General features: G+C 45.8%; 3 protein-coding genes and 1 pseudogene across 3 annotated transcripts; 2 read left to right on the forward strand and 2 right to left on the reverse strand.

The window, feature by feature from the left end:
• Window positions 1-59661: 59661 nt before the first annotated feature.
• LOC144766568 (uncharacterized) lies at window positions 59662-306806 on the reverse strand. The gene is made up of 6 exons (XM_078650373.1): window positions 306675-306806; window positions 306505-306593; window positions 257630-257662; window positions 256026-256069; window positions 249599-249624; window positions 59662-59827 (listed from the first exon to the last, which is right to left on the reverse strand). The coding sequence occupies exons 1-6, from the start codon at window positions 306745-306747 to the stop codon at window positions 59784-59786; spliced, it is 309 nt and encodes a 102-aa protein (XP_078506499.1). The 5' UTR covers window positions 306748-306806; the 3' UTR covers window positions 59662-59783.
• Window positions 306807-314535: 7729 nt separating this feature from the next.
• On the reverse strand, window positions 314536-358521 carry LOC144767599 (cell adhesion molecule CEACAM6-like). Its single transcript, XM_078651007.1, has 5 exons — window positions 358452-358521; window positions 338035-338400; window positions 334313-334594; window positions 333956-334219; window positions 314536-314801 (listed from the first exon to the last, which is right to left on the reverse strand). The coding sequence occupies exons 1-5, from the start codon at window positions 358519-358521 to the stop codon at window positions 314536-314538; spliced, it is 1248 nt and encodes a 415-aa protein (XP_078507133.1).
• A 137841-nt stretch (window positions 358522-496362) lies between these two features.
• On the forward strand, window positions 496363-526914 carry LOC144767635 (cell adhesion molecule CEACAM2-like). The gene is given in 5 exon segments (XM_078651034.1): window positions 496363-496366; window positions 496580-496930; window positions 526445-526709; window positions 526762-526820; window positions 526823-526914. Coding segments are annotated over 5 exon segments (771 nt in total).
• Window positions 526915-527840: 926 nt separating this feature from the next.
• On the forward strand, window positions 527841-528167 carry LOC144766569 (transcription elongation factor 1 homolog pseudogene; annotated as a pseudogene).
• Window positions 528168-576716: the final 48549 nt, after the last annotated feature.

Raw genomic sequence — 576716 nt, forward strand, 5'->3', positions numbered from 1 at the left:
TACGGTTCCTGTCCACATCAGACTCTCTGGTGGGGACAGGAACATATCCCTCAGTGTGTTCACACATGTCCTGCCTGCTAGAAATCCACACCTCCGCCTCCGGGTCAACCATCAACCGCAAAATCACTGTAATGTCCCGGGCATGTCACCACTGCAGTGAAGACGCAGAAAAATCTGCTCTCAATGTAGTAGGCAGGGCTGGCACCAGGCATGGGCAGTCTGTGCAGCCTCCCAGGGCTCCACCTTCACCCTACCCACAGTACGCTTCCCACACCCATTTCTGCACATGCTGTGTGCCCCTCATGTGTCCACTCTCCATGCACAATTTATCAGCCAGGTGTGGCTCGATCTTGCACCTCACACATCAAAGGGCAAGGTAGATTGACTGGGAAGGTTGGGGTGAAGATAAAAAAAAAAACATTAAAACATTTTTTGTAATTTCTTTTTTGGAAGTGGGATTTTGAGTTTGTAGGGGATAAAGGTGTATAGGTATTTAAATTTTTTAAAAAATGGGAAAAGATGTTTATGAGTGTATGTTGTGTTTATAGTGTTTAATGTTTGTGACATTTATTTTTTTAAATATGTTTGGATGTTTGGTATTTATAATTGAAATAAAAAAATTCTAATTCAAATTCAAATTAAAAAATGAATTTTTTATAAATGTTCAATACATTATTTTTTAAGTAAAAAGAACATTTAGATTTTCTTTTTTTTAATAAATATTATTATTTTTCTTGTTATGTAGTTTGTAGTAGGAATAGTAAATTATATATGTTCAGTGTCCAGCACCTTTCTTGAGTTAATGTACTTTGGAGTGGGAATAATAAATTATATATGTTTAGTGTCTGGCATCTTCCCTGAGTTAATGTAGTTTGGAGTGGAAATAGTACATTATATATGTTTAGTGCCCCCCACCTTCTCTGAGTTAATGGAGTTTGAAGTGGGAATAGTAAATTATATATGTTCAATGTCCAGAACCTTTCTTGAGTTAACGTAGTTTTGAGTGGGAATAGTAAATTATATATGTTTAGTGGCCGGCACCTTCCCTGAGTTAATGTAGTTTGGAGTGGGAATAGTAAATCATATATGTTTAGTGTCTGGCATCTTCCCTGAGTCAATGTAGTTTGGAGTGGGAATAATAAATTATACATGTTCAGTGTACATCACCATCCCTGAGTTAATGTAGCTAGAAATGAGAAAAGTAAACTGTACATGTTTAGTGTCCAGCATCTTCTCTGAGTTAATGTTGTTTGGAGTGGGAATAGTAAATTATATATGTTTAGTGTCCAGCACCTTCACTGAGTTAAGGTAGTTTAGAGTGGGAATAGTAAATTATATATGTGTAGTGTCCTGCACCTTCCCTGAGTTCATGTAGGTTGGAGTTGGAATAGTAAATTATGTATGTTTAGTGTCCAGCACTTTCCCTGAGTTCAAGTAGTTTGGAGTGGGAATAGTAAATTATATATGTTCTGTGTCCAGCAACTTCCCTGAGTTAATGTAGTTTGGAGTGGGAATAATAAATTATAGGGGGCAGATTTACAAGCCCCTTGCGCCATGTTTACGCCGCCTTGCGTCACGCAACAGCGGCGTAAACGTGGCGCATCCCTGTGAGGCATTTACAACGTGACGCATCTAGGGAGATGCGTCACGTTATAAAGCCCAGCGCCACAATGGGGGCGTTCCCACGCAGGGTGGGCGTTCCGGCGCCTGTGTGCCTCGCAAAAGTGCCTGCGTGAAATCTACAAGATTTCACGCAGGCACTTCTGCGACGCTGCTATGTCAATTCCTTACGCCTGCTTGAAGCAGGCGTAAGAACTGACGCAGCATGGTAAGTATTGGGTGGCTCTGAGCATTGCTGGGTTGCGTCGTGCTTGCGACGCGACTCCAGCAATGCGCCGCCCGTACACCACATGATGCGTCACACATCTGCCCTTCCTTGCACCATGGTGCGCCGCATTGTAAATGCGGCGCATCTGCGGTGGCGCAAGGAGGGAATTGCATGACGCATCGGTTCTGGCGCATCCCTGCTGATTTGCAGAGATGCGCCAGAAGACGTAAATATGCTCCTATGTGTTTAATATCCAGCACCTTCTCTGAGTTAATGTAGTTTGGAGAGGGAATAGTATATCGTATATGTGTTTACAAATAATAATTGTAAACAAGTAATTAATTTTTCAAAAAAAATGTTATAGCAAATAGAATTTAAAATAGACAGTAAATGAATAAAAAGATTTGCTTTTGGGGGCACGGCCAACCAACACGGCCGATCGGACGTGAATCCGATTGGCTCCCTCCCAGGCCCTGCTGATTTTGAAGTAACGAGGCACCTTACCTACTTGTCTGGTGCCGCTTCGGGATGCGGTGGTAGTGCTGCACCTGGAGGTATAGCCTGCAACGTTTGAGGACCAGGCGGCAAAGAAAATGATGGCTGCCCGGGCACTGATGATGGGAGCACGGGGCTGAAGATCTCCAGCAGTGGCCTGCAGCATTTGATCCCAGAGAAGCCTTGCTGCAAGTGCTCGTGGGGGAACACTCCTGCGGATCTTGGATTCCTGGGAGCCCCCGGGGACAAGGAGGAGGGCGGGCCTGCCCCGGACCTGCTACGGAGCCTCGCAAAATGGCGGATGGCAGCGACGCACAGACAGCTCTCGGCGGATTCTGGCATCTCCTGTAATTTCGGCCACCCTGTCCCCAAAAGTAAAGCCCATCCTGCATCATCAGCAATAGACTGCCAAGCGGAGCTGAGGCCTGACCCGATCGACCTACCATGATCTGAGTGAGTCTTCTAAGCTCTGGGGGTGTTTGGCGGTGCCCCAGGGGTACTCTTAAAGGAGCTGCGAGCCTATATCTAACCGAGGCTGAGTCCACACGGGGCCGTGCGAGTCAAGGAAGCCATCTGAGGGGGACATAAGCTCCATGCTGGGGCTGCACATGGGAGGAGTACCTGACCCCAACATGGCGGACAGGAGGTCCTTCCTTGCTGGTGTGTGATTTCTGCGTGGGGCCAGCGGCAAAGAAAAATTGCCCAGTTGCCCAGTTGGGAGAGCTTACAGAGTGTGCAGAGGTGATAACTGGGTGCTATTAATTCCTGATCATGCTCTTTCTCGTGGGATGCCGAGAGGGGCACTGAAGACGGACTTTGCTTGGCCCCTGAAGAGGTGGAGCAGTGAGACTCCAAGAGCGGTCGAGTGAGTGAGGGAGTCCCTGCTAGCGGTTACTGGGAAGGCGCACTTTCCACATACCTGAGGGGCGGCCCAGAGCTGACCGAGCGGAGGGTCCCCTATGCCAGCCAAGAAGAACCTCAATAATAGGAGCTCCAACCACTTCACGTCGGCTGGAAGGGAGACAATGGAAGAGGGAGTAACCATGGTGATGACACGAGAAGATCTCTTGGCCTCCCTACGCGACTTCAAACAAGAGCGCACTTTCCACGCACCTGAGGGGCGGCCGAGAGCTGATCGAGCGGAGGGCCCCCTATGCCAGCCAAGAAGAACCTCAATAATAGGGGCTTCAACTACTTCACGTCGGCTGGAAGGGAGACAACGGAAGAGGGAGTAACCATGGCGATGACACGAGAAGATCTCTTGACCTCCCTACGCGACTTCAAACAAGAACCACGCACCGAGCTATGGGCGGACATTAAGGCGGACATGGAAGCCTCCTCCGAAACCTTCTGCGCGGAGGTGTGCAAGAAATTAGTGACTGTCCAAGCAGATATATATTCCGTGGGCACACGTACGCTCGATTTGGAAGCACAACAACGGGAGGTGGTGGTTAAGATTTCAACTCTGGAAGAAAGCACAGCCGACCTACGCAAGCAACTTCGCAATTCCCTACTCAAGTGTGAAGATTTGGAAAATCGCTCTTGCCGTGACAACATAAGAGTCCGGGGCCTAGAGGAGGATTGCGAGGGACCAGACCTGGAGGCGTTCATGGTGGGCCTTTTCTCCTCTGCCCTCGGAGAGTATGGCTCGGAGGTTCCGCTGGAGAGAGTCCATAGAGTGGGCCCACGCCTACCCGGAGAGAACCGCCGCCCAAGGGATGTTCCGGCCCAGTTCAGTTCTTTTAAGATAAAAGAACTAGTCCTACAAAAGGCTAGGGCCTCGGACTCCATCTCCTTCCAGAACACCACGTGTACCCTATATCAAGATGTGGACCAGGCCACTCTCCAGTGTCGACAACAGTTTAGCCCGGTCACGGAGCACCTAAGGGAGAAGAACGTCAGGTACCAATGGACATACCCCTTTGGGATAGCCTTCCTGTGGCAAAATAAATAGAAACATTGCGTGGATCTTTCGGAGGCGGCAACCTTGCTGGGCTTGGAACTTTCCAAAACCTTGTTCGATCAAGAAGGAGATGGCCGGCCGGATCGTACAATGACAGGCAATGACGCAGAGTGGGAAGAAGAAACACCAAAGCTCTAGAATGAGTCCAGAGAGCAGAGAGATTCCCAGCACCTGGTATGGTCGGATTGATGACCGACTAGACACCCCTTTGAAGGAAACTACAGCAGTCTTGAGAAGGTTGTTCTCACGCGCCTCTCTCCCGCGCCCACGGATGGGTCAAGCTGGGAATCCTGGGGACTTGGATGGAGCGGAGGACTTGCGTCTTTCGCATTTGGCCAGGTTCTGGGTGGCCGGAGGCCACCTGAGACTTTACTTCTGGCACCTAACATGGACAACACGTGAGCTCAATGTCATGGTGCAGTCAGGTCAGAGGGTGACTTATATACATTCTGAGGGGGGGTCTCGGGAGGAAAGGTCATAGATGCCGGGACCTGCTCAAAATCGTGGGTTGGAGCTGTTATCTAAAGACAATGTTGTGTTTATTCACTGCTCAGTTCAAAATCTCTTAGTTCATGAGTATTCAGTTTGGGGGGATATTGTTTCACTATGCAAGGATAACCTTGATTTTTGATTTGATAAGGGCTGGGGGATGGGAAATGGTAATGTCCCCAGAGTGTAGTTTAGTTTTGAGATTCCCCTCTAGGAAGGCGGCACCACACACTCAATTTTTAAATTTTTGGCGATTTTTAAATTTGTTTAGATGTCATGGTGCCATTCTATTTATTGGTTTTAGACGGGGTGGGGTTGCGATGGGGTCGAAGTGGGGGGGCTACCGTTTCTAGGGCGACTATCTTCCTCATATAATCATGGCGGTTAGAGTAGTTTCATGGAACTCTAGGGGGATGAATTCCCCAAATAAGAGCCAGACATTCTAGAAATACATGATTGATCACAATGTTCAAATCAAATCATCCTCTCATTCCTCAGAAGAAAACGAGGTGGCACTGGTGTTCCATGCTGGGGTTCTTTTTCAGGCTCAGGACACTAAAACGGACAAAAGCGGGAAATACATCATGGTTAGGGGGGGATCTTTGATGTCGCCCGTGTACATTTGCAGCGCCCTATGCACCTAAGAAGGGTCAACAAGACTTCATTCTTTCCTTCCTTATGACTTTAGAAAATTTTGCCCTGGGGGATATACTGCTCTTGGGGGACAATTTAGTCTGGGATTTGAAAAGAGACACATCACATTCACACAGGGCTCCAGGGGGGGCATTTGGATCGGTGCTGCGCTCATAACTTCAACGCTTGGGGTTGGCAGATGTTTGGAGGGATGCCAATCCCACAATGAGAGACTTCTCATTCTTCTCGCATCCCCACAGCACGTACTCCCGTATTGATTACATTTTCCTGAGTCAGTCCCTGCTACCATCTGTTTTACAATCACAGTTTGACCCAATCTGCATTTCGGACCATGCCCCCTTAGAGATTGCAATCACGTGGCCAAACCTGTGCCCTAAACATGCCCAATGGTACTTTCCCAACTTTTTATGCAGAGACAGACTCCTTAGATATGAACTTAGGAAGACTATTAAGGGGTATCTCGAGATGAACAAACCTGTGGACACCTCTCACTCTAATACTTGGGATGCACTTAAGACAGTAATTTGGGGCAAGTGCATAAAAATGGCCACTACCTTGCATTCCCAACAATGTGCGGAGCGTCTCCAGCTCGAAAAGCGAACTTAAGTCCGTTGAACAGGCACAAAAGACCCAACCTTCAAATCTGACTCTTCAGTAGGTTACGTCCCTAAAGGGGAAACTACAGGCCATTCACACTAATAGAGCTGAAAAATCTATCTTATGGTGGCAGGCCAGGGGATATGAGAGTGGGAATAAGGTGGGCACCTTATTGGCGCGTCAATTACGGGCCAAACAGGAAAGTGAAAACATCATACACATAGTAGATGGCAATGGCATCTCTCACAGATCAGAGGAGGGTAAGGATGGAGCTTTTGAAGATTTTTACAGAGCCCTGTATACCTCGGAGTCCTCAGGGTCAAACGACCCCTCGGGCTACTTAGACGCACTAGACCTCCCTCAGGTTGGGGCACGTACCAACGAAGAGCTGTTGCAGCCTATCTCTGTCGAAGAGGTGCAAAAGGCGATCGATTCCCTTAAACTCTAGAAAGCTCCCGGTCTGGATGGTTTTTCAGCCCACTTCTTTCGTACTTTCGCACCGGAGCTTGTCCCCTTCTTAACTACACTGTTTAATTCCATCACTTCTACACACAAGGTTACTCCTTCAATGGGAGAGGCAATAGTGGCTGCACTTCCTAAACCTGGCAAGGATCAAGCACAATGCTCCTCCTATCGCCCGATCGCCTTGCTGAACCGTGATGCCAAAATGTATTCCAAAATCCTGGCTACTCATCTAGAAACTATCTTAACTGCTCTCGTTGATTCTTCTGGGTTTATTAAGGGGAGGCAAACTCATGACAACTTGAGGCACATCATTCATAACATTGAAAAGGCCAACAAGAAGAATATTCTGGCAGCGCTTCTCTCGCTAGATGGGGGAAAAGCTTTCGATCGCGTGGAATGGTCCTTCTTATTTAAAGTGCTCCAGCGCTTTGGCTTCAGCGAAACCTTCATTGAGATGAAAACCGCTAACTATCACTCTCCTAGTTCTGAGGTCCCTGTGAACAGAGTGGCGTCCTCCCCCTTCCGCGTGTCGCGTGGGAGAAGGCAGGGTTGTGCCCTATTTCCCCTTCTCTTGGCCTTGAGCATTGAACCTCTGAAGCATAGGATCAGGGGCAATGAGGAGATTAGGGGGTTAAATTTTGGCACAGATGATCATAAGATATCGTTATTCACCGATGACTTGCTCCTTCCGGTGACAGATCCCCAGGTTTCTCTCCTGAATATCCAATCTGAGCTGAAAGCATTTGAAGGGATGGCAGGCTTTAAGGTTAACCTAACAAAGTCCTTCTTACTGAATCTGAGAATACCCAAAGACGAATGGCGGTGGATCGAAGGGATGTCACCTTTTCGTTGCACCTCAAAGGGAAATTACCTATTTGGGAGTTAAGCTTACTTTCTGTGTGCAGGACCTGTATCAGGCATAATTCCCTCCCCTTTAGCATCAATTAATGAGCGATTTGGGCAAATGGAGTGCGGCGTACATCACCTGGCTAGGCAGGATTCATGCCATTAAGATGAATGTTCACCCCGTCTACTTCATCTTTTCCAGGGGCTTCCTTTTTCAGTTGAAAGGGGACTTATTTGGGAATTGCGAACCATGCTGAGCAGATTAATCTGGAAAAGGAAGAGGGCTAGACTACCATTTCAATTGCTCATTAGATCACGTAAGGAGGGCGGCCTAGCGCTACCAGACTTTCAATCCTATTACAGAGCAGCACAATTGCGTGTGATCATAGAGTGGTCATTGAGGGAACCGGAGAAGCATTGGCTTCACATAGATAGACAGATAACTGGGCGCACTATTTGGGACCTCCTCTGGAAACCTAAACAAGATAGGCCACTCAATGCTTATATTAACATTCCTACCTCCACCACACTCAAGGCATGGGACACTCTTATCTCCAAACTTCAACGTACGACCTTTCCATCCCCTCACACGCCAATACACTTTAACGCTGCGTTCACCCCTGATTTACACGACGCCCCCTTTGACCCGTGGTGGGCGGGGTGGTTGCCTCATGATCTCCCACTTGTTTTATAAGGGAGAACTCCTCACGTTTCAGGAATGCAAGGCACATTATGTTTTAACTAATGAGGAAGAACACCATTACTTGCAGCGGAGACATTGGGTGCGGCAGGCCTCTACCAGGGAGTTGCTCCCTATTGAAAGGATATCCTTCTTGTATGCTATTATCCCAGTGCTGAGCCACAAAGCAATGCTGTGCTTCAAACATTTTTGGAATAATTTGTTGGATGCCCCTATGGAAGACAAGCAGTGGTAACACTTAGGTAGGGATATGGCGAAATGCATTGTTCCATGTATCTCAGGGAGGCACACTACAAAATTATGTACGGCTGGTACCTGTACCCTCAGAAGCTACATACGATTTTTCCAGGAACCTCTGATAGGTGTTGGAGGGGGTGTGGGTTCTTAGGTGATTTCAGACATATCTGGTGGAATTGCCCTGTCATCAAACCTTTTTGGAGGCGATCCTGTCTCAAATAAAAATTATCTTGGGCTACCCCATTCCTGACTCTATAAAACATGTCTTACTGGTGGTTCGGGACCCACTCATGAGAAGACAGACACAGAGTGAAAAATCCGTACTATGCCTCTGCTTGGGGGCCTTGAAAATGACAGTTGCTGCGGCTGGAATAAGCCAGAGGCACCATCCCTAACACAGTGGCATGCAAAACTGTGGCGGGCTCTGGCCACGGAGTGAATGACTGACATTGTTGAGGTTTTGATTACATGTGGTCTCCACTGGTCAGATACCTATCCGAGGAGCTCCCATTGACAGCTTGTAACCCAAGGATTAGGGCTCTTCATCTATTCCTAACCTAAATACCCACCACCGTAGAGCGCTAGGTCTGCTGCGCTGATCATCGGGGTGTAGACTTCGATTCCCCAACCCTCGCACCCATTTCTCTTCTCCTTTCATTTGTGCCATGACATCCTAGTTCGATGTATTCCTTTTTTTTCACTTAGGTATAATTAAGTTTCCTTTTCATGTTACTCTCATGGGAGGGTAGATGGTTATAAGCTTACATTACCGGGTTTGCGACTTGTCCTGATGAAACTGTGTCATATATTAAACTTCATCCGTTTGTACATAGGGGGTACACTGTAGCTCTTATGATTGATTTGTATACCTGGGCGGATGATACTTCTGAAATTTGTCGCATTTGTAATGCTTTTGATGCACTCTGAGGAAAAATTTCAATAAAAACATTTTGAAATAAAATAGATTTGCATTTGATTTTTCAATTTTATTTTATTTAGAGAATGAAGAAAAGAAATGTAGTGCATTGTTTTTATGTATAATATTTTATATGCATTTTTTCAAAATAACATATTAGAATTTAAACATTTCTTGTAATGTAACATATTTTGTGAATATTTGTATATATAGTTAACTTTATTTTTGAACACAGTAATTATTTAACATGTTTCATTTTCTATAATTCAAAAATAGAAAAGATATAATGTTTTTAGAAATGTAACAAAAATTAATTTTGTGTTTTACATACATTTATATTTTTATTTTATTTTATGACAGTTATTTAATTTTTTTAAATGTTAAAATATACGTTTAATAATTATGTACAGTTTATATTATTATTTAATATATATTTTCTAAACTTGTTTGTTTTATATTTTCACATACACTTTTTATATTTTTGGTATAAAATAATATTATAACTTATATAATAATATTACATGTATATGAAAATTAAACATTATAAAGTTAGGAAAGTATTGTGCAAATATACATTGTAACATTTTACATCTTTTATAAACAGTAAATATTATGAATTGTATTTTAATGTATAGTAAGACATATTATATATGGTGTAATATGTGTTACTATACCTTGTATAATGTTTAATAGAACATAAAAACATGTTTTTAATTTGTAACAATTGCGTATATTTTTTATATATTTCATAGTTGAAATCTTTTTACATTGTTCTTTTCAGTCTATCAGTGTTGTTTTTGGGTCATTTTTCAAAGGGAGAAGCTTGGGGTTGGAAGCTGCATTGCATCAGTTAAGGTAAGTTTATTTTAATTACTTTTTAAGGTAATTTAGGAGTAGGGGAAGGTAGTTAGGTAATATTTATTCTATGTACATTGTGTTTTTGGTTGTTGTGTCATATATTAGGTATATTGTTTTAAGTGAGATGCGGTTAGTGCATCATAAACTTAGTGTTATGGTATGTTTTATATTGTTAATTATGTGTAGAAGAGTATGTGCTGAAGGACTGTAAGTATGTTTTTGTTTGTTTTATAGCGTTATTACTGTATGTTTGTGTGGTAAGGATTTGTGTTGTGTTTTTTTACAGGTACTGATAGTTGCAGAAACGTGTATTAGTTTCGAGTAAACGAATAATCATTTTACAATTCATTTATTTTTTGTGTTTTCATGGAGCGTTTCTATTTTTTTTACTATGGACATGTTGTCGGAGGAGTTCGTTTTGGACAGTTTTATTTTTCCATTTTGTTTTGGATTCTTTTTTTTAATCTTGGATTTTCTACAAGTTTAGATTGTTTATGTGCTTTGTGGATGATAATCTTCAGCTACAAAATCGTAAGTACCTTTAAATTATTTATAGTGGTTGGGAAATGTTATTTAAGCATTTGGTATTGGTATTTTGAAGATATATAATATTTTTATTATGTCAAATATTATTTTATCAGATTATATTATTGTGCATTATATTTATATTTATATTTTACAACTTAAAAAAATAATGCTTTGTTAGGAATTTACTTTGCAAGCTTGTTTATTTATGTAGGTGTAGAATTTTTTTAGAGTATGGTTCTTGCTATGGTTTATATGTATTCTAGTCCTTTAGTGTTTAGCAAGAGGCTTACTTTGAATTGTAAATGCTTGTACATTGTTTTAGTTTGTTTTGTTAATTTTGGACATATTTGTGTTGCTCTAGTCTTAGTTGCTGGTAGCTTTGTTCTTTTTGGATTGATAGTAGTAATTTATGTAGGGTTGGCTGGGTACTTCCCATTGTGACTTGGAAGGCATTGTGCCATTCCTTCCACAGCTCTGTTAGTTTTTGATTCCTTTTTAAGGTACTGTTGTGGAATGTAGAATGTTGGTTGTCTTCTATGTCCAGATCAATGTATTTTTACCACCAGGACAGCTTTAAAATAGTCTAGTAAGGGACTTTAATTTATGTTCATTGGTTTGGTAGAAGGGGCTTTCAATTAATAAATGGTAGTGCTCAACAACTTCTGTTATTAGGACGTAGGCTAGTGCAATTATTTATTTTATTTCATATGCAAAGCTGCTGTTAGTTGAATATTCTACACTGAGGGTAGATTTTTGAAGGTGTTTCAATATGCTTTGGTTGAAGTGGCATTAGCAACCTTGTATTGCTGTGTGAGGGTAATTTGTCAGGATGGCTTGTATCATTGACTGGATGTAGGTATTAGTTTTTTCATTATATTTGATAGAAGTTTTACATAAGTAGTTGATTTGTTTTTGGTAATAGGGCTTAAATAAAAGGGATGTTGCCATTGTGATACTGTCCAAGGTTTGTGTGTGATTGGAAAAATGGTTTGGGTCATATTTTAAATGTACCATTCATCATCCATGTTTCACAAGTTTGCAATTTTTGTAGGTTTATGGCAGTTGCAAAGATGAAAATTAATTTTTCATAAGATTTGTTATCATAAAGAAGGAATTGTTCTTTGTTATGAGTTAGAGTAAGTTCAGGTGGTATTTGAACTTAACTGAATGTTGTGGGGGCAGGTGGGGTGTCACTAGTATATTTTTTAGGTCTAGCTATTAATCTTTTTAAAGTTGGGATGGAGGGTAATTGTCGAGTTACTTGTTCAGGAACTCGGGGTAGGATGTCTTTTAGTATCTCTGTCATAGGTTTTTGAGAGCTAGTGCTAGCTTCTTTAAGAGCTTCTAAAACATCTACTTCTATCTCCGCCATGTTAGAGGGTGGTTATGCTTTTTCACATTTGTCACAGTTGTTTTCTTTGTTATTGCCATTCACAAAACATGCATTGGAATAGTGTTTGGTGCATTTCCAATTAATCTTGTTGACCTGTTTGTTTTTCTTGCCTGTAGACATATCCCATTGAGCATAGTAAAAGTCTAAGGGGCATATTATCAAGTAAGGGCGTTACATTATCGTCGCTTTTATCGGCAGGAAACTGCCGATAAAGCGGCGATAATGGCCTTGATAATATGCTCTATGAATTCCAATCGAAGCCCATGTTAGATGTCTTCACATCTAACATGGGCTTTGATAGCAATTCTATAGAGCATATTATCAAGGCCATTATCGCCGCTTTGGCGGCAGTTTCCTGCCGATAAAAGCGGCGATAATGTAACGCCCGTCCTTGATAATATGCCCCTTCATTTTTGCAATGTTATGAATTTTGAACCTTCTGTCTTTTTGATACTTGTACTGTTATGAGAAATGTATTTAAGAAATGTTACTTATATTATACATGTTTTTATTCTATGACAAACAGTGACAAAATTAACTATACTTCCATGTTTTGTTGTTGATAAAATGTTGTGTTTTCTGATGTTTTCTGTTGGTCTTGTGGTGCAGTGCTTGAATTATTTTGCTGTTGAAGAAAAGTATATTTTCAATGTGTTTGTTTAACAGTATTTTTGGGTGTGAGTAGTTAGTGGGCTTTTGGGTTGAGTTTTTTTTGCATTAGCATTTTTTTTAAATAATGCTTACTTTAATGGAGAACTTTCTTTGAACTTGTTTGTAGTTAGTTGAGTGTGAGTTGGATATTCGGTAGAGGAGATATGAATTATAATAACATTTGGTTATTTTTTAAAATTAGTTTACTTTTATTTTGTTACATTATCAAATAAGAATGTGCGGCAGGCGTGGCTGAGAATGAGCGGCAGGCGTGTTCCACACACGTAGCCGCTAGCATCCCAGCTCTCTCTCTACCCCTGCCCATTTCCTGCTCCACGCCAATGCTGATGATGCCGACGCTGAGACTGAGGCACCGAGAATAAGCAGTCCTTTATGCGACTAGGAAGGCTCAGGGGCCCGTGTACAGAAACTGCAGAGCCTCCCACTGTCCTTGACTTGTGGATTGCGGTTTGTAGCTGGGAGCTCAGGCAAAAGCGGCAGCGGTATTTTACAGATGGGGCCTGTTGTGTTCTTGGGGGGTCGTGTGGGCCCTGGGGCATTAGCTAGGGACCTACGCTCAGGGGGCACCTGGGATTACCTAGGCCTGACACGTGGCCAACAATAAATAACTGACACGGGCACTAGATGCAGTTTATGGCTCTCCGCACTCTCGCCGACTGGCGTACGTGCGTGCGTGGCCCCTATTTATTCAACTAGGTCACATGAGCTCACTCTGCACGCCTGTTGCGTCACAGGCGTACATAAGCTGGAACACAACATTCCTCCTAAAACATGAAAGAATAAAATACGGGTCTCTGGATTCAAAGCGCATCAGATCAAAGTGTACAGTTGTGATTCATGATAAATAGCAAACAATCAACATGTATCAAAACAGTCTCCCATTAGATGATCGCGAAGACGACAGGATGGCTCTGGATTACTTCTCAGCCTGTACTTGGCCGTCCCCCGATTCCAGGTGACGCCATCGCCGGCCTGGGTCATAGGTCGTGGGCTGGTGGTATAAGGATTAGGCTCTTCCCAGCCCGCGCTGGCGCCCTCTGCGTCATCAGGACTTTCACTGTTTTCTTCGGGAGGTATGTTTCTCGGATGGCCGTCTGGAGATGCAGTGTAGTCTATAGCAGCTGGCCTTGCGGCCTCACTGTTTGCGGGCCGCTCTGAAATCACCTTCGGCTCAGTTTCAGGGTGAAAAAGTTTGGGACACATTCCGGGTCACTACTTCTCTACCTCGGGTGGCCATGATGCGGGTGCCTTTCACGCTAGTGACTCGCCAAGGCTTCTTTTCATAGGTCAGTCTGAATTTTCCACTGGTTACTCTGTTTTTCAGCAATACGAGATCTCCTCTGTTGATCCTGGCTGCCACAGCTCTCCTCCTCCGGCTGATTTGTGCATAGGACTTTTGTCGCTTATTTGCAATTCTGCTTTCGTCGGCCACCGCCAGTGTCCATTGGGGATGATGAGGAATGGAGTCTGCCACCACCCGTCCCATGAGGACATGTGCCGGAGCTACCCCCGTGGTGGTGTGGGGTGTTTGTCGGTAGCTTCGCAAGAATGTGAATATGGCCATTTCCAACGACTGTCCTTTGTCGTGTGCGATCCGGATCACCTTGTTGAGAGTTCGCATGAAGCGTTCAGCTTCGCCATTGGCTTGTGGCCAGCGAGGGGTGATGCAGCGGTGTCGGGTTCCTAGGGCATTCAAGTAGTTGGCTAGTTCCTGGCCTTGAAACGGGGGTCCGTTATCCGTCCGTAGTTCACGTATCACTCCGTGAGCCGCTATGATTTTCTGCAACTTGGGTAGTACTTCAGTGGCACTGGTGGTGGCTATGATTTCTACTTCGGGGTATTTAGAGTGATCATCTATTACAACCATAGTGTGTCGCCCATCGGGCAGGCTTCCAAAATCCATGCTGACACACTCCCATGGTCGTTGAGGTCTAGGTTCAACTATAACTCGTGCTTCCCGCAGGACGTCCCCCGTGACTTGGCAGGCTGCGCAGGATCTTACAGTATTTTCAACGAGGTCGTCCATGAGTGGAAACCACACCTTGGTTCTCAACCTTGCCTTGGTTTTGACCATTCCTTGATGGCCGACGTGGGCCAATTGTACTACCTGATCTGTCAAGGCGGAGGGTATCACCAGCCGGTGACCCCGTAGCAGGCATCCTGTGTCATCTTCATTCAATTGTCCTCTCACATGATGCAGGCTCTCCATGATGCGTGGGGCTTCCGGTGTGAGTATTTTCCATTCCTCCTTGGCGCTGTGCCAGTTTCCGCTCTGAAGTGCTTTCCGCGCTCTTTGTAGACAGTCGTCCTTCAGAGTAGCCTCTGCAACGTTGCTCAGGGATAGGGGCCTTGGGCAGGACCATGCAGTGACACACCTGACATAGGCTTCTGTGTCCTCGGCATCTTCCATTTCTGCCAGTGTGGCTGCCCTTGGATGCCGTGAGAGCTAGTCTGCTGGATTTCATGCCCCTGGTTGGTATTCCACCTGGCAGTTGTAGTTTTGGAGCTGTAGCATCCATTTCTCTATGCGGGGTGGGGGTTTCGTCGAGGTCCCTGAGAAAAGGGCGACCAGCGGTTTGTGATCCGGGACTACTGTGAAGGGCTTTCCGTATAGATAGAGATGAAAGTGTCTGCACCTATAGTGTATGGCTATTGCTTATTTTTCAATTTGGGAGTAACGTTGTTCAGTGTCTGTGAGTGAACGGCTAGCAAACGCTACTGGGGCCCAGTCCATCTCGTCCCGCTGTCTTTGCATGAGCACCGCACCTAGTCCTGCTGGACCGGCATCGACCGCCACTAGGGTTAGCTTCTGTGGATCAAAGAATGCCAAGGTGGTGGCATCTGAAAGGGCTTCTTTTATGCTCTTGAACGCCTTCTCTTGCTCCGGTCCCCATGTCCAGGGCGTGGAGTCTTTCGTGAGTTCTCTCAATGGGAGTGTGAGATTTGCGAGATCTCGGATGAATCTTCCACAGTAGTTGACCATTCCCAGGAAACTGCGGACTTCGGTGACGGTGGTGGGGGGAGCAGCTTCTTTGACATTCTCTACTTTCTGGGGGTCCGGATTGACTCCCTCCGCGGAGAACGTGTATCCGAAAAATCCTAGTTTCCGCCTCAGAAATTCACATTTCTCCCGGTGTAGGGTGAGACCAGCTTCCCTCAATCTTCTGAACACCTGTGCCAGCCGCTGGTTGTGCTCTGTTATGGTGCGGGTGTGTACCATGATGTCGTCGCTGACGTTGATTACACCCGGTATGTCAGCAATCAGTTCCTGGATCACATTCTGGAATACTTCCGCGGCGCTGGACATGCCGAAGCTGAGTCGGGTGTACCTCCGGAGTCCCACGTGGGTCGAGAAAGTTGTTATATTCCGTGACTCTTCATCGAGCACCAGTTGGTGATATCCGGACCGGAGATCCAGTTTCGAAAAACAGCATGCTCCCGCCATCTCTCCGATCAGGTCATCAATTGTGGGCGTGATATGACGTTCCCTTTTGATGGCAGCGTTGGGAAGGCGCATATCCACACAAATCCTGACGGCTCCCGGTTGTTTCGGCTTCCGGGTGACCACAATGGGCGACACCCACGGGGTGGGGCCCGTCACCTTTTCTATTATTCCCGCGGCCTCCAGCTTCTTAAGTTCTTCCTCTACCAGAGGTCTGAGGTGGAATGCAATGCGGCGATGTCTCAATGCTACTGGCTGAACGGCCTGGTCAATGTGTAGGTGTATTTTGCGACCTGTGAATTTTCCAATACCGTTGAAGATGTCTGAGAAGTCAGCTATGAGCTGCTGTACCGACTCTTGGTGGACTCCGAATGCAAACGTGACTACTCCAAGGTCTTCCGCGGCGCGGCATCCGAGTAGCATGCCCTGCCCGTCCTCCGACACAAAGACGTTCGTGGTGACAGTCCTGTCACCATGGTTGATTACCGTCCTGAACTTTCCTCTGATTTTGACAGGGGTGTCCTGGCCGTATGCGAATACAGTTATGGGAGATGGGCTCAATGTTGGGGGCCGATCCATTGTCCTATATAGGGCTGCGCTCATGAGGTTGATGGTTGCTCCTGTGTCGACCACGGCCATGATCTCTTGCTCCGCCACTCTGATGCAGCATTGGGGCAGCTTTCTAGCTCGTCGAGTGGCCATGCCAATCATGTGCACTTTGTGCACCGTCCTTTCCTCTTCTTCATCGTCATCCATATCACTCTGGCTTGGGTCACCCTCTGGTACGGCGTTCACCACTTGCCGTGGTTTGCGGAACTTCTTCGATCGACATACTTTTTCGAAGTGATTAAATCGACCACACCCTGAGCACCGCTTCCCTCGAGCTGGGCATTCCGATGCTTGATGGGGTGGGCCTCCACAGTATCCACAGGATTTCCCTAATGCTCCTGCCGAGTTCCCAGAGATTTTCTTGTTCCACTTGGTCGGTGATTTTACTTGGATCTTGTTGACTGGTTCGGCTTTGACCAGCGCTTGGAGGGCTGCTTCCATGTGAGCAGCTCGGGCTTTGGACAGATCTTTCGTGCGGCCTAGAGTCAAAATATCGGCTAACGGTTTCCCGGATTCCTCCAGGATTCGTTCTCTTAACTTGGCTGAGGCACAGCCCTGAATTATTTGTCCTCTTATCTCTTCAGTAGTGTCCATGAACCCACATGACAATGCCAGTCGTTTCAGCCTGGCGTGATACGTGTCCAGCGACTCCTGCGGCAGTTGCCGGGCTTGCCTGAAGATGAACCTCTCATAGTCCTGATTGGCCATAGGCTCGAAGTGTGCATTCAGGGCATTGATGAGTGAATGGTGGGTCTTTGGCGTGGCCTCTGTTAGTGTCTTGGCGATGTTGTGCACATCCTTGCCTCCTAGATGGAGCACCATGGCTCTCTTCTGCTCTTTGTGACCTTTGGTGGCCTCAAAAAAGATCAGCAGTTGGTCCACCCAGTCCTTCCATTTAGGGGCTAGCGACGACGGTGAGCCTTCCACCACGAATGGCTCAATGGGAGGGATCGTGGCCATGGCTCAGCTGTCGGGGCGCCGGGCACAGCGTGCTGGGTAAGCCCGTGCCTGTGTTCTGGATTGCAGCCTCCGGTTTACCCGGTGTGTCCGCTGCCAATGCTTGTTTCCCACGCCGATATGAGAGTTGGCCCAGGTCTTGTATGGTATATGTGGCTTAGGCGCAGCCAGTTCCTTTGCTTCCCCTTTTCAGGCCTCGTCTGGGGCGCCCCAGGGAGTGTCCCCTTCCCACGCAGATCCGGACGTCTGCACCAGCGCGGTGCGCTGTGTCCGCCCGATGCGTGAGGTTCAGCCGTCCGCCCACAGCCTGCGCAGGAGCGTGGGGCGCGGTCCAAGCATCTATGCATCGACGCGCGGTCCAAGCATCTATGCACCGACGCGCGGCTCCTACCTGGCAGCGCGCTTCACGCACCGGCCGCCTGCGCGGGTGCGGCGCTGCACAGTGCCGGCGGGTAGTCAGCTGGGACACCAGAGGGGCCGGAAGCCAGGTCTGGGCAGTCACCGCGGCGCGCACGGTGAGTCGGGTACCGGCGACCGGCAGGCTCGCGAGTGGGGCGCAGGGGCATGCAGCGGCTCACCTGCGGCCCCGGCGGAGCTCCACGTGCTGCACTCCTCCGAGCACCGTGTGTGGGGCCTCGGGGCACGAGCACCGCGAGCCAGGGCTGCAAGCTCGCGGCCGCCTCGATGGAAGGCCGGTGCACCACACACGCGGCGAGGGCACGACCACCCTCGTCGCCAGTTGTTGTGTTCTTGGGGGGTCGTGTGGGCCCTGGGGCATTAGCTAGGGACCTACGCTCAGGGAGCACCTGGGATTACCTAGGCCTGACACGTGGCCAACAATAAATAACTGACACGGGCACTCAATGCAGTTTATGGCTCTCTGCACTCTCGCCGACTGGCGTATGTGCGTGCGTGGCCCCTATTTATTCAACTAGGTCACATGAGCTCACGCTGCACGCCTGTTGCGTCACAGGCGTGCATAAGCTGGAACACAACAGGGCCTGGGCCTGGAATCTACACAGCACTACAGGTTCGAGAGGCGCTGGGCACTGGCCTGCAGTGAGCTCGGAGCAAGTGAGGATGGCTTCCTGAGGCCACAGCAGAGCCGGGAAGAATGACAAGTGACAGGTAAGTAGGCGGTGGGGGTAAACTAAGTTATTCAGGCGAGGACACTTGGCAGTATACCCACGTGGCACTCCTGAGGCAGCAGCTCCCCTGGAGCTACTCTGGCAACCCTTGGCACCTTATGGCTCTTTGATTCTTGTTACTCCAGCCCTGCTCTTAATTACCATTGCACTGAAGCAAATGCAGCATAACCTGTGACACCCTGTGGCTTCCTGTGACTCCTGTGGCTCCTTGCGACCTGTAGCCTGAGCCTGCGAGGATTCAAGGGTACAAGGCGACATAAGTTAGTAAAAGGTAAAGTTTTTCTATGAGGGTACATGCAGATAATACTGCGCTGTCTCCAACGGGGCTGCTGGCAAGGAGGGGAGCTCATGATAATGCGCTTGCTGAATAGCTTTAAGTATCTGAAAGCCTGTGTAGACCCTGGTGCTGTCGTAAGATTGTCGTAATAACCCAATGATCTTCAGCAGTCCTCGGTAGTCCTACTCGCAGTCCCGCTCGAGTTTGGGCTCGCTAGCCTGCCTTTCCTTCTGCCAAAAGGGGGGGGGGCAAAAGAATGCGCAGAAAGCAGCCTAAGACAGTAATGGTACACCCCCCTCTCAAGCCACTCAAGCGACAGCCAGGACAGCCAGCAAAAGAGAAGAAAGAAATGTAGGGGCATATTATCAAGGGGGTTTATCTCCGCTTTTTTGGCTTTAAAAGCCAAGAAAGCGGAGATAAAATGATCTCCCTATTACCTAGCTGTCGCTAACACCAGTTAGCGACAGCTAGTAGGAGATAGCGACCATCTTGGGCCCCACTTTGCATGTCAGCGATATTTATCACTAACGACATGCAAAGTGGCGTGCCAAGATGTCAGCGACTGGAAACAGTCGCTAACATCGCTATCTCCTATTACCAACTTTTGGAGATATTCGCGCTAAGCGCGATTATCTCCAAAAGCTAACACCTGCCCTGAGCAGTTCTTAGCCATGTTATCCAATGGGAGGTGGATAACATGGCTAAGAGCATTAGCTCGGAAATGCATGAATATCGCGGACTTTTCAGCGATATTCATGCATTGCGGCCATTTTTTATTGCATTCACGATAAAGCTTGGTAATACCAAGGTTTATCTGCGGTAAAAATCGCCGAGGTTCAGCGGTAAAATTTTGTCTCTAACCAAGCAATAGCGATAATTATCGCTATTGCTTGGTAATATGCCCCGTAGTGCCTAACCCGAAGGCGTTGGTAGAAAGAACTGTGGGGGGAGGGGATGGCGGAAAAGCATCAATCCAAACAATGCTGCTAACCATACTGAGAGAAATTAGAGAACTAAAAGTGTCCCAGGCCCAAGAGATTGCTTCACTGCGTGAAAGGCTCTCTAAACAGGAAGAGAATATGTCTAGAGTGCCAAAAATAATAAAAGAGGCAGAGAGGCGTATCTCTGATCTAGAGGACAAGTTATCTGCCAAACAGCAAGATGTGTTAAATCTGGATAAAAGCAGGAGCCTGACAGAATTGAAGCTTCAGAACTATAAGAGGTGTTCAAACCTGTGTCTAGTGGGGATTCCGGAAGGATGCGAAGGCATGCAGGTGACTCAATGGGCTGACTCACTGCTGAAGAAAGTAATGTCGGAGTTAGAAGGGGACCTTATGATCACCATAGCCCATAGAGTCCCAGCGCAGAGACAATCACATGCAAAATTCCCACAGACCATAGGACTCAATTTTGCAGATTTTAGGGTCAAGGAAAGAATATTAAGTGCTGCTATAATGAAGAGATCCTTCTCCACTGCAGAAATTCCTCAATTTAAGATACTTTCTGATATGTCTACAGCATCACCAAGGAAATGAAAATAATTTGTCAAGATGATTGACTTGTTTAAAGAAAGGGGGGCTCGGGCATCGATAGTGCATCAATCAAAATTTAAAATTCTAGCTGAAGGAAAATTCCATGGTCCTCATTTATGAAAAGTGACGCATCGCTGCGTGAAAGCAGCGATGCGTCACTTCTCACTGCGCTCTCCCTGCGACATGATTGATGCGTCATATTTATAATATGACGCATCATGTCGCAAGAAGTTACAGATACGTCAGTATTTCTGACGTATCTGTAGGCGCAAAAGTGACGCATTGCTGGAGTGTGTCACAAAAGTGACGCAACTCCAGCAATGCTTCCTTTCACATGGGGAAAGCCCCATGTGAAAGGGCTTGAGTCAGTCTTACGCCTGCTGTGAGGCAGGCGCAAGATTTTGACGCAACAGCGTCCTAGAAGTGGCGCAGTGAAATCTCATAGATTTCACTGCGTCACTATTACGAGGCTTTTAGCGGGGGAACGCCCCCCCCTGCATACATTATACCTGACACAGGTATTATGTAGCGCAGGGGTTTACAAAGTGACGCATCTGCTTAGATGCGTCACTTTGTAAATAGTGCGCATCAGGAGGCATGTTTTACGCCGTCGATGCGTCACAAAAAGTGACGCATCGGAAGCGCAAAACTCACGCAAGGCCTCATAAATGAGGCCCCTGGTCTTTACAGATACTCAAGAAGCTCAACTGTTGTTTTCAAAACTGGCTGGCGGGGAAAAGTGAGGCTCAGCCTTGAAGGGGGGGCATAATCCAAGTAGCCAGTCTCAATTGAGAGGTTTGATCACTTGTTGGGCGGGAGGAAGTGTGCTTAACAGCACAGGGCAAGTGGGGGAAGAGCTGGAGGGTGCAAAAGGATGCAACACAATAGCATCCAGGGACAAGTGGGGGCACCGGTGTATAATTCTGTCTTTCAGGGGAGGGGAGCAGAGTGAGAGGTGGTGGGGGTGAGGCAAACAAAAAGAGGGTTCAACCATAAGTGCTTAAATATCTTGTGGAACAGGGATTAGGCAAGACAGGGAGGGGGTAAAAAGAAAGCACATGTCACTTTATTTAAAAATACTTGTGTCACTTTAGACATTTCAGATACACTTTAGACCTATATTGGTTGTATTTCGGCTGGAATGGTATTTAACCGGATGGAAATTATTCACAGTAGTTTATAGTATTTGTTCATAACAGCAAAAGTCACTTTAGTTCACCTACCAGTAAGTAACAAGTAAAGAAGTACTTACAGTACACTATCTTTACGACAATGGACTGAACAACAAATGTAAAACTCCTGCAATAGACGGCTGCCCCAGAAGCCACAACCCGGAGGCTATTCTTCTACAGGAAACTCATTTTAAGAATGTAAATAGTGAGAATAGACCCAGGATAAAGCTATATGTTGCTCGGTACATGCTGTGCTGTCATCACTGTAAGGGTATGACGTTGTTTCGAATAAGCATGAATGTTTAGTACTATACAGTAAATGTTGGGGTGGGCTATCATTGGAAACAAAGAAGCCTCTTATTTTGCAGAATACCGGACAATGTGCTTTCGTTGAAGAAAGCGGTCAGTTAACGAACAGAGGGGCATAGTACCAAGATTAAGCGATAATTATCGCTTAACACGGTTAGCGGCAATATTATTCTCGCCATGCTCCGCCGATTTTTATCGCAGATAAACCTTGCTATTATCAAGGTTTATCTAAAAAGCGATAAAAATCGGCCGCAATGCATGAATATTGCTGAAAGTCAGCGATATTCATGCATTACCGAGCTAATGCTCTTAGCCATGTTACCCACCTCCCATTAGATAACATGACTAAGAACTGCTCTGGGCAGGCATTAGGTTTTGGAGATATTCGCACTTAGCACGAATATTTCCAAAAGTACACCTTTGTAGGTAATAGGAGATAGCGATGTTAGCGACTGTTTACAGTCGCTAACATCTTGGCACGCCCACTTTGCATGTCATTAGTGATAAATATCGCTGACATGCAAAGCGGGGCCAAGATGGTCGCTATCTCCTACTAGCTGTCGCTAACTGGTGTTAACGACAGCTAGGTAATAGGGAGATAAAATTATCGCCGCTTTAGCGGGAAACATTCCCGCTAAAGCGGCGATTAGGCCCTTGGTAATATGCCCCAGAAATAGCAGTTTTTATGCGAAAGGTACACGCTCTGATGGCTGTCTAGTATTTAACACAACACATCACGGGCTCCTATTAATGTGGCTAAAGAAGCAGTGGGCACTTTCCAGTACTGAAGCTGCATCTTCATGTCCAGTCAACGTCCAGCCATGAGGCTTTAGATGATGTGGCAGGAAACCATCTGTCAAGCTGTACTCTCCATCTCACAATGTCCTGACAGCTGCTGCAGGGGTTTGAAGGAGGTTCTGCCCCCCCCCGTGGGCCTGTTTACAATTTCCAGCAGGGAGTATCTTTAGCGATTCCTTTCTTAATTCCTGGAAGTAAGAGTGTTGGGAGTGAATACCCTGTCTTCTCCTATCCATCTCTTATGCTTTATTCATTTCTACACTTTCCCGTGATATCAAAGTTTTGGGTTGGCCATGTCGAGAACGGGATGGATGTAATCCTGATTAGTCCCCTTTGGCCGCGAATGGGGTGATGTACTGTGTGACAGGTTGGATCTTGTCTGTGGTACTTGCAGTTTCATCAATTCTCACCTCTCTTTGTTCTATTGGAGGCTTTGCTAGGAGAGTTAAAGAAAGGGATTGCAGTAGTCAGGGACCCCTTGAGGTGACTTGCCAATGCAGCAGACATGAGTAGCCAGCTTTTTAATAGAATGTGTCTTAGCCTCTTTTAAGACTCTGTAATTATTTGTATCATGCAGCTTATCAGCAGGTAGGCACCATATCGTAGGTGTAGGAGTGAGGGTGTTGAGAATCATCAGAGAATTAGTTGAAGAACCAGGTTTTCAGCTTTTTGCAGAATTCAAGAAGTGAGAAGAAGTTCCTGATGTACAGAGGGAGGCCCTTCAAAGATTTGGGTTTGATGTAGGAGAATGCTAGACCTCATGTTCTGCTGTTGTGGATACGGGAGGTGTGTTTGCATGCAAATGATAGTCAGTGCAGGTTTCTAGGGGGTTAATGGAAGTAAAGGCAGTTTTTATGGTTTGTTGACCTTTAGTTATGCACCTCCTTGTATGTGTGCATGGGGAGTTTGAGCTACACTTTTGGATTACCCCAAGTCCTCATGGTATTTCAAAAGCCAACTCTGTTCCTCTTTTTTGAGGTTGACTTAGGTTTTTCATTTGTGTTGGAAAGTGGTTTAATAGTAGTGGTAAAAATGCATCTACCACTGGCAATAAGGCCACTAACACAGTCTAGGGCTCAGTAGAGGGCGCAATAAATTATTCCGATGTCAACCGTGGGTAGATTGGCTATACGCAGGCAGGCTAGTAGGCTAGACTGGTATGTAAAGCATTACAAAACACCAACTCAGTAACTAATTATGACACAACACACAATAAAAATCCAAAACTAATTTACAAAGATAGGAAGAATTTTCATCTTTAAAATGACACCTAAACAACAAACATCAAATGTAGGGACTCGGAGATATGAATTTTTACAGAATGATCATGTTATAGTGTTTAAAAGCCTATAGCGCCACTCTAGGACATCGGGTCACTCTTGACCTGGACATAGTCAAAGTTTCAGGTGGACCACGATGGAGACATTCTCAGATACCGGTTGTAGTAGGCCTCAGTAAAAATGTTACCTTCGGAATTAGAAACATTTCTAGAGCTTTTTCTGCCAGGGTCCCTTGTTTCTCTTCACCAGGCCGGATTCAGTGAGGGTATGCCAGCCTTCTTTACAGGTCAAACTCTTGAAGTCTGACCTTTGGAGCTTTGAAGGTGGCTGACTTGCTTCTCGAGGCTGAGTAGGTCCCCTAATTGAACTTTTTTTCCAAAGTTGCTCCAAATTTCTCCAAAACATCTGGGAACTACTTTGTGAAGTTTCTCTTGATGGTCCAATGTGTCCAAAATACAAACCAAGGACCTGGAAGCTCCAAGATGGTGCTTGAAGGTTTGAAAATAAAATTTCCACAATGCACCTGGATAAAACCCTTACAAATCCACTGGTGAGCTCTTTTAACATATATCCTGCATCTTTTTGAATCAATGTAGATCCATGGGCTGTAGTTCCAGATAATGCAGGGCCTGGTGGTGCAAATCAAGTTTCTATCTTGCCAATCCTTCTTCTTCTCTTAGTTTCAAGCAGCAGATCCGAGAGGCTCTGCTCGTCTCCCATATTTATTCAGAGGTCTCTGGTGTCAAGCAGGAGAGCACTCATGCCCAATGAGGTGCAGGGCAACACCCCAGAGCATGACCACTTCCTCCAAAGGGTGTCATAATCTACTCCCATAAATCACTATTCCTCCAAAATACTGTATCTCTTAAATCTCAGCAGAGGAGCAAGAACTATTTAAGCCAACCACCAGTGTAGCTCATTTCCATAGCTCTACTCCCCCAAACATCTGCAGATTCCTGCCTTAAGCCTGCTGTCTGATTGTATCAGAGGGGATGGGGATAGAAAGACCTGGCAGTCCCTGCCTGTCCTGCTACTCCTTTGAAGTTTCATGCTTTACGACCCCTCCTCCCTGCTTTAGCATTCCTCTGTAGTAGGGCTCTCTCCAACAGATTTCCTCTCCCCTCGTGCGCCACTTATCATTTCAACTAAGCAGCCTGGCTGAGCCTGTTAACTCTGACCAATCAAGTATGAGGTCCGGAAGGCTGAATTATGGCTTCTAGACAAAAGAAAGTCTTCTAACTTCTTTCCTATATACTTTATGAGAAATTCAACAATGGCATATAGTTGGATTTATCAACACCATTCACCCAAGTCCTTAAATAATAATTCTTTTAATTCCTAGTTATAGTTGTGCACTCATAAACTATTGCCATGTTATCCCATTAGGCAAAGCATCTACAATGGGGAAACTGCCTGCAATGTGCAATTTCTCCATCATCAGGACGTGTAAAAGATATTTTATAATGCCCCTGCTTAAAGTTACAGGGCCCCCAGATGCCTAGGGAAGACATTGAGGGTTCTAATATGCAAGAATCAGGTAGATCTAGTACCAAAGTCAATTTTGGGAGGCAGTTTACTACAATGGGGGTAGTAGAATTTGCAATTTCTCAATTTCCAGGGCATAAAAAACATCTTTTATAAGGGCCCATCTTATAATTACATGACCCCCACCCCTGAGACACCTAAGGGTACCTAATATTCCAACATATTGTAGTTTACATCGTTTATGTTCCCCTACCACCAAAGTCGACTTTGGGCACAATTTACATTTAAAAGCAGTGCTGCAAGCCAGGGCTGCTTTTAAAATGACCTCAGGCATTCATCAGTGCACATATGCAAGTGCAACAAAGGCTGCTGGCCTCTAAAGCACCCTGCCCTATTATATACTAGAGACTGAAAGTAGTTTTAATCCCCTTGCCCTATTATATTCTAGGAACTTATAGGGTAGGTCATGCCAATTATAGTTGCACCCTATATACAGGGTACCCTAAAGCATGTGTGTGTTTTCAACATAGCACTAGCCCTGGGCCTGGGAAGACAGAGCCAGGGGCAGTCAAAGTTCATTACCACGAGTACCAGTCAGCAGAAAATGGGTTGCATAGGACACACTGAACAATTTGTAAGTAATTTTTCCTGATCAGCATTACTTTTGCCTTGGAGTCCTAGGGGGTCATTAGGATGTCGGACGGATTGCCACTTGGCCCTTTTGGCAGGTTCACCCCTAAACTTTTTACTTTTAAATGTGACCTGGTGTTAGTTGTTTTTGCCTTCTGCGTACTTAAACCCTGTGTCCCAGTGTAAAGTGTGTGCGCAATCTGAGTGCATGTGGTGAGATTGGCCTGCCCTCCCATAGGAATACATGGGGGATATGTGTGTCCATGGTAGTTCCTGATGTGAGAGGAGTGCAGGGGCGAGTTTGGTATGGGCGAACTCGTGAAATTAAATGATGCGCGATGGTGTGTGCAGATTTAATGTGTCTAGTTGAGAAGTGCTACTTTTAGTACTTGGCATGTCTGTGCAGTGAATGTGAATTGACTGTCTGGCTTGTGATTGGCTGGAGCTGGCTGGTGTGCTTTGCTCCAGGAGCCAGGATAGTTCTGCCTGGTGGTGGATGGGGAGATCTGCAGGTTGATGGGAGGGAGGAGTTGCACCTGGGACCTGAATAGGGCTGGACCTTCCCTCCACAATGCTGGCTCCGCCCCCTGTGGTGCGTTTGATGTCCCTAGCCTGTCCTGTGAATAGGGAGAGTGGCTGAGCAAAACAAAGTGCTCAAGAACCAGTTGTAACTGGTTCTCCCCCTGCCCTACAACCTCAGACAAAGGAAATGTATGTATAAGAAGGGGCTGCGACCCCATGTTTGTTGTTCTCTTGATCCTGACTTGAGGGGGGCCTGCTGCTGCTGCTCGGAACCAGGAGGAACCGCCACTGGGGACTACTTCCCTGCTGGAGGGCCATGTGAGCTGGCCCCTGGGCCTAGCCTTTGTCCCCCCCTTTCCTGATAAAAAGACTTAACCTGAACTTTGTCTTCAGCTAGAAGAAGCGCTTTACTTTCATTGTGGAAAGCGCTTTACTTTCATTGGGGAGAGCGCCTTACTTTTATTACGAAAAGCGTTTTGCTCTGGGCAGCCGGGAAGGAGCTGGCAATGTGCAGCACGGAGCTGCGATCAATTTTGTGAAGGAATCCCCGGCATGGAGCTTCCCCCCACATTCTCTAGGGTACTTCGGACCGACTTTGGCATGGGTGCCTACCCCGCATATCTGCCATGTGTATATCCCTAGCGGGTGCCCACCCTTCCAGGGACCTTGTGCCACTGTTTATATCCCTAGTGGGTGCCAACCCCACCAGGGACTTTGGATTTAAACGGGTGCCTACCCCATACTGCAGTTATTTGGGTACATGAGGAGCACTCCAGTTACTCTTGTTTATCAGATTTAAAAACTGGTGCTACGACTAATAGGGGTAGTCACCCCCTGTTCTAATTGTGAGTTATGGAGGGTTAACAAACCTGCCTAGGCGCGCACTGTGCACTTGGTGTGTGTACACCTTATCGATTTCACAAAGAAATCTCCTTCAAATGCTGAACCATAATACTGTTAACACTTTTAATGCTCATTACTCATTGTGTGCAGTTCATTCTTTTTCTCACGATGCTGATTATTACATCATATCAACATATACAATAATATTTTAAATGCATTGTATATCATTCCTTTACAACATTTGTCTTCCTTAATTCTTTATCTGAACATTGCAGTTGTTTTATTCTGCCCTATGCATTTCGGTACACATAGGTACCTTCATCAGGGGCCAATTTCTGAAAAATAAACAATAAGAGGGTGTGAGTGTATTGATATTAGTAGGATGCCCATGAGTGTGATTTAATATGTGTAACGGATCCTACCTGTGTGTTCAAATTAATGTACTCGCAATCTGAAATCAATGAGAATGGAAGATTGTTGATGAGAAACTGTGCTTATTGAGTCTTATTGCTGATAAACTGAGAATGTTCACTGTGTCATTGAATAAAAACAGGTTTATTAGCGCTTACCGTATGCTTTCTCTCTGTATCACTTTAGAAAGGCTAAAAAAGTGAAATAATCGTGATGAAACACTATCTTAAACTGTATTGTGCATCCGGTTAACTGTCCGATTGGACTATATATTCAATTAAACGTACCTGTACTGTGGTCGCTGTATTTATAGATCTGTAAAAATACGAGTCTGGTGTTAAATCACCTCATGAATGAAGTTGCTACTGACTAGTAGAGGCCAGTAGACTGCGTGTACATACCTCAATGGCCGGTTAAACGCTCTGAAAAATGAACGAAAAAAACGCAAACGGTATCATAAGTTATGGCCATTGATTAACAGAAAGCTCTCAGATTGTGCGAACCCTAGTCTGCCGCCATGACCTTTAGCCGTGTCCGTGTTGTCCGTAGTGTCCTAAGTGTACAAAATCACGTTCTACATCGCCGCCATTCCCTGTGGGCTTTTTCACAGAGTTTCCGGAAACTGAGCCGCTACTAGACATAAACAGTGGACTGAGAAAACTGAGTGAGTTGAAATGGTAATTTCAGTATACGCCATATTAAAGAGGAAAATAGTGTCGCTCCCGACGCTGTATAAAACTGCTTTCTGCGTGAGACCCGACTCTAATCATAATGTGTGAATACCTCTCTTTACTGCGGAGGTGTTTTGTGTCACTTAACAAAATCAAAGTTCTACTGGGTACTAATAAATAAAATATGAACTCTTATGATAACTGTCTCACTAAACAATTCAATCCCGCTGTACTTCTAATGTGATGGCTACTATTGCGACCGGCTTCTAAAAATGTTAAGAATGGTCCCCTTCTACTGGGTGACTCGCTCTTCGCTCTGGCCGGAGTGGTCGCTCCCAGTGCTCCCTGGCGTGTACTGGTATCGTTGAAGCAGCGCTTTTGTGGTTTCTGCCTCCTATCTGTCTCATATAGCTCTGCCTGGCTGCCGCTTTGCTTATAACGCGCTTTGGCTTGTAATTTTACATTTCTGCAGCTGTGTTAGCGCGTTCTCCCCAAGCGCTCTGTTGTGCTCCCCCCTCCTCCATTTTGTTGGTTGTTGTTGTCTTGGTCAGCCCGCCCCGCCTCCCAGCTGAGTCGCCCTCCCACAGAATACAAACTGCGCCTCCCTACCTGGAAGCGCTGTGACTCGCTCTTCGCTCTGGCCGGAGTGGTCGCTCCCAGTGCTCCCTGGCGTGTACTGGTATCGTTGAAGCAGCGCTTTTGTGGTTTCTGCCTCCTATCTGTCTCATATAGCTCTGCCTGGCTGCCGCTTTGCTTATAACGCGCTTTGGCTTGTAATTTTACATTTCTGCAGCTGTGTTAGCGCGTTCTCCCCAAGCGCTCTGTTGTGCTCCCCCCTCCTCCATTTTGTTGGTTGTTGTTGTCTTGGTCAGCCCGCCCCGCCTCCCAGCTGAGTCGCCCTCGCCCCTCCCCCTCCACTATCCATATATGACAGTAGTTCCCGCGCGCAGCGTTCACGCGCAGCGACCGCGCCCAATCCGCGCCGAAGGTGCGCCAAAGGTAAGCCCGTCTACGCCCGTCCGCGCCTGGACCGCGCCCAGCGCCAGACCCCCTGGCCCCCCTCCCTCCCACCCCGCCCGCATTACCTACGATGCCACCACGCTCCTAGCCCTTAACCCCGGTCGCGCCCCTAACTGCGTCCAAGCCGCTCCCGGACATACCCATGGACCTTTCTCCTGCTACTCCTGCAAATTCAGCGGCACCGACAACATCTCCGCTATGACCACACCACAGACTCCCGACCCCAACCACCTACAATGCATCCTTCTCAACACCCGCTCGGTCCACAGACACGCCATTGACCTATGGAATATACTAGACACCATCTCTCCAGACGTCGCCTTCCTAACGGAAACTTGGATGAACGCCTCCTCCGCCCCTGACATCACCATTGCCATCCCTGAAGACTATAAGATCACTCGCAAGGACCGTACCGGCCACACAGGAGGAGGAATCGCTATCGTCCATAAGAAATCAATCCGCATCTCAACCAGCTCTGACACCAACCTCGCCAACTCCGAACACCTTCACTTCCAGATCCACATCGACCCCAAGACCACACTCAGAGGCACCCTCCTCTACAGACCACCAGGGCCCCGCGCAAAATTCAGTGAAGACATCACGGACTTCATCACTCCACACGCGCTCCCCTCCAAAGACTACATCCTTCTGGGAGACCTCAACTTTCACCTTGAAAAGATCAACGACCGAAACACCACCACCCTCTTGGACAACCTCGCCAACCTCGGACTTAAACAACTGGTCACTTCCCCCACCCACATCGCAGGTCACACACTCGACCCCATCTTCACCTCCAGCAATCATGTCTCCTTCAGCCACACTACGGACCTCCTCTGGACTGACCACAGCTGCGTTCACTTCACCTTCAACAAGCCAAAACCCATCAACCACCTCCAACCAACTCTGCAAAGACACTGGAACAAAATCACCATCAACCAGATCTCCTCATCGCTCCTTCTAAACGCCCCAGCCCACTCTTCTAACCCAGACCAAGCCGCCGCTAACTTCACCCTATGGTTATCCAACACCGCCGACACCTTAGCACCACTGAAAAAACGTCAAAGCAAACCTGGCAACAAGAAGGCCTCATGGTTCAACGATGATCTTAAGAAGTCCAAGAAACTCTGCCGCTCCCTTGAAAAGGCCTGGAAAAAAGACCCAACCACTAGCACCAAGGACGCCTTCAAAAACGCCACCCGCACACACCACCAACTAATCCGAAAGGCCAAGAAAACAGCATTCAAGGATCGACTTGACAACAACGCCCACAACAGCAAGGAACTTTTCAACATCGTCAAGGAATTTTCCAATCCCTCGGCCAACTCCAACGACATCACCCCCTCTCAAGCCCTCTGCGACTCCCTAGCCTCATTCTTCCACAACAAGATTGCAGACATCCACAACAGCTTCGACAACCAACCCGGAGACCAACCCGCCCAACCATATGCTGAACATTCTCCCCCCGTGAGCACCCTTAACGACTGGAACCCAATCTCCACTGAGGACACCATCCGCCTGATGAACTCCATCCACTCAGGATCCCCCACAGACCCATGTCCTCACCACATCTTCAACAAAGCAGACTCCGTCATAGCACCGCACCTCCGAGACGTCATCAACTGCTCCTTCAACTCCGCAACCTTCCCTGAGAGCTGGAAACACGCTGAACTCACCGCCCTTCTGAAAAAACCCACAGCGGACCCCACCGAACTCAAAAATTACCGCCCCATCTCGCTCCTTCCATTCCCGGCAAAAGTAATCGAGAAAGCTGTCAACAACCAGCTCGCCGCTTTCCTCGAAGCCAACAAATCCCTCGACTCCTCACAATCTGGCTTCCGAGCTAAACACAGCACTGAGACCGCCCTCATCGCAGCAACAGACGACATTCGAACTCTACTGGACAATGGAGACACAGTCGCCCTCATCCTCCTCGACCTCTCTGCAGCCTTCGACACAGTCTGCCACAGCACCCTTTTACAACGCCTCAGTAACATCGGAATACAAGGAAAAGCACTTGAATGGATCACCTCGTTCCTCTCCGGAAGAACCCAGAGAGTCCGCCTTCCACCTTTCGAGTCCGAGGCCACTGAAGTCATCTGTGGCGTACCACAAGGATCCTCACTCAGCCCCACCCTCTTCAACGTATACATGAGCCCCCTCGCAACCATCGCCCGCCAACACAACCTCAACATCATCTCTTACGCGGATGACACTCAACTAATCCTTTCTCTCACCAATGACCCCAGCACCGCCAAAACTAACCTACACGAAGGAATGAAAGAAGTCGCCAAATGGATGAAACACAGCCGTCTGAAACTGAACTCAGATAAAACAGAAGTCCTCATATTAGGTACATCCCCCTCTGCATGGGACGACTCTTGGTGGCCGGAAGCCCTTGGAAAAGCACCCATACCGACAGACCACGCACGGAACCTAGGCGTCATCCTGGATTCTTCACTCTCAATGAACAGACAAGTCAGTGCCGTATCCTCATCCTGCTTCAACATTCTCCGCATGCTCAAAAAAACATTTCGCTGGATCCCCACCGAAACCAGGAAAACTGTCACCCATGCTCTGGTAACGAGCCGACTGGACTACGGAAACACCCTCTACGCAGGTACTACTGCTAAACTCCAGAAGAAACTCCAACAAATCCAAAACGCCTCAGCCAGAATCATATTAGACATCCCGCGCAACGAACACATCTCTGGTCACCTGAAAGACCTCCACTGGCTACCCGTCAACAAGAGAATCACTTTCCGACTACTAACCCACGCACACAAATCACTTTACGACATCGGACCAGAATGCCTCAACTCACGACTGTCCTTCTACACCCCCTCCCGCCAACTACGTTCTTCCAGCCAAGCCCTCGCCACTGTACCTCGCATCAACAAGACCACCATGGGAGGCAGATCCTTCTCATACCTGGCTGCTAAAACATGGAACTCACTCCCTACTTACCTTCGCCTTACCCAGAACCACCTAGCATTCAGAAAGCAACTTAAAACGTGGATATTTGACAAATAATCCTCCTCCCCTTCCTAAGCGCCTTGAGACCCTCTGGGTATGTAGTGCGCTATATAAATTCTTTGACTTGACTTGACTTGACTTGTTTCATTTACAGCGTGTTGCGGACTTTAAATTTTAGTTTTGAGACAAAACTGCAGCCAGAAGTTGCCGGAAACCTTGAGGGCCGACACGCTGCCTGCGGCGACCCGGAAGTGCTTGGAAGAAAACAGGAAGCGGACGGGAGCCCACCCCGGGTTCTTGTAAACAGAAGGGAAGCCGTCTGCTGCTGAGGGTGACTGTGGGCCTGGAGGAGGATGGGAGCCCACCCCGCCTCTGCAAGACGCTGCCCGGAGTCTCGCCGACTCCCCAGTGAAGTACCGACCCCAGAAAAGGGACCGGGTGAAGAAGAGACACCCCCGTGGGCCGCCAAAGTCCCTGGAGCCTCGGAGCCGCCACAAGAAAAGCCCCGCCATCCAGAGGAAATGGAGGGGAGCATGAGGCACATTGCTGGTGCCTGCCCCCCTGCCCCCGCGTCCAGACGAGACGAATGAGCGCCCCGCAGGCAGCTGCAAAATAGCCTAGTAAGTGAGACGGACTAGGGAAGGGCTCCATCTGTTACGTATTCCCGCTGGCCCAGGCAGAATGACACTGCCTCTATCCTGAGCGGACCCACTCCAACGTGTGGGGGATCATTTTTATTTGAAGATCCCGGTGTGGGGCCCTGAGCCAGAGTGGCCCCGCCTGCCAGTGGGCCGCTCCTACGAGGCCCTAGTTGTTGAGAGGGCCAGAGGGACCTGTGTCCTTGCCCTGTGTTGTGCCCCACAGTGCTTAGGGGCCTTCATTATCTACAGAGCCCGGTATGCGGGGCTCCTGGGGTCATTGTTGTTAGAGGGGGCATCGGGGCACAATGCCAATGCCCGCCCCCTCCCCTCCTACTGTACCTACCTCGTCAGGGGCCTAGCTCATTTCCTTAGTCCCAGTGCTGGTTTGTTGGCCTAATTCCCCAGCTGCCCCGTGTGACAGATTTCAGCTGAACATTGCGCAATTCTTCTACAGGGGGCACAGTGAATGCCCGTGCCCCTCTTGGTGAATTCACAGCTGCCCAACAAGTAGTGGGCAGCAGCCACGTTTAGGCCCTAAACTCTTGCACACTCTTATTTTGCTGCCTGCGCAGCCTGCCCTGACACTGTTGGACAAAGGGCGTCTGAGTCCCACAGATGGCCAGGTGGCCTGGGGTCAGTATCTAATGTGTTTCTGCGCAAGGTGATTGCCAACTGTGTTTAGGATGATAATGGCCTAATGTGATTTTTGCGTGCAATGCCTTAATGCCTGTTTTAGACCTCTAAGTGTGTTTTAATGCTTAGGAGGTTGTTTTGCCTAGTATAGTTTATGCTGGTGAGATTATGTTTTCCTGCGTGATCTATGCCTATGGTGATTAGTGTTGCGTAGGGTGTTCCTACCTTTTACCAGTGGTTACTGGTTGTGCTCTACAAGTATTATTTTGTGTACCAAGTACTATTACTACTAAGTGCTATTTCTGACGGTGGCCGAAGTGGCCCTGTCCTGTGTATATAATCCCCTGTAAATACTGCCCAGTGCCAGTTGGCACAGTGTATCTGTGTGATTATGATCTAATGTATTTATGGTAATACAAAGGCTTTTTATATATATAACCTTGTGTGGAGTTCCTTTGTGTGGTGTGCCTAGTGTGTTGCTGCTGTGTGTGTGTGTGTTGTGCAAACGCTCTACACCTTGCCTCGAGGATACGCCCGACTGCTCGTGCCAAGCTGCCAAGGGGGTGAGCAGGGGTTATCTTGGCGTGTAACTCCCTTGCCCTGACTAGAGTGGTGGTTTCTGCCTGGCTTTGGCGCAAGCCTTAGCCAACCAGAAATCCCATTACTAACAGTGGCGATCCGCCCAACATCCATTCTCGTCTGCCACCCATTTCCCCCACCATATTACTATGGCAGGGGACCATGGCGGATAGAAAGACCGTCCGCCGCTTTTCCGCCCGTTCGACGAGTCGACACCGCCATCCATATTATGATGGGGGCAACACATGCCTTTCCGTGGCGGTGTTGCCGCCACGGAAAGGCATGCATGAATCTCTTACGGGGGCCCGTTGCGGGCCCTCAGGGACTCTGGGGGGTGGGGGGTGCACAGGGGGGTACCTATGGTACTCCCTGCATTTCAATGTACAATGTGGCAGGCACAGCATGGTGCCTGTCATGTTGTGCATTGAAATGCATGACATGCATTTTTAGCCTTGCGGCGGGCGATGCTTTCATCATCACCCGCCGCAATGTTAAATATGAGGGATGCACCCGCCATTGTGGCAGGTGCATCCTAATGGCCCCCACGGGACCCCGTCCTTATGGTGGGTGCTCCCTTTTTACGGCAGGAGCCCGCCATCCTAATGCGCCCCTTAGTTCTTCATATATCATGGTAACCTACTCATGGGTCTTTTCAGCCTGTTTGGTGTTGTGGTAGAGTTTGTGGTTTGAACATAAACTGGAGACATTACTTTATCAGGACACAAGATTACTCTATGTTTCTTTTTTTTGGACTTACATTTGTGCAGAAAGAAGCTTGGCATCACCCAGGTGGCACAGACCTCTCTTAACATATTATCAGACTTCAGAGTTCTCCTTCTCCTTCACAGTTCAGTATAGTGTTGGAACACTAATGGAATGGCTATTTCATGGACACAGTCAAATATGATTTCCATTTGGATATCTATCAAGATACCACATGGACACTTTTTTTTACATTAGTTTCCCAGTATTGCTGGAATAATTGCAACAGGAGGTGCGTGACCAATGACCGCACTTTCATTCTTCCTCATAGTTTACTTTTATAATGTTCTGTTTGTTATTAAATTGAATGTGTTGTATGCAGTTTGTGTACAATGCAGAGTCCAGCGTCGTCATTAAGGGGGCATCATTGAGGCTTACATCAACATTGGATGCGAGGGAAGGCCTGCGCCGAGGATGCATCATGCAGTGGTGGTTCCAAAGGCATTGTGAGTTGTGCCGGTGATATGGGTCTTAGCGTTGGGTCCAATCCATGCAGCAGAAGAGATACTTTGGTTCTTCTCGGGGTTGAGCCGCACAACAAAGGAGATGCTTCAATTCCCTTGGTTCACAGAGACAGATGAAGCACATTTAGCCCACTTTCTAGGGTACAAGGAACAGCTTGACAGGGTAGACTTACAGATGGCAGAGTTTAGGTGCAGATGCAAGATTGTTGGAAGCCTTTTATGTCCCCTGAGGTTTCAGATCAGGAGGCTGGCTAACTAGCCATTGGAGTCACTCTGAGTTCTGGGTTCAAGAGATGGAGGTCCACTCCCTCTCACCCATGCAAAGGGCAGCAGGTCAGCACAGCAAACCACGACCCAGCGGAAGTGCAGTCCAGTAGAATGGCAGTCCTTCCGCATCACATGAGTCCTTCTTTTTGGCAGAGTATCGGCAGGTCCAGAAGTGTACTGAGATGGTGGTGTTTGAGGTCAAGTATGTATACCCAGTTGTGCCTTTGAATTGAAGGAGAAGCGTCTAGAGGTTTCTTTTTTAAGTCCCCAAGCATCCTGCCTTCCCTACTGCTTCCAGACTAGCTAGAGGGGGTATGCAGCTTTTTGTGTGGAGGCAGGAAACAGCCTATTCAGGTGCACATGGGGCTGTGCCCAGCTTCTGCCTCCCATCCTGCCATTGATAGCCCACTCAGGCACAGTTAAGCACCATATAGTGTATCGCTGTCTAGGAGAAATAGACAAAACTCAACTGTCAGCTAAACCCAATCAAGTGACCAGTGATATCATACAGGCACTAAATGTATGAGGAAGGGACATTCCAACTTTCTAAAAGTGGCATTTTTGGAATTGCAATTTAAATCCGACTTTTCATGAGTTAGAATTTTTAAAGTGTGATTCCAGGGATACCAAAGAAGAGCTGGGCATCTCTTCCCATTTGAAAATACACTTACAAAATGTAATAAAGCCACTCCAATGTTATCCTATGGAAGAGATAGGCCTTGCAGTTGTGAAATATGAATTTAAGAGTTTTACACTAATATGTAAAAATTAAAAGTATGTATACTATGCATTAAATGTATTGCACCCTGCCTTCTGTGATGTCCAGGGAATACCCTATGGGTGATTTATATGTATTAAAAAGTAGATTCAGGGCCTGTCAAAATGTTTTTTGCCAGTTCTAACTGGCTGATTTGAGCTGAACACACACAGGCTTCACTGCCAGGCCTGAGACATGGTTAAATGGCTAGTTAAGTGGGTGGCATAATCAGTGCTGCAGGCCCACTAGTAGCATTTCGGTAGTGTCACTTTACTAAGGACTTACAAGTAAATGAAATATGCAGATTGGGTATAAGCCAATGTTACTGTTGGCCCTGGCTCTTTTTTGCAGGGTTATCTTAAAACGTTTTGCCTTTATCCTCCTATTTTTCTGACCTTCTTTTTGTTGGTGTTATGACTCTGGGGACTTTACCACTACAAACCAGTGCAAAAGTGCATATGGTCTCTTCTCTAAAACATGGTATAATTGTTTTCTCCATGATTGCCATATATGATTTACTACTAAGTCCCTAGTAGAGTGCATAGGAGTGGCCAGGGCCTATAAATAAAATGGTACTAGTGGGCCTGCAGATCTTATTGTGTCACTCACATGAGTAGCCCTGCAAACATGCCTCAGACCTGCCATTTCTTTGTCTGTTTTTGCAGTTTTAAACTGTCATTTTGATATGGGAAGGGCACCTATTTGCCAGGCCGAAACCTTTCCTTTTATTTCATAAAAGGCACCCCTATGGTAGACCCTAGGTAGCACCATGGGCCAGGTGATGTGTATTTAAAAGTTAGGTTATGTTCTGTTGTGTTTTACTTGTCCTAGTAGTGTAATACTGTTACTTTAGTTTTTACAACAACAAGGCCTATTTCTCACATAGGTTAGCATACGAGTTGCCTTGTAACATCTTCCAAGTGTATCTGCCAATTGGGAACTGATAGAAAATTGGAGTTTGGGGTCTCTGGACTTACAATGTAAAAATACCTAATTAAGTTGTTTTTCAAATTGCAGGTCCGAAAATGCACTTTTAGAAAGTTGGCATGTTCTTACTTTGCTCATTCTGGGCCTCTTCCTGTCTATGGATACATGTCTTGGTTAGGATGACATTTGGGCTGTTTGTGCATTCATTCTAGTCAATATAACAAAGCAAGGTGAGGTGAGCCTTGCATATACTGATGGCCCATCACCGGACTGATGGGTATTCTTGAGCTAGAGTGGTGGGAAGAGTTGACACTGACACCTTAGTAGGTCTGTGCCTGTCCTCACACAAAGAAGTCTCTACCCCCTGCAGTGTGTCTGGAGCTGGACTGGAAAGACCAGGGTTGGGTGCACTACAAAGACTTTCTTTTGAAATGTGCCTACTTAAAAGGCTGAAATGGGTATAAGTACTGGACCTCTGACACCATGTACTCCAAACGCTTCTGCATTGAGGACATTCTGCCGGGAAGAAGAGAGCATAGCTGTCAGGAGGGACTGCCACTTTGCTGTTTCTTTGCTGTGTTGGCCTGCTGCTTTGCTGCTCTTGTCTGCGGATATCTGACATTTTCTTTTTACATTCTGCTTCCAAGGTCCTCCAAGGGCTTGAGTTGAGCTTGCTACCTGTTGGGAAGTCTGAGGGCCATCAAAGACATCACCTGATCTTGCTACCAGCCCTTGGGGTCTTCTGCTAAGGGTCCTGTCTTGCCAAGTGGTGCCAAATCCAGTTCCGGGACCCTTGGAATTAAATAGTTTGTGCTGCAACTCAAGAAAAGCAACCCCAATACTGTCACCAACACAGCTACCTTCACCTCAGCCAAGAGCACTGCTTGTGAAGAGCACCATGCACCGCCCCAACTTACACCGCAGTCCTGGCTGCTGATGAAAGCAACCTACGGACTCCAATGCCATCATCGGTGACGCTGCCTGCACCGGAGCCGAGGGCACAACATGTGAGGAGCAAGACGCACTGCCCTGACTTACACCACAGCCTTTCCCAGCCGATGCCAGTGATTCTGCATCGACACAGTGAAGCTGAAGCCTCGCAGCTTGACCTTCGACACCTCCTTGATGTCATTCCACAGTAAGGACCTGGGGTACCACACTGGCTACCGCACCATCACCTCCCCTGCAGCAGTAAGGAACCGATGCATCACCTCCCCTTTCCGGCTGTAACCAACGCTGCACTGGCCTCCTCAACGCCTCACCTCCCCTGTGTTGTGCAACGTCTTTGTTTTCCCAACACCTTCAAGGAACTCTACCAGGGTCTGCCAACTCTGTAACCGGCCCCCGCTCCATCGATCTCAGACTGTGCTCAAGTTGGAGCTATCTTTGATTTCTAAAAGCTATACTTGTTTCAATCTTTAAAGAGTGATATCTTGATTTGTGTATGTTGTATTTTTGATGATTTGGTCTTGTTGATTCAGATAAATATTTGATATTTTCGAAACTGGTGTGGAGTCCTTTTGGTGTATTTTCACTGTGCTTGTAAGTGTGTGTTTGTGTGTGTGTACAAATACTTTACACATTGCCTCTGGGATAAGCCTGACTGCTCTGTACCAAGCTACCAAGGGGGTAATCAGGGGTTACCTTAGGTGAGTAACTTACTTACCCTGACTAGAGTGGTGGGTTCTGCCTGGCTTAGGTGCATACCCTATCCAACCAAAACCGCCATTTCTAGCAGTTACCATGTTTTAATGAGAGAGCATAATCATGTTAGCACTGGTTAGCAGACGTAATGCGCAAAGTCCTAAGGCCAGCAAAAACGAATTCAGCAAACAGTGGAGGGTAAAGCAAAAATGTTGTTGTGACCCTGCAGAGAGGGCCAGGTCCAGCAAGGACTATCAATTTACGGCTGTGTCTAGTAGCAGAAAGCTGCTGCTCACCCAGCAGTAATAGTTGCCAATGTTATACTAAAGTTCAGAAGGAGAATTCGTACAAATGAATTAGATTATTGAGAGGTAGCATACAGTGTCTCTCTGGAAATTGCAGTTGATCCTGATTAACTTACAACTGTTTCAGTCAACTTTACCAACAATGTAGGAAACATGATGTAGATGAGCTACATGCTTAGCCCCTGCTGATGAGTGCCTGATCCTTCCAGAAATATGCATTGGCCTTGGATGGTGTCTTTCCTGGTCACCTGAGCTTTTCCAAACTGGAGCAGGCCCTAGGCTCAGCACAGACATTGCAAGAGGATGATAAACATTCCTGATTTACACCGCAGGTCTTTAACGTCCACACACAAATATTTTAGTAAATTGTTTTGGCCTCACCTGCATGATCCACTTTCAGCAGGAGTAATCAATTGCTTAAATATTTTAATAATTGGAACTTAAGATATGATGTTGGTGTGGCTCAGCCAGGTGTGATATTTTCCCCCACAGCATTAAAAACAACACAAACAAGGATAACAAGCGTTGCTCTTTTGGGGAAGACAATACGGAAAAGAGAAAAGACCGCAGCAAAATATGTGTAGATCTTGCCCTGCAACATCATTTTGTAGACATGTCACATCTTGTAATTAGAGATGCTGGTGGTGTCATTTTAACTTGTGTAGTATTTGAAGTGGGTGCTGCAATAGAAAGGAAACACATGCATGACATATGACTTCATACATCTCTAGCATTACATCATGAAATTGTGTAATGCTGTGGCTTACATTTGCACATGCTGTCAAACTGCTTTAACAACTTCACTAAATGCAATGACTCCAGTAGCTGTTTAGGATTCTCAGGCATAGGATACTGGTATTTCTGTAGCGAGTACTAACCATGATGAGACAAGGACGTTTTTTGCATATGGGTGGCATGCTGCTCGTTGCCCACCCCCAGTGTTAGTGATCTAGTCATGTTAACGGGTTATGGGGCATATTAACAAGCGGCAGCGTTAATGATCGCTGACCGCTGCTAGCGTGAGTAAATCTATCGCCCGCTATCATTGGCGATAATCTCCATGTTAGCGTTGTTTTAACAATGCTTAATGCCATGGAGATAAAAATCCCAGCGATAACGGGGATTATCGCCGTTTTCAATGGAATATCGCTGGTTTTCCAGTGATATTCCATTGAAAATGACGATAACCTTGCTGATAGGGCAGGGAAATCTTAGCCATGTAATCCACCTCCCATTGGATTAAATGGCTAAGTCAGGTCACAAGCAGGCGTCAGGAAAGTAGCGTTAACTGTGGTTAGCGCTACTTTTCCTAACGCTCTGCTTGTGAGCATGCAGCTTGATAATAGGAGAAATGTTGCTGAGCGACATTTCTCCTATTATTTTGCCCTGGAACGCCCACTTTGCATCTCATTAGAGATGCAAAGCTGGGTGTTGTTGAAAAGGGCGAAAAATCAACAAAACACGCAAAAGCGGCGATAATTTCATATCGCCGCCTTGCTTCTATGCCCCTAAGATTTCACATGCTGTTTACATTTGTGTAGGGCATTTGGCAATATGTATCTTAAGCATGTTTACTGTGAAACCTCTCACATGTAGAGGTTAGCATTTGTTGTAATTTGCATTTTATCCAAAGTATCACAGGATTAGGAACTTTCATATACCAATGTATATATTATATTGACATTTCTATAGCATTTCCTCCCCCTGACTACATGCTGAAGTTGTTTTAGTAAGCTAGTGTTAGAAATGAGATCTCTGGTTGGCTAAGGCTTGCGCTAAAGCCAGACTGAGACCACCACTCTAGTCAGGGCAAAGGAGTTACACGCCAAGATAACCCCTGTTCACCCCCTTGGCAGCTTGGCACGAGTAGTCAGGCTTATCCCGGAGGCAATGTGTAAAGCGTTTGCGCAACATACACACACAGCAGCAACACACTAGGCACACCACAAAAAGGAACTCCACACAAGGTTATATATAACAATAGCCTTTGTATTGCCATAAACACATTAGATCATAATCACACAGATACACTGTGCCAACTGGCACTGGGTAGTATTTACAGGGTATTAAATACACATGACAGGGCCATGTGGGCCACTGACAGAATCAGCACTTAATAGAAATAGTAGATGTAGAACATAGACTAACTGTAGCACAAAATAACAATTGTAGAACACAACCAGTAACAACTGGTGAAAGGTAGGTACACACTACGCAATACTAATCACCTTAGGCATAGGTCACGCAGGTCAACATAAACTCCCTAGCATAAACCGTACTAGGCAAAACAACCTCCTAAGCATAACAACACATTTAGAGGTATCACGGGCATAAAGGCATTGCACATTAAGCATAAATCACATTAGGCAAACCCAAATCACCAATCACCTTGCGCAGAATCACAGTTGGTACTGACCCCAGGTCAACTGGCCTTCCATGGGGCTCAAATGCCCTGTTATATTCTTGCTTATCACTTTCCCTTTAAGTGTTCTGCTGTGGTCGCATGCCAGTGCATGAGACATAGCATGAGACATGTTTTTCTTTAAGAGTGTTCTATGTTCCAGAACTGGTTAACTAAATGTATTAACTGTTAAAGCAGAGAGAGAGAGCCTGAACTGAGATACAGATGGATGTTATCCGTGCTGCTAATAAACCTACATTTCTTTTATCTTAAATTTGACTGGATTATTACTACATGCCCTTTGTCCAAAATAGTCAGGGCGCTCTGCCTAGCAGCCAAAGCAAAGGGTGCGCAAGAGTTTTGGGCCTAAACGTGGCAGCTGCCCACTACTTGCTGGCCAGCTGTATAATGAGCCTGGGCACCTATAGATACAACTTGGGGCACTGGCACCTCCTGCGCCCTTAGTCCGTCACTGGGACTCATCCTGACAAATTGCGCACACATTGCAGCTGCCCTCTGTCACACGGTGCAGCTGGGGGAATTAGGCCAATAAACAAGCGCTGGCATTCACTTTGCCCAAGAACGTAGCAGCTGCCCTCTTGCCAGCGGGGCAGCTGTGGATAATGGCCACACAACTGAGGACCAGCCCAGACCCCTCTGGGCCCTCTTAAAGCCAGTATGCCATTGTTGGAGCCATCTAGGCTCTGGAGATCACTGTGCCCCCTAACACTGGAGTCCCGCTCTGGGACTCAAGGAGGAGAATCCAAACCTGGCCCCCACAGATGCACAACACCGCCCCACTCACCGGAGTTGTCGGGTGTCTCTTGGGATGCACTCTCTTGTCGGGAGTCTTCCAAACCCGACCCGATGGCGGCCGGACCTCAGGACTCCTCTGGATGCCAGCCAGAGCTCTCCTCTAACTGCGGTGGGGGCAGGCACCGACAATGGGCCCCGTGCCCCCTCTGCTTCTCCTGGGAGGACGGTGCTTTTCCTGTGGAGCCTCCGAGGTTCCAGGGACTTGGGAAGCACGCGGGGCTCTCCTCAGGCACCGGAGCCCTGCTCGCACCTCCCGTCACTCGCTGCTTCTCCCTGGGAACCACGGGGCTTTCCCTCATTCTCGGTGGCCCCGGGTGCAAGCACCACCTTTCTCTGTGTACAGGAGCGCAGGGTGGTATCCAGTCCGCTTCCTATTTACTTCTCCTGGGGGCAGCCAATGGCAGCGCGGCCCTCACGTCGATCCTCCAGGCTCAGGGGATGCCTCCACCAATGCCTTCTCAGCTCTTCACCATCAAGCCCCTGCGTTGCTAGGGGACGCCCAATGCTGTGGCCAATCCAGGCGTGGCGAAGCCCCTGACGTCAGCAACGTGGGCGGGAGTGGCACTCACGAAGCTCCCGGGCCGCTGGCGGTGATTTCAATATGGGGTAGGCTCCCATTACAATTGAATACAAAGTCCCTGGCGGGGTGGGCTCCCGCCAGGGGTATAAACTGTGGCGCAAGGTCCCTGGTGGGGTGGGTACCCGCTAGGGATATAAAACGAAGCACAATGCGGGGTAGCCACCCACTCTGGCGGTATCGACGTGGGGTGAGCACCCGTGCGTTAAATCAGCAAAAGCGGGGGATTCCCTATGTCGGGATTCCCTCGAAAAGGGATCGTACTTCAGCGCTGCACACCGCCAGCTCCTTCCCTGCTGCCCAGAGCAAAGCGCTCTCCCTAATAAAAGTAAAGCGTTCTCCACAATGAAAGTAAAGCGCTCTCAGGTGCTTCTCCACAAGGACCAAATACAACGCTCACAGGCTCTTGAAGTCCCAATTGCAGAAAGTAAGGCGCTCCCAGGCGCTAAAGTCCAAGAACAAGTCCTTTAGAGTGTAGGGGGGCAGAGGCTGGTCCCAGGGGCCAGCTCACAGGGTCCTCCAGCAGGGAGGCCGTCCCCAGTGGCGGTTCCTCCTGGCGCCCAGCAGCAGCAGCAGGCCCCCCTCAAGTTAGGATCCAGAGAACATTTTACATGGGGTCACAGCCCGTTTTTTTACATACATTTCCTTTGTCTAAGGCTGTAGGGCAGGGGGGGAACCAGTTACAACTGGCTCTTGAGCACTTTGTTTTGCTCAGCCCCTCTCCATGTTTACAGGACAGGCTAAGGACATCAAACGCACCCCAGGGGGCGGAGCCAGCATTGTGGAGGGAAGGCACAGCCCTATTCTGGTCCCAGGTGCAACTCCTCCCTCCCATCTACATGCAGATCTCCCCATTCACCACGGGCAGACACATCCTGACTCCTGGAGCCAGGCACACCAGCCAGCTCCTGTCAATCACAGACAGTCAATTCACATTCACTGCACACAGAAATGCCAACTTTTAGAAGTGGCACTTCTACACTAGTCACATTAAATCTGCGCACACCGTTGCTCAGCATTTAATCTCATGAGTTCGCACATACCAAACTCGCCCCTGTGCTCCTCTCACATCAGGAACTACCATGGACATACATATCCCCCATGCATTCCCATGGGAGGGCAGGGCCATCTCACCACACGCACTCAGATTGCGCACACACTTTACACTGGGACACAGTGTTAAAGTGCGCAGAAGCCAAAAACAACTAACATTAGGTCACATTTAAAAGCAAAAAGTTTAGGGGTGAACCTGCCAAAAGGGCCAAGTCCAACAGCTAGTATGCTACTCCATGCGATACTTTCAATAAAAAAGGTTTATGACAGTGATATCAAAACACATATTATACGTTTTTGTCTTGAAAATTGCCGTACAATCTTTTATATAAATGTGAAACATATGGCTACAACATTGTTACATGGGATACCCAGATTGGTCAGGCAAGCCAATCACAGAACCAGTCAGTGCCCATTTCAAGAAACTGATTTACTCAAGCCGGAAATATTTCCTCTTGTTTTATGATTGAGTGAGTGCAACACTCCTTTGCCCAAAAGCCTCTGCCTGATGCACCCCTTGTCCATTAATAGCCATTACCTCAATTATCAAGGCTGCATAAGAAAAACAGTTTGTGAGAGTTGACTTAACATTTCAATTTTTGCACTTTATGCCAAATTCATTCAGATGCAGAGTAAAACATGGCACCTAGAATATGAGCAGTTGAAGGACTTTAGTAATGTGTCCATGCTGTAGGGGAGGGTCAAACACATAAAGAGAAAGGAATTCTGCAGCAGTTGACCAATAAGAAGTAAGGAAAGGAGAGTGACTGTGAAGCCGACCAATGGTAAGTAGTCCAGACATAAGTGGTGGTGCTCCTGCCATGACAACATGTAAAGTGTTGAAGAAGCTGGGTCAACAAGTTTTGGGTGGTAAAGATTTGAAATGGAATTACTCACCAGCGGAGCAGTGGACTGGCAGCCTGAATGCACCTCCAAGATACCTTCAGCTCAAACACTCCTACATTGGACACCATTCTTCAATGTAGCATGTCATATCGAGAAGAAAAACAGCAGGAGGGCTGCAAGTCTCAAGCTGCAATACGTAAGTTGCAGGGTGTGGTCAGTAAGGTAGCCAAGGCATGTAATGCTATATGTGAATGCCTTACGGATCTCGCAACAAGAGGCTCTGTCATTGTAATTGATTTCGATGGTACACGCTGGCAGACAGAGGCTCATCCATCACTGCTTATAGACATTCAATAGAACTTTGAGGATTATGAGAAACCGGCAATGATGTAGCAAATTGTTGGTTTTGGGAGTGCCAGGTGGTAAGGAGGGATCAGATGTTCCCGTATATGTGGTGGTTTTCCTACACTCCCAGAGCTAAAAGGATGCAATTGGTCCAAAAAGGTTCAATGCGCTCACAGGGCACTCTTTGTCTTAAAACAGCCTGTGAGAGATGAATCAAAGCAGCAAGTTATTCTGGGATATTTAGGGAATTTTCTCCTGAGACAATTCATTTTCAAGAAGGGCCAGGCCTGAAGTTAAGCAGATCAGTGGAGACTTCTCATTCTTTGTCAGGCCTGACTTTTGCCATACAACTGTTGAAAGGCAATTAAACAAAGCATTTCAAGGCAAGGGGGCACAGTTGTATTTAACAAATCCTGCACACCTGAATGTGGTCTTGGAGGACCAGACATGGTTCTTCTCTTCAGAAATTAAAGCAAAATAATTTTAAATGATGACTAGAGTATAAGTGGGGGACTCCTAGGCCAGCTGGAGCTGCTCATCTATCTACTTTAGAGCCTTCATTTTCTTTATGATTTTCTTTTTTCTTTTGCGTTATGTCTTTGTTAATAAGGGAGCGGGTGGCGCCAAAAATATACTGTTAGGGGTGTTTTTACAAATTGGATAGAGGGGGTGTAAGAATAAGGTGAGTAAATGGTTAGTTTGTATTGATCTGCCCACTGGTCGGAGAGGCAGCTTTCATCTCACTCTGACCAATAAGTGGTCTGAAGGATTTTCAGGGTCGGGAGAGAAGGGAGGACGGGGGACTGGATTTTGGAAGAGATTGGGGATGGGGAAGGTGGCTGCGGTGTAGGAGTGGGTGGTGGTTTATAGGGGCCGGAAGGAGCAGTGTAAGCAGCTGGGAAGATTGTGAGGAGGGAGTAGCATATTGAAAAAAACAGAGAAGGATCAAATAAGGTTTTCTTGAATATTGGAGTAGCATGATCAAGAGAATAAATTAATGGCACTTTTTCATATACGAAATGGGTAGAATAACTATATGTTCGGTCAATGTGGGTGGTTTCAAAGTTAAGGCCAAGTGGTTGAGGGGAGGTGAGATTATTAGATCAGGGCCCCCCTATATAATATGTCAACAGGAGACACATATCCCATGGGGTACGAAGGAAATGCAGTCAAATAGGGGGAATCTTTGCTTCGACAAGTAGAGCTACTCTACTCTAAAAAAGTTCAATTTAAGAGTGTAATTAATGTCTGGAGAGTTTGGAGTGAGGTGCATAAATTAATGAAGATTGAAAACTATAACAAATATACACCTCTGTGGCGATCTCCGCTTTTCCCGCCTCTTTTTTATGATGTAATGGGAAGGCAATGGGAGCAACGTGGTCTTATTAGAATAGGGGATACGTTTTCAGCAGGGCAATTATGTTCATTTTTAGACCTGCAGTAGGACTTTGGAATAGCTTAAATATTTACAGGTAAAGGAATTTTTTAATGAGCTTAAGACAGATATTTATTCCTTGGATAAAATCCCTCTTTTAGAGGTAATTAATTGGTCTGACTGTAGGATAAAGCATATTTATTAAGTTCTATTGGACCGAACAACAGACTACCTTAAGAAGACCAAAACAAGTTGCGCTAGGAAACTAGAGGAGGGAGACACGGATCTATACATATTACTTGGATTAGCCGTTGCTAGGTTGTTAATCGCAACAAGATGGAAAGACCCAGATCCCTCATGTTTCAGGCATGGCTGAGATGATTATTGGGTCTTTTCCAATCAAGAAAATGCTCTGTATCACTGTAAGGGCAGTTAGGTTAAGAAGTGGGGATAGAAGATCTGGTCCCCCTTGTCTACGTGACTGACTGGTGACCCCAGCTATTGAGACTGGCTGGCCTCTGATTCTTAAAAAAAAAAGAAGAGTTTGTACGGATTGATGGATTTTTGCTCACTTATTCATTGATTTATCTCATGTAGGCATAAGCTTAACCATGTTGGGAGATCTGCCCTTTTCGCTTTTATATTCATTTTAGTTAATGTAGTTATGGCATTATGTATGGAATATGGGGTTACTATACATGTGTATGCTGTCCTTTGTATCCTTCTTTGTATCAGGAAAAAAATTTGGAATTTGTGGTTCAGTGACCCTTTTTGTATACAAATTCTAATGAATTTGTTCTCTATATTGTGTTTATATGTTATTGATATGAAATATGACTGTGTGCTCTTAATCTCTGGGAAAACCAATAATTGCTTTAAATGAGCCCTTCTTTATCATTCACCCTATTTTTCCTGCTCACATCCATCAGCCATGCTTTGTTTATTTACCCCTTGCCCAACCTCACACAAACTCCAGTCACTTTCCTATTAGACACTCACTTTTTGCGCTTCTCAGTTTTCTCAATTTTCTGACACCTTTTCATCCTTGCTCACTTTTTTTGACTTTGATTTAGCTTAACTTCTACACACCTAAAGATTCCTCTGCCTCCTTTCACCATTCTCTTTAACACCCTTCTCTCTTTATCTTATCCTCCCCTTAGCTAACCTCTCAAACATATAATCAAGTGTCCATTTTTCTAAAGATCTGTCCTCAGGTACCAGGTACCTCACTACCTATTTCCTTTCTATCAAAAACCATCCTTTTTCATCTTTCTTCCACAGCCACTCTTGATACAGTCTGTCTCACAAAGCCCTAGATTGTTTTATCAGGATTATCTACAAAGCAACAACCTAACTCCAGAGAGTAGAAGAACACACAAATAGTGCATAAATCTGTCCTCTTCCTCCTTATCCCTTTGTTACCCTAATCACCTGTTCACGCATCATTCCATTTCGCTAATCTGAACTCTTTCCCACCTATACCTCAAACTATCTCTCTCACTGTTTCTCATACTCACAAGCCCACACAGACTTACTTACAAACAGCATAAAAACACATGTGCACACACACACACATTCAAAAATGGAACACATCTTTGTGTCCCAAACCAATGGCACTGCAAAATATTGCTTTTAGCAGTCTGTTTTGTCTTCATTATTTTATTTCCATAATTTTACTCTTAGTCTTCCTTCTTTTTAATTCTTTGTTTGTCGAAGTTTCAAATTTACTCAGTCGCTATCCACATGAAAGGAAACAGCAATTTCCCAAGTTTCTCATGTTAAAGTTGGGCCATCCGAACCTCCATCAATAACACGTACTAAAGCCAAGTTCGTGAAACGCAGTTTATTTACACCCAATGCATTTCAAGCCGATCTGGCTCTTCATCAGGGGTTAACTGTAAAGTACAATATACATCTATGTTAATATCACATCCTTTTGTGGTGTACACTATTAAAAAAGCTCACGTAAACCCTTTGCGCCGGTGCTAATAAACTCGATTATTTTACAATCATTCCACAGTCCCACTGTGCATTTAATTTCATCTGACACCCCGTCTCTGTTTGCTTTGCATATCCCCCGTGCGTACTGCCTTTTAGAAACTCCCCTCTACTATCTGCTGTGTCTGTGCCAGAGCCTCCCTTCCTTTAATTATTTTCACTCGGTTCCGTGTGCTCGTGGTCATTTACTCGGATGAAGTTTAGAATGATATGAATGTCAGGTGTAAAATTGCAGGAGTAAATGACCACGAGCAGAGGGGAGTTTCTAAAAGGCACTACGCACGGGGGATATGCAAAGCAAACAGAGACGGGGTGTCAGATGAAATTAAATGCACAGTGGGACTGTGGAATGATTGTAAAATAATCGAGTTTATTAGCACCGGCGCAAAGGGTTTACGTGAGCTTTTTTAATAGTGTACACCACAAAAGGATGTGATATTAACATAGATGTATATTGTACTTTACAGTTAACCCCTGATGAAGAGCCAGATCGGCTTGAAATGCATTGGGTGTAAATAAACTGCGTTTCACGAACATGGCTTTAGTACGTGTTATTGATGGAGGTTCGGATGGCCCAACTTTAACATGAGAAACTTGGGAAATTGCCGTTTCCTTTCATGTGGATAGCGACTGAGTAAATTTGAAACTTGGACAAACAAAGAATTAAAAAGAAGGAAGACTAAGAGTAAAATTATGGAAATAAAATAATGAAGACAAAACAGACTGCTAAAAGCAGTATTTTGCAGTGCCATTGGTTTGGGACACAAAGATGTGTTCCATTTTTGAATGTTGTTAAGTTGAAGACGTGATGTTCGGGCTGAGCACGTTCCTATGAGCACGCAGTGTTAAACGTGGAAGAAAACTGAACTTGATGAACTTTGGAGAAATTTGCGAAAATACGTGGAGTGCAACCAACCCCCATCTTATGTTTCACACACACACACACACACACATACACATGTGAATGTTCCCACGCCCACCTGCGGATGTCTAAGTGTGCATGCATATGTTGGGTGTAATTCAGTCCTATCAATGCTATTGCACATTTTCAAATTACTGTGAGCTACCAGAGATAGATGGTGAATTGTTTGCCTGTTGTGGAAAATATCATGACCAAGTAAAATGAATGTTTCAACACATTTACTTCTGAGAAACCACTGACTTACGACAAGTTGTACACGAAGTTAATTTTAAGCATGATGAACATGAGCAAATCAAAAGCTGTGTTTTTGAGAATCATTCATCTTCTTTGTGGGGTGTGTGCCTCTGCATTCTCTGTCCCCGTCACTACTAGGTTACTTATGTTTTACATATGAAAATCATATTTTTTATATTGCCAGCTCATGTTAGTTTCCCACTTGGTGCCTGCAAACAAAATGCAAATATTATGCATGTTGTGCACACACAGTGCAATTAGCATTTTGTGCACACAAATTTCAATTTTTGCTATGGTTGGAGGCCCCATTAGCCAGCTTCAGGCCCACCAGGGTCATTTACTGAAGCCATGGTTGTCCACAGGACAAAAAAGGAAAGACTCACCTCAGGAAGGACTACGGACTCCTTCTTCTAATATCACAACAGGAAATCAATCGCAAAACTCTTGCCAAACGATTTCAAGTTGGTATTCCTCGACTGATAAATGCAGACCAGACATGGGGCATATGTACAAGGAGTTACCGCCACCATACCATCAATTTGTTGATGTTACAGTGGCTTTTTTTATCGCCTTATTTACAAGTTGCTGCTAACCTCAGTTAGCAGTAGATTTCTGGCAAAAACTTACATTTTCACGATCGCCTCTTCTGTTAGTGTGACGTAACGAAAATGAGATGCAAGGTGGGTGTTCCTGTTAAAAATTTGCAGCTAACACAACTTTTTGATATTTACAATTATTTACTGGTCCGGCGATAATTTTCCAAAAACTGCCGCTAAGGCCAGTTAGCAATTGGTTTTTAAGACCAGAAAAAAGCTGCTCTAAAAATGGAGAAAATAAATCAGTACATAAGGGAGACTAACACAGGCCCTATTTGCTTACCTAATGACGCCATGGAGGTACTACTCTTGGAGCTTGAAGCACCAAGAATACCACAACTACCACCACCACCAGTACCACCACAGAGGCAGCACCAGAGAAGAGAGCGGGTCTACCCCCAACTATCCCCTGGCGTAGCAGGCGGAGTTGCTCTATGTGGAGCTCTACGGAGTTAGCCAAAAACTCTGTGGAGCTCCACTCCGTGCCTTCCACCCCCCACAATAAATATGTTTTCTATAAAATGTACATTTAAAGTAAAATAAAAGCGCACTTATCTTACCTCAGCGTCCCAGGTTGCTCTCCTCCTCCTCGCCATAATACCGTACGTCATGCTAGGACTGATCATGTGCGCATGCGCAGTCCTACCATGACATACGTCTGACGTAGGGGATTACAGCGAGGAGGAGGAGGCCAGCCCAGATCGGCGCAATAAGGTGAGTGTGCTTTATATTTAACTTTAATTGAAAATTTTATTTCAAAAATATTTATTGCAGGGGGCGTGAGGGTCCGGGGCTGAACTCCGCTCCCCTACAGAGTCTGAAGTTTTGCAGGACCTGGAACGTGGAGTATGCAAAATTCCGCAAACTCCACTAGCAGAGCGGATTTTGTGCCCAGAGTTACCGCTAATGCATCACTCTGATAGACCTCCGGCCAGAGGATGTGATAGCCCACTACAGGCTGAAAAGGACATCCATCCTACGCATACTCACCCAGATAGCCCCTAGGCTACAAGCACCATCACAGCACAGCATGAACATCCCTCCGCAGACAAAGCTACTTGTAGTGCTATACATGTTGTCCTCTGGTAACTTCCAACCAACCACTGCCAAGTGGGAGGAGTCTCACAGTCAGCCTTCTCAAGGTTCCTCCCAACTGACTTGGATACCATCATCAGCCTGACGCCGCAGCACCTCCGCAACAGCAAAGGATTTGATGACATTGCTGGCTTTCCGCATGTGTTGGGGTCAATTGACTGCACACATGTCCACTTGTTCCCACTGCGGACACTGCACATATATACAAGAACAGGAAGCACACGCACTGCGCCGGTTCTACAGGGAGTGTAATCACCTAACCCTGACGGGAGTGGTAGGTTCTGCCTGGTTTGGGCACCACATCAGCAAGCCAGAAAGTAACCATTCCAACAGTATCCATGACAGCCAATCTCAAAGAAGTGATGGGACATTCCCTGAAGTCAGGAGACATGGATATATTGGAAAAGACAAGGGATATCTGTGTGTTCCTAAAGTGTGTTCCTAACATCGAAGCTTTAAGATGCATGAAGGATTGAAAGAAGGTGCTGAATATCCAACAATATTGCTCTCCTGAGGTCTGTTACTCTCTCGATACAGCAAAGTGAATCTGCCTTTTGGACCATCTCATTCCATTTGTCTCTCAGATCCAGCACTGGCTAATGACCGAGCTTGAATTTCTCATAATTCTGCTGCAACTCTTGCAGCTCTGAAACTTACATACGCAGCACTCATTCCTGATAAGGTTTTGGTTACTTATGAACTTGCCACAGAAGTGAAAGTACTTTATATCTACCTTTGATAGTTGTTTTTTTCCGTTGACCGTGCCATGATTTCCAAGCTAGCTGAAGAATGATGGTGAATTATCAGGACAGAATTAGAGTAAGACTGGTACTTTATCAGTAGGAAGGATTGGCAGAAGTAGTTAGAGATTTGACCCTAAGTCTCATTCTTCATGTGACTCCCAACCACAAGTTCAGTATCAAGGATCCATTGTAATAAGAAACAAGCATTGGCATAGCCAATAGGTCTCGGTTTTGGGACCTTATAAGTATTTAGTTATGCAGCACAATATCCTTTGTGCAACAACATCAACTGTTGCATGGCTAAACACTTATAAGGTTCCTAAGGCAATACCTGTTAGCTATCCCAATGCTTCTTTTCTTTGCCTCGTAACACTCCATACAGTGCTCATGGTTTCAGTTCACTCACTCCGTTCTCCCTCTCTTTTTTTTAATGCAGTTTTATATAGCGTGAACCCACCCCAATGTATGAATAAAGCACTTTATATGAGCGCCAGTTACTCTGCACAAAAACATGTTCTTTTTTGGAGGAGAAGGGAGATTAAGTAACTTGCTGAGCTGCCCAAGATCACAGCATGTTGCTCCAACGCCGAAAGAATGTTTTACGTGAGTGCCAGTTACTTTATGCAAAGGACACAGGGGCATATTATCAAGGGAGTTTATCTCCGCTTTTTTGGCTTTAAAAGCCAAGAAAGCGGAGATAAAATTATCTCCCTATTACCTAGCTGTCGCTAACACCAGTTAGCGACAGCTAGTAGGAGATAGCGACCCTCTTGGGCCCTACTTTGCATGTCAGTGATATTTATCACTAATGACATGCAAAGTGGGCTTGCCAAGATGTTAGCGACTGGAAACAGTCGCTAACATCGCTATCTCCTATTACCAACTTTTGGAGATATTCACGCTAAGCGCGAATATCTCCAAAAACTAACACCTGCCCTGAGCAGTTCTTAGCCATGTTATCCAATGGGAGGTGGATAACATGGCTAAGAGAATTAGCTCGGTAATGCATGAATATCGCTGACTTTTCAGCGATATTCATGCATTGCGGCCGATTTTTATCGCATTTGCGATAAACCTTGATAATAGCAAGGTTTATCTGCGATAATTTCTGACGATGCTTAGCGTTAAAAATTCGTTGCTAAGCATCGTTAGCGATAAATATCGCTTAACGTTGGTAATATGCCCCACATTCTTTTTGTATAAACAGGGAGATTCAATGATTTGCGCAAGATCACAGGGTGTTGTACCAACGTGAAGACTTGACTGGTTGTCTAGCTCTTTAGTCGCCAGATCTGCACGTGCAAGTCACAGAGCATCCTCTGGTGCCATCTGTTGTCTGTGAGATAAAGCTCCCATGCTTGCAAATTAAAACTCGTCTGTCCCCCATTGCATCCCAGGAACAAGTTTTAAAGCTCCACCTCGTGTGTGTGTGACTACATCATGCAGACTGTGGCGCTGCCACACCTTGTGGCTTCAGTTCCGTACTTCCGTCAGCCAAAAGGCTCACGGATTTGTAGTCCGTGCTTTTACATCCCAAGTGATGCGACCCTCTTTTACTCAGCAATACCACACATACTACAAACAAAACATTTTCTCCAGCATAACGAGAGACTTTGATGGCGTAATAAATGGCTGCTGGGTGCGCTGCAAGGTGAGAAGGAGCGCTCCCTTAAGCAAGAGGTGGCTGAATGAAAGCTGTAAATGATGCACTCTCTCCCGCAGCTGTAAACATCAAGTTGTGACTGAGATGTGCGCTACTAGTAGCATTGGAAAACAAGCATTTACAATGCAACGGTCTCGCCTTTGCCAAAGTTAGAGCTATTGGCATTGTAAATGCCAACATTTTTATGTATGTGTTGGGTTTGAAAGAAGATAAATAAATGGCATTGTCATTTACAATGTCAATAGCTTAATCTCTCGCAAATGCGAGTCCTATTGGATTTGCACCCCCACACACACACACACAGAGCCCCACACACAGAGCCCCCCATACACACAGAGCCCCCCCACACACACAGAGCCCCCCCACACATAGAGCCCCCCCCACACACACAGAGCCCCCCCCACACACACACACAGAGCCCCCCATACACACACACACCCAGAGAGCCACACACAAAGAGCCCCCCCACACACAGAGCCCCCACACACTCACAGAGCCCCCCACACACACACATAGAGCTCCCCCCACACACACACACAGAGCTCCCCCACACACAGAGAGAGCCCCCCACACACACACAAGAGAGCCCCCCACACACACACAGAGAGCCCCCCACACACACAGAGCCCCCCATACACAGAGAGCCCCCCACACACACAGAGAGCTCCCCCCCACACACAAACACACAGAGCTCCCCCCACACACACATAGAGAGCTCCCCCCACACACAGAGAGCTCCCCCCACACACACAGAGAGCTCCCCCACACACACACAAGAGAGACCCCCCCACACACACAGAGAGCCCCACACACAAACACACAGAGCCCCCCACACACACAGAGCCCCCCCACACACACAGAGACACAGAGAGCCACACACACACACAGACAATCAGTGAACCCCTGAAGCCCAATGCTACTTAAATAAAGTATTTCCTTTTATATTAACTAAAGGTCACTGATAACTTGTCCCCTTAACGCAACAGTTTCTCACGTATAAGCGTATCAGACAGCAGGAGTTACTACGGCATAATGACATCGGAAGGATGACAGGCCGAGTTGGCCTTACCTGAATTCGAAGGTGTAAGTGCAGATCACACGTAAATCAGGAGCATGAGTTTACTCAATCACCCACTTTATTTAAATGACTGACAAATTGGCAGCTCTTTTCCAGCTGTCCCTCAGAGGAGGTAATTGTCATCAGCAAAAGGCTTCAGGGAAAAATATCCCGCGATTTAACGTACCAAATAATGGTGGAGGTAGGGGGTGTGGAGAAAAACGCACACGATTGTTTCAGGTGCATCACCGTTATGCTCAAACATTTTCACGTTAATTTCATACTAAGCAACGTTTAACAGCAGTACGTAGCTCACAAACTCCGAGCGAAGCTGGTTTCTAAGCGCTTTCCGCATTCTCCCTTCAATAGGCAATAAAACTGCTGATGGCACCACTATTAATTGACGGGAATCACACAATGTGCCTAGAATCCAAGACAAAAACTGAGATCTTCCTTGTCGCATTTATAGATACCCAGAAAGCCCATTGCCAACGACACCCTAAAACAGTTTTCTTGAAGGAGGGGTGAGAACAAAATTACCAAAGAAATCTCACCAGCACTTTGGACGGAGTTACCGTTCGTTCAGTGTGAGGTGCAGCTAGCAGGGAGCTGTAATGTATGAGCGTGGGAGCAGTAGGGGGGGCGGGGGCTCTGGCGTCGGCCTGTCGTGCCTTGAGGTGCAGCCCCGTGTTTATCTGTGCAGTTTAAAACTGCGGCAAGGTCCCGTGGCACACCACAACTTTGTACTGGAGCATGGGGTACAGTTATCTAATATCAACAAACACCGAGCAGAGCGGGGAGAGCGGAGACAGAAGACAGAGGAAGACGCAGAGAACAGAAGAGGGTCGGCAAAAAATAAACAAAATTTATCAGCAAGGAGGGTGCAGAAAGCGACAGTGTTGAACAAACACACAATTTATTAGTGTGTTTTTCATACAAGAGGGGCCCGTTGCCTCTCCTGACGTCAGAGAGATTCACAAATAGAGACAGTTCTTGAACACACAGGTTGCCAAATAACTTTAACAGTAATGAAATTCCCTGGGAGGCTGTGCTGAGCTGTCCTTCCTGCCTCCGGCGGGCGCTCCGTCCACACACTGAGAGCCTCCCTCAGTCAAGATGATGGACTAGCGGCTTCAAATGAAGAGTTAGAGCCAGAGGCTATCTTAGCTCAGGGGCAGGGGCGGCTCTGAAGTTTGTCGTCATTGCACAGAATACAGTGGTAAATACAATATTTCACAGGGAACTGTGAAATATGGATTTTATTGTCATGACAGCCGTCAAATCACTCTGCAGAGATTTACACCTGACAGGGCTACTAGAATTAAAAAGTCAGGTTACCATATGGAGAAAATAAATTGCAAACTAAACAACGCATTCTCTTTGTTTAAACCATTTGAGCTCGAAACATTTGTGAAATCCGCAAAATATGTGTCAAATACAGTAAATCCATACCAATACTGTAATTGCAGCAGCCACAAAATCGCATACATCAAACTGCTTTCACCGCTGTTTTAGCAACAATTTATGTAAGGTAAACAAAACCTAAACATTCTAATTCCTGTTATTAGCCTTTGGTAACTATACTTTGAGGAAAGTGGATTTCTCTGGTTAACTACCCCAAAATACACAAGTAATACAAAAAGTCAGTAACGGATAACATGTTACATCGTGCTAAACTTGTACTGCCATTTCAGGGGTATTGTGACATTTACAAACCACTAAGCCTTGGGATTTAAAATGTTAACCTGAAGCCCTTGGTGCAATACTGCAAGTTATATATCATCTTCCTCCACAGGGATACCTCAGGCTCCCACCCGTCTCCGGATGCGGCCTAGATAGTTGTATACACTAATATGCATTTTTGCCCTTAACATCGAAGTACTCCTAAACAAACAAGTCCTTTGTCGGGTCCAAACTGACAGGCCTTGCTTTATAGTTGACAGCACTTTGTATGGTGCGTTTTGAGTAAATGTTTTTAAAAGGAAAGGGTAAGATACATATAAGCGAATGGAAATGACGTGGAATAAAAATACCAGAATTGCTGAAAGGCGCCTATGTAATTTCCCTATACGTCTGCATTCGGAGGCATCGACATATCAACCAACGTCTTCAAGTGCTATCGCCCCAACTCCCTAAGACGGACCAAGTTCGATCGCCAGTGATTTATTGTCTTTATTTTCCCAACATACATTTCATGCACTTCACTTCAAGCACAGTCTCGATAGAGCATAGCAGAGCCGAGCCTCTCCCAGCCGTGACCTAACCCTCTCCCCAACCAGCGGCCCAAATCTCCTCAAAAGAGCTCTACACTCACTTCGGTCCACAAAATAAGCTTCAAAATGTTCGTGGTCCTCCTGCGGACCCTGGGAGGTAGCGCTGGAAGCTGTAGCCCTGAAGCGCCTCTCAAACCACCAACCTCAATCCACGGAAGACATGGCAATGATGTCATAGAGGCGCTCCCTCCGCCGCGGACCATAGAGATGGCCAGCGAGACGAGAAATAGGTGTAGCATGGAAGAGCACTCAGACGGCCATGTCGAAGCTGTGCCGCATACGGATTTCAGAAGGAATGATGCAAGACCGACAGGGGAAATAGGTTCAGAACCTAGTAGCAAAGCAACAGGAGTGGACCGCTTTAGAAAATCATTGAAAATAAGAACTCATTCGTTAGACTAAAAATGAGCTCTTCAAACGTAGTCATTCTTTTTGATTTTGTAAAGGATAAAGTGGATTGATTAGCGTGGTTATTTTACCGATACAGTATTGTTTTTAATAAATATTGTTAATTGTGATATGACGCATCACCACTGAAGATGGTTACTTCATGTACACGTAAATAAAGGGACTCGGCACCGGGAAGAGGCGAGCGCTGTGACCCTGCGAAGCCAGGAGGCCATTTTGAAACGCACCTGTTTACTTTTCGCTTTTGTTTATAACAGTGCGCAGCCGCAAGTCACTTGTGTACTGTGACTTCAAATAATATAATTCGATGATACTGGAAAATTTCATTTTTATTATCTGCAATGTTTTTAATTCTGTCACGGTCAGAAAGACGAGAGTTTATTTTCTCTTTACTCCCATAGTCAGCACTATTAATAAAAGTTAACAAGGTCATTTTAAGATTCGGGGGCGTGTTTTTCGTGCTCTCCCCTTCCCATTGGCTGGAAGGTAAAAATCCAGCCAATGGGAAGAGGAGAGGACGGGACCTAAAAAAAGACCCAGAAACGCCCCCGAATCGCGTTGTGACGGGGGAAAGAGTGATTGACAACCATGTCTTCCAATGGCTAGCCTCCATTTATGGAGCTAGCCAATGGAAGAAGGGGCGGGTACAAGTCCCCAATACTTGGATAACATAACATTTTGCCTGCGCAAGCACTGCTGCGCAGTGCTACGGCCAGGCGAAACCTAAAAAGACGGCTTGACGTTGAAGAGCGAGAGGAAATGAGGCATGTACACATTGGATGGCGAGGAGGGAGAAACAGACAGGATGGATTGGATGGGAAAAGAACACTAAATAGACGAGGCATGCGGAGGAGCAGGAGACACGTGGATGGGGGTGGGGAGACTGGATCTGGGGGCAGAATGAAACTGGAGAGACAGACATGGGAGGGGAAGAAGATGGATACGCAGAAAACTTAAGAAAACAGAGTGAAAACTATGGAGATACGGTAAAACTGGAGAGGCTAGAGGTGGTCACAGCAGACACAAATATACAGATGGAGGTGAGGCGAGAGGAAGAAACCCTAGGAAGCTGGGGATGCAGACATTTAGAAGGACACGGACAGGCCATGCGTGGGAGAGAAGGCAAAGTGATCGATAAGGGGACACTTGAGAGACACATAGGGAGGACTGAGAGAAATAGTGGTGGGGAAAGACGAAGAGAATACATGTGGGGAAACAAGCTTTGAAGAGACACACGAAAGGGAAAGAGAAAAAGACACGCGGCCGTGAGACGCGCTCTGTGGGTGGGGAGGGGATGGGGCTAGCAACACAGAGAAGCAGAGCGAGGTGCGTGCAGGAGGTGGAGAAGCATGCTGTAAGGCTTAATGAGCCAAGAAAGAAAGGCAGATGGTGGCTGCGCGTGTGCACACGCGCGTAACCGCAAGCTTGAGGCTAGCAAAAGCCTCTGGTAGCACTTTGAAAAGACACTAACTAAATGTCTTGCAGTGCTACACATGAGCTAGCACAAGCAAGACCTAAAAAAAGAGTTTCCAACAATTAGTGCTGATGAGATACAACTGGTATGTTACAAGCAGATTTATTCATTGTATCAGAGAGGGTCATACATAGTATCAGCTGTAGGATCTATTCAATGTATCAGGTAGGGTCATGCATAGTATCAGCCGTAGGAGATATACTCTTCATCAGAGAGGATCGGGTGTGGACACGTTGCGGTCAGTTCTGGGGCCTGTGAGGAAGAAACAAAAGAGAGCATGAAGACACTTCACAGCCTAGGTTTGGGGGTTTTCAGGTGCTTAGAACAACATTATATGGTGCATATATTATTTAGCAATTAATAAACCATATTGTGATAGGAAGGCCCTGATGTACCCTCTTAACACCATATGCCTGCCGGTATGGAATTTGTTAAATTCAGGACTTTAGGTCCTTGTAGGCTGAGTGGAAGCGAGGGGGGAGTATAGACAATATATACACCGTTCCATGTCTTCAGACTCTACTGTTACAAAGTGCGACTTGGAGTGCTTGCTTAATTAGACAGCTCAATCAATCAGAATCTTATATAGTTCAACTACTCACTTGTGAGGGTCTCAGGGAGCTGGGTGGGGGGTGTTAAGGCTCCGATTCAGTCAAAGAGCTAGGTAGTGAGTTTGTTCCTAAATTGTGGCAGCAATGGTGATTGCCTGAGGTGAAGACGTAGGGAGTTCTAGGTCTTCACAGTGAGGTAGAAGGGTCTTCCTCCAGCCGTGGTCTTGTGAATCCGTGGGATGGTGGCCTGGGCCAGTTGAGTGGAGCGGAGATGTCTTGTGGGACTGTAGAAGGAGAGACTGTGCTTAAAGTACACAGGTCCAGCATTTTCAAGGGCTTTGTATGTGTGCATGAGAAGCTTAAAGGTGATTCTCTTGTTGACAGGTAGCCAGTGAAGGTCTATCAGGTGGCTGGTGATGTAGTTGCGGTGCAAATGTTTAAGATGATTCTGGCAGAGGCGTTCTGGATGGTCTGCAGTTCTTTTTAGAGTTTCTGGGTGGGCCTGGCATAGAGTACATTGCCATTGTTGAGTCTGCTCCTGACGAGTGCTCGTTGTGGTTCCACTTGAAGATCTTACAAAGGAGGAGGAGCATGTGGAAGCAGGAAGACAAGACTGCATTGATTTGGTGGTTATTTGAGAGTGAGGAGTCCAGGATGATGCTGAGGATTTGTGCGTAGTCCGTGGGAGTGGTGGGTATTCTGAGTGCCGCTGGCCACCAAGTGTCATACCAGGTGGTGGGAGAGGAAGGAGCACAGCATGAGGACTACTGTCTTGTCTGAGTTAAGCTTGAGGCAACTGTTCTTCTTCCAGGTGGGTACTGCCTTCATTCCGTCATAGAAATTGCTCTTGGCGGCTGTGGGTTCGTCTGTGAGGAAGAGAATCAGCTGGGTGTCGTCGGCGTATGAGACAATGTTGAGCCTGTGGCTTCTGATGATGGCTGCAAGCGGGGCCATGCAGATGTGGGAGAGGGTGGGGCTCAGGTAGGATCCCTGAGGCACTCCACAGCTGATCTCTAATGGGTTCTGATTTGAACAGTGGAAGTCTGACTCTCTGTGTCTGGCCGGTGGGGAAGGAGCGGATTCATTCTAGAGCTTTGTTGCGGAGGCTGGTGTTGTGGAGTCTTGCGCAGTGGGTTTGGTAGGAGACGGTGTTGCAAGAAGCTGACAGGTGCAGAAGGGTGAGGGCCGCAGCCTTGCCGCAGCCGAGGAAGTTGTGGTGTGGTTGCTTTTGAAGCCTGAATGGGAGAGGTACAGGATGTTTTTTGTTTTGACGAACTGAGAGAGCTAGGCGTTGATGGCTTTCTTAGTGACTTTGGCTGCGAAGGGGAGCAGAGAGATGGCCCTGCCATTCCTGACGTCCGTCGGGTCTGGAGAAGGTTTCTTCAGCAGGGGGTTGATCTCTGCATGCCTCCCATCTCCAGGGAAAGTTGCGGACTTGTTGGAGCAGTTGATTATGTGGCAGAGTTCAGATGCAAATAAGGTGCTGGCTCTTTTGAAGATGTGGTGAGGGCAGGGATCCGAGGTGGATCTGGAATGGATGCTCTTCATCTTCCTGGAGGAGTCATCTTAGGTGAGGGTAGTCCAGTTGGTCACGGTCTGCTGGGGGCTGTAGCCATTGGGTACTGTGGTTGCAGGTGGGATGGGTGGTTCTTGGGTTGCAAGCTGTCATAGATCTCCTTGATCTTGCAGAGGAAGAAGGTGGTGAGGTTGTCACAGAGGTTTGGAGACATATCTCAATGCTGGGTTTAGTGAATTCTTTGACCACAATGAAGAGTTCTTTGTTGTTGTGTGTGTTAGTGCTGATGGGTTCCTCAAAGGCTGCTTTCTTTGTTGCTCTGATGAGGTGGTCATTTGTGGTGACTGCAGACATGAAGGTGGCGTGCTCTACTGTGGTTTTGCTCCTCCTCCATCTTTTCTTGAGCTGTCTGAAGGTACTCCTGGACTCTTAGTGGGCGAGTGAGAACCAGCTAGCTGTCTTGGAGGGCTGCTTGCCTGAGGGTTTCTTAAGGAGGGCCAGTGTGACGGCACAGTTGGAGATTTAACGGTGGAGGTTGTATGCTGAGGTGTTAGCGTTTGTGGATGTCTGTGGTGGGGAAGCTGGTGAGCTGGTCTTCTGTGACTTAGTTCCAGCTTCTGCGAGGATTGCGGTAGGTATGTGGTGTACAATAGGTTTGGTGATGGAGAAGTGGACTCAGTGCTGGTCAGTCCGGTGTGGCTCGGAGGTGTGGCTGATGAAGATGTTGTTGGTTGCGCAGAATATGGGATCAAGCGTATCACCTGCTGCATGATTTGTTGTTGTGACCAGTTGTGTAAGTCCAGTGGTGGCGTGGTCTCCTGTAGGGAAGAGGTGTTCCAGTCTTTGAGGTTGTCCAGGTGGAAATTGAGATCACCAAGGAGGATGTAGTCCGTTAAGGTGAGAGCATGGTGACCGATGAAGTCAGCTATGGCTTCACTGAAGGGAGGGGTGTAGTCCAGGAGGTCTGTAGACGAGGGTGTAGTGGAGGGTGGAATTAAGGTTGGTTTGTTTCTTTTCTGGAAGTGGAGTTGGTCCATGTGGCGTGAGTGGTAGTTGGAGCTGGTTGCGAGGCGGAGGGTGTCTTTGTGTACAATTGCAATACCTCCTCCTGGTCAGTTGACACAGTCCTTGTGGATGATTTTGTATCCTTCATCTTGTCTGACAGCTTGTTCTTTTTCAATTGCTCCTTCCCAGGAGTTTGAGAGGATACTGTAACCTGGACGTTCTCAAATATGTTACCTGATTATGCCCTGCATGTGCCATGAGAGCATTTCTAATTTGTGGGGTTTTATTTGGATCTCATGCTCAATAAAACTCCTGAAGGAGTCTATATTTCCCTCCATTATAGGTTAAGGTCCTTAGATGGGCATAATATTTAGAACACAACCTGTGACCACAAGGACCCCAACCAGGTGATGGGTTCATGTGCTTCTCTTCTATGATATCTGATGCTGTGGGTGAGGGTTAAAACCCCTCAATATTACTGAGTTCTTTGTCTTCCTCTTGGGAGGCAGCCTGAAGCTGCTGCATTCTCCTGCTTCCAGCAGCTCCTGATCGTGCATACAGTTACTCAGGTCTTGTCTACGAAGACCACGCTGCTGGTACCTCAGCATACCTCACTTTCTGGAAGTGATCTCAGTTTATTAAAACCACCCTATGCAAGTTTAACTTCCATCCTCAAAATCCACATTCCTGCTACAGATACTAGGGGCAGATCCTTTTTAAACGTTATTTTCATTGTCTGCTGCAAGTTACCCCTTTCTCTGCATATGGGATGACTTTGTGTGGTTTTGAAACACTTTACTGCTGGCTAGTTTTCAAGCAATGAGGTATGCACAACATGTCTTATGCCTGTGAAATTAGATGTAAAAGGGAAATACATATATTATATAGTATATATCCTCTATACATGCAAAGGATATTATTCTAGATATTGATTAAAAAAATGTTCCTCGTTGTAGTCAATGGTGTAACAAAGGGGGGTGGTGACCCTGTAAGGCACCATGAGGGGCCCCATGCCCAGCCCCCAGCTCCCCATGTTCAAGTTCCTAATCACTGCAACCAAAGCCGGCTGAGTCAAAAGTCATTTCTGTGACACTGTTATCTTCAAAGAGACCAACATGCAGAGTGGCCGCAGGGCGTACTAGTAACAGTTTCTTGTGTTATTAATATACAAAATGGGAGTTGTGGGGGTGGCCGTGAGTGTTAGGCAGATCATACTAGAAATAGTTTCTTGTGTTATTAATATACAAAATGGGAGTTGTGGGGGTGGCCGTGAATTTTGCTGAAATCATATACTTTAATCAATGGAGCCCTTAACACCTTTGCTTTGGTGTGAATTCCGCCACAGTGCTGGGACATTCCAATCTCAGGCATGGCTCGGACGGCCCCCGGACATCATGTGCACACGCCCTCCGTGACTCATGACGGCGGGGGGGCCGTCATGAGCACTGGAGAGGTTAATAGAAGAGTCTTTAGGGAGTTACTTTGTAAGGAATGTGCAGATGGACGCACAATCCATTCAACGAGATGTGAAGAGTAAACTCACTGACTAACTATTGTTATACATCATTGGACAACTTGAGGGGTCTCTTGCTGTTGTCATCTTCACTGTCCATACCGCTTAATTAAAACTAGATTTCTCCTTATTAACTTCCTTGTTCTATTTTGTGAGTGAGTGAGTGAGTGAGTGAGTGAGTGAGTGATGATATTTATAAAGCGCACTAATGCTGAGGCGTCTTGGCGCTATGCAGGGTAACTGACGGAAAGTGCTGGCAACTGTCCTATCGAGTGAAAAGCTACGTCTTAACTTCCTTCCTGAACCGCATGTGGTTGGAGATTTGTCTTAACTGTTGTGGTAGTGAGTTCCAAAGCCTTGAGGCCAGGTGGGAGAAGCTCTTCCCTCCCCAACGTCGTCTATTAAACTTGGAAACCATATCCAGCCCATGAGAGTCAGACCTCAAAAGTCGGGTTGGCATGTACCTCGTAACTAGGAGTTGAAGATCAGAGGCCCCTGCTCCCGCCAGAGCTTTATGGACTAGACATAGCGCTTTAAAGTCAATCCGCCTCGGAACTGGAAGCCAGTGTAACTGTTTGATGGCCTGTGAGGTGGAATGATATTTGGGCAAGCGGAGGAGCAATCTGGCAGCGGCATTCTGAATTGATTGCAACTTGGCCAATTGGGCACACCCTGCTCCTAGGTAGAGGGCATTGCCCTAGTCTATTCTAGACAGGATAGTGGCAATGATAACCGTTTTCCTAAGATTGTAGGGAATGAACGGCAAGATATTTCTCAGCCCTTTGAGCACAAAGAAGCAGGCAGACACCACCTGGTTCACCTGTGGTAACCATGCCAGATCTTTGTCAAAGATGAACCCTAGGTTCCTCGCTTACGCCACTGGAACCGTACAAGCTCCTGCTGCTGTGGGCCACCAGTTGTGGGTCCAGATGGCCACTTTCTGTCCAAACTCAAGGACTTCTGTCTTCTCTGTATTCAATTTCAAGAAGTTCAGGTTCATCCACTTCATGACTTCTGACATACAGCCGGCGAACTCGGCAGCCTTGGAGTCTACAGAGTGTGACACAGAGACAAACAGCTGAGTGTCGTCAGCGTATGACACCAGCTTAAAGCCCAGATTCTTTATTATCTTGGCCAGAGGGGCAACGTAAATATTAAACAGGGTAGGAGATAGCGCCGAACCCTGGGGAACTCCTCCAGGAAGTGTAAAATTATCAGAATGATGGCCATTCCAATATATGACTTGCTCCCTGTCAGACAGAAAGGAGGAGAGGAGAGCTAGCGCTAGGCCTTTGACCCCGATATCCTGCAGCCCCTGGATAAGTATCTCATGTTTTACGGTGTCAAAGGCCGCTGTGAGATCCAGCAGCACCAGTGTGACCCTGCCTCCCTCATCCATCCCCATCCGGATTTCCTCAGCTGCCATCAGCAAGGCAGTCTCCGTGGAGTGATTCACACGGAAGCCGTGTTGAGTGCTGTTGAGGAGGTGCCATGTCTCAAGATAGTTGGATAGCTCCCCATTCATGGCTTTCTCCGCTAGCTTGGCTGGCAGCAGCAGGCAGGAGATGGGGCGGTAGTTCTTCTCATCAGAGGGATCTAGCTTGGGTTTCTTTAACAGAGGCCGAATACAGGCCTTTTTCCAAGCTAGTGGAAAAACTCCCGAGCTCAGGACCTGGTTGAGAACCGGTAGTAGTAGGGCACTTATTTCTACAGGTGCCAAATTTTGTAATTCTTACAGAACAATAGTATACTTGGCGGGATGATCCCCACACAGAACTGGAGCAGAAACACTGTTTAATGGCATGACCTAGGTGCTACATGGTCTGTGTTCAAATCCCAGCTACCAGTTCACCAAATTGTGTGATCCTGGCAACATTAATGGACCTCACTGTACATTTATTTAGTTGTCTGTGAAAACTGTGAATGCCTAAAAGTTATTCAGGTTGAGGCACTTAGGGCATAAATACCAGTCACATCTTGCTAAAAGCAGATGAGCAAGACTCTTTTCATGAGAATTGGCAGCAGTGGGTACACCATTACAAAATATTTGGAGAAAATGGGAGAAGTTCATACATTTTAAAACTTAGGAGCATATTGCCAAGGGGGGCGATAGGCAATTGTCGCCAATTTAGTGGCTGTTTTCGGCCGCTAAGTGGCGATAATTCAATCGCCCTATTAGCAAGCTGTCGCTAACTGATGTTAGCGACAGCTTTTAGGCGATAGCGAGCGGTTTGGGGCCCGCTTTGCATGTCAGCGATGTTTATCGCTAATGACATGCAAGGTGGGCGTACCCAACCAGTTAGTGACTGAAAGCAGTCACTAACGTCGCTATCGCTATCGCCTATTAGCAAGGCAGGCGTAGCATTGGAAATATTTGCGCGAATATCTCCAAATACTAACACCTGCCCAGACCAGTTCTTAGCCATGTTATCCAATAGGAGGGGGATAACATGGCTAAGAGCATTTTGTGAATATCGCTGTATTCTCAGCGATATTCACGCATTTCGCCGCTATCGCTGGATATTTTAGCACAATGGAGAAAAATGTTGCTAATAGCATGTTTTCTCCGCTAACTTTTTCAGCGATAGGCAGCAATAAAAAAAATCGTCGCTAAGCCTATTTAGCGATAAATAACGCTACTTGTTGGTAATATGCCCCAGAGTTTTTCAACAAAATTAGTTAGTAATAGTTGGAAGCAGCACTGTCTGGGTGACTGAAGGGGTACCTCAGCCAGGCAGAATGCACCGCTCTCGTCAAGGGCAGGTGATCCCACACACTGTAAAATCCATGCTCACCCTTGGGTTCATTGGCACTGAGCAGTCAGGAATCCCACAGAAACAATGTGTAAAGCAAGAGCACTTCATGCAAATACAATAAATGTTGTGCACATCACAAAAGAGAGACTTCACACTTGACGTTGTCATGTAGTTCCTACTAATCTGTAGGATTTGAACATTTGTTGGACAGCATAAACTTTGGGCTAGGTTCATAGACTGATGGCGGGTACTCCCTCAGGATATGTTGGCCTAGAGCCCAGCTGGCTCACATTGCCACCACCAGCTCCCCTAACCTCACCAGGGAGAGAATGGTTTCTAGAAACCACTGAACATGACAACTCTGACCCCTAAGGGATCACGAAAACAGATCAGAATCTTTAGCTCAGTCACTCGTGCTTCCTTCTTCGTTGAGAAATATACAGAGAATACTCAGTGGGATGTTTTCAATATATTTGTTGAACTAACGTTATTCTAGTATAGAGTACATGTGCTGTGATAATCAGTAAACAGAAGCCGATTAAGGTGATTACAGGCACCAAAAGAGTCAAAAGCGGACACAGTTCTACCATGGTGCTAATACAGTGTATAAATGGCATATAATATAAGATAGTAATCAGTTATATTCCTACCAATAAAACCCTACTCTGTGTATGTCTAGAGTGTATGTAGGTGTAGATGTAGAGCCAAGAGTCACCCCAAAGTAAAGTCCACATTTGTAAAGCGCACAATCACCCGTAAGGGTCTCTAGGCGCTGGGGGGCCGTCGGGAAGATTAAGCGAGCTATTGCCCAGAGTCACATGGGGCTGGACTAACCTGCCGCCGGAGCCGGGGATCGAACCGTGGTCCCCAGATTCCAGCGTCAGTCGCCCTGGCCGCGGCGCCACACCTCTTCCCGCAAGGGATGACCCGACCCCGTTACAGCTGATTAGCCAGAAACCGGTCCTGGGATGCTTATTTCTGGTCCAGGGAAGACATGGCTTGGCAGTTCGGGCTGGACTGTTCCCATGAGCCACAGGGTCAGACTGATTTGCATATGGCCATGTCTGAACTGGGGTGACGGAGTGAGCTAAAGAATGATGATGGATTAAACCAAGATCAGTTGACTGGGGGTGAGTGCTTGCAATGTTCAACACTTCGTCCATCATACCCATTGGTTTTGCTCTGACCCCATTACTTGGCAGGAGAGAATGTAGGACCCCATCCTGGTCAAGAACTGAACTCCCCTCACGGAGATGTCAAACCGCTGTGTGGTGAAGTCTCAGCATGCAGGGACAGTCATTGTCAGCTGAAGTGCCTCCTCTGCCCACCCTCTGGGATGCTTATTAATTATAGTTAAAAAAATCCCTGTGATGTATGCATAGATTAGCAATGTTATGGATAGGAGATAACCCTGTTGTCTCGTGGATGAAGATAGGATGACATTCGTACATTGTGCGTAAAAGGCCTTGTACTCATTATAACTCATTATAATGTTTTCTGAAGCCAATTGTGTAAGCAAAGTAGTCTCAGAGAACTAATCCAACATTGTCGCACATATGAATATGTGCAAAAGGTTATAGCAAATAATGTTTCTGTGCAAAAGAGGGTAATGTAAGGTAATGTGCAGGGTAGCTACATGGCCCTAACACGGGCGTATAGCACAATCTCCTCATACTAAAGGTCGCCAGTAGGTTGTTATAGTTGATACCTTGTTTCTATTCTAAAAGCATTTTTTGTTTTCCCAATAACTTTGGCGCCGGTTGACGAATCTTCGTGACATTTTTAAAACTTATGGCCTGCTTCGGTCAGCTCCTATCTTAAAAGTTTCGAGGTGAATTCCCAAGCAGGGGCTGAGAAAAAAGGGGGGTCCCAAAACGTGTTTTCTCCATGTTATTTCCCATAGGAAACTTTAGACACGACTACAGCCCGAACTGCTGAACGGAATAACACCAAATTTGGCAAAAGGGTAGTGCTTTGTTCAGAAAGCACTCTTTTTTCTAAATGGTGTAAATCCTTCAATAGTTGCTCAGAGAATCAAAAAATAGAGGTAGGAAAATGCATTTCCCATAGGAAACTTTAGACACGACTACAGCTGGAACACCAAATTTGGCAAAAAGGTAGGGTTTGCTCCAGAAAGCATACTTTTTTAAATGGTGTAAATCCATTTAGTAGTTGCTGAGAAAAAAAATACAAGTTTCGATATTTAGGGGCACGGAGGATTCGCGCACCCTCCCAATCACGAGCTTGATTCTAATTGGCTGTCAAAACTCCAAACCAGGAAGTGTTGGCAGCCATCTTGTGCCTTGGTAACCGAGGCACAAGAAAACAGAAAAAGAAACACAAAAAAAAGAAAAGAATGCAGAGTAAAACACCCTGACCCCCTAGGCCTGCTCAGGGGGTCCCACAAGGACCCCCAGTGCCCAAAAAAGCATTTACAAAAAAAGTAAATATCATCCGAATTCGTGCTGGTTGTGCGAATCCGGCCAAAAATACAAAAAACTAAGCGCGGGCTCCTGCGCTTTGTTTAATTAAGCCCCTGGGTGGGCCAGGTCCCAGAGGCATGCAGAAATATAATTGCAGGGGCCCAGGATGACCCCCAAGCCCCGGGGACCGCCATCCCGGGGCTTTCATTATTTATTTGAGGGGAGCACACTTCCCCCTGCTGCCATGGGGACCGCCACCCCCATGGCTTCCTTTAAAAAAAAATATATACCTGCCCCCCCACAGCCCCGGGGACTGCCACCTCCCCGGGGCACTTTAATGCAAATATCGGGGTCCGTTACGGACTCCTGAGCCCCAGGGACCACCACCTCCCCAGGACTGTGCATAGGTTGGGAGGCGGGCCTGGAGCCCTTCATGCCCCTGGGGACCGCCACCCCCAGGGCCGGCTCCTACAGTTACCTGGGGTGCCCACCCCGGGATACTGCAGTTTACTGTGGCAGGGCGGGAGCCTCGCGGCTCCCGCCCTGCCGTAGTAGACTGTGGTTTGGATTTTGGAAGAGAGAGCAGGTTGCCTGAATCCAAACCAGATTGCTTTTCTACACGGGGAGCTGCCTGTTAGCAGCTCCCAATGTGGAAAAGCAATGCAGGATCCCGCTGGGAAAATTACCCCGTTATATTCATTTGAGATGTCATCAGTAATGTCATGAGTGATATCACTGACCATGTCATGAGTCATGTAATATGTGACGTCATCAGCAGTGCATTGCGGGCGCACGAGTTATAGTTAACTATAATGGGGGGATTTTAATGCTTTTGTATGAGTGAAATGAACAGCTAACTATAACATGTGTGAAACCATGGTTTTTCAGTGAATTTCTCAGGTTTTTTAAATGCTAATTTTTAACTATAATGTGTGTGAAACCTATGGTTTTTTCAGTGAATTTCAAAGGTTTTGTAAATGATAGTTTTTAAATGTATTAATTGTTATATTTTCTTTACACTGATTTACTGCATTATTTTAAATTATTTATTTTAAGATATTTTATTTTTTAAATTACATTACATATTTGTTTATATAATTTGAAACATAAATGTTTTTAAAAATAAATATAGAAATTGTAATATTTTTATTGTTTTATACATTTCTTTAATTTATATATATTTTATATAGCAGGCAATGATATCGTACGGAAGGAAATTCAAGTTACTGTAACTACGTTAGAATTACTTTTCGGGATCAATAGTGGACTGAAAGATGCAGCACTGACATCTCTCCTGATAACAGGTGAGTAAATCGGAATTCGTAGTTCGGCTGATTTTAGAGGAATTTGTTAAAGTTCCAAAACTCCACACTTAGAAGAATTTCCAAGTAAAAAATGTCAATGTTAGCCTATGAAAGGAAATTCAGGTTACTGTAACTGTAATTAGAATTACTTTTCAGGATCAGTAATGGGCTAAAAGATGCAGCACTCAGGTCTCTCCTGATAACAGGTAAGTAAATCGGAATTCGTAGTTTGGCTGATTTTTAAGGAATTTTTTAAAGTTCCAAAACTCCACACTTAGAAGAATTTCCAAGTAAAACATGTCAATGTTAGCCATTGAAAGGAAATTCAAGTTACTGTAACTACGATTAGAATGACTTTTCAGGATCAATAGCGGGCTGAAAGATGCAGCACTGAGATCTCTCCTGATAACAGGTGAGTAAATCGGAATTCGTAGTTTGGCTGATTTTTGAAGAATTTTTTTAAGTTCCAAAACTCCACGCTTAGAAAAATTTCCAAGTGAAACCAGTCAATGTTAGCCTATGGAAGGAAATTCAAGTTACTGCAAGTATGGTTAGAATTACTTTTTAGGGTCCGTCCTGGGCTCAAAGATGCAGCACTGACGTCTCTCGTGATAACAGGTGAGTAAATCGGAATTCGCGGTTCGGATGATTTTACAGGAATTTTTTAAACTTCCAAAACTCCCCACTTAGAAAAATGTCCATGTGAAACCGGTCAATGTTTGCCTATGGAAGGAAATTCAAGTTACTGTAAGTATGGTTACATTTACTTTTCAGGGTCGGTCCTGGGCTCAAAGATGCAGCACTGCCATCTCTCATGATAGTAGGTGAGTAAATCAGAATTCGTACTTCGGCTGATTTTAGAGGAATATTTTGCTCAATAGTGAAGGAAGGGGGCAGGGCCTGAGGACACATGTGTGCAAACACGCCCTGTGGCGCGTTTTAGGTTGGGGAATATATTCCTCTTCAATCCTGAGGTCACCTGTGAGCCAACTAGCCCATCATGTACCTCCTGTTTGCGCCAGGGAGCTGCGTTGCAGAGAGGTGTTCAGAGGGCACGCCCCCTCTTTACAACACTCTGCAACGCAGCTCCGTGGCACAAACTAGAGGTACCTGTTGGACTAGTTGGTCCTAGGGGACCTCTGGATTGAATAGGAATATATATTCCCCAACCTAAAACGCGCCGCAGGGCGTGTTTGCACACATATCACCTCAAGCCCCGCCCGCTACCTTCACCACTGTGCAAACATGCCCCGTAACGCGTTCTAAGTTGGGGGATTAAGTCCCCTTGCATACTGGGGGTCCCTGGGGGCCAACTAGCACACCAGGAACCTCCAGTATGCGTCAGGGGGATGCGTTGCAGAGAGGTGTAAAAAGAGGCGGGCCTCATGACACCTCTCTGCAACGCAGCCCCCTGGCGCGTTTGCACAGGGGGAACTAATTCCCCTTGCATACTGTAGTTCCCTGGGGGCCAGCTAGCCCACCAGGAACCTCCAGTATGCGCCAGGGGGCTGTGTTGCAGAGAGGTGTAATGAGGCCACGCCCCTTTTAACTCCTCTCTGCAACGCAGCCCCCTGGTGCGTCTGCAGAGGGGAAACTAATTTCCCTTGCATACTGTTGGGTCCCTGGGGGCCAACTAGCCTACCAGGAACCTCGAGTATGCACCAGGGAGCTGCGTTGCAGAGAGGTCTATAGAGGCCACGCCCCTTTTTACACCTCTCTGCAACGCAGCCCCCTGGCGCGTTTGCAGAGGGGGAACTAATTTCCCTTGCATACTGGGGGTCCCTGGGGGCCAACTAGCCCACCAGGAACCTCCAGTGTGAGCCAGGGGGCTGCGTTGCAGAGAGGTGTAAAGAGGCCACGCCCCTTTTTACACCTCTCTGCAACCCAGCCCCCTGGTGCTTTTTCAGAGGGGGAATGAATTCCCCTCGCATACTGGGGGTCCTTGGGGGCCAACTAGCCTACCAGCAACCTTCAGTATGCACTAGAGGGCTCCGTTGCAGAGAGGTGTAAAAAGGGGCATGGCCTCTTTACACGTCTCTGCAAGGGAGCCCCCTGGCCCATACTGGAGGCTCATGGTGGGCTAGTTTGCCCCCAGGGACCCCCAGTATGCGAGGGGATTTACTTCCCCCTCTGCAAACGCGCCAGGGGGCACGTTTGCAGAGAGGTGCACGGAGGGGGCGTGGCCTCCTCCCGATCCCATTTTTTGTTTTTTATTTTTTATTTTAAGAAGGTGGGCTGTGTAGCCCCCCTTCTTTTTCCCCAGGGCCCAAATATATATATTTTTAATTTTGACGGGAAGGGGGACGCGTGGCACTCCTCTCATGGCCAATTCCAGCCCCGGGGACCCCATCCCCCGGGCAATGTCCAACTTCATTTTTAATTTTTTTATACTTGAGGGGGGCTGCAGGGACCCCATCCCCCAGGGCCTTACTTTTTTTTTTGAGGGAGGGGGGTCGAGTGACCCCCCTTCCAGGCCACTTCTGGCCCCGGGGACCCCATCCCCTGGAGCCTGGCCCTCCTCGTTGCCCCCCACGGTCCCTGCCGGCTCCCCGCATCCTGCGGGAGCCGGCATTGCTTTTCTGTATGGGGAGCAGCTAACATGCTGCTCCCGTACAGAAAAGCAATCAGCTTTGATTTTTGAAAGAGAGAGTAGGTTGTTATAGTTAGCTGGACATTTCACTCATACAACACCATTGAAATCCCTCCGTTATAGTTAGTTGTACTAACTGTAACTCTCGCACCCGCAATCCACTAATGATGATGTCACATATTACATCATTCATGACATGGTCAGTGACATCACTGATGACATCTCAAATGACATCACTGATGACATCATCCAGTGAATGTGGTTTGGTTTGTGATTTAAATATGTATTATACATATAGCAATCTGCATTTAAGAATCAGTGGATATATGCCTATCTTGATGGAGGATTTAGTAGCAGTGTGATTGACTGTTTACTTGACTAATTTATAGTGTCTCACTAAATCAGTTGTTGTATAAATTGCTGCACCAGTTGGTTACTAGCTATGTGAAAGTCTATATTAGTTATTTATTAGTTAATTGACTATTTGTATGGGAGACCGAATTTGTGTGTGGTTCGATGGGGGATTTGTGACCTGCCCAAAGATGTGTGAATTGTTGATTCAGTAGGTATATGACGTTAAGACTACATGTTATAATAGTTGTTTGGGTGAGTGAATATCTTTATGGGCTTGGTGATGAGCAAATATATTTTTCAATGGTACATGTCCAACAAAGTAGAAACATAAAAGGCAGTCTATGTGACATTTGTTTTATATGAATAAGTATACATAAGACTCATGGATTGCATGAGTGACTGTATAGATAACTGTATACTTGTAATAGTGATTTCATAACACACTAAGTATAAGTTACTATCTATATGAATACATTAAGTGTTATTTGAATAAGTGTGTAGCTGAGTAAATGTAAATATGATAAATTGTTTGCAAAAGTGAGTAATATGACTACATAACTGAAAAGGATGTGTGCTGGTGTGTAATGTCAATTTAGGTGTATAAGTATATTTGATAGTGTTCTATTGATCATTGACAACATGTATGAGTGAATCTATAGGTAATTGATTAGATGTGTGTGTAGATCTAGGAATCACTCAGTGGGTTTTTAGATACTTTTATTGCTGTGTCAATGGATTCAAATATGGTACTTTGTATTTTATAGTGAGTGATGAAAGGTTATACTAGTGTATGATGAGGTGTATCTGATTGTCACGTGGATGATGTCATCAGTGATGTCATTTGAGTTGTCATCAGTGATATCATCAGTGATGTCACTTACCATGTAATGAATGATGTAATATGTGACATCTTCACCAGTGGATTGCGGGGACGAGAGTTACAGTTAGTACAACTAACTATAATGGAGGAATTTCAATGGTTGTGTATGAGTGAAATGTCCAGCAAACTATAACACCCTTGAAACCTATGTTTTTTGCAGTGAATTTCTAAGGTTTTTTAAATGATAATTCCTAACTATAACCTGCCTGAAACCTGTGGTTTTTTCAGTGAATTTCAAAGGTTTTTTAAGTGATAAATCCTAATTGTAATGTTCATTAAGCACATCTGTTTTTTTATCTTTTTTAATTATCATCCCATTCTTATCCTAGTAAAAAATGCAAATATTACCACTCTTCAATTTATTCCTTCCTCCAAGAAAATCGCTACAAACCAGAACCACAACTAACGTTAATAATATATAAACCGTAGAAAAAAACAAAAAAACACTACTTCCCCATACTTTCAACAACAAACCAAATCTGCAATGCTACTTGAAAAAACAGGCGATAGTTCCATTTACCACTACCAAATTAATATCAACATTTAACTAGTGTAATGACGTTGAGTATGTACTGTGTGAATTACATCCTACTCACACCCATATCTAAAGACAAATATGTAATAGAGGTACTAATTATGCACTTCCAACTCCCAACAAAATCACAACACATAGTGCCACCACCACTACAACCACCCCTCCTGACCCCACCCCCTCTACTACCTCAGAGGCAGCGTAAAACAGGACAACGGACCTTCCCAAAATAATATATCCCTTCAACAGCACACTACTTTTATGTTCAGAGATGTGGCAATCAACTATGTACAAGGGAAGGAACTTGCACAACAATAATATACACAATGCTAACACTCCCGGTTATATGCTATATAAAACTCACTATACAAACGAAAAACATTTCAGTGTGTAGATGTACTATTAATACGTATAGTGTACTGCACTGTGGATGCAACCATATTATCTCAGAGTCTGGGGAATATCTCGGTCATGTTGCTGTGTTGTCCCCACCCCTTGAAGCAGAAGCGGAGTGGGCTTGTCCAAGGTACGCAACTCCAGCGTAAGACTGTAAATAATTAGCCTAGGCCTTGGGCGTGAGTTCACTTATGCAAAGAGAAAAGACTCTGCCACAGCAAAGGTCCTCCCCCTGCCACCTGGCTGCCGCCATGACCACATGCCTCCTCAATACAGGCCCATTACGAACTCAGTGCCACAGCACCGCAGACTTATGTCTGTATCGACTACTGCCTTCAATCTACACTGCGGATAGCAGGGTTCACAACTTGAATTCAGCTTTGGATCTACACTACAGACAGCATTGAAGTTTGCCTTGATCTATGTAAGGCAGAGACAATTGTACTCTATGTCCTCAGACTTTGTTAAAATAAGTGACAAAAATTGTTCGTCAATATCTCTGCTGACTACTGCCTACGATCTCCACCATGCAGTAAGCAGAGTTTACAACTTGATACCAGTTTCGCATCAGTACTACAGACAACATTGAATTCAGTCTCGATTTATTTAAGGTAGAGACAGTTGTACTCTGTCCTCAGACTTTGGTAAAGTATGTGACAAAAAGCATTTCTCAATGTTTGTGTCGACTACTGCCTTTTATCTACACTGCAGACAGCATGGCTCACAACTTGAATTCAGCTGTGCATCTACACTATGGACTGTAGGGAATTCAGCCTCGATTTATTTAATACAGAGACAATTGTACTGTATGTGTTCAGATTTTGTTAAAACAAGTGACAAAAATCATTTGTCGATATCTGTGCTGACTACTGCCTTCGATCTCGAGTACGGACAGCAGGGTTCACAACTTGAATTCAGCTTTGGATCTACACTACGGACAGCATTGAATTTAGCCTTCATTTATTTAAGGCAGTGGCAATTGTACTCTATGTCCTCAGATTTTGTTAAGGGATGCAACACAAAACATTCATCAATGTCTTTGCTGACTACTGCCATCGATCTATATTGTGAGGGATCACGATTGAGGTGGAATGGCAATTGCACATGACGCATTCCAATAGGCAAGAGTCATTGTACCAATGCAACCCGCCCGAACCACGAATCATCCCAGGAAGCACACACAATGAGTTCTTCAGGTACCACTAACTCACTGCACCACAAGTCATCTCCACGTGGCCTTGTTCTGGCAGAATTCACTAGGCAAAAAACATTGCTCACAGGGCAGCCCCCCTGGACCACGCATCATCGCAGGTTACGTACACACTCAGTGCCAAAGGTACTACTAACTCAGTGTACCATAATTCATCGCCACATGACCATATTGAGTCAGATGTCTTATTTGGAAGAAAACATATCATAGTTTTCAAAGATCCATTGCTACTTACTCCTGTAAAAGGACAACCAGTATTTATAAGAAAACTCGATTTTAAAGGCTTTGCTACCAGTGAGTCCTGCTCGGACCACGCATCATCGCAGGCTCCACAGAACCTTGTTGCTTCAGGTGCCACTAACTCAGTGCAACACTTATCATCGCTGGCTGCACACACGCTAAATTACCAATACTGTGCAGCTCTACTCAACGCCACATGGGCGTGGGCTCTTGCTAACAGCTGCCTCCTGCCTAGACTGCGGTCATCAGAGCTCACAATTAATTAGACTGTTTATTCGTTATTTGCAGAGTACAATACGAAACTAAGTATAACATCTATCAAACCCTATACAATATCCCTTTAGTATGCTTCCTTCAAGAACTTATTTTATATCAGTTATAGATTTAGTTGAATAATAAAAATTCACGCTGCAAGTGCAAAGGCACACTCAATGACAGTCTACACTGAGGACAGCATAGGTCACAATTTGAACTATAATGTCCCTGAAACATACATATTTCGAAAATGTATTCCATACATGTTTCATCTTTTATTTCAATCGTGATTACAGATGATACATTCCAGCCTAAGATCTACACTGCGTACAGCAGGGTTTACAACTTGAATTCAGCTTTGCATCTACACTACAGACAGTAGGGAATTCAGCCTTGATTTACTTAATGCAGAGACAATTATACTGTATGTATTCCGATTTTGTTAAAATAAGTGAAAAAAAGCTTTCTTCTATAACTGTGCTGACTACTGCCTTCGATGTACACTGCGGACAGTAGGGTTCACAACTTGAATTCAGCTTTAGTTCTACACTACAGACAGCATTGAATTCAGCCTCGATTTATTTGAGGCAGAGACAAAAAATACTCCTGTTGCACTGCTAGTATGCGCAGGCACCTTCAATCCCTGCATTCAGTGAACTATGCTCACAAAGATTGTAGATGGCTGCGTCAAAATGTACCTCCACCACCGGCAATACCAAGTACCTCTGGGGCATCACCTTCATCATCACCACCAGACATATGCCCCATTTTGAGAAAGTTAGAATGCACTGCGTGAAGTGCAATTGTTTAATTTGTTATGGGGAGCAATCAGTAGACCTAGTTTGCAGAGCAATTGATAACCATTGATGGTAGGTTTTTTTTCCCTCAAAGTTCATGCTGTCCAGTATGCACCAGTCAATGCTTTGAGTGCAGCCCGTTCAGACCACGCATCATCGCAGGGTGAGCACACGCTAAGCACCAGACGTACCACTAATTCAGTACACCATAAAAAATCGCCACGTGGCCTTATTAAGGCAAAATTCAGTAGTCAAAAGACATTCATACCAGTGTGGTCTCCCTGAACAACGCATCATCGCAGGCTCCACACAAATCGCCCCTACCTCCGTGCACCACAACTAATTAACCCTTTATGATAGAATCTTCTATGTATTATTTCACATATAGTGCTCCTACCTTTGTAGAGCAGAAGTCATAAACTGTTTACGATTGAATATCTGTGTATGATATCATGATTGCTATTTTACTTGTTACCATAAGCAATGCAATAAAATGGAGTCGAGCACAAGTGCCCTTACCCACTTCAACTATCTATCCGTGTCTGTGTATTTATTATGTTTGTAAAATGCTGCTCCTGCGCCCTACCACATTATATTGTGCTATAAATAGCGTGTGCAACCATCTTACCTCTGCCAGTAACAAATACTTTGATTATATAACTTTCTCTCACTCATTCTACAAATACGAATGTACAAACTGGATCTTTACAATACTCCAAACAAAGTGTATAGTACATTTATAAATGTGTGCTATTGCTAGATTTAAAAAAATTAAAAACTATTTTTTTTTAGCATATTTATATGGCGCGAAGTCGACCCAAAGCTATAACAACAATTTACATGAGCACCGTATGAAATGAAATGAAATGAAATGAAAATAAAATTTGGAGAGCGCTACAGCTGCCCTCAGGCGTCCAGGCGCTATGACTCTCAGAGAAGCCCTCTAAAGAACAGGAAGCTTTAGGTTACTGAAAGAGAAAGGTGTTGAGTTGTTTTCGGAACCAAGGTAGATTTGGATTGCCTCTCATGTGAAGGGGGAGGGAGTTCCATAGTTTTGACACATTGAAGGAGAAGGAACGTCCCCCTGCTCTGGCTCTAGAGATTTTAGGGACTTTGGCCAGAAAAGCAGAGGAGGATCGAAGCGCCTTATTGGGCAGGTAGGGGGAGATGAGGGAGGAGTTAATTTCTGGGCCCATTTTCCAGAAAGCCTGGTGAGCAATGCACAGGGCTTTAAACTTAACTCTGTTCCTAACAGGCAGCCAGTGCAGCGCTCTTAGGCCAGCAGTTATTGAGGTCCTACGTGGGACTCCAAGTAGCGCGCGAGCAGCACAGTTTTGGGTGCGCTGAAGTTACTGTAGGGTGTAGTCCGGTGCGCCAAAATACAGGGCGTTGTTAAAATCCAAGCGGGATTGGACGAGGCCCTGTATAATTATCTGCCTGGCCTCAAACGGGAGAAGGGGGAGGATGTTTTTGATAACCCTGAGGAGGCCAAAACAGGTGGCTGCCACTTTCGTGGCCTGGGTATTGAAGCTCAACAACTTATCTAACCATACCCCCAGACAGAGAGTATTTACAGTAAATTTTCAAGCACGCGTAGATTACGTCATTTCTCTACAATGACAGGATGTGGACGCGACTCCGAGCCTTGAACACTGATTTCCAGCACCAAATTTGACGGTATCCCCGAATGACCACATACGTATACATATTAGCTGTCCTTCATGTGCCAAAAACTGCATCCTAAAGCTTTCATAGCCCTGTATTACTACAGCTACAACACTCCACTGAATGTACAACAAACATTCATATTCGCAGAAATGCGTCATGTTCACAATCTATTATGTGTGCAACTATGGATAAATATAGGGTCAGTGATACCCCGTACCTTCCATGTTGGCCATGTTGTGGGACTTTAGAGACATAATGACACACTTGCGTTTAAGACCCGGGTGACGGCAGCACTAAAACACGGATATCCGAATCAGTTGATTTCTCATATAGCTCACGAAAGAACCACACCCATAGCTCTGGAGTCTTCGTTCACAGCCTCCCGCAGTACTGGCATACGTCAGGTCAGCCCACTCAGCTTACGCTTAAAGGAAAACACAACAACGCTACATGGCCCAGATTTCCATTGTAGTGATTTCTTAGTTCCAGGTCTAGTTGTCAGAACGGCACACACACACACTCCCTCATGGCTGGTATACATACACACCACACCCATCCAGCACATGCGTCACAACACACGTGACCCTACCAATAAAAAAGACGGGCGCACATGCTCTACGCCATTTTAGAGTTGCTCCCATCACAATCACTTTATGGCCCGTCCGGGTAGTTCGGATGCCGCATGTAGGCCCGAACTACCGAACAGGGGGCCCACCACCAAGTGCGTGGCCTCTTTGGTCACTGAGTTAGTGGTACCGCAAGGACTGAGCGGTTGAGGAACCTGCGATGAAGATGGGTGCACAAGTATGTCCTTTGCCATAGTGATATCAAGACTCCGCACCAAATGTGAGACTTCTTGGTGGCAGAGCAGGACTGCATGATGTAGAACATACCCTGTCCTCGAAAAGGTGAGCAAAGAGGCCTGGGTGCGCAGCAGTGGGAGTCAATGGGGTGCAGCAGACTGGATAAAAAAAAGTGACGCAGAGATTTAGCCGTACGCAGTCCTATCTACTGTATCTTATTGCATTTGTATATTTTTGTCCTATAGCAGGAAAGTTTTTATGGTCGGTCAAAAGTCCGTTGCTCGTGATGATTGAAACCGCGTGTATCACCTCTCACCACTTGTTTTCCCTAATCGGATGGAAAACATTACCACTCTACTAATTCTTTATAAATCGAAGCCCATTAAATAGGTAGGAATGGTACAAGTAGTTGTATTTTTAATGCCGGAGGGAAGGTGTGTGAAAGGTCAATGTTATTCTACTCCACATTAAGATAGTGGCAATTACCAGTCATAACATCTTTCTTTTACTATCTTTTAGATGTAGAGCTTCAGGGTGCACTTGGTGGAAGACACACCGGTGACAGAAAGGTGAGCTGTGAATATTCTTTTCAGTCCCTCTCTCACTTCCTCTCTCCTTTGATAAACAAATGACGCATAATCTTATCTTCCTTTTTATCTAACAGGTTGTGTTTCACAAATTGGCATCCCCCCCAACACCTCCAAAGCTCAATGTTTGAGGATTCTGCGATGACGCGTGGCCATCGTAACAACACATAAGAAGGCTGCTTCGACACGTGGTGGACCCTCTTTGAATCACACCAATGGCACAAGGTGAGCAAAGAAGCATGTTTCAGAAGCAACGAGAAGTCACCTGTGGGCGGGGAGAGTGGATACTGTGCAGCAACTTGTGCGCATAGGAATGTACAATCACCTCCGGGCAGTGGGAGTGGATAGGTTACAACAATCTGGGTCCGCAGGAAAGGGCACTCACCTGAATGAAGGATGACTTGTAATGAAGGATGACTTGTAATGCGCAGACTTAACCCCAAGGGCATCAAGGCGCAGGCAACAAACAGACATATATTAACAGGCAGTTACTACCACAGAATTAGTAAACCTGAAAGAAGAGCCAGGTCTTCAGAAGTTTACGGAAGATCGCAAGAGATGGTTGGCTGGAAAGTTCAGAGGGGAGCCAGTTCCATAATTTAGGTGCCAGGGTGGAGAAGGCTCTTCCTCCCCATCTCGCCCTTCTGAATCTAGGGACAGTGAGCAAATTTCTGGAGGACGAGCGAAGCGTTCTGTTGGGGGTTATAGAGGCTAATTAGGAACCTAATCCCTTCCGAGCCAGATCCAAAAACTGCCCTGTGAGCCAGACAGAGAAGTTTAAAAGAGATCCTAGCCTGAATCGGCAGCCAGTGAAGATCTTTCCTGGCCTGTGTTGCCGATGAACGCCTAGGGAGGTTTAAGACCATCCTGGCTGCAGCATTCTGAACTACCTGGAGGCGCTGAAGTGATTTCTTGTTTATGCCTGCGTATAGCGCGTTACAGTAATCAAGCCTGGAGACGACCAGGGCAACAGTTGATTGTCTACGGGCATCAGGTGACAGATAAGGGGCAATCTTTTTTAACGTCCTGATGATAGCACAGCATGTGGACACTGTTCTGTTGACCTGGAGGTCAAATGAGAGGGCTGGGTCTATGAATACTCCCAGATTCCTGGCTGAGAAGGTCGGCTGGGGGCAGTCCCCTAAGGAAGCAGGCCACCAGTCCCCAGACCACAAGTCATGGGTCCCTCCAAAGACCAAGACTTCCGTCTTTTCCCTGTTCAACTTGAGGTAGTTGCGAATCATCCATTGCGCAACTGCCTCCATGCAGGTTCGAAATTTGAGGGCGGAGTCTTTTATTGAACCCGTGGTGGAGACGATGATCTGGGTATCGTCGGCATACGACAAAACCTGGTAACCAACAGATCGTACAATTTCGGCAAGTGGGGTCACGTAGATGTTAAACAATAGCGGACTCAAAGCAGAGCCCTGCGGGAGCCCACACTGCACAGCCTGAGATGGTGACAAAAATGTGACCAGTTTTACTCTCTGTCATCTCTGATGGAGGAAGGAGGAAATCAAATTTAAGGCACTGCCCTCCACCCCTATCCTCTTTAGCCGGTCAACCAGGATTGAAGAGGACAGGGTGTCGAAAGCTGCTGTTAGATCCAACAGCACCAACATCGTGGTCTGTCCTCTGTCGACCTCTGATCTGATATTATTGATCACTCTGAGGGCAGACTCGGTGCTGTGAGCAGCACGAAACCCATGTCGGAAGCTGTACAGCAAATTCGCACTCTCCAGATGACTGGCCAGATGGCGATTTAGGTGGGCCTCAAGTATATTTGGCAGGGGCCGTCCGGGTTCAGAGAAGACTTTTTTAGGAGAGGTTTCAACACTGCAGTTTTCCAGGATCCGGGAAAGATCCCTTCTGTGATGGCCATATTCATGACCTCCAGCAGAGGGGGGAGAACAACCTCTCTACATGCCTTGAGTTTTTTTAACGGGCAGGGGTCCAGGGGCGAACAGGACTTAGTAGCGTCAAGAAGACGATTAAGATCTTCTAATGACAGCCGAGGGAAACTTGCGAAGCAGGGGCGGGGGCCTAATTCGAAAACCTCAGCCAGGGCAGGCGATGAAGATTGGGGCAAGGATGCCTGAGTGGTGTCCAACCCCAGATTTAAGGATTCAAGGGAGCTGTATATGTCAGCGATTTTAGTATGGAAAAAACTCGCAATGTTGTCACATAGCTCTTGTGTCTCAACAACAGAGTTAGCCGTTTTGGGAGTTGACAGGGTGTTAATAATTTTAAAGAGCTCTCTGGATGATTTAAGTGAGGTGGTGATATTGCTGAAGTAGCCCATCTTTTCCTCTGCTATCGTCTTTTTGTATTCTTTTATTGCCTGTTTATGTTGGATTTTCCCAAAGGCGTCGGGTTTGGCAGTCCAGGATCTTTCCTTTTGTCTACACTTCTGTCGTAGAAGTCTCAGATGGTCACAATACCACAGTGCGGAGGGACTTTTCCTGGCCGAGTAGTGTTTTTTGGGCATTGCAAGAGTGTCCATAGCATTATCGAGAGCTTTGGACAAACTACATGCAGCGGCATTAGGCTCTGACGGTAGGGGGAGATTGACCTCCGCTAGAAATGGGGCTAGAGAGCTGTTACAGACGGCTCTATATTTTCTTCAAGTTTCCCATACATTTGTATTAGTTTGTTTAGGGGCTGGGGAGGTGATATTTAAGTGGAAAGGAACTGCCCGATGGTCTGACCAGGATAGAGGAATCAGGGTTCCTGTCACCAACCTGGTGTCGTTGGAAAAGATGCCATCTAGCGTATGCCCGGTACAAAAGGGGGTGGTGATGGACGGAGCATCTGAACCAATAAAACACTCACACCCAGTCAAAAGATCTGGGTTTAATCCATCACCGTTCTTTAGCCCACTCTGCCACCCCAGTTCAGACATGGCTATATGCAAATCAGTCTGACCCCGTACCTCATGGGAACAGTCCAGCCCGAACTGCCAAGCCATGCCTTCCCTGGACCGGAAACAAGCTTCCGAGGACCGGTTTCTGGCATTACAGCCGTCTTCAGCCCGGCTTGCTTGACTCCAGTGGCAAAGTGAGCAAGGGACTCACGTCTGAGCATACCCTGCCACACTTATGGCGGCCAAAAGCGGTACAAAAGGGGGTGGTGATGGATGGAGCATCTGAACCAATCAAACACTCACACCCAGTCAAAAGATCTGGGTTTAATCCATCACCGTTTCTTCAAGTTTCCCATACATTTGTATTAGCTTGGTTAGGGGCTGGGGAGGTGATGTTTAAGTGGAAAGGAACTGCCCGATGGTCTGACCAGGATAGAGGAATCAGGGTTCCTGTAACGAACCTGGTGTCATTGGAAAAGATGCCATCTAGCGTATGCCCGGCAAGGTGTGTCGGGCCGACAACCAATTGGCTAAATCCACAGGCAGTCAGACCATCAGCCAGCGCCATCGTGTCTCTATCATCTGTCGCTTCCAGATTAAAGTTAAAGTCGCCAAGGAGGATTAAATTAGGCTTATTAATAAAAGGCTCCAGAATTTCGAGTAAGTCATGGGAAAAGGAGGCCTATAGTAGAGAATGCCTAAAAAGGAAGCGGTGGGGGCGAAGTGTATGGAGTAGTAAAGTGCCTCAAATTTATCCAGAGATGAAGAAAGGGGATCAGTGCGACACGAAAAGCCGTCTCTGCACAGAATTCCTAGCCCCCCACCTCTGCGCCCAATTCGGTCCATTCTAACCAGGGCATAGCCCTCGGGAACAGCATCGACCAAATCAGGGCCGGCGGCCTCTGATCCCCAAGTCTCCATAATGAAGACCCAGGGGGGACTCCTCTGTGCTACAAAATCTTTTAAGGCTACGTTATTCTTAATCAGTGACCTGGCATTAATAAGAAATCCGGCCTCAATTACCGAACTGCCTGGCACCCTAACTACTGATGCCCCAGTCCGATGTTTCCTGGACTGTCGTATACCAGTAGGTATATTACAACCACAGAGAGTATCTTCCGGAGATCTGGTATGATGGCATGGTAATGGGGGAGGTCTGACCGAGAGTAGGGTAGACAGGGAATATAACTCACAGTCGGCAGGGAGTAGAAAACGAGGTTCAGCCTCTCTGGGCCCTGGTGCTTCCTTGGTGCTTACGGGCGCAGACGGGCAGGACTCAGGCACGACTCCGGCGCAGGTCCGGCGCGTCCGCTGATCGCGTCCGCTGATCGCGTCCGCTGCGCGGAGGAATGCCCGTCCACTTTTATGCTCCGAGCTAGATTGCGCAAATGTCTTCCTCCCAACCCAAGATGGCTGCTCCAAAGCTATCCCCTGGACTGGCCGACTCAGCACCTCACTCGGCTGAGAGCTGGCCCAAAAAGCGGGGGATGCGGGAGTGCTAGCTCCTATATTGTAAGCGCTCAATATTGGAGACAAAGTGCAAGTGCAAGTACGGGATGAGTAAAATTCCTAAAAGCAAGTTTTAAAATTCGTGGCACAACAGGGGAAGGGTACACAAAGATAGGCAGTGACACAACAGAGCAACCTCCCGGCTTCCGCCTCAGGGGGGGAAAACAAACACACACCAAGGATTGCGCCCAGCCGGAAGTGCCCCTTTCATGCTCCGAGCTAGACTGCGCCAATGTCTTCCTCCCAACCCAAGATGGCCGCTCCAATGCTCTCCCCGGATCCGGTCGACTCAGCACCTCACTCGGCTGAGAGCTGGCCCAAAAAGCGGGGGATGCGGGAGTGCTAGCTCCTATATTGTGAGCGCTCAATATTGGAGACAAAGTGCAAGTGCAAGTAAGGGATAAGTAAAATTCCCAAAAGCAAGTTTTAAAATTCGTGGCACAACAGGGGAAGGGTACACAAAAATAGGCAGTGACACAACAGAGCAACCTCCCGGCTTCCGCCTCAGGAGGGGAAAACAAACACTGGACACTGGAAGTCAATGGGGTGCAACAGTCTGGGTACGCAGTAATGAGAACTTACCGCTATGCAGTGGGAGTGCATGGGTATAGTACTCTGGGAGAAAAAGAGTGCACAGACACCTCCTTGCAGTTAGAAGTTCATGTAATATAGTATCCTGAGTGTCCAAAGGCATAACGCAGAAATATATGTGTGCAGTTTTATGTACTCTGCTATTACTAACTCTATAATATCTTTCAGATCACTAAACTTGAGGGTGCACTATGAACTGGCATGTGCTTGAACACACACCAGAGGCAAAAAGGTGAGCTATGAAGATTTTCTCCAGTATCAACTCTACCGCTCCTGCTCCATCTATTACTTTCTCTCTCTCACACTTTCAATGTCGTTTTTTCTCTCTTTCTCACATTATTTCCCTTTCTCTTTTCAAGTTATGGACGCTGCTGTCCACTCTGCAGATAAATAAATCAAGACTGAATTTAATACAGTCTGCAGTATAGAACCAAAGCAGACTTCAAGTTGTGAGCTCTGCTGAAAACAGTGTTTCCAAAAGGTAAGCAGAGGGGCCTAGATACACATGCCTCCAAATAAACGCGCTGAATATAAACGATATTGTCCTGCATAATGACGTTATCTCTCACCTAATTCTGTCTCATCTTTGAATATTTTAAAGACCTGCTGGACCATACTGTAGATCTGACCCAGCAGGCATTTCCCTACAGACACCTCTTCAGCGCGGGCCTATGAGAGGGGTGGGATGTATCAGGCACACTACACAAGTGCGAATGAGCAATATTGCCAAGTGTTATGCTAATTTGTGATCTTTGACCTCATTCAGTCACATCTCTGTCTCATTTTAAATACCATCTATACCATAAGAAAGGCCTAAGCCTACAAGCAGCGCTGCCCTACAGACTCCTGTTGAGGGTGATTCTGTGGCAGGGGTAGGGTGCACTACCCTGAGTGTGCATGTGAGGAAAAACGATCTTGCCTTTGTAAAGATGTAATCTCTCACCTCATTCAATCACATCGTTCTAATTTCAAAGACTACTTTTCATTTTTGATGTGCAGGTTACCTACTCTCCTACCATTGGAGTCCATCTCACATTTTGATCATTATACTGTTATGTTAAAGTTACGTTTTATTTTTTTTATTTTGGTTTTAATAAAAGTTAATTAAAAAAACCTGAGTATATGCGTCTTCGTTTTCTGACAACATTTCACTATTATTTCGTGTGATAACCATATGCTTAGAGAAGATTTAAAAATAAAAAGTAGAAATGATATATTATCTTCACCAGCTCTTTACCAGAGTCTGTAGCTGCGATTAACGGTTCCTATGGAAAATTTTAAAAAGTCCAGAACACTTGCTGTTTGGATTAGCAACATTGTGTGGTGAACTTGTGACCTGTGTGCTCAGTTAAGTGTTCCATGAACTATTACTATGGTAACAGGCAGTAAGCAGTTTGGGGGTAGGGTTGAAAGGTACTGGCTGTACGGAAGCCGATATATTTACCCAGGATCCTCTACATGACAGAGGGGAAAGCAAACTGAGATGATGAAACACTATGCACATTACGAGCAAAAGAAGTACACAACTCTTTGAATTAACCTCAAGAGAGAGCTCGAGGAATAGCCACGAACGATCCAAAAACCCCATGTACAATTTGCCTACTCTGTACTCAACAATGAGCAAATTCTTTATCGATCACAATCAGACACTGTTGCTTCACGATTCACAGTGTGCATTTCACTAAATACTTCGTGCCTATTTAAATGGGAGGCGGGATTGTCGACATTCCAAAACTTAGGGGCATATTTACAAGTACGGCGTTAAAATTATTGCCACTTTAATGGCAGCAAACTACAGCTAAAACGGCGATAATGGACTTCAAAATACTTTGTTGTCTTACCGGAACATTTTTTCAACACTGCTGTTTGCCATGGTAGGGTGAGAACCGAGGATCCTGCCCTGCCATAGCAAACTTGGTTTGCATTTTGAAAGAGAGAACACGAAAACCTACTCTCTCTTTTAAAATGCAAATCAAAATGCTTTTACCCACGGGGAGATGCATATTAGCAGGGAAAAGTAAGGGTGGCTTCCGAAGGACACAGGGAGCTGACTGGCACAGTAGGGACACTTGGCCTCCACCCACAGTCCCCAACGTTGAATATACGCCCATGAGATGGGATCCCGAGGAAGAATGCAAATTAGTATTAGGTGATACTTTTTTTTACGGTAAAATTAGGAGTCTGTAATCGGCAAATTTACAAGGACAGCGTTAAAATGTTCTGTTGTAAACCTGAGCTTCTATTGGAATGCTCACAAATTCTCAAAAGCCTATTATTAAGCCCACAATGGCCGCTTTAACTGCACTTTCCTAACGCGAAAGCGACGATAATTTTAACGCTGTCCTTGTAAATATGCCCCCAATATCGCAAGAAATACAGCAATAATTCATGTTCGCAAGTGAAAAGCTTGTTAATATAAGACTGTGGACTTAACATATCAATCCACCTTGCATATTAAACATGCTTAAGTCTACTTCAGAGCAGATGTTATGATCCGACATAAACCGCAATTATCAAGAGTTTTGCTATATGTCCTCAAATCCAGGGCCGCCTTGTAAATACAACGCTGTTGTCATACCTCCTTCTTCCATGTTATATTGTCATAGGAACACCTACCTTGCACTAGGAATGCCTACATTGCAACTCATTGGAGATACGAGGTGAGCCTTAAGCAAACCGGCTGTTAACATGCATTAATGCATCTTAGCATCGCCTAGCAAATAGGGCGATATAATTTTCATGCATATTTTGCTTTTTTTTAAAATTGTGGTGAAATGGCACTTGTTAATATGCCCTCAAGTTTGCTATGACAGAGCGGGAACCTCGACTCCTACCCTGCCATAGCAAACAGCAGTGACATCTGACCCTGCTCGCAGGCAGGTCACTCCCCACGCTGCTGCACGGCTCTGCCTGCATTGTTTTTGCCTAATCTTGTATTTTTCCCCCGTGCCTAACTTGCTTTCTTACCCAGACTTGCTCATTTCCCCTGTGCCTGTACTTGAATCTTGCGCAGACTTGTTTTTATTCCCCTGTGCCTGTATTTGCTTTCTTACCCAGACTTATTTTTATTCCCCTGTGCCTGTACCTGCTTTTTGCCCAGACTTTTTTTTATTCCCCTGTGCCTGTACTTGCTTTCTTGCCCAGACTTGTTTTTATTCCCCTGTGCCTGTACTTGCTTTCTTGCCCAGACTTGTTTTTATTCCTCTGTGCCTGTACTTGTTTTCTTGCCTAAACTTGATTGTCCTTCCTGTGCCCAGTTCTCCGTGTCCCCCGCCCATTTTTCCTGCCGATGCGTCCCTGCGGCCCGCCCCCTGCAATCCTATGCGCCGCCCGCTCCCGCCTCCCAGCTGCTCCTACCTCCCACATGCCCTCATAAAGGGGCAGTGCAGCAGTCGCTTGCAGCGGGCGTGCCGCTGGGGCACCTATGGCGTGCCTAAGGCAAGACCGTCCGTGCCTGGACCGCGCCCTGGCCCAGGACCGTGCAAATGCCACAATGCCCGACACCGATACGATGCCAGAACCATCCACGCACTCAACACCGGACGATCACACACCTGCTTCCTGGCCGCCCCGAAGCGCACCCACGGAGCTTTCACCTGCCAGAACTGCAGCTTCACAAGCATCCGCCCCACCATGCTGCAGATCAGGAAAGAACCCAACCACCTCGGATGCATACTTCTCAGCATCCGATATGCCCGCAAACACGTCGTTGCACTCTGGGACCTACTCGACTCAACCTCCCCAGACGTAGCCTTCCTGACAGAGACCTGACTGAACCCTGCCTTGGCACCCGACATAGCCATAGCCATCCAGGAAGGCTACAAGATCACCCACAGGGACCGCACTAACGGAGCAGGAGGAGGAATCGCCATCGTCCACAGGAACAGTCTCGACCCACACCGACGACACCCTCAGCACCGCGAACACCTGCACTTCCAGATCCACACCGACCCCCACACCACCCTCAGAGGAACCCTCCTCTACTGACCCCCTGGACCCCGACCACAGTTCAGTGACTCCATCACCGACTTCGTCAGCACACACGCCATCGCCTCCACGGACTACATCCTCCTTGGCGAACTGAACTTCGAGAACAACAACGACACCAACTCCACCACCCTGATCGACAACCTAGGCAACCTCGGACTCAGACAGCTCATCACAACACCCAGCCACTAGGTAGGTCACACGCTTGACCCCATCTTCTCTGCAAGCCCCCACGTCTTCTTCAACTACACCACGAACACCACTGGACCGACCATCGCTGCATCCACTTCACCTTCAAGAAACCTACCACGCACAAAACGAAATTCGGACTGGCACGCAGCCCACAAGAACGCCACCCGCAGACACCATCACCTCATCAGATCTTCCAAAAGGGCCTCCTTAAAAAACCGCCTAGACAACAATGCGCACAACAGCAAAGAACTCTTCAACATCGTGAAGGAACTCTCCAACCCCAGCTCCAACACCAACGACGTCCCACCATCGCAAGACCTGTGCGAATCGCTGGCCAACCTCAACATCATCTCCTACGCCGATGACACCCAGCAGATCCTCTCCCTCACCAAAACCAACCTTTACAAAGGAAGAAGTCTGTCGCTGAATGGATGAGGAACGGCCGACTGAAGCTGAACTCGGACAAGACGGAGATCCTCATCCTCGGATCCACCCCTTCAGCCTGGGACGACTCCTGGTGGCTGACCACACTGGGAACCACTCCAACACCCATCAACCACTCACGCAACCTAGGGGTCACCCTCGACTCCACCCTCTCCATGACTAAACAGGTCAACGCCGTCTGCTCGTCCTGCTTCAACACCCTCTGCATGCTCCGCAGGATCTACAAGTGGATCCCCACTGAAACTAGAAGAACGGTCACCCAGGCCCTCGTCAGCAGCAGGTTGGACTACGGAAACGCCCTCTACGCAGGAGCCTCGGCCAAAATCCTGAGAAGGCTCCTACGCATCCAGAACGCCTCTGCACACCTTGATCCTCGACATCCCTCGCCGCAGCCACATCACACCCCACCTGAGAGACCTGCACTGGCTCCCAGTCAACAAGAGGATAAACCTCAAGCTCCTCACGCATGCACAGAAGGCACTCCACAACACCGGACCAATGTACCTCAACAGACGACTCAGCTTCTACACCCCCACCCGCTAGCTCTGCTCCGCCGACCTCGCCCTCACCACAGTCCCCTGTTTCCGAAGAGTGACCTCCGGTGGCAGATCGTTCTCCCACCTTGCCGCCAAGACCTGGAACACCCTCCCCATCCACCTACAGCTGACCGAAGACCTGCTGACCTTCAGAAACCTCCTCAAGACCTGGCTTTTCGAACAGTAGCAGCATTCCCCACCCCAGCGCTTTGAGACCCTCACGGGTGAGTAGTGAGCTTTACAAATTATATTATTGATTGATTGATTGAGTGCCACAGGGGTAGGCACCCTAATACACATCAGGAGCCCCTCCTGAGGGGTGAAGTTCCCCAAGGCTTTTGACTGCTCCAGAATGGAGACCATGCCGCCCCCTCCCAAAATATAAAAAGACCAAGAGGGTGGTAATCCCCGGGGCTTAGACGGACCTTTGAGCTCCCTCACCCATTTATTTTTTAGCACCGAGGAATGGTGATCCCCGGGCTACAGGGCTCCCCTGAACCCCCATCAAATGTAATATATTAGACCCCGGGATGTGGCCCTCCCATGTAGCTAATTTTTATACAAGCACAGGTGGCCGCTCTTCATTTTTTTTTTTTACGGAGAATCCATGCACCCAACGCACAACCCTAAGAGGCTTTTATAAAGGACTGTAAAGGGCAGCAAGTGAACCTTGATGTACCTAATTGTGGGTGTTATTTTTCAGGACACACTACAGGACCCAGAATGCTTTGCCCCGAGATGGGCGTGGGATGTGTTAAAACTGTGGGTGTGTCCCTTTGCATCAGTCGAGCCTCTGAGGAAGAAGCAATCTGCTTTGAAACGCGTAAGGCTTTTCGACGTGCTGTAATCCCTACAGCGTTGGGAGATGTTTGTTCCTAATAAAGGATTGTGACACCAACCTTTGCGAGTGCGTTTCCAAGAAAGGGACACCTGGAGCTGGAATATATATATATATATATATATATATATATATATATATATATATATATATATATATATTCTGAAACAAATGCCCAAGATCTTAGGAAGGCACACTACTGTTCGCTATTCCATCCGGATTATACTTTTCACTTGCCTCATTTTCCGATTATGTTCAGGTTTGCCGACGCGTTTCAGGTCCTCACGACCTCTCTTCATGGGCAGTTAAAGATGTAACAAACACTCGTTTCTTAAGCCAATTTCCGCTTTTTATTAACCACTTGGCCCCCTGTTTGGCCTCACGCTTTGTAAATTGCGGCATTGCTTTGTGGGGAATGTAGTTCCAGAATGAGGCTGTTGCATCAAAGTCATTTTTAATGTCATTATTTCCTTTTAGTAAGGTGCGGAAAATAAACGGCAAGTGCATTTAAAACGTAGCTTGCAGTGCTGCATTTTGAAAAGGATCAGTTCCTTCTCACAGCCTCCCATCGTGTAAGGGGATGGTGCTCCTCCCCACGGTTCAGGCGTCCGTGTGAAATGTTCTGAAACAAATGCCCAAGATCTTAGGAAGGCACACTACTGTTCGCTATTCCATCCGGATTATACTTTTCACTTGCCTCATTTTCCGATTATGTTCAGGTTTGCCGACGCGTTTCAGGTCCTCACGACCTCTCTTCATGGGCAGTTAAAGATGTAACAAACACTCGTTTCTTAAGCCAATTTCCGCTTTTTATTAACCACTTGGCCCCCTGTTTGGCCTCACGCTTTGTAAATTGCGGCATTGCTTTGTGGGGAATGTAGTTCCAGAATGAGGCTGTTGCATCAAAGTCATTTTTAATGTCATTATTTCCTTTTAGTAAGGTGCGGAAAATAAACGACAAGTGCATTTAAAACGTAGCTTGCAGTGCTGCATTTTGAAAAGGATCAGTTCCTTCTCACAGCCTCCCATCGTGTAAGGGGATGGTGCTCCTCCCCACGGTTCAGGCGTCCGTGTGAAATGTTCTGAAACAAATGCCCAAGATCTTAGGAAGGCACACTACTGTTCGCTATTCCATCCGGATTATACTTTTCACTTGCCTCATTTTCCGATTATGTTCAGGTTTGCCGACGCGTTTCAGGTCCTCACGACCTCTCTTCATGGGCAGTTAAAGATGTAACAAACACTCGTTTCTTAAGCCAATTTCCGCTTTTTATTAACCACTTGGCCCCCTGTTTGGCCTCACGCTTTGTAAATTGCGGCATTGCTTTGTGGGGAATGTAGTTCCAGAATGAGGCTGTTGCATCAAAGTCATTTTTAATGTCATTATTTCCTTTTAGTAAGGTGCGGAAAATAAACGGCAAGTGCATTTAAAACGTAGCTTGCAGTGCTGCATTTTGAAAAGGATCAGTTCCTTCTCACAGCCTCCCATCGTGTAAGGGGATGGTGCTCCTCCCCACGGTTCAGGCGTCCGTGTGAAATGTTCTGAAACAAATGCCCAAGATCTTAGGAAGGCACACTACTGTTCGCTATTCCATCCGGATTATACTTTTCACTTGCCTCATTTTCCGATTATGTTCAGGTTTGCCGACGCGTTTCAGGTCCTCACGACCTCTCTTCATGGGCAGTTAAAGATGTAACAAACACTCGTTTCTTAAGCCAATTTCCGCTTTTTATTAACCACTTGGCCCCCTGTTTGGCCTCACGCTTTGTAAATTGCGGCATTGCTTTGTGGGGAATGTAGTTCCAGAATGAGGCTGTTGCATCAAAGTCATTTTTAATGTCATTATTTCCTTTTAGTAAGGTGCGGAAAATAAACGGCAAGTGCATTTAAAACGTAGCTTGCAGTGCTGCATTTTGAAAAGGATCAGTTCCTTCTCACAGCCTCCCATCGTGTAAGGGGATGGTGCTCCTCCCCACGGTTCAGGCGTCCGTGTGAAATGTTCTGAAACAAATGCCCAAGATCTTAGGAAGGCACACTACTGTTCGCTATTCCATCCGGATTATACTTTTCACTTGCCTCATTTTCCGATTATGTTCAGGTTTGCCGACGCGTTTCAGGTCCTCACGACCTCTCTTCATGGGCAGTTAAAGATGTAACAAACACTCGTTTCTTAAGCCAATTTCCGCTTTTTATTAACCACTTGGCCCCCTGTTTGGCCTCACGCTTTGTAAATTGCGGCATTGCTTTGTGGGGAATGTAGTTCCAGAATGAGGCTGTTGCATCAAAGTCATTGAGAAGGAACTGATCCTTTTCAAAATGCAGCACTGCAAGCTACGTTTTAAATGCACTTGCCGTTTATTTTCCGCACCTTACTAAAAGGAAATAATGACATTAAAAATGACTTTGATGCAACAGCCTCATTCTGGAACTACATTCCCCACAAAGCAATGCCGCAATTTACAAAGCGTGAGGCCAAACAGGGGGCCAAGTGGTTAATAAAAAGCGGAAATTGGCTTAAGAAACGAGTGTTTGTTACATCTTTAACTGCCCATGAAGAGAGGTCGTGAGGACCTGAAACGCGTCGGCAAACCTGAACATAATCGGAAAATGAGGCAAGTGAAAAGTATAATCCGGATGGAATAGCGAACAGTAGTGTGCCTTCCTAAGATCTTGGGCATTTGTTTCAGAATATATATATATATATATATATATATATATATATATATTACCTACTGGCGGTCGCCAGTAGGTATATATAGTTAGGATTTTTTTCCTATGGGATTTTTGAAAATTCTATGTTGAATAACTTTGGCGTTTGAGGACGGAATTGGCTGAAATTTTCTGGAAAATGGAACATTTTGGTTCTGAGCAGCCCCTGAAAATTTGGGGGGGTCTCGTCAAGCGGGGGCCGAGAAAAAAGGGGGGTCCCAAAACGTGTTTTTAACATTGAGTTTTCCATAGGGCGGTTGGACTCACTTTTAGCTCGATCGGCTGAATGGATTTCCACGAAACTTGGCAAAATTGTAGGGACTGGTAGCCCGATGTGCCTTTGCTATGTCTCAAGATATATGCTCCAGTGGTTTTTATGAAAATTAACTTTGAAAAATATATATTGGGCTACATTGGGCTATATATATGTTGGAGCCCAAATGTAGCCCAATGTAGCCCAATGAAGCCCAATGAAGCCCAATGTAGCCCAAAGATGGCCGCCAGAGACAAAAAAAAACAAATGTAGCCCAAATATCAGCCAGATGTAGCCCAACTATAGCCCAGTGACAGAATGTCCCAGAGTGTTTTAAAGAACAACTAGAACGCTAACAGTCTTACTTATGACAAAAGTATGGCACACCTGAAGTCATCTTGATTGGAATAAAGTGGTAACACTTAATACATTTAATTTGAAAAGGAACAAAATAAGGGGTTTCATTTTGCCATAGAAATGTTATATATATATATATATATATATATATATATATATATATATATATAATATATATATATATATATATATATATATTTACTGAAAAAACCATAGGTTATAGACCATATATAGTTAGGAATTAGCATTTAAAAAACCTTACTTTACTCACACAAAACCATTGAAATTCCATATATAGTTAGTTGTACTAACTATATATCGCGCACCCGCAATCCACTGCTGATCATGTCACATATTACATCATTCATGACATGGTCAGTGACATCACTGATGACATCACTGATGACATCTCAAATGACATTACTGATCACATCACTGATGACATCATTCATGTGATAATACGATGAACCTCTTCAGACTCTAATATAACCTTAGATACACTCAGTGTAAACACAGACTCACAGATTGTCACTCATCCATGAAGTTACACACACACCTAGTCAGTCATGCAAACAATCAATCACACCTCCATTTCCTTAACTATACAGTTAAACACACCTTACTTATTCAAACATATACTAAAACATATTTACTCACTTATACAATCCTGGATACAAGTTCACAATGATCCATACAGCCACTCACACATTCACTGGCTCTTATGCACAGTTATTTATATATGTCAACTCTCACATGTACTGTATTTTACATATGTACTTACTTTGACATGTAGCACTGAGATATCTATTCACTCACCAATACAGTCATGCACACAGTCAACCGCCCATACAGCTGTTTCCACATGCACTTTTGAACCCATACATCTATGCAGAGAGTCATACACCTCCCAGCCACCCATACACACTCTCAGTCTCCCATACAAATACTTGGGCAACCAATCAATAACCCATATAGTTAATCATATAGCTACTGATCAACACATGCAGCAGTTTACAGAACAACAGACATAATGATGCACAAATTAAGACAGTTTAGTCACTAACCCATGCACTCAGTGAGACACATTTAATCACTCATTCATACAGTCAGTCATGCACCTACTAAATCCTTTGTTCAGACACTTCTACATCCACTCATTCTTCAATATGTAAGACATATTTTAACTTTACAGAAACATACAGTCACTGGATGTTGTCATCAGTGATGTCATCAGTGATGTCATTTGAGATGTCATCAGTGATGTCATCAGTGATGTCATTTGAGATGTCATCAGTGATGTCATCAGTGATGTCACTGACCATGTCATGAATGATGTAATATGTGACATGATCAGCAGTGGATTGCGGGTGCGCGATATATAGTTAGTACAACTAACTATATATGGAATTTCAATGGTTTCGTGTGAGTAAAGTAAGGTTTTTTAAATGCTAATTCCTAACTATATATGGTTTATAACCTATGGTTTTTTCAGTGAATATATATATATATATATGTATCCAACAAAAACAGGTTGCCCCATTTAGAATGGCCACAGGGGAGGAATAAGTGCAGTAGAGCGTCTCTCACCTCATGCAGCTCAACGCGTTTCAAACCGAAGTCCTTGTTCACGAGGCAGTAATGAAAGAAGCAACAACAGCTGTGCAGGAAGTAGCGCTTTATTAAATGACGATCCCGCCCATGTGGGCGTGTCATTCAGGCGCTGTGCCTTCTGGTATATGCAATTCTCCCAGGAAGTATTGTCCAAGTGGATGCTGTTGCCTGCTAAAATCATGTCTTAACACACCCCAGTGGGCTGGAGAAACATTGAATGTCACCTGTGTTGGCTTACGACCTCCATCAGTCCGAGCCTTGCCCTTCCGAACCGGCGACCGGCAGTCCGGACGCCGCAGATCCACGAACGGTGGGCCAATCTCGCGACCAGGCCGGCCGCTTTAACATCCAACAAAAACAGTTTGCCCCATTGAGAATGGCCACATGGAAGGAATCTCTTTAGGCTGAGGATGACAGCATAAGTGCAGTACAGCGTCTCTCACATCATGCAGCTCAACGCATTTCAAACCGAAGTCCTTGTTCAAGAGCCAGTAATGAAAGAAGCAACAACAGCTGTGCAGGAAGTACCGCTTTATTAAATGACGATCCCGCCCATGTGGGCGTGTCATTCAGGCGCTGTGCCTTCTGGTATATGCAGTTCTCCCAGTAAGTATTGTCCAAGTGGATGCTGTTGCCTGCTAAAATCATGTCTTAAAACACCCCAGGTGGCTGGAGAAACACTGAATGTCACCTGTGTTGCCTGACGAACTCCATCAGTCCGAGCCTTGCCCTTCTGAATCATCGACCGGCAGTCCGGACACCGCAGATCTACAAACGGCGGGCCAATCTCGCGACTGGGCCGGCCGCTTTACCATCCAACAAAAACAGGTTGCCCCATTGAGAATAGCCACAGGGAAGGAATCGCTTTAGGATGAGGATGACAGCATAAGTGCAGTACAGCGTCTCTAACATCATGCAGCTCAACACGTTTCAAACCGAAGTCCTTGTTCACGAGCCAGTAATGAAAGAAGCAACAACAACTGTGCAGGAAGTACCGCTTTATTAAATGACGATCCCGCCCATGTGGGCGTGTCATTCAGGCGCTGTGCCTTCTGGTATATGCAGTTCTCCCGGTAAGTATTGTTCAAGTAGATGCTGTTTTCTGCTAAAATCATGTCCTAAAACATCCCAGTGGGCTGGAGAAACACTGAATGTCACCTGTGCTGCCTTACGAACTCCATCAGTCCGAGCCTTGCCCTCCTGAATCAGCGACCAGCAGTCCGGACGCCGTAGATCCACGAACGGCAGGCCAATCTCAGAAAGGCAACAGCAGCAAGGTTTCTTCCATCATGTGACCCACTTGGGTAAAAGACATTTATTTTATTTGACAAACTTCGACAGCACCCACTGGGGTTAAATATTGAGGAACTAGAGGGACCATGAGGCTTTGTGGACACGCCTACTGGGACGGGACCCAGGAATATATCAGGTGATTCTGATTGCAGCCATGACTTTTGTTGCCAGTGGACAAGGGCAAAATGCTGCCTGAAACGCGTTTGGCCATCTGATGTGCACAAGAGGAGGAGAGCTGTTTCTGCATGCCAACCGACAAAATAAAGGAATTAACGCTCTCTTGTTTGTGGCATTTCTACAGGGGCAACCTTTGTGAGCGGATTTGCGGCGGCTGGCCCAGCCGCAGAAATACCCTGCTGCTCTTCGAGCAGACCGAGAGTGCCGGATTTCCCTCACTGCTTGGGAAGAGAGTCTGTTTTTGTTGGAGTAGAAAGGCAACAGCAGCAAGGTTTCCTCCACCATGTGACCCACTTCGGTAAAAGACATTTATTTTATTGACAAACTTCGACAGCACCCACTGGGGTTAAATATTGAGGAACTACAGGGACCATGAGGCTTTGTGGCCACGCCTACTGGGGCGGGACCCAGGAATATATCAGGTGATCCTCATTGCAGCCGTGACTTTTGTTGCCAGTGAAAAAGGGCAGAATGCTGCCTGAAACGCGTTTGGCCATCTGATGTGCACAAGAGGAGAAGAGCTGTTTCTGTGTGCCAACCGACAAACTAAAGGAATTAACGCTCTCTTGTTTGTGGCATTTTTACAGGGGCAACCTTTGTGAGTGGATTTGTAGCGGCTGGCCCAGCTGCAGAAATGCCCTGCTGCTCTTCAAGCAGACCGCCAGTGCTGGATTTCCCTCACTGCTTGGAACAGAGAGTCCGTTTTTGTTAGAGTAGAAAGGCAACAGCAGCACGGTTTCGTCCATCATGTGACCCACTTGGGTAAAAGACATTTATTTTATTTGACAAACTTCAACGGCACCCACTGGGGTTAAATATTGTGGAACTACAGGGACCATGATGCTTTGTGGCCACGCCTACTGGGGCGAGACCCAGGAATATATCAGGTGATCCTCATTGCAGCTGTGACTTTTGTTGCCAGTAAACAAGGGCAGAATGCTGCCTGAAACGCGTTTGGCCATCTGATGTGCACAACAGGAGGAGAGCTGTTTCTGTGTGCCAACCGACAAAACAAAGGAATTAACGCTCTCTTCTTTGTGGCATTACTACAGGGGCAACCTTTGTGAGTGTATGTATATATATATATATTCACTGAAAAAACCATAGGTTATAGACCATATATAGTTAGGAATTAGCATTTACAAAACCTTGAAAATTCACTGAAAAAACCATAGGTTATAGACCATATATAGTTAGGAATTAGCATTTAAAAAACCTTATTTTACTCACACAAAACCATTGAAATTCCATATATAGTTAGTTGCACTAACTATATATCGCGCACCCGCAATCCACTGCTGATCATGTCACATATTACATCATTCATGACATGGTCAGTGACATCACTGATGACATCACTGATGACATCTCAAATGACATCACTGATGACATCTCAAATGACATCACTGATGACATCATCTAGTGTCTGTGTGTTTTTGTAAAGTTTAAATATGTTTTACATATTGAAGAATGAGTGGATGTATAAGTGTCTGGATGAAGGATTTAGTAGGTGCGTGACTGACTGTATGAGTGAGTGATTAAATGTGTCTCACTGAATGCATGGGTTAGTGACTAAACTGTCTTAATTTGTGCATCATTATGTCTGTTGTTCTGTAAACTGCTGCATGTGTTGATCATTAGCTATACGAGAGGCTATATGTGTTATTAATTGGTTGCCCAAGTATTTCTATGGGAGATTGAGTTTGTGTAGGGGTGGCTGGAAGGTGTGTGACTCTATGCATAGATGTGTGAGCAGTTTATTCACTAGGTGTATGAGTTCAAGAGTGCATGTGGAAACAGCTACATGGGCAGTTGACTGTGTGCATGAGTGTATTGATGAGTGAATGGATATCTCAATGCTACATGTCATAGTAAGTACATATGTAAAACACAGTACATGTGAGAGTTGGCATATATAAATAACTGTGCATGAGAGCCACTGAATGAGTGAGTAGTTGTATCGATCATTGTGAACTTGTATCAGGGATTGTATAAGAGAGTAAATATGTGTTAGTATATGTTTCAATAAGTAAGGTGTGTTTAACTGTATAGTTGAAGAAATGGAGGTGAGATTGTTTATTTGCATGACTGACTGGGTGTGTGAGTAACTCCATGGATGAGTGGCAGTGTGTGAGTGTCTGTATACACTGAGTGTATCTAAGGTTATATTAGAGTCTGAAGAGGTTTATCGTATTAGCACAAGAATGATGTCAAATGAGATGTCATCAGTGATGTCATCAGTGATGTCATTTGAGATGTCATCAGTGATGTCATCAGTGATGTCACTGACCATGTCATGAATGATGTAATATGTGACATGATCAGCAGTGGATTGCGGGTGCGCGATATATAGTTAGTGCAACTAACTATATATGGAATTTCAATGGTTTTGTGTGAGTAAAATAAGGTTTTTTAAATGCTAATTCCTAACTATATATGGTCTATAACCTATGGTTTTTTCAGTGAATTTTCAAGGTTTTGTAAATGCTAATTCCTAACTATATATGGTCTATAACCTATGGTTTTTTCAGTGAATTTCAATGGTTTTTTAATAGCAAATATCATAAGCTGTCGAATGTCAAGTACGTGGTAAGTGAAAACATTTTCGTGTTTATGCACACTGATCTGCTTTGAATGTGCCCCCCCCCCTCATTTCTATTAGGAGTACTCTCTCTTTGCAGATAGTGAAAGGTAGTTAACGCAGGCCTTTGCCCCCGTTGTAATCCGTCGTGCCTGCTTCTCTCTCCATTTGATTGATTATTATCCAAGTATTTACTGTTTTAGAATTAGTTCTCTTTGGTTCATTCTCTATTTACAAACAAACACAGAGTCGCAATACTCTGTTTAGTCTTTGCAGATAACGAAAAATCGTGTAAAAAAAAAAGAAAAGGAATCGAGCAAAATCAGTAGGCCACTAATGGGATCTCTTTTTGACCTCGCTAAAATAGAAACATTAGGAACAACCCCTCATGACAAATACAAAACTAGTGAGATGAACTGAACTCCACACAATGATGGCTGCAAAACAGCTCGGCTCCGCCACCCACCCCGCCCAAAATAACGATAAAGAACGGCTGCCATGATTGGTTGCGGAATGACCACGACGGAGCTACGAAATGGTGCTGCTCTCATGCTAACCCCAGCTTCAGTCTGAAACATCCAGAAACACTGTAGACTACCAATTCGATCAGTTCCGGTAGCGCCCCAATGTAACCCGGTAGAGAAGAACTAGCCCTCCCCTCTTTGACTGATGGTTCTTGTTGCCTGTCCCTTCTGTTGTCATTTAACAGAACTATTTAGCCTGCTGAAAGGGGTTGTGTTCCGACCGCTGGTTGGTGGAGACATTTTGACTATATTCTGTACCTGCGTTGTCGCGTAATGCGTCATATGACGCGCCGCGTTAGCGCATCCGGAAGTCATCCGGGGCGCGCAGCGCGTAACGTAAGCATAACAAGTCATGTGACTTGTTAATAAAACTTTTCATTGGTTCATTTTACTTTTCTTATTGTAATGATGAAAGGCTTGGTCATATGACCTAAAAATTACGCTTTTCATTACTTCCGAACATTATTTTTTCTTAAATATATGTTATAATGTTCCAGGCTAATGTACTTTCCCGGAAATTTTACAACTGTCCTGCAAGTAAAATATATTATTTTTTCGAGAAAAAGAGCGTTTCTTCGTCCCATGACGGAGCCGTTGAGCAAAAGAGGGTCGACCTGCTGTCTTAGTCGCCGATACGCCTGAATATGAGATTCTTATCGATCACTTTATGTTGCAGGAATAGAAAACACAACAGCCCTTGACCATTTATCTTTACTGCGTTCCTTCGTATTATACCTTTTACCCTTCATGTAATTGGTCTGCTTTATTTCACTTGCCTTTTAATGATTCTAAAACAGTCACTATTATTAAAAACTTTACCAATGTATATACTACTACCATGTTTTCTTTTAAAAACCTTTATTGTGAAAATTTCATTATACAAATACGAGCCTATAACCACGTGGGCCTGCCACAGAGCAAACTGTAATCGTATATGATGAATAGACATTTACACTGTAGAGGAACGTAACGGGCGGGCCATTAGGTTGCAAGAACTAAGGTGTCTAACAGTTACGGAATCGGTGGACGTACATTTTATAATTAAAATACGACAGGGCCAGTTACAATAAAATTATCTAGATATACATTTGCGGGCAAGTACCATGGGTGACGTTAATTCGAACTTTCAACAGTACAGTAATCAATAACACATCAGAACTTAATATCAATAGGGATGTCGAAATATTCAATCAATTCTCGTCCCCGCCCGCCATGTGCTTCAAAACTGCATACGTATCTCGTGATTTCAAGGTTCTGCAACCAGTACACAACAAGGAGTTACGAGTCCCATTTATTCCGGCGCCATTTTGGGCGAGGACGGGCAGGTCCAGGATATAGTCAAAATGTCTCTACCAACCATCGACTATGATGATGTTCATATGCTGTATTTATTAGAGTAACACTCATCTGTCCACATGAAATTAATTTGCCACAATCTAAACATGTCATTTTAATCTTTCCAAAGTTCTTCTAAATATTTGGGACCGTTTCCCTTGCCTCTGAAGCTCTCAGTGCCACTTCTTTGATGAATGTACTAGCAGGTCAGGGGTTCTCCTCCAAATCTCTCTTTTATGCAGCACTATAATTAATTGGTGCCACCTCTCCATATGACGATGCATGGTATAGTTACCACAACTATATTTTTTTTCGGTTCCTCTGGAGAGTTCATCGTGGCAGATGAAGCGTGTAACGTACCGGGCATTTACCTTTTTTTGCATGTACAGGAAAGGAAAAAAAAATCGAGCGTCCGAGTTCTAAGGTGTCCCAGGGCCATTTTAGTGGACCAGGCCCAAATCCAAAGAACAGGCCGCCATTTTGAGAGTCCTCTTGCAGCCGCCTGTCGCTGTAGCATCAAGAGCAGCCGAAACTCAGCTGAATGGCAACTGAAACGGTAAAGGGGCGCCCCACTACAGCAGACGAGCCTCCACCTAGGAAGGCCCATTCACGCCGGCTCCCCCCCCCTTCGGGCACCCCACGCCGTTATTCGGAGCAGTATTGTAGGATGGCCACACCAGTGCGGCAACTTGCTAGACATCACCTCGGTGGTAACCGAATCTCAACGCCTTGTGGTGTCTCCTATTCAGAAAACATTGTTATGCTGCCTTCGACCTATTCGCCGCAAGTGCGCACACAACTCAACTGCATAGCTTGCTAGACACCACCTCGGTGCCATCCGGATCTTGGAATGTCAGCACCTTTTGGTGTCTTCTCTTCAGAAAATATTGTTGCGCTGCCTTTGGCCCCATTCGCACATCGGTCCGCTACTGACGCCATCTCACAGGCTAATGGGGCGCCCCACGCCGAGTTTCAGCATTGTAGAATAACCACACCAGTACAGCAACTTGCTAGACATCACCTCGGTGCCATCCGGATCTCGGCGCCCCACTGCAGATGAAGTGCCTCTCAACTATGAAACCACCACGGTGACATCCGGATCTTGCCGCTTGTGCTGCCTTCGGCCTATTCGCACATCGGTCCGCTACTGACGCCATCTCACAGGCTAATGGGGCGACCCACGCCGAGTTTCAGCATTGTAGGATGACCACACCAGTACAGCAACTTGCTAGACATCACCTCGGTGCCATCCGGATCTCGGCGCCCCACTGCAGATGAAGTGCCTCTCAACTATGAAACCACCACGGTGACATCCGGATCTTGGCGCGTTGTGCTGCCTTCGGCCTATTCGCACATCAGTCCGCTACTGACGCCATCTCACAGGCTAATGGGGCGACCCACGCCGAGTTTCAGCATTGTAGGATGACCACACCAGTACAGCAACTTGCTAGACATCACCTCAGTGCCATCCGAATCTTGGCATCTCAACGCCTAGTGGTATCTTCCATACAAAAAATATTGTTACGCTGCCTTTGGCCCCATTCGCACATCAGTCCGCAACTTAGACATCACCTCGGTGCCATCCGGATCTTGGCATCTCAGCGCCTTGTGGTGTCAGTCAGAAAATATTGTTGCGCTGCCTTTGGCCCCATTCGCACATCGGTCCGCTACTGACGCCATCTCACAGGTCAACGGGGCGCCCCACGCCGACTTTCAACATTGTAGGATGGCCACAGAAGTGCGACAACTTACTAGACACCACCTCGGTGCCATCCGGATCTTGGCGCGTTGTGCTGCCTTCGGCCTATTCGCACATCGGTCCGCTACTGACGCAAACTCACAGGCCAACGGGGCGCCCCACGCCGACTTTCAGCATTGTAGGATGGCCACACCAGTGCTGCAACTTGCTGGACACCACCTCGGTGCCATCCGGATCTTGGCGCGTTGTATTGCCTTCGGCCTATTCGCACATCGGTCCGCTACTGACGCCGCCTCACGTGCCAACGTATTTTCTCCGCATTTTATACCCTATGCCGCATAACAGGTCATGTGACTTGTTTATAAAACTTTTCATTGGTTCATTTTACTTTTGGTTTCCTAATGATGGAAGGCTTGATCATATGACCTAAAAACAACACTTTTCATTGGATGAAAACTTTTTTTTTCCCCCAAACGATGAAAGCCCCACCTTGTTTCCGGATGTTTCAGACTAAACTGGCGTCAGCATGAGAGCACCACCATCTCGTAGCTCCGTCGTGGTCATTCCGCGAGCAATCATGGCAGCCGCTCCCCACCAGAAGCCTGCAGGAGTCGGGGCCCCCAAAACTTTTGATGAATTCTCAAGGCGGAGGGGACGCTTTCGAGAATGGGGTCCAAGACCTAGCAGACAAGCGTCCGATTTCCAAGGTGTCCCAGGGCCATTTCAGTGGACCACGCCCAAAAAGGAAAGAGCCTGCCGCCATTTTGAGAGTCCTGTGGCAGCCGCCTATCGCTGCACCGCAAGAGTGGGCGCAACTCAGCTGAATGGCGGATTTTGACACAGTGGACCAAAAGCGGACGGAATGGCAACTGAAACGGTAAAGGGGCGCCCCACTAAAACAGATGAGACTCCACCTGGAGAGGCCCGTTCACGCCGCCTCCCCCGGGGCGCCCCACGCCGTTATTCGGAGCAGCATTGTAGGATACCAAAACCAGTGCGGCAACTTACTGGACATCACCTTGGTGCCATCGTTCTGCTGCCTTGGAACTATTCGCACAACAGTTTGCTACTGATGACCCACCCCCCGCGACGCCCCACGCCGTTATTTGCTGGGTGGCAACTTACTAGACATCACTTTCGTGTCATCTAGATTTCGGCGCGTTCTGCTGCCTTGGAACTATTCGCACAACAGTTTGCTACTGATGACCCACCCCCCGCGACGCCCCACGCCGGAAATCTGGACGTTGTGCTGCGTTGGGACTATTCGCACAGCCGACCGCTACTTCGTTGTTTTTCCCTAAAAATGTTTATATGTTATTACTATTTATGTTTTCTTGTATATATTTATAAATTATTAAAGTTTTATAATCTTACTACTTTGTCGGAGTGCTATATATTTTTAATGTGACACATAATTGTAAAAACTTTGATGTACAAAGAGTCATCCCTGGAATCTTCCGCTTCACGCTCGGTCCCCTCCCCAATCACAATACAGGATGGTTTTCAGATAATAGCAACGCTTCTGCTGTGACGGATCTCATCGAGTGTGGGCCTTGATCTACTATAACTCCTTTGAAGAGGGGTGATTCTTTACAGCTGTGGCCATAAACTACATCTGCAGGGCTAGCTGATAGCCTAGGACCGGCCTGGACAATCGTACACAGAGGAAAAGGAGTGTCAGAGGGTGCGGTAGTGAATAGGGCGAAAGGGAGGTTTCGGGCGGGCACAGGGTGTGATTCTCAGGGAAGAGCAGCGCAGATGGGGGGAGGTTTATTACCCATGCATAAGACAGAGAGCGGGGGTGACCACTGCCTGGGTGAGATGCTTGCGAGGGTGGGGAGCCATGCTAAGGATCGACAGCGTGCACAGAGTGGGTCTGGTCAAGGCATCTAAAATGGCTGCCGTGCACGACAAAAGTGTGGCATTTGAAAAAAGACAAGATGGCGCACACAATGTTTTTCAACAATTCCTGATTTCCTTCGAATCGAACGTTAACAGACGTTGGGGCATATTACCAAAGTTAAGCGATATTTATCCCTAACGATGCATTGCAAAGATTTTTTTACCGTCAGAAATTATCGCAGATAAACCTTGCTATTATCAAGGTTTATCGCAAATACGATAAAAAACGACCGCAATGCATTAATATCGCTGAAAACTCAGCGATATTCATGCATTACCGAGCTAATGCTCTTAGCCATGTTATCCACCTCCCATTGGATAACATGGCTAAGAACTGCTCAGGGCAGCTGTTACTTTTTGGAGATATTCGCGCTTATCTCGAATATTTCCAAAAGTTGATAATAGGAGATAGCAATGTTAGCGACTGTTTCCAGTCGCTAACATCTTGGCATGCCCACTTTGCATGTCATTAGTGATAAATATCACTCACATGCAAAGTGGGACCCAAGATGGTCGCTATCTCCTACTAGCCGTCGCTAACTGGTGTTAGCAACAGCTAGGTAATACAGATATAATTTTATCTCCGCGAAGCGGAGCGCTGTTACAGATATATATCTTGTTTTTGAACGTTAATTTCTCAAAATGCACTGAAGCACATATATTGAGACATAGCAAAGGCACATCGGGCTACCAGTCCCTAGGAGATAGCGATGTTAGCGACTGTTTCCAGTCGCTAACATCTTGGCATGCCCACTTTGCATGTCATTAGTGATAAATATCACTCACATGCAAAGTGGGACCCAAGATGGTCGCTATCTCCTACTAGCCGTCGCTAACTGGTGTTAGCAACAGCTAGGTAATACAGATATAATTTTATCTCCGCGAAGCGGAGCGCTGTTACAGATATATATCTTGTTTTTGAACGTTAATTTCTCAAAATGCACTGAAGCACATATATTGAGACATAGCAAAGGCACATCGGGCTACCAGTCCCTAATATTTTACCAAGTTTCGTGCAAATCCATTCAGCCGTTCGATTATTATTATTATTTTTTTTTTTTGCCCCGCGGGGCCCTTTTAAAACCTCCACATCAAACCTAGGGGGTCAGCGAGGATGTACTATGCCCCCTTATGGTCATTTGCCCCTTCGCTTTGGCCTCCTCTTGTCTCTCGATCCTACCGAGAGACAAGATGGCGGCCGCTACGTACTGTTTGGAATGTTTACAGACACCGGAGAGCCAATCAGCTTCGCTTCGCAAAGCTCCGTAACGCGAAAAGTACGCGAAGCGGTGCGCTGTTACAGATATATATCTTTTTTTGAACGTTAATTTCTCAAAATCCACTGAAGCACATATATTGAGACCTAGCAAAGGCACATCGGGCTACCAGTCCCTACAATTTTGCCAAGTTTCGTGCAAATCCATTCAGCCGTTCGATTATTATTATTATTATTTTTTTTTGCCCCGCGGGGCCCTTTTAAAACCTCCACATCAAACCTAGGGGGTAAGCGAGGATCTACTATTCCCCCTTATGGTCATTTGCCCCTTCGCTTTGGCCTCCTCTTGTCTCTCGATCCTACCGAGAGACAAGATGGCGGCCGCTACGGACTGTTTGGAATGTTGACAGACGCCAGAGAACCAATCAGCTTCGCTTCACAAAGCTCCGTTGCGCGAAAAGTACGCGTCCTGGGCCGCTGCCCGGTCCGCTGTTACAGTTATATATCTTTTTTTAAACGTTAATTTCTCAAAATCCACTGGAGCACATATATTGAGACCTACAAAAGGCACATCGGGCTACCAGTCCCTACAATTTTGCCAAGTTTCGTGCAAATCCATTCAGCCGTTCGGGCTAAAAGTGAGGCCAACCGCCCTATGGAAAACTCAATGTTAAAAACACGTTTTGAGACCCCCCTTTTTTCTCGGCCCCCACTGGACGAACCCCCCCCAAATTTTCAAGGGCTGCTCAGAAACAAAATGTGCCATTTTCCTGAAAATTTCAGCCAATTCCGTCCACAAACGCCAAAGTTATTAGACATAGAATTTTCAAAAAACCCATAGAGAAAAAATCCTAACTATATATACCTACTGGCGACCGCCAGTAGGTAATATATATATATATCTCTATATATATATTGCTTCACTTGGCAGACAATTTTCTGGCTTGCAGAAATGAAAGGCACACTCTGAGTTGATTATAAAGCTTAAAATGCTTTATTCGGTGGGTGAGCCCTCTCCCCCCTATCGACAGACGCGTTTCGCCTCGCAGCTTTTTCAATGTCGATTGCCATTAAGTGACACAACCATTTTAAACCCTCCATACGTCATCATAGCCATGAAAACAGAAGATGGACATTTCACCAGCCCCAACGATAACAGTTATGTGGTGGCCCTCTTATAGTGGGTTAATAAAATGCAAAAATATCAATTTCATTTATAAAGTGCAAGTGCTGAAAACTTTAACAAAAATATAAACCAAAATTAAGGATTTAAGAAAATTTTCTGTAAACAGGTATAATTTTGTAAGCAGAAAAAATTCATTACATGCAATACATATTCCCTGTTATAAGTTTTAACCACAGCAGGAACAAAGAAAGATCAAATTAATATCTACACAATTCGTAAACATTAGATCAATTTCTTATTGTCGCAAAACCTGTTGCGGTAGCAAAATTGTGCCCTGGATGGGCTCATTATTATATGTATATGTCTAGCAAAGCTTGCTGCTATAGGACATTCCTATTTTTATTGTTTCATGTAGAGCAGCAGTGTATAGCGTAAAGGGTTCGGGAGAGTAAAAGGATATATGTGTTTTTACATGTGTTAATTACATATTTTACGTTACATCCTTTTTCTTACAATGAAGCTGTTTCTTTCTAGGTATGACACTGCCACTGGTTATTCTAGGTGTGTCCAAAGTTCCTCATCATTGTTGAGTCCAGCCGGACTCATACCTTGGAGCTCTATAATATAACGGGACTCTTTGGCTCTGAGTTTCTTCAGCCTGTCTCCACCCCTTTCGTGTTTATCTACCCCGTCGATGCAGTAATATTGCAACAGATCCCTGTTACTTTGGTGGTATAGTTCAAAATGTCTTGCGACGGGGTAGGTAGGGTCTTTGTTCGAAATGGCCCGCATATGTTCTAATATTCGCTTTTTAGTGGGGTTCTTAGTACTGCCGATATACCTTTTGTTGCACGGACAGATGAGACATTATATGGTATACTCAGAATTACAATTATAAAACTTATTAATTGTTCTTACTGGCCTAGGGTCCCCTGGCCCACCTTCGAAAGTAGTGATTTTTTTTACTAAATCTACAGGCTTTGCATTTCCTACAAGGAAAGAAGCCATTTATTCCTAGTTTGTTCTGTGTGGCATTGGATTTAGTAAAGTGGCTGTGTATTAGATGGTCTCCAATTGATGGACACCTTTTATATGTGATGACGGGCGTTCTGGAATGTGGGCTTTGAGTATATTATCGGTTTGGAGGATGTGCCAATTCTTTTTGAAAATCTGGACAATTTGTGCAGATCTGTCATTGTACGTTGTGATTATTCGTACAATGTTGTTCTCAGTTTTAGATTGTTTATTTTTTTTGTTTTTAGAACATAGTAGTGTTTTCCTCTCAATCTCCTGCACTTTCAGTTCAGCAGTTTTTAAGTGTCCTTTCCTATAACCTCTATCTAAAAAGCGTGATAATGCATCATTTTTAGCACTTATATAGATCTCCTTGGTGGAGCCGTTGCGCTTTAAGTCGCAAAAGTTACCCATAGAGTATGCATTTGATTAGGCTTATTGGATGGTGACTGCCTGCGTGCAGAACTGCATTACCCGCAGTAGGTTTTCTGAAAAGACAGGTTAATAGGACATTATTTTCAATGTAGACCTGTAGGTCCAGATAATTGACCGCGCTATTGCTGATATTCCCTGTAAACATGAGGTTCAGGTTGTTATTATTTAGAGATGCGATATACTCCTCCACTGAGGGTCGATCGCCTCTCCATATAATAAACAGGTCATCAATGTATCGCGACCAAAGCACGATCCTATCTAACAATTGGTCGTTGGCCTCCCCCCAGGCTACGTGCTTCTCCCACCAGCCAACGAAAAGATTCGCGTAGCTGGGGGCGAAGCACGTACCCATCGCTGTACCACGATTTTGTAGGTACAGTTGTCCGTCAAACACAAAGATGTTATTGTGGAGACAATATGAGACCATCTGCAGCAGCATTTCATTGTGTTGTGTGAATTTTGGATGTTTTTGGCCCAGAAACCATCTTATTGCATTTAAACCATCGGAGTGACAAATACAGGTGTATAAACTTGTGATATCCAAAGTTATAAGCAATACATTTTCTTCCCATCTAATCCCTTCTATATGTCTAAGAAAATCCTGTGTGTCCTGTATGTATGACGCCAGGTTTTTCACAAAGGGAGATAGAAATGAATGATCAAGGATAATTATTTATTCCTCAGCAATGGACGACGCGTTTTGGCGGACATGTCCGCCTTGCTCACAACATCGTTTCTCACTACAGTGCAGTAAATTCTAGACATAAACAAGGTGTGAATGAAACAAAATTGCCATGGTAACCGACAGGGTGACCATAGATATAGAAGACATACATACATCCTACAATAAGCAAGTCATGGTGAGTTTGTGCAGAATAGCAACAGGTCCGCCTCTGTTGGCAGACAAATAACTAAACAATGTTCACGTAATCACATCTGTTAATAAAGCACAAATAAGAAAACGTTTTTACCAAAGTGAAAAATTAAAACAAACAAGTGTTAAGGATTTTAAGAAACCAAAAAGTGTGTCTGTATCCCACTATGAGCTTGCTAGGTTGTTTGTGCAGGTGACATGTCTCTGTGTGTGTTTTTGTGTGGTCTTACGAGCTCGGGCGTTTATTTGTGTCTCTTCAGGAAAAGTGTCCTATGTGACGATGGAAAATTCTTTGTAAAATACCACTGTAGGGATTCAGCCCAAGTGGGCAAAGAAGTTTACTCTGTGTGGTGCCGGTTCTGCTATGCCAATATGACGTCATTGAGGGTACTTGTAATTGTGTGCTTGCGGTCTAAATAGGTTGGTGCGTAAGTGTGCATGGGAGTCCATATTTTCATGAATGAAAATATTGGAAAATTAAATATTGGTAAAAAGGAGGGTGATTGTGTTGGGATAATGTACATGTGAGATCGAAGTTTGGGAGTGTGTGGGACAGGGAATAAGGGTTACGCTGCTATGTTTGTATTCTGTGTAATAGAATAGAGGTGGACATTCATTGCCTCATCAGAATTCAGGGCGTTTGGTGCTTTCCTGTCCAGAAGAATAATATATCTGGACTCTAGTCTCCTGAGTGCCAGTTGTCGATTACCCCCCCCCCAGGGTTTTTGGGGACACTGTCTATGACAACGTATGTCAGCTCCTCAGTTCTCCCTTCATGTAGTGTGTTGATATGCCTGGCTACAGGGTATGCGGGATCATCGTTGGCTATTGCCCGTAGATGTTGAAGGATCCTCACATGGGCTGGATGTATTGTGCTCCCTACATACTTTTTGTTACAACTACACACCAAAACGTATACTGCGAAATCGGTTTTACATGTAAAATGCTCCCTGATTTCTAATGGTGTCTTTCTGAGTGCTACAGGAACCGTCCTGGCATTGGTGCCATGCCGACAGGCCTTGCATTTACTGCACTTGTAGAACCCCCTTTGGGATTTGAGCCAGTTCTGACGTTTGGTGTGTGAGGGTGCTGATACAACTTATTCCTGTTTCATGGATTTAGCCCTCCTGAATGTTAATTTGGGAGGTTTGGCACAGGTTTCTCCTATCGTGGGGTCAGTGCGCACGATCGGCCAATGCTTGTAGAGGATCCTATGTAAGTTAGAGTGGTATGTGCTGTAGCCAGTAATCATTCTAGGAGTTCCATCAGTGGATGTGTTTGTGTTGGATTGCGAAGTTTTGTTCATTTGGATTAGATCTTCCCTATTCTTTCCTGAGCATTTCCGTTCAGCTGTTTCTAGTGTATGCTTCTTATATCCTCTCTCACTTAGCCTGTTGAAAAGGTTTTCTTTAGACTTAGTGAAACCTTCTTGCGTGCTGCAATTGCGCTTCATCCTCAAGCATTCCGCATAAGGTATGCTTAATATGAGGCTTCGTGGGAGGAAACTTTCAGCATGCAAGATCGCGTTACCTGATGTCGGCTTCCTGTATGTCTGTGTTTGTACCTTGTTGTTACTGATGTAAAGCTCAAGATCTAAGAAGACTATGGAGGTTTTGCTAGTTGTACAGGTAAATTGTAAGTTAAGCGCATTGTCATTTATCTCTTGAGCAAAGTCCAGTACGCTCTGCTCACTGCCCTTCCACAAGACAAAAATATTGTCTATGTAGCGGTAGTACTGAATGACATTTTCAGACATTTGGGTGTGATGTTTCACCATGAGTACTTGCTCCTCCCACCAGCCCATATGCAAATTAGCATAGCTGGGGGCGAAGCAAGTACCCATGGCCGTGCCCTGTGTCTGTTTGTACAACAGTCTGTCATTTGTAAAGATGTTGTTGTCAAGACACCATTCGGTTAACTGAAGCAGCATGATAGTGTGTTGGTACAGGCCTATCTCACGTGTACTCAAAAAGTGCTTCATTGCTTGCAGGCCATCAGTATGCCTTATACTGGTGTAAAGACTTTGTACATCAAGTGTCATGAACACATAATCATCAGTCCATGAGCAATCATAGATCTTGGCCAGGAAGTCTCCGGTGTCTCTTATTTAAGCAGGTAAGGATTTGACAATCGGCTGCAAGAAGAAGTCTATATACTTGGTCGTATTCTCAAACAGTCCACCTATAGCCGAAATGATGGGCCTTCCAGGTGGGATCTGTGGGGTTTTGTGCATCTTAGGAATCCGGTAAAGTTGAGGGGTAACTGGGTAGTTGTTTTTCAAAAAATCAAACTCATTCTTCGAGAGTAATCCTTTGGTTCTCCAATCATATAAGCATCTGTGGAATTTTTCTTGTATGCTGACAATGTTCGTAGTACTGATGCGTACATAACAATTTCTATCCTGCAGTTGGGTCTTGGCTTTTTTATGATACATTTATTTTTAGAGGCCAAATGACAACATTGCCGCCCTTTTCTGACCACCGTACTAGTATATCAGTGCATTCCTTGATCTTATTCATGACTGCTGAATATTCCATTCTTTGATTATGCTTGAGTTTCATGAAGTTGTTACTGCTCGTGATGGCAAGCTCCTTAAGGTCCTTGATTACTTTGTCGGAAAAAATGTTTATATTGTCTTTGGGCATTATCGGACTAAAGACTGATTTAGGCTTGAACGGGGTTGGAGTTTGTAAGAACAGATTAATTCCCGCTTGCCCTGCTGCCTGCTCATTATTAAAACTCACAGTTTCACTTTTGTTGTCGAGTTCCGTCATTTCTCTTACAAATGACATGTCCGCTATGTTGAGGCCATCTGTTGTACTGGCTGCCATATTGTCATGTTGCCCCTCTTGTGTTCTAAGCCATGTATTGAAAATTACTTTCGTAATTTCAATCCACGTATAAAGTGGTGGAGATCAATACGTGTCTGTGTGCCGTCAAAAATGGTGTCGCTACAAAGGGATAGCCCCGGCGCCAGGGTCTGTTCTTCTTTGGTTGTGAGTATCATATTTGTGAGGTTTATAACTGTGTTGCCTATTTCCATGTTAGTACTCATCGTCGTCTGTTGCGTCTGTATGGTGCCTTCCCTTTGTCTTGAGCCCCGCTTGCCCCATCTCCTGTTTTTCCGCCTCCTGCTGCCGTACTGGGCGTATTCTGTGGCGGTAGATTTTGTCTTTGTTGTCTCGGTCTTAGGCTCATCAGGCGTTCAAACCGTAAAAATGCGAATTCTTTGACTGGTGTGGGGATTAGCCGTGCTGCATTCACATCATTAATTCCATCCGGTTCTGACTCGATCTCAGAACTCAGTTCAGATTCACTTGATTCAAGAGCAGGTTGTTGGTTCTTTGCAGATGCTGACAGCTGCTGTCGGCGGATATTATCGAATTTCCTTGCGAAGATGTATATGCGCCCAGTGAGGTAATCCTTCCTATCGCGTTGGAATTTACCCGCTTTGCGTTCTTTAATTGTTTGTTCCAACTTGTCAATCCTGCTCTTGATGTCACTGAGTCCTTTCGTTACCTCGTCTTGATTAGGTAGACTTTCTAGTTCTTTTGTGAGTTCATTTAGTGTTGCCAGTATTTTTTCTCTGTCAGAGGTAGCATATTTGATGAGAATTTGAAGCATGTTTTGTGATGACTGGGAACAGTTATGAGCCCAATCCTGCAGCATAGCTGGATCTGGGTTTTCGTATGTCGGGGCTACAAGAATCTGTAGGCCTCTTGGAACACGGCCAACTTCAAGATACCTCTTGAGCACTGTACGTTCCCACCACTTTGCTACTTGACGGCGCAATTTCTCATATTCACTCAGCATTTTTTACAATTCATTGACTGGGGCTGTCGATTGTGTTTCACCTCTGGTTGCGTTGGTACTAGTGCCTGCATCTTTGTCACAGAAGATGTCCAATGCAGCTTCTTCCCTTTCCCAGACCCACTCCTCTGCCATCAGTGCGGAATATAGATCGTCCGTGACACCCACTGTCCGTAGATTTCGCAAGCTGTATATATATATATATATATATATATATATATATATATATATATTACCTACTGGCGATAGCCAGTAGGTATATATAGTTAGGATTTTTTCTCTATGGGATTTCTGAAAATTCTATGTCTAATAACTTTGGCGTTTGTGGACGGAATTGGCTGAAATTTTCAGGAAAATGGCACATTTTGTTTCTGAGCAGCCCCTGAAAATTTGGGGGGGGGTTCGTTAAGGGGGGGCCGAGAAAAAAGGGGGGTCCCAAAACGTGTTTTTAACATTGAGTTTTCAATAGGGCGGTTGGCCTCACTTTTAGCTCGAACGGCTGAATGGATTTCCACAAAACTTGGCAAAATTGTAGGGACTGGTAGCCCGATGTGCCTTTGCTATGTCTCAAGATATATGCTCCAGTGGTTTTTACGAAAATTAACTTTGAAAAATATATATTGGGCTACATTGGGCTATATATATGTTGGAGCCCAAATGTAGCCCAATGTAGCCCAATGTAGCCCAAAGATGGCCACCAGAGACAAAAGAGCCCAAATGTAGCCCAAATATCAGCCAGATGTAGCCCAACTATAGCCCAGTGACAGAATGTCCCAGAGTGTTCTAAAGAACAACTAGAGCGCTAACAGTCTTACTTATGACAAAAGTATGGCACACCTGAAGTCATCTTGATTGGAATAAAGTGTTAACACTTAAAACATTTAATTTGCAAAGGAACAAAATGAGGGGGTTCATTTTGCCATAGAAATGTCATATATATATATATATATATATATATATATATATATATATATATATATATATATATTCACTGAAAAAACCATAGGTTATAGACCATATATAGTTAGGAATTAGCATTTACAAAACCTTGAAAATTCACTGAAAAAACCATAGGTTATAGACCATATATAGTTAGGAATTAGCATTTAAAAAACCTTATTTTACTCACACAAAACCATTGAAATTCCATATATAGTTAGTTGCACTAACTATATGGAAAGGGGCGACCATTCGGTCCCCCCGAACGTATGGTGGAGTACCACGATCCCCCCGGGAAGCCATCTTGGGCGGGGGGCGAGTCTCGGCTGGTATGCCCGAAGCGGCGTAGCCGGGGCGCGCCTTTTCCCGCCCTGGAGTGGGTTGTCCTAGACACTGACGCACTCGGCCACGCCCTCGGTGGCGGGCGGGGGCGGGTTGACGCCCGCCCCGAAGACGGATAAAAGAAGCAACAAGGCAAGAAAACATCCTCTCGTTCCTGTGCTCTGAAGCTGCACCTCCCCACTGCACGTGAGCTCAAGACGGAACGAAGAGCCAATTTTGAGCGTTGTAATCTTTCTTTTTGTCTTACAGATATCCGTCTGGGAATGCCTAAGAAAGTCGGACAGCGGGTCAGTACCGATCAGATGCTCTGCATGCTCATGAAGGAGGTAGCCGATTTGAAGAAGCAGATGGCGGCTACGAACGGGGAGGGAGGACCGAAACGGCCTTTGCCGGGAGTAGTCCCCGGTGGGAGAGGCAAGAGGTCCAGAAAGAGGACGCTTGGGGGTGAAACTCCGGTCCCTGACACCCCACTTGAGGAGCCAACCCCGGTGCCGAAGGGGGGGAATCCGATCCCCGTGGTGGTCACCCCCGTGACCAGGGAGGATATGCCTCCCGAGTTAGCGGCACAATTGGCAGCGTGGTTGGGAAAAGAAAACGAGGGCACCACGGCTGACGACGCCCGGGCAGTAATGAGACAACTGCGGGAATCTAGGGAGGCTGGGAAGACACCAGCTTCTGTTACCCCGCCAGTTACGGCGGCGGAAAATGCAACGGGCCCAGTTTCGGCGGCAAATGCAGCTTCTGGTTCAGGTAAGCGGTCATTGCCGATCGCGGGGGAAGGGTCTGTACCTTCACGAAGAGAGAAGGTGGCTCAGCATGTTCCACTGGAAATTAAGGAAAAGATTTGGGCGAATAAGTATGTTAATATTTTTTCTTTGCTTACCGACCATTACGAGATGGAGCATGTTAAGAGCCAAAAGGAGCTCATGCATCCGAGTGTTTGGCGCGCAAAAATGGCCGCCTTTAAGGTTGACGAAAACATTGGTACTTGGGGCAGAGCGTGGGGCATTTTTACCTCCATCATGGGTGAGCGCAGGCCCGAGTTGCTGACCGAGTTGCCTATTTATCAATCGCGTATCATGGAGTACTCCGTAGCGTATGGGGGCAATCAGTGGTTCTGCTATGACAATATTTTTAGAAAAGCTAAGGAACATGACCCAGTTTTGACTTGGGATTGTTACGACTCCGTGTCATGGCAAAAAATGGAGAGTACTGGAATGTTAAAAGTACCATTGTCAGGGAGTAGCGGGGGTGAATCTTCCCGCCAATACTCCGGGACCCCCTTTCGGACGGGTGCAGGTAGCGAGTACCACTCGAAGACGAGTGGCAACGCAGGTAAAAGGGGAATCTGTTGGAATTTTAACAGAGGTAAATGTACGAGGCCCCAGGGGTCGTGCAAGTTCAGACATGAATGTGGGGGGTGTGGGCAGCCATCCCATCCTGAGTCCATGTGCAGAGCCAAAACGGGTGATAACGGTGGTAAGGGAAGCGCCAAACAGGTCTGAAATAGTCCGAGGGGCTACTTTACCTACTCCGATTGATACCATGGCAATGATTCCTTGGCTCAGTGAATACCCGGATCATGCTTCCGCTGGGGTGTTGCGGAACGGGTTTTCATATGGTTTCCGCATCCCGGTGGGGGATTTTCATGGTGTAGCTAACTGTACGAATCAACTATCGGTCCTACAGCATTCGGCTGTGGTACAGGCAAAGATTGGGAAGGAGGTGACTCGAGGTCGTGTCGCCGGTCCATTTCACTTGCCACCGGTTGATAATTTTGTTTGTTCCCCTCTAGGGGTGGTCCCCAAGAAGGACCCGGGTGAGTTTCGGCTGATACATAACTTGTCAGCCCCACGGGGTCTTTCTGTGAATGATGCGATAGACCCGGAAGTATGTTCGGTGCGGTACGCATCTTTCGATGAGGCCGTCGCCATGTTGCACCGCCTGGGGCCCGGGGCGCTGATGGCAAAATCAGATATCGAGTCAGCGTTCCGGTTGCTCCCGGTACACCCAGACGATCAGCGTCTCCTTGGTTTTAGGTTTCAGGGTCGCTATTACATGGACAGATGTATGCCAATGGGATGTTCTATATCTTGTGCCTATTTTGAAATGTTCAGTTGTTTTTTGCAATGGGTCTTCACAAAGAAGACGGGTTTTCAACATGTTATGCATTATCTCGATGATTTTTTGTTCTTGGGGGCAACCGGGGATCCAGAATGTGGACAGGCTTTAAATGAATTTTGTGTCTTGATGAATCAATTTGGTGTGCCATTGGCGCCAGGTAAGACCGTGGGTCCCTCGACTTCCCTCGATTTTCTGGGGATCGAGCTCGACTCGGTAGAGGGTTGTTTTCGACTACCAAGAGATAAGGTTTTGAAATTCAGGGCATCCCTTGAAGCATGTATCAGTGAGACTAAAGTAAAACTGCATCAATTACAACGAGTGGTGGGCCAGTTGAATTTTGCCCTGAGAGTAATGCCGATGGCCCGCCCCTTTTCCCGCTCGATTGCACAAGCCATGGTCGGCCTGAAGGAGGGCCATCACCGCACGAGGCTCTCGGCAGAGGTTCGCCAGGACATGCGCATTTGGTTGGCATTTCTTGCGGATTTCAATGGTCGAATTGTCTGGATAAAACCGGCGGTGTCCTCTGAGGAGCTGGGGCTGTGGACAGATTCGGCGGGGAGTATAGGTTTTGGCGCCATATTCGGCACACAATGGACGGCTCAAAAATGGCCGTCATGGTGGCATGAGTGCGGGTTGACGAGGAACATTGCTTTTCTCGAACTTTTCCCTATTTTGGTGGCCCTGAAAACTTGGCCTGAGGGGTTCCGGGATCAGTCTGTGGTGTTTTGGTCTGACAACATGACCGTGGTAGAGTGTATCAATAGTCAGGCAGCACGTTGCAAATGGATGCTGAGACTGCTTAAAGAAATTGTGTTATTGTGCATGCAGTTGAATGTGCTCTTTAGGGCAAGACATGTCCCGGGGGTATTGAACCAAGCGGCTGATGCGCTTTCTCGTTTCCATATGCAGGCCTTCTGGGGTTTTCTGCCCGCAGCGGACCCAGTGGCAGCACCCTTTCCCGAAGCTCTCTGGTCTCTCGGTGCCCCGAACTACAAAACCTCGTGGGAGAGAGTTTAGCGCCCAGGACAAGGAAGGCATACGAAGGGGCGTTCCGTTCCTATTGGTCCTTTTTGGGTTCTGCTAGGGGGGAGCTTTGGGGCCAGGAGGAGCTTGTCGTTAAATTTTTGCTGTCTTTACATCAGGCAGGCAAATCAGTAGCTACGGCCCAGAGGCATCGGGCCGCCATTTCCTTTATGGCAAGGGCTCATGGGATCCAGGACCCGACAGCGTCTTTCATAGTCCAGAAAGCGCTACGGGGGTGGCAACGCCTGGAGGGTCGCAAAGCAGATGAGAGGCGCCCGATAGGTCTGGATAGGTTGGCCCTGTTATTTTCCGTACTCCCGGCAACGTGTTCATCACAGTATGAGACAGTGTTATTCCGAGCCGCTTTTGCGCTAGCATTCCATGGGGCTATGCGGGTAAGCGAACTAGTGGCGAGGAACAAGCGGGATACGATGGGGGGATTGTGCCAAGAGCACGTTCAGGTCAAGGGGGAGACAATGATTGTCTCGTTTGTTAGGTCCAAAACCGATCAGGGTGCGTTTGGGGACTGCATAATCATACAGAGGATTCCCGGGTCCCCCATGTGCCCTGTGGTTTGCGTAGAGGAATATTTAGCGCAGAGAGTGGCATCATGGGGGGGGACCTTTTTGAGACACGCTGACACCACCCCACTGACAAGGTTTCAGTTCCAGCGGGTGCTTGCGATGTCGATTTCGGCCGCGGGCTTGAACCCCGGCGAGTTTGGGACCCATTCTTTTCGAATAGGGGCTGCTACGGAGGCTACAGCCAGGGGTCTGAGTGTAGAAGAAGTAAAACGTGTAGGGCGTTGGTCTTCGAACTGTTATAAAAGGTATGTGCGGTTGCACATGTTATGAAGCTGTAATGATGTACTCACGCTTCTTGTTTTGTTTGGTTTTCAGTTGCGCAAGCCTACGAGGCGGGGCGGACTGTGCAGTCGACCCGACACATGGGGACCAGCGGTCAGACATCACCGGCTGGGAAAAAGGAGGTGTGGGTCGTGGGCCACTCATACGTGAGGCGTGCCGCGGACGTATTCAAAGCAGGTGACATGATTCACGTGGCTGGGGAATACGGGTACAGTGTGTCCTTCCACGGAAAGGGCGGGCTCTGTATTGACCAGTTTCAGACCTTTTTCGAGGATTTGTTAGGGCGGACAAGGTCACCGCCGTCTATAATCATAGTTCATCTTGGGGGCAACGATTTGGTGGCCACTGGTAGACGACTTCTTCTTGAGGCAATGCTTTCCACAGTAAGTTGGTTGGCAAGGAGAGTTCCAGGGTGCACAATTGCATGGTCCCACATGATCCCACGAAAAGTGTGGCGGGGGGGTATTTCTGTTTCTGCTCTGAATCATTCAGTAAGGAAAATAAATAACAAAGTGAGTAGATTGTTTCGTTCAAGTACTCTGCATTCTGTCTCGCATGGTTGTATCAGAGGGGACAGTATGTATTTGGGGGACGGTGTTCATTTGTCCCGGGTGGGGAATGAGTTACTCATAGGAGACCTCATAGCTTGGTTAAAAAGTTTATAACATGACCTTTAGGCAGGAGTTGTTGTGGGGGGTCCGGATAGCCGGTCAACTATCCGGCCTGTGGCGGTAAGGTCATGATCGGTGAGCAGTAATTGGAAGATCCCTATGGGGGGGCGTCACCCATTACGGATGGGAGCGCTCGGGGGAGGTGGCCATTGGCCCCTCAACGGGGAGGCGGTCCCGTCTAAGGATAGGCCGCCGGAAGGAAAGGAAAGGTGGTCAAGGCCCCTTCCTGGATAGGAGGGGCTACGGGCCCTCCTGGGGAATTTCCCGGGGCCAGGACATCTGCGACGGCAGATGGGTAAGTTGTGTGGGGTTCGGGAGGGGGTTTACGCTACCTCTTAGACACCTCACACGAGTCCTCGGACGACCGTTAAATGGCGTCGAGTTCATTGGGGCCCCCGTCAAGTCCAAGGGAAATTGGTAGATGCACTTGAGGTACGCCTCTGTGCGGTTGGTCCTCTCACAAGTGAGGGTTGTATTTCTGGTTTAGGGATCTGACACCGGTTACGACCTTGCCGTTGGCCCTTAACGTTAGGATGTACAATTTCAAGTCAAATGTTTTGTAGGATGTTGGATCGGCTAGGAGAATCTTTGTATTAGAGATCTGTTAAGGTTAGCCAAACATCGTAATGTGGAAATGAAATTGTACATAATATGAAACTGTTATTTTAATGTTTTGATTTTGTTTCATATTTTAATAAATACGGCCGGGAGGGTCACTCCCTCCCGCCTTCCAAAAGTTCAGAACCGTTTCGGTTTCCCATCCTTGGGGATTGTGTCGAGAGGGGGTGGCGGGTATCTCAGCCATATGGAAAGGGGCGACCATTCGGTCCCCCCGAACGTATGGTGGAGTACCACGATCCCCCCGGGAAGCCATCTTGGGCGGGGGGCGAGTCTCGGCTGGTATGCCCGAAGCGGCGTAGCCGGGGCGCGCCTTTTCCCGCCCTGGAGTGGGTTGTCCTAGACACTGACGCACTCGGCCACGCCCTCGGTGGCGGGCGGGGGCGGGTTGACGCCCGCCCCGAAGACGGATAAAAGAAGCAACAAGGCAAGAAAACATCCTCTCGTTCCTGTGCTCTGAAGCTGCACCTCCCCACTGCACGTGAGCTCAAGACGGAACGAAGAGCCAATTTTGACCCACCCACCAGCCCCTGAGGACAGCTAGTTGTTTTGAAATAAAGTTTTGATGTGGTAACTCTATTTTCTTACAGGTTGTGACGATTGTCGTGATAATTTTTGAGTATGCAATAAAGAGGGTCACTTTCAGTATGTTGTGCAAATAAAGGATTTTGCAGTGGTGTTGATCAGTAATCATGCCTTTAATAGGCTATAATTGTTTCGTGATTTAGTAATTTAGGTAAATTTGTCGTATTTATTGTCGGGCGGTAAGGTCATGATCGGTGAGCAGTAATTGGAAGATCCCTATGGGGGGGCGTCACCCATTACGGATGGGAGCGCTCGGGGGAGGTGGCCATTGGCCCCTCAACGGGGAGGCGGTCCCGTCTAAGGATAGGCCGCCGGAAGGAAAGGAAAGGTGGTCAAGGCCCCTTCCTGGATAGGAGGGGCTACGGGCCCTCCTGGGGAATTTCCCGGGGCCAGGACATCTGCGACGGCAGATGGGTAAGTTGTGTGGGGTTCGGGAGGGGGTTTACGCTACCTCTTAGACACCTCACACGAGTCCTCGGACGACCGTTAAATGGCGTCGAGTTCATTGGGGCCCCCGTCAAGTCCAAGGGAAATTGGTAGATGCACTTGAGGTACGCCTCTGTGCGGTTGGTCCTCTCACAAGTGAGGGTTGTATTTCTGGTTTAGGGATCTGACACCGGTTACGACCTTGCCGTTGGCCCTTAACGTTAGGATGTACAATTTCAAGTCAAATGTTTTGTAGGATGTTGGATCGGCTAGGAGAATCTTTGTATTAGAGATCTGTTAAGGTTAGCCAAACATCGTAATGTGGAAATGAAATTGTACATAATATGAAACTGTTATTTTAATGTTTTGATTTTGTTTCATATTTTAATAAATACAGCCGGGAGGGTCACTCCCTCCCGCCTTCCAAAAGTTCAGAACCGTTTCGGTTTCCCATCCTTGGGGATTGTGTCGAGAGGGGGTGGCGGGTATCTCAGCCATATATCGCGCACCCGCAATCCACTGCTGATCATGTCACATATTACATCATTCATGACATGGTCAGTGACATCACTGATGACATCACTGATGACATCTCAAATGACATCACTGATGACATCTCACTTGACATCAATGATCACATCACTGATGATATCATTCATGTGATAATACAATGCATCTCCTCACACTCTAATATAACCTCCGTTACACCCAGTGTTAAATAGAGAGTATCATTTTTGAAACCATTGACACACCAATACTAGTTACTACATACGCACTCACTGATTCCTATGTCTACACACACATTCACTCATACAATCATTCATACATACAATCACTCATTGTAGTGTAGCTCCTATTTTCCCAATAGGCTCTGCGCATTGGAATAGTGCCTACAGCAGTAAAGGCCTAGGCCAGACGTTAACTAGGTCTACTACTGTCGATACTAGACTTAATTTTTGGGTTTGCCAGCTAAGCTCAGAGTTCGCTAGAAACTTTCTCGAACGTTCAAGGAAGGATTAACTCCCCTGATTAGACAAGAAGGGATTTAGTTTCTGACAACCATAGAACATGACAACTTTGCTCTCCCCTAATCAAGAGTCAATCTCGAGAGTCGTGTGAGCACAAGGCAATTATTTTACTCAGTCAGTACGTGCATTCTTAGTCTCATCAGAATGTAGAGAAAAGGAAGAGACGGGCGTGTTCAATAAAAGATGTTATTTATTGATCAGTCTCTTTTCTCGTACAAGAGAAATGGATCGATATTATTGCAATACTTATAGTTAAGTAAAGTGCATACATTAGAAGCAATAGTATAAAATAATACTGTAAAAACATTGATATGGTTTCTGAGCCATATGATGTTTAAAATGATTAAAATATATTTACATACACATATACATTTGACTAAACGTACTCAACTGGTGTTTCTAAATACGCCTACCCCGTGTACCTGACCTAAGTCTAATGCGTGGGCGGGAATAGAAAGTTACAGTTTAGTTTAAGTTTGTTTTTGCCAAGTGAATAACTAAAGAATTCTCTAGGAGGGGTTATTCAGTTCTGTACCTGGAATTTAGGATGAATGAGGAATGGTATCTCTTTCTCTGCTCTCGATATTCCAGGCTGCCTGCGAGGGCTGCCCAGAAGCGCCGGTGCTGGGTCTCTCGGCTTGAGATAGCAGCGCGTCTCTCAGCGCGTCAGGAAGGCGGGGCTGCTGCCTGCGGGGTCTGCTTCTGCTCTCGGCTTCGGCAAGTATGGCTGCTCCGTCTTGTCACCACGCGTGTGTTTGCATAGGGCAAGGTCGGCAATATTTATACCTTAAAGGTGCCGAGATTGACGTAAGGATGGACATAGGTACGTCAATAAAGATGTCATACGACTTGCTCGTTAGCACATTCTTTACTAAAGTTCTCTGTGAAATCAAAACAATGGCCGCACGGATTATCCAGGTTGTCATAGGTTTGATTTGTTATGAGAACGTCGTATGCCTTATCAGGGGCTGGAGGAATGTCGCTTGTCTAATTAGATCTCAAGCGTTATGACCTAATCAGATAACACGTTCCTGTGCCGTAGTGTGACTGCGTCAGATAACGGTATCTGCATCATGGGGGATTTCTTGCCTCATGGGCTGACTGTTAGTTAACTAGCTAGTAAGTTTAACCAGAATAGGGTCAGGAATAGGGGGATCGAATCAGAACCTATAGAAATACACGACACCCACTCCACGCTAACTATGGTCATATCTACTAATCTATGCATAGTATAACATAGTACAACATACTATAGAGTATAGTGTATACCTTACCACCCCAAAATACATAAATGCATTTCGAAATTTTCAAATATACTGAAAAATTGCAGTCATATATATTGTATGCACTTAAGCTATGAATTAGATGCAAAAGTGAACACGCATTGTTATGCATTATTGATTGTTGGTATATGAGAAATACACATGAAATGGCTCTTAATATGGCTATACAGAAAAAAAGTCGAAACCATTTCATCACATAAAATCTATTGCGAACATACCAGCGGGCAGCTAAAGTCTATAAAGTCTATAAAGTATCTAAAATAGAAATCTTAGTTCTCTAGGAATAGTCTCTTACTTTAAGCAGAAAATCAGTGTCCCGGGAAAAAATATATAGAAAAATATTTTAGGGGCTTGCTGAAAAAAGTTGCTGTCCGTGAACTGGATTGTAATTGTTCATGTGACTTTATTTTAAAGTTGAAGGCCGAATTCAGGGAACGCCGTGTGCGAGTTTACTCAAAAGTCTCTATTTCTGTTCCGGAGAGAACATCATATCATTCAGGCTTTCGAAAAAACTGTCAACAGCTTCATGGGAAAGTTCCTCTAAGTCGGAAATAGGGGTAACCATGCATTCATGCGCATGATTGTCTCCATTGACATTCTGATTTGCATTGCTGACAGAAGGTCGTACCTGTTCGATGCTGCTTTCATCTTGAACTTCACTACTCTTCAATCGCAGTGGTGAAGATTCCAGGAATGCCGTCATCCGAATTGGCAGCCTTTGAGGGCAGCACAGTGCGTGAACCTTGGTAGGAACCAACAGTGTATCTGCATCCACCGGCGCACCCGATTGTAGCGTCAGACAGGTGTCTAACACGCATTCTTCTCCGCATAGCAGACACCTTAGTACAGGTAAAACACACCTTTGCCACATTGGTCGAAATGATAGAAACCAAGTCATGTTTAGGTCTCTAAGCCGGGATAGTCCCAGGATTTTTGATATCCGGTCCCGGTATCCAATGGCTAGGATCGTATCTTCCATTGTCGCGAGAGTTTGATCTGTGACATGGGTTGCCATAACGAAAAATAAGGACTAGGAATAGGATTCCTGCAATTAGTCCTAGGATCAGGGGAAGTCCGCCAAAAATCGAATGGACGAAGTCTGGAAAAATACCCAGTATGGCTTTGAATGGTGTTAATGCCATCGAAAATACTGTCTTAAATACCTTTGAGACCCCAGTGGTATCAGAAATATTTAAGATTTCGCTCAGGATTTCCGCGAAATGTACGGGGGAATTAGTTGATAATAATGTATGTATCTCTGCAGTCGTCCTTGCGACTTGTAGATCATACGTTTCTTTAGATGACGTGAGCCTTGTAGGCGTCTGAAGAAGCACTGTTTTCATTCTGCTTAAAGTGTCTATTCGAATAGAAGTAATTTTCAAACTGGGCCATGCCCTTGCCTCCCTGTCTGGAAAGGAGCTGGGAAACAAAGAACGTCCACAGCACTTGACCTTCGCCGTCGTAGTGACGAGATAAGGAGTCCCGGGCATAAGACTACAGCATCTGCGGTCTACAATAAGAATGTAACTCCCATTATAGAGTCTTTGAAAGAATGGTTCTATTTCAGTTGCAGGTGCGCCTTGCTGGTGACATGAAAGGTTGTATGAATTCCCTTCACAGGCTCCGTGCAAACTAATACCGTTACACAGAAGCGTGCCGCTTAGTGACATAGCACAATTGTTGCCACTAAGAAACACTTTCTGTCCTTTGTTACTGACACATGCATGTGAATAGGGCAGGTTCCATGTTGTTTTAAGGTACCCCTTTCCCAATTTCTCGTACATGCCAGCCTGTATATATTTTTGGCAGTATTGAAACCTGAAGGTTGAGATTGGAATATTTATGATTCCGTGGATTATCCATTCACTGACAGGTCGTTCTGACATTGTCAACGGTAATCTTTCTAGTTTTTCAATGCTCAAGATTGTATAATCAGCACCCTTCTGAGCCATACCGATTTGTCTATCAGTAAGGTTAAAGATTTGGAATAGTGACGTTGTGTTGATTAAACGCCAAGGCACATAGCCTGAACGCAGATTTTGTAACGTCCAGCCAAGCTGTACAATAGAACGCAATTGTGACTGACCATGTTGTAATAACAGTAAGTCTTGCGATAATATATCGATTGCTGAAGACACAATGCTGTCCAATGAAAAAATTCTGGAGGACAGAGTCATTAACCCATTGTCCACTACAGAAAGTGATTTTTCCAAATTAATACGGTCAATTTCCCGTATTCTTTCTGCTGTTTCAATTTGAGTAACCTTCCAGGCCTCATTGTATGCTGCATATACAGAGGCTGCTATGAAACGCTTTTGACGCTGTTTGCGTGGTCCCATTATGAAATCACGCAAGTCAGCACCATCAGTAAGTAAAGTTAGGTGTTGCTTAATTTCAGGCAGTGTGGAAGTTTGTAGCCATTGAAGGCATAATTTGCCCACACTGTAGGTTGTTATTATCCCTGGGTGATGTCTTTGGGGATATCTAGGGTCTGGCCTGGTCATTTTGAAACCCTGTGTTTTATTCAGGAATCTATCTTGACAGTTATTTGTATCTGTGGGCCAGATCAACCATTGTTTCCAATCAGGATGTGTTCTGTTTTGGTTAAGTATATGGTTTATGTCTATTTCTTCATCTGTTTCAGAGTTATTGCTAAACATTGTTGGCTTTGGAATAGACAGGTTATTTAAATCTTTGATTTTGGCTAAGCCAAGACAGGTGGTTTGTTGAACGGTGTCATTTAAAAATATCATTTGTTCTGGGATCATGCAGGCTCTAAACAAAGCTTCTAAACCCTGTACTTGCCATTCTTTTGTGCCCCAAACACTTTTCAAATCAACATGTTTGTCCCAATAATCAAATCCAAAAGTATTCATTTTTTCAAAGAAAGAATCTGAATATATCAATTTTGTGTTGGTTATCATGGTTTTCATCCCTGTCTTGTTTGACAATTTGTAATAAAATGTTTCAGCATTAGTTATGTTAAAACCTGAAAAATATGAATATTTGCCATACACGGTTCTAGAGCTCCCTTTTGGAGGTGTAGCACAATGTTCCCATTGATTAAAATTTAAAACATTTCTAGGTTGTGCAGATTTATGCAAGAAATGGTTACCATAATGGTTATAGCAGTACATGCTGTCATAATTTGTAGAACCCTGCAAATAATCATGTTTTGTAAATTTAGCAGACATTACTAAGTCAGACATCATATTGTTTATACTTTCAAAGTCCCAATCATCAGCAAATGAGTTTGGTTTTGCAAAGTCACTCAAGGAGATCTTGATTTGGTGTGGATATTTCAGGATCTCGACCGGACCATAAATTTCATAGTCAGTGTTGTCCCAGGCTACCCCACCAGATATTGGAATTGCTGTGAAGTTGGCTGAAGAAAGTTCTGAAGAAAGTTCTCTTTTCTCGACGTGTGAAGATGTGTGTGGTTTGAGGACCAAGTTGATGTTCTGACTTGCTGTGTCCATTTTAGCATATTTTCCCTCAATGAAGCGTCCCAAGGTAAATACCATGATGAGCCAAAGTATGAGGATAAATGCACCAAAACCCACCCAAAATTCAATCCATGGAGAAACTAGATATGTTTCTTTAAGTTGTTTCAAAAGTTCCTTAGCTTTGTCTTTAAAGGATTTTGATGATGGCTGTGTCTTTTGTTCGCTGAAGCCGTCAGAGGAATCATCGAAGTTGATGAAGTAACCGGATGCAGTTCTGTCAATTGTTCCAATTGGTTCAGGATTTTTGTTTCTCGCATTTTCACTTGGTACTTCTGTATAGATTGGTGTGTCTCTGCTAAATGTCTTTATTTGGGTTTTCAGAGGTCTAAGTTCTATTGCATTGTTGCATAGTCCTTGTTGTTCTTCCGTAGGCGTTTCGAATGTGATGAGCCTCTTTGATAGGACCTCTGTACTGGTAGCAAACCTTGGTGTTCTGCTACTTATTGGGAGTCCACTTGGCCTACTGTTTGTTATCGGCCACATGTTGTGGTTTTACCAGGTCGATGGATACAACTCGGTTCTCCTTTTTTCCAGCAAGTGGCGGTAGTACAACTGATCTTGTCCCGTTGACAGACAATACAGGAACTGCTTTTCTGTAAGAAGGCCCAAATTCCTTCTTTACCGCGATCTTCTCCCTGACTAGATCCCCGACTTTTGGAATCCAGACAGGTCTTGCTGGGACAGGTGGTGATTCTTCAGTGGTCGTTGGCTGTTCTTTCAACTGTATGTTGCTCAGGTCTTTTCTTGTTTTGTTTAAGTCCTGCAAAATAGCCAAACGGTCTTTGACATCAAAGCTTTTTTCTGTTACCACTGAAGTCTGACTATCAAGGTCAGAGATCAACATCCTAGTTCCGAATAATAATTCGTACGGACTGAATCCCTTCAGAGAATTTCTTGGCAAGTTATTAAGACTACGTTGGACACTTATTAGATGTTTGACCCACCCAGCTCCCGAACCTAATATCCTTTCTATTATAGATTGCTTTCTGTCTTGGTTTTTTCTTTACACCATCCCATACCCTCAGGAAGGAAGTGAGAAGATTCCCGCTGGGCTGTGCTCATTTGGCCATTCTTTCCCCCCCCAGGCTGGATTGCCTGAGAAAAGGAAAAAAAATTGGTCGAACGTAGCATGCTCTTAGCGTATATGCCATTTAGACTCGCAAATCTTGTATAACAGTCCGGACGTCAGCCGAGTGTTGTGGATCTACATTATAAGTGGGAACTAGCCTGTATATGTTAATCGCAAGCCATTCTTTTTAGTGGTGATGTTATCTGCCTTGATACGACGAGGTATTAAACTGCTTCTCTCCCCACTGCGATCTCTGTTGCAGTTTGGGCAGTTTTTTACAAACATGGTGTAGTGCAGGCTCATGCCTGGCCACCAGTACCGTGATTGTAATTCTTCCAGAGAATCCTTTAATTTAAGGTGTCTGAGACCCTCGCCCATGTGTGCGTCTGCGATTAACAAGTTTCTCCTGTCCATGTTTGGAATCACTCTATCCCCCACTCCAGGGATTCGAGCAAAAGGAATGGAGTTTGCATCTATGATGTATGTGTAATTGAGTGGATAGTTGATCGGTAACGCCGAGCAGTCGCCTTTTGATGACGTTTTTACTGCCAGCAATGTTTCGCCGTCAATGTATTTTAATGTACGCTTTTTTCGATCTACGGGAGCCGGTTTACTGGCTGCCGCTGCGGCTGTTTCAGCCAATGAATTCCCTACAACGTGAACGCCATCACGCTGGTGACTCAGTGAGTGTGTCACGTGAGTCTTTGGTAGTTCTTTTTTCAAAAGAGCTACCTGTTCCCAGAGCAGTCTCTGCTTTATTGGTGCATCCGTGTCATCTTTGTAATCGTTCTGAATCCAGGTCTGCAAATCCTTGTTATATGCTTTGACGCAGAAATATGAATCTGACACTATAAGTGTCGGGAATTCGCGATCCGCATTATCTAGCGCCATTTTCAAAGCTAATATTTCAGTTTGTAGTTCTGAATTAGTTTCTACTGAGTGTGATTTTGTTAATAGAGGTCTTAGTTTACCTCCGTGCCACACTTCTTTTGTAATCTCACATGTGGGATTGTATGCATGTTCTCCCCAAACGGAGGGTTGAGCATGTCCGTCTGTATAGATTACACAGGCGTAATGTCGTAGAGGCAGAATGTCGATTGGCAGAGGATACGTTTTTTCATATTTTAGATTTTTTAATTCTTCTAGTTCTGGATCAAAGAAGTAATATACTTTGTCCGTTGTGATTGAATTTACCCATTGTAACCATTCTGGATCCAATGTTGTTGTTGGTAAATTACACGGTGTTGTTAATGCCTCAAAAGCTGATTCTGCTGTTCTGACTGTGATATGTCTACCGTCAGCTATGTCTTTTTCTCTAGCTATTGCGGTTTGAACTGCTTGAACAATTTTTCCTTTGTTGTTGAATCTCTGTTCAGCTTTTGTGTACAAATGTGATTTGAATGCAATTGGTACCTTATCTCCCTCATTAGAGGTTAGGTATGTGAATCCGTATCTCCCTGGGATGACTCGGATCACAAGGTTGCGTGTATTATCACGGGTTTCTAATTTTGTTTTAATTAGCATGTCTGTTTGTAAGGATCTCAAAATTTCTGTGTGTGCTTGAGTCCAACTGGATCTTTTAAAGTCTGGTTTAATTAGATCGTAAAGGGGTTTGACCCTTTCTGCGTAATTTGCAATGTAAGTTCTTCCGAAATTTAGGAAGCCTAGAATTGACTGTAGGTTTTTTAGTGTTTTAGGAGCTTGGATTACGGCACATTTCTCTAGGAAATTGTCTGCCAGGCTTTTGCCTTCACTTGATAACTCATATCCTAAGAATAGGACCGTCAGATGGGCAATTCTGGACTTTTTGAAGTTGAATTTGTAACCCTCTGCAGCGAAACCAAGTATTATGGTGTTCACTCTTTTCAAGTGAGTTTCCAAGTCATCATCTGTTAAGTAAATGTCATCGACATAAGATAATGCTTCATCATCATATAGTTGTAGTAATTCTGTTACTCTCGCTGAGAATACCCCCGGGCTGTTCTTGTACCCCTGGGCTAACCGACAGAATTGTTTTTGAGTGCCATTTACTGAGAATGCAGTTAAATATCTGCTCTCTGGTGCTATGTTTTGACAAAAGAATCCGTTGGAGATGTCCAAGGTTGTTTTGTATTTTTTTGCGCACTATGTTATTCATTAGTGCAGCACTGTGTGAGTTTTGCACTGCAAAAGTTTTGCAACATGTGTTAAGGTGTCGGTAATCCAAAACTAGACGGTACGAATTGTCTGGTTTGGAGACCGGAAATAAAGGATTGTTCATTTGTGAGGTGCAAGTTTCAATCACCCCTTGGTATTCTAGCTGATCTAGTATTTCATTTACTTGTTTTTTAGCTTCTTGCTTAATTGGGTACTGCCTTTGTGCAGTAGGTTGTGATTTTAACTGGACTTTGTGAGGAGGAGAATCCTCATCCCATCCTACATGATTTTTATATAAAGCAGGTGCTAAGGCCACTGCCCACTTTCTAGCAAGTGTATATTTTTTATGAATCGGTATTTGATTCGAGAAGGCAGGCATAATTACTTCTTCGCCATGAGGGCACTCCCTGACAAACTCTGGTGGCCAGTCTTTTTCAGCTAGAAGGATGTCATAGCCCTTGGATAGGTTATCCCAAAATAGTCCCCTTATTTTCCTAGTCTTATCTCCCTCTATACGTAATGTTATCTCGTATATTTTGTGGGGCTTGCTAACTCTGGTATCTGCAGTTTCCACTTGAAGGTATTCATTCGTGTCCACTGTCTCCAGATGATTCATAAGGACTTTGCGAGCTATGCTCACCTCTGCTGCGCTGTCTAGCATTGTCTGAGCCCATTCTCCGTTTTTCAGTTGTGTCCTCAGTATTCTCGGCATTGTTAACTACCTTGATACTGGCTACCTTCTTTTTTGGAAATTGTGATTTCTTTTTCAGTTGAGCAGGTTCCTTGTCTTTGGACTTGGCGTGCTCTTCTGATCGTCCTCTTCTTTCCGATTTCTGCGAGGAATTCTGAAAAGATTGAGAGGGACGTGTATCAATGTCTTGATATCTATCAGGTTTTTTTATATTATCCCTATTTCTAAGGTTATATCTATTCCCAGAGGGTTCACTCTGAGGTGACCTTTGTCTCGGGTTCGGAGATTTCTCTCTTCGCCTAGGAGACCTTCCTCTGGACTGGAATTTCTTTTCTTTAGGATTGGATTGTTTATTTCCATCCCAGTTCTTTTTTGGTGAATTATTATTAAAAAATATTTTTTCTGGACTTGTAGTCAGTTGCGGTTTTACTGGTATTCCACCTAGACTATCTCTGCCTAGTTCTTCATAGGATTTTTCTATGATTCTGGCAATTTCAGCTGGTTGGTCTGCTATATCTGTCTCTTTTAACCTCTGGCGGATCGCCACGTTTGCTGCTTCACCCTTTATGTTGGCTAGTAATATAGCCGAGACCTGCTTGAAGTCTTTCAGTAATTTCATACCGAGAGTTAAAGCAGGTTCTGGACCGTATTCATCTTGAATTTGTTTTAGCACATCTGGTATCACCGAAATGGATGGAACACCGTGCGTTTTTGTATAGATGGAAGCAAAGACTGTACCCCAAGTGTCACAGTCCTCAATGTGTGGTGCGATTCCCATTGGGAGACATATAGTCAGAATCCTGTGTTTTTCTAATGGGGTGGTGTCAGGAAACACCGCCTCTATTTGGGTAATTTTCTGTGCCAACCAGAATGGTATTTGTTCCCGTTTAGCTGGAACTTTACCTAGGCAGGATTGGATGTTCTGTGGTGTGATTTTATTTGTGTTCCCCTGGTGAGGGGTCAGCTGTGGAATTTTAATCGCTGGCTGAATTGTTGAAGTCCGCATTACATACTGAACTAATTGTCTATGAATTTTTAGTAGTTGTTTTAGCTGTATTAATAGCTCTGCTGCAGGCATTCTTTCGATGTCTGGATGTGGTGTGTATCCGGCTAGGACCGGCCACGTTGCTCCTGGTCTTCCTAAAGGACCGAGCCTTGTAATGTGATTGTTATGTATTAGGGCGCCATCAAATAAGAGCAAATGCTCTTGGAATTTGAGTGGTACTTCCACCTCCTCGAAAGGAGTGTACGTTTCAGGAGGTTCCTCTACTTTGTAATAGTGGAAGTACTTTGTTACAGCATTTGCTGCTGGAAAATGTATCCATGTATAGTATACCTCTGTCTGCCGATATTCGTGTGCCTCAATTACGAATATGACTGTGCCACCTCTAGGTGTCAGTCCATTTTCTATAAGTTTTAAGGTTATAGATCTCCTTTTAATGACCGGAATAAGTATTATATCCGCGTCTGCTGCTTGCATGGTAGCATCAGCATCTGCTATTTCAGTAGCTAATCTAATTGCCTCTCTTTCTCCATCGCTGTCTCCCATTTTACTGACAGGATGGTATTATTTTTGTTTGCAGATCAGGTTTCTTTATGGAAACAGAGATTAGATGCACAATATTTTGGAACTGTTTTATCCTTCAACGTTGACTAGACCAAGAACCATACATAGGAGTTCCCTCCTGCGAGGTTTTGGAGGATATAATAACCTTTCACCCACTCCAGACGTCTTTGGAGTATTTGGGAAAAGGGGTCTGAGTGAGAAAGCACGACTGAGTTACTCTAAATGTCTTACGTTAGTTTTATCGCCCTTTCCAAACGCGTTGGGCGCCATGTAGTGTAGCTCCTATTTTCCCAATAGGCTCTGCGCATTGGAATAGTGCCTACAGCAGTAAAGGCCTAGGCCAGACGTTAACTAGGTCTACTACTGTCGATACTAGACTTAATTTTTGGGTTTGCCAGCTAAGCTCAGAGTTCGCTAGAAACTTTCTCGAATGTTCAAGGAAGGATTAACTCCCCTGATTAGACAAGAAGGGATTTAGTTTCTGACAACCATAGAACATGACAACTTTGCTCTCCCCTAATCAAGAGTCAATCTCGAGAGTCGTGTGAGCACAAGGCAATTATTTTACTCAGTCAGTACGTGCATTCTTAGTCTCATCAGAATGTAGAGAAAAGGAAGAGACGGGCGTGTTCAATAAAAGATGTTATTTATTGATCAGTCTCTTTTCTCGTACAAGAGAAATGGATCGATATTATTGCAATACTTATAGTTAAGTAAAGTGCATACATTAGAAGCAATAGTATAAAATAATACTGTAAAAACATTGATATGGTTTCTGAGCCATATGATGTTTAAAATGATTAAAATATATTTACATACACATATACATTTGACTAAACGTACTCAACTGGTGTTTCTAAATACGCCTACCCCGTGTACCTGACCTAAGTCTAATGCGTGGGCGGGAATAGAAAGTTACAGTTTAGTTTAAGTTTGTTTTTGCCAAGTGAATAACTAAAGAATTCTCTAGGAGGGGTTATTCAGTTCTGTACCTGGAATTTAGGATGAATGAGGAATGGTATCTCTTTCTCTGCTCTCGATATTCCAGGCTGCCTGCGAGGGCTGCCCAGAAGCGCCGGTGCTGGGTCTCTCGGCTTGAGATAGCAGCGCGTCTCTCAGCGCGTCAGGAAGGCGGGGCTGCTGCCTGCGGGGTCTGCTTCTGCTCTCGGCTTCGGCAAGTATGGCTGCTCCGTCTTGTCACCACGCGTGTGTTTGCATAGGGCAAGGTCGGCAATATTTATACCTTAAAGGTGCCGAGATTGACGTAAGGATGGACATAGGTACGTCAATAAAGATGTCATACGACTTGCTCGTTAGCACATTCTTTACTAAAGTTCTCTGTGAAATCAAAACAATGGCCGCACGGATTATCCAGGTTGTCATAGGTTTGATTTGTTATGAGAACGTCGTATGCCTTATCAGGGGCTGGAGGAATGTCGCTTGTCTAATTAGATCTCAAGCGTTATGACCTAATCAGATAACACGTTCCTGTGCCGTAGTGTGACTGCGTCAGATAACGGTATCTGCATCATGGGGGATTTCTTGCCTCATGGGCTGACTGTTAGTTAACTAGCTAGTAAGTTTAACCAGAATAGGGTCAGGAATAGGGGGATCGAATCAGAACCTATAGAAATACACGACATCATCTTTACAACACTATCATATGCACTCATACACCTATACAGACACTCACACTCTGCCACTCATCCATGGAGTTACTCACACACCTAGTCAGTCCTGAAAAGAATCAATCACACTTCCATTTTCTCATCTATACAGTTAAACACAGAACACCTTACATTTTTGAAACATATACTAACACATAGTTACTCTCTTATAGAATCACTGATACAAGTACACATTGATCTGCACAGAGTCACACACCTCCCAGCCAGCCATACACACACTCAGTCTCCCATACAAATACTTGTGCAACCAATCAATAACCCATATAGCTACTTATATAGCTACTGATCAACACGTGCAGCAGCTTGCACAACAACAGACATACTGATGCACACTTTTAGACAGTTTAGTCACTAACCCGTGCATTCAGTAAGACGCATTTAATCACTCACTCATACAGTCAATCACGCACCTACTAAAACCTTCATTCAGACACTTATACATCCACTCATTCTTCAATATGTAAAACATATTTAAACTTTACAGAAACACATAATCACTGGATGTTGTCATCAGTGATGTCATCAGTGATGTCACTGACCATGTCATGAATGATGTAATATGTGACATGATCAGCAGTGGATTGCGGGTGCGCGATATATAGTTAGTGCAACTAACTATATATGGAATTTCAATGGTTTTGTGTGAGTAAAATAAGGTTTTTTAAATGCTAATTCCTAACTATATATGGTCTATAACCTATGGTTTTTTCAGTGAATTTTCAAGGTTTTGTAAATGCTAATTCCTAACTATATATGGTCTATAACCTATGGTTTTTTCAGTGAATTTCAATGGTTTTTTAATAGCAAATATCATAAGCTGTCGAATGTCAAGTACGTGGTAAGTGAAAACATTTTCGTGTTTATGCACACTGATCTGCTTTGAATGGTGCCCCCCCCCCTCATTTCTATTAGGAGTACTCTCTCTTTGCAGATAGTGAAAGGTAGTTAACGCAGGCCTTTGCCCCCGTTGTAATCCGTCGTGCCTGCTTCTCTCTCCATTTGATTGATTGTTATCCAAGTATTTACTGTTTTAGAATTAGTTCTCTTTGGTTCATTCTCTATTTACAAACAAACACAGAGTCGCAATACTCTGTTTAGTCTTTGCAGATAACGAAAAATCGTGTAAAAAAAAAGAAAAGGAATCGAGCAAAATCAGTAGGCCACTAATGGGATCTCTTTTTGACCTCGCTAAAATAGAAACATTAGGAACAACCCCTCATGACAAATACAAAACTAGTGAGATGAACTGAACTCCACACAATGATGGCTGCAAAACAGCTCGGCTCCGCCACCCACCCCGCCCAAAATAACGATAAAGAGCGGCTGCCATGATTGGTTGCGGAATGGCCACAACGGAGCTACGAAATGGTGGTGCTCTCATGCTAACCCCAGCTTCAGTCTGAAACATCCAGAAACACTGTAGACTACCAATTCGATCAGTTCCGGTAGCGCCCCAATGTAACCCGGTAGAGAAGAACTAGCCCTCCCCTCTTTGACTGATGGTTCTTGTTGCCTGTCCCTTCTGTTGTCATTTAACAGAACTATTTAGCCTGCTGAAAGGGGTTGTGTTTCGACCGCTGGTTGGTGGAGACATTTTGACTATATTCTGGACCTGCGTTGTCGCGTAATGCGTCATAGACGCGCCGCGTTAGCGCATCCGGAAGTCATCCGGGGCGCGCAGCGCGTAACGTAAGCATAACAAGTCATGTGACTTGTTAATAAAACTTTTCATTGGTTCATTTTACTTTTCTTATTCTAATGATGAAAGCCTTGGTCATATCACCTAAAAATTACGCTTTTAATTACTTCCGAGCATTATTTTTTCTTAAATATATGTTATAATGTTCCAGGCTAATGTACTTTCCCGGAAATTTTACAACTGTCCTGCAAGTAAAATATATTCTTTTTTCGAGAAAAAGAGCGTTTCTTCGTCCCATGACGGAGCCGTTGAGCAAAAGAGGGTCGACCTGCTGTCTTAGTCGCCGATACGCCTGAATATGAGATTCTTAGCGATCACTTTATGTTGCAGGAATAGAAAACACAACAGCCCTTGACCATTTATCTTTACTGCGTTCCTTCGTATTATACCTTTTACCCTTCATGTAATTGGTCTGCTTTATTTCACTTTCCTTTTAATGATTCTAAAACAGTGACTATTATTAAAAACTTTACCAATGTATATACTACTACCATGTTTTCTTTTAAAAACCTTTATTGTGAAAATTTCATTATACAAATACGAGCCTATAACCACGTGGGCCTGCCACGGAGCAAACTGTAATCGTATATGATGAATAGACATTTACACTGTAGAGGAACGTAACGGGCGGGCCATTAGGTTGCAAGAACTAAGGTGTCTAACAGTTACGGAATCGGTGGACGTACATTTTATAATTAAAATACGACAGGGCCAGTTACAATAAAATTATCTAGATATACATTTGCGGGCAAGTACCATGGGTGACGTTAATTCGAACTTTCAACAGTACAGTAATCAATAACACATCAGAACTTAATATCAATAGGGATGTCGAAATATTCAATCAATTCTCGTCCCCGCCCGCCATGTGCTTCAAAACTGCATACGTATCTCGTGATTTCAAGGTTCTGCAACCAGTACACAACAAGGAGTTACGAGTCCCATTTATTCCGGCGCCATTTTGGGCGAGGACGGCCAGGTCCAGGATATAGTCAAAATGTCTCTACCAACCATCGACTATGATGATGTTCATATGCTGTATTTATTAGAGTAACACTCATCTGTCCACATGAAATTAATTTACCACAATCTAAACATGTCATTTTAATCTTTCCAAAGTTCTTCTAAATATTTGGGACCGTTTCCCTTGCCTCTGAAGCTCTCAGTGCCACTTCTTTGATGAATGTACTAGCAGGTCAGGGGTTCTCCTCCAAATCTCTCTTTTATGCAGCACTATAATTAATTGGTGCCACCTCTCCATATGACGATGCATGGTATAGTTACCACAACTATATTTTTTTTCGGTTCCTCTGGAGAGTTCATCGTGGCAGATGAAGCGTGTAACGTACCGGGCATTTACCTTTTTTTGCATGTACAGGAAAGGAAAAAAAATCGAGCGTCCAAGTTCTAAGGTGTCCCAGGGCCATTTTAGTGGACCAGGCCCAAATCCAAAGAACAGGCCGCCATTTTGAGAGTCCTCTTGCAGCCGCCTGTCGCTGTAGCATCAAGAGCAGCCGAAACTCAGCTGAATGGCAACTGAAACGGTAAATGGGCGCCCCACTACATTTCAGCATTGTAGGATGACCACACCAGTACAGCAACTTGCTAGACATCACCTCGGTGCCATCCGGATCTCGGCGCCCCACTGCAGATGAAGTGCCTCTCAACTATGAAACCACCACGGTGACATCCGGATCTTGGCGCGTTGTGCTGCCTTCGGCCTATTCGCACATCGGTCCGCTACTGACGCCATCTCACAGGCTAATGGGATGACCCACGCCGAGTTTCAGCATTGTAGGATGACCACACCAACTTGCTAGACATCACCTCGGTGCCATCCGAATCTTGGCATCTCAACGCCTAGTGGTATCTTCCATACAGAAAATATTGTTACGCTGCCTTTGGCCCCATTCGCACATCAGTCCGCAACTTAGACATCACCTCGGTGCCATCCGGATCTTGGCATCTCAGCGCCTTGTGGTGTCAGTCAGAAAATATTGTTGCGCTGCCTTTGGCCCCATTCGCACATCAGTCCGCTACTGACACCATCTCACAGGCCAATAGGGCGCCCCACGCCGACTTTTACCATTGTACGATGGCCACACCAGTGGCACAACTTGCTAGACATCACCTCGGTGCCATCCGAATCTTGGCATCTCAACGCCTAGTGGTATCTTCCATACAGAAAATCTTGTTACGCTACCTTTGGCCCCATTCGCACGTCGGTCCGCAACTTAGACATCACCTCGGTGCCATCCGGATCTTGGCATCTCAGCGCCTTGTGGTGTATTCTCTTCAGAAAATATTGTTGAGCTGCCTTTGGCCCCATTCGCACATCGGTCCGCAACTTAGACATCACCTCGGTGCCATCCGGATCTTGGCATCTCAGCGCCTTGTGGTGTCTTCTACTCCGAAAATATTGTAGAAAATATTGTTGCGCTGCCTTTGGCCCCATTCACACATCAGTCCGCTACTGACACCATCTCACAGGCCAACAGGGCGCCCCACGCCGACTTTTACCATTGTACGATGGCCACACCAGTGCCACAACTTGCTAGACACCACCTCGGTGCCATCCGGATCTTGGCATCTCAGCGCCTTGTGGTGTCTTCAAATCAGAAAATATTGTTGCGCTGCCTTTGGCCCCATTCGCACATCGGTCCGCTACTGACGCCATCTCACAGGCCAACGGGGCGCCCCACGCCGACTTTCAACATTGTAGGATGGCCACAGAAGTGCGACAACTTACTAGACACCACCTCGGTGCCATCCGGATCTTGGCGCGTTGTGCTGCCTTCGGCCTATTCGCACATCGGTCCGCTACTGACGCAAACTCACAGGCCAACGGGGCGCCCCACGCCGACTTTCAGCATTGTAGGATGGCCACACCAGTGCGGCAACTTGCTACACACCACCTCGGTGCCATCCGGATCTTGGAATCTCAGCGGCTAGTGGTGTCTTCTATTCCGAAAATATTGTTGCGCTGCCTTCGGCCCCATTCACACATCGGTCCGCTACTGACGCCATCTCACAGTCCAACGGGGCGCCCCACGCCGACTTTCAGCATTGTAGGATGGCCACACCAGTGTGGCAACTTACTAGACACCACCTCGGTGCCATCCGGATCTTGGCGCGTTGTGCTGCCTTCGGCCTATTCGCACATCGGTCCGCTACTGACGCAAACTCACAGGCCAACGGGGCGCCCCACGCCGACTTTCAGCATTGTTGGATCGCCACACCAGTGCGGCAACTTACTAGACACCACCTCGGTGCCATCCGGATCTTGGCGCGTTGTGCTGCCTTCGGCTTATTCGCACATCGGTCCGCTACTGACGCAAACTCACAGGCCAACGGGGCGCCCCACGCCGACTTTCAGCATTGTAGGATGGCCACACCAGTGCTGCAACTTGCTGGACACCACCTCGGTGCCATCCGGATCTTGGCGCGTTGTGTTGCCTTCGGCCTATTCGCACATCGGTCCGCTACTGACGCCGCCTCACGTGCCAACGTATTTTCTCCGCATTTTACACCCTATGCCGCATAACAGGTCATGTGACTTGTTTATAAAACTTTTCATTGGTTCATTTTACTTTTGGTTTCCTAATGATGGAAGGCTTGATCATGTGACCTAAAAACAACACTTTTCATTGGATGAAAACTTTTTTTTTTTCCCAAACGATGAAAGCCCCACCTTGTTTCTGGATGTTTCAGACTGAAGCTGGCGTCAGCATGAGAGCACCACCATCTCGTAGCTCAGTCGTGGTCATTCCGCGAGCAATCATGGCAGCCGCTCCCCACCAGAAGCCTGCAGGAGTCGGAGCCCCCAAAACTTTTGATGAATTCTCAAGGCGGAGGGGACGCTTTCGAGAATGGGGTCCAAGACCTAGCAGACAAGCGTCCGATTTCCAAGGTGTCCCAGGGCCATTTCAGTGGACCAGGCCCAAAAAGGAAACAGCCTGCCGCCATTTTGAGAGTCCTGTGACAGTCGCCTATCGCTGCACCGCAAGAGTGGGCGCAACTCAGCTGAATTGCGGCTTTTGACACAGTGGACCAAAAACGGACGGAATGGCAACTGAAACGGTACAGGGGCGCCCCACTACAACAGATGACACTCCACCTGGAGAGGCCCGTTCACGCCGCCTCCCCCGGAGCGCCCCACGCCGTTATTCGGAGCAGCATTGTAGGATACCAAAACCAGTGCGGCAACTTACTGGACATCACCTTGGTGCCATCGTTCTGCTGCCTTGGAACTATTCGCGCAACAGTTTGCTACTGATGACCCACCCCCCGCGACGCCCCATGCCGTTATTTGCTGGGTGGCAACTTACTAGACATCACTTTCGTGTCATCTAGATTTCAGCGCGTTCTGCTGCCTTGGAACTATTCGCACAACAGTTTGCTACTGATGACCCACCCCCCGCGACGCCCCACGCCGGAAATCTGGACGTTGTGCTGCGTTGGGACTATTCGCACAGCCGACCGCTACTTCGTTGTTTTTCCCTAAAAATGTTTATATGTTATTACTATTTTTGTTTTCTTGTATATATTTATAAATTATTAAAGTTTTATAATCTTACTACTTTGTCGGAGTGCTATATATTTTTAATGTGACACATAATTGTAAAAACTTCAATGTACAAAGAGTCATCCCTGGAATCTTCCGCTTCAGGCTCAGTCCCCTCCCCAATCACAATACAGGATGGTTTTCAGATAATAGCAACGCTTCTGCTGTGACGGATCTCATCGAGTGTGGGCCTTGATCTACTATAACTCCTTTGAAGAGGGGTGATTCTTTACAGCTGTGGCCATAAACTACATCTGCAGGGCTAGCTGATACCCTAGGACCAGCCTGGACAATCGGACACAGAGGAAAAGGAGTGTCAGAGGGTGCGGTAGTGAATAGGGCGAAAGGGAGGTGTCGGGCGGGCACAGGGTGTGATTCTCAGGGAAGAGCAGCGCAGATGGGGGGAGGTTTATTACCCATGCATAAGACAGAGAGCGGGGGTGACCACTGCCTGGGGGAGATGCTTGCGAGGGTGGGGAGCCATGCTAAGGATCGACAGCGTGCACAGAGTGGGTCTGGTCAAGGCATCTAAAATGGCTGCCGTGCACGACAAAAGTGTGGCATTTGAAAAAAGACAAGATGGCGCAGACAATGTTTTTCAACACTTCCTGATTTCCTTCGAATCGAACGTTAACAGACGTTGGGGCATATTACCAAAGTTAAGCGATATTTATCCCTAACGATGCTTAGCAACGATTTTTTTACCGTCAGAAATTATCGCAGATAAACCTTGCTATTATCAAGGTTTATCGGAAATACGATAAAAAACGACCGCAATGCATTAATATCGCTGAAAACTCAGCGATATTCATGCATTACCGAGCTAATGCTCTTAGCCATGTTATCCACCTCCCATTGGATAACATGGCTAAGAACTGCTCAGGGCAGGTGGTAGCTTTTGGAGATATTCGCGCTTATCTCGAATATTTCCAAAAGTTGATAATAGGAGATAGCGATGTTAGCGACTGTTTCCAGTCGCTAACATCTTGGCATGCCCACTTTGCATGTCATTAGTGATAAATATCACTCACATGCAAAGTGGGGCCCAAGATGGTCGCTATATTCTACTAGCCGTCGCTAACTGTGTTAGCAACAGCTAGGTAATACACATATAATTTTATCTCCGCGAAGCGGAGCGCTGTTACAGATATATATCTTGTTTCTGAACGTTAATTTCTCAAAATGCACTGAAGCACATATATTGAGACCTAGCAAAGGCACATCGGGCTACCAGTCCCTACAATTTTGCCAAGTTTCGTGCAAATCCATTCAGCTGTTCGATCCTACCGAGAGACAAGATGGCGGCCGCTACGGACTGTTTGGAATGTTTACAGACACCGGAGAGCCAATCAGCTTCGCTTCGCAAAGCTCCGTAACGCGAAAAGTACGCGAAGCGGTGCGCTGTTACAGATATATATCTTTTTTTGAACGTTAATTTCTCAAAATCCACTGGAGCACATATATTGAGATCTAGCAAAGGCACATCGGGCTACCAGTCCCTACAATTTTGCCAAGTTTTGTGCAAATCCATTCAGCTGTTCGATTATTATTATTTTTATTTTTTTTTGCCCCGCGGGGCCCTTTTAAAACCTCCACATCAAACCTAGGGGGTGAGCGACAATGTACTATGCCCCCTTATGGTCATTTGCCCCTTCGCTTTGGCCTCCTCTTGTCTCTCGATCCTACCGAGAGACAAGATGGCGGCCGCTACGGACTGTTTGGAATGTTGACAGACGCCGGAGAACCAATCAGCTTCGCTTCACAAAGCTCCGTTGCGCGTAAAGTACGCGTCCTGGGACGCTGCCAGGTCCGCTGTTACAGATATATATCTTTTTTTAAACGTTAATTTCTCAAAATCCACTGGAGCACATATATTGAGACCTACAAAAGGCACATCGGGCTACCAGTCCCTACAATTTTGCCAAGTTTCGTGCAAATCCATTCAGCCGTTCGGGCTAAAAGTGAGGCCAACCGCCCTATGGAAAACTCAATGTTAAAAACACGTTTTGGGACCCCCCTTTTTTCTCGGCCCCCCCTTGACGAACCCCCCCCAAATTTTCAAGGGCTGCTCAGAAACAAAATGTGCCATTTTCCTGAAAATTTCAGCCAATTCCGTCCACAAACGCCAAAGTTATTAGACATAGAATTTTCAAAAATCCCATAGAGAAAAAATCCTAACTATATATACCTACTGGCGACCGCCAGTAGGTAATATATATATATATATATTCACTGAAAAAACCATAGGTTATAGACCATATATAGTTAGGAATTAGCATTTAAAAAACCTTATTTTACTCACACAAAACCATTGAAATTCCATATATAGTTAGTTGCACTAACTATATGTCGCGCACCCGCAATCCACTGCTGATGATGTCACATATTACATCATTCATGACATGGTCAGTGACATCACTGATGACATCACTGATGACAACATCCAGTGATTATGTGTTTCTGTAAAGTTTAAATATGTTTTACATATTGAAGAATGAGTGGATGTATAAGTGTCTGAATGAAGGTTTTAGTAGGTGCGTGATTGACTGTATGAGTGAGTGATTAAATGCGTCTTACTGAATGCACGGGTTAGTGACTAAACTGTCTGAAAGTGTGCATCAGTATCTCTGTTGTTGTGCAAGCTGCTGCATGTGTTGATCAGTAGCTATATAAGTAGCTATATGGGTTATTGATTGGTTGCACAAGTATTTGTATGGGAGACTGAGTGTGTGTATGGCTGGCTGGGAGGTGTGTGACTCTGTGCAGATCAATGTGTACTTGTATCAGTGATTCTATAAGAGAGTAACTATGTGTTAGTATATGTTTCAAAAATGTAAGGTGTTCTGTGTTTAACTGTATAGATGAGAAAATGGAAGTGTGATTAATTCTTTTCAGGACTGACTAGGTGTGTGAGTAACTCCATGAATGAGTGGCAGAGTGTGAGTGTCTGTATAAGTGTATGAGTGCACATGATAGTGTTGTAAAGATGAGTGATTGTATGTATGAATGATTGTATAAGTGAATGTGTGTGTAGACATAGGAATCAGTGAGTGCGTATGTAGTAACTAGTATTGGTGTGTCAATGGTTTCATTAATGATACTCTCTATTTAACACTGGGTGTAACGGAGGTTATATTACAGTGTGAGGAGATGCATTGTATTATCACATGAATGATATCATCAGTGATGTGATCATTGATGTCAAGTGTGATGTCATCAGTGATGTCATTTAAGATGTCATCAGTGATGTCATCAGCGATGTCACTGACCATGTCATGAATGATGTAATATGTGACATCATCAGCAGTGGATTGCGGGTGCGCGATATATAGTTAGTGCAACTAACTATATATGGAATTTCAATGGTTTTGTGTGAGTAAAATAAGGTTTTTTAAATGCTAATTCCTAACTATATATGGTCTATAACCTATGGTTTTTTCAGTGAATTTTCAAGCTTTTGTAAATGCTAATTCCTAACTATATATGGTCTATAACCTATGGTTTTTTCAGTGAATTTCAATGGTTTTTTAATAGCAAATATCATAAGCTGTTGAATGTCAAGTACGTGGTAAGTAAAAACATTTTCGTGCTTATGCACACTGATCTGCTTTGAATGCTGCCCCCCACCCCTCATTTCTATTAGGAGTACTCTCTCTTTGCAGATAGTGAAGGGTAGTTAACGCAGCCCTTTGCCCCCTTTGTAATCCGTCGTGCCTGCTTCTCTCTCCATTTGATTGATTGTTCTCTTTGGTTCATTCTCTATTTACAAACAAGCACAGAGTCAAAATACTCTGTTTAGTCTTTGCAGATAGCGAAAAACCGTGTAAAAAAACAAAAGGAATCGAGCAAAATCAGTAGGCCACTAATGGGATCTCTTTTTGACCTCGCTAAAATAGAAACATTAGGAACAACCTGTTGAAAATAGCAATGCGTATGTACATAAGCGGCGTTCATTTGTGTTCACAGTACCCCTTGTTGATTGTTTGAATCGAGCATTGAATTGTTCGAAGTTGGTTCTCTTAAGGATCTTCTCTGCCTGCAAACGAGGAAGAATAGGAATATTCTCTCTCCCTTTGCAGATAGTGAAGGGTAGGTAACGCAAGCCTTTAACACGTCGTACCTATTTCATTCCTCATTGATTGATTGATTGTCCGAACATTGACTGTTTGGGAATTAGTTCTTTTTGGAGGTATTCCCTGTTTGCAAATAAACGTAGGAAAATCTTTGCAAGTAGTGAAAGGGTACGTAATGCGGACCTTTCTCCCCCGTTGTAATCTGTCATGCCTATCTACTCCCCACTGATTGATGCACCTGTTTCACCCGGACCATTTACTAGACATACGTCATCTGGCCCGACCAGAGAGCACCCCTAGTGAAAAGGACATATGCAATAATAACGAAGTGATCACTGTATCCTGTTAACAGAAACTTTAGCATGAAACAACCTGGAAAGAAAAGAATAGGAAATCGAAAATCAGTAGGCCACTGATGAACATGAACTTTTATTAAACAACGAACAAAGAAACGATAACATAACGTAATGATAAAACCTATTAATGTCCTAGAAACAAGAAAACGTTCGAAATATGCCAGTGGTGAGAGACCAGAAAAACAGTAAGAGAAACCAAATCACCCCTCGCTGTCCCACCGCCTGCCACGCCAAAAAAATCGATAGACTAGGGAAAATGCAAGTCAGTAGAACATCCGCCCCCACTCTGGAAACTTCCAAGGTGGGGCAGGGTTCCGGCTACGCCCAGCCGGGAGCAGCCCATATAAGGCAGGTCCTGCTGCCACGCCTCGGCCAGGAGATCCTAACGTAGGGTGTAGCCGGAGGAGAGGCCGAGACCAGCGGGACCCGGCCAGGGGATTGCCTTTACAACGCTGAACAGTTGCAGGGGGGGGGGGAATGTCTCCTCGACCCTCCCCTCTCTCTCCCAGTCCGGCCGCGGTGGCCCTTGAGAGTTGCAGGTAGTCCCGCCACATGCTCTTCCGGTCCGGCCACCAACGGTCGGGGGGCCGAGGCCGACGGGATCCGGCTGCAGCCAATAAACCAAGAAACCCGTTCATGGGGCCAGAGCCAGGGGCGTCCGGCCGACATCTACCGGAAGCCCGGCCCGAAGACGGACGGGACACTTCTTCTTTCTTGTATAATTGCTGCAACAACCCTGGGGGGGGATGTCTTGCACATGCCTCCGACCCCCCACCCCCCTCGTCCTCATCGCCTGGTCCGGCCATAACAAATCTCAAGCGAGACGCCGTGGGGTGCACTGGGAGGGAGAGACGGTGCGAACAGGCCTCTCCCGCCTCCCCAGGTGGAGGCTTCCCAGCTGCACCCTCAGCGCTCCAGGCGCCCGGAAAAGGGTTCTTCCACTGTGGCCATGCTGCAACGTCTCGCCCGGCAGGGTGGAGCCCGTCCGCTCATTTGACCCCGCGATCGCCAGTAGCTACCGAACTCTCAAAATGGCGGTCGACCTGGCAAGAGCGGGCCCAGCATAAAGAAATGGCCCGGTCACTGGTTGACTCCACCACCGTAGTCCTCCACGACCTTGAAGATTCTAGAGGAGCCGCGGGAGTCTCCGACCCCCGATGGGGAATGACTGCCATGATCACCCGTGGAGTGACGAAACTGTATCCGCGGGACGTCGGCGCCAGCCTCACTTTGAATTACTAGAATCCTGCAGACCTCACTTCCGGTGAAAGCACAGTGTGACCCGGTAGGAAAAATTGTTGCACCCCCTCCCCTTTTTGACTGATAGTTCAAACCACCGATCCTTTCCTTTGCCCTTTTAACGGAACTTTGGACTGCCTCCCCCTCTTTTACATTTTCTAGAGAAAACAAAACATTAACCACTACAATAACATAGCAGTTGACACCAGAACTGTTTTCAAATTGAAAACCAACAACATCTTCAACAGAATCCTTTTTGTTTCTGCTGTGACCCTGCTACAGCACAGGCATTGTCCCCAGCAGTAATTCTGCAATGCCGGTAAGAATAGCTGTGGTGCCTACTGGACTCACTCACCCCCGCGGCGCCCCACGCCGTTATTTGCTGGGCGGCAACTTGCTAGACATCACTTTCGTGCCATCTAGATTTCAGCGCGTTCTGCTGCCTTGGAACTATTCGCACAACAGACCGCTACTGACAAGAATATTTCATTATTGGTGCTGTCAATTTCAATAAATCTATTGGATAATTCAAAAGAAATTGCCACGGTCTCTTCGTTGTTTAAATGTTTTTACTGTTTTTGTTTTGTTGTATATATTTATATGTTATTAAAGTTTTATATTCCTACTACTTTGTTGGAGTGCTATATATTTTTAATGTGACACATAATTGTAAAAACTTTGATGTACAAAGAGTGATTCCTGGAATCTTCCGCTTCAGGCTCGGTCCCCTCCCCAATCACAATACAGGATGGTTTTCAGATAGTAGGAACACGTGTGGTGTGACGGATCTCATCGGGTGTGGGCCTTCATCTACTATAACTCCTTTGAAGAGGGGTGATTCTTTACAGCTGGGGCCATAAACTACATCTGCAGGGCTAGCTGATAGCCTGGACAATCGGACACAGAGGAAGAGGAGTGTCAGAGGGTGCGGTAGTGAATAGGGCGAAAGGGAGGTGTCGGGCGGGCACAGTGTGATTCTCAGGGAAGAGCAGCGCAGATGGGGGGAGGTTTATTGCCCATGCATAAGACAGAGAGCGGGGGTGACCAGTGCCTGGGGAAGATGCTTGCGAGGGTGAGGAGCCATGCTACGAATCGACAGCGTGCAGAGAGTGGGTCTGGTCAAGACATCTAAAATGGCTGCCGTGCACGACAAAAGTGTGGCATTTCAAAAAAGGCAAGATGGCGCAGACAATGTTTTTCAACACTTCCTCATTTCCTTCGAATCGAACGTTAACAGACGTTGGGGCATATTACCAAAGTTAAGCGATATTTATCGCTAACGATGCTTACCAACGAATTTTTTACCGCTAAGCATCATCAGAAATTATCGAAGATAAACCTTGCTATTATCAAGGTTTATCACAAATGCGATAATAAACGGCCGCAATGCATGAATATCGCTAAAAACTCAGCGATATTCATACATTACCGAGCTAATGCTCTTAGCCATGTTATCCACCTCCCATTGGATAACATGGCTAAGAACTGCTCAGGGCAGGTGTTACTTTTTGGAGATATTCGCGCTTAGCGCGAATATCTCCAAAAGTTGGTAATAGGAGATAGATATCTTGCATGTTGTAATGCAAGTTATTGTGGTATATGGAACTCATACCATAATCTCTCAGGAAAGCAAAAACTGATCCTTTTGGGACCGCCTAAAAAGGCCTAGGGGGTGAGGAGTACTCTACTTTGCCCCCTTTTCACGTTCCGAACTATTTTATTTTACTCTCTTCTGTAATTACACAAAATAGCAGCGATAAGATGCATCGGAGACACACAGTGAGAGAAAGGAGGCCGGAGATGAAGAAGAGATGTCAAATACACATTGGAGATAATATAGTGGCAGAAGGGAAGTAAATATGAGTAAACTTACCATGTAACATAAAAATGTTGCACTCTATACTATAAGTCTCATTTTATACTACAATCACTTCGCTACAACCTCATAAATTAAAAATAAAAATGAATAATGTCTCAAACAATTTTTGATTTCTAAATATAAATTTATTCTTCAGAATTTTCTAAATTTGAAAGAACTAGTAACATGTCCTCATCAGCAATGTCCTCATGAAAAGTCTCGAATAATGATTCTTGTAACTCTATGGTCTCCAAACACTCGATAAATTCGCCATCAAGAGATTGATCAAAAAAATCATTCAAGTCATCTCCTCCTTCTGACAATATTTCATTATTGGTGCTGTCAATTTCAATCAATGTAGTGGAATCATTCAAGTCATCTCCTCGTGACAATATTTCATTATTGGTGCTCTCAATTTCAATCAATGTAGTGGAATCATTCAAGTCATCTCCTCCTTGTGACAATATTTCATTATTGGTGCTGTCCATTTCAATCAATCTAATGGAATCATACAAGTCATCTCCTCCTTGTGACAATATTTCATTATTGCTGCTCTCAATTTCAATCAACGTAGTGGAATCATTCAAGTCATCTCCTTGTGACAATATTTCATTCTTGGTGCTGTCCATTTCAATCAATCTAATGGAATCATACAAGTCATGTCCTCCTTGTGACAATGTTTCATTATTGGTGCTCTCAATTTCAATCAATGTAGTGGACGATTCAAAAGAAATTGCCACGGTCTCTTCATTGTGAGCCATTTTATTTTGAAATTGCTTGCTGTAAATTGCAGAAAAAAATAATCACTTTCATTTATCGTTTTTAGTAATACATAATATAAAACTAACTTTATCAAGTATTTAGTATAACAGAAGGACTGCAAATAAATAACAGAAAACATTTTTCAAATTATCTTCAAGTGTACAACATAGTTCCCCTTACAAATTAACAACTCACCTTTTCAAAAGTAGGAAAAGTGTTAGTACTGTGTAAATCAAACACCAGAAATTCACCACCAAAAATTCCTCACAAATGTACCTCAGACAGTAGTATCACAAAATGGCTGTGGTTTCCTCTCATTTGACATATATACATAACCAATTAACTTTCATCACACACAAATACAAAACCAAAGTAACATTTTAATTGGTTCTAAATTTCAACACTTTCAAATGTGTTTTCCCCATGCAATTTTCCATAGGACATTTACATACGTCTACAGCCTGAATGGCTGAACGGAATTACACCAAACTTGGCAAAATGGTACATCAAACCTAAGAGGTCAGGAAGGATCTACTATGGCCCCTTATGGTCATTTCCCCCTTCGCTTTGGCCTCCTCTTGTCTCTCAATCCTACCGAGAGACAAGATGGCGGCCGCTACGGACTGTTTGGAATGTTGACAGACGCCGGAGAACCAATCAGCTTCGCAAAGCTCCGTAACGCGAAAAGTACGCGAAGCGGAGCGCTGTTACAGATATATATCTTTTTTTGAACGTTAATTTCTCAAAATCCACTGGAGCACATATATTGAGACCTAGCAAAGGCACATCGGGCTACCAGTCCCTAATATTTTACCAAGTTTCGTGCAAATCCATTCAGCCGTTCGATTATTATTATTATTATTTTTTTTTGCCCCGCGGGGCCCTTTTAAAACCTCCACATCAAACCTAGGGGGTCAGCGAGGATCTACTATTCCCCCTTTTGGTCATTTGCCCCTTCGCTTTCGCCTCCTCTTGTCTCTCGATCCTACCGAGAGACAAGATGGCGGCCGCTACGGACTGTTTGGAATGTTGACAGATGCCGGAGAACCAATCAGCTTCGCTTCACAAAGCTCCGTTGCGCGAAAAGTACGCGTAGCGGAGCGCTGCCCAGTCCGCGGTTACAGATATATATCTTTTTTTGAACCTTAATTTCTCAAAATCCACTGAAGCACATATATTGAGACCTACAAAAGGCACATCGGGCTACCAGTCCCTACAATTTTGCCAAGTTTCGTGCAAATCCATTCAGCCGTTCGGGCTAAAAGTGAGGCCAACCGCCCTATGGAAAACTCAATGTTAAAAACACGTTTTGGGACCCCCCTTTTTTCTCGGCCCCCCCTTGACGAACCCCCCCCAAATTTTCAGGGGCTGCTCAGAAACAAAATGTTCCATTTTCCTGAAAATTTCAGCCAATTCCGTCCACAAACGCCAAAGTTATTAGACATAGAATTTTCAAAAATCCCATAGAGAAAAAATCCTAACTATATATACCTACTGGCGACCGCCAGTAGGTAATATATTACCTACTGGCGATAGCCAGTAGGTATATATAGTTAGGATTTTTTCTCCATGGGATTTCTGAAAATTCTATGTCTAATAACTTTGGCGTTTGTGGACGGAATTGGCTGAAATTTTCAGGAAAATGGCACATTTTGTTTCTGAGCAGCCCCTGAAAATTTGGGGGGGTTTCGTTAAGGGGGGGCCGAGAAAAAAGGGGGGTCCCAAAACGTGTTTTTAACATTGAGTTTTCCATAGGGCGGTTGGCCTCACTTTTAGCTCGAACGGCTGAATGGATTTCCACAAAACTTGGCAAAATTGTAGGGACTGGTAGCCCGATGTGCCTTTGCTATGTCTCAAGATATATGCTCCAGTGGTTTTTACGAAAATTAACTTTGAAAAATATATATTGGGCTACATTGGGCTATATATATGTTGGAGCCCAAATGTAGCCCAATGTAGCCCAAAGATGGCCACCAGAGACAAAAGAGCCCAAATGTAGCCCAAATATCAGCCAGATGTAGCCCAACTATAGCCCAGTGACAGAATGTCCCAGAGTGTTCTAAAGAACAACTAGAGCGCTAACAGTCTTACTTATGACAAAAGTATGGCACACCTGAAGTCATCTTGATTGGAATAAAGTGTTAACACTTAAAACATTTAATTTGCAAAGGAACAAAATGAGGGGGTTCATTTTGCCATAGAAATGTTATATATATATATATATTCACTGAAAAAACCATAGGTTATAGACCATATATAGTTAGGAATTAGCATTTACAAAACCTTGAAAATTCACTGAAAAAACCATAGGTTATAGACCATATATAGTTAGGAATTAGCATTTAAAAAACCTTATTTTACTCACACAAAACCATTGAAATTCCATATATAGTTAGTTGCACTAACTATATATCGCGCACCCGCAATCCACTGCTGATGATGTCACATATTACATCATTCATGACATGGTCAGTGACATCACTGATGACATCACTGATGACATCTCAAATGACATCACTGATGACATCACTGATGACAACATCCAGTGACTATGTTTCTGTAAAGTTAAAATATGTCTTACATATTGAAGAATGAGTGGATGTATAAGTGTCTGAATGAAGGTTTTAGTAGGTGCGTGATTGACTGTATGAGTGAGTGATTAAATGCGTCTTACTGAATGCACGGGTTAGTGACTAAACTGTCTGAAAGTGTGCATCAGTATGTCTGTTGTTGTGCAAGCTGCTGCATGTGTTGATCAGTAGCTATATAAGTAGCTATATGGGTTATTGATTGGTTGCACAAGTATTTGTATGGGAGACTGAGTGTGTGTATGGCTGGCTGGGAGGTGTGTGACTGTGCAGATCAATGTGTACTTGTATCAGTGATTCTATAAGAGAGTAACTATGTGTTAGTATATGTTTCAAAAATGTAAGGTGTTCTGTGTTTAACTGTATAGATGAGAAAATGGAAGTGTGATTGATTCTTTTCAGGACTGACTAGGTGTGTGAGTAACTCCATGGATGAGTGGCAGAGTGTGAGTGTCTGTATAGGTGTATGAGTGCATATGATAGTGTTGTAAAGATGAGTGATTGTATGTATGAATGATTGTATGAGTGAATGTGTGTGTAGACATAGGAATCAGTGAGTGCGTATGTAGTAACTAGTATTGGTGTGTCAATGGTTTCAAAAATGATACTCTCTATTTAACACTGGGTGTAACGGAGGTTATATTACAGTGTGAGGAGATGCATTGTATTATCACATGAATGATATCATCAGTGATGTGATCATTGATGTCAAGTGAGATGTCATCAGTGATGTCATTTGAGATGTCATCAGTGATGTCATCAGTGATGTCATTTGAGATGTCATCAGTGATGTCATCAGTGATGTCACTGACCATGTCATGAATGATGTAATATGTGACATCATCAGCAGTGGATTGCGGGTGCGCGATATATAGTTAGTGCAACTAACTATATATGGAATTTCAATGGTTTTGTGTGAGTAAAATAAGGTTTTTTAAATGCTAATTCCTAACTATATATGGTCTATAACCTATGGTTTTTTCAATGAATTTTCAAGGTTTTGTAAATGCTAATTCCTAACTATATATGGTCTATAACCTATGGTTTTTTCAGTGAATTTCATTGGTTTTTTAACAGCTAATATCTGTAGCTGTAAAATGTATTCTTCTTTAAATCCAAAAATATATTTTATATGTTTATTAATAACTTTTTTTTGTAATTTTTTTTTTTCTTCGTTCCCGCTTCGCGAATCGGGAAGCTTCCCGTTAGCTGACCTTGATGCCGCGAAATAGACCGCGAGCCGGTAAATGTTTCTTTACCGCAACTGCCGCGTTAGAAAACAACATCGTGACGCCTCCCGTCCGCATGACGTTACGCGTTGTCGCGTGATACGTCATATGACGTGCTACGTTAGCGAACTCGTACGCTTACCGAGTCGCAAAGCACAGGTTTCTGGAAGCAAACCGGGAGGCCCTGCAAAGCGCGTAACATACACACAGCAGGTCATGTGACTTGGTAATAACACTTTTCATTGGTTCATTTCACTTTCGGTTTCCTAATGATGTAAGACTAGGTCATATGATCTAAAATGAACACTTTTCATTGGTTGAGAACTATTTTTTTTCCCAAATGGTGAAAATCCCTCCTTCTTTCCTCACTCTGACTTTCATCATTGTGAGAGAAAGACCCTTTGTTACCAGTGAGCAATGGCTTCTTTACTAGCTTCAGCTGGTGCTTCCCCACCACCTCCACCACATCCAAGGAAGAGTGGACCACCTGCTAAAGTTATAATTCAGCAAGAAGACGAAGAAGAGGAACAGGACGACCTAGATAATCTCCCTATTATGGCCAGAAGATCTGTTGTACCGGAAGTAACGGGACCAGAGGGCAGGGAGATGGTGCCAAATATACAAACGAGATTTCGTGAAGTAAAACAAGTCTGCCTACATTGCAGTGGACTTATTTGCTACGCAGAAAGTAGCATCACTCTGATCAACAGAGCTATTGACAATCATGCTCGTTTGTCCGAAACTCCCCAAACAATAAATTCTTTTTTTTTGTTTTCTTGCTCCTGTTGAGCCCTTTACAATGAATCGTTTTCGTTGCCCCCTCCGAAAAAAAACCAAAAAAATTATAAAACTGTTCAGAAAAATTCAAAAAAAGTAAAAAAATGTTCAGAAAAATAATAAAAAAAATATAAAACAACAAAAACAATTTAAAAAAAAGTTCTTTTCAGAACTACCTCCCCGTTATTAAAAAATTGGTACAATATTTGCAACTGTGCCAACCTCTATTTCTCTTAGTTCGCTTCCCAGTTCGCTCCCCGGTACGCGAACCGGAAGCGAACCCCAAAAAAAATTTTTAAAAAAAGAACAGTAAGTATAAGGGAAGGAAACAGACACTTATGTTAAAAGAAAGACAGCTATAAGGGAGTAAACTAGAGATACTATTACCCGTAATCCACTGCTGATGATGTCACATATTACATCATTCATGACATGCTCAGTGACATCATCAGCAGAGGATTGCGGGTAACAGTATCCCTAGTTTATTCCCTATAGCTGTGTTTCTTTTAACATAACTGTCTGTTTCCTTCCCTTATACTTACTGTTCTTTTTAAAAAAAAATTTTTGGATCAGTCAGAAACAGTGAAAGTAATGAAATATAAAAGACTACGTAGAATATGAGGACTGTATGCAACAACTTTGACACTTACAGAAGCCTCACCTTCTCCATGCCTCCTACACAGTTCTACATGTACATCATAAATGCAAACAGAACAGAATTAATTATACATGTTAAATGGTTTATTTTTGCTGTTCTCGGAATGTATCAAATTTCACTAAAACAGTGACTTGAAGGTATTCATCATATAACAGCGGGGAAAAAAAAACACAATCAAAATGATTGTGTTTAAAAAACCCATACAACATTAGAAATCAGAATTCAGAACTCCTTAAAGTTAACTTACTTTCCATGACGGCCAAGGATGTCCTATGAACAGCTTACACTCTGTTGTGCTGTTATTACTTTCAGCCCGCCACTTTCTGAAAGAAAACCTCCATCGTTTTCAAAAACATGTTACATACAATAAATGACTTCTTGCTCTCTACCACAAGATTCCACAAGGCCAAATCTTGTCAGAGCCATGTATAACTCTTGGATTTCTTGTTAGCCAATCCCGTCTTTTCGCATTTCCACAACTTTCAGAATTAAAATGTTGAAGATCATTTACACAATCCTGGACTAGTAATATCTTCCCCTTCTTCCTCAATCATGTTCTACATTTCCTATCACACTGATACTGCTTACTATGAAGCAGACTTACACTACCTTTATGACTAGTACAATTATTTAATTCTCTACATCACTTTTAATCACAAAGCAATGTAAAACAGTAGACAGCATTGCAGACTTACATTCCCTCTACTCCATGTTTTGATTGGCTGCTTCAATTAGCTTATAAAAAGAAACAGTTTTTCTGAACTCATTCAAAGTGCACGTATTTCTCCATAAAGTCCAGTGTTATGGTAAGAAGTTATGTCTCTGTACTACACTTATCCTCAAGGCCAAATCGTGTAGGAGCCATGAGAACTTCTTGAAATTCCTCAGAGCACATCCCGAGATTCTTTCCCTAAAATTTTGGTTTTAAAAACACCAGGTAAGAGTTTTTAAGGTCAAACGGCAATTTTTTTTTGAAAATTAAAACAGAATCATTGCAGAATGACCAGCCATTTCTACACTTTAAATAAGCTGTATAATGTCCTGATGTTATTGAAGGACCATCATGATATATAATTGCAACAGTTACAAAAGTCCTTCCTGATATTGACAACTGTGAAGCCACAAAATTTTTAATTAAAGTTGTCAATTTTGTTCCATCAGGCCTACATCGTTGGAACATTAAAATGACATACTGGCCATATGTTCGTATAAATAATGTGGACATCATTTCAGATTTACATTGGCTACACTCCATGTTGTGATCAGCTGCTTTTACTAGCTTATTAAAAGAGACTGATTTACTGTCTGGCAAAGTTAAATATAGAAATCTTTCTGAGTCTACACTAGTAGTACTTGATACCCTACAGTTCTCGCAGTCATGCTGCCATTGATAAGAAAGCCCAAACAGGTGATCTACATCTACACCTTCATCATGCAATACATCAAGCATGTACATTAAAAACTCCTGACAATCTTGCTGACTATTTTGAGAGAATTGTGTTTGGCCTGAACATCTGTCTAACAGATTTCGAATTTCAGACACACTTTCTATGTTTGTTCTATCAGTGCTACATTTCTCTAACACAGAATTTAACAAACTGCAAAATCTTTGATCAGAATTGACCACAATCTCTTCTTTTACATTTTCTAGAGAAAACAAAACATTAACTACTACATTAGCATAGCAGTTGACACCAGAACTGTTTTCAAATTGAAAACCAACAACATCTTCAACAGAATCCTTTTTGTTTCTGCTTGTAATTTCAGGTTCATCGACTTTTCGTCTTTTTGCTACAACCTCCCCAGTATTGGTCACATTTCTTCGTTTCCGGCCTACCACACGTTTCTCAAACAAAGGATACTGAGGCAAATGTGGCGCATACTCTCTTCTCAACCTATTGTATTCCTTAACACAATCTAGATCCGCACAAATGTTTGTGACATCACACTCAATCAAGTACAATCCCGATAAAGTCCTAACTCGTGACAATGCCACATATGCCATACCCTCCTTGAACACAGAACTGCCAATATTCACCAATGCACAGTCTACACTTAAACCTTGCGATTTATGAATTGTCACCGCATATGCCAAGCAAACAGGAAACTGTTTACGACGAACATATAAGTCTTTTACAAGCAAAAATCTAGCAGAACAACGAGCAATTAGCTGTACTTCCTCAATGCCATCAAATTTAATTTTTAAAAATTCAATTCCATCTCTATTTCTGTATTTCACAAAATCAACAACATTACCCATTGATCCATTTACCAGACCTCTTTCAACATGTAAATTCCTTCTTAAAATTATACGGCAGTTCAAGCACACATTCAGAGTCTTTTCAAAACCCGCAGTTTTAGATATACTCTTCTCTAATGAATCCAATTTTGTTTTCAGATTCTCAGACAAAATAATTGTTGATCCCATATGCTCTACTCTGTCAATAGCTTCCAATTTCACAATCTCTTGCTTTTCTAAATGCAACATTTTGTTGTTGAATTTGGCACATTCTGCAAGAGTTGGCATCAAACATATTCCAGATTTTTTCTCAGTAACTTTCTGAAAAATATTCTCAGGCACAACATCTTCGTCTGGATATAAATTTGTCAGTAATCGTGCATGTAAAGCTTCTTTCCCATGCTCGGTCACTTTTCCAATTCTAACATCTTGTAGAATAGTCTTGTAAACTTCATCCTTTGCCTGACGCATATTTTCATGCAGTTCAGCATAATTGAAGTTTAACCATATATTGACGTTGCCAATACTCCCTAAGCACTTCCTGGTATCTTCATGCGTGAGCATTTTGAACACAGGTTGCCCTTTCACTGGTGTCAGCTGCAGAAGATCTCCGAAAACAATGATGTGTTTGCCACCAAATAACACATCATACTCTGTTTTGAGAACTTCTTGCATTCTCAAATGCACAAAGGCAAGCATGACATTGGAAACCATGCTTACTTCGTCAATGATAAGAAGTTTCATTTTCCTCAAGACTCTTGAAACTTCAAAACAAGCATCTCCAGATAGCTTGTGATATTCTAATTTGTTGTCATGCTCCACTGGCAGCATCAGTAAACGATGTAAAGTAATCCCTTTAATGTTATGTGCTGCCAGTCCAGTTGGAGCGGTGACAACACAAGACAGCGATGACTCTGTCCTTTCCTGCAAATAACATGAAATTGCTTTAATAAGGAAACTTTTTCCAGTTCCCGCTTCTCCACTCACGTACAGTCGGACAGGCTTCAACGACGTACATGAGCACTCTTTCTTGTCATGACTTAATCCATGATCAATTTGCATGGTAAGTTCGTCATATATTTTCCTCTGCTCAACGTTGAGTTGTCTTTCCAACTCTTCTAAGTTAACCGCATCCTCCTGAGCATGTGCCATGGCTCTTTCCACTTCATTCATAGCAGTGGCAGCTTCATTTTCGATAAGAGGTCCTCCTAGTGGATCCTGACTCAATGAAGCAGAACTCTGACTGTCCTGAGAACTGTCTCTGGCAATCTCGGCTGCAATCGTTGCTTCCTGCTCAATTTCCACATTCAACATTTCTACATATTTGGGAAAAGCAGGACATTCTATGGTCTCCTTGGCAGCATTGAATGAGTCTTCGTAACAAAGGAAATCTCCAAGCAGTTCCTCTTCTGCACGCCAAGGCTTAAAAAGTTGCAAAAGTGCTAAATAGAAAAACTCCTTTTTTTCAGGAGATTCGCCACTCAATTTTCGATGGTTTATCAAGTGGCATTTTCTTTGCTTGACCAGACATCCCTCACTTCCTATTACAGCATACACTCCTTTCTCAGTATCTTCTTTGATATTCCTCTTGAATATGTAATTTTGCAGAACCTCATACAGACAAACATTCTCGAGGTGACTGCTTCGATTTGGATAATATGTATCCAACATGTTGCTCTTCAAAATGTCGGTACTGTTTGGCTCCTTTTCCGCCAAATACTCAATTTCCCGCACAGGTTTCAGAACTCGATTACGCGTTGCAGCAAGACCAACACTCGCCCAAACAATACTCCTGGACTTGGCATAGAGACTTGCTGAAGACAACCGGTCAGAACATTCGTAAACTCCTATTTCTCGATGTGACAACATCTTCAGACTGAAACTGTACAACTTCTTGCTGAGGCTCTTTTCATGGGAAATGTCCTCCCACATATCCTTCAATTCTGTCTTCTCTTTTTTGGTGATGTAAGATGTCACATACCGAGCCACAGCCATACAGTTATCAGCCACAAACTGTATATCCATGTTAGCATTCCACATGGACAAAATCACCGGGTTGTAGTCGATAATGTACTTAGACTCTTCGTTCCTCTTCAAATTGTATGTGTTTTTAGGTGATTTCTTCATCACATTATGTCGCAGCGAAGACATCAAACTGTTCACTCTTCCTTTAGAAATCACCGGTTGTGGAAAGCCGAAACGACATTTGGTGTAGAACTTGTCTTTGTTCCGGAATTTACGACGACAGTACTTTCCACATCGATGGCTTTGGAAACGTAGAACTTTTTCTCGTAGGCTTTTTTTCTCCTTTGCGTTTGGAACAGCACACGTAGAATACTGTTCTATGAAACTCATCACTGAGTCTTCTGCATCCGTTCCAAATTTAGGTGCATCCTTGATCCACAGCAACATATGTATATGAGGAGCACCTCTTGCTTGGTACTCCTTCCTCCAGAAGAAATCCAACACCTCTCCAAGAGGTGGATTCTTCTTATTCATGATGAAAGACATCATACCTTCAAATCTATGATTGAAGTACCTACATACATTGACTGGATCCAAAGAGCACAGTTCTCCGGGTGTCTTGAATTCGATGTTTTCTACGTTAGCATTTGCCTCTCGTAGAAATTCAAGTAAGTCTTCCCAGCCATACTCAGCACAGCTCAAAGTGAGGAACCATGTGGGAGTTCCTAAGTTCCTTAGCATACATTTTAAATCACCATGACGACGGTACCAGTACTCATTAGTACCACGCTGACACGCCATGAGATTAATCAGGTGAGAATCCAAAATACTGTCTTGGACATTGACTTTATCCATAAAGTCACTTGCCGAGATGTTTTGCATGTGTATACCACTTTTCAAGATGTGGTTCACTGCATATGACAGTCCAGACAGATCGCTTTCAAACAGGAGATGAAACAAATAAGGAATGCATTGTCGAAACCTAGGATCTCCTGCATACAATCGCAAAGTCCGGTATTCAGAAGCAGGAATTTGATGAGGTCGCTCATCATATCTTCCTCCCAGACCTGTTGGAAAAAGCTGTGGGAAACACCGAGCTTCCAAACTTTCCTCCCAAACACTAATGGGACTCCCTTTCGCTTGTTTCATTTGAAACAACTCAATAGCATTCCCCATGACTTCCTTGGAATGCAAAGGATGAACACTATAATGTTCATATATTTCTTCACTAGTACAGGGTTCTACTTTCTCAATTTGACCAGCACACAAATCGTTATCCTCTTCCTCACTTACTTCCTCTTCTGCAACATATACATTTTTATAGTACTTATTATATTTTTTCAAATACAATGTTGCCCTTTTGACTTTCCTAACATCTACTAAATCTTGCCATATTTTCTTATTCTTTGTCGGAACCCCATTAACTAAGATAACAAGAGGTTCCTCTTCCACTTTTTCTACTCCAATTGTGTTAATGTTTTTCTTCAAATCTAGAGGCAAATAAACAACTCTTCCCTTTAATCCTCTCTGTAAATCTGATGGAGGCAATTTCCCTGTCTTTGGCTCCATTCTTACAATAGCCTGAAAGGGATGGATACTTTGAATCAAAATAGATTCATAAGTATTTAAATCCTTCAATTCAGAAGGAATCTCAACCAATTCCAGATTATTATGAACTGCTCTAGCAGGCATCTGGTTTTGATTTAATTTGTTACAACAATAAGTACACACACGTTGATCCAATCCCAAATCAAAACAATTTTCTACCATCAAGTATGTTGTAAAATCCTTCCATTCACTATTATTTTCCCTTTTACTTTTTCCATATAAATCCACTAACTTAGTCTGATTCTTATAATAAGTGCGTCGACAACACACACAAGTGAAATTTGGCCTCTCACTTGATTTCACCTCAAACGTCGCAATTTCCCTCTGGAAATTATCTGTACTGGAAACCTGTACACTATCTTCCACATTACTCTCTTCTTCTTGGTCAATTTCAACATTCTCCTCTTTACTTCCAAAGTAACAAAACTCAATTTCTTCACATATATTCTTCACATCTATTTCAGAACCATGCAAAAGAGCAGCGCATAATTGTTTAAGCATAATTGCTGGACTCTTAGCATAATACAACATTCTAACTAATTTCCTCACTTTATTATGATGCACTGCTAGCATCCTGAAATGATGAAAAACACTCTGGCATACTCTCCTGGAAAGACAAGCCAGTGAATGACCATGCAAACCTATCACTTCTCTCACTCTGCAAGGATCTAATTCTTGCAACAACTTCATTTTCTGCTTCAAACTGTTCTTACTAAATGACCGTATAAAATCACAAAGCAAATTGATGGAATCCTGTCGTACACTGCAAATACTACTACACTTCCAGGTGTACACAGGACCCTTAGGACGTCTCCCTAAAACCTCATTACCTAACACCTCTTCTATCTCTGTTGTCACAAGTTTTTCTTTTTCAACTGGACAACCATCTTTCACTTCATAAGCTCGACCACTGGTGTCAACTGCATGCACCAAATCATTATTCTGGAAATAACTCTCCTCATTAAAAAATGCCTCAGAGCTTGAACTATGCATCCATTCTCCAGAAAAAACTTCACAAAAATTACTACGATTAACTATTCTCTTCCATCTACTATTTCTTTTGAAATCATAAATTACCTTGTTTAGCTTCCGAATTCTATTGATTGTCAAAATAAATAACTTACGTTTAATTTCAAATGCCTGATCAATAACTTTCTCAACAATTTTTTTTCTCTTATAAAAAACCACTTTCTGCTGACCTTTCTTAATATTTTTTAACAAATTCCCAATTATCCTGTTGCGGAACATTCGTTTACGAATATCCCTAAACTCTTGTTTCCTTCTACTTTCATTCATAGAGTTATCTCTTACTCTAGCAGTACCATTTCTCATTGGCCTTTCCTTACCATTTGAATTCTGTCTCCTTTTCTGGACTGAAACATTTTCTGTAGTAATATTTTTTTTACTACACATATTTCTTATGACTGTTTTTCGACTCTTACCCGGTGCTTTCTTGGTGACTTGACAAATCTTTTTGTTAGAGGACTGCTGCATTCTTCCATGGTCCTGCTGTCTTTGATGTTTTGCAGCCTTTCTTACTCTTTCTTTGCTAGGCATCCTAAAATCTTGAAATAATCTGCAGTTGAATCTGTGGTAAAATATAATAAAAAATGTTATTAACCACTATTACCCAACAGTAAATTAATAACAGTCATCAAAAACGTAACACACTACTTAAGTATATAATATACTGAAGCCTATCTCCAATTTTTCACTGAACAGGACTCATCTCTTCTTAACCTTGGATAAACCTCACCTACTCTGTGTCCCCTGCACATAATTAAATGTAAAGGGGCAGATTTATATTAACTAGCACATCCCCAGGGATGCACCAGTTAACATGCACCGCTGCTCTGCCACCCACGGTGTGCCGCATTTACAATCAGATAGGACAAAGCTACATCAAAACCCTGCGCCTGCTTGAAGCAGGCATAGATCTTGACGCAGGTAGGCTGGAAGCTAAAGCAACAACTAAGTATCGTGTGCAGAAGTTACAAAAAAGGAAAAATGGCGTTTAAACCAGTAATGAGCCCATGCTAACGTAACACAGTGTAAAAATATCCAGGATCTACATCAGTTTGGGGTTCACGAACCTGGCAGGTACAAGGCACTGAGGCTTTCCACCGTGCATGTCTCATCCCAAATCATATGTTGTTTGTGAATGAAACAATTTCCCAGACCAAATGCTTTGGATTGGCTACTTCTAAAAAATTAAACACCCCTACTATTCCGGAGTTAGAGGAATATGATGGTTGGAGTAATTTTACTCGTTGTCCATTAAAGATTTACAGGCCCTACTCCGTAATTCTTCCTTTAACATTTCCAGTATAAATCCAAAAGGTTCACTGCTTTGGCAACGTGCCTTATCCACGGTTTAATAACGCTGCCTTTTGCTTTATATAAGTTTTCAAATTGTATGAAATATATACCAATAGGTCGTTATTAACCTTTAGGTAGTGGTTTTCTTCATGAGGACTGGTCGCTTCCATACACATACAGATTTTCAAAGATGATCAAGACCTTTATCTGAATGGAGAGGAATGCACTGAGACGCCAGATCATTCACTAATGTGTAGGCACATACAGTTACACGGTTCATGCAACAAACACCGACCAAATATGGCTTGCGTGTTGCAAGGCACGCCAGTTCCTGCTATCATCCCCACGTTCAAGTTCTTGGAAAATGGTAGTTATTTGATGCTCAATAATGAAGATTGTTCTGGGTTAATTAAAAGTATTCATTTTATCGTAACAGTAAATGAACGGGTTATTTGCTGCAGAAATGTTCTATTTCCTCCCACACATGAACATAGGGAGTTTTCAATCTGGCCACAAATACCAACCTTGGGAGCACATTTCAACAGCATGGCAAGAATAAGAGCTCTTTTGTCTCAGAGAGAGGTGGCCTTGAGTTCGGCCCGTGAAACTTTCGTGCTTCACATAGCGAACACCCGTACAGAGGTGCAGACCCTTTTAAATACAGATTCGACTTTGCATTTCAGCAAGATTACCCATTCATTTCCATGCAGCAGGAGGCCCATAGGAATGAAGGTGCAATTTGCGATTAGCAATTACCTCATCGCAAATTACGAATTTTTCCGACGGTGCAGGGGTGTCTCAAGAACACCCTGCTGCACCCCTGAAAAAAAAATTTGGGGTCATATGGCGCACATACATTTTGAAAACATTCCTTTACCTCAAAAACGATTTTCAACTCATAATTTGAAAACACTGCACATGGGGAAATGACTTAAAATGTCCTTAAGACACATAAAAGCATTTTTTGATTGCCTATGCAGCATGTTTCAGTCACCTTTAACATGCCTATGTAACGGAAACATTCAAAATCTAAATTTGCCATGCACAGGTGGGAGCATATTTACAAGCAATTTGCTCCACAGACAAACTTCTTACCTTGAAATGGGAAAAATAACATCAGAGACTCTCAATTACCTTATAAAGAAGCAGACACCATTATGTCCTTCTCATCAATATTAAAACCATTGCTTTTTCTCAAAAACGATTTACAAGTCATAATTTGAAAACACTCCACAGCTCCTATGCACATAAAAGCCCTGTCAGTACTAATACTTCACATTTTCTCCAATTACAATTTCTCAAAGAAACAAAATCTATTTGTGAAACACTTGAGACAAAGCAACATTTGAAAAACACAACTTTCTTCATAATTTTCTCCTTAAAGCACACTATTTTCTATCTAAATTAAAGACATTTTTTCTCACCTTAGCAAATACTTTGAGTTTCAAAACAGTCTCAGAAACACACCAATTTGTCTTCAGCAGAGCAAAAGGTATGCACTCCAGAGTCTGCAGCTATCAAAAGCACAGAAATGCTGTAATTCCTCACACAGATCTCTCATGTCACCCAATCAAAACTCTTCCCTCACTTTTTTTCAAAGCAAAACCCTTCCCCCCTCTGCCCCCTCTCTGCTTTTTCTGCATAGCAACCACCTCTTGCAAGACCACTCACACAACAATGTTGCAATTGAACTCTGAACTCTCAGTGCACCTGCATATCCAAAGCATTCTTTCATTTAATGATTTTTTCTTCGCCACTCAAAATACATCTTTCAACGAACTCATCCATGCACACTAACTTTCTGTTTTCAGCAATCAAAATCCACCAATCACTCTTACTGCTTCATTAACACAGAAACTCCTCAGTTTTTTTCATTTTACACTCTCATTTTTTCAACTGCCATTTCATTGCCACACTTCATCTGACTGCAGGAGAACCTTCTCTCGCCATGTTTTCTGTCTGGATTGTTGGACATAGCTACATCTATTGGGCTCAAAGGTACGCTGAAAACAGGAATTTACCTAACCTCAATTTACAAGATGTGGAAATTAAGTGGTTTGGCCACAGAGGATTAAAATGTCACCAATTGATACCATTGGTGAAAACCTTTATGCATTTGCCAAAACCTGACCTGTTAATTGTGCACTGTGGAGGTAATGATTTGGGCACTTTGACTGGGGTAGGTCTGGAAATGCTTTTAAAGGACACCTTTGAGCAATTGATGGCACTTTTTCCTCAGACTGCCTTGGTATATTCAAATATATGCCAAAGACAGAAATGGAGGTGGTCGAACCAATTTTGTCCACAAATTGAGAAATCGAGGAAGCATGTAAACAAATCTGTTTCAGCTTACATGAGAGACCATGGAATGGGCTCCCTGTACAACAATAACTTGCGTTACTACATGCAAGATATCTACAGAGCAGATGGAGTTCACTTCTCAGATGAGGGCAACAGAGTTTTCACTCTGAATTTAAGACTGTGCATTGGTACCTACTTATAAGTACCTAAATGTACCATAAACCCAAAAGCTCTTCTCAGAGCTACCCTACATCTGATCACTCACAATTATTATTTTACTCTAACTTTTTTCACTAATTTTCAAGAAAGTACGCTCCCCAGACCGCTTCCCGGTTCGCGAACCGAGCGCACTCCACGCAAAAAAACTAAAAAAACGGTATATTTTTTTTTTGCCCTGCGAGACCCTTTCAAAGCCTCCACATCAAACCTAGGGGGTCAGGGAGGATCTACTATGCCCCCTTATGGTCATTTGCCCCTTCGCTTTGGCCTCCTCTTGTCTCTCGATCCTACCGAGAGACAAGATGGCGGCCGCTACGGACTGTTTGGAATGTTTACAGACGCCGAAAAACCAATCAGCTTCGCAAACCTCCGTAACGCGAAAAGTACGAGAAGCGGAGCGCTGTTACAGATATATATCTTTTTTTGAACGTTAATTTCTCAAAATCCACTAGAGCACATATATTGAGACCTAGCAAAGGCACATCGGGCTACCAGTCCCTACAATTTTGCCAAGTTTCGTGCAAATCCATTCAGCCGTTCGATTATTATTATTATTATTTTTTTTGCCCCGCGGGGCCCTTTTAAAACCTCCACATCAAACGTAGGGGGTCACCGACGATCTACTATTCCCCCTTATGGTCATTTGCCCCTTCGCTTTGGCCTCCTCTTGTCTCTTGATCCTACCGAGAGACAAGATGGCGGCCGCTACGGACTGTTTGGAATGTTTACAGACGCCGGAGAGCCAATCAGCTTCGCTTCGCAAAGCTCCGTAACGCGAAAAGTACGCGAAGCGGTGCGCTGTTACAGATATATATCTTTTTTTGAACGTTAATTTCTCAAAATCCACTAGAGCACATATATTGAGATCTAGCAAAGGCACATCGGGCTACCAGTCCCTACAATTTTGCCAACTTTCGTGCAAATCCATTCAGCTGTTCGATTATTATTATTTTTATTTTTTTTTGCCCCGCGGGGCCCTTTTAAAACCTCCACATCAAACCTAGGGGGTGAGCGACAATGTACTATGCCCCCTTATGGTCATTTGCCCCTTCGCTTCGGCCTCCTCTTGTCTCTCGATCCTACCGAGAGACAAGATGGCGGCCGCTACGGACTGTTTGGAATGTTGACAGACGCCGGAGAACCAATCAGCTTCGCTTCACAAAGCTCCGTTGCGCGAAAAGTCCGCGAACCAGAGCGCTGCCCGGTCCGCTGTTACAGATATATATCTTTTTTTAAACGTTAATTTCTCAAAATCCACTGGAGCACATATATTGAGACCTACAAAAGGCACATCGGGCTACCAGTCCCTACAATTTTGCCAAGTTTCGTGCAAATCCATTCAGCCGTTCGGGCTAAAAGTGAGGCCAACCGCCCTATGGAAAACTCAATGTTAAAAACACGTTTTGGGACCCCCCTTTTTTCTCGGCCCCCCTTGACGAACCCCCCCAAAATTTTCAGGGGCTGCTCAGAAACAAAATGTGCCATTTTCCTGAAAATTTCAGCCAATTCCGTCCACAAACGCCAAAGTTATTAGACATAGAATTTTCAAAAAACCCATAGAGAAAAAATCCTAACTATATATACCTACTGGCGACCGCCAGTAGGTAATATTCACTGAAAAAACCATAGGTTATAAACCATATATAGTTAGGAATTAGCATTTAAAAAACCTTACTTTACTCACACAAAACCATTGAAATTCCATATATAGTTAGTTGTACTAACTATATATCGCGCACCCGCAATCCACTGCTGATCATGTCACATATTACATCATTCATGACATGGTCAGTGACATCACTGATGACATCACTGATGACATCTCAAATGACATCACTAATGACATCACTGATGACATCTCAAATGACATCACTGATGACATCACTGATGACATCTCATTTGACATTACTGATCACATCACTGATGACATCATTCATGTGATAATACGATGAACCTCTTCAGACTCTAATATAACCTTAGATGCACTCAGTGTAAACACAGACTCACAGATTGTCACTCATCCATGAAGTTACACACACACCTAGTCAGTCATGCAAACAATCAATCACACCTCCATTTCCTTAACTATACAGTTAAACACACCTTACTTATTCAAACATATACTAAAACATATTTACTCACTTATACAATCCTGGATACAAGTTCACAATGATCCATACAGCCACTCACACATTCACTGGCTCTTATGCACAGTTATTTATATATGTCAACTCTCACATGTACTGTATTTTACATATGTACTTACTTTGACATGTAGCACTGAGATATCTATTCACTCACCAATACAGTCATGCACACAGTCAACCGCCCATACAGCTGTTTCCACATGCACTTTTGAACCCATACATCTATGCAGAGAGTCATACACCTCCCAGCCACCCATACACACTCTCAGTCTCCCATACAAATACTTGGGCAACCAATCAATAAACCATATAGTTAATCATATAGCTACTGATCAACACATGCAGCAGTTTACAGAACAACAGACATAATGATGCACAAATTAAGACAGTTTAGTCACTAACCCATGCACTCAGTGAGACACATTTAATCACTCACTCATACAGTCAGTCATGCACCTAATAAATCCTTTGTTCAGACACTTCTACATCCACTCATTCTTCAATATGCAAGACATATTTTAACTTTACAGAAACATACAGTCACTGGATGTTGTCATCCGTGATGTCATCAGTGATGTCATTTGAGATGTCATCAGTGATGTCATCAGTGATGTCATTTGAGATGTCATCAGTGATGTCATCAGTGATGTCACTAACCATGTCATGAATGATGTAATATGTGACATGATCAGCAGTGGATTGCGGGTGCGCGATATATAGTTAGTACAACTAACTATATATGGAATTTCAATGGTTTTGTGTGAGTAAAGTAAGGTTTTTTAAATGCTAATTCCTAACTATATATGGTTTATAACCTATGGTTTTTTCAGTGAATTTTCATGGTTTTGTAAATGCTAATTCCTAACTATATATGGTCTATACCCTATGGTTTTTTCAGTGAATATATATATATATATATATATATATATATATATATATATATATATATATATATATATATATATATATATATATTCACTGAAAAAACCATAGGGTATAGACCATATATAGTTAGGAATTAGCATTTACAAAACCTTGAAAATTCACTGAAAAAACCATAGGTTATAGACCATATATAGTTAGGAATTAGCATTTACAAAACCTTATTTTACTCACACAAAACCATTGAAATTCCATATATAGTTAGTTGCACTAACTATATATCGCGCACCCGCAATCCACTGCTGATGATGTCACATATTACATCATTCATGACATGGTCAGTGACATCACTGATGACATCACTGATGACATCTCAAATGACATCACTGATGACATCACTGATAACAACATCCAGTGATTTTTTGTTTCTGTAAAGTTTAAATATGTCTAACATATTGAAGAATGAGTGGATGTGTAAGTGTCTGGACGAAGGATTTAGTAGGTGCATGACTGACTGTATGAGTGAGTGATTAAATGTGTCTCACTGAGTGCATGGGTTAGTGACTAAACTGTCTTAATTTGTGCATCATTATGTCTGTTGTTCTGTAAACTGCTGCATGTGTTGATCAGTAGCTATATGAGTAACTATATGGGTTATTGATTGATTGCCCAAGTATTTGTATGGGAGACTGAGTGTGTGTGTGGCTAGCTGGGAGGTGTGTGACTCTGTGCAGATCAATGTGTACTTGTATCAGTGATTGTATAAGAGAGTAAGTATGTGTTAGTATATGTGTGAAAAAGTATGGTGTTCTTGATTCTTCACAGGACTGACTAGGTGTATGAGTGCATATGATAGTGTTGTAATAATGAGTGACTGTATGTATGAGTGATTGTATGGGTGAATGAGTGAATGTGTGTGTAGACGTAGGAATCAGTGAGTGCGTATGTAGTAACTGGTATTGGTGTGTCATGATGTCATCAGTGATGTCATTTGAGATGTCATCAGTGATGTCATTTGAGGTGTCATCAGTGATGTCATCAGTGATGTCATCAGTGATGTCACTGACCATGTCATGAATGATGTAATATGTGACATCATCAGCAGTGGATTGCGGGTGCGCGATATATAGTTAGTGCAACTAACTATATATGGAATTTCAATGGTTTTGTGTGAGTAAAATAAGGTTTTGTAAATGCTAATTCCTAACTATATATGGTCTATAACCTATGGTTTTTTCAGTGAATTTTCAAGGTTTTGTAAATGCTAATTCCTAACAAAGGGGCCGATTAGGATGGCGGTTTTTCCGCATCCTCCGGGTTGGCGGAAGTGTCCGCCGGCCTGGAGGATGCGGAAAAACCGCGGCGGAGACTCCAAAGACCCACCGCCAAATTAGGATGGCTGGTGGGTCTGGAATTCCGTCCGCCGCTTTTCCGCCGCGGTCGGCTTCCGACCGCGGCGGAAAAGCTATAACATGGCAGGCGGTGTCTATGAGACACCGTCCGCCATATTATGATGTTGGTGTAAATATGCTTTTCCACGGCGGCTTTTCCGCCATGGAAAAGCATACGGACATTCACTTTGGGGGCCCGTTGCGGGCCCCCTGGGTGAATGGGGGGTGGGGGGTGCACATGGGGGGTACCTATGGTACCCCCCTGCATTTGCGTACACAAAGCAGCAGGCACCGTGCGGTGCCTGCTGCTTTGTGCATGTAAATGCAACACATGCATTTTTAACATTGCGGCGGGTGCAGCTTGAAGCTGCACCCGCCGCAATGTAAAAAATAGAGGATGTGACCGCCACCCTGGCGGTCACATCCTAATTGCCATGGAGGGACCGCCGCTGCCCATGCGGACGGTCCCTCCTACTCAGGGGTGGCGGACGGACGCAAGTCCGTCCGCCATCCTAATCGGCCCCTATATATGGTCTATAACCTATGGTTTTTTCAGTGAATTTCATTGGTTTTTTAACAGCTAATATCTGTAGCTGTAAAATGTATTCTTCTTTAAATCCAAAAATATATTTTATATGTTTATGAATAATTTTTTTTAAAAATATTTTTTTTCTTCGTTCCCGCTTCGCGAATCGGGAAGCTTCCCGTTAGCTGACCTTGATGCCGCGAAATAGACCGCGAGCCGGTAAACGTTTCTTTACCGCAACTGCCGCGTTAGAAAACAACATCGTGACGCCTCCCGTCCGCATGACGTTTCACGTTGTCGCGTGATACGTCATATGACGTGCTACGTTAGCGAACTGGTACGCGAAGCGAGTCGCAAAGCGCAGGTTTCTGGAAGCAAACCGGGAGGCCCTGCAAAGCGCTTAACGTAAACACAGCAGGTCATGTGACTTGGTAATAACACTTTTCATTGGTTCATTTCACTTTTGGTTTCCTAATGATGTAAGACTAGGTCATATAATCTAAAATGAACACTTTTCATTGGTTGAGAACTCTTGTTTTTCCCAAATGATGAAAATCCCTCCTTCTTTCCTCACTCTGACTTTCATCATTGTGAGAGAAAGACCCTTTGTGATCACTGAGCAATGGCTTCTTTAGTAGCTTCAGCTGGTGCTTCCCCACCACCTCCACCACCTCCAAGGAAGAGTGGACCACCTGCTCAAGTTATAATTCAACAAGAAGAGGAAGAAGAGGAACAGGACGACGAGCACGAAGAGAGGCAGTTTTTGCCTGAGCAGCCCAGGACGTCTCACCGGAAAGAAAACTTCATTTGGCAATTTTTTAAAATTCCCAAAGGTCAGAAAAAAGTAAATGCAAGATACGTAACTTGCCTTATATGTCAAGATAGACTGTCCAGAGGAACCGAGAAAAAATACAGTTTCGGAAACTACACAATGCATCGCCATATGACTAGGTGGCATCCTAACAACTACAGTGCTGCACAGTTTCGGAACGACCTAGATAATCTCCCTATTATGGCCAGAAGATCTGTTGTACCGGAAGTAACGGGACCAGAGGGCAGGGAGATGGTGCCAAATATACAAATGAGATTTGGTGAAGTAAAACACATCTGCGTATATTGCGATGGATTCATTTGCTACGGAGAAAGAAGCATCCCTCTGATCAACAGAGCTATTGACTATCATATGCAAGTTTGTACGAAACGCCCAAAATAATAAATACTTTTTTTTTGTTTTGTTGTTGCTCCTGTTGAGCCCTTTACAATGAATCGTTTTCATTGCCCCCTCCAAGAAAAACCCCAAAAAATATAAAACTGTTCAGAAAAATTCAAAAAAAGTAAAAAAAAATTCCGAAAAATAATAAAAAAAATATAAAACAACAAAAACAATTTTAAAAAAAGTTCTTTTCAGAACTACCTCCCCGTTATTAAAAAATTGGTACAATATTTGGAACTGTGCCAACCTCTATTTCTCTTAGTTCGCTTCCCAGTTCGCTCGCCGGTACGCGAACCGGAAGCGAACCAAAAACAGTAAGTATAAGGGAAGGAAACAGACACTTATGTTAAAAGAAAGACAGCTATAGGGGAGTAAACTAGAGATACTATTACCCGTAATCCACTGCTGACGATGTCACATATTACATCATTCATGACATGCTCAGTGACATCATCAGCAGAGGATTGCGGGTTTTTTGGCAACGTGCCTTATCCACGGTTTAATAACGCTGCCTTTTGCTTTATATAAGTTTTCAAATTGTATGAAAATATACCAATAGGTCGTTATGACCCTTTAGGTAGTGCTTTTCTTCATGAGGTCTGGTCGCTTCCATACACATACAGATGTTTCAAAGATGATCAAGAAGTTTATCTGAATGGAGAGGAATGCACTGAGACGCCAGATCATTCACTAATGTGTAGGCACATACAGTTACACGGTTCATGCAACAAACACCGACCAAATATGGCTTGCGTGTTGCAAGGCACGCCAGTTCCTGCTATCATCCCCACGTTCAAGTTGTTGGAAAATGGTAGTTATTTGATGCTCAATAATGAAGATTGTTCTGGGTTAATTAAAAGTATTCCTTTTATCGTAACAGTAAGTGAACGGGTTATTTGCTGCAGAAATGTTCTATTTCCTCCCACACATGAACATAGGGAGTTTTCAATCTCGCCACAAATACCAACCTTGGGAGCAGATTTCAACGGCATGGCAAGAATAAGAGCTCTTTTGTCTCAGAGAGAGGTGGCCTTGAGTTCGGCCCGTGAAACTTTCGTGCTTCACATAGCGAACACCCGTACAGAGGTGCAGACCCTTTTCAATTCAGATTTGCCTTTCCATTTCAGCAAGATGTTTCGGACTATCTTTAACGCATCCTCCACAAAGGCCCTGGCGCACTTTTTTAAAGTTGTTACCAGTGGTCTCGTGACTTCATTTGAGAAAATCTTTGGAGTTATCCCTGCTTTCTTTCATTCTATTTTTTCCACTCTGCTTCGAGAATTGCCATTTTTACTTGCATTACCAGCGGACGCTCTTGTGCTTTTTTACATTTTTAAATATGGATGTCCCTCCTATGCAACCTCCCGACCTGCAGCTGCTGACACTGTTCCGCAATCGCATGCTAGAATATTATGGCACAATGCCGTTGGCGATATTAAGCACGGCATATGGATTATCTTTTCGATTCTCCTACTTCACCTGTGTCCAGCCTGTATTTCACTGCCTGACCTGTGATTTCGATTGGGCCATTGATTTGTGTCTCTGCGGACCGGTTTCTCCTGACGTCGACTTTAATCAGCTGATGACTCCTATCATTACTCACGAGTTGGTTTGTCCTGGCGAAAGGATTATGGCTGTGGCATTGATGCATGGACTAATTGGTCCCTGGAATTTACTGGCGGCAACACAGTCTTTCTTGGAACAGAGCTTTCTTGAAAACCCACCGAGCTGTCCTCTGATGGTGATAGAGGATCCGGTGCTGGGAGAGCACGTATGTTCTTTTCCGCTTTTAAATTGGATGGCTGAACTGTTTTCGGATGAAGACGGTGACTTCCTATTGGAGGCTGTTGCAGCTTATTTTGCATACACAGTTATGTCATAGACCTTTTTCATGTTTGATATGCTGAGTACTAGCATTTCATTGACAATTCATTGACTTATTTGTCAAGTTTATATTATTTACCTTGCCTATTGGCTTAAGACTCGATAAAGTACTTGGCTGTTTTATTTTTCTTTAGCATTAAATTTTCCTAGTTTTTAATGCTTTACCTTGCGGACCGTCCACATATAAACTTGCAATCTGCTCTCATGAGATGGCACTTCTATTATCTTATTCAGTTCGTTTCCGGATCATGGGGAGGTGTCATGTAGATCCTGGATATCTTTACACCGTGTTAAATTAGCATGGGCTCATTACCGGTTTAAACGCCATTTTTCCTTTTTTGCAACTTCTGCACACGACACTTAGTTGTTGCTTTAGCTTTCAACCTAGTAGTTCATCGTGGTTTACATGAGAATAATATGTTATTGCTCTACTATCTGCTTTGCTTGTTAAACTATATCTGTACAGCGAGTGCTAAAGTTTCAAGAACAACACGATACAGAATTGTTATGAGGTCTGATCTCCACGACTTCATACTCATAACATAAGTGCAACTTCTGCCAATTCTGGGCATGAGGCGGGTTTTATATTGCTTTGCCGAACACACATACACAACACTTGATGCGGTTCACATGAAGAGAGAGCTGGTGTATGCTGATGTGATTCCTTCAAATCTAAGACACTAAAGTATGGGCACGCCCTAAACCAACACAAAGAGACCTTCTTAGCAAATAATATAATATGTGTATTAGGGAGGGTGAGATATAAGCAGCCGCGGGCCGTGGAGGGAGTTACGGTGAGGCAGGGAGGCGGGGAGGGGGAGAAGCCCTCCCCCTCCCCGCCTCCCTGCCCCACCGTAACTCCCTCCACGGCCCGCGGCTGCTTATAAGTGTTGCTAACTCTTATTCATTTACAGCATGTTAACATACTATCACCATTCGCTTTTTATGTACTAGTAACTATGCTGGTAATTTTGCTACTGATAATATGTGTACTTGTATTATCTAAGATACTACGCCTGAGAAGACGGCATTAGTAAATAAACATTTCAAATACACATGTGTTCTTCTTAACTCCATGTTCTGGTTTCTAAGAAATATATAACGACCGACTGTTCATGAGTTCCACGTATCCTGAGGTACTATAAGTTCATATTCTGGATTGTCTAAACATTGAGAGTTTGTTATATCCAATGTGACACTGTACCTAGCTTGCTAAGGGGTTTTTGATTACTAAGGTGAGTTTTGGGACACCCTAATTCGCCGAGGTTCCAATCCTCTGTCCACAGTTCTGTGTGAGAACAGAAACCCTGCGACAGGGGCACCCCCGACCCTTGCTGGAGCTTCATCACACTTGTGATACAACTCCAGCAATGCGCCACCTTTACGGCACAGATACATCACGCATCTGTGCTGTTTTTGCCCCATGATGCGCCGCATTGTAAATGCAGCACACCATAGGTGACGGAACAGCGGCATAGAATGACTAACACATCCCTGGTGATGCGCCAGTCATCATAAATCTATCCCTATGCTTCTTATCTTGTTCGAGATGAACCGCCATATGTATCATCAAAGTTTTTTGCATTTCCTAAATAGCGAACTTTAAGGAATAAATAACGATTCTTTACCATTCCTAGTTTGCGATGAGCTATTTGCTAATTACAAATTACCCATTCATTTCCTTCATTTCCATAGGGCGGTTGGACTCACTTTTAGCTCGAACGGCTGAATGGATTTCCACGAAACTTGGCAAAATTGTAGGGACTGGTAGCCCGATGTGCCTTTGCTATGTCTCAAGATATATGCTCCAGTGGTTTTTACGAAAATTAACTTTGAAAAATATATATTGGGCTACATTGGCCTATATATATGTTGGAGCCCAAATGTAGCCCAATGTAGCCCAATGAAGCCCAATGTAGCCCAATGTAGCCCAAAGATGGCCGCCAGAGACGGAAAAAAACAAATGTAGCCCAAATATCAGCCAGATGTAGCCCAACTATAGCCCAGTGACAGAATGACCAATCAGCTTCGCAAACCTCCGTTACGCGAAGCGGAGCGCTGTTACAGATATATATCTTTTTTTGAACGTTCATTTCTCAAAATCCACTGGAGCACATATATTGAGACATAGCAAAGGCACATCGGGCTACCAGTCCCTAATATTTTACCAAGTTTTGTGCAAATCCATTCAGCCGTTCGATTATTATTATTATTTTTTTTTTTTGCCCCGCGGGGCCCTTTTAAAACCTCCACATCAAACCTAGGGGGTCAGCGAGGATCTACTATTCCCCCTTATGGTCATTTGCCCCTTCGCTTTCGCCTCCTCTTGTCTCTCGATCCTACCGAGAGACAAGATGGCGGCCACTACGGACTGTTTGGAATGTTGACAGACGCCGGAGAACCAATCAGCTTCGCTTCACAAAGCTCCGTTGCGCGAAAAGTACGCGTCCTGGAGCGCTGCCCAGAGCGCGCTTACAGATATATATCTTTTTTTAAACGTTAATTTCTCAAAATCCACTGTAGCACATATATTGAGACCTACAAAAGGCACATCGGGCTACCAGTCCCTACAATTTTGCCAAGTTTCGTGCAAATCCATTCAGCCGTTCGGGCTAAAAGTGAGGCCAACCGCCCTATGGAAAACTCAATGTTAAAAACACGTTTTGGGACCCCCCTTTTTTCTCGGCCCCCCCTTGACGAACCCCCCCAAATTTTCAAGGGCTGCTCAGAAACAAAATGTGCCATTTTCCTGAAAATTTCAGCCAATTCCGTCCACAAACGCCAAAGTTATTAGACATAGAATTTTCAAAAATCCCATAGAGAAAAAATCCTAACTATATATACCTACTGGCGACCGCCAGTAGGTAATATATATATATATATATATTCACTGAAAAAACCATAGGTTATAGACCATATATAGTTAGGAATTAGCATTTAAAAAAACTTATTTTACTCACACAAAACCATTGAAATTCCATATATAGTTAGTTGCACTAACTATATATCGTGCACCCGCAATCCACTGCTGATCATGTCACATATTACATCATTCATGACATGGTCAGTGACATCACTGATGACATCACTGATGACATCTCAAATGACATCACTGATGACAACATCCAGTGACTGTATTTTTCTGTAAAGTTAAAATATGTCTTGAGTGGATGTATAAGTGTCTGGATGAAGGATTTAGTAGGTGCATGACTGACTGTATGAGTGAGTGATTAAATGTGTCTCACTGAATGCATGGGTTAGTGACTAAACTGTCTTAATTTGTGCATCATTATGTCTGTTGTTCTGTAAACTGCTGCATGTGTTGATCATTAGCTTTACGAGAGGCTATATGTGTTATTAATTGGTTGCCCAAGTATTTCTATGGGAGATTGAGTTTGTGTGGGGGTGGCTGGAAGGTGTGAGACTCTATGCATAGATGTGTGAGCAGTTTATTCACTAGGTGTATGAGTTCAAGAGTGCATGTGGAAACAGCTACATGGGCAGTTGACTGTGTGCATGAGTGTATTGATGAGTGAATGGATATCTCAATGCTACATGTCATAGTAAGTACATATGTAAAACACAGTACATGTGAGAGTTGGCATATATAAATAACTGTGCATGAGAGCCACTGAATGAGTGAGTGGTTGTATCGATCATTGTGAACTTGTATCAGGGATTGTATAAGAGAGTAAATATGTGTTAGTATATGTTTCAATAAGTAAGGTGTGTTTAACTGTATAGTTGAAGAAATGGAGGTGAGATTGTTTCTTTGCATGACTGACTGGGTGTGTGAGTAACTCCATGGATGAGTGGCAGTGTGTGAGTGTCTGTATACACTGAGTGTATCTAAGGTTATATTAGAGTCTGAAGAGGTTTATCGTATTAGCACAAGAATGATGTCAAATGAGATGTCATCAGTGATGTCATCAGTGATGTCATTTGAGATGTCATCAGTGATGTCATCAGTGATGTCACTGACCATGTCATGAATGATGTAATATGTGACATGATCAGCAGTGGATTGCGGGTGCACGATATATAGTTAGTGCAACTAACTATATATGGAATTTCAATGGTTTTGTGTGAGTAAAATAAGGTTTTTTAAATGTTAATTCCTAACTATATATGGTCTATAACCTATGGTTTTTTCAGTGAATTTTCAAGGTTTTGTAAATGCTAATTCCTAACTATATATGGTCTATAACCTATGGTTTTTTCAGTGAATTTTCAAGGTTTTGTAAATGCTAATTCCTAACTATATATGGTCCATAACCTATGGTTTTTTCTGTGAATTTCATTGTTTTTTTAACAGCTAATATCTGTAGCTGTAAAATGTATTCTTCTTTAAATCCAAAAATATATTTTATATGTTTATGAATAATTTTTTTTTTAAATATTTTTTTTTCTTCGTTCCCGCTTCGCAAATCGGGAAGCTTCCCGTTAGCTGACCTTGATGCCGCGAAATAGACCGCGAGCCGGTAAACGTTTCTTTACCGCAAGTGCCGCGTTACAAAACAACATCGTGACGCCTCCCGTCCGCATGACGTTTCACGTTGTCGCGTGATACGTCATATGACGTACTACGTTAGCGAACTGGTACGCGAAGCGAGTCGCAAAGCGCAGGTTTCTGGAAGCAAACCGGGAGGCCCTGCAAAGCGCTTAACGTAAACACAGCAAGTCATGTGACTTGGTAATAACACTTTTCATTGGTTCATTTCACTTTTGGTTTCCTAATGATGTAAGACTAGGTCATATAATCTAAAATGAACACTTTTGATTGGTTGAGAACTCTTGTTTTTCCCAAATGATGAAAATCCCTCCTTCTTTCCTCACTCTGACTTTCATCATTGTGAGAGAAAGACCCTTTGTGATCACTGAGCAATGGCTTCTTTAGTAGCTTCAGCTGGTGCTTCCCCACCACCTCCACCACATCCAAGGAAGAGTGGACCACCTGCTCAAGTTATAATTCAACAAGAAGAAGAAGAAGAGGAACAGGAGGACGAGCACGAAGAGAGGCAGTTTTTGCCTGAGCAGCCCAGGACGTCTCACCGGAAAGAAAACTTCATTTGGCAATTTTTTAAAATTCCCAAAGGTCAGAAAAAAGTAAATGCAAGATACGTAACTTGCCTTATATGTCAAGATAGACTGTCCAGAGGGACCGACAAAAAATACAGTTTCGGAAACTACACAATGCATCGCCATATGACTAGGTGGCATCCTAACAACTACAGTGCTGCACAGTTTCGGAACGACCTAGATAATCTCCCTATTATGGCCAGAAGATCTGTTGTACCGGAAGTAACGGGACCAGAGGGCAGGGAGATGGTGCCAAATATACAAATGAGATTTGGTGAAGTAAAACACACCTGCGTATTTTGCGATGGATTCATTTCCTACGGAGAAAGAAGCATCACTCTGATCAACAGAGCTATTGACTATCATATGCAAGTTTGTCCGAAACGCCCAAAATAATAAATACTTCTTTTTTTTGTTTTGTTGCTCCTGTTGAGCCCTTTACAATGAATCGTTTTCATTGCCCCCTCCAAGAAAAACCCAAAAAAATATAAAACTGTTCCGAAAAATTCAAAAACAGTAAAAAAATGTTCAGAAAAATAAAAAAAAAAGTTCTTTTCAGAACTACCTCCCCGTTATTAAAAAATTGGTACAATATTTGGAACTGTGCCAACCTCTATTTCTCTTAGTTCGCTTCCTAGTTCGCTCGCCGGTACGCGAACTGGAAGCGAACCAAAAACAGTAAGTATAAGGGAGGGAAACACACACTTATGTTAAAATAAAGACAGCTATAGGGGAGTAAACTAGAGATACTATTACCCGTAATCCACTGCTGATGATGTCACATATTACATCATTCATGACATGCTCAGTGACATCATCAGCAGAGGATTGCGGGTTTTTTGACAACATGCCTTATCCACGGTTTAATAACGCTGCCTTTTGCTTTATATAAGTTTTCAAATTGTATGAAATATATACCAATAGGTCGTTATGAACCTTTAGGTAGTGCTTTTCTTCATGAGGTCTGGTCGCTTCCATACACATACAGATGTTTCAAAGATGATCAAGAAGTTTATCTGAATGGAGAGGAATGCACTGAGACGCCAGATCATTCACTAATGTGTAGGCACATACAGTTACACGGTTCATGCAACAAACACCGACCAAATATGGCTTGCGTGTTGCAAGGCACGCCAGTTCCTGCTATCATCCCCACGTTCAAGTTGTTGGAAAATGGTAGTTATTTGATGCTCAATAATGAAGATTGTTCTGAGTTAATTAAAAGTATTCCTTTTATCGTAACAGTAAGTGAACGGGTTATTTGCTGCAGAAATGTTCTATTTCCTCCCACACATGAACATAGGGAGTTTTCAATCTGGCCACAAATACCAACCTTGGGACACGTTTCAACGGCATGGCAAGAATAAGAGCTCTTTTGTCTCAGAGAGAGGTGGCCTTGAGTTCGGCCCGTGAAACTTTCGTACTTCACATAGCGAACACCCATACAGAGGTGCACACCCTTTTCAATTAAGATTTGCCTTTCAATTTCAGCAACATATTTCCGACTATCTTTAACGCATCCTCCACAAAGTCCCTGGCACACTTTTTTAAAGTTGTTACCAGTGGTCTCGTGACTTCATTTGAGAAAATCTTTGGAGTCATCCCTGCTTCCTTTCATTGTATTTTCTGCACTCTGGTTCGTAGATTGGCATTTTTACTTGCATTACCAGCGGACGCTCTTGTGCTTTTTTACATTTTTAAATATGGATGTCCCTCCTATGCAACCTCCGACCCTGCAGCTGCTGACACTGTTCCGCAATCGCATGCTAGAATATTATGGCACAATGCCGTTGGCGATATTAAGCACGGCATATGGATTATCTTTTCGGTTCTCCTACTTCACCTATGTCCAGCCTGTATTTCACTGCCTGACCTGTGATTTCGATTGGGCCATTGATTTGTGTCTCTGCGGACCGGTTTCTCCTGACGTCGACTTTAATCAGCTGATGACTCCTATCATTACTCACGAGTTGGTTTGTCCTGGCGAAAGGATTATGGCTGTGGCATTGATGCATGGACTACTTGGTCCCTGGAATTTACTGGCGGCAGCACAGTCTTTCTTGGAACAGAGCTTTCTTGAAAACCCACCGAGCTGTCCTCTGATGGTGATAGAGGATCCGGTGCTGGGAGAGCACGTATGTTCTTTTCCGCTTTTAAATTGGATGGCTGAACTGTTTTCGGATGAAGACGGTGACTTCCTATTGGAGGCTGTTGCAGCTTATTTTGCATACACAGTTATGTCATAGACCTTTTTCATGTTTGATATGCTGAGTACTAGCATTTCATTGACAATTCATTGACTTATTTGTCAAGTTTTTATTATTTACCTTGCCTATTGGCTTAAGACTCGATAAAGTACTTGGCTGTTTTATTTTTCTTTAGCATTACATTTTCCTAGTTTTTAATGCTTTACCTTGCGGACCGTCCACATATAAACTTGCAATCTGCTCTCATGAGATGGCACTTCTATTATCTTATTCAGTTCGTTTCCGGATCATGAGGAGGTGTCATCTAGGTCCTGGATATCTTTACACCGTGTTAAGTTAGCATGGGCTCATTACCGGTTTAAACGCCATTTTTCCTTTTTTGCAACTTCTGCACACGACACTTAGTTGTTGCTTTAGCTTTCCACCTAGTAGTTCATCGTGGTTTACATGAGAATAATATGTTATTGGTCTACTATCTGCTTTACTTGTTAAACTATATCTGTACAGCGAGTGCTAAAGTTTCAAGAACAACACGATACAGAATTGTTATGAGGTCTGATCTCCACGACTTCATACTCATAACATAAGTGCAACTTCTGCCAATTCTGGGCATGAGGCGGGTTTTATATTGCTTTGCCGAACACACATACACAACAGTTGATGCGGTTCACATGAAGAGAGAGCTGGTGTATGCTGATGTGATTCCTTCAAATCTAAGACACTAAAGTATGGGCACGCCCTAAACCAACACAAAGAGACCTTCTTAGCAAATAATATAATATGTGTATTAGGGAGGGTGAGATATAAGCAGCCGCGGGCCGTGGAGGGAGTTACGATGGGGCAGGGAGGCGGGGAGGGGGAGAAGCAGGGTGGAGCCCTCTCTACCTTGCCCCTCCCCCTCCCCGCCTCCCTGCCCCACCGTAACTCCCTCCACGGCCCGCGGCTGCTTATAAGTGTTGCTAACTCTTATTCATTTACAGCATGTTAACATACTGTCACCATTCGCTTTTTATGTACTAGTAACTATGCTGGTAATTTTGCTACTGATAATATGTGTACTTGTATTCTCCACCCTGCTTCTCCCCCTCCCCGCCTCCCTGCCTCACCATAACTCCCTCCACGGCCCGCGGCTGCTTATAAGTGTTGCTAACTCTTATTCATTTACAGCATGTTAACATACTATCACCATTCACTTTTTATGTACTAGTAACTATGCTGGTAATTTTGCTACTGATAATATGTGTACTTTTATTATCTAAGGTACTACGCCTGAGAAGACGGCATTAGTAAATAAACATTTCAAATACACATCTGTTCTTCTTAACTCCATGTTCTGGTTTCTAAGAAATCTATAACGACCGACTGTTCATGAGTTCCACGTATCCTGAGGTACTATAAGTTCATATTCTGGATTGTCTAAACATTGAGAGTTTGTTATATCCAATGTGACACTGTACCTAGCTTGCTAAGGAGTTTTTGATTACTAACGTGAGTTTTGGGACACCCTAATTCGCCGAGGTTCCAATCCTCTGTCCACAGTTCTGTGTGAGAACAGAAACCCTGCGACAGGGGCACCCCCGACCCTTGCTGGAGCTTCATCACACTTGCGATACAACTCCAGCAATGCATTCGCCGAGGTTCCAATCCTCTGTCCACAGTTCTGTGTGAGAACAGAAACCCTGCGACAGGGGCACCCCCGACCCTTGCTGGAGCTTCATCACACTTGCGATACAACTCCAGCAATGCGCCACCTTTACGGCACAGATACATCACGCATCTGTGCTGTTTTTGCCCCATGATGCGCCGCATTGTAAATGCAGCACACCATAGGTGACGGAACAGCGGCACAGAATGACTAACACATCCCTGGTGATGCGCCAGTCATCATAAATGTATCCCTATGCTTCTTATCTTGTTAGAGATGAACCGCCATATGTATCATCAAAGTTATTTGCATTTCCTAAATAGCGAACTTTAAGGAATAAATAGCGATTCTTTACCATTCCTAGTTTGCGATGAGCTATTTGCTAATTAGCCGAATGTAGCCCAATGAAGCCCAATGTAGCCCAATGTAGCCCAAAGATGGCCGCCAGACACACAAAAAAACAAATGTAGCCCAAATATCAGCCAGATGTAGCCCAACTATAGCCCAGTGACAGAATGACCAATCAGCTTCGCAAACCTCCGTTACGCGAAGCGGAGCGCTGTTACAGATATATATCTTTTTTTGAATGTTAATTTCTCAAAATCCACTGGAGCACATATATTGAGACCTAGCAAAGGCACATCGGGCTACCAGTCCCTAATATTTTGCCAAGTTTCGTGCAAATCCATTCAGCCGTTCAATTATTATTATTATTTTTTTTTTTTGCCCCGCGGGGCCCTTTTAAAACCTCCACATCAAACCTAGGGGGTCAGCGAGGATCTACTATGCCCCCTTATAGTTATTTCCCCCTTTGTTTTGACCTCCTCTTGTCTCTCGATCCTACCGAGAGACAAGATGGCGGCCGCTACGGACTGTTTGGAATGTTGACAGACGCCGGAGAACCAATCAGCTTCGCTTCACAAAGCTCCGTTGCGCGAAAAGTCCGCGAACCAGTGCGCTGCCCGGTCCGCTGTTACAGATATATATCTTTTTTTAAACGTTAATTTCTCAAAATCCACTGGAGCACATATATTGAGACCTACAAAAGGCACATCGGGCTACCAGTCCCTACAATTTTGCCAAGTTTCGTGCAAATCCATTCAGCCGTTCGGGCTAAAAGTGAGGCCAACCGCCCTATGGAAAACTCAATGTTAAAAACACGTTTTGGGACCCCCCTTTTTTCTCGGCCCCCACTGGACGAACCCCCCCCAAATTTTCAAGGGCTGCTCAGAAACAAAATGTGCCATTTTCCTGAAAATTTCAGCCAATTCCGTCCACAAACGCCAAAGTTATTAGACATAGAATTTTCAAAAAACCCATAGAGAAAAAATCCTAACTATATATACCTACTGGCGACCGCCAGTAGGTAATATATATATATATATATATTATATATATATATATATATAACATTTCCATGGCAAAATGAAACCCCTTATTTTGTTCCTTTTCAAATTAAATGTATTAAGTGTTACCACTTTATTCCAATCAAGATGACTTCAGGTGTGCCATACTTTTGTCATAAGTAAGACTGTTAGCGTTCTAGTTGTTCTTTAAAACACTCTGGGACATTCTGTCACTGGGCTATAGTTGGGCTACATCTGGCTGATATTTGGGCTACATTTGTTTTTTTTTTGTCTCTGGCGGCCATCTTTGGGCTACATTGGGCTTCATTGGGCTTCATTGGGCTACATTGGGCTACATTTGGGCTCCAACATATATATAGCCCAATGTAGCCCAATATATATTTTTCAAAGTTAATTTTCGTAAAAACCACTTGAGAATATATCTTGAGACATAGCAAAGGCACATCGGGCTACCAGTCCCTACAATTTTGCCAAGTGTCGTGGAAATCCATTCAGCCGTTCGAGCTAAAAGTGAGTCCAACCGCCCTATGGAAAACTCAATGTTAAAAACATGTTTTGGGACCCCCCTTTTTTCTCGGCCCCCGCTTAACGAAACCCCCCCAAATTTTCAGGGGCTGCTCAGAAACAAAATGTTCCATTTTCCAGAAAATGTTAGCCAATTCCGTCCTCAAACGCCAAAGTTATTCAACATAGAATTTTCAAAAATCCCATAGGAAAAAAATCCTAACTATATATACCTACTGGCGACCGCCAGTAGGTAATATATATATATATATTATATATATATATATATATATATATATATATATATATATATATATATATATATATATATATATATATATATATATATATATATTCACAGAAAAAACCATAGGTTATAGACCATATATAGTTAGGAATTAGCATTTACAAAACCTTGAAAATTCACTGAAAAAACCATAGGTTATAGACCATATATAGTTAGGAAATAGCATTTAGAAAACCTTATTTTACTCACACAAAACCATTGAAATTCCATATATAGTTAGTTGCACTAACTATATATCGCGCACCTGCAATCCACTGCTGATGATGTCACATATTACATCATTCATGACATGGTCAGTGACATCACTGATGACATCACTGATGACATCTCAAATGACATCACTGATGACATCACTGATGACATCTCATTTGACATTACTGATCACATCACTGATGACATCATTCATGTGATGATACAATGAACCTCTTCAGACTCTAATATAACCTTAGATACACTCAGTGTAAACAGACACTCACAGACTGTCACTCATCCATGGAGTTACTCACACACCTAGTCAGTCTTGCAAAGAATCAATCACACCTCGATTTCCTCAACTATATAGTTATACACACCTTACTTATTGGAACATATAATAACACATATTTACTCTGTTATACAATCCCTGATACAAGTTCACAATAATCCATACAGCCACTCACACATTCACTGGCTCTTATGCACAGTTATTTATATATGTCAACTATCACATGTACTGTGTTTTACATATGTACTTACTTTGACATGTAGCACTGAGATATCCATTCACTCACCAATACACTCATGCACACAGTCAACCGCCCATACAGATGTTTCCACATGCACTTTTGAACCCATACATCTAGTGAATCAACTGCTCACACATCTATGCACAGAGTCATACACCTCCCAGACACCCACACACACACTCAGTCTCCCATACAAATACTTGGGCAACTAATCAATAACCCATATAGTTAGTCATATAGCTAATGATCAACACATGCATCAGATTACAAAACAACAGACACAATGATGCACAATTTAAAACAGTTTAGTCACTAACCCATGCACTCAGTGAGACACATTTAATCACTCACTTATACAGTCAGTCATGCACCTACTAAATCCTTCATCCAGACACTTATACATCCACTCATTCTTCAATATGTAAGACATATTTTAACTTTACAGAAGCATACAGTCACTGGATGTTGTCATCAGTGATGTCATCAGTGATGTCATTTGAGATGTCATCAGTGATGTCATCAGTGATGTCACTGACCATGTCATGAATGATGTAATATGTGACATCATCAGCAGTGGATTGCAGGTGCGCGATATATAGTTAGTGTTACTAACTATATATGGAATTTCAATGGTTTTGTGTGAGTAAAATAAGGTTTTCTAAATGCTATTTCCTAACTATATATGGTCTATAACCTATGGTTTTTTCAGTGAATTTTCAAGGTTTTGTAAATGCTAATTCCTAACTATATATGGTCTATAACCTATGGTTTTTTCTGTGAATTTCATTGGTTTTTTAACAGCTAATATCTGTAGCTGTAAAATGTATTCTTCTTTAAATCCAAAAATATATTTTATATGTTTATGAATAATTTTTTTTTAAAATATTTTTTTTTCTTCGTTCCCGCTTCGCGAATCGGGAAGCTTCCCGTTAGCTGACCTTGATGCCGCGAAATAGACCGCGAGCCGGTAAACGTTTCTTTACCGCAAGTGCCGCGTTAGAAAACAACATCGTGACGCCTCCCGTCCGCATGACGTTCCACGTTGTCGCTTGATACGTCATATGACGTGCTACGTTAGCAAACTGGTACGCGAAGCGAATCGCAAAGCGCAGGTTTCTGGAAGCAAACCGGGAGGCCCTGCAAAGCGCTTAACGTAAACACAGCAAGTCATGTGACTTGGTAATAACACTTTTCATTGGTTCATTTCACTTTTGGTTTCCTAATGATGTAAGACTAGGTCATATAATCTAAAATGAACACTTTTGATTGGTTGAGAACTCTTGTTTTTCCCAAATGATGAAAATCCCTCCTTCTTTCCTCACTCTGACTTTCATCATTGTGAGAGAAAGACCCTTTGTGATCACTGAGCAATGGCTTCTTTAGTAGCTTCAGCTGGTGCTTCCCCACCACCTCCACCACATCCAAGGAAGAGTGGACCACCTGCTCAAGTTGTAATTCAACAAGAAGAAGAAGAAGAGGAACAGGAGGACGAGCACGAAGAGAGGCAGTTTTTGCCTGAGCAGCCCAAGACGTCTCACCGGAAAGAAAACTTCATTTGGCAATTTTTTAAAATTCCCAAAGGTCAGAAAAAAGTAAATGCAAGATACGTAACTTGCCTTATATGTCAAGATAGACTGTCCAGAGGGACCGACAAAAAATACAGTTTCGGAAACTACACAATGCATCGCCATATGACTAGGTGGCATCCTAACAACTACAGTGCTGCACAGTTTCGGAACGACCTAGATAATCTCCCTATTATGGCCAGAAGATCTGTTGTACCGGAAGTAACGGGACCAGAGGGCAGGGAGATGGTGCCAAATATACAAATGAGATTTGGTGAAGTAAAACACACCTGCGTATTTTGCGATGGATTCATTTCCTACGGAGAAAGAAGCATCACTCTGATCAACAGAGCTATTGACTATCATATGCAAGTTTGTCCGAAACGCCCAAAATAATAAATACTTCTTTTTTTTGTTTTGTTGCTCCTGTTGAGCCCTTTACAATGAATCGTTTTCATTGCCCCCTCCAAGAAAAACCCAAAAAAATATAAAACTGTTCCGAAAAATTCAAAAACAGTAAAAAAATGTTCAGAAAAATAAAAAAAAAAGTTCTTTTCAGAACTACCTCCCCGTTATTAAAAAATTGGTACAATATTTGGAACTGTGCCAACCTCTATTTCTCTTAGTTCGCTTCCTAGTTCGCTCGCTGGTACGCGAACTGGAAGCGAACCAAAAACAGTAAGTATAAGGGAAGGAAACACACACTTATGTTAAAAGAAAGACAGCTATAGGGGAGTAAACTAGAGATACTATTACCCATAATCCACTACTGATGATGTCACATATTACATCATTCATGACATGCTCAGTGACATCATCAGCAGAGGATTGCGGGTTTTTTGGCAACATGCCTTATCCACGGTTTAATAACGCTGCCTTTTGCTTTATATAAGTTTTCAAATTGTATGAAATATATACCAATAGGTCTTTATGAACCTTTAGGTAGTGCTTTTGTTCATGAGGTCTGGTCGCTTCCATACACATACAGATGTTTCAAAGATGATCAAGAAGTTTATCTGAATGGAGAGGAATGCACTGAGACGCCAGATCATTCACTAATGTGTAGGCACATACAGTTACACGATTCATGCAACAAACACCGACCAAATATGGCTTGCGTGTTGCAAGGCACGCCAGTTCCTGCTATCATCCCCACGTTCAAGTTGTTGGAAAATGGTAGTTATTTGATGCTCAATAATGAAGATTGTTCTGAGTTAATTAAAAAGTATTCCTTATATCGTAACAGTAAGTGAACGGGTTATTTGCTGCAGAAATGTTCTATTTCCTCCCACACATGAACATAGGGAGTTTTCAATCTGGCCACAAATACCAACCTTGGGATACGTTTCAACGGCATGACAAGAATAAGAGCTCTTTTGTCTCAGAGAGAGGTGGCCTTGAGTTCGGCCCGTGAAACTTTCGTACTTCACATAGCGAACACCCGTACACAGGTTTGCCTTTCAATTTCAGCAACATGTTTCCGACTATCTTTAACGCATCCTCCACAAAATCCCTGGCACACTTTTTTAAAGTTGTTACCAGTGGTCTCGTGACTTCATTTGAGAAAATCTTTGGAGTCATCCCTGCTCCCTTTCATTCCATTTTCTCCACTCTGGTTCGTGGATTGCATTTTTACTTGCATTACCAGCGGACGCTCTTGTGCTTTTTTACATTTTTAAATATGGATGTCCCTCCTATGCAACCTCCGACCCTGCAGCTGCTGACACTGTTCCGCAATCGCATGCTAGAATATTATGGCACAATGCCGTTGGCGATATTAAGCACGGCATATGGATTATCTTTTCGGTTCTCCTACTTCACCTGTGTCCAGCCTGTATTTCACTGCCTGACCTGTGATTTCGATTGGGCCATTGATTTGTGTCTCTGCGGACCGGTTTCTCCTGACGTCGACTTTAATCAGCTGATGACTCCTATCATTACTCACGAGTTGATTTGTCCTGGCGAAAGGATTATGGCTGTGGCATTGATGCATGGACTACTTGGTCCCTGGAATTTACTGGCGGCAGCACAGTCTTTCTTGGAACACAGCTTTCTTGAAAACCCACCGAGCTGTCCTCTGATGGTGATAGAGGATCCGGTGCTGGGAGAGCACGTATGTTCTTTTCCGCTTTTAAATTGGATGGCTGAACTGTTTTCGGATGAAGACGGTGACTTCCTATTGGAGGCTGTTGCAGCTTATTTTGCATACACAGTTATGTCATAGACCTTTTTCATGTTTGATATGCTGAGTACTAGCATTTCATTGACAATTCATTGACTTATTTGTCAAGTTTTTATTATTTACCTTGCCTATTGGCTTAAGACTCGATAAAGTACTTGGCTGTTTTATTTTTCTTTAGCATTGAATTTTCCTAGTTTTTAATGCTTTACCTTGCGGACCGTCCACATATAAACTTGCAATCTGCTCTCATGAGATGGCACTTCTATTATCTTATTCAGTTCGTTTCCGGATCATGAGGAGGTGTCATCTAGGTCCTGGATATCTTTACACCGTGTTAAGTTAGCATGGGCTCATTACCGGTTTAAACGCCATTTTTCCTTTTTTGCAACTTCTGCACACGACACTTAGTTGTTGCTTTAGCTTTCCACCTAGTAGTTCATCGTGGTTTACATGAGAATAATATGTTATTGGTCTACTATCTGCTTTACTTGTTAAACTATATCTGTACAGCGAGTGCTAAAGTTTCAAGAACAACACGATACAGAATTGTTATGAGGTCTGATCTCCACGACTTCATACTCATAACATAAGTGCAACTTCTGCCAATTCTGGGCATGAGGCGGGTTTTATATTGCTTTGCCGAACACACATACACAACAGTTGATGCGGTTCACATGAAGAGAGAGCTGGTGTATGCTGATGTGATTCCTTCAAATCTAAGACACTAAAGTATGGACACGCCCTAAACCAACACAAAGAGACCTTCTTAGCAAATAATATAATATGTGTATTAGGGAGGGTGAGATATAAGCAGCCGCGGGCCGTGGAGGGAGTTACGATGGGGCAGGGAGGCGGGGAGGGGGAGAAGCAGGGTGGAGCCCTCTCTACCTTGCCCCTCCCCCTCCCCGCCTCCCTGCCCCACCGTAACTCCCTCCACGGCCCGCGGCTGCTTATAAGTGTTGCTAACTCTTATTCATTTACAGCATGTTAACATACTGTCACCATTCGCTTTTTATGTACTAGTAACTATGCTGGTAATTTTGCTACTGATAATATGTGTACTTGTATTCTCCACCCTGCTTCTCCCCCTCCCCGCCTCCCTGCCTCACCGTAACTCCCTCCACGGCCCGCGGCTGCTTATAAGTGTTGCTAACTCTTATTCATTTACAGCATGTTAACATACTATCACCATTCACTTTTTATGTACTAGTAACTATGCTGGTAATTTTGCTACTGATAATATGTGTACTTTTATTATCTAAGGTACTACGCCTGAGAAGACGGCATTAGTAAATAAACATTTCAAATACACATGTGTTCTTCTTAACTCCATGTTCTGGTTTCTAAGAAATATATAACGACCGACTGTTCATGAGTTCCACGTATCCTGAGGTACTATAAGTTCATATTCTGGATTGTCTAAACATTGAGAGTTTGTTATATCCAATGTGACACTGTACCTAGCTTGCTAAATAGTTTTTGATTACTAACGTGAGTTTTGGGACACCCTAATTCGCCGAGGTTCCAATCCTCTGTCCACAGTTCTGTGTGAGAACAGAAACCCTGCGACAGGGGCACCCCCGACCCTTGCTGGAGCTTCATCACACTTGCGATACAACTCCAGCAATGCGCCACCTTTACGGCACAGATACATCACGCATCTGTGCTGTTTTTGCCCCATGATGCGCCGCATTGTAAATGCAGCACACCATAGGTGACGGAACAGCGGCACAGAATGACTAACACATCCCTGGTGATGCGCCAGTCATCATAAATCTATCCCTATGCTTCTTATCTTGTTAGAGATGAACCGCCATATGTATCATAAAAGTTATTTGCATTTCCTAAATAGCGAACTTTAAGGAATAAATAGCGATTCTTTACCATTCCTAGTTTGCGATGAGCTATTTGCTAATTAGCCGAATGTAGCCCAATGAAGCCCAATGTAGCCCAATGTAGCCCAAAGATGGCCGCCAGACACACAAAAAAACAAATGTAGCCCAAATATCAGCCAGATGTAGCCCAACTATAGCCCAGTGACAGAATGACCAATCAGCTTCGCAAACCTCCGTTACGCGAAGCGGAGCGCTGTTACAGATATATATCTTTTTTTGAACGTTAATTTCTCAAAATCCACTGGAGCACATATATTGAGACCTAGCAAAGGCACATCGGGCTACCAGTCCCTAATATTTTGCCAAGTTTCGTGCAAATCCATTCAGCCGTTCAATTATTATTTTTATTATTTTTTTTTGCCCCGCGGGGCCCTTTTAAAACCTCCACATCAAACCTAGGGGGTCAGCGAGGATCTACTATGCCCCCTTATAGTTATTTCCCCCTTTGTTTTGACCTCCTCTTGTCTCTCGATCCTACCGAGAGACAAGATGGCGGCCGCTACGGACTGTTTGGAATGTTGACAGACGCCGGAGAACCAATCAGCTTCGCTTCACAAAGCTCCGTTGCGCGAAAAGTCCGCGAACCAGAGCGCTAACCGGTCCGCTGTTACAGATATATATCTTTTTTTAAACGTTAATTTCTCAAAATTCACTGGAGCACATATATTGAGACCTACAAAAGGCACATCGGGCTACCAGTCCCTACAATTTTGCCAAGTTTCGTGCAAATCCATTCAGCCGTTCGGGCTAAAAGTGAGGCCAACCGCCCTATGGAAAACTCAATGTTAAAAACACGTTTTGGGACCCCCCTTTTTTCTCGGCCCCCACTGGACGAACCCCCCCCAAATTTTCAAGGGCTGCTCAGAAACAAAATGTGCCATTTTCCTGAAAATTACAGCCGATTCCGTCCACAAACGCCAAAGTTATTAGACATAGAATTTTCAAAAAACCCATAGAGAAAAAATCCTAACTATATATACCTACTGGCGACCGCCAGTAGGTAATATATATATATATATATATATATATATTACCTACTGGCGATAGCCAGTAGGTATATATAGTTAGGATTTTTTCTCTATGGGATTTCTGAAAATTCTATGTCTAATAACTTTGGCGTTTGTGGACAGAATTGGCTGAACTTTTCAGGAAAATGGCACATTTTGTTTCTGAGCAGCCCCTGAAAATTTGGGGGGGTTTCGTTAAGGGGGGGCCGAGAAAAAAGGGGGGTCCCAAAACGTGTTTTTAACATTGAGTTTTCCATAGGGCGGTTGGCCTCACTTTTAGCTCGAACGGCTGAATGGATTTCCACAAAACTTGGCAAAATTGTAGGGACTGGTAGCCCGATGTGCCTTTGCTATGTCTCAAGATATATGCTCCAGTGGTTTTTACGAAAATTAACTTTGAAAAATATATATTGGGCTACATTGGGCTATATATATGTTGGAGCCCAAATGTAGCCCAATGTAGCCCAATGTAGCCCAATGTAGCCCAAAGATGGCCACCAGAGACAAAAGAGCCCAAATGTAGCCCAAATATCAGCCAGATGTAGCCCAACTATAGCCCAGTGACAGAATGTCCCAGAGTGTTCTAAAGAACAACTAGAGCGCTAACAGTCTTACTTATGACAAAAGTATGGCACACCTGAAGTCATCTTGATTGGAATAAAGTGTTAACACTTAAAACATTTAATTTGCAAAGGAACAAAATGAGGGGGTTCATTTTGCCATAGAAATGTCATATATATATATATATATATATATATATATATATATATATATATATATATTACCTACTGGCGATAGCCAGTAGGTATATATAGTTAGGATTTTTTCTCTATGGGATTTCTGAAAATTCTATGTCTAATAACTTTGGCGTTTGTGGACGGAATTGGCTGAAATTTTCAGGAAAATGGCACATGTTGTTTCTGAGCAGCCCCTGAAAATTTGGGCTGGTTTCTTTAAGGGGGGGCCGAGAAAAAAGGGGGGTCCCAAAACTTGTTTTTAACATTGAGTTTTCCATAGGGCGGTTGGCCTCACTTTTAGCTCGAACGGCTGAATGGATTTCCACAAAACTTGGCAAAATTGTAGGGACTGGTAGCCCGATGTGCCTTTGCTATGTCTCAAGATATATGCTCCAGTGGTTTTTACGAAAATTAACTTTGAAAAATATATATTGGGCTACATTGGGCTATATATATGTTGGAGCCCAAATGTAGCCCAATGTAGCCCAATGTAGCCCAATGTAGCCCAAAGATGGCCACCAGAGACAAAAGAGCCCAAATGTAGCCCAAATATCAGCCAGATGTAGCCCAACTATAGCCCAGTGACAGAATGTCCCAGAGTGTTCTAAAGAACAACTAGAGCGCTAACAGTCTTACTTATGACAAAAGTATGGCACACCTGAAGTCATCTTGATTGGAATAAAGTGTTAACACTTAAAACATTTAATTTGCAAAGGAACAAAATGAGGGGGTTCATTTTGCCATAGAAATGTTATATATATATATATATGTATATTACCTACTGGCGGTCGCCAGTAGGTATATATAGTTAGGATTTTTTCTCTATGGGTTTTTTGAAAATTCTATGTCTAATAACTTTGGCGTTTGTGGACGGAATTGGCTGAAATTTTCAGGAAAATGGCACATTTTGTTTCTGAGCAGCCCTTGAAAATTTGGGGGGGGTTCATCCAGTGGGGGCCGAGAAAAAAGGGGGGTCCCAAAACGTGTTTTTAACATTGAGTTTTCCATAGGGCGGTTGGCCTCACTTTTAGCCCGAACGGCTGAATGGATTTGCACGAAACTTGGCAAAAATGTAGGGACTGGTAGCCCGATGTGCCTTTTGTAGGTCTCAATATATGTGCTCCAGTGGATTTTGAGAAATTAACGTTTAAATAAAGATATATATCTGTAACAGCGGACCGGGCAGCGCTCTGGTTCGCGGACTTTTCGCGCAACGGAGCTTTGTGAAGCGAAGCTGATTGGTTCTCCGGCGTCTGTCAACATTCCAAACAGTCCGTAGCGGCCGCCATCTTGTCTCTCGGTAGGATCGAGAGACAAGAGGAGGTCAAAACAAAGGGGGAAATAACTATAAGGGGGCATAGTAGATCCTCGCTGACCCCCTAGGTTTGATGTGGAGGTTTTAAAAGGGCCCCGCGGGGCAAAAAAAAATAATAATAATAATAATTGGACGGCTGAATGGATTTGCACGAAACTTGGCAAAATATTAGGGACTGGTAGCCCGATGTGCCTTTGCTAGGTCTCAATATATGTGCTCCAGTGGATTTTGAGAAATTAACGTTCAAAAAAAGATATATATCTGTAACAGGCAGCGCTCTGGTTCGCGGACTTTTCGCGCAACGGAGCTTTGTGAAGCGAAGCTGATTGGTTCTCCGGCGTCTGTCAACATTCCAAACAGTCCGTAGCGGCCGCCATCTTGTCTCTCGGTAGGATCGAGAGACAAGAGGAGGTCAAAACAAAGGGGGAAATAACTATAAGGGGGCATAGTAGATCCTCGCTGACCCCCTAGGTTTGATGTGGAGTTTTTAAAAGGGCCCCGCGGGGCAAAAAAAAATAATAATAATAATAATTGAACGGCTGAATGGATTTGCACGAAACTTGGCAAAATATTAGGGACTGGTAGCCCGATGTGCCTTTGCTAGGTCTCAATATATGTGCTCCAGTGGATTTTGAGAAATTAACGTTCAAAAAAAGATATATATCTGTAACAGCGCTCCGCTTCGCGTAACGGAGGTTTGCGAAGCTGATTGGTCATTCTGTCACTGGGCTATAGTTGGGCTACATCTGGCTGATATTTGGGCTACATTTGTTTTTTTGTGTGTCTGGCGGCCATCTTTGGGCTACATTGGGCTACATTGGGCTTCATTGGGCTACATTCGGCTAATTAGCAAATAGCTCATCGCAAACTAGGAATGGTAAAGAATCGCTATTTATTCCTTAAAGTTCGCTATTTAGGAAATGCAAAAAACTTTGATGATATATATGGCGGTTCATCTCTAACAAGATAAGAAGCATAGGGATACATTTATGATGACTGGCGCATCACCAGGGATGTGTTAGTCATTCTGTGCCGCTGTTCCGTCACCTATGGTGTGCTGCATTTACAATGCGGCGCATCATGGGGCAAAAACAGCACAGATGCGTGATGTATCTGTGCCGTAAAGGTGGCGCATTGCTGGAGTTGTATCGCAAGTGTGATGAAGCTCCAGCAAGGGTCGGGGGTGCCCCTGTCGCAGGGTTTCTGTTCTCACACAGAACTGTGGACAGAGGATTGGAACCTCGGCGAATGCATTGCTGGAGTTGTATCGCAAGTGTGATGAAGCTCCAGCAAGGGTCGGGGTGCCCCTGTCGCAGGGTTTCTGTTGTCACACAGAACTGTGGACAGAGGATTGGAACCTCGGCGAATTAGGGTGTCCCAAAACTCACGTTAGTAATCAAAAACTCCTTAGCAAGCTAGGTACAGTGTCACATTGGATATAACAAACTCTCAATGTTTAGACAATCCAGAATATGAACTTATAGTACCTCAGGATACGTGGAACTCATGAACAGTCGGTCGTTATAGATTTCTTAGAAACCAGAACATGGAGTTAAGAAGAACAGATGTGTATTTGAAATGTTTATTTACTAATGCCGTCTTCTCAGGCGTAGTACCTTAGATAATAAAAGTACACATATTATCAGTAGCAAAATTACCAGCATAGTTACTAGTACATAAAAAGTGAATGGTGATAGTATGTTAACATGCTGTAAATGAATAAGAGTTAGCAACACTTATAAGCAGCCGCGGGCCGTGGAGGGAGTTACGGTGAGGCAGGGAGGCGGGGAGGGGGAGAAGCAGGGTGGAGAATACAAGTACACATATTATCAGTAGCAAAATTACCAGCATAGTTACTAGTACATAAAAAGCGAATGGTGACAGTATGTTAACATGCTGTAAATGAATAAGAGTTAGCAACACTTATAAGCAGCCGCGGGCCGTGGAGGGAGTTACGGTGGGGCAGGGAGGCGGGGAGGGGGAGGGGCAAGGTAGAGAGGGCTCCACCCTGCTTCTCCCCCTCCCCGCCTCCCTGCCCCATCGTAACTCCCTCCACGGCCCGCGGCTGCTTATATCTCACCCTCCCTAATACACATATTATATTATTTGCTAAGAAGGTCTCTTTGTGTTGGTTTAGGGCGTGCCCATACTTTAGTGTCTTAGATTTGAAGGAATCACATCAGCATACACCAGCTCTCTCTTCATGTGAACCGCATCAACTGTTGTGTATGTGTGTTCGGCAAAGCAATATAAAACCCGCCTCATGCCCAGAATTGGCAGAAGTTGCACTTATGTTATGAGTATGAAGTCGTGGAGATCAGACCTCATAACAATTCTGTATCGTGTTGTTCTTGAAACTTTAGCACTCGCTGTACAGATATAGTTTAACAAGTAAAGCAGATAGTAGACCAATAACATATTATTCTCATGTAAACCACGATGAACTACTAGGTGGAAAGCTAAAGCAACAACTAAGTGTCGTGTGCAGAAGTTGCAAAAAAGGAAAAATGGCGTTTAAACCGGTAATGAGCCCATGCTAACTTAACACGGTGTAAAGATATCCAGGACCTAGATGACACCTCCTCATGATCCGGAAACGAACTGAATAAGATAATAGAAGTGCCATCTCATGAGAGCAGATTGCAAGTTTATATGTGGACGGTCCGCAAGGTAAAGCATTAAAAACTAGGAAAATTTAATGCTAAAGAAAAATAAAACAGCCAAGTACTTTATCGAGTCTTAAGCCAATAGGCAAGGTAAATAATAAAAACTTGACAAATAAGTTAATGAATTGTCAATGAAATGCTAGTACTCAGCATATCAAACATGAAAAAGGTCTATGACATAACTGTGTATGCAAAATAAGCTGCAACAGCCTCCAATAGGAAGTCACCGTCTTCATCCGAAAACAGTTCAGCCATCCAATTTAAAAGCGGAAAAGAACATACGTGCTCTCCCAGCACCGGATCCTCTATCACCATCAGAGGACAGCTCGGTGGGTTTTCAAGAAAGCTCTCTTCCAAGAAAGACTGTGCTGCCGCCAGTAAATTCCAGGGACCAAGTAGTCCATGCATCAATGCCACAGCCATAATCCTTTCGCCAGGACAAACCAACTCGTGAGTAATGATAGGAGTCATCAGCTGATTAAAGTCGACGTCAGGAGAAACCGGTCCGCAGAGACACAAATCAATGGCCCAATCGAAATCACAGGTCAGGCAGTGAAATACAGGCTGGATACAGGTGAAGTAGGAGAACCGAAAAGATAATCCATATGCCGTGCTTAATATCGCCAACGGCATTGTGCCATAATATTCTAGCATGCGATTGCGGAACAGTGTCAGCAGCTGCAGGGTCGGAGGTTGCATAGGAGGGACATCCATATTTAAAAATGTAAAAAAGCACAAGAGCGTCCGCTGGTAATGCAAGTAAAAATGCCAATCCACGAACCAGAGTGCAGAAAATACAATGAAAGGAAGCAGGGATGACTCCAAAGATTTTCTCAAATGAAGTCACGAGGCCACTGGTAACAACTTTAAAAAAGTGTGTCAGGGACTTTGTGGAGGATGCGTTAAAGATAGTCGGAAACATGTTGCTGAAATTGAAAGGCAAATCTTAATTGAAAAGGGTGTGCACCTCTGTACGGGTGTTCGCTATGTGAAGTACGAAAGTTTCACGGGCCGAACTCAAGGCCACCTCTCTCTGAGACAAAAGAGCTCTTATTCTTGCCATGCCGTTGAAACGTGTCCCAAGGTTGGTATTTGTGGCCAGATTGAAAACTCCCTATGTTCATGTGTGGGAGGAAATAGAACATTTCTGCAGCAAATAACCCGTTCACTTACTGTTACGATAAAAGGAATACTTTTAATTAACTCAGAACAATCTTCATTATTGAGCATCAAATAACTACCATTTTCCAACAACTTGAACGTGGGGATGATAGCAGGAACTGGCGTGCCTTGCAACACGCAAGCCATATTTGGTCGGTGTTTGTTGCATGAACCGTGTAACTGTATGTGCCTACACATTAGTGAATGATCTGGCGTCTCAGTGCATTCCTCTCCATTCAGATAAACTTCTTGATCATCTTTGAAACATCTGTATGTGTATGGAAGCGACCAGACCTCATGAAGAAAAGCACTACCTAAAGGTTCATAATGACCTATTGGTATATATTTCATACATTTTGAAAACTTATATAAAGCAAAAGGCAGCGTTATTAAACCGTGGATAAGGCATGTTGTCAAAAAACCCGCAATCCTCTGCTGATGATGTCACTGAGCATGTCATGAATGATGTAATATGTGACATCATCAGCAGTGGATTACGGGTAATAGTAGCTCTAGTTTACTCCCCTATAGCTGTCTTTATTTTAACATAAGTGTGTGTTTCCCTCCCTTATACTTACTGTTTTTGGTTCGCTTCCAGTTCGCGTACCGGCGAGCGAACTAGGAAGCGAACTAAGAGAAATAGAGGTTGGCACAGTTCCAAATATTGTACCAATTTTTTAATAACGGGGAGGTAGTTCTGAAAATAACTTTTTTTTTTATTTTTCTGAACATTTTTTTACTGTTTTTGAATTTTTCGGAACAGTTTTATATTTTTTTGGGTTTTTCTTGGAGGGGGCAATGAAAACGATTCATTGTAAAGGGCTCAACAGGAGCAACAAAACAAAAAAAAGAAGTATTTATTATTTTGGGCGTTTCGGACAAACTTGCATATGATAGTCAATAGCTCTGTTGATCAGAGTGATGCTTCTTTCTCCGTAGGAAATGAATCCATCGCAAAATACGCAGGTGTGTTTTACTTCACCAAATCTCATTTGTATATTTGGCACCATCTCCCTGCCCTCTGGTCCCGTTACTTCCGGTACAACAGATCTTCTGGCCATAATAGGGAGATTATCTAGGTCGTTCCGAAACTGTGCAGCACTGTAGTTGTTAGGATGCCACCTAGTCATATGGCGATGCATTGTGTAGTTTCCGAAACTGTATTTTTTGTCGGTCCCTCTGGACAGTCTATCTTGACATATAAGGCAAGTTACGTATCTTGCATTTACTTTTTTCTGACCTTTGGGAATTTTAAAAAATTGCCAAATGAAGTTTTCTTTCCGGTGAGACGTCCTGGGCTGCTCAGGCAAAAACTGCCTCTCTTCGTGCTCGTCCTCCTGTTCCTCTTCTTCTTCTTCTTGTTGAATTATAACTTGAGCAGGTGGTCCACTCTTCCTTGGATGTGGTGGAGGTGGTGGGGAAGCACCAGCTGAAGCTACTAAAGAAGCCATTGCTCAGTGATCACAAAGGGTCTTTCTCTCACAATGATGAAAGTCAGAGTGAGGAAAGAAGGAGGGATTTTCATCATTTGGGAAAAACAAGAGTTCTCAACCAATCAAAAGTGTTCATTTTAGATTATATGACCTAGTCTTACATCATTAGGAAACCAAAAGTGAAATGAACCAATGAAAAGTGTTATTACCAAGTCACATGACTTGCTGTGTTTACGTTAAGCGCTTTGCAGGGCCTCCCGGTTTGCTTCCAGAAACCTGCGCTTTGCGACTCGCTTCGCGTACCAGTTCGCTAACGTAGTACGTCATATGACGTATCACGCGACAACGTGAAACGTCATGCGGACGGGAGGCGTCACGATGTTGTTTTGTAACGCGGCACTTGCGGTAAAGAAACGTTTACCGGCTCGCGGTCTATTTCGCGGCATCAAGGTCAGCTAACGGGAAGCTTCCCGATTTGCGAAGCGGGAACGAAGAAAAAAAAATATTTAAAAAAAAAATTATTCATAAACATATAAAATATATTTTTGGATTTAAAGAAGAATACATTTTACAGCTACAGATATTAGCTGTTAAAAAACCAATGAAATTCACAGAAAAAACCATAGGTTATGGACCATATATAGTTAGGAATTAGCATTTACAAAACCTTGAAAATTCACTGAAAAAACCATAGGTTATAGACCATATATAGTTAGGAATTAGCATTTACAAAACCTTGAAAATTCACTGAAAAAACCATAGGTTATAGACCATATATAGTTAGGAATTAGCATTTAAAAAACCTTATTTTACTCACACAAAACCATTGAAATTCCATATATAGTTAGTTGCACTAACTATATATCGTGCACCCGCAATCCACTGCTGATCATGTCACATATTACATCATTCATGACATGGTCAGTGACATCACTGATGACATCACTGATGACATCTCAAATGACATCACTGATGACATCACTGATGACATCTCATTTGACATCATTCTTGTGCTAATACGATAAACCTCTTCAGACTCTAATATAACCTTAGATACACTCAGTGTATACAGACACTCACACACTGCCACTCATCCATGGAGTTACTCACACACCCAGTCAGTCATGCAAAGAAACAATCTCACCTCCATTTCTTCAACTATACAGTTAAACACACCTTACTTATTGAAACATATACTAACACATATTTACTCTCTTATACAATCCCTGATACAAGTTCACAATGATCGATACAACCACTCACTCATTCAGTGGCTCTCATGCACAGTTATTTATATATGCCAACTCTCACATGTACTGTGTTTTACATATGTACTTACTATGACATGTAGCATTGAGATATCCATTCACTCATCAATACACTCATGCACACAGTCAACTGCCCATGTAGCTGTTTCCACATGCACTCTTGAACTCATACACCTAGTGAATAAACTGCTCACACATCTATGCATAGAGTCTCACACCTTCCAGCCACCCCCACACAAACTCAATCTCCCATAGAACTACTTGGGCAACCAATTAATAACACATATAGCCTCTCGTATAGCTAATGATCAACACATGCAGCAGTTTACAGAACAACAGACATAATGATGCACAAATTAAGACAGTTTAGTCACTAACCCATGCATTCAGTGAGACACATTTAATCACTCACTCATACAGTCAGTCATGCACCTACTAAATCCTTCATCCAGACACTTATACATCCACTCAAGACATATTTTAACTTTACAGAAAAATACAGTCACTGGATGTTGTCATCAGTGATGTCATTTGAGATGTCATCAGTGATGTCATCAGTGATGTCACTGACCATGTCATGAATGATGTAATATGTGACATGATCAGCAGTGGATTGCGGGTGCACGATATATAGTTAGTGCAACTAACTATATATGGAATTTCAATGGTTTTGTGTGAGTAAAATAAGGTTTTTTAAATGCTAATTCCTAACTATATATGGTCTATAACCTATGGTTTTTTCAGTGAATATATATATATATATATATATATATATATATATATATATATATATATATATATATATATATATATATATATATATATATATATATATATATATATATTACCTACTGGCGGTCGCCAGTAGGTATATATAGTTAGGATTTTTTCTCTATGGGTTTTTTGAAAATTCTATGTCTAATAACTTTGGCGTTTGTGGACGGAATCGGCTGAAATTTTCAGGTAAATGGCACATTTTGTTTCTGAGCAGCCCTTGAAAATTTGGGGGGGGTTCGTCCAGTGGGGGCCGAGAAAAAAGGGGGGTCCCAAAACGTGTTTTTAACATTGAGTTTTCTATAGGGCGGTTGGCCTCACTTTTAGCCCGAACGGCTGAATGGATTTGCACGAAACTTGGCAAAATTGTAGGGACTGGTAGCCCGATGTGCCTTTTGTAGGTCTCAATATATGTGCTCCAGTGGATTTTGAGAAATTAACGTTTAAAAAAAGATATATATCTGTAACAGCGGACCGGTTAGCGCTCTGGTTCGCGGACTTTTCGCGCAACGGAGCTTTGTGAAGCGAAGCTGATTGGTTCTCCGGCGTCTGTCAACATTCCAAACAGTCCGTAGCGGCCGCCATCTTGTCTCTCGGTAGGATCGAGAGACAAGAGGAGGTCAAAACAAAGGGGGAAATAACTATAAGGGGGCATAGTAGATCCTCGCTGACCCCCTAGGTTTGATGTGGAGGTTTTAAAAGGGCCCTGCGGGGCAAAAAAAAAAAATAATAATAATAATCGAACGGCTGAATGGATTTGCACGAAACTTGGCAAAATTGTAGGGACTGGTAGCCCGATGTGCCTTTGCTAGGTCTCAATATATGTGCTTCAGTGGATTTTGAGAAATTAACGTTCAAAAAAAGATATATATCTGTAACAGCGCACCGCTTCGCGTACTTTTCGCGTTACGGAGCTTTGCGAAGCGAAGCTGATTGGCTCTCCGGTGTCTGTAAACATTCCAAACAGTACGTAGCGGCCGCCATCTTGTCTCTCGGTAGGATCGAGAGACAAGAGGAGGCCAAAGCGAAGGGGCAAATGACCATAAGGGGGCATAGTAGATCCTCGCTGACCCCCTAGGTTTGATGTGGAGGTTTTAAAAGGGCCCCGCGGGGCAAAAAAAAAAAATAATAATAATAATCGAACGGCTGATGACCATAAGGGGGCATAGTAGATCCTCGCTGACCCCCTAGGTTTGATGTGGAGGTTTTAAAAGGGCCCCGCGGGGCAAAAAAAAAAAATAATAATAATAATCGAACGGCTGAATGGATTTGCACGAAACTTGGTAAAATATTAGGGACTGGTAGCCCGATGTGCCTTTGCTATGTCTCAATATATGTGCTTCAGTGCATTTTGAGAAATTAACGTTCAAAAACAAGATATATATCTGTAACAGCGCTCCGCTTCGCGGAGATAAAATTATATCTGTATTACCTAGCTGTTGCTAACACCAGTTAGCGACGGCTAGTAGGAGATAGCGACCATCTTGGGTCCCACTTTGCATGTGAGTGATATTTATCACTAATGACATGCAAAGTGGGCATGCCAAGATGTTAGCGACTGGAAACAGTCGCTAACATCGCTATCTCCTATTATCAACTTTTGGAAATATTCGAGATAAGCGCGAATATCTCCAAAAAGTAACAGCTGCCCTGAGCAGTTCTTAGCCATGTTATCCAATGGGAGGTGGATAACATGGCTAAGAGCATTAGCTCGGTAATGCATGAATATCGCGGAGTTTTCAGCGATATTAATGCATTGCGCTCGTTTTTTATCGTATTTGCGATAAACCTTGATAATAGCAAGGTTTATCTGCGATAATTTCTGACGGTAAAAAAATCTTTGCAATGCATCGTTAGGGATAAATATCGCTTAACTTTGGTAATATGCCCCAACGTCTGTTAACGTTCGATTCGAAGGAAATCAGGAATTGTTGAAAAACATTGTGTGCGCCATCTTGTCTTTTTTCAAATGCCACACTTTTGTCGTGCACGGCAGCCATTTTAGATGCCTTGACCAGATCCACTCTGTGCACGCTGTCGATCCTTAGCATGGCTCCCCACCCTCGCAAGCATCTCCCCCAGGCAGTGGTCACCCCCGCTCTCTGTTTTATGCATGGGTAATAAACCTCCCCCCATCTGCGCTGTTCTTCCCTGAGAATCACACCCTGTGCCCGCCCGACACCTCCCTTTCGCCCTATTCACTACCGCACCCTCTGACACTCCTTTTCCTCTGTGTCCGATTGTCCAGGCCGGTCCTAGGCTATCAGCTAGCCCTGCAGATGTAGTTTATGGCCACAGCTGTAAAGAATCACCCGTCTTCAAAGGAGTTATAGTAGATCAAGGCCCACACTCGATGAGATCCGTCACAGCAGAAGCGTTGCTATTATCTGAAAACCATCCTGTATTGTGATTGGGGAGGGGACCGATCGTGAAGCGGAAGATTCCAGGGATGACTCTTTGTACATCAAAGTTTTTACAATTATGTGTCACATTAAAAATATATAGCACTCCGACAAAGTAGTAAGATTATAAAACTTTAATAATTTATAAATATATACAAGAAAACAAAAATAGTAATAACATATAAACATTTTTAGAGAAAAACAACGAAGTAGCGGTCGGCTGTGCGAATAGTCCCAACGCAGCACAACGTCCAGATTTCCGGCGTAGGGCGTCGCGGGGGGTGGGTCATCAGTAGCAAACTGTTGTGCGAATAGTTCCAAGGCAGCAGAACGCGCCGAAATCTAGATGACACGAAAGTGATGTCTAGTAAGTTGCCACCCAGCAAATAACGGCGTGGGGCGTCGCGGGGGGTGGGTCATCAGTAGCAAACTGTTGCGCGAATAGTTCCAAGGCAGCAGAACGATGGCACCAAGGTGATGTCCAGTAAGTTGCCGCACTGGTTTTGGTATCCTACAATGCTGCTCCGAATAACGGCGTGGAGCGCCCCGGGGGAGGCGGCGTGAACGGGCCTCTCCAGGTGGAGTCTCATCTGTTTTAGTGGGGCGCCCCTTTACCGTTTCAGTTGCCATTCCGTCCGCTTTTGGTCCACTGTGTCAAAATCCGCCATTCAGCTGAGTTGCGCCCACTCTTGCGGTGCAGCGATAGGCGGCTGTCATAGGACTCTCAAAATGGCGGCAGGCTGTTTCCTTTTTGGGCCTGGTCCACTGAAATGGCCCTGGGACACCTTGGAAATCGGACGCTTGTCTGCTAGGTCTTGGACCCCATTCTCGAAAGCGTCCCCTCCGCCTTGAGAATTCATCAAAAGTTTTGGGGGCTCCGACTCCTGCAGGCTTCTGGTGGGGAGCGGCTGCCATGATTGCTCGCGGAATGACCACGACTGAGCTACGAGATGGTGGTGCTTTCATGCTGACGCCAGCTTCAGTCTGAAACATCCAGAAACAAGGTGGGGCTTTCATCGTTTGGGGGAAAAAAAAAGTTTTCATCCAATGAAAAGTGTTGTTTTTAGGTCATATGATCAAGCCTTCCATCATTAGGAAACCAAAAGTAAAATGAACCAATGAAAAGTTTTATAAACAAGTCACATGACCTGTTATGCGGCATAGGGTATAAAATGCGGAGAAAATACGTTGGCACGTGAGGCGGCGTCAGTAGCGGACCGATGTGCGAATAGGCCGAAGGCAATACAACGCGCCAAGATCCGGATGGCACCGAGGTGGTGTCATAGTTGAGAGTTCTGAGCAGCGGTTGTAACACTGTCTGAAGCTTATTTGCAGCTGCTGCAGCTTCACTACGCGCCAAGATCCGGATGGCACCGAGGTGGTGTGTAGGAAGTTGCCGCACTGGTGTGGCCATCCTACAATGCTGAAAGTCGGCGTGGGGCGCCCCGTTGGCCTGTGAGTTTGCGTCAGTAGCGGACCGATGTGCGAATAGGCCGAAGGCAGCACAACGCGCCAAGATCCGGATGGCACCGAGGTGGTGTCTAGTAAGTTGTCGCACTTCTGTGGCCATCCTACAATGTTGAAAGTCGGCGTGGGGCGCCCCGTTGGCCTGTGAGATGGTGTCAGTAGCGGACTGATGTGTGAATGGGGCCAAAGGCAGCGCAACAATATTTTCTACTATATTTCCGGTGTAGAAGACACCACAAGGCGCTGAGATGCCAAGATCCGGATGGCACCGAGGTGGTGTGTAGCAAGTTGCCGCACTGGTGTGGCCATCCTACAATGCTGAAAGTCGGCGTGGGGCGCCCCGTTGGCCTGTGAGATGGCGTCAGTAGCGGACCGATGTGCGAATAGGCCGAAGGCAGCACAACAATATTTTCTGACTGACACCACAAGGCGCTGAGATGCCAAGATCCGGATGGCACCGAGGTGATGTCTAAGTTGCGGACTGATGTGCGAATGGGGCCAAAGGCAGCGTAACAATATTTTTTGTATGGAAGATACCACTAGGCGTTGAGATGCCAAGATTCGGATGGCACCGAGGTGATGTCCAGCAAGTTGCTGTACTGGTGTGGTCATCCTACAATGCTGAAACTCGGCGTGGGTCGCCCCATTAGCCTGTGAGATGGCGTCAGTAGCGGACCGATGTGCGAATAGGCCGAAGGCAGCACAACGCGCCAAGATCCGGATGTCACCGTGGTGGTTTCATAGTTGAGAGGCACTTCATCTGCAGTGGGGCGCCGAGATCCGGATGGCACCGAGGTGATGTCTAGCAAGTTGCTGTACTGGTGTGGTCATCCTACAATGCTGAAATGTAGTGGGGCGCCCCTTTACCGTTTCAGTTGCCATTCAGCTGAGTTTCGGCTGCTCTTGATGCTACAGCGACAGGCGGCTGCAAGAGGACTCTCAAAATGGCGGCCTGTTCTTTGGATTTGGGCCTGGTCCACTAAAATGGCCCTGGGACACCTTAGAACTCGGACGCTCGATTTTTTATTTCCTTTCCTGTACATGCAAAAAAAGGTAAATGCCCGGTACGTTACACGCTTCATCTGCCACGATGAACTCTCCAGAGGAACCGAAAAAAAATATAGTTGTGGTAACTATACTATGCATCGTCATATGGAGAGGTGGCACCAATTAATTATAGTGCTGCATAAAAGAGAGATTTGGAGGAGAACCCCTGACCTGCTAGTACATTCATCAAAGAAGTGGCACTGAGAGCTTCAGAGGCAAGGGAAACGGTCCCAAATATTTAGAAGAACTTTGGAAAGATTAAAATGACATGTTTAGATTGTGGCAAATTAATTTCATGTGGACAGATGAGTGTTACTCTAATAAATACAGCATATGAACGTCATCATAGTCGATGGTTGGTAGAGACATTTTGACTATATCCTGGACCTGCCCGTCCTCGCCCAAAATGGCGCCGGAATAAATGGGACTCGTAACTCCTTGTTGTGTACTGGTTGCAGAACCTTGAAATCACGAGATACGTATGCAGTTTTGAAGCACATGGCGGGCGGGGACGAGAATTGATTGAATATTTCGACATCCCTATTGATATTAAGTTCTGATGTGTTATTGATTACTGTACTGTTGAAAGTTCGAATTAACGTCACCCATGGTACTTGCCCGCAAATGTATATCTAGATAATTTTATTGTAAGTGGCCCTGTCGTATTTTAATTATAAAATGTACGTCCACCGATTCCGTAACTGTTAGACACCTTAGTTCTTGCAACCTAATGGCCCGCCCGTTACGTTCCTCTACAGTGTAAATGTCTATTCATCATATACGATTACAGTTTGCTCTGTGGCAGGCCCACGTGGTTATAGGCTCGTATTTGTATAATGAAATTTTCACAATAAAGGTTTTTAAAAGAAAACATGGTAGTAGTATATACATTGGTAAAGTTTTTAATAATAGTCACTGTTTTAGAATCATTAAAAGGCAAGTGAAATAAAGCAGACCAATTACATGAAGGGTAAAAGGTATAATACGAAGGAACGCAGTAAAGATAAATGGTCAAGGGCTGTTGTGTTTTCTATTCCTGCAACATAAAGTGATCGATAAGAATCTCATATTCAGGCGTATCGGCGACTAAGACAGCAGGTCGACCCTCTTTTGCTCAACGGCTCCGTCATGGGACGAAGAAACGCTCTTTTTCTCGAAAAAAGAATATATTTTACTTGCAGGACAGTTGTAAATTTTCCGGGAAAGTACATTAGCCTGGAACATTATAACATATATTTAAGAAAAAATAATGTTCGGAAGTAATAAAAAGCGTAATTTTTAGGTCATATGACCAAGCCTTTCATCATTAGAATAAGAAAAGTAAAATGAACCAATGAAAAGTTTTATTAACAAGTCACATGACTTGTTATGCTTACGTTACGCGCTGCGCGCCCCGGATGACTTCCGGATGCGCTAACGCGGCGCGTCATATGACGCATTACGCGACAACGCAGGTCCAGAATATAGTCAAAATGTGTCCACCAACCAGCGGTCGGAACACAACCCCTTTCAGCAGGCTAAATAGTTCTGTTAAATGACAACAGAAGGGACAGGCAACAAGAACCATCAGTCAAAGAGGGGAGGGCTAGTTCTTCTCTACCGGGTTACATTGGGGCGCTACCAGAACTGATCGAATTGGTAGTCTACAGTGTTTCTGGATGTTTCAGACTGAAGCTGGGGTTAGCATGAGAGCAGCACCATTTCGTAGCTCCGTCGTGGCCATTCCGCAACCAATCATGGCAGCCGCTTTTTATCGTTATTTTGGGCGGGGTGGGTGGCGGAGCCGAGCTGTTTTGCAGCCATCATTGTGTGGAGTTCAGTTCATTTCACTAGTTTTGTATTTGTCATGAGGGGTTGTTCCTAATGTTTCTATTTTAGCGAGGTCAAAAAGAGATCCCATTAGTGGCCTACTGATTTTGCTCGATTCCTTTTCTTTTTTTTTACACGATTTTTCGTTATCTGCAAAGACTAAACAGAGTATTGCGACTCTGTGTTTGTTTGTAAATAGAGAATGAACCAAAGAGAACCAATTCTAAAACAGTAAATACTTGGATAACAATCAATCAAATGGAGAGAGAAGCAGGCACGACGTATTACAACGGGGGCAAAGGCCTGCGTTAACTACCCTTCACTATGTGCAAAGAGAGAGTACTCCTAATAGAAATGAGGGGGGGGGCACCATTCAAAGCAGATCAGTGTGCATAAACACGAAAATGTTTTCACTTACCACGTACTTGACATTCGACAGCTTATGATATTTGCTATTAAAAAAACATTGAAATTCACTGAAAAAACCATAGGTTATAGACCATATATAGTTAGGAATTAGCATTTACAAAACCTTGAAAATTCACTGAAAAAACCATAGGTTATAGACCATATATAGTTAGGAATTAGCATTTACAAAACCTTGAAAATTCACTGAAAAAACCATAGGTTATAGACCATATATAGTTAGGAATTAGCATTTAAAAAACCTTATTTTACTCACACAAAACCATTGAAATTCCATATATAGTTAGTTGCACTAACTATATATCGCGCACCCGCAATCCACTGCTGATGATGTCACATATTACATCATTCATGACATGGTCAGTGACATCACTGATGACATCACTGATGACATCTCAAATGACATCACTGATGACATCACTGATGACATCTCATTTGACATCAATGACCACATCACTGATGATATCATTCATGTGACAATACAATGCATCTCCTCACATTTTAATATAACCTCTGTTTCACCCAGTGTTAAAAACAGACTATAATTTTTGAAACTATTGACACACCAATACTAGTTACTACATACGTACTCACTGATTCCTACGTCTACACACACATTCACTCATTCACCCATACAATCATTCATACATACAATCACTCATCTTTACAACACTATCATATGCACTCATACATCTATACAGACACTCACACTCTGCCACTCATCCATGGAGTTACTCACACACCTAGTCAGTCCTGTAAAGAATCAATCACACTTCCATTTTCTTGTCTATACAGTTAAACATAGAGCACCTTACATTTTCAAACATATACTAACACATACTTACTTTCTTATAGAATCATTGATACAAGTACACATTGATCTGCACAGAGTCACACACCTCCCAGCCAGCCACACACACACTCAGTCTCCCATACAAATACTTGGACAATCAATCAATAACCCATATAGTTAATCATATAGCTACTGATCAACACATGCAGCAGTTTACAGAACAACAGACATAATGATGCACAAATTAAGACAGTTTAGTCACTAACCCATGCACTCAGTGAGACACATTTAATCACTCACTCATACATTCAGTCATGCACCTACTAAATCCTTCGTCCAGACAGTTATACATCTACTCATTCTTCAATATGTAAAACATATTTAAACTTTATAGAAACACACAGTCACTGGATGATGTCATCAGTGATGTCATCAGTGATGTCATTTGAGATGTCATCAGTGATGTCATCAGTGATGTCACTGACCATGTCATGAATGATGTAATATGTGACATCATCAGCAGTGGATTGCGGGTGCGCGATATATAGTTAGTGCAACTAACTATATATGGAATTTCAATGGTTTTGTGTGAGTAAAATAAGGTTTTTTAAATGCTAATTCCTAACTATATATGGTCTATAACCTATGGTTTTTTCAGTGAATATATATATATATATATATATATTTTTTTTTGCGCAAAAGGAGCTGCACAACCAGGATATATTTCAAAAGCTTTTTATTAGAGCTTCACCCCACCAAATATATATATATATATTACCTACTGGCGGTCGCCAGTAGGTATATATAGTTAGGATTTTTTTGAATAGGGATTTCTGAAAATTCTATGTTGAATAACTTTGGCGTTGATGGACGGAATTGGCTGAAATTTTCAGAAAAATGGCACATTTTGTTTCTGAGCGTCCCCTGAAAGTTTGGGGGGGTTTTGTCAAGCGGGGGTCGAGAAAAAAGGGGGGTCCCAAAACGTGTTTTTAACATTGAGTTTTCCATAGGGCGGTTGGACTCACTTTTAGCTCGAACGGCTGAATGGATTTCTATGAAACTTGGCAAAATTGTAGAGACTGTTTGCCCGATGTGCCTTTGCTAGGTCTCAAGATATGTGCTCCAGTGGATTTTGAGAAATTAACGTTCAAAAAAATATATATATCTGTGACAGCGTCCCGGTTAGCGCCCCGGTTCGCGTACCAGACGCGTAACGGAACTTCGCGAGGAGAAGCGGTTTGGCTCTCCGGTGACTCTCAACATTCTAAACAGTCCGGAGCGGCCACCATCTTGTCTCTCGGTAGGATCGAGAGACAATAGGTGGAAATAAACGAAGGGGGAAATGAATGAAAGGGGCAAGGTAGACCCCTCCTGACCCCCTAGGATTGATGTGGGGGCTATTAAAGGGCCCCGCGGGGCAAAAGAATAAAATAAATTTTTTTTCGATTTTTCGCGGTGGAAGCGCTACCCGGTACGCGAACCGGGTAGCTCACCGGTAGCGTAACGGGAGTCCGCCATCTTGTGTTTCGGACGAATTTAGTCACAAGATGGAGGATAAACAATGTTGGGAATGGGTATAAGGGGGCACGGGAGACATATCCTGACCCCCTAGGTTTTCTGAGGGTGGCTGAGGAGGCCCATATATGTAAAAAAAAAACACCTTTTTTTTTCAAATTTTCGCACGGTTAGCGCCCGGACCGCGCACCGGGTAGGGTTCCGGAAAGCGTAACAAGGGGAAAACGAAGGGAAATAGTAAAATAATATTTTAGAGTGCTTTGAGGTAGGGTAGCTCTGAATAGAGCTGTTGTGTTGTGTGGGTGATGTAAGTACTAACATGTAGGTACCAATGAAGAGTCTAAAATTCAATGTACACCGTCTCCTCTGTAGATATTTTGTATGTTCTAATATGGGTTATTTAAATGTAAATGTGTGGAAAAGCACTTCATGCTTTAAAGCAATTGTATTTTTGAACTGATTGTTCTTTCCTCTTAGTCCTCCTCTTTGTTTTTTTTCCCCACACTCTTCTTCAGCATGATAGTTGATAAATTTGTTCCCTCAAAAAATGTATATACATAAAAAAATTATATTAAATAGATATAAAATATATTTTTCCTTTAAAAGAAGAATACATTTTACAGCTTTTGATATTTGCTATTAAAAAACCATTGAAATTCACTGAAAAAACCATAGGTTATAGACCATATATAGTTAGGAATTAGCATTTACAAAACCTTGAAAATTCACTGAAAAAACCATAGGTTATAGACCATATATAGTTAGGAATTAGCATTTACAAAACCTTATTTTACTCACACAAAACCATTGAAATTCGCATATATAGTTAGTTGCACTAACTATATATCGCGCACCCGCAATCCACTGCTGATCATGTCACATATTACATCATTCATGACATGGTCAGTGACATCACTGATGACATCACTGATGACATCTCAAATGACATCACTGATGACATCACTGATGACAACATCCAGTGACTGTATGTTTCTGTAAAGTTAAAATATGTCTTACATATTGAAGAATGAGTGGATGTATAAGTGTCTGGATGAAGGATTTAGTAGGTGCATGACTGACTGTATGAGTGAGTGATTAAATGTGTCTCACTGAGTGCATGGGTTAGTGACTAAACTGTTTTAATTTGTGCATCATTATGTCTGTTGTTCTGTAAACTGCTGCATGTGTTGATCAGTAGCTATATGAGTAACTATATGGGTTATTGATTGGTTGCCCAAGTATTTGTATGGGAGACTGAGTGTGTGTGTGGGTGGCTGGGAGGTGTATGACTCTGTGCATAGATGTGTGAGCAGTTGATTCACTAGATGTATGGGTTCAAAAGTGCATGTGGAAACAGCTGTATGGGCGGTTGACTGTGTGCATGAGTGTATTGGTGAGTGAATGGATATCTCAGTGCTACATGTCAAAGTAAGTACATATGTAAAACACAGTACATGTGAGAGTTGACATATATAAATAACTGTGCATAAGAGCCAGTGAATGTGTGAGTGGCTGTATGGATCATTGTGAACTTGTATCAGGGATTGTATAAGAGAGTAAATATGTGTTAGTATATGTTTGAATAAGTAAGGTGTGTATAACTGTATAGTTGAGGAAATGGAGGTGTGATTGATTCTTTGCATGACTGACTAGGTGTGTGAGTAACTCCATGGATGAGTGACAGTCTGTGAGTGTCTGTTTACACTGAGTGTATCTAAGGTTATATTAGAGTCTGAAGAGGTTAATCGTATTATCACATGAATGATGTCATCAGTGATGTGATCAGTAATGTCAAATGAGATGTCATCAGTGATGTCACCAGTGATGTCATTTGAGATGTCATCAGTGATGTCATCAGTGATGTCATTTGAGATGTCATCAGTGATGTCATCAGTGATGTCATTTGAGATGTCATCAGTGATGTCATCAGTGATGTCACTGACCATGTCATAAATGATGTAATATGTGACATGATCAGCAGTGGATTGCGGGTGCGCGATATATAGTTAGTGCAACTAACTATATATGCGAATTTCAATGGTTTTGTGTGAGTAAAATAAGGTTTTGTAAATGCTAATTCCTAACTATATATGGTCTATAACCTATGGTTTTTTCAGTGAATATATATATATATATAGGCAGCAGGCTATACAGAATTAAACTAAAATGGTCTAAAACCACTATTAAAAACATCTAAAGTAAGTTTCACTTAAAAAAAGTCTTAAAAGCCATTAAAAGTAATTATACTGTTTGAAATCCCTCGCACTCAGAAAGCTGTGGTGCCTAGAAAAAGCAGAAACATATTCTTTTGATTCATTTGGATTAACAACAGGCCAGTTTGCACCAAATGGAAAATCTAATTGTTTATGTGTTCCGAGTTGTAGACGCAACATTGCTGTTGCTAGCAACTGCAGATGACGTTCCTAGAGGTACACCTTAGAGCATGTTTATGGAGCAAAGGTGATTCCATCTACTACCCACAGCAGCCGCTGAGGGAGGGACTGCATCCTGTAAGTGTATCTTTGAGCCGGTGTCCATTTCACTAGGAGCCAAAGCATCCAGGGTGGCTTGAAGAATGCATTCATCAGCAATGGAATACACTGGGGACAACTATACTCACGAGCCTTTAGAGGGTCTATTAGTACTTCAATGACCAGTGTATCTTCCAATTGCAATCTGAGACAGACATACAGTATGCATTCATGACTACATAGCAGGAAATGGAATACAGGTTGTATGCAGTGAAGCCACATAGGTCTGAACGATAAGAGCCAGTGCTCATTCAGTTTTCCAAACCGAGGTCTATCGAAGCACTCTATCATGAGCTCACAGCATCGCAGCACAACCAGCGTTGTCTCTTTTCCGGCTTTAACTGGGACATTCCATTGCAGAGCAAGTAAATAAAAATCAGAATCCCTGACACAAGTAGCAGGACATGCGCTTTCCAACATGGAGTGCATGAAAGATGGAATAACTCTGAAAACTGTCTGGAAGGAGCTAACCGGTCTAGAACCAATACACTTAATAAGGTGCACTATTCCCTTCATATCAGACATATTAAAGATACAGTGGACCAGTTGCACAAAAATGCAGCAGGACGTTAGTGCAGAGTAGTTTCTGTATCTGAGACAAGGGCCATGCAACCTGGAGATCAAACGTCTCTCTGGCTGAAGATAAGGCCACATCCTTTTAAGAAAAGCATGGCTTTTAGCTTGGACAGAGGCTTAAAGCATATGTTACAAACCTTTATCGAAGGCCATAGCGTTGCCTCCCTAACTGTGCGAGGCAGTGGAAACACTACTCGTGTTCAACAAGTAACTATGGAGTCAACCATTACCAGATAAGCGATGCCTAGTTCCATTCCACAGCAGCCTTGATCATTTAGCATCAAGTAACTCACTTTAGGGAACAGCCTGAAAAATTGACAAATCATGGCGGCCAGGGAGCCTTTCAGATAAGAGGACAACTTTACAATTGAAGCATTGCATGCCCCATGGAGTGAGATGTCCTTGCATATTAATGACTCACTCAACGAATCCTCACATTTGGAAATACTAAGGAAAATGTCTGTGTCCCCATTCCAGCAACTAAACCTGAACAGTAATTCCCAGTAATAATTCAGTTAACCTTCCCCACTTCATATCTGCCTGCTTGGTGATTCTGTAAACATTAGTGGAATTGGAAAGTCGTGACTGGTAATGGATTATCGAGTCTGTGGATGGTGTCTCAGGGACAATGAAAGGTAATTGGTCTAACTTTTCACTGTGCAATAGGGTATACTTTGCATCTCTCTAGGACATTAATATCTGTCTTTCAGTTAGATTGTATGCCGAAAACAGACTTGTGGTGTTGATATTTATTTATTTATTTATTTATTAAAGTTTTGTATAGCGCTAGCTGGACCCGAGGGTATCAGAGCGCTTCACAGCAAGTATAAAGGCGTTAGACAGACAATGCGGACAAAAAACAAGGCAATGAGCACAGGAGTGAGTACAGTCTGTACAATAGCAGCCAGGCGTGAAACAGGGCGGAGAGTCATAGGCAAGTCAATCAGCTCTGGGGTGAACGAGAACATGGAACTATAAAGTCTAGGTTGAGTTTTAGTTGGTTCCGGAACGATCGAGGAAGAGGCCTTTAAATAACTTCTTGAATTTCGGGAAGGATGCGGTCATTCTGATGTGTGGGGGGATGGAGTTCTATATCTTGGGAGCATTGCCCGCAAAGGATTTGCTAGATGTTGTAAGTTTCTGGGATTTCAGACCGGCCCTTTTGAGCTTGTTGGCCAGGTATTCCGGTTTGCCCGTATGCAAAGCTTTATGTGTGAGGCAGGCTGTGTGGAAGCTGGCTCGTTGGTCAATAGGGAGCCACTTCAGATCCTTAAGAGCTGGGGTGATGTGGTCATATTTCTTTGTTCCCGTGATCATTCTTGCAGTGGCATTTAGGGTAGAGGTCAGAGGTCGCCGGTGCGATTTGGCTGTTCCAGTCAGAGTGGCAATGCCATAGTCAATTATGGAGAGAACCAGAGGCTGCGTGGCCTGTTTCAAGTCTTTTGTGGGGAGAAATGGTTTTAATTTGTAGAGAAATTTTAGGTTCAGGAAGGCACTTTTGGCAGTTTTTGAGACGTGTTCTTTCATATCGAGTTTGGGGTCAAGGGTGATCCCTAGGGATTTTATGGAGTTCGATGGAACAAGAGGAACATTCAGGGCGTTTAAGGCTTTGAGCCATTCAAGAATTTGGGGGATTTCTTCTTTGTTTGAGATGAGGAGCACTTCAGTTTTTTCTTCATTGAATTTGAGGTGGTTGGAAGAGAGCCAGAGCTGAACTTCGGTAAGTGTGTGGTTCAGTCTGTGGATGTCCGAGATCGATGTGGTTTCCAGATAGAGTTGCGTGTCGTCCGCATAAAGGTGGAAGGGGATGTTAGCTTTCCTTAGAATTTAGGTGAGGGGCTCCATGTAGATGTTGAAGAGTTAAGGAGAGAGTACTGACCCTTGAGGGACTCCTCTGCTGATGGGAAGAATGTCTGATTCGCAGCTTTTAATTTTGATTCTTTGTGTGCGGTTGTTGAGAAAGGAGGAGAACCATTTTAGGACAGTCTTTTCGAGGCCTGCTCTCTCCTTTAGGACATTGATTAGCAGGGCTTGATCAACTGTGTCAAATGCAGCCGATAGGTTCAAGAGGATGAGAAGGCTGTATTGGTTGGAGTCGAGCGACATGTGTAGATCGTCCAGGACGTTAAGGATTGTGGTTTCAGTACTGCAGCCTTTTCTGAACCCTGATTGATATGGGTTGAGAAGCTGCGTGTTCTCTAAGTGCTGGGATAGTTGCGACAGCACACATCTTTCCAAGATTTTGGATAAGAGTGGAAGGTTCGAGACTGGTCTGAAGTTGTTCATATCCTGTAGGTCAAGGCCCGTTTTTTTTAGTAGAGGCGTGACTTGACCTATTTTAAGGCAGTCCGGGATGGAGCCCTCGCTCAGAGAGCTGTTGATGACCGTCCTGACTCGCTCTGAGGCGGTCGCTCGCCACGCTCCCTGCTCCACTACTGGTGTCGTGGCGCTTTGCTGCTCTGTGATTTCGTGGCGCTTGGCTGCACTGTGGTATCGTAGCGCTTTGCTGCTCTCTGCTGAGCTCCCCATCTGATCGCATCATTAGCATTAATTTACCTGATTGATTGTTATTTGCTGTAACGCTGTTAGCGCATAGCCCACATCGCGCGCACTGTGTGTTTATGCCTCTGTGACTTCGTTGCACTTTCTGTGAAGGCTGCATTGCTGGCAATATTTGTGCCTGTGCCCCAATCTCGTCCTGCTTCGATCTTAGTGTGCTGACATTTTGTTGTTGTTTGTTGCCTCCCAGCCCGCCTCTCCACCCCGCTCCCGCCTTCCCAGCTGACCATCCCTCCCACTGGAAGTTAGGGGCTGACCTCTCCGCACCCACGCTGTGACCGTCCTGACTCGCTCTGAGGCGGTCGCTCCCCACGCTCCCTGCTCCACTACTGGTGTTGTTGCGCTTTGCTGCTCTGTGATTTTGTGGCGCTTGGCTGCACTGTGGTATCGTAGCGCTTTTGCTGCTCTCTGCTGAGCTCGCCGTCTGATCGTATCATTAGCATTAATTTACCTGATTGATTGTTATTTGCTGTAACGCTGTTAGCGCATAGCCCACATCGCGCGCACTGTGTGTTTATGCCTCTGTGACTTCGTGGCACTTTCTGTGAAGGCTGCATTGCTGGCAATATTTGTGCCTGCGCCCCAATCTCGTCCTGCTTCGATCTTAGTGTGCTGCCATTTTGTTGTTGTTTGTTGCCTCCCAGCCCGCCTCTCCACCCCGCTCCCGCTTTCCCAGCTGACCATCCCTCGCCCCCGCCCCCTCCACCATCCATATATGACAGATGCAGCCGCGCGCAACGTACACGCGCAGCGGTCGCGCCCATGCGCGCCGAAGGTGCGCCAAAGGTAAGCCCGTCTACGCCCGTCCGTGCCTGGACCGCGCCCAGAGCCAGACCCCCTGTCCCCCGCAATACCCACTCCACCCGCATAACGTATGACGCCGCTACCCTCTTTGCCCTTAACCCCGGACGCTCTCCTCATTGCTGCGACGCTGCCCCAGGACACACCCATGGACCATTCACCTGCCACTCCTGCAAGTTCGCCTGCATCAGGAGCCACACCAAATCCTCTTCCTCCGAGCACAGCCCCGACTCTAACCACCTGAAGTGCATCCTGCTGAACACTCGCTCGGTCCACAGACACGCCACTGAACTCTGGGACCTACTCGACACTACATCACCGGACGTCGCCTTCCTTACTGAAACCTGGATGAACGCCTCATCAGCGCCCAACATCGCCATAGCCATCCCGGACGCCTACAAGATAATCCGAAAAGACCGCGTCAACCAAACAGGAGGAGGCATCGCCATCGTTCATAAGAACACCATCTGCATCACGACCAGTTCCGACGATAACCTCGCTACCGCCGAACACCTTCACTTCCAGATCCACACCGACCCCAGGACCACACTCAGAGGCACCCTCATCTACAGACCACCAGGAACCCGCACACAATTCAACGAAGACATCACCGACTTCATCAGCCCACATGCCCTCACCTCCGAGAACTACATTCTACTGGGAGACCTCAACTTCCACCTGGAAAAGAAAAACGACAGCAACACCACCACCCTACTGGACAACCTGGCCAATCTAGGACTCAAACAACTTGTTGACACCCCCACCCACTTAGCCCGACACACGCTCGACCCTATCTTCACCTCCAGCAAACACATCTCCTTCGATCACACCACAGCTCTCCACTGGATGGCCCACAGCTGCGTTCACTTCAGCTACAAAAAGACCACGACCCACATCCCCCCACAACCTATTCCTCGAAGAAACTGGAACAAAATCACCACCGACCAACTCTTCACATTGCTCACCCAAAACCCTCCTGCCATATCATCGGACCCAAACCAAGCTGCCACCAAACTCACACAATGGATCACCTACAGCGCTGACAAATTAGCACCCTTGAAAAACCACCAGATCAAAAAAGGTAGCAAAAAGGCCCCCTGGTTCAACGATGACCTTAAGAAATCCAAGAAGTTATGTCGTACCCTCTAGAAAACCTGGAGAAAAAACCCAACCACTGACAACCTGACCACTGTGGAAAAGTAAATTTTGCCATGTTCTGTGTCCCTACGTGTTCCCCATCTTATGTTATATGTGCATGATTAATATGCATATGTATTCCCTTATGATCGATTAAAAGACGCAATTACAGTTGTGTCCAACTCTAGTATGTCAGTTTCCAGTTCTCGTGAAAGCTACGAGTATTAGGCCTATGTAAACCTATGTTGCCACGTTTCACAGTGTGCACGTTAATTCAGAATAAAGTCCCCGTTTCTAGGCCTCAAAAGGGCCCGGACACCAGATTCAGCTCCTGTCTCCTGAACCCTCTCCGAGGAGCGATACAGCCCCCACCTGCATCCCTGACCCTTCACTTACTTCCTGCCTCACAGTGCCCGGCTCGGCCTGGCTCTGCCTCTCTGTCTGCCAAGAGTATGTTATGATTCTAGTTATCAGTCCAGCCCTCCTTTTCTGCATTCCTAAGCTACTGAATCGCATCAATAGTTTCAGTCATAGTCTAGCCTTTATGTCTCCATGTAAGAGAAATACTGTATTAATGGTCATTTAATATTCCTCGACACGCACTACATGTAGAATAATGCATGCACCAGTCTTAGAGTCTGTTAGCCTTTGCCCTGATAACTTTTGGATTCTATCAACATGTTCTCTAAACATCAGATACTAGATAGGCTTTAGGTACATGTCGCTCTGACTCCGCAGACTTTAGTCTCCTCTTCCAGCGCAGAAGTCATAGCCCCCAGTTCTCCCTAGTAACACGTCATTGCCAGTTTGCGCGCACCACTAGGTCAGAGGTCCCGGCTCCTTAGGTAGCCCCCTCCATGTTTCCGCCCCATTTATGACATATTCTGTTACGTTTACATCACATGTCTATGTATACGCCCTGTACACGCCTCTTGTTACACCTACTTTCTGCCTTATCTTTCGCGACTGCTATGAACCCCGCCCACTGCTACGCCTACTGTACTGAATGCAATGCAATTTGTTTTAGTATATATATGTTATGCACTGTTATTAAAGTTACCCTTAGCGCTCATCCCAGATCCTGCCCCCGGCAGCTGCCATCCCATTCCCGTACAGGCTGTCCTGTTCCTGTCCTTTATGCCTGATTAAAGCCTGTAAAACTCCAGCTACCTCGAATCTTGACTCTTATTTATTGAGCTATCTGTTTATATTGTATCCAGTCAAAAATAGACCCGGTAATTAATTATTTATTTACCACATAATGGCGCCCGAACAGGGACTTGTCCTTTCCCCAAGCGCCGGAGAAGCCACGCAAGCCCCCTGACCCTCTGCAGCCGTGACGGAACCATACCGGCCACGTGCAGATATTTCTGCTTCAAGTATCCCTCAGGCCCACGGAGGAGACGGAGGTTGCGGTCCAGCGTCCAGACGAGGCGGTGGAGGAACGCGGCGAGTCCCGACCAGAGCCCAAGCCGAGAGTACAAGGTCCGAGGTATCCGGAGGCCCACCTGTAACTGAAGTCCGAAGTTCGTAGTCCGTCGTCGTAGCAGTCCAGTCCAGTCCGAGGCCTTCCGTTCTTGCTGCCCGGTGAGTACCGTTGCTGGGGTAGTATCTAGACAGGGTCAATTAATTTGTCTCTGGTCCGTGGGTTTGGGTACACAGATCCAACACGAAGTGTCCACCTAGGTGGATGCGGGTTCTGACGTGTCTCTTTATGGGACCGGTAAGTTTCGTACTGTTTTAGCAGTACATCTAGTCATTCTAGTAAGTTTCTGTTCCAGTAAGTTCTGTTCTCGAGAAATTCATGTGTTTCTGTTCTCAGTATTCCAGGTAGTATTTTGTCCGAACTGTTATTTTAAATGTCATTTCAATGTGTTTTCAATGTCGTGGTATGAGTGATTTGTTTTCAAGTTATTATTGTGTTTATCACGTATTGTATTGTGTCCAGATTCCAGTCTAAGTCATGCCTTTGTTCTCAAAGTTACGTCAGTTAAGAACTAGAAAAGGTCTGCTCGAGGAAGCAGTTCCTGTCCCGCCTAGGGACAGTCCAGGTCATTTTATGTATCATAAGCATGGCATAAGTGCCATATTATATCTAGACTTATGGGTAGAGTACACCAAGGAATTAGAAGAGAAATATAGATGGCCTGTATCAGGCACATGGGATGCCGAGTGCATCATGCGAGTATGGAAAAAGAAAGCCAGACAGTCCCAGAAAGATGCCATCGAGTTATGGCGCAAAGAATCTCATAAAAGAACCGAAAAAGAAATCAGAAAGTCAGAATTAAGTAGAGAATCCTTAGAAAGAGCCCAAGAAAGGGAATTAATCGAAATAGGTGAACGAGTTAAAGCCGAACAGTCAGACAGACAGAGGAATGCCCTCATTAAGGGTATGTACCCTCTTCTTGCCGAGGGCTTGCCAAAAGCAACCCCGGAGGCATCCAGTAGTTTCCCGCCACCATTAGTTCCGACCAAGCTACGTCACAAACCGACCGCAGCTGATATTTTTCTCTCGTCCTATTTGGACGACACAGTCCCAGAATATGCAAATCCTGCTCCGCCTGCTCCTGTAAATAATGTAATTCCTGCTCCTCCAGCCACCGGGGCACCCGTTACAGCACCTGTTACGGTACCCCCGGTCCAGCCCACAGTACAAGTTCCCGCTACATCAGTCACTCTGCCCGCCCGTACAGTACACACCGACGATTCCAGTTTAGGAGCCGCGGGGGGAGGTTCTCCTCGTACCCCGCCCCAACACAGACGTATGACGCTACATGAGCTAGCGGTACAGCGTACACCCAAATTTCAGTCCGTTGCAGATATCAAGCGAGCACTTACCGAATGCCGTTATGATTCAGTCCCAGGCGATGATAATATGGTCATATATTCATTGCGTGTAAGAAGGGTGACCGAGTATTTGGACACCCTACCGAATATGAAAGAGGATCTAGACAGAATATATCGTTTCATTCGTACAGGAACAGACCCAGAAAGTATTGGCGAAGCCATGTCTCAAAGGAAAGCTGAGACCCAGCTCATGCTTTTAAAATTTCTAATTAATTGTCTAATAAGGGAACAAGATTATCCGACTAAAGATCCGACCGAAATGAGAGTTCTGACAAAATGGAGTGATCATATAGCCGAGGGAAGACACAAGACACTCAGTAGTATAGAGAGTATGTACAAGAAAATTCGTAACGAAATAATAATATTACACCACAAACGCAAAGCAGCACAAGTAAGCGAGAAAGAAGACGACTCTCCTACCGAAGAGGTAGACGACGAGAATCCTTCCAGAATAGCGTATGTAGGTAGAACTAGACTTTCCGACCGACATTCACGTCTAGAACACAAGAAAGTTTTCTCTCTTCCAGCACCAGAACAAGGTTCTCTAGAGCAAGTATTTCAAGCTACCGATCACATTCTGAAATCACGAATCGGTTATAGTGAACTTAGTACCATGCATGAACAAGAACTAGCCCGATCAGCAGTCCGATGGGCTACTGATTCTACCACTTTTTCAGATGAAATAGTGGCACAATCGTTTCTGAAACTGCCCCCAGCCGAGCAGCGACTGGTGGGTATGTATATGATCCAGCACCTCATCACTTTGTATGAGGGTCAACATTCTGATCCAGGTCCGTTACATGATGTATTAAACAAGTTACTACAGTATAGATGGAAAGGTCTAGGTACCGATTTAATTAGTGTCATTCTAGAACAGCGCCACAAATACCGAACGTTTCTGAATCCGCATTTTGTTCATGTCTCACCCCCCGAAAGTAAACCATTTTACATAGAAAGACAGCATCCGTTACGAGAAGTACATCCAGTTAGGACAGCGGGTGGTGAAATGCAACGAGTATTTGTTTACACCCCGATTACAAAGATGGAACTCTTAGAGATGAAGAAGTTAATTCCCTGTCACGACAAAGATCCAGCAGGGTTCCACCGTGAATTGAAAGACATGCTCCGTATGGGAGAATACACGTATCCAGATATAATTAAAATGTTAAAGGTCCTGTTGCCTGCGGGCATATATGAAAAGCTCAAAGAAAAAGAATGGGAGGTGGGAGAGAAAAAGATAGATTGGACAGCTCTAGAAGCTGAAGATAATATACGAGTACCAGGTACCGGTCTAGGAGATAAATGTAAAGAATTGCCCGAACTGTTAATACAAGTTTTGCCAAGATTACTAGCCACGAAAAAGGAAGACTGGGATGCAATCTCAGCCTGTAAACAGAAACCAGACGAAGACACTAGTGATTTTTATTCTAGATTCGAGAAATGTTTTATTATTAACAGTGGTTTGAAGACAAGTAGCGAGTCATATCCTCATCTTTTTGTAACTAAACTAGTCGAGAATTCAAGTCCACAAGTTAAAAACCGAGTTCTGAAAGTCGAAAGTACCTGGCAAGCTAATACTCCGTCCCAAATGTTACAGATGCTCCAGTACCACCAGAATAGAATCAGAGAAGAGCAAGAACACGAAAGGAAACGTATGAAAGACACGAAAATGAAAGTATTAGTTGCACAATCTGTTCCACAAGACAGTCAGAAGAGGGGTCCGAATCAAGCCAGTCATCCTGCAGTTCCTGTTAAAGGGACCTGCAATTATTGTAAACAGCCAGGTCATTTTATAAATGAGTGTGCAGTTCTGAAACACAATATAGCTACCGGTAAGACAAAAGAAAGACCACGTCCGCCTAGACAAGAACAAGTTACACAGACTTCTCAGTTACCACAGAATGCACAACGGACGGTTACAGTACCGCAGCCTATAGCTGCAACACAGCATGTTACACAGCAGATGTACCAGTATGCACAGTCCGAGTATCCAGATTATCAACAGTATTCATGAAACAGCCTAGAGAGGGAGGTAGGCTTGCCTCTCATCGAGATACCCGTAGATCAAGAGGGTCCCTATGTTCACAGTCAAGTATTAGGGAAAGACAGAAAGTTTCTGATTGATACAGGGGCGAGTAGGACTACTATCAGTCATGACGAGGTTCCAGGGGCTCCGCTCTCAGGCTCTAGAAATGTTTCCCTTGGATTTTCAGGAAAGCCAATTGTTAACGAGATTTCCAAACCAGTTTCTCTAGAAGTAGGTCCATTGTCCCGAACTACTGATTTGTTACTTACGAAATCATGTCCAGAAAATTTATTAGGCATTAAGACACTGAAAGAATTAGGTGCAGTAATTTGCTGCTCCCCAGAAGGAATACGTCTGTTTTTGCGTGACTTCAAGGGTCACTATGTATTACGTGATTTTGATCCAAGATTACTGAATGTCCCCCAGCATCTATGGGCACAAGGTCCAACTGATGTTGGTTGTATGCAGATCACACCCCATCGTGTGATTCTGAAACCAGGTGTAGTGTTACCACGAATCCGACAATACAGATTGCCACCTGAGGCTGTAGCAGCCTTATCCAAAATTATTGACGAGCTCATTGCTCAAGGAGTGGTTGTAGAAACTGACTCCAATGTATGTAATTCTCCTATCATTCCAGTCATGAAACGTACTGATCCAAATGCACCTCCAGTATATCGATTAGTGATCGACCTTCGAGAACTTAATAAATGTATCATTCCCCAGTATCCAGTTGTCCCAGATATTTCTTCCCTATTGACAGCCATTGATTCTGAAGCCACGTTTTTCACTGTCATAGACCTCAAGAACGCATTTTTCAGTGTCCCAATTCATCCAGACAGCCAGTTCCTTTTCGGTTTCTGTTTAAATGGAAGGAGCTATAAATTTACACGAGCTCCTCAAGGTTTCACAGAAAGTCCTAGTATTTACAGTCAAGCACTTAAGAGACAACTAGACAATATTCACATGCCAACTGATACTGCCCTGCTCCAGTATGTCGATGATCTACTGATCACAGCCCGTTCTGAACATGACTGCGAGCGAGCGTCACTTACAGTCCTGTATTTTCTAGCCGAGATGGGGCACAAGGTGTCCCCTTCGAAGCTTCAATTCTGTGTCCAGCAAGTGGTCTACTTAGGACACTTACTGTCCAAGAGGGGTAGGCAGTTGACACCTGACCGTATCCAGTTAATAACGAGTCTTCCTCAGCCCAAGACCCAGAAGGAGGTACGAGCTTTTATCGGCCTCACTTCCTATTGCAGACAATGGATTCCTCAGTATGCATTTCTAGCCAAGCCACTGATACAGTTAACGACACAGGAGGCAGCCGTATCGACTGTCCTCCCTTGGACATCTGAACATACACTTGCTTTTAATGAATTAAAGAAAGCCTTATGCCAAGCTCCTGTTCTAGCTACACCGAACTACAGTAAGCCTTTTACACTTTTTGTTACTGAACGTAATGGTACTGCATTATCTGTTCTCACACAAGATCAAGCACGACAATACAAGCCCTGTGCTTATTTTTCGAGCACATTAGATCCAGTAGCCCAGGCTTTGCCTGCGTGCCTCAAGTCAGTTGCAGCCACAGCACTAGCTATCAGACAAAGTGATTCCATAGTATTAGGACATTCCCTGACAGTACAAGTTCCACACTCCGTGGAAGTTCTTTTAAACCGAACACAGACTCAGCACTTGACAATTGCGCGTTTAACAGGTTATGAATTGACACTGTTCCAGCCACACATAGAAATCAGACGCTGCAACGTTTTAAATCCTGCTACACTGTTACCGTCAGTTACTTCAAATCCTGCCACACATGACTGTGTGGAAGTAGTTAACACCATGACAAAACCCAGACAAGACCTGACAGATATTGCATTACCTGATCCCGACCTGACACTTTATGTGGATGGTTCATGTATGAGAACTAGTACAGGAGAACTAGTAGCCGCGTATGCAGTGACTACTGAAACTGAAGTTATAGAGACACACCGTATTGACATCCTGTCCGCTCAAGCAGCAGAGCTAGTCGCTCTGACCCAAGCCTGCATACGTGCCAAGAACCTGAAAGTTAACATATACACAGATTCACGTTATGCATTCGGAGTCGTACACGACTTTGGAGTGCTCTGGCAAGAAAGAGGTTTTATGACTTCTCATGGAACCAAGATTCAGCATGGTCTCCTCATTCAAGCTCTGTTAGATGCAATACATTTACCGACAGCTATCGCTATCATGAAGTGCAAGGCACATACGAAAGTCACTGACATCATTTCCCAAGGTAACGATCTAGCAGATCGAACAGCCAAGCTCACAGCTCAGACCCCAGACATTCCAGTTAACACGACACAGACATCCACTCCAGAACAGACTACTTGTATGACAGTTAAGGACCCTACACAAGATGTCATAGACATACAGTTACATGCTACTCCCGATGAAATCAAGAAATGGTCCGAACAAGAAGGGGTCCAGACAGATCAGGGATGGTTGACGAAGGGAAAAGCCACATGGTTTCTCCCCGACTCAATGGTTCAAGTCATTATTAATACCGCACATAGTCCTGCACATTTAGGAGAAAAAGCCATGTTAGACAGTATCCAGAACATTTGGTTCAACAAGCATTTACGAGCTGCAGCCAAGCAGAAAGTCCGTACCTGTATGATATGTTGCCAGTTCAATCCAGGTAAAAGTGTCCCAGTGGAACAAGGTGGATTCCAGCCTCCTGACCACCCTTTTGAAGTCCTCCAGATGGATTATATTCAGATGGAGCGATGTCGAGGTTTCAAGTATGTCCTTGTAGTTGTATGCGCTTTGTCCAGGTGGACAGAGGCATATCCAGTTCCAGATTACACAGCTGCGACCACTGCCAAGCAGTTGGTTCGTGAATTTTTCCCCCGCTATGGACTCCCTAGGGTCGTGTATTCAGACAACGGCCAGCCATTCTCATCTGAACTAATGAAACATGTGTCCCTTCTGTTAGGATACCAGTGGAAGTTCCATTGTGTACGCCATCCTGAAGCAGCAGGTCTCGTAGAGAGACATAACCAGACATTAAAAATCCGCATTGCCAAAGTTTGTAAAGAGAAAGGTGTAGACTGGCTAGTAGCTCTGCCAGTCGCTTTATTTTATATGCGCATGGTCGCACATTCCAGATCAGGTCTGTCCCCATACGAGGTCGTATTCGGCCGCCCCCCAAATATGTGGGGTACACCTAGACCCCGAAGTATTACAGATGTTTCCAGTAATATGCTGACAGATTACCTAGCTTCCTTGATGTCTGCCCTACACTCTTGTCGTTCACAGGTTGCCGCCACATTTCCAGACAATACCAAAGTGAAACCGCATGAGGTCATTCCAGGCGACCTTGTCCTTGTAAGGAACTTTGATCGTTCAAGTCCGCTGGAGCCTCGTTGGAAGGAGCCGCGACTTGTCCTTCTGACCACCCGCACGGCCGTGAAGTTGGAAGGCCGCAAGGGGTGGGTCCACCTGTCTCACGTCAAGAAATTCCATGGAGTTCGTGAAAAAACATTTGCCAAGAACATTTCTAAGGACTGCCTAAAAATTGACTTTGAATCCAAGCCTCCCCTGTTAGAGGAAACTCCGCAGCAGGAGTATAAAAAGAAACTCAGGTCTAGTAAAATAAGTCAGCCAGTTTAATTGTCTAAGTCCCCCTCGGGTGAAACGGTTAGACAGGTTTCTGACATGTATGAGATAGACCCCCATAGTGAGAGAGTTAGTCAAAACTCTATCAGATGTATCGTTTTTCTAAGTTTTATATTGTTTTTAAGTCTCATGGTTACCTGCACAAGTTATGCATTACATTTATGTTTTCCAGTTTCTCATGTAAATAAGTTTTCTAATGCTACAGTAGAGCATACATTTAGTGATCTGCCCCCTCATGAGCTATCCTATCGTCTTGCTATGCGTAATAACACGTTTATTAGAATGTTACATTATTCACACCAGACCAGCAATGCCACTAATTGTTGGGTGTGTGGTCGACTCCCCCCTTTCCAGACACCGAAGGGAGTTCTACCACTCTTTCCTTATCCGTTCTCATATAATGGTTCGTGTGGAGCATGGTCCACGTTAACGTCATCCTCAACTGATATGTCCCTTCTGAATAGTACATGTTTTCCAGACAAGCAAGGTCTCACCCATAGAACAGGGTTAGATCTAGAAAATGAAGTTTATAATTTAGGTAATTATTCTTCGAATTTTATGGTCCTGAATGTTCAGTCTGATACTACTCCAGATCTGCCTGCTATTTCAGTACTACCAGTCAAAGGCGAATTATGTGTCAGAAAGAATGGTTCCGCACATGTAGGACATAGTGATTGTACTATTATTGTCAAGTATAGTGACAGTGGTAAATCTATTTTCAAAGCCTCACGTCATTCTTATTTTGTTTGTGGAGAGACCGCATATGTTCGTCTGCGCCTCGATTGGGATGGAACATGTTATATTGCCTTCCTACTGCCACCAGTTTTTCTAGCCCCATCTGATTATCATAGAAACACACATCTAGTACACATTAGACATAGAAGGGAGATCGAGTCCCCAATTGTCGATCAAACTGAAACTACTCTAGAACAGTATACAGACTTCAATAAAGGTTTCTTCTTCTTTATAGGCCCCGTCCAGAATAGTAAGTTAATCCGTAGGTTAACCAGAACCCTTGAAGCAGTAGTGAATGAGACTACTTCTGCTCTAGGTAACTTAACCGAAGAGCAATCTGCTATGAGATTTGTCGTGCTCCAAAATCGTCTCGTTCTTGACGTCATACTGGCCGATAGAGGAGGAGCATGTAGAGTCATCGGATCTAGTTGCTGCATTTTCATTCCTAATAACGCGCCGTCTGTTTATTCAGCTATAACCAGACTTCATAAAATTGCCCATCAGTTGCACCAGAATCCAGGCACCTGGACATGGTCCGGTTGGCTCTGGAGTATTATTTCTGCCTGGGGATGGAAAGTATTGTCATTCCTAGGTATAGCAGTAATGATCATATTCAGTTGCTGCCTCTGTTTACAATGTGGCCCTGCGATTTGCGGCATTTGTGCTACATCCTGTATTCCAAGTCCTAGTCCTAAGTTCCGTTCCAAGACAATTCGAGACGAGCAAATGATACTGTATGAAATGATAGATGGTATCATGAATATTGATGTTTCCTGATGGAAACGTAGTGACAAGGAGGGAATGTGGAAAAGTAAATTTTGCCATGTTCTGTGTCCCTACGTGTTCCCCATCTTATGTTATATGTGCATGATTAATATGCATATGTATTCCCTTATGATCGATTAAAAGACGCAATTACAGTTGTGTCCAACTCTAGTATGTCAGTTTCCAGTTCTCGTGAAAGCTACGAGTATTAGGCCTATGTAAACCTATGTTGCCACGTTTCACAGTGTGCACGTTAATTCAGAATAAAGTCCCCGTTTCTAGGCCTCAAAAGGGCCCGGACACCAGATTCAGCTCCTGTCTCCTGAACCCTCTCCGAGGAGCGATACAGCCCCCACCTGCATCCCTGACCCTTCACTTACTTCCTGCCTCACAGTGCCCGGCTCGGCCTGGCTCTGCCTCTCTGTCTGCCAAGAGTATGTTATGATTCTAGTTATCAGTCCAGCCCTCCTTCTCTGCATTCCTAAGCTACTGAATCGCATCAATAGTTTCAGTCATAGTCTAGCCTTTATGTCTCCATGTAAGAGAAATACTGTATTAATGGTCATTTAATATTCCTCGACACGCACTACATGTAGAATAATGCATGCACCAGTCTTAGAGTCTGTTAGCCTTTGCCCTGATAACTTTTGGATTCTATCAACATGTTCTCTAAACATCAGATACTAGATAGGCTTTAGGTACATGTCGCTCTGACTCCGCAGACTTTAGTCTCCTCTTCCAGCGCAGAAGTCATAGCCCCCAGTTCTCCCTAGTAACACGTCATTGCCAGTTTGCGCGCACCACTAGGTCAGAGGTCCCGGCTCCTTAGGTAGCCCCCTCCATGTTTCCGCCCCATTTATGACATATTCTGTTACGTTTACATCACATGTCTATGTATACGCCCTGTACACGCCTCTTGTTACACCTACTTTCTGCCTTATCTTTCGCGACTGCTATGAACCCCGCCCACTGCTACGCCTACTGTACTGAATGCAATGCAATTTGTTTTAGTATATATATGTTATGCACTGTTATTAAAGTTACACTTAGCGCTCATCCCAGATCCTGCCCCCGGCAGCTGCCATCCCATTCCCGTACAGGCTGTCCTGTTCCTGTCCTTTATGCCTGATTAAAGCCTGTAAAACTCCAGCTACCTCGAATCTTGACTCTTATTTATTGAGCTATCTGTTTATATTGTATCCAGTCAAAAATAGACCCGGTAATTAATTATTTATTTACCACACCACCTTCAAGGACGCCATCCGCAAACACCACCAATTGATCCGATCCACCAAGAAATTAGCATTCAAGGATCGACTCGACTACAACGCCCACAATAGCAAGGAACTATTCAACATTGTCAAAGAATTCACCAACCCCACCGCCGGCACCAATGACATCACTCCCTCCCAAGACCTCTGCGACTCCTTATCCTCTTTCTTCCACAACAAAATCACCGACATACATAACAGCTTTAAAAACCAGCCCGAAGAACAGTCCACTCCACCCACCTCCGAACCAAAACAGCACTCTCACAACCTCTGCGCCTGGAACCCAATCACTACTGAAGACACCATCCACCTGATGAACTCCATCCACTCAGGTTCACCAACCGACCCATGTCCCCACCACATCTTCAACAAAGCAGACTCCATGATCGCTCCCCATCTCCGCGATGTCATCAACTGTTCCTTCAACTCCACTACCTTCCCGGAAAGCTACATGCCGAACTCAGCGCCCTTCTGAAAAAACCAACGGCACACCCCTCTGAACTTAAGAACTACCGCCCCATCTCACTCCTCCCATTCCCTGCCAAAGTCATTGAGAAAGCCGTCAATAGTCAGCTCGCCGCCTTCCTTGAGTCCAACAATTCCCTCGACCCCTCACAGTCCGGTTTCAGAGCCAAACACAGCACCGAAACCGCCCTCATCGCTGCTACAGACGACATCCGAACGCTTCTGGACAATGGAGAAACAGTTGCCCTCATCCTACTTGACCTCTCCGCCGCCTTCGACACAGTCTGTCATAGTACCCTCATACAACGCCTCAGCAACGTCGGAATACAAGGAAAAGCCTTGGACTGGATCATCTCGTTCCTCGCCGGAAGAACCCAGAGAGTCCGCCTCCCCCATTCAAATCAGAGGCCACCGAAGTCATCTGCGGCGTACCACAAGGATCATCACTCAGCCCCACCCTCTTCAACGTCTACATGAGTCCCCTCGCAACCATCGCGCGACAACACCACCTCAACATCATCTCCTACGCAGACGACACCCAGCTGATCCTCTCCCTCACCAAAGACCCAAACACCGCCAAAACCAATCTACACGAAGGAATGCAAGAAGTAGCCGAATGGATGAAGAACAGCCGTTTAAAAATTAAACTCGGACAAAACAGAAGTCCTCATCTTAGGATCATCCCCCTCTGCCTGGGACGACTCATGGTGGCCACCGGCCCTGGGTACAGCACCCATACCTACAGATCACGCACGCAACCTGGGCTTCATCCTAGACTCCTCCCTCTCCATGACCTGACAAGTCAACGCCGTCTCATCTTCATGCTTCAACATCCTATGCATGCTCAAAAAAATCTTCCGTTGGATCCCCACAGAAACAAGAAAGACAGTCACCCACGCACTGATCACTAGCCGACTGGATTATGGAAATACCCTCTACGCCGGAACCACAGCCAAACTACAGAAAAAACTCCAACGCATCCAAAACGCCTCAGCCAGACTCATACTGGACATCCCCCGTCAAGCTCACATCTCCGGTCACCTGAAAGACCTCCACTGGCTCCCTGTCAACAAAAGAATAACGTTCCGTCTCCTCACCCACGCACACAAGGCCCTCTACGAACTAGGACCCGAATGCCTCAACACACGACTGTCCTTCTACACACCCACCCGCCAACTACGATCAGCCAGTCAAGCCCGCGCCGCAATCCCGCGCATCCACAGATCCACCATGGGAGGAAGATCATTCTCCTACTTAGCGGTCAAGACCTGGAATTCTCTCCCCACTCAACTCCGCCTTACACAGAACCACCTCTCCTTCAGAAAGCAGCTAAAAACCTGGCTATTCGATAAGTAATGCATCCACCCTCCCTCAAGCGCCTTGAGACCCTCTGGGTGAGTAGCGCGCTATACAAGTGACTGAACTTGAACTTGAACTTGATGATCTTGGCCCAGATAGGGGCTGGAGTGAGCTTCAAGTCTTTGGTCAATCTCGGGGGAAGCTGATCAAGGGAGTGGGTTGAGGGTTTGGCGGTGGCTATGAGATTGCTTATCAGTTCAACCTGGATAGGTTGGAAGGAGGACCAGCGAGTGGATGTGATTGTTGGTCTTGAATGGGAAGTTGTAGAGGGGTGGGAGAAGGGCAACGTGCCGAGTGATAGGTCAATTTTGGCAATTTTTTTCGTTGAAGAAGCTGGCAAAGTCGTCACATTGGGATTTGGACGCCACCATGTCTCCTGTTACCGGAATGGAGATTTGGTTCTTGATGATGTTGAAAAGTTCTTTGGGGCGGTTTTTGGCATTATCAAGGGCCGCAGAGAAGAAGGACGACTTTTTGTTCTTGATATGGTTATAGTAGCTTTTGCAGGCTGCCTTGAGCTGGTCCCGGTTGAGTGAGGAGGGGTTGGACCTCCAGGATCTTTCCATGGATCTTAGGTGTCTTCTTTCATCGTTAATGTCAGTGGAGAACCAAGATCTGGAGGGGATGTTCCTTTGTTTTTTTAGTTTCCTCGGTGCCAGCTGGTCTAAGACGAGCTCCAAGTTGGAATGGTAGAGCGAGGTGAGTTCTGTGGTTGAAAGGGGTTCTGTCGAGTTCGGGAGGATTGAGCTGAGGCCCTTTTCTAGCTTGTCATGGGGTACTCTCGATAAGTTTCTGGTCCACTTGGGGGAGGTTTGAGTGGGAGGGACGGAAAGCGCCGGGTGATTGATATGAAAGAGGATGGCGTGATGGTCTGACCAGTCTACTGGGATGATGTGGTCAATTGAAATTGTCTTTCTATCTGCGCTGATAGCATCCAGGGTTGCTCCTCTGTGGTGGGTTTCCTCTGTGCAGTGCTGGGTCATGCCGTGGTCATGAATAAGGGTGGTGAGGGATTGAATGAGCGGGTTTTTTGATACATTCCATCTTAGGTTGAGGTCGCCCAGAATTATTCTGAAATCACTGTTGAGAGCGGTTTGCGTGATCAGATCCGTCAGCTGAGCGCCAAATTCGGAAGTGTTTCCCGGGGGATGGTAGAGGAGAAGGCATTGGAGTGAAGGGTGGTGAGGTGAATTGATGTTGACCGAAAGGGATTCAAAGGAGTTGTAAATGACGGAAGGAGATTCAGTGATGGAGAGGTCACTTTTATGGATAATAGCTATTCCGCCACCTTTGTGAACGGGCCTGTCTTTGTGTATAATTGAGAAACCGGGCGGCACCAGCGTGTCCAGGATGGGGCTGGATAGAGTGTTTAGCCATGTTTCAGTGATGAAGGCTACGTCCAGGTCATGGGAGAGAATGGTTTAGGCTATTCCTGTTGCATGTTTGACGGCGGATCTGCAATTGATGAGCATACAATTTATTTGGGAGTCATCCTTTGAGATATGGTTGACAGAAGTAGCTCTGGGTAAGGAGGAGAGATAGGGTGGTGGTCTGGGAGCTTTACGGCGGGACGGGTCCCTTCCCACTCCAGTGATGACTTGAATTGAGGAGAAGGGAGGGTGGTCAGGGGGAATTGTTTGAGCTGGCTGATTAGGAGGGGTTTCATAGGAGGCGATGAGGGAGGTCACTTCCTGTGGCGAAAAAGAAGGGAGCCGTTCTTCTAGGACTGTCGATTCGAGCCTCAGTCCTGGGATTGGAGAGAAGAGGCTGAGAGCCTGTGGGGGGCTTGGACCCAATGTGAGTACGAGAGTCAGTCTTGGCGGGAGGCGGCTGGAGGTGAGGAGGAGGAACGTTCGGGGAGGGAGGCTGGAGTTTCTCTAGGGAGGATAGGGTTTCCTTCAGGCCAAATATCAGAGTCGCGATCTGGGATTCTAGAAAGTCCAGGCGTTGTGTCAGTTTAGGTGCTGGGGAGTAGGGGGGTGAGTGGGTGAAGTTGGGTTTGGCGTGGGAGGGGTCGTGGGGCAGGACGTCGAATGGGGGGGTCTGTGACGGGGGGACCGGGTCCAGGTTGGAGTTCGGTTGTGGGAGGAATAGTGAGGGAGAGCGGGTTTGGGGCGAGATACTGTTAAGAAGTGATAAGGGAGAGTGAGGCACGGAGTTAGCTTTAGTAAACTTTTGGGCAAGGGCAGGGTGGTGGGAGGGGCTGCGGGGCGAGTTACTATTAGGGGGAATAGTCGGGATGGGAGGATCTGATTGGTGTTTCGAGTTCGGATGGGCGTGGGGTAGGGAGGGAGGGGGGTTGCGGTCTCTTTGGGGGAGGTGGATGTCTTCACTAAGGGGGATGGAGTGAGCAGTGGGAGTGAGGGATCGCGCAGGGCGATGTGACTCATGGACGGAGGGGGGACTGGGAGCTCTAAGGGAAGGAGACTGAGAACCTGTGGGGGTGAGGGAGACATGGTGAGGGGGAGGGAGGTAGGAGGGGTAGGGGGGTGGGGAGTTCTGGAAGTTTGGGAGAAGGGGGAGGACGTTTGGGGATGTAGGTTAGAGGGGGGTGGGGGGGTTCTGGATGTTTGGGAGAGGGGGTCGGGCGTTTGGGGCTGTGGGAGAGAGGGGGGTGGGGCTGGGAGGGACGGATAGTTGTTGACGTGATTAAGAGCGAGGGGAGGGATTGTTGGGGTGAATGGGGCATGCTCTGCGGGATAGAAGTTTGGCAAGGGTCATAGGGGGTGGTGGGGCGTGGCTGTAATGGGTAGAGAGCCATGGCCATCTTAAGAGTGTGGAAGAGGGAGTCGAAGAATTCGAGGTTGTCATCTTTCGCCTGGATTCCATTCTTGAAGATGGAGATGGAGATGTCTTCGGTCAGGGACTGTTGGTTCAGGGGAGAGATCGTTAATTTCCGGTTGTGTTCTGATAAGGTGGTTTTGGAGACAGGGAGGAGTGAGTTAAAGGTGGAGACCCAAGCGTCTGGTCGGGTGGTATGGAAAATGAAGTCTGTTTTTCTCAGCCCTCTCGTTGAGCAGTGGTAGGTGTCCACGATTAGGGTTTGAGGGTGAAGTCTAATTAAATTCTGTTTGAGGTGTTTTCTGGCTTTGAAGGAGATGCTGTGTGGGAAGGTAATGGCGTAGGTATTCCGTCCAAGAGGAGATACATGTTTGAGTGCTGGGCCGGGGTGTATGTCTAGGCGCAAGGACAGAGGCATTGTGGTAGAGCTGGAGGGGGGGGGTGGCCGCTGGGTGACTGAGAGCGGCGTTAACAATGGGGGAGGATTACGTTTTAGAATCGGAAGAGAGGGAGTTCGGTCTGGGGCCCACAATGCACCTTCCTAGGGGAGGTTCGCTGAGATTGGTCAAAGAAGTTAGTTTAGCCAAGATTTTGAGCTGTCAGGTGTGGCGGCCGAGTTGAAGCCCGGCAGCCCTGGCAGGGGTGGAGAGAGCTGGAGCTTACGTGAGTGGCAGAGTCCAGTGCTTCAGTGGATCAGCGTATGTCTCTTCTGTACGTGGCTTCGAGCTAGCATAGCGAGGGCCCAGGTGTGGTAGTAGGTTGGGAGAAGCTCTTTATTTGCCCAGTACCGGAAAATGCGAAGACTGAGGAGGCAGCCCTGAAGGGGTCAGGCAGCTCTAGGTAGGGGCGAGGGAGCTGAACTGTTGTGGGGGGCAGGGGATGGTGTCCCTGAAGATCTGCGTTTGTCTCCTTGGGTCTAGGCGTCGTGCTTGCGCAATGGAGTAATTGGAGAAAGGAAACTACTTATTTGTCTAGCAGATTTGTAGTTACCCAAAGGTGGGTGATCTACAGCATACTTGAATGATAGATGTTGTATATAGTGGTTTCCAAAGTCCCTTCGCTAGGGGAAATTAGTTCCTTAATTTAATTTAATTCGCTAAGTTAATAGGGAGGTAGACGCTGTAAATAGGGGCCTCCTCTGCCCCTTTGCAAGAAGTTGCAGTTGGGGATAGGATGACTTCAATCGAGTCCGGTTTCCTTTTCTAGTTGGTGTCCCGAGTGGCAGCCATATTAGGGTCAGGCGGCCCTTAGCGTGGGCAAAATGGATGGTGCTTGTGTGAAGGGTTGGGTGAGGCGTCCTTGTTGATCGCTGCTTTTATTTTATTTTTTTATTCCCCCGGCTACGATGGCGGGGGGCCTTTATTTGCCGAATGAGTCACTCGATTCTGAAGAAGTCTTTGCTTTGTGGAGCTGGCGGCCATCTTGGGTACAGGCAGCTCCGGGGGAGAGTAGCATCGAGAACGGCGCGTGGGCCTCCGGCCCTTCATGGGCAGGCTAGTCACTCACCGGATAGATCTTCGTGATCCGGCGTCCCTCAGCCTCCGCTGCCACCCCGTTCCTCAGGTCGCGGCCCGGCACTGCTCCCGATGTTCCGAGCTCCGACGCCCGGCGGAGCCGCCACTGGAAGCCTCGTCACCTTTCACCACTCCGGTAAGTGAAAGGGACAACTCACTTCCGAAGGTTCCGGGATAGGAACTGAGTGGGGACAAGGGTCTATGGCGCCAGTGAGCCTGGTCCTCATTGACGGGTAGAACGTCCCCGCAGATAGATTCTCTCGTTCAGAATCTCGTTCAGCTGGGCGTTCAGTGCCAGTTAATGTCTAGGACCGGGGGGGGGGGGGATTCGGTGGGGTCGCTCCGGACGGGATTTGCACTGAAAGTGATCCCTTGGTCCGGAGCTCGTCCCAATCACTCCCTCCTTGCGGCCATCTTGGCCAACAATGCCTTGACACATGGTCAAAACATAATGTCCAGCTCGATAACACTATGGACCATAGTTGTGATTGTCCATGTTGTAAAGTAGATACTTTCTGCTGTAATATGTCAATATACTATTTTGCCCAGTGAATGTGTTTGTATTTTAATGTGGTTGTACCATTGTCAACCACAGTCAAAGCCTTTTCTAAATTAACCCTATCAATCTCGTGCAGTTGTTATGAGCCCCAATGTACTCCAATATAGGCCTAGGTAGCTGCACAACCTTTTACCTACATTTGTCCTACCTAGCCCTAAATAATGGTTCTGGTGCTGACCTTTTACCTAGTTATGTGCTGAATAAATTTTGTGTGGTTTTCTTCGAAAACTAGCCTCATTTATTATGCACGAGGATTCTTAGTATAATATCTGAATTCCCTGCCTAGGACATGCACATCAGGATTACCATCTTTTGTATAATAATTCTGTACAAAGTCACCACTATCGTTATCCTTGAACGACAGACCCACAGAACCCATATTCATCTAAGTAGAACCCCTGAGGGTACCTTTCAGGTATAAAAGGAACACATCTTCACAAGGCAACCATAGGAGAAGCTTTCATGCTGACACTAGATGCTGAGGTCCAGACCTGAATACACTCCAGCATGTAGTGGTTTGACATCCCTTGCGGATATCCAACTCGAGACCAAGACGGGGTCCTTCATTCTCTCTCATCAGGTAACGGAGTTGGCTCTTTCCTTGGGGGACTCTTGGCTTTACACCCACATACATGCTAAGTACACTAAGAAACACTTAGATTGGGCTTGCATCTTAGGAGTACGCTCTATTACTACCATGTATCGATATGCCTGCATATATTTACTGTTTTAGTTCCATGGTAGAATTCTACCTTTTATTTACTCTGTCGGTGCTTGTGACCTTAAATATATGTTTCTGTCTAACGATTGTCACAGCAAACATGTTTTATACTAGAATGACGCTGGTTCAACAAATACTTATTGAAAGTGTCCCCATTGTTTATTCTGTATACCTCTCAGAGACTAAGGTGCCCATTATGATGTCGGGCCGATTGCCCCCGCCAGGATGGCGGTAGCCACCGCCAGCCTGGTGGGGACAGTCCGCCCGACATCCACACTCGTTTTCCCCCCGCCATATTAGTATGGCGGGGGGGACCTCGGCGGACGGAAAGACCGCCTGCCGCTTTTCCGCCCCGGTCGCCTTGCGGCCGGGGTGGAAAAGGAATAATATGGTGGCGGTGTCTATCAGACACCGCCAGCCATATTATGATGGGCATTTTTCAATGCCGCCACAGAAAGGCATGCGGAGTCCCCCTGCGGGGGCCCGCTGCAGGCCCTCAGGGACTCCGGGGGAGTGGGGGGAGCACATTGGGGGTACCTATGGTACCCCCCTACATTTCGATGCACAACATGACAGGCACCTCGCGGTGCCTGTCATGTTGTGCATTGAAATGCACAATGTGCATTTTTAGCATTACGGCGGGCGGTGCTTTCAGCACCGCCCGCCGCAATGCTAAAAATGCAGGAAGCGCCGCCACTGTGGCGGGTGCATCCTAATCTGTAGGACGGAACCCCTGCCCTTATGGCGAGTGGTCCCAAGCACCAGAAGGATGACGGGCGGACTTTGTCCGCCCATCATCCTAATGGACCTCCTAATGGACCTCCAAGTGACTAAGCGAATGGTACTGTACTGTTTCCACAATCCCTGATGGATCAAGGGTTGTCTGGTTCAAAAGTTGCCAGAAACTATTCGCTCCTTGTAAGGTTAGGGGCCTTATGGTGGCACTGTGAGCTTGCTTGTCAAAAGGCTAACACATCCTTTCGGGGTTGTCAGGAATCAGTCTGGTCACCAATCACTTAGTTTATGCTATCTAAATGGGTAGATCCTATGTATTATTAGAAACTACAAGACATGGCGCCGCAAACGTTGGTTTGGTTCTTATTTAACGCTCAAATCTGAGAAGTTCATTTGTGCTTTCTCAGAGTTCCCTACTCAGATCTACCAAGAGACATCTGGGGTGGGAAGGTAAAAATCCACCACAGCTGAGTAGGTAGATCCTATGTATTGGAAGCTTGAAGAATTATACTTCCCTACATTTTCACAGATGGGCCAACAAGAAAAACACAGAATATTGACAATTTGCTTGCCAATGGGAATAGCTCCCCCGATAGAGGATTGTACCACTTGGGGTACAGTTTTCGCTGCTGTGAACACCGGAACTCATTGTACCCCCTTCAATAACAGTCATGCCTTCAGTATTGAAACAACTACAGAACCAGTATGGGGCAGAACCTGCCCTGGACTTGGGGATGAAATTGACAGTCAATTTTTCCCAGGTATCAACAATTATGTTGATTATCAGTCAGAATGCAGATTAGAAGAGTGAGCAAAACCAAAAGACACACATAGCACTGCCGACTACATTATCAAACAAGAAGATAAACCCAAAAGCAAACCTCAATTTAGAAGGTAGCTGGCCTTAAAATAAGAAATGCCCAGGCAACTGGGGAATCAACTACTGAATGGGGAATGGGTTCTGGCGATATTAGACAGAGAGTAGCAGAGGTAACAATAGTTCACCAGAACCTGATGGAATTTCTGGTGACAGCAGTGTGTAATGAGCGTATCATGGTTGAAACCCTGATACTAGGGTGAGTGTCCCACATCAGTTACACAAAATTATACTCCAAATAGAGGGGGACATACCCAGAGAAGTTAAAGGTCTCTTTTGGGAGAACCTGACTTTTGGATACAATATCCTTTTGGCTGAAAGAGATTGGCAGCCTGAGTTCATCATGGATTGATTAAAAGAGGAAGAGGTATTTTTACCGGCTTTCTCCGACCTCAGTCCAGAATCACTAAAACACACATACGCGCAGGAGTGGATGGTAGCACTAGCTTCTGCATTACACCACAATCATGTAGTGTGGGATCTTGAGACACCTTACCATGAAAACCCAGTTAAAATAACTCCTACACCACAGAAGCACTATCTAATAAAACATGACGTGAAGAAACAGGTCAGGGAGATCATATCAACTTGAGCATTAAGGTGTGATTTAGAATTGCACCTCCTCTATGAATATTCTTCTATTTCCCATAATGAAACCAGACAATTCATACCATCTAGTTTTAGACTACAGGCATTAGAACACATGCACAAAGACATTTGCAGGACAAAATGCACACAGTGCTTCATTAATGAATTACATTGTGCGGAAAAAATGCAAAACAACATTAGATATCTCAAATGGATTCTTCTGCCAAAATATAGCGCCTGAAAGCAGACATTTGACAGCATTTTTAGCACTTGTCTCTCAGCGCCAATTCTGTGGACTAACCCAAGGGTATATGAATAGCCCTGGGTTATTCTCAGCCAGAGTGACAGAGTTACTTCAAAATTGCGAGGAGGAGGCATTGTTCTATGTAGATATTTAACTGATGGACGATGAATTATTGGATCGCTTGCACAGGTTGAACAACATAATCTTGGGGTTTGCCACCGTGGGATGCAAATGTAACTTTAAAAAACCAAAACTTGCCAACCTCAATGTCCTATTATTAGGATATGAGCTCTCAAGTGAAAGAAAAAGCCTGGCAGCTAATTATTTTAGAAACATGTGTGCAGCTCCAACATCCAAACACTCTGAAAAACGTACAATCCATTTTAGGTTTCCTGAATTTTAGGAGAACATTCATTTTGGATTACACAGAAAAAGTAAAACCTTTCTGCAACTTAATGAGACTTGATTTTTCAGTTTGACATTGACCACAGGAACACACAGAAATTCTCTGTTCCTTACAAGCTGACATGATAGCTTACAAACCCTTAAACACACGTGTAAATACTACGAACTTGGTGATCCATGTAATAGCAGGTCAATTAGGAGACACTTACCTAAAACTCAATGAATGCGAAATGGTACCCATTGCATACAAATCTCATTGGCACCCAAACGCTGAAATGCATTTTGCATCCGCAGAAAAAATACTCACAGCAGTAAAGACTGCTGTAGTGAGAGAAAGAGCACTAACTCAGGGGAAATGAATAATTGTTGTGACTCCAGTACTAACCTTAGTGGCTGTTACCAAAGCAAGCGCTCCAAACACAAAAGCAGTGCATCCAGGATTGATACAATGGGCTACTGTTCTCACTGCAACAGATGTAGACTACAAATTTGATTCTACATTAAAAACGCAAGCATTCCTGCTGTATAAACAAGAATATCCTCTCCTGAATTAAATAATCCCTCCATATCAGTATGAATACATCATTTACACTGACGGATCTACCCAGCCTGCGGTAGGAAGTACACTGCAATACAGCGCAGCATGTGAGATTGTGAAAGGGATGTATGCGGTATGGCAAGCTTCGGCCTTACAATGCGCAGACCTAGTCTCTAGGAGATTGCATGGCACAGCTGGCAGAACTAAAAACACTGATACTGGTACTAAAAAATATGGATTGGGAATTCCCCACACTTATTGTGTGCAATTAGTTTTCCCGTGTCCAGTCAAACAATGAATATGTTCATTGTTGGGGCCAGAATGGGTTTAGAGATTACAAATTGTGCACAATAAAGCACATGTTGCTTTGGGAACAAGTGGCAGAGCTGAAAATAGGATTGCCTCGCCTGATGTAATTCACACATTGATTCATCAGAGGGTTGGCATACACATTGAAAGGAATCCACTAGCTGATGAAGCCACCCAGGCACAGTGAGAACAGCTGCCGTTGCTGCAATCACTTGTTCTGGTACAAGGATAGATGGACAGATAATGATAGCTGTGAACGCTCCGCGCAACAACAGCTCAGCCTTGACAAACGTTTTTCCACTCAAGGACTCTTATACAAGTTAGATGCACAAAATATTCTGTATGCTCAAATTTCAGGAGTGAGGGATAGACTAATTCCAAAAATGGATCGCAGATTAGCATTAATTCTAGCTGCACACGAGGATTTGGGTTCGGCACATGCAGGTAATCCAGCAACGGTTTCACTACTGAAACAATATTATTGATGCCAGGTCTTACTAAACAGGTCAGAGGTTTTGTCCTTAAGTGTGACATCTGTCAGCAGATGAAGGGTTCAACTGTAGCACATCCACCACAAGCACCCCTACTGATGTCAGACAGACCTCTCGCATCTGTCTATTTGGATCACTGTGGCCCCTTACAATCTTATGGGGCATACAGGTACATCCTAGTGGCAGTGGATTCATGCTCTAGATTCCTGTGGGTTTGGCCCCAGCCCGTGGCTGATGCTCAAACTGTTATAAAGGATTTGAGAGTCTTTGTACAGACATACGCAATGGGCATATTACATTCTGACCATGGTCCTGCATTTAGCTCATGGGTTTACAAAGAAGCCATGGGATGATTGGAAGGCGCATTGCGGTACTCCTCTCCGTATCATAGCGAGGGAAATATGATTGTGGAGAAGAAAAACCATGACTTGAATTTGAATGAATTTGGGACTTATATAGCGCATGGCTGCCCGGAAGCGTCCCAGCGCTGAGATTGCAAACAGACACTCAATGGTAAAGGCCGAGGAGGGAGTGGAGAGGTTATTGCGGGAAAAGGTAGGTTTTGAGAAGCTTTCGGAATTTCATATAATTAGGTTCAGACCGGAGTTGGATTGGGAGAGAGTTCCAGAGGGTAGCGGCGACCACCGAGAAACGGCGTCCACCAGTACGAGCTCTTTTAGTTCGGTGAACCTTAGCCAGGTAGCCCTGCGCTGAACGTAAAGCTCTGTTAGGTGTGTATGGGTGGAGCATAGATTTCAGTATAGGGGGTCCTTGGTTTTGCATGGCTCTGTGAGTGGTACATAGGGACTTGAATGTGACCCTTTCGCGGATCGGCAGCCAGTGCAATGCCTTTAGGGCAGGTTTGGCTGAGACTCTGCGGGGGGTGCCGGTGAGTATCCTTGCTGCGGCGTTTTGTGTTCGTTGCAGGACATTGAGCGTGGCTTCAGGGGCGGCCAGAAAAAGGGCATTGCAGTAGTCTAATCTTGATAGTATTAGACCTTGTATGAGCATTTTTTGAGAGGTTGCAGGGAGTAGAGGAAGGATCTTCTTTGTTGAACGGAGGAGACCAACACAGGTGCCAGCTGTTTTGTTTGCCTGTGTTGACATGGAAAGATTCCGTTCAAGCCAAAAGCCTAGGCTTTTAATTTCAGTTTTAGGCTGGGGGATGGGTCCTAGGCAGGAAGGCCAAATAGCACTTGGGAGGGTAGGTGGTTTGTGTCCCAGGAGCATAAGCTTGGTCTTTGAGCCATTGAGCTTAAGCCTTAAGTTGGACATCCAGGCATGTATACCTTCCAGGCAATCATGGAGGTTTTTGATTTTTTCTTCCTCAAGTGAAAATGATACGATCATTTGGGTGTCGTCAGCATAGGTGACGGCTTTTATCCCAAAAGGGGAGACCACATCCTCCAGGGGGGCCATATAGGTATTAAATAGTGTAGGGCTCAATGAAGAGCCCTGGGGGACCCCACACTGGAGGGAAAAGATATCTGATCGAACGTTCCCTTCACAAACTTGGAAGGTGCGGTTTTCTAGGAAGGATGAGAGCCAGCAGAGTGCCGTGCTTCTCACTCCTAGGTCAGATAGTCGCTGGATTAAGATCTTGTGGTCCACCGTATCGAATGCGGCGCTTAGATCCAGGAGGAGCAGTAAAACTGATCCCCCTGAATCCAGGATGCATCTAGCCTCCTCTACCACTTTCAGGAGAGCTGTCTCAGTCCCCTGGCCAGGACGGAAGCCTGTCTGTGAGGGTCGGAGAAGATTATTGGATTCGAGGAAGGCTGACAATTGCTGGTTAACTGCCTTCTCTGCGATTTTGCTCAGACCAGGTAGGAGAGAGATCGGTCGAAGGTTGGATAGGTCTGATGGGTCCTGTCCTGGTTTTTTCTGTAATGCCTTGACCATGGCATGCTTCCAGCTGGGGGGGACTAGTCCTTGGCCCAACGAGTTATTGATCAAGTTAATGGCCAGGTGAGATATGGTAGGTCCGACTTGTTTTAGGATTCGTATGGGGGCAGGATCGTTGGGGGAGCCACTTTTCAGGTTTGAGAGGGCTTTCAAAAAGTCGTCATTGGACAGTTGATTAAAACTGTCGAGGGTAGGTCTCGGGGTGGGTAGGGGGGGACAATCGGAGGGTTGCTATCTGTTTTAGGCGGGAGGGATTGCAGAATGTTAGTGATCTTTTTTTGGAAAAAGTCAGCTATTTGGTTGCATCTGGCAACTGAGGATAGTTGCAAAGAGGGGGGGGTGGGTATTTTGCGAAGTTCTTTAACTATTTTGTAGGTCTCTCGGGATGAGAAAGATGCATCTTTGATTTTTTTATCAAAGAATAAAGCTTGGGCTGCTTTGCGCGCGGCTTTGTAGGTCCTCATTGCAGTTTTATACTCTTCCTTAATGAGGGGGTCCCACTTTTTTCTCCACTTTCTCTCGTGGATTTTACAGATTTTTCGCAGGTTCCTGAGTTCTTGTGAGAACCAAGGCGATTTAAAAGAGTTGTTTTTCTTTTTTAGATCTTGTTTCGGGGCGATTATATCTAAAGTGGAAGTGAGCCAACTGGTGAAATTAGCATCTGCTTTTACTGGGTCAGGGAGTGGCAGAGGAGCGGAGCGAGTAAGCTCCTGTGTCCATCGCTCAAATGATATTTTAGACCATTTTCTGTCGTGTTCTATGGCAGTTGGTATATAAACCTTTTTTGCAGGAGTTTGCCAGATGAATGGGAGGAGAAAATGGTCAGTCCAAGGGAAAGGGATCGCCGGTCGGATCTCAATTTTTGGGATATTGGTGAAGAGAGGGTCCAAAAGGTGGCCTTTGATGTGCGTTGCCTCAGAGTTTATTAAATGGAGATCAAGTGATTTTAATTCTGAAATGAGGTCCATAGCCGTTTTATCGGAGTTGTCCTCAAAGTGTAAGTTTAAGTCTCCAAGCACCATGAAGTTAGGGGGCGAGATACAGGAGGAGATAGTGGACTCTAGTAATGAGTTTATAAAATTTCCAGAGCTGCCAGGTGGACGGTATATCAGAGTGCCCGTGAGTGATTTATTAGGGGTAATCTGAAGAGAAAAATGGATGCTTTCACAGTCCTCTATTTCTCCTTCTTGTATCCTACATACAAAGGAGTTTTTATAGACAATAGCTAGTCCACCTCCTTTTCCCTCTTTTCTGTTCTGAAATTGTATAAGGTGGCCCTGGGGGAGCATGTTGACAATGTCCGTTTCAGAGTGAGATGTTAACCAGGTTTCCGTGAGGAATAGAACATCCAGCTTTTGGTCTAGGATCATCATATTAATTTCTATAGCGTGTTTAGGGGCTGATCTACAATTCAGCAGAGCTAGGCTGATACCATCAGAAGACTGATGGGTGGAGGTCCCTGCAGACTCCTCCTGGGGTTTGGGTGAGGGAGAGGGTTGAGCTCCGAGGAAAGGAGCCGCCGTGCTAAATTGGAGGAGATAGTCCCGTGAGTGTCTGATCCGGGGACTGTGTGCAACGGACATAGTAAGTGGCCCTATGCCCGGCCTGGCCCGGACGGGCCCAGACGGGCTTGCCTCTGGCGCGCCTCCAGCGCGCCATCGGCGCGCCCGCTGCGCCCGCCCGCTGCGCCCGCCCGCTGCGCGGACGAGGAGGGGGCTCCATTTTATAGTGATTTGGGCCCAAATCGCCCAGCCACTAGAGCGCTGTCCAGGCCCCAATCAAAGATGGCGGCCGTGGATTCCTTGCCTCGAGGGGATTGATTGTTGGACCGGTAGCCTCGAGTGGTTTTGTGCCTTTTTGATCTTAGGTGCAGTCAAAACGGGTTACAAGCGGTCATTTAAGGGATTTCCAGCAGGTAATTCCTAGCCTAACACAGAACACAAAAATACACAGTAAAAGCGATATTGTGTCAATTTTAAAAGCGCTAGTGCCGGTATATAGTGTGCAGTGCAATTAAAAGGTTAAGATTACAAGTATTCTGTAATAAGCATTAGAACCTCCCGGCTTCGGCCTCGGGAGTGTGTCGCAATCGAGCTAAACAAGGGACTAAAGTAGGCTCTTTTATAGTGATTTGGGCCCAAATCGCCCAGCCACTAGAGCGCTGTCCAGGCCCCAATCAAAGATGGCGGCCGTGGATTCCTTGCCTCGAGGGGATTGATTGTTGGACCGGTAGCCTCGAGTGGTTTTGTGCCTTTTTGATCTTAGGTGCAGTCAAAACAGGTTACAAGCGGTCATTTAAGGGATTTCCAGCAGGTAATTCCTAGCCTAACACAGAACACAAAAATACACAGTAAAAGCGATATTGTGTCAATTTTAAAAGCGCTAGTGCCGGTATATAGTGTGCAGTGCAATTAAAAGGTTAAGATTACAAGTATTCTGTAATAAGCATTAGAACCTCCCGGCTTCGGCCTCGGGAGTGTGTCGCAATCGAGCTAAACAAGGGACTAAAGTAGGCTCTTTTATAGTGATTTGGGCCCAAATCGCCCAGCCACTAGAGCGCTGTCCAGGTCCCAATCAAAGATGGCGGCCGTGGATTCCTTGCCTCGAGGGGATTGATTGTTGGACCGGTAGCCTCGAGTGGTTTTGTGCCTTTTTGATCTTAGGTGCAGTCAAAACGGGTTACAAGCGGTCATTTAAGGGATTTCCAGCAGGTAATTCCTAGCCTAACACAGAACACAAAAATACACAGTAAAAGCGATATTGTGTCAATTTTAAAAGCGCTAGTGCCGGTATATAGTGTGCAGTGTAATTAAAAGGTTAAGATTACAAGTATTCTGTAATAAGCATTAGAACCTCCCGGCTTCGGCCTCGGGAGTGTGTCGCAATCGACTTAAAGCAATCCTTAATGGCTAGTGTATTAGGTTCGGGTGGCAGTTGGGTCAATCACCTATATGGGGTCCAGAGGGCACATAATGACTAGACCTGGGTGGTAAGCTCTGTTCAGTTCGCGGAATTTGCGGAATTTGGGTAATTTCGTGTTCTGCGGAGATCATGAAATTGCACAAAATTCGGCGTTCCGCGACTTTGCGAAATTTCTTGCTTGTTTGCGTTCACAAATGCATGTTCATGAGATATTTCCCCCCAAGCACGCAAGCAGAGATTACGAACAGTAAAAAAGCATTGCAAACAAGCAATTCCGCATGTTCGCGGAATTTCTGCATGTTCACGGAGAATATTTACCGTTTCGCAGAGATTTGCGTAACGCGATTACGCAAATTCCACCCACCCCTAATAATGACATGCCAAGAAGTTTCCTGGGCGGCTGTACTCCCTAGGAAGTCCTTTTCGGGATTAAAATGTGTGTACCTGACATTGATTGTGGCAGGAGAGTGGCGGCCGAAAAACCATTTGACATCAATGATCGTTTGGCTGTTTTACAGAAACTCAAAGAATTTTGGGCATTACAAAGCAATGTCCAAGTAAAACGCACAGCCACTGGAGAAGGGAAAGCAGTACTGGCAAGACCTGCCTGGGTCCCGAAGGTTTGGAATCTGGCCAGAGAAAAGATTGTGAACAAAAAAGAATTTGGCCAATCGTACAGAGCCCTGTACCCTCTGTTGAAGGAACGAGTACAGTCATGGCCAGCATGAATCGCAGGCTCAGGTTGGGTGGGGAGGGGAGGGAGGGTCACGCGGGAGGGGGTGTTTAATTTAATAATAAATAAATAACGTATCTGTCCGCCGGCTTGGTCCCACGTTTTCTCGCACCTGCTCCTGCTCTCTTGCCACCTGCAGCAACAGGAAGCAGGCAGTTTCCCTCTGATCCCCTAATCAATCACAACGCTACAATGGTAGGGTAATGATTAGTGGGGATGCCGCCCAGCCAGGGTCTTACGGGGAGGCCATATTTTCCATGTGGGCTGCATTGCAGCCTGCATGGAGAAAGGGCAGAGTATGCATGACTGATTTGGGCAGCCCTAGAGGGCCGACTAAACAGTCATTGCTCCCTTAGGGGTGGGCACACCACTCCTCCCCTGCTCGCAGAGCAGCCCACCCATCTGACACCGTGTAACTAAACATAAAATGATAATAACAGGAATTTATTACCATTTTATGTTTCTTTTTCTTGCACTGCAAGAAAGCAGTGGGCCATACTCCTACACCCTAGTGGAAGAGCCGCCCCTAAATGAGAGCAATACTTCTTTTGCCTCTTGCTAGCAAAAAAGAAAAAAGATTTGTCTAAATTGATCTGGTCAAACCACACTATGTGACCAATACTCAATAGTTGGGTGTGTGGGCTCCTGGGTAGCACCAGATCTCCTGTCGCTACCATTCAGGAAGTTCAAACGGAAAGATTAATAACATTTGAACATTCTACTATTAGAAGTGAAGGAGTTACCAACAATAGAATGGAACTCATTCCAGTTGAAATTTAACAACAACAAAGTACAGATGAAACACAGATCTCAATTCAGCCTAACACCGACATCTATGTGAATTTGTCTCAAAAAGAGATATCTGGCAGTTCTACAAAACCTGCTGAGCTACCAAAGATAGATCAAACTGCGTCTGGCTACTTCATCGATTGTGATACTTTCTCTCTGGATCCAAATGAACCCAAGCTACCGCCACTGCCTGTTTTCCGCAAACAACAAATTCATGATTTCTATCTTTGGCTGAAAAAGACTTACCTTGTTTCTCCCTGCCTATAGCTCTGGATTGCTATAGGTTTACTGTTCCTAGTCCTTTAGATAGGTGTAGTGACTGTCTTTTTTCTGCTCCTGAACAGACATTACCTCCCAAACCCTCCACAGTACAAAATATGAACTTGGTCCTGAAACCACATGCATCATCACACCGTGAACAAAGAGACCTTTTCTTGGTGAACATTACAGCAGTTCCAGTTCCTGAAGGAAGGCAAATTTTGCAACAGGGTTTCAAATGATGTGTATGGTCCAACTGAACTTTTAAAAATCCTACATTAATTTAAATTTACAATAAGTGATATCATCGCCTCCAGTATTTCTCTGAAGATTGAGACTTTGAAACTGTAAATACTATGCTATCTGATTTAGAACCATCTGCTGCATTTTCTATTAATAAATTATATGATACATCTGATTTTTACACCATGTATTCATTTCTTACACAAAGCTAGCATCCCACGTGTCAGGAGTGGTCAGGTCAGAGCCTCTAGATCTCAATAAAGATATTTTGTTAGTGATAAAAGGTATGGGTACCCTTACTTTAAATTTCGTAGAGCCATTCCCCTTAGAAATGTCTCGTTGGGGCTATAAATGTTGTTTCCAATGCAGTTATGACAACTCAAGATGTCTGCCAATATTTGCAGAGCATGTTAAAGTTCTAGTGTTTCTCCTGCTATGCAATCCCAGCTGTGTTCGCGCTCACGCTCGATGAGCGTGGCACACTTCAACTGAAGTTTTCTGTGAGGCGGCAGCATTTCCCAGTTTTCCGCTGCTGTATCTTTCAAAAAGCCAGAATTTGAAATTAGTTGAGTACTGGATATTTAGAACGTGGACGCATCAGCTCTGAACCTATTCCTGTCATGTAGTTTCAGTCAGAGAGTTCTGCGTTTTGTCATACAATGGAGAGAAGATTCCAGTCACAGTTAAGAGTAAGGCACGCTTAACCTAGAGGGGCCACTTCCCTTTCCAGGATGCAGCAAGTAAGTTAATATTGCTTAGATTAGACAGCATGCGGAATGCAATACATTTTCAAAGAGCTTTTGCAGGAATCAGGCATACAAGTAGTATTTTCCAGCCTCTCTTCATTTTGACATCATAGAGAGAAAGAGTGAAGGACAGCATCTGGTGTTACACACAATTAATCTTGGACGAATTTACTGAGAATTTTGAAATTAAGGAAGAGACTTAGACAAAAAGCATTATACCAGATACATTCTCATATTATTGAATGTAAGGCAATTGTTTACAGGTACACCAAGTAGATTTGAGTATATATATATATATATAATTATACTTACCAACCACAGGAACTACGGACTTGCCTCTGTAATGAAAGAAAAGAACATAAGAAAGGAATTTAACGAGAAATGATATAATAGAAAAAAACATCAACTAAGAATAGACTAGTCAGGAGGATAACACTTATAAGATACAGGTATATTCGGTTGAGACAAACTAGAATGAGTTCTTGTGTTGCAGATTTCCTACCAGAATCAAGACACCTCACAACACTGGGAGGTGACAGGTCAAACATTAATAATTATTACAAACAGAGAGAGCCAACCACTGGGATAAACACAGGTCACTTAAAGGGAAGGTTGTTTTAGTGAGAATCACAGTGTATCATATGTTAGAAGTATTACATGAGGTTCTTCTCTTGCAGGCATCTAACAGGAGAGTAGCACGAGCCAGTGCCCAGAGGGAATCCAGTGGCAGTCTCTCTTTTTCTTCCAAATCCCCTTTCCCCCTCTCTGCTATTAGCAAGTGTATACATCGCTCACAGTAGTGTAGTAGGGGATAGAGGAAATATTTGTCTGCTCCTGTGGAAACTAAAGTTCTGGTAACAGGTACTTGACACACGTAATGTTTTCTCTTACCATCAATAGGAACATTGTCCAACAAGGGCAAAAGGTAGTTAAACAACATTTTCACAAATGTTTGCTTATTTTTCTTAGTTTAACACTTCAGACCCGAGATCTTATTATTATAAGCTTGCACCTACACCTGCAAAGAAAAATATATTCACCAATACGAAACAGATATACTCTGCTTACTTTATTTCACAACTGTCTTTACAGGGTTCCGACTTTTGGAGGGATACCATATACATAAAATCACTCTGAGGGACTACATATTGGCACATTCAGGGAACTAAGGCTTTATTTAGAGCATGCCTCATACCACAGAAAATTATTTTTCATAACAAAACAGTGCAACAGACTTCCTGTGTTGGTCTAGCCAAGATCAAAGAATTAACACACCTCGGATTCCCTCGCTTTCACACTCAGGGTAGGCAAAATTATACACAACACAGTGAGGATACATTGGATGCCATACTACACAATGGTTCCTACAATTCCTCAGACCCCAGTTGGAAGGGATGGTTCGTTTGGCCTATCAACACAAACAGGTATCAGTCAAGATTCGGGGGTACTATCGAAGGGTTTAGTATCCATAGGCCTGACCAACCTTACGTACGAGAACACTTGGGGTTGGTGACATCCTGCAGTGTTGGAAATTATGCCTAGAATTGCTAAAGACCTGAACACTGCCCCAGGCGAAACAACACTTGTCCTTACTCTCAGATGACATGGATCTTAGGGATGATTTTTTGCTATGTTCCCAGAAGCCATGTCAGAAGCACTTCCTTTACGCTCTTTACAACGAGGTTTGGAAAATCTCCCAGCAGGAGGCTGCTGAGAGATTGCGTCATCTTGATAGGGTTAACCTAGAAAAGGCTTTGGTAGTGGTCAATAATGGTTTGACCACACTGACATCCAGGTTTTATTCTCTGAGCAACATTGTGTCTTATGCAATAGATATAATAAAACAGGATTTATCTACTTTACAACACAGACAACATGGGCAATCACAACTGCAATCCATTCTATTATTGACCTGGATGCTGCAATAACTGCATTCTGGTCATGTGCCCTGACAGTATATCAACAGTACGTCTCTGTTTTCTGCATACAACCTAACAGAAAGACAGACAAAAATGACACAAAGAGATGCAAAGTATATACTGCTGCACATTGAAAAATTGGACCACTTACCTTTTACTGTGGCTGAGTCACCCTCCATAGAATGGTTAATCCATGGCCATAGTACACTGCCAGTCATGCCATTCCAATTTCACTACTGTCTACATTATCACCCGGTTGGCAGGTATGAAGCGTTGGGTATGTGATACATACATGAATCTTGGGAATTACCGTACAGATTTAAATGCAGGAATGGAGACACTGAAGGTTTTCTCAGCAGTTCAGACTTTGAGAGTTCTTTAAGTGGATTTCTAATTTGTCACAATAGTTTGCTTCACAGAGACTGTAATGCTTCAGATGCAAACATATCGTGTCACTTGAAAGTATCCTGAGCTGCCATGATTCATCTGGTGCTCAAAGTACTCTTGAATGGGAGTTATTTGATGTTGAATGATCAAAGTTGTTGTGAGATGGTACCAGGCATTGTATATCTGGTCACAGTAAGTTCCAGGTTACTTGTAAGCAAGTATGGTTTTCTCTGACCCAAACAGTTAGGGAGGCAATGCTATGGCCTTCATTGAATGTTTTCCTTATACGGTTTGATTCCGGGTTGATAAGCAGACTGGAAGCCATGCTGTTACAGAAGGATGTGGCCTTAACCTCTACCTGAGGGACTTTTAATCTCCAGGTTGCAAAGTCTTCGGCTGACATACAGGCATTCGTCCGAACAATTTTTCCTCTCCATTTCGGAGAAATGGTACATCATATATTTAACATGTCTGATACGAGTGGGGTTGTGCATGTATTTAAGAGCTTAGGCTCTGGACTATTGATCACTTTTCAGACAATCTTCGGAGTAGTTCCATCATTTATAAACTCCGTATTGGGAAGCATTTTTGGAGGGCATCCGCTGGTCCTACTACTTGTAGTGGGCATCCTTTTTTAAATTATCCTGCTACGTAATGGACGGCGAAGTTTCCAAAGAAATAGAAAAAGCACTCTTGGTGCGACATTCTCATGAACTCATGGTACTCCATCTGTGTGCACCTCGGCTTCGGTGTGCATTGGTTCCTTTTGTTCATATCAGTCTGGGTAGACTGTGTCTTGCCTTTGCTCCACTGCCTATTCTACAGACATAAATATGTGTTGAACATATGTCCAACACTTCCATCAGTTGCCCCACCGGACGTAGACGTACTACTGAACCCCTTAAAGGCTCATGTATTACAGTGTCCTCAGTGTATTTCCATGTTGATGATGGTACCATCAGTTGTACACCAGGTTTCAACAGTTATAAGATCTTTTCTGGTGCAGTTTAACTCTCTCCTGTTCACATAACACAGCTCAGCAACTTGCCTTGCTGCACTTCCTGAACTGTCCATGAATATAGGCCAGAATTTTACACTGAAAGCATAGGCTTACAGTATGAATGAAAGGCATTTTTATACCACGCAAAACTTAGCCCCAAGGGGCATCAAGGCGCACTACAGACAGACATAGAAATCCAAACTCCAATGCCAGGACCAGAAGGCCAGCGGGAAAGCAAAGCCTTATATGCCTCAGAGAAAAGCCAGGTCTTAAGTGACTTTTTGAATATTGCTAAGGATGGTTGACTGGAAAGCTCAAGGGGGAGGAGGTTCCACAGTTTGGGTGCCAAGACGGAAAAAGCTCTACCTCCCCATCTGACCTTGGTAAACCTAGGAACCACCAGCCTGTTCTTTGCAGATGAGCGAAGAGTTTTGATAGGGGTGTAGGCACACAGAAGAGATCTAATGCTTTCAGATCTTGAGCCATGGATAGCACCATGGGCCAAACAGAGAATTTTATAAGAGATCCTAGATGGAATTGGAAGCCAATGGAGATCCCTTCTGGCCATTGTTGCAGATGCTCTCCTAGGGAGACTTAGCACCAGTCTGGCTGCCGCATTTTGTACCATTTGGAGGCGATGGATGGAACCTTTATTGATGCCACCATAGAGGGCATTGCAATAATCTAGCCTCGATAGTACTAAGCCAGCTGTAGCTTGTTTCCGGGCTGCCAAGGATAGATAAGGAGCAATTTTCTTTAAAATTCTGATAGTGCCACAGCAAGTTGACACTGTCCTATTTACCTGGGGGTCGAAAGAGAGGGTAGGATCAATTTGTACTCCAAGATTTTTAGCAATAGGAGTAGGGGTTGGGCAATCTCCAAGGGACGTGGGCCACCACTCCTTCGACCAAAGATCTTGGCTCCCTCCGAAGACCATAACTTCGGTTTTCTCACCGTTGAATTTTAAAAAATTACACGTCATCCATTTGGAGACTGCCTCCATACAGGTTCTGAACTTGGAAGCAATCTCACAAACTGGCTGGGTGATGGATACCAAGATCTGTGTGTCTTCAGCGTATGATAACACATCCAGGCCCAATGATCTTACTACCTGTGCAAGTGGGGTAACATAGATGTTAAATAAAAGAGGGCTCAACGAGGAGCCCTGAGGAACCCCACATTGCACCTTTTGGGGATCGGAGAGGAAGTTGCCCATTTTTACTCTCTGCTCCCTGTGATGGAGAAAGGAGGAGAGCAGACTTAGGGCAGAGCCTCCTAATCCAATGTCCTTGAGCCTGGAGATCAGTATTGACGGGGACGGGGTGTCAAAGGCTGCTGTGAGATCTAGTAACACAAGCAGCGAGGGGTGTCCCTTGTCAACCTCCGATCGGATTTTATTTGTAACAACAGTGAGAGCAGACTCAGTGCTGTGAGCTGATCGAAAGCCGTGCTGAGAACTGTCAAGCAAGTTGGAATTTTCAATAAAGGTAGACAGATTTTGATTTATGTAAGATTCCAGAATCTTGGCTGGGGCCGGAAGTAAGGAGATAGGATGGTAATTTTTCAGAATTCCTGGGTCTAGGGAGGATTTTTTAAGCAAAGGCCTAACCGTGGCAGTTTTCCACAAGGAGGGAAAAATACCCTCTCGAATCGCCAGGTTCATGACTTCCAATAAAGGGGGAAGCACCGACCTTCTGCAAGTTTTTAGGATTTTTAGTGGGCAGGGGTCAAGAGGTGAGCAGGACTTTGTGGCATCTAGTAAAAGATTAACAGCCTGATTCATGAAGGTACCGTTTTGCGAGTCTCTAATAGCGATTCATAGCGAATCGCTATTGAGGACTCGCAAAACGGAATTCATGTAGGAATTGCTAAATAAATAGCGATTCCTATATATTCTCTATTTGCGAGTAGCAAATTGCTACTCGCAAATAAGGAATAACTCCCCATTCATTCCTATGGGCCAAAAGGCCCATAGGAATGAATGGGGAGTATCCCTTATTTGCGAGTAGCAATTTGCTACTCGCAAATAAGATAGCGATTTTAAGGGTGCCAGGGGTGTCCAAAGGACACCCTGTAGCACCCCTGAAATGCTAATTGAAACAGGTGTTGCGCACACAAATGTCCAAGGGACATGTGTGTGTGCAACATGCAACTTAGAAAAATGCTTTTAAAAGCATTTTTCTAAGTTTTTGCTATTTACCGAGAGGTCTGACCTCTCGGTAAATAGCGGCCCAAAATTGCTAATTCGCAATTTTTAAATGTGTCATGAATAGCATTTAAGGAATCTCTAATAGAGATTCCTTAAATGCTAATCCTCGCATATTTGCTAATTCTTTATTAGCGATTTTTGCATTTGGGATGGTGAATCCCAAATGCAAAAATTGCACTCGCAAAGGGCCAGATTCTGAGAATCTGGCCCTTTTGCGAGCGCATTTACCTTCATGAATCAGGCTGTAAGTTTTTCTAGAGACAGAGTGGGAAAACAAGTGAGCGATGGTTTGGGCACAACATTGGTCTTTCCATTTATATCCTGGATTGAAGAAAAATATCCTAATGCCTCGACATTTAGCTCTTTGTTTTTAATTTCAAGCGCACTATAGATCTCAACAATTTTATCATGGAAAAAACTAGCTAAATTATTACAAAGTTCCTGGGTATCAGTAGTAGGGTCAGTCTGTCTGGGTGCCGAGAGAGTGTCAATTATATTAAAAAGGTCTCTAGGGGATTTCAAAGATGTAGTCAAGTTAGTAAAATAGTGACTTTTTTCTTCCCTTATTGCCTTCTTGTAGTCTCTAAGAAGGGATTTATGCAGGGCTTTCCCCTGCGGATCAGGATGGGCAGTCCAAGACCTTTCTTGTTGACGACATTTCTGGCGTAAAGTTTTTAGGCGATCAGAAAACCAAGGTTGAGAGGGGCTCTTAGGAGCTGAGTAATGACGTCTGGCCGGGGCAAGAGAGTCTATGGCAGTAGCTAGGGCAATGGAAAGATCGGAAGCAGCCCTATTTGGATCCTCTAGGGAAGGACACCTGAGACCATTCATAAATGGTGAGAGAGTGTTATCGTTTATAGTTTTATAATTCCTTCTAAGGGACCAAACATCAATTTTTGGTTTATTGCCTGGGTTGGGACAGTAAACATCTTATCCTAGACAGCATGCAGACACCTCTGCACCATGGTACAAACGTTCTGCATTTTGCTAGGTGTCCTCAAGAGCTTCAGTGCAGAGGAGGGCAGCAGTAGTAGGCCATTTTAAATTAATAATTTTGTTGCTCTGTTGTGCAGTGCTACAAATAATAAATATACACACAGAGTGGCATCTCCCCTAGTTATTCTTTCCATTTGTGTGATGCTAGACCTTTTTGTGGTTTTTGTGTGCAACCGATAGTGCAGATATGGCAGCGAGGAGAAGAACGTGATGTTTACCATTTCTTACCTTTGCAGGTCGCCATATGTTGCCTGATCCCCGTGTTTTAATGCCTGCAAGCAAAAGAGACAGTATTAAGACACCTTCAGAAGATACAAACCTGGATTGTATTGAGATGGGCAGTCTTACGCTACCTTTTTTTCTGAGACATTTATTTTGTTTGTTTCCTCCATTCTATTTGCTATATTGTTTCTCTTATATTATGTTATTGTTATTTTATGTTATTGTATTCTTGAAGAAAATGAAAGAAGGCTTGTATATCACATGTCAATGAATAGGTGTGAATTCAGTAAATGGATGAACAGTGGAATGGAATCTCCTACGGCCCTTGGTCATAGACTTCTACTAGAATCAGGGTAAAGTAATACTTCTCAGTGAAGATGCCATCTTGTGGAACACCTCACCTCTAAATGTACAGCTGGTGCAGTCAACACTCTGTTCCCCTACAGCAGAGCTCCAACTATAAGGAAGAATTGCTCTTGGTGGAACATCTTGCCTCTGAACATACACATGGTGCAGTTCATGCTGCTTTTCCCAACAACAGTGATCCAAATGCGAGGAAGGATACTTCTTAGTGAAGGCAGCCAATTTTTGAAACACCTCATTAAGTGTACAACTGGTACAGTCCACTTTCTATCCCCCTTACAGCAGAGATCTGACTGTAAGGTAGGATGCCTCTCGTGGTAGATTGCCATCTTGTGGAACATCTCACCTCTGAGAGCACACCTGGTGCCATTTCTTACCTAGTTTCCAAAGATCTTAATTCTCGGCTGGTAATATTTAACTCCTTCCTATAGACAATTCCTCTTTTTATTCCTACAGTGCCGAAAGGCCTTTGGATAGTTAATTAAACAACATTGTTGCCACAAGCACAAGCTTGTTAGCCAGAACATTACATTTGCTAAGACTATTCTCCAATTTATAATGAGAGAGTATCTTAGCATAGTAAACATAAGGGGGCACATGGTCAAGACGGATTTGCATATAGCTGTGTCTGAACTGGGGTGGTGAAGTGATCTAAAGAACGATGATGGATTCAACCCAGATCTGTGCCTGGGGGTGAGCATCTGAAAGTTTTCAGCGCTCCATCCATCATCGCCTTGTGTTTGCTTGGTTCACCCTAAACTGGCAGGGTATGGCCATATGTGGGTAGCTTGCTCACTTTGCTACTGGATTCAAGCTAGCCTGGCTGATGAGGCCCAGGATGCTTGTTTTCAGTACAGGGAAGACATGGCTTGGCAGTTTGGGCTGGACTGTTCCAATGAAGCACAGGGTCAGACTGATTTGCATATGGCCATGTCTGAACTGGGGTGGCGAAGTGAGCTAAAGAATGATGATGGATTCAATTCAGATCTGCGACTGGGGGTCAGTGTCAAAAAAGTTTCAGCGCTCCGTTCATCATCTCCTTGTGTTTGCAGAGTATCTTAGCATGTCAATTCATAATATTCTCTTTTGTAAGCTTAGATATCCACCATGACAGAGTAATCCAGAACGCAGACCTTCTTAACTACCCACTGGATTGTGTTGCGGTTACAGAGGTGACCGAATTAGAACTAGGAAATCCTCAGGAGGTATTAAGAAATAACATTTATCTAAGCAATCATTTCTCTTACCATGTAAGTGTGGTCTGCATCAGGTGACTGCGCCTATGGAAAAAAAGAGAATTGATCACCAGTTGACTAGATATAGAGGGAGAGCAGCCACACCCTACCTCTGGTCACCTGTTGGACACGAGAGGTGAGCACAGAGTAGAAACTCATCCTGGTCTTAGTTGAAGACCCACAAACATCTCGTTTTGGGTCCATCACTGAGTCCAGACTCACCCTGCATGTGTGAGATGATTCCTGCACAACGAGGGATACAGTTGACTCACAAATAACCAAGTTGCATTTTTATCAGCAGGTGGAATTAATGTCTTTAACCACTTGGCTGCTATGCGTTTTCCCCCCCGGTGCTGGGATCGCCCATTTTCCATTATTCATGACGAGCTGGGCTCGTCATGAGCGTGCGAGGAGGCTACACCATGACGAGCCCAGCTCGTCATGAGCGTGGAAGGGGTTAACAGATTAAAGACACAATAACCAAAGTCTTGACTTCCTAATTCATAAAGGAAGGAGAGTTTTAGTACATCTAAATGCTAAAATTGAAGTAACAATAGGAGGTGAGGGCAAACACTGGAAGACATGTAGAAGACATCTACATCCAGCTCTCTGGGGCTAGTACCACAAAAACAAAATATCCTCCAATTGTAATCCCCAGTAAGGTCCATATTTCTTCATCACATGCAGTACCTTGTTCATATGGGTGTGAACACTCTCCTTTCTTGATCTAACCACTATGTACTCCACATCCTACCTTCCTCTAAAGCCACAAGATGCCTAAGGTCTTCCACTTAGTGTAGCTATTTGTGTTCTAGACATACTATGAGAATACCAGACACCACAAAACCATCAATGCAGTACAAAATAGACATACACACATCAGGTAACTTTGGACACCCAACAACATCTTCCTCTGAACAATATTCACTATGAACATCTTTTCCACAATGCATATAATACCCTTTCTGAATCTTAACATGCTTGACAACCCCCACATTAAGCTGTATTATTGGCAAAACACTTGTAACTCAACAGCAATGCCCCGCACAACAGGTCAATATACATCTTAGAACCATCCAGATAACATAAATTGGAAAATGTCACATAGTCAAATGTACAAAATTTATCACAGAACTGTAACTTGCTTCCTTCTAGAGAAGCAACGGATCACCGGTCATCCAACTCAAAAAACTTAACATACTAAACAAAATGGTCGTCAACCAATCAATCAATAAAATATTTGTATAGCGCTACTTATCACCTGTGAGGGTATCCAGGTCCTAGAGACAGCGCACTACAAATATCTTTAGCAGGGCGAAGCTCATTATATTTTCAAATTAGCAAACACAGTCCAATAATAAAGTTGATGTTTAAAAATACTAACTATATGCAACAACATACATAACATCTAATTGATGAAAATTCAAAAACTCTACAAAAAACTTGCCAAAATTAAGAAAGAGTGGAAGTGCTACACTACTACTCAAAATAACCTGTTTATATGTAGCCTTTCACAGCACACTTCTGCTGCTTCATGGAACGTTAAAGACTAGGTGTTACCATTACCAAATGTAATGGTACTCAATTTACCTACCTTGAAGTGATGGAAGGCTTTCTCAGTGGCAAATAGAAGACATAACACAACATGGGTAGCACAAAAGGGTCTGCATTAGATAGGGTCTGCATCGAGGACTTTATCCAAGTTTGTTGACCTATTTTAAGACGTCTGGTGACAACCATGACTTTTTATGTAAGGGATACAAAAGACATCCTTTACATCTTGCAAAGTACATCTTTTAACCCTCACACACAACTTCTGATGGCTTTGGACATTGAGGCACTTTTTACAAGTATTCGCCAAAAGGAATCCCTTACATTCCTTGATGAGCCTCTATGTCAAACTGAATGGGTCTCAATAATCCCAACTGATCCTTACCAGGAATTACTTTAAGTTTCAAGATGATTTTTATTGATAGATGCATGGTACATCAATAGGCAGCACCTTTGCCCTTGGTGTAGCATATTTATATCCGCAAGAATTTGATAAATGACCCATATCTTTAACCTCTCCAACTCTCTTGGAATATTTCACTGTGAAAACGTTAAATTGATGATATTTTCTGGTCTGGTAATGAAGGAGAATCTCTTATCTTTTCTGATTGGATCAGAAATGTGATAGTTTTAATAGGTTCACTATGAGTCAAAGCAAAACCAATATCTCTTTCTCAGATCTGAAAATAAAAACTACCCTAGACATTCTTAAGTTTGATGTATTTTAAAACCTACAGATCGTAATAACCTCTTATGGTCTGACAGCTTTCATCCTTAATCGATTCATGGTAATGAACTTGTTTAACAATCCTTGAGGTTACGGCTTAACTGTACTGAAGAGCAAGACTGCACTAGATGTGTGGGTATGTTGAACAACAAATTCCATGTGAAGAGTATACTTTGAGAATAATAAGAAGGACAACAGTCTAAGAAACTTTTCCTAAACACATTTCAGTAAACAGTGACTGAACACCTCATCGGTGTGACAACCTATGGTATTCAGCCTAATTCAATACAAAATATTATTAATAAACATTGATGAACTCTACCCTCTGGCACACTGAACCAATGTTTTCCTTCAGATATGGTGAATCTCTGAAAGATGACGTGGTTCACACACAACCTATAAAATCTAGCACTAAAAATACACTCATCACAATATGAAATCTTTAACCTGTGTTAGGACATTCCGATACGATATTGCAACGTTTGTTGATGTACAAAAAGAGCTCAACCATGTTGTCTACATGATCACATGCCCCTGCAGGATCAGATACATAGTGATGAGAACAGGAAAAATAAATATCAGAATCAATGTACTTAAGGTGAGGAAAGACAGGTTACCAAAATGATGGGACATTTCTTGGAGAAAGACCTGGAAGGAAAGTGATTGAGCAGGTGCTATTGCTAACAAGCTTCTTTATGCAGGTGGAGTTATCGGTTTGAAACATCAAATATGGCTCTCAATGATGAAGTTCAGTGGGCACAGTTCTAATCACTTTACCTGTATTATACTCAATTCAATTCAATAATAACTTTATTCGGTAGTTTTACAGAAACACCATAAAAGTTCAAAATAAGCAATTTTCAAATTTTTCAAAGAAGTTAAAAACCGTTAAGTATGCATTTGTTAAAGGAAAGCATATTAAAAATAGCAACTACTTCTCAATTCAATTTGTGTACGTTTTTTCGGCATTTGTAATGACATACAATTTTCCTGTTGTCTTAGTTTCTTTCATTTGTGCAAAGTTTAAATGTTATTCGTGCTCATAAATTCATGCGGTGACGTATACAAAATTTAAGATAAAATACGATCGCTTTAGCATAGTTTTCATTTTCGAGGTACTGAAGTGCCAGATACGCTGGGCGACATTGTCGAAGACCCCAGAATTTCAAAATGGGCAGTATCCAGCGTTTACGGGGTTCAGTAAAGAATTTACAAAATAACATGGTGTGTATCGTTGATTTGTGGGGACACTAGATCACAAGGGCACATAGAAAGTGTGGATATCCTGACATTTTGCTTTGGAAATGCAACCAATAAATGGGACAGGTCAAATCTGAAACGAGTGAGCAACATTTTTTCAAACTGTGTTAATTTAAAATTCAAGTAGGGTTCAACAGTGAACACAGTCTGGGCAAGTAAAGAGTGTTGAACAGATGGTTTATGGACCTCGGATAGTAAACGTAACTGGCGCAGATGAACAAGGCACTCCCTTTTTAAGTTCTTTTTTGGGATTTCTTTTATCAGTAACGGATGGTCAAAATACTTCCTATATCCTAGATCTGTTAATAGCGCTTTGACATAGGACAACCATTTAATCTTCTTAGAGTGATCCAATGTTAAGATATCTTGAATGATCGCCCTAGTCAAATGACATTGCTCAGTGACCCATATTCTACGCCACAACATTATTGGCTGCAATTTTATAGTGTCTGTAATATAGTCAATGCCCAACTCAATGTGGCAGGCATAGGTGGAACAAGTTTTTGGTACCGCCAACAAATATCTCAGGAAGGAGTTCTCTATTCTTTGTATTGAGTCCACATTTGTAAAGCCCCAAATCCCCGCCCCATATGTTGCTGTACTTACAAATTTTGAGTTATATATTTGCAATAATTCTTTAATTGGTTGCTGCCCCAATCTTTGTGAGAAGGTTTTTAGCGAAGATGTCTCTCGGAGAAATGGCAATTTCCTTGCATTGATAGCTGGGCTCCATTTAAATTTTTCGTCAATGACAATCCCTAAATAGGGATAGGTAGTAGTCCTATCCAGATGTTCACCATGTACCAGTAGTTTCCTGTGTTTTACATTTCTTTTCTCCCCTGCATGCATTGTATACGTTTTTTTTGCATTTAATTTCAGGTTCAAACTTGCCATGAAGGCGCAATATCTGTTCAAGGCCAGCTGTAATTCATTTGGTGTTCTTGCTAAAATAACAGCGTCGTCGGCATATAGGAGCGCTGGTATCTGCCGACGAGCTATTAAAGGAAGGTCCTTACTGCCTTGTAGCATGGCAGCCTCCAAGCCGTTCGTATAAAGGGTGAATAGAAAGGGGGCCAGGACGCACCCCTGCCTGACCCCCTTTTCCACCCTGAAGGTGTCCGTGAGCTCACCCCTCACCCCGAATCTTACCCTGCCTGTAGTGCCTGAGTACAATTCTCGGAGAAAGTCCACGATTGGGGTAGGAACTCCCATTTTCAAGATAGTTCTCCACAACGTTGAGTGTGCCACGCAATCAAACGCTGCGGAGAGATCGACATATGCCATATAAAAAGAAGACCCTTTAGCTTCCAGATATTTGCCCGCCAGTAGGGACAGGTTTAGGGCCTGGTCAACTGTTCCTAGCCCCTCCCGGAAACCGTATTGTAGGTCTGAGATAATCTTATGGTCGGTAGCCCACTCCTGGAGACGCTCAAGGAGTATTCGTCCTGCCATCTTACCTAACGAGTCCAGGAGGGAGATCGGCCTATAGCATGATGGACTGTTTCGATCTCCTTTTTTAAAAATAGGTACCAACGTTGATGTTTTCCAAGAGTCCAAGAGGCCTACTTCAGTGGTAGCGTTCAGGACGTTGGTCAATAGTGGGGTCCAAAGATCCGGGAGATGTTTGAAAACGTCAACGGGGACACCGTCCGGGCCTGGGGCTTTGGCTATTTTTGAGCATTTTAAGGCTTTTTGAACCTCTTCATGGGAAAGATAAAGGTTTAGTGGATAGGCAATGTGTGGCAGAACTTCAGAATGGTCTATATCTTCTGTCGGATCTTTCGCAAAGACTTTTGTAAAATGGCTCACCCATTCATGTTCACTTATAGCAACATCTATTGAAGGAGAATTGTCTTTATCCGTTAAGAATGGGGAACGAACTACCTGCCAGAACAAGGCACTATTTTTTAATTCCGAGCTTTGGATCAGAGTTGACCATAGTTCAGCTTTCACTTCTTTTTTCCTGTTGTTTAGGACAGCCGTGTACTCCTTTCTGAGTCTGGTAATTTCAGCTCTATCCCTATGATCACTGTTTAGAGCTTCTTTTAAACGTGTGGATGCTTTTGTGCATGCTGAGTTGAACCAACCTTTCTTTAACTGGGGCCTTTGTTTTTGCATCCTAGTTAGTTCTTTTTGTATACTTGTTGTAATTGTCAGGAAGCTCTTTATAATTTCGCTTGATTGTGTAGTAGAGTCCAAGCAATTTATAATATCATTTTGATTGTTTATGACTATTTTTTTGGTTGTTGCTTCCTTGTCAATACTGCCCCACTTCAGTGTAAAGCCATTCAAGGAGCCCAATTCTATATCACGTTGATTTAGGGCGGTCATGATGTCATGTGGTTTATTCGTTATTGTTTCAGCGAGAACCATGATGATTGGAAAATGGTCACTTAAAGGATTTTTAAGGACCTTGAAATCTTCTATGGTGAATCCTATGGGTGGTGAAATCAGTATAAAGTCAATTAGGCTTATTAAACCTCTTCCATTGAATGTGGGCTGGAAAGGAACAGATGGAATCTGTTTCATTAGCAAAACGTAACTCTAGTTCAGCCATAATTTCGGTCATTGTTTCTCCCACATTAGAATGTGTAAAGTGCGTGAGGTTTGTGTCAACCTCATCGCTAATACCGCACTTATTGTTATCGCTGTTACTGCATAGGTGAAGGTTGAAATCTCCTCCCCAGATTATTGTACATGACTTTTTGATGTATTTAGTTCGTTGCTCTTGTAATGTTGCAGAGATCTCTGGGAGAAGAGTGATCATATCAGCGTGAGAGAGGTTGTTGTAAAAGTTTATAATTAAGTAAAGTCTTTGCTTGGTGACCATTAGCACTATAATCTGGAAGTTTGTATCTAGTCTTAGGGGGAGTACCTCATCCACAGGAAGAGTATTTATAATGTAAGTGGCTAAGCCTCCGCTATTTCTACCAGAAGTTGATTTCTTCGCAGGTGACCAGAAAGTTTTAAAGCCCACCATATGAATTGGCCTTATGGCCCAAGTCTCCTGAAGGCAGATACAACCGCTCAAATTGATCTGGCTCAGGAAATCGGGGTCTGTCTTCTTTGCAGAAAGACCTGCGATATTCCAAAAAGTGAAATGAATCTGCAGAGTATTTGGAATGAGATCAACGGGATTACCTGTATCAGCTAAGATTTCAGCGGCTTCCAAATTAATTTGATCCGATGTTACAATCGCCATAGCATCTATATTATGATGATTTGTTATTGAGCAGTTAAGTTTGCCAGGGGTTGAGGACAGCTGTGTTGACCTTTTTTCAGAGGCGGTGCATGAATTAGATAGTAAAATCATCTCTGTTTTAAATGGTTGTAAGAATTCCCTGGTAGAATAAGAATTGGGAAGTCAGTCGTTAAAGTCTAAGCCAGAAAGAGCATTAAATCTATTGTAAGTTGGAATATTATATGGAGTAGCTAATGGAAAGGCCGCTTGTCTCCATCGATTATCTCCGTTCTCTTGATAAGGGGTTTCAGAGAGATAAGGATGGGTAGCTGGCGGTATCGGCGTTTGGCTCTGATGCCACTGTACCGAACCTGTTGGATAAAGGAACTTAGAATTCTGAAAAGAAGTGGGAGGGTAAGAAGTGGAGGGGAAAGATCTTTCTGGAAACGGATTCATAGAGGTAGGCGGGATATTGTTGTTTGTGTTTAGTAAATGCCTATAGAAATAGCCCAATGGGAGAAGGGTTGTATTGAATTCCCATGTGGAAGGTGGAGGTGCCTTAGCTAGTGTCTTTTCAGCCCACTGGGGATTTCTAAAGGTGATCGCTACACAGTCCCCCTCAAATTTTTTGCGTAGGGGGCCTATCCAGCCTACTCGTTGGGTGTGGGAAATTTCCCCGGCACATTCTATTGGAAAGTTACAGTTCAAGCTTAGCCAGTGAAGTATCTTGTTTTTCAGGGATGATGTTGTTTCACTCTGTTCTTGTTTGAGTGTTGGTACGTTTACCAATACAAGGACATAGGCTCCACATTCAGGGGGAAGGGTGATACGTGTTGGAATCTGTCTTGACCTATATGATTGTTCATACGGTATCTTTGGGTGCTGGACCTTTGCAGTCAAATGATTAGATTGCGTGGGTTTCTGTTGTCCTTGTTGAGATGGTACATGAGAGTTCCCTGACTGAGTAATGGCTGCCTGGATGTTCATATTAGAAGTAAGAGATGAACTGTTAGATGTTGGGGGTTTGTTTACGACGGTTGTACTATTGCTATGGGGATTCTGTTTCGGGAGAGTTATTGGGGTAAGGGTAGGTTTCTGTGTTGTGACTGCCTTAGCATAGTTGGCGGTCGTAGGAGCTAAAGAAGATAGGGTGGTGGTGGGTGGTTTGAGATAACTAGTGTGGTTGATTAATCTAGCAATCTGCTTCTCGATGTTATTTAGAGTTCGCTCTATTGGTAAAAGTTGGGTTTTTATAAGATCCTTGATTATGTCTAGCACTTGTGAGTTAAGCGCGAGATAATTTAAATTGGCAGCATCATGACCCCTGCAAGCGTCGTCCGACAATGCAGCTAAAACAGAGGGGTCATCCAGATTGACCGGCAATGAATGGCTTGCATTATTTCGAAGGTTGGTACGAGGCGTTTTTATAGACCTGGTGCACTTTGGTAGACAGTGTTGCTTAGTCTTAACTACTGGTCTTGTGCTGTCTTGATTAAGAAAGGCACCCTCCCTTGGCTCCTTATCAGTTTTTGAGAGGGAAGCGGCTACTGGAGATGGCGACTCGGTTAAGGGTTGTGACTCAGTCAGAGTTAACAGGGCAGTTTGGGTGGGGCTAATCACCAGAGTAGGTGTTTTCTCCAGGTCTTCCAGAGTAACTTCCCCAAGTGATAGGTGAGTGACAGATAAGTCGACGCTCGTTGGAATGGTGTGGAGTTCAGCACGGATTTCTTGCAATAGTGGGACATTAGTTCCGTGTTGAGTAGGTGTTTTGGCTAAAGCCAGAAGGCCCATTGAGGATCTTCGTGCTGCTGCAAGGTCCTGGGAGACACGTCTTTCTAAGAGTACGATCCCCTGGTTGATCGCGTCATTAGCTTTGGTAATGAATTGGTCGATCGGGCCAATCACCGGACCAATCACCGGACCCACTCCTTGCGCCGTCTTGTTCCTCATTGCCCTAGTAGTCATGATGGCGCTGTGACACACGTGGATTGTTGAGTGTTACAAATAATAACAAAGGGCAACCAAGATGCGGTGTGAATAACAATGGGCAAATGAAGAGGACAATGGGTTGGCCCAGACCAGACTTGCCCAGGCTTGAACGGGCTTAAACGGGCCCGCCCTTTGCCCGGGCTTCGCCCCGGGCTACGACCCGCGCGCGTCCCGCGATGCGCGTCTATGCTCTTGCCTTAATAGACTGTCAGGTGAGAGGGGGGCGTGCACTGGGAGGGGGCGCGGCTCACACGGGAAGAGGCAACAGCTGATGGAGTTGAAGGCTGAGCCTCGCAGTCCCGGAGCCGCGCCTCGCACCTCCACTGCGGCCACGCAGACGATAATACTTCCCTCTTCACCAAGGGGCTGGAGCAATGTCAATGCAGGGAGCTACTCCTGTAGCGGCAGGAAACGTGAGACACAAGAAACCTCAAAGCGAGCGGCTCCCGCGGAGCGGGGGCCGCGAGAGGTTATGAAGCTTGGTGGGCGGGCACTGGGAGGGGGCGCGGCTCACACGGGAAGAGGCAACAGCTGATGGAGTTGAAGGCTGAGCCTCGCAGTCCCGGAGCCGCGCCTCGCACCTCCACTGCGGCCACGCAGACGATAATACTTCCCTCTTCACCAAGGGGCTGGAGCAATGTCAATGCAGGGAGCTACTCCTGTAGCGGCAGGAAACGTGAGACACAAGAAACCTCAAAGCGAGCGGCATTATACTCAGTGTGACAGGTGATTGTCCTCCATCATACCATTCCAGGGCCTTGGTCAAGGAGGGTGTGGATGTCAACTGTGGCGGAAAGTAGAGCGGTCTCAGTGGTGTGGTTACTGTGGAATCCGTATTGGGAGGGGTCTAGGATGGAGTTCTCTTCGATCACTTCACCTGTATTATACTCGGTGCGACAGGTGATTGTCCTCCATCATACCATTCCAGGGCTGCGGTATGTCCTTTGTCGAGGAGAGTACAGATGTCATCTCTGGCAGTGAGTAGAGCGGTCTCAGTGCTGTGGTTACTGTGGAATCCGGATTGGGAGGGGTCGAGCATGGAGTTCTCTTCGGTCACTTCACCTGTATTATACTCGGTGCGACAGGTGATTGTCCTCCATCATACCATTCCAGGGCTGCGGTATGTCCTTTGTCGAGGAGAGTACAGATGTCATCTCTGGCAGCGAGTAGAGCGGTCTCAGTGCTGTGGTTACTGTGGTATCCGGATTGGGAGGGGTCTAGGATAGAGTTCTCTTCGATCACTTCACCTGTATTATACTCGGTGTGACAGATGATTCTCCTCCATCATACCATTCCAGGGCTGCGGTATGTCCTTTGTCGAGGAGAGTACAGATGTCATCTCTGGCAGTGAGTAGAGGGGTCTCAGTGCTGTTGTTACTGTGGTATCCGGATTGGGAGGGGTCGAGCATGGAGTTCTCTTCGATCACTTCAACCTGTATTATACTCGGTGCAATAGGTAATTGCCCTCCATCATACCATCCCAGGGCTGTCCAGGTAGCACATTATTTTGCACATGTGATTGCTTTCCATGTAGTCTAACAACATGGAAGAATTGTCTTTATATTGAAATACTTTTCTCAACTAATGTTTGGGAAATATGAAAAAAGTATTAAATTCACCTTATGTCCTGGGCTTGTAGTCTTTCCCATCACTGGCTACATTTACTGGCTCCTCGGAATAGTTAGAGATTAATTAAGTCTACTATCACATCCACTTGTAATATTTCTTTTTTACAACTAGTTACGATTTCTTGATACCCCCATCCTTAATAATGAAACAGAGCAAACGGGGCAACATGTGTACCCAGCATCAGTGTTGTGACTGACTAGGTAGAGAAGGCAGCATCCACCCCTTGATGCATTAAGTGTTATGAGATTTGACCTGACAGCGGCTAAATACAAAGGGGTTATTCTGACAGACAACAGACGGCTGCTTTTCATTATCTGCTTAATTATTTTCTGCCACAGTTCTTTCTGCAAGCGGTCCCTTCACTCGTGAACATCTAATATGCTTTGTCTTAGTCCATTTGCAGGATTTTTTGATCGGCCATTGTGACACATTCACACAAACCCATATGTATGTGTGTGCCACAGAGCTCCACATTTTAAGAGTGTTTTTTATTAAATAACCTGCCAAGTACAATTTTAAATCTCACTGCATATAGGGTCCCGCAACAAGCATTTTTCCTGGGGTTTAATAGCCTTATGATCTTTTCTAGGCGGTGACAAATATCTATACAGCTGTTAGTCAATTGTTTGGGACATCACTGGCCTATTTCTAGTTGGCTTTCAGTAACTATGCTACTATTTTATTTATGTTCACGAGGAGCACCCAATGTTTCACTGCAGGGATATGCCACCCACTCTGAACCATGAAGCTAAGAAGTATCCCTGAATAGGGAAATCCCCCACTGTGTATGTATCACAACAATATTGCCACCTTCATGTACATATACTGTTTGTATCTTGCAGTATGTGGTCAGACACAAGAACCACACACTGTATTGCAGTCTCCACCAGTGGGATCAGTATGCTGAGATATATATATATGCATCGGGTAACATTACATATAATAGAGCATAACTTAAAAAGCATATTTCTAGTAATTTTCTTTTATATTTACGTATTATTACACATTTTGTGTTCCTACCTGCAGAGCTCACTACTGACTTACAATAAACAGGTATGAGAGCTGTATGCCTCAAGTTTTTGCATGCAATGTATATATGATTCAGACAAAGGAGATCTTAAGCCCTGAAGAAGACTGTTGACCCGTTTTGGCTCACAACTCGGACAAAACATGTCAGCAGTCATATGTGGTTGTATGATACAGTATTTTTTCACCCTTACACCACACACTTTTTGATATAAATACCAATGGTATCCTTATAAAAAGGAGACATTTTTTGGGTCTAGCTTAGGTATTTGTACCGTAAACTCTGGACCCCTGTAACTGTCCTGAAGAAAAGAATATCTAAGAAGTCCCAGGTTTGGTTGAGTCCGCAGTGGTAGTCCCATATTACTCTGGGGTGGGGGGTCACCAAGGATGAATCATGCCACAATAAGTTTTGGAAAGGAGACCACTCGAATATCAATTATTTGACCCCAGAGGTTAGGACTTCTCCTACTTGAAGAGAAAAATGTTTTCACCAAGGTCTCTTTGATGTTCAAGCACCCTTTATGATTTCAGCTTGCAAAGGGGACCTTTAAATGAAATGTGGATACCATTATTTCCTCATGCAACCTGTTCTAACTGAAAATGGAATCACTTCACGAGGATTGTATAGCTGCCATTGTACTGGCGCCGCTGGGAGTTGGATTTTAACCAGGACTTTCACCCACGACCCACGACTTGCAGGACCCGCTTCGCGGGTCCCGCTGCGCCATCAGGAACTTTGGGGCTGCGGGGACAGCGAGACTAACAGCAACTACAGGTACCGGCAGGGCTGCGAGCAGTACAGCAGGGACTCAACTTCCCAGGAGTCCCTGCTCGCCACACCTGAGGCTGCTCTCCCTGCCGGCAATGCCCCCGCCCTTTCAAAACCCCGCTGGTGGAACCTGACTGCGGGAATCACTTCACGAGGATTGTATAGCTGCCATTGGACTGTCGCCGCTGGGAGTCGGATTTTAACCAGGACTTTCACCCACGACTTGCAGGATCCGCTTTGCGGGTCCCGCAGCGCCATCAAGAACTTTGGGGCTGCGGGGACAGCGAGACCAACAGCAACTACAGGTACCGGCAGGGCTGCGAGCAGTACAGCAGGGACTCAACTTCCCAGGAGTCCCTGCTCGCCACACCTGAGGCTGCTGTCCCTGCCGGCAACGCCCCCTCCCTTTCAAAACCCCGCTGGTGGAACCTGACTGCGGGAATCACTTCACGAGGATTGTATAGCTGCCATTGGACTGTCGCCGCTGGGAGTCGGATTTTAACCAGGACTTTCACCCACGACTTGCAGGACCCGCTTCGCGGGTCCCGGTGCGCCATCAGGAACTTTGGGGCTGCGGGGACAGCCAGACCAACAGCAACTACAGGTACCGGCAGGGCTGCGAGCAGTACAGCAGGGACTCAACTTCCCAGGAGTCCCTGCTCGCCACACCTGAGGCTGCTCTCCCTGCCGGCAACGCCCCCCGCCCTAGGTCTATATAAGAGATAGAGGTCGTCGCTGCGCGGAAGTGCGCGGGAGCGCCCGGGGCTAAGCCCGGGCAAAGGGCGGGCCCTCTGTGGCCCTCCGAGGCCTGCAGGGCCTGGACTGAGCAGGCCTCTTTACCTTTTACTTGCTATGGTCACCTCCCTTGGGCTCTAAGATAAGTAATCACTTGCTTTATTTTGTACCGATTATATATATAGCTGGTCTTCCGTGCCATACATATTTTAACCAAATTGCAGTGTAGTATTTGTTTAGTATTTTTATCCCTCTCTTTACCACGCTTCCTCCTCAAGTCTAACAGCGATTTTCTATCAATTACTATGTCTACCGTCAAAACACGAAGCCAGAGAGCGGGCAATGCTAAAACCAAAAAAGTTATTGGTAATTTAGATAACTTCATCTCACGCACTAATTCTCTGATTGATCAGGGAATTTCACTTATGGAAAGGAGGGTTTCGATGGATCTTGTCCAAGCCAAGAGATCATCACTAGGCAGTATTGCCTTAGCCCGCTCCCCGATCCAAGGACTAAATAATTCTGCTCCTCTCTCCAGCCAGCTTGCTGTAGGCCCACTTCCCGCTATGTGCTCACCACCACTACCCACTGATCCTCCCCCTATGAGTATACCATCTATTGTTACCCCCATGTTATATAATATGGGATCAACAGCAGTGGAAATCCATCGAGAGAATGAATCCCTACAAGTGGGTAGCTCGGAAACTATCATGTCCGTTCTAAATACTCTGAACCCTACAACTGACACCCTCATCACTAATGTACAAGAGGCCATGGGACCAATTGGAGGGGAGGTTAACACGGGTGTCCGGGTGGTAGAGGAAAGGTTCCCCCTGGCTACAAATGACCATTTGGAGATCGATATGCTGGATTCCACCCCTCATTTACTATCATTGGGTGTCCCAGATGACACAACTCCTGATAGCAGTTTGGCCAGTATCCTGGATGCTAGCGATAGCAATGATTCTTCAATTGACCCAGAGGGTGGGAATGATTCTCTTATGAATTCTATGTCCATCCTCATTAAATCATTACTCTTGCCTTTAGAGACTAGACTTGCGAATATCGAACATCAACTTGAGTCTATTCTCTCAATACAAGAATCTAAGATGGACAACCCCATTCCGTCTACCTCTGTTGTAACATCTTCCGTTCCTAATAAGGTGCCTATTACTAAAAACCCTCCTACAGGGGCCACCACTGTACTTACAACTTGTTTGCCTAATATTCCATTACCGGCGAACAATACAACTAGTACCAATAAACCCCCTACATCTGTGTGTCCCCGTGTTGTGAAGGGTAAGGCTCCTAGTATCCCAGCTCTCAATATTCCACCTCCACAGCCAAGAAATTCCAACACACGCCGAAGCATCAATTTACCACCTGATGCCTGTCCATTTGTGGTTGTTTTGACCGGCATTCCTGAACTGGCCCCTTCTGTTTCAGAGCCTTTTTGGGCAATTAAAAACAAAATCTGCCACTGGCTTGACAAAAATTATCCACCACCTCCTGGAATAAATAAGAACATTCTCATGGTAGAGAGGGCTCTCTGGGTAGGTGGGAATAAGAAAAGTATAAAGGGTGATTGCGTTGTTATCACGTTTGAGGACCCACGACTGGTGGAATTTATTTGCTCCTTTCCTCCTTGTGATAACAAGTCTGTCGTATTAGCTAAACCATTGTCATTCTTCTACACCCAAGAGGGCCATCAAGACGCCAGGTGGAGCTGGCTGAGGCCGTTTAATAGAGGGTCAGGGAGAGGGAGAAATAGGAGGGAGAATCTTGCCTACCAGATCCCCCAAAAGTGGGGGGGGGGTTGAAGAGGAAGGCTGGAATTTAGTTCCAGGGAGGGAGGGGAGACATTGGATGGGTGATCCCCAGCCGAATGGAGAAGGGTTGGGTCCGCAGCTCAACCACCCTCTATTCCCCTGCTATAATCGATATAGTGGGTTAGAAGGGGTGGACTGACCACCATCTCAGCCCCCTGAACTCCCCAATGAGAGAGGGGTACTCACCCCCCCGGGCCCCGGACCTAACAACAACGGCAGGGAGGTACCACTTAACCAGGCCAGTACTAGTTCAGATATAATAGTAGGGGAAATTGATACTGTGACACAATCTAAAGATCCATCATCATCTCTTTCCCCAATTAAGATTCTGTCTTGGAACATAGCAGGTCTGAAAAAAAATCTTGTTAACCCTGCTTGGAATAATTTTTTAAATGACTATCATATTTGTATGTTCCAAGAAACCTGGTGTGTCCGGCCAGAATATAAAAATGGATATTCTACATTTTTTATTCCTGCAGTTTCAATGGGGAAAGGACGCCCATCGGGAGGTTTACTCATTTGGGTTAGGATAGATTTGAACTGTGTCACTATTGTTAATAATATCCCCTCAAATGACATTCTGCACATTACTGTTAAAAGTCCGTCTGGCAATAATGTTTTGGAACTTTTTTGTGTTTATGCCAGAGGCTCACCGGGTGGTCAAACCTCACCTATATTGGAGTTGTTGGATAATAGGCTATCTTCCCTCCCCACTAAATCCAAAATATTGGTGGGGGGTGATTTTAACTGCACCTTTGAGCCCCTGGATGAAGAAGATTTTTTGGGTTTATATAATGAAGTTGGGAACCATCTTATACCATCTTTAACTCTGGCTCCAATCAAGAAGTGGTCTGCACGAGCAATTCAGTTAAATGCCCTGGTTTTAGATCATGACCTACGGACCCTAAATGGTCGTACTGTATCAGATCGCGCGGGAGCAATGACTTTTAATCGATTAGGCAGCCCATCACGGATTGACTATATCCTCCTGGATGTTCAGTCATGGGTTAACCTAGTGGATATGAAGGTCAGTCAAAGGACAGATAGCGACCATAATCCTCTATGCATGGAAATTTATTGGGGAGACAAGTTTAGCAATAGTGGTCCTAAAGAGATGATTACCAAAGAAGTAGTTCCCTCTAACTGTAATCGTAGGCTTAAATGGAACGCAGTTAGGTGTGATGAAGGGAAACTAGATAACATCAAGGTTCTAGTCCTGGCAGCACTGAGTGACCTGTCATCAGTCACTCCAACAGCTCCCCATTCTCAGGGGCCTACCACAGCAGCCAAGTATACGAACCTAATAGGAGAGATTGGTATGTTTTTTATTAAAAAATCTAAGGGGCAGAAACAGATTAAGCATACTCAAAGTAAGGGTAATCCCTGGTACACAGCTAATTGTAGGGAAAAGAGAAAAGCAATTTCCTTGGCCATAAAAAGTAAGGATCCAACAGCTGCAAGAGTTGCAAGACATGACTATCGCAAAAGCATTGCGACAGCTAAGAAGAAATGGGAAGAGGACCATTGGCAGGCGTTGAAAGATGCAGCATATGGAAAAAACCCCACTGTGTTCTGGAAACTAATAAATACCCTCAACAGGCGAGGGGCTGAGCCTATTCCCAACCATATTACTGAGCGCGAATGGCACTCTCACTTTTCCAAGCTATACGGTGAAGGCAGTATGGAAGATGTGCCAACATCTCCTGCCCTGGGCACTGGCCGTTTGGTCAAATTGAATTGTGACAGTGTAGATGAGTTGTTCACGCCCCGCGAAGTCCAGGATGCAATCCGCAAAATAATTCCGGGTAAGGCTCCTGGCCCTGATGAATCCCGGGGGACCTACTGTCATATGACCCCATAGTTTGGGCAAACTTTATTGCTAAAATTATGAATCTCATCCAGTCCGGCCATCAAGTACCCGATTCCTGGAAGGGTGCTGAGGTCATTACTATTTTTAAAAAGGGTGAAAGAAAGGACCCTGCCAACTACAGACCAATTAGCTTAATTGATACTATTCAAAAAGTAGTTGGCAGGGTCATTATAAACCGGGCAGAGTGTTGGTTAATGGAAAACAACATTCTGTCTCACTTCCAGGCAGGTTTTAGAAGCAACGTAGGTGCTATGGACCAGGTTTTTAGATTCTGTGCGGTCTTCTGGAAATCTGTGTCAATAGCCAGAGGGAGTCTTTACCTGGCCTTTATAGATTTAAAAACTGCATTTGATGTAATTCCCCGCGCCAAACTTTGGGAGGTTTTAATGGACATGGGATTCCCGTCCTACTTGTTGCAATTCATAATCAAATTACATGAGGGCAATTTTGGTAGGATTCGGTGGGGGTCCCAGGGGCAACTCACCAAGAGTATTCCTGTTAACAGAGGGGTGCGGCAGGGGTGTGTGATGGCCCCGACCTTGTTTTCTCTGTTCATAAATGGAGTGGTGGACCATCTGAGAGAAATACCGGCAGATGCTCCTATTATTGCCGGGGAGAAAACACCATCACTCCTCTTTGCCGATGACACCCTTCTGTTATCTAAACCCCCCAAAGGCCTGCAAATCCTCCTTGATCGTTTTAGTGTATTTTGTCAAGTACGGGGACTAACGATAAATACTACAAAGACGAAATTAATGGTTATGACTGTAAAAAGAAATCATAGGAAGATCCATCTTTCCTTGAATGGGTCACCTCTAGAGGTAGTAGATGAGTTCGACTACCTCGGGGTTAGAATTAGTAATAAAATGAACTGGGAATCCCATTTAAGCAAAATGACTTTAAATCTTAAAAGAGTATCCGGCGCTATTCTAAAGAACCAGCGCCTTTCAGTGAGTAGACCAATAGCTCCTGCCCTGTCGGTCTACGAGGGAAAGGCGTTAGCATCAGCAGTCTATGGTTCAGAAATATGGGGTACTGAGAATACTAAAGCTCTTGTGATGGCCGAGAATAAGTTTATGAGAGACCTGGTTTCGCTTCCAGTCTCAACTCCACTAAAACCATTATTTGCCGATCTGGGTAGGAGGTCCATTAGTGACATTGTCCAGCTACATCCTCTATTATTTTGGGTGCGCCTTAGGAGGACCCCGGAACTAGCAAACTATGCTTTAGTGTTTGACGAATTATTAAATCTAAATATCTCGGGCAAGATCAAGTGGTTAAACGACTTAAAGAAGCTTACAGTTAGCGTGGGTTTAAGCGACGCTTGGGCTTCCCAATCTCCCCCACCGAAACAAACGGTAAAAAAACTCTATTGGGACTGGATAGAGGCTAAGGCCCTGCACAACCCAAACTGGGGCCAACTAACTGAGAATTTTTTATCCCACAAGCCTACTACAAAGTTAGAACCGCTTTTGGATTTTATTCAGATCCCCCGTGATAGGACTCTCTATCTGAAATTTAGACATGGCACTCTCCCTCTTAAAAACTTTACTACCAGGTGGGGTAGGAGGAGGGAAGAGGATAGGAAGTGTCCGGGTTGTTCTTGCCCGGAAGAATCTTTAGGTCACTTTCTTTTTGCCTGTAAAGCTTATATTCAGGCTAGGAACAAATGGTTAAAGCCAGTTTTTAGGAATCTTGGAGTAAGGGATTACAAAACAGCCCTACGAATTATTGTCTCCAATACCACATGTATGGTTACTGTCTGTGGGGTTGCAAAGTTTTTAGCATGTGCGTGGATTATCAGGTTAAGGTTGTTGCAACATACGTCTACAGTCCATATCCCCATATGATTTTTAAATGCATTATTCCTACTCTGTTTTAATAATTTTTCCTGTAATGATGAAGTGTTTTTTTTTTTAAAGTGTAATCTTTGTGACATATATGTATGTATTTCATGTTTGTACTTTTTATGATACATGTATCGAATAAAAGTATAATGAATGAAAATGATAAATCAAAGTAGAACGTAAACAATTCTCTCAAGTATTTAGTAAAAATAACCATAAACAAATAGATGATTCCCCCATAGCTGCTCAGCTGCACTTGTGCCCACGCACACACTACTCACACAGCGATCATCATGAGGCCAGAACTCGAGTTGGAGCCTGGGTACTGAGGTCATCGGGTTTTGGATACTGGTGGGGGCTAGTGGGGTGCTATGCCCCCAAAACTTTGCCAGCTGTTCTGGGATGCTCTCAGGCTTCGGGCCATGGACCACTGCCATGCGGGGCACAAGCGTAAAGCGGACGCTTGAGGTGACCAGAACGTGCTCTGGTTTCTGAGATTTTTGAGCCTTCTCTGCCATCCCTACCGTGGCAACAGAGTTGTTGCTGCAGATTCCGTCATTGTCGCTACTAATTGCTGCCACTTTCCCTCCCTGGTCAACACCACTGTGTCGGGTTTGCCTGGTGTGCATTCCGGGTATACGGCAGGGGGTCAGTAGTGCAGGAAAGTGGCTGTGAAGCCAAGACGTGGGTGAACTGTTCCATGCTAGGGAAGATCTTACCTCTCCGTCACCAGTTTTTGTCCTTGCCTCTTGTTTGTCTTCACTCTTACCATTGCTCTTACCATTGTTGCAGCTGGAGAGGCTGCTGAGGAAATACAAATATTTCGTTGCCACTAGAGGACCCTGAGGCTAGATGCTCTTACCCTCCGCTGAGTGGTTAGTGAGCGATTCATGTGGGTGGAGGCGGCAGCTGGAGAAAGACCAGGACAGTGGGAGGAGGTAAGTGGCTGACTCCATCCTACTAAATTGCATTCCACCGAATTGGCAAGGATCGATAATGACAGTGATCTTTAAAGGAGGAGATAGAACAAGTCCATCGAACTACAAGTTAATTGCCCTAATAGATGTGGAAGTAAAATATCATGCCTCACTCATACTGGAAGGTCAGAGGGAATGGTCAAATAATCTTAATCTGTTTCTAGTTAACCAAACAGGTTTCAGGCAAGGCATAGGGATGATCGCCAACATCTTAGCTCTCTCACCAGTAGCAAACAAATCCAAGCGGAGGAAACAAGAACTTCACCTCTGCTTTATAGACTTAAAGGCAGCGTTTGACAGCGTAGACCGTCACCTCCTATGGAAAAAACTGCGAGCCTGGAAAATTCCGGAGAGACTGTTACGAGGAGTATTGCAATTCTATTCTCAAACATGGATAAGAATTAAGTTAGATGATGGTTCTAGACTATCCAGGAAGCTGCCTACAACCAATCAATCAATCAGTGGTTCATAGAGCACGCTACTCACCCGTGAGGGTCTCAAGGCACTCGGGGGGGGGGATTTCCGGGTTAGTCGAATAGCCAGGTCTTGAGGTCCTTCCTGAATGCGTGGAGGGTTGGGGAGCATCTGATGCTGATTGGGAGCTCGTTCCATGTTTTTGCTGCGATGTAGGAGAAAGCTCTTCCACCGGCTCTGCTACTGCAGATGCGGGGGACCTCCGCCAGGTCGAGGTCGGAGGAGCGGAGGTTTCTCTTGGGAACATGGAAACATACTCGGTCATTGAGGTATTTGGGTCCGATGTTGTTGAGTGATTGGTAGGGGTGTGTGAGGAGCTTGAAAGCGACCCTCTTCTCAACAGGGAGCCAGTTGAGGCTTCGTAGGTGTTGGGTCATATGTTCGTGGTGCGGTGTTCCAAAGATTACCCTGGCTGCAGTGTTTTGGATGGTTTGGCGCTTGCGTAGGAGAGTTTTGTTGATTCCTGCTTAGAGGGCATTGCCGTAGTCCAGTCTGCTAGGAATGAGTGAGTGGGTGCCGTTCTTTCTGCAGTCGGGGGGATCCAATTGAAGGTCTTACGGAGGATCCGCAGGCAGTTGAAACTGGTGGAGGCGACATCATTGATCTGGCAGTTCATGGAGAGGGAGAAGTCGAGAATGAGCTGAGTTTCTGAGCGTGGTTAGTCAGGATGGACGAGCTCCAGAGGGTGGAGGGCCACCAGGTGTTGTCCCAGGTGGAGGTGCAGGGCCCGAGAATGAGGACCTCGGTCTTTGAGTTGAGCTTCAAACAGCTGTCCTTCATTCAGTTTGCTAAGTTTCTCATTCCTTCTTAAAAGCTGAGTCTGGTGATTTCTGGGTTCTTGGTGAGGAAGACGATGAGTTGGGTGTGGTCCGCGGTCCGCGGAGGATACGATGCTAAGCCCGTAGTGTCTGACGATGGCCGCAATGGGGGCCAGGTAGATGTTGAAGAGCGGCGGGCCTAAAAAAAGCCTAAAACAAGGTTGCATATTGGCGCTGCATCTTTTCAAGTTGTTTATGTCTGACCTTGCTCAAAGGCTTGATCGCATTAATTCCCATGCCCCTCAAATAGGTAAGTTATTGATAACACATCTCTCGTATGCCGACAACCTGGTGTTAAAGTGTTTACCTAAGACCGGCCTTCGAAGAACTCTCAATGAAATGTGAGAATATATTTCATCTAACAAATTAGAGATAAACACATCAAAAACCAAACCAATGCTGACTGGTAATCATTGAAGAAGCAAGCAGAACATCTGGCTCTAGGGAAACTAGATAGAGGAAGTAAACAGCTATACATTTCTGGGGTTCTATAAAGATAAAAGACAAAACCATCTAGAGCAAAAAAAACTATATGTCACAGAGAACCAGTGCACTAACATTTGCCTTTAGGATGCTGGCAAAAAATTGAAGGGGCCGTGATTCAAACCTTTGTTTGTGGTGATGTCGGCCAAAATGCTTCCAACGCTAACGTATGCCAGTACAGCTAAACACGGCAACGATTCTGACATTTTAAACAAAGTATTAGTTTCAACCTATAAAAATGTCTTCCAGGCACATCAGTCGGCTTCACAGGCCAAGGTTCGACTTGAATTTGGTCTTTTAAGTGAAACAATAGGGAGAATGTACACTACAATAAAGATTTGGTACCGACTGAAACAGAACATGGTAAACTCACAAACTAACAAAGCCCTTTAGACAGAAGTGGATCAGGATAAAAAATTACCATATAACCAATATCTTTATAAATCCCTGCATACATCATGCACGACCGAGCTATGGAATAACAACTTGCCATATCAGTGTTCAAACAACAAATAAACAAATCAGCAAAATTCCATTCATTACTGTTTGATAAAAACATCTTCAGCTCAAGGTTGCATGCCTGGATGTTGATTAATAACTACAAGACCCTTGCACCGGCACCTTGCTTGAGCATTACATTCTCAATCTACTTATAGAGACAATTAACGGCTAAACACTTTGAGAAACTACCGTCAATTGCGGACCAGCCATCCTAGGTGTACAAAGGGCCTATATCATGTTGACTTTGCGGTAGCAATAAAGAGGACTTTATTCATATTATCTGCACATGCTCTAAACTTCACAATGCATGAGTCACTTTACTTAGAAAAGCCCGTAAATGCCAAAGGTATCAGGACCTGTAGAGCTGCAATATTTTCAGGGATAGACCCCTCGGATCCACAATTGAATTCCAAATTGATTAAATTCCTTAACTTCTTTGAACAGGCCCTGAAAATTGACTAAAAAATATCCAGCTAGAATGTGTCAATCTTGTCTCCTCATAAGTTGAGCAAGTAATTCCGCCGATGTAAATAGACTGGGATCTGGGGTAACCGTTAGCGAATGTTTATTCAACAGAGTTTAATATTTTATCAGCAACAAACTGATGTTATATTTTAAAAATTGGCAAACTTTATTGATTGTTTTATATGTTTTTTTATTTGGTAATATTGTTAAGGTTTTAACTAACTAAATAATAAACTTACTTTGAATTGACTCCATTTAATACTTGCACTGTGCTTCATTGCTGTGTTGCTGGTCCTTGGGATTCCCTTGTCTTCATCAAGCCCTGCTAGATCCGTGCCTACATGCTATGATCTGGATCTGCACCTTATACTAATGTCATAGTGTGACTTGATTGCTTTTCTTGATAGGCTGGATCAGTGTTTGACCTAACTCTGAATTACCTGTCTATGCTCTCCCTATCACCTGACTTGGGGAACGATCCCACTTCCTTCTATGTTGTATTTATTAAGTGGACTAGTTTTACTCTATCAAGCTGACCGAGCAGCTTCTGGATTGATGGGGTCTCTTGTGGAAAAGTTCTGACCCTGTAATGCCTCTGTAATATCCTTGCAAGTTCCTGGGATTTCCCTGGTTTTCTCTCAAGACCACTCCAAGTTCAATTGAGCCAATTCCAAGAGAAAACTAGCACTAGCAAAGAACAGCGTTGGGGAAAACCCTCCTCCAGGTACCACGTTTGACTCCTTTTTGGTGCAGGTGGTCAGTGTAGTCAACAAAGATTGAGTTGGATGAGAGGCGCCTATCCCTTGACATGAGGTGAGAGGCGTAGCTTTGTCACGCACTGCCTGGAGCCAATATCTGATGCCCCTGAGACTGTTTGTACCAACAGATCTCCCCCTCATGGTCTTAAGTAATGCATCCCCACAAATGCTGGGTAAAGAACCATCGTCTGGTGCTCTATACTCATTTTAGTCACTCCAATACTCTTGCCTTTGTGAGGCTTCTTGAAGGAAGAGGAAGAAGTCTAAAATGGAATCTGTTACTACTTCGTCCAATAAGTTGGGCCCTCCTACTCGTGGCTGCACTTAGCATCAAAAGTGCCGAGAGTACTAGGAGACCTGTGAACGATCTAGTGTTGACCACTAACCCTGAGGTATTAGGGGGTGGATCCAAGCTGAAATAGGATGTTGTCTTGGACCAGGTCAAAACTCTAACTACAACTGCTATTTCCTCCCTTGCAGACAGGATAAGTTCACTGGAAGGAATGATCATCCAGGCCTAATTTGAACACTTCGCTACAACCAGCAGGCACTTCCTCTAATCTGTCAACCCATGCATTTATTAGAGATGGAACCAGTGCTACTACAGATAACTGCATTTCTACCCAGACGAATGGTGCTCGCTGCTCCAGTAAGACAGATGGTTCGTGTTGGTGGCTCCAGTTAGACCGATGGATGATGCTGGCTGTTCCAGTGAGACATATGGATGGTGTTGGCTGTTTTAGTGAGACACATGAATGGTGTCAGATTTACCAGTGAGACAGATGGATGGAGAAATAGGCTATCTTCTCCACTCGACCGTACTCTGGTGCATCTTGGTTTACGCCTTTGTTGGCTTTTCCCGTTGACAGTTCTTTTTTGCCAATAACCTGCCTGGTTGGTTATGCTACATCACAACAGTTTAAGTGACACATCGTTTCTTTACTTTTGTGACTCACCTGACATGCTTTATATTTTTTGCCGGGGTTCACCAACACAGACTAATTTGTCGTAACAGGTTCTTATTTGGTTGACATGGTCTTGGACCCAAGTAAGCTAAAGAGTGGCTTTCTCACTTGACGAAAGGGTGTGATCCTAGGCAATTGTTTTATTCACTTTGTTCCTTTTCTTCAATAATATTTATGGGAGGACCTCGAAATACATGACTTCAGGATGTGTTCCCTACAAAACCTTCTCTTGCGTTTGATTTGATTAAATATAATGTTGTCCATGTATAATAGCAACCCAGGCCAGCCAGAGGGTGCACATGACAACTGACTTGGCACTAAGTTCACTGATGGCATTGTTGTCAGCCAGGTGGTTGCAAAAAATGTTTCAAGATTCATGTTTGAAAACGGTCACTTATTAAAAAAGACTTCACAATGCCCTGATTTACATTTGCTTGACTAAGGTGAAATGCTTCAGACGGGGTGTGGCCAAGATGGCGGCGAGCATGGACGCGCTTTGTTAAGGTCCGTGTCTGACCTGCCACATTATCCTGAAATATGACACCAAGAGACGTCTATTCGGGGACTAAAGTGCAGAGAAAGTCCCCTGAATGCTTGGTGATCCCTGAGAGCGACACAGGGAAAGACGGAGCCTGATGACTCAGGAACAGCGCCAAGTACACCTGAATCTGCGGATCTTGGCCGAGGCTGTGTCACTCGGCGCCATCAGGAAGCAGGGGAGGTATAGAGGGATGTTCTCGGAGGCAGTACGGGTGGCGACGTCTCCCCTTTGCGAAGTTCGGTATTTCAATCAAGGGTGAGCGCCCTGGAAATTAAAACCTTCCAGACGCTATATTCCTGCTGCAGTGGCCTGCCCATGTGCCGAACACACTGCAATTGGGCCTGGGCATGTGTGGTATACTGTCCTCCCCCACCAGGTCATTGCCCTGAAGATCCGGCAGCCGGAGGACTTAGGTGTGCTGAAAGCGAACAGAGACTCTCCCTCCCTCTGTGAAAAGGATCTTGGGCCAGACTATTCTTTGGGAGCTTGGTGGCGAACACCGGATGCATTACTGCGGCACCAAGTAGCGGGAGAATTGCTGGAGGACCCGCCGCTGACCCATAGGTGAAATAGGGATCATCGCTGGGTTGCCTGAAGGGTGTGGGAGTTACGCCAACTTGAAGTTGAAGGGGGCTGGGGACTCAAGGAATGCAGAGCACAACTCTGCTATATATATTTACTGCAGAGACATCTTGGGCGATCTGATATCTACCATATAGAGCGGTCCACTGGGCAGGGCGAGACCCTCAGTTACTTCATATGAGAGTGGTTGGCCACTAGATAGCTTCATCAGGCCCGCCAAGTGTAGGACGTGGCCTGTGATGTTGAAGGGCCCAGCTCGTACTCACATACGCAATGGGAAAGACACGTTCAGACAAAGCCCAGTCCTCACAAGCTGAAATAACGATGTCTATAGCAGATGGAGGACGCACAATGCCCCACCAGATCACTCACATCGGTTCGATGAGCTGATGGCAGTAATACTGGACATCTAGAGCATGTTTCGGCCGAAATTCTACACATTATGCATCGATATAGGATATCTGAGGGACGACCACAAAAAACTTTAGGCCAGAGTGAAGGAGTTGGAATCGGCGCTGGTGGCCCTGTACCCCACAGTGTCCACGGCCATAGACCGACTTAAAGACCTGCAACAGGAGGTGGAATACTTAGCAGGCTGTGTCGAGGACCAGGAAGGATGTTCCCGCAGGAACAATGTACGCATTGTAGGGCTCCTGGAACGAATAGAGGGACCAATCGTGGACATGTATCCGTAAAAATGGTTCTCCAACAAAATCCTACAAGGCAAGACCTCAAAATTATTTTCCATAGAAAGGGCATCCAGGGTTCCTGGTGGCCCTCCACACCCAGGAAATCTTCCATGCCCAGTTGTGTCAAGACTGTTTAATTAAAGGGACAGAGACCACATCCTTGGTCTTCTGGGTTACCGGTTTAAAGGTAGCCTTGAATGTTGTCTGAGACAGCCTGATGTTTTAGGCTCATAGCAAACTGCTACGTAGTAGATTACAATTATTTATTGCCATTTTTAAATGAAAGGCTGCTAATTATTTTTCTTTAGAATGATATCTTTGGGTCCCATCGATGGATCATCATTTTGGTATATTTAGAATCAAACATTTTATTGTGCGGCCAGGTAGCATCATACACAGCCCAGCTGCCTACATCGACTCGCCGGCAGGGCGTAAGCAAATAGGAAGTTAACACAGCGTTCGGACCAACAACCCGGAGGGCGGTCCCACGTAGAAAAGAACTTAAGTACCCCCCACCGGCAAAGAGGGATCGGCAATTTTCATAGAGGAGGAAACCAACAAGAACCAAAAGGAAAACAGAGAAAAAGCCCCCCACCCCCCCTCTTCCACCCTCCCCACTCCGCATCGACCATCAGCCAAGCTAAGTGCAGCACACCTATCCTTCTAACCCCAACAGATCCATCTCTAGGCACTAGGACGCCGGTATGGCACCCACCGGACTCAGGGGAATGAGCTGCAGGATTTGTAAGTACTTCGGACATGTAACTTCTCTAAGCTCCTTAGACAGAAGTCTCAAAAACGGGACCCACAGAGTAGTATATTCGGACCCTCTGCCATCCATAGTCAAGGACAGACGTTCCGTCGCTAAGGCATGCCACAGGCGCATTAACCAGTCACGCACATCAGGGACATCTGGGGAACCCCAGCGCGCCAGCAGGACCTACCGTGCATTCAGTAGTCCTAGTGCAATTTGTCGTCCTAGCAGAGTGCGCCGAGGAAAACAAGAGGGATGCGGGAGGCCCAACAGTGTGTTCTCAGGGAGCGTAGGCAATGTGATCTGGAACGCAGCATCCAGTTCATCAAGAACCGTGGTCCAGTATCGTTCTAGCTTGGGGCAGCGCCATAACAAATGCAGGAGATTGCCTGACATACCGCACCCCCTCCAGCAGAGACTGGATTTAGCCTTGTCCCAGGATGCAACGCGCGGCGGGGTATAGTACCAGTACGTCGCCAGTTTGTAGGCCGACTCCGTACCCGCTGTGTTAGCAGTAGTATGATGCGCGCGATAGAATACCTGTTCCCACTCTCTCTGCGAGAGTGGACGCCCCAGCTCTGTCTCCCAACACACTTGCGCCTTTGTACGCTGCCGCCGCGGATCGTGCAAAATCATGGCATACAGTTCAGAGATAAGGCTCCCATCGTCTTTCTTGCGCAAAAGCCATTGCTCAAAGGCCGTGAGGGGGCACGACATCAACTCCACGTTAGCCGGATACGTCACCCAGTGTGCCACCTGTGCGTAAGAAAAACCATCGGACACGTACAGGAGGGAATGTTCCGACCGCAGCTCCGAAAAGGGGACAAGCCCCTCCAGATCAAAAAGCATACCCGCCCTCTTACAGCCCTTCTCCCGCCAACGATGGAAGACCGGTGATGCAAGGCCAGGACGGAAAGAGGGGTTGTCCACAATTGGCGTCATGGGCGAAGGGAAGGTCGTCCAACCCCTGCGGAGTGCCAACCGGTCCCACGCCTTGATTGTTGAGGATGTCACCGCCGAGGAGTATAGACCCCATGCCCTATCTTTGCGAGGCAGCCAGAGTTCTCGCCAGATGTTGCAACCCGCCACAGTCTGGTCCATGAACAACCAGTGCTTACTTGATTCAGGTCTGTTCCATTCAACCACATAGCGAATGCAGGAGGCCTGGAAATAGGCCAAGAGATGGGGGAAGCCCAAACCACCAGCCGCTTTCGGGAGTGTAGTCGTTGCAAACGATTCCCGGGGCCGCTTATTGTCCCAGAGAAACTTATTCAACAAGCCCTGGAGTTTCTTCAGGGCACCCCACGGTGGTGTGAGGGGCAGCATTTGAAAAACAAAGTATTCTGGGCAGAAGCGTCATTTTAATAGCCGCCAGCCTGCCAAACTAGGCCAGGTTGAGGCGCGACCATGCGGAGACAGATTTGGTAGTGTGTTCTATCAGGGAGGCATAGTTTAAGGAGAGCGTCTGGGACACAGTTGAAGCAAGGCGGATGCCTAGGTACGTGATGTCAGACTGCATCCAGCGGAAGGGAAAATCTTGCTGCAGGTCAGCCACGTCCTCCGGCGGGACGGAGATGTTCAAGATTTCAGATTTGGTAAAATTAACCTTAAAGCCCGCCGCGTCATGGAAAGCCCCAATCTCCGCAGAGAGGCAGTGTAAAGAGGCAGCATGCTTCTGTAGAGCCAAAATAACATCATCAGCATATAGGCTGATTTTATGCTCGTCAGCGCCAAAGCGAATGCCCGCAATGTCGGGGTGGGATCTGACACGCTGGGCAAAGGGCTCCATATAGAACGCAAATAGGAGCGGCGAGAGGGGACACCGCTGCCGCGTCCCCCTAGAGATAGAGAACGGTTCCGCCCTACAGCCATTGACACGCACGACCGCCTTCGGGGACGCATATAGGGCCTGGATCCAGCCCAAAAAATTACCTTTAAGACCAAACGCCTGCAGTAATGGGAAAATGAACCCCCCACTCAACCCTGTCAAAGGCCTTCTCTGCGTCGATGGATAAGAGGAAGGCCTGGGTCTTTGCGAGGTGGACTCCATCCAGCAGGTGCAGCAATCTCTTAGAGTTGTCACTACCTTGGCGGGTGGGCACGAAGCCCGACTGATCCGGCTTAATCACTCCATTCAGGAGAAGGCTAAGCTGTGCCGCAAAGATGCCCGCAAAGAGCTTGGCATCGACGTTGAGGAGGGAAATTGGCCGATAAGAACTACAGTCAGCGGGGTCCTTGCCAGGCTTAAGTATGACCGTTATGGCGGCGTCAGACATAGAAGGCGTAACCGAGCCTGTGGCCAGGAACGAGTTAAAGAGGCGAGTCAAAAACGGAGCCAATTCCCGGCAAAAAGTTTTATAAAAAAATGCCGAGAAGCCATCAGGCCCGGGGGATCTAGCCACCTTTAGTCGGGCAATGGCAGAGACAACCTCCTCCACGCGGATCTCCATGTTTAGGTCCTCAGCAGCATTCTCAAATAAGGGCGTAACGCCAGCCGCCGCAATCTACCGGTCACCATCTGCGGGCGATGTATCCTCCTTTATATACAAGGTTTGGTAAAAACGGCGGAAGGCCACAACAATATCAGAGCCAGCGGTATGTGGCACAGACTGGTGGTCACGGATTTCCGTAATGGCATGGGATTGGGCCTGAGCCCGCAAACGATGCGCAAGCATTTTACCCCCTTTGTCCCCACTCAGGTAGAATTTATGGCGCAGGCGCAGCAGCGCGTGTTCCGCCCTATCAAGATCCAGATGTTTCAGCATGCGCCTCTTGGTCTCGCGCTCCCTCCAAACCCTGCGCGCCCCAGTACATTTATAAACAGGTTCCAAACCCCTCACTTCCTTCTCTAGTTCCTCTCTTTTATCTCTGCGAAGCTTGGCATACGTGGCAGCTAAGGCAATAAAGTCCCCCTAACCACTAGCTTCAGCGCCTCCCAAACAGATTCTATCGCCGTATCTCCAACAGAGTTCTCGGCGAAATAATGCATAATAGTATCCCTAATCTTCACCACTTTAGAGTCAGCGTTGAGCATGGAGTCGCGCTGCCGCCAGCCAGCTGAGGGAGGTCGCATGCCGCGCAGGGTAATCGTGACCGTCAGGGGCGCATGATCCGAAAGGGATCGCGGGGCAATGTCCGCATCTCGGAGGTGGGGTAGCAGGGCCGAAGAGGCCAGGAAGTGGTCAAGGCGCGCGTATGTCTGGCGTGCGGCCAAGTAATATGTGTAGTCCCGTTCCTGGGGGTGTTGTAGCCGCCACACATCATGCACACCACCATCTGTCAACCATTGCCTCCCCTCTGCAGACCAGGTCCCAGAGTTGTGCAGTCGATTCGCCGACCTATCAAGAGTCTCATCCATTACAAGATTAAAGTCCCCCCCCCACCAAGAGGAGAGCATCAGGGGAAGTAAGGACCTGGGCCAGGGCTGTACGCAGAAAAGGCTCCTGCCATGTATTCGGCGCATACAAGGACCCAATGGTAAAAGTCGTATCTCCCCACTGCACTCGCACCACCAGAAATCTCCCCCGTATATCTACCAGTTGGGACAAAACTTTGCACCGCAGCCAGGAGCTGAAAATGAGGGCAACTCCATTCTTCTTAGCCGGGCCCGAGGACCACAGCTGAAGTGGGAATCGCCTGTCTCGCATTCGACGCTCATCCTTATGGAGGAGGTGCGTCTCCTGCAAGAGGCAAACCTCGCCCCCAGACAGCTCAAGTAGGGACAAGACAGCAGAGAGTTTCACTGGGTTGTTTAGCCCCCGGACATTGAGGCTCACCACCTTCAATTCCCTAGCCACCCCACATCAACCAGACCTGCAGCGCGCGACTTTCAAAACACTTCCAACCCACATGCCAAGGGTACACACCAAGCGGCACAAAGGTGAGTAGCAAGGATGTACATTCAAACACAAGCGGCCTAGATCGGATGCGGAGTCCCCCCTACCCACCCTCCCACCCTCCCAACACACATACCGAACCCCCCCACAACAGAACCAAACAAGAGCAAAAAACGACAAAGTGAGATACGAACGTCCGTAATACAGGCCACGAAGGCAAGGGAAAGAGGTACCAGTCCACAGTCTTCCAATTCCAGATACGGGACTCACTCATCCAGTAGGACATACTAGAGTACCTTCAGGGGATGCCCCCCTCTGACGCCGGCAATGTACCCTCCCAGGCCTCACGGCACCTCCGGAGCATCATCTGGTGCCGCCTCCGTTACCAAAGCCACGGAGGCTACGGCTGCATCCCTCTCCTGGAGACATACTGAAGGATCAGGCCCTTTCTTGGGTACAGAGCGGCCCACCTTTTGCCAATCCGCCGAGCGTCTCCTTCATATGAAGGTACCACTACCGCCAGCAGACTCCGTTTCTGTGTGTTCTATACAGAGGAGGTCCATGGCATCTGTGAGCGAACGAACCTGAACCAGTTTGTTTTGCCAACGGAAAATGAGTCGGAACGGGTGACCCCACGAATATGCGATGTTGCGCTCCCGCAGATGTGACGTGACCGGCTTGAAGTCCCTGCGCTTCTGCAGCGTGGACGCCGCAAGATCCTGGAAGAGCACTGGATTATGCCCACGGAACTGCAGAGGGACGACCTCACGCGCCATCCTGAGGATGCGTTCCTTCAGTAGAAAATCATGCACACAAACGAGGATGTCCGACGGCGGTGCCTTTGTGCCCTTCGGCAAACCCACACGGTGCACTCTGTCCTTAAGAATCTCCATCACCTCCTCGTCTTGCAGGTTCTGCTTAAAGAGGGCCTCGACGTACTCACGCAGATCTGCTCCCTCACCCTTCCACGGCACCGCTCTGATTCGGATATTGTTGCGGCGGGACCGGTTCTCCAAATCCACCGCATGTGCCTGAAGGTCGAGATTCTGCTCGGTCAACCTGATGACGTCCTGCTGAAGCTGATGTATGTCGCCCCCTGTCTCAAGATCATGCTCTTCCAGCATGGCTACTCACTCTCCTATGTCGTCTACGTCCCTTAGGACCTCCAGCAGATCCGCGGCTAGCTGGGTACGCAGCCCCGCAATGTCCTCCTGGGCTCCTCACCCTCCGCCTGGGACGACTCCTGGTGGCCTCCCGCCCTGGGCACCGCACCCAAACCAACAGACCATGCACGCAACCTGGGCTTCATCCTGGACTCCTACCTCTCCATGACCAGGCAGGTTAACAACGTCTCCTCGGCGTGCTTCAACATCCTACGCATGCTACGGAAGATCTTCTGGTGGATCCCCACCGAGACCAGGAAGACCGTCACCCAGGCCCTCGTCACCAGCCGTCTGGACTACGGCAACGCCCTATACGCCGGTACCACCGCCAAGCTCCAGAAGAGACTCCAGCGGATCCAGAACGCCTCAGCCAGACTCATCCTCGACATCCCACGAACCAGCCACATCTCCGGACATCTGAGAGACCTTCACTGGCTCCCCGTCAACAAAAGAATCACCTTCCGCCTCCTCACCCACGCACACAAAGCCCTACACGACCGAGGCCCGAGTTACCTCAACAGCCGAGTCAACTTCTACGCTCCCAAACGCCACCTCCGATCAGCCAACCACGCCCTCGCCGCCGTCCCCCGCATCCGAAGAGCGACTACAGGAGGAAGGTCCTTCTCCTACCTGGCCGCCAAGACCTGGAACTCCCTCCCGACCGACCTGCGCCTGACCCAAGACCACCTCTCCTTCAGGAAGAAGCTGAAGACCTGGCTGTTCGAGCAGTAGCGGCACCCCCCCCCCCTCCCCCCCCCAGCGCCTTGAGACCCTACGGGTATGTAGCGCGCTCTACAAGTGTCACTGATTGATTGATTGATTGATTGATAGCAGCAAAAAGTTCCAGCATGAAGGCTTTGGTTGCAGGCTCCTCCGCCAGACTCCAACCCGGGGACTTGTCAGCTGCCGGGGACACGGCCTGAACTGCACCCTTCGGCAGACCATCCTTGCCCAGTTTATCTTTCTTCAGCCGAGCCATCGCCATGGCAGATCACAGGGGGCCCCACCTTCCAAGGACGCCCCCAAGCCAGGGGAGACTGCCACTCCACCCGCACAGCTAGGCCCAGGCGCCCACCAGTCCAGCTAGGCCTCACACCAGCCGCACGTGCCACACTGCGCTCTGGGGTCCCCGAGCTCCACACTACCCGGGAAGAAGGCTAGCACCGGCAGACCATCATTGCAGTGGGGGCACTCCACAGGGCCGACCGGCACCCAGACGGCCAATGAACAGGGCTGAGGCACTGAAGGGGATAGCGCAGGGCGGAGGGACAGGTGGCTCCAACCAGGGTCCACCAGCACGATCGAGGAAGGTCTCCGCAGGCCCAGAGGTCCAGGCTCCTGATGAGTAGCTCAGCACCACCGTGTGTAGGGCAGCGCAGCCGGAGGACACGTCCCACGCACCTGGGTGGCGGAGTTCAGCACAGTCCCAGCCCTTCCCGGCGGGGAGAGCTCTGCAGCCAGGCCCGATGGGCCGTTCCGATCCGCGGCGAGTCCGGTGTGGGGTGGGCCGCCCCCTTGTCCAAGGCCGCCGGAGCCGGCACCTGCGGCCGCGCCCACCAGGCGGCAGTCCGTCACCCGCTCCGCTCCTTCCCACTAATCATCCAGGCCGCACAGGCCCAGAAGCCGCGGCCTCGCGTAGTCCGCCGGGCCGGGAAACTCTGCGTTCCTCCTGTGCGCCGCCCCAAAGCGCCGTCTAGGTCCGTCCTCCTCTCCGGTCACCCTTCACGGCACCAATGGGGTCCCAGTGAGCTCCCCGTCCCGTGACCGTATTCTGGAGGGCCCCGCAACTGCTGCGCACACAGGCCGGAGGTCGCCACTTGCAGGCCGTATTAGGAGCAGCACCCGCTTGCCGGCAGGCGGAAGGCTGGGCGTCGATGACAGGGCACACCGCCTCGAGGCGAGGCAGAGGTGCACAAACGTCGGGCACTGGGCTCCGGGAAGGGTGCTTTCCAATGCTAAGAACGGCCAGGTGCCGAAGGGACACAAAAGCACCCCCTACTCCACCGCCATCTTGGCCATGCCCCCCATTTTGTATATTTAAAGATAGAAGTACAGCCTATTTTTATAAATTAGTGTGGGCTTGTAATGTGTTATGTTTCCTAATTATTGACTAATTTGATACTTCTCAATGCTTCACACTTGTTCCTTTGATTACGCCTGGCTGCTCTGTGTCACAGCTACACAGGGCTCAAATAAGGTTTTATCAAAGAACGTAACTGGGCCTGATGCAGAATTGTGACATTATTTCATGGTGAAGTCTTACAAACACACCACACAATAATCCAGTTTCTCTCAGGGCCCTTCACTACCTTTGCTTTTTTTTAAATGGACTAGTGAGTTATGGAGAATTATGAGGAGTATTAGCTTGGCTAATGCCATCAGTGATGTTATCAGTGATGTCATCAATGATGTCACTTGAGATGTCTTGGTGATGTCATCAATAATGTAATTTGAGATGTAATTATCGATGTAATCAATTATGTTACTTAAAATGGCATACGTGGAGGAATATGTGAGGTCACAAGTAGTGCATGACACGGGTGAAAGTTATAGATAACTCACTAAACTGTAACTGTGGTATTTCAGTGTTTTTCAGCATTGTACTGTGTTTTCGAGTTTGTCATCTAAAGTCACTTTAATATTTGTTTTTTTCCGTGAATACATATATGCATACGAACTATGGGGCATATTACCAACAAATAGCGATATTTATCACTAAGTAGGGTTAGTGGCAATATTTTTATCGCCGCGCATCACCCGTTTTTATCGCTGAGATAGCTTTCTATTAGCAAGGTTTATCTCAAAAGCGATTAAAATCCAGGCGATAGCAGCGAAATGCATGAATATCGCTGAGAATACAGCGATATTCACGCATTAGCGATGAAATGCTCTTAGCCATGTTATCCACCTCCCATTGGATAACATGGCTAAGAACTGGTCTGGGCAGGTGTTAGTATTTGGAGATATTCGCGCTTAGCGCGATTATTTCCATTGCTACGCCTGCTGAGCTAATAGGCGATAGCGACGTTAGCGACTGCTTTCAGTCGCTAGCGGGTTGGGTACGCCCACTTTGCATGTAATTAGCGATAAATATCGCTGACATGCAAAGCGGGCCCCAAACCGCTTGCTATCGCCTAAAAGCTGTCGCTATCAGCTGTGGTCGACAGCTTGTTAATAGGGCGATATAATTATCGCCGCTTAGTGGCCGAAAATGGCCAATAATGCGTCGATATTCACCTATTGCCCTCCTTGGTAATATGCCCCCTATGTTTCCAAGTGGGACACATATTTGGGTGTGTCTAGAGAGATGAGGGCCATCTTTCATCCTTAGGTATAACTTTCTTTGCAATGCTTGGGTACCAGCTTGACAATTGTGCTGCAATGTTTCTGCAGCCGGATCTCACAGTGTGGATATTGGTTAACAAGTATCAAGACCTCTAAAGATTGGACCATGGGCCTTTTTGTTTACAGAGAAGTACACTAAAGACATGTGTTACTTCAAAACAAACATTTAGATATTTCTTACACTCTTGTTTGAACTAGAACAACTGACCCTGTTTGTTTTGTTAAACATTCCTGAGATGTAACAGGACAGATTCATAGAAGGACATTTCACATGCATACAAATATTAATGAACATAGTAAACAAGGTATGTGATCTCCAATCTTTGCATATATTGCTAAGTGAATGGGATAATATGTAACGGTGGGCCTTGTTTTCGAATTCTATAGAGTAGTGTGGCTCACTGGTTAGAGGCAGCAGGCCTGAGAGCAGAAGTCAGCCCGGGACCAGGGTTCAATTCCCGACGCGGCAGGGTCGTGGACTTTGGTCAGCGGACTCGATAATTCTCGCTTCGGTGCTTACTCTAATCAGGGGTTCCACTCGGCAACTCTGGGCATTAGCTTGCCTAATCTCCACAACGGCCCCACCAATTCCGGGGATGCCTGGCTCCACCTTGGGGACTCCCAGCAAGGGACCATCCCACAGGGAAAGCCAGGACGGGTTCCCCAGAGTTATACAGCGCCGGGACGCCCCGTTGCTGGGGCAGCTGTGCGCTTTACAAGTATTTAAAAAAAAAAAAAAAAAAAAAAATAGACATTAAGTAGAAACTATATTGTTCTTTTAAGAAAGAATGTATATTGACTCAGCTTCGGGTATTATAAACATATGGAAATGTGTGAGTGTGAATGCATCTAGAAAGATATTCATGTTTCTTAAATTCCATTTCCCTGTCAAATGATAGTGAGTTGGTTTATATAGTGATACCGCTCACTTTTATCACTTCTCAATGACTATGTTCAGTGTCCCAATGACAAGTCATTAAAGGCGTCTGTCTTGAGTAGATACACTAAGGGGCATATTATCAATAGCAAAGTCGCCGATTTTCTGCCGCACAGCGCCGGGAGAGTGGCAGTTTTTAGCGCGAGTTTTCTTGAGTCAGGAGCCTTTTTAACCCTACTTTGCATGTCAGTGATATACATCACTAATGAAATGCAAAGTAGGCGTTCCCAACCTAATCCGCATGGATTCCGTCAAAAACACAACATCGCCCTATTATCGAAGAGGTTCAGAGGATCACAAAATCTGCGCTAACCGCGTTTTGCCCTGGATTTTAACCCCTGAAGAAAACCTGACTTAACCATCCTGCCAATTGAAGGTGGATTGTCAGGCTGAGTCCACCAGGGCGTATCAACAAGGATTTCGCCATTGGTGAGTTTATATTGCTTGATTTCCAGAGATATTCAAGCATTTTGCAGCTATCGCTGGATTTTAAATCGCCAAAGCGCAGAGTGTTGTTAATACAGCGCTGTCATAGCGATAAAATCCAGCGATAGCAAAAAACTCGGTAAGCACATTTAGCGATAATTATCGCTACGTGTTGATAATATGCCCCTAAATCCTTTAGCCCACCTTGGGCCCAGCAGTGACAAGGCAGAGAGTGGGTTCTACGTTTCTGTTTTCTCTCATATACACTTTTCCCAATTCTACCCCCTGCCTCCTTTCTTAATATATGTGGTTATTATGTACGTGGGTATGTGATGGACAAAGAGAACATCCCTTCGGCTGAATCGTACAGAAACGTTTGCGCAAACCTGATAGTCCTGTAAATCTCCACTACCTCCTACGGATGTTCATGATCAACAAAAGCGACGAGTCGGAGTGGTGGAACCCTGGGCATCTGATTCCTGTCTTAACCACCCCCTCTCTCTATTTCTACTAATGTCTCTCATACCTCGGTGTACGTCTTCACTGGTGGAGGCGGTCGGAGACAGAAATGTGCATCGCTCTTGTTGGATGGCGAGCACAGATATGATCTTACAGTTGTCATAAATACTAAGTGCAGCCACAGCTCTGGTCATTGCAGCCTGAGACAGGGTCCAAGAAGTTCTGCTGGATAAAAAGAACAGGAGGCCGGGCTTGACTACACCATATGTGGAGCTGTAGTATGTATCCATAATCAGGACTATGTGTTTAAAGATATTTGATGCATTTTTGAAGATTTCTGCCAATTATTTAAGTCTAAAAATATTATTTTTCTGCATCAACAAGTCTAACCTTGCAGCAAGATTAAGATATGTATTGAGTGTAAACAGAGTAATTACATGACCTAAATCTAACATTAGCTTAACACCACATAAGACAAAATCCTAACTTATGTTAAACTTAAGTTCAACTTAAGTTAGGTTTTTGTCTTAAGACCAAAACTTAAGACAAAATCCTAACTTTACTACTCGTAAATGCTTTTTGTGAATACTGAAAGTTGTAAAGTTTGGATTTTGTCTCAGATTACTTTTGTGAATCGGGCCCCTGGTTCCCCCCTGTTTATGGTCTCCTCCGTTCACCTGCACACACCTGCATACAGTAGGAATATAAATTACTCATACCAGACTCTACTTGTGGACTTTATTTAATCTGCACCTAACTGCCCAAGGTAACAATGTGACTCGATCACTAATCATAGTAATTACTCTAATGTTCAAACATTACCTATCTACTCACAGTAGGAGTATTTCACTCACTGCAGTCTGTGCTAGGCTAAAGGTTTTATAGTGGAGAAGTGTGGCTCACTGGTTAGAGGATTTTCTTGCAAAACCATAAGTAGTGAGAATAATTCTAAAGCCAAAAACCCAAGAAGGAAACTGAGTGACTACAAGGTAATTATGACCTGTAGTAAAGAACTGATAAGAACACAAAACATTTCTATATTATAAATTGATATTTTTGTTTTATTTCCAAAATATTTTTTATATATCATTTTTGTAGAACATATTCAGTTTATAAAAATATACATTATCAAGTTAAAAAGTATGTGGTATACATATTAATTTGTCAAATGAAAAAATACAAAAACGAAAATTACAAAGTGAACAACAAAGATGACTCCGATGTTAAATGGGGCTTGAGTGTAATAAGCAAAGCGGTAGATGGGACTCTACGCGCGTTTCGGCATAAGCCTTCTTCAGGAGTCCGTCATTTGCAGTGAAAACATATAAGCACAACAATTAGATATTTAAAGTACAATATTCTTCTGTTGATATTAGTTGAGGACACCTCTCAAGATGGTTGTCTGGTTCTTAATTATACACACTATTTGATCTATAATCAACTTTATTGTGGTTTTCAGGGCACTGGCTTACATCTCCATCTTGTTAAAAAGGATATTGAGCAGTGGAGCCGGTGGCAAACTGGTTTTACCTTATCTAAATATTCTGTTTTGGCAGAAAAAGAGAGGTTCACTTAAAAAGAGACTGATCCCGTCGTACCGATAGATGGTCGGTATGATGTAGCCTGCTATTGAAACTCCAATTGGATAATGTTGCGTGTATTTGGCGTTCCGAAGATGTACTGGTTAGAGGAGGCAGACCCTGAAGCAGAGGTCAGACCCAGGACCACGGTTCAATTCCCGACGCGGCAGGGTCTTGAACCCAAATGTCCAGGGGCGTAGCTAGAGCTTCTGGCGCCCGGGGCTATCCCTCAGATTGCCGCCCATGGCCGATAGCGGGAGGTGGCTTCGGGAAAAAGGACATATTTGCTCCGGAGCCCCCAATGAAGTCAACCGTGTAGCTTGGCTCTATCGCGCCAAAAACCTACAGCTTGTTATTAATATAAAGAAGTTCGTTTTAATGCAATGAAAAACTGTAAAATCTTTAAACTGCTACAAAGCACCTGAAATGGAAGGGCCATAATCTGTCTCTTTCACATGTTACATTTGTTTTATAGCGGTCCTTATACCAGTGTAGGGTGTCAGAGCACTTTACATCATACACACATTCAGAGAGAACAAATCATACATGTGCAAATCAGTTTATAGGAAATGTTAGGTAAGACATTGAGGCGTACAAGTTGTAGGAATCACACGTCATCCTTTTTAGCAGGCAGTATATTTTAAGTGTGTGGTCCAAAAGAGGCAAACACGCAGGAATATAAACGTACCACTGTGGTTGGTTTTATTAAAAAGAATATAATTCTACCCAACGAAACCCTTTTAGCAACATTGGGATAATGAAAACCTGAGGGGAAAATACATTTCTAACCTATACCATGCAGTTTAAATGAAGCTCATTGATATAATAGGATTGTAACTTATGAACTTCAAGTAACAAAAGGATCTCTGCGACAAGAGCAGTAACCCCCTGAGCTTGCCACATAAAGTGCAGTGCAGTGATCTGTCTGCCACACTTTCTATGCAGCAGGCACATTAACCATCTGCGCTACTTCATGATGGGTGAAACTGCCACTAGACAAATCGCTTATCTGGCTGCAGCAGGAACATTATTTACGAGAGTTATCTGGACATTTAAATATTTTCCTGGATTGACAAGAAATTTAGCAGAAGGTGGTTTTATTCCAGAGTGCACAGCACCTCAGGGGTGAGGGGGTCCCCACATAATTCTAGTTTGAAGAGCCGATTCCCAAGCGGCCCGACCGCCAACAGAGACAGATATTGGCCTTGGCACTCTTATCTGCTGTTTCTGGGCAGAGACTGAGCAAAGAGAAAGGAGAACATGAACCATGGTAGCGCGCTTCTGACTCGCAGATGGAGCCAGAAAAGAAAAGTGAGCGGGCCAACACTGCATCGCTTACAATACACAGAGCACACACATACAGGCCTCTCCACTGCCTGAAGTGAAGTAAAAGTAAACTGAAATACAGTCAGGAGAAGTAAAACTGGCGCACGCAATGTGCACCGGGCACCTGCACCACTACAGCAGAAACAAACCATACTTTTGATATTAGAAGAAAAACCAAACTATTCCTACCTTGATTGTTGAAGCAACAAAAACCATAGTGAAATGGAGGGAGACCCGGACCTGCGCTTGTAGACGAGGGAACCCTGAAGCATTCTTCCCAGTAATTGCAAAGTTTAACAACTCTGCACTGCGCCAAGAGCTACGAGCACAGATCAGGGTGAACTGAGGAAAAAGGGTAAATTAAGGGGTACCGTCAGCTAGGTCTAGACGAGAGGCCCACGATCTGAGGCCCCAAGTCGAATGCTAGGAGTGGGGGGTCAAAGCATAGCCTGTGGGTAAATAAACGTGGCGGCGGGATTTGGCACAGCCCAAGGAAGGGTCTTGTTCAAAACTCGGCCGGGGCTGAGGAACAGTCACACAGGCAGCCGCAAGTGTGTGCGGGGGTGCACTGTACATCGGCGCTCCCTAGTGTAGGGGTGGCGACCCGACCGCGCGGCGCACAGCACTCATGTCCCATGATGATGCCGGCCTCTATAAAGTATTGGGGACACTGTGTCATGGACCATCAGCGCCACACGGCCGCCGCCCTGAAAATAGTGCCGCCTGGGGCGGACCGCCCCCCCCCCCCCCCCAGCTACGCGGGTGCAAATGTCCACGGACTCGATAATTCTCGCTTCAGTGCCTACTCGAGTCACAGGTTCACACTCTGGGCATTACCCTGCTTAACCTCCACTACAGCCCCCCCCCCCGCGGCGGGATGCCTGGCTTTCACCTTGGGGATGCCCAGTACGGGTATCTCACAGGGAAAAAGCCAGGACGGGTTCCCATAGCAAGCGCCTTCAGACCTTGCGGTGATAAGGCGCTATATAAGAACATTTGACACATACCTGTTTATGGTAATAATGTGTATTATTCTTTGCAGTTTGGAAGGCCTCTTGATCACAGGCTCTACATATGTATTTATAGGTTTATTGTAATGCCCTCACTGCAGTCTGTGTTCAGTTACATGTTTTTTATCTGTACACAACTGTCTATGGTTATATTATGTCTTAATCTTTGCAGTTTGTGAGTGGTCTTATGCTTACAGGCTGTACATAAATATTTATAGGTTTATTATAATGCAGTCTGTGTTCGGTTACATGTCTGTGATCTGTACATACATGCCTAAGGAAATAATATCTTTCACTCTTTGTAGTTTGTGAGTGGTCTCGTGGATACAGGCTGTACATATGTATTTATAGACTTATTATAATTAGGGTTCCCGGTTTTATGGTATTTATTTTGTTAACATTTCCGTCTGTATTTTACCACATTTCTTTTTTGTCCATTTAATCCTCATTTATCTATATTTATTTTGTGTTTTGCATAGAAATGAAGTTGTAAAACTGTACAGTTCCATATTTATGTAACTGATAGACGTGCACTGATGTCTGTCGTGTTTTAGCCATTTACGCTGCCAAATATTACATGACAATACATCCACTGGTAAATATTGGCATTATACCACAAATGTATATTGGCAGAAGCTGTTATTTAAAGAAATGTCATCCTGTTTGGTAATTTCCCATGCTGTCCATCTGCTCAGCTGTTGGGCTATAATTCGTGACAGTCATCATCACCATCATCATCAGTTTCTTTAATCGATCAATTTAACTTACAGATCATAAAAGCACAAAAGCACATTCAAAAAAATAAACATGTAAACATTTGACACAACAAAATCCAATTCTAAATCCGTTAGGGAACGCCTGTAAGACTCACATTTTATCCCAGTATGGTAAACCGCGCTAATATACTTTATAACCGTGACAAAACTATATGTTGTATATTACTAATATACATCACGGCCATTGAGAAATACAAATGGGATAGGTGATGAAAACAACCATATGTCCAGAAAAACTTTGGGGCATATCACCAACAACTAGCGATATTTATTGCTAAATGCGCTTAGCGACAATTTTTTTATCGCTGCCTATCGATGGATAGTTTAGCGGAGAAAACATGCTATTAGCAACTTTTTTCTCCATAGTGCTAAAATATCCAGCGATAGCGGCGTAATGCAAGAATATTGCTGAGAATACAGCGATATTCTCACATTAGCGAAACATATATGTAAAATAAATATATAAATATATAAATATTTATAAAAATATATAAATAAATATAAAAAATATATATAAAAAATACATGAATAAAGCTGAAAAGTCCGCGATATTCATGCATTACCGAGCTAATGCTCTTAGCCATGTTATCCACCTCCCATTGGATAACATGACTAAGAACTGGTCAGAGCAGGCGTTAGTTTTTGGCGATAGCGGGAATATTTCCATCGCTACGCCCGCCTTGTGAATAGGCGATAGCGACATTATCGACTGCTTACAGTCGCTAACGGGTTGGGTACGCCCACTTTGAATGTCATTAGCGATAAATATCGCTGACATGCAAAGCGGGCCCCAAACCGCTCGCTATCGCCTTCAAGCTGTCGCTAACTGCTGTTAGCGACAGCTTGATAATAGGGCGATAGATTTTTCGCGGCTTAGCGGCCGAAAACGGCAGATAAACCGGCGAAAAGTGCCTGTCGCCCCCCTTGATAATATGCCCCTAAGAGCCCCCAGCATTTAACTTCAGTGCAGACACTGGGCGTATTATCTTATCAGCACAAACGCCTCATAGTCGCATTTAATGTAAACTAGGGCTACAGTGTTTTTCTTCTCCGTAGACAGGCCCATAAGAAAGACGCTATTGAACAACATACAAAAGGTTCGGAAAGTGTCTGTAAAAAATATAATGGTACATGGAACTGCTTCAATTTACAGCGTTTTAAAATTTGGAGGGAACAATTTTCACATTCTTTTTTATAAAAAAACAGAAAATGGAGGTCAGACTGCTTTCAGAAGTAATCACAAGGACAAAAAGTCAAATCAGAATAGTTAAAACTCTTTGCTGGGACGCCCGACATCAGAGGGATTAAATTCATTTGGAATCTCAGCCAGATGTGTCTATGCTGCGGTAATCCGATGGTTTCTAACAGGAGTACTCTCCCACCAAGATTGATGGTATAGTTGGTATAGCATAGCTGATTTGTTTGTGTGGTTGGTTGCCTGGCGATCATGGGCAACCTTGTTTACATAAATGGCCTTTAGCTCTTGCTTTGAAATCTTCTGGCTTGTGCTAGAGGGTAAAAAATTTTTACAACGCAACTTTGACCACGCAGTGCCTTTATGACGCACCTTTTACCACGCAGTGCCTTTACGATGCAACTTTTACCACGCAGTGCCTTTACGACGCAACTTTTACCACGCAGTGCCTTTACAACGCAACTTTTACCACGCAGTGCCTTTACGACGCAACTTTTACCACGCAGTGCCTTTACGACGCAACTTTTACCACGCAGTGCCTTTACGACGCAACTTTTACAACGCAAACCATTACAACGCATTGCGCTGGGGGGCGCTCTAGGATAGGGAATAGGTTTAATTTACTATCCAACACCTTCCCTACTATCCACGGGGACTGGAGTTGGAATAGTAAATTAAACTATTCACTATCCAGCGCCCCAAAGCACTATGCGTTGTAAAGGTATTCGTTGTAAATACCGCGTTGTAAAGGCAAGCGTGGTAAAAGTATGCGTTGTAACGTCATACATCCGTGCTAGGGTCATTAAATAATTCCATTAGCCCCAGTGAGGTCAAAGTTGACTTTACATACTGGAGCCAAGTGATTTTGTGAATCTTCTCTAGTTTTAGGCAGTTTTGTATGATGGACTGCGTTAGGCTTACCGTGCCCTGCACCAAATGGAGCGTCAAGGCATAATCAGTGCTAGCTTTATGCATTCTGAGACGTAGGTCAATCCCAGCTCTAGTTGACTAATGTAATTTGGGGAAGATCTTGGAAGGGAGACTAATCTCTTATAGAATCTGTGTTTGAGCTTTTGAAGCTGCACTACAGGAGCCAGACCCCACACACCTGCCCCTTAAGATACAGCAGATACTGGCTTTGCTTGGTATATCTTTTTAATTGACTCACAAGGTGTTGTCCCCAGCTTCTTAACAAAGCCTGAGATGGCTGCCATGCTCCTCTCCATCACTAGGGCCCTGTTGTCAACCATATTTAACCAAGACTGGTTCTTCCCAAACAGGATCCCAAGCTACGGAAAGGAGTCGACCCCGCTAATCTCCGTGTACCTATGTGAAAGGGAGGTGTTCTTTTGGATGGGGTTTCCCCTGTTCTCAGAAATAAAGATTGGGATTTGTTGACCCTCAGGTCCAGAGAGTACATAAAGGCTACTCTTGCCTTTATTAGGTGTTGGAGGGCCAGTCCTGTTCTGGCGATTAAAATCACATCATCCGCGTATACCAGTATCGGTATGATAAGCTTATCAAAAACGGGAACATCTGATGTTGACCCCACATGAGCTGCCTCATACCCCATTTGTATAGATTGAAATAAAAAAGAGGGAAGGACACACCCTTGTCTTACTCTCCTAGTGATCTTGAGTGGTCGTGTACATTCTCAGTGTTTGCAATAACGAACGCCTGCAGCTGCACTGGAATACAATTGACCGATTAAATGTATTATTGCAGTCTCAATCCCCATTGTCTCAATTAGCCTCCGTAGTTTGGAATGGCTCGCGGAATCGAATGCTGCTGTTAGGTCCATGCACGCCATATTGGTCTGGCCACCCTTTGCTCTTGTGTATTTATCTATAGTCAGACTTAGTTTGAGGCACTGATCTATTGTGTCCCTGCCAGTTTGGAAGCCATACTGAGCCTGGATCAGAATACTCTTCTCCCTTGCCCACTCGTCCATCCTACTTAGCAGTAAATGGCCCATGAGCTCGTCAGTAGTGTCCAGCAAAGAGATGAGTCTATAATTCTGGGGCGTCTCTTTGTCTCCCTTTTTAAAAATTGGAACAATTACGGTAGACTTTCACAAAGCTAAGGGGGTGCTTCTTGCTATTGCATTGCACACATTTGTTAACCTCTTCGGCGCTGATGACGGCTCCCGGCCGTCATGAGTCATGGTGGGCGTGTGCTGATGACGGCCGGGAGCCGTCATGACCACGCCCGCGATTGGAATGCTCAGCACTGCGGCGGAATTCCCGCCACAGTGATCAGGTTTACAGTGGGGCCCACAGATCCTGATGTATTGGGAAAAAATCAATGGGAACCCTGTTGGGCCTAAAGCCTTCCCACCAATACACTTACCTAACCCAATTTTTATTTCATCTATCAAGAATAATAAATGCTCCTTCTGGACTAAGACTGTGGAAGAGTGTTCAACTGGGGTAATGTCTTTAGAGCCAAAAACCTGTAAAAAACAAGCCACCCACGCCTCTTCGCTGACATTGGAATCCAGCGTGTGATCAGAAGGATTTTTGAAAAAAGGGGCATTGATTACTTTCTGGAAATCACTACTACTTTTGGTGGTTGCTGTGCATTCAAGATGTTGACAGGCCTCCTCCCTCAGGGCTCTTTCCCTTGCCTTCCTTGCACATAAATAGCCTTAACACAAGGACGTCAGATCTTGGTTGAGCTTTGAGTGCTATGTGCAATGTTTTTATCGATTTTGTGCAGGTATGATCAAACCATTGGTTCGGTGGAGCTACGGTTTTTAGCTTGGAGCAGGTCAGAGCCAATTTTACCTCTTCAAGAAATTTCAAGAAGTGATGAACCAGTGAGTCGGGAGAACTATCGGGTTCCAAGCAGTTTAGAACATTTCCCTTACTGTTGGATATAATTTGTGGGACTATTTCAGCTTTATCAATTTGACTCCATTTAAATTGTTATCCATTTTTCCTCGCCAGAATTGGTTTCTGAGTTTTTAATGTAGGCAAGCTATTTCGCAGGCCACTGCCAATGTAATAAAAAATATTTGTGTGGACACTAAAACTTGAGGATTGTGTATCCACTTGGTCACTCTTTCCCCGTAAAGTCTGAGAGATCATGCATAATCAAGATAAGATTCATACTCATTACAGGAGAGGGTATTCCAGAGATCACCCATTAATGGGTTTGCCTCATTGATAACTTTTAGATTACTAGCGACAAAAAGTCTCTTTAAACTGTTTCCGTATTCATGATGGTTAAAATGGCGAACAGGGTCACCCAACGTATCTTTGAAAGCCCCAAACCTTGTTTCGGTTAAACTTACATGACTGGGAGTTAAAATCACCTACCCACAGGATATTAAATTCTTTTTTACAGGTGGCTTTATTAATTTTACTTACCTCTATGTCTAAGGAGACCACAATTACCTGCATGTTGCCCCCAAAGTTGTTATTTTAAAAGTGTATTAAAAGCCCGTCCCAGACACTGTCCCCCTCAACCAGGAGAAGATGGAAATAGGGATTCGGAAGCTCAAATTTCTTAATTTTTAAGGTCAAGGTGTTTGAGATTTAGGCTAATAACCCCCTCCCCCTCCAGCTCTTCCTGAAGAGAATGGAATAGCTTCTGAAATGAACGATACCCATCAATAAATATAGGATCAGTCGCCCAGCCTCTTGCAGGCCTAAATTTTCCTGATTTTGCCAGTACGCTAGCCAGTGGGGGTTGCCCAATTTTGACCCAAATACTGCTACATTCCAGGAGGCTAATTTTATACTTGCTTCTTGCTCCCCTGACAGACAATCAGAAATTGTTGTTTCTCCTTGATTTTCAGGCGTAGTTCTGTCCTCCATGGGCTGGTTTCTAACATCTTCTCGTAGTCATTCACAAGCCTCCAGGTCTGTCAAGGGGTAAAATCTATTTACTACACCCAGTCCATAGCCATTCCTGCCTAATGATTTTACATTCTCTACCAATCGTTCACTCAATGCTCCGCTAGCCATTTTACAGGGAGGTAAAGTGTGTCTATAAACGTGCTCCAAAGGTGGACAGAGATCTGGGTCCTGTATAATTCTGTTTCATGTAGCCGGCCTAAAAGGAACCTGGGTCATATTATCAAGAAAGGGCGATACATTATCGCTGCTTTTATCGGCAGTAAACTGCCATGTTTAACGTCGATAGGGGGCTTGATAATAGGCCCTTGTGAATTCCGAACACACAGTTCTGTACAGTTACCTGACGGATCTCTGGCTGGGAGGTTGGCGGACTGTAAGGGGATGATTACAGGGAACAACATCTGCTTGTGAATTTCTGTAGTTTGAAACAGATACCCCTTCTATATGACCCCTTGTGTTTGGAGAGCACCTCCTAGAACAGAGGTTAGTGGAAAAGCCATTCTGAGTGCGTTGTTTTCACCGAGGGAGGCTAATCTTTCCACTATTTTGGTTAATCTATGCACCAGTGGATCAAGTAAAAGGTTAATCATATTTTCTAGCCTCTGCCACTCAGTCTCATCATTTCACAGGCAAGAAGACTTGTCAGACGGGAGTTGAGCCTTCCTCTTCTCTCCTTCTTTAGATGATGATGTGCCTCTCGAGGCTCTAGTAATTCTCAAAGTTTTTCATTTTGTACCCCTTTTCCTCTTAGCCGCTGGCTGAACAACTGATTCTGATAAGGGAGGGGATTCAGATTCTACTAAAGTCACGGGGAACTTGCTGCTTGTTCAGAAAGAGGTTCATTCCTCGTGTTTTCCTGTGGCTCAGTCTGCACTTCGGGTGATAGGATTGTTGATTTAATGTTTCGCCTCCCCTCTTCCAAGGAGAGCTGGTGCTCTGTCAGCTCTGTCTCCTCAGATAAAACATGTGCTGCCCTTAAAAGAAACTATTATCCAAACAGTGGCTCTTGAGCAATACTCATACACTGTACAGTTAGATACCCATAAAGATAAATCACAGAAACAAGAACAAAGTAAGAAAAAGGCCTGATAAGAACATAATATTGTGAATAACCATGTACATAGTATAAATAATTGTAATAAGAAGCAAAGGGTGCAAAAAAAGTTACACTCATACAGAATCTATATTGACACAGGACATGTGAAAAATCAAAAACCCAATGGCAGAGGAAAATATATATACAGCAATCAACACAGTGTACATTCAAACAATAATGTCCTCTAGGATTTAGGCCATGTTGGAAGCGTTGACGGCGTTTCAACCCAAAGTTGTTTAAAGGGTCATCATCAGGACAAAGAGATTCAAGAGTGGGAAGCGACCACTTAACACAGTTGTCTTGAAAAGCTGTTCGCCTTGTAACTCCACCTCTTATCTAAGAGTGGGCGTAGTTCGCGAAGTAGCGCTACGCGAAGCTACGCGAAGTGTACTTCACACTACGCGAACTTCACGTAGCACTACGCGAGCTGCGTAGTAGCATGTTCACACTGTGCAAGATGCGTTTTCAAGGATTGCACAGTGCGAACAAGCATCCGGCACTGTGCAATCATTGAAAACGGCATCTTTCACAGTGCGAGCTGTAGATTTCTGCCGCTTGAGTAGATTTTTACTCGAGCGGCAGCTTTCTCAACGCGAACTGGTAGTTTCTCATCGCGAGCGGGAGCGAGCATGCACGACCACTCGCAATGAGAAACCTGACCTCCCCGCGTTGAGAGTCTTGCCGGGATGTCATTTTGCTTGTTCGCGGTCGCGAACATGACGTTGAGGACCGCGAACAAGCAAAAAATGACCGCTGCACTGTGCTATGCTGCGCTACACGTGTTCGCACTGTGCTATGTGCAGCTCGCGTAGTGCGAAGTTGTGCAAACTTCGCAAACTACGCGAGCGCAGCGTAGTGCTTCGCCCAGGGTTACTCGTATCCAATATATATATTTTTTTATTTAATAAAAGTTATTAGGAACAGGGGAGTCCTGTAAATTCAAAAACTCGTTCATTAAATGTAGAGTCCCCAAGGCAGACATCAATGGAAACGACCACTAGAGGAAAATTCAGGTGAGGAAAATATCTTTCAGCAACATCAGGGCCGTCCAAAATTAATTATTCAAGATGAAACTCAGTGTGCGATTTCCATCATGCAATAGACCGGCAATCCAAACTCTGCACAGAGTTTGGATTGCCAGTCTATTGCATGATGGAGATCGCACACTGAGTTTCGTCTTGAATAATTAATTGTCTGTATTTATACACTTTTAAAAATAAATGCAGACAAAAACACATTGTGATCTGTCTGTATTTATCTGTAAAAATCCATAAAAACAGAAAACAGGGAGCCTTAATTATAATGCACTTACTGCACTCTGTGCTTGGTTACATGTCTGTTCTCTTTACATACCTGTCTATGGTAATAATGCGTGTTTCTCTTTGCAGTTTGAGGGCTCTCATGGTTACAGGCTGTACATATGTATTAAGAGACTTATTATAATTCACTTACTGCACTCTGTGTTCGGTTTGTGTTCTCCACGTTCACATAATTTACTGCGGGTTCATAGATAACTCTGCAGCTGCCACCACGGGTCGCACCTGAAATAAGAGAACACATTATATCGCAGCTCCTTTTTGACTGCTTTATGCTTTGAAGTGGGACTCTGAATAGACTCTTACCATTTGCTTTCTTTGCACGTCTCTCATAGAAGAGAACCAGACCAAGGACAGCGACGACAGCACCGAGGAGCATCCCTGAAGCCACCGCTAGGGTGACCCACCAGGTAGAACAGGAGGCATCTGAAGCAGGAGGAGCCCCTGAAGAAGAGAGACAACCTGTGAGTGTCAGGCTCGTCCGGCTCTTGGCAGGTGCAGTTAAACGTAGAAAAAAGAGGAATAGAAAAAGGAGTGAAGAGAGAAAAAGGTCTAAGAGATTCTTTAAACACACCAGTACTTTGGATGAAAGTTATTGAGCTGGTTATTGTCACTCCTCAACAGCAGTGTTGGACTTGGCCTTTTCCCCCAAAATTTTTCGCTTTTGACCCCCTTGTCTGAAATGTCTCCCCCATGGGATTAAACCTGTATAGGCCATGGGTGGTGTGAGACACCTTGTTAAAAATGTAATGTCATGTAATGGTGTGAGCACTTGTAAATTTCCCCATTTTTAAAATGCACCTGACTAAAATGTATTGTGTTTAAAATGGATGCCATGGCCATGGGTTTTGCCACTGTACTGCCATAGGTCAGCAGTCTAGCTATTATTACCCAGCTACCCCTAGCATTTGGAGGGAAAGCCTGGCACCCAGGGTGCGCACCCCCTCCCCTTGAGCCAGTTTAGGCTAGTTTTGCCAACATTCTAGAAGGTGCTGGCACTGCCTGGGAGGAGGGTATAAGTAAGGGGGATGTGCCACCAGAGAGTCGGTCAGCGCTGGGACAAGAAAGAGAGGGGACCTGCTGCGAGGAGCTACCGCCACATGGGCCTGTGAGCTGGGCCCTGCACCCCTAAAACCCCCTACTCTACTGTCCCCTGGGCCCCTGATAAGGGAGGGCCCTTACCCAGGTCACTGACGCTGTTTGGACCTGGAACTGCGCCAGCGCAGTGCGACAGAAGCCCCAGGAGGTGAGGAGTGTGCCCCTGGGCTGCCTGGAGAAACTGTTGCCCCTTGTGAGGTACTGTCTACCAAGCGCTGCAGAGGGAGTGCGCCCCTGAGGAGCTGTTCTGGGACTGTCCGGCCCCCTCGGGAAGTTGTGACCCCTGTGGAAGCCCTGACGCTGTGAGGGACTGCCTGCATAGCGCTGTGTGGGGAAGCGCTGTGAATTTCAAGACTGTTGCTGCCCAAGCCCTGTAATCTGAGCGCCTGCTGTGCTTCCCCCCCCTCAGAAGCACTGACCTAAACTGTACTGCCTAGGAAGCGCTATAACTTGGAAGCGCTATAGAAGGGCTGGAGTTGTGCCCTCGCTGCGTGGCCCGAGTAAGGAGCTGGGGAGTGTAGCCTGAGGGAACTGAGGTGATTACCAAGCGCCCAGGGAGCTTGCCCCACGTTTTGGCGCGCTTTTGTGGTGAAATAAATAATTAAATACAAGGGAGCCTACCCCTTATTGCAGCCGGTGATCACCGTCGCAGCCCGGGTCCTGAGGAGACTGTGGCGCTGCTCGGAAATTGCGCCTGGGGCCGTAAATCACCGCCGCGGCCCGGCGGCGCCTTGAAGGGACCCCCTTCGTCGTGGCTATTGTCGCGGCGGCCCCCGGTACCAGAAGAGGGCCGCCGAAGTGAAGAAGGGGCCGCGCTAGGCCCTGAGGCCGCGGCACTCGCGTCACGTGACGGGGCGCCCGGCCGCGTCATCGGCCCGCCCCCGCCAATGCCGCGTAGGGATTGGCTGCCGGCCGGCAGCCCGAGAACAGGAGGAGTCGAAGCCCCGGGTCCCCGTGAGGTAGGAGGGGGACCCGGGTGAAGCGCCGGTGCGGGGCCCCCATGTCGAGGGGGAGCCCCGAAGCAGGAGTGACCGGAGCGAGAGCCCACCCCGCCGGTCTGTGCCCCGCGTGAGGGGCCGGTGGAAGAGGCGCGGCCGGGGCACACTGTTGGTGCCAGCCTCACTGCCACAGAAGAGCCGAAAGAGGCCGGAGGAAGCTCCGGCGGAGCTGTGGAGTTGCGGGGCTCCCGTGGTGGAGAGGGAGCCCCGTTTGTGCTTGCGGCCTTGTGGAGGCTGCATCGAGGCCCGAGTCCCAGAAGCAGATCCGTGCTGCCGTCCGCAAACGTGTTGTTGGCTGCGGGGTTCTCGTCGAGTGAGCGAGAGCCCCCCCCCAGTGATGGCAAGAGAGGCCCGGGACTGCTGGTGAGTGGGGGCCCTGACGGGACTTGGTGGGGCTGCACCGGGGCACATTGCCGGTGCCCGGCCCCAGGACTAGGACTTTGTTGAGAGCTGTTGCATCCCTGCATCGGGGAGGGGACAGTATTAGTTCTTTCTTGTCTAGAGCCTCATCCCCTGTTGCAGAGATAGATCCCAGAGCTTGGTCATCGGGCTCACCTGATCAAGAGGGCCTAAGGGCACGCCCCAATAGAGGTTGGCTTGAGAGGGCCAGGAGGGAACAGAGGCCTAGGGAGCCTTCATTAGATGACGCACCAGTGTGGAGGATTAGGCTCATGTTCATGGTTTAATGCCTAACATTGCTCTATAATGTGTACACCCTGATGTTTGATACCCCTAGTTTGATGGTAGAGGGAGCCTAGTTGTTTCCTTACAGGTGTTCCTGGTCTAGGAGGAGGGCCCCTACCTGATATTACTGCTGGGTGAGGTATGTTCTGCCTAATGTTGGTCAATAGGTTGGCCTGACGTGTTATTCCAGGCCCCTAGTTACGCCCCATGTTTGTGAGCTGCAGTTCTGATTTCTTACAGGTGCTCCTGTCTAGTATGTGCTGTGATGCCCTGATGTTTTTCCCTTACAGGGGTTGGGTTGGCGTTATTGTGCATGATGTATACCTATGCTAATGTGGTATTTTGCAATTACAGCCCTCCCCTAAGGATGAGAGTCTGAGTTGGCCCCACCAGATTGGCACCAAATCTAATGTCATTTTGATCCCATCCTTTTTCCTTTCAGCATGGACTTATAGACTCAGCCCTTACTTCCCATGTAAATAATCCCCCCTTTATACACTTGGCTCTGGCGCCAATTGGCGCCCTTTTGTGACACTACTGTTTTGCATTTTATTTTGCCTTGCAGGTTGGAAACACTACTAAACTACTTATCTTTTTCCAACTCAAACTGGTGTCCTGCCTCTTTTGTGCTGTGCCTGGTGTGTTGCCTGTGGGTACTGCGTGAGTGCTTCACATGTCCTCGAAGTTTGGCCTGCCCCCTTGGTTCCATGCTACCCCCTTGGAGATTTGGGTAACCCCATTTCTTACAAGCAGCATATAGTGTGTCAAAATGGTTTTGTTGAAGTGTTTTTAGGATTAGCGTTTTCGTACAAAATAAGTGCTGCTGAACAATTCATTTAATAATACGTCCAATCTGGAAATAATCAAGCATGAATGCATTTGAAATTAGTTTAACGTAATGTATAGCAGTGTGTTTATCAATGTATATTTGTAGGACAAATTTTGCTGAAATACCCATTTTATTATAGTAAAGATGTTGATTTCTGCTCACTCCTGTTTCTTCCCCCTCCTAACACGTCCTGTGTGTGTATTTTTCCCTATGCAGCTCTGCACATGAAGACTAAATTATGTCATTGTAAATTTCGTAAACATGCAAAAATTGTGAATACTAGTGTTTCTAATGATGCAAGTGACCAGAGTCTTTCTGCTGAGATTCCATTAGTGGGCTTACAACTGGTGCATAGTCCATTGTCCATTACTGCGCTTAGCACTCTTCCACTGGAGCATAGTCAATTGTCCATTACCGGACTTAGCTCTCTTCCACTGGTGCATAGTCAATTGTCCATTACAGGGCTAAGCGCTCTTCCTCTTCTGCATAGTCCATTGTCCATTACTGGGTTTAGCGCTCTTCCTCTTCTGCATAGTCCATTGTCCATTACTGGGCTTAGCGCTCTTTCTCTTCTGCATAGTCCATTGTCCATTACTGGGTTTAGCACTCTTCCTCTGGTGCATAGTCCATTGTCCATTACTGGCATTAGCGCTCATGCGCTGGTACATAGTCCATTGTCCATTACTGGGCTTAGCTCTCTTCTGCTGGTGCATAGTCCATTGTCCATTACTGGGTTCTGCGCTCTTCCACTGGTGCATAGTCCATTGTCCATTACTGGACTTAGCTCTCTTCCACTGGTGCATAATCAATTGTCCATTACAGGGCTTAGCGTTCTTCCACTGGTGCATAATCAATTGTCCATTACAGGGCTTAGCGCTCTTCCACTGGTGCATAGTCCATTGTCCATTACTGGGTTTAGCGCTCTTCCTCTTCTGCATAGTCCATTGTCCATTACTGGGTTTAGCGCTCTTGCGCTGGTACATAGTCCATTGTCCATTACTGGGCTGAGCTCTCTTCTGCTGGTGCATAGTCCATTGTCCATTACTGGGCTTAGCTCTCTTCCACTGGTGTATAGTCCATTGTCCATAACTGGGCTTATTGCTCTACCACTGGTGCATTGTCCATTGTCCACTACTGGGCTTAGCACTCTTGCGGTGGTGCATAGTCCATTCTCCATTACTGGGCTTATTGCTCTTCCGCTGGTGCATAATCCATTGTTTATTATTGGGTTTAGCTCTCTTCTGCTGGTGCATAGTCCATTGTCCATTGCTGGGCTTAGCACTCTTCCACAGGTGCATAGTCCAATGGCCATAACTGGGCTTAGCGCTCTTCCGCTGGAGCTTTGTCTGTTGTCCATTACTGGGACACTCTAACCCTGGTGCATAGTCCATTGTTCATTACTGGGCTCATCGCTCTTCCGCTGGTGCATAGTCAATTGTCCATTACTGGGCTGAGCTCTCTTCTGCTGGTGCATAGTCCATTGTCCATTGCTGGGCTTAGCTCTCTTCCACTGGTGCATAGTCCATTGCCCACTACTGGGCTTAGCTCTCTTCCGCTGGTGCTTAGTCCATTGTCCATCACTGGGCTTAGCGCACATCCGCTGGTGCATAGTCCATTGTCCATTACGGGGCTTAGCGCTCTTCCAGAGGTGCATTGTCCAAAGGGCCATTACTAGGCTTAGCGGTCTTCCACTGGTGCATACTCCATTATCCATTTCTGGGGTAAGCACTCTCCGGCTGGTGCATTGTCCAATGTCCCATACTAGGCTCAGCGCTCTTCCACTGGTGCATAGTCCAGTCTCCATTATTAGGTTTAGCGGTCTTCCTCCGGTGCATAGCCCATTGTCCATTACTGTGCTTAGTGCCTTTCTGCTGGTGAATAGTCCATTCTCCATTACTGGGATCAGTGTTCTTCTGCTTTTGCATAGTCCATTGTCCATTACTGGGCTTAGCACTCTTCCACTGGTGCATAGTCAATTGTCCATTACTGGGCATAGTGCTGCTCCGCTGGTGCATAGTCCATTCTTCATTACTGCGCTTAGCACTCTTCCACTGGAGCATAGTCAATTGTCCATTACCGGACTTAGCTCTCTTCCACTGGTGCATAGTCAATTGTCCATTACAGGGCTAAGCGCTCTTCCTCTTCTGCATAGTCCATTGTCCATTACTGGGTTTAGCGCTCTTCCTCTTCTGCATAGTCCATTGTCCATTACTGGGCTTAGCGCTCTTCTTCTTCTGCATAGTCCATTGTCCATTACTGGGTTTAGCGCTCTTCCTCTGGTGCATAGTCCATTGTCCATTACTGGCATTAGCGCTCATGCGCTGGTACATAGTCCATTGTCCATTACTGGGCTTAGCTCTCTTCTGCTTGTGCATAGTCCATTGTCCATTACTGGGTTCTGCACTCTTCCACTGGTGCATAGTCCATTGTCCATTACTGGACTTAGCTCTCTTCCATTGGTGCATAATCAATTGTCCATTACAGGGCTTAGCGTTCTTCCACTGGTGCATAATCAACTGTCCATTACAGGGCTTAGCGCTCTTCCACTGGTGCATAGTCCATTGTCCATTACTGGGTTTAGCGCTCTTCCTCTTCTGCATAGTCCATTGTCCATTACTGGGTTTAGCGCTCTTGCGCTGGTACATAGTCCATTGTCCATTACTGGGCTTAGCTCTCTTCTGCTGGTGCATAGTCCATTGTCCATTACTGGGCTGAGCTCTCTTCCACTGGTGTATAGTCCATTGTCCATAACTGGGCTTATTGCTCTACCACTGGTGCATTGTCCATTGTCCACTACTGGGCTTAGCACTCTTGCGGTGGTGCATAGTCCATTCTCCATTACTGGGCTTATTGCTCTTCCGCTGGTGCATAATCCATTGTTTATTATTGGGTTTAGCTCTCTCTGCTGGCGCATAGTCCATTGTCCATTGCTGGGCTTAGCACTCTTCCACAGGTGCATAGTCCAATGGCCATAACTGGGCTTAGCGCTCTTCCGCTGGAGCTTTGTCTGTTGTCCATTACTGGGACACTCTAACCCTGGTGCATAGTCCATTGTTCATTACTGGGCTCATCGCTCTTCCGCTGGTGCATAGTCAATTGTCCATTACTGGGCTGAGCTCTCTTCTGCTGGTGCATAGTCCATTGTCCATTGCTGGGCTTAGCTCTCTTCCACTGGTGCATAGTCCATTGCCCACTACTGGGCTTAGCTCTCTTCCGCTGGTGCTTAGTCCATTGTCCATCACTGGGCTTAGCGCACATCCGCTGGTGCATAGTCCATTGTCCATTACGGGGCTTAGCGCTCTTCCAGTCGTGCATTGTCCAAAGGGCCATTACTAGGCTTAGCGGTCTTCCACTGGTGCATACTCCATTATCCATTTCTGGGGTAAGCACTCTCCGGCTGGTGCATTGTCCAATGTCCCATACTGGGCTTAGTGCTCTTCCACTGGTGCATAGTCCAGTCTCCATTACTAGGTTTAGCGGTCTTCCTCTGGTGCATAGTCCATTCTCCATTACTAGGCTTAGCGCTCTTCCACTGGTGCATAGTCCATTCTCCATTACTGGGATCAGTGCTCTTCTGCTGCTGCATAGTCCATTGTCCATTACTAGGCATAGTGCTGCTCCGCTGGTGCATAGTCCATTCTTCATTACTGGGCTTAGTGCTCTACCTCTGGTGCATAGTCCATTGACCATTACTGGGCTTAGTGCTCTTCCACTGGTGCGTGGTCTTTTGTCCATCACTGGGCTTAGCGCACATCCGCTGGTGCATAGTCCATTGTCCATTACGGGGCTTAGCGCTCTTCCAGTGGTGCATTGTCCAATGGGCCATTACTAGGCTTAGCGGTCATCCACTGGTGCATACTCCATTATCCATTTCTGGGGTAAGCACTCTCCGGCTGGTGCATTGTCCAATGTCCCATACTAGGCTCAGCGCTCTTCCACTGGTGCATAGTCCAGTCTCCATTATTAGGTTTAGCGGTCTTCCTCCGGTGCATAGCCCATTGTCCATTACTGTGCTTAGTGCCTTTCTGCTGGTGAATAGTCCATTCTCCATTACTGGGATCAGTGTTCTTCTGCTGTTGCATAGTCCATTGTCCATTACTGGGCTTAGCACTCTTCCACTGGTGCATAGTCAATTGTCCATTACTGGGCATAGTGCTGCTCCGCTGGTGCATAGTCCATTCTTCATTACTGGGCTTAGCACTCTTCCACTGGTGCATAGTCCATTGTTCATTACTGGGCTCATCGCTCTTCCATTGGTGCAAAGTCCATTGTCCATTATTGGCCCTAGCACTCTTCTGCTGGTGCATAGACCATTGTGAATTACTGAGCTTAGTGCTCTTCCACTGGTGCGTGGTCTTTTGTCCAATACTGGGCTTAGTGCTCTTCCTCTGGTGCATAGTCCATTGTCCATAACTGAGCTTAGATCTCTTCTGCTGGTGCATAGTCCCTTGTCCTTTACCGGGATCAGGGCTTTTCCACTGGTGCATGGTGCATTGTCCATTACTAGACTCAGCACTCTTCCACTGGAGCATAGTCCATTGTCCATCACTAGGACACTCTAACCCTGGTGCAAGGTCAATTGTTCATTACTGGGCTTAGCGTTCTTCCACTGGTGCATAGTCCATTGTACATTACTGGGCTTAGTGCTCTTCCTCAGGTGCCTAGTCCATTGTCCATTACTGGGCTTAGCGCTCTTCCGCTGGTGCATAGTCCATTGTCCATTACTGGGCTTAGTGCTGTTCCGCTGTTTCAGTCTGCAAATGGAGGATTGTGACAGAGCAGAGAGATTAAGGGACACCAAAATGCCAATGGCATTAGATACATCTGCAAACAAATTTCTCCAAAGACATCATCTGTCTGAACAATATCGATCTGGATGTCATTGGATTTTCAAAGACTCATCCATTAGAAAACTGAATTAGTTCTACTACAGAGACACCGACAATGCAAATTCATTATAGAAGGATTGAATAAACGTTGGAATCCATTACATCCTGTCAATGTCCTCTAAGATTAATTAAACTTTTGAGATGGCAAGAGTTACAAAAGGTTAGAAATGGGATCTCTGGTTGGCTGGGGCTTGCGCCAAAGCCAGGCAGAGACCACCACTCTAGTCAGGGCAAGGGAGTTACACGCCAAGATAACCCCTGCTCACCCTCTAGGCAACATGACGTGAGCAGTAAGGCTTATCCCGGAGGCAATGTGTAAAGCATTTGCGCAACACACACACACAGCAGCAACACAAAAAGGAACTCCAAACAAGGTTATATATAAAAAAGCCTTTGTATTACCATAAACACATTAGATCATAATCACACAGATACACTGTGCCAACTGGCACTGGGCAGTATTTACAGGGGATTATATACACATGACAGGGCCACGTGGGCCACTGTCAGAATCACCACTTAGTAGAAATAGCACTTAGTAGAAATAGCACTTCTAGAACATGGAATAATTGTAGCACAAAAAAAACAATTGTAGGACACGACCAGTAACCACTGGTAAAAGGTAGGAACACACTACGCAATACTAATCACCATAGGCATAGATCACGCAGGGAAACATAAACTCACTAGCATAAACCCTACTAAGCAACACAACCTCCTAATGATAAAACACATTTAGAGGTATAGAAATGGCCTAAAGGCGTAACACATTACGCATAAATCCCATTAGGTAATCACCAACATAAACACAAATCAACAATCACCTTGCGCAGAATCACAGTAGGTACTGACCCCAGGCCAACTGGCCTTCCGTGGGGCTCAAACGCCCTTTTTCCAACACTGTCAGGGCAGGCTGCGCAGGCAGCCAAAAGCAACAACACCAAAGAACAGGCCTAAACGTGGCAGCTGCCCACTACTTGCTGGGCAGCTGTAAAGGCCCAAATGTGGGCGAAGGAGTGCGTCTCACACCTGAGTTCAAAACATGTCCCCTAAAAGAAAGAAGAACCTAAACGGTGCAGCTGCCCACTACTTGCTGGGCAGCGGTGAGGTAGAAATGCGGCCTGGGCTCTCAGTAGCCCTTCAAATAAATGTGGCAAACGCTGGAGCCATCTGGCTCTGAAACTAAATGTCCCCAAGCACTGGGGAAAGGCCACGGGCCCCTCGGGGGCTCTAAAAGCAAAAAGGTCACCTGTGGAGTCACACTGGGCTCTTAGAAAGATTATGGCCCCCAAGTCCTCCTTAAGACTTTGATAAACAATGTGCCCCCAAGATTGGAGATACCACAGGCCCTTCTGGCCCCTTTTTATCATCAGGACCCTTAAAGTAATATGTACCCAAGCGGTGGGGCCACACAAAGGCTCTGGGCACGCCGGGGGCCCTAAAACAAATGCCACCCACATTGGAGGTACTCGGGCTCGGGGACTAAATAATGCCCCTACAGGTTGGAATGGCCCGCTCCTACTGCAGGGCCACTCAGGCTCTGGGTCCTCAGTGGCAATACTCAATTGAGGGTGCCAAGAAATGCCCCAAGTTGCATCAGCTGCCCTCTGACAAGCGGGGCAGCTGCGAGCACCGACAATGTGCTCCGAACTCGACCCCCCCAAGTGGCACAACACAGCCCCACTCACCGGGACCTGTGGCGGGGGCTCCTCTTCCAGCGTTGCTTCCTGGGGCGTGTGCTGCTCGGGGGAGCCTTCCTCAGCGGGGCTTTCTCTGGTGTCTGCAGGCTCTGTCTCCTCAGCTGCTTTCTCCCGCTGACCGGACACGCAGGGTTCGCACCGCAGCTGCGGGAGCCCTGTCTCTTGGAAGCCTCAGAGCCCCATTGGGCAGACGTCGCTGGGCTCTCCTTCACACGGGGGAGCTCCGCGGGTTCAACGGCCTCGTCTTTTCAGGCCCGCCTGCACACAGGCGAGGTTTCCTTTCTGCTTCCGGGTTGCGGCGGTGATGCGGCCCAATATGGGGTAGGCTCCAGTTTTAAGACCAAGTCTCTGTCTGGGGGGGCACCCGCTAGGGGAATTAGAATAGCACAAAGCCCTTGGCGGGGTGGGCACCTGCTAGGGGTATCTAAACAGCATTTATGTGGGGTGACACCCGCTCGACGAGGACAACAGCTGGGTGGGCACCCACTCGTGCGTAACGCACCTACGACGGCAAGCAGTGCTGGGTGGGCACCCGCGCCGCCAAATCAGCACACAGAGCGGGGTAGGCACCCGCTAGGAACAAAATGCAGGGTGGGCACCTGCCAAGCCTATTAATCACCAATCCGACAAGGCAGCTCAGCGCTGCGGAGCCCACGTGCTCCCTGGGCAGGAAAGGTGCTCCTGCACCGGAAATGAAGCGCCTTCAAGGTGCTGGGGCTGAAGGTTCCACAAAGTCCATATAGTAGTCTCTCAGGATGCAGGGATGCAAAGGCTGGGCCCAGGGGCCAGCTTACAGGGCCCTCCAGCAGGGAGGCAGTCCCCAGTGGCGGTACCTCCTGGCGCCCAGCAGCAGCAGCAGCAGCAGCAGCAGGCCCCCCTTAAGATAGGATTCAGAGAACAACATTTTAAATGGGGTCACAGCCCCTTTTTATACATATATTTCCTTTGTCTAAGGCTGTAGGGCAGGGGGAGAATTAGTTACATCTGGTTCCTGAGCACTTTGTTTTGCTCAGCCCCTCTCCCTATTCACAGGACAGGCTAGGGACATCAGACACACCACAGGCGTTGGAGCCAGCATTGTGGAGGGAAGGCCCAGCCCTATTCAGGTCCCAGGTGCACTCCTCCCTCCCATCAACATGCAGATCTCCCCATTCACCACCAGGCAGACCCATCCTGGCTCCTGGAGCCAGGCACACCAGCCAGCTCCTGTCAATCACAAGCCAGACAGTCAATTCACATTCACTGCACACAGACATTCCAACTTCTAGAAGTGGCACTTCTACACTAGTCACATTAAATCTGCGCACACCGTCGCGCAGCATTTAGACTCACGAGTTCACACATACCAAACTCGCCCCTGCACTCCCCTCACATCAAGAACTACCATGGACACATTTATCCCCCATGTATTCCTATGCGAGGGCAGGGCAATCTCAAAACACGCCCTTAGACTGCGCACGATCTTTACACTGGGAAACAGTGTTAAAGTGCACAGAAGCCAAAAACAACTAACATTAGGTCACATTTAAAAGCAAAATGTTTGGGGGTGAACCTGCCAAAAGGGCCAAGTCCAACACAAAAGTATAATTCTTCCTGCCCCAGCTTAATTTTGCCTTATGACCTATGCACTAGTAACATCACCCATTGACTAAGAAGTCCCAAAATTTACACTATCTCCTCACACAGACATCTGGTATCCAGAAGTCAAAATGGCACCAGGCACCAAAACATAGACCACGTCAGACTGATGCTAAAAGAAATTCATTGGCTTTGTCTCAAGGTCAGAATTAACATTAAACAGACATACATTTATGCAGAGTCATTTCAATTATAACCAAGTTATAGTAAACATATAAGAGTGAAATGAACACTAGGGGGAAAGAATATATCCAGGACAGAGACATAAATACCACTCCTGCAACTCTCTATCAATCCTCCTCATGTTACTATCTCACAGTCCTCCCCATGTGCAGCCTTGTCAGCTAAGATGACAAGAAGACCTTCCGTCTTTTCGCAATATACAAAATAAAAATTATGTTTAAATAACTCCGAATAACCAATTTCACAGACTCTGGACCCTGTTTCTATCCTTCTCTGACCTCGGCCATGCTGTTTGCTCTGTCCTACTCCTCACCTTATCGATTTTTTTTTCTATTCCTTTCTCTTTGCTCATTGTCAATTTATCGGATCTCCTATTCTTCTATCTGCAACATGCAATCCTATCTATGTCAAATTCTTGTTTAATTAGTAGTTATACTGCCATGCCCCACGCTTTTTCTATATAACACACACCACTCAGGGTACCTTAGAAAATTGTGAAAATCATTTTTTCATTAAAGTTGGTGTTAGGTTAAGAATCAGGAGCAATGAACAGGAATGTTTTATGGTTAGGATGTGTTTCCCTATTCTATTTCCTATGCTATTCTGAAACCTATATCTGCGATGATAGCTAGTGTAAATTCTACTTATTATTATAGGTGGAAGTGCGTTTATTTATGAAAACATTGTTTTATGTACTTGTAAAAGTATGCACAATCATCTATCACTACAGTTGTGTATTTCCCCAGACTTACACGTTAAACACAACTTTTTGTTTATTTTATTTCACTACAATTTTACACTAAATATTTTTCCATTATATTAAATGCAATCCTCCTAAAATCTCACACTCCAAACCTATATATGAACTATAGTCCTCGTGTTTGGGATATCTGTAGACCTCAGACATACCTGGAATCATCAAAAGAGCACCGTGCAGGGTAAAATGTGGTAAATGTTATAGCCCTATGTGGTTGGGTAAGTGAGCTGGTAAATTAATCAATCAGAATGCTATAAAGAAGACCTACAAATCCATGAGGGTCTCAAGGCACTGGGTGGAGATGGAGGCTGGGTCTGTGGTTTAGTCGAAGAGCCAGGTCCTTCCTGAATTGTGGCAGCGATAGTGATTCCCTCAGGTGCAGAGGCAGGGAGTTCCAGGTGTTTCCAGCCATGGTCTTGGAGATCTGTGGGACGGTGGCCAGGGCTTGTTGGTGGAGAGGAGATGTCTGGTCGGAGTGTAGAAAGAGAGTCTGTGGTTGAGGTTTGCAAGTCCGGGGTTGTGGAGGCCTTTGTAGGCATGCGTGAGAAGCTTGAAGGTGATTCTCTTGTTGACAGGTAGCAGGGAGGTCTCTCATGTGGCCGGTGATGTGGTTGCAGCGTGGAATGTTCAGAATGATTCTGGTGGAGGCTTTCTGGATGGGCTGCAGTTTGTTTTTGGGTTTCTAGGTGGTCCCTGGGTAGAGTGCGTTGCAAGCGCATGGGTGACCATTTCCTGGACTCCGTCGAGACCCACTTAAAGATCTTATGTAGCAGGCGGAGCTTGTGGAAGCAAGAGGACGAGACAGTGTTGATTTGGCTGTTCATTGATAGCGAGGAGTCTCGATGATGCTGATGTTTCATGAATGGTCCATGGGGTCGGGGGATTCTGAGCACTGCGGGCCACTCTGTGTCATCCAGGTAGAGGGGCAGGAGACCAGGATGAGGACTTCAGTCTTGTCTGAGTTAAGCTTGAGGCACCTGTCCTTCATCCAGGTGGCAACTGACTTCTTCCCGTTGTGTAAGTTGCTCTTGGGGGCTTTTGCCTCCTCTGTGAGGGAGAGAATCAGCTGGATGTTGTTGGCGTAAAAGATGCTGTTGAGTCTGTGTCATCTAACAATGGCTGCAAGCGGGGCCATGCAGATGTTGAAGAGGGTGGGGCACAGAACACTGCATCTCCCCTCCGTTAAATAAAAAGCACACACAAAATACATATACATCATAGTTCCTCAATGAGTCATCAAGGTGCTCCAGTCAATCTTCCAGATCATGTGGCATGAGGTGGAAAAGACACAGCAGATGCAAAAATGGCAGGCATGGTTGATTCAGACCCAGGTACAGTCCCTGCGCTCTCCTGTCTCTGATGACAAAGTCTCATTCTGGATCTCTGGAGCCGATGGACTCCGAGGCAGAGGCTTGAATTGTGAGGAATCCTTTGGAATGGGCTTTCCATGATGGTGAGCAATCATAACGTGTCTCTTACTATTCACAACTTGTAATAGATCAGAATCAAAAGGAGCACCAGATTTGCATCTTTGTCTCCGGTTAACAGGGACCTGATCTCTTTTTCTAAAGGTAGTGGCCAGAGCACATCTATGCTAATCTGCGTAGAATTTCATTCTAGACTGAGTTGAGTCTGTGACTCAAATATGGCTGGTATCAATTAATCTGTCAGTGGTCAACCAAGGAAGCTTGGTGTCCGTTGCTCTTCCAAACATTAGGGTAGCTGGGCTCTCAGCAGATGTCGAGTGAGGAGTAGATCGGTATGCACATAGAGACATCTTAGCCTTTGGATTGCCAAAAATGTTGTTTAGGGCTTGGTGATCAGTGACAAGTGCAAAATGCTTTCTACACAGAACTACGTGAAAGTGATTGCAAGCCCACACCACAGCAAGGCTCTCTTATTCAGGTTATGAATAAGCCCCTTCAGTCTGGGACAAACTCCGGCTAGCAAAAGCTACAATGCACCATCATGCATTGGCATACCCAGTATGTTGGGCAAGAATCACATACAAACTCACTGGACTAGCATCAACAACAATTTCGGTATGCAACTCTGGATCAAAAGAGTAGCATTTTCAATTTCATGTTTGATCACCTTGAAACTTTGATCACACTCACTTGACCATTAAAATGAAACATTCTTTTTCGTTAAGTCTCTTAATGGGGCTCTTTAGAATAGCAAAGTCACAAATATACCCGGAGCAGAGGTTGGCCATGCCAAGAAAAGAGTTTAGAATGGTTACATCTTGTGGGTGAGAAGTGGGTGACAAGGCCTGAACTTTGGCTGGGTCTGGAGTTGTAACCCCATCAGAGAAAATGTGCCCAACGAATTTAAGTTTTGTTTTGTGAACCTTGCACTTTTCAGCATTTAAAGGAAGACCTACATTAGCAAGCAGGTGGCACACTTGTGTAAGGGCTCTATCATGCTCCTTTCGTGTGGCCTTAAAATCCAGTATATCATCACTGTAATTGAAAGCATGCATGACAGGTTGTATAATGCGGCGTATAACCTTTTGGAACAGTTCGGCAACTGTGGAGACTCTGAAAGTCAATCTTTTGTATTTCAACAAACCAACATGAGTTGAAAAGGTAGTAATGTACCTGCGATTTTTTTTCCAATTTGAGCCGATGGGTAATCATACCAGCAATGTGTGGAACTGGATGATGTTCTCTTCCAAGTGCATTGGAAACTTAATGCATGTCAATGCAAATTCACACCGACCATCCACTGTATTTTTTAGGTGCCTCCACTATGGGCGACACCCAACGAATCGGACTAGTTGAGCGCAATTGATATATTATGTTGCAGCAAATTCTCTTTTAGATTAAATGCAATTCAACAATGTCATTGAGCAACAGGACAAATGCCATCATTATTGTGAAGTTGAACTTTTATTGTATTTTGTTTTCCTAATCCATGAAACAAAGAAGGAAACTGACAAAATTTCTTAAGACAGAAAATCGACCTACAAAAATATCGACATAGAAATATCGACGTCAAAAATATCGAATTCCTATCTACATAAAGGTAAGTACAAAAATATCAGAAAAAAATATTGTTATCAAAAATATCGATGTTAAAAGTATCGTTTTTTAAATTTTTTAATAATAATGTAAAAATAAGTCAAAAAACATTATAATTTACAAAATTATAGATATAAACATTAAAATATATTAAAAAATTATAACTAATACATATCATTTTAAAATTAGTTGAACATCTACATATACATTAATATATATACTTACTCCACATATTGGGAAAGCATTGGACAGCGTAGGGGGAAAAATTACCATTCCCACTCCAGAAAGTGCAACAGTAGGGAAAGCGTTCAATAGCGTAGTGGTAACAATTACTATTCCAACTCCAGAGAGTGCAACAGTAGGAAAAGCGCTGTATAGCATAGGGGTAAAAATTACTATTCCCACTCCAGTGACTGCAACAGCAGGGAAAGCGCTGGATAGCGTAGGGTTAAAAAATACTATTCCCACTCCAGAGAGTGCAACAGTAGGAAAGCTTGGATAGCGTAAGGGTAAAAATTACTATACCCACTCCAGTGAGTGTAACAGTATGGAAAGTGCTGGATAGCGTAGGGGGAAACATTAGTATTCCCACTCCAGAGAGTGCAACTGTAGGGAAAGCGCTGGATAGCGTAGGGGTAAAAATTACTATTCTGACTCCAGTCAGAGAAAACAGTAGGGAAAGCGTTGGATAGCGTAGGGGTAAAAATTACTATTTCCACTCCAGTCAGTGAAACAGTAGGGAATGCGCTGGATAGCAATGGGATAAAATTAACATACTTCTCAATTACATTATTTTTTATTAAAAAAATAACATATTAATAATTAATTTACAAAAATAAATTGATAAATACCAATAAAATATTTATATTTTCTTAAATAACACTAATGTACATCCCACAGTGGTCCCCCGTTAACACACAACAAACTACACAAACAAAAAAACACAATTCAACAACTATCAATTAATAACAAATAATAATAAATTAATATAATTATAAATTAACTAATTAATCGATCTTAATGACCTATTAATCTTTAATCACCAATTAATAATTAATTAACAATACATTAAATAACAAATTAATTAACAAAAACAATAAATACAAATGATTAATACATTATTTATAATTAATATAATGAACTATTTAATAAATAATAATTACCAAATAATAAGTAATTAACAATTAATTAATAATAAATACCAATAAATAAAAACAATCTCATTAATTAATTAAATATAATTATTTTCCACCCTATTCCCCTATAAACCCACAACCCACTACACATAAAAAAATCAAATAATTAATTTAATTATCAATTAATCACTTAATAAAAAGTAATCACCAATGAATTATTAATTACCAATAAATTAATTAACAATAACAATAAAAAATAATAATACATTATATTAATTAATAGAATTAACTAATTTATAAAAATTAATTACCAATCAATAATTAACAATTAATTAATAATCAATACCAATTAATGAAACACATAATAATTAATTAATTATAATTAAATTACTTTCCACCCTATTCCCCTATAAACCCACAATCCGCTCTGATACTAAAACGCAAAATTTACATTAACAAAATTGCTAATTTCTAAACATTCATTTTAAAATTTATAAAAATACATTAAAAAAAGTTTAACATACATATGAAATACAAACTAAAATAAATAACGCAAAAAAAATCGATATTATTAACAGCAATGTTTTTCCTAACGATATTACTTACTTCAATATTTAAAAAAACAATATTACTTACCTTGGGGTCGATATTCTGGTCTACGATATTCTTGACTGCGATATTCTGTCCCTATGATATTAAAAACTTGATATTAATGTAGGCCGATATTTAAAATTCAATATTTCGACTCCTCACCTGAGCACTGATATTATAATTCACAGATTTCAGTCCCATATCAGCAGAAGTACTGAAACTGAGCAAGCAGCCACTCGACAAAGTGCTCTATAGGATATGGATTGGGGCTTGTATCATTGAACTTTTTTTGTTTCATGGTCGCCATCAATAAATCTTGATTCGGTAAGGGCGTCAAAGCTGTCCACGTGTATACTTTTATTTTTGAATGTTTGATACGCGACACCGGAGACAGTTCATTGTACTTTTCAGCTAGAATGATATTTATTGATGCACCTCTGTCTATGGTGAAAGGTATATAACCACCATTAACCTTTGATTTGATTTCAGGACAGTGTACAAATGAATTTTGTGACATCACTTATTTATTTGACTTGTATTCATCCCGGCAGGAAGCCAAACCTACATGCTCACATCTTTCAGTAGTCAACATCGACATCACACACCCTTCTTCTTCACTGACACTTGATCATGATGTAGAGAATCATTTAGATAAGAAATTAGATGACAATCAACCTCTTTCAGTTTCTATTTGCCTCAACTACTATTGCCTTTTACTTTGGTGTTCGTGGTTAGAACGCTTCTGGATCTCTCTGGCATCTATCAGTTTTCAGGAGGGGATGCGCTTGCTTTTTCTTTTGCTTTGTCAACTGTTTCAAAATATCTCTCTTTTCCACAGCCTTTGCATACCTGTCCTATGACAGAACATTTACCTTCATGTGGGAAGGAAAATCCACATCGATAAAACAACTTCTTTGTCTTTCGAGATATCACTTTTAGGCCTTCTATTGTGTGTCTTTTCTTGCTCTTTATGCTCAATGCAGATCCATCCATGGCTCCATCAACCTCCATCAGCGGCTTGATTGTTGGCACGTTCTTCAGTTCTAGCAGTCATGAGTAAACGCCCTGGAATGAGTGTCTCTCCCAGCATTCAGAGTCAAACGGAATTAGAAAGGCAGCCATCTCTAACTCTGAGATGTATGGCTTCTTCATTATTGAATTTGTTAAATCTTCAATATTTGATGAACAATTCAAGTCTTCCAACAAAGTCATCAATCGTTTCTCCTGCTTTTTTGATGCTCTTGATTAAAAATGCACCTTTCATAATCGACATTTATTACTGGATTTAATTTGGTGTTCAGAGCCGCTTTGACATTAAAGTAAAACATTGCATTCACCTGTGTTATTTTCTTTTCTTTATCACTTCTTTCACTCCATCTCCTGCAATATTTTTAAGCTAGTTGAAGATCTTTTTGTCATCGGTTACTTCCAGTGCATCAATACAATCATAAAAAATTTTGATCCATCTTGCACCAATTTTTGCTTTTTGGCAGGATTGAATAAAGACAGTGGTTTCAGTAAGGCAGCAGCTGTATAACTAGTTGTGGAAATTACTGACATTGAAACTGGAATTCACTCTGGTTGTATTTGTTGTCCGCTAGGACCTATTTCACTTATACCTTATCTAAGTCCTTGCAACGGGCTTGCTTCAAACAGAACTTGTATGGCTTTTTTTTGCTTGGCCATTTGAGCCTATCAATTTCTGAGGACTTTAAAGGTGTGCGTACCACACCCGGCACCTTCTGTGGTGACAGCTTCAGGGATCAAGGGCTCTGTATTTACAGCTCCCAGGACACCTCCTGTGGACAGCTGTGGTATTATGACTCTCTTTATTATCAGCTTTTGGTAAGTACCACAATATTCTCTAAACCTGGTTTTCACTACCCTTAGCATTTCTTTAATGTTTATCTGATTCTAGTTGCAGTGTTCTATTGCACTTTGCTGTTACTGGCTGTTGGGCATTCAGTAGATGGTTGTCAATGCCTTTAGTATTATCATGCTGTGTGACTGACGACTCTGTATTAGATTGTGGTGTCGTGTGTTTAATCTCTGTCGCATTGGCTATTTTCTGACTGACAACAAATTAACTTTTCCATAGCTCACCACTTTCTTTGAAGGTCTCGCATTTGCTGGAGTTGTGCTTTGACTCCACTTATGTCAACCGTTGATTTACACTTTGACTGAGCACACGTGGCATGTACACACAGGTTGCTGGACCTCACCAAACTCTCTGGGAGAGCACTCCCCATTCTTTGGGTTGCGGATTTAACGTATCCCCTGCTTGTCGCCAGTTGTAGCGTCCTCCCCAGCCCATAGCTTGTAAATAAATAACACTACACATGGAGGTCGGTATTATATGTCTTTCTTCTTCACAGTGGAACCGTTAACTATAACGTAATGTGTTATATATTTATTAATCACTCCCAAACACTTAGGGCACTAGACTATGGAATCCTTTAGGGACCATAAGGGTCCCACGCTCTATTATACACAAGACACAAACATTTGGTTGAATTTATAGCATAAATATGATTAAACATTTTGAAAAAAAAAGGTATCCAAATAAGATAATTTACAGCACAAATGTCAATAAAATACTAAAAGCAAAAAGAAAACAGGCATAATACTTAATTGGCCTGATTAGTTGGAAAAATGCATTTCTTTGAATGCACAAAACACAGACCCAGTACAGAGGGCCCGCATATAATAAGCTATGTGAGTAAACTGCTTCTTCCCAAAAGCACTGTCTGGTTTAACCCCTTGGCTCTTTAAAGGGATAGTATGTCACCACCATCAGTGGCCAATAAAATGGTCACACAGATAGCTCATCGAGTTAATGTGTTTACTACAGAGGCGTGTTTGGGTGAGACATTTCAATTCCATTTTGGGGTGTCTCAACCTTTCATCCTTCTGAAGTGCATTCAATGAGGTTCCTCAAATTGCATAATTATGATACATATATAACTAATGTGGGTGGAGAGCAGAAACACCTACATTAAATCATACCTGCTCAAACCTTTATGAAATAATCGAACTGTAAGCAGGGCAGGAGTGGGAATCCTGACTCAAGAGTGCATTAATACCTGCAGAAAAGACAAATGGGCCCATTATCCATGAGGGTGAGGACCCAGAGTCCAATTATAAATAGCCTCTCGTTTCTTTAGTTCCCCTTTGTCTTCCTGTGGAAAATGTGAACATTGGACTTTGTCATTAAGAGGCATTACTTCTGTTTAGAGTACCTTTCATTGACAGTACCTATGATGACAAGTAACCTGGGAAAGGATGTGCATTTGAGGTGGTGCAAACCGTAACATCAACATAATGTGCCACCACAGACCGCTTCACATTTAGGAAATCTCTTAAAATCTTGTCTTTTCACCAAGAAAACAAGACACCAGCTGAGAAGTCTGCCCTTGAAGCCACTTAGCGGTACAAAAGGGGGGTGGACGGAGCATCTGAATCAATCAAACACTCACACCCAGTCCAAAGATCTGGGTTTAATCCATCACCGTTCTTTAGCCCACTCTGCCACCCCAGTTCAGACATGGCTATATGCAAATCAGTCCGACCCTGTGCCTCATGGGAACAGTCCAGCCCGAACTGCCAAGCCATGCCTTCCCTGGACCGGAAACAAGCTTCCGAGGACCGGTTTCTGGCATTCCAGCCGTCTTCAGCCCGGCTTGCTTGAATCCAGTGGCAAAGTGAGCAAGGGACTCACGTCTGAGCATACCCTGCCACACTTATGGCAGCCAAAAGCGGTACAAAAGGGGGTGGTGATGGACGGAGCATCTGAATCAATCAAACACTCACACCCAGTCCAAAGATCTGGGTTTAATCCATCACCATTCTTTAGCCCACTCTGCCACCCCAGTTCAGACATGGCTATATGCAAATCAGTCCGACCCTGTGCCTCATGCGAACAGTCCAGCCCGAACTGCCAAGCCATGCCTTCCCTGGACCGAAAACAAGCTTCCGAGGACCGGTTTCTGGCACTCCAGCCGTCTTCAGCCCGGCTTGCTTTAATCCAGTGGCAAAGTGAGCAAGGGACTCACGTCTGAGCATATCCTGCCACACTTATGGCGGCCAAAAGCGGTACAAAAGGGGGTGATGTTGGACGGAGCATCTGAATCAATCAAACACTCACACCCAGTCCAAAGATCTGGGTTTAATCCATCACGGTTATTTAGCCCACTCTGCCACCCCAGTTCAGACATGGCTATATGCAAATCAGTCCGATCCTGTGCCTCATGGGAACAGTCCAGCCCGAACTGCCAAGCCATGTCTTCCCTGGACCGGAAACAAGCTTCCGAGGACTGGTTTCTGGCATTCCAGCCGTCTTCAACCCGGCTTGCTTGAATCCAGTGGCAAAGTGAGCAAGGGACTCAAGTCTGAGCATACCCTGCCACACTTATGGCAGCCAAAAGCGGTACAAAAGGGGGTGGTGATGGACGGAGCATCTGAATCAATCAAACACTCACACCCAGTCCAAAGATCTGGGTTTAATCCATTACCGTTCTTTAGCCCACTCTGCCACCCCAGTTCAGACATGGCTATATGCAAATCAGTCCGACCCTGTGCCCCAAGGGAACAGTCCTGCCCGAACTGCCAAGCTATGCCTTCCCTGGACCGGAAACAAGCTTCCGAGGACCGGTTTCTGGCATTCCAGCGGTCTTCAGCCCGGCTTGCTTGAATCCAGTGGCAAAGTGAGCAAGGGACTCACGTCTGAGCATACCCTGCCACACTTATGGCGGCCAAAAGCGGTACAAAAGGGGGTGGTGATGGACGGAGCATCTGAATCAATCAAACACTCACACCCAGTCCAAAGATCTGGAAGATCTGGTCCTCGGAAGCTTGTTTCCGGTCCAGGGAAGACATGGCTTGGCAGTTCAGGCTGGACTTTTCCCATGAGGCACAGGGTCAGACTGATTTGCATATAGCCCTGTCTGAACTGGGGTGGCAGAGTGGGCTAAAGAACGGTGATGGATTAAACCCAGATTTTTTGACTGGGTGTGAGTGTTTGATTGATTGAGATGCTCCGTCCATCACCACCCCCTTTTGTACCGCTTTTGGCCGCCATAAGTGTGGCAGGGTATGCTCAGACGTGTGTCCCTTGCTCACTTTGCCACTGGATTCAAGCAAGCCGGGCTGAAGACGGCTGGAACGCCAGAAACCGGTCCTCGGAAGCTTGTTTCCGGTCCAGGGAAGACATGGCTTGGCAGTTCGGGCTGGACTGTTCCCATGAGGCACAGGGTCAGACTGATTTGCATATAGCCATGTCTGAACTGGGGTGGCAGAGTGGGCTAAAGAACGGTGATGGATTAAACCCAGATCTTTTGACTGGGTGTGAGTGTTTGATTGATTCAGATGCTCCGTCCATCACCACCCCCTTTTGTACCGCTTGAAGCCACTTAGAGCTGGGTTCATTGATCTTGCAGTTCATGGACCTTGGATCACACACACCTAGAGCCTGTCAATGCATGACGTCATGTAACAAAAAACAAACGGAATGAACCTGAAAGTCATCCACGCTAAGGGACCATGAAAATGGACTCTAGACTATTTTAGAACATTGGATAGCCTAACTTGGGATACACAACTAAACAAAAGGCCACGTTGTACAATAGAGATAACATTGTTCTACCAGGGATGTGCACCGCTGCACCATACACAAAACACTTTGGGTCTCATCAGGGAATGGGTTAGCGCTATACAAACAAGTAAATGAATACGTGAGTGGTACCTCAAATTATGTTGGAAAACAATATTTTGTCCATAAATCATTACACCTTATAGGTAATAAATGTGGGCTCACAACGAAACAATTGTAGCACCAAACTGTCCATTCCCGAATGAGTGATGCATTGAGTGCTTGTTGACAATGACACTGACACAGTCCGCCAAGACTGGACCCTGTCCGATGGGTCATAATGTGTGGTGGGATCTCACTGAGCACTGGTGTCCCTTTCTTGCTGGTAGGTCTGGAATGCAGGCCCAGCGTAGACAATGATGCGTGAGTGGGCTTCAGGGGCTAGCTAGTTGTTGTAGTTAGTCAGTCCAGCTGATTTAGTGGGAGAAAGGTCTGGGCTCATGCCTCAATGGGAACCTTTAGGGGTAAGAAGTCCCACGTAAGGCACAGTGGGCCAGATTTACAAGTCCTGTTCGCCACTTTTGTGCCACTGTTGCGTCACTTCTCTGACGCAGCGGCAGCGTAAAGCTAGTGCTATGCTGCGAAGGATTTACAAAGTGACACATTTAGGGAAATGCATCACATTGTAAAGCCCTGCACCACATGAAACCTGCGTCAGGTTTCATGTGGGCATTCCAGCGCAGAGTGGGCGTTACGGACCAGGAATGCCCCGGAAAAGTGCCTGAGTGAAATATACAAGATTTCACTCAGTCACTCACCTTAACGTCGCTGCATCAAAACCTTGCGCCTGCTTGAAGCAGGTGTAAGGCTTGACACACCACGTTGTGTGAGGCAGGCCACGAGCATTGCTGGAGTTGCATCTCGCTTGCAACATGACTCCAGCAATGCACTACCTTTCCGCCGGGAGATGCGTCACGCATCTGTCTATCCTTGTGCCATGATGCGCTGCATTGTAAATGCGGCTCATCTGTGGTGGAGCAAGGGTAAACTTGTGTCACGCATCTTTCCTGGCGCATCCCGGCTAATTTACAGGGATGCACCAGGAAACATAAATCTGCCCCAGTGTGTCTGGGCCTTATGCAATATTGGGTCCGTGAGCTCACAAAGGCACTGGACAGTGGCTTATTCAGGGATACACTGTGAGATGCCTCTCTGGAGACACAACCCCCTTCACTAGTTGCTTTGGGTGACTTATGAAAAACTGAGGGTCATATTTACATGGAAATATCGCAGTGCTGCGGCAAATTGTGCAGTGCCACGCTACATCATTTTGAAAACGCAGGGATGCATCGTATTGATAAGAATACAGCACATCTCTGTGTTTTCGCTTGCTCTGGTGCCAACACAGTCACCCTTGCACCGAAGTACAAGGGTTCATGCATTGCAGGAAATGACTGTTTGTGTGTTAGGAGGTGTCCCTTCCTGCACATAAACAATCGGTAAACGCAATTGGTGCAAACACAGAAGTAACAAATACCCATCATTTAATGACTGTTTATATGCACGGACACTTTAATGCACATAAACAATCATTAATGGTGGTTTGGCTCTTTCTATGTGTCCTGCAGAATCAGGCACACATAGAAAAAGGAAAAAAATTAGAAATAAAAGTATTTCTCCTCATTGCACCAATCTATTGCCTGCTTTTGCATTGCATACATTTTTGGCAATGCTTCTGGTTTAACCTCTTCCGTGCATCGGACAGCCCACGGCCGTCTGAAGTCACGGTGGGCGTGTGCGTCGGACGGCTGGGGGCTGTCCGAGTTGCACACGCATGGAATTTGCCCACACAGCACGTAAATGTGCGCCGCAGCGAAGCTGTTAAAGATCCTTGAAAATCTGGGGCAGCATCGAAAAGCAATGGGTGTTTTGGGAAAAGACCCACAGCAACACCCACTGTACGCCCCTTTCACGCACAAAACAGTGAGAAAAGATAGCAAATTTACAATACGGCGTTCAGCCACACAAAGTGCTTAACGTCACTTTGTAAATATAGTGCAGGATATTGGATCACCAAAATGTTATAAAAAGTGCATCCGTTGACAAATCCCTTGTAAATATGCCCCTGAGAGAGGTCAGGAAAGCCTCTAGGTTAATAGCATACGTGGAACGGAAGGGTCACAGCAGTGACAAATGACAATGTCAGTGTCACTAGCTCCAGCTTGGAATGATATCCAAGTGCGTCCACATCTGTCACTCACCTAAGATGACAACGCTCAGCGATAACTGATTCCAAATTGTTACTCTCCCATCTGCTTAAGGGTCACTGGCAACCATGCCATCGCCCCCCGCCGCCCCAAAAATGTTGCCTTACTGGCAAACTACTTACGTATGGTCTAGTTCCAGCGAAGCTCCTAGAGGTGCTAAAAGAGGTTGAGGAGGAATGTCAGTGCAAGGAGTTCTGAGGGAGAGCCAAGTGAGATGTCCCATGGCTGTTAAAGTATGGCATCATAGCAAGGGAAGGCAAGAGGAGCAAGCCCAGCAAGGAAGGCGAGGTTAGCCCATGAGAAGGATGGGACAGAGAAAAGACAGGAAATGGCACATGTGAAGCAAGAAGACACCTGAAAACCACGAGCACGCAGGACATCGGAGGAAAGAGTGGCACAAGAGATATGCTATGCTTCATTAAACGTAATAGGTGGCCGAGAGTGGATAAAGATACAGTGGATGTAGTGTATTTTGTAAAGCACACAGCTGCCCCAACGGGGCGTCCCGGCGCTGTATAATGCTGTGGAACCCTTCCTGGCTCTCCCTGTGAGATGCCCCCTCCTGGGCACCTCCAAGGTGGAGGCCAGGCATCCCAGCGCTGTTGTGGCCGTTGTGGAGATTAAGCAAGCTATTGCCCAGAGTTGCAGCGTGGGACCCATGATTAGAGTAGGCGCCGAGGCGAGAATTATCGAGTCCGCGGACATTGAGCCCAAGACCCTGCCGCGTCGGGAATTGAACCCTGGTCCCGGGCCTGATCTCTGCCTCAGGGTCTGCCGCTCTAACCAGTGAGCCACACTTCTCCACTCTGATCTTCTGATGTGCACGCAGTGGCAAAAGTGTCACAAGATGAAAAGGTGGTAATAAAAATTTGCGCAGAGAAAGGAAGGTGAGCACAAGTTAACAGTAGAAGGTGATGAAACACGGGGATGCAAAAACAGAAAGTGCTACTACCACACATAAACAAGAGCTGATCGTGTGAGGGAAGGCAAGGAACCTCAGGCCAGGCAAGTCATAAGACTGGAAAGCAGTGAACAGTCCTGGGAGACGTTTCACTCTTTCTATGTGTGCTACAGAAAGCGGCAGACATAGAAAGAGGAAAAAACAAGATATTTCTCCTTGCTACACCTCATCTCAGGAGATGTAAGCAATTGGCGATTCCCCAGGTTTACGTGATTTTGTAAATCTGGAGCAGCATCAAAATCCATGGGTGCTGCGTGGAAAACCCACAGCAATGCACATGAGGTACGGTGGCTTTGTGTGGCTTTATAAATCTGATTGAGAGCCCTGTGTCATGCATGTACCACTTTATGTGGTGGAAAAGTGACCCATGGCTCTCATAAACAGACCCCTTAGTTCCTGAGGGGTTGCTCCTTGTGCCCTCCGGCCCATCAGTAAGGGAACAGAAAAGTATGTCTCACTACCCAGCCCATTTTAGCCGTGTGGCTTGCATAGAGCCAATTAGCCTGTATGTGCCATAAGGAAAATGGGCCAGATGTAGGTGGCCAATTACCGGTCGGTAACGGCCGAATTCGGCCGTTACTGACCGGTAATTGGATTTTGAGATGTAGGGCCCTTAATTTTACAGAATCTGTAAATTTACCAATCGGTAAATTTACCGATTCTGTAAAATACCGAATCGGTATTTTTACCGATTCGGTAAATTTGAGATGTAGGAGGGACTCTTCTGAGTCCCACAAGCCTTACCGAATCGGTATTTTACCATCAAATCCAATTTGATGGTAAAATACCGATTCCGGTGTGCATGCACATGTGTGCATGCACACCTCTGCCATATGACAGGCAGACCTGCCCTTGGGGCATGTATGCCTGCCACATGGCACCCGAGCCTGTTTTGGGGGGCCAGAGGGTGTCAAAGTGACACCCCCTGCACCCTTGTGAAATTCGGTATTTACCGATTCTGTAAATACCGAATCGGTAATGCCCATTAATTCCTATGGGCTTCAAAGCCCATAGGAATGAATGGGCATTACCGGTCGGTATTTACCGAATCGGTAAATACCGATTTTCTCCAATTCGGTATTCCAGCACATCTGGAATACCTACATACCCACCCCTCAGATTTACCGATTCTTAATTATCGAATCGGTAAAATTCGGTAATTAAGAATCGGTAAATCAATCCTACCTACATCGGGCCCCTGGTGAGGAGCCATACAGAAACATATAGAAACCATGCAGAAATGTACCTTTTACAGCTATGAAGACAGAGGCCTTGGCAGACTTTCCGGTGGCTGTATTACGGGCCACACAGGTGTAGTTTCCCTCATCTTTAGAAGATACTCTGACGACAGATAGCTGCGGTTTGTTGAAAGTTAAACTGATGTCATTTATAAACCATTCATATGTGTCTATCTGTGGAACAGACCGTGTGTAGCAGCTTAAAGAGAAACTCTCCCCTGCTTCTAGGATCTGAGTTCCTGAGGTGTCGATCCTTGTGTCCTCTGGCCCATCTGTGAATGAACAGAAAAGAAATGTAGCTCTGAGGACAGTGACAGAGAACAAAAATGAGAGGAGCAAAAACTATGAACTCTGAGTTTACTTACAGGAAACAGCCAGAGTCTGCGGGTCACTCGTGATGTCACTGATGGGGTTACTGGCTTTACACTGATAGATCCCGGAGTCCAATCGGGTAACGTAGGTGAGTTTTAGGGTTTGGTTGTCTTGAGACAGGACAATCCTGGTGTTATCAATCAGAAGATGTTGTCTATCAAAGAACCATAGAATTGTTTCTGCTGCCCCTGAGGTGTTACAGGTCACTGTTACTGTATCTTTGTACTCCACCGGCTGTAGGCTGGTCATCGTTACAGTAGGTTTAGTCACAAGCGCTGGAATCAAAATACAAAAGCAAGGTGTTAATATGTGTATGTTCACCTCTGGGGAGGCGAGAAGAGGGTTTAAAGCAGCTCAGTGTGTGGCTGTGTCCATGTGTCTGCTGACTCTTTGTAATATGGCTACATGAGTGGCACCTGTTTGTAGATAAACTGGTGGATAAACCATTACAACACACCTCCAAAATGGCCTCCTCTGAAGATGCAACTTTATCTAAGGAGAAGTGGTGTTACATCAGCCATGACCTATACTCAACATCCACCCCTTGTTCAGCCCCATTCTCTACGTCCTATTGAAATGATGACTCTGATGGAATCCCAGAGGGATCGAGCGTCCTCTTTCGATCCATAATGACAACAAACCACTCTGTCCATACTGCTGACATCTTTGATACCCCCATAATAGGCTGGGAATGTGACAGCTACTGATGAGGGACAGGAGGAAGAGAGTGATCCACTCCCTGGCCTGCTCTCTCAGAACCCTGATGATGGGTCAGTTGATGGTGTAGCCTTGGCAGGCAGCCTCACTGCTCAGCAACAAGCCGATTGTAGACAGGTGCTCAATCAGTATAGGAACATGTTCTCACTGACTCAGTCCAACTTCTCACAGTGCGGCCCTCCTTATGGAAGGGGTGCTAAGCCCCATGTAAGATTATTTTTATTATTTTTAAACCCATCTGGGTCTCCCTCACACTGGAGAATGTGTTTTAAAAAGTTACCTTGGTCACCAATTATGCTATAAGATCCTTGCTCTATGTGAGAAGTTGACCTGGCAAATGATGTCCACTATTCTAGTGGGCACCTTACACCAGTCCAAACGACCCTTATTGATGGTTGGTTTAAAGTCAACCTTATAGAAAGCTATCCTAGTGGTAGCTGTGGAGAGCAGCCTTCAGGCTAAGTCTTCAAAGGAATGTAAAGCAGCTTGTTTCACCAGATATCATCTCTTGAATGACCAAATGAAAGAGCACCACACAAGGTATATATCAAATATATATGTATTTATTCTAAACACAACCACTCTAGTCTCTAGGCTAGAAGTAAAAGTACAATACAAGAACTTTAAATAGCAAACAGTAAATAGCACAGTATACTTTTTGACTTAGGGGCCTCACAAAACATATACTAAAATAGTGGTATAAGAACCACGTGAGGGATAGAGAGCAGGCCTAGAGCCTGTAGAACCGCTGGGGCAACCAGGAACCACACACGGTAGGGACGCAGGAGACCCACGGGGTACGCGTGCACTGTCTAAACACAGCCGCTAATCACCTTTGACTTTCTATGGGAAACAAACAAGTTAAAATTTTAAAGTTTAAGCCGTGAATCACCATTGACTTTCCATGGGAAACGAACAAGTTACAATTTTTAAGTTTAAGGACACTTAGAGGTGAACTACAATGGAACCCTTTTAGACTTAGATACTTCAAGAGCCAAGACCCATGGGAGCACCGGAGTACTTGTGTTACCTCACCCAGGGAAGCCGGGTGTATAGGTGTCTTTTGGTGTTGGGTTTCTTCATCGATTCCAATGGAGAGCTGCGAAGAAGTGCTGCAGACGACCAGAGGAAAAGTGTCCGGGTGGATCCAAGGGTGGATCGGAGATCTGAAGAACCAGACAGCAGAAGGGGCAGAGTCTGGGTCACTAGCTTCAGTGCAAAAGGTGCTCGGGCAGGGGAATCAAATACCCCAATGCACAACTTCAGGAAAGTTCGGGAAGTAGGTGCAGTTGCTAAAATGCAGGATGTCCAGGAGTTGCGGTCCCACATCTCTCGTATCAGCTACAGGTCTCAGCTCTGCTGGGAACTCGTGTCAGCTTAAGAGATGTCTGAAAGTCCATGTCCTGTGTCACAGATTCTTCGGGATCCAGCAGGAGCCTCGAAAATACAGACCAGCAAAGATGCTTCTTGATGCCTGTTTGAACAGGGAGGTCACTCCTTGACCTCAAGAGAGATGTCGAAGGTCCAGGATTTCTTCTTCAGAGGTTAGTCCAGGGTAATCTAAAGTCCTGGGGACTGGGTTCCTAAACTTATACCAAGTTTAGGGGATGGCATAAGTCTAGGGTCACACATATGCAGGACCTGGGGAGGGGGTGGTTACACCCCTTCCCCTTTGTCCAGTTTTGCACCAGAGCTGGGGTTGAGTGCACTGGGAAATGCATGGAGCACCTTGTATGCCCCAGGCAGTGTCTGAAAAGCATTCACTGAATGCAACCCACCCTGCCCCAATACACTAAAGCCTGTCTGGGGAGGTGCCAGCACCTCCCTGGACAGGAAACCTATTGTCCAAGCCTCCCTTGCCGGAGTTTTGTCCAGCAGCAGGAGGGCAGACTCGTGTCTGTGGCAGCAGCATCCATTTTGTTATGCTGAGGCTCTGTTTAACTTTAACCGGGTTTAACAGTAACTGCATGTCTTCTCCCTCTAGAAGGGTGGAAAGCTACCCCCGCCGCCAGGACTGGCGGGGTGAGGGGGGTAGTATTCCAAAGTGTTTGACACCTGTCACAACATGTTTTGATAAAGCCAAACCAAAGTTAGCATTAACCACGAGGAATAAAATGCACTTAATAGTATATGGTATGGCTATATCATAGAACAAATATAAGGAGATATTCCCGAAAGTTGCAGAGGGGCTCAGCTCATGCTCGGACACCCTCTCAAACAAAACCAAGCACTCTGTCTTCAGGATTGTCAAGGCCTGCCATAGGAGTGACTTATAGGTTACTATGTGTCTATATATATAGGTAGAAATAGGTATACTATATCTAAGGGATGTATGACGTTACAACGCATGCTTTTACCACGCATGCTGTTAGAACGCAAGTATTACAACGCAAACCTTTACAACGCATAGCGCTTTGGGGTGCTGGATAGTGAATAGTTTAATTTACTATTCCAACTCCAGTCCCCGTGGACACTAGGGAAGGTGTTGGATAGTAAATTAAATCTATTCCCTATCCTAGAGCGCCCCCAGCGCAATGCGTTGTAATGGTGTTCGTTGTAAAACCTGCGTTGTAAAAGCACTGCGTTGTAAAAGTTTTGTTGTAAAGGATGTTTCCCCCCAGGGGTAGCATAATACATGCTTCAGCCCCTGGTAGGCCTTGGATGGACCTATGCCCTGGGTACCTAAGGTGACATATACAGGGACTCACAAGGGTAGTTGAGTAACCAATCTCGGATGTACCTAAAGTACATGGTATCAATTTATAGAGAGAACAGCTAGGCTGTGGTCCTGATTAGTAGGGCCCACAGCCAGACTAAAGTCGATAAACCAGTGAAACACAGCAAAAAGTGGGGGTAACCATAGGAAGCAGACCCTACTCTCCTACACTGACTTAGAGGTGCAAGTGTCTGAGGGTCCCACACAAGACACACAAGACCCTGAGCTCCTGGTGTAAGTGTGTGAAGTTGGCACTGACAGAAGAGTTGTGACCGACCTTACCGTGCACCCTGAGCTGTGATGTGGCCACCTGTATCCACCCCGAGTTCACTGCCATTTCCACGGTGTAGATTCCGCTGTGATCCGTCAGCACATCTGTGATCCGCAGAGACCCGTCCGGGAGCACAGACTCTCGGCCGGTGTATTTAGGACCATAGGACGGAGGATCGCTGCCAAAGAGACCGAGGATTTGGTCCTTCGCGTCTGTCCCTGCGCCCCTGAACCAGTTACAGTACCGGAAGCGCCCCTCGCGCCGCACAGACAGGGTGACGGTGTCTCCCACCGCCGCGGTCACCACATCTGGAGTGATTGACAGCTGCGCCGCTGTGCACTGAAACAATGACGTCACCCAGACTGACGTCACCCAGGCTGAAAGAAAACACAGAAGAGAAACAACATTAGAGGCGCTGCGGCTGAACCCCAAAAACAACAGACGCCAGTGGGTGCGAAGAGACAAAGTCGACTGTAACTAGATGAATGGATTACACAAAAGCATCACAATATCAGCGCAGAGCTGCAACTTCTACACTTGAAGTCCTACACAAATGATTTTCAATAAATACGCAATTATCACAATTCATTCGAGAAAAACTACTCGATACAATATACATAGTCATTCCCCCAGTTCACTTCATAATCCTATTCCCGGTTTACTGTATACTCCAAAATCTAAACAACAGCTCACTCAAGCTCCCGTAAACTCAGCCCATGTCCTGCTCTCACAGAGAGTGTGGTGTAAAGAAGGGTCTTGACTCTTCACCCTACTCTTTGTTAACTCAGTAACCTGAACCAGTCTCCACAAACCTGGGCAGCATCACTGACTCCCTGACCCCTAATGTCCAAAACAAAGGCTTCATGAGTTAAACCAGATGAACATTTACTTCTGAACAGACACAAGGGGGAGAGCTGGGGAGGTGGGGGCGGGCTATCAAATCCGCTGTCGCATCACAGAGGTGGCCACGATTTTTCCAAAATCAGCATGTGAAGGTCTTTAGGAAGTGTGGCTTGAAGTTTCCAGATGGAAGGGAGGAGACGCTGTGCTTTCTGAAATCAGCAGGGGGTGCAGTGAGGAGTGAGGAGAGAGCAGCAAGTCCCTGCAGTGCACTGAGGGCTGAGTGTCGAGCCTTACACCCCCCTGCTACTTAGAGGGTGCTGATGCCAAACCTCACCGGCATCGGAATCAGCACCGACGCGGCTTCAACGTGGCATTTGATGCAGAGGACAGCCGCAGCCACAACCACTGCTGAGAGCTGGGTGAAGAAGGCGGAAGGTGGGAGGCTGGGGGGAAGTGGTCTTCGCCCGATTTTGTGGAGGATGCCGGCATTTGATTGGTGCCTTCATCAGGATTGTTCACCAAACCCACTCAGTTAGGGAGCAGGATAGTGGAGCTAAACAGGTTCCTGGCAACACAGGACAAGTCGGCAACCAGGGGAATTAAACAGACCCCCGCGGTGCGGGGGGGCACCAAGCTCAAAGGTGCCCCCTCAGCACTACACTCTGGCTGGACAGCTCCTGATTGAGCCCGGAGGGGGCCCTCTACATACCATGCGGGGAGGTACCTTCACTTTTGTATGCCACTGTTCTCAACTTTAAAATTCAGTAAAAGCACAGCTGAGGCATGCTGCAATCTCCAATCCCACATCAGCTCCAGCCTCAGCCCAGGCCGTCCAGTTGCTGGCCTGTGCAGGGGGTCTACTCCACCCATAGCACAGCAGGGATGACAGCAGAGCTCCAGCCCTGCAGACCCAGGCGCGTCAGGCTACAGGTCACTCGCTACAGGCAGTTCTTTGACGAAGGGAGAAGGCCAGATTTCGGTTTCTGGCATTACGCCAGACTGATTTGCATATGGCCATGTCTGAACTGGGGTGGCAGAGTGGGCTACAGAACTGTGATGGATTAAACCCAGATCTCTTGACTGGGTGTGAGTGTTTGATTGATTCAGATGCTCCGTCCATCACCTCCCCCTTTTGTTCTGCTTTTGGCCGCCATAAGTGTGGCAGGGTATGCTCAGACGTGAGTCCCTTGCTCACTTTGCCACTGGATTCAAGCAAGCCGGGCTGAATACGGCTGCAATGCCAGAAACCGGTCCTCGGAAGCCTGTTTCCGGTCCAGGGAAGACAAGGCTTGGCAGTTCGTGCTGGACTGTTCCCATGAGGCACAGGGTCACACGGATTTGCATATGGCCATGTCTGAACTGGGGTGGCAGAGTGGGCTACAGAACTGTGATGGATTAAACCCAGATCTCTTGACTGGGTGTGAGTGTTTGATTGGTTCAGATGCTCCGTCCATCACCACCCCCTTTTGTACCGTAATGGAGAAAGGAGGCCTGGGTCACCGAACACCGCTTACAGCATGCGTCAGCCCTAGGACCCATACAATGTGGCAAAAAAGCCCCGATTTTCTCGCAGCAGAAGGTCCACTGATCCTCAGTAGGCATGTGTTCTAAGTCCACCACCCAGGGCATCAGAGCAGTGGCTCAGCAGGAGAGTGCTTTGGGCCATATGTATCAAGCCTTTTGCGAATCGCAAACAGCCTTTTTGCATGTTTTGCAATGTATCAAATATTCGCAAAATAAGGAATCGCAAAGATTTGCGATTCCTTAAATGCTATCTATGTAGCTATTTTGGGTTGTGAATGTTGGTTAAGAATTCGCAAATTACCACCAACTTGTAGTTGATGGTAACTTGCGAATTCTTCCAAAAATGCACAATTTGGCATTTTTAAAGGTGGCATGTAATGCACACACATGCCCATAGGGCATGTATGTGCGCTATATGCACACACATGTACATTTCAGGGGTGCAGCAGGGTGTCTTTGAGACACCCCTGCATCCTGGAAATAATTCTCAAATTGCGATTAGCAAATTGCGAATTCGCAATTTGAGAATTATTTCGCAATCATTCCTATGGGCCTCCTGGCCTATAGGAATGCATTGGAAATTATTCCTTAATTGCGAATTCGCAAAATGCGAATTCGCAAATAAGGAATATTAAGGAATCGCTAAAAAATTGCGATTTTCTTCATACATACCATTTTGCGATTCCTAAATAGCGATTCCTTAAAAATCGCTATTTAGGAATCGCAAAAGGGTTTGTTGATACATATGGCCCTATAGTGGCATACAGGCGCGTGATCAGCTTGCAGGGGGAAGGAGTAGTTACTATATGCTAGAGAGGCTGTAGTGTAGGTGAGGGTTTGGGAATTGTCATGTGTTGCGCAACACAGGTAGCCCTAATCTGATAGTAAAGAAGTGAATCTTACAAAGTAGGACATTGGGTTCCCACCACAGAAACGGGGGAGAAAGCGAACTCCTGGATATAGGTCTCTGTACATATATAGTGTTTGCTTGTGCGCTCGCGCCTTCATGCCCTCATCATCCAGTACAGGCAACATTGGTTTGTGGGCCAAAGGAACGGATGGGGCGTAGAGGCTCTGCAGCTGCGCTCAGCAACATAGACTGTCCCATGCCCATCGCACACACTCAACAGTGTCAACCAACCTGCGCTGGGGCCAGAAGGGTTGGTAAATAGCCATGGGTGAACGTTTTGGAGAGGCAACGTTCGCTTCAGCCACGATATGCAGCTGGAATGGCACTGGTAGTACCCAAGAATGTAGATGTTGAGCCTGGGCGCGCGCATAGCACGTATAATGTCATACCTGGCGCCCCAGGCCTCCCTGTCGGAACGACTTCATTAGAATCGCCCAATTTATTCTGGGATGTTTCCCAGCCCATGCCAAATATATCATATTGGAGCGCAGTTTACGTAGGAATTGTGAGGGCAGCATGGGAATATTGAGAAAGATATATAGAAATTTTGGAAGGACCACCATTTTTGCAAAGGCAAGACGGCCTGCCAGGGACAAGGGAAGGTGACTCCATGCAGGGATTCTCTCTTCCAGCCAAGATATTATCCTGCCATAAATGGCACACCACAGTTCGCCCTTGTCCATGCTGAGCCAGATCCCCAAGTATGTCACTGGCTCCGTCGCCCAGGTTGGAAGGGTATTCCGTGTCGAAGTGCTGTGTAGCTGTCTTGAGAGAAAGGCAATCAATTTGGCCTAGTTTATGTTAATGCCTGCCTGTCCGCCAAACTTGATAACCTCCCAGATAAAAGGGATCCAAGTTGGTCTGGGGTGTTTGGATATAAAGCAAAAGATCATAGGCATACATAAGGACCACAACTCAGTCGCTGTTAGACCTGGCACCTTGGCGTGAGTTTCCCTTCCACTTTTTGCTGATGTGCCTCAGATGTTTTCGTTGGTGTCCGCCGCTCAGGGCACTGCGCCACGGCCAACCCGGGCCGCAGTGCAAGTGCTCCCTATGAAAAGTACAACTGTGATTGGTATACCTGATTGGTTCATTGAATTTACTGTCAGTCCCCAGTAAAGTGCACCAGGAGTGCCAGGGCTTGTAAATGCCAATACTGCTAGTGGGCCTGCAGCGCTGGTTGCGCCACCCACAGAAGCAGCCTTAAAATGTATCTAGGGTCTGCCATGTCAGAACCTGCGTGCAGTCTGGTACTGTCATGCTGGCTGGGCAAGTGCACACACTTGCCAGCCTCTAAACCTTCCCTTAACTTCATATTAGTCACCCCTATGGTAGGCCCAAGGGCAGGGTGCATTGTAAGTGTAAGGTAGGACATGTTCTGATGTGTGTGGCATGTCCTAAAAGTGATTTACAGCCAAATTCGTTTTTCACTATTGTAAGGCTACCTGTTCTCTTTAGGCCAGATGGGCTGCTGGAATTATTACACACTATAATCCCAGCAGGCTCAGGGAACATGGTAGAAAGTAAAGTTTAGTACGCCTGAACTCAGAATAATAAAATACTTCTTTTAGTAAAGTTTATTTTAATATCCTGTGTTTGCAAATGCTACTTTTAGAAAGTTAGCATTTGCTTGCCTAACCATTTCAGCCCGCCTCTGCTAGTATGTGTATCTGACTGTCTGGGTTGTGTGAGTGACAGGGCTGGGGGATGACAGGTGGTGAATGCAAGGATTACACCTTGGTGGGAGGTAGGAGTGCCCCTGGACTCTTCCTCAGGCTGCGCTCTGCCACCACAATGCTGGCTCCGCCCCCTGGGGAGCGACTGATGACTCAGCCTGCACCTGGCCCAGGAAGGGCGAAGCACTGTCAACAAGTTACTCCTGGCTGCCCCTGTCCCCACAATGCTGGCTCCGCCTCCCTGTGGAGCGTCTGATGTGCCTGCCCTCACACTGAAAGCAACAGCCAGGTACACCCAACAAGTGCTCAGAGACTGAAAGGAATTATGCAGAGGCCCCCCTGGCCTGGAAAGACAAAGAAAATGGTGTATAAAAGTAGGAGCCCTGCTCCTTGTAAATTAGATCCTGTTTGCGCAAAGAAGAAGCTCTGCCTGAAGAGAAGGACCCTGGAAGCTGCATGGGGAAGTACTGACTCTGACCCCAAAAGACTGGCCTGTGGTGGGTGCCTTGCTGCTGAAGGAGAGCAGGAGAAGAAAAGACTGAAAGACTTTGCTTTATTTTGAACTTGTGCCAAACTCCTACAAAGATCTCCAAGGGCTTGCTGTGGAACTTGCCCCCTGAACAGCGCCCCAGGAACATTGGGCGCTACCCCCTGAAAGAGGAACCGCTGTGAGTGCTGCCTTCCCCTGCAGTGCTACCTGGGAACAGCGGAGCGCGTCGTGGTAATCCGCCGTGCCCCCTGAGAGGCCCAGCGCACTACCGTCCCTCCAAGCACCGTGACTGCCGCCTGCCAAGGCCCCAGAAGCACCGCAAAGACCAGACTCGCTGGCCCAAGCACCGTGACTGTCGCCCCAACGAGCCGTAGCTCGCATCGTGAGGAGAGGTCTCGCCCTGTGCCTGCTTGCCCCTTCGTGACCTGTGCCCGGGAAAGCGCCTGCCGCTGTCTGTGAGCTGCTGTGGCGCGTTGTGCAGAAGAAGCCCGTCTTGACCCCCCTTGACGTGCCCTGCAGTTCGCCGCACCCAGCGTGTGCCCCCTCTTGCAAGGACCCCGAGGTGTGCTGTGCCCTGCTGACCCGACCGCAACGTCAACGTCCCGAGCCGAGCCGTCACTCTCATCAGCTCAGCAGAGGAAGACACCGCGACGCAGGATTGCCAGCCGACCCCTGCATGGTGACCTCGACCCCCTTCAAGGATCTCCCAAGGTACTGTGCCCCCACGGTGCAAGCGTCCTGCCTTCCAAGCTCGTACAGCCCTCTGTGACCTTCCGTGCCCCGGAGCCCCGCAGCTGCAGTCTGCACTTCGGCACGAGCCTCCCCTCTCCAGCGAGGCTCGCACCGCTCCTGGCCCCCCGAGGCCCCCCCTGACATTCCCCGTGGCCGGCGCCCCCTCCGCAGCGAGTCCCACACAGCCGTGTGACTCATCCTGAGAGCCAGACCCGGTCATGCCTTTCGCCGCTCATGCGAGAAGCGTGAGCTTTGGCAGGCCGGGCCCGATTTTCTCGCAGGAGGCGCACAGAGGCGCTGGGAAGCACCCAGAAGCGCTAGAGAACATTGTACCTTGGGGAAACTGGGCAGAAGGCCCCAAAGAATACCTTTTAAGACTATTTTGAAATGCTGAACAAAGAACTGTGGCAACCTAATTACAAGTAACTGGAACCATTTTTTGTACCAAGACCGTATTTACAAGCCTGCTTTAAAAATATATATAAAGAAGATATTTTTACAAGAATACAGTCTAGCGTCATTGTGTGGTGGGTTGATGAGTATTGTATGTGATGCTGCAAATGTTTAACCCTATGTACTCCAGAGTTTAGCCTAGACTGCTTGCGCCACACTACCTAGAGGGTGAGCAGGGGTTATTTCTGGGAGTAATCCTTTGCCCTGACTTAGAGGAGAGGGTCCCTGCTTGTCGCCAGTGCTGCACTGCGCCAACCAGAGACCCCCAATTCTAACATTGGATGCAGCGGTAAGGATCACAAATTTACATTTGCAGTGTCCATGCAGTGATTGTTGACTCTAGCACAGTGATTACCGTCCAGTAACTTAGCCACAGACTTTTAATTTTTTTTTCTTTGCTGGAAGAAGATCCCTTTTGGTTGAAGCCATGTCTGCCACCAACAGCATAGAGAAGGCAGTATCCGTGACCTCTGATGTGTTGGAGGTAGAATGGGATGTGTCAAAACTGGACGACTACAAGAAAGCTGAACTAATTTTCTTTGTCAAGAAATTCAAGGTTCCACTTGTAGGGTGCAAAACCAAGGAGGATTTCCACAGAGCCCTAAAAGCCTGGATTGAGTCAAGGGAGTCACCTGAGGATATTGTTGAACCTGACAGAGAAGGCAGCGTCCATAGCTTTGGCAGAGGCCTGTCGCCAGAGGAGCTGGCAGACAGACAGGCAACCAGGGATCATGAAATGAAGCTGGCAGAATTAAAATTGAAGGGCCAACTGGAGCTTGAGAGCAAAAGAATGGCTCTGGAAGAGCGAAGAATCCAAATGGAACATGAAGTAAAATTGAGGGAGATGAGTCTGAAGGAGAAAAGTTTGGAGCATCCTCCCTCTGGTGGCAGCACAACGCCGGTGCAGTTAGAGTCCAGGGTGTACATCCCCAAGGATGTAGTTAAGGAGTTCTTTAGGGGGGATGACATAGGACAGTGGTTTAGGGCTTATGAAGTAGCCATGTCCTCCCACCGGGTCCCTGACAAGGATTGGGGAGCGAGGTTGTGGGGAAGGTTCCTTAGCGAAGGGCGGGACACCCTCCTAGATTTGCCCCTTGAAGAACAGATTTCCTACCCCCGCATGAAAGAAGCCTTAATGACCAGGTATGGGCTTACCCCTGAAATGTATAGACAGAGGTTCAGGGGGTGTGAAATGCGTCCTGGGAGTACATATGTGGAGTATGTGACTTTTTTTTGCTGAGCCCTGGATGGTTGGGTGAAGGGTAATAAGGTGAATGATTTTCAAGGTCTCTTTGATTTAATTGCATGGGAGCACTTGTCTAGTAATTGTTTTCCTGAGCTACGCCAGCACCTGATTGATAGCAAGCTGTCCAACCGAGGAAGCTTTCTGAGGAGGCGGACCGCTGGCTCAGCACCAGGGTCCACAAGGGTCCAGTGGAAGACTCCGCCAAGGGTGGGCAGGGTCCCCAGCAGAAGAGTGGGGGGACAGGGGTAAACAGAAAGGGTTCCCTAAAGGCCCCCAAAGTAATCCCCAAGGGAACCAGCAGAAAGGTTCTCAGCCTCCCACACCCCCGAAGCAGAACGGGGCCCGACAGGTAGACCTGTTCCAAAGGGGCCCTTCAATTGTTACAGATGTGGTGACCCGGGGGACATTGCCAGTGACCCCAAGTGTCGCCTGTTTGGTAAAACAGCACCCGCTGGTGCTCCACCCCGGCAAGTAACTAGTGTTAACTTGGGGGAAGAAGTAGTAGTCCCTGGGGGTGGAGATCTGGTTCAGATTACCCTAGTCTCACTAGGAGACAGTGAGATGGTCCCTAAGAACTACCTGCCCTCTAACACTAAGAAATATGGGCAGGTGGTGACCATCAATGGTAGGAAAGCTGAGGCTCTTAGAGACACAGGGGCCAGTGTGACTGCAGTGAGGCAGCACCTGGTGTCTCAAGAGCAGGTTGTACCCCATGCCTACTGTAGGGTTGTCAATGCTGACAACTCAGAGAGTCAATGTCCGATGGCTCAAGTTCCCTTCGAGTGGGGGGGGGTCTCTGGTACTCTGCAGGTCTGTGTGAGGGAAGCCATGCCTGTAGACTGTTTGCTAGGGAATGACTTGGAAGACTCCCCTTGGGGAAAGGTGGAGAAGACGACTCACCTGAGGATGGTGGGTCTGCCTGACTGGGCGTGCGTGACCACCCGGTCAATGGCAGCCAGTAGGGGTGCTCAAGAGGTCCTGGGGCCTGAAGGAGAGGCCCAGGAACCGGCCTTAGGGAGAAGGCGCAGGGGGCACGGGAAACCGGCCCCTGGAGTTCCAACGGTCCAGGAGGAAGCAGACCTTGAGGGGGATGCCCTGGAGCCTATAGGGGAACAGAATGCTGAACTGGGGGACCTGCCTGAGCTGACCCATTGGCAGCAAGAAGAAGGCCCCTCCAGGGAGGAATTCTGCAGGGAGCAGAAAGAATGCCCTTCTCTCGTGGGTATGCGGCAGCAGGCTGCAGACCAGGCCAATGGTGTTCAGGCCAAAACACATTATGTCTACTGGGAGAATGACCTCCTGTATTCAGAGCCTAAGGCTGCTGAACCTGGGTCAGCCCGTGTGCTGGTGGTACCCCAGAAGTTCAGAGTCTTCCTACTGGGGCTGGCTCATGATGTGCCGTTAGCAGGACATTTCGGGATGGACAAGACCTATGACAGGCTTGTCACCCACTTTTACTGGCCCCAAATGCACAAGAGCTCAGACGCTCATTGTAGATCCTGTCAGACTTGCCAAACAAGTGGTAAGAGCGGAGGGAAGCACAAGGCTCCTCTGAAACCCTTCCCCGTAGTCAGTACTCCATTCCAGCGAGTGGGTATTGACATTGTTGGGCCTCTGGACCCCAAGACAGCCATGGGCAACAGGTTCATCCTGGTCTTGGTGGACCATGCCACCCGGTACCCTGACGCCATCCCTCTGAGGACAGTGACGGCCCCCGTGGTGGGACGTGCACTGATGGGAATTTTCTCACGAGTGGGATTCCCTCTAGAGGTGGTGAGTGACAGGGGGACCAATTTCATATCCAGGTATATGAAATCCCTTTGGCAAGAGTGTGGTGTAACATACAAGTTCACCACCCCTTACCATCCCCAAGGATATGGGTTGGTTGAGAGATTCAACCGAACCCTGAAAGGCATGATCATGGGCCTGGAAGGTCCAATGAGGCGTAAGTGGGACGTCCCCTTGCCATGCCTTCTCTTTGCATACCGTGAGGTGCTACAGAAGTCCCTAGGGTTCAACCCCTTTGAACTGCTGTATGGTCACCCAGTGAGAGGACCTCTGATTCCGGTTCCTCAGCACGTTTGATTTAACATCTGGGTACTGGCAGATCGCCTTGACCGATGGGGCAAAGGAGAGGTCAGCATTCTCTACACCAGATGGGCATTTCCAGTTCCGGGTTATGCCATTTGGAATGAAGAATGCCCCTGCCACCTTTCAGAGGTTGGTCAACCAGGTGTTGGCTGGGCTTGATGAGTTTAGTGCCGCCTACCTGGATGACATCGCAGTGTTCAGTGGCACCTGCCCAGAACACCTGCGACTCCTCTGGGAAGTGTTGGCGGCCCTGCGCAAGGCAGGCCTCACAATCAAGGCAAGCAAGTGTCAGATTGGGCAGGGCTCAGTGGTGTACTTGGGACACCAAGTGGGGAGTGGCAAGGTGGCCCCCTTGCAACCCAAAATTGAGACCATCCTGGCTTGGGAACCCCTCAAGACCCAGAGTGCAGTGAGAGCCTTCCTGGGGCTCACTGGGTATTACAGGAGGTTTGTCAAGGGCTATGGCACTATTGTGGCCCCCTTGACAGAGCTGACATCTAAGAAGCAGCCCAGGAATGTGATTTGGACTGACACCTGTCAGAAGGCTTTTGACACCCTGAAAACTGCCATGCGCACGGAGCCCGTGCTCTTGGCCCCTGATTTCTCCAACGAATTTCTGGTGCAGACAGACGCTTCAGAGCATGGTGTAGGAGCTGTTCTCTCACAAATGACTGAGGAGGGCTGGGACCAACCTGTAGCCTTCATCAGTAGGAGGTTACTTCCCCGGGAAAGTAGGTGGAGTGCAATAGAGCGAGAAGCATTTGCTGTGGTCTGGGCACTGAAGAAGCTAAGACCCTACTTGTTTGGGTCTCACTTCCGGGTTCAGACAGACCACAGGCCCCTCAGATGGTTGATGCAAATGAGGGGTGAGAACCCAAAACTGTTGAGGTGGTCCATCTCCCTACAGGGACTTCACGGTGGAGCATCGCCCTGGCACAGCTCACGCCAATGCTGACGGTCTGTCCAGGTTTTTCTGCCTTAGTGATGAGGAACTCCCTGGGGAAGGGTAGTTCCCCCCACATTTCAGCTGGAGGGGACACGTGTTAGACCTGGCACCTTGGCGTGAGTTTCCCTTCCACTTTTTGCTGATGTGCCTCAGATGCTTTTGCTGGTGTCCGCCGCTCAAGGCACAGCGCCACGGCCAACCCGTGCCGCAGTGCAAGTGCTCCCTATGAAAAGTATAACTGTGATTGGTATACCTGATTGGTTCATTGGATTTACTGTCAGTCCCCAGTAAAGTGCACAAGGAGTGCCAGGGCTTGTGAATGCCAATACTGCTAGTGGGCCTGCAGCACTGGTTGCACCACCCACAGAAGCAGCCTTAAAATGTGTCTAGGGTCTGCCATGTCAGAACCTGCGTGCAGTCTGGTACTGTCATGCTGGCTGGGCAAGTGCACACACTTGCCAGCCTCTCAACCTTCCCTTAACTTCATAGTAGTCACCCCTTTGGTAGGCCCAAGGGCAGGGTGCATTGTAAGTGTAAGGTAGGACATGTTCTGATGTGTGTGGCATGTCCTAATAGTGATTTACAGCCAAATTCGTTTTTCACTATTGCAAGGCTACCTGTTCTCTTTAGGCCAGATGGGCTGCTGGAATTATTACACACTATAATCCCAGCAGGCTCAGGGAACATGGTAGAAAGTAAAGTTTAGTACGCCTGAACTCAGAATAATAAAATACTTCTTTTAGTAAAGTTTATTTTAATATCCTGTGTTTGCAAATGCTACTTTTAGAAAGTTAGCATTTGCTTGCCTAACCATTTCAGCCCGCCTCTGCTAGTATGTGTATCTGACTGTCTGGGTTGTGTGAGTGACAGGGCTGGGGGATGACAGGTGGTGAATGCAAGGATTACACCTTAGTGGGAGGTAGAAGTGCCCCTGGACTCTTCCTCAGGCTGTGCTCTGCCACCACAATGCTGGCTCCGCCCCCTGGGGAGCGACTGATGACTCAGCCTGCACCTGGCCCAGGAAGGGCTAAGCACTGTCAACAAGGTACTCCTGGCTGCCCCTGTCCCCACAATGCTGGCTCCGCCTCCCTGTGGAGCGTCTGATGTGCCTGCCCTCACACTGAAAGCAACAGCCAGAGTACACCCAACAAGTGCTCAGAGACTGAAAGGAATTATGCAGAGGCCCCCCTGGCCTGGAAAGACAAAGAAAATGGTGTATAAAAGTAGGAGCCCTGCTCCTTGTAAATTAGATCCTGTTTGCGCAAAGAAGAAGCTCTGCCTGAAGAGAAGGACCCTGGAAGTTGCATGGAGAAGTACTGACTCTGACCCCAAGAGACTGGCCTGTGGTAGGTGCCTTGCTGCTGAAGGAGAGCAGGAGAAGAAAAGACTGAAAGACTTTGCTTTATTTCTGAACTTGTGCCAAACTCCTACAAAGATCTCCAATGGCTTGCTGTGGAACTTGGCCCCTGAACAGCGCCCCAGGAACATTGGGCGCTACCCCCCTGGAAGAGGAACCGCTGTGAGTGCTGCCTTCCCCTGCACTTCAATTGGGAAAAGCGGAGCGCGCCGTGATCTTCCGCCTTGCCCCCTGAGAGGCCCAGGGCACTATCGTCCCTCCAAGCACTGTGACTGCCACCTGCCAGGGCCCCAGAAGCACTCGCAAAGACCAGCCTTGCTGGCCCAAGCACCGTGACTGTCGCCCCAACGAGCCGTAGCTCGCACCGTGAGGAGAGGCCTCGCCCTGTGCCTGCTTGCCCCTTCGTGACCTGTGCCCGGGAAAGCGCCTGCCGCTGTCTGTGAGCGGCTGCGGCATGTTGTGCAGAAGAAGCCCGTCTTGACCCCCCTTGATGTGCCCAGCAGTTCGCCACACCCAGCGTGTGCCCCCTCTTGCCAGGACCCCGAGGTGCGCTGTGCCCTGCTGACCCGACCCGCAACGTCGACCTCCCGAGCCGAGCCAAGCCGTCGCTCTCATCAGCCCAGCAGAGAAAGACACCGCGACGCGGGATTGCCAGCCGACCCCTGCATGGTGACCTCGACCCCCTTCAAGGATCTCTAAGGTACTGTGTGCCCCAGCCGCGGTGCGAGCGTCCTGCTTTCCAAGCTCGCACCGCCCTGTGTGACCTTCCGTGTCCCGGGAGCCTCGCAGCTGCAGTCTGCACCTCGGCACGAGCCTCCCCTCTCCAGCGAGGCTCGCACCGCTCCTGGCCCCCTGAGGCCCCCCCTGACATTCCCCGTGGCCGGCGCCCCCTCCGCAGCGAGTCCCACACAGCCGTGTGACTCAAACTGAGAGCCAGACCCAGTCGTGCCTTTCGCGCTCACGCGAGAAGCGTGAGCTTTGGCAGGCCGGGCCCGATTTTCTCGCAGGAGGCGCACAGAGGCGCTGGGAAGCACCCAGAAGCGCTAGAGAACATTGTACCTTGGGGAAACTGGGCAGAAGGCCCCAAAGAATACCGTTTAAGACTATTTTGAAAAGCTGAACAAAGAACTGTGGCAACCTAATTACAAGTAACTGGAACCATTCTTTGTACCAAGACCGTATTTACAAGCCTGCTTTAAAAATATATATAAAGAAGATATTTTTACAAGAATACAGTCTAGCGTCATTGTGTGGTGGGTTGATGAGTATTGTATGTGATGCTGCAAATGTTTAACCCTATGTACTCCAGAGTTTAGCCTAGACTGCTTGTGCCACACTACCTAGAGGGTGAGCAGGGGTTATTTCTGGGAGTAATCCTTTGCCCTGACTTAGAGGAGAGGGTCCCTGCTTGTCGCCAGTGCTGCACTGCGCCAACCAGAGACCCCCAAAACAGTCGCTGATTAGTAAAATTGAGTCTATGATGCGTGTGATGCTGTTGCAAGCATGCTGCGAGAGGCTCCATGGGCCATTGCAATCAGGATTGGAGATAATAGGCACCCCTGGAAACTGAAAACAGATCCAATATCAATCTATTTAAATGCAATTGAGCTGTTGGGTGTGTGTATAGAAGTTTGATAAGGCGCATACATTTCAGGCTCAGACCGATATGGCAAAGTAGGGTGAACATTCAAATTAGTTGAATGCTTTTGTCGCGTCGAGTAATACGGCCAACGCAGGAAGACTGATCTCGACACAATGAAGGATGGCGAAAAAGCGCACAAAGATTCTGTGCCGTGGAGCAGCTGGGGACGAATCCAGATTGGTCCGGGCGTAGAATATTAAGCAGCAACACCAGCAGGCAATTTCCGATGTGTTTAGCTGGTATTAATTAGGACTGTGCAAAGCACTACGCGATGCTTGCGTAGTTTGCAAAGTTTGCGCAACTTCGCACTATGCAAACTGCACGTAGCACAGTGCGAACACGCGTAGCGTAGTGCAGCGGTCATTTTTTGCTTGCTCGCGGTCCTCAACGTCATGTTGGCGACCGCGAGCAAGCAAAATGACATCCTGGTGAGACTTTTTCCTCGTTCACGATCAGCAACTTCATGTTGCCGATCGCGAGCATGGAAAATAAACCTCCCTGCGAGATTCTCAATGCGGGGAGGTTAGGTTTATCATTGCGAGTGGTCGCGTATGCTCGCGACCGCTCGTGTTAAGAAACTACCAGTCCGCGTTGAGAAAACTGCAGCTCGAGGAAAAATCTCCTTGAGCGGCAGAAAAATACAGCTTGCGCTGTGCAAGATGCCGTTTTCAATGATTGCACAGTGGCGGATGCTTGTCCACACTGTGCAATCTTTGAAAACGGTATCTTGCACATTGCAAACATGCTACTACGCAGTTCACGTAGTGCTATGCGTAGCTTGCGTAGTGCGAAGTGCACTATGCATAGCTTTGCGAAGCACTACTTTGCAAACTACGCCCAGCCCTACATCGACAGTGGTCTGTATGAGTCGCATCTGTTTGCATCCTTATCAGGCTTAAGGATAGTGACAATCACTGCCTCGCGTAGTGAAGGCGGTTATTCACCAGACTCAAGAGACACCTCATACATGGCCAAGAGGTGTATAGAGGGAAAACTCACTGTCAAACAGTGTCGGGGAGAGGGTTGGTTGGGACGTGGGCCGGCAAGAAGCGCAGCGCCCGCGTTCCCAATCGTGGTTTAGCCATACCAGCTGGACTGTGTCCAAATATGCTTCTAATTGCTCAGCGGTTGGTGATATCTGCGACTGGTATACGTGGGAGTAGAAGGATGTCATTGTTTGGAGGAAGCCACTGGGGTCAATTGACGCTCATGGGATCGGGGTTGCTTAAGTATATTGACCAGGCCTATCTCCTTCGCTGTAGCGTCCTGCTGTGGCCTCGCGAGACAAGAAGCTCAGTTTGTGATCTGCTCCCTCGTTGAACGCTGTGATTTTCCCTTTAACGTCATGTCCGATCTCAGTAAGGTGAGATCGCATTGATGTGAGAGCATCAGCTTGCCTAGCGATCCACACCCTGCGAATAGTTACTTCAAAGGCCTCCCGCAGAGTTTGTGGGGATGAGACAGAACCCTCATTAAAAGAACAATAGTCTACTATGGCGCTCCTGACCTCCGATCGCAACATTTGGTCTAAAGCACTCCAGTCAGCAAGCACTAACTGGTTAGATAATGTATGGGGGTGACGGGACACTCCTGCGTCCACGTGCACGCGTCAAGTGAGAGCAGCCAATAGTTTATTCTCAACCTGGCAGTACGTGCGGATGTAATGCATGTGTCCTCCTTAGGATTGCCGTTCAGACTGCGCCATAAATCTACTAGGCACTAAGCACCGCATGCAGTTGTGCAGCTGCATTAGGGTGGGGGTGAGGGTGGCGAGAGGTACCCACACGATCCAGGATTGGGTCCAATGCCACATTAAAAATGCCTCCCCATATAATGGAACCCCGTTCTAGATTAACAATCTGTCACCAAACATCAAAGAAATACTGTGGGGAGTCCGTGTTTGGACGGTAGACGGATGCTAGTATGAGGGGGGGCTGCACAGGGAGTCCGCCAGCAATACGTATCTTCCCTCCGCATCACATTTGGCGTTCTGGATAGGTCCCACGAGCGTAATTGGAATAAAACGACCCATGTACTTCGGAGCAACACGGTGCATGAAGACGGGGTGCAGAGTTGAGTGAGATCATGACATTAAGTTCTTTTGGGAAACATATATCAATGTGATGTCGGGCAAGATATGTGTGTACTAATCCAGCCTTCCGTCTTTCGTTCAACCACATACATTCCAGGTCAGGCATTTAATCTTTGTCCTTCAACTGTCTATGAGGGGGAACGTGTGGACCTAGCTAATAACATGGGGCCTCATTTATGAAAAGTGACGCATCGCTGCGAGAAAACAGTGATGCGTCACTTTTCATTGCGCCCTCCTTGCCATCCCAATGATGCGTCATATTTACAATATGACGCATCATTGCGCAAGGACTTACAGATACGTCAGTATTTCTGACGTATCTGTAAGCGCAAAACTGACGCATTGCTGGAGTGTGTCAAAAAAGTGACGCAACTCTAGCAATGCGTCCTTTCACATGGGGTGAAAGCCCCATGTGAAAAGGCTTGCGTCAGTCTTACGCCTGCTGTGAGGCAGGCGCAAGATTTTGACGCAACAGCGTCCTAAAAATTACGCAGTGAAATCTCATAGATTTCACTGCGTCACTATTACGAGGCTTTTTGCGGGGGAACGCCCCCTCTGCATACATTATACCTGACGCAGGTATAATGTGGCGCAGGGGTTTAAAAAGTGACGCATCTACCTAGATGCGTCACTTTTTAAATATGGCGCAACAAGGCGCATTTTTTACACCACTGGTGCGTCACAAAAAGTGACGCACCGGCGGCGCAAAACTGACGCAAGGCCTCATAAATGAGGCCCCTTGAGAGGAAACTGTAGTGTTTGACGCAGCAGGACGGATGCTAGTAGTAAATATATGCTGCATAAAGGGAAGCAGGAGATATGTGTGCTGTCCGCCCACATCAGTCGTTGCAGGGATCGCGAGGACTGAGCTGTGTACAAGTCTGCACTAAAAAAATCAATACAACATTCAGAACATGCAATGGAGCAAACCCAAATCCACCCCCACTCACACCAACTCAAGAAAAAGGTTGAGACCATAGAACCCACCCTGTGTCCGATTCCAAAATTCAATAGTACTTATAGGAAACATCCCTGGAGTTGAGGCGAATTCCCCAGTCAAGGGCGACTGGGTGGCTGGAGTGGGGAATTTTTTCTGAGATGTATACCTGTGGTCTCAGCCCACGCCGCACACAGCACAGTCCCAGACTAAGGAAGAACATGAGATAAGTCAACTTGCTTGGATAGTATTGTGCAGTTTCTCCCGACAAGACACGTCTCGCTGCAAGGGGAGATCACGCCACAGAAACACGGCACTAGTCAGGGGGGGAATTTGGTCATTGTTGTCCAAGACAGCTTCTGTGCACGTGAATGAGAAGTCCAAAGGTGAACACCCCCCAACAGCAAAATATTTAGCAAATTTCAGGACAGTTTTGGGGTCTGCTAAATGATGTGATTTACACTCAAGTAACTTGCAGTTTCGCTGGGTATAAAAGAGCGTATTTTATTCCAGCTTTCTGCAGTAGTTTCTTGGTGGGCAGGAAATCCCTCCTGGTGGCCTGGACTGCATCAGTAAAATTGGGAAAGAACAATATATTGCTGTTGCCGTATTGCAGCTCCCCTTTCTCATGAGCCAGTTGGAGAACCATGTCGCTATACTTGTAATTTAAGAGTCCTGCAATTATTGAACGGGCTGGTGTGCAGGGAAGTGGCAGGGGTGCTAATGAGCAGTGGGCCCACTCCACAATCAAGACCAAAGATAAGGCGTCCCAAAAAAGCTCCTTCATCATGGTTTTGACTAAGGCCTTCATTTTGTCCATGGCCGTGGTTTCCAGGACGCCCACAATGCGGAGGTTATTGAGCCTAGCGCGCGGCTCGAGATCCTCGTTTTTTGCTTTAATACCACTAGCACTTAGTCCATATGAAGCAACTGTTCATTAGCCTTGGCGCAACCACCATCATTATCTGAGACGTGGGATTCTAGGGGATCCAAGCAGTCCTCGTGCTGGTCTTCATGTTCCTTTATGTGATCCCCATAGGGCTGACCATTAGATCCAGTTTAGCATTGATTGTTTGTAGGCTCGCCTCCACATCAACCAACATTGCCTTGAGGTCGTCATCATGGTCAGTGCCCTCTGCAGGCGACTCATCCCCAGCCCCCTGCAACACCTCCAGGTCTGCCAGATGAGTCTGCCGCTTACTCTCGAAATGAAAGTTTAGATTGTTGCTTGTCGTGCTTGCCCATGATGAAATAGATTTTTCAAGGTACCCTGGATTAGGGAATTACTGGATCTGGGGTGCCGGTCTTGCATAATGAGGCATGGGGCCGCCTGAGTACGCAACTATTCACTGCTTGTAGCTTCTGGGCAATGGACGTGAATGCCAACAGTAGGCTGGAGCCCTAAGTGTTGCTCGAGTGCACATGGCAGGTGAAAGACCACCAGATGTCTAAGAAGATTCCCGAGTACTGGCAGTCTTTGCTGTGTTCTAGGACGTTCCCATTGAGATACCACCGATTTGTCAAGCTGGATTTTGGCCTCAAAGCTACTGTTTTGGTTTTCAATTCGTAGTCCTGTAGTCCTGAAACGTTGATACTAGTCATTGTAGACCTCTCTTTGCCTGGCTGAGGAGCACTACGTCGTTTGTACACAGTAGATGAGTCTTTCTTTGCCCTCCAAGCGTAGGCGGGAGACAACTTGCTTCATTGAGGTGGTTGGATATGTCTGCTGTATAAAGTGTGCAGAGCAGGGGTGCCAGCACACAGCCTTGCTTTAGGCCAGAATTTATTTGAATCCTCCTTGACATGCAGCGCCCACAGTCCCCCAGCTCAGTCTGGACTCAGGTGTTCGAGTGTAGTCTATTCTTGCCCCCTTCAGCAACAGGTCCGTAGGCCCCAGCCCGGTAGCTTGCACCACGCCAACTTCTAGAGATGCTATCAAACGTGGCCTTGAAGTCCACAAAGCAGGCGAAGAGTGTTCCTTTCCATCACACATTAGAGCAAGAGCCATTGCTCCTGTCACCCCATAGAAAGTTAGCAGCCTAGTTCTTTATTTGACCTCTGTGGGCCACCATAGTCTAAGACTATATTGCTATTAACATCTCCAGCAAGATTTCTTAAACAATGCAGCCCCCACATCCACTTTTTTTTATCCCACAAAAACTCTCCCCAGATCGTGGTCAACGCTCACCCTGGTGCGGGAGCCCAGCACATCAGGCAGGTGAGCGGGACCGAGGGTGGACAGGACAGGGCATCTCTTCCTCAGGTCGGCCACCCCGAAGAAACTTCCCCAGCATGGTTCGCAGACTGTGGGGGAGGAGTTTGCACACACAGGGCTCCCAGCTCAACTCCTTGTGGAACAAGGTCTCATAAATGTCATGGGAAGAAATGAAAGCCTCCGGATACCACTGCACATCCGCCCGGGTTTGAGGCCCTGGGTTGAATATGCCTCTTATCAAGTCATTGGGAGGCAATGGGTTCCCTTGGAAGATCGAATAGTGCACACCTTGTAGCAACAGTGCACACAAATAGTGCATACCCTGTCACGACAGTGTGCTCAAATAGTGCACACCTTGTAACAACAGTGCACACAAATAGTGCACACCTTGTAACAACAGTGCACACAAATAGTGCACACCTTGTAGCAACAGTGCACACAAATAGTGCATACCTTGTAACAACAGTGCACACAAATAGTGCATACCTTGTCACGACAGTGTGCTCAAATAGTGCACACCTTGTAACAACAGTGCACACAAATAGTGCACACCTTGTAACAACAGTGCACACAAATAGTGCACACCTTGTCACGACAGTGTGCTCAAATAGTGCACACCTTGTAACAACAGTGCACACAAATAGTGCACACCTTGTAACAACAGTGCACACAAATAGTGCACACCTTGTAGCAACAGTGCACACAAATAGTGCATACCTTGTAACAACAGTGCACACAAATAGTGCATACCTTGTCACGACAGTGTGCTCAAATAGTGCACACCTTGTAACAACAGTGCACACAAATAGTGCACACCTTGTAACAACAGTGCACACAAATAGTGCAAACCTTGTAACAACAGTGCACACAAATAGTGCATACCTTGTCACAACAGTGTGCTCAAATAGTGCACACCTTGTAACAACAGTGCACACAAATAGTGCACACCTTGTAACAACAGTGCACACAAATAGTGCACACCTTGTAACAACAGTGCACACAAATAGTGCATACCTTGTCACGACAGTGTGCTCAAATAGTGCACACCTTGTAACAACAGTGCACACAAATAGTGCACACCTTGTAACAACAGTGCACACAAATAGTGCACACCTTGTAACAACAGTGCACACAAATAGTGCATACCTTGTCACGACAGTGCACACAAATAGTTGCTTCTGTCTCTAAATTACACAATGTGTGACCCTGGGAATCTCCTGTGTGTGCAGAAACTACAGTCACCGGTCCTAATGTCTCACTGTCCCTTGCCTCACCTGTGTCGATCCAGCCCCAGCGACCATGAACTCGTCCATTCGGCCTCCAGCTCTTCACAGAATTCACCATTGTGTGTCACACACCAGGAGCTGAGCTCACACTTGAGCTGGAAGAAGAGTTCAGTGTGGAGAACCCGCCCTGTGTCCTCACTCCCCTGTCTGCGGGGACAGGACTCCTGAGCCTTCCACAATCTGATCCTTTCCTGGGTGCAGTGAGAGTCCCTGCTCTTGCCCGGTCTGCAGACAGTCTCCTCCAGCCCTCTGCTGCAAGGATGCCTCCTCCCCTCTCACCAGCTGTGACACCCTGGGTCTGTGGTTAGAGTTGGTCACTCTTCTGCAGAAAACTTCTGTGTGGGTTTATTTCACCACCGCAGTCAGTTCCTCTTCTCTGGCACGAACAAGTCAACAGGTCTTTGGTTCTAGTTTGACCTTTAAAGGCATGCTACATCAGACAGAACATGGAGACACAAAAGCCCAGATCCAGAAAGATTTTCCATCGAGTTTGCATTACTTATCTAACACAGACCTGATGTAAAAAAAACTGTCACCTGCCTTACCTGTGTGGAATCCATCTCCAGCGACCATGAACTCGTCCACTCGGCCTCCATTCCTGTGTCTGCAGAGACAGGGCTCCTGTCTGCAGCGAGAGTGCCTGCATTAGTCCTGTGTCCTCACTCCAGTGTCTACAGAGACAGGGCTCCTGTGTGCATCGAGAGTGCCGGCATTAGCCCTGTGTCCTCACTCCAGTGTCTGCAGAGACAGGACTCCTGTGTGCAGCGAGAGTGCCTGCATTAGTCCTGTGTCCTCACTCCTGTGTCTGCAGAGACAGGGCTCCTGTGTGCAGAGAGAGTGCCTGCACTGGCCCTGTGTACTCACTCCAGTGTCGGCAGAGACAGGGCTCCTGTGTGCAGCGAGAGAGCCTGCACTGGCCCTGTGTCCACACTCGTGTGTCTGCAGAGACAGGGCTCCTGTCTGAAGCGAGAGTGCCTGCACTGGCCCTGTGTCCTCACTCCAGTGTCTGCAGAGACAGGGCTCCTCTGTGCAGCGAGAGTGCCTGCAGTAGCCGTGTGTCCTCACTCCAGTGTCTGCAGAGACAGGGCTCCTGTGAGCAGCGAGAGTGCCTGCACTGGCCCTGTGTCCTCACTCCAGTGTCTGCAGAGACAGGGCTCCTGTGTGCAGCGAGAGTGCCTGCACTGGCCCTGTGTCCTCACTCCAGTGTCTGCAGAGACAGGGCTCCTGTGTGCAGAGAGAGTGCCTGCACTGGCCCTGTGTCCTCACTCCAGTGTCTGCAGAGACAGGGCTCCTGTGTGCAGCGAGAGTGCCTGCACTGGCCCTGTGTCCTCACTCCAGTGACTGCAGAGACAGGGTTCCTGTGTGCAGCGAGAGTGCCTGCACTGGCCCTGTGTCCTCACTCGCCTGTCTGCGGAGACAGGACTCCTGTGTGCAGCGAGAGTGCCGGCATTAGTCCTGTGTCCTCACTCCTGTGACTGCAGAGACAGTGCTCCTGTGTGCAGCGAGAGTGCCTGCACTAGCCTTGTGTCCACACTCGTGTGTCTGCAGAGACAGGGCTCCTGTGTGCAGCGAGAGTGCCTGCATTAGTCCTGTGTTCTCACTCCTGTGTCTGCAGAGACAGGGCTCCTGTGTGCAGCGAGAGTGCCGGCATTAGTCCTGTGTTCTCACTCCTGTGTCTGCAGAGACAGGGCTCCTGTGTGCAGCGAGAGTGCCTGCACTGGCCCTGTGTCCTCACTCGCCTGTCTGCGGAGACAGGACTCCTGTGTGCAGCGAGAGTGCCGGCATTAGTCCTGTGTCCTCACTCCTGTGACTGCAGAGACAGGGCTCCTGTGTGCAGCGAGAGTGCCTGCACTGGCCCTGTGTCCTCACTCCAGTGTCTGCAGAGACAGGGCTCCTGTGTGCAGCGAGAGTGCCTGCATTAGTCCTGTGTTCTCACTCCTGTGTCTGCAGAGACAGGGCTCCTGTGTGCAGCGAGAGTGCCTGCACTGGCCCTGTGTCCTCACTCCAGTGTCTGCAGAGACAGGGCTCCTGTGTGCAGGGAGAGTGCCTGCACTGGCCCTGTGTCCTCACTCCAGTGTCTACAGAGACAGGACTCCTGTGCAGCAAGAGTGCCTGCACTAGCCCTGTGTCCTCACTCCAGTGTCTGCAGAGACAGGGCTCCTGTGTGCAGCGAGAGTGCCTGCATTAGTCCTGTGTCCTCACTCCTGTGTCTGCAGAGACAGGGCTCCTGTGTGCAGCGAGAGTGCCGGCATTAGTCCTGTGTCCTCACTCCAGTGTCTGCAGAGACAGGGCTCCTGTGTGCAGAGAGAGTGCCTGCACTGGCCCTGTGTCCTCACTCCAGTGTCTGGAGAGACACGGCTCCAAAGTGCAGTGAGAGTGCCTGCACTGGCCCTGTGTCCACACTCGTGTGTCTGCAGAGACAGGGCTCCTGTGTGCAGCGAGAGTGCCTGCACTGGCCCTGTGTCCTCACTCCTGTGTCTGCAGAGACAGGACTCCTGTGTGCAGCGAGAGTGCCTTCACTAGCCCTGTGTCCTCAGTCCAGTGTCTGCAGAGACAGGGCTCCTGTGTGCAGCGAGAGTGCCTGCACTGGCCCTGTGTCCTCACTCCAGTGTCTGCAGAGACAGGACTCCCGTGTGCAGCGAGAGTGCCTGCATTAGTCCTGTGTCCTCACTCCTGTGTCTGCAGAGACAGGGCTCCTGCCTGCAGCGAGAGTGCCTGCACTAGCCCTGTGTCCTCACTCCTGTGTCTGCAGAGACAGGGCTCCTGTGTGCAGCGAGAGTGCCTGCACTAGCCCTGTGTCCACACTCGTGTGTCTGCAGAGACAGGGCTCCTGTGTGCAGCGAGAGTGCCTGCACTGGCCCTGTGTCCTCACTCCAGTGTCTGCAGAGACAGGACTCCTGTGTGCAGCGAGAGTGCCTGCATTAGTCCTGTGTCCTCACTCCTGTGTCTGCAGAGACAGGGCTCCTGTCTGCAGCGAGAGTGCCTGCACTAGCCCTGTGTCCTCACTCCTGTGTCTGCAGAGACAGGGCTCCTGTCTGCAGCGAGAGTGCCTGCACTAGCCCTGTGTCCTCTCTCCAGTGTCGGCAGAGACAGGGCTCCTGTGTGCAGCGAGAGTGCCTGCACTGGTCCTGTGTCCTCACTCCAGTGTCTGCAGAGACAGGGCACCTGTGTGCAGCAAGAGTGCCTTCATTAGTCCTGTGTCCTCACTCCTGTGTCTGCAAAGACAGGGCTCCTGTGTGCAGCAAGAGTGCCTGCACTAGCCCTGTGTCCTCACTCCAGTGTCTGCAGAGACAGGGCTCCTGTGTGCAGCGAGAGTGCCTGCATTAGTCCTGTGTCCTCACTCCTGTGTCTGCAGAGACAGGGCTCCTGTGTGCAGAGAGAGTGCCTGCACTGGCCCTGTGTCCTCACTCCCCTGTCTGCAGAGACAGGGCTCCTGTGTGCAGCGAGAGTGCCGGCATTAGTCCTGTGTCCTCACTCCAGTGTCTGCAGAGACAGGGCTCCTGTGTGCAGAGAGAGTGCCTGCACTGGCCCTGTGTCCTCACTCCAGTGTCTGGAGAGACACGGCTCCAAAGTGCAGTGAGAGTGCCTGCACTGGCCCTGTGTCCACACTCGTGTGTCTGCAGAGACAGGGCTCCTGTGTGCAGCGAGAGTGCCTGCACTGGCCCTGTGTCCTCACTCCTGTGTCTGCAGAGACTGGACTCCTGTGTGCAGCGAGAGTGCCTTCACTAGCCCTGTGTCCTCACTCCAGTGTCTGCAGAGACAGGGCTCCTGTGTGCAGCGAGAGTGCCTGCACTGGCCCTGTGTCCTCACTCCAGTGTCTGCAGAGACAGGACTCCTGTGTGCAGCGAGAGTGCCTGCATTAGTCCTGTGTCCTCACTCCTGTGTCTGCAGAGACAGGGCTCCTGTCTGCAGCGAGAGTGCCTGCACTAGCCCTGTGTCCTCACTCCTGTGTCTGCAGAGACAGGGCTCCTGTGTGCAACGAGAGTGCCTGCACTAGCCCTGTGTCCACACTCGTGTGTCTGCAGAGACAGGGCTCCTGTGTGCAGCGAGAGTGCCTGCACTGGCCCTGTGTCCTCACTCCAGTGTCTGCAGAGACAGGACTCCTGTGTGCAGCGAGAGTGCCTGCATTAGTCCTGTGTCCTCACTCCTGTGTCTGCAGAGACAGGGCTCCTGTCTGCAGCGAGAGTGCCTGCACTAGCCCTGTGTCCTCTCTCCAGTGTCGGCAGAGACAGGGCTCCTGTGTGCAGCGAGAGTGCCTGCACTGGTCCTGTGTCCTCACTCCAGTGTCTGCAGAGACAGGGCTCCTGTGTGCAGCAAGAGTGCCTTCATTAGTCCTGTGTCCTCACTCCTGTGTCTGCAGAGACAGGGCTCCTGTCTGCAGCGAGAGTGCCTACACTAGCCCTGTGTCCTCACTCCAGTGTCTGCAGAGACAGGGCTCCTGTGTGCAGCGAGAGTGCCTGCATTAGCCCTGTGTCCTCACTCCTGTGTCTGCAGAGACAGGGCTCCTGTGTGCAGCGAGAGTGCCTGCACTGGCCCTGTGTCATCACTCCAGTGTCTGCATAGACAGGGCTCCTGTCTGCAGCGAGAGTGCCTGCACTAGCCCTGTGTCCTCACTCCAGTGTCGCAGAGACAGGGCTCCTGTGTGCAGCGAGAGTGCCGGCATTAGTCCTGTGTCCTCACTCCAGTGTCTGCATAGACAGGGCTCCTGTCTGAAGCGAGAGTGCCTGCACTAGCCCTGTGTCCTCACTCCAGTGTCTGCAGAGACAGGGCTCCTGTCTGCAGCGAGAGTGCCTGCACTGGCCCTGTGTCATCACTCCAGTGTCTGCATAGACAGGGCTCCTGTCTGAAGCGAGAGTGCCTGCACTGGCCCTGTGTCATCACTCCAGTGTCTGCATAGACAGGGCTCCTGTCTGAAGCGAGAGTGCCTGCACTGGCCCTGTGTCCTCACTCCAGTGTCTGCAGAGACAGGGCTCCTGTCTGCAGCGAGAGTGCCTGCACTGGCCCTGTGTCATCACTCCAGTGTCTGCATAGACAGGGCTCCTGTCTGAAGCGAGAGTGCCTGCACTGGCCCTGTGTCATCACTCCAGTGTCTGCATAGACAGGGCTCCTGTCTGAAGCGAGAGTGCCTGCACTGGCCCTGTGTCCTCACTCCAGTGTCTGCAGAGACACGGCTCCTCTGTGCAGCGAGAGTGCCTGCAGTAGCCGTGTGTCCTCACTCCAGTGTCTGCAGAGACAGGGCTCCTGTGAGCAGCGAGAGTGCCTGCACTGGCCCTGTGTCCTCACTCCAGTGTCTGCAGAGACAGGACTCCTGTGTGCAGCGAGAGTGCCTGCACTAGCCCTGTGTCCTCACTCCAGTGTCTGCAGAGACAGGGCTCCTGTGTGCAGAGAGAGTGCCTGCACTGGCCCTGTGTCCTCACTCCAGTGTCTGCAGAGACAGGGCTCCTGTGTGCAGCGAGAGTGCCTGCACTGGCCCTGTGTCCTCACTCCAGTGTCTGCAGAGACAGGGCTCCTGTGTGCAGAGAGAGTGCCTGCACTGGCCCTGTGTCCTCACTCCAGTGTCTGCAGAGACAGGGCTCCTGTGTGCAGCGAGAGTGCCTGCATTAGTCCTGTGTCCTCACTCCTGTGTCTGCAGAGACAGGGCTCCTGTGTGCAGAGAGAGTGCCTGCACTGGCCCTGTGTCCTCACTCCCCTGTCTGCAGAGACAGGGCTCCTGTGTGCAGCGAGAGTGCCGGCATTAGTCCTGTGTCCTCACTCCAGTGTCTGCAGAGACAGGGCTCCTGTGTGCAGAGAGAGTGCCTGCACTGGCCCTGTGTCCTCACTCCAGTGTCTGGAGAGACACGGCTCCAAAGTGCAGTGAGAGTGCCTGCACTGGCCCTGTGTCCACACTCGTGTGTCTGCAGAGACAGGGCTCCTGTGTGCAGCGAGAGTGCCTGCACTGGCCCTGTGTCCTCACTCCTGTGTCTGCAGAGACTGGACTCCTGTGTGCAGCGAGAGTGCCTTCACTAGCCCTGTGTCCTCACTCCAGTGTCTGCAGAGACAGGGCTCCTGTGTGCAGCGAGAGTGCCTGCACTGGCCCTGTGTCCTCACTCCAGTGTCTGCAGAGACAGGACTCCTGTGTGCAGCGAGAGTGCCTGCATTAGTCCTGTGTCCTCACTCCTGTGTCTGCAGAGACAGGGCTCCTGTCTGCAGCGAGAGTGCCTGCACTAGCCCTGTGTCCTCACTCCTGTGTCTGCAGAGACAGGGCTCCTGTGTGCAACGAGAGTGCCTGCACTAGCCCTGTGTCCACACTCGTGTGTCTGCAGAGACAGGGCTCCTGTGTGCAGCGAGAGTGCCTGCACTGGCCCTGTGTCCTCACTCCAGTGTCTGCAGAGACAGGACTCCTGTGTGCAGCGAGAGTGCCTGCATTAGTCCTGTGTCCTCACTCCTGTGTCTGCAGAGACAGGGCTCCTGTCTTCAGTGAGAGTGCCTGCACTAGCCCTGTGTCCTCACTCCTGTGTCTGCAGAGACAGGGCTCCTGTCTGCAGCGAGAGTGCCTGCACTAGCCCTGTGTCCTCTCTCCAGTGTCGGCAGAGACAGGGCTCCTGTGTGCAGCGAGAGTGCCTGCACTGGTCCTGTGTCCTCACTCCAGTGTCTGCAGAGACAGGGCTCCTGTGTGCAGCAAGAGTGCCTTCATTAGTCCTGTGTCCTCACTCCTGTGTCTGCAGAGACAGGGCTCCTGTCTGCAGCGAGAGTGCCTACACTAGCCCTGTGTCCTCACTCCAGTGTCTGCAGAGACAGGGCTCCTGTGTGCAGCGAGAGTGCCTGCATTAGCCCTGTGTCCTCACTCCTGTGTCTGCAGAGACAGGGCTCCTGTGTGCAGCGAGAGTGCCTGCACTGGCCCTGTGTCATCACTCCAGTGTCTGCATAGACAGGGCTCCTGTCTGCAGCGAGAGTGCCTGCACTAGCCCTGTGTCCTCACTCCAGTGTCGCAGAGACAGGGCTCCTGTGTGCAGCGAGAGTGCCGGCATTAGTCCTGTGTCCTCACTCCAGTGTCTGCATAGACAGGGCTCCTGTCTGAAGCGAGAGTGCCTGCACTAGCCCTGTGTCCTCACTCCAGTGTCTGCAGAGACAGGGCTCCTGTCTGCAGCGAGAGTGCCTGCACTGGCCCTGTGTCATCACTCCAGTGTCTGCATAGACAGGGCTCCTGTCTGAAGCGAGAGTGCCTGCACTGGCCCTGTGTCATCACTCCAGTGTCTGCATAGACAGGGCTCCTGTCTGAAGCGAGAGTGCCTGCACTGGCCCTGTGTCCTCACTCCAGTGTCTGCAGAGACAGGGCTCCTGTCTGCAGCGAGAGTGCCTGCACTGGCCCTGTGTCATCACTCCAGTGTCTGCATAGACAGGGCTCCTGTCTGAAGCGAGAGTGCCTGCACTGGCCCTGTGTCATCACTCCAGTGTCTGCATAGACAGGGCTCCTGTCTGAAGCGAGAGTGCCTGCACTGGCCCTGTGTCCTCACTCCAGTGTCTGCAGAGACACGGCTCCTCTGTGCAGCGAGAGTGCCTGCAGTAGCCGTGTGTCCTCACTCCAGTGTCTGCAGAGACAGGGCTCCTGTGAGCAGCGAGAGTGCCTGCACTGGCCCTGTGTCCTCACTCCAGTGTCTGCAGAGACAGGACTCCTGTGTGCAGCGAGAGTGCCTGCACTAGCCCTGTGTCCTCACTCCAGTGTCTGCAGAGACAGGGCTCCTGTGTGCAGAGAGAGTGCCTGCACTGGCCCTGTGTCCTCACTCCAGTGTCTGCAGAGACAGGGCTCCTGTGTGCAGCGAGAGTGCCTGCACTGGCCCTGTGTCCTCACTCCAGTGTCTGCAGAGACAGGGCTCCTGTGTGCAGAGAGAGTGCCTGCACTGGCCCTGTGTCCTCACTCCAGTGTCTGGAGAGACACGGCTCCAAAGTGCAGTGAGAGTGCCTGCACTGGCCCTGTGTCCTCACTCCAGTGTCTGCAGAGACAGGGCTCCTGTGTGCAGCGAGAGTGCCTGCACTGGCCCTGTGTCCTCACTCCAGTGACTGCAGAGACAGGGTTCCTGTGTGCAGCGAGAGTGCCTGCACTGGCCCTGTGTCCTCACTCGCCTGTCTGCGGAGACAGGACTCCTGTGTTCCATGAGAGTGCCGGCATTAGTCCTGTGTCCTCACTCCTGTGACTGCAGAGACAGGGCTCCTGTGTGCAGCGAGAGTGCCTGCACTAGCCCTGTGTCCACACTCGTGTGTCTGCAGAGACAGGGCTCCTGTGTGCAGCGAGAGTGCCTGCATTAGTCCTGTGTTCTCACTCCAGTGTCTGCAGAGACAGGGCTCCTGTGTGCAGCGAGAGTGCCGGCATTAGTCCTGTGTTCTCACTCCTGTGTCTGCAGAGACAGGGCTCCTGTGTGCAGCGAGAGTGCCTGCACTGGCCCTGTGTCCTCACTCGCCTGTCTGCGGAGACAGGACTCCTGTGTGCAGCGAGAGTGCCGGCATTAGTCCTGTGTCCTCACTCCTGTGTCTGCAGAGACAGGGCTCCTGTGTGCAACGAGAGTGCCTGCACTAGCCCTGTGTCCACACTCGTGTGTCTGCAGAGACAGGGCTCCTGTGTGCAGCGAGAGTGCCTGCACTGGCCCTGTGTCCTCACTCCAGTGTCTGCAGAGACAGGACTCCTGTGTGCAGCGAGAGTGCCTGCATTAGTCCTGTGTCCTCACTCCTGTGTCTGCAGAGACAGGGCTCCTGTCTTCAGTGAGAGTGCCTGCACTAGCCCTGTGTCCTCACTCCTGTGTCTGCAGAGACAGGGCTCCTGTCTGCAGCGAGAGTGCCTGCACTAGCCCTGTGTCCTCTCTCCAGTGTCGGCAGAGACAGGGCTCCTGTGTGCAGCGAGAGTGCCTGCACTGGTCCTGTGTCCTCACTCCAGTGTCTGCAGAGACAGGGCTCCTGTGTGCAGCAAGAGTGCCTTCATTAGTCCTGTGTCCTCACTCCTGTGTCTGCAGAGACAGGGCTCCTGTCTGCAGCGAGAGTGCCTACACTAGCCCTGTGTCCTCACTCCAGTGTCTGCAGAGACAGGGCTCCTGTGTGCAGCGAGAGTGCCTGCATTAGCCCTGTGTCCTCACTCCTGTGTCTGCAGAGACAGGGCTCCTGTGTGCAGCGAGAGTGCCTGCACTGGCCCTGTGTCATCACTCCAGTGTCTGCATAGACAGGGCTCCTGTCTGCAGCGAGAGTGCCTGCACTAGCCCTGTGTCCTCACTCCAGTGTCGCAGAGACAGGGCTCCTGTGTGCAGCGAGAGTGCCGGCATTAGTCCTGTGTCCTCACTCCAGTGTCTGCATAGACAGGGCTCCTGTCTGAAGCGAGAGTGCCTGCACTAGCCCTGTGTCCTCACTCCAGTGTCTGCAGAGACAGGGCTCCTGTCTGCAGCGAGAGTGCCTGCACTGGCCCTGTGTCATCACTCCAGTGTCTGCATAGACAGGGCTCCTGTCTGAAGCGAGAGTGCCTGCACTGGCCCTGTGTCATCACTCCAGTGTCTGCATAGACAGGGCTCCTGTCTGAAGCGAGAGTGCCTGCACTGGCCCTGTGTCCTCACTCCAGTGTCTGCAGAGACAGGGCTCCTGTCTGCAGCGAGAGTGCCTGCACTGGCCCTGTGTCATCACTCCAGTGTCTGCATAGACAGGGCTCCTGTCTGAAGCGAGAGTGCCTGCACTGGCCCTGTGTCATCACTCCAGTGTCTGCATAGACAGGGCTCCTGTCTGAAGCGAGAGTGCCTGCACTGGCCCTGTGTCCTCACTCCAGTGTCTGCAGAGACACGGCTCCTCTGTGCAGCGAGAGTGCCTGCAGTAGCCGTGTGTCCTCACTCCAGTGTCTGCAGAGACAGGGCTCCTGTGAGCAGCGAGAGTGCCTGCACTGGCCCTGTGTCCTCACTCCAGTGTCTGCAGAGACAGGACTCCTGTGTGCAGCGAGAGTGCCTGCACTAGCCCTGTGTCCTCACTCCAGTGTCTGCAGAGACAGGGCTCCTGTGTGCAGAGAGAGTGCCTGCACTGGCCCTGTGTCCTCACTCCAGTGTCTGCAGAGACAGGGCTCCTGTGTGCAGCGAGAGTGCCTGCACTGGCCCTGTGTCCTCACTCCAGTGTCTGCAGAGACAGGGCTCCTGTGTGCAGAGAGAGTGCCTGCACTGGCCCTGTGTCCTCACTCCAGTGTCTGGAGAGACACGGCTCCAAAGTGCAGTGAGAGTGCCTGCACTGGCCCTGTGTCCTCACTCCAGTGTCTGCAGAGACAGGGCTCCTGTGTGCAGCGAGAGTGCCTGCACTGGCCCTGTGTCCTCACTCCAGTGACTGCAGAGACAGGGTTCCTGTGTGCAGCGAGAGTGCCTGCACTGGCCCTGTGTCCTCACTCGCCTGTCTGCGGAGACAGGACTCCTGTGTTCCATGAGAGTGCCGGCATTAGTCCTGTGTCCTCACTCCTGTGACTGCAGAGACAGGGCTCCTGTGTGCAGCGAGAGTGCCTGCACTAGCCCTGTGTCCACACTCGTGTGTCTGCAGAGACAGGGCTCCTGTGTGCAGCGAGAGTGCCTGCATTAGTCCTGTGTTCTCACTCCAGTGTCTGCAGAGACAGGGCTCCTGTGTGCAGCGAGAGTGCCGGCATTAGTCCTGTGTTCTCACTCCTGTGTCTGCAGAGACAGGGCTCCTGTGTGCAGCGAGAGTGCCTGCACTGGCCCTGTGTCCTCACTCGCCTGTCTGCGGAGACAGGACTCCTGTGTGCAGCGAGAGTGCCGGCATTAGTCCTGTGTCCTCACTCCTGTGACTGCAGAGACAGGGCTCCTGTGTGCAGCGAGAGTGCCTGCACTGGCCCTGTGTCCTCACTCCAGTGTCTGCAGAGACAGGGCTCCTGTGTGCAGCGAGAGTGCCTGCATTAGTCCTGTGTTCTCAATCCTGTGTCTGCAGAGACAGGGCTCCTGTGTGCAGCAAGAGTGCCTGCACTGGCCCTGTGTCCTCACTCCAGTGTCTGCAGAGACAGGGCTCCTGTGTGTAGCGAGAGTGCCTGCACTGGCCCTGTGTCCTCACTCCTGTGACTGCAGAGACAGGGCTCCTGTGTGCAGCGAGAGTGCCTGCACTGGCCCTGTGTCCTCACTCCAGTGTCTGCAGAGACAGGGCTCCTGTGTGCAGCGAGAGTGCCTGCACTGGCCCTGTGTCCTCACTCCAGTGTCTGCAGAGACAGGACTCCTGTGCAGCAAGAGTGCCTGCACTAGCCCTGTGTCCTCACTCCAGTGTCTGCAGAGACAGGGCTCCTGTGTGCAGCGAGAGTGCCTGCATTAGTCCTGTGTCCTCACTCCTGTGTCTGCAGAGACAGGGCTCCTGTGTGCAGCGAGAGTGCCGGCATTAGTCCTGTGTCCTCACTCCAGTGTCTGCAGAGACAGGGCTCCTGTGTGCAGAGAGAGTGCCTGCACTGGCCCTGTGTCCTCACTCCAGTGTCTGGAGAGACACGGCTCCAAAGTGCAGTGAGAGTGCCTGCACTGGCCCTGTGTCCACACTCGTGTGTCTGCAGAGACAGGGCTCCTGTGTGCAGCGAGAGTGCCTGCACTGGCCCTGTGTCCTCACTCCTGTGTCTGCAGAGACAGGACTCCTGTGTGCAGCGAGAGTGCCTTCACTAGCCCTGTGTCCTCACTCCAGTGTCTGCAGAGACAGGGCTCCTGTGTGCAGCGAGAGTGCCTGCACTGGCCCTGTGTCCTCACTCCAGTGTCTGCAGAGACAGGACTCCTGTGTGCAGCGAGAGTGCCTGCATTAGTCCTGTGTCCTCACTCCTGTGTCTGCAGAGACAGGGCTCCTGCCTGCAGCGAGAGTGCCTGCACTAGCCCTGTGTCCTCACTCCTGTGTCTGCAGAGACAGGGCTCCTGTGTGCAGCGAGAGTGCCTGCACTAGCCCTGTGTCCACACTCGTGTGTCTGCAGAGACAGGGCTCCTGTGTGCAGCGAGAGTGCCTGCACTGGCCCTCTGTCCTCACTCCAGTGTCTGCAGAGACAGGACTCCTGTGTGCAGCGAGAGTGCCTGCATTAGTCCTGTGTCCTCACTCCTGTGTCTGCAGAGACAGGGCTCCTGTCTGCAGCGACAGTGCCTGCACTAGCCCTGTGTCCTCACTCCTGTGTCTGCAGAGACAGGGCTCCTGTCTGCAGCGAGAGTGCCTGCACTAGCCCTGTGTCCTCTCTCCAGTGTCGGCAGAGACAGGGCTCCTGTGTGCAGCGAGAGTGCCTGCACTGGTCCTGTGTCCTCACTCCAGTGTCTGCAGAGACAGGGCTCCTGTGTGCAGCAAGAGTGCCTTCATTAGTCCTGTGTCCTCACTCCTGTGTCTGCAGAGACAGGGCTCCTGTCTGCAGCGAGAGTGCCTGCACTAGCCCTGTGTCCTCACTCCAGTGTCTGCAGAGACAGGGCTCCTGTGTGCAGCGAGAGTGCCTGCATTAGCCCTGTGTCCTCACTCCTGTGTCTGCAGAGACAGAGCTCCTGTGTGCAGCGAGAGTGCCTGCACTGGCCCTGTGTCATCACTCCAGTGTCTGCATAGACAGGGCTCCTGTCTGAAGCGAGAGTGCCTGCACTAGCCCTGTGTCCTCACTCCAGTGTCTGCAGAGACAGGGCTCCTGTCTGCAGCGAGAGTGCCTGCACTGGCCCTGTGTCATCACTCCAGTGTCTGCATAGACAGGGCTCATGTCTGAAGCGAGAGTGCCTGCACTGGCCCTGTGTCATCACTCCAGTGTCTGCATAGACAGGGCTCCTGTCTGAAGCGAGAGTGCCTGCACTGGCCCTGTGTCCTCACTCCAGTGTCTGCAGAGACACGGCTCCTCTGTGCAGCGAGAGTGCCTGCAGTAGCCGTGTGTCCTCACTCCAGTGTCTGCAGAGACAGGGCTCCTGTGAGCAGCGAGAGTGCCTGCACTGGCCCTGTGTCCTCACTCCAGTGTCTGCAGAGACAGGACTCCTGTGTGCAGCGAGAGTGCCTGCACTAGCCCTGTGTCCTCACTCCAGTGTCTGCAGAGACAGGGCTCCTGTGTGCAGCGAGAGTGCCTGCACTAGCCCTGTGTCCTCACTCCAGTGTCTGCAGAGACAGGGCTCCTGTGTGCAGAGAGAGTGCCTGCACTGGCCCTGTGTCCTCACTCCAGTGTCTGCAGAGACAGGGCTCCTGTGTGCAGAGAGAGTGCCTGCACTGGCCCTGTGTCCTCACTCCAGTGTCTGCAGAGACAGGGCTCCTGTGTGCAGCGAGAGTGCCTGCACTGGCCCTGTGTCCTCACTCCAGTGACTGCAGAGACAGGGTTCCTGTGTGCAGCGAGAGTGCCTGCACTGGCCCTGTGTCCTCACTCGCCTGTCTGCGGAGACAGGACTCCTGTGTGCAGCGAGAGTGCCGGCATTAGTCCTGTGTCCTCACTCCTGTGACTGCGGAGACAGGGCTCCTGTGTGCAGCGAGAGTGCCTGCACTAGCCCTGTGTCCACACTCGTGTGTCTGCAGAGACAGGGCTCCTGTGTGCAGCGAGAGTGCCTGCATTAGTCCTGTGTTCTCACTCCTGTGTCTGCAGAGACAGGGCTGCTGTGTGCAGCGAGAGTGCCGGCATTAGTCCTGTGTTCTCACTCCTGTGTCTACAGAGACAGGGCTCCTGTGTGCAGCGAGAGTGCCTGCACTGGCCCTGTGTCCTCACTCGCCTGTCTGCGGAGACAGGACTCCTGTGTGCAGCGAGAGTGCCGGCATTAGTCCTGTGTCCTCACTCCTGTGACTGCAGAGACAGGGCTCCTGTGTGCAGCGAGAGTGCCTGCACTGGCCCTGTGTCCTCACTCCAGTGTCTGCAGAGACAGGGCTCCTGTGTGCAGAGAGAGTGCCTGCACTGGCCCTGTGTCCTCACTCCAGTGTCTGCAGAGACAGGGCTCCTGTGTGCAGCGAGAGTGCCTGCACTGGCCCTGTGTCCTCACTCCAGTGACTGCAGAGACAGGGTTCCTGTGTGCAGCGAGAATGCCTGCACTGGCCCTGTGTCCTCACTCGCCTGTCTGCGGAGACAGGACTCCTGTGTGCAGCGAGAGTGCCGGCATTAGTCCTGTGTCCTCACTCCTGTGACTGCAGAGACAGGGCTCCTGTGTGCAGCGAGAGTGCCTGCACTAGCCCTGTGTCCACACTCGTGTGTCTGCAGAGACAGGGCTCCTGTGTGCAGCGAGAGTGCCTGCATTAGTCCTGTGTTCTCACTCCTGTGTCTGCAGAGACAGGGCTGCTGTGTGCAGCGAGAGTGCCGGCATTAGTCCTGTGTTCTCACTCCTGTGTCTGCAGAGACAGGGCTCCTGTGTGCAGCGAGAGTGCCTGCACTGGCCCTGTGTCCTCACTCGCCTGTCTGCGGAGACAGGACTCCTGTGTGCAGCGAGAGTGCCGGCATTAGTCCTGTGTCCTCACTCCTGTGACTGCAGAGACAGGGCTCCTGTGTGCAGCGAGAGTGCCTGCACTGGCCCTGTGTCCTCACTCGCCTGTCTGCGGAGACAGGACTCCTGTGTTCCATGAGAGTGCCGGCATTAGTCCTGTGTCCTCACTCCTGTGACTGCAGAGACAGGGCTCCTGTGTGCAGCGAGAGTGCCTGCACTAGCCCTGTGTCCACACTCGTGTGTCTGCAGAGACAGGGCTCCTGTGTGCAGCGAGAGTGCCTGCATTAGTCCTGTGTTCTCACTCCTGTGTCTGCAGAGACAGGGCTCCTGTGTGCAGCGAGAGTGCCGGCATTAGTCCTGTGTTCTCACTCCTGTGTCTGCAGAGACAGGGCTCCTGTGTGCAGCGAGAGTGCCTGCACTGGCCCTGTGTCCTCACTCGCCTGTCTGCGGAGACAGGACTCCTGTGTGCAGCGAGAGTGCCGGCATTAGTCCTGTGTCCTCACTCCTGTGACTGCAGAGACAGGGCTCCTGTGTGCAGCGAGAGTGCCTGCACTGGCCCTGTGTCCTCACTCCAGTGTCTGCAGAGACAGGGCTCCTGTGTGCAGCGAGAGTGCCTGCATTAGTCCTGTGTTCTCACTCCTGTGTCTGCAGAGACAGGGCTCCTGTGTGCAGCAAGAGTGCCTGCACTGGCCCTGTGTCCTCACTCCAGTGTCTGCAGAGACAGGGCTCCTGTGTGTAGCGAGAGTACCTGCACTGGCCCAGTGTCCTCACTCCTGTGTCTGCAGAGACAGGACTCCTGTGCAGCAAGAGTGCCTGCACTAGCCCTGTGTCCTCACTCCCCTGTCTGCAGAGACAGGGCTCCTGTGTGCAGCGAGAGTGCCGGCATTAGTCCTGTGTCCTCACTCCTGTGACTGCAGAGACAGGGCTCCTGTGTGCAGCGAGAGTGCCTGCACTGGCCCTGTGTCCTCACTCCAGTGTCTGGAGAGACACGGCTCCAAAGTGTAGCGAGAGTGCCTGCACTGGCCCTGTGTCCTCACTCCAGTGTCTGCAGAGACAGGACTCCTGTGTGCAGCGAGAGTGCCTGCACTGGCCCTGTGTCCTCACTCCAGTGTCTGCAGAGACAGGACTCCTGTGTGCAGCGAGAGTGCCTGCATTAGTCCTGTGTCCTCACTCCTGTGTCTGCAGAGACAGGGCTCCTGTGTGCAGCGAGAGTGCCGGTATTAGTCCTGTGTCCTCTGTGGAAAAGTAAATTTTGCCATGTTATATGTGCCTACGTGTTCCCCATGTTATGTTATATGTGCATGATCGATATGCATGTATTCCCCTCTGATCGATTAAAGACGCAATTACAGTTGTGTCCATCTCTAGTATGTCAGTTTCCAGTTCTTGTGAATACAACGAATATCAGGCCTATGTAATCCTACGTTGCCACATTTTACAGTGTGCACGTTAATTCATTGAATTGTCCCCGTTTCTAGGCCTCAAAAGGGCTCGGACTCAGATTCAGCTCCTGTTTCCTGAACCCTCTCCGAGGAGTGATACAGCCCCCACCTGTATCCCTGACCCTTAGCTTACTTTCATGCCTCGCAGTGCCCGGCCCGGCCTGGCTCTGCCTCTCAGTCTGCCAAGAGTATGTTATGATTCTAGTTATCAGTTCAGCCCTCCTTCTCTGCATTCCTAAGCTACTGAATCACATCAATAGTTTCCGTCATGGTCTAGCCTTTATGTCTCCATGTAAGAGAAATACTGTATTAATATTCATAGAATATTCCTCGCACAAGTACTACATGTAGAATAATGTATGCACCAGTCCTAGTGTCTATTAGCCTTTGCCCTGATAACTTTTGGATTCTATCAACATGTACTCTAAACACCAGATACTAGATATGCTTAGGTACATGTCGCTCTGACACTCCAGACTTTCGTCTCCTCTTCTAGCGCAGAAGTCATAGCCCCCAGTCCTCCTGGTAACACGTCATTGTCAGTTTGCGCGCACCACTAGGTTAAAGGTCCCAGCTGCTCAGGTAGCCCCCTTCATGTTTCCGCCCCATTTATGACATATTCTGTTACGTTTGCATCACATGTCTATGTATACGCCCTGTACACACCTCTTGTTACACCCACTTTATGCCTTATCTTTCGCGACTGCTACAAACTCCGCCTACTGCTACGCCTACTGTATTGAATGCAATGTATTTGTTTAACTATAAATATTGTGCACTGTTATTAAAAGTTACCCCTTATGCTCCCAGATCCTGCCCCCGGCAGCTGCCATCCTATTCCCATGCAGGCTGTCCTGTTCCTGTCCTTTTATGCTTAATTAAAGCCTGTATACTCCAGCTACCTCGAATCTTGACTCTTATTTATTGAGCTATCTGTTTATATTGTATCCAGTCAAAAATAGAACCGGTAATTAATTATTTATTTACCACACCTCACTCCCCTGTCTGCAGAGACAGGGCTCCTGTGTGCAGAGAGAGTGCCGGCACTGGCCCTGTGTCCTCACTCCAGTGTCTGGAGAGACACGGCTCCAAAGTGCAGTGAGAGTGCCTGCACTGGCCCTGTGTCCACACTCGTGTGTCTGCAGAGACAGGGCTCCTGTCTGCAGCGAGAGTGCCTGCACTGGCCCTGTGTCCTCACTCCAGTGTCTGCAGAGACAGGACTCCTATGTGCAGCGAGAGTGCCTGCACTGGCCCTGTGTCCTCACTCCTGTGTCTGCAGAGACGGGGCTCCTGTGTGCAGCGAGAGTGCCGGCATTAATCCTGTGTCCTCACTCCTGTGTCTGCAGAGACGGGGCTCCTGTGTGCAGCGAGAGTGCCTGCACTAGCCCTGTGTCCTCACTCCAGTGTCTGCAGAGACAGGGCTCCTGTGTGTAGCGAGAGTGCCTGCACTGGCCCTGTGTCCTCACTCCTGTGTCTGCAGAGACAGGGCTCCTGTGTGCAGCGAGAGTGCCTGCACTAGCCCTGTGTCCTCACTCCCCTGTCTGCAGAGACAGGACTCCTGTGTGCAGCGAGAGTGCCTGCATTAGTCCTGTGTCCTCACTCCTGTGTCTGCAGAGACAGGGCTCCTGTGTGCAGCAAGAGTGCCTGCATTAGTCCTGTGTCCTCACTCCAGTGTCTGCAGAGACAGGGCTCCTGTGTGCATCGAGAGTGCCGGCATTAGTCCTGTGTCCTCACTCCTGTGACTGCAGAGACAGGACTCCTGTGTGTAGCGAGAGTGCCTGCACTGGCCCTGTGTCCTCACTCCAGTGTCTGCAGAGACAGGGCTCCTGTGTGCAGAGAGAGTGCCTGCACTGGCCCTGTGTCCTCACTCCCCTGTCTGCAGAGACATGACTCCTGTGCAGCAAGAGTGCCTGCATTAGTCCTGTGTCCTCACTCCAGTGTCTGGAGAGACACGGCTCCAAAGTGCAGTGAGAGTGCCTGCACTGGCCCTGTGTCCTCACTCCAGTGTCTGGAGAGACACGGCTCCAAAGTGCAGTGAGAGTGCCTGCACTGGCCCTGTGTCCTCACTCCAGTGTCTGGAGAGACATGGCTCCAAAGTGCAGTGAGAGTGCCTGCACTGGCCCTGTGTCCTCACTCCAGTGTCTGCAGAGACAGGGCTCCTGTGTGCAGAGAGAGTGCCTGCACTGGCCCTGTGTCCTCACTCCCCTGTCTGCAGAGACAGGACTCCTGTGCAGCGAGAGTGCCTGCACTAGCCCTGTGTCCTCACTCCTGTGTCGGCAGAGACAGGGCTCCTGTGTGCAGTGAGAGTGCCTTCACTAGCCCTGTGTCCTCACTCCAGTGTCTGCAGAGACAGGGCTCCTGTGTGTAGCGAGAGTGCCTGCACTGGCCCTGTGTCCTCACTCCAGTGTCTGCAGAGACAGGACTCCTGTGTGCAGCGAGAGTGCCTGCACTGGCCCTGTGTCCTCACTCCAGTGTCTGGAGAGACACGGCTCCAAAGTGTAGCGAGAGTGCCTGCACTGGCCCTGTGTCCTCACTCCAGTGTCTGCAGAGACAGGACTCCTGTGTGCAGCGAGAGTGCCTGCACTGGCCCTGTGTCCTCACTCCTGTGTCTGCAGAGACGGGGCTCCTGTGTGCAGCGAGAGTGCCAGCATTAATCCTGTGTCCTCACTCCTGTGTCTGCAGAGACGGGGCTCCTGTGTGCAGCGAGAGGGCCTGCACTAGCCCTGTGTCCTCACTCCTGTGTCTGCAGAGACAGGGCTCCTGTGTGCAGCGAGAGTGCCTGCACTAGCCCTGTGTCCTCACTCCCCTGTCTGCAGAGACAGGACTCCTGTGTGCAGCGAGAGTGCCTGCATTAGTCCTGTGTCCTCACTCCTGTGTCTGCAGAGACAGGGCTCCTGTGTGCAGCAAGAGTGCCTGCATTAGTCCTGTGTCCTCACTCCAGTGTCTGCAGAGACAGGGCTCCTGTGTGCATCGAGAGTGCCGGCATTAGTCCTGTGTCCTCACTCCTGTGACTGCAGAGACAGGACTCCTGTGTGTAGCGAGAGTGCCTGCACTGGCCCTGTGTCCTCACTCCTGTGTCTGCAGAGACAGGACTCCTGTGTGTAGCGAGAGTGCCTGCACTGGCCCTGTGTCCTCACTCCTGTGACTGCAGAGACAGGGCTCCTGTGTGCAGCGAGAGTGCCTGCACTGGCCCTGTGTCCTCACTCCAGTGTCTGCAGAGACAGGGCTCCTGTGTGCAGCAAGAGTGCCTGCACTAGCCCTGTGTCCTCACTCCAGTGTCTGCAGAGACAGGGCTCCTGTGTGCAGCGAGAGTGCCTGCATTAGTCCTGTGTCCTCACTCCTGTGTCTGCAGAGACAGGGCTCCTGTGTGCAGCGAGAGTGCCGGCATTAGTCCTGTGTCCTCACTCCAGTGTCTGCAGAGACAGGGCTCCTGTGTGCAGAGAGAGTGCCTGCACTGGCCCTGTGTCCTCACTCCAGTGTCTGGAGAGACACGGCTCCAAAGTGCAGTGAGAGTGCCTGCACTGGCCCTGTGTCCACACTCGTGTGTCTGCAGAGACAGGGCTCCTGTGTGCAGCGAGAGTGCCTGCACTGGCCCTGTGTCCTCACTCCTGTGTCTGCAGAGACAGGACTCCTGTGTGCAGCGAGAGTGCCTTCACTAGCCCTGTGTCCTCACTCCAGTGTCTGCAGAGACAGGGCTCCTGTGTGCAGCGAGAGTGCCTGCACTGGCCCTGTGTCCTCACTCCAGTGTCTGCAGAGACAGGACTCCTGTGTGCAGCGAGAGTGCCTGCATTAGTCCTGTGTCCTCACTCCTGTGTCTGCAGAGACAGGGCTCCTGCCTGCAGCGAGAGTGCCTGCACTAGCCCTGTGTCCTCACTCCTGTGTCTGCAGAGACAGGGCTCCTGTGTGCAGCGAGAGTGCCTGCACTAGCCCTGTGTCCACACTCGTGTGTCTGCAGAGACAGGGCTCCTGTGTGCAGCGAGAGTGCCTGCACTGGCCCTCTGTCCTCACTCCAGTGTCTGCAGAGACAGGACTCCTGTGTGCAGCGAGAGTGCCTGCATTAGTCCTGTGTCCTCACTCCTGTGTCTGCAGAGACAGGGCTCCTGTCTGCAGCGACAGTGCCTGCACTAGCCCTGTGTCCTCACTCCTGTGTCTGCAGAGACAGGGCTCCTGTCTGCAGCGAGAGTGCCTGCACTAGCCCTGTGTCCTCTCTCCAGTGTCGGCAGAGACAGGGCTCCTGTGTGCAGCGAGAGTGCCTGCACTGGTCCTGTGTCCTCACTCCAGTGTCTGCAGAGACAGGGCTCCTGTGTGCAGCAAGAGTGCCTTCATTAGTCCTGTGTCCTCACTCCTGTGTCTGCAGAGACAGGGCTCCTGTCTGCAGCGAGAGTGCCTGCACTAGCCCTGTGTCCTCACTCCAGTGTCTGCAGAGACAGGGCTCCTGTGTGCAGCGAGAGTGCCTGCATTAGCCCTGTGTCCTCACTCCTGTGTCTGCAGAGACAGAGCTCCTGTGTGCAGCGAGAGTGCCTGCACTGGCCCTGTGTCATCACTCCAGTGTCTGCATAGACAGGGCTCCTGTCTGAAGCGAGAGTGCCTGCACTAGCCCTGTGTCCTCACTCCAGTGTCTGCAGAGACAGGGCTCCTGTCTGCAGCGAGAGTGCCTGCACTGGCCCTGTGTCATCACTCCAGTGTCTGCATAGACAGGGCTCATGTCTGAAGCGAGAGTGCCTGCACTGGCCCTGTGTCATCACTCCAGTGTCTGCATAGACAGGGCTCCTGTCTGAAGCGAGAGTGCCTGCACTGGCCCTGTGTCCTCACTCCAGTGTCTGCAGAGACACGGCTCCTCTGTGCAGCGAGAGTGCCTGCAGTAGCCGTGTGTCCTCACTCCAGTGTCTGCAGAGACAGGGCTCCTGTGAGCAGCGAGAGTGCCTGCACTGGCCCTGTGTCCTCACTCCAGTGTCTGCAGAGACAGGACTCCTGTGTGCAGCGAGAGTGCCTGCACTAGCCCTGTGTCCTCACTCCAGTGTCTGCAGAGACAGGGCTCCTGTGTGCAGCGAGAGTGCCTGCACTAGCCCTGTGTCCTCACTCCAGTGTCTGCAGAGACAGGGCTCCTGTGTGCAGAGAGAGTGCCTGCACTGGCCCTGTGTCCTCACTCCAGTGTCTGCAGAGACAGGGCTCCTGTGTGCAGAGAGAGTGCCTGCACTGGCCCTGTGTCCTCACTCCAGTGTCTGCAGAGACAGGGCTCCTGTGTGCAGCGAGAGTGCCTGCACTGGCCCTGTGTCCTCACTCCAGTGACTGCAGAGACAGGGTTCCTGTGTGCAGCGAGAGTGCCTGCACTGGCCCTGTGTCCTCACTCGCCTGTCTGCGGAGACAGGACTCCTGTGTGCAGCGAGAGTGCCGGCATTAGTCCTGTGTCCTCACTCCAGTGTCTGCAGAGACAGGGCTCCTGTGTGCAGAGAGAGTGCCTGCACTGGCCCTGTGTCCTCACTCCAGTGTCTGCAGAGACAGGGCTCCTGTGTGCAGAGAGAGTGCCTGCACTGGCCCTGTGTCCTCACTCCAGTGTCTGCAGAGACAGGGCTCCTGTGTGCAGAGAGAGTGCCTGCACTGGCCCTGTGTCCTCACTCCAGTGTCTGCAGAGACAGGGCTCCTGTGTGCAGCGAGAGTGCCTGCACTGGCCCTGTGTCCTCACTCCAGTGACTGCAGAGACAGGGTTCCTGTGTGCAGCGAGAGTGCCTGCACTGGCCCTGTGTCCTCACTCGCCTGTCTGCGGAGACAGGGCTCCTGTGTGCAGCGAGAGTGCCTGCACTAGCCCTGTGTCCACACTCGTGTGTCTGCAGAGACAGGGCTCCTGTGTGCAGCGAGAGTGCCTGCATTAGTCCTGTGTTCTCACTCCTGTGTCTGCAGAGACAGGGCTGCTGTGTGCAGCGAGAGTGCCGGCATTAGTCCTGTGTTCTCACTCCTGTGTCTACAGAGACAGGGCTCCTGTGTGCAGCGAGAGTGCCTGCACTGGCCCTGTGTCCTCACTCGCCTGTCTGCGGAGACAGGACTCCTGTGTGCAGCGAGAGTGCCGGCATTAGTCCTGTGTCCTCACTCCTGTGACTGCAGAGACAGGGCTCCTGTGTGCAGCGAGAGTGCCTGCACTGGCCCTGTGTCCTCACTCCAGTGTCTGCAGAGACAGGGCTCCTGTGTGCAGAGAGAGTGCCTGCACTGGCCCTGTGTCCTCACTCCAGTGTCTGCAGAGACAGGGCTCCTGTGTGCAGCGAGAGTGCCTGCACTGGCCCTGTGTCCTCACTCCAGTGACTGCAGAGACAGGGTTCCTGTGTGCAGCGAGAATGCCTGCACTGGCCCTGTGTCCTCACTCGCCTGTCTGCGGAGACAGGACTCCTGTGTGCAGCGAGAGTGCCGGCATTAGTCCTGTGTCCTCACTCCTGTGACTGCAGAGACAGGGCTCCTGTGTGCAGCGAGAGTGCCTGCACTAGCCCTGTGTCCACACTCGTGTGTCTGCAGAGACAGGGCTCCTGTGTGCAGCGAGAGTGCCTGCATTAGTCCTGTGTTCTCACTCCTGTGTCTGCAGAGACAGGGCTGCTGTGTGCAGCGAGAGTGCCGGCATTAGTCCTGTGTTCTCACTCCTGTGTCTGCAGAGACAGGGCTCCTGTGTGCAGCGAGAGTGCCTGCACTGGCCCTGTGTCCTCACTCGCCTGTCTGCGGAGACAGGACTCCTGTGTGCAGCGAGAGTGCCGGCATTAGTCCTGTGTCCTCACTCCTGTGACTGCAGAGACAGGGCTCCTGTGTGCAGCGAGAGTGCCTGCACTGGCCCTGTGTCCTCACTCGCCTGTCTGCGGAGACAGGACTCCTGTGTTCCATGAGAGTGCCGGCATTAGTCCTGTGTCCTCACTCCTGTGACTGCAGAGACAGGGCTCCTGTGTGCAGCGAGAGTGCCTGCACTAGCCCTGTGTCCACACTCGTGTGTCTGCAGAGACAGGGCTCCTGTGTGCAGCGAGAGTGCCTGCATTAGTCCTGTGTTCTCACTCCTGTGTCTGCAGAGACAGGGCTCCTGTGTGCAGCGAGAGTGCCGGCATTAGTCCTGTGTTCTCACTCCTGTGTCTGCAGAGACAGGGCTCCTGTGTGCAGCGAGAGTGCCTGCACTGGCCCTGTGTCCTCACTCGCCTGTCTGCGGAGACAGGACTCCTGTGTGCAGCGAGAGTGCCGGCATTAGTCCTGTGTCCTCACTCCTGTGACTGCAGAGACAGGGCTCCTGTGTGCAGCGAGAGTGCCTGCACTGGCCCTGTGTCCTCACTCCAGTGTCTGCAGAGACAGGGCTCCTGTGTGCAGCGAGAGTGCCTGCATTAGTCCTGTGTTCTCACTCCTGTGTCTGCAGAGACAGGGCTCCTGTGTGCAGCAAGAGTGCCTGCACTGGCCCTGTGTCCTCACTCCAGTGTCTGCAGAGACAGGGCTCCTGTGTGTAGCGAGAGTACCTGCACTGGCCCAGTGTCCTCACTCCTGTGTCTGCAGAGACAGGACTCCTGTGCAGCAAGAGTGCCTGCACTAGCCCTGTGTCCTCACTCCCCTGTCTGCAGAGACAGGGCTCCTGTGTGCAGCGAGAGTGCCGGCATTAGTCCTGTGTCCTCACTCCTGTGACTGCAGAGACAGGGCTCCTGTGTGCAGCGAGAGTGCCTGCACTGGCCCTGTGTCCTCACTCCAGTGTCTGGAGAGACACGGCTCCAAAGTGTAGCGAGAGTGCCTGCACTGGCCCTGTGTCCTCACTCCAGTGTCTGCAGAGACAGGACTCCTGTGTGCAGCGAGAGTGCCTGCACTGGCCCTGTGTCCTCACTCCAGTGTCTGCAGAGACAGGACTCCTGTGTGCAGCGAGAGTGCCTGCATTAGTCCTGTGTCCTCACTCCTGTGTCTGCAGAGACAGGGCTCCTGTGTGCAGCGAGAGTGCCGGTATTAGTCCTGTGTCCTCTGTGGAAAAGTAAATTTTGCCATGTTATATGTGCCTACGTGTTCCCCATGTTATGTTATATGTGCATGATCGATATGCATGTATTCCCCTCTGATCGATTAAAGACGCAATTACAGTTGTGTCCATCTCTAGTATGTCAGTTTCCAGTTCTTGTGAATACAACGAATATCAGGCCTATGTAATCCTACGTTGCCACATTTTACAGTGTGCACGTTAATTCATTGAATTGTCCCCGTTTCTAGGCCTCAAAAGGGCTCGGACTCAGATTCAGCTCCTGTTTCCTGAACCCTCTCCGAGGAGTGATACAGCCCCCACCTGTATCCCTGACCCTTAGCTTACTTTCATGCCTCGCAGTGCCCGGCCCGGCCTGGCTCTGCCTCTCAGTCTGCCAAGAGTATGTTATGATTCTAGTTATCAGTTCAGCCCTCCTTCTCTGCATTCCTAAGCTACTGAATCACATCAATAGTTTCCGTCATGGTCTAGCCTTTATGTCTCCATGTAAGAGAAATACTGTATTAATATTCATAGAATATTCCTCGCACAAGTACTACATGTAGAATAATGTATGCACCAGTCCTAGTGTCTATTAGCCTTTGCCCTGATAACTTTTGGATTCTATCAACATGTACTCTAAACACCAGATACTAGATATGCTTAGGTACATGTCGCTCTGACACTCCAGACTTTCGTCTCCTCTTCTAGCGCAGAAGTCATAGCCCCCAGTCCTCCTGGTAACACGTCATTGTCAGTTTGCGCGCACCACTAGGTTAAAGGTCCCAGCTGCTCAGGTAGCCCCCTTCATGTTTCCGCCCCATTTATGACATATTCTGTTACGTTTGCATCACATGTCTATGTATACGCCCTGTACACACCTCTTGTTACACCCACTTTATGCCTTATCTTTCGCGACTGCTACAAACTCCGCCTACTGCTACGCCTACTGTATTGAATGCAATGTATTTGTTTAACTATAAATATTGTGCACTGTTATTAAAAGTTACCCCTTATGCTCCCAGATCCTGCCCCCGGCAGCTGCCATCCTATTCCCATGCAGGCTGTCCTGTTCCTGTCCTTTTATGCTTAATTAAAGCCTGTATACTCCAGCTACCTCGAATCTTGACTCTTATTTATTGAGCTATCTGTTTATATTGTATCCAGTCAAAAATAGAACCGGTAATTAATTATTTATTTACCACACCTCACTCCCCTGTCTGCAGAGACAGGGCTCCTGTGTGCAGAGAGAGTGCCGGCACTGGCCCTGTGTCCTCACTCCAGTGTCTGGAGAGACACGGCTCCAAAGTGCAGTGAGAGTGCCTGCACTGGCCCTGTGTCCACACTCGTGTGTCTGCAGAGACAGGGCTCCTGTCTGCAGCGAGAGTGCCTGCACTGGCCCTGTGTCCTCACTCCAGTGTCTGCAGAGACAGGACTCCTATGTGCAGCGAGAGTGCCTGCACTGGCCCTGTGTCCTCACTCCTGTGTCTGCAGAGACGGGGCTCCTGTGTGCAGCGAGAGTGCCGGCATTAATCCTGTGTCCTCACTCCTGTGTCTGCAGAGACGGGGCTCCTGTGTGCAGCGAGAGTGCCTGCACTAGCCCTGTGTCCTCACTCCAGTGTCTGCAGAGACAGGGCTCCTGTGTGTAGCGAGAGTGCCTGCACTGGCCCTGTGTCCTCACTCCTGTGTCTGCAGAGACAGGGCTCCTGTGTGCAGCGAGAGTGCCTGCACTAGCCCTGTGTCCTCACTCCCCTGTCTGCAGAGACAGGACTCCTGTGTGCAGCGAGAGTGCCTGCATTAGTCCTGTGTCCTCACTCCTGTGTCTGCAGAGACAGGGCTCCTGTGTGCAGCAAGAGTGCCTGCATTAGTCCTGTGTCCTCACTCCAGTGTCTGCAGAGACAGGGCTCCTGTGTGCATCGAGAGTGCCGGCATTAGTCCTGTGTCCTCACTCCTGTGACTGCAGAGACAGGACTCCTGTGTGTAGCGAGAGTGCCTGCACTGGCCCTGTGTCCTCACTCCAGTGTCTGCAGAGACAGGGCTCCTGTGTGCAGAGAGAGTGCCTGCACTGGCCCTGTGTCCTCACTCCCCTGTCTGCAGAGACATGACTCCTGTGCAGCAAGAGTGCCTGCATTAGTCCTGTGTCCTCACTCCAGTGTCTGGAGAGACACGGCTCCAAAGTGCAGTGAGAGTGCCTGCACTGGCCCTGTGTCCTCACTCCAGTGTCTGGAGAGACACGGCTCCAAAGTGCAGTGAGAGTGCCTGCACTGGCCCTGTGTCCTCACTCCAGTGTCTGGAGAGACATGGCTCCAAAGTGCAGTGAGAGTGCCTGCACTGGCCCTGTGTCCTCACTCCAGTGTCTGCAGAGACAGGGCTCCTGTGTGCAGAGAGAGTGCCTGCACTGGCCCTGTGTCCTCACTCCCCTGTCTGCAGAGACAGGACTCCTGTGCAGCGAGAGTGCCTGCACTAGCCCTGTGTCCTCACTCCTGTGTCGGCAGAGACAGGGCTCCTGTGTGCAGTGAGAGTGCCTTCACTAGCCCTGTGTCCTCACTCCAGTGTCTGCAGAGACAGGGCTCCTGTGTGTAGCGAGAGTGCCTGCACTGGCCCTGTGTCCTCACTCCAGTGTCTGCAGAGACAGGACTCCTGTGTGCAGCGAGAGTGCCTGCACTGGCCCTGTGTCCTCACTCCAGTGTCTGGAGAGACACGGCTCCAAAGTGTAGCGAGAGTGCCTGCACTGGCCCTGTGTCCTCACTCCAGTGTCTGCAGAGACAGGACTCCTGTGTGCAGCGAGAGTGCCTGCACTGGCCCTGTGTCCTCACTCCTGTGTCTGCAGAGACGGGGCTCCTGTGTGCAGCGAGAGTGCCAGCATTAATCCTGTGTCCTCACTCCTGTGTCTGCAGAGACGGGGCTCCTGTGTGCAGCGAGAGGGCCTGCACTAGCCCTGTGTCCTCACTCCTGTGTCTGCAGAGACAGGGCTCCTGTGTGCAGCGAGAGTGCCTGCACTAGCCCTGTGTCCTCACTCCCCTGTCTGCAGAGACAGGACTCCTGTGTGCAGCGAGAGTGCCTGCATTAGTCCTGTGTCCTCACTCCTGTGTCTGCAGAGACAGGGCTCCTGTGTGCAGCAAGAGTGCCTGCATTAGTCCTGTGTCCTCACTCCAGTGTCTGCAGAGACAGGGCTCCTGTGTGCATCGAGAGTGCCGGCATTAGTCCTGTGTCCTCACTCCTGTGACTGCAGAGACAGGACTCCTGTGTGTAGCGAGAGTGCCTGCACTGGCCCTGTGTCCTCACTCCTGTGTCTGCAGAGACAGGACTCCTGTGTGCAGCAAGAGTGCCTGCATTAGTCTTGTGTCCTCACTCCAGTGTCTGCAGAGACAGGGCTCCTGTGTGCATCGAGAGTGCCGGCATTAGTCCTGTGTCCTCACTCCTGTGACTGCAGAGACAGGACTCCTGTGTGTAGCGAGAGTGCCTGCACTGGCCCTGTGTCCTCACTCCTGTGTCTGCAGAGACAGGGCTCCTGTGTGCACCGAGAGGGCCTGCACTAGCCCTGTGTCCTCACTCCAGTGTCTGCAGAGACAGGGCTCCTGTGTGTAGCGAGAGTGCCTGCACTGGCCCTGTGTCCTCACTCCTGTGTCTGTAGAGACAGGGCTCCTGTGTGCAGCGAGAGTGCCTGCACTAGCCCTGTGTCCTCACTCCCCTGTCTGCAGAGACAGGGCTCCTGTGTGCAGCGAGAGTGCCTGCACTAGCCCTGTGTCCTCACTCCCCTGTCTGCGGAGACAGGACTCATGTGCAGCAAGAGTGCCTGCATTAGTCCTGTGTCCTCACTCCAGTGTCTGCAGAGACAGGGCTCCTGTGTGCAGCGAGAGTGCCTGCATTAGTCCTGTGTTCTCACTCCTGTGTCTGCAGAGACAGGGCTCCTGTGTGCAGCGAGAGTGCCTGCACTGGCCCTGTGTCCTCACTCCAGTGTCTGGAGAGACACGGCTCCAAAGTGCAGTGAGAGTGCCTGCACTGGCCCTGTGTCCTCACTCCAGTGTCTGCAGAGACAGGGCTCCTGTGTGCAGCGAGAGTGCCTGCACTGGCCCTATGTCCTCACTCCAGTGTCTGCAGAGACAGGACTCCAGTGTGCAGCGAGAGTGCCGGCATTAGTCCTGTGTCCTCACTCCTGTGACTGCAGAGACAGGGTTCCTGTGTGCAGCGAGAGTGCCTTCACTAGCCCTGTGTCCTCACTCCCCTGTCTGCGGAGACAGGACTCCTGTGCAGCAAGAGTGCCTGCACTAGCCCTGTGTCCTCACTCCAGTGTCTGCAGAGACAGGGCTCCTGTGTGCAGAGAGAGTGCCTGCATTAGTCCTGTGTCCTCACTCCTGTGACTGCAGAGACAGGACTCCTGTGTGCAGCGAGAGTGCCTGCATTAGTCCTGTGTCCTCACTCCAGTGTCTGCAGAGACAGGGCTCCTGTGTGCATCGAGAGTGCCGGCATTAGTCCTGTGTCCTCACTCCTGTGACTGCAGAGACAGGACTCCTGTGTGTAGCGAGAGTGCCTGCACTGGCCCTGTGTCCTCACTCCTGTGTCTGCAGAGACAGGGCTCCTGTGTGCAGCGAGAGGGCCTGCACTAGCCCTGTGTCCTCACTCCAGTGTCTGCAGAGACAGGGCTCCTGTGTGTAGCGAGAGTGCCTGCACTGGCCCTGTGTCCTCACTCCAGTGTCTGCAGAGACAGGGCTCCTGTGTGTAGCGAGAGTGCCTGCACTGGCCCTGTGTCCTCACTCCTGTGACTGCAGAGACAGGACTCCTGTGTGCAGCAAGAGTGCCTGCATTAGTCCTGTGTCCTCACTCCAGTGTCTGCAGAGACAGGGCTCCTGTGTGCATCGAGAGTGCCGGCATTAGTCCTGTGTCCTCACTCCTGTGACTGCAGAGACAGGACTCCTGTGTGTAGCGAGAGTGCCTGCACTGGCCCTGTGTCCTCACTCCTGTGTCTGCAGAGACAGGGCTCCTGTGTGCAGCGAGAGGGCCTGCACTAGCCCTGTGTCCTCACTCCAGTGTCTGCAGAGACAGGGCTCCTGTGTGTAGCGAGAGTGCCTGCACTGGCCCTGTGTCCTCACTCCTGTGTCTGTAGAGACAGGGCTCCTGTGTGCAGCGAGAGTGCCTGCACTAGCCCTGTGTCCTCACTCCCCTGTCTGCAGAGACAGGGCTCCTGCCTGCAGCGAGAGTGCCTGCACTAGTCCTGTGTCCTCACTCCCCTGTCTGCAGAGACAGGACTCCTGTGTGCAGCGAGAGTGCCTGCACTAGCCCTGTGTCCTCACTCCCCTTTCTGCGGAGACAGGACTCCTGTGCAGCAAGAGTGCCTGCATTAGTCCTGTGTCCTCACTCCAGTGTCTGCAGAGACAGGGTTCCTGTGTGCAGCGAGAGTGCCTGCATTAGTCCTGTGTCCTCACTCCAGTGTCTGCAGAGACAGGGCTCCTGTGTGCAGCGAGAGTGCCTGCACTGGCCCTGTGTCCTCACTCCAGTGTCTGCAGAGACAGGGCTCCTGTGTGCAGCGAGAGTGCCTGCACTGGCCCTGTGTCCTCACTCCAGTGTCTGCAGAGACAGGACTCCAGTGTGCAGCGAGAGTGCCGGCATTAGTCCTGTGTCCTCACTCCTGTGACTGCAGAGACAGGGTTCCTGTGTGCAGCGAGAGTGCCTTCACTAGCCCTGTGTCCTCACTCCCCTGTCTGCGGAGACAGGACTCCTGTGCAGCAAGAGTGCCTGCATTAGTCCTGTGTCCTCACTCCTGTGACTGCAGAGACAGGGTTCCTGTGTGCAGCGAGAGTGCCTTCACTAGCCCTGTGTCCTCACTCCAGTGTCTGCAGAGACAGGGCTCCTGTGTGCAGCGAGAGTGCCTGCATTAGTCTTGTGTTCTCACTCCTGTGTCTGCAGAGACAGGGCTCCTGTGTGCAGCGAGAGTGCCTGCACTAGCCCTGTGTCCTCACTCCAGTGTCTGCAGAGACAGGGCTCCTGTGTGCAGCGAGAGTGCCTGCACTGGCCCTGTGTCCTCACTCCAGTGTCTGCAGAGACAGGACTCCTGTGTGCAGCAAGAGTGCCGGCATTAGTCCTGTGTCCTCACTCCTGTGACTGCAGAGACAGGGCTCCTGTGTGCAGCGAGAGTGCCTGCATTAGTCTTGTGTTCTCACTCCTGTGTCTGCAGAGACAGGGCTCCTGTGTGCAGCGAGAGTGCCTGCACTAGCCCTGTGTCCTCACTCCTGTGTCTGCAGAGACAGGGCTCCTGTGTGCAGCGAGAGTGCCTGCATTAGTCCTGTGTCCTCACTCCAGTGTCTGCAGAGACAGGGCTCCTGTGTGCAGCGAGAGTGCCTGCACTGGCCCTGTGTCCTCACTCCAGTGTCTGCAGAGACAGGGCTCCTGTGTGCAGCGAGAGTGCCTGCACTGGCCCTGTGTCCTCACTCCAGTGTCTGCAGAGACAGGACTCCTGTGTGCAGCAAGAGTGCCGGCATTAGTCCTGTGTCCTCACTCCTCCTGTGCGTAAGGAGACAAGGGGTACACTGGAGCTGGGGGGGCACCGGCACTGTGGGTGTGTAAGGATACAAGGGGTACACTGGAGCTGGGGGGGTACAAGTGGTACACTGGAGCTGGGGGGGGTACCGGCACTGTGGGGGTATAAGGAGACACGGGGTACACTGGAGCTGGGGGGGGGTACAGGCACTGTGGGTGTGTAAGGAGACAAGGGGGATATGTGGGGTGTTCAGGGGGCTCTCAGCCATATCCTCTTCATACACTTTCGAGAAAATGCCCACCCATTGATTTTCATCTATAGATATCTCAATCACAAGTGCATCTTGGGCAATGAGGAATGGGTGTGTAACCCCTCGCCGGAATGCTGTGTTATCTCTGGTCAACGTTGCTTCGTGCCGATTGGCCCATGCCTGATATTTCAATCCACCTCTACGGGCCTTCAATGCCTGATTATAGGCTCTTCTGCAGTTTATTATGTCCTGACAGTTTCCTGGTGTTAGTGCATGTTTCAAATATGTGTAAGCCTGTGTACATCTGGAGTCAAACCACCCTTGTTTACTCTCAAGTGCCTTTTATTTTCCACCATTAGGGCAGTCTTTATTTCACATGTTATTTGCTTGTATGATTCTAATATAACATCGCGGGGAGTTGTGTGCTCGAGGCAAATGAAGAAACTTTCCCGACACTTGGTCATCATTTTTTTAAAGAACTCCATTGGTTCAACTTTAGAGCAACGTAAAGAATACCGATTTATCTTATCCAAACATAAGTTCTGTACCAAATATTGTGAATTACCCTGGGATTTTAAAACATTTTTCCCAGAAGATAAAGACGCATTCAGTGGGAAATGGTCACTCAGCGCATGTTTATGCATTTTATAATCCTTCAGTCTTGAGGCATGTCTGTTGGAAAAAATTATAAAATCGATGATCGAACTCATACCTCTACCGTTAAAGGTCTGACCAAATGGCACGGGTGGGATGCATACGCTATTAGCAAATCCCAGGTCGTTTGAAAACAATATCTCAAGAGCTGTTACCACCCGAATAAAGAAGGTCAGGACGGGCGGCCGTGCCTTCTCACATCTGGCTGCAAACCTGTGGAATAATTTACCAGCAGATTTAAGACTTACTGATGGTTACCTCACCTTTAGAAAAAAAATCAAAACCATATTGTTTCCTAATACTGACTAAAATTTACCATCAATCGGTGTTAGTTCTCTGTACGCTGCTCAATCTTAGCGCCATGATATCCTTTTAGGATGAATGTCAGCGCTTTAGAAATACTTTTAACATTAACATTAACATCTCATTTAAACAATCTCCCAGGACAGAATGGAGAAGGTAAGAATAGGTACTATTATCCACGGCCGTAAATCCACAATTTTCCCTCCAATCAAAGGACATAGAGGGGTATTTAAATCCCCGCCCCACACCACACATACATCTTTTGTAGCGCTATTTTGTAACTTATTAAAATTGTTTCTCAATCTTTTCGAAACTATTGGGATTTGTTCAGGCGGGGCATTGTTATAAAAATGTATCAGTACAACACCATATATTTTGTCCATATGTACAGTAATAAAATGGCAATAGGTCTCAGATATCATCAAAGCTATTTTCATTGCATTCACAAGGTTTGAGATATAGGTACATAGGCCCCCCTTAGCTGGGGTGTGGAAGGTCTTATAGCCATTGATATAAAGTGAATCCATCGCCCAAGTCTCCTGAAAGCAAAGAATATTAAATCTTTCTATAAACTCAATCCTTATAAGGTTCGAAGTCTTTGTACGTATACCTGCAATGTTCCAAACAGTACATCTAAGTTGTCATCCTTACAGATCCTATCCTGTGGAATCTCTAGTGTTACCTCACAACTTACTGCGTCCCCTCGTTTAAGGTCCTTATTTAAGTGTGATTGGTTATCACTCAAAATGGGAGGGATATCTGGGGTTAGAGTCAAATTAAGACTGTCTAACAAAGGGGCATATTCACAAGGGTTTTATCTCCACTTTTTCGGCATAAAAAGCCAAAAAAGCGGAGATAAAACTTTCGCCCTATTTACAAGAGGGTGTAAACATGCATAATCGCATGTTAGCACCCTCTTTCCCAACGCCTCCCTTTGCATCTCTAATGAGATGCAAAGTGGGCGTCACTGGCCGTACCCCGGGTGACTACCTTGCACATATCGCTGAGGTTCACATAACGATATTTACAAGATAGCCCACAGGATTTTAGCAGACAAGAGATTTGGTCGAACATGGCCGTTTTCGTTAAAATCTAACATCTGCTAAAATCCTGACTTACCTATGTTTGACATAGGGGGTGGATTATGCTGATATGACCACAGGGTCCTATCAGCAAGGTTCTCGCCGTTTTGCAGGGAACATCGCTGGAAAACCAATGATGTTCCCTGAAAAATGACAATAACCTCGCTATCTCTAGAATTTTTATCGCCCTGGAGAAACGCGTTGTTAATAACACGCTACCAGGGCGATAAATTCCAGAGATAGCCTGCGATAAGAAATGTATCGCTAAGCACGGCCAGCAATAATTATCGCTGGTCGTTGATAATATGCCCCAATGTTAATCCAGATTCTCTGTTTATATCATTATCTATGTCTGAGTCTGTTCTTAACCTGAGATTTATCCCACCAATCTCAGCTATTAACTCAGGGTTATCCAATAATCTTAAAATGGAACCGGTGGTTTGTGTATTTAGTCATTCTATTTCCTCTCGTGTTGGGAGAATGTCATACCGATTTCACATGTATCTCTCCTGTTGTCATTCATAGAGCAGCGGTAAAACATTATTGCCATGGTTCACTATCATGTCATTACCTACTCTCCTTAAAATTATTATTACTAATTGAGGGGTTTTAAATGTTAAAACCACACAATCCCCTCCTAAGATTTTACAATCCCTCCCTAGCCAACTCACCCTCCTGGACATCTTGGACTCCAAAAAGAGTGGTTCAGGTAAATCTGTTTTTACTCCCAACCCATTAAGGGCCTTATTTCTTACAGACTCCCAAGGTTTAGCTTCCTTATATTTTAGATTTGGGACATTGGCTAAAACAACTGTGTAGGGAGTAGCAGCGGGGGGCAATTAGAAACAGGTCTGGTCAAGAGAAAAATTGTGTCCAGATACACCTACAGGTGGCCCTTCTTGGGGTAATTATTACTAATAAAATGAGTTGAACTAAAAACTCTTTAATAGTACCCCTTATTGAATCATCCCTACTGCCTTCTGATTGATGGGGGGCAAGGTGTTCTTTGCGGTTTCTATTAGGGTCCTTAAGGCTACCTTTACATGATGTCCTGAATGGTGGATACAAAGTCAAGTGCCAGTGCATGATGAAATGCATGCCTGGACCATAGATATGTAAACATGGTGCAGGCTTCTGTCACTGAAGTGGATGAGTGTGGAGTTTACCCTTTAAGAAGCAGGTCTAAATCTGTCTCTTTCTCATATCCATACATCCCCTGATGTAAGAAAGACATCTGCGGTCCAACAATGCACAAGTGTCCCAACCGTGACCAAGAGCCATATTTCCCCAGCGTGCAACATCTCACCATTGTAAATACACAGAAGTGCAAAGGTTAAGGGGCAGTAAAACAGAAGCTGTACCATGCATGTAGAGCAACATGCATCAATGAGAATTTCATTTCTCAATTTGAAATGGCAACATTAAGATCTCAACAGGCCAAAACAATAATCATGTGACATTGCCAACAACAATGTGTGGTAGCATGCAATCCACACCCCCAAAACTAGACAATGTTTAAAACATTATAGTGAACTTAGATGGGGTAACTCTACCACAATGCACTGTACAGACACATAAATCAGACCTAATCTGCATTGACAACAATGTGGTACTACCTGCACAACTGTCAATACTGAACAGAGGACATGCGCCATGAGACTCCCCCGGGGCGTGATATGTGCGCAATACAAGTATCATGATTCACAATCCTGCATGTAATAGTTAGCTCCTCCTAAACATTCTGTAAGGATATTGTTATGCAGTATGCTTGTAAACTGATATAATGCATTATCATTCTTAAAACACACATACAACAGCATCTCACCTTTATATTGCCAATGGATGCACAGCCACCAGTCCCACTCTTCAATGATGAGGGTGAAGAAATCTTAACCATCGACTAGGAGGGTCCTATAAGGTGAACCAGTTCCAGGTGGTAATGCACCTAGAGTGCATTGACACTAATTTAGAGAGATCAGCAGGCCCACAGCCACATTAAGTCAGAAACCAGTGAAGCAAAAAGCAAACATTTGGGGTGACCATAGGATAGCGGACCCTACTCTCCTACACAACCCCCCCCCCCCAATGCAGGGACATTAGACTAACCTTGACCAGTTGTGTCTTCATGTTCTAAGTGGAAGTACCTGGAGAGACCATCTGCATTACCATGGTCAGTCCCTGGGCGGTGCTCCATTGTGAAGTCCATCCCCTGTAGGGAAATGGACCACCTGAGTAGTTTGGGGTTTTCCCCCTTCATCTGATTAAGCCATAAGAGGGGCTTATGGTCGGTCTGAATCTTGAAGTGAGTCCCAAATAAGTATGGTCTCAACTTCTTCAGGGCCCACACCACAGCAAAGGCCTCCCTTTCTATGGCTGACCAACGTTTCTCTCTAGGGGTCAGCCTTCTGCTAATAAAAGCAATGGGCTGGTCTTGACCATCTACATTAAGTTGTGAAAGCACAGCTCCCACTCCCAACTCAGAAGCATCTGTTTGGACAATAAACTCTCTTGAGTAGTCAGGACTCTTCAGGATAGGTGCTGAGCACATGGCCTTCTTCAGGTCATCAAATGCCTTTCGACAGATTACTGTCCACTGAACATTTTTGGGCATCTTCTTGGATGTCAGGTCATTAAGAGGAGTCACAATGGACCCATAGTTCTTAACAAACTTCCTGTAGTACCCAGTCAGGCCCAAGAAAGCTCTGACCTGAGTCTGGGTGGTTGGAGGGGACCAGTCCTTGATGGTCTGGATCTTACTCTCCAGTGGTTGAACTTGACCTCCACCTACAAGGTGGCCCAAGTACACAACCTTACTCTGCCCTATCTGGCACTTTGTGGCCTTGATAGTGAGGCCTGCCTTTTGCAGAGCCTCTAGCACTTCCTTCTGGTGGACCAGGTGATCCTCCCAGGTGGAGCTGAAGACAGCAATATCGTCAAGTTAAGCTGCACAAAAGTCGTCCAACCCAGTAAGGACTTGATTCACCAAACTTTGTAAGGTGGCAGGTGCATTTTTCAAACCAAAGGGCATCACCACAAACTGGTAATGACCTCCTGGGGTAGAAAAAGCAGGTTTGGCTTTGGATTCCTCAGATAACCTGATTTGCCAATAGCCAGCTGTCAGATCAAATGTGTTCAAATATTTGGCAGAAGCCAATATGTCTATGAGCTCATCTGCCCTTGGAATAGGATGTGCATCTGTCCTGGTGACAGCATTGAGTACTCTGTAGTCCACACAGAACCTCATTTCTCTCTTTCCATCTTTGGTATGAGGTTTGGGGACCAGAACCACTGGGCTAGCCCAGGGGCTCTCTGAAGGCTCAATAACACCTAATTCCAGCATCTTTTGTACCTCAGTCTTTATAAGGTCCCTGACATGGTCAGGTTGCCTGTAAATCTTGTTCTTCACAGGAAGACTGTCACCAGTGTCCACCACATGGGTACACCAATTAGTCTGACTGGGTGTCAAGGAGAACATATGTCTATATGACTGTAAAACTTGTCTGCAGTCATTTTGCTGATGTTCAGTGAGGCTGCTATCCAAGGCCACACCATCAACTGAGCCATCTTCAGGGTTCTGAGTCAACAGGTCTGGGAGAGGGTCAATCTATTCCTCCTGCCCCTCATCTGTTGCCATGAGCAAGCCCATGTCTGCCCTGTCAACATATGCCTTCAATCTGTTGACATGGAGCACCCTGTGGGGGCTCCTGGGAGTTCCTAGGTCCACCAAATAGGTAACCTCTCCCTTCTTTTCAACAATGGTATGGGGTCCAGACCATTTGTCCTGGAGTGCTGCTGGGGCCACTGGCTCCAATACCCATGCTTTCTGACCAGGCTGGTACTCATTCAAGACAGCCTTTTGATCATGCCAAGCTTTTTGTAATTCTTTGCTGGCCTCAAGGTTTTTGGATGCATTCTCCATATACTCAGCCATCCTGGAGCGGAGACCAAGTACATAGTCCACTATGTCTTGCTTGGGCTTTCTGAGAGGTAACTCCCATCCGTCCCTCACTAGACATAGGGGTCCTCTTACAGGGTGCCCAATCAACAATTCAAAGGGACTGAAGCCAACCCCTTTTTGTGGGACCTCTATGTAAGCAAACAGAAGGCAGGGTAAAAGGATGTCCCATCTCCGCCTGAGCTTTTCAGGTAATCCTTTGATCATACCCTTCAGGGTCTTGTTAAATCTTTCAACAAGCCCATTACATTGTGGATGATAAGGAGTGGTGAACTTGTAGTTGACACCACATTGCTTCCACATAGCTGTCAAGTATCCTGACATGAAGTTTGCACCTCTATCAGATACTACCTCCTTAGGAAACCCCAATCTAAGTAAGGCCCTGGCCACAACAGGAGCTGTTGTGGTCCTAAGGGGAATTGCCTCTGGGTACCTGGTGGCATGGTCCACCACCACCAGTATGAATCTGTGCCCAGATGCTGTAGGGAGATCCATTGGACCTACAATATCAATCCCCACTCTTTCAAAAGGAACCCCCACCACAGGTAGTGGTATCAGGGGGGCCTTTGTTGTGCCACCTGCTTTTCCACTGGCTTGGCAGGTTACACAGGAGCGACAAAACTCCTTGGTATCTTCAGACATGTGAGGCCAGTGAAAGTGAGGGATAAGCCTGTCATAAGTCTTGTTCTGACCTAGGTGTCCTGCTAAAGGAATATCATGGGCCAAGGTTAGAAGGAAGCCCCTAAATTGCAGAGGTATAACCAACCTCCTGGTTGTACCAGGCTTGGGGTCTCTACCCTCTGAATAAAGGAGCCCATCATCCCAATACACTTTATGGGTACCTTGAGCATTCCCAGCAGCTTCAGCAGCAGCCTGCTGTCTGAGGGGTTCAAGAGAAGGACAGGTTAACAGAGCCTGCCCAAAGTCTGCCCTAGAAGGTCCCCCTGTCCCAGAAACTCAACCTGGTCAGGTTCAAGTTCTTCAGGGGTCCCAAGATCCTCTTCCTGGGAAGACTAATCCTCACTTGTAGGCAGGTGGGAAGGCACAGCCTTAACCCTCCTGTTCTTCTTCTTGGAAGGTGCTTGGTCCATTTTTCCAGGATCCAAGACCTGCGGTTCAGAGGGGCACTTTTTGGCCTGTGACCTGGTCACAGCAAGGACATGTGATGATATCCCTAACATCTCTCCATGAGACCTGTACTCTACTTCTGACCATAGAGAGCTCTCTAGGTCATTGCCCAACAAACATTCAACTAGGAGATCTGCACTAACCACAACTCTTTTTAGGCCAGTTACCCCTCCCCAGGAGAAATTAACAATTGCCACACTATGTGTAGTAGTGACATTGCTGGTATTGGTCACCAGGTAATTATCACCTGGTATGTATTGTCCAGTGTCCACAAAGCTAGGTGTCACCATGGTGACACTGGCACATGTGTCCCTGTATGCTTGAGCCACTTTTTCATTAATCAAAGGTGTCTGTCTGTACATGCCCAGATTACTGGGACTCACAGTAGTGGACAAATCTATGTCCACATCACAAATCAGAACAGCCTGTGTAGGGGTTCTGACTAGGCCAGACTCTCCCTCAGTTCCCAAGGTGATACCCACTACCCCCTTAGTTTGCGCACCAACACTGCTGACTGTACTAGTGGGTGCAGGTGCCTTAGGGGCTGCAGTGTTGGGGGCTCCACCCTTTTTACACTCACTGGTCCAGTGAGAGGTGTTTTTACAGGTACTACACCAGGCTTTCCTTTGACCTTCTTTCTTCTTCTTCTTCTTAGAAGTTTGGGACCCACCCTCAGTATTAGTTTGGGGCCCTGTTGAAGACTTCTGGTCTTTAGCTTTCTGCTCCCCACCCTTCTGGTCTGCCTTCTTTTGGTCACCACCCTGGGTCTGGTTCTGGTTCTTTTGCTTAACCCTGGTTCTAACCCATTTGTCTGCCTTCTTTCCCAATTCTTGGGGAGAGGTCAGATCTGAGTCAATCAGGTGTTGATGCAACTGCTGGTTCTGACAATTATTTAAAATTTGTTCTCTCATGAGTAAATTGTAAGCCTGGGCGTCCGAATCGGCTACGCCCACGGAGTAGGCGTAGTGTTGCCTCCTACGCATTTTGCGTAGACAGCGTAGCCGGCAACACTACGACCACTCCGTGTGCGTAGCCGAGTCGGCCGCCACCCGCCACCCGCCTCCCTCCCGCCCTCCCCTACATACATTATTTAAGCAAAATACCCTTAATAAAGCAATTTTAAAGCACTTACCGTGTCCGGGGCTCATCCGGGGCTCCCTCTTGGAATAGCGTCCCTTCATAGATACCAATGCGCATGCGCGGCCGCCCGAGCATGCGCATTTCTCGGGAGTGTGGAGTGGGCGTAGCTTCTCGCCCACTCCGCGTAGCTCCGCAGAGCCCCACTACGCCCACTACGCCCGGGGTTAGTAAATTGTACAATCCTTCATAGTCTGTAACCTTACTTCCCAGCAACCAGCCCTCCAGAGCCTTAGTGGCACATTCAACAAATTCAGACCAGTCCTGAGTCTGTGTCTTCTGGGTCTCTCTGAACATCAACCTGTACTGTTCAGTGGTTAAGCCTAACCCATCAACCAGAACATTCTTCAGGGCCAGGTAGTTTCTAGAATCCTCATCACTAACTGTGAGGAGTCTGTCTCTGCCTCTACCTTCAAAGGAGAGCCACAAGATTGCTGCCCACTGCTCCTGAGGGATCTGCTGTACTCTGCAGGCCCTCTCAAGTGCAGTTATCCATTTGTGGATGTCATCCCCAGCTTTGTAGGGGGGCACACTCTTACTCAGGTGTCTATTGTCATAGGACCTGTCTTTATCCTTAGGGATAGTGCTACCACCAGTGGATCCTAATCCACTCTCTCTAGGCTGTCTTGCTTTAGCAAGTTTCTCTTGGATCAGGGCTACTTCTAGCTCTCGCTTCTGGATCCTAAGCTCAGCCTCTCTCATGTTGGCCTCATGTTCCTTCCTCTGAGGGGTTGTCATTCTCCTTCTGGAGTGACCACGAGAACCTCTAGAAGCATGGTAAGTGTTAGATTAACCTGAGTGATTCCTTCTCCTCCTAGGGTCCTGATTAAGTCCACCTGGGGGTCTGAGTGGGGTTGACCCTGTCTCAGTCCCAAATAGGCTTAAGTTAGCCTGGGTAAGTCTCCTGACTGGCACCTGACTAAGTCTCTCATCATCAGAATCACTTTCTTCTTTCGTCTCCTCCTCCTCATCCTGAGGCTGAGTATCTCCAGTGTACTGGTCTTCCTCATCTATCTGGACAATAGGGACAGGGGCATCAGTGTTATCATCTTCAGAGGGAGAGCCTCCTTCTCCAGACCCTTTGGGGTCAGGATTGTAGGTCTTTAGAGCTTCAGACTGGTCTAAAAGCTCTCTGAGGTGTGTTGTGGTAGGGTTCTGACCCGTCTTGAGACCTCTTAAGGTACACAGCTGCCTCATCTCTTTAAAGTTTAACATAGCAAATTTGGATGGGGCCCTTGGAGGGTCACTCTGCTCCAGACATTGCTCTTGTGTGGGTGGATGTGTTGCAATCTACCTACACTGGTGTTTACCCACTAAACCTATCTAGTAGTTGTAGTCAGGGTGTGCTAATCCCTTTGCTCTTCAACAACTAAGTTCAGTAGAACTTAGGTATACTAGTCTTGTTTTATATGTACCTAACAGGTACCTGTATGATCTTTCAAATGATATTTTCAAAGATTGCAATGGTAAAACAACAGCAAGCTCAAATCCCAACCGCTGCTCACCAATGTGAGAAGTTGGCCTGGTATATGATGCTCACTAGTTCTAGCAAGCAACCCTTATGATGATTGGTTGTAAGTCAACCTTATAGACCAGCTATCCTAGGGGTAGACAAAGCAGTCTTAGGCTAAACTCTGTAAATGCATGTGAAGCAAGCTGTTTTACCATATACACTCTCCTTGAATACCAAATGAAAGGACACCACACAGATATATATTGAAAATATATATATATTTATTTACTACAACTACCCCTATACTCTTTATGAGCACAGAAGCAAATGCGTTAAAACAAAACAGTGTTTAAATATATAAAAGTTGCACAATATGGATAGGCCCTGGTGGCCACTCAAACCATATACTAAAAAAGTAGTATAAGAACCACGTATCTAATAGAAAGAAGGCCTAGGGCCTTGGGAATCGCTGGGACTACGAGGAGCTAACAATAGTTAGTGACCAGGAGGCCCACGGGATGCGTGTGCCGTGTTTGAAGTTACACGCGGGCGCCCATTGACTTTCAATGGGTGCGTAAAAAGTACAAAGTTACTGCAAAGGAACCTTCCGGATGGACCAGAACCTAACAACTTAAAACCTAGACACTAGAGATGTTTCTCTCAACAGGAGCACCGGAGTGCCAGCGTTACCTCACCCACAGGAAGCGGGTGCATAGGGTTCAAAGTGCGTCGGGTTTCGTCGTGTAGTTCAATGGAGCCTGAAGATGATGATGCTGCAGGCGGCCAGTCGGGAAGAGTTCCGGTGGATCCAAGGGTGGATCTGAAGAAGTGAAGAACTGAAAGCAGAGGGGACAATGTTCAAAGTCACTTGCCAGTGACTACCGTGGAAACAGGAGGGAACCAGGCGATGTCGGGTGCCAACAGGTGAAGAAAGGGAGCTTGTCTCTGCAGCCACGTGGACACGAAGAGGTCAGCGATGTCCAGGAGTCGATCACGAGCTGTCCCATGCAGGCTCTCGCTGATGACGGTGTCGGCAACTTGATTGAAGCAAACAGGCCTTGGCAAAAGCAAGCCACGCAGGATTTGAAGAAAGCTTGTTACTCTGACCAGCAAGGTCAGAGGGGCTTCTCCTTTTTACAGGAGCGAGGGCCAGTCAGGAGCAACCAGACCAGCAGTGCTGATTGTAGATTTCGTCGCCAAGATGGCCACTAGCCAACGGGCCAGTAACCGAGATGATGCGTCGAGTGGCAAAATGCAAAAGGGCCCCACGCAGATCGTGGAGATGCTGGGTGACTGATCTTCGTGGCAGATGCTGCTCGGTGGTAGGGCTTCTCAAACCCCAAAGCACAGCATTGAGGATGCATCGGGTGCTGCGCAGTCAGCTTCTCGGGGGCCTTTCAAGATGGCCGGTCCCACGTCTCTCGATGCCTCCACGGGTCTCTTCTTTTCAGGGACTGTGGATCGGGCTGGGAGATGTCTGGGAATCCAGGTCTTGTGGGGCTCTGGGCTCGGGCTCCGGCAGGAGGCGGCGGCAAAGCAGACGTCGAGTTGCTGGATGGGGCCTGTGTTAACAGGGTGGTCACTCCTTGGCCACAAGGGAGATGCTCTTCAGTCTTCTGTGCAGCAGAATGTCGAAGTCCAGTTTTCTTCTTAGTTGCAAGTCGAGTTCAGGATGATCTGAAGTCTTAGGACACTGCTCCTCATCTTAAACCAAATCTAGGGGCCGGATTACCTGCTAGGTCCCTCCTCTGGGTGGGACCAGGAAGGGGGGTGGTTACACCCCCTTTCCTCTGTCCAGTTTTGCGCCAAGACTGGGGCTGGAGAGCCCCAACACCGGTTTGAACTGGCATATGCACAGTGACACCTTGTGTGCCCCAGGCATGTCTCATTCTATTCAGCCCTCCCTAACCCACTACACAAAATCCTGTCTGGGGTGGTGCAAGCACCTCCCCTGACAGGAAACCCTTTGTCCAAGCCTCCCAAGCTGGAAGGACTCCCAGCAGCAGGAGGTCAGACTTGTGTCTGTGGTGGCAGCATCCATTTTGTGATGCTGAGGCTCATGTTTAACTTTACCCGGGTTTCAGGTTAGGTACATGTCATGTCCCTCTAGAAGGGTGGAATGCTACCCCCGTCGCCAGAATTGGCGAGGGGGTAGTATTCCAATTCGTATGACACCTTACTCGACATGTTTTGATAAAGCCAAACCAAAGATAGCATTTAACCGCGAGGTTCATAATGCATTTAAGAGTATATGGTATGGCAATATCATGAAACAGGAGAAGGACGTTGTTCCGAAAGCTGCAGACAGGCTCAGCTCATGCCAGAGCACCATCTCACATGAAACCAAGCACTCTGCCTCCAGGATTTTCGAGGCCTTCCATAGGAGTGACTCATAGGTTAACATGTGTCCATATATGGTAGATATAGATATACTATACCTAAGTAAGAGGTGCTTACACCAACTTACCCCATCTGAGTGATCAGCCAGTAGTGTCAAATAGCTAGGCCAGGCCAGGGGTGGCACAATCCATGCTGCAGCCCCTGGTAGGCCTTGGATACACCTATGCCCTGGGTACTAGGGTACACTGTTACAGGGGCCTATAAGGTGAACCAGTTCCAATTGGTAATGCACCTAGAGTGCATTGGCATTCATTTAAAGAGAGAACAGCAGGCTGTGGGTCTGATTAGCAGGCCCACAGCCACATTAAGTCAGAAACCAGTGAAGCAAAAAGCAAAAATTTGGGGTGACCATAGGATAGCAGACCCTACTCTCCTACAGCCGTCTCTCTACAGAATTCCAGAAGAAACGTTCATCATTAGGACATATCAAATTAGCGACCACTCCAACTCTGATCTCAGAGAAGGAAAATGTCGCATTTAGTGACTCTAGTTCCCCATCTCACTCTCAGCTCGAAACAGCTTTCTCTGAGTTGACTAGGACACACAGCAATAAGGATTCTAGCACAGATATTGCGCTAGAAATAATCTCTGAAGAATCGCCGACATATAACCATGCAATGCCTATTGAAATGAATGAACTCAGATTCTCATCACAACAAAAAGAGTTGACACAAAAGAGAAAGCGGGGGAGAAATAGTCTAAAGGGTAGGCAAGCTAAACAGCCCAAGACCACCAAACATCTCCCTATACAACAAACTATACCTAAAGGGAACATAGCACTAGATCAGACACCCGCGCCCATTCACCCAATTCAAGAGCTAATGGGGAACATTGAAGTTAAATCACTAATACTTCCTTTGGTGGAAAGGGTGAAAAGAATAGCTGACCACCTGGGGGTAATACAAGAGGCAATTACCTCAAATACTGCTGTATTGAAGGTTGTGGCAGATGATACTCGGAATAAAAGCATAACTAGGCGACCAAGGGAGTATAATTCTAGCAAGGTGAATAAAACCCCTGACCCTTCAAAATCACCTCACTATAAAACATCAATCCCTCCGAAGAAAGACAGCCATCATATGGCATCTGGAATAGAAGGATGTGTAGGACACACAAATAATTCAGTAGAAAACCAGGGAAATACTACCAGGGAGCATTTAAATTCTAGGAATTTTAAAACTAAAAAGACACAAATAGACTTGCCCCCAGAAGCAGCTCCTTATGTCGCTGTATTGACGTGGGTCCCAGAACTGACAATAGGGAAAACCGAGGGGTACACTGAACTTAAAAACAAAGTCATGTATTGGTTGAGAATCAACAGACCCTTACCCCCTAACCTCAACGGTGAAATTTTGCATGTGAGAAGGCTGGGATGGGTTGGTCAGAGGCCTAAAGATACCCAGGAGGACCTTATATATGTCAGTTTTAGGGACCCAAGGGTAATTGCTTATCTAACTGACTGGTATCAAGAGAGCGGAGGGGAGGGGATCCGAATTCATGATTTGAGTTACTTCTACCCCAGGTCGTTATTACCCCAGCATTCTGGCTTAATGAAACCATACCAGAATACCTTGGGGGGTTAAGTTTTAACATCCATACCTTAAATCGTTTTACACCACTCATGGGTCTGGATGGAGTGGATTGACACAACAAGGATGAGGATGATTGATTCGTGGTTTTCTATGTGCACCTAAAAGCAAAGGAAGCAAGAGGAACATCAGGTAAATACATGTTGCATGTCGTGCTTCAATTAATATTTGCAACTAGGCATTTATTATTATTACAACACACCCCTAAACGGAAAGACCAAAAATAAAAATTGCAATAATTTCTAATCAAAAATGGATGTTTTACATTAATAGAAGCGAGACCCCACAGAAAGCCTTGGTCCATGCACCACACTGAGTACCCCTGGGCATAATGGATGAAAGCAGGGCAGACTGGGTGCAGGCCTATGGCACAAAGTACACTGTCTGGCTTCAAAATGACCCCTTGACCCCACCCACATGGCCAGGCCCTGCCTGGACCTGGCCTCAAAATGGACCCCACCCACATGGCCAGGCCTCAACACCACCGCAAAAAATCGAAAAACACACAAAAATCACTACAATCCAATGCCATCCATGCCCTAAATTATGTTTAAATTCAAGAGATCCCACAGAAAGCCTTGGTCCATGCACCACTGAGTCCCACTGGGCATAATGGATGAAAGCATGGCAGACTGGGTGCAGGCCAATGGCACAATGCACACTGCCTGGCTTCAAAATGGCCCCTTGACCCCCACCCACATGGCCAGACCCTGCCTGGACCAGGCCTCAAAATGGCCCCCACCCACATGGCCAGGCCCAAACATCACCTCAAAAAATCGAAAAACACACAAAAATCACCACAATCCAATGTCATCCATGGCATACATGATGTTTAAATTCAAGAGACCCCACAGAAAGTCTTGATCCATGCACCACTGAGTACCCCTGGGCCTACTGGCTAGTGTGGCTGTACACACACACCAACATTTAAAAAAAAATCCACCTATAACAGTGAGCTATTCAATTCCATGACATAAATGATATTTAAATTCAACAAAACTCACAGAAACAGTTCTATCATGCACCCATGACTAACCCTGGGCCTACTGGATACAGTACCTACCCACAATATATATTTTGTTTAAAGTTGTGAAAAAGTTTAAAAATTGTAGTTGCAGCAACTGCAATGCCCCAAACAAACAACATCAACTTACTTGTAAAATCTCAAATCCAAAAGTAATCCAAAAGTGATCCAAACAAAAAGTCCTCAAATACAAATATCCAGCAGCAGCCACAAAAAGTAATCCTTCCAGCTCGAGATCCAAATAAAAAGTGACCAGGAGATGGACAAAGCACTGGGAGGAGCCTGCTGGACAGGAACAGGAAGTTGGAGACTCTGCGGCACTTCCTTCCTCCCACCCCACCAAAATGGACACCTTGCACAAAAAAGTGCAGCCAAATGTCAATCTAAGGAGTTATTCTGATCCAAATCATCATTTTCAGAAGGTTTATGCTGCCTGCGGTAGATTTCTTGTGCAGAATTGCAATTTTTGCAAGTTCGGGAAAGCGAGCTGTTCAAATCTCCTGCCGGAAGTCAGCTGCGCGCCCCATCTACCTGTTCGCAATTGTTTACTCCCGCGATGCGTGATCGCGGGCCCTTATGACGTAGTCGCGTTCTCAAACTCTCACAGTGCAAGATGGCGGGCCGCTATGACCTATTCGCGGTCGAAAATTCTCGCGCGATCAAGCAGCAAGATCCAAAATGGTGCAGTGCATGCAAACGAGGAGGAAAAACAACTTGGCGAACTCAGAATCACGGTAATTCAACGCCGCGAGCGCGATATTGTATTTTTGAAGCACGACCAAGCAAATAAATCCGCCAGCTTGTGAATTGTGGATTTTTGGGCAAATTCGCGTGATTCACGGACCGCGAAATTGCCCAAAAAATGCAAATTCCGTGAACAGAATGGATTTTCAGCCCAGACTTAATAAAAAGTGCATGAATATCTTTGGGAGGCGAGAAGAGGTTCCATGGGGTCCTCAAAGGCCCTCTGATATATTAAAAAATAACTTCTCCCAGTATATGTGTATTGTAGCCTCACCTTATATGTGTTTTTGCTTTTAGTATATTTTGTTTATATTATTGTGCAGATTTACAGTGATAATTCACAACATAGTGTCATTAATAGTACTACATAAAATTGAAAAAAGGATAAAAAGGTACATAGGTATGCATAGGGAACATAAAACTATGAATATGGAGAAGAAAAAATTATAGAAGTATAAAATGTGCTGACCTGGGGTAATATTCTGCCTAGTATTGCTAGCATTAGTCACTCTGTATCTACTGGAGTTATTCTATTGGACAGATAGTCCCATTACCAACACCCCCAGTTATCATACCTGCAGACCCTTTTTCACCCGAGGAAAGTGCCCACAGGGAGGAAATGTATCACAATTCCTTCGTGACTTTGCTGCATCATACCAATAAGGTATTAACAAGGGGACATTGATGGATATGTTTGCAATTCCCAGCTTCTGTGGACCAAGACTTGCCCTTTATTCAAGCTACTTTGTCTATTGAAGCATCCTGTTATGCTCTATATATAACAATAGTGAAAATAGCGATAATAGACATTTTGCAAACCGTTAAAAAAGGGACCGCCGGTGCAGGGGTACTTACTTAGCAGCCTGCAGGAGTATTGTACAACAAATATATGGCAGATATTCTGACAGTGGGGAACTGCACAGAAGTAATAGAAGAACAAATTTGACATTTCCCATTTCTGATATCTTCACTCCCCCTTATCTATACAAAAATACAAGCACAAAAATAGCAGGCCCATCAAAAGAAGTTAACAAGGACATACCGTTTAAAAAAAAACACAACACCATACGGAGTATTTGTATTAAACATAATGGTACCTATCAGGTGGGCCATAGTACAAATTGCAATATGACATTGGAGATGACAACCGATAAAGATAACATTCCACTTTATGTTGACTCAATTTATTTTATTTGATGAGAGAAAGATTATACCTGGCTTCCAAAAAACTGGAGTGTTTGTTATCGCTTAGGTTTGGATTGACTGCTATAGCGATAGAAGGCATAAAGATATTCACAGGGAGCTACAAAGGCAGGCAACACTCAAAAGTAAAAGAAGTGTGGATCTAAGACATATAGCATCAGAAATAGCAGGTGATATATTTAAAGGGATGGTACCATGGATCGGTCTAATTATAAAATCCATGAATATACGTAGATTATCCCGACTACTAGAAGCCACCATAAATAAAACAACAGGTATCCTTAAAAATATTACAGTAGAACTTCAGGCTGTGAGATTAGTTTCCCTACAAAATAGTATTCTTCTTGACATGATGCTGGCAGAAAGGCTCTGACTGCTTATGAACTCACAAACATCAGGCTTGACAAGGTAAATGACATCATTGGTGACGTAAACAAAGGATAATGAAGCACTCTCCAGAGCAGCAGGGCACAAGGGCCTGAGGGGGGCACAGAGAGGCAGTGAGGAGCTGGACCCCTGCAGCCAGGAGAGGGCCCTTACAGGAACAGCAAAGCGCTCCAAAGCTCATGGTGGCAAAGGGGGCAGCAGAGATCGCAGTCCAGCAGGAGGGTCTGGGACTGCAGGGGTCACAGCAGCTGGACGGACATGGATAGAGCCCCCAGGATTAAAGACCCGCCCCTCCAGATACAGAGGTTTGTGTCCAGATCCCCTGGGTGAGACTTTACTCTTTAGAAGGATGAATGACAACAGAGCCCTGCGGACGACCAACCTTTGGACTCACTCCCTGATGACCCTCACCCTCATAGGTAAGAAACCCTCAGAGACCACCCTTTGGACTCACTCCCTGAAGACCTTCACCCTTGTAGGTAAGAGACCCTGAAAAATGATGGGGATACACAGTAGAAGTGAATCCTAATGTAATAGTAATTCATCCCTCAGTCACAAAATGCAGGGGATCAAGAAATAAATAAATATTTCCAGCCACTATAAAACCTTGGCTGCCAAATTCTGCTGTTGTATACACTTAATCCAAAATAAATATGTGTGTTGAATTGTTTCAGTTTATCAACCAACAGAAATAAAAACTATAGACAATGTAAACTATGTGCCCTAATCTCCATTAAGAATTATGGGAAAAAGAACACCAGGGGCACGGGTACCTGTGTTGTTTTTTATGTGCAAGTTGTTTACCTTGGATATAAAAAAAAGGAATTGTTTATTTGCAGGAAGGGACACCATGTACATTATTTATTAACAGTCCATAATGGCGATTTGTTACTTCTAGGTGGGCGGCATTCTTAATTGTGTTTTGCTCTTTGTATGTGTGCTGCAAAATGCGGCACACATTTCATTTCTCCTTGTTTTGCCATTCTACCGCCTGCTCTTGCATGCTGCTAGTTTTTGACGCATCAGATTTTCAGATCCTTGCAAATCTGCGGCAGCGTCAAAAAGCAATGGGTGTTGGGGTGGAACGCCAACAGCAACACCCATTTCACACCCCTTTTGCACAGATACCTGTGTGGAAGGGCAGCATATTTATAAAGGAACGCTAAGCCATGAAAAGTGGTAGCTTAACCCCACTTCACATATTTGTTTCAGGGCACTGTACCACAGGAGCGTACTAAAAAGTGATGCTCTGTTGGCGCTAGGGGCTTGTGCACATGCCCAATAGATTTTATTTTTACCACAAATGTTTAGCAGTCGAAATCAATGTAGTATCCGGATGTGTGGAAACGACCTTTATTCTGACACTAAAATATCCAATCAGTTGAAACGGCGACATGAAATTTGAAAGATGGCAGGTAAGTATAGTGTCTAAAAGTGCAAAGCGCCACTCGCAGTTATCTGGTTGTGCGAGACCGACTGCGATGAAGCGTGGGCTGGGTACAGGGACAAGGTTAATTCTACCGAGGATTGTACCTTATGTCCTTGATGCAGGGTTTTTCGTTGGCCTGTGTCGTTTCCTTTTTTTTTTTTTTTTTATTATTCCCCCGTAGGGACAAGTCATCAGAACATAAGTCAACAAATTCATGATAAACGACAGTATATATATAACTGATACAAACATTTTTAGCAAATAGCATTTCAGTTCTCCAAATATTCTTGAATTGCACCCCAAATTAATATTCCCAATCGCCGTTTTTTGACCCCCTTCAAAGAATACAGACTCCATTCCAATTCGTAAGTATGATATAACTTTGCCCTCCAATGCTCAAATACAGGAGGTTCTTTTTGTAGCCACTCAGAGGCAATGCATAGGCGAGCAATCGTCATTGCAACAAATATCAAATATCTTAATCTAAATAAATCAGTACCCTGTTTCACATTTTCACTTATACCTTGAAGCATCATAGCTGGAGTAATTTTTACAGTGAGTTTTGTAATCATAGAAAGAAAGTTTTCAATGTGAATCAAAAAATTACGCAATTTACAGCATTCATCAAATGTATGAGTGCTATCTGCATTGCTGGCTCTACATCGAAAACATTTCCCATCATATTGTGATCCCCACTTCCTCATACGCTCTGGTGTATAATATAACCGAAAGATAGTTTTTAAAAAATTGAGCTTTCAAATTAGCCGAAAGAAAGGCTTCCTTATACAAATCAATCGCGTCTTCTAATAATAAAGACTATTCCCCCAGCTGATTCTGCCAATACACATTAAATTTCTGCAAATCATCAGTTCTGTATTCCATTAATAAATTATACAAAAACCCTATTTTCTCGCCTCGGCGAATCGCCTCTACCAACGAATTAGTTTCACAACTGACATGTCTTCTGTTAATAAAGTCTCTTAACTGAAGATATTTTAAAAAAGCCGATTTAGTCAAGTGATGCTTTAAGGTTTACTTTTCAAAAGTGACTACTGTTGCATCTAAATCAAAAAACGGCCTGTGACGTTTCCGATGAGCTGCAAGTGCTGCAGTGCGATGTCCTGTGTTGGGTTGCGTCAGCCTGTATTGGTTCGATGAGCTGCAACTTCTGCAGTGCAAGGCCCTGTGTCGATTTGCGCTGCACTGTGTCGTTTCTGATGAGCTGCAACTTCTGCAGTGCGAGGTCCTGTGTTGATTTGCGCTGCACTGTGTCGTTTCCGATGAGCTGCAAGTGCTGCAGTGCGAGGTCCTGTGTTGAGTTGCGTCAGCCTGTATCGGTTCGATGAGCTGCAACTTCTGCAGTGCAAGGCCCAGTGTCGATTTGCGCTGCACTGTGTCGTTTCCGATGAGCTGCAACTTCTGCAGTGCGAGGTTCTGTGTTGATATGCGCTGCACTGTGTCGTTTCCGATGAGCTGCAAGTGCTGCAGTGCAAGGTCCTGTGTTGATTTGTGCTGCACTGTGTCGGTTCCGATGAGCTGCAAGTGCTGCTGTGTGATGTCCTGTGTTGATTTGCGCTGCACTGTGTTGGTTCCGATGAGCTGCAAGTGCTGATGTGTGAGGTCCTGTGTCGAGTTGCGTCAGCCTGTATCAGTTCGATGAGCTGCAAGTGCTGCAGTGCGAGGTCCTGTGTTGATTTGAGCTGCACTGTGTCATTTCTGATGAGCTGCAAGTGCTGCAGTGTGAGGTCCTGTGTTGATTTGCGCTGCACTGTGTCGGTTCCGATGAGCTGCAAGTGCTGCTGTGTGAGGTCCTGTGTTGAATTGTGCTGCACTGTGTCGGTTCCGATGAGCTGCAAGTGCTGCTGTGTGAGGTCCTGTGTCGAGTTGCATCAGCCTGTATCGGTTCGATGAGCTGCAAGTGCTGCAGTGCGAGGTCCTGTGTTGATTTGCGCTGCACTGTGTCGGTTCCTATGAGCTGCAAGGGCTGCTGTGTGAGGTCCTGTGTTGATTTGCGCTGCACTGTGTCGGTTCCGATGAGCTGCAAGTGCTGCTGTGTGAGGTCCTGTGTCGAGTTGCGTCAGCCTGTATCGGTTCGATGGGCTGCAAGTGCTGCAGTGCGAGGTCCTGTGTTGATTTGCGCTGCACTGTGTTGGTTCCTATGAGCTGCAAGGGCTGCTGTGTGAGGTCCTGTGTTGATTTGCGCTGCACTGTGTCGGTTGCGATGAGCTGCAAGTGCTGCAGTGTGAGGTCCTGTGTTGATTTGCGCTGCACTGTGTCGGTTCCTATGAGCTGCAAGGGCTGCTGTGTGAGGTCCTGTGTTGATTTGCGCTGCACTGTGTTGGTTCCGATGAGCTGCAAGTGCTGCAGTGCGAGGTCCTGTGTTGATTTGCGCTGCTTTGTGTCGGTTTTGATGAGCTGCAAGGGCTGCTGTGTGAGGTCCTGTGTTGATTTGCGCTGCACTGTGTCGGTTCCGATGAGCTGCAAGTGCTGCAGTGCGAGGTCCTGTGTTGATTTGCGCTGCTTTGTGTCGGTTCCGATGAGCTGCAAGTGCTGCAGTGCGAGGTCCTGTGTTGATTTGCGCTGCTTTGTGTCGGTTCCGATGAGCTGCAAGTGCTGCTGTGTGAGGTCCTGTGTCGAGTTGCGTCAGCCTGTATCGGTTCGATGAGCTGCAAGTGCTGCAGTGCGAGGTCCTGTGTTGATTTGCGCTGCTTTGTGTCGGTTCCGATGAGCTGCAAGTGCTGCAGAGCGAGGTCCTGTCTTGATTTGCGCTGCTTTGTGTCGGTTCCGATGAGCTGCAAGTGCTGCAGTGCGAGGTCCTGTGTTGATTTGCGCTGCTTTGTGTCGGTTCCGATGAGCTGCAAGTGCTGCTGTGTGAGGTCCTGTGTTGATTTGCGCTGCACTGTGTCGGTTCCGATGAGCTGGAAGTGCTGCAGTGCGAGGTCCTGTGTTGATTTGCGCTGCTTTGTGTCGGTTCCGATGAGCTGCAAGTGCTGCAGTGCGAGGTCCTGTGTTGATTTGCGCTGCTTTGTGTCGGTTCCGATGAGCTGCAAGTGCTGCTGTGTGAGGTCCTGTGTCGAGTTGCGTCAGCCTGTATCGGTTCGATGAGCTGCAAGTGCTGCAGTGCGAGGTCCTGTGTTGATTTGCGCTGCACTGTGTCGGTTGCGATGAGCTGCAAGTGCTGCAGTGTGAGGTCCTGTGTTGATTTGCGCTGCACTGTGTCGGTTCCTATGAGCTGCAAGGGCTGCTGTGTGAGGTCCTGTGTTGATTTGCGCTGCACTGTGTTGGTTCCGATGAGCTGCAAGTGCTGCAGTGCGAGGTCCTGTGTTGATTTGCGCTGCTTTGTGTCGGTTTTGATGAGCTGCAAGGGCTGCTGTGTGAGGTCCTGTGTTGATTTGCGCTGCACTGTGTCGGTTCCGATGAGCTGCAAGTGCTGCAGTGCGAGGTCCTGTGTTGATTTGCGCTGCTTTGTGTCGGTTCCGATGAGCTGCAAGTGCTGCAGTGCGAGGTCCTGTGTTGATTTGCGCTGCTTTGTGTCGGTTCCGATGAGCTGCAAGTGCTGCTGTGTGAGGTCCTGTGTCGAGTTGCGTCAGCCTGTATCGGTTCGATGAGCTGCAAGTGCTGCAGTGCGAGGTCCTGTGTTGATTTGCGCTGCTTTGTGTCGGTTCCGATGAGCTGCAAGTGCTGCAGAGCGAGGTCCTGTCTTGATTTGCGCTGCTTTGTGTCGGTTCCGATGAGCTGCAAGTGCTGCAGTGCGAGGTCCTGTGTTGATTTGCGCTGCTTTGTGTCGGTTCCGATGAGCTGCAAGTGCTGCTGTGTGAGGTCCTGTGTTGATTTGCGCTGCACTGTGTCGGTTCCGATGAGCTGCAAGTGCTGCAGTGCGAGGTCCTGTGTTGATTTGCGCTGCTTTGTGTCGGTTCCGATGAGCTGCAAGTGCTGCAGTGCGAGGTCCTGTGTTGATTTGCGCTGCTTTGTGTCGGTTCCGATGAGCTGCAAGTGCAGCAGTGCATGGCCCTGTGTCGAGTTGACTCAGCCTGTGTTGGTTCCGATGAGCTGCAAGTACTGCAGTGCGAGGTCCTGTGGTGAGTTGCACTGCACTGTGTCGGTTCCGATGAGCTGCAAGTGCTGCAGTGCGAGGTCCTGTGGTGAGTTGCACTGCACTGTGTCGGTTCCGATGAGCTGCAAGTGCTGCAGAGCGAGGTCCTGTCTTGATTTGCGCTGCTTTGTGTCGGTTCCGATGAGCTGCAAGTGCAGCAGTGCGAGGTCCTGTGTTGATTTGCGCTGCTTTGTGTCGGTTCCGATGAGCTGCAAGTGCTGCAGAGCGAGGTCCTGTCTTGATTTGCGCTGCTTTGTGTCGGTTCCGATGAGCTGCAAGTGCAGCAGTGCGAGGTCCTGTGTTGATTTGCGCTGCTTTGTGTCGGTTCCGATGAGCTGCAAGTGCTGCAGAGCGAGGTCCTGTCTTGATTTGCGCTGCTTTGTGTCGGTTCCGATGAGCTGCAAGTGCTGCAGAGCGAGGTCCTGTCTTGATTTGCGCTGCACTGTGTCGGTTCCGATGAGCTGCAAGTGCAGCAGTGCATGGCCCTGTGTCGAGTTGACTCAGCCTGTGTCGGTTCGATGAGCTGCAATTGCAGCAGTGCGAGGTCCTGTGTCGAGTTGACTCAGCCTGTGTCGGTTCCGATGAGCTGCAAGTGCTGCAGTGCGAGGTCCTGTGTTGATTTGCGCTGCTTTGTGTCGGTACGATGAGCTGCAAGTGCTGCAGTGCGAGGTCCTGTGTTGATTTGCGCTGCTTTGTGTCGGTACGATGAGCTGCAAGTGCTGCAGTGCGAGGTCCTGTGTTGATTTGCGCTGCTTTGTGTCGGTTCCGATGAGCTGCAAGTGCTGCAGAGCGAGGTCCTGTGTTGATTTGCGCTGCTTTGTGTCGGTTCCGATGAGCTGCAAGTGCTGGTGTGTGAGGTCCTGTGTCGAGTTGCGTCAGCCTGTATCGGTTCGATGAGCTGCATGTGCTGCAGTGCGAGGTCCTGTGTTGATTTGCGCTGCACTGTGTCGGTACGATGAGCTGCAAGTGCTGCAGTGCGAGGTCCTGTGTTGATTTGCGCTGCACTGTGTCGGTACGATGAGCTGCAAGTGCTGCAGTGCGAGGTCCTGTGTTGATTTGCGCTGCACTGTGTTGGTACGATGAGCTGCAAGTGCTGCAGTGCGAGGTCCTGTGTTGATTTGCGCTGCACTGTGTTGGTTCCGATGAGCTGCAAGTGCTGCTGTGTGAGGTCCTGTGTCGAGTTGCGTCAGCCTGTATCGGTTCGATGAGCTGCAAGTGCTGCAGTGCGAGGTCCTGTGTTGATTTGCGCTGCTTTGTGTCGGTTCCGATGAGCTGCAAGTGCTGCAGAGCGAGGTCCTGTCTTGATTTGCGCTGCTTTGTGTCGGTTCCGATGAGCTGCAAGTGCTGCAGAGCGAGGTCCTGTCTTGATTTGCGCTGCTTTGTGTCGGTTCCGATGAGCTGCAAGTGCAGCAGTGCGAGGTCCTGTGTTGATTTGCGCTGCTTTGTGTCGGTTCCGATGAGCTGCAAGTGCTGCTGTGTGAGGTCCTGTGTTGATTTGTGCTGCACTGTGTCGGTTCCGATGAGCTGCAAGTGCTGCAGTGCGAGGTCCTGTGTTGATTTGCGCTGCACTGTGTCGGTACGATGAGCTGCAAGTGCTGCAGTGCGAGGTCCTGTGTTGATTTGCGCTGCTTTGTGTCGGTTCCGATGAGCTGCAAGTGCGGCGGTGTGAGATCCTGTGTGCTCTTTTTAATATTGCCAGTTGAATTTATTTTAAGCTGTTAAATTTTAATTTGTTGTGCTCGGGGCTTCCTGGGGAGCGAGCTAGCCCCGCCTGGGCTGAAGATAGTCTTCCTGGTTGTGATGGCTAGTGACGCAATCTTGAGGGGGGGTGGAATGCCAATAAGAATATGCGTCATACGGGTGTGCCGATTCCTATGGCACTATAAACAGAGAGTGGCCTCTACTAAGGTACAGTAGTAAGATGCTTTTAATTTTAGACCTCGCAAACTGCACAGGGAATTGCAGCTAGGATGTGAGGGGAGGAACATGGGAGGGAATGTAGCAAATACATCTTCAGGATAGTGCCTGGGCTTATGTGCCCGCCTCAACCTGGAAGGCAGCCTCCGGCGAGACAATATAAGCACACATTCAAGGCAGCCCTAATTAATGCCCAGTCTGTGTCTCAGCATGGACAGGACATCATTGATTTACTCAATGATGAGCTTCTTGATTTGCTCTTCCTCCCTGAAACTTGGTTATCTGAGAGCTCCGGTCCCGTGATTGAGATGGCCATCAGGGCTGAGTGGAGATTGGGGCGTGGTGGTGGAGTTGTAGAGGTGTTAAGGGAACATTTGAATAGCCAATGGAATGATTTAGGGGAACTGGCGGGATCTGAAGCACTGGATTTTTGTATCAATGTCTCTCCGCAATATACCTTCGGGGGAGTCCTGATATACAGGCCCTCTGGTGCAGCTGGCATGGTTCTCAAAGCCCTGGATGATGTGATCAGCCAGCTGGCGCTTCAGTATTCTCATTGTATCCTCCTCGGTGATCTCAACATCCATGTGGATAATCGAGAAGCTGGAGATACTTTGGAGTTTCGTCACTCCATGAATCAAGCCCATCTGCAACACTTGGTCACTCTTCCCACCCATCGGGTCGGCCACACTTTGGATCTTGTTTGCTCTTATAGGCCACTAATAGTGGAGGACCCCTTGCGGGTGATTTGGTCAGCCATTCCCTGCTCAGATTCACCTGGCAAATTCAGAATAAGCCGAAGCGGGCTACTATGGGCAATGGGCAACAGGGGAAATCTGTTAATAAGACCGACCCTGAAGAATTTAGTTTAGCGTTAGCCAAGTCCACTCCTGGGCTGTCGGAGCAATTGAGGAAGCAGTTGGGAGCTATAATAATTGGATTAACAAAGTGGTTTATCATCTCACTCCTCTGATGCAGCCTAATTATGATAGGAACTCCCCCGCAACACCTTGGTTTTCCGGCCCCCTAAAAGCAGAGAAAGAAAAGCTAGAACGCAAATGTAGACAGAAGTATAGTCCAGAGGATAGAGCGATCTTTAAAAGGGCTCAAAAGAACTACTATGCTATTTCATTTATAAATTTAAAAGCCTCTATAATGCGGAGAGTATTTCCCATTCAGGCAATAATGCCAAATAAATCTTTGCAGTTGTTAAGGGCTATCTCTCCCCTAAAGCTGATATCAGTGTCCATGCACCGTCGCAGGAATAGTGAGATGAACTTTCAAGTTACTTTATCAACAAGTTCATGCTATACAAGCACATTATGGGGCACGATTTAGCCCGTTGTTCGTAATGTATTCTCCTACCAAGAAGATTCACGCATCTCCGGTTAAACTGGAGGATCTATAACTGCATGCGCGCTCGCGGTTTTTCCGCTGCGCGCTGCGATTTCGAAAATCCCGCGATACGTGACAAGGTCAGCTCGTCACACGCGCAGCGCAGGTAACGCCCATGATGAGCTGACCTTGTCACGAGCGTGGAAGGGGTTAAGCCATATCCTTGAGTGACGCGCTGGCAATGGCAACCATAAAAACTCTTAAATCTGGCTCGCCTATGGATCCCTGCCCACCTAAACTATTGGCAGGGGGCAACTGAGGTTATTAACCCTGTGGTTAATACTCTGCTCAATTTATCCCTAAAGTCAGCCAGGGTACCTTCTGCCTGGAAACAGGCCATGATTGTTCCCCTGCACAAGAAACAACCACTGGATTCTGCACTACCTTCAAACTATCACCCCATTACCCTTCTTCCAGCTATGACCAAGGTCCTTGAAAAACACCTCAACAAACAACTATCTGGCTTTGTGGCATGGCATGAACTTCTTCATCCGGCCAAATCTGGTTTAAGAATTAAGCATGGGCGAATTTTGAGAATTCGCAATCCGCGAATTTGCGAATTTGCGATTTCGCAATCTGCAAAATTCGGGAATTTGCGCGTATTTGCGGATTTTTTAATTTTTGCGTGTTCGCGGGGCGTTTTGCGTGTTCGCGGGTGTTCGCGAGGCACTTTTACGTTTTCGCAGGTTTTTTTTTTTGCCTGGTTAATCACTGCCACCCTCTCGTTTTTTATGCCCATCTGCCCTCTGTACCACTTGTTTCTGTGCCCTTCTGCCCTCTGTCCCACTTTGATGCCCTTCTGCCCTCAGCCCCACTTAGAATGGCGCTGGCAAGCTGCCAGCGCCATTCTAAAATAGCTACAAATAGCTTCAACAGGAAGCACTAATAGATAAAGTAAAGCAGGTGCTCCAGTTGAAGGTCAAATTAAGTCACACAATCATTAATCACCCCAAGTTTGGGGTGATTAATGATTGTGTAACTGAATTTGAGCAGCACCTGCTTTACTTTATCTATTAGAGCTTCCTGTTGAAGCTGACTTTTGTAACTATTTTAGAGGCTCTGGCAGCTTGCCGGCGCCATTCTAAAAGAGTTACAAAAGTCAGCTTGAACTTTTGACCCAATCTGTTCCGCTCGCGGATTTTGCGGGAAATTCGCGAATCTCGCGGATTGCGAATTTACCGAAAATCCGCAAAATCTGCAAGCGGAACGGATTTTCCGCCCATGCTTATTTAAGATCTTCATACAGCACGGAACCAGCGCATGTTGAAAATCTGAGGCCATACGTGAAACCTTAGATTCAGGGGTCAATGCTGCCCTGATCCTTTTGACCTATCGGCTGTGTCCGAAACCATCCCGCATGCCCTGCTCCTGGCCTGCCTTTGGAAAATTGGCATGGTAAGGTCAGCCTGGAACTGGCTTGAATCCTATCTGGAGGATAGAACATCACAAATCTGGATCCCGCCTTTTGCAGCTGCCATCCAGAATCTAACTACGGGGGTTCCCCAAGACTCTGTATTGAGCCCCTGCTCTCTAACATCTATGTGTCTATGTGTCTATGTGTCTCCCCTCATTCAGCGAGCAGATAAACCTGGAGCCAAAGTCATCTCTTATGCTGATGATACTCAGCTCCTTTTCTCCTGAATAAAAGTGAGTCCTGCTGTTCCTATGCTCAAACCTGCCTGACCGCCATCTTTCAGCGGCTAACACTAGCCCGATTGAAGTGTAATGAGGACAAGACAGAGATCCTCGTTTTTTGGTAACTTCCCTCTGCAGTTTTGGTGCTCCATTTGGCCTGATGAGTCTCCTCTGCCTTCGCCCCACGGGAGACTTACTAAAAACTTGGTCATCTGGTTTGATTAAAAATTGTGCTTAGGCCCTCAGAGCAAAGAATTATCGGGAATATGCTGTGGAATTCCGAAGGCATTGAAAAAATTCCTACCGCTGCTCGCCATTCCAGTAAGGAAAACTGTCACCTAAGCCTTGATCACATCCTGCATTGATTATGCCAAGGCGTTGTATGTTGGTCTGCCTGGCTACCTTTTGAATAAACTTCGATTGTTCAGAATTCTGCAGCCAGGCTAATATTGAACCTCCCCCAGAGGGTAGCGTTAGGCAACACCTTTGTGGCCTCCATTGGTTGCTGGTGAAAGAGAGGGTGAAGTTTAAATCTCTGGTAATTGTTCACTCGGCTCTCTATAGTCATGGGCCAGCCTATCTGAGAGCAGGATTCAGGTTCCATGCTCCGGCTAGGCAGTTGTGTTGATCCACCAAGCTTATGGCACGCGTACCCAGGTTTTGCAAGCAGAGGATCGTTGGCAGCTCCCTCTCAAGGATGGGTGCTGTAGCCTGGACCCAACTCCCATTGGAGTTGCGTGCTCTGAGTTACCCTAAGGTTTTCAGAATGAGACTGAAGAACCTACTTTTTATATTGTTTTCTGCTTCTCTTCTTATCACCTGCGGGGCACACGCGGGGACAGTCCTTGGAGTAGCTGTGCGCGATACAAGTGCTTTTTAACATACCATAACATATAAAAACCTGTAACAATTGCAACTTCAACATCAACTCCATTTCCTTGAACAGTCTTGCATTTGAGGGTATATTTTACTTATGTGTTCCAAGTCTGACTTTGTTAGAAAACAAAACATAAGGATACCTTTTTTATACTTACCCAATTGGTCTGGATTCTGTCTCTGAGTGTGTAATCAGTCCTTGCTTGAGTGACTAAATAAATGCTTAACACACCCTCTGGATAAGCCTAACTGTTCGCCCATGCTACCACAAAGAGAGCTGTTAGTACACCGCTAATTTAGCCTCTGCTAAACCTCTGGGGACTCCCTGTACTCTGTGCACACTATACCATAATTTGGTATAGTATATACAGAGTCCGCTTCCTACAGCCGGTGTGTTAATTTTGTTTATTTATCTGGCTTTCCAAGCTTGAGTTTTCAGGGCATAAACATGGATTGTAATTCTTTTAAAATGTCTGAGACATTTTGATAATTGATGTTGTTTTTCTCTGGGAGCAGTCCAGATGGGAGGAGGACAGTCTTGAACCTATATTGCTTTTTATGTCTGGCTTGACAACACAATTACCACCAGACCTTATGTAATCATTAAAAAAGAGCTTTTGTAGTGTAGTTCCTATAGTCCCAATAGGCTCTGCGCATTGGAATAATATTTCAGTAGTGTAGACGTAGGACTGAGGTTAACTAGGTCTCTACTGACTATATTAGACTTAAGTTTTTTGCCAGCTAGCTCAGAGTTCACTAGAAACTTTCTCGAATAAGCGAGGAGGAGTTTAACCTCCCTGGATAGACAAGAAGGGATTTACAGCCTGATTCATGAAGCGAAATAGCGCCCGCAATCGCAGCGAAAATGCAATTGCGGGTGCAATTTACGGAATTGGCATTCAAGAACAAAATAGCGAATTCGCTAACACATAATAGCGAATACGCTAACACAGAATAGCGATTACGCTATAATAGTCGCAGATTCCCGGTAGTCGAGCATTAGCGATACGGAAATAGCGACCAACCACGGAATCTGCTAAATAAATAGCGAAACGCAATATATTCTCAATCGGCCTTCATGAAAAATCTACAATTGCGAGAAAACCCAAAATCGCAGTTTGCGCGGCGCAAATTAAGGACAACTCAAAGCAGGTGGTAACCATAAAAGCCATGAATAAGTAAAATTTGAAAAACCGTTGGCCAATCACCAACAGGTTCAGGCCTGACCAATCACACATAAGGACATTCAGCAGCAGCATTAGGCGTTCCACAATGCCAGGAATGTACATGGTGGTGAGGCGGCGAAGGCTACAGCGAGCAGCACGGAGGAGACGCATGAGGCAGGAAAGGATTTACCGGCAGCGGGTCACCTTGCTGGGCCAAACCAGAGAACAGATATATGCTAAATACAGGCTGAATGGGGAAATGATCATCTGGCTGATACATGAACTTGACCCCCTCATGCAGCACCCAACAAGGCGAAACAATTCGGTGCCTACACATGTGCAGGTATTGTGTAGCCTGCACCTCCTGGCCTCCGGGAGTTTCCAGGGCATAGTAGCGGCTGCTGGGGGGATATCCCAGCCCACCATGTCTCGCTGCCTCCACACTTTCGTTGACGCCATGCTCACCCAGCTCCACCGTCACATCACATTTCCCACGAGCCAACAGGAATTGGACTTGACAATACTACAATTTTACAATGTAGCCCATTTTCCCCATGTCCTCGGCTGCATAGACTGTACCCACGTCGCCATCTGCCCACCAGCTGCCACGGATTATATGTTCCGCAACAGAAAGTCCTACCACTCCCTCAACATACAGATGGTCTGCAATGCCAAGACCATCATCACTGACATTGTCGCCCAGTACCCAGGGAGTACCCATGACTCCTTTATCTTCAGGCACAGCGGACTCCACACACGACTGCTCAGGGGAGAGTTTGGGGAAGGACACCTACTTGGTAAGTACACTTTGTCGACAATGTCACATTGCTATGAAGTAACTGCGCTGCACAGGCAATCAACATCTGCTCCTCTCATTCAGGTGACAGTGGCTACTCCCTACGGGAATACCTCCTGACCCCTTACCTCAACCCTGCCACACCTCAGCAACGGCGCTACAATGTTGCGCACATCCGGACACGGAACTGTATAGAAAGGACATTTGGCCTGCTCAAGAGCAGGTTCCGTATACTGCACAAGACAGGTGGGGCCATGTATTACAGTCCTGCAGTGTGCTGCCGCATTGTGGCTGTCTGTGCAATGCTTCATAACATTGCAACCAAGCGCCGGATACCTGTTGACATCTCAGGCAGTGAATCAGAAGGGGACGACCGGCCACCAGCACATGCGCACCATGCACGCGGGGAGAACCCAGCTGAAGGCCACAGACGTCGCAACCACATCACAGAGAACAATTTCTAGCCCACCCTCTTCCCTCACCCCACAAATCACAATTGCATGCAAAATGTAATGATTACACAACGCTAATGTGTGCTGCAAAATAAATATATTTGTTTCATTCACAAAAAAAAAGGTAATCAGTACAACTATTTACTACTAACAGTATTCCTTCATACTGCAGTGTCAAAGGACAGGGCAGGCTTATAGTCAGCCTGTGCCAGTGATTGTCTGAAAGAGTCAATTGCGCCTCCTGCGCGTTATGCCCAAGCGCCTCTGAGGCTCTTCCTCTTCCGGGGCACCTGTACCTGGCGTTGCCCTGGTGCTGCGCCTAAGTGGCGGGACTAGTGTGGCAGATTGGCTGCTGATGCTGGAAGCCCCCTCACTGCCATCGTCACCCCCTACAGTGGCAGGTAGAGCAGGAGGGTGTAGTGCCGTGACCACCGTGGTGAGGTGCTCCAGGACCCGGGTGATGTCCTCACAGCACTGTACAAGTTGGTGCTGCTGTGTTAGTGACCGCCGCGACAACTGTGAGGTGGCATTTGCAGCCACATAATTAGACCTGCTGTAGGAGGCCAGCCGGCTCATGAGCTGGTGGTGGCGCCGGCTTGCTGCACTACGCTGCTTAATCATCGCAGCAGTGTTGGCCTCCATGGCTGCAGTCATGCGGCCCATGGCCGCCGTCATGCGGTCCATGCGGTCTCCCACTCCGGCCACATTGCGCCCAATCTTGTGTAGCTGGAGCTGATTGGCACCTTGCTGCTGTGACTGGCGCTGATGGATCCTCAGCATGCGTCTTTCTACGCTCAAACAGGCATGTCTCTGTCCATTGCCCCTCCTGCTGATTGCAGCAGTGGTGTTATGGCGAGACCTCCCACGCCTGCTCTGCTGGCCTGTCACTGTGGCTGGCCGCTGTGTTGGCGCTGTCGCAGGCCCAGATGTCGTAGCACCAGCTGCAGGTGGTGTCACAGCAGGCGTTGCTGGTGCGGCAGGGACTGGAGGCACATTAGTGGCGTGCCTGGCTTTGGCTGTGGGTGGTCCGCCAGATGCAGGGGGTACAACGGTGGGGGTCCTGGCTTTGGCTGTGGGTGGTCCGCCAGATGCAGGGGGTACAACGGTGGGGGTCCTGGCTTTGGCTGTGGGTGGACCGCCAGATGCAGGGGCCACAACGGTGGGGGGCCTGGCTTTGGCTGTGGGTGGACCGGCAGATGCAGGGGCCACAACGGTGGGGGGCCTGGCTTTGGCTGTGGGTGAACCGGCAGATGCAGGGGCCACAACGGTGGGGGGCCTGGCTGCTGGTGTTGTTGCAGCGGCAGGGGCTGGTGCCTGGGTTTGCGGTGGGAAATCCTCCTCCTGGGCCTCCTCATCTATTTGCAGCCTTTCACTGTCGCTGCTTTCTGCGCCACCTGTGAGGGTAAGTGGATACTCATTAGTTGCATGTGACTGTCAGACGTGCTGATGTTACATGCATGCTGGGTGACATTCCCTGGATGGCTGTGGATTTGCGTACTTTGCAACCTGTCTGGCTGCATTGTGGTACTACTACATTGTGGACATACTACATCTCCCACAATGCTTCAGGGCATTTCCTGTTGCGCAACAAAGGCATGACTAAGGGACATTATGTGAGCCTATTTGGTCAGGGACGGTCATAGGGGACAGGGTCGCAGTCGCATGCCACTTACCTTGGGTGTCTTGGGTGGGGCGGGAGGAGTCCAGAAGTGTGACGCCAACGCACGCCTCCCTCTCAAGGGTGTTCTCCACCTGGTCCTCCAAGGGTGTGTTGGGAGGGACTGTAGGTCCGCCACCTCCAGTGCCCGATGACTCTCCAAGGCGCTCCGCCACCCTCTCCTTGGCACGACCTCGGAGGTCATACCATCGTTTCTTGAGCTCCTCCAGTGACCTATCGGCCACACCCACGGAGTTCACACTGGAGGCTATTCCCAGCCAGATCCTCCTTTTGTCTTGCTCCGGGACCTTCCTGGAGTTAATCCCAAAGAGTCTGTCGTGGTTGGCCACCACCCCTTCTATCAAATTTTCGAGCTCCTGCTCTGAAAACTTTAGCTTCCTCTTCCGCCCTGTGCTGTTGCTGGGGCCAAGAACAGGTTCCTCGGACATGGCAGCAGAGTAGTAGCAAATTCGCAATCACCAGAATAGCTGCTGCTTACCAACTTGCTCCCTCGAGGTCTGCCTCACTGTGGTGAATGGGGGTGGGAACTGCCTGCTTCCTGGTTGTGATGTCATCACTGTGCTCGTAAAGCGGCTTCCCGTTTTCCCGATCGCGCGAGATTGCGATTCGCATTCCCGATCGCGCGTGATAGCGAGTCGCATTCCCGATCGCGCGTGATTGCGATTCGCATTCCCGACGCAGGTAGCCGGAAATAGCGATTATTCTGCGATTATCGTTAGCCGCTAACTGATTTTGCGCCCGCGTGCGAGTCGCTTTTTTTTTCCTGTAATCTTCATGAATTCAGATTTGCGAGTTCTCAATAGCGGTTCGCATTTTATCGCTATTTGAGACTCGCAAATCCCGTTTTTCATGAATCAGGCTGTTAGTTTCTGACAACCATAAAACATGACAACTTTGCTCTCCCTGAATAAGAGTGTATCTCTAGAGTCGTGTGAAAACAAAAGACAGCTATTTCACTCAGTCAATACGTGCATACTTAGTTTCACGCGATTGCAGAGAAAAGGAGAGACGGGCGTTTTCAAAAAAAGGTGTTATTTATTGAGCAGTCTCCTTCCTCATACAAGAGAAATGAATTGCTACAATTGCAATACTTATAGTTAAGTAAAGTGCATATAGTAAAAGCAGGATTATAAAATAATACTGTAAAAGCATTGATATGGTTTCTTAGCCATATGATACTTTAAAATGGATAAAATAGATACATACATATATACATTGACTAATCGTACTCAACTGGTGCTTCTAACTACGCCTACCCCGGTGTACCTGACCTAAGCCTAATACATGGGAGGGAGTAAGTAAGTAGCAGTTTAAGTTAAGTTTGTTTTGCCAAGAATCTGACTCAAGAATTCCCTGTAAGGGTTTAGTCAGTTCAGTACCTGGGTATTAGAAGGCAGGAGGGCTGGTATCTCTCTCTCAGGACTCGATATCCCAGTCACCCGCAAGGGTAAGCTGGAAACGCCGGAGGCTGGATTTCTCGGCAGGAGAAAAGACAGCGTCTTTCTCAGCGCGTCAAAAGGGAGGGGCAGCGTCCGTGGGCTCTCGCATCAGCTGGGCTCTTGGGCAAGTAGTAGCTGCTCCAGATTCATCACCACCGTGTCTTTGCTTAAGGCAACGTTGGTATATTTATACCTGAAAGGTGCTGGGTTTGACGTAAGGCTGGACATAAGACGTCAATAAAGATGTCACTAACAACTGGTCGTTCTTACAGTGCTTTACATGAGTTCTTGGATGAAATCAAAACAAAGGCAGCGGGGATTTCCCAGGTTGCTGGAGGCTTGGATTTGTTTAAGAACTCGGTTTGCTTTCTAGGGGGCTGGAGGAATAGGCTTGCTTAATGTGACAGCATGCGCTATGACTGAATTATGAATAGGGTTTCTATGCCGTTGTAGGGATATTATTGATTTATAACCGGACAAGGGCAAAGAATAGACATATCGATTCAGATACCTAGATAAACACCCTACACCCACTCCACGAATTCATGTCCATAATTACTAAAACTAAGCAATAGTAAACATATCTAACGGTGCATGTGTATACCGATCCACCCCAAAATACATTTTTTTTTTTGCATTTGAAATGGCGTATGCGAAATACATGAAACATGAGTATAGTTCCTAAAAATAGAAGCTCTGTTCTCTAAGAATAGTTCTACTTTAAGCAGAGTACAATGTGCCAAAAAAGGTAAATATTTTGGAATCGGGAAAAAGAATAATTTCGTTTTCAGGGGAAGAAGAAAAAAAGTTCCAAATATTTTCAGTAGCTTTTGTTTATCAAAGCCGAAGGCCGAATTCAGAGTTCAGGGAACGCTGTGTGCTCATTTGTTTTAAAGTTATTCTCTCTGTTCGGGGGAGAACATCATTTCAGACAGACTTTTCATAAAAGCAGTTTACCGCTTCAGGTGAAAGTTCGACCAAGTTGGAAAATGTCGCTACCATGCAGTCTTGAGCATGATCGCTTCCATCGATGTATCGATCAGTATCACTTACAGAAGGTCGCACCTGGTTGATGCTGCTCTCATCTTGTACTTCACTACCCTTTAATCGCAGTGGTGAAGTCTCCACGAATGCCGTCATCAGGATAGGTAAGCGCTGGGGACAACACGATGCATGAGCCGTTACAGGACCTAGCAAAGTATCTGTATCCAATGGTACTTCTGATTGTAGTGTAAGACAGATGTCCAACACGCATTCTTCTCCGCACAGCATACATCTTAACACAGGTAGGATACAATTCTGCCAGATGGGTCTGAATGAAAGAAACCAGGTCATATTCAGATCTCTTAGCCGGGCTAATCCAAGGACTTTAGTTATGCGGTCCCGATACCGTATAGCTAGGATCGTTTCTTCCATTGTTGCTGGAGTCTTGTCTGTGACATGGCTTGCCATAACGAAGCAGGAGTATCAAAAATAAAATGCCTGCTACGAGTCCCGGTAGGATATTAGAACGGGGTTAACCCATAACAAGTCACTGAGACCTGGGTATTAGGAATACTGGAAGGAAGGGGTCTCACTGTAAGAACAATTATGATTATAAACTTTAAGGAAAATTAGACAACAATAAATGAATCCAACATTGTTTTAATTCACAATGAGGAGCACTATACCAAATATAGTAATATTTTCAATGCATAAAGTAGGTTGAACGGTGCCCAAAGGGGAGGGAGGTAGTGAAATTGTGAGGATGGTGTGATGGAGGTATTGTGACAATAAAAACAAGAAATATCAAAAAGTTACAGTTGTGTTTTCATTTCATTACACATAGGATGAATCACTGTGCCGATATATACAAATGTCATACTCCAATAATGCAATTAATGTCAGAAATATAGGTAAGGAGTTGACTAAAAGGACGCTGTCGACGTTTTGACCCTCTGAATAGCGCAGGGTTAGTTGAGCCCTTGCCGTGGGGTCTTCTTCAGGACTGGGAAACGGGCAGGCAACCTAGTAAATATATATATATAGAGAATGGTTGTAATGAAATAGCGGAATATATCTATTTGTACGAAGAACAACATTTGATTCAATATTCAATAGCACACATTGAAGAGCGTACCGTTGTACTGGGCACTCTGTCTTTTCACTGCTTTAGACCTCGGAATGGTTTATCAGAACTACAGTTTAAAAGAGAGTAAAACGTAATTTAGAATTAAATTAGTGTGCATGGAGCACCACAAAGGAATCATGATAATCGTGAAAAATCCTCACCGATAGTTAATCAATCCAAGCCTGGATATATAGGAGATATGGAGGGCGAGGCCAACCGCGTGGCGGTGACACAGTCAATTTCTGAAAAAATACCGATATGATAGTTTTAGGATAGTGAATGGATACACTACACCCGGTCAATTACTGAGAAAAACAATTTAATGGAAGACGTCCGCTTACCGGCGTCGTCCCAATCGGATCAGCAATAGTTAGGTGAGTCCCCTCGTTTTCAGTAGATATCTAAAGAAACGGGGTACAGACGAGCTTAGAAACTAGTGCATACACATAATGTCCGTGTAAAATTGAATGGTCATGAGGACTTACCAAGGTAGTCCAACTAGTTCAATATCGTGTGGGTCACAACCTCAAAAACGATGGTTGATCTGTGAAAAATATATATATATGTGTCACAATGAGCCGTTGTGAATTTAGTTGGCATTCATAGAGTCAACTGCCATAAAGAAGCGATGCGCGGGGAACCAGCAGGGGCTTACCTGTTTGCCGACTGGATCGGAGCATACAGAACGCTGGCGTCTAGCGTGATGGAGCCGATTTCCTGGTTTGAGAAATAACCATGGAAACACGGCATGTGATCCGCGCGCTACCAATGGAGCGCGAAGACAGACTACGGGTGGATACATACTTGTTTCACACATATAGCGGCATATGAGATTAAATTACCGGCTATATAGGGTAATCATTATTTAGTACAGTATAGTGTATTAGGGGCCATGACCAGAAATTAAGCCTAGGATTACGATAAATAAACGTGGCCACTGCTTAAAAGATCGTATCAAGGTTGCCATGACGACCGAATGCTAGACTCGGCGAGTTATTGACCATCGAGTGGCAGGGAGCCCATGTCGAGGACACGGCTAAATGGCAGATGTATTTGTAATAATATTTAAATAGTTCATGTCATAATCAGTAGCGACATTTTGTTGCTGATAGATATTATTAATGATGAGACATAACGAACGCCGGAGGCATATCTGTTGTCAGTAAAAAGGGGGGGGGGGGAGTACCTCTCTGCAAGAGGGTAAAGTCCCACTCGAATTACATTGGATTAATTCATATTGTCCGGACAGGGCGTTGGTGGTACTCTGGAAAACAACCTGATCTTAGTAATCATTGGTGTCCTGTTGAATATAGAGTAAGCTGGAAGGCGTACCTCTCACAAGAGGGTAAAGGCCAATGACAACTATTTGAATCAACACACAGGTTTACAACATATTCAATGACTTCATATCAATGCATTGTTGCTAACTGTGAAAATGAACTATCAAACTCATTTAGCCCATTTTCAATTGAGTCAAGACGAAACATCCATTTAATTTCGCGGATATTCAGAATGTTAGTAATATTGCCACCCCGGGGTCCCAGTACTGCCTTCTCCAATATCACCCATTTTAGATTCTCAGGGGAGTGGGCTGCAGACTTGAAATGATCCACTAGAGGTGCACCCTGAACATCGCACCTTATCCTGCTCATGTGCTGAAGGATCCGTACTTTGGCCCTTTGTTGTGTTTGGCCCATGTATATTAGTCCACAGGGACAGACAATGGCGTAAATTACGTTAGATGTGTTGCAATTGCTGTGGAACTTCAGCGGAATTGTATGTTGGTGATATACAAATTCCTTAGTTTGGATCGTTGTGTCGCATGCCTTGCAATTCCCACATCTAAAGTGGCCTAGGACCGGTGGAAGATTCCATAGGGAAGTGAGTGTGGGCTCATCAGGAACAGATAAAAAGGAACGCACCACCTGGTCTTTAACACTCTTGGATCGTTTGAATGCATGAAGGGGAGTTCCTTTTTGGTTGATGTCATCAGATACCAATTGCCAATGTTTGTTAATTATACGTTTGATCTAGTTACTTTTAGTGGAGAATGTTGTTACACACACTATTCTTTGATCTTCAGCAGGTTTTTTCTCCTTGAGAGTAAGTAACTTGTCCCTTGGATAATACCAGGCGCGCTTCCTTGATTTCTTCACTAATCGCTTAGGATAACCTCGCTGGTGAAGGCGATTGGTCAATTGTTCGGATTCTAGCAAATAGTTTTCTTTGTTGGAACAGTTGCGACGGATCCGGAGAAACTGTCCGAAAGGTAAGTTATCACGGAGGGCACGGGGGTGATGGCTGTTGTATTGTAGCAATGAATTGCGTTCTGCTGGTTTACGGTACAGTGTGGTCTGTAAAATGCCCGACTCTTCGTAGATGGTAATATCTAGGAAATTGATGCGTTTGTTGTCCGATTCACTGGTGAACTTTAGATGCGGCGATTGCTGATTCAGCCACAGGAGGAAAGTTGTTAGTTCGTCAGAGCTGCCATTCCAGATGAGGAGAATGTCGTCTATATATCGTATCCATAGACTGAGTTGGTCTTTGAATGGATTCAGATCATTGTGCACAGTGTTCCTCTCAAAGGCTGCCATGTACAAAATTGCTACATCTGGAGCAAAAGGAGCCCCCATTGCTACTCCGGAGATCTGTAGGTAGAACTTGTTTTTGAAGATGAAGAAGTTCTTGGTCATGGCTATAGTTAGTAGCGCTATGATAAATTCCGTTGGTACTTGTACCGGTGCTGGTCGTTCGTTTAGGCATCTTGTGATCACCGCCAGTGCTTCTTGTTGGGGAATGCATGTATACAGGGATACCACATCGCATGTAGCCAGTATTTCATGTTCGGGATCAAATTGTCGGTTCTTGACGATCGTGATTGTGTGCATAGTGTCACGTATATACGATTGACAGGACTCAGCCAATGGTTTAATGAAGAAATCGATGTATTTTCCCAATGGTTCAAGGATTGAGCCACATCCCAAGACGATGGGTCGTCCCGGGGGTGCGGTCATGCTCTTGTGTACCTTTGGTATAGTGTAGATGGTTGCAAGTCGAGGATGCTGTTGATTAAGGTAGCCATATTCATTTTCAGATAAAAAACCCTGTTCAAGGCCTGCCTTGGTCAGTAGTTGGATCTCAGTGGCAATTACTTGTGTAGGATCAGATCTTAGGAGTTGATAGCTGGCCCCATCACTGAGTTGACGGAGGATTTCAGATTCATAGTCGGGAGTGTCCTGTATGACTATGGCACCACCCTTGTCAGCAGGCTTTATGACAATCATGTTGTTGTTGGCAAGTGACTGCAAGGCTGTCCTTTCAACTTTACTTACATTATATCTGGTAAATGAGCGAGAGTTCAAAACTTCCTGCACGTCTCTCCATACTACTGCCTCATAGGCTAGTATTTTGGATGACATGGCACCAGAATGTGGAACGAAGACTGAGGGTGTTCTTAGTCCGGTAAGAGATTGATTAGATGGTGTCGTAGCAGTTCTGAAGAAATATCTCAAACGTATTTTGCGGAAAAACTTGAACAGTTCTGTTCGAATTGTGAAATCATCAGGACGATTTGTTGGAACATATGACAAACCTTTGCTCAGAACACTGATTTCATTAGTATCCAATACGTGTTTTGATATGTTGATTATAGGATGCAGGGTTATTGGAGGAATTACCATCTGTAGGTCTTGTTGCGCGTGGTTCTCTCCCCGTGTTGGTCTGATTGGAAGTGAACTTGTTTGGGCGTCTGTCCTCTGCCTCCATTCCAGTTGTTCACGTTCTGTCCCGGGCCACGCTGCTGGCCCCTGGACCAATTGTTGCCCCTGCCACGAGTTGGGCGCCATGAGGCTTGGCGTTGTCCTAAAAAAGGATTGTATTGATGTTGCTGATATCCGTGGTCGGGGTAATTCTGAAAATTGCTCGGACCGGCCTGATCCTGATCTCCTTCGGAACTGTAAGAGGAGTCCGAGAAAGTCTGATAGTTGCGTCTTCCTCTGTATGATCCTCGTCCTCTGTTGGTAAAACGTCCTTGTGCGTCTTGGCGGAAGTAATCCTCGTTCAGGTACGGGTACGTTTTCTTCTTGTCATAAAGACGTAGGTCCCTTGCCAGCTTTTCTAGTTTACGATTTTGTGTGGTAACATCAAAGTCTTTTAGGGAGGCCTCAAGGTTGGTTAAAGTTTCCTTTGCACTTGCAAAATTGGCATCAGCAGCTATTTCCGATTTTAAGGTTTTTATTTCAGCGGTGATCAGCTGAACTTGTTCCACAGCAGTCTCCACGCCAAGGACCATCCAATGACGGGAGCAATTATTGGCGACGTGGCTGAATCCCTCTTTGAATTTGGGAACCTCTATGAATATTGCAGGCTCTATTTTAATTTGTAGTCCGACCGGAATGATGTTTTCTTTCAAGTATCGTGTCAAAAGATGACCGTGCCACCTTGTGCGGACCAGCTTTTTCTCCAATCTCTCCAGTCGTGATATCTTGTCCTTTAGTGTGAAGTCTATAGTTGGAACATCAGTAGAGAAGAAGAGATTATCTGGATTCTCTAGTAGTTTTTCTATATAATCCTCTGAGTATGAGAGAAGTTCTCTCTCCACCATAGTGTGCTACAAAATGTAATCAAAAAATGAAAAACTTAAAATGAAAGACCCTCGCAAACAGTTGTCTGCTCGAAGTAGGATATTAGAACGGGGTTAACCCATAACAAGTCACTGAGACCTGGGTATTAGGAATACTGGAAGGAAGGGGTCTCAGTGTAAGAACAATTATGATTATAAACTTTAAGGAAAATTAGACAACAATAAATGAATCCAACATTGTTTTAATTCACAATGAGGAGCACTATACCAAATATAGTAATATTTTCAATGCATAAAGTAGGTTGAACGGTGCCAAAGGGGAGGGAGGTAGTGAAATTGTGAGGATGGTGTGATGGAGGTATTGTGACAATAAAAACAAGAAATATCAAAAAGTTACAGTTGTGTTTTCATTTCATTACACATAGGATGAATCACTGTGCCGATATATACAAATGTCATACTCCAATAATGCAATTAATGTCAGAAATATAGGTAAGGAGTTGACTAAAAGGACGCTGTCGACGTTTCGACCCTCTGAATAGCGCAGGGTTAGTTGAGCCCTTGCCGTGGGGTCTTCTTCAGGACTGGGAAACGGGCAGGCAACCTAGTAAATATATATATATAGAGAATGGTTGTAATGAAATAGCGGAATATATCTATTTGTACGAAGAACAACATTTGATTCAATATTCTATAGCACACATTGAAGAGCGTACCGTTGTACTGGGCACTCTGTCTTTTCACTGCTTTAGACCTCGGAATGGTTTATCAGAACTACAGTTTAAAAGAGAGTAAAACGTAATTTAGAATTAAATTAGTGTGCATGGAGCACCACAAAGGAATCATGATAATCGTGAAAAATCCTCACCGATAGTTAATCAATCCAAGCCTGGATATAGAGGAGATATGGAGGGCGAGGCCAACCGCGTGGCGGTGACACAGTCAATTTCTGAAAAAATACCGGTATGATAGTTTTAGGATAGTGAATGGATACACTACACCCGGTCAATTACTGAGAAAAACAATTTAATGGAAGACGTCCGCTTACCGGCGTCGTCCCAATCGGATCAGCAATAGTTAGGTGAGTCCCCTCGTTTTCAGTAGATATCTAAAGAAACGGGGTACAGACGAGCTTAGAAACTAGTGCATACACATAATGTCCGTGTAAAATTGAATGGTCATGAGGACTTACCAAGGTAGTCCAACTAGTTCAATATCGTGTGGGTCACAACCTCAAAAACGATGGTTGATCTGTGAAAAATATATATATATGTGTCACAATGAGCCGTTGTGAATTTAGTTGGCATTCATAGAGTCAACTGCCATAAAGAAGCGATATCAGCCAATATCAGTCTATGGTTACGATATATAGACGACATTCTCCTCATCTGGAATGGCAGCTCTGACGAACTAACAACTTTCCTCCTGTGGCTGAATCAGCAATCGCCGCATCTAAAGTTCACCAGTGAATCGGACAACAAACGCATCAATTTCCTAGATATTACCATCTACGAAGAGTCGGGCATTTTACAGACCACACTGTACCGTAAACCAGCAGAACGCAATTCATTGCTACAATAAAACAGCCATCACCCCCGTGCCCTCCGCGATAACTTACCTTTCGGACAGTTTCTCCGGATCCGTCGCAACTGTTCCAACAAAGAAAACTATTTGCTAGAATCCGAACAATTGACCAATCGCCTTCACCAGCGAGGTTATCCTAAGCGATTAGTGAAGAAATCAAGGAAGCGCGCCTGGTATTATCCAAGGGACGAGTTACTTACTCTCAAGGAGAAAAAACCTGCTGAAGATCAAAGAATAGTGTGTGTAACAACATTCTCCACTAAAAGTAACCATATCAAACGTATAATTAACAAACATTGGCAATTGGTATCTGATGACATCAACCAAAAAGGAACTCCCCTTCATGCATTCAAACGAGCCAAGAGTGTTAAAGACCAGGTGGTGCGTTCCTTTTTATCTGTTCCTGATGAGCCCACAATCACGTCCCTATGGAATCTTCCACCGGTCCTAGGCCACTTTAGATGTGGGAATTGCAAGGCATGCGACACAACGATCCAAACTAAGGAATTTGTATATCACCAACATACAATTCCGCTGAAGTTCCACAGCAATTGCAACACATCTAACGTAATTTACGCCATTGTCTGTCCCTGTGGACTAATATACATAGGCCAAACACAACAAAGGGCCAAAGTACGGATCCTTCAGCACATGAGCAGGATAAGGTGCGATGTTCAGGGTGCACCTCTAGTGGATCATTTCAAGTCTGGAGCCCACTCCCCTGAGAATCTAAAATGGGTGATATTGGAGAAGGCAGTACTGGGACCCCGGGGTGGCAATATTACTAACAATCTGAATATCCGCGAAATTAAATGGATGTTTCGTCTTGACTCAATTGAAAATGGGCTAAATGAGTTTGATAGTTCATTTTCACAGTTAGCAACAATGCATTGATATGAAGTCATTGAATATGTTGTAAACCTGTGTGTTGATTCAAATAGTTGTCATTGGCCTTTACCCCCTTGTGAGAGGTACGCCTTCCAGCTTACTCTATATTCAACAGGACACCAATGATTACTAAGATCAGGTTGTTTTCCAGAGTACCACCAACGCCCTGTCCGGACAATATGAATTAATCCAATGTAATTCGAGTGGGACTTTACCCTCTTGCAGAGAGGTATTCCCCCCCCCCTTTTTACTGATAACAGATATGCCTCCGGCGTTCGTTATGTCTCATCATTAATAATATCTATCAGCAACAAAATGTCGCTACTGATTATGACATGAACTATTTAAATATTATTACAAATACATCTGCCATTTAGCCGTGTCCTCGACATGGGCTCCCTGCCACTCGATGGTCAATAACTCGCCGAGTCTAGCATTCGGTCGTCATGGCAACCTTGATACGATCTTTTAAGCAGTGGCCACGTTTATTTATCGTAATCCTAGGCTTAATTTCTGGTCATGGCCCCTAATACACTATACTGTACTAAATAATGATTACCCTATATAGCCTGTAATTTAATCTCATATGCCGCTATATGTGTGAAACAAGTATGTATCCACCCGTAGTCTGTCTTCGCGCTCCATTGGTAGCGCGCGGATCACATGCCGTGTTTCCATGGTTATTTCTCAAACCAGGAAATCGGCTCCATCACGCTAGACGCCAGCGTTCTGTATGCTCCGATCCAGTCGGCAAACAGGTAAGCCCCTGCTGGTTCCCCGCGCATCGCTTCTTTATGGCAGTTGACTCTATGAATGCCAACTAAATTCACAACGGCTCATTGTGACACATATATATATATTTTTCACAGATCAACCATCGTTTTTGAGGTTGTGACCCACACGATATTGAACTAGTTGGACTACCTTGGTAAGTCCTCACATTCAATTTTACACGGACATTATGTGTATGCACTAGTTTCTAAGCTCGTCTGTACCCCGTTTCTTTAGATATCTACTGAAAACGAGGGGACTCACCTAACTATTGCTGATCCGATTGGGACGACGCCGGTAAGCGGACGTCTTCCATTAAATTGTTTTTCTCAGTAATTGACCGGGTGTAGTGTATCCATTCACTATCCTAAAACTATCATACCGGTATTTTTTCAGAAATTGACTGTTTCACCGCCACGCGGTTGGCCTCGCCCTCCATATCTCCTCTATATCCAGGCTTGGATTGATTAACTATCGGTGAGGATTTTTCACGATTATCATGATTCCTTTGTGGTGCTCCATGCACACTAATTTAATTCTAAATTACGTTTTACTCTCTTTTAAACTGTAGTTCTGATAAACCATTCCAAGGTCTAAAGCAGTGAAAAGACAGAGTGCCCAGTACAACGGTACGCTCTTCAATGTGTGCTATAGAATATTGAATCAAATGTTGTTCTTCGTACAAATAGATATATTCCGCTATTTCATTACAACCATTCTCTATATATATATATTTACTAGGTTGCCTGCCCGTTTCCCAGTCCTGAAGAAGACCCCACGGCAAGGGCTCAACTAACCCTGCGCTATTCAGAGGGTCGAAACGTCGACAGCGTCCTTTTAGTCAACTCCTTACCTATATTTCTGACATTAATTGCATTATTGGAGTATGACATTTGTATATATCGGCACAGTGATTCATCCTATGTGTAATGAAATGAAAACACAACTGTAACTTTTTGATATTTCTTGTTTTTATTGTCACAATACCTCCATCACACCATCCTCACAATTTCACTACCTCCCTCCCCTTTGGGCACCGTTCAACCTACTTTATGCATTGAAAATATTACTATATTTGGTATAGTGCTCCTCATTGTGAATTAAAACAATGTTGGATTCATTTATTGTTGTCTAATTTTCCTTAAAGTTTATAATCATAATTGTTCTTACACTGAGACCCCTTCCTTCCAGTATGCTACGAGTCCCAACAGGAGTGGAAGGCCGCCAAAGATCGAATGGACAAAATTAGGAAAGATGCCCAGGACTGCTTTGAACGGTGTCAACAGTCCCGTAAAAATTGTCTTAAATACATGTGGGATACCATTCGTATCTGACATGTTCAAGATTGGGCTTAGCATTTCCGAGAAATGTAAGGGGCAATTTGTTGATAATAATGCATGTATCTCTGCCGTTGTCCTTGCAACTTGGAGATCATACGTTTCTTTCGATGACGTCAAGGGCACAGGCGTCTGTAGAAGAACAGACTTTATTCTGCTTAAAGTATCAATTCGAATAGAAGAGATATTCACAATGGGCCAAATTTTCCCCTCCCTGTCTGGAGGGAGGGAAACAATACTTGCATACAGCAAGTGACCATGGACGAAACGCTTACGAGATAAGCTTTTCCTGGCACCAAGCCACAACATCTGTGGTCCACTATTAGAATGTAGCTCCTGTTAGAAAGCCGTCTAAAGAATGGCTCTATTCGAGTTGCAGGTGTGCCAAGCTGGTGGCATGAAAGGTTATTTGCAGTCCCCTCACAGGCCCCATGTAGATTTATACCCTGACACAGAAGTATACCACTTAGTGATCTTTTACAATTATTACCACTAAGAAATACTCTCTGTCCTTTTTCACTATAACATGTGTGTGTGTAAGGTAATTTCCATGATGACTTAATGTATCCTTTACCCAACCTTTCATACTGGCCTGCCTGTATATACTTTTGGCAGTATTGAAATTGGAAAGTTGTTATCGGAATAGTTATGATTCCGTGTATTATCCATTCAATGACAGGTCGTTCTGACATTGTCAATGGTAATCTCTCAAGTTTTTCAATGCTCAGAATTGTATATTCTGCTCCTTTTTGTGCCAAGCTGATTTGTGTATCAGTAAGGTTAAAGATAGAGAATAATGACGTTGTGTTGATTAAACGCCAAGGCACGTAGCCTGAACGCAGATTTTGTAACGTCCAGCCAAGCTGTAAAATAGAACGTAATTGGGACTGACCATGTTGTAACATTAGTAAGTCCTGCTCTATTATATCAATTGCAGATGATACAATACTGTCCAGTGAAAATATTCTGGAAGACAGAGTCATTAACCCATTGTCCACAACAGAAAGTGATTTTTCCAAATTGATACGGTCAAGTTCCCGTATTTTTTCTGGTGTTTCAATTTGAGTTTCTTTCCAAGCTTCGTTGTATGCCGCATATATAGAGGCCACTATGAAACGTATTTGACGCTGTTTGCGTGGTCCCAGTATGAAATCACGCAAGTCAGCACCTTCTTTAAGTAAAGTCAAGTGTTGCTTAATTTCTGCCAGTGTGGATGTCTGAAGCCATTCGAGGCAGAGTTTTCCTACACTGTATGTTGTTACTATCCCTGGATGTTGTCTCTGGGAGTATCTAGGGTCTGGTCTGGTCAATTTGAACCCCTGTATTTTGTTCAGGAATCTATCTTGACAGTTGTTTGTGTCTGTGGGCCAGATCAACCATTTTTTCCAATCAGGATGTGTTCTGTTTTGGTTAAAAATATGGGATACGTCTACCTCAACATCTGTAGTGCTATTACTGTCAGGTGTTGGCTTTGGAATAGACGGTTTGTTTAAGTCTTTAATTTTGGCTAGGCCAAGACAGGTTTTCTGATGAATTGTGTCATTCAAGAATATAATTTGTTCTGGGATCATGCAGGCTCTAAATAATGATTATATACCTTGGACCTGCCAATGTCTGGTACCCCAGATGGTTTTTGTCTCAATATTATTTTTCCAAAAATCAAAACCAAATGTATTCATTTTTTCAAAAAATGTTTCTGAATAGATTAATTTTGTATTTGTCAGCATGGTTTTCATTCCTGTCTTATTTAACAGTTTGAAATTAAACGTTTTTGCATCACTTGTGTTAAACCCTGAGAAGTATGGGAATTTATCATAAAATGTTTTTGAACTGTCTTTCGGTGGAGTTGCACAATGTTCCCATTGATTATAATTAAAAACATTTCTAGGTTGAGCAGATGTATGCAAATAATGGTTAGCATAGTGATTGTAGCAGTACATCTGTTCATAATTTGCTGAACCTTGTAAATAATCATGTTCTGTAAATTTTGCTGACATAACTAAATCTGACATCATATCATTAATACTTTCAAAGTCCCAATCTTTAGAGAATGTGCTCGGGTTTACAAAGTCACTTAATGAAACCTTAAATTGATGTGGATACTTCAAGTGCTTGACCGGGCCATATATTTCGTAATCAGTTTTGTCCCAAGCTACCCCACCGGGTATCGGATTGGCTGTGAAATTTACTGATGGTAGTTCTCTTTTCTTGATGTGTGAAGACTTGTGTGGCTTTAGGGCCAAGTTGATGTTCTGACTTGCTGTGTCCATTGTAATATTTTTTCCCTCAATGTAGTGTCCCAAGCATAGCACCATGATGAGCCAAAGCAGGAGGAAAAGTACACCTAGCACCACCCAAAATTCAATCCATGGAAAAATCAGATAGGTTTCTTGGAGTTGATGAAAGAGTTCTTTTGCTTTGTCTTTAAAAGTCTTTGTTGTTGACTGTTCTTCTGGTTCACTCGGATCCTCAGAAAAATCATCGAAATTGATGAAGTAGCCTGATGCAGTTCTATCAATTGTTGGAATTGCTTCTGGATTTTCATTTGCTTTTGGAATTTTCTTTGTTTCATTAGCATAGTCTGTGGCTACATCGTTGTAGACAGGTGTTTCTTGACGAATTGTTGCAATTTGGGTTTTAGGAGGCATAAGTCCCATGGCTTTGTTGCATAGTCCTTGTTGATTCACTGTAGGTTTATCAAATGTGATTAGTCTCTCAGTTTGAACCTCTTGTATTGTAGCAAACTTTGGTGTTCTGCTATTTCTTGGGAGTCCACTTGGCCTACTACTTATTATTGGCCACATGATTGTGGTTTAACCAGGTCGATGGATACAACTCGGTTCTCCTATTTACCAGCAAGGGGCGGTAGTACAACTGATCTTGTTCCGTTGACAGCTAAGACAGGGACAGCTTTTCTGTAAGAAGGCCCAAATTCCTTCTTCACCGCGATTTTCTCTCTGACCAGATCCCCAATCTTTGGAATCCAGACAGGCCTTGCTGGGACAGGTGGTTTCTCTTCAGTGGCTGTTGGCTGTTGTTTCAACTTTATGTTGCTCAGGTCTTTTCTTGTTTCATTTAAGTCCTTTAAAATAGCCAAACGATCTTTGATATCAAAGCATTTTCCTTCTACTACTGAAGTCTGACTATCGAGGTCCTGGATATGCATTCTAGTCCCGAACAATAGTTCGTACGGATTGAAACCTTTTAGAGAATTTCTTGGCAGATTGTTAAGACTACGTTGGACACTTGTTAAATGTTTGACCAACCCATCACCCGAACCTAATACCTTTGCCGTTATAGATTGCTTTATGTCTCTGTTTTTTCTTTCCACCATCCCGTTTCCCTCAGAAAGGAAGTGATAAGATTACCGCAATGCAATGCCCATGCTGGTCATGGCCTCCCCATAAGCTCGAGAGCTTAAAAGCAGGACACTGGTCAGAATGTAGCATGCCAATTGCGTACATGCCGATATAGACTCGCGAATCTTTTATAAAAGTTCTGGCGTCAGCCGAGAGCTGGGGTCTACATTTTAAGTGAAACTAGTCTCTATATGTTAATATGACGCATTAATCCTATTGGGTTTTGCATATAGATAGCATTGTCCTATCTAAGCGAAGGGCCATGGCAATACACCGGCCGGTTCGCCACTGCGATCTCTGTTGCAGTCCGGGCAGTTTATTGCAAATTTGTGATGTTGCAGGCTCATTCCTGGCCACCAGTATATTAATTGTAATTCTTTCAGAGATTCTTTAATCTTAAGGTGTCTTAGACCCTCACCCATGTGTGCGTCTGCGATTAACAATACTCTCCTGTTCGTGTTTGGAATTACCCTATCCCCCACTCCAGGGATTTGAGCAAAAGGAACGGAGTTTGCATCGATTATGTATGTATAATTGAGTGGATAGTTGACGGGTAGCGCTGCACAGTTGCCTTTTGATGATGTTTTTACCGCCAGCATCGTTTCCCCGTCTATGTATTTTTCAGAACGCTTTTTTGTAGCTAGGGAAGCCGGTTTAGTTGCTTCCGCTGTGGCTGTCTCAGCCAATGAATTCCCTGTAACGAGAACGCTATCACGTTCATGACTCAGTGAATGTATCACGTGAGTCTTTGGTAGTTCTTTCTGTAACAGAACTACTTGTTCCCAAAGCGATTTTTGCTTGATTGTGGCACCTGTGTCATCTTTGTAACCGTTTTGAACCCATTTCTGCAAGTCGTTATTGTATGATTTGACGCAGTAATGCGAATCGCACACTATTAGTGTCGGGAATTCGTGATCAGCATTATCTAGCGCCATTTTCAAAGCTATTACTTCAGTTTGTTGATCTGAATTGTCTTCTACAGAGTGTGATATTGTTACCAGAGGTCTCAATTTACCTCCGCGCCACAAGCATTTAACAATCTCGCATGTGGCGTTATAGGCTTGTTTTCCCCAAACTGAGGGTTGTGCATATCCGTCTGTATATATTACACAGGCGTACTGTTGTATGGGCAGAATGTCGATTGGCAGAGGATATTCTTTTTCATATTCTAGATATTTTAGTTTTTTCATGTTCGGATCAAAATAGTATTTCACTTTGTCTGTAGCAAGAGAATTTTCCCATTGTATCCATTTTGGATTTAATGCCACGGTAGCTAAATTACATGGGCTTGTTAATGCCTCAAAGGCTGATTCTGCTGTTAACACAGTAATCCGCCTGCCTTGGGCTTGGGCTCTTTCTTTTGCTACAGCTGTTTGAACCGCATGTACAATGTTTTCCGCAATATTGAATGTTTTTCCAGCTTCTGTGTACAAATGTGATTTGTATGCTATTGGTACCGTTTCTCCCTCATTAGAGGTTAGGTATGTGAATCCGCATCTTCCTGGGATGACTCGGATCACAAGGTTGCGTGTGTTATCGCATGTTTGCAATTTTGTTTTAGCTAACATGTCTGTTTGCAATGATCTCATAATTTCTGTGTGTATTTGAGTCCAATTGATTGTTTTAAAATCTGGTTTTATTGGTTCATAGAGAGGTTTAACCCTCTCTGCATAATTTAGAATGTAAGTTCTTCCGAAATTCAGGAAACCTAGAATTGATTGTAAGTTTTTCAGCGTTCTTGGTGCTTGGATTACAGCGCATTTTTCTAAGAAATTGTCTGCCAGGCTTTTGCATTCACTTGATAATTCATATCCTAAAAATAGGACAGTTAGATGGGCAATTCGTGACTTTTTAAAGTTGAATTTGTAACCCTCTGCTGTGAACCCAAGTATTATGGTGTTCACTCTTTTCAAGTGAGTATCCAAGTCATCATCTGTTAGATAGATGTCATCGACATAAGATAATGCCTCATCATCATACATTTGTAGTAACTCTGTTACTCTTGCTGAGAATAATCCTGGGCTGTTCTTGAACCCCTGTGGGAGTCGACAGAATTTTTTTCTGCGAGCCCATTATTGAGAACGCGGTCAAATATCTGCTTTCAGGTGCTATATTTTGACAAAAGAATCCATTAGAGATGTCTAATGTTGTTTTGTATTTTTTGCGCACAATGTTATTCAGTAGTGCTGCACTGTGTGAGTTTTGTACTGCAAAAGTTTTGCAACATGAGTTTAGATGTCTGTAGTCCAAAACTAGACGATATGAATCGTCTGGCTTGGAGACAGGAAACAAAGGATTGTTCATTTGTGAGGTGCATGTTTCAATCACCCCCTGGTATTCAAGTTGATCTAAGATCTCCCTGACCTGTTTTTTAGCTTCTTGCTTAATTGGGTACTGCCTCTGTGCAGTTGGTAGACTTTTTATCTGGATTTTGTAAGGAGGAGAGTCCTCATCCCATCCAACTTGGTTTGTATACAATGCAGGAGCTTGGGCTACTGCCCACTTTCTTGCATATAAAGCTTTTTTATGAATTGAAATGTGATTTGAGAAGGCAGGCATAATCATTTCTTCGCCATGAGGGCACTCTCTGACAAACTCTGGTGGCCAGTCCTTTTCAGCTAAAAGGATGTCATAGCCTTTGGAGAGGTTATCCCAAAATAGACCACTTATTTTCCTAGTCTTATTTCCCTCTATACGTAATGTTATTTCGTATATTTTATGAGGTTTGCTAACTCTGGTATCTGCAGTTTCCACCTGAATGTATTCATTCGTGTCCACTGTCTCCAGATGATTCATCAGGATCTTGCGAGCTATGCTCACTTCTGCTGCGCTGTCTAGCATTGTCTGAGCCCACTCTCCGTTTTTCAGCTGTGTCCTCAGGATCCTCGGCATGTTTGATTACTTTAATACTGGCTACCTTCTTTTTTGGAAATTGTAATTTTTTACTTTGATGAGCAGGTTCCTTGTCTTTGGACTTGACGTGCTCTTCCCTTTGTTCTGACCGTCCTCTTCTTTCCGATTTCTGCGAGGAAGTCTGAAAAGATCGAGAGGGACGTGTATCAATATCTTGATATCTATCAGGTTTTTTCAAATTATCCCTATTTCTAAGGTTGTATCTTTTCTCAGAGGGCTCCCTCTGGGGAGACTTGTGTCCTTGGTCCGGAGATCTTTCTCTCCGCCGAGGAGACCTTCCTCTGGACTGGAATCTTTTTTCTTCGGGAGTGGATTTTTTATTTCCATCCCAGCTCTTTTTTGGAGTGTTTAGATTATTTTTAATAAATATTTTTTCAGGATTTTCAGTTAGTTGGGGTTTTACTGGTTTCCCACCCAAACTATCTCTTCCTAGCTCTTCATAGTATTTCTCTACGATTCTGGCAAGTTCAAATGGCTGTTCTGCTATATCTGTTTCTTTCAATTTCTGGAGGATCGCCACAGATGCTGCTTCTCCTTTTATGTTGGATAACAATAAAGCTGAGACCTGCTTGAAGTCTTTCAGTAATTTCATACCCAGAGTTAAAGCAGGTTCTGGACCGTATTCATTTTGAATCTGTTTTAGCACATCTGGTATTATCGCCATAGACGGAACACCATGTGTTTTTGTGTAAATAGAAGCAAAGACTGTGCCCCAAGTGTCACAGTCCTCCACATGTGGTGCGATCCCCATTGGAAGACAGATAGTCAGAATTCTGTGTTTCTCAATAGGGGTAGTATCCGGGAATACTGCCTCAATTTGAGTGATTTTTTGTGCTAACCCGAATGGAATTTGTTCCCGTTTTGTGGGTACTTTACCTAGACATGACTGTATGTTCTGTGGTGTGATTTTATTTGTGTTCCCCTGGTGAGGGGTCAGTTGTGGAATGTTATTAGCTGGTTGAACTGTTGAAGTCCACATTACATATTGGACTAATTGTCTATGTATTTTAATTAGTATTTTTAGCTGTGCTAAAAGTTCTGGTATTGACATTTTTTCAATGTCTGGATGTGGTGTGTAGCTGGCTAGAACCGGCCACGTTGCTCCTGGTCTACCTAGTGGACCGAGCCTGGTGATGTGATTATTATGTTTTAGGGCGCCTTTAAACCAGAGCAGGTGCTCTTGGTATTTTAATGGGATTTCCACCTCCTCGAAAGGAGTGTACTCATCCGGTTGTTCCTCTATTTTGTAATAGTGGAACTCACGTGTAACAGCGTTTGCTGCTGGAAAGTTTATCCATGAATAGAATACCTCTGTCTGCCGATATTCATGTGCCTCAATTACGAATATGACTGTACCACCTCTCGATGTCAGTCCATTTTCTATAAGTTTAAGAGTTATAGTTTTTCTTATGTTGACCGGAATGAATATAGCATTCGGGTCGGTCTGCAGGAGACTATTGTCATTCTCAAGGAGTTGAGCTGCTATTCTAGCTGCCTCCCTTTCTTCTTCACCGTCTGACATTTTTACTGACAGAAGGGTTTTTGTTGCAGATCAAGTTTCAAGGAAACAAAGATTAGGTGCACAATATTTTGGAACACTGTATCCTTCAACTTTGAATAAACCAAAAACTATACATAGAAATCTCTTCCTACTAAGTTCCGGCGGATTTTAACCTTTTACCCACACCAGACGTCTTTGGAGTATTTACGGGAGAAAGGGTCTGTGTGAAAAAGCACGACTGAGTTACTCTAACGTCTTGCGTTAGATTTATCACCTTACCAAACGTTGGGCGCCATGTAGTGTAGTTCCTATAGTCCCAATAGGCTCTGCGCATTGGAATAATATCTTCAGTAGTGTAGACGTAGGACTGAGGTTAACTAGGTCTCTACTGACTATATTAGACTTAAGTTTCTTGCCAGCTAGCTCAGAGTTCACTAGAAACTTTCTCGAATAAGCGAGGAGGAGTTCAACCTCCCTGGATAGACAAGAAGGGATTTAGTTTCTGACAACCATAAAACATGACAACTTTGCTCTCCCTGAATAAGAGTGTATCTCTAGAGTCGTGTGAAAACAAAAGACAGCTATTTCACTCAGTCAATAAGTGCGTACTTAGTTTCACCAGATTGCAGAGAAAAAGAGAGACGGGCGTTTTCAATAAAAGGTGTTATTTATTGAGCAGTCTCCTTCCTCATACAAGAGAAATGAATTGCTACAATTGCAATACTTATAGTTAAGTAAAGTGCATATAGTAAAAGCAGGATTATAAAATAATACTGTAAAAGCATTGATATGGTTTCTTAGCCATATGATACTTTAAAATGGATAAAATAGATACATACATATATACATTGACTAATCGTACTCAACTGGTGCTTCTAACTACGCCTACCCCGGTGTACCTGACCTAAGCCTAATACGTGGGAAGGAGTAAGTAAGTAGCAGTTTAAGTTAAGTTTGTTTTGCCAAGAATCTGACTCAAGAATTCTCTGTAAGGGTTTAGTCAGTTCAGTACCTGGGTATTAGAAGGCAGGAGGGCTGGTATCTCTCTCTCAGGACTCGATATCCCAGTCACCCGCAAGGGTAAGCTGGAAACGCCGGAGGCTGGATTTCTCGGCAGGAGAAAAGACAGCGTCTTTCTCAGCGCGTCAAAAGGGAGAGGCAGCGTCCGTGGGCTCTCGCATCAGCTGGGCTCTCGGGCAAGTAGTAGCTGCTCCAGATTCATCACCACCGTGTCTTTGCTTAAGGCAACGTTGGTATATTTATACCTGAAAGGTGCCGGGTTTGACGTAAGGCTGGACATAAGACCTCAATAAAGATGTCACTAAGAACTGGTCGTTCTTACAGTGCTTTACATGAGTTCTTGGACGAAATAAAAAACAAAGGCAGCGGGGATTTCCCAGGTTGCTGGAGGCTTGGATTTGTTTAAGAACTCGGTGTGCTTTCTAGTGGGCTGGAGGAATAGGCTTGCTTAATTTGACAGCATGCGCTATGACTGAATTATGAATAGGGTTTCTATGCCGTTGTAGGGATATTATTGATTTATAACCGGACAAGGGCAAAGAATAGAAATATCGATTCAGGTACCTAGATAAACACACTACACTTTCAGAGTCTTACCGAGAGGAGGGCTTATGCCCCATGCACACATTGGTCCTCCTGAGAACTGGATTTGCTTGGCTCGAAAGTGTGTCCTTCACTAAGAAGACAGCATGTATTGCACTTTTCAGCTTGTGATCATGTTTATACTTGATACAGCAGGACACAGCTGGTTATTTTGGCAAGCCGAAGACCATGGCTACAGGCCAAAGACCATGGCTACAAGCCAAAGACCCTGGTTTTAGGCCAAAGACCATGGCAACAGGCCAAAGGCCATGGCAACAGGCCAAAGACCATGGCTACAGCCCAAACACCATGGCTACAGGCCAAAGACTATGGCTACAGGCCAAAGACCATGGCTACAGGCCAAAGGCCCTGGCTTCAGCCCAAACACCATGGCTACAGGCCAAAGACTATGGCTACAGGCCAAAGACCATGGCTACAGGCCAAAGGCCCTGGCTTCAGCCCAAACACCATGGCTACAGGCCAAAGACCATGGCTACAGGCCAAAGACCATGGCTACAAGCCAAAGACTATGGCTACAGGCCAAAGATCATAGCTACAGCCTAAAGACCATGGCTACAGGCCAAAGATCATGGCTACAGGTCAAAGACCATGGCTACAGGTCAAAGACCATGGCTACAAGCCAAATACCATGGTTACCGGCCTGCTCTGTTTATTATGAAAGGTTGTAATGAAGGCGCTAGGCCTGGCATAATATTTGTGAAAAGCATCTGTTAAAGTCAATAGCCATTTTGCTCCCAAATGCCTCCTTTCTATAAACGTGATTTCCAACACTGTCATATATTTTTTATATACCTCTCCATGATGGGTGCCCACCATCATGAAACGCTAATTTAAAAAAAATATGTGTATCATTGGGCTGACAAATAGTTTTTGCTTTTATTTTAAATACTGTTCAGCATCAGCAACAATGTATATTTATATATTTTTTCTGCAGATGTTTTTCAGTACCTGAGAAAAGCACTGGTAAAGCCAATACCTCCGCTTCTCCTTTTCAAAGGGGAGACTTATTGGCTTATCCAGTACTTGTTGTGAAAAGCATGTGTTAAAGACATAGGCCCTTAGGGATATATTGTTGTTCCTCCATCCTAAAGCCTGTAGTCAGGTGCCTCGTCTCATGGAACTTGACAGATTACTGTGGGAGTCAAGGCTTTTGGTGTTGAGATCTCGAACATACTGTGGGGATAGAAGATCTGCACTATGAGAATCATCATTATAGAGATACAGTGACTGTAGTTCTGTTTACATTAGCAATTTTATCCCTGATGACTGCCTTGTGGGAATGTTTATGCTCAGTACAGTAGGTCTGAGTTGGTTATGGTTAAAACCCAATGATAACAGCTATTGAATTGATTGGTGTGCAGGGAATTGTGGTGTCTGATGACATAGGTCTCACCTGTTTATTTATAAAAAATATTACAAAGCCAGTAGGCCTGGTTTATTTATTGTGAAAAGCTTATGTTAACTCCAGGAGGCCTGTGACAGTGGAATGTTGTCACCTCATGTTACAGGCCATAGAAAGATGTTTGGTTACGTGTAATCCCTCAGTTGACTATCCTAGACAAGGGTTATGGTGTTGTCCATCCACTCTGACACAACCTGGGAGAAGAACTTTTCTTTGTTGATTCTTTTTAGGCCTCCTTGACAGGGGCTGTATATTATTTTCAAACTTTAATTGTGTACATATTTTTTAAATGGATGCCCAATGGATGCCAGCATCTGCCCACCTTCTCACCATTGGCCGTGTGAGGTGGGGTCAGACCCTGTACCCCATCCTTGGGTGCTGTTTGACTGATCTTCATGAAGCTTTCCTAAAGCATCCTTCATTCATCTCTGCTCCTTCTTGGTAAATGTTGCATCAATCCTTCAAGCAGCTGCCAAGAACACGTGGGCGGTCCCAAAACATTGATTTCCCATATCAATTCTCTGATACAGAAAAAAAGGTGGAACGAAATGACACCAAAATTGTCAGAAACATACAACTCTACTCTAAAAGAGTGCTTTTCATAATTTGGGACTAATCTGTTCAGCCTTTTTTGAGCATTTATGTTTAAAGAAGGTTGGTCCGCAGCATTCCAGCGGGACGGGAAATATTTAAAAAAAATTATGCCCTCTCATGGGTTGAGGGAGCTTTTCTTCATATCAGCTTTTTTGGTACTGCCATCTGATTGGCTGGCCAGACCGAGAGGAAAATGTTGCGGTCACCATTACAGGCCTCGTGCTGCCTGATGCCATCCTTTCACTGTGCACAAACATTTTTAGCACCCCACAGGAAGGTGTCCAGCCAGGTGGACACTGACCACAGCCAGGCTTTGCAACCAAACTCCCACTGCACACAGCCAAAGGCCTGTGGAAATCCATGCACAGCAATGGGTGGTTAGCCACCCACACAGGTTGAGATGCAGGGACTCTACTACCAGCGCCCTGCAGTGCGGAACCAAAAACATACTCATCGAGGGGAGTTGGATGAATATGATCAAAAGGCCCAAGAAATTTAGTGAGAAAATAAAGATTAAAGTGAGCTTATAGTTACATATGGTGATATTATCTTTTTTTTTTTTTTTTAAATCAAACAAACTAGAAATTCACTGAACAAACTAAAGTTATAGTTAGGTGTTGAAATAATCTGAAAACCATTTAAAAAAAAATAAAATCTCTGAAATTCACCAGTTATCATTTATGGAGCTAACTATAACTGGCTCCCTGACTATGCACTGCATATGATCTCACATATTACATCACTTATGATAAGGTAAATGATATCACTGGTAACATCACTGATGAAGCCTCAAATTGAATCTGGAATAACATCACTGATGACATCATCCAGTCACTGTTAAAGAAGTCGCTAAGGTTTGTGAATCCACATGCTACACCTGTTACTATTCATCTTAATGGAAGTACCCTCGTAAAGACTTCACATGACCCACTTTTTAAATAAAGAGATTGACCGGTATGCATTTGCCACTGAAAAGATACATTTTGTAGGTCCTATGCACAACACTCCTTAATATGGTAAAATACACTACCCGCATCCCTGAGATGGGCACAAAGGCATACAACCTTTGAACGAAGCTTAAACTGCCAGTGTGAGATCAACCACCTCTGCATTCCCCCACAGTCAACATTATTTAACAATCTGCTATTCCGCATAACCTTCAGCGAACTTCTGGAAGTAAACATGTTCAACCTATGAACTTCATTGCTTTATAGAATTTGTCATTAGCACTGAATTACAACCATTTCAAATGGGAACATGTCCAGATACCCACTAGTGGATAATGTATTGACAACATAAGATTTCTCCTTTCTCACAGATGCTTATAAAAGGCTGCAACCTACCTATAAGCATGCCTCTGCAACCCACTCAGGGGCTCTAAGCTTTACTTTGTTTACCATGGAGAAATACTTTCACCCCAAAATGTTGTGGTATGTAAACTGTGCACTATATAACTAAGAGGCATTTTATGAAGAACAGGCGATACAATTATCGGCGCTTTTTTGGCAGGAAACTGCTGCTAAAGCGGCGATAATGGGCTTGATAATATGTCCTAGTGAATTCCCATAGCAGCCCAGGTTAACACCAGAACCTGGGTTGCTATGGGAATTCACGAGGACATATTATCAAGCCCATTACCGCCGCTTTAGCAGCACTTTTCTGCCGATAAAGTGGCGATAATGTTATCGCCTGTTCTTCATAATATTACCCCAAGTCTGTGCAATAAACTCTGCTCTGCTCACGGAGTTTGAGTCGCTTTCTGCTCTCAGCATTACGCAGAGCTTGCAGAGTTCTGAAAACGTCAAGTTGGCGAGAGCGATTGAGGAAAATCCACCTCCAGGTGAAATTTCTCCTCGTTCACGATCGTCAACATCAAGTTGGAGAGCGCAAGCATGGCAAATCAAAATCCCTACAAGATTTCTCAACACAGCATTTCTACTTGAGCGGCAGAAAGGAAGCAGTGCTGTGCATTGTGCTGTTCACGATGATTGCACAGAGCGGACAAGCACTTGGCACTAAAAATCACTGTGGCCAGCATTTATCTAACAAACTCAGCTGCTCGTGCAGCTTCAGTTAGCGCTGTGGACTTTTTTTACACTTCGCAGAGTTCCGCAGAACTCCACAAACTTTGCCCAGGCTTGGATATAACTTTCACTATGCATAACCACATTGCCCTCCAGGACTTACGTTATTTCCATGCTATGCACTTACAAGCGTTCACACAGTAACTCAATCTAAACATTTTTTTCAAAAAGTAACCAACTAGATTTCCTCCCTATTACACTCAGGGCCTGATTTATATCTCGGTGGACGAGTTACTCTATCACAACGGTGATGGTACCCCTCCCACCGAAATATAAATTCCATTATATCCTATGGGATTTATATTTCGTCGGATGGATATCCATCATCATTTCGGCGGGGTGACCTGTCCTCCGAGATCTAAGTCAGACCCTAAGCCTCCAGCGACCCCCCGTTTCAGTCCAACAATGGCTCAAACTGCTCCGTACCCGAGGTATCATTGGTCTCCTTGCTGCGTACACCACGTCTCTCACATTTATCACTCAACAACATCTATATCTAACTTGGCTGGAACCATGCATGAGTCACTAGGACTTCAGATCCACAGCCCTTTTATCCAACACATTTTGATGATGGTCATGCTATACTAGGTCTTACCAAAATCTACATTTTTGGTTATAGGATTGAAAAAATACACCAGATCACCTCATCTTGCCCTGCCTTCCTCTTGAAGAGAGAACTGATGTCAAGGTAATATTTCTAACCCATTAGGAAATGCTCTTCAGCTTACTATCTCGCTGAATAATAAACTTTAACTCGGAGGTAGCCAGAGGAACACTAGAAGCAGACACCATCTAATTTTCGACAGGTGAAGAGTCAAAACAACCAAAATAAGTTTTCCTGTCTAGTACAGAGAATATGGGGCATATTTAAAGGAGATATTGCCACCAGAATGCCATTTTTAGCGATGTTCTTCTGGTAATATCATCTTCTCCTTATTTACAAAGTGGCTGTAGGAGGCTGGCATAGTATATGGTGCTCACTTATGTAAGTGTAGCACCCTGCACTAGTCCAGACTACCTTATGGTGAAAAGTGGTCTTAGATAACCTTAGAAACTATCTAAATGGCAGCTGTAGAGAGCAGCCTTCAGGCTTAGTCCAGAAGGAGTGTAAAGCAGCTTGTTTTACTGGTGTGTAATCTTAAGGTATAGATTAAATGAAAAGAACCACACAGTGTAGTTCTAAAAATATGTATTTATTATTAAAACTCACTAACACATTGCAATATCTCCTACCCGGAGATAGAAATACAATACACACATTACTTTGGAAACAGAACAAGCAAGTAGCACAAATACACAGTAGTCACCCAGGGGAGACCAAACCAAATCCTAAAATAGTTGAATGCGAACCATGATGAAGACTGGACCCAGAAGATGTAGAAGAATCGGGGACCCAAGGAACCACCCAAAGTGTGTATCTAGGAACCCAATGAAGGTTGTGTGCAGAGTGGGAACATGACTGCAAGCTCAATAGATGTCAATGGGTAAGCAAACTCAAGTCAGCGCCGTCCACAAAAGGTTTCAGGTGGTTCATATGAAGTACCCTTTGGGGACTTCTTGGAGTGCCTAAGTCCACCAAGTAGGTGACCTTACCTCTCTTCTCAAGGATGGTGTGGGGGCCACTCTATTTGTACTAGAGAGCTGCTGGGGCCACTGGCTCCAACACCCATACTTTCTGTCCTGGCTGGTAAACAGTCAGCACAGTCTTCTGGTCATGCCAAGGTTTCTGAAGCTCCTGGCTGGCCTCAAGGTTTTTACATGCTTTCTTTATATACTCAGCCATATGGGAACGCAGGCCAAGCACATAATCCACAATCTCTTGTTTAACAGATTTGAGAGGTTGCACCTATCCCTCCTCAACTAGACACAATGAAGCCCTAACTGGATGTCCAAACAGAAGTCCAGATGGGCTGTAGCCAACCCCTTTCTGAGGAACCTCTCTGTCAGCAAAGAGAAGGCAGGATAGTAAAATATCCCATTTTTGTCTCAGCTTTTCTGGGAGTCCCATGATCATATCATTCAGGGTGTTGTGTAGTTCCTATAAACCTATATAGGATCTGCGCATAGACTGTGGGATTGGTGTTAAGACTAATTTCAGACACACCCATTGGGTATGTTCGTCTGTATAACAGATAGCTCACAGTGTCATTGCAAACTCCTCTTACCAAGGAGAGAATAGTTCTTGCCAACTATTGAACATGACAACCCTGTCTCAACAGGCAACATGGAAACAGTACAGTATTTTATGTTCAGTCACTCATGCTCACTTTGTCTCAGAGAGATACACAGAATAAATGGTGGAGAAGTTTTTCAATAAGCATTTATTGAACCAGCATCATTCTAGTGTAAAATAGGTGCGCCGAAACAACCATAAGACAGAAACAGATATAAATGATTATAAGCACCAATTGAGTAAATGGGTGGTAGATTCCTACCATAGTGCTAAAACAATTAATCCAGGTAGGTTTAAAAATACATGACATTAATAATGCATACTCCTAGGATGCAAGCCTAACTAGATGTACCTACGTGTGCCTAGCAGGTAAGTGTGTGTAGAGCCAAGAATCCCCCTAGGCTGAAGCCAACCCCATTACCTACAATGAGAGACTGTGGTACCCCTTCTTGGTCTCGAGATGGCCAACTGGCAAGGGATGTCAGTCCACCGCGAGTTGGAGTGTCTGGATGCAGGAGCCTCAGCATCTCGTGTCAGTGTTTCAGCATGGAAGTCTTTCTCCTCTGCCTGCTTTGGCAAAGATATGGCGTATATAAAACCAAAAGGTACCCTCAGGGGATTCTACCTTGCTGTGTCATGTCGGCCAAGGTTGACGGAAGAGATGACCCTTATACCTAGATATTACACAGTAGATTCTAATCCTGATGTGATTCTAAGGAGAGCATTTTGACCATGTGCCTGCTCACGATGCCCGCTGTGCCCCTCCTGCACTGTCAGCCTGGCGGCTGCTTTCCTTTCCAATAAAGAACTATCTCAACTAATCAGCATGAAATGGGCATGGGACAAAAGATACCTATTCCAGTCGGCCAACGCTCCATGCTGGAACAACCGGAATCCAGGTTCTGCAATGCTCTGTTACATGCTACTCGTGGAGACAGTCCTTGTCTAGTTGCACTTGTCATTCCTACCATTTGGCTGCATGCTCTGAACAACAGGCATATACTAGGACATGCCTGCTAACTGAAAATTTGTGGAAGCTCCTTTCAACCAGGAGGTCCTGACAGTCACTCTTATACTACACTGTGAATAGCTCAAGCTCCCCTCCCTGAGTGCACTACGCCGTGTGTAACTCTACTAGGCACCTGGGGGTCCATCAAATTTTGCCTCTGACTACCATCTCTTGCTCCAGGCTTGAATAATTCATATCTACATTGGCACTGCATATTCCACCTGCATTGGACATGATGGGGAGGACATCATGGCTAGAGGGGACTCCAGGAAGTGTCAACTCCCATTTGAACGTACTAAAATGGCTGCATTATCAGAATCTGTGTCGGACATTGAGGCAGAGGGTGGAAAAAAACACTACTGATCAACTGGTGATGCTGCCATCACAGCAGAGTTGCGTGCTGGTTTACACTCCATTGATGCATGTTTCAATACACTGGCTGGCCGCTTGGATCGTATGGGGGAGATGCTTGATCATCAAAATGTCTTTCTAGATGGCCCAGTGGAACTTATGTCTGGTTTGGAGGATGGCCCTGTGTCCCTTACTAAATTCCTGTAAAAGACTGAATGGCTCCTCAAGGCAGTCACTGTTCAAAATGAGGACCTTGAAGTGTGATCGCGCAGAAATATTATTGAGGTAGAGAGAGCTCATAGTACTCTAGGCCACCGCCCATCCGAAGTGGCCCCTCCTCACCTCATTGTTGCACGCTTACTAAACTACAGACATAGAGACATAATATTCTGCTTGGCCTGTGAACATGGTTCACTGCAATATCTGGGAGCTTCTCTCTCCTTCTACCCTGATTTCACCTTAGCACCTATTGTACTACATACTGTATTGTACCCTGTTTCCCTTGCCCCCCAACCAGTATCTCACTCTCATACCTATTGTATTGTTCTAGTTTGGATAATCCCCCTGTAGCCCGAAATTTATTGGAAAAGTATGCTGAAGTCGTCACATAAGGAGACTTGCCACCCTCGCCACGAGAAGCAATCACCACATTACTGCCGAAGCCTGGTAAGGACCCTCATCTCGGTACTTTATGCAGACCTCTCTCGTTGCCAAACTTTCACAACAAAGTCCTGACTAAGGTGATTGCCACCCGTTATCCTTGCTGCTGGATCAGATTATCTTGCCAATCCAAACAGGGTTTGCCCCCCATAGATCCACATCCTTTAACCTTCGCACTGTGTTTGATGTGCTCAGCAGGGTTTCCCTAGAAGTACTAGTGGCGTAGCCCTGCTCGACACAGAGAAGGCCTTTGGCTCCTTACAGTGACGCTTCCTTCAGGCAATGCTACAGAAGCTGAGGCAACACCTTGGCCCACTGTATTGATTATGCTTCTTTAAGCCAATCTGGTGACCTGATTACGGGTGAATGGCTTAATCATTGAGCTGTTTTCCATGGCCAGTGATAAGCACCATAGCTGCCCCTCGTCACCACTTCTTTTTATAATTTCTATGGACCAGCTGGTTCGTCATCTTAAAGATAAGCATATGTGGCCTTTGTTTTTCGCCCTGGTCCCCTGCTCATATTTATGAATGCCTATGATATTTTAGTGTTTATCGACCACCCTTTGGACAATGTTGCTCCTATTGTCTGTGAAATCATCAGGTTTGGTGGCTTCTTGGACCGTAATATCAATTGGGTGTAATCAGAGCTGTTCGCCCTCACAGATGTCACTTCACTTCTCCCCTGGGAGTATCCGCTCACATTATGTGAGGTCTGCATTAGATACTTGGGCATCAGTTTGCACCACGACATGGAGCAAGTCATTCTTTCGAATTATGATCCTGCGATTGACAGACTCACAGTCCAAACTGAACAATGGTTACATCTCCCCTTTCCATGGCAGGTCGTATAGCCATTGTTAAAATGGTGGTCCTCCCCTTTTTTTCTATCTGCTTTTGAACACACCTATACCTTTGACTAACTCCTTTTTCCTCACCCTCCATAGTCTGTTGCTGGGCCTTTTATGGGCTGGTCATAGGCCTTGAATTCGGCTGGATACACTTGTGCTTCCCTATAATGGGTGGGTTTGGTGTGCCAGACTTTCAAATCCACTGTTTAGCGGTGCAGTGCCAGATTACATCTCTTAGGTCTCATGCTGATAATCGTTTGCCATATTCCATACCTGAACATGACCAGGATGAGAATAATCCCCTGGTGTCCACAACCACAGGGCCTCAAATTAGACCCTCCTGACATACAGACATTGTTCACCACAAGTTGGGCGTGGAGGAATCTATGCCGACTCTTCGGGAGAAACCCGCTGTACTAACCTGCTCTCCCAATAACAAACAACCCATGGCTCCCATTGACTCAGGAAGAAGTGGTACAATGCACATTGACTTGTCATGATTTGAATACATTAGGGGACCTCTTCCCTGATGGCCATGTCCTCTCACACACTGTTATAATACTGGGTTATGCCCACGTAGCAAAGCAGCTAATTTATTACATTGTCCTCCCAATAACAATTCAGCAGTGAACTTTTGCATATATTTGCGTGCACAACAATGTTGGATTAGTTTACCCAAAACTAAACTTGTTTACACATCTAGTTTCGCACAACAGTATTACAATGCTCTGAACATCATGTACAAAGTCTCTTTTCGCACTGTGTACAAATGTCATCTCTGTCTTCATCCATAGCGCGATTCGGCTATCTATATATCCATAACATCACTAATCTATATGCACATCGCAAGGCTGATTTCTATTATAAAAGATGAGTATTGCGATAAATTGGGAAAGGAGACACTTCAGGTGACACCGAGGGTCCCTGCATGCTGAGACTTCACCATGCAGCGGTCTGACATCTCGTGAGGGGTGTCTAGTTTGTGACTAAGATGGGCTCTTTAATTCTCTCCCATCAGGTAATGAGGCTGGACCGTCCCTTGGGGGGATTCTTGGCTCTGCACCTACACAGACTCTAGGCACAATTAGAGTAGGGTCTGCAAAGTAGGAGTAGGCTTGATTGCTGCCTTGTTTTATATGCCTGCATATATACACCGTTTTAGCACCATGGTAGAACTATATCTACTATTTACGCTGTGGTGCTCGTAATCACGTTTATCTGCTTCTGTCTATTAAACAGTGTAGCACATGTATTTTATTCAAGAATAAGGTTGGTTCAATAAACTTATTGAAAACGTCCCACGGTGTATTCTCTGTATAGGTCTCTGACAGTAAGTAAGCATGAGTGACTGAGCAAAAGGTTCAGTACTGTTTCCACAATCCCTTAGGGGACAGGTTTGTCATATTCATTGCTTGCCAGAAACTATTAGCTCCCTGCTTAAGTTAGGGGGGTCTACGGAGGCACTGTGAGATAACTAGCCTATCGGCCGACATATACTGTGGGGGTGTCTGAAATCATTCTAAACACCAAACCCTAGTTTCTGTGGTCTAACAAATGCGCAGGTCCTATGGATTAGTAGGAACTATACGACATGGCCCTGCCAATGTTGGTTGGGTTCTTATTTAGCTGTCAATCTGAGTAGTTCAGTCGTGCTTTCTCGAGTTTCCTGTATTGTGCATACCATATCTCCATTAAAAATCATTTAAATAAAATACTTTCTCTTTACACAATATCCGTAAATGGAGAAGTGGTGAGGACATTGAAGAACATGTTGTTGCTCTAAATATTTGATAACATTGCAGACAGACAGTTGCTACGAAATTACTACAACATCTCCTCCCGGCAATGGATGGAGGATTTACCTGGCACATGGAGCATTTCAACAGAGGTATTTTACTTTTAGGCTAAGTTCCGTCCTGAAGAAGCACACACACAGTTGTCTCACACTTATTTTGAAGTTGAACCATCTGATTAGTATTTCCCATATGTGGACATAGAAGTTCCATTACCTTACCAAGAGCACATTAATCGTTTAAAGGCGCCCTACCATATATTACAAAAATGTGAGACTCGGTCCGCTCAGCAAAAAAGGAGCTACCAGGCCGTCCTAGCTTCATATACACCACATCCAGACATTGCTACTTGACCTGCAGCAGGAATGCGTACACTTTATGGAGATTTAATAAAAATGTACGGAACTCTTACACAATACTTAATGAGAACATTAACATTTCAACCTGGGTGGGCTGCTCAGGCTGCACAACCTCGAATGGCTACGACAGGTATTAGCCCCCAAACACGGAACACTGTTATAGGGACGTTTCCCTCCAGCCAGGAGCAAATCCCATACTGGATAGCACAAACAACTGCTCAGCTTGAAGCAGATTTTTCCCCACATGGGCCCGCAGAAAAAATACGGAATACTAACAATTTGCTTACCAATGGGGATGGCTCCCCAGATAGAAGATTGTGTCACATGCAGTTTATACCAGAATTCATGGTACCCCTTCAATAGTAGTTATACCAGATGTACTAAACAAATACAGAAATAGTACAGGGCAGAACCTGACCTGGACCTGGGGATACAACTAATGGGAAATTGTGCCCAAGTTTCCGAAATTATGTGAGTAACATAAAAGGGGAGGCAGCAGCAGTAACTATACTCCAATGGCAATTCACTCCTACACAACAGGAACAATAATTGCCTAAGATTATTGAAAATACATATGCTTTGAAACAAACTACAACTATGCAAATCAACAAGTACAGAAATCTCAATTTGAAAGACAGAGAACGTCTATGTGTACATGCCACAGATCGAGACATCGCCGAGTTCTACAAAACCTGCTGAGCTTCCAAGAATTGACTGGACGGCATATGGCTACTTCATACATTATGTCAATTTCTCATCATATACAAGTGAATGGGAACTGCCAACACCGCCACTCCTTTTCAAGCTACGAGTGTATGCTCTCTACCTTTCGCTGAAAGAGACATACTTTGTAGTTCTTTGGAAACATCTCTGAATTACAATTGGATTACTTTTCCTAATGCTCTGAATTGATTTTGTAACTGTGTTTTTTCTAAGTCTGAATGGACATTAGCTCCCAGAATGCTCTGCAGTGGATCTTGTGAACTTGATTCTTAAACCACATGCATCATCACACCGGGATTTAAGGGACCCTGGTGAACATTACATCAGTTTCAGTTCCTGAAGGAATTGTGAGGGACAGGGTATGGTGTATGGTTCTAGAGAACTATTTAAAATTCCTTTTTTGTTTAAAATTTCCTTAAATGTTATCATCCCCTCACTAGAGGTGATGATGTCATTTAAGGACATTTTCTCTGATGATCGGGACATTAAAACTGTGCATAATTTGCTTGCAGATCTAGAGCAATCAGCTGCATTTTCTAATGAGGAATTGTTTGATGGTTATCACTACAGGCTTGCACCAACACCAGCAAAGAAAAATATACACACACCAAGCTGATATACTCTGCTTTTTTTATTTCCCAAATATCTGCACAGGGTTTCTACTTTTGGAAAGACATGATAGACACAAAAACTGTCTGGGGACAAAACAATTTGGCTGAGAACTGAGGCCTTAATTAGAGCGTGCCCCATACCACATCAAATGATTTTCTGAATAAAACAGTGCAACAAACTTCCTGTCTTGGAATACCCAAGATGAAGGATTTGAACATGCCCCTTTCTCACACTTTGATAAATGGCAGCATCAAACACACTTTAGTGAGGATACACCAGAATGATACAAAATTGTTCTTTTATTTCATCAGATCTCATTTGGAAGGGGTGGTTGGTTTATCCTGAGGACACAAACGGGTTTCAATCTAGATTCCTGGGTAACACCGAAGGGTTTAGGATCAATAGGCCTGATCAGGGATATGTACTGACAGAAAAATTGGGGTGGTGATGTCATATAGTGTTGGATAGTTATGCATTGATTGACAACAAACCTCAACACTCTCTCAGGTGAAGCAACACTTGTCCCTTCTTTCTGATGACATGGATCTCAGGGATTTTTTATTAGGCCCCCGGAACCCACGTCAAAAGCAGTTTTTGTACGGAATATTCAACGAGCTGTGGAAAAGTTCTCAACAGGAAGATGCTGAGAGATTGCATAAGAGCAACAGGCTTAATTTAGAAAAAACTTTGGATGTGGTTGACAACGGTATGACCACATTTCCATCCATAATTTATTCTCTGGGCAACATAGGGGCGTATTCTCAGTAACTTGTGATAACCATCGCAAAAGTAATTTAACGCAACTCTCAACATCGTGGGAAAATTACGCTGTGTTAACTAAGTATATACAACATGGTGGTACCATGCCATAGGCTCCAGATAACGTATCAAATGACCGTGCTAAAGTCAACGCCACGCTGCAAAAATGTGAAACAAGAATGCAAACAAAATTGCGACGAGGCCAATTGCGATACAAAACACGGCGAAAACCAGCAGCAGGCATGCAAACCTCACATGTCTGGTAGGAAAATGCACTATAAAAGCTAAAAAAACAACAAACGAGAAAAAAAACAAAGTGCGTAGCAACATGGACCCTGACTGAGCGCAGAGGCCAACGCAAACCCCACAACCCTCACGGACCACCAGCAAGTAGCAACGGGGTTGGGGAAGGCCAAGGAGAAGAGGGAGAGGAAGACAGAGTGCAGTCCGCAGGAAAACCAGATCCGCATCACGGAGGTGATGTTGTGTATCGATTTAGTTTCTGTATGAATTTCCCGAGTCATGCCCTTATATAGGTACATTACACATTACCCTTATTTAGATATAGAAATCCAGTCCTTACTTAGGCATTGTCCATGCTAATCAAATACAGGCATGGCTGCTTACATCCGTTCATCTACGTCACTGCGAGTTTCTGAAAAACCGGACTTTTAAGCCTTTAGGACTTCCCCTTGCTTGAATATTGATTTCGCGAAGAACTCATTTATTATGCATGAACATCTATTCCTTAGGGGTTCATTCATGACGTTCTTATGCCCAACTTCTACGTCAATACTGGCATTCCTAAACACCTTCAAGGTATAAATATACCTTCACTTGCTATGGCAAGGAGCGGTACGGTTCGGCTACGTACTTGCACAACGCAGCTCGCCACAGCAAGTCCCGAAGGAAGTCAACTCCCCAACTGAAGCACTGACCAGACGCTGTCATCCTCTCGCCAATAATCCAGCTCCAGTGTTTCTGACTCCCCTTGCGGGGTGTTAGAGATCGAGTCCCGGGAAAGAGATACCAACCTCTCTCATTCTAAAGGTATGGAGCTGATTAGAATCTAAAGAAACCTTTGGCAATTCTTGGCACAACTAAACTAAACTAAACTATAGCAAATACAGCACCTACTTCTTGCCTCGTACTAGACTTAGGTTAGGAACACTGGGGTAGGATTATTTTATTTATTTATGTATGTATTTTTATATATGTCACAGCAACAGACCATGCTATTTCAGTATTATTTTATATTACTGTTAACGCTGTATGCATTATACTTTGCATTCTGTCTTACGTTTATAGAAGTTCATATCTCTTGCATGAGAAAGAAGACTGTTCAATAAACCCTTTTTATTCAAACTCCTGTCTCTCTATTTCTGTGCAACTCTGTAGAAACGAAGCATGCACGATTGACTGGGGTGAAAAGGTTATCTAATGTTTCCCGACTCTGAAGATATTGTTTTGACTCTAAGGGAAACAAAGTTGTCATGTTTATGCGGTTGTCAGAAACTAATCCCTTCTTGTTCATTCGAGAACGTTTTTAGTGACCTCTGAGTTAGCTGGCACACACAAGTAATTAAGTTTAATGTACTCGATAGAGACATACTGACCTATCCTATGTCAAAACTATATATTATTCCAATGCCTGTAGGGATATAGGAACTACACTACAGTGACAGAACACTAGCATCAACTGACCCACAATTAGACTACCGGGAATGCAGTCGGAGTGTCGAGGAGGCCAACGGAGGAGGCCAAGAGGCGCTGGCATGATGTGAAAATCTAAACCAGGCACAATGCCGCTTCCAACAGGAAGGCAACAACGGCGACAGCAGGTGGGAGTCCTGTGCCACAGGAGGAGCTGGAGGAACTGGAGGCCACATTAATCAGTGTGGAGACGGTGTAAGGAGTCGGGAGTCTAGACATAGCTCGGGAGGACCTGACACAACATCAACTGGCTGAGTAATGACCAGGGACTGGGGGGACAGGGAGATAGGCACAATAGCACACATGCACAATTATGTGTAGCACACTGCACAGCCACAATGACCCTGGATCATGTCCCTGATACCGTGGCTCACTGCAGCACACATACATAGCAAGAACAGCACTTCCCCATTGACGACAGTGTGGTATAATGCGCAACCCCGACACTGCAGAACAGTGCACACAACTGGCTCCGCATACGCCGAGAAAAGGCCTACTACATCTGACAGAGCTGGAAACTGTGAAATGTAAATGTACGCGTACAACCTCACATCTGTCATGTAGTCCAAATGTCCACTGTCCTGCATCTAAATCCAGCACCTCCAAAACAGTCACAATGTACACTGTCATACAGTCTGCATGTAAACAAGAACAATGCGCCAACATACATGTCAACACAATGTCAACATGCATCTCCTCTTCACATTGCAGAGGGACACACAACACCTCCAACAGAGCAGAGAAGACCACTCATCGGTGATGCCGAAGAGGACCACCACACCTTCAACACCGATGCCCTACAACAGCCCATGGACATCCCACACAACCCACCACCAGGACCAGGGCAGACAAGCTACATAGAGGAGAACACAGCCCCTGCAACAGATCACACAGCAGCAAGCACCCGCAAGCACGGCTGGCTCCCAAAACTTCACCGACCCACACGACATCCCAATGCCAGGTGTCAGAATGTCAAAAAGAGGTGGCCAAACAGGTGTGGGTGGGGTCCAAACCCATGGAAGACAAACTAGATCACATACGTGGGTGTCTAATATCCTTTAGGGACCACCTACACCACACAAAGGAGACCCACAGTGCCACAGAGACACATGCAGATGCACATTCCCAGTACAGAACCCTGCCTAGAGGCACGCAAATATCAGTCACACACCCATGTTGCCTCGGCGTATAACGCCGAGGCCACTCCTCTTACGTATTGAGTGGGTGACGACAAAGCAACATGTCCAAGCTCTAACAGGTTGCCTGCGGTGACATGTCTGCATCCGCTGTACAAGGCACAATGTAATGTCATAGGGACAAGGGCCCCATGCATATAACAAGTCGACAGGGACACACGCAGAGAGTATGCGGAACTGGCTATGGGCATGTGCGCCCGGCCCCCTTATTGGCAGGGCCACATTTACAGTGTTCCTGTGCTGACTGTGTGTGGGGTGAGTGTAAGCCAGTTATCACAGCTGAGGGTACCCCCAATGTTTATTTCTTTTCGGTCTAGAGGAGGGGGAAAGGGCAGAAAATAAGCTATAAAGAAACCTCTGGACTGACCTATCTAGTTTCAACAAATTGGTGTAAAACAAAATAAACGTTTTTCTACAAGGACACAGCAAAACTATATCAATGCATACAAAGGACAATATTTAAGGCTTTATTTGTCATTTATTTCTCTTAGTTTGTAGTTTATTTCAGAAAGCCATTTTTTTTATTTTTCAAAAAGATTTTTTACACATACAAAAACGAAAATACACATTTATCATTCCTATATAATAGAAAAAAGTGATTTTACAATTAGTACAAAATACAAAATTTCAATTAGCACCCCCACCTAAACATTCCATAATAAAAATAAAGTTAAAAAAGACAACTTTATTCATTCATCTATGTCAGTCTCACCAATCATACTAACCATACATGCTATTTCTAACATACTATGCACAAGGGATCTAGGAAGACAGACAACCAACCGAGTTTACAACGAAACTCCCAAAGGGGATATTATTTAGATGTTATACATAGATTCCAACGCCAACATTTTTGTTTGCTATCCTTCTTTTTGGCAATCCTTCTCAGTTGGATTTTCAGTTGTCTGTGAGTGGCCTACGTACGTTTCGGTGCAAAAATAAAATGATGCCAACTTCATTAGGGCCAATAAATATACAATATCCTTGGAGGTAGGGGTGTCTTCTATTTTGAGTTACACCAATTTGTTGAAACTAGATAGGTCAGTCCAGAGGTTTCTTTATAGTGAGTGTAAGCCAGCCCGCATTGAGTGGTCGTTGCTTGCAACAACTTGAACAGTGGACACCATTGAAACGGAAACAGAAAACACCAGCATAACAGAGTCAACTGCTGAACAACATGGATGGAGCCGGAGCAAGTACAGAGGTCACCCTATATTCAAACAGAAGTGTCCGTGAGTTGCAGTGCACTGAGGTTGGAGCACTAGAGCTGAGAGCTCTCATGTGAAGAAAACATCTAGGATTGTGTCCCTTCAGGAAATTCCTGATGCACTGCAGTGGGGTGTGTTAGACCTGCATCCTCTTCCTCATCAACGTCCCAGGTCTCCCACACTGCCTGAGGTGACATTACTGAGCAACCTCTCCACAGCACAAAACTCAATCAGTAAGGATCCATGGGGTTCGATACACTTAGTCGGTGACACCTGGAGTGCTGAGCAGAGTATCAGGTAGATGATGGCATCCAGGACAAGTGTGAGCAACTCCATCAGTCTGCCAGTACCACTGTTTCGACTCTAGCAGATGGCGGTTGGAGGTGGTCCTGGCGATGGTGGCGTGTGCCTCCTGCGGTGATGCCATGTCCAGGCCAGTCAGGACTCGATTGGATGTGTGAACACTGGTGGACTGCAGTTGAGGCCGGAGGCAGCCAACAGCGCTGGTCCACAGAACCATGGCGTTGAAGACCCCGAGGCCATCGTCTCATAGGTCATCCAATATTCAATCAGACAGGGTCCCTGACTTGAGCTGCAAAGAGTTAGTGTCCCCGGATGCACAGTGGCCGGTACAGGCACACCGCCACGGGACGGTGAATTGGGGTCCACTGAGGTAAGGCCAAGCATACTGAGCGGGGACTGTGGCGGAGGGTCAAAGGGGACAGTAGAAGGTGTACTCCAGGGCATGATGCAGAGGGCAGTAGCCGTTCGGAAGCAGCAAATGGAGGAGTGAAATGCTACAGCCTTGTTGCCGCCACCAATTCATTATCAGCTACATAAGGATAAAAACTACTCCCTATTTCATAGACTCAGGCGCCACAAAAGTTCGATCAGAGAGTGCCCATGACTGTCGGGAAACAGACTCAGTGGCCCCAGAGCTGAGAGGGGATGCAGTCTGCGATGATGCCGGTACACTGATATGAACTCCGCCATTGCCAAATCAAGACTCTGTGACCTACTGGACCACAGTGTAGGCCAGAGGCAGCAGTCAGCAGTGGCCCACAGCCAAGTGTCGTAGGCTCGCGATGCACAGAGTTAATTACACCAGGGCAGTTGTTGGTAGTGTTCGATCACCTCTGTAACAATGATCCTTTTTTCCTCCCGATTGCCACACATCATCCTCTTATGCCTCTCCTTGTGTGCAATGAAATGAACTCTCCCTTTGAAAAATCGATGCACAGTTCCAATTGTGTGACCTACTCGAGCGCAGCATAGGACGAAGACAGTAGTCAGCTTGGGCCCATATGCACTTGTGGTTGTGATGCTATGCACAGACTTGGTGTCACCACATTGAAGGGAGTATAGTGACATAAACTCAGCCATAATTAAGATTCTCTGCCATGGTTCAATCAAAACTCAGTTCCAAATGTGTGACCTACTTCTCCTCTGTGTCTGCCGGTAGAGTACGTCAACGGTAAAGGAGTACTGGGGGCCTGTGTCACTGAGGCCGTGCTGGTCTGAGGAGGCTGCCAAGGTCGCGGCCCTTGGGCTTGGAGATTGCACTGGCACGTGGTGGGCCCTCTTCGACACATGCCGGTGTCGGCGGTTGGGCATTAAGGCCTGGGTGTGCAGGGTCGGGCAGGACTGGTTTGGGGACCAGCATCCTGGGGTGCAGCAGGCGCTCAGGATCGCAGGCAACACCACTCACGGTGACGGTGTCGGCCTCGTTGCGTGGTGGGAAGCGCCAACCTGGCACAGACATTGGGCATTCCAGAGAGGACTAAGCCCTGAATTACATTCCTTTTATTCACACCCCTTCGCTGGCCTGGCCAACTCCGTTCACTCTCACGGGGGGAATTATAAGCTACATTTCCACATTGATCCCGACTGGCTGAGGTGGCATGATTGCGTCCACTGTCCTCTACACTCCAAACACCAACGATGTGTGTCGACATGGATATGTGTGTGGACTGCATACTGCAGTCTGGCCCTCACACCCACAACACACTTGGCATGTCCACATTCTTATTCATCAGTCACTTGCCTCCTTCGCACATGCCTGGCCCCCACCTCTTCCCACATTCTGCTATTGTGTGGCTGCGGTGCCATGCCATTGATGGCTGATGTACATGGCTGGCCCAGGTTCCCACAGTAAGTTGTGCTGTCGTGTATGGTTGGTTGGTATGTTGTATGTGACCTTGTGACGTGTACATTTCCAGTGTTCTGAGTTACATGATTGTGGAGTTGAGGTGTGTGGTGTGTTCATTTGGGATTGGCCAACGAGCAGTGCATTTCCGTGGGTGCTATCCTGGTAGCGCAGGTTGATGATGGACTGTCAGAAGGTGTAGGAATCATGCACACTGCCTGGGTGATTGGTGACGACTTTGGTGGAGATTCGCTCGTGGTCCAATATTGCCTATACATTGTTGGGATACGTGCGCTTTCTGTTGCACTTATTGTGTGCTGTGTTGCCAGGGGGCACTACTAGGAACTACTAAGAAATTGCCCCCTGACACGTGCGAGAAGCCAGTTGTGGTGTAGACGCCTTGCTTGCTCTCTGGCTGTTCCTATGCAGTGTGGGGGAAGTATAGATAGCGAGGTACCAAGCTAATGGTGTCATCCAGGACAGTTGTGAGGGACTTGGATTGGGCTGGTTGTGTGACTCCTCCGTCTCAGGCGGTTGTTTGTTGGAGGGTACCAGAGGCTGACACATGCAGCACAGCCAGTAGCTTTGTCTGAGGTGTGCTGTTGGTTGCCTGCTGTGTTGGTGCCGTGAGCCTGTGGACAATGGTGGTCAGGATGCAGAGGATGGTTGTTCATTTAAGCATGTAGTGGGCAATGAGTCTCTCTTGTTGGGTCTGTGAGGTTGGTGCATTTTCTGAGGGTCGCTGTCTTTGTCTGCGCTGTCTCAGTGTTGGTCCGGGGGGGGGGAGGGGGGTTCCTGGGGTTGGTGGCGGTAGGTGTTGTGGCCTTGTTGTGGCTCCGCACTGCATGTTCATTGGCTTCATGGCATCTGTTGATCTTTAGGTGTAGCTCTGGGCTGGGCTCCCTTTTCTGGTGCAGGCTGTCGTCTGACTTTACACCAGGTCAGAACAGGTGTTCCTTTCCTGCTGCTAACACGCCTTATCGCATGTTTTGCATTCTAATTACCTATCTGGCTGGTCGTTGAGGATGTTGTCGTCGCAGTTTTTGCCAAGGGAACGCCTACTCTGCGTCTCATTAGCGATAGTTGTGGGGGGTCATTTTGCGGCTGCTATCACAGGTAAATTGGTGATATGGGCTGTTGACACCAGCTTGTGAATGGGCTGATAACTTTATCGCCACTTTGGCTGCGAAAAAGTGCTGTTAACTTGGCGATAAGTCGTTGAGAATATGCCCCATAGTGTCTTCCGCAAGTGACATATCTATTTTACAACAAGGACAGTCAAATTTATGGTCAATTGTAATACTGAGCTGAAGGTTACAAATGATATGTTTTGGCCATGTGCCATGGCATTAATGCAACAGTACAAATTTGTTTTCAGCATATGATTGAAAGGAAAGATGAAAATGGCACACAGAGGAGCAAAATATAGCATGATGCACATTGAAAACTTAAACCAATTACCTTTTACCGTGGCTGAGACACCATCCACTGACTGGATAATCCATGATTACATCATCCTACCAGTCACGACTTTCCAATTCGAATATTGTCCCTGTCTATAATACCAACAGGTGGGCAGATGTGAAGCGCTAGGGTAAGGTTATGTGCATGAGGTTTTTCTTAGTGGCTCCGACAGTCTAGATGCTTTAAGTGGATCCTTAGTTTGCAAGGACATTTCTCTCCATGGAGCATACAATGCTTCCGTAGCAAACTTGTCTTATTGTCTGAAGGGTTCTCCAGCTGCAGTGAATCATCCTGTGTTTAGGTTGCTCTAAAATGGGAGTTATTTGATACTGAATGATCAAGGTTGCTGAGGAATGGAACCAGGCAATGCTTATCTAGTGACGGTTAATTCTATGGCCTTTACATTTTTTTCTAACATGCAGCTTGATTCCCTGAGCAGACTGAAAGCCATGCTTTTTCAAAAGGATATGGCCTTAACTTTAAACAGGGAGACGTTTAATCTCCAGGTTGCAAGCTCCTCATCTGAGATACAGACACTACTCCACACTAGCTTTGCTCTGCATTTTGGGGAAATGGTCCATCATATCTTTAACGTGTCTGATACAAAGGGTATAGTGCACTTTTTAAAATGTATCGGCTCTTGTCTAATTAACGCCTTCCAGTAAATTTCTGAAGTTACACCATCTTTCAGACACTTAGGGGTCCATTAGGATGTCGGGCGGATTGCCCCCACCAGGCTGGCGGTGGCTACCGCCTGCCTGGCAGGGGCAATCCGCCCGACATCCTTCCCTGAATTCCCCCCTGCCATATTACAATGGCGTGGGGGACTGCAGTGGACCAAAACACCGCCCGCCACTTTCCCGCCCCGGTCACCTTGCGGCCGGCGAGGAAAATGTTTAATATGGTGGCGGTGTCTATTAGACACCGCCAGCCATATTACAATGGGCATTGTTAGATGCCTTTCCGCTGCAGCGCTGCCGCCACGGAAAGGCATGCGGTCTTCACTCTGGGGGCCCCCTGCGGGCTCCCAGAGTGAAGTACAGGTGGGGGGTGCACATGGGGGGTACATGTGGTACCCCCCTTCATTGTCATTTGCAAAGTGGTAGGCACCGCGCGGTGCCTGCCGCTTTGCAAATGAAAATGTGAAAGTGCATTTTCAGCATTGGGTCGGGCTGTGCAGAGAGCACCGCCCGCCACAATGCTGAAAATACAGGATGTGCCCGCCACTGTGGCGGGCACATCCTAATGGCACCCCCGGGACCCCCGCCCTTATGGCGGGCGGTCCCGTTTTACGATAGGATGATGGGCGGGCAAAGTCCGCCCTTCATCCTAATGGACCCCCTGGTGTTGAGAAGATTTTTTGGAGGACTCCCACTTTTCGTGTTACTTGTTGCGGGAATCCTGATTTTATTAGATCTGCACCGCAATGGACATTCCAGTTCAACTCGGAATGAAGGCACCACTGCTGGTGCTGCATTGCCGTGAGCACATAGCACACTGCTTCAGCATACCTCGGCTTCAAGAATTGAACGACCACTGGTTGTTATCCTTCAGGTCTATCTGGTTTGACTCTTATAATCAAGAAGGGGAAAGGATCACTTGTCCTGCTTAAACCTTGGGTTTCACAAGTCGAGGAACTGGTATCTCCCAACAAATATAACTCTCATACACGTGTATTTCAGATGGTTCCTTTTCTGCGGTATATACTGGGTACCCGCTTTTTTTACACGTGCGTGCGTAATCATCGAGTTATTTTTTGTATTGTGCACCCTCCACCAGGAGGTTTTGCCTTTGGTTTAAGGCAGTAGTGATCGTGGATAGTAGGGGAGGGGTTGTGGTGGTGGTATAGTTATTAAAAATCCGGACAGCCAGACAGAGACAGTTTTAATAAGTCTGGATTCGGACTAGGTAAAAAAAGGTTAGGTGCACTTTTTGAATTTGTTAGGGGTTCAAGTGCATATCATATCTAAAAAGAGGTCAACATGTTTCAGCCTTTGGTAGTCAGAGGATCTTAGGCTTTCGTCAGGACCAATGGGGGTGAATAAATAGTGAGGAAGCAAACGTTGTGAGAAGAAAAAAGGTAAATTGACCTGATTCTTCGCGATTCAAGGTTTCATTGTACCTTGTTATGTATGAAGAAATACTTCATCGGGGATTGAGGCTGATCGAGAGAGGTTGCTGAGTGCCTTCTTGCTCGGTCTTAGCCGCATGTGCTGGCTCTGCCTCTCATCACCCGGAACTTGGTAGTTCCGGGCGAATAGTGAGCTTCCTCACTATTTATTCACCCCCATTGGTCCTGACGAAAGCCCAAGATCCTCTGACTACCAAAGGCTGAAACATGTTGACCTCTTTTTAGATATGATATGCACTTGAACCCCTAACAAATTCAAAAAGTGCACCTAACCTTTTTTTACCTAGTCCGAATCCAGACTTATTAAAACTGTCTCTGTCTGGCTGTCCGGATTTTTAATAACTATACCACCACCACAACCCCTCCCCTACTATCCACGATCACTACTGCCTTAAACCAAAGGCAAAACCTCCTGGTGGAGGGTGCACAATACAAAAAATAACTCGATGATTACGCACGCACGTGTAAAAAAAGGGGGTACCCAGTATATACCGCAGAAAAGGAACCATCTGAAATACACGTGTATGAGAGTTATATTTGTTGGGAGATACCAGTTCCTCGACTTGTGAAACCCAAGGTTTAAGCAGGACAAGTGATCCTTTCCCCTTCTTGATTATAAGAGTTATCTTTTGGAGACTGAAAGGATCTTCCCTCTACCTCCCTATCCTCTTGATCATACCTATCTGGTTTGACTGCAAACAACCTGTCTTCCTCTGTCTGCTTTGCATCCATGAATGCGTCCTGGATATATGTCTCAGATGAAAATTGGTTGTGCCATCGGGCATTGGTGTACAGAGGGACCCCTTAAAGGCCCATGTGCATTGTTGCCCCTGTGTACTCCATTGATGTGAATACATTCTTAGAGCCACCCATGGGATGCTTCAGCTCCTTGTAATGTGAACTACAGCTCTGCAGAAAACAAATGGGATACAACGCCACATTTATCTGCTTCTGTCTATTAATCATTGCACCTCACATGTTTTATAAAAGGCTAATGTTGGTTCAATAAATGTATTGAAAACGTCCCACTGTGTATTCCCTGTAGTCTTCTCTGAGAGTAAGTAAGCACGAGTGACTGTTCGAAAGACTTTGTACTGTGTCCACGATCCCTGAGGGGTCAGGGTGGTCAGGTTCAGTAGTTCCCAGAAATCATTCGCTCCCTGGTAAGGTTAGGGGGCTTTCGGTGGCACTGTGAGCTAGCTGATCTATCAGCCGACATATCCTGCCAGGGTGCTCTTCGAAAGATGAAGACTCCACAAGGTAAATAACGTTCTTTATTCACTGGTTCTCTGGCACCAACTGACAAGCTGAGTGTCTATCATTCAAAGATGAGCTTTGCTGTGAAGATTCTAAAAGGGCGATACCAAGGGGGGAGCAGAGGGGGGAAGGGGTAGGAGAGGAAAAGCAAAGTAGGGATTACCTAATAAAAAGCTTTATTGCAACACATCTCCCTCACTAGGGAAATCAAATGAACAAGAAGAATACAATGGTAATTTGCATCACAAGAAATTACATTTCATAGTCTTTTTGCCAACAAGGAAGACGGCGACTCCTGGCATCTTTGGTGGTCTGCGCATAGGCAAAGTGTCCCCAGATTCTTCGGGACTGTTGCTATCGGGAATGAATACCTTGGGGCAATTTGCTACATTGTCCATGCTCCAAGTACTTCCATCTTCCAGTACCACTGAGTTTTTGTTAACTTTTTTTATTCTCAAAGGTTTGGAGAAAGACGAGTTCTTAGAAGAAGCCACATATGGTCGTTTGGTTACCACCCATGGACCAGTGTGACACTGTCTGTTCTTTGCTCCCCATTTACAGTAATAATTGGATTTGTACTCAGAATGGTGGTCAGCAACTTTGTCCAAAACAGCTGATCTGTCAACCCAAACTGGACGGTGAGCAGTCAAAATAATGAATTTTAAATATCAACCTACATTAATATCGAATTTTTAATATCATAGGGACAGAATATCGACGTCAAGAATATCGTTGACCAGAATATCGACCCCAAGGTAAGTAATATCGTTGTATTAAATGTCGAATTAAGTAATATCGAAGTAAGTAATATCGTAAGCAAAAGTATTGTTGTTAATTATATTTAAAAAAATTAGTGTTATGTGTTTTAGTATGTATGTTATATGTATGTTAATGTATTTTTATAAATTTTTAAATAAATGTTTGGAAATTGGTAATTTTCTTAGTAAATGTTGACTTTTAGTATTAGAGCGGGTTGTGGGTTTATAGGGAAATAGGGTGGGAATAATGGAATAATGGATAGGACTGCCTCTCATCACTGCCTCTCATCACCCGGAACTTGGTAGTTCCGGGTGATGAGAGGCAGAGCCAGCACATGCGGCTAAGACCGAGCAAGAAGGCACTCAGCAACCTCTCTCGATCAGCCTCAATCCCCGATGAAGTATTTCTTCATACATAACAAGGTACAATGAAACCTTGAATCGCGAAGAATCAGGTCAATTTACCTTTTTTCTTCTCACAACGTTTGCTTCCTCACTATTTATTCACCCCCATTGGTCCTGACGAAAGCCTAAGATCCTCTGACTACCAAAGGCTGAAACATGTTGACCTCTTTTTAGATATGATATGCACTTGCACCCCTAACAAATTCAAAAAGTGCACCTAACCTTTTTTTACCTAGTCCGAATCCAGACTTATTAAAACTGTCTCTGTCTGGCTGTCCGGATTTTTAATAACTATACCACCACCACAACCCCTCCCCTACTATCCACGATCACTACTGCCTTAAACCAAAGGCAAAACCTCCTGGTGGAGGGTGCACAATACAAAAAATAACTCGATGATTACGCACGCACGTGTAAAAAAAGGGGGTACCCAGTATATACCGCAGAAAAGGAACCATCTGAAATACACGTGTATGAGAGTTATATTTGTTGGGAGATACCAGTTCCTCGACTTGTGAAACCCAAGGTTTAAGCAGGACAAGTGATCCTTTCCCCTTCTTGATTATAAGAGTTATCTTTTGGAGACTGAAAGGATCTTCCCTCTACCTCCCTATCCTCTTGATCATACCTATCTGGTTTGACTGCAAACAACCTGTCTTCCTCTGTCTGCTTTGCATCCATGAATGCGTCCTGGATATATGTCTCAGATGAAAATTGGTTGTGCCATCGGGCATTGGTGTACAGAGGGACCCCTTAAAGGCCCATGTGCATTGTTGCCCCTGTGTACTCCATTGATGTGAATACATTCTTAGAGCCACCCATGGGATGCTTCAGCTCCTTGTAATGTGAACTACAGCTCTGCAGAAAACAAATGGGATACAACGCCACATTTATCTGCTTCTGTCTATTAATCATTGCACCTCACATGTTTTATAAAAGGCTAATGTTGGTTCAATAAATGTATTGAAAACGTCCCACTGTGTATTCCCTGTAGTCTTCTCTGAGAGTAAGTAAGCACGAGTGACTGTTCGAAAGACTTTGTACTGTGTCCACGATCCCTGAGGGGTCAGGGTGGTCAGGTTCAGTAGTTCCCAGAAACCATTCGCTCCCTGGTAAGGTTAGGGGGCTTTCGGTGGCACTGTGAGCTAGCTGATCTATCAGCCGACATATCCTGCCAGGGTGCTCTTGGAAAGATGAAGACTCCACAAGGTAAATAACGTTCTTTATTCACTGGTTCTCTGGCACCAACTGACAAGCTGAGTGTCTATCATTCAAAGATGAGCTTTGCTGTGAAGATTCTAAAAGGGCGATACCAAGGGGGGAGCAGAGGGGGGAAGGGGTAGGAGAGGAAAAGCAAAGTAGGGATTACCTAATAAAAAGCTTTATTGCAACACATCTCCCTCACTAGGGAAATCAAATGAACAAGAAGAATACAATGGTAATTTGCATCACAAGAAATTACATTTCATAGTCTTTTTGCCAACAAGGAAGACGGCGACTCCTGGCATCTTTGGTGGTCTGCGCATAGGCAAAGTGTCCCCAGATTCTTCGGGACTGTTGCTATCGGGAATGAATACCTTGGGGCAATTTGCTACATTGTCCATGCTCCAAGTACTTCCATCTTCCAGTACCACTGAGTTTTTGTTAACTTTTTTTATTCTCAAAGGTTTGGAGAAAGACGAGTTCTTAGAAGAAGCCACATATGGTCGTTTGGTTACCACCCATGGACCAGTGTGACACTGTCTGTTCTTTGCTCCCCATTTACAGTAATAATTGGATTTGTACTCAGAATGGTGGTCAGCAACTTTGTCCAAAACAGCTGATCTGTCAACCCAAACTGGACGGTGAGCAGTCAAAATAATGAATTTTAAATATCAACCTACATTAATATCGAATTTTTAATATCATAGGGACAGAATATCGACGTCAAGAATATCGTTGACCAGAATATCGACCCCAAGGTAAGTAATATCGTTGTATTAAATGTCGAATTAAGTAATATCGAAGTAAGTAATATCGTAAGCAAAAGTATTGTTGTTAATTATATTTAAAAAAATTAGTGTTATGTGTTTTAGTATGTATGTTATATGTATGTTAATGTATTTTTATAAATTTTTAAATAAATGTTTGGAAATTGGTAATTTTCTTAGTAAATGTTGACTTTTAGTATTAGAGCGGGTTGTGGGTTTATAGGGAAATAGGGTGGGAATAATGGAATAATGGATAGGACTGCCTCTCATCACTGCCTCTCATCACCCGGAACTTGGTAGTTCCGGGTGATGAGAGGCAGAGCCAGCACATGCGGCTAAGACCGAGCAAGAAGGCACTCAGCAACCTCTCTCGATCAGCCTCAATCCCCGATGAAGTATTTCTTCATACATAACAAGGTACAATGAAACCTTGAATCGCGAAGAATCAGGTCAATTTACCTTTTTTCTTCTCACAACGTTTGCTTCCTCACTATTTATTCACCCCCATTGGTCCTGACGAAAGCCTAAGATCCTCTGACTACCAAAGGCTGAAACATGTTGACCTCTTTTTAGATATGATATGCACTTGCACCCCTAACAAATTCAAAAAGTGCACCTAACCTTTTTTTACCTAGTCCGAATCCAGACTTATTAAAACTGTCTCTGTCTGGCTGTCCGGATTTTTAATAACTATACCACCACCACAACCCCTCCCCTACTATCCACGATCACTACTGCCTTAAACCAAAGGCAAAACCTCCTGGTGGAGGGTGCACAATACAAAAAATAACTCGATGATTACGCACGCACGTGTAAAAAAAGGGGGTACCCAGTATATACCGCAGAAAAGGAACCATCTGAAATACACGTGTATGAGAGTTATATTTGTTGGGAGATACCAGTTCCTCGACTTGTGAAACCCAAGGTTTAAGCAGGACAAGTGATCCTTTCCCCTTCTTGATTATAAGAGTTATCTTTTGGAGACTGAAAGGATCTTCCCTCTACCTCCCTATCCTCTTGATCATACCTATCTGGTTTGACTGCAAACAACCTGTCTTCCTCTGTCTGCTTTGCATCCATGAATGCGTCCTGGATATATGTCTCAGATGAAAATTGGTTGTGCCATCGGGCATTGGTGTACAGAGGGACCCCTTAAAGGCCCATGTGCATTGTTGCCCCTGTGTACTCCATTGATGTGAATACATTCTTAGAGCCACCCATGGGATGCTTCAGCTCCTTGTAATGTGAACTACAGCTCTGCAGAAAACAAATGGGATACAACGCCACATTTATCTGCTTCTGTCTATTAATCATTGCACCTCACATGTTTTATAAAAGGCTAATGTTGGTTCAATAAATGTATTGAAAACGTCCCACTGTGTATTCCCTGTAGTCTTCTCTGAGAGTAAGTAAGCACGAGTGACTGTTCGAAAGACTTTGTACTGTGTCCACGATCCCTGAGGGGTCAGGGTGGTCAGGTTCAGTAGTTCCCAGAAACCATTCGCTCCCTGGTAAGGTTAGGGGGCTTTCGGTGGCACTGTGAGCTAGCTGATCTATCAGCCGACATATCCTGCCAGGGTGCTCTTGGAAAGATGAAGACTCCACAAGGTAAATAACGTTCTTTATTCACTGGTTCTCTGGCACCAACTGACAAGCTGAGTGTCTATCATTCAAAGATGAGCTTTGCTGTGAAGATTCTAAAAGGGCGATACCAAGGGGGGAGCAGAGGGGGGAAGGGGTAGGAGAGGAAAAGCAAAGTAGGGATTACCTAATAAAAAGCTTTATTGCAACACATCTCCCTCACTAGGGAAATCAAATGAACAAGAAGAATACAATGGTAATTTGCATCACAAGAAATTACATTTCATAGTCTTTTTGCCAACAAGGAAGACGGCGACTCCTGGCATCTTTGGTGGTCTGCGCATAGGCAAAGTGTCCCCAGATTCTTCGGGACTGTTGCTATCGGGAATGAATACCTTGGGGCAATTTGCTACATTGTCCATGCTCCAAGTACTTCCATCTTCCAGTACCACTGAGTTTTTGTTAACTTTTTTTATTCTCAAAGGTTTGGAGAAAGACGAGTTCTTAGAAGAAGCCACATATGGTCGTTTGGTTACCACCCATGGACCAGTGTGACACTGTCTGTTCTTTGCTCCACATTTACAGTAATAATTGGATTTGTACTCAGAATGGTGGTCAGCAACTTTGTCCAAAACAGCTGATCTGTCAACCCAAACTGGACGGTGAGCAGTCAAAATAATGAATTTTAAATATCAACCTACATTAATATCGAATTTTTAATATCATAGGGACAGAATATCGACGTCAAGAATATCGTTGACCAGAATATCGACCCCAAGGTAAGTAATATCGTTGTATTAAATGTCGAATTAAGTAATATCGAAGTAAGTAATATCGTAAGCAAAAGTATTGTTGTTAATTATATTTAAAAAAATTAGTGTTATGTGTTTTAGTATGTATGTTATATGTATGTTAATGTATTTTTATAAATTTTTAAATAAATGTTTGGAAATTGGTAATTTTCTTAGTAAATGTTGACTTTTAGTATTAGAGCGGGTTGTGGGTTTATAGGGAAATAGGGTGGGAAGTAATTTACTTATAATTAATTAATTAATATGTTTTTATTAGTTGGTGTTGATTATTAATTAATTGTTTATTTTCCATTGGTAGTTAATTTTTATTAATTAGTTAATTATATTAATCAGAATTAATGTATTAATAATTTGTATTCATTGTATTGTTAATTAATTTATTGTTAATTAATAATGAATTGGTGATTAATTTTTATTAAGTGATTAATTGATTATTACATTATTATGTGATTTGTGTATGTGTAGTGGTGTGCGGGTTTATAGGGGAATAAGGTGGGAAATTAAATAATTAATGATTATTTTTATTTATTCCTATTCATGATTAATTAATTGTTAATTACTTATTAATTGGTGATTAATATTTATTAACAAGTTAATTATAATCATTATAATTAATGTATTCATATTTTTTATTTATTGTTATTGTTAATTAATTCTTCGTTAATTAATGTATTGTTAATTAATTTATTGGTGATTAATTAATAATTGTTAATTATTATGTATTAATTGGTAATTAATTGTTATTACTTGATTTACAATTATATTAATTTATTATTAATTTTTATAATTGATTAATTGATAGTTATTTAATAGTTTTTTCTGTATGTGTAGTGTGTTGTGTGTTAAAGGGGGAATAGTGTGGGATGTAACTTATTGTTATTTATGTAAATACAAATTTAAATGTATTGGTATGTATTCATATTTTTTTGTAAATTAATTATTAATAGGTCATTTTATTTATAAAAAATGATGTAATTGATAAGTATGTTAATTTAACCCCTACGCTATCCAGCGCTTTCCCTACTGTTGCACTCTTTGGAGTGGGAATAGTAATTTTTACCCCCACGCTATCCAGCGCTTTCCCTACTGTTGCACTCACTGGAGTGGGAATAGTCATTTTTACCCCTACGCTATTCACTCCTTTCCCTATTGCTGCACTTTCTGGAGTGGGAATAGTAATTTTTACCCCTACGCAATCCAACGCTTTCCCTACTGTTGCAATATGTGGAGTAAGTATATTTATTAATTTATATGTAGGTGTTTAATTAATTTCAAAATTATATATATATTAGTTATTATTTTTTAAATGTGTTTTAATGTGGATATCTATAATTGAGTCAATTATATTTATTTTTTACTTATTTTTACATTAATATTAAAACATTTAAAAAAACAATATTTTTACATTGATACTTTTGATAACGATATTTTTTTCCGATATTCTTTTACTAACTTTTATGTAGATAGGACTTCGATATTTTTGACGTCGATATTTCTGTGTCGATATTTTTGCCGTTCGATTGTCTGTCTTTCGATATTTTGTCATACAATCAAACTGGACACCCCCCATTAAGCCAGTTAGGTGTTAACTTGGGACCGGGATTCCTTCCTTTGAGAAAAGTAAAAGGTGAGATTATAGAATTGCTATTGGGGGTGGTATAGTAAGACCAAAACAACTTTTTTATGTCTTCTTCTCCTGGTTCTTTGGAGAAACAAGCCAATTGAATGGTGTCTTTTATCATTCTATTGGTCATTTCAACGAATCCATTGGCCTTGGGACAGTAGAGGGGGGATGTTATATGAGTGATGGACAACGTGTTAAAAAATGTCTCATGTCTTCAGAAGAGAAATGGACACCATTGTCGGTGACAATGGCGCAAGAATCCCTTCAATGAAAAATGTGTCCTTAAAGAACTCAATAGGAGTGGCAGTGGTGATAGAAGTGACACATTTCGTGCAAATCCATTGTGAGTGATAGTTATTAAGTACAAACATGAATCTCTGCTTTGGATTTAGAGTATTGAGTGGGCCTATAATATCAAGTCCTAACTTGTCCCATGGTTTTGAAGGAATGGGGAGAGAAGAGCTTTGTGTATGACTTTGGTTTTATCACTTGAGCCACAAGCAAAGCAATCCTTTACTACTTTTTCTGCTAAAGAATCCATGTTGGGAAACCAGTAGTCTTTCCTGATTTTGCTTTTTGTTAAACTTCTGCCAGGATGGCCTTCATGAGCAAATTGAATAATGCGTTCATACATGCCCTTAGGTGGTAGGATTCTACTACGTCTATGTGTGTTTTTTTACCAATAATGGATAGTTCGTCTCTAGCAATCTAAAAAGGTTTAAGGTTCTCTGGAACATCTTTGATGTCCTTAGGCCACCCTTTACAGATGAACTCTTTGAGAGGGGCGAAAATGTAATCATCTCAGCTACATTCCATCCATTCAACTTTGATGATTGCGGGAATGTCAATGGCAAGATTTGCACAGTCCGAGAGTTTGGCATGGACAACCTCTCCTTCCATACGAAGTCTGGATAGACAGTCTGCAACCCAATTCTTTTCCCCTGGTACGAAAGTCATATTGTAATTGAATCCTTGTAAACCTAACACCCATTTGGAGATGCAGTGTTTGGCCTTCTCAATAGATTTTGTGGAGAACAGAGGAATTAAGGGTTTGTGATCAGTTTTTATAGAGAATGGAATGCCCCACAGAAAAAATGTAAAATGATTAACAGCCCAAAAACAGGCAAGAGCTTCCTTCTCTGTGGCAGAGTAGTTGCGTTCAGGAACGCTGAGAGTTCTGGAGGCAAAAGCTATGACCTTTCCTTCACCCTCCACACTTTGAGTGAGTGATGCTCCAAGTCCTTTCATGCTGGCATCAGTGCTTGAAAAAGTTGTAGCATTGGGATCAAACATGCTTAACATGGGAGCATCATAATTAGCTTGTGTGATATGAGCAAATTATTTTTGGCAATCGATATTCCATTCAAAAGTGGCAACTTTCCTTAACAAAGATCTTATAGAATGTACACAATCAGCAACATTCTTCACAAATGTGGACATATATTCAATTAAACCTAAGAATGATTTTAGTTCCTCTTTGTTGGAAGATGCAGGGGCCAATCTAACTGCATCAACAAGGCTAGGTTTGGGACTTATCCCTTCACTGGTAATCGTATGACCAAGGTAAACCACAGATTGTACACCAATTTTGCATTTATTGATCTGTGTGGTAAAACCTGCTCTGCTCAATTTCTTAAGAACTTCTTTAAGAACATTGTTGTGTTCTTCCTTAGACTCACCATACATAAGGATGTCGTCCTGAAAGCATAGGACTTTATCAAACCCCTGTAAAATGTGCTGCATGATAAGCTTGAATGCAGCTGCAGCAGACGCTAATCTGAAGGGCATCCTCCAATACTGATACGCTCCAAATGGAGTAATGAAAGATGTGAGAGCCTTAGAGTCAGGGTGAAGAGCTACCTGATGGTATGCCGACGAAAGATCCAGAACGCTAAAGTATTTTGCACCTTGGATTACACTAAGCATCTCATTGATGTTCAGGAGGGGATGCCTGTCAACCCAAATATTAGCGTTAAGATCTCTCAAGCCGACACATAACCTGATACTCTTCCCCCCTTCTTTGGATGCTATAACAATGGGGGCAAGCCACTCGTAACTCTTAATTCTCTCAATAACTCCATGTGTTTCCAACTTATCCAACTCTTGTTTCAAAAGACCACATACAAGCAATGGAACAGATCTTGCTTTATGAACAATAGGTTTGAGTTTAATTTTATGGAGGTAGCCTTTAAGTAACCCCAACTTGTTAGAAAAAACTTCAGAAATTATTTCGCAAATGTCATATTTAGTTGTGGACTCATCAACAAGATAGACTTATTCAGGGTCGTTGGGATCCAATTTGATCCCTAGATCTTTTTGGTGAACCCACTGTAGCAAGTTTGAACCTCTTTTATGTAAACGTTCCATATCGTACATCTATTTTTGAAACCTATTTGCCTAACAAGCATTCCAACTAATGGTATAGGATCATTATTATAGCCACCTGGGTTTACGTCCGGTGGTAACAGTTTGTAATTCTTGTCCTTATACTTTTCCAAGGAATACTTTTCATCAATCAAAGTAAATTGAGAGCAAGAATCAGCAAAAACAATAAAAGAGACCTCATTCAACAATATATCACAAGTGGGATAATTGTTGTTGTGAACACCTAAATTATCTGCAATATGAAAAAGTATATCTTCACTGGGATTTTCCTCACAATAGCATAAATGTGTCACTTTGCTCTTTATGTCTTTGCAAACTTTCAAAAAATGCCCTCTTTTATGACTGTAACGGCAGCGGTAGGAATGGGCAGGAGACGAGTTTTGGTCAAAGGTTGTAGATTTATTTTAGACAGCAAAAATGTCAGTGCAAGTGGGGCGGGAGAAGACTCTGCGTGGGGAACGGCTCCTATCCGTACGCCGTCTCCTCCTGCTTGAAGCGTCCTCTTTCTGGGTCGGTCGGGTGGGGCTTCTTCGGGACCTCGCCTCCGTGGGCTCCGTGGTTCCAGCACACACTCGGAAGAAGAGAACGGAAACAAGTATCAGTTCAGAGGTACTTTAGCTAGTCTATGGGGAAGGGGAGTGAGGGATACACCAACAATGTTGCAGACGGCGTCTCAAGTGAATGAGGAAAGGTGCAGGGACGGGGACACCAGAGAAACACCAGGGGCAGCGGTCACGACTCGGACCCTCCCTTCCGACCCACCCAACCCGCAACACGAGCACGTACCTCGCGGAGCCACACGCTTCCTCCTAGCGTGCGGCTGGGCAGAGCGAGTTGTCGTTGGCCTCCTGGCTTACTCTGCGGCTCTTCCTCCGTTCTGCTCTCGTCTCCTTCTTCGGTCGTCCTCCTTCTCGCTACACCTCCCGTCTGTAGAATGCTGGTCTCCTCCTCGCCTCCGTACACGCTACTGTTGAACAAGCACGCCCCTTCCTGCTGCGGCGCTGCAGTTGATGGGACGTCCGTCTCCACCCCCTCTCCGGTGCTAGACCAGTTAAAGGAGCCGCACTCCTCGTCCTCCTCGGTGCCAAAGTCAGGCCACCACCATTCACGTGCTCGGTCAGGAGCCTGTGAAGACAAGAGGGAGGAGGGGTCATAGGACACATCCCGAACTCGGGTACCGGGACGCCCTGAACGAGGGAACAGAGGGCGTCCCTCGTTACAATGACATTTCCTACAGATCACATATCTGGCAGGACATCGGATGTTATTAGCTAAATGGTTAGCATTGCCACACCTATAACATTTCAATTTAGTAGATTTCCATGCTTTGATTATGAGTTTCTGCACTGACCGGTTTGCTTTTGTCATCGTTTCCAGAAATTCTATACACACTATTTTCTACAACTTATTTTTCTACAAGATTTTCTCTCATTTTGTTCATGCAGAAAACAGTATGTTCAATACTCTTTGCAATGTCTATGGCCTGTTTGAGATCAGGCACATCAGCCAATATTTTCTCCTGTCTCTTTTTATCACGGGTGCAACGCACCAACTGGTCTCTAATTAGGGATTCTGTTAAGGTGCCAAAATCACATGTGGCAGCTAACCCTCTTAAAACTGCTATGTAATTAACAACTTTTCATGTTTCCCTTGCGTTCCGGAAAAGTATTTATGACGTTCAAGAACTACATTAAGTTTTTCCCCAAATTGCATTTCTAATTTTTTAAGGGTGTTGTGATACACATCTTGTTGAGAATCACCCAGAGCATCTTCATAAGAATTTTGATTTTCCTCAGCAAGTTCAGGTAAATCTTCATAAATTTCTCTTGCACGTTTGCCTAAATTATGCAAAAGAATATGTTGTTTACGTTCATTGGAAAATCTGTCACCACCAATATCTATTAAATATGACTCAAACAGATTTACCCATTTATTCCACGGAATAAGTGGCTCACCTTCCTCATTAAGGAAAGAAGGAGGTTGAGACATTGCAAAGGAAGCCATGATGAGAAAAGACAGAAGAAGAATATAGAGGTAAGAGAGAAAAGAAGAAGGTAAGTATGAGAATAGAGTAAATATTACAGTGTAGATATAAGGAAAAAATGAATTACAAAAGTGAAGATCTCACTTAAAACTACAACAACTATGTCTATTGCATGGAGTAGTAAAGAACAGACTCAAGGTTGCGTCAGGGTAGATAAGCTGCGCCCATCAGCGAAGAAAGGTACTTATGAAGAATCAGACCAACAAAAAATAAAAAACCAATTGGAAAGCTGTGCCTGCCAGCATCAACGAGGTGAATAGAGCTGGCAGGCTTAATTGATTAGAATTGAAGGAACTCAATTAGCAAGCTGTGCCTGTCAGCGTCAACAAGGTGAATAAAGCTGGCAGGCTGAATTGGTTAGATTTGAAGGAAATCATGCAGGAAGAATAATATGGAGTGCTTGTTGTACCATGGAAAGCTGTGCCTGTAAGTGTTAATGAAGGTTGGCAGGCAGTCAAAGGAAGCAGCTTCTTCTTTAAGAAAAATGTACAACTGAAGGTCTCACCAGGAAAAATACACTTGTAGAGTTGTGTGCCTCAGATTAGCCTGCTTAACTTCATTCAGGACGGAGTAGTGCTAAAAACTGTTCTCAAGCGCAATGTCCGAAGTAAAAACAGAAGAAGACTTGCGGATGAAATCTTGAGACAGGACTCTGCAGGATCAGTTGGTGAAGCAGGAAACAACAGGGGAGAGAACCAGGAACTGCCCCCAGCCCAGTACAGGAGAAGAAGGATCGTCGCCAAAATTGTCGAAAAATGAAGACTCCACAAGGTAAGCAACGTTCTATATTCACTGGTTCCCTGGCACCAACTGACAAGCTGAGTGCCCAGCATTCTAAGATGAGCTTCGCAGTAAAGATTTTAAAAGGGCGATACCATGGGAAGAGCAGAGGGGGCAAAAGGGGTAGGAGAGGAAAAGCAATGTAGGGATTACCTAAGAAAAAGCTATATTACAACACGTGTCTGGACACCAAACCTCTAGTTTATGTTGTCGAAGAAATGCACAGGTCCTGAAGATTAGTAGGAACTACACACCAATACTGGCGACATTAGATCTCAAATGCCATATATATGGACCATTTTATTCTGTTTCTCCTGCATGACACTCTGCATGCTCATATCTCCTCTTACCTATTGGCTCAGTTGACATTATTAATCCCTGATACAGAGGGTGGGAGACTGACCTCTAAGCTCTATTGGGCCTGCATGGCCATGAAAGCAACACAGGATGGGAAGGTTAGGGAGAAATGTGGACATGATTAGGGCCACCCACTAACGGACAAGGAGTTGTATTACTGCTGTTTGCAGGCAAAGTTGGTATCCCAAACCACAGGCATAAACTTCTTCATTTTACATTCTTACACAGGGCATAAGTCATCCCAAGCACTCTAGACAGGCTTAACCCCAAGAGATCCTCTCAGTGCCCACAGCTTATGTGCACTGTGCACACTTGACCTAGACATGTTCACTTATAGTTACACATTGGAGGCGAGGTGTTTGGACACCTTTCTTTGATGACAGAGACGGAGCTCCAACCATACCCCATAATGGCACTTCTGAGCTATCTGCCAGACGTTTTAAAGAATATTCGTAGATTGACTGCCATAGCGTTACTGTGGATTAAGAGGAAAATATGATAGTTTGGGGCAGTGGTATTCCTCCGACTGTAAAAGCGTGGCTAACTAGTATGATATAATGTGATATTACAAGCATTTTGGACACTGCAGTCACCTGCCTCTAGGCCAAAGGACACTTTTTAACTTTTGACTTTGACGCCTGGATTGAAAAACTGCCGTTGTTCTCCTGTATGATTTACACATCCTGTGCCCTGTGGCCCCATTGTTTATCGAAATTATTGAACAAGCAATTGTCAAAATTTTTAACCTCTGTAAATGCCCTAGACCACCCACAATACTGGTTCCGAGAGGAACATGGTTCGGAAACAGCTCGGCTCATGGTAGTGGAGGACCTCAGGAGTGTACTGGATCCTGGAGGGAAGGTCGCCTTTATTCTATTAGATCTCTCGGTGGCCTTCGACACTGTAAACCATGATACACTCCTGACCCGATTAGCCGAAGTAGGAGTTCATGAGACGGCACTCAAGTTGCTATCCTCATATCTAACCAATAGAACTTTTACAGTTAAATTCGGAGAGGCTACATCCTAACCCTTTAACACGCCGTGCGGCTTACCTCATGGGTCTTCCTTAAGCCCCACCCTTTTCAATATTTATGTTGCCCCATTATCAGCTATAATAAGGAACTGTGGTTTCCTACCAGTCTCCTATGCAGGAGACACCCAAATAGTGGTATTGGTCTCAAACAACTTACAAGAGACAGCAGGCAGATTTAGCTACTACATGAGACAGATGAATCACTGGATGCAGAGTAACTGCCTAAAATTAAACCTTGATGAAACCGAAATCATGTTGCTTGGGACAGACATAAATATCTGGTCCCCTAAATGGTGGCCAGATTGCCTAGGCGAATGCCTATCCCTAGTGTACAAAGTTAGAAACCTGGGAGTGGTACTGAATAACAAACTAGCTTTTAATGCTCAGACAAACAGTCTTCCACGGTGTGGTATATTCGCAAAATGATAAAAAAAATATTGCCGTATAGTCCCCAAGATTCTTGTAAAACATTAGTAACAGCACTGGCCTTATCTAGGTTGGATTACCGGAATGCCTTGTATGCTCGGATACACATTCAAGATCTAACTAAACTACAGCACCTACAGAACGCTGCCGCAAGGCTGGTGCTGGACATTCCCAGATTTGAGCCAGTCGCCCACAGACTAGGAGCCCTCCATTGGCTACCTATTGAAAAGAGGATAACGTTTAAGTTTGCCTGGCCTATAAAGCCCTCCACAGGGTAGGATCCCACTTTTTAAAAACACATTTGAAACAGTATGAGCCATCCAGAAGCCTGAGATCGACTCAGGCCAAGTTGTTTCAGGTTCGTAAATTTAAGCAAGTTTCCTGCTACACGCAGCTAAGACCTGGAAACTTCTCCCTACTACAATCAAAAACAGCCCATCGCTACTCTCATTCAGGAAAGAGGTAAAAGCCTGGCTGTTTACTTCTTAGTTAGAACACCATTTTCGGCAGATCTAGACTTTTACATTGATTCAGCGCCAAGACGCCCATGGGCATTCGTACACTTTATAAATTAAATCAATCTAATCGATTGGCCCCATGTTACCGACTGAATAAGCTTGCCTGGTTCTGACCAGTGTAACTCGAGTTGTGTGTCATGCTGGTATTTGACTATGTTGACACCAGAGAGCGCTAGTGAGCTTCAGGAAGCAAAATCCACCCAGAACGCCAGACCAAATGGGGCGAACGGACCTCTGTTACCGCCGCCGCTGCTGCCACTGCTGTGAGGGGGTCCCCGCCTGCCTGCCCCTGCCCCGCCCTTCCCCCGCCCGGTCTTTGCCTTACCTGCTCGCCTGCCTGCCTGCCGGTTCTTGCAGCGTCGCTGTGGTTCCGTGAGGCGAGGCAGGAGCCTGGTCCGGGACTCTGGTCCGTGTACGGGCTGGATGGTCGGAGCGAGGGGCTGAGGGTGTGAGCGCAGTGTAGAACTGCACCACCATTAGCGGCGCAACGGAAGCAAAACCGGAAGAGGCAGCGAGGGAGGAGTAGAAGGAGGTGAAGGAGCGGAATTAACCACGGAATCTCGAATCCTGACCCCCCCCCACACCCAGATTCACCTTTGAGGGACAGGCACAGAGTTTGCAAGGGGGCTTGAACAGGCAATCAGACAAGGCCCAAGGAGCTAGGAGCAGGCTTGACTGGACAGCACGTTTTGGTGCACGAACGCAGAAAAAAGCGCTGTGAAAGCGCTGGGAACCACCGATCTACTGATCCACTGAACCACTGAACCCCGCTACAGTCTCCTCGGCATTGAACCCAGCCGTTGGGAAATCCTGTGTGGAACTGCTCTGTTGCTGTAGCTGCCCTCCCGCTATCCCTGTGACCAGGAACCCCGCTAACTGTACCTTTGACAACGCCAGCACCCGCCCGCCAGTCTCCAGCTGCCCGGCCGCTCGTAATTCCACCAAGAGCGGGGGCGCCAGGAGGAGACTGGCGAGGGGCTTACTACAAGACCCAGAAGCCCTTGCGAGGTTGCAGCGACGTCATCGTGCGCCAGGCGGCGCTTTAAATCACCAATAAACCCGTCTCGCGGGACGCGAGCGGGACGCTGGGCGAAGCCTGGGCCAAGGGTGGGCCTGTCCTAGCCCGTCACAGACCGGAGGAGACTGGGCTGGGCCCACCCCCCTAAGATCTCCCATCAAACAAGACCCGGATCAGTAAGAAACTTTGTGCCCACTAAGTCATCTATGTATTGATCTGAAATTACATTTTCTCTACTGCTTCCCTTGTCTAACAGTATATAAATGTCCACTAGAGGCTCTAGGAGCAAAACCTTGAAAAACATGACATCTACTGTGGGCCCATTCGATCTTTTCATCACTAAAGTGAATCAAACCATCGACCAAACGGTAATGTTGATCGACCGACGAGTGTCCTATGAATTAGATCAAGCCAGACGCTCGTCAATGGGAATGATAGCACAAGCACAAACTCCAAATTCTCCATTGCAAAAATCTTTAAATCTGGAAACAAATGCGGATATCCACGTGATCCCAAACACCGTTGATCTTTCCGTATCATTACAACTTTCAGACTCACAACTGAGTCAAGGCCTCGAACAGACCCCTGACATTTTTGCTAGCCCGCACCGAAAATCTATCGAACTCACAGAATGTGAATCAAGAGGGACTAGGGAAGGAGCAATTTCGAAAGTGCAACATCACAAAGAAAAACTCAAAAAAAAAACAACAAATAAGGCTACAGAAAATTCAAACTCAGATTCACCTATTAAAATGTGTGACTCAAACAACGCTTTACATTCACACAATGACAAAACTGTTGCCTTTGTGGAATCAAATAGTAATACCAATTCCGATGTATTGTTAGTAGCAGATCACAACGATAGTTCAAATTCCAAGCAAACTTACAAAATGCCGGCGGCTTGTACCACAACAAAAAATGTAATTAACACCAAAACACAAGCCTCTCTACTAAAAGAAATAGCCGAAATAGTCAAGCATCAGCTCCAACCGCTTCAAAAAAGCATCCAAATTATAGAAAAGCAATTAGCAATATTGGTTACAAACTCAAAAACAACCTCTAATCCGATAAACAAACATCATCTAAATCTGACTGGACTTAAGGTCTCATCAAGTATCACAAAACCTACAGATAAACCAAAACAACCAGTTAGTAGCATGACCACTACAAATAATACAAAGGCAAAACCAGTAGAGATAACAAACAAAACTACTAATAATCAGAAATCTTCGCCAAAGAACAAGACTCCTCAAGAAACTTCCAGAACAGTTCTAGGCACACAAAACAAAACACCACGAAAACTCCCTAGTGAAGATGGCACGGACAAAAAAGCTCCCCCAGCAAAAACCCCTTCTACAGTTCCCACAACAAACACCTTTGGCTATGATCAGTCACAGAGACAATTTAACAAATCAGAACGGTCAAACAAAAAACGGTCAAAATTGGTAAATCTTCCACCGGAAGCAGCACCTTTTGTCGTCGTTTTAACAGGTGTTCCAGAATTGAGTAATGACACAGAAGAACCAACTTGGTCATTATTAAACAAAACTCGATACTGGTTAAATAACAACAGACCTAACCATCCAAATAATAACACCAGAATCTCAACAGTGAAAAGGGCTTCATGGATAGGTCATCAACTAAAAACAATATCTGGAGACTGTATAATTGTTAATTTCGAAAACCCCCGTGCTGTGGAATACATATGCTCTTGGGATTCATCACGTAATACAGGAGGAATAAAGGTTAAACGTCTATCTTTCTTTTACCCCCAACAAAATTCCCGCTCTCATGACTTCAACTGCCCCCCAGAATGGTCCTGGAACGACCATAATCACGAACAGAGAAACTGGAACCAGGGACACTAGGGCCAAGGAAACAATCAGAGACTTTGGAATCAGGGAGATTGGGACCAAGGAAACAATCACTCGAGCTGGCACCAGGGAGATTGGGGTCATGACTACAACGACCGGGGTGATTGGAACAACTATGGTAGGAGGCCACGACAACCACCTCATAGAGATACATGGGCTGGAATACCAACGTCAAATAGTTATAGCTGCCTGAGTATGGTCGACTGACCATCATCAGAGCCCTGCATTATGACCAACCCGCACTATATTAGAGCCCGCTTTGAAAGATCAGCTAAACACCTTGTGACCACAATCTCAAACAAAATCCAAGGCACCCCAAAAGCGAAACATCCGGTACTAAAAGTAATGACAACATCCCAACCCCCGGTAAAACAGGCAGAAGTACCTCAGTGTATAACTAATGCCAGCAATAGATCAATAACCACGCTACAAACCTTCCCAAGGTCACCCGTCAATTTTAGTAAATACCTTGACAGGAACGTGTTATCCTGGAACGTGGCGGGACTAGCAACAAAATATATGGAAAGCAGCTTTTTAGACTTGGTCCACTTAAGTGACATAGTCTGTCTACAAGAGACATGGCTAAATAATTCTATCCATCTTGTGGGATATAGAACATACTTCTCCCAGGCAACAAAATCAGTATCAGGGAGAAGTAAAGGAGGTCTAACTATATATATCTCCAATCTTTGGCCATGTCTTGAAGTAACTCCTGTCACACTCCATCAGAATTACCAGCTTATCGTCATCAAAGGAACTAATCAAGAGGTTTATATCCTTATAAACTTCTACAACAACATGACCACAAACGAGCTATCCAAAGCCTTAAATGAAATTTTAGAGGAGATTAATGAGTTAAAGAGAAAATATGCAAGAATTCCACACACAATAATCTGGGGAGGCGATTTCAATCTTCATTTATGCAAAAATAGCGACGCCCCTATCTGCGGGATTACAGACGAATATGAAAATCCGATACCTCATTTTTCTCACACCCCTGAAGGTACCAACATGCAGGCCATTATGGCTGAACTAGACATAGGGTTTGCAAATATGTTAAAAACGCCTATCACGCAGTTTTCTCCTACCTTTCATGGCAGAGGTTGTGAATCGGTAATTGACTACATCCTGATATCTAGCAGTAAAGCCAAGTGCATAAAATCATTCGAAGCGGAGAGTAATGCACTCAGCGACCATTTTCCACTCAGATTAACATTTCAAGAACTAGATTCTCAAAAGAACTCAGAAAAGACTATGCCTGGTTTGCTACACCAAGAAGTACTAACACTGAACAGAAAAAATGGGTATACCCTTAAATGGGGCAACCTAGACCAAGAACTTATTAATGTGAAAATAATCAAAACGTGTAAGAATGAAATTTACAAATGTCTAGACCCTTCTTCAAACTCAGCAGAGATCATGAGCAGCTACTATGCAATAGCAAACACAATAAGTCAAGAATTAACCGGACCCATCAAAAAAAGTAATACTTTGAAAAATGGCTGGTTTAATACAAATTGCACAAAAGCATATTCAAATTTAAAGAAAGCCTTGACAAAACAACCAAGAAACAAAGCAGAGGTAACCGAACTAAGGAAAATGTATGTACAGGCAACTAAACAAAGGAAAAAGGACTTACAAATAGAGCTTTGGAAACAACTCCTGAAAAGCAGTGCCCTAAAAGACAGCACAGCCTTTTGGGAAACAGTTAAAACTCAATTTTTGACTGATAATAATGCTGGCCCCTCTTTGGATGTAGCCATAACTGCAGAAGATTGGGTACAGCACTTTTCAGGGGTTTTTGGAGAGGTAAGGTCAGAAGACTCAACATCTCAAGATCCTCTCCCGCTGGTGCAATACCCGATAGAGATACAATTCACACTCAAAGAAACAACTAATGCTATAAAATCTGCAAAAAATGGCAAAGCACCGGGCCCAGACTCTATCCCTATGGACCTCTACAAAATCCAACCTGAATTATGGGCTCCACTTCTGACTAAAGTGTTAAACGCAGCAAAAGATACTGGCCTTCCTGACTCTTGGTCAACCTCGATCCTGGTCCCCATTTTTAAAAAGGGCAACAGAGACAGTCCAACCTGCTACCGCCCCATATCCCTTTTGGATTCAACTGGAAAGATGCTAGGGCGTATACTTTTAAATCGACTTCAGGAATGGTCAAAAGAGCAAGGGGTACTCTCAGACCTCCAATACGGCTTCAGGGCCGGGCTAAGCACCGTCGATCAAGTTCTAAATTTAACATTACTTGTAGGAAAATATGTAACAGCGAAGAAATCTTGCCTACACATGGTGTATGTCGATCTTACAGCAGCCTTCGACTGCGTGGGTCATTCGAAGCTCTGGACAATAATGCTACAAATGGGGATAGAACCACCTATAATAGATATCCTCCGTGAGCTATACTCTGACGCAACGGGAAAGGTCAGATACGGAGTAACAGGACAATTAACTAACAGCTTCCCAATTCAGAAAGGGGTCAGACAAGGGTGTGTGTTGGCCCCTTTCCTATTCACACTCTATACGAATGGCTTAGAGACTGCACTGCTAAAGGGCGTTAAAGATTTGCCGGAAGCCGGTCGCCGACAGATCCCAGCGTTACTATACGCCGACGACGCGGTAATCCTGGCAAGAACACCAGTCCAGCTTCAGAGGGCTCTAAACAATTATTGTACCTTTATGACCAGTCTCGATTTAAAAGTGAACATAAGGAAAACTTATGTAATGCACGTCGGCAACAGAGGGAACAAAGAGAAAAAGATCTTCGTGGACAACTTGCCACTTGAAAGAGCTAACACCTATCCTTATCTTGGTATAACTATTGATGAGGCATTTAACTGGAGAGAGGCAATTAATTCCAGAAAGCTAGCCCTCATAAGAACAGTCGGCGCTTTAAAAGCATTTTCACTTCGTTTGGGAAAAAGACCACCTAACGAAATGATTAAGATATATAATGCAAAATCCATCAGCACAGCCACCTTTGGTGCAGGAGTCTGGGGTACAACGAATGTAGAGCAACTCCAAAAAGTGGAAAACTCCTTCCTAAAGTTTTTATTGGCTGTTCCTAACAGCACCACCACTTATGGTTGTCACCTTGAACTCGGAGTACACTATATATCGGACATCATTAAGATCCAGCCTATCATGCTGTGGCGTAGAATATGGGCCACGGAAGAATGCCACCTCACAAGAACAATAATAGAGGACTGCATGAAACTAGACCATATGAAAAAGATAAAATGGCTGGCATATGTAAAATCTTTTCTCACCGACATTGGCCGTCCGAGCTTCTTTGAAGACCCACCATCTGTAACAGACATTTCAAAAAAAGACTTAAAAACACTTTGTCTGTCACATTTGTCTGAACTCCGAATGTTGTGTGAAATAGGTAAACCCTCAGTACAACAATGCTTAATGATTCAGTCGGCTCCAACTATCCAACCTTATTTACAGTATGATTTGTCGCAATATGAAAAGCTACTTCTTACTCGCTTCAGGTTTAATATATATCATTTTTTGGTTTTATTTCCCATCCAGAATGTATGGTCTCACAAGACCGAAGTGTGTCCATGTGACTCTATGTCCCCACAGTCGACAATTCATGTCATATTCTTTTGTAAATTCTATACGCAACTACGCAGGAGGTGGATATTACCACTACTAAAAGTCATGAATATCTGTAGATGTCGCCCTGCGTACCTAGCACTGCAATTTTTGGATAATTCTTTGATGACAAAATCTGTAGTACAATATCTAAAATTATGCATTAGGCACCGTACGAACCTGTAATGAAGTGTAACAGTTTTAATAATTCCTTTACAATGAATTTAATATTTATTGCGTTTTTATGTACTTTTATGGTTTTCACATATGGAACCCGAATAAAGATATTTTGATTTGATTTGACTATGTTAATAACCCTTCTGGACATTCCAGTGTATTGAATGTATTTTCTGTCTAACACACTTTATGTTTGTGGTTCGTGCTTCTTCTTCTTCTGGAAAATGATAAATATATTAAAAAAACAATTAATAAATAAAACATTGTTTATTACCATGAAAAATAGATACAGGGACATAACAAGCTGCTGGAATCCCTTTTCCCGACGAGCTCAGCAAACCAGTTCCAATTGGACTATCCTGGACCTTCTGCTGAAGTGAGTCTTGACCCCCAAGTGCTGTGCCAAGTACCCTTGGCTGTGCAAAGTATATTGCTCCTGAAATCCTGAAAACTCTGGGACTCAAAAGCTTTTTGGCTACAAAGACCTCTGACGCGCAGAAACAAACTTGCCAAATAAATCCAATGAAGATTCAGTGCCAATGGGCCAAAGATTGAGGTTGCTACTACTCCCTCAGAGCTTTTCTGCAGCAGCAAATCCATTTGAGTGTGACTGAGCAGGGAGGTTATCAGGCTTAATGGAGCCCTACGTAGCTGCATCTCACAGCCTTGCCACACCAGAGGAGTCAGAGATCCAAAAATTGACTAGGTCCGAACATAAAACTCTTCATCAGGCAGAGGCGCCATAAGAATGCATCCATTGAGGTACCTTTCTTGGGTGCACATCTTGAATTGCTCTTGCCCTGAGCTTTCCCGCAAAAAGTCAGTGGCTTCACCAGGACCTCATTCAACAGCTATGTGGCCTCCTGGAGCTCTTTTAAGTCGCAGTCTGATACCGTGACCCACTGAAGATTTTTTACTTCCATTTCAGAGACCCATGCTCCGCATCTAGGTCCCAGTCAAGCACAACCAGATAACAGAGGATAGTGCCTCATGCTTTTGGGCTCTATTATTATTGAAAAGTAAAAAAAATCATATATCCAGTTCCCCTTTTTGGATATTTATTTGTTGTGGTGTCAATTTTTTTATTAAAATATTCTCTATTTATATGTATATGCGTGGGTTTTTTATTGTGTTGTATTTTCTACTTTAAAATCTGTTTTTGAGCTTCTAAATGCTTTACACATTGTATTAAGTTTGGCCTGTCTGCTCTGTCCTACAGCTACCAGGGTTTGAGCTCATGTTTAAGTTACTGAACACTTTACCAGACCTAACCATTATAGTGGTATTATAACACGTGGTGGATCTCCATCCACCCCAAATATTAACCCACTGTCTCCCACTCTCCTACAAAGCAACTATTGAAGTCATACAATTACAAATATGTACAAAATTACTGTTGATAAAACAATAAAAAAACAATATAAACCCCTGCTCAAATGGCCTAACAAGAATTAACACACTGCAAATCTTCACCTTGAGGGTTTGTCAGAGGTGATAAGAAAAACAAACCTGAAAGTAATCTGTGAAATTTAATGTAACAAAATACTTCTCTGCAGACCACATCATAGTGTAATTGCAATATATTCCAAAATGTTTTATTAGCTTAAACATATGCCTTACACAATACATATGTCAGACCTCCTTGCTAGATTTGCAACATAAATCAATGCCCCTGAGTATTGGGCCTCCGGTACATCTGTAACATAAAGGGCCAGATGTACAAACATAAGTAATACTGAATTCCTAATTACAATTCTCTCCGAATCACAAATAGGAAATCAGTATTCCTACTGTATGAAACTCATTGAGTTTCATTTAGGGATTCCTTGTGGGTTGTTAATCGAGCTGGCTCGTGAATATTAATGAGGAATATCACAGTTTGCGACCCATTAGGAATCACAGCCATCACAGGGATGGTGGCATGTTGAGATGAGGAGACCACCATGTCTGCGATTGCTTTTTTAATTTTATAGGTTTTGCCTAGGCAGAATTTGCGCTGTGTCTTCTAGACATGCTGAATTCAGGTATGGACATTAAGCTCCTCCCATTTTCCACCCATCTTTATAATTGGCTGCTCTTTCTGTCCTTTGTAAATGATGGCTTTTGATTCATGAAGAGGCTTAGTACTCCCTCCTTAGCACCTCCCTCTCTTCTGTTGTTACCTCCAGTAAGGACAGACCCTCTTACATGTGTCCTTACACTCTAGCTTTCATTAGCAGTTAGGGGGCACTATTACCTTAAATCATGTCTTGCTGAGGCAGGCACGACAGAGCGGATAACAAAGGCTCCACTTCTTGTTTCTATTTCCAGTGTGCCATGCGTGCTTTCACTCTAACAGTGGCTGCCCCCACACAGCACTCGCAGGACGCCAGCTTCGGCAATGGTGGACGCTTTTTGTTGTTAACGCTTGCAGGTCCGACAACTTGGAGCCACAATAGCAATGCACTTCCCCATGCATAATGTTTCTAAAAAAAAATATTTTGTGTCTGCAGTGGCTTTTTTTAACCCAGGATGACACGCTCTCCCGCTTCCCCGACCGTAATGGATTCTCTTTTGCTATGGTGGAGTTGCTCCCACCCCGTCAAGTTCCTCTGTTCAAAGCCGTACTGGATGCTGCACCACAGGCTTTCGGCCGGCTTTTCCTCATGGAGGTTAAAGTTTAAGAGCAGAGCACTATGCTTCCCGTCACAAAGTAAACACAATAGTTCTCTCCGACCACTGTTCCCCAGCGTCGCTCCCCTGCTCGGACATGGATACAAAGGGACTGGGAGCTGCCAGACTGTGGGGTTCAAGGAGAGGGTGACGGCGGCACCTCCTTTTCTCTTCCCCTTGCTCCCCCCAGGCACATACATTTTACCATTCTCCAAGATTATAAAGAATGCATCATGCAGTATTTTCTTTGTTTTGACCCGGGGCATACTTTGTGCGCGGTGCTTTGTGTGACGTGCTTCCGTTTGTGCTTTGTGTGACGTGCTTCTGTTTGTGCTTTGTGTGACGTGCTTCTGTTCGTGCTTTGTGTGACGTGCTTCTCTTTGTGCTTGTGTGGCGTGCTTTTGTTTGTGCTTTGTGTGACGTGCTTCTGTTTGTGCTTTGTGTGACGTGCTTCCGTTTGTGCTTTGTGTGACGTGCTTCTGTTCGTGCTTTGTGTGACGTGCTTCTCTTTGTGCTTGTGTGGCGTGCTTTTGTTTGTGCTTTGTGTGACGTGCTTCCGTTTGTGTTTTGTGTGGCGTGCTTCTGTTTGTGCTTGTGTGACGTGCTTCTGTTTGTGCTCTGTGTGATGTGCTTCTGTTTGTGCTTTGTGTGACGTGCTTCTCTTTGTGCTTGTGTGACGTGCTTCTGTTTGTGCTTTGTGTGACGTGCTTCCGTTTGCGTTTTGTGTGGTGTGCTTCTATTTGTGCTTTGTGTGACGTGCTTCTGTTTGTGCTCTGTGTGACATGCTTGTGTGACGTGCTTCTGTTTGTGCTCTGTGTGACGTGCTTCTGCTTTGTGTGACGTGCTTCTGTTTGTGCTTTGTGTGACGTGCTTCTGTTTGTGCTTTGTGTGGCGTGCTTCTCTTTGTGCTTGTGTGGCATGCTTCTGTTTGTGCTTTGTGTGACGAGCTTCTGTTTGTGCTTTGTGTGACGTGCTTCTGTTTGTGCTTTGTGTGACGTGCTTCTCTTTGTGCTTGTGTGGCATGCTTCTGTTTGTGCTTTGTGTGGCGTGCTTCTGTTTGTGCTTTGTGTGGCGTGCTTCTCTTTGTGCTTGTGTGGCATGCTTCTGTTTGTGCTTTGTGTGACGAGCTTCTGTTCGTGCTTTGTGTGACATGCTTCTGTTTGTGCTTTGTGTGACATGCTTCTCTTTGTGCTTGTGTGGCATGCTTCTGTTTGTGCTTTGTGTGACGAGCTTCTGTTCGTGCTTTGTGTGACATGCTTCTGTTTGTGCTTTGTGTGACGTGCTTCTGTTTGTGCTTTGTGTGACGAGCTTCTGTTCGTGCTTTGTGTGGCATGCTTCTGTTTGTGCTTTGTGTGACGTGCTTCTGTTTGTGCTTTGTGTGACGTGCTTCTGTTCGTGCTTTGTGTGACGTGCTTCTGTTCGTGCTTTGTGTGACATGCTTCTCTTTGTGCTTGTGTGGCGTGCTTCTGTTTGTGCTTTGTGTGACGTGCTTCTGTTTGTGCTTTGCGTGACGTGCTTCTGTTTGTGCTTTGTGTGACGTGCTTCTGTTTGTGCTTTGTGTGACGTGCTTCTGTTTGTGCTTTGTGTGGCGTGCTTCTGTTCGTGCTTTGTGTGACGTGCTTCTGTTCGTGCTTTGTGTGGCGTGCTTCTGTTTGTGCTTTGTGTGACGTGCTTCTGTTTGTGCTTTGAGTGACGTGCTTCTGTTTGTGCTTTGTGTGACGTGCTTCTGTTTGTGCTTTGTGTGACGTGCTTCTGTTCGTGCTTTGTGTGACATGCTTCTGTTTGTGCTTTGTGTGACGTGCTTCTCTTTGTGCTTGTGTGGCGTGCTTCTCTTTGTGCTTTGTGTGGCATGCTTCTGTTTGTGCTTTGTGTGACGTGCTTCTCTTTGTGCTTTGTGTGACGTGCTTCTGTTTGTGCTTTGTGTGACGTGCTTCTCTTTGTGCTTTGTGTGACGTGCTTCTGTTTGTGCTTTGTGTGACGTGCTTCTCTTTGTGCTTTGTGTGACGTGCTTCTGTTTGTGCTTTGAGTGACGTGCTTCTGTTCATGCTTTGTGTGACGTGCTTCTCTTTGTGCTTTTTGTGACGTGCTTCTGTTTGTGCTTTGTGTGACGTGCTTCTGTTTGGTATTCTTCATCTCCAGCCTCCATTGGATGTATTTTTATAAACCTTTTTCATTTTAGTTTAATAGCAAAAGAACAATCATTACTGAAGTTCATTTATTTAAAAGAGGCTCCTGTGGGATGAATGTGTTGTGTTATAAATGAATAATCATAAAAAAAGTCCCACACCCTTTGGGTTGTTTGGCCACCTGCTCCTATACCCCACAGAGACGGCATCCAACAGCGCTTCATGCCCTATCAGCAGACCCGCCTCTAACTCCAGATCCTCCTCCCAGGCCTCTGCTTGAGAGAATCAGGGCTCGCCTGCCGAGGGCACGGACCTGGAGGCTTTGTGAAAAGCAGTGGCATAACGAAAGTTGAAGGGGCCCCTCTACAAGGTACACAGAGAGGCCCTCTCTGGCTTTGGTTGAGGTCTTACCTTTAATACGTAGGTGTTTCAAACTCCAGCATGTAAATTGTTGTTGGCCAAGCTTAACAGTGTGATTGCATGTTTCACGTGGGGTCTAAGGTAACTTGGCAAGTTAGGATGTGTCCTTATATGTGTTACCTATGCCCCTGTCTGCCTGTACTAGGGTGTATGTGTGAAGTGGTGCATGTGTATAGCTACCTTTATGCCTATTGCTTGTGTCAATGAATGCCTGTTCCTGTGCTTTCTCTATATAGAGATATTTGTGTAGCGTGAACCCCGTTGGGAAGCACTGAAGCGCTGATGATTGGTTGTGGACCCGCACAACGAAACAACTGCAAATAACCATGCATGTATGTTTGATGGCTGCATGCTAGGGTTCCTGTGTTAGCATATGGCTGTATGTGTAAGCATGACATTTTTTTCCCCAGGATGTGTGTATGTTCGTGTGTTTCACTGTCCCTTTGTGTAGAGATATTACACAAAACCATAATCTTTTGCATTTGTGAGCGTTTTTTGTGCCTCTTCAAATTCACTCTCTCTCCTCTTCTTTCACTATCTGGTACATAAACAACAACCACAGCCTCTTCATACATCCATAACATTATTTTTCCTTCTATCTCTTTCTCACACATTATTTATACCATGTTGTCTACAGTTCAGTCACCCCTTTATACACAAGTTACCTATCCCTCTCATTCTATCTATCTATCTAATTTATACAGCTCTCACCCCTATCTATTCACCATATCACATATTTACACCACACAAATACACTATATACCACACAATTCAACCACATACATATCCACAACTAAACATTCTAATGCAAACCACAAAACTCCACTACAAACAGCATACATCCAATTCACTACAAATGACTACAAAGAAATAAAAAACAACATAATTTACAATGCCAAACACTCAAACTTTCACAAATGCGAGACCTATTGCATTGCAAATGCTTGTTTTAATGCAGCCTCAAAGGAAAGCAGGATACATTTAAGAAAAAAAAAGAAACTTTGAAGTTTCTTCTTTTGAGAGTAAGCAGCGGTCCGTGGGGCCAATACCTGGTTTAAATAAAATATTATTTACATTCTCAAAGTACTTTTGGGGCATATTATTAAGCAGGGCAATAGGCAATTTTCGCTGCTTTAGCGGCTGCTAAGCGTCGATAATTCTATCGACCTATTAGCAAGCTGTCGCTAACTGATGTTAGCGACAGCTTTTAGGCGATAGCGAGCGGTTTGGGGCCCGCTTTGCATGTCAGCGATGTTTATCGCTAATGACATGCACAGTGGGCATACCCAACCAGTTAGCGACTGAAAGCAGTCGCTAACGTCGCTATCGCCTATTAGCAAGGCAGGCGTAGCGAAGGAAATATTTACGCTAAGCGCGAATATCTCCAAATACTAACACCTGCCCAGACCAGTTCTTAGCCTGTATATCCAATGGGCGGTGGATAACATGGCTAAGAGCATTTCGTCGCTAATGTGTGAATATCGTCTGTATTCTCAGCTATATTCACGCATTTCGCCGCTATCGCTAGATATTTTAGCACAGTGGAGAAAAACGTTGCTACTAGCATGTTTTCTCCACTAACATATCCAGCGATAGGCTTAGCGACCATTAGCGATAATTATCGCTACTTGTTGGTAATATGCCCCTTTTATTTTTAAAATTTGGAAGCTCGAGTTCAAGTACTTCCCAGCTCTGCAGCAATACTTATAGGGGCAGAGTACATGCACCTCTCAGTAGCAAAAGGGTATTGTGCAATAATGGGTATTTTGATCTATGTCAAGAACTTATAAAAGAACCAGTCTTATTGGCTCTGCTAGTGCTTGTTTCAGGTCCACATTTCGGAATAAGTGTCACCAATTCCCAGTGCTTGAGAGGAAACGTTTACTGACATATGAGTAAAGTTAGAAGCTTCAAACTAGTCCTCACCCTCCAGCAGGTTCAGGTTCAACTCTCTCCTTCTCTCCTCCCTTCCAGCCTGGCTCTGCGTCTGGACCCCGGGGACGGCGGGGCAGGTGCCCTTTGCAGGTTTGGTCACAGCTGCGGTGGGAGAGACGGCCATCTTCGATTCCCCAGCAACTAAGAATCTACTGGCTTTCTCCTGGTACAAAGGTCCAAAGGTGTCTAACCCACAACTGATCATCAGTTATCTACAGTCTGGCTCCAAACAGTTAAACGGCCCTCTGTACACGGGCCGGGAGACCGCGTACGTCAACGGGACCATGAGCATCCGAGACCTGCGGATGAACGACACCGGGAACTACACAGTGAATGTGACATCAAATGGTGAACTACCAAGCACAGTCTATAAGGAGCTGCAAGTCCACGGTGAGTGGCCACACCGGACAGGGGCATTTACTTTCTTCTTCTCCCGTAATTTTTATTTATTTTGGTATTTCTTATAACATTGTACAAGAAAGCTAAGCAGCAGTTTTACACTAAGAATTTGAATAAATCACTGTAGTGCTAATGTTATGTTGCATAAACATGTTTTTAACTCCTCCCATGCTCATGACGAACTCAGCTTGTCATGAGCCACGGTGGCTGTGTGCTCATGTCGAGCTGAGCTTGTCATGACCGTTGCGCCGCGCCCAAGCGGGGATAAGTCCCCTGCTGTGCTGGGCGTTCCATTGGAACGGGCATGGTCGTGACGAGCTCAGCTCATCATGAGCACACGGCCACCGTAGCTCATGACGAGCTGAGCTCGTCATAAGCACCGTAATTGAGACTGACCGCGTTGCAACATCAGTAAGTCTTGCTCTATATATCGATTGCAGAAGATACAATACTGTCCAGTGAATATATTCTGGAAGACAGAGTCATTAACCCATTGTCTACAACAGAAAGTGATTTTTCCAAATTAACACAGTCAATTTCCTATATTTTTTCTGCTGTCTCAATTTGAGTTACTTTCCAAGCTTCGTTGTAAGCTGCATATATAGAGGCCGCTATGAAACGTTTTTGACGCTGTTTGCGTGGTCCCATGATGAAATCACGCAAGTCAGCACCTTCTCTAAGTAAAGTTAAGTGTTGCTTAATTTCTGACAGTGTGGATGTATGTAGCCATTGAAGGCAGAGTTTCCCCACACTGTAAGTAGTTACAATCCCTGGATGTTGTCTCTGGGAGTATCTTGGGTCTGGCACACCCCCTCTTCCCCCAGCACAGTGGGGGAATTAGCCCCGTAGGCAAGGGGTTAAATATGTTTCTGAAAGGCAGTTGTTTGTTGCAGTGTTTGGGTGTTGGCAGTGCGCGTTTCACAATGCAGAGCCTGCTGCAGAGAATCGCCCTCTCTCTTTATACCAGATTTGTACATTAGCCAGAGTCACAGACTGTCTTTACCTCAAGGATTGGAGGGTTGCATTTGCTTCCAGTGATACTCTGTGAAATATTTCTGGAAAAGATCCCAGGTTGCTTTTCACCCTTTAAATTGGTTTCTTATATTTACAATTTTGTAATGCTGGCGACATTGTTGGGGGTCATTTTAGATAACTTGTAGGACTGAGTTGCTCGTGAACTTGCTACTGAGATGCTTATCACAGGTGCCACCTGACCAGGAAGGGATGGGGGAGTTGGGATAAGTGTCCAGAGCTTGAGGCATGGAGGGTCGTTGCAACTTCTGATGGAGACAGTTGGAGAAAAGCTCAGGGGGCCCTGGTTACATGAGGTACAGGCATGCTGATGGAGAGCAAGTTGGGGAGGTCACACACTCAGAAGAGAGATTCTTTTAAGCTGGTACACACCGTAATGTTGCCATGGGTCATTGATTGGCACTCAAGGAGGAGGTTTTGTGAACAGGTCATAGATATGTGGGCACCTAGATTTTCATCCTGAGTAAACATACATTGTTAGCTTAAGGTGCCAGTCAAGAGAAGGGCAGTTCTGAGGGCATTAAGAGACACCAGAGGATACATTTGTTTTCTGCAGGAGAGTAGGTTGATCCGAATGGATTTAAGTCTGCTGAACGTCAGATGGGTCCCACAAGAGATTCTGACATTGTGAATGGTGAAAAAGTGGATGTGGATAAATGAATATATGGTACAAACTATTTTGCTACAGGTATTTTGATGCTAGCAAGGACTTTAGATGTTGGAGAGGGCAATAGACATTCAAAACTAATCAATAGGGGTGACTGGATCTGCTGAATATAGAACTGGACTATCAATGATCGATGATATCAGTTTATCTGTCAAATTTGGACAGGAGTAATTCCTTGGGGATACCACCATGGAAATCGTCATGACCGTTGCACCGCGCCCAAGCGGGGATAATTCCCCTGCTGTGCTGGCCGTTCCATTGGAACGGGCGTGGTCGTGACGAGCTCAGCTCATCATGAGCACACGGCCACCGTAGCTCATGACGAGCTGAGCTCGTCATGAGCACTGGGGTGCTGTGCACGCCCCCCTCTTCCCCCAGCACAGCGGGGAAATTAGCCCCGTAGGCAAGGGGTTAAATATGTTTCTGAAAGGCAGTTGTTTGTTGCAGTGTTTGGGTCCTGGCAGTGCACGTTTCACAATGCAGAGCCTGCTGCAGAGAATCGCCCTCTCTCTTTCTACCAGATTTGTACATTAGCCAGAGTCACGGACTGTCTTTACCTCAAGGATTGGAGGGTTGCGTTTGCTTCCAGTGATACTCTGTGAAATATTTCTGGAAAAGATCCTAGGTTGCTTTTCACCCTTTAAATTGGTTTCTTATATTTACAATTTTTTAATGCTGGCGACAGGTTTACAAGAGACAAGAGGACAAGTTTATAAGAGAAACAGACCCTAATATAGGACGTAGGCAGGAACTATGGGAAAATTGCATATTTTTTCTGGAAAATGTTGGCAAATTCCTTAAAAAATTATACTTTTAAAATGATATGTAATATTCATTATTAAATTGTGAGATACCGATAGAGGTTTGTAAATGATTTTCTCAGCAAAATAGTTTGCTTCTGAATGAGCCTCCAGTAAGCAAAAATGACCCAACAATATGTAATGTGAAATTTGATACATTTTGCATCATGTGAAAACTCGGGATTTTGCCAACCTTGTTCTGAGCCGGGAGGTAGCCCTGGACAAGGAAAAAGGATGCGCTTGTTGATAGAGATTCAACAAGACTATTAAAGGAATGGTTATGGGCCTACTTAAGCCCATGAGGCGGAAGTGTGATGTTGTCTTAAAATACCAGGTTTTTGCCTACAGGCAGGTGCCATAGGAGGAACTTTAATTTAACCTATTTGAACTCCGATCTGGCTACCCTGTTAGGGGACCGCTCAGTTTGGCGAAGAAGGGGTAGGAGCTAGCTACCAAAATGCCCTTCACAGATGCTGCTGCTCTCAGAAATGGGATGCAACACTTCTAGAAGAAGGCTTCTGGAAATCTGGAAGCAAGCCAGGATGTTATGAAGCTATGGTATGACAAAAGAGGCCACTCTGGTCGAGTTTCAAACTGGACATAAAGTGTGGGTTAAAGAGCCAATGTAGTCCAGGGCCTACTCAAGCACCTATCAGGGTCTAATGAGGTGTACGACAAGATGGGGAGGTCACCTTCCTGGTGGACCTCAAACTCCCAGGTACCCATTAAGGGCACTCCATGTTAATTGCCTGAAAATCACACTATGAAAGGTCTGAAGTCAATATACTCCAGGTGAAAAATGAGGTGGAAGAGAAGATTGAACTTCTTCTTGACCTCCTATCTTCCAAAGAGTAGGATGGGTCAGTGGAGCTTGTCAACCTCTCACCTACCCTGACCCCAGAACAGTAGAGGGACTATTACCATTTTCTGGAGAAGTTTGCCTCACTGTTCTCCCTCACCCCTGGGTTCACAGATTTGTGTACCCATGACACCGGCACAGGGGACATTATGTCTGTGAAGAATAACATTCCCAGGTTATCTTACAGGTGAGGGCTAGCTTTAAGGAGGATGTTTCCAACATACTTAGCACTCAAATAGTACCTGGCCCAGCCGAGTGATGCTGGTATCCAAAGCTGCCCCAACAGGTGCCACCCCAGAACTCAGGGTATGTGTGGGTTATAGGGGGCTCAACTCAGTTACCAAAACTCGTACTGACCTCACCTCATCCTCTGAGCTGAGAAGCTCATATGCCGGTTGGGAGCTGCCAAGTTCCGTAGTACTTTTGATTTGACATTAGGGTTCAGGCAGTTTGCTCTGAATTGGGGGGGGGGCTAAACAGAGGTCTGCATTCTTTTTTACCACAGGAAATCATAGTGTAGACAGATGCTTCTGAGCATGACATAGGGGCTGTACTGTCACAGTTAGATGAGGAGGGCCTAGGCAAACCTAAACCATTCACCAGTTTGAGTTTACTTCACAAGGAACAGAGGTGGAGTGCTATTGAGAGAGAAGCCTTTTTGTGGTCTGGTCACAGATGAACCAGAGAGCATACATGTTTGAGGCTCACTTATGGTTCGGACAAACCACAGGCTCCTTAGATGGCTCATGTGGATGAGGGGTGAGAATCCAAAATTGTTGAGGTGGTTCATCTCCTTACAAGGAATTGACTTCATGGTAGAACACTGCCCTGGGTCAGACCACCCCAGAGCTGATGTTCTATTTGTGTTCTTCAACCTTAGTGATGATAACTCCCATGAGTATGGATGGACCTCCCCTCTTTCAGCTGGGGGATACATGTTAGATCTGTCAGTGTTTAGTTTACTCTTCCCCCAAATGTTTTGCCTTCTACCCTCCTGGTTGCTAAAAACCGATATTGCTTGCTTTTAAGTACCTAGTACAGTGGTTTTACATTCATTCAGGGTCTGTTATTTAAATGCTACTTGTGGGCGTCCTGGAATGATTGTGCCTCCCACTTCAGTTGCCCTTCAGAAAGAGGTCCCAAGCCTTCCATTCTACCCTGTGTGCAGTTTTAAACTGCCAGTTGGACCTGGTAAAATACACCTTTTGCCAGGCCTAACCCTTTCTTTTTAATACATATGTCACCTCTATGGTAAGCTCTAAACAGGCCCATAGGGAAGGGTGTATTGTATTTAAAAATGGGACGTGTTTTAAAGTTTTATATGTCCTGGTAGCGAAAAAAATACCTAAATTAATTTTCCACTTCTGTAAAATGTAAATGTAAATGTAGGTGTACTTATATAGCGCAAACCTGTCACCCAAAGGGCATCCTGGCGCTTGCTTAGGGAACCCGTCCTGGTATTCCCCTGTGAGAAACCCCGGCAGGGTGTCCACAAGGTGAAAGCCAGGCATCCCGCCGCGAGGGGCCGTAGTGGAGATTAAGCAAGCTATTGCCCAGAGTTGCAGAGTGTGACCCCGTGATTTGAGTAGGCACCGGAGCGAGAATTGTCGAGTCCGTGGAATTTTGAGCCCGAGACCCGCTGAGGCGGGGAATCGAACCCTGGTCCACGGTCGATCTCAGCTTCCGGGTCTGCCGCCTCTAACCACTGAGCCACGCTTCTCCACAGTGTAAGACTTTTATCTCTCATTGGATAACATTGGGTTACCTTAATACATGTTATAAGTGGAAATATTTGATTAGAAACAGGTGGGAAAGTCATGTTTACACTGACATGAATTGCAATTAATAAACCCTCTTTAATGATAAAGTGGGATATGAAGTCACAATTCTGAAAATTCCATTGTTGAAAAGCTGTCCTTTTCATATCCTAACCATTTGGTGCATGCAGTCTGTGTCCTGGGTGTAGTTGGCCTTTGTGTAGTCCTCCCGGACAGTGAGACAAAAAGGGACTAGGCGTTGGCAGGATAAGCCCTCCTGCCAGGATGAGAAGAGCACATCTGTTCTCTGCCCTAATTACATTTAAAGGAGGCCGCCTTCAGCACTCTTACAAAGAACAGTACACCCGCCTATTGTCACCCCAGATGCCATGGAGCCTAGACATGCGAAGGAAGGAAATTACAGAACCGGATGTGGGGGAAGTCTATAAGTTTCTTCCACTTCAAAGGTAGCAACGGGTATAAGCATTGGAGCCCCAGGCCAACTCTTTAGGACCACCAGAAGGACAGTATTGTCCTTCAGAGGACTGCCCTGCTGCATGAGACATGCTTTGTACCTCAGTGGACTGCCCTGCTGCTACCAGAGGCCTGCCCTGCTACTTAAAGCTTGCCTTGGACTGTCAGTAGACTACACACCTTCTTGAGAACTGCCTTGCTCCTTGCTCCCAGGACTATCAGAGTGACACCAAGGATCAGGTGTCTGGTCTTCTGGTATAGGATCAGCTATCTCAAGCTCCAGAGGCCTCCCTACAACATTCTACCACGCTGCACTGGACCTGTCTGAACCTGCAACTGGGTGTGTTTGAGGTCTGTTAGCCTCTGTTCGAATGAGTTCCTGATTGTAGCCCAACACATTGACTTTATCAATCTTGTGTCTATAATGTGGAAATTATTAGGTACTTATTCATAGTTTAGACCATTATTTGCATTGCAACCTTGAGCCCTGACAAGTGTCACACATCGAAGCTGAGTAGCTAATTTCAGAAAATGTTCTGCATCACATAAACTCCGAAAATGTCACTAGCTGAAATGAGTCGAGAGGCATGTTCTGGTAAAATGTCTGTCTCTCTGTGCTTCATGAGACTTCCCTGTCCCATTGTGGGTTCATATCTACCTGGAATGAACAGCCCCTGAGTGTGTGACATGATCAGATGGCATTGTAACCTGAGGTATACATGCTCAGCTGACCACTCTGAGGCTTTATTAACATGTGGTATTCAGACTTGTACTTTGCCACAGGCTAATCTAATCTGTGGATAGAGGCATAGGCCTATTTTAGGCATTGCAAAGTCTAGAATCTTGCCTGTGACTTGGAGGTGCAAACCAAGCGTACCCTCATTGTGGTGAAGTTCAGTGTATTTCTGGTTAAGGAAACACACAGAAAGGTGACTACCTGAGATAGGGAAACCTGGTGCCGCAGTGGGTCTCCCAATATCCCAAAGTATCCAAGTGTTGAGAACTGCACATGCCCAGGTTGGTCATGATTCTTTCATCGGTCGTTGTTGGTCTGCATTTCTATGTGATTCCTGGACCTGCCTGGTCTGAGCTACAATTACTGTGCTGCACAAATCATGCACCAGCAGTGGTGGCTCCTCTGCTAAGGCAGAGAAGCATCACTTCACTTCTCTTAGAGTAGTGAAAAAGGGAAACATAAAAAGTAATAACAACGTTATTATCATTTTATTTTTTGTTGCTGTTGTGCTGGGCTGGGTGGGGCGAGGCTGGTGGTTCAGGGAGGAGGAGTAGTTTGTGCACACTTAAGTGTGCATGACTGCTTGGCCAGCGGTCTTGGCACCGCCAAACAGTCATGCGCACTTTGCATGATCTTCATCAGGCTGTAATACACAGCCTGGTGGGGAATATCCACAGGCTCCCGGCCCCGATCTGAGTGCCTATCTACGTCGCTTGGACCAATCACAATGCTGCATTGCACCGTTGTGGTTGGCTCAGGGGAGCCTGTGTGCCTGTGTGCTTCCTGCTGCTGAAGCGGAGATGAAGGTGAGACGGCAGAAAAGGTAAGTGGTTTTTTTTTTTCAATTATCCCATCCCATTGGGACAGACAAGCAATGCCATGGGAAAAGGGGCTGTGGACAAGGGAGAGCATGGGCAGTGGGGTGAACACGGAAAAGTAATGGTTGGGAGGAAAAAGCAACAAACAGCAAAAAATGATACCTCAATCACAGCATGAGCAGCAGATTTATGCCATGTATGTGCACCGCTTGCAGGTTCTGTAAACACATCAATTACAATGCCAATAGCTCAAACATTCTCGAATATGAGACCTATTGCATTGCAAATGCTTGTTGCCTGTGTTCCTGGAGCGATACAAAAGGGGATGATGGACGGAGCGTTTGAACAAATCAAACACTCACCCCCAGTCAACTGATCTGGGTTTAATCCATCACCATTCTTTAGTTCACTCAGCCACCCCAGTTCAGACATGGCTATATGCAAATCAGTCTGACCCTGTGCCTTATGGGAACAGTCCAGCCAGAACTGCCAAGCCATGTCTTCCCTGGACCGGAAACAAGCATCCTGGGACCGGTTTCGGATTCATAATCCTCATCAGCTAGGCTATCTTGAATCCAGTGGCTAAGTGAACAAGGGACTCACGTCTGAGCATACCCTCCACACTTAGGGCGAACAAAGCGATACAAAAGGGGATGATGGACGGAGCGTTTGAACAAATCAAACACTCACCCCCAGTCAACTGATCTGGGTTTAATCCATCACCATTCTTTAGTTCACTCAGCCACCCCAGTTCAGACATGGCTATATGCAAATCAGTCTGACCTTGTGCCTCATGGGAACAGTCAAGCCCGAACTGCCAAGCCATGTCTTCCCTGGACCGGAAACAAGCATCCTGGGACCAGTTGGATGCTTGATTCCGGTCTGGGAAAGACATGGCTTGGTAGTTCGGACTGGACTGTTCCCATGAGGCACAGGGTCAGAGCTGATTTGCATATAGCCAGTGTCTAACCCGGGGTGGTGTGGAGTGCAAAAAAACGATGGATGTAGGCACAGATCCTTGTACTGGGGTGAATGTATGACATTTTTCTACATTCTGTCCACCAACTGTGTTTTTTGCTGTGTTCCTGGAGGGCCTACTGACCCAGTGATGTAAAGTTCTGTGTCTGTGTACCTCATTCACCCTTGGCCTGCATGGATTGTGTGAAGCACCGGACAGCACATGATACTTGTGTGTGGATGCTGGGATGTAAGTGAGTGCCTGGGGTGGTACATAACAATGAGGCCTGTTGGTTCCATTACTGAAGCACAGACGAGCCTTGTGATTTAAGGACAAAAATCCCACGACAGTAGAAATATATTATTGACATTCCTGAGGTCTGGTGTGGGACACACACATTGAGGGCGAGGAGCAGAGCATCCTCTGTGCACATCAACGATCTCTTTGATTTCAGGAAGAGTTACTGATGAGTGGGGGCTCATTGTTAGAGAGATGTGGGACTGATGCGAATGGTACTGTGAACTAGGAAATGTTGGTAGAGAGGAATGCGTTGACTTTTCAGACTTTATGGAGTAGATTTCAGTGCAGGCTTACTGCCAGGTGTGATCCCTCATTACTCCCTTGGCCTGTCTTTTGTGTCACTCAGAATTGAAGCCACTTCTGCTGAGGGCCACTGTCCCTTTGAGAAAGAGCAGTGCAGGGCAGCGAGCACTTCAAAGAAGCTGACACCCTCACCACGAATTTCAAAGGCCAGACACTAAGGGCCATATGTATCAACATACAGTTTTGCGATTCCTAAATAGCGATTTTTAAGGAATCGCTATTTAGAAATCGCAAAATGGTATGTATGTAGGAAATCGCTTCTTTTTAGTGATTCCTTAACATTCCTAAATTGCGATTAGTAAATTGCTAATCGCAATTTTCCCATTCATTTCTATGGGCCAGGAGGCCCATAGGAATGAAGGGGAAATTTGCGATTAGCAATTTGCTAATCGCAAATTGCTAATATTTACAAGGGTGCAAGGGTGTCACAAGAACACCCTCCTGCACCCCTGAAAATGACATGTGTGGGCATATGGCGCACATACATGCCCTAAGGGCATGTATGAGCGTCATATGGCACCTTTGGATTTTAAAAAAATTGCTTTTTGAAAAGACTTCGCTACTTACTACCAACTAGAAATTGGTGGTAATTTGCGAATCCTTATGGGCATTTTTGAATTTATTTTTCTTTGATACATTGCATTTAAGGAATCGCAAAATTTGCGATTCCTTAAGTGCAATCGCAAATCAAGGAATGGCAAATTTTGCTATTCCTTATTTTGCTGCCAAAATGTTTCATACATACCATTTTGCAAATTAGCATTCGCAAAGGCCGAAATTCGCAGAATGCTAATTTGCTTGATACATATGGCCCCAAGTCACAGGTGTGTCAGGATTTGCACTATAAAAGTGGGAGCCCCCTTGTCCTCAGGACAAGAACGATTGCTAAGACTTCTTGCAGCTGTAATCAGGGATGGGGAACAAGTGCTGCTAGTGTCCCTGCTGGGTGATCGCACCATCAACAAGGAGGTCAAGACCACTTGCGCTAAGCCTAAACACCTACCTTCTTCCTGCCTGCCAAGAGCAGATTCCCCTTTGAAGAGGAGAGCACCTAGAGTTTGGCTGTCTGTCCAGACCAGTGGGCTCCGTGAGGAGGAGGAGATGGCCTAGCAGGAGTGAGACCCAGCGGGGTTCCTGTTGAGTGGATCCTGATGAGTGAAGTGTGAGACGTTTGCTCCGGTTGAGACCATTGCAGGAATGCAGGACATCTGCCCGAACTTGCCATTTTGCTTGACTTCCCCATCTGCTAGGAGTGGGGCCACTATGCCATTCGGACAGTCGCCCTTATGTGCGCCAAGTCACTTGGCCCCCGGTGCCAGTTGGGGGGGGCAACAGGAAATTCAGACAATCACCCAAGTATGTCATGGATGTGCCTTAGTCGATCCACCAATGTGCCGGGAAGGTAAGGCCGTCACCAGCATAGTGACACACATGTGCCAGAAGACCATGACTTGCTGTGTTAAGGGACACTTACAGATCACTGGCTGAGGTGAGTAGGGCTGACCAACACCATTGCAGCTGTCTGGAGACTGAGGCAGCTGACACAACACTAAAGAAAGACCTCAGCATCTGTAGGCCAAAGCCTGCAAAGGAGCGCCTCAGTCCTTTGGAGTTTGCCGGCTGCCCTTAGGTCCAGTAAGACTGATAACTAACTACTAAAATCAAGCATAGACTTTGCTTGCGTGGAACTAGTGTGGGCCGCATCTGGGCGTCACCACCATTATCGAATGAGGCCTAAGAAACCCCACTAGATGGTACACAGGGACTTGAGGATTCCGCCTAAGGTGATGCTAGAGTATCGTCCTTACGAGGCTGTGGAGATTATTTCAGTGTGCTGATGGTATGTTTTGTGTGCTACATTAAAATACTTATTTTTTCATATATATATATATATATATATATATATATATATATATATATTCAATGAAAAAAACATAGTTTTCTGGAATGTTATAGTTAGTTGTACATTTCTCTCGTACAAAACCATAGAAATCTTCCCCTTATAGTTAGTTCAGCTATCTATAACTTACGCCCCCGAAATGCACTGCTGATGATGACACATATTACATAATTAATGACATGGTCAATGACATCACTGATGACATCAATGATGACATCTCAAATGACATCACTGATGACATCATCCAGTGACTGTGTTTTTCTTTAAAGTTTAAATATGTATTAAAGATATGCCAAGGTGTATTGAAGAATGAGTGGGTGTATAAGTGTCTGGATGGAGGCTTTCGTAGGTGCGTGACTGACTGTTTAAGTGAGTGATTACATGTGTCTTACTGAATGCATGGGTTAGTGATTAAACTGTGTGAATGTCTCTATCAGTCAGTCTGTCTGTTGTGTAAGCTGCTGCAGGGGTTGGTCAGTAGCTACATTAGTGTATATGTGTGTTATCGATTGGTTGCCTGAGTATTTGTATGGGTGCCTGGGTGTGTGTGTGTGGAAGGGTGGAAGGTGTGTGAGTCACTACATAGCTTTTTGAGTGGTTGACTCACTGTGTGTATGGGTTCAAGAGTGCATGTGGAAACAGCTATATGGGTGGGCGAGTGTGTGTATAGGTGTGTTGGTGAGTGAATGGATGTCTCAATGGTACATGTCCAAGTAACCTCATATGTAAAAGGCAGTGTTGTGTGTGAAAGTTGAAGTATATAAATGACTATACGTAAGAGTCAGTGATTGTGAAAGTGACTGTATGGATGAGTGTGTACTTGTATCAGTGATTGTAGAAGAGAATAAGTATGCATTTGTTTCTGTTTAAATAAGTGATGTGGTGTGTGTATAACTATATAGGTCAGTAAATGGAAGTGTGATTGATTCTTTGCATGACTCACTAGGTGTGTGAGTAACTCTGGGTGAGTGGTGGTGTGTGAGTGTCTGTATAGGTGTATGAGTGCTTATGATAGCAATGTATTGATGAGTGACTACATGTATGAGTGATTGTATGGGTGAATGAGTAGATGTGTGTGTAGACCTAGGAATCAGTGAGTGCGTATGTAGTAACTAGTATTGGTGTGTCGATGGTTTTGTAAATGGTAGTCTGTATTTTACAGTGGGTGTATCAAAAGTTATATTAGAGTATGAAGAGGTGGATCAGATTTTCACGTGGATGATGTCATCAGTGATGTCATTTAAGATGTCATCAGCGATGTCAACAGTGATGTCACTGACCATTGCATGAATGATGTAATATATGACTTCATCAGCAGTGCATAGCAGGGGTGCGAGTTATAATTAGCTGAACTAACTATAACGGGGCAAATTCCATGGTTTTGTACCAGAGAAATTTTCAACTAACTATAACGTCCCTGAAAGCTATGTTTTTTCAGTGAATTTTAAAGGTTTTTTAAATGCTAATTTCGAGTTATAATGTTCATTAAACTTATGTTTTTTTCAGTAATTAAGAATATTTTTTTTAATATTTTGTAATTTTAATATCCTAAAAAATGTTTTTGTTTGTTATTAAAAAAAGATGTCTTCTGTTTTTTCAAATATTAATATATATATATATTATTTTTTTGTGGGAGAAAAAAGTGAAGTCGCACACCTATCACCTATCTCGGTGGGTGTTTGGATTTAAACCGCCATATTGGTAAAGTCGTGAAGGATGCGCATTTCAGCCAGCCCCCTCCGCTTACGCTCACAAGGAGGGAACTAAAATGCTACATGTATCAGGTCTTCCCTGTAGTGATCTGCTGATCAAATGTCTAGTTGTCTGCATGCCACAGCCACAGCCACTCCCTCATGGCTGGTTTATACCCACACCACACCCATGCAGCACAGTCGTCACCGCACATGTGACCCTGCCAATAAAAAGGGCTGGGCGCACATGCTCAATGCCATTTCTACTCTCTATCTGGGTGTATCCGTGTGGTTTTTATGTTGGTGGCAACTGAGGCACTTTAACCGACACGGGCCTCCCACCACGTGGCGATGACTTTAGGTGCACAGAGTTGGTGGCAGCCGAAGCACTTTGCCGGGCACTATCCTCCTGCCATGTGGTGATGACTTGAGGTGCACAGAGTTGGTGGCAGCCAAGGCATTTTGTCCGACACGGGCCTCTCGTCACGTGGCGATGACTTGAGCTGCACTAAGTTAGTGCCACCAGAGCTGAGTGGGTGTGCAGCCTGCGATGATGCGTAGGCCTTGTTACACCATGCTGGCAACCAGGACCCGATTTGAATTGTGAGCTCGGCTGGACCGTGTGTACGCCAAAGGTAGCTGGCTGTATAGACATGACTCCTCAGCGCGGTGCAGCAGGATGCGCTGGGGACCTGTGCCACGGAATCCAGCGACGGCTGAGGAGGCTGTTCTGGCACGTGATGAGCCCTCTTGGAGACACGCCAGTGGCAGCAGGTGAGCATTGAGGTCTGGGTACGCAGGGTCGGGCAGTCATCGGTGGGCGGGGGACTGGTCTAGGGACCAGGGCTGGGATGCTTGCGAAAGATGTAGGAATCATGCACACTGCCTGAGAAGTTTGCGACAACATTATTGTAGAGTTTGCCTGCACATTGTTGGAATGCGTGTGATTTCCATTGCAGTGATTGTGTGCAGTGTCGGCAGGGGGCACAAGTAGTACATATGTGCAGTCAATTGCCCCGATAACGTGCAGGAAGCCTGATATGGCGTGGTTCCCTTGCTTGGTCTCTAGCTGTTCCTGCGCAGTGTGGGTGAAGTGAACATGTAGATGTATCAAGCTGAAATGAACCGTGATGCTTACAGGTATGATAAATCCTGCATAATGAGACCGTAACAGAAGTTCGTGTGGTTGTAACATTCCTTTTCTTTCCTACCAAAGGTTACGACCACACAAACGTCTGTTACGGTAATTTTGTGCAGGATCGATCATACCTGTAAGCATTCAGTTTGTCCAAGTGCAATACATTGTACCATATCAGATTTGTGATCATAGTCATGCTTGACCATTGTCTTCATTTATCCAACAGGTTTCTGAATACGGAGATGTGGGATTTCCAGGACGATCTACAGTTATTTTGATCCACAAGTTGATGTTCCCCGTTGGGAATGTCACTCGTTGTTTGGTGTTTTTGTATTGGTAATTTATGTTTTTCTAATAAAGTACTGTTTTTCTACTACTGTTGATTACTGGACTTCATGACCAGGCGCACTGCCATTTCAGTGATTACAATCTTGGATCTAGAGCACAGAGGCGTCAAGCAAAGCCTGGGGTTGGTTGTGCAGGAATACTACAAATTGGGACGAGCGGGTGGTGCGGATACAGGGGCCCTACGTTGCTTTTGTAGACATGCATCCAAGATGTGTGAGGAAGTTTAATAGGGCTGGCTGTGAGACTCCTCCGACTCTCGCAGTTGTTAGTTGGAAGGTACCAGAGGCCAACAGGTGCAGCACAGCCAGCAGCTTTGTCTGCGGAGGGATGTTGATTGTCCGCTATGTTGGTACCGTCAGCCTGTGGGCAATGGGGCGATACTTCTTTTGCCACTTTTGCTGTGCTAAAGTGCAGATAACTCGGCGATAAGTCCCCACTGTTGGGTTATAGGGTGACTCTAAAATGGGCCCTTGTGTTTATTAGGACTTTGTTGTAGCTACATGCGATTCACAAGAAAAAAAATCAAAAATCAAAAAAAGTGGGCAGGGTACAAACACCTTGACCCCCTAGGCCTGCTCAGGGGATGCCACAAAAAGCCCCAGAGCCCAACAATTATTACTATTTTTTTTTTTAAGCGGCTGGGTGCACGAGTCCAGACGGAAAAAAAAAGACAATGGGGCGTATTGTCAAGGACTTATCGCCAAGTTATTGGCACTTTAGCGCAGCAAAAGTGGCGAAAGAATTATCATCCCATTCTCAACCTGGTGAAAACTGCCGATATTGCCAGTTTTCCAGCGATAGCTTCTGCACAAAATATTGCCACCAATGATAGCGACAACTAAAGCTAATGATATGCAGAGTAGGTGTTCCCGTGCATAAAAACCACAAAAACACCACTTCCCGATATTTTCAACGACTAGCCAAATCTGTGATGCAATCCAAAAACAGGCGATAAGCCACGTTAGCAGTAAGAATTTAACATCTGCCTTTTACTGGTGTAAGGTAGGATGAGTACCTACAGTATGAAAGGGAGCCCAGCCCAGAGTCACATCTGAAGACCAACACATGTCAAAGAGCTATTGATCATGCAGCTCCGACACCCAAGAATGCCACAACACCCACTGCCACCACCCCAGGACCTTTCCCCGGACCACCAAACCCCTACCACCACCGAGGCAGCGCAGAACAGGACAGCGGACCAAAACAGCATGTCCCCTCAGCCACACAATAGCTGAATGATGGGAGACATGGGAACAAAGTATGTGTGAAGAAGGCAAGTCACCCATCAATAACAATGCACACAATGCCAAGTGTAGCGGTGAGGTGCTGGACAAACCTCACCATGCAGAGCACAGACCTCTCCATGTGTACATATACTGCTGGTGCTTGTAGTGTTTTGGACAGTGAACGCAACAATGTTACCTCAGGCACTAGGGAAGATCTCGGTCATGTAGTTGTGTCGTCCCCCCTCTGGAAGCGGAAGCGGAGTAGGCTGGTCCACATACCCTACTCCTGTGTAGGAGTGTGAATAAATAGGCCAGGGCTCTGGGAGTGGTTCACTTCTGGGAAGGCCAATGCGTCTGCCTGAGCGGCAGCCCTCAACCTGCCATGAGGCTGCCACCGTGACCGCCGGCCTCCTCGACACAGGCCCCCTGTGAACCCAGAGGCACAGTACCACAGAGTTATGTATTTACAGACTACTGCCTTTGATATACACTGCGGACACCAGGGCACACAATTCATATCGAGCATGCTGAATGCTTCTGATGCCACTAACTTAGTGCACCACAAGTCATCGCCACGTGGCCTTATTGAGGCAGAATTCATTAGGCAAAATACATTGCTCCCAGTGCGGCCCGCCCAAACCACGCATCATCGCTGGCTACGCACACGCTGAGTGCCACTGTTGCCACTAACACAGTGCACCACAAGTCAACACCACGTGGTTGTGGGCCCTAGCTGACGGCTGCCTCTGGTCTACACTGCAGTCAGTAGGGCTCACAATTCAAATTCAGTCTTGATTCATTCATTGCACTGTTGCTACATGCGCACAAGCTGAGAGCTTCAGGTGGCACTAACCGTGCAGCTCAAGTCAACACCATGCAGCTGTGTGCCCTTGCTGACTGCTGCCTCCAGCCTACACTGCAGGGCTGACAAGTAAAATTGAGTCTTCATTTATTAATTGCAAAGTCCAGCAGGCAACAGACATTGCATCCAGTGCGGCCCATCCGGACGACGCATCATCACTGAGTGCTTCAGGTGCCACTGACTCTGTGCAGCTCAAGTCAATGCCACGTGGCTGTGTGCACTTGCTGACCACTACCTCTGGCCTACACTGCAGTCAGCAGGTGTCACAATTCAAATTAAGTCTTGATTCATTAATTGCAGAGTCCAATAGGCAACAGACATTGCATCCAGTGTGGCCTGTCCGGACGACGCATCATCGCTGGCTGCACACACGCTGAGTGCTTCAGGTGCCACTAACTGTGCAGCTCAAGTCACCGCCACATGGTTGTGGGCTCTTGATGACCGCTGCCTCCGGCCCACACTGCGGGCAGCAGGTCTAACACATATTCAATCCAATCCTGACCTGCAAGGAAATGCCATCATCACTGGCTGCGCACACGCTGAGCTCTTCAGCTGCCACTAACTCTGTGCATCACAACTCAAGGACCCTTTATGATTGACTTTCATGCTGTAGACACCGGACGCAACAATTTCACCTCAGGCAGCAGGAACATCCGGAAGGGACATTAACAATTTCTTCACATGAGCACGCTCATCTCTGGTGCCCCTACCTCAGTGCACCACAAGTCATGGACCCTTTACGATACAATCTTTTGTGTGTGATTTAAGGTCTGGTGACCCTACCTTAGTGCACCACAAGTCATGAATACTTTATGATTGAATCTCTGTGTGTGATCCAATGATCACAGTTGTAGTTGTTACCAGCACCAACCATTCCCTGAGGGCTGGCTTACACTCACGCACCGGCATCCAGCACAGGCGTCACTGGACATGTGACGCTGGCAATAAAAAGGGGTCGGGAGCACGTGCCTGTAGCCAGTTCCACTATCTATGTAACTGTGTCCGTGTGTTCATTATGTATGCATTATTGCCCAGGGCCCTACCACATTACATTGTGCTGTTGACTGCGCACGCAACCATGTTACCTCTGTCAGTGGGGAAGATCGTGTTATGTAACTTTGTCTGGGTCATTCTATGAGTACATGGGTAGAGACTGGGTGATTACAGTAATGCAAGGAGAGTGTATGGTGAATTTATAAGTGCTTGGGGATTGGTGGAGTGATTGGATAAGTACATATGTTGGCGGAGCCTAACCCCCGAGCACAAACTTGGCTCTAATTGGCTGCCAACTAGTGGCAAACCTGATGGAGCGTCAGGGTGGCAAACCAAGCCTCGGGAGAGCCAATGCTACACACGGAGCGTAAGTAGGCACTGCTCATGTTCCTGAGGCACCCGCCTTCTTTGCTACAGGATCCCAACAGCCTTTGCTCTAGTACCCTGGGTTCCCGCCCACTAAAATCTGGATACTGTCTACGGGGAATACCGCACAGATGCCTGGAAAACCGAGTCCAGGAGCTTAAAATTCTCATTGTGTGGATACCCTCCCAGGTCGTTGATCTCTGGATCAAGGAATTCTGACTGTTGGATCCCCGGAGTCCCTTCGACTGGATCCCCTAAAGGGAGCTGCTGGGTCCGTGAAGCACCGGTAATAAAAGGCCCAGAATGCTGTCTGCAAGGTATTCCCAGCCCCCACAACTGGATCATTGACATATGATGGATAGAATCTATGGAATTCTGTAAGCGTAAGCGGAGTCGACAGAGCCTGCGTACGCCAGTCAGGGACGCAACCAGAGCCAAATTTCAGGGGAGACTGATAAAAATGTCATGGAGAGGCAGGGGCTCTAAGAAGGGCTGAAAACACAACAAAGCCTCATTAACAGGTAAATGATATTTTAAAGACCTGTGAAGTACTCGGGTGCCGCGCTGAGAGCCGCGCACCCAGCACGTTCACACTAGGGGGTCACGCTGAGAGCTGTGCACCCAGTGCATTCAAACTAGGGGGCCGTGCTGAGCACCACGTTAGGATCACCACTCCAAACTGTTCTAAAAAAAAAATGGCCACTTCCATTCATTTATATTCGCTCCTAGGACCCCATCCCCGAGGGGCTCACAAACTAACGTGTTTCAACCAGATTGCTCTGGATTATGGTTAGTATTGATCCACCTGTCCACATTGTCATATGTACAATGTGTTCAGTGCCCTCTTTTTTGTTCTGGATTTCTTTGTCATTGTACCCATGACAATTCACTACAGAGCCAAAATCGATTTTAAGAACTGTAATAATCAAACAGAAAAATCTTAAGTGACAATAAGACCAATGAGGGTTTCATGAAATTTGTTTTTTCACAAATTAATAATCACTATAATCAGTAAACTAAACCTCCCAGAATGCACCAGTACAGGCAGTATGGGCGTATGTGTATAAATAGACTAAAAAAGGTGGATTAGCCCTAACCGTGATCAAGACCAATCTGGAGTGCAAGTGGATTTTTTCTTTGGCGGTGACAGTAATCAGTGGATCGTTACTCCTTCACCACACCACTCACATATTATTTTTCAAGTTTGAGCTTATTGGGAAAACAATACAGGAACAGCAAATGTACAATTACATGTATCTTCAGAACAAAACAGAGGTAATGGATTTGAAGCATTCAAAATGATTTAAAAAAACAAATGAAGAGAAGATATGAAAAGATGTGAACTTTACGGTGTAAACACAACTGTATAGTAAGAGAAGGGGTAAGGGGAAAAGAGGGGAGAGCAATATGTAGCATTTTATATCAAGTAAAGAAATATAACAATATCTAATAAACTGTAGACCAACAAACAAGACATAAAAAGATTAAAGCACCATTTCCCTTTTATTTTGATTTTGAAAAACTAAATGTACAAATTTTATACAAAGTCAGAGTGAAAACAAAATTCAAGTTAGTTTGTGTACTTCATCCGGTACAGAGTCAGTGGTATTAGAGAAAGAGGCACAAAGTGATACATATTTGGGTATTGGAAGCCATAAAAGATCAATTTTGATAGCAAGAGAGACAGGAGTAATGTAGTTGCTTTCCAATCGGGGATGAAAACAAATGGCGTTCCACCAAGATCTGAAGGTAACATTTTGGGTGTGTTTCCAATTTGGAGTACTTAAATGAAAAGCAATAGCCAATAGTAAATCTATTAATCTAAAACCTGGAATTGAACAAGGACATTGAGGTGCCAAACGACCTAAGAAAATAATTATGAGGGAGAGAGGGATAGCAACATTAAAAATCTTATTAAGCAGGGACCAGACCAGTTTCCGAAAATAAGAAATAGTAGGGCACTCAAATAACATATATTTAAGACCTGAAGAGGAACATGAGCAGGACCTACATGATGTGGTGGCCTCAGGGGAAAAGGATTTTAAAGTGGAGGGAGTAAGTAATAAACGTCAATAAACAAAATATAGGGTTTGAGCAGTGTTCACAGTATTTGCAGTTTTGTGGCTTTTAAGCCAAATCTTACCCCCCAAAAAAGTAGGCCTACATTCCGCCAAATCCATTTCCCATTTTAGTTCTGCTTTTGACATGGCTCTATCAGGGGTTATTTTTCAATGATTTATAAATAACAGATACTGATCGGTTATTCCTGAACAAAGGAAAAAGAATGATAGAGGTAGGTGGAGGCAGGAAAGTAGATGGTAATATGGAAATGTATTGGTTAAGGGAGTTGCGTAAAAGAATATATTGTGACTTAGAGAAAGATGACAAAGAAAATTGTGTTTGAAGATCAGTAAAGTACAGAAGTTGATCAACCAAAGTAAGCCCCTGGTATGCCAAACTTACCAGTGGAAGGAACAATTCCTTAATTCATAGTGCTTTATAATGCCAACTGGATTGCTGTAGGAAAGTAGTGAGTGAGGGATATGTGATATGTAAGAGAGGTTTCAAAATGTTGTAGGAATGAGAAAGAGCAGGAGATTGTGACTGAGATATAGGTGAGTGAAAAGCAAGAATCACTTTAAAGTCAAAAAGTGCAAAGAGGAATTCCTCTAATTCTAAACACAGGGGAGGATGTAAACGAACATTAGAATAATCCAATTGAGTTGCCTGTTTCAAAGAGAAAGCATAGTCATATTTTTTTTAATCTGGAAATTCAAGACCCCCATTGGAATTAGCTTTTCTTAACGAGGATATAAATATATGAGGAGATTTACCTTTCCAAAGAATTTTGTTTTTAAATAGAGTCTATTTTCTTTAAATAATGACTAGGAATAGAAACAATAATCATAGCAATAACATGTAATATAAGGGGAGTGGGCATCATTTTAATAGAGTCAATTCTACCACACGAAGATAAAAAAGAGTGGATGCCATTTGTCAATAATATCACTTAAAGATTTGATAATGGAATCGAAATACAGTTTTAAAGTTTCTTTAATGGTCTGCGAAAACCATAAACCTAAGTATTTTATCTTGGTGGGTTGCCAGGCAAACCTTGTGTGTGCACAACTTTGTTTATAACACAAGACATTCAAAGGAAGTATCATAAACTTATCTGGATTGAGCTGATACCGCGACTGTTGAGAAAAAATAGTCACTTGCAGTAGAAAAGGAGGAATGGATGTTGCAGGGTCAGAGCAATAAAAACGAATATCATCCGTATACACTGACATCTTCATTTGGTGCAACATTGTTGAAAAACCTGAAATACGTTCATCCTGTCTAATTTTTGTTAAGAAGGGTTCAAGTGCTATAATAAGAAGGTACAGAGGACAACCATGACGAGCCCTTCTAAATATAGGGAAGTAATCTGAAACAATAACAAAAAGGGCAGCTCTAGGAGCTGTTAAAGCAAGGATATGAGAGCAATCTTCTTGGGTGGAAAACCAACCCACTTCAAAGCCTGGAACATCATGTCCCGACAGAGACGATCGAAAGCCATTTCAAATCCAAAGCAATAGCAGTAAAAGAATGATCCAGCGCAGGACGCTTGCTTAAGATGTTGAAAATAACTCAAGCATTATCTGAAGCCAAACAATCCTTAATGAAAGCAGACTGTTCAGGAATGATGCGATCAGGTAGGATAGGGTCAAAAAGTAAAGCCAAAATCTTTGAATTTTTTTTAATCAGTATTGACCAATAGGATGGGACGATCTTTCTTGCTTTGTGTGGGATCTTTATTATCTTCGGGAATTAAAGAAATCATAGCTTCTTGAAAGGAGCCAAGAGAAACCCCTTCAGTGGCAAAAAAGTTCAATAAAAGTAATAGGTTGGGGAGAAGAAGTTTGACATAATGGCTATAAAATTAAGTTTTGAAGCTATTAAGGCCATGAGCATTCCATCTACGTAGGACAGAAACTGCACAGGATATCTTTGAGAGTGAAATATCAGCCACTAAGGGATCAAAATCAATGTGACAGGAAGAAGGAGAGGCAATAAATTGAAAATAGTTAGTCAGATCCGATTCCAAAGGTTGCGTTTCACGAGAATATAAAGTGATATAAAAAGTAGCAAATTCATGTAAAATATCCTTATCTTTAAAAAGAGTGGTCCCTGTAGTAAAGATTCAATTTTGGTTCTACCTTTCCTAATTTTTAAATAATTTGCGGGTACTTGCCCCATTTTATTTTTACCACCATACTAATGAGCATTACTTTTCAACAAGACAAATTAGAGGCAGCATTAGTAATTAATCTATTCAAATTAATGTTGGCATCGATCAATTGTTGCAAAGAAGTCTTATCACCAGACTGTTAATAGGCATGCTCGTATTTCTTAATAGAGAAAAGTAATTGGTATGATTGGGATTGCTTATATTTCTTCTTTTGAGAGACTGAATTAAATTATAAATCCTCTGGCTGCTGGCTTGAAGGAATCCCAAACCATTGCGAAAGAAGAGTCTGTAGTGTTGTGAATAGTAAAATAAATCAGAAACAAAATATCCATATTAGGAGGTGAAATTAGCATCCGAATGAACTGTGTTATTAAAACGCTGAATAGGAGTATAGATCCTATATCAGAATGATGAACATGCTGGGCCAATGAGTTTTCTGAGGAAAAGATAATCTATGCAAGATTGTGAATTATATGAGTTTAAATAAAAGTTGTATTTCCAGAGATCAGGGTGGCATAATTTCCAACTACCAACTAGTGATTTATGCTGAATTGCAGATCTGAGCTGTAAATAAATACTAGTATGAACAAATATAACTTTTGAATTTCCATCTCTTACAGAATCATACTCTTGATTGCAATTACCACCAAATATAATATAATCATTGTCACATATTGTTAATTTATCAGATATTTTTGCCCAAAAAGTATTATCAACCAAAACTGGACCATACACATTAAAAATTGTTGAATGCACATTATCAACTAACAGTTTACCATCAATCCAACAACCATCAGAATCAGAATCCTGGGAGACAACAGTAACTTGAATTCTTATGACAAAGAATGAGTTGACCATTTATTTCCCCCTTAGCAGGTGAAGCAAGTAGGCTACTAATCCATCATCATTTTAATTTGGCAGCTTCTATGTCTGAAAGACGTGTTTCTTGTAGTAAGGCAACATCAGATTTTAGTTTGTCTAAATGAGATAATACCCTCTTGCCGTTTAATAGGGTTACCTAACCCTTCAATTTTCAACAAGGTGACCTGGAATGAGATATCATAATAAGTGTTTGCATTTATAACGTCTTTAGTAACCAATTTAAGAAGCAAAAGATCATAATAGGGGAAAGAATAACATGTTTGCATACTGGAAGAAGAAGGGAAATTAAGGGGGATAAGGCAGCCAAAGAAAGAGGAAAAGAAAATAGAAAAGAAAGAAAGAAAGGAGAGTAAGAGTGAGTTGAAAAAGGAGAAAAAAACACCTGTAAGAAAAAAGTGAAACAAAAAAAAAAGACAGTACAAGTCATACAAATTATGACTGAAAAACAGACCTACAAAACGCAGAAACTAAAGGGAGGGTGGCGACAGCAAGGGGTCTGTGGCGACTACATCCAAACTCCACAGGACAGCACAGCAGCCTTGACGAAAGTGAATACACCAGACAAAGTAGAAATGTGATTGAGACAAAATGCTGAGATAATAACCTGTATTAAAGGAAAAAACAGTACTAGATTAGACAATGCTAACAAGAAAAAAAATAACATTATAGCATATCAAACGAGAAGAACCATACATAAGCATTATTCAGAATAAAAGAACAAGAAAAACCAAGAGATATCAAGTAATTTTGGAAGTGTCCATATCTTCTCCTCTGTGCAGTTGAAGAACTTTCCTAAGTGCAACAGGCTCCTCATAAGTTGTTGTTTTATACTTTTATGTCACCTTAAACAAGCAAGAATGAATTGGATCGAAGCAGGCATTTATGGCCGTTAACTGAGGTCGCATATCCAAAATTGTTTCCGGTGATCAGCATTGACTTTAGCGACATCCTGAGAGAAAAACAATCTATGACTGGCCCAAATAATTTGTTTCTAGATTTGACAGCAGACAAAACTTGTAGTAAGTCAGTGTATTCAATGTATACAGAATGACTCCTCACGGCTTTGTAGAAACTCTAGTACCTAGTCTATGTGCTCTTTGTATATTAAGAGGAACAGATATAGGAATGCAAAGGAGCTTTAATAAAAAGGTTTGAATATATTTGATCGGATTCGATCTCTCCAACTTTTCTGGAAGCCCATAAATGCATAAATTATTTCTGCGATTTTCAAGATCCTCAGTGTGCTTTTAAAGTAGAGATATTTCCAATTCTGGATGTAAAATGTGCAAAGATGATTGCTGCAGATTCTCAGGGGCATATTTACAATGAAGTGAGGGAGTGCCCTGTTAGCCTTCCTGGGTTAACGTCGCACTCAGCCACTTCAGAAATGTAGGGCTGCACCATATTTACAACAAGATGGTGCAGCCCAGTGTTTTTCCTATACTGGTGCTAAACTTAGCAGCCTTGCGCCAACACAGGCACCATTGTCCAAGGGTGTCTGCTTTGAGGGGAAGATTGTTTATAAGCAGGAATGTGTCTCATCCTGCACATAAACAATCAGTAATGGTGGTTTGTAACTTCTGTGTGTGCTGCTTAATGCAACACACAAAGGAGTTGCAAAACTTTGTTTTTATTTATTGTTTATGTGTTTATGTGCAGAAAGGGTTACCTTCCTGCACATAAACAATCAATGGCAAGGTCCTGTTTCTGTGTGTGCTGCACAATGCAACACACGTGAAAATGGCAAAAACAAGGAGAAATAAAGCATTTCTTCTTTTTTCGCCTGTTTAAGACCAGGTTTTCCCTGGTCTTAATTTTAACAGAGCCTCCTATTTACGCCACCCTTGTAAATAGGGGGCAGCATGAAAATCAATGGGTGTTGCAGTGAAACTCCCACCACAATGCCCATTGCCGTCCCCTTTCACGCTAAGTACAGCGAAGTGTTAAGCCACATTAAGTGGTTTAACGCTGCCTTGTAAATGTGGCGAAGCCCCTATCGCCACCACAGCGTCACTGAAAGTGCTGTTCTGGTGGAAAGAGGATCTTGTAAATATGCATCTCAGTTATTTTCTCTACCAGAAAAACACGTGACTCAAGAGAAGACCGTTTATCATCCAATTGTTGTAACGTTTAGTAGTCTCTTCCATAAAAGTCCTCTACGCACACATTTCATCAAGTATGACCTTCATAGATGTAGATGCAGGCTTAACTGGTGAGGGATGGTCAATTTTAGGTTGTTTATTTGTACCCACCTCCAGTTTGGTATTATGTTAGAATTTAGGAATGGTACCCGAATAAGACTCAGATTTCTGAGAAGCAATGTCATCCTTGCTGTTATGATTAGAATCTGGCACTGGAAAGCTTAAGGTTCCGTATTGTCCCTCTATATGGGTGAAAAAATTATATTAAATTGAGGCACTGTTGCTGAAAAAGGAGATTATACCACAACAAATATATGCAAGGGCCAGAAAAGCTGAAAGGAAAAATGCCCAGGAAAAATAAAACTAAAGCACATAGCAAGTAAGGAGAACAGAAATAACCACTCACATATAATAGAGAAGCTATTTGAGCCAAGACATGAAAAATGGGTTAAGTAATAATAAAAATAAGACTTACTGATGTTGAACAGAGAGCACACAAAAACATTCTCTGATAATAAAATGTGCTGTGAGGATACACGCCCATCGCATTCCAAGATGGCAAGTGCGACCTCTCACTATGCGGCAAAATCCCCTGTGGCCGGCCACTTGTCAAAAAGAATGCACTGAGCACAATGATAGGCTCTAGTGACTCACCAGACCATTGGTCAGAAACACAAATTGGCACCGTAACCACACCACACAACAATATTTTTAACATCGGTATTACTTACCTTAAAATCTATATAATTGTTCATGATATTCTTGTTCATGATATTTCTGTTTCACGATATTTGCAACAAAATATTTGTGTCAGTCGTTATCATTGACTCAATATTTGTCTGAATACCCATTGGGGAGACTCTGGATGGAGTTGCGTTGGAGAATTCTACTTCCGCACTTTGTCACTTTTTGTTTGGAAGTTGAAGAACTCCAGTAGGACAAATATGCTGTCTGTAGCCAACACGGTCTCCAGAAGGCCGGATATCTTTCCTAAGAGGTCACGCTGACCAGGATACTGCTGTGGAGAAGAACCTAGCGTGCGCTGTCGAGGAGTCAGGCCAACTGGCAATAAACTTTGGGCAGATTGGCAGGCATGTCCTGGTCTTCTGTCGGGCCTCAGGTCACTTTTGGTGGAAAATTCTCTAAATCCCACCATTTAGGGTTTGTCAGGAGTAGCAACTTGAGCACCACCACAAATGGTCAAGGACTGGAGGGGCACCACTTCAAGGGACAGGAGTCTAGCAGAGGCCAGCTACAGGGTGCAAGGTCTCTGGAGCTGGACATGTCTCTGTAGCTTCCATAGGAGGTCAGAAAACTATCGCTTGGGGTCACTTTGGTAGTCCAGGGGTAAAGCAGCAAGGAAGGCCTCAAGTAAAATGGTATTTCTTTGGGGAGAAATGTGAATTCAACAGCAGGGCATTCATCTGGTAGCAGCCATGCTGACCCTTTTATTGTGGAAAGCAGGCCTGAAGCAGCATGGCAGTCCTCTGGGATACAAGACAGGGCTTCTAGTGATCTCTGCAGGTCCAGGACTGAGCTGAAGAGATGCACTGATGGCCCAATATTTATAGCTGGTGCCAGCTTTTGTAGTAGGGGAATCTTCAGGCTAACCCTACATCTGGTTCTGGAAGGTTCCTTCCTTCCAAAAGGTCCAAAAAATCTATATTCACGAAAAAGCAGCTCCTCCAATCATTCTGTCAGGGTGGCCCATCCTGCCCACACCTAAGCCCTACTGTCACACTATATGGGAGGAATACACAACATCTAACAGCAGGGCCATGTTATCAAGGGCACTAGCAGCAGGAACCAAATGGGTAGGACAAGAAAATGCAAACTTTCAAAAAGTGGCGTATGCAGATTTGTGAGTAAAAATCAGACCTTTCCATTAAGAATATTTTAAATTACAATTCATTTGATTCCAAAATTCAATTTCCCAATCAAAAGTTAGCACATATTAAATGTAAAAAGTTAACCCATTGTTAACCAAAGGGAGACATAGTCTTAGATTTGAGGAAAGCCAATTTGCGTGCTTTTCACTACAAGGACGTGTAAAACTTAAAAACACATACCCACCTTTTTAAATACAACACACCCTGCCCTATGGTCTGTTAAGGGCCTACCTTAGGGGTGACTTTTATATATTAAAAAGCAAGGTTTAAACATGGTAAAAGCTTTATTTGCCAGATTGATTTTGCAGTTTACAACTGCACTACAGAATGCAATGCAGGCCTGAGACACGTTTCAATATGCTTTAAAGCTACCTTAGTGGGTGGCAGAATGAACACTGCTGGCCTACTACTAGCATTTCATTTACAGGCCCTGTGTACATGTAGTGTCACTTTACTAAGGACTTCTAAGTAAAATAAATGCACCAGTCAGATATCTTATGTTAAGATTTGGCCGCTATCCAACAATGGATGAGACTCCGAGATGGGTACAAAATTGGCAAACACAACATTTTAGATTATGTGGTTGTGTCAAGGAAACACTATTGCATATTGTATGTATTTTTCCCAGATTGCGATAAGAGAGGCAAATACTGTTAACACCCATTTTTAAGGAAATAGGAGGAAGAACGTGCCGCCAAGCAATTATATCAGGCTTCTTTGGACAAATCACTTCTTCAAGAAATAATTATTTTTAATTCATCCTTATAGCTGAGAACAAACTGACCGAGGCTGATGTTCTGCCCGTGATACAGGAATAATAAATGGTTATATTAACCTTGTTGTTGGATTAGTATTGCTATTGTACCGGTGTAAGATGGGTGTCAGTTAAAGTAAAACCGAACTGTTTGTAATAAGTAAAGCTCGTTACGACTGGGGGGGCCAATTCTGATGCGGTTTGGAAGGCCTCCTAAAGGCATTTGCTCCATCCTTTTCGGATCAGGAACATGTCTTTCCGACTGAATCTGAAAGGTTTCCGTCCGACCGATTACGATGCGAGTTAGGTGTTAAGAATATCCTAATCTGAAACCGACGGCATTCGGAATGGCCAAACCGTATGGAGCAGACTCTTTATTATTATGATTTAGAGTTGTTACATAATTAATTGAAATATTACTTTTATGATGTTTTATATGGTTTCAAGGGTCCAGTATGGCATGTCATTGCTAAATTATCTTAATATTTGTAGTATATTTGTTCAAAAATTCTTTTTGATGACCCTGTTTAAGAAATGTGCTATTTTTATTCTTCATGATTGTAATGAGTTATATTAATTGGACAATAAAGACTACTTATCTGATGTGATGTGATGTGTGTTCCTCTGAACTCACATCAGGATTGAACCAGAAGCCATTTAATATATTCTATGTCCTCAAATGCACCGTACTGAAACTCCACATTTGTGATTTAGTAACTTGTTTGTCAGTAGCTCTCATAGTGACACTCCTAATACCATGGAGCTTGGAAAACATTTACCCAAGCTCCAAAAATGTCATCAAAATGTGTATTTTATATAGATCATGTCCTGATTCTAAATGCAGCTTATGCTGCACTGTGTCACCTCCTTCACCCCAGAAAGCATGAAGGAAAGGATAGCAAAACCATGCATTGTACATTACAGTTTTCTAAACACTGGTTGACTTAACAACCTATCATTTTTTAGGATCTTCATGGTGTATGTACATAAATATGTACGTATGGGGCAACATCTGATGATGCAACAACTGTCAATCTTACTTTCTTTTATTTTCCTTTCCTGTCCCCTCCAAACAAGTTCCCAGTGGTGTCTTATGACTGAGAATCCTCTGTTCCTTTGTATGCCATCATCCAGAGGTCTGAAGAGACCCCTGCTCTGTTGCTTCCAGCCCTCCCAATGGCAGAGTGGACTCTATTTTGAATGAATTAACTTCTTTCATCATTCAAGAGAGACTCTTTCATATTTAGCTCTAAATTCTATGATTATCACACTCAGTTAAGTATTCGCCTTACCGTCTATAGGTATTTATGTTCTTGAATAGAGATCTGTCGTCAAAGGTGGCAAAATTTGCTCCCGGAAAATGCTTGCCTACAAACACAAATTTCCAGCTTGAGGGTGTTAATGTGCTGTGAATGGACGGTTGTCTCTATGTCACTCTACAAGGACAACCTGTTAAATTAAGCAGCAATGCATCTCCACATGGGCTGAAAATTGCAAAAACACAGTTGATGGACAGAATGTAGAACAATGTCATACATTCACCCCAGTACAAGGATCTGGGCCTAAATCCATCGTTTTTTTGCACTCCACACCACCCTGGGTTAGACACTGGCTATATGCAAATCAGCTCTGACCCTGTGCCTCATGGGAACAGTCCAGTCCGAACTACCAAGCCATGTCTTTCCCAGACCGGAATCAAGCATCCAAGGACCGGTTTCTGGCTAACAGCCTTCATTCAGCCTGGATAGCTTGACTCCAGTGGTGTGGACAGCCTGGGACTCACGTCTGAGCATACCCAGCCCACGCGAGGTGAAAATTGCAAAAACACAGTTGATGGACAGAATGTAGAACAATGTCATACACTCACCCCAGTACAAGGATCTGGGCCTATATCCATTGTTTTTTTGCACTCCACACCACCCTGGGATAGACACTGGCTATATGCAATTCAGCTCTGACCCTGTGCCTCATGGGAACAGTACAGTCCGAACTACCAAGCCATGTCTTTCCCAGACCATGGGCTGTCATCAGTGAATGGTGGGTTCACTCTTGGACGGGGTGTTTGAGGTCTGGCGGCCGTCCGGCTCTCAATATATGCATTAGTTTGGGGCAGGTTGCAAGAGATGTGAAAGTGCAAGGCTCTGATTAGGCTTTATTGTCACTCATTTAAGGCTCAGTTTTCTTGTCTGTTTCCAAAAAGGACATAAGGTGACTCTTGGGATTATGGCACCCTTAACATATAATTGAATCTATGTAATAACGTGGTGAACCGATGTGGGGAGAATCTCGCCCTTTCCATTCCTAAATCTGATGTATTCTTATAGAGATACAAGCCCACTGCTCACAATATAATCTTGAGTCTTTATTCTGGGTGCAGAGCTGATGACTAAACCTACAGTGAAATATGTGAGCTCGCCACTGGTGGAGAACTGGGGTCAGGCGGAGGTAACCTGTGACACCTCGAGCGCGTCTGTCACAATTCTCTGGTACTTTAATAGCACTTCAGCTCTACCTGGATCTAGCATTCAGTCCCCAGATTATAGAACCCTGACCATCCCCAATGTGTTCCTTCGGGATTCAGGGACCGACCAGTGTGTGACCATGAACCCTGTCAGCAACAGAGCGAGTGACCCCCAGACTCTGGTTGTTGCCTGCAAGTAACCCCAGAGTTCCACTCTCTACCACCTCTCTCTGTTCCATTACACATGGGCCGGAGGACTTGAAGATTGATCCACCACCCTCTCAGTGGTTACAAGGGGGTATAAACTCTCTTTATCCAGTACCGCGGGGTCTGTCCCAGCACCGCGGTACCAGTGGCTTCTCAATGGCACTGAAGAGACCTGCTAGAGAACACAGCCACCGGCTTGTTTGCAAAGGCTTTTGACTCTATAACTGTAAGGGAAAGTACTCCAGGCATAAATAAACTCCAAGCCTGCTTCTTCCAGGTTGAAATAATTTCTGAAAGTATAGGTGCCAATTTAGCATCTCACCCTGAGCCTTCATACATAACTTTCTTAATTATTTTTCCTCTTTTGTTATTGATCTTTTTTCCCTCATTGATTTTCTCCTTTCCTTTCAGTCAGTGGCATCATTTAATTGCTAATATTGGTAGCATCTTAGTAGTAATATCACCTTCTCCTTGAACCCTTCAGGGGGAATATACATTTTCTTAAATAATCTATCTCAAAATACCTGGGTTTGCAGCATGTCAAGAGCAGTCATTGGTAACTGGCACAAATAACAAGCTATTAAAGAGAGTAAGACATTTATGCTGTCAAATGATGATTAGAGATTGTGCAGGCAGTCCTTGGGGATATCTGCTTACTCTTGCACACCAGTAGATGATATCTGTGCTCCCAATGTCCTTTCTCTTTCTGTCCCTCCCGCCCTTCTTCTCTCCTCTGACCTTCTCTCATTCTTTGTCGCAATGCTCTCTTGTCTCCTCATTCTCACAGATGCCTTTAATAATGTCCTCAGCCAAGACCACTGCACAATAGAATGCCTTTTTTAAGCCTTAGTCAATGCAGTGAACTGTTTGTTTCCTCTGTCAAATATGAAGATGAATAGATTTAGGGGGGAATTCAATGACAAGGTATATTAGCTGAAAACAAGCAGAAAGATGAGAACACGGCGAACAGGGAGAACACCGCGAACGGTACGCATGGTCTTTGGGTTGTTCTCTATTTCCGGTTCCTGTCTCGCGCCGTGCGTAACGGAACGTGGACTTCTTGTCTTTGGAGACCTGGTGGCGAAGAAAATAACACTAGGTCAAGATGGGTCGCCGTAAATCGAAGCGAAAGCCCCCTCCCAAGAAGAAGATGAGAGGGAATTTGGATGCTCAGTTTATCTGTCCCTTCTGTAACCACGAGAATTCATGCGACGTAAAAATGGATCGAACTCGAAATACAGGGGTGATTTCCTGTACTGTGTGTCTAAAAGAATTTCAAACTCCCATAACCTATCTCTCGGAAGCAGTCGATGTATACAGCGATTGGATAGATGCATGTGAAGCAGCCAATCAGTAGCATTGGTGCGGCGGCTCCCTGCCGATTTTGAGCTCTTTCCCCCCAAACTGTTGGCATCTCTTTACTGATTGTCAACAAGCCATTGACAAGTTTGAATGCTGCAACTCTTCATGTTTGTTGAGTTGACTTTTATCGGGGAGTTTGATGAACATCCTTGTGCTCCTTGGTAGTTTTGTCAAAAGTGTTGTGTCCTAGCAGACACAGGCAAGGGTTAAATTGTAAAGCTACACTAAACACCCACCCACCACTGATGTCACGACATCACGTGACACAGCTAATAAATAGAGCCGAGCGCTCGAGCTCGTGGCTCACTAACAATCTAACTAACTGGTGTCTGTGTCGCAGTCATTCATCACCATGTGGGCCTAGGGCCCCACGACACAACATTTGGCGACGAGGGGTGGCTAAGCCCCAGCGTGCCACAGCCACCTTTTTCGTTGGTGGAAGGGGGAGCATGCTGCCCGTGTGAAGGGCACCCCCTGGTGAGGCGGCGCAGGCCGCCGAGAGGCCCGAGGGGTGTGTGCCTTGCCCCGGGCCTAGCGTCAGCGAAAAGCGGACCGGCCAGAGCCCACCTGCACCGGCCGCAACTGTGCCCCAAGCGGACCGATCGGAGCCCACCCGAGTCGGCCGCAGCAGCAGCGACCCCCACCGGAGTGGAGTGCTGGCCGGCGGAGCCCACTCGCCACGGCCGCAGGAGGAAGATAGGCCCGTAGGCCGGAGGTGAGCCCAGGGGCTCTGAATGGCCCTGGGGGGCCGCGCATGCCAGGAGCGACCCCCCTCCTATGACTGCATATCTGCGGTGCCCACCTGCATGGCCACGGTGCCCTGCCGCGAGAAATGCGGCCGAAAATAAACTTTGAGCAATGCAGAGCCAGCGGAGCCCACCCGCGGCCTGCCCGTGGCGACCTCCTCCACGAACACTGATAACAGCAAGGCCAGCGGAGCCCACCTGCGGCCTGCCAGCAGTGACCCAGAGCCCCGCCGCACAGCGTGCGACCGGAGCTGCTGCGGCGGTGGGCCGAATGCACACGCGCCGTGAGAAGAGCCGCAGCGCGCTGTGAGGAGGTGGAGGGGTGAAAGCGGCAGAAGGAAAGGCCAGCAGAGCCCGCCCGCGGCCTGCCTGTAAGTGGCCCCCGCCCCCCGTCCCCGCCGCGCAGCGTGAGGAAGTGAGGCTGCAGCGGTGGGGAAACAAACTGTAAAGGCAAGCGCCCGCAGCATGTGAAGAGCTGCGGGGCGCCGACGTTGAAGCGGAGCCCACCCGCTGCCTCGCCCGATTGAACATAGCCCCCAGCCCCCCCCCTGCCCGCATGCTAAGGGACTGAGGCTGCCACGGGCAGGGAGCGGGAGAAGAAAGAAGAAATGCGGCGTGTGCGCCCGCAGCGTGGGAGGAGCTGCGGGACGCTAAAACAGAAGCGGAGCCCACCCGCAAGTTGAAGCCTGCAGCCCAAGCCCCCACCCGTGCAAAGAGCCGCCCAGGAACGCCAAGTGACCGGCAGCGTGTGGAGAGCTACCGGCGCTGCCAAACACACGTGGGACACCAACAGTGCAGCCTCAGCCGGCACCCCCCATCGCACCATAGACATTCGTGTGCCTCACTCCTCCCATGTTTAAAAAGAAAAAAAAAAAAAGTTGGGACTTACCTGGGAAGGCGTGGTGTCCTGCTCCAGACGTTTGGAATCAGCAGTGGCTCCAACTTATGTGCATGTCGAGGAAAACAAGTCTTCCAAGCACAAACAACCGGGGAAGAAAGTTACCACGAAAAGGAAGCTGCTGTTGAAGGAAACCCTAAATCTACACTGGCATCTAGTAGTCACAAGGTGGTATTGCACTAAAAGAAGCACAAAGAAGCAAAACAAGCACAAGCAAAGCAGAGGGAAAGCCTACTGAGGTGAAGCAAGCCTGCACTGACGCGGACGAAGACGGAGACCCATCACCACTGCAGTAGTGACGCCTGTGGCCACAGGTGCTCACCGCAAAAGCAGGAGAGACAACAACCTCATGCTGGACGTCGAGGGAGAGTCAGAAACATCTACCGCAAGCAGCAAGATCCAAAGGCATCCGATGGAAGAGCGCCAGTGTACCCCGGACGCGGACAGTACAGGACAGCGCCTGAAAGTAAGGAAGCCCCACCCAAAGCACCCAAAGACGTGCGAGGCAAGTACCCAAGTGTGAAGAAGAAAAGTGCGATAAGTACATGGAAGAGCGACGACGCCAAAGAATCTAATGAACCGCAAGGAACAAAGCTACACTGAAGATGTATCACGACGGTACCAAGTGAAGCAAGAACTTGCCACTGCAATGCACGCTGACGTGCAACGGAAGAGTAACGCAAAGTTACCCCGCAGCCAAAAGGAGGCGAAGCAACCAAGTTCGGTCACCGCTACAAGAAGCTAAAAGAGCCTCACCGGAAGCGCGCACGAGAAGTGCACCCACCGGAGAAGGTCCATGGAGAGGTGAAATTAACCCTCCGGAGAAAGCAGAGCACACGAAGAGCGCAGGAGAAACTGCGCCAACGCAAAAAGCACTGCAGCAGAAGCACATGGCGATCCCAATGATCGCGGATAGCGAGAGGACTCACGAAGAGGAAGCTGTCCACCTCATCTGGTAGCAAAGAAGATCGCCCAAGAAGAAAAGGATGATCCGACAAGCCAGAGGGGCGCCCAATAAATTCTGCCAAGTCATGATGAATATGTCCTGCCAGAAGAAGTCCGTGAACTGAGAGATCAGAAGACCTGGAGAGACGGACGCAACACCAACAATAACTGGAAGTAATAGGAGGCAAGAGAGAAGATCGTAATGACCGGTCCAGTAACCAAAGAGTGGAAAGAAGACAGTGTCCTAAAGACGGGACAAGACCAGACGGAAACAGGCGGAGTGCACGCTGCTTGAAGAAGCCTGGTCAGCATGACAAAGGAAGAAAGGTGACCGCACCGTGTCGCGAAAAGGAGAAGGGAGAAGAGTGGCACGATGCCATGAAGAAAAGAACTGAAGTAAGAAGTCATGTGGCACGATGCTATCAGGAACATCTGGAAAAGGTGAAGAGAGGTGTAACAAGTCCACACACCTACAAGAAGAAGAAGAGGTGACACACCACAACATCGTGTAGAGTGACCCGCATGTCCAGGAGAACACTGACAACACCAAGAACAGGACAGGCACCTATTCACAAGACCCCGATGACCCGTGGACTGCAGGAGAGCACAGGCCGGACCATTGGTAACACCCACCTTTGGGATCGAGCGGAAGTCTGGAAGCGGAGGGAGCTCAGATGGCCTGAATAAGGAGAACTGACCATTCCACACCAGCCCGTGGAGATCCAAGGGGCAAAGGCCTCAGGGACACCGGTGGCAGAGGGTCCCGACACAAGAGATGAGTCCGTCGCCATCTAACCTGCACGTCCCAGGAAGATGAGGAACTTGTGCGCAAAGGCAAGAGTCAACAACTACCCTTCAGGTGGAGCTACGGACTTTGTGAGGTAGTACCCCCATCGACTCCTCCATTCACACGCAGACTGTGGAGTTGGAGCAACGCTGTGGAATAATACCCGGCCCAGTGGAAACCTGGTGAAAAGGGCCTCCGGGACATCTCGTGGCAGGAGAACACCCGAGAGCGGGAAGTCCTAGTGAGAAGAATGTCCTTCGAACACTCCATCCTTTGTAAAGTAAAGCCAAGCTGCATACAGTGAAGAAACCGACGGACCAGCAGAAGACAACATCCTTCAAGTCTAACATCTGGTCATCCTGTTTGACGTTATCCTCAAAAGCAAGATCTCAGTGGACTGACCAACACACTTCCACGGCGCAAGTAAAGAAGAGCACGCCCGCCGAGAACCAAGACGTCAAGCCAAGAAGAAATAAAGTTTCAGCAGCAATTTCCACCGTCATCATCAAGCAAGCAGCTGAAGAGACTCAATGTAAATTTGTAATTATTGTATATTTGTGTATTTCCTCCCACACAGTCGGACTTTTGTCTTTCCTTAATTTTTATCAAATTTTGGGAGGAATGTTGTGTCCTAGCAGACACAGGCAAGGGTTAAATTGTAAAGCTACACTAAACACCCACCCACCACTGATGTCACGAAATCACGTGACACAGCTAATAAATAGAGCCGAGCGCTCGAGCTCGTGGCTCACTAACCATCTAACTAACTGGTGTCTGTGTCGCGGTCATACATCACCATGTGGGCCTAGGGCCCCACGACACAACAAATAGCAGGGTACGAAGAGACTTCTAGCTGATGAGAGCAGTCGCATTAAAAACATTCCACTAGTGCTGAAAGACACAATTTTCACTAAGTAGTTGATTGTGTTCAGAAATTGTAAATAAAAAGTGTATTCTGTATTAGGTCAGCAGTAACACATACTAACAAAGGATTACTGTCCAGCAGAATTTTAGATGTCTGTCCTGTCAGTTACAGACACAAGACCCTTTGACGGTCCCTGTTCTCTCAGACCCACCAACGAAGCATTCTTAAGCATTCAGTTAATTTCTCTCGAGCCAACCCCCCATGAAAACAATTTCTGGATATGGAATTTTCTTGCCTCACTTGTAACTGTTTAACATGGCTTGCTCTTGTGTGTTAACTACACTAGTGTGGTAGGTTGTGATCAATCAGTATCACATCTTGTTTACCAGTCTACTAAAACCCCCAAACCTCTTCTGTAGGTGACCGGTTCATGACAGTGCCACTCTGTACGGGATGTTTGTTGCCCACTTTCAGTGGTGAGTTAAGGGATGTCCATTCTATCCCTCTCCAAGTACGCCTTGGTGGGTTCAGCCCTATCATGGTTTCTGCCTGCGAGCAACCATCTGATGCAAATATTTGTTTAATGTCATGTACATTATTTCCAGAATTTCCCAATGTAGGGAGGAATCTGTACACCAAATATATGATTACAATTCCAAAACGATTGCTGGAACATCAAAACCCCCTTGCATTAACATGGCACTGACGGCATTTTTTTTTATTTTTCATTTTTTATTCATTTAAACCCAAACTGATTTGATCCTTCATGGGTGGTGACCAATATTAATAAATATGCTATTGTTTGATACTTTACCTCTATTACGGTCTTAAACCAGAATATGATTTGATTGATGTGTATAGTACTTTAACATACCACTGTGGTGGAAAACAAGAGGCTACAACTGTATTATGTTCAGGTTTTCTTCCATGTTGGAAGAGGCTGTTTAGTTTGGTTTGACGTAAAGTTTGTGTGAACTGTTCATTAAACAACATCAACATGTAAGTAGAAAGGGATCACTGACATAATATCGAATACCAAAATATAGGCATTTAAAATATCGACTTCTAAATATCGACGACAAAAATATCGAAGTCCTATCTACAAACAGGTAAGTAAATAAATATTGAATCAAAAATATCGTTTAACAATAATATAGTTAGTCAAAATATCAAATTTTTGTAAATGTTTTAAAAGTAATTTAAAATAAATGAAATATTAAAAATAATTAACTAAAACATACTTAAAATACTTAAATAACCTTAAAATGATAAAATAATTAATTTAAGTTAACTCCAGTGAGTGCAACTGTAGGGAAAGCGTTGGATAGCATAGGGGTAAACATGACTATTCCCACTCCAATGAGTGCAACAGTAGGGAAAACGTTGGATAGCGTAGCGGTAAAAATTACTATTCCAACTCCAGAGAGTGCAACAGTAGGGAAAGCGTTGGATAGCGTAGAGGTAAAAATTACTATTCCCACTCCAGTGAGTGCAACAGTAGGGAATGCGTTGGATAGCGTAGGGGTAACAATTACCATTCCCACTCCAGTGAGTGCAACAGTAGGGAAAGCATTGGATAGCGTAGGGGTAACAATTTCTATTCCCACTCCAGGGAGTGCAACAGTAGGGAATGCATTGGATAGCGTAGGGGTAAAAATTTATATTCCCACTCCAGAGAGTGCAACAGTGGGGAAAGCGTTGGATAGCGTAGGGGTAAAAATTTCTATTCCCACTCCAGGGAGTGCAACAGTAGGGAATGCGTTGGATAGCGTAGGGGTAAAAATTACTATTTTCACTCCAGTGAGTGCAACAGTAGGGAAAGTAAATACTTCATATAATATTTAAAAATATATATATATTAATATCTATAAAAAATTAATTAAAAGTAATTACTAATTTAATATAATATAATAATTAATCAATTAAAAATACAAATTAAAATTAATAATTATAATTAGTTACCTATTACAAATTAATTACAAATTAACAATTAATTAATTAGCAAATAAAAATTAATTAACAATTAATTCAAAATAAATACCAATAAATAAATTTACAAATTTAATTCATTATAATTAAATTACTTCCCATCCTATTCCCCTATAAGCCCACACCCCTCTCCAGAAAATAAATTAGTAAAATTAACATATTTATCAATTAATCAATTCAGTACAATTAATTACCAAATAACATTTAATTAATTACCAAATAAAAATTAATTAACAATTAATTCAAAATAAATACCAATAAATACATTTACATATTTAATTAATTATAATTAAATTACTTCCGACCCTATTCCCCTATAAACCCACAACCCGCTACAGAAAATTAATTAGTAAAATTAACATAATTATCAATTAGTCAATTAAGTAAAATTAATTACCAATTCAAATTTTATTAAATACCAAATAGAAATTAATTAACAATTAATTCAAAATAAATACCAATAAATATATTTACATATTTAGTTAATTATAATTAAATTACTTCCCACCCTATTCCCCTATAAACCCACAACCCGCTACAGAATTAAATCAAGCAAAAATTAAATAACATAAAATTTATTAATTAAAATAAATTATAACATAAATATACACTTTTCACACATATACTAACATAAAAACCACTATTAAAAATTCGATATTATTAAAAATTATATAATTTTAATAACCTATATTATATACTTCGATATTTTGACTTTCTGTATTTTAAAAATTCGATATTACATTACCTACCTTAAAAACGATATTTTTGATGACTATATTCTGTAATGGAAATGTAAATTGATACTTGTATAGCGCACTACTCACCCGCAAGGGTCTCAAGGCGCTTGTATGAATACCGCTGTGGAACCCATCCTGGCTTTCCCTGTGAGGTGTCCACTCCTGGGCACCCCCAAGGTGGAGGCCAGGCATCCTTAGCGTTGTGGGGGCCGTTGTGGAGATTAAGCAAGCTATTGCCCAGAGTTGCAGAGTGGGACTCCATGATTGGAATAGGCACCGAGGCGAGAATTATCAGGTCCGTGGAATTTTGAGCCCAAGACCCGCCGAGGCGGGGAATTGAACCCTGGTCCCGGACTAGACCTCTGCATCAGGGTCTGCCTCTCAAACCATTGAGCCACATTTCTCCACGTGTCCATTCGATATTTTGTCCATTCGATATTTTGTCCATTCGATATTTTGTCCATTCGATATTTTGTCCATTCGATATTTTCTACTCGATATTTTGTCTGTTTACCAGTAGAAAGATGAATGTGTCATTCTCACTACTGCTACGTCTAAATATAGGAGCCTCGCGAGCCGTGTTGGAGAGACTGCGCTATTTTGTGTTTGAGAGGCAAATGTTTTCTTAACATAAGAAATAGAATGCGTTTGGGAAGATACAATCTAAAGCAAACCGGAGACTAAATATAAATGTTTCTGAAAAGAGTTTTAATGGCTCCTATTTTACTAATTGTCTTACTTTATTTATAATAATATCACAGGGTTAACATCTCAGAATTTGATGCTTCTGCCATAAGTTAATTGTGATTTTTGCAGTTCATCAGGAAAATGCTTCCACAACCTCATTAAACTTCTTCCATCTATCCTTTTTAACTGAAGATTTGGCACTTTGTTCCTTGGGTGTGCTCACTGTATGTTTTGTGATTTAAAACTTGTATAGCACAGAGTGTTATTGAATACCTGCTTCACAGCACTCCAGACAGAATTGTCAAACCCCCTGGTTGAAACAAATGTTATAAACTGGCAACACTGTGAAAAGTCCAACACCTTTTCCCAAAACAATTTTCAGAGCGCGTGTGCCCCACCCCCATAGGTCTATCTGGTTGTGAATGTCTTCAGGGGAGAGTTCCATAACCGGTGCTGTTGACAATGTGCTATTTGAGTATTAATGAAGCGTAATGTTTGGCGGAAGTTATTGTCAATGATGTTGGATCAAGTGTCTCAGAGAGTGATGGTCTTGTGAGCAAGGAGGGCTCACTACATACACTCTTATTAGTATACAAGGACAGAGTATGCAGTCTTGTACTCCCACCTATGTGGAGCGCCACAGGGCTCAGCGCATACAATCTCACCAGTATACAAGGGAGAGTATGCAGACTTTGTACTCCCACCCATGTGGAGTACCAAAGGACTCAGCACATACGCTCACACAAGTATACAAGGGAGAGTATGCAGTCTTTGTACTTCACTCATAAAGAACACCACAGTTACATCCCCTACACTCTCAGTGCATCACGTTAATGGTTATGTAACAGTAGGTGTTGATAAAGGGTGGCAGAAATTAGTAGCGGTTGTACATGGGAGTCGTGAAGGCCCCGTACACGAAAGGATGGTGTGTACAGAGCTCCCTGACACAAGCATATGGTAAAACATAGCAATAACGACTTTCTAACCCTTCCCTGTCTCTTTGCTTTTCAGAAAAAAACAGTTCTCCACATAATAAAAGTCCAGGACTCTCAGTTGGATATATCGTTGCCATTGTGATTGGCGTGCTAGCGGAGGTCATCTTTGTGTAAGTGTGCATAGAGACTCGTGCCAAGATATCTCTATCTGTGGCTTCAGTCCACCAATGGTTCCAGCTGTTCCTCAGTGTTCCCTTTCTGGGATTAATCCCCTCTCCCTTCATCCGCAGGGTCTGCCTCAAGTCCTTCCTTAGTGTTTCCTTTCTGGGATTAACTCCCTCTCCCTTCATCCTCAGGGTCTGACTGTAGGCGTTCCTCAGTTTTTACTTTCTGGGATTAAACCTCCATTCATCTTCAAGCTCTGTTTTTAGCTCTTCCTCAGTGTTTACTTTCTGGGATTAACCCCCTTTCCCTTCATCTTCAGGGTCTGCCTCTAGTCCTTCCTTAGTGTTTATTTTCTGGGATTAAACCCCTTCTCCATTCATCTTCAAGCTCTGTTTCTAGCTCCTCGTCAGTTCTTCCTTTCTGTTATTAACCCCTTCTCTCCCTTCATCTTCTGGCTCTGTATCTAGCTTTTCCTCAGTGTTTCCTTGCTGGGATTAACCCCCCTCTCCTTTTGTCCTCAAGGTCTGCCTCTAGTCCTTCCTTAGTGTTTCCTTCCAGGGATTAATTCCTACCTCCCTTCCTCTTCATGGTTCATCTTGAATTCTTCCTCCATATTCTACCTCATAAATCATCCTGTCTTCCTTTCCCTTTAAAATCTGCCTCTGCCACTCTCCTCTGACCCCCTAATTCTTTGGATGCTCTGTGGGCTGAGAGAGGCAGGGAAGAATATGTACTGGGAGACAGGAGTGAGCGTTGCACAGCTAAGGTAAGGGTACACCATTTTCACACAGTTGAGGTAAGGATACACCATTGTCACACAGTCGACATAAGGGTACACCATCGCCATATGGCTGAGTTAAGGGTACACCATAGTCAAATGGCTGAGGTCAGGGTAATAGATTGCTAAAAGATTCTACGACTGTTTAATTTAAATTTTTGATTGATTGGTTAAATAAATGTTTAAGGACATGCAAAAATTAGCAACTGAACAATTGTATAAAAATTGTGACCCATTGTCTATGTTTTCGGATGATCTTGATAATGTGATTAGTCATATTTATGCTGTGCAACCAGATATCGAGTGAAGAGTCACTTGCATATATTGTGTAATTCAAGGGGCAGCAAACGTCTCTCTGGTGTGCACGCATACTAGTTTAGTTTGTGTTATTCATCGGTTCACAGAGAGTTCTGCACAGCCACATTTATTCGGAGGTAATGGTACACCATATTCATATGTATGAGGTAAGGGTATGCCATCCTCACACCACAGATGAGGGAAGGGTACACCATCGTCTCACGGATGAGGTAAAGGTACATCATCATCACACAGATGAGGTAAGAGTACACCATTGTCACACGTCTGAGCTAATGGTACACCATCATAACACAGCTAAGGTAAGGGTATTCCATCTTCACACAGCTGACATAAGGGTACACTATTGTCACATGGCTGACATAAGGGTACAGCATTGTCACATGGCTGAGGGAAGGGTAAACCATCATCACACAGCTGAGGTAAGGGTACACCATCATCGTACGGCTGAGGTTAAGTTACAACATCGTCACAAAGCTAAAATAAGGGTGCACCATCATCACACAGCTGACATAAGGGTACACCATCTTCACATGTCTGAGGTAAGTGTACATTATTGTCACACAGCTGAAATAAGGGTACACCATCATCACACGGCTGAGATAAGACAACACCATTGTTTCACAGCTGTGGTAAAGGTACACTATTGTCACACAGCTGACATAAGTGTACCCTATTGTCACACAGCTCAGGTAGGGTGCTCCATCAACACACGGCTGACATAGGGGTACCCTATTGTCACACGGATCAGGTAGTGTATTCCATCAACACACAACGGAGGTAAGAGTACACTATCATCAGACGGTTGATTAAGGGTACAACATCTTCACAAGGGTACACTGCCATCAGACGGCTGATTAAGGGTACAACATGGCTGAGGTTTTGGTAATCCATCATCACATGGCTGAGCGAAGAGTATACTTTTGTCACATGCCTGATGTAAGGGTACAGTATCATAACACGTCTCAGGTAAGGATTCACCATTATCACATGGCTGAGGTACATGTACACCATCCTTACATGGCTGAGGTAAGGGTACATCATCATCACACAGCTGAGGTAATTCTTTAATATTGTCAGACTGCTGACATAAGGGCACATCTTCATCACACAGCTGAGGTAAGGGTACACAATCATTACACTGCTGAGATAAGTGCACACCATCGTCACACAGCTGAGGTCAGGGTGAACCATAGTCACACGGCTGACATAAGGGCACATCTTCATCACACAGCTGAGGTAAGGGTACACCATTGTCACACAGCTGAGGTATGCATACACCATTGTTGGATGGCTGAGGTAATGGTACATCATCATTACATGGATGAGGTTAGGGGTACTCTATTGCCACACCACTGAAGTAAGGGTACACCATTGTCACACGGTTGAGGTAAGTGTACACCATCATCATACGGCTGAGGCAAGGGTACACAATAATCACACAGTTGAGGTAAGGGAACATCATTCTCACAGAGGTGAGGTAGGTGTACACCATTGTCACACAACTTAAGTAACAGTACACATTTGTTGCACAGATGAGGTAAGGGTACACAATCACCACACGGCTGAGGTAAGGGTACCCCATTTCCACAAAACTGAGGTAAGGGTACATCATATTAGCACAGCAGAGGTAAGGTAACACCACCATCACATGGCTCAGGTATGGGTACATCATTGTCAGACAACTCAGGTAAGGGTACCCCATTGCCACATGGCTCTAAAGGTATACCAACATCACAAAGCTCAGGTAAGAAAATACCATTGCCTCATGGCTCAGGTAAGTATACACCATGGTCACACTGTTCAGGTAAGGGTACCCCATCGTCACACGGCACATGGCTGAGGTAAAGGTACACCATCATCACACGGCTGAGGTAAGGGTACACCATCTTCACATAGCTCAGGTAAGTGTACACCATAGTCACATGGTTGAGGTAAGGGTACCTTGGCAGTTCGGGCTGGACTATTCCAATGAGGCACAGGGTCTGATTTGCATGTAGCTGTGTCTGAACTGGGGTGGCGAAATGATCTAAAGAGCGATGATGGATTCAACCCGGATCTCTGACTGGGGGAGAGTGTCTGAAAAGTTTCAGCGCTCTGTCCATCATCTCCTGGTGTTTGCTATGTTTGCCCTAAGTTGGCAGGTTATGCCCAGAAGTGGGTCCCTTGCTCACTTGGCCACTAGATTCAAGTTAGCCTGTCTGATGAGGGCTGTTAGCCCAAAACCGGTCCCAGGATGCTTGTTTCCGGTCCAGGGAGGACATGGCTTGACAGTTTGGGCTGGACTGTTCCCATGAGGCACAGGGTCAAGACTGATTTGCATATAGCTGTGTCTGAACTGGGATGGCGAAGTGAGCTAAAGAAAATGATGGATTCAACCCAGATCTGTGACTGGGGGTAAGTGTCTGAATAGTTTCAGCGCTCCGTCCATCATCTCCGTGTGTTTGCCTTGAGGTGAGGGTACACCACCGTCATACTGCTGAGGTAAGGGAACACCATCGTCACATGGGTGACGTGAGTGTACACCATCGTCACATGTCTGAGGTAAGAGTACAGTTGTGTAACATAGCTGAGGTCTGGGTGAACAATAGACACATGGCTGACATAACGTTGCACCATCATCACACAGTTGAGGTAAGCATACACTATTGTCGGAAGGCTGATGTAATGGTACACCATTGTTACATGGCTGAGGTAAGGGTACCCCATCACCACATGGCTGTAGTTAGGGTACTTTTTGATCAGACGTCTGAAATAAGTGTACATCATCATCATACATCACTGGCAGAGCTGAATTCTTCACCCATCACTTCTCACACTGCGGAGGTGTGTAAACCATTGTCAGATGGATGAGGTAAGGGTACACTAACTCCACATGGCTGAGGTAAGGGAACACCATAGTCACATAGCCATCCCCAGCGGCTACAAGATCACCTGCAGGGATCGCACCAACGGAACAGAAGGAGGAATAGCCATAGTCCACAGGAACATCCTCAGAGTCTCAACCAGCACCGATGACACCCTCAGCACCGCCGAACACCTGCATTTCCAGATCCACACAGATCCCAACACCACTTTCAGAGGAACCCTCATCTACAGACCCCCCGGACCACGGCCAAAGTTCAGTGACGCGATCGCCGACTTCGTCAGCACGCACGCCCTCGCCTCCACAGACTACATCCTCCTCGGGGACCTGAACTTATAACTCGAGAACAACAACGTCACCAACTCCACAACCCTGATTGACAACCTCGCCAGCCTCGGACTCAGACAGCTCGTCAAAACACCCATCCACTCTGCGGACACACTCTTGACCCCATCTTCTCCGCAAGCTCCCACGTCTCCTTCAGCCACACCACCGAACTCCACTTGACAGACCATCGCTGCACCCACTTCACCTTCCGCAAACCAACCACCCCCCACCGCACCCAACAGATCCCCTGCCGAAGCTGGAGCAAAGTCACCCAAGACCAGCTAACCACTGCCCTCACCCGATGCCCCTGTCAACCCCACCGACCCCGACAACGCCAGCCGCACCTTAGACGGTGGATCGATGACTGCGCCAACACCCTCGCCCCGCTCAAGAAACCCTCCAACAGACACACCAACAAGAAAGCAAGTTGGTTCACTATGGACCTCCAAGCATCCAAACAGACCTGTCAGAAACTAGATAGGAAATGGCACTGCGAACAGACACCGGACAGCTACGCAGCCCACAAGAACGCCATCCGTAGACACCATCACCTCATCAGATCCACCAAAAGGGCCTCCTTCAAAGACCGCCTAGACAACAACACACACAACAGCAAAGAGCTCTTCAAAATCGTGAAGGAGCTCTCCAACCCCATCTCCAACACCAACAACATCCCACCTTCACAAGACCTGTGCAACGACCTCGCCACCTGCTTCCATTGCAAGATCGCAGACATCCACGACAGCTTCAATACCCTGACTGCCCGACAATCACCGAGACCTAACATTCATCATCCCCAGCAACCCTCTGCTCGCTTGGTCCAACATAAACGAGGACGACACCATCAAAATCAAAAAACACCATCCACTCCGGCTCTCCATCAGACCCATGCCCTCACAACATCTTCAACAAAGCCAGCTCCAACATCGCACCCCATCTTCACAAAGCCATCAACATCTCCTTCAAGACTACAACTTTCTCGGAAAGCTGGAAGCACGCCGATATCAACACCTTACTCAAAAAACACGAGGCGGACCCCAAGGACCTCAAAAACGTCCGACCCATCTCCCTGCTCGTGTTCCCAGTGAAGGTCATCAAAAAGACCGTCAACAGACAACTGACCTGCTACCGAGAGGAGAACAGCATCCTGGATCTATCCCAGTCTGCGTTCCGCAGCAACCACAGCACCAAAACTGCCCTCATCGCTGCCACAGATTACATCAGGATCCTACTGGACACCGGCGAAACTGTGGCCCTCATCCTCCTGGACCTGTCAGCCGCCTTCAACACTGTCTGCCACCGCACCCTATGCACACACCTCCACAACGCTGGGATCCTAGACAAAGCACTGGACTGGGCCACCTCCTTCCTCTCTGGCAGAACCTAGAGCATCCGTCCCCCCCTTCCTCTCTGAAGCCACCAAGATAATCTGCGGCGTACCCCAAGGATCATCCCTTAGCCCGACATTGTTCAACATCTACATGGCACCACTCACTCACGTCGCCCGACTGCACAACCTCAACATCATCTACGTTGACGACACCCAGCTGATCCTGAGGTCGCAGTTCCAAGTACTCTTGGGCTGTCTCACTGTGCACTGACTTGGTGTGCTAAATAAATATTTCTGCACAATTTCTTCTTCTTGTTTGTATCTTTTATTTACAATTGTTTCATGTAGTGTTTTTATCACACTGATTTGGGACTTCTTCCATGACCGTTAACATTCGGTTACAATGTCCCATAATGCATTATTCTCATGTGTTGTAATTCATATTACATTATTCCCAATGCATTTCGGCTTAATTTGCCTTCATCAGGGGATACCTAAACAAAAAATACATTTCTTTTAATGCTGAGAAAAACTTGTTGATTTATATGCCACCACCCTAGTACACATATTAATACCAACGTGTTAACTCTGTTACTCGTTTGAATGCGGTATCGTGTGTGTATTTTTTAGTGTATAAGGAACCGGACTTACACGTTAAAACGGTTCCCCAACGCACTGCTTTTAAAGCCTCTGTTGAGTCGTGCTGATAGTGAATCCTGAGTCTTTGTTAATGGCCATCGGTCTAATGGGCGTGCTATTGCTATGCACTTTTTTCGAACACTCACGTTAAGTGCTACTGTTATTCTATTGTCATTTACGCAGCAATCTATCGTTTCTACGTGTGTGAAATATGGTGGCAGGCGTGCTTACCGAATTCTCTATCATGCCGCTCTCTCCGGTTCTCCTTTGCTTTATCGACGAGTGCCGATGCTGCTACTCTGAAATGTTACGTTACGCATGTGACGTGTGGTATTAATTAACTCTCTCGGGCCTCATTTAAAGGGGCCATACATAATTTGTCTATGCTACTGTGTATACATAAAGTTGAGTAGAACATTGTATTTAGGACTACTAGAAAAGTCGTGTATATATTTCTCAATCTCTAGAGTACATCTGTGTGTGCAAGTGTGTCATTGCCTAATGTTACTTATAAAATCAATAGTGACATTCACGTGGATTAGACATGAATAATGACTAAACAAAATATGCAGTATTTGTTTCCAGCAAATACTTAATCAATTAGAATTACAGATAGAAGTTCAGGATCCTTTTTCACAAAGTTTAGACACCCAGCTGATCACATCCCCCACCAGGGACCTCCACACCGGCAAATCCAACCTTCACGAAGGAATGAGTGCGATCGCAGAATGGATGAAGATCAGCCGCCTGAAGCTGAACTCAGACAAGACGGAAGTCCTCATCCTCGGCTCCATTCCCTCGGCGTAGGACGACTCCTGGTGGCTGACCGCAGTGGGAGCAGAACCAACACCCACCGACCACGCACTCAACCTAGGTGTCATCCTCGACTCAACACTCTCCATGACCAAGCAGGTCAATGCCTTCTCATCCTCCTGCTTCAACACCCTCCGCATGCTCCGCAAGATCTACAAGTGGTTCTTCCCCGAAACAAGAAGAACGGTCACCCAGGCCCTCGTAAGCAGGAGGCTGGACTACGGCATCGCCCTCTACACAAGAGTCTCAGCCAAACTCCTGAAACGACTACAACGCATACAGAATGCCTCCGCACTTATGATCCTCGACATCCCTCGCCGCAGCCATATCACACCCCACCTTACAGACCTGAACTGGCTTCAACAAGAGGTTCTTCTTCAAACTCCTCACCCACGTACACAAAGCACTCCACAACACTGGACCAACATACCTCAACAGCCGACTCACCTTCTACACCCCGAACCGTCAGCTCCGTTCCACCCACCTCGCCCTCGCCGCCGTCCCCCGCATCCGAAGAGTGAACACCGATGGCAGATCATTCTCCCAGCTTGCTGCCAAAACCTGGAACACCATCCCCTTCCTTCTACGGCAGACTCAGGACCTACTCATCTTCAGGAGCCTACTCAAGACCTGGCTTTTCGAGCAGTACCAGCACTCCTCCCCTTAGCGCCTTAAGACCCTCACAGGTGAGTAGTGCGCTTTACAAATGTTATGATTGATTGATGGGGGATGTAACGGTACACTATCATCACATGGCTGAGGCTAGGGTTCACCATTGTAGCACGGCTGAGGTAAAGGTTTGGAATCAGCATATGCAACAGTGAGAGTGCACTACCTTCACACAGCTGAGGTAATAGTACACCCCCATCACATGACTTAGGTCAGAATATACCATCATCACAAGGCTGAGGTAACTGTACACCATTGTTACAAGGCTGAGGTAAGGGTACACTGTCACTGCATGGCTGAGGTAAGTGAACATCATTGCCACACGGCTGAGGTAAGGGTACACTATAGTCAGACGGCTGAGGTAAGCATAGGCCATCTTCACACAGCTCATGTAAGCGTACCATTGTCACACAGCTGTGTTTAAGGTACATCATTGCCACACAGCTGAGGAAAGGGTACGCTATAGTCACATGGCTGATGTAAGGTTACACCATCATCACACGGCTCAGGTAAGGGTACACCACCGCCACACAGTTGTTGTAAGGGTACAACATTTCACATGGCTGAGGTAAGGGTATACATCATCGCATGACTGAGGGAAGGGTACACCATAATCAAATGGCTGAGAATAGGGCACACAATCATCACACAGCTGCGGTAATGGTGCACCATCATCACACAGCTTAAGTAAGCGTATACCATTGTCACATGGATCAGGTAAGGGTGCAACACCTGACTCGTTCAGAAGCGGTCTGTCGTGACCTTCAGTTTCTCCTTCCCTCAGGGTTGTGTGATGCTATATGGGGGCCCACCTCTTAATCGACCCAAGTCCGGTTTGCAACCAGCACTGACTTTTGGGCGCGATTGAGCGGGGGAAAAACAGGAACCCGGGCGGGGACTTCTGGGGTGTTGACCTGCAAAGGAGACAAAAGCAAGCAACAAAAGATCAACCCCTGTATCTTCCTTCTACTCTTTATCCCCCTCGCTATAGGAATAGCTCTATTCTATTACCTGCTTACATACGTGGTCTCTTCCAAATAATAACCAGGTAGCCTGTATAGGAGATAGATTCAAGCACATGAGTTCAATATCTCTGGACTAATGTCTATCAGAAAATACTCCCCCAAAGAGACGTGTGTCCATTACCATCCGGTCAACGCACGAAATACGGAATCCTTCATTCACAGGACTCCCTGCAATGTTCACCCCAATGGCAGAAAACAATGTCGAAATCAGGATTTTGTTCAGTGACACTTATAAGCTTTAGCACACTGTTTTGTAAACAAAAGCAACAAAGAACAGAAAGCGAAGTGAAGTCGATAGGCTAGGTATAAGGGGTGTTTTCCTCTCTGCATGAGACTGCCTGTCTCCTCCAACAGAGAGAACCACCTCCCCAGCGCCACTATGTGCGCCCTCCTCCTCTGCACGAGTACGCCGGGAAAAGGCGACTCCTCCAACAGAGGAGAATACAGGCGTTTGAAACTCTCTGCATGAGACTGGCCGGTCTCCTCCAACAGAGAGTACAACGGCCTAAGCGCCACTAAGTGCGCACTCCTCCTCTGCACGAGTACACAGACGTGCGTCTCTTCCAACAGAGGAGAATACCTGTATGCCTCTTTACCTGACCTCGACGGAGCAAGAAAACCGAAGCCTGTTCCGGAACCTCCGGACTGACGATCTCTCCTCCTGGAATCGGGCTGGACCTAGGAATTCGCCACTGTGGACCCTCGGCATGGCGAGACAATTATCGGCAGCGCTTCTAGCGTCCCTGCCTACTTATAGCCCATGAGATTGCTTGTGCGACGTCTTGATAGGTTTCACCTGAGTTACTAGCACGACTCGCGCTAAGCTCCCTGGGTGGTGTAGTCTTTTCCGTGTTGCGCGATGCTATTTCCCCCGCATCGCGCGTGAGCTGTCTTGACTGCCTTCATTCTGTACAGCTAGCGGAAGCACCATGTACCATCCGAATGCGATTGTGACACGGTCGCTCCTCGCGCTCCCTAGCCACTTGGGTATCGTAGCGCTATACTGCTCACTGCCGCATTGCTTTTAAAACTATTTGTGCCTGATTATTATCGTAGCGCTCTATTGCTCATCACCATCATTGCATTGCTCGCATTGCCTTTAAAAGTATTTGTGCCTGATTATTATCGTAGCGCTCTATTGCTCACCACCATCATTGCATTGCTCGCATTGCCTTTAAAAGTATTTGTGCCTGATTATTATCGTAGCGCTCTATTGCTCATCACCATCATTGCATTGCTTGCATTGCTTTTAAAACTATTTGTGCCTGATTATTATCGTAGCGCTCTATTGCTCATCACCATCATTGCATTGCTTGCATTGCTTTTAAAACTATTTGTGCCTGAATATTATCGTAGCGCTCTATTGCTCATCACCATCATTGCATTGCTCGCATTGCCTTTAAAAGTATTTGTGCCTGATTAGTATCGTAGCGCTCTATTGCTCATCATTATCATTGCATTGCTCGCATTGCTTGGTAAATTAACTAGTGCCTGATTGTGCCTGTGCCACTGCCCATAGCTATATTCCTCATTTTGCCCCAATCTCGTCCTGTTTCGCTTTTGTTTTTGCTGCCATTTTGTTGTTGTGCCTCCTAGCCCGTCTCTCCACCCCGCTCCCGCCTCCCAGCTGCTCCTCCCTCCCACTGATAGTTAAGGATCATCCCGTCTGGTGAAGCGCTGTGACCGTCCTGACTCGTTCAGAAGCGGTCGCTCCTCGCGCTCCCTAGCCACTTGGGTATCGTAGCGCTATACTGCTCACTGCCGCATTGCTTTTAAAACTATTTGTGCCTGATTATTATCGTAGCGCTCTATTGCTCATCACCATCATTGCATTGCTCGCATTGCCTTTAAAAGTATTTGTGCCTGATTATTATCGTAGCGCTCTATTGCTCATCACCATCATCGCATTGCTCGCATTGCTTTTAAAACTATTTGTGCCTGATTATTATCGTAGCGCTCTTTTGCTCATCACCATCATTGCATTGCTCGCATTGCCTTTAAAACTATTTGTGCCTGATTATTATCGTAGCGCTCTTTTGCTCATCACCATCATTGCATTGCTCGCATTGCCTTTAAAAGTATTTGTGCCTGATTAGTATCGTAGCGCTCTATTGCTCATCACTATCATTGCATTGCTCGCATTGCTTGGTAAATTAATTAGTGCCTGATTGTGCCGGTGCCACTGCCCATAGCTATATTCCTCATTGTGCCCCAATCTCGTCCTGTTTCGCTTTTGTTTTTGCTGCCATTTTGTTGTTGTGCCTCCTAGCCCGTCTCTCCACCCCGCTCCCGCCTCCCAGCTGCTCCTCCCTCGCTCCGCCCCCTCCACTATCCACTTATGACGAAGGCATTTGCGCGCAGCGTTCACGCGCAGCGGACGCACCCTATGCGTGCCGAAGGCGCGCCAAAGGTAAGCCCGTCTACGCCCGTCCGCGCCTGGAACGCGCCCAGCGCAAGACCCCCTGGCCCTCGCATTATCCACTCCACCCGCCTAACGTACGACGCTGCAACCCTCACTGCGCTCAACACCGGCCGCCTCCCCGACTGCCACCAAGCCGCCCCTGGATGCACCCATGGTCCATTCACCTGTCAATCCTGCAAGTTCTGCTGCATCAGGACCCACTCTACATCCACAAACGCCAAACAGAGCTCAGACAGTAACCACCTGAAATGCATCCTACTCAACACTCGATCGGTCCACAGACACTCCATCGAACTATGGAACCTGCTGGACAACACTACGCCGGACGTCACCTTTCTCACAGAAACCTGGGTGAACGCCTCATCAGCACCCGACATCGCAATAGCCATCCCGGACAGCTAAAAGATCATCCGAAAGGACCGCATCAACCAAACAGGAGGAGGCATCGCCATCGTCCACAAGAACACCATCTGCATCACGACCAGCTCCGACGATACCCTCACAGCCGCCGAACACCTCCACTTCCAGATTCACACCGACGCCAAGACCACACTTAGAGGCACCCTCATCTACAGACCACCAGGACCCCGCGCACAATTCAGCGAAGACATCACTGACTTCATCAGCCCACACGCCCTCCCCTCAGAAGACTACATCCTACTAGGGGACCTCAACTTCCATCTGGAAAAGAACAACGACAGCAACACCACCACCCTTCTGGACAACCTCGCCAATCTCGGAATCAAACAACTAGTAAACACCCCCACCCACTATGCCGGACACACGCTCGACCCTATCTTCTCCTCCAGCAAGCACGTCTCCTTCAATCACGTCACATGACTTCACTGGACGGACCACAGCTGCGTTCACTTCAGCTTCAGAAAGACCACAACCCACAACAAGTCCCCCGCAGAAACTGGAACAAACTCACCACCGACCAACTCACCACTTCGCTAAGCCAAAACCTTCCCACCGAATCATCGGACGATAATCAAGCAGCCATCAATCTCACACAATGGATCACCTACTGCGCTGACGAATTAGCGCCCTTGAAAAAGCAACACAACAAGCCAGGTAGCAATAAAGCCTCCTGGTTCAACAACGACCTCAAGAACTCCAAAAAGAACTGCCGCACCCTCGAGAAAGCCTGGCGAAAAAACCCAACCACAGACAACATGACCACCCTCAAGGACGCCACCCGCAAACACCACCAGCTGATCCGATCCACCAAGAAATCTGCATTCAAGGATCGACTCGACAACAACGCCCACAACAGCAAGGAACTCTTCAGCATCGTCAAAGAGCTTACCAATACCAGCGCCGACACCAACAACATCACTCCCTCTCAAGACCTCTACGACTCTCTAGCCTGGTTCTTCCACAGTAAAATCGCTGACATACATAACAGCTTCGGCGACCAGTCCACTCCCCTCGCCACCGAACTGAAGCACCCCACCACCACCCTTTGCGCCTGGAACCCGATCAGCACCGAAGACACAATCCGCTTGATGAACTCCATTAACTCTGGATCCCCAACCGACCCATGCCCCCATCACATCTTCAACAAGGCCGACTCCATCATAGCACCCCAACTCCGGGATATCATCAACTGCTCTCTCAACACCGCTACCTTCCCGGAAAGCTGGAAACATGCCAAATTCAGTGCCCTCCTGAAGAAACCTACAGCAGACCCCACTGAACTTAAGAACTACCGCCCCATCTCGCTCCTCCCTTTCCCTGCCAAAGTCATAGAGAAGGCCGTCAACAGTCCGCTCCCTGCCTTCTTCGAGTCCAACGACTCCCTCGACCCCTCACAGTCCGGCTTCTGAGCCAAACACAGCACCGAGACCGCCCTCATCGCAGCCACAGATGACATCCAAACACTACTCGACAACGGGGAAACAGCTGCCCTTATCCTCCTGGACCTCTCCGCAGCATTCGACACGGTCTGTCATAGCACCCTTGTACAACGCCTCAGCAACGTCGGGATACAAGGAAAAGCATTGGATTGGATCATATCATTTCTCGCCGGAAGAACCCAGAGAGTCCGCCTCCCCCCCTTCAGATCAGAGGCCACCAAAGTTATCTGCGGCGTACCACAAGGATCATCGCTCAGCCCCACCCTCTTCAACGTGTACATGAGCCCCCTTGCATCCATCGCAAACCAACACAACCTCAACATCATCTCCTACGCTGACGACACACAGCTGATCCTCTCCCTCACCAAAGACCCAAACACCGCCAAAACCAACTTACATGAAGGGATGAAAGACGTAGCCGAATGGATGAAGAATAGTCGTTTAAAACTGAACTCAGAAAAGACGGAAGTCCTCATCCTAGGATCATCCCCCTCTGCATGGGACGACTCATGGTGGCCACCAGCCCTAGGCAACGCGCCCAAACCCACGGACCATGCTCGCAACCTAGGATTCATCCTAGACTCCTCCCTCTCAATGACCAGACAAGTCAACGCCATCTCATCATCATGCTTTAACATCTTGCGTATGCTCAAAAAGATCTTCCGATGGATCCCCACCGAAACAAGAAAGACGGACACCCATTCACTTGTCACTAGCCGACTGGACTACGGAAACACCCTCTACGCCGGAACCACAGCCAAATTACAGAAAAAACATCAACGCATTCAGAACGCCTCAGGCAGACTCATCCTAGACTTACCCCGCCACAATCACATTTCCGGCCACCTGAGAGACCTTCATTGGCTCCCCGTCAACAAGAGAATAATGTTCCGTCTCCTCACCCACGCGCACAGAGCCCTCTACGACCTAGGACCCAAATTCCTCAACACGCGCCTAACCTTTTACACCCCCACCCGCCAACTACGATCGTCCAATCAAGCCCTCGCAGCGATTCCACGCATCCGAAAAACCACCATGGGAGGAAGATCTTTCTCCTACTCAGCGGCCAAAACCTGGAACTCTCCCCCCACCCACCTCCGCCTTACACAGAACCACCTCTCCTTCAGAAAACAACTAAAAACCTGGCTATTTAATAAATAACGTACCCCCCCCTCAAGCGCCTTGAGACCCTCCGGGTGAGTAGTGCGCTATACAAATTCTTTACTTACTTACTTACTTACTTACACCATCACACAACTGAGGAAAAGGAATACCTTAGTCACCCGGCTGAAGGTAAGGGTATACCATCTCCACACAGCTCAGATAAGAGTACACCATTGTCACACGGCTGAGGTAAGGGTACACCATCATCACATGGCTGAAGTAAGGGTAATACAATGAGGTAGCACTCTCGAAACTGAGAAATGTCCTCCGGGCTCCTCAATTGTCCTTATATGAAGGTTTCAATAAAGATTCTCATAAAGTAAACGAAGAAGTTCATTTTTTATATAATGTTCGTATTTTTAATCTTATATTTTTAATGCATCTTGTTGTATTCACAAGTGTATATTCAATGGTAACATCCAAGTTAGATGAATGCACTCAAACCATCCCAATGCATTTCGGCATTTCGCGTATGCCTTCTTCTGGGGAAATATATTTGTGGCGAGCACGGGCGGGTTTAACCGTGGATGTAACTGTTCTCGGCCGGAAGTAAGGGTAAACCATTGTCCCATTTCTGATGTAAGGGCGAAACACCATCGCATGACTGAGGTAAGGGTACAACATCATTACATAGCCGATGTAAGGGCACACCATCCTCAAGCGGCAGATGTAATGGTAAACCATCTTCACACGGATGAGGTAATTGTACACCATCATCACATGGTTGAGGTAAGGGTACACCATCGTCACACTGCTGAGGTAAGAGTACACCACCTTCACAAGGCTGAGGTAAGGGTTTAACACCATCTCATGACCGAGGTAAGGGTACACCATCATCACAAGGCTGAGGTAATGGTACACCGTTGTTACTACGCTGAGGTAAGGGTACACCATCCCAAATGGCTGAGGTAAGTGTACATGATAGCCACATGGCTGAGGTAAGGGTACACTATAGTCACATGGCTGTGGTAAGCATAGGCCATCTTCACACAGCTCATGTAAGGGTACCATCATCACACGGCTGAGTTAAGGGTACATCATCACCACACAGCTGAGGTAAGGGTACACTATAGTCACATGGCTGGTGTAAGGTTACACCATCATCACACGGCTCAAGTAAGGGTACACCACCGCCACACATCTGAGTTAAGGGTACAACATTGTCACATGGCTGTGGTAAGGGTACACCATTGTCACAAGGCTGGTGTAAGGGTACGCCATTGTCACACGGCTGAGATAAGGGTATACATCGTCACATGACTGAGGGAAGGGTACACCATCATCACGGACAGCAGGAAGTGTAAACAGACGGCAGACGCAATTCGTCTGTTTACATTTCCGGCATGTGCTGGCAGCTGCTTCACAGCCTCAAGTGCGTATGAGCACAGTCAGTCATTCAACAATAAACGTGCACGCTCGTAGGCGAGAGCAGCAGGAGTCCAGAACTGGACTCCGACTGCGCATCTGCGAGGGGCGCTTTTAATTTCAGCACCGACTCAATTAACATTACATTAGGCATGTGCATGCCTAGTGCATTACAGGAGCCTGAAGATAGGATCCTGCTCGGGAGGTGACGTATGGTCGCTCCATGCCCTGTCAACAGGCAGGATACAGTTGAGTAGCTGCCCCCGAGTCTCATACAGTCTCATGATTTGCCACTTGCCATGAGAGGACTCGGAGACGTGATGCGACACGGGACCGGCAGGTGAGATGTCTCATCCTGGTAAGTTTATTTGTTTGTATTTAATTCAATTAAATACCACCCCCGCCCCCCCACCGCGCGTACCACCCGAGTCAATTTCAATTTATAAAGCTTTATTCGGAGCATAGGGAACATGTCCATAAAAGCACACAAATTACAAATACAGAACATTTCATCATTGTTAAAAAAGAACACACATGATACATAATATAATTATCCAGAAGGGGATGGAATAAATAATTTAAACATGATTAAAAACACATACTTTTCCTGGCACCGATTGCTTTAAGCAAGCAGGTAGCTGTAAAAAAGCAAATGTCCGGATGATGCAAATTAAAAAGCAGTTTCATAGAGTCGGTAATTGTTCTTACTCCAAATCTTCTCAACATTGGCTTTAAAAAGATTTTCCGCAACTCACTGTACAATTGGCATGACAAAAGAAAATGCGTAGTGCTCTGTTCTGTGTTATTATCACAGGCACAGGGTCCAGTAGGGCGCATTTTTATATTAGGACATGCGACCAGATGGTGTGCTGTTCCCATCCTCATCCTTGTCAGCACGAACTGGTGCGAAACTCTGGTCACCTGTGTTAGGTATGGGTGGAATCCAATAAAATCATTTAAGCTATTATACAGCCCACAAGTAGAAAGTTTTGATTCCTCCAGAGCACGCCTCTCTGCACAATAGTTCAAAAAAGTAATTTTCATATTAGACTTGGAGATGTCAGAGGCACAATGTCGATCAATGGTCATATTAAACCCAAAAACCTTTTGAAAACAGTCAATAGTATATTTGATCCAAGGGATCTTTAAGTGCTGATCCAAAGTGAGGCAATCCTCGATAATGGCTCTATTCAGAGAGGTACCATCATTGAGCCATACCGAGCGCCACAGTAGTAAGGGTCTTAGCATAATCAAATCATTCAGGAATTGAATCCCTGTTTCCTTATGAACCAAGTTGTTGGAGGTAGTTTTGGGTAAGCACAGGAGCCTTTTCAGAAAGTTATTCTCCTCTACCTGTAGACTCCCGGCTGATGCCACACCCCAAACTCCAGCCCCATAAAGGGCCGCAGAAAGACATCTAGATTGAAAGATTTTTAACATGTCCTTAATTCTTCTATTCCCCAACTTCTTGGCAAATACAAAAACCCCATTAGCACTCCTAATCATCTTTGTTTTAACAGCTTTATGTTCGGTATCCCAGCTGCCATTTTTAGAAAATGTGATCCCCAGATAACAAAAATTATCGACTTTTTGGACTGTTTCACCTTCTATGGAATAATGGGAATTAACTTTCGTTTTAGCTCGTCCAGGCCCGCACTCCATCACATAAGTTTTCGACCTGTTAATCACCAGTTTCCTACTCTTGATGAACTTTACAAATCTGTCCATCAAACGTTGGAGACCCAGAGGGGTCCTAGACAGCAGCACAGCATCGTCCGCATAGAGCAACACGGGGATTTTAAGGTTGTTAACTCTTGGGACGTCTGCCGAAACTGTCTGCAGGACAGAATCCACCTCATTAATGAAGAGTGTAAAGAGCAGGGGTGCTAAAACACACCCCTGCCTAATTCCTCTTCTGATCCTGAACTTATTGGTACACTCCCCATTAGGTCCATTCCGAACACTGGTGCAAAGCTTTTCATACAGGCATGCCAAAAAGTAAACTATACCTTTGGGAGCTCCCATTTCAATCAGTTTAGTCCATAGTATTGCGTGGTCTACCATATCGAAAGCGCTGCTTAGGTCAGCAAAGCATAGATAAATTGACCCTTTTTTGGCCTGGGTATATTTCCCTACCAAAAGTTCTAAATTCAAGCACTGTTCAATGGTGCCCCGACCTTTTCTGAACCCGAACTGACTGTTGGTTAAAATCTCATTAGTCTCAGCCCATTCCTCTAGTCTGACTAAAAGGACCCGACTCATAACTTTTACAGATGAGTCCAGTAAGGATATTGGCCGATAATTTTTTGTGTTGCCCCGGTCACCTTTTTTAAAGATCGGGACAATTATTGAATCTGCCCATGTTGACGGTATCTTGCAACTAACTGCTGCATTAAAAATCTTAACCAACAATGGGCCCCAGATCTCCGGAGCAGTCTTGTACACATCTATGGGTACCCCATCAGGTCCCTGGGCCTTCCCTCCCTTACTGGCTCTTATACTATACATAACCTCAGCTGTAGTAATATTTAAAACAACGATAGGCCAGCCATCTTCAGAGGAGGCCAGTATATTACCAGAATCAAAAATACTGGAAAAATGTTGAATCCATGATTCCATGCTTACATTAGATGTAAGCTCTGGCACCATCTCGTCCTTAAGGAATGGGCTGTTCACGGTAGTCCAAAACAGTGTACAGTTCTTCAGTTCTGCTGCTTGGCTAAGATTGTTCCAGCAGCCCTCCTTTTGCTCTGCCAGAGGGCGATGCCAAGGCAGGAAGTTCATAGGATGCAAAGCCATCACTGCCCTTAACATTTTTGCACCAGGTTTCCTGTAGGCAGATGATGTCAAATAAAGTAATAAAATCTTTCCATCCTAACATATCCTCCTTTGCCGTCAGGCCTGCAATATTCCAGCTGGCTATATAACAAGTTTCCTCTTTCCTAAAATGGCTAACAACAGGCGGCCCATCACTAAATACGGACACATTCTCATCTGAATTTAAAAGCTCTATATTGTACATAAAATTCTGATCTTCTCCTCCAACAGGCATGCAATCTACATTCACATTATTAACCAGTTCAATTTCGGGCGTAGTAAATTCTCCAATATTATTTCTGTTTACATCCTTCCCGTTTCCCGAGACCATCTGATGTCAATCATTTTGGTCCAGAAAACTCAATGTCTGGTACCTATTCTGGATTGGGACTTGGTAAACCATCCCATTAGCAGGTGAGAAAAAACTGTCACAAGTTGGTACTAGGTTGGGGGTGTGTGGTATAAATGTATTCCCGCCAGGGACAGGGTTCAGCATGTGCATCGGAAGATTGGATCTGCCGTCCTGAAAACCAGGGCAAAAGGTGGGTAACACAGGTCTATTTCCAATAGATGGAAAATTGGAATTGTTTTTTACCTCCTCCCTACAATTAGCAGAAGGCAACCTGTTAAGATGGTTATAGAAATAGCTCAATGGTCTTGCGACGACGTCTGTCTCAGACTGCGTAAGTGCAGCTGCTCTGAGCAGGACCGTCGCAACATGCTGCAGATGTTTGAAATTAACAATCACACAGTCACCCCCACAGGTCTTCCTTGTATTACCAATCCAATTGGCTCTTCTGATAGATATAATTTGATCAGAGAAGCCAACTGGGTAACCACAGTGGCGGTTTAACCAGGAAATAGTTTTATTTTTTAGGGAATCCGCTGACTCCTGGGTATAAGGGGCCTGAGTTAGAGTCGGGACATTAGTTAGGACCACAACATAGGGTACACATTCAGGGGGAAGATCTACTGGGCGCCTACATGTCCTTACAGGTACCCCATCAATTCCCCTTATGTCATCAGGCGTTGTTGACGCAGCTGGTACCAAAACGGTGTTATCTCTTTTTGGTACAGCTAATGTTCTTACATCAGAAAGTAAGCCACCCGCCGCTACGCTTACCAACCCAGCTGCCGGTACCTGCAAAGGTCGGCCCGTATCCTGTACTACCGGGCGTGCCAATGCAGGTAACTTTTTAGGTAGTTGTTTCCCTACGACAGCTTTGGGGGTGGCACTATTTGTATGACATAATTGTACCCTATCCTGTTTAGGTGCTGCATGTGGGCACGCAGTATCTTTAATATTTAGTATGGATTTATCCTAATTAACTGCATGCTGATCCACCACCGCCCTCAGTCTCAATACTTCTGCCGACAGATCATCAATTTTGACTAACAAAGGCTCTACAACCTTTTTCAGTTTATCATCGATAGTACTCAATAACAAGTCAAATTGAGTGGTATTAAAGTAAACACAACTGTCTTTAGATGGTGCCCCTTTTCCTCAATGTTCTCTTTGAGTATGGTGTCTTTTTTGTGTGATCTTGCAGAATGGCTTCTCCGTTTAAGAGCTGTTTTCCTGCATGCTCTCATGAATTTTGTAGCCCTAGTGGACTGCTGAGGGGTACCTTCAATAATCTCAGAAGTGTTTGATGTGTCTTCCACCACAGTCAAGACATCAGGAGCCTCAGTGGATTCAACATTAATACCAATGTTATCAGTCTCGACTGCTATACCAGGCTCGTTAATGATATTTATATCAACATTATTGGGGTCCGAGGATGAAGACAGAGGGAGGTCTGGTAAATTAGATTTACCTAGCGATTTCCTTCTATCGCAATTGATTCTGTTAACTACTTTCAATAGATAATTGTCTGGTAAGGTAGATTGGATAGACATATTGGGGGTAGTTCAGAGGTCACAACCAATGTTTTGAATACAGTTTTCCACTAACACAGCCAAACTGTATACGTACTCACAAATGAGGCCAAGGGGGGTGGCCCGTCCCGTCCCTGGTCGTCCCCGGACGGCCACAGATGGCCCGCCCTCTGCCCGGGCTCAGCCCGGCACTGCCCGCGCGCGTCCCGCGAGGCGGTACTCCCCTCTCCCTTTTCAGCGCCTCCGGGCGCGCTTGCCGGTGGGCGTGTCACCGCCGAGCCTCCTGGGTGCTGTAGTCTCCTGCCGCGTGGTGGACGAAGCGGCGCTCAGGGAGACTGCAGCGTGGAACCAGCACGGGCCCCCAAGTGTCCGCCGTGAAAAACAAAGCCCCCGCTTGTCAGGGCTCCCCTCTCCCTTTTCAGCACCTCCGGGCGCGCTTGCCGGTGGGCGTGTCACCGCCGAGCCTCCTGGGTGCTGTAGTCTCCTGCCGCGTGGTGGACGAAGCGGCGCTCAGGGAGACTGCAGCGTGGAACCAGCACGGGCCCCCAAGTGTCCGCCGTGAAAAACAAAGCCCCCGCTTGTCAGGGCTCCCCTCTCCCTTTTCAGCGCCTCCGGGCGTGCTTGCCGGTGGGCGTGTCACCGCCGAGCCTCCTGGGTGCTGTAGTCTCCTGCCGCGTGGTGGACGAAGCGGCGCTCAGGGAGACTGCAGCGTGGAACCAGCACGGGCCCCCAAGTGTCCGCCGTGAAAAACAAAGCCCCCGCTTGTCAGGGCTCCCCTCTCCCTTTTCAGCTCCTCCAGGCGCGCTTGCCGGTGGGCGTGTCACCGCCGAGCCTCCTGGGGGCTGTAGTCTCCTGCCGCGTGGTGGACGAAGCGGCGCTCAGGGAGACTGCAGCGTGGAACCAGCACGGGCCCCCAAGTGTCCGCCGTGAAAAACAAAGCCCCCGCTTGTCAGGGCTCCCCTCTCCCTTTTCAGCGCCTCCGGGCGCGCTTGCCGGTGGGCGTGTCACCGCCGAGCCTCCTGGGTGCTGTAGTCTCCTGCCGCGTGGTGGACGAAGCGGCGCTCAGGGAGACTGCAGCGTGGAACCAGCACGGGCCCCCAAGTGTCCGCCGTGAAAAACAAAGCCCCCGCTTGTCAGGGCTCCCCTCTCCCTTTTCAGCGCCTCCGGGCGCGCTTGCCGGTGGGCGTGTCACCGCCGAGCCTCCTGGGTGCTGTAGTCTCCTGCCGCGTGGTGGACGAAGCGGCGCTCAGGGAGACTGCAGCGTGGAACCAGCACGGGCCCCCAAGTGTCCGCCGTGAAAAACAAAGCCCCAGCTTGTCAGGGCTCCCCTCTCCCTTTTCAGCGCCTCCGGGCGCGCTTGCCGGTGGGCGTGTCACCGCCGAGCCTCCTGGGTGCTGTAGTCTCCTGCCGCGTGGTGGACGAAGCGGCGCTCAGGGAGACTGCAGCGTGGAACCAGCACGGGCCCCAAGTGTCCGCCGTGAAAAACAAAGCCCCCGCTTGTCAGGGCTCCCCTCTCCCTTTTCAGCGCCTCCGGGCGCGCTTGCCGGTGGGCGTGTCACCGCCGAGCCTCCTGGGCGCTGTAGTCTCCTACCGCGTGGTGGACGAAGCGGCGCTCAGGGAGACTGCAGCGTGGAACCAGCACGGGCCCCCAAGTGTCCACCGTGAAAAACAAAGCCCCCCCACCCGAGTCATGCCGGCCACTACTCTCTTCACATTTGTGGTGACTGAAAGGAACACATCGGAAACATTGTGTTGTTAAATACTCTGCCACCAGATCCATTATTTTAATCATGCCATAATGTTTTCAAAAATAACTACTGCAGAAGTAATGGGGCATATTACCAACAACTAGCGATAATTTTTGTCTCTAACTTGTTTAGAGACAAACATTATCGCCGCACATCGGCGATTTTTATCGCAGATAAACCTTGCTATTAGCAAGGTTTATCGCAAATTCGATAAAAAACGGCCGCAATGCATGAATATCGCTGAAAAGTCAGCGATATTCATGCATTACCGAGCTAATGCTCTTAGCCATGTTATCCACCTCCCATTGGATAACATGGCTAAGAACTGCTCAGGGCAGGTGTTAGCTTTTGGAGATATTCGCGCTTAGCGCGAATATCTCCAAAAGTTGGTAATAGGAGATAGCGATGTTAGCGACTGTTTCCAGTCGCTAACATCTTGGCACGCCCACTTTGCATGTCATTAGTGATAAATATCACTGACATGCAAAGCGGGGCCCAAGATGGTCGCTATCTCCTACTAGCTGTCGCTAACTGGTGTTAGCGACAGCTAGGTAATAGGGAGATAATTTTATCTCTGCTTTCTTGGCTTTTAAAGCCAAAAAAGCGGAGATAAACCCCCTTGATAATATGCCCCAATGTGTTTACACTTTTTGAAGTTCTTGTATTGGAATCGTCGGGGGTCTTTCTTCGTGACAGTGTGATGGATTCAGCGCCATAGAGGGTGTTCAGTTGAACAAACCTCTAGGGGCCTCATTTATGAAAAGTGACGCATCGCAGCGTGAAAATAGCAATGCGTAACTTTTCATTGTGCCCTCCTTGCGACACCAATGATGCGTCATGTTTACAGTATGACGCATCATTGCACAAGGAGTTACAGATACGTCAGTATTTCTGACGTATCTGTAGGCGCGAAAGTGACGCATTGCTGGAGTGTGTCAAAAAAGTGACGCAACTCCAGCAATGTGTCCATTCACATGGGGCAAGCCCCATGTGAAAGGGCCTGCGTCAGTCTTACGCCTGCTGTGAGGCAGGGGAAGGAAATTGACGCATTTGCGTCCTAGAAGTGGCACAGTGAAATCTCATAGATTTCAATGCGTCACTTCTATGACCCTTTCTTGCGTCAGAACGCCCCCCTGCATACATTATACCTGGCGCAGGTATAATGTAGTGCAGGGGTTTGCAAAGTGGCGCATCTATCTAGATGCGTCACTTTGTAAATATGGTGCAACAAGGCAAATATTTTTTACACTGCTGGTGCATCACTTTTTGTGACGCCGGCGTAAAAGTGACGCACGGCCTCATAAATTAGGCCCCTGATGTTTTGGCAATGTTTACAGGAATGTTATTTACTTGCCTCAAATCTAAATCAGGTCTAAAACATGCCTGACTGATTCCGAATTACAGATGCGAGTATTGAACAGAGGCTACTGGCTGGACACACCATTTATCTTCTGGGTGGTGTCCGTGGAGGTTGGCACCCAGGGGCTCGGCCGTAGCACAGGAGTGTCGGGTCTCCATAGTGGCTAGGCTGAAGGTGGGGGGAGGGGTGGGTCCCACCAGCATCCACAACATGCTCAAGAAGCAAGGGTAGCTGAAGCTGCTAACAAGGGATCAGATTTTGCCGAAACCCGTAATGCAATTAAACGCAACCTTGGTAGGTTACCACTTAATGCGTTTATGAGGGATTTGTATCTGCCTAATTGTGCACGTCCACTGGAGTAGATTACAAATTACCCTATCAATGCACTATACATTTTAGATGAACTGTGAACGATACTTAGGGGGGCACCCTCCGGGGTCAATCAGGAGCTCTCCCGGCCAGAGTTCAGTGCCGAGGGGGCCCCTTGGAGCTAGGGGCCCCCCGCACCCCGTGGGCTGCGGGGGCCTGTGTTACGCCCCTGCTTGCGGATACTGCTGTAACGGCCACAGCGCTCCCTGAGGGGGTTTTGGGCTGCTTACCTTTGCTCCCTGAGGGTTGAGTGATTTCAGTGTTATTTGGCGCTGTGTTTTGGGCACAGTGGCAAGGTAAGGCCCAGGACAACAGTGATAAAAGGCTCGGTTACAATTTTGCACCTCACCAGCCCTAGGACTCTTGAAAAGAATTCCCTCAAGCTTTAGAAACCATCATCTGATAAAACATGACTTCGGAATGACGTTACAAAATCGGTGACGGCTCCAGCACCCTGTTTTATATTCTCTTTCATTTCTTTGATCTCTTTTTCTGTTCCTCTTCCATTCTCACCTCCTCTACCCCCTCACTCTGTCTCTCTTGCTCCTCATCTCCTCTTTCTCGCTCTCTCGCTCCCTCCCCATTTCTCGGCCTCTTGCGCTCTCTCACATTTTCTCTCAGTCTCCCCGTTCCACTCTCGTCTCTTCCCTTTCAACCTCCATCTCACACCTTTATCTGGTTCTCTCTTTCTCATTATGTGCTCCTCTCCCCTTTCTCCTTCTTTGCCTTTGCCACTCTTTCTCGTCTCTCTCCACCTCTTGCCCTCTCTTCTATCTCTTTCTGTCACTCCTGTTTGTCTCTCTTTTTTTTTCATAAGCTTCTCCCTCTCTCTTCCACCTGGCCCACTCTGAGGGGCAAAATACCAAGGGTGGCAATAGGCAACTATGGCCGCTTTAGATGCCGTTTTCGGCCGCTAAGCGGCGATAATTCTATCGCTCTATTAGCAAGCTGTCGCTAACAGCAGTTAGCGACAGCTGTAGGCGATAGCGAGCGGTTTGGGTCCCGCTTTGCATGTCAGCGATATTTATCGCTAATGACATGCAAAGTGGGCGTACCCAACCTGTTAGCGACTGAAAGCAGTCGCTAACGTCGCTATCGCCTATTAGCAAGGCAGGCGTAGTGATGGAAATATTCCCGCTATTGCCAAAAACTAACGCCTGCTCTGCCCAGTTCTTAGCCATGTTATCCAATGGAAGGTGGATAACATGGCTAAGAGCATTTTGTCGCTAATGCGTGAATATCGCTGTATTCTTAGCGATATTCACGCTATCGCCGGAAAATTTATCGCTTTGGAGATAAACGTTGCTAATAGCACGTTATCTCAGCGATAATTTCCGGCAATGCTTAGCGATAACAAATTCGTTGCTAAGCCTAGTTAGTGATAAATATCGCTAATCGTTGGTAATATGCCCCATGGTTCCCACATTTATCATCTTGTTTTTAAAGTCAGATTATCATGTCAGGAAAATGGCAATATAGATGAAAAAACGATCGTTTTAGCAAAAAGAGCCAATTAATTTTTCTCAAATGTAATTTGTGCAAATTGTGTACAATTTAAACGAAATCAGCTGAACTGTGGAGAATGGCATTTGCCCCGTACCATGCAGGCTTTATTTGATTAAGTTATTAGATATTTCATTCCCCTCACCTAATGTATAAAATCATACACACTTTCGCTGTCGTCTACCAAGGGAAGCTTTGAAGTTGTGGAAAATATATTACTTCTTCTGAACATGTCAGAAGGTTTAGAAGGGGGTACTTGGTAGTTCTTATTAAAAAGGGGTATTCATTTTGAGTTTACTTCTCTTAAATGCAGAAGGTAACAATAAACTAATCAAGCACTGACAAAGCGAATAGTTCTGAATTTAATGTGAAAAATATGGATACAATGCTCTTTAAAGCTAATCCTATCGCCTTTGGCACGGCTTTGTTACCTGAAAACATAGATGCGACCAATGCAGAGGAGACAGACGGAGAAAGCAATGTAAACATTCATACAGAGAAAACAATAGGAACATAAAATGCAAGCACAGGTAACTTGAAAGCTACAGGCAAAAAAAGGGAAAAACAGAAAGGGAAAAAATACAGAGTAGTCCCGACCAAAACTTGAAAAACATGATACAGCGGAAAAAAACAAAAGAAAAATAACTATTTTCTGCATACAACGTAAATAATGTATTATGTGATGATTACGTTTCTTGTACAGATATAATAATAATTAATCTGTCACGTATTACATTGTTAGGTACTCCATAGGAGACTGAGTGATACACCAAACAGCCAACAGAACAACATGAAAGAGTAGCACTCCTATGAATAGAGGCAAAGTACCCTTTTAAAGAATTGGTAACAATAGGTCTTTCAGACAGCTGCACTGTCAGCCAGTCCTGAAAACCAACGGGATAGCCAATACATATGCTCTAGCACAGACGTATAATCTATGCACATGAGACATAGGCCCAGATGCATCAAACAAAAATCTGCTCGCAAAGGGGCAGATTCTGAGAATCTGCCCCTTTGCGACCGGTATTTTTGCATTTGGGATGCATCATCCCAAATGCAAAAATCGCAAATTGAGAATTCGCTAAATTGCGATTACTTGCATTTAAGGAATCTCAAATTGAGATTCCTTAAATGCAATGCATTAACGTTTAAAATATAGCGATTTCGCTAATAGGGCACACAAATTACCATGAAGTACAACTTCATGGTAATTTGCAAAAACTTTGAAAAATGCACTAAAGTGCATTTTTCAAAGTTTCATGTTGCGCACACACATGCCCTCAACATATGTGCACAGATCGATTTCAGTGGTGCAACAGGGCGTCCTTTGGACACCCCTGCACCCTTGAAATCGCAATCTCAATTTGCGAATCGCAATTTGCGATTCGCAAATTGAGATTGTCTTCCCATTGTCTTCCCATTCATCCTATGGGCCTCTAGGCCCATACGAATGAATGGGGAGGTATTCCTTAATTGCGAATCGCAATTTGCGAGCTGCAATTAAGGAATTTTAAGAAATCGCAATTTTCTTAGCAATTTCTTGATGCATTGCATTTTGCGATGCCTTATTTGCGATTCCTTATTTTTCGCAAATAAGGAATCGCAAAATGTATGCTTGATGCATCTGGGGGATAGTTCCCATAAATTCACATATATAGAGAATGCAACACCAATGCCACCAATCACGAACATACGGGGCAATAGGCCTAAAGGCATTTCCATATTGTGGAGGGCTCAATGAGGATGTTCTCTATTAAGCTCTGCTGTTTTGCATTGCATTGCGTACAGGGCTGTACTTTAATGTGCTGTGTATAGTTGTGTTATGTTATTTTCTGCTTTGATGTTCACTGCTCTAATCGAGTGCCAAGGGGCTTCCCGTATTGAATCGGATGTCAGGATTTGTGCTTTTGTCGTGTGCTATGTTGCACTGTATTGCACTGTTGTATGCTCTAGTTTTCTGTACTGTATTGTGCGGTAACATTGTGCACTGGGCTTTCTATACCAGTCTTATGTTGGCTCCACAGTTCTGAGGCTTGCTGGACTGTGCTGTGCTTTGCTACACTATACTTTTTGGTGTTTTACTTGCTTTGCTGCGCTGCACTATACTGCACACTATTGATGTATACAGGAATGGCCAGCAGTCTGTGCTTTGCTGTACAGTGTTACACCTATCAGCGGCAGTGCAGCCACGGTTGAGCTCACAGCACTCTGACTCACAGACTGGGGCGATGGGATATTAATTAGAGAGGAACATGTCTAAATGTATTCAAGCGCATTTCAGAACCTTCGGACCTTTTGAAGCTTGAGTTTGGACTCTAAGCTCCAGAAGGAGGTATTTAGCTGGGGTTATATGTGGCACTTCAGAAGTATTCCAATCGGAAAATATAGTTAACCCGGTATGAACTTTTCCTAACAGGGTGGTGTCAGTGGGAAGTATACGGTTGATTTTATTTTATTTTGGTTGTGATTAGTTTAAAGAGCTCATTCATGAAAGAGAGCTGTTTCTACAACACTGTTATATAGCAACAGGCCTCAGTCTCCTTGTAGTAGTAAGGGGGCGGTCAACATTTTTATTTTCACAGTGTGCTTTGGAAATAAAAGGTTCAAACAATGAAAAATAAATAAAAAATGAAATAAAGCAAGTCAGAGTGTTTGCAAAGTGACTAGATTGATTTTATTCACAGAAATAATAAAAATGTCATAATAACGCTGATGGTTAATGTTTTTCCTAGAGAGAGATCAGAGTTTTGTCTAGTGGAAGTTTTGACTCATGGAAAGGTAGCGCAGAAGGTTAATGTGCCTGCTGCAAAGAACATGTACCTGTTGCTGATCACAAAATGCACATGATGTTTAGATGTTTAGTTGTTTGTTAAATAAAAACATCTGTGAGGTACTCAGAAATGCATTGTATCTTGAAGTCTGTTATGAAGATCTGTGGTTATACTGAATAGGCAGCTCCCTATACTGAATAAGCTACCTATGTTATATGACATCTCTTTATTAATGTAATAACTGCACTTTCACAATTGCTTTATTAACGTTCCTGCTTTCTCAAATTTGTTTGAAAATGCACCATTTGTCCACTCTTTTTAAAAAAAATTCTCGTGGGTACCCCCCCGAACCCTCCTTAGGTTGTTCAGACTCGTTCGCTACGCTCGCTCGCTACGGTGAAGTATGACAGTAATTGTACGACTCAGCACTTTCAAATGTCACCAGCCGCCACTGAAGGGTACGCCATCACCACACGGATAAGGTAAAGATACAGCATTGTCAAACGGCTGATGTAAGTGAACGCCATCATAGTATTTTGGGTGCATGCAACTCTGGATTATAGTAGTTGTCTTAAATAATGTTACCAGATAAGGAACAAGCTTATAGAAATACTCAAAGTGAATGGCTGAGAATTTCAGCAACATCAGCCACTTGTTTCTCCTCTCATATGAGCGGTGTAAGCCCTCCAGTGAGAGAATCTGTCTAGAGATGAATGGCAGAAAAGATGTCCAGGGCTGCCACTGCTTACACTGGGGGGTGGGGGGGCATCTCACAGTCCGGTCCAGGTGCTGCCAGAGAAGCCTGCTCACACCCAATGGGACTTACATCTCTTCAGAACATCTGGAGTACTGGAGAAGCATCTTCCATGTTGTGTAGAATTCATGTGTATCCGTTTGAACTGGTAACGTTTGGAGCCCTTATTTAGTGTTATAGAAATGTCCATTCATCTGGATAAAGCTGACTGAAGTCTCAGGAGAAAGACCTGCTCATTTCAGGACTTTTCCTCAAAGTAGTACTGTCTCTGGACCTGGGGGACGTTTTTGTGAACCCCTCTTCCTACTTTATTCACAGTATTTAAATGTGCATTTGCATAGTGAGTTTGAGAGCATTTAATGTTGTTTACAAATGTTTTAATATGAGACAGTTTTTTTATTTCTTTATAATGTTGATCTTTTGATTGAATTTACTTTTTTTTGTGATATTTGTCTTATTTTATTTCAGACTTTGTATTCAACTTTGTTTAGATCATGAAGGTATTTATTTCTTAACTTCACAGCCTTTTCAATAGATGTTAGACTTCTACTTTGCTTGTGCCCCACCATGAACCTTAATCCAGAGATTCCTCCAGGATCCAGTGTTCACAGCTCTCTGTGGGGCTGAGCCCTCTCTCCACCACATTCTAACACATGAGGCTTACCCTTCGTTTGATGTCCATCTGTCTCAGTAGTGTCCAGTGATGATTATCTCTCGTCTCTCTTCCTTTAGGGACACAGCTCCGGGGGAGTCTGTTTAGATGGAACCTAACAACAGTAAGTAGAGAAGTGGGACAACACTAAAAAAGGGGGCCCCTTCAGTATGTGCACAGGGACCTCCAAGCGTGCAGAAATGTTTTCAGAAAGGGCCGTCCTTCTGCTGAAGCTTTGTCTCTTTGGGGTCTGATACAAGGACATAAATATTGCCCTACAAAGCTATGCTTAGAGCTTGTTGTCTAACTTCAGTACAATGTTAATCCTACCCTCTTCCCATGGGAGGTTTGTGTCCAAGTGTCTTCATTGTCTGCAGAACAGAAGTATTTGTGATGACATTTGTATAGTGCTTCAAACCTTTGGAGGGGCATCAAGGCACATTATCAGACGGGGTTACACTATAGAGTGAACAAGTGCATGGTTGGCTGGTGTTGTGTTTGCAGAGTAGTAGGGCTCCATGGGTGCAGAGGTCAATGTGTGAAGACTGTTGTCTGATCTTTTGCTGGAGCGGATGATGAGCTGTGTAATTCGAGTCTGTAACTTCCCCAAAGTCCAGCACTCGCCTTCTCCGCCAAAATGGTGCATCAAAAGCATCTCTAAGCACAGACATTGCAGCCATCAGTTGTCCGTATATTGGGGCATATTACCAACGATTAGCGATATTTATCGCTAACGAGGCTTAGCAACGAATTTTTTAACGCTAAGCATCACCGGAAATTATCGCAGAGATAACTTGCTATTAGCAAGGTTTATCTCAGAAGTGATAAAAATCCTCGCCCTAACTGCCAAATGAGAGATTATCGCTGGAAAACCAACGATAATCTCTCGAAGTTTGGCGTTAGCTTGATGATAGGGGCTCACAAACTTAGCCATGATATCCACCTTCCATAGGATATCATGGCTAAGTCAGGAAAATACCAGGTGTAAAAAAAGCAGTGCTAACCGCGGTTAGCGCTGCTTTTTTTTATCACTAACAGGGTTAGCGAAATCTTTGATAATAGGAGAAATGTCGCTTAACAACATTTCTCCTATTATTTTTCTTTGGAACGCCCCCTTTGCATCTCATTAGAGATGCAAGGGGAAGCGTAGAGAAAAAGGGTGCTAACATGCGAATTTGCGTGTTAGCACCCTGGTGCTGATAGGGAGATCATTTTATCTCCGCTTTCTTGGCTTTTAAACAAAAAAAAGCAGAGATAAATCCCTTGGTAATATGCCCCATTGTTCTTTTCAGGAAACACCCGTAAAAAGAGTCATGCCAGTCACAATCCAGAGAAACAAGGTGCAGTAGGAGAGATGAAACATAGACTGGTGACTAGTGATGGTGCCCAGATAGACCTTCTTCCCTTGACCTGCTCACCCCCGATCCACTCACTTCTAACCCACTACACACTCTCACACTCATTTACACTCGTTGGCCAGCATACACGTTTGCTGTACAAAAAGTGAATTTAATCATGATCCTCATTTAGTTCAATTAAATCTCCGTGAGATGCTAGAAGCCTCAGGTATCCCCTTCCTCAGGCTCCAAGCCTCTTATATCCCATCCTCTTACATCACTTGCCCACTTGCACCAGCAGGAAAGGTAACGTGTATGTTCAGCCATACTTTTGTACCTCATTCACACCCTCTGAAGACAAGCACAACTGGTTTACATTGCCAGAGAAAGGAGAAGCCAATGTTTACAGAGAAGCTGCTAGTCTGAGTCAAGTCCACTCATAGGGTGACTAAACCCAGAAGTATTCAGATTCTGGTACAGTTTCTAATCTCACATCTCACTAGAACAGGAACGTTTAAAGTTTTTCTGGAGCCCTTTAAGCATGAGGCATTAAGTAATTCCAACTTTAGGCCATTGCACTGTGTCACCTGTGCTCCCTGTAGCTGCCTGTCAGCCAGTGCTGTCTACTTACATTTGTAGGAACCAGCAGAACCTTAACATAGGCCATAGGTGACTCATTGGGGCATAAACATGACGTCTAAATGCCAATTATCTGGACCACTTTGATAAACAGAGTGTCAGTGGGGCAAAATATTTCATCCTTTCCACAATCCGTAGCCAGTGTCATTTATGAAGTGTGAAAGTCATGTGCTCGCGCAGTTTGACACATGAAACAACACTCAAGGAGGCATGTTGAATTTTCTCAAGCCTGCTCTTGTGCTTCTAGGGTGCATGGTCCTTTTTAGTACAACCGTATCTGACACAAACTACAGCGAAGAGTGTTTGCCTGGCCGTCCATGTTAAGGTGGTTATCTAAGACCACTCCTAGGGACTTTACACTTTTCTTGAGGCTAAATTCAGAATCCCTGTAGGAGGCTGTCTTAGTATATGGTGCTCACTTATGTAAATGAAGCACCTTGCTCTAATCCAGACAACCATAATGGTGATTTTAGTGCTCTTAGACAACCTTACAAAGCTCGCTAAGTGATAGCTGTGGAGAGCAGCCTTCAGGCTGAGTCCAGAAGGAGTGTAAAGCAGCTTGTTTTACCAGAACTAATCAGATAGTGAAGGCTAAGTGAAAAAGAACGACACAGTATAGTTATGAAAATATGAATTTATTATAAACACTCTCTAACACATTGCAGTATCTCCTACCCTGAGATATAATCACAGTACTTTGATAATAGAATCCGTAAGTAGCACACATACACAGCGGTCGCCAGGGGAGACCAAACCATATACTAATAAAGTGTATTTTAAATCACAACCTTAGTCGAGACTGGACCCAGAAGACGTAGAAGAGCTGAGGACCCAAGAAACCACCCAAGGTAAGTACCCCCAAGGAGGCCGTGTGCAGAGTGAAACACTTTCTTTATAGTATGCTGAGTGGGTGGTGTATCGGTTGTAGTCCAAGTGTATTGCAAATTGGTATTGGCAAATTGGCTAAATACTTCCACCAGGTGTTTAGAAATCCGATACCTGTTTCCTCATTGTTTTATTGGTTCTTGCACATCTTTGTCTCCCTGAATGAAGGTGTCTCAATATGTCCCCAACTGGCCCATTACAAATGTTGCATTGTTTTTTTAGATGTGACCTGCATGACTGGGCGCAATACTGAAGACGAGGCCTCACCAGTGATGTGTACAGAACATACACCTGTCTGCTGAGTTTGCACCCGACATGCTGTTAACAAGTGAATTCCGCAGGTTGCATTCTTTGAGAGCCATCATCCCTCATTCATCCTGGACCCAGACTTAAGCCTAGAGCCATAAGCTCCTTTCTGCCAATTGCCCACATGTCAAATGTAGTCACTTCAGACAGTTCTGTTTTTTTGGGCCCAGTGTACTTTGCATGCCTGGATTTCAAAGTCAACGCTTATAGAAGAAAACATAACACTACAAATACCAGAATGCTGAGGGTTGCTGGCTAAAAAGCCAGGACTGGCTGATGACCTCATCTATGATTCTTGTCCACTTGAAGCTCTACAAATTAAAGTCACTCTGCTGAAAGTCTAATTTGTCCGGGTCTTTAACAGAATAGTTTTTTGTAGAAAGCCCACTTGAGTGTCTCTAATTCAAACAGACCCACAGATGTCACAAATGAACACACAGAGACAGCGCAGAGGGAATGTGGTGCAAAAGCACTTGGCACAGGTTGTATTGAGTGTTTCAAGAAGATACCCTAGCAGGCCCGGGATTTCTAAAGGTAAACAGGGTAACAACTAGTGCAGTGGGGTCATAAGCGCCACTCACATTTCAAATGTTGGTGCAATACTGTGAGTAAATCATTTGCACATTTTGTGAATCACTAACACAAGCACAACAAGCCTAAGTGAAAAAATTAAGTTTAAAATGGGAACATTGTCAGGCCATTAATAGTACAGACTTAATAATGGGCAACTTGGTGTACACTTGGTGCGCCTGCAAAAAGGGCCCTCATAGTTCTATTCTGGCTTGGGGCATCACACACCAAAAATTATTATAACATTGCACGTGCCACCAACCAAGCTGTCTCTAGGTACTAAAATAATGGGTGCCATCATCCTACTCATTGGTACTCATTTTATCAACTTTGGAAAGTTGAAAGGCTGAGTTATCCACGCTGAGGTTCAAACCAAAGACGTCCATATTTCAATGCATTAGCTCAGCCCACTACTTATTCTTTTCATTTGAATTCCTTCTTTCCTTTATTGTGGGACCCTTCTGTGAACAATATGACCTTCCTGAAGATGCCATATGAGGCTTCAACTCTCTGTAACTGTGCATTATCTGGTTGTGCAACACAACCCAGAATGTCATTCGCATCACATACAATTGGCATCTCTACAAAGGGTAATAACGCTGTAAATTGGCTATTGACTTGCCAGGTCATGAGGGCGGCTCTAAACTAACAGCACCAAGGTTTACCTTTTCAATTAAACTTAGTTCCATAAGAGAATACACAGGACTGGCTGAAAGTCACATTCATGACATAAGGACGAGTATAGAAAGTGTATTAGGGCTGCAGAAAAGTGAAACTATGTCAACCTTTGTGTAGGTTATATTGGGAAGCTATAGTGTCATGGAAGTAAATGATCACCTGCACGGAGCAACATAGCTACTGTCCAAGCTATGAAAATGTAGCTTTGTGAAGTTGTAAACCTGTTTGCATAAGGTACTATACTGCAGCCCTATTTACATAAAGCCTGAAGAGGGAAGTATCCTGCAGTCTGGCTTGCAAGCCGCAGCATGGTGAACTTAAGGGTCCTATGCCTGGAGTAGTTGTGCTGCAGTCCAGACCACGTAAGCTGCAGCACTGTGTACTCATCAGACATTATGCACAGGGCAGCAGTGCTGTCAACTGAAGGAGAAAGCTGCAGACTTATGAACTGACATCACATATCCACAGACCAATGGTAGAGGTGGAGCAGACACTAAGGACTCAAGCGAGAAGCCCAAATCTGTCTCAGCTCGAGGTCCTTTTGGACACTCAAGCCCAAACCGAGACGAGCTTTAATTTCTTATGTGTGTCACTTATGGTCTAACCTTGTGTTGCAAGAATAAAAAAAAAGCAATAAACTTTCATGTAAAAAAGGAGAAAGAGATACCCATCTGGCACCTCTATTGCACAATCCAAAACAAGAATACCTTGAAATAATCAGGGTTTTCCACATTGAACAAAGAGTGTGATCCGAGGCACATATTTTATTTCACTCTGCCTCCTTTTTCTTCATTATCACATGCGAGCACCTTGAAAATTGCTCTGGATGTTCGCTGTACAAAATCTCTCTGGTTTGATTTTGTATACTGTAATGTTGCTTCATCTATATTAATCTAAATGTAACTGTTTGTTTGTTGAAAATCTCAAATCTCCGAAAGTTCTTCACCGATTGCTTCGAAATTTTGACACAAAGTTGCATTCGAATACGCGCATGTTTTTATATACACAACATTGGATTCGAATACGCGCGTGTCGAATACGCGCATGTTTTTAATCGAAAGCACAAACAGACTGATAATTATGTCAATGTGCGTTTGATAAAAATCTTAAATCTACAAAAGTTCTTCAACGATTGATTTGAAATTTTGACACAACGTTGAATTCGAATAAGCACGTGTTTATATATACACAAAGTTGGATTCGAATACACGCGTGTCAAATACACGCCTGTCTTTAATCGAAAGGACGAACAGACCCTATTGATTGGGTTGCTGCGCAAAAACTACAATAGACGCATAGAGACAATAGTCTACATATATTAGATTGGACAGTTGGTGTCAGGATGGCAGACTGGGAAGTGGGTGGAGGGAGGGAGAGGAGTTTGGGTTACTTTGCAACATTAGCGCATGTTTATAGCTACACAACGTTGGATTTGAATACGCGAGTGTCCAATACACACATGTTTTTAATCAAAAGGCCGAACAGACCCTATCGATTTGGTTGCTGTGCAGCAAATACAAGAGACGCATAGAGACAATAGTCTACATATATTAGGTTGGACAGTTGGTGTCAGGATGGCAGACTGGGAAGTGGGTGGAGGGAGGGGGGAGGAGTTGGTTCACTTTGCAACATTAGTGCTTGTTTATATATACACAACGTTGGATTCGAATACACGCATGTCCTAAACGCGTGTATTTTTAATCGAAAGGCCGAACAGACCCTATCAATTTGGTTGCTGCGCAACAAATACAAGGGACGCATATAGACAATAGTCTACATATATTGGGATGGACAGTTGGTGTCAGGATGGCAGACCGGGAAGTGGGTGGAGGGAGGGGGGAGGAGTTGGTTCACTTTGCAACATTAAGAAAGGACGCATAGAGACAATAGTCAATTCAATTCAATTCATAAACCTTATTCGGTTTTAAAAAAAACATAAAAGTTACACACAAGTAATACAGTTAAAACGATCCAAGCTTGATCAATAAAAGAGAGCCAGTAATACAATAAAAACAAGATAATAAATAGATATAGGAAGGACAGAGGATAGCATACATTATTGATCCATGTAGTTTATTGTAATTAACACATGCTTTTAAAAAACCCAGTATAAAAGGTAAACAGTCATCATTCAATAATTGCAAGTACATCAGTGCGGGTCGAACCTGATTAAAATTCAATCTTTTTAAAATAGGGACCAGAAAATGTTTACGAGGGAAAGCATAAAAATTACATAAAAATATAAAATGTAGATTGTCCTTCGGAGACTGATTGTCGCAGCCGCAGGAAGCTGTCACCATACCTCTAAAAGAACATTTTGGTCTGGCAAGTAGGAGGTCAAACATATTGAACCGAAACTGGGTTAACAAAAGAAATGTGTGCGTAGACAGAGACCTCACAAGGTATTGCTCTGTCCTTGGTGTTGTTTTTAGCATAATATGTGTGCGCACGCTGAATTTCTCAACCTCCTTGGCTTCCCTTTCCAAATTCCTCTCTAGTAAAAAGGCTACCTTAATTGATTCCACGTCCTTCTTTACAATAAACTCAGGATTAGTGAATAATTCCCCCCGCCCCACCCTTTCCAGACTTCTCTTTACGAAATTCTGCCACGGAATACGTGCTGAATTATCGAGAGCCAGACAATCTCTTAAAATTAAATGAGTAAGGGGGATATCTGAGTTGAGTCAACATTTTATCCAGCAGGAAAGTGGACGCAAAGATAGTAAGTCATTTAAATATGGGACCCCTAATTCCTCGTGGGCCACCATATTAGAGGTGCCCCGATGAACACATAACAGGCGCTTCCAAAATCATTTTCTGATATTTGAAGGGACTGTCCTGCAGTACAGCCCTATAATTCACTGCCATACATAGCTATTGACAAACTTTTAGCATTATACAGTTGTATCATGGCCCCTGTGGGCTTCTTACCTATTTTAGATGAAAAATTAAAACTTGCCGAGTTCGCCCATACCATGTTCCCTTTTGTTTTCTGCAATAATTGGCCCCAATTCATCTTATCATCGAATAGGACCCCTAAATAGGAGAACACGCTGGAACATGGGGCCTCATTTATGAAAAGTGACGCATCGCTGCGCGAAAACAGCGATGCGTCACTTTTCACTGCGCTCTCCCTGCGACATGATTGATGCGTCATATTTATAATATGACGCATCATGTCGCAAGGAGTTACAGATACGTCAGTATTTCTGACGTATCTGTAGGCGCAAAAGTGACGCATTGCTGGAGTGTGTCACAAAGTGACGCAACTCCAGCAATGCTTCCTTTCACATGGGGAAAGCCCCATGTGAAAGGGCTTGTGTCAGTCTTACGCCTGCTGCGAGGCAGGCGCAAGATTTTGACGCAACAGCGTCCTAAAAGTGACGCAGTGAAATCTCATAGATTCCACTGCGTCACTATTACGAGGCTTTTTGCGGGTGAACGCCCCCTCTGCATACATTATACCTGACGCAGGTATTATGTAGCGCAGGGGTTTACAAAGTGACGCATCTGCTTAGATGCGTCACTTTGTAAATAGTGCGCATCAGGAGGCATGTTTTACGCCGCCGATGCGTCACAAAAAGTGACGCATCGGAAACGCAAAACTCACGCAAGGCCTCATAAATGAGGCCCATGGGATCTTAGAGTCTCCCACTTGAAATTGATATTTCTTTCTTTCCTCTGCCCCACCTGCATAACATACGATTTGGAATTGTTAATCAACAAATCTCTATCTAGCATGAAGCTGGAGAATGCAGATAAAAGTGTTTGTAGCCCATTTGCGGTCCTGGATATAAGACAATAGACAATAGTCTAAATAGATTAGGATGGACAGTTGGTGTCAGGATGGAAGACCGGGAAGTGCGTGGAGGGATGGGGGAGGAGTTGGTTCGCTTTGCAACATTAGCAGGTCAGACCGGGAAGTGGGTTGAATGAGGGGGGAGGAGTTGGACAAAAACATATTGTATACCCACAAGCATTGTGAAATTAAACATATTAGAAACATGTGCTTACTCTTTTCTTTCTCTTTCATTTAACCAGACTGAGCCACAGCAAAGCGTGGCCGGGTACAGCTAGTATATAATAAAAATCAATGCCAAATATATGGTTTACATGATGACTGGCTGGCCTCCTATTTCACTAGTAGCATTGCCACCAGGGCAGGGATGGAGAGAGATTAATGTTTTTAAATAAATGTTAAAAAATCTATCACTTCTAAGAATTGTTTTTCAGGTGTACCAAGTTGAAACTCTTCCCACATGTAAAATAAATACACTTTTCAGAAACTTAAAGAAACTCTTTTATATTTTTACATGATGGTGTTAGACGAATTATGTATAACCGTGGGTGAAGCAGGCATAGTGCCTCTATGACAAGTTCCATGGAGTTGGAAAGCAATTCCGTGGAACTTTGCTCCACTTCGCGCCACCCCCCTCCCAAAGTAATTAAAAGTGATTAAAAAGGCACTTACCTGCCCCACGGCTGCCTCCTCCTTGGCATGTGCTTTTCTAATTACTTTTAATTTCTTTGGGAGGGTGGAGGGCCGGCTAACTATGCTCTGCCACAAAGACGTAGTTTTGCCTGAACTCCGCGTTCGCAACCGAACGCGGAGTAGGCAAAACTACGTAAACTCCGCTGGCAGAGCGTAGTAACCCGCCTGGGCTTAATTACATATTCATGGCTTGCCTCGTGCATGGACTCTTAGATCCAAGTGTGAGAAGATGGCTTGGTATGTGGTGCACACCTATGTAAGTAGGCACCCTGCACCAATCCAAACAACTCTTATGGTGATTGTAGTGGTCTTAGACGACCTTAGAAAGCTTTCTAACTGGTAGCTGTGGAGAGCATCCTTCAGGCTTAGTCCAGAAGGGGTGTAAAACAGCTTGTTTCACCCGATCATAGTCTTATTGGTATAGATTAAGTGAAAAAGAACTACACAGTATATTTATAAAAATATGTATTTATTATAAGATACTCACTAACACATATAGATCTCTCCTACCCGGTGATATACACAATACAAGCAATACTTTTCAATAGAAAACAGATAAGCACGAATACACAGTGGTCGCCAGTGGAAGACCAAACCATATACTAAAACGGTGGTATGCGAACCACGACTCAAGACAAGACGATACCCAGAAGATGTAGCAGTGCCGGGACCCAAGGAACCACCCAAGGTAAGTAACCATAAACCCCATGGCGGCTGTGTGCAGAATGGGAACACGACCATGGGCTCAATGCAGATCAATGGGTAAGTTGCGGTTGAAATTTTAAAGAAGAAGGACCCCTCCCAGAGGACCCTGAAGAAACCCAGTGGAAGACAGAAGGTGGGAGAGACACCCCACCTGTGTAAACCCCAGGAACCAGGATACCGAGAAGTGGGATGCCGGGTGCATAGGTGTAAAGTGGCGTCGGAAAGCGCGTCAAACTCAATGGAAGACTTCAATAAGATGCCACTGCTGGAGAAGGTGAAAGTGTCCTGTCGAAACCAAAGGTAGATTCAAGTTGGGAAGAACCGGCAAGCAGAGGGGACAGTGTCTATGCCACTCAGGAGTTGATCAGGCAGCCCAGAAGACGAATGCCCACCGATGTTGAGTGTTGCAGGAGAGCTGACAGTGACCTTGAAACTGCAGCTGTGTGGACCAGGTGAAGCTGTGGAAGACCAGGAGCCGTACAAGAGCTGTCCCACGTGGAATGTCTTGAATTTAGGAGTCAGTGTCCATCGGAAGCACCAACAAGGCTTTGCAACTGCAACCAACATTGAAAGTGAAGAAGGTTCCGTGTCGGGACCAGCAATGTCTAGGTGACTCACCACAAGAAGGAGAGTCAGGGCAGGCTCTGAGCAATCAGGGGGGCCAGATGAATTCAAAGATAAACCACAGAGGCCTGGAGTCGCAAGAGGACCTAGAGCAGCTCACCTAAGATGCAGGCCCACGATGCAAGTGTTGTGGTGAAGACAAAGATCTTGGTCACAGGAGATGCTTGAGGTTGGGGCTACTTGGAGCCACAAGATCTTAGAGGAA

Source organism: Lissotriton helveticus, chromosome 7 (genome assembly GCF_964261635.1).
Source record: "Lissotriton helveticus chromosome 7, aLisHel1.1, whole genome shotgun sequence".
Lineage (NCBI taxonomy): Eukaryota > Metazoa > Chordata > Amphibia > Caudata > Salamandridae > Lissotriton > Lissotriton helveticus.

Coding starts and splice junctions, on each gene's coding strand:
- LOC144767599 (XM_078651007.1), bottom strand. CDS start 358,521: ATGGTGAATTCTGTGAAGAGCTGGAGGCCGAATGGACGAGTTCATGGT. Junction 334,595..338,034: donor ATCACAGCTCAGGGTGCACG/GTAAGGTCGGTC, acceptor TTTTGATTCCAG/CGCTTGTGACTAAACCTACT. Junction 334,220..334,312: donor GCAGACTCTGGCTGTTTCCT/GTAAGTAAACTC, acceptor GTTCATTCACAG/ATGGGCCAGAGGACACAAGG.
- LOC144766568 (XM_078650373.1), bottom strand. CDS start 306,747: ATGCTCCTCGGTGCTGTCGTCGCTGTCCTTGGTCTGGTTCTCTTCTAT. Junction 306,594..306,674: donor ACGTGCAAAGAAAGCAAATG/GTAAGAGTCTAT, acceptor CTCTTATTTCAG/GTGCGACCCGTGGTGGCAGC. Junction 59,828..249,598: donor GTCCGTAGTTCCTGTGGTTG/GTAAGTATAATT, acceptor TCTTCCTCACAG/GCCCCAGAACTGACCGCAAC.